Below are 496,060 nucleotides of genomic sequence, written 5' to 3'. Positions count from 1 at the left end.
ATTCATACTTTGAGAGTTGCTTGTAATGAATGGCATTGCTATTGTGTTTATATGTGGCTTATGTTATAGACACAGATGATAGGTATTATACATCAAGTCAAAAAGGTGCAAAATCTCCCAGTTGATCAGTGGGGGAAAGTCCTGATTTTATTAAAGCCACAGAGATGAGTATTATGCAGTCTTTTCTTACTGCTTTATTTCAGTAGTGAACAATTAATAACTACAGGACACACAATGCTGCCAATCTGGGCTGGAAGTAGAGACACAGAGAAAGGCTAGACATATATTATATACAGAGGCACTGACTTGTGACTGGGCAATTTATTTTGTTCCTAAACCTTACCAACAATATGTTGCTTAGATCCATACAACACCAGTCTATCGCCCTTGAAAAGTAAATCCTTTACCTCCACATAAATTAACATTCCCTTCTTGGGAGAAATTAATAGAATTTAAAAGATAAGTTTGAATCAGATGGAAGAATAATGTGGTGTTTTCGAAATGAATTAAGCAGGAAACAAAGAGAAGTTTACGAGTGCAGTTTAATTGCCTCATCCACCAACAGCCCAAGGTCGTAACTGACCAAGAATACACAGTACATTCTTATTCTAAGAACCAACAAGCATTCTTATTCTAAGAGGTGTTCTGAACAGGGAAGCTAGAACCTAGAGGGAAAAAGATGTAAGTTACTTAAAGCACAACATTACACATCTCCCTTCTTTACAACAACACAAAGTGCAAAGAATCAAAAGAAAATGATGAAAATAAAGAACCAACAAATCAAGGAGAAAATGAACAAACTCTACACGTAATCTTTCATATACATTGGAGCACTGCGTAACCTCTGACTCCTTAAACGATTATTGGGAGAAGAGTTGGAACAAGACGGAGAAGAGATAGAACCTAGAAGATTAGAGTCAGAGTCACAGTCAACATGAGGAATGTTCTTTGATTTGACAACCACAACACAACTCTTGTTCCAGATTCTACCGTCTTGTGTTTTGATTGTATTACCAAAAACTTTAATGACAGGTCTAACGTTGGTGTATTTTGACCAAGACCTTCTCCCTACGGGTGCCTTTATTTTAACAAGGTCACCTACCTTTACCTCATGAAACTTAACACATTTAACTTTGTCAAAGTATGTTTTCCTACAAGTTTGTTTTTCTATTTCTCTCTCCCTCCAAGCACCAACACGATTATCAACAAACCCCATTTTCAAATTCATCCATCCTGGACACCACATTGTATTAGGAACTCTACCCTTGAATAGTTCAAAAGGAGATTTCCCAGTAGTTGAGTGAGGGGAACAACGATATGCATCAATTCTTTCCCTTAGTGCTTCTTTCCAAAGCCGGACAATTTGGGGAGTTAGCTAAATGACCAGTATTACCACATCTGAAACAAGAAAATTTGTTAGACATATTAAAACTCGGATTAAATCTATTCATCCCACTGTCATTTTTTTCGCTGTCCACCTTATCTTCTTTTTTGACTTGACAAACAACTTCTTCAACTTTGGATTCAACTTTCTTCTCTGGTTCAACCATTTTTTCTTTTTCTCCTTTAAGTTCATCCACACATTTCGTCATGTGTTCTACTTGCTTTGCTATCACCAGCACTTCTTCCAACGGTGGTTCATCCTTTAGCCAAAGTTCCTTCCTAATACTGTCATGTGCACATTTCAATACGAACTGATCTCTTATTCTTTCTTCTAATGTTTGACCAAACTTACAAGAAGAAGCTAATTTCCTTAGAGCAGATACATAGTCTTCAACAGACTCATCCCTTTTTTGGCCTCTTAATCCAAAATGGTATCTTTCCATTATTGTGCTCAATCTAGGGAGGTAGTGACGATCTAGCTGTTCAATGGCAATTTCGTACTCGTTCAAGTTCCTCTGCTCTGCCGCTGTGAGTTCTGGTAAATGTTCCAGAACATCCTGGCCTTCACCTCCTAAGCAGTGTAACAATAATGAATGCTTCCTCTCTGCACTCAGGTTTGTGCCACATACTCTTGCGTAATTCGCAAATATCTTTTTCCATTTCTGCCATTTCACATTTGGTTCACCTGGACTTATCAAGAAAAAGGCAGGCTGAGTTACATTTTGCATTATTTTTTTTTTTTTTGTAGTAATGCTTTCCTTGTATTGTGATGTAAACTGTGCTCCTTTTGTATATATTTTAACTTGTTCTCCTTCTAAGATTCTCCTTATTTATTCAATTCTGTTAAAAAATAATGTCTTTATTGTGTAACAATGACCTCTTCACATTTAGTCTGCTTTATTTCCTTTTCTTTTTTTCTATTGTTGATGTCATAATATAAATACAGGCAAAAGAATGTAGAGAGATTGTTTTCCTTATTCCCTTGAACAATGCTTCATTCTTTTTAGAATTTCAAAAGAGAACGCTTTATTATGTGCGTCATTGAAACGCAGAGGACGAGGTTGAATACCAGCGTCTTACGTTACTGATGCGCATGCGTGTGTAACACGTCACTGACACGCAGAGAGTCTTCTCTTGGAACGCACTGCGAAGCGTCTTACGTTACTGATGCGCATGCGTGTGCAACATGTCACTGAGACGCAGAGAGACTTCTCTTGGAACGCACAGCGTTTTTTTGAATCTACGCGAGTTCTACTATGCGAGCAGCGCGAGCAATTTAACTGTTTTCTATCGCGCGCCACGTTATTTATTTTCACTTCTAAAGTCCCCTTCTAATTTAAATTTCCTCCCGCTGTGCTCCTCACCGCACAATTTAGTCTTCATACGTCTCTTTCTTTTCTTTTAACTGCCGCTGGGAAGACAACGCTTCCTTTCCAAACAGGTCAGCCGCTGGGGAGGAAGATCGATTCAGGGACGGCCGCGTGTTGAGGCTTCAAGGTAGGATCGTCGCCAATAATAATGTGGTGTTTCCGAAATGAATTAAGCAGGAAACAAAGAGAAGTTTACGAGTGCAGTTTAATTGCCTCATCCACCAACAGCCCAAGGTCGTAACTGACCAAGAATACACAGTACATTCTTATTCTAAGAACCAACAAGCATTCTTATTCTAAGAGGTGTTCTGAACAGGGAAGCTAGAACCTAGAGGGAAAAAGATGTAAGTTACTTAAAGCACAACATTACAGACACTGTCTTCGAAAATCCTAATCAGCCAGTAATAGTAAGCGTTTGCGGTTTTTATGTTATGTTATTTAAGTGTCTCTCTTGCTGCAGCCACACAGAGAGGAACATTCAATAGCGGAAATAATGTCTTACAAACATTGGTTTCTGATTTCACTTCAAAGGGGAGACAGGTGCATCTGTATGACTCAGTGTTCTTATACTAAGGTACTTCTTACTTAGATCACTGCTCATACTCAACACACTGAACAACTATTCCAAAGCAGCCATCTTCAATGAGGCATTTTACCATCTCGCACAAATCACTGCAACGCCCCTTTCCTCAGAAGGCATTAGACCACTACATCCACGAACATTCTCCTCTAACTCAAGGACTAACTGAAATACTACCATGAGGTGCATCCAACTGTCCATTTTAGACATTAACAACATGAGTCAGCACTAAGCATGGGTGGAATTTGCAAATTCACGATAAGTGAATTTGTGCGAATTCATAATGGCGATTCGCAAAAATCCGGCAAATTCCGCGAGCTTGCGAACTTATTTTTTTGCGAGTTCGCGAGATTTTTTTTACCAGTTCGGGAATGAGAACTTGCGCATGCGGTCGCAATGGTCTCGAACATCTTGTTTCCACTTAACAAGCCTGCTCGCGATGCCTTTTTCCTGTTTCGGGTCGCAATGACGTGTTTGCAATTTCCTGTTTTGGGTCACAATGACATGTTTGCGTTCGCAATTTCCTGTTTTGGGTCCCAATTGACGTGTTCGCGATCGCGGTGTCGATCGGCCAGCTACCAAAATCTCGCAGCACACGCGAACAGGGAGGAAAACTCATCAGCGAACGCAGAATCATGGTAAGTCAATGTCGCGCGCGCGACATTGTATTTTTGAAGCGCGAACAAGAAAAAATCTGCAAATTGCGGATTTTTGGGCAATTTTGCGCGATTTGCAGATCGCGAAATTGCTAAAAATTCGCAAATTCCGTGAGCGGAACAAATTTTCCGCCCATACTTAGTCAGCACCACATAACAGTCATTTCAGTGCTACGAAGTGGCTAAAGGCAAATAGTGGGCACTTTACAAAACACTCCCATCAATAAAGAAGCACACAGCATACATTGACCGATCATTTCCTAAACTCTGAAAATATGCATGGTATAATCAATTCTAGTTCAACAAAGCTAGTACTAGTACCAGACATAACAACAGAAACAGAGCAATGTATACACCCTAAATGAGCTGCAATGTTGTTAGTATTCACTTGATTTTTTTTATATTTAGACAGCTCTGAACTGTATTAATTGCACAAAATGTGACGTCTAGCGTAATGATGGAGACTGTGATGCAGTTGGTGTACTTTTGTAACCTCATGCTTGTGTCGCTGTACTCACTAAAGAAGCGCATAACATTATTATACTGCAGATCAGGGCCTCATGGGAGTCTCACCTCCACAGCAGCTTGTTTGCTATTTTTAGCCAATTTGAATCAAGAGGGCTATCCTACCTCCTACCATTACCAGCAGACCAGACGTTCACCTTTTTGGGAAATTTGCCCTTTCTGCAGGGTCACCCGAATTCTTTTTGCCAAACTCTATTTTTGCTGCTGGCTATAAAACTCTGTGCACTTTACCTCTGATAACCACTAGTAAAATGCTTGTGAGGAAATGGGTGTGTTATATGGTGTGGTTGTGCGACCTCACCACGTAATACACTTACGTGTGGCTCAATGGTTAGAGCACCAGACCCTGATGCAGAGGTCTGGCCCGGACCAGGGTTCAATTCCCGCCTCGGCAGGTCTTGGGCTCAATTTCCCCGGACCTGATAATTCTCGCCTCGGTGTCTATTCTAAGCATGGGTCCCACTCTGCAACTCTGGGCAATAGCTTGCTTAATTTCCACAACGGCCCCAACAGCGCTAGGATGCCTGGCTTCACCTTGGGGGTGCCCAGGAGTGGGCACTACACAGGGAAAGGCCAGGAAGGGTTCCACAGCGGTATGTGTACAGCGCCTTGAGACCCCTTTGGGGGTGATACGTGCACTGCACTACATTTACATTTACATTTACCAACCTCTTTAAGATATTTTGGTTTCATTTTTCAGACCTTCAGCTCAATCGTAGGTAGCTCTGAGCAGGAAGGTTTACACAAAGGAAGAAGTGTAAAGCATTTAAATAACAGCAAAACAATTGAAGAATAAATCTTCAATACACCAAAGAAATCCGAAACCAATTTATAGAAATAGATTGTATTTTTGTATATTTTTAGACACCACAATGAAAAAGATCCATCTGAAGGCTCAGGAGATATAGAATTTTGAAAGTATAATAAATCAAAAAATTTCACTCAGCCACAAACAAGCATTTGGCATGTTCAACAAATTTGACACTTGGAAGTTTGGGGCAGTTATGATGCAGTGACTTGGAGTACTTTAGGTGACCAGCACCAGTAGGGAACCAATTAGAGGAACTAGCAAGGTCCTCAGAAACAGTTTCCTCAGCAGATGAAGCAGTATTCAGTCAGTTCCAGGCACGTTTACCCTTTGCAGAGCTTTCCTATGGCAGAGGTCATGATGCAAGGGATAAGGATGCTGTGGCTGCAATGCAGTTGATGGGGGCATAGCTGCGTCTGCTCCCCAGTCCATGAAGGGGGTGAGGTGATCCTAGTTGCAGGGTGGACATCACTCAAAGTCCTCTCTGTGCTGACAGAAGTGCAGTCGACACTGGACTACAAGTCTTCCAATATAACGTTCACCAGCCAATCCTTTCTGGGTCAATAACTCATCCTCTGGGGGTCCCAGATGCACTCTAATGGCACTCCGGGCTCAGCAAACTCAGGTGCAACTCTGTGAGTTGAGTTCTGGTCCCGGGTACTGCACGGTGGCAGCTGGCGGCGGGTTTAATACTTTGGGCTACCAACTTGCCCCAGCAGGCTTCTTCAGCTGTTGTGTCCCTGTTGTGCAAACAGGAAGGCAGGCAGCTGGTACTTTGACTCCCTTGGCTTAGGCAGGGCTCTGCAGATGACTTCTCTTGAGCAGAACACAGCAGACACACTCCTTTGACAGCCAACAGGCGCAGGGTCAATTCTAATTTACCTATGGCTGGGTCCAAACTGGAATGGCATGGTGAGCAAACAAATGCTGGATTTAGGCCCAGATCTCTGTACTGGGGTGAAAGTATGACATTGTTCTGCATTCTGTCCATCAATTGTTCTTTTTGCATTTGTCACCCGAGTGGGACGGGTATGCCCAGATGTGGGTCCCGTGCTCTCCATGCCACTGGAGCTAAGCTATCCTGGCTGATGAGGGCTGAAAGCCCAAAACCTGTCCTAGGATGGCTTTTTCCAGTCCAGGAGGACCTGGCCTGGCAGTTCGGGCTGGGCTGTTCCAATTGGGTGCAGGGTCAAGACTGATTTGCATATGGTTGGGTCCAAACTGGAATGGCATGGGGAGAAACAAAACAATGGATTTAGGGACAGATCTCTGTACTGGGGTGAATGTATGACATTGTTCTGCATTCTGTCTATCAATTGTTCTTTTTGCATTTGTCACCCCGACATCCAGTGGGAGGTGCACCTAAGTAGGATCCGGGAAGCCAAAATTACAACAAATCCAAATGTATCCATTGATATTGCATCTGATGAAGACGAGGGGCTGATCGTGCAGGGGGGAGGTGAAGAAGCGACAGACATTTTTTCTGGTACACACAGTACCCCTGGCAGCAGCACTGCAGTGGTAGCACCCACACCCTCTACCCCAACAACATCTATGAGGCACACTAAGAGTCTGGTAGAGACACCATTGCGAAAAAGTACATCAATGAGCCTAACTGGGTTGAAGAAGTCTGGATCATCATCATCACGTATGAAAACGGTCCAGACCACCATTAAAAGCATGTTTTGGTCGGAGGCAACCACCCAACGGCACGTCTTTATAATGCAATGCTGGCTAAAATGTTAGCGCTGGACCTTCTCCTTTTTTCTTTCATGGAAGGGGTGGGTTTTCTAGAATTTGTGGCAACAGTCTGCCCTAAATGGAAAGTTTGTAGCCAGTCCTATTTTACCAGAGTTGCGGTTCCAGCACTACATCAAGATGTGCTGGAGGTGTTTGGGGCAGCTTTGCAGAAGAGTGCTGTTCACACTATCCACCTGACAACAGACATGTGGACCAGTTGCCAAGCCCTTGATTACATGTACATCACTGCACACTGGGTCTCTTTTGCAGGGGTTACAGACAAGATATCTGCAGGTGTTGACAGTGCCACAATTTTTCAAGCTAGTCAGAAACATGCAACAGTAGCCATGTTTGCCATGGAGAAATCTCATACTGCAGTAAACATTTTGGAGGAGTTTAACAGTAAGGTCTTTAAATGGCTGCATCCAAGAAAGCGCATGATTGGTTATGTTTTCACGGATAATGGCAGTATTATAGTTAGGGCCATGAATGATGGTGGCTATTTCACGGTGCCGTGTTTGGTGCACAGTATTAACATAGTTGTGCAAGATTTCTTGAAAAAAGAAAACAAAGTGAGCAAGTTACTGACCACCTGCCGAAGAATCTGCACACATTTCAGCCATTCTTTTAAGGCCCGGAAGCAGCTGAGGATCATTCAACGTGTCCGTAGAGTGCCAGTCAGAGGACTCATCAGGAGGTGGCAACACGTTGGAACTCAACCTTCTACATGCTTGAGCATCTGTTTGAGTAGTGCTTGGTAATCAATGAGTATGTCTTTGCACGGGGTTCTTCTATGAAAGACATGAGGCTAGAGGTGGAGGAATGGGACCTAGTTAAAAGCCTGACAGACATGCTTTGTCCTATTGAGGTCTTCACGTGTGAAGTCAGCAGGGAGGACTGTACTTTGGGCAAAGTTTTCCCATTGTGCGCATGCTAGAGCACCAACTGAAGGTGGTGTCTTCCACATTCAAAGATGATACTGACAAGCAAGACGCATATCAGTTGGCCGAGAGCTTATTAACCCGCCTAGTTGACAATGAAAGGCTTAAAAAAAATACATACAGAACAACATTACATTCGTGCCACTATTCTGGATCCACGGTATTAAAAGGCACTGGCCAGCAATACATTCATTCCTTTTACTGAAGCAGATGTTTCAAAGTACAAACATTGTCAGCCACTCCGTTCGAAAAAGAGCGGCAGGAAATCGAAGGAACCACCTCAAGTACTACTGAATCAGCAGGCCATCCGCCATCAAGGTCTACTTCTGTGGCCGAAGGCAGTCACTTTCCCTCAGAGCCGTTACCGACACCATCAACCGTATCATCATCCTCACCTGCACCAGGCCCAGCCATAATATTGTCGGAAGCGGATTGGATAACTTATCAAGGGTTTGCTTGTTCCAGTGTTGATGCAAAGGCCACATATGGTACGCAAAGTGGAGCACCCCTGGATGACCTTGAGTGAATGGTGCAGGCCTATCTGGATGACCCAACAGAGGTCTTCATTGATCACAACCCATTGCTGTATTGGTATGGGAAAAGGGGTCAATGGCTACTGATCACCAAGCTGGCTCTAAATTATTTGTTTTGCCCACTCGCAAGTGTGTCTTCTGAACGTGTTTTCAGTGCTGCTGGTGCCATTGTAACTTCAAAAAGGACCCGCATCTTGCCCAAAAATGTGGAGAGGTTAACAATGATCAAGATGAATCAGTACTTCATACCACCAGATTACAAAATACGTGAATCCACGCAGGAAGAAGAGGACACTGACTTAGGTGACGGAAGTTCTTCTCTGTTAGCTGGCCTGAAACTGACTTCCTTTTTTTTCGTCCTTATTCACTTTTTTTCCTGTGTGTCTTTCTTTGTTTTACAACTTTTAGCACAACAAAACTCAAATCACAACAAATCCATCAGTAGCACTGTCTTCGTCTTATTTCCTTATTGAAGGTGCCGCTGTCTGCATTCCTGAAGTTCACAAGTTCACAACTCAGTCATGCTCCTCTATCCTCCTCCTCCAGACTCCCCTGTCCATTTCCCTCAAGGCAGATGGCAGAATCAAGAAACTGTCGCTTCGCAGACGAGTCCCCTCAAAAGAAATGGGACTGGAAATACTGACTATATGCTGATTGCTGACAGTTACTTCTGAAATTGACACGAGAGGCTGCCCCCCTGTGGGCCTTCACATTAAGAACAAGATGCAGACAAAAAGTGGAACAGGTAATGAATAATGAGATGGCATGAAGTGGACAACACTGGCTGTCTGGCTCTGATGAAAGCAATTGATGTTTGTTTGTTGTGCATGAAATGAATCATATGTCTTCTGTTATTATTTAATCTTTTACACACTAAATGTAACTCAAGTCTACTCTGTTTTTACCTTGTTTAATTCAAATTGTACTTCTACTGCAGGGGCCACTATGTTGCATTTTTTAATATGCAAAATTTCCTTGGACTCACTGTGTGTGTAGACTGTGACTGCTGCATGAACAACATTGAGTTTGCCAATATACCATGAAAATGATGAGTCTTGATGATCAAAGTTACATAATATCTTTTTTCTTTACAGTCACTCACTCGGATGTATGGATCATCATCGTCGGTTTACCGAAAAACTTTGGCCATTTCATGAGTGGCAAACAGGTAAACAAGTCAACCAAAACTACAGCAGAACTACATGTCTGTCTAGTCGTGGTATGGAGTGGTCGAGCCAGTGTAGTGTTGTTATGCCAGAGTCCAGACAGCAGTTCATGTAAAATTGTGGCTATGTGGCTTGCTGTATACAATTATGCTTTGTCTGTCTGTGTCAATGAGGTATGCTACATCAGGTTGCTTCACTCAGTGGTGCCTGCCTTGACCATCTGCCTGGCCCTGGCCTGCTGTGTGCTAATTACTATCCTTGAAAAGGAGACTCAGAGTACGTACTTTAGAAATGATGCTTGTATGTAATACTGTCGCCTCTGAAACTGAAAGTGCTATTTTTGCACTACACACCGTACCTTATATTTTTTCTCCGTGGTGTTTTAATATCACTTCCTGTTTTTCCATCAACAATTACAGGCCGGCTTTTACCCTGTGCGATTGGAAAAATTATTAACTCAGGCTTACCATTAGCGATCCGCAATCCGCATCAGGCAGTGGACAGTGTGTCTGGTCACCAAGATTGATCGACGGAGCGTCAGATGGAATGGAGGAGTACCGCGAATAAGAGGAATGGCTGGATGCAAGCAACTTCCCAAATTGAACAGGACAACTACAACATACAGTTACAGTATCCACTTCACTTCTCCTTATCTTTCAAATAATGTTATTGTTGTGAACTTCTATGAGTGTGACTCTGTGCGTTTGTTTGCTCTCTGCTTCAAATGCATCCCTCCAGCTATTTGATAAGTTTCTTTGCTATTTTTAAAACCAATTTAATGTACTTATAAGTGTTTATTCTCTCTGAGGGCAAAGAGGCAAGTGACATTGCGTAATTACTGCAGCCCTGTACTGTCAAATTGTTTCTTCATAGTTGGTAAGCTGTAGTAAGTACTAATTTTCAGTAACCTAACCACCCATTTAGCAAATAATTTCATGCATGCAGTAGTGCACTTCCTTTATGTCCCTTAAAAGATTTATGGATATCTTCGTATCCAAAGATTTGTTTTCTTCATTTGTTGTTTGTCCATGCTGTGTTTTTATCCTCTCTCCACAAAACTTTCCCAAAACCCCCCATTCCCATCCAATTTTCAAACCCTAACCCTCTTCCCCCGGGCTGTGTGGTTTTCATTGAGGTGTGACTAAATGACAACAATAATTCCACACACTTGCTGGGGAGGATAAGGTCAAAGCAACAGAAAATCAATTTCAAGGCTGGTGAAGGAATCCGAGAATATTTTCTTATTCTTATTCTGCTTGACACACACCCATGAGTATTTCCAAATCAAATCAGAATTTCATGTGCGCCATCAAGTGGATTGATCATCAACAACATCCCACCTCCTACACGTGACAAATCGAATGCTTACGCTGCTGTGTCCTTCACCTTCAGTACTATTTCTTGTAGTAGCCATACTCAACGCAACTAGTAACTATATTTTGAATACTTTAGCATTGCTTAGGCTACAATTTATGGCACTGTTCTTGTGTACTGTACTATCTATCGTACTGTTCTAATGCTACGCTCAGGCCACTCAATGTTTCATTTCCTTTTTTCTCATATGCTGCTACTGCCAGTGTGTACCACTACTACTACCACCACAACGATGACATTTCATCTGTCCAGGATTCTATAGCCAACCTTAATCGCCATTTGCCATGCAGCCAGCCCTGTGCCTAGCCCTATTCTCAAACACGAATCACAGGTAAGATAAGTATTTTGGGGGAGGAAGAATAATGGAGTAGGAGGAGAGGAGAGACTGACGGTAGTACTAGTAAAGTAGTAGGGCAATTGAATTCACTAACTCTGTCAGTGGCACTTTTGTACAAATTTTGGCGATTAGACAATTTGAATCAACCAGCTAGTTAAGTTTCAGGAAAACAAACGTACAGCTAACCTACCCCTACCTCCCCCACAAAACAGTAAAAAAACGTGGATGATATGTTTAAGTTGAAATAAATAATTATTTGAACCCTAACAACAATAAACTATCCCACAAGAAGACCCGACCCACCCCCCTCCCTAACACCAACCAATGTCCATGAAATCAATGTCCCCAGTCCAAAAACCCAATGCCCGATTCCCACCCCCCAAAAGTCTTTAAAAAAGGGGCAAGGGACAGTCTCTCTACTTCCGCTGACGGTGTCCTTTGGCCAGGTGGTCACAGTGCTCTCTCCGGAGGTCCTTGAGCAGGGCTTTCAGCCTCGCCACCTCCTGATCAAGGTTGGACACTCTCAGGGTCAAGCGGTGCACATGACCCTTGCACTTGCAGGTACTGTGGGAGGCAGCTGTTGTTTTTGCTGCTTGGCGGTGGTGGGTGGCTGCCCGACCGCGGCTCCGTACTGCTGGAGGATTGTGCTGACCGTATGACCCAGGGGAAGCGGAGAAGGATGCAGCTGTTGTCGATGTCGACTGCGTTTCCTCCTCCTCCTGGGCCACCAGCTGCCGATATTCGGCGACAATTGCATCCAGCTACCGTTGCAGGGCCCGTCTAGCCAACTCTTCCTTGTTAGTTTGGAAGGAGTATCTATATGAAGAAAGCAAAACATACTGTAACTAATGCTCTTTAAGATTAACACAAACTAATTCAGCCTCGGCACTGGTGGTTGGCTGTGCCGATGGTGTTCCACCTAAAAAAAATATATATATATTTTTAGATGCCATATACACCACTCTCTATTTTGTCTAGGAATGAGAAAAAGTTACTAGTACTACATAAACAAATTTAATAATTTGTGACTCTCTAGTCTAAACTAAAAATGTCCCTTTCTTCAGGGAAGGGTATTTTTTATTTATGCTTAGCCAAAACATGTGATGCTACACTTTTTGGCACAACTGATGCATGCTTGCTTTTTAACACACACCATTTGTCTCATAACAGACAGAAGCTTCCCTTATACGAACAAGAGCAAGATCATCATCATATGTTAGTCGGAGTCGTCAACGATTCATCCCCACCAAGACTTTAAGTTCCAACCAGGTGAGGGCTCTCCCACAATTAATATGTGAAATCAGCCACTTTTCAGTCGTTCACCGTTTGTTATATGACATTGATTTTAATAAATGTTTTTATATAATGCACAATTTAAACTTTTACAGAGTACACACAGAGCTAGTTGTTTTACTTATAATAAAGCTTTAAAACTTACATAGACTCTGTGTTTTTGGGTCATGAGTGAATGAGCGAAAGGGTTTGCAATTTGCAAGCATGGGTCAGTGACTATGAGAGGTCGGGTCTCTGACTCCATAGTCTTATGTTCTGGGTTTTATAATCATTGGGGATCATCGCTGCACTTGGGAGCTAAATAATGACTCTGACAGACTAACTAGTCAGTAAGGAGATTGGGGGTTCAACTTCTGTTATGACTGAGGTATGTGGAAAGTCTAACAGTGCCTATTATAATTTATAACTAATGCCCTATTTCTTGTCCATAGTTCTGTATGTGCAGAATAGTCCCTGCAACAGTAGTAGTATGTCCTCCTATCCAATCAAAAAGTAAACTAGTATCTTATTCTTGGTGGCCATTGACATTTTATAGTTGGGAATTGTCAAAGCATAAACATTTAGAAGACTGCAATAGACATTATGGACAACCCAGAGGACTGCACTCAGAGCCTTGAGCAATTGCTGAATAGGAGTTTTGTTTAACAGTACACCTTTTGCCAATTGTGCAAGCTTAGCTAGCTACACAGACAGACTAATAATAATCTAGTAGTAGCGCAGAGAGTCATAGAAGAGGCAGGATACGAATTTAGAAACAGTCTACAAGAAGATCAAAGACGATTTAGGAAAAAATAAAATTATGAGGAACGTTTGGAATAAATAGGTGCTGTAAAAGATAGGGAAGTATAATTAATAATATAAACAGGAAAACTTACTGGGGCCAGCAGAGGAGCCCTCGGTGGACCCATCCTGGCCTTCCTGTTGTTCCTGCTCCGCCGGCGCTGCTACCTCCTCCTCTGTCCTCTTGCCCCTGGGGGGAGCTGATGTACAACATGAAAGAAAGACACAAACATGGATGATTGTTGTCAACCAAATCAAACATTTCAAAAAAACAATAACAAATTATTTCCGGGACATAGACAACAATTGCACTACATTTATTGACCTATCTGATGGGGTCTACTAGGATATTAGTATTGCTGGATTCGCGGACCGTTTACTTGGAAAGTTATGTAACTCACTAAACCAACTACAAAAAGGTTCTACTAGGACTGGCAGGCAGCACTCCGCAGCACGCGAAGTGACAGACACAGTCCATCATGATTGCAGACCACTAAAAAGTTTCCTACTAAACAACCAGTCATAATATACTCAAACTATCAATCCACCACCACTATCTCTTCTTAGTGGCAGTACAAAGGAAGGACTGGACTTGAGTCTCTAGTGTCTAGCATTATGCAGTTCTGTAAAGTACACTCATACTTAATCACTCAGGCCAAATAAGCACAAAATTGAAAACAAGTAAGCATAGTAGCACCGCCAGTGAGCAGGCGAGTACCTGCAATTACAGAAGCTTTTGAAACATAATTTACCTGCAATGTAATCGGCAGCATTCTTGCTCTTCGGAAAAAACAAATTGCAATATCATAACACAGAGCAAAAGAAAACAAAGTAGTGATTAAATACTAGCTACTACTCCTCACCAAGCCTAGGGATCTCATCGGCAAGCAGGTTGAGCAGGTCTTGTTCCCGGTCCAGGATGTTGGACCACCGGTGCGTCGCATGGTTGTAGGTGCGCCGGACCCCAGACTCCCGGTACATGGAACGGCACACCTCCCCCCATAGCTGGCGACGCTCCAGGAGCCCGGTACCGGGCCTGCCGCCTGCCGTAACGGTCTTGGGGAGGTGGCACTGGACAAAGAAAACCAGTGAGGCCACCTCCACCGCGCTGAAGATCTCCTGGGCAGTTATTGCCTCCCCCCTTAAGCGCCTGCAAGGGAGCCGGGTATGGGGTGCTGGACCCTTCCTCTGCAGGTTCTTCCCGGCTCCCATTGCCATGGTCCTGGACAGGAAAGGAAAATAAAATAGGAAAGAATAGGGAAAAAGCAAATAAAAGAAAAGAGTTAAAAATTTAGTTTTAAAGTAACCAAAAGTAGAGAAAAACACAAAATATAGATGTAGAAAAATAAAGAGACAGATAATGAGTACATTTTTTTTTAAAAAAAGTTCAAAGAAACAAAGGATTGCAAAGATTAAGGGAGGATTGATAAAGCATGCCCAGAACCATAGCAATGAATGAAAAACAAGATGGCCGCGCTCATTGTGACCGTGTGGGTAAGTTTGCGCGATATTTCCCCCGCCAGCACGCAAAAACGGATGCGAACACGCAATTGCGGCCCGCACGTAGGAAATGCACAACGCAAGCATGCAACTGGTGCCCGGAAATGGAAATACGCAACGCGAACACTGAAAACAAGATGGCCGCGCCCATGTACGACTGCATGGGTAAGTTCGCAGTCACCGCGCTGAAAAAAAAAACGCGAACACGCAAAGCACCCCACGAACATGCAAAAATTAACAAAATCTGCAAATTTGCAAATATTCGCGAATTCGCGGACCACGAATTCGCAAATTTCACCCATACTTAGATATCTGTAACCATTGTGATGGAGTAACTCGTCTGCTGAGTTCTAGATCAGGTCCATAGTAAGAAAGTGGGATAAAGGAGTGGTTCAAATGTGTGTCTGGAAATAGTGCTACCTACTCGAGGAACACACACTATTATAGGCTACACATTTAGCGATGCTTATGCAACATGTTCCTCTTCTTGTGTTCAATCAATAATTCAGCATCTAATGCTCTCCTAGGAACAGGATCACTCCCAATGTTCTCACACAAATACAATAGTCCTCAGATAGCAATGCTACGTTTGCAACTATTTTATATCAATTATGGATTTACATGGGTTTTTTCTCGCTCTGGCCTTCTTTACCACATATACTCTATATCTTTAATCTTCAGATATTAATTCTTTAGACTGTATGTAATCCATGTAGAAGTCAAAACATCTATATTAATGAAAAAGAAAACATTTAGCAGTATCGCTATTGAAGATGAAAAAAAGTAGGTTAGAAAGTCAAGTTCACATTTTAAGCTCTGTGTTTCAATGAATGAACTCTCCATCACCCTATTAATTGACAACACTAATCATGTGTTATCAGTTATCTTTCTATAAGTAAAAACACTTTACAGAAGTACTTGAAACTATACCAGCAACTTATTATTTATTACAAAAACATGGCCATGGAGAGGTCAGAAATCTTTTTGTAAATGTATTTACCATTTTCTATTCACACTGGCTTTCAAGTAGTTTTCGAACAGTGCTGCTTTAATACATTTTGAGGCTTAGTATGAATAAATGAAAACATCCTAAAACCGTAAGCATTCTAAATACATTGTTTTCGTCAAAGTTGCACGTTTATGAGCAATCAAAATATGGGTCTGGAGCTTTCAGTTGCAAAGGAGGCTTGTTTCTAAAGAGAGCATGAGATTTGATAATATGAAAACGGAAACCAGCCCTTATGCTGTCTATTTTAGTACTAATATGATAAATGTGATACATTTCCTGCTACTTAACCAATTGCCGCTATACCTCATTGCATGTTTGTTCCATCTTTTGATCTTGTTATGGGTTAACATTAGGCAAACATTTCGTAACAGAGTCTCTGTGAAAATGCAAAATGCACACCTCTCTGAGTAATTGAGATTAACGTGTATCAAGAGACTTCAAAAACAATTGAAAACCAGTTTAGGATTACAAAGTAATTGCTTTAGGTAAACCAACTAGACACATTTTCAAAATATAGTCATTAAAAAAACTCTGAGATTTAAATCCAAAAGAGTACACTAAATTGTATGCCTTATAATTATCTTGAAAGTCTGGAAGATCCAGTCCTTCTTTTTGCAAAGAATGACTTAGGGTCTCAATTAGAGTTTGGCAGATGGGATTCTCTCTCATAACATGGTGAGTATCCCATAAGCTATTATGCACTTATAGTACTGCTGATGGGACAATCAGTACATACGAGGCAGAGTACCTTGTCTGCCAAAACGAAGGGGCATATTTACTAAGAAGGGACGGAGAGCAGCATTAGCCTTCCTGGCTTAACGCCATGGTGACTCACTTCTGAAACGCAGGCTGCACCATATTTACAACAATGTGGTGCAGCCCTGCGTTTCACCCTGCGCTGGCGCTAAATTTAACAGTTTAGCGCCAATCCAGACACCCTTGCACCACAGTGCAAGGTTGTCTGTATTGAAGGGAAGATTGTTTATGTGCAGAAGGCCTCCCTTCCTGCACATAAACAGGCTTTAAATGACATTTTGTAACTTCTGTGTGTGCTGCTTGATGCAGCACACATAGAAATTGCAAAACACCATTAAAAAAAAATATATATTGTTTATGTGCAGGAAGGTACACCTTCCTGCACATAAACAATCAATGGAGTTTTGCTGTCTCTATGTGTGCTGCACAACCAAGCACAAATGGAAACAGCAAAACGAGGAGAAATAAAAACAAATCTCCTTGTTTATCCAGGTTTCCCTGGTCTTAATTTTGGCGCTGCCTCCTGTTTACGCCTCCCTTGTGAAAGGGGTCAGTGTCAAAATCAATGGGTGTTGCGGTGGAACGCCCACTGCAACACCTATTGTCTTCCCCTTTTACACTAAGTGTACCGTGAAAGGGGGCCTTATTTACAAGGCAGCGTTAAGCGACGTTAAGGGGCTTAATGCTGCCTTGTAAATAAGGCAAAGCCCCCATCGACACTACAACGTCCCGAAAAGTGACGCTGTGATGGTGATAGGCGCTTAAAATATACCCCTAAATGAGGCCCTTAATTTCTTTAAGCTGGCTCTGAGTGGTATTTTGCCCCCGAGAAAACTACTGATTAAGGCCTCTACTTTCCAGGAAAAATTCTCAGATAATGTAATGTGGACAAGAAAAATAAACACGCATTTGCAATGCAATAGGTCTCATAGTTGTGAGAGTTTGAGCTATTGGCATTGTAAATGGCAATGCCTTTTATCTATGTGTTGGTGTTTAAAACATTAATAAAAGGCATTGTCATTTACAATGCCAATAGCTTAAACTCTCGCAAATGCGAGACATTTGCATGGCAAATGCTGGTTTATATTCGGTTCATTTACCCAGGGCTTACTCAAGGCGCTGTCGAATCTTCGAGGCCATAATTCTTATTCGTTTCTAGAGGTGCTCATACACGATGGGTGCTAAAGTGTGGATATGATGGTACCATGTGGGCATCAATCCAAAAACAGTAGCGAGGAGAGTGGCTGAAAACATCACCATTTCCACCTGCAGCGTGCCAGTTTCCTGAAGAGCTACATTTCATTCAAGACAGAGATTTAGCTGATATATATATATATCTAGCCTATAGACAGCTTCATCTGTAGGCCAGACTTCTGTTTTTCAAATTTGTAATAGAAAATATATATGAGGGATATACATACAAACTGGGGCTTTTGGAGGGGGTGGTGGTGTTTGCTCCTGGGATGTCCTTATCCCTGAATGGAGGGTTACATTCTACGCAAGGCAAAATTGGAATGTGCAAAAGTACCACGAGCCATCAATATCTTACCTTCTTTCTAAGATCACTACCCTGGTGTGTAGCAGGCAACAATTGTATTGAGTACTGCCACACGGTATACACTGTCACAGCAAAGTGTGTTTTAACTCATGCATATGCCATTGCTTAGTCCAAGATCTTGCACATCAAGCTGACCCTAGAAATGACACATGCGCAATGTTGATGTATTTGTGCAAAGTACTGAAATGTACTGTGGTTCTGCCAGTTGTATCCCCAACTGTGTGAGGAAATTCAAGCGATACCCTCTGATCTACCATTTTTGTTCGTGGATCAATCTAATTTAGTGCTATCTCACTTTTAGTCCAGATTTCTTGAGGACAAAAGCTGGAAAACTACTGTGCCCGTCACAATGCAGAGACATTGTTCTGGCAGGGCGCTTTTCTTGCCCGACATGCATGCAGCAGCGTATCCTTGAATTCTTCTACTGCATATACTTGAATTGGGTAGACCACTACCAGAAACTTCATCCTGACACCGGTGCAAACCCTGTCCAGTCATCCAATCTGTGGCAGCATTTGCTCCATCTCATAAATCCTGACATTTACACTAGCTGTGGCTCTGGGTAGATCTCCGGGGCCTATAAAAAAGATTTACTCAATGATAATGTAAGGAAAGCAATATATTTCACAGTGGGCCATTTTCACACACATAACCATTTCTAAAGATGGATGAAGCTTGAACTTTACAAGTGCTTCTGTTGTTGAACATTTAGAACTTATCCAGACATCCCTCCTGCTGATCTCACCCAGGACATACATGAAGTTTCTTTTAGGACAAAGATGGCGGGTAGTTGCATGTGTGGCTGTGTCAGTTCTCGCTCTCCACAACACCCCACGCATGTTATCTCCAGCTCCTTCAAACCACATGCTTTATACTCAATGGTCCCAAACTACGGCCAACATCCTTTCAACAACTGGAGGGGTGGTAAGATACCTTAAGAAAATCGGTTGTGCCACCTCAAGGCAAGGCCAGGTGCTTCTTAGCCATGCCATGGCCAGGTAGCGCTATGGCGAGAGTGCTTTCCAAGAGATTTAGAACAATCGTTATATCTGAGAAGGAGACTTGTTGCAGTGGATGAAGGAGATGCGAACCGAGAGGAAGGATCGCCAAATAACTCTTTGAAGTAGATAATATGGCGACAGGGGCGTAGATTTCGTTGGGTGCAGCAGTTGCAGTGTCACAGAGGGCCTACTTAACCGAGCCCTGATTAGTGCTGTATTTAATAATACAAACAGCAGCCGGGGGGTATTTCCTTCCCTGCAGTAGGGCCCATGACACACTGGATACACCATATTGGTGACTGTTCTGGAAAGAGAATACAATTAGCGGGTACAAGAGAAATACATTGGATGAGAAGCGATGATGCCTTAAGCTTCTCTGGAGAGACCCGCTGAGGAGAAGCAATGCGCGGCGGCCATAGGATGAGGAGCCTTCTGGCGATGATTATGGGTGGGAGGAGTAAATAGGGTTTATACCGCGGGAGGGGGGAAAGGTGGGAGTTCCGCAACGAGCATTTAGGCACTTGTAGTGCCACCAAAAGCAATGATAAAATTCTGTTTCTGGACTTTAAAGCAGCAGGCGTTATATGGACATAGCAGCAATATTCGGATTAATGTATTGTGAAAGAACAGGGAGCGGGCGGCCGTGGCTTTAAAACACTGTCCCGAACTCAGATCAGGAAAAAACATCCCGGAGATCCCAGTACGGAAATCTGTACACAATGCACGTGTGCCTGGTGTTCGCTTTACTCGAGGGCATGCCTTTCCAGTCTTCTTTTGTTTTTTTTTAGCCCTGTCTACTCGGGTTAGGACACTTTAAGTGTCAGGCGAACCTGGCTGGGTGTCTGGAGATTAGGGCCCTCGAGGACATGCTAGGAGTCACTTCCTGACAACTGTGGGGTAGTGCTCTTACTTATCGCCTTGAAGAGAGCTGGTGTTGAGAGCGTAAGGGGTGAGCCAAGAGGCATTCAATGGAGCCCAGACAGCTATTTTTGTGCAGCTGACCACGGTCCACATTCCATTCCACCTCAGTCTCTAACATAATAACGTCATACATGCCAATAGACACGATTCAAGTGGGTATCTACCGATATTTGAAGCAAAAAAAAACAATTTCTTTTGGTTGTTCTCCAACCTGAAATTGCCTCTGTGTTAATGGAAGTCATGAGAGGGAAACATCCCTCTATGCTTTCAAATCTTCCACTTTGCTGTTGTAAAATGTTGACATGTATGATAGATGGCTGGTTAACCCCTGTGTGGCACTGCGTCTGGCTGTATTGTTGTTTCAGTGCCTGTACTCGCAGCCCGGCTCTTGGTTGCAGTGTTGCTGAGTGAGACCAGCCGCTAATGCGCGAACCCAACAACGTAACAACGTCCAAGAGGGGCAGACGCTGTTATTTTTACCCAGAGAGAAAGGCATCAACACACAAGGGCAACCAAAACAGCCCTGGCGAGACGGGGCGAGGAAGGCCGTAGAAGCAGACTATCTAGACAAACGTGTTGCAAAAGCTAAGAAAAACAAGTCTTCGCAGCTCGATGCTGTTTGGGAGGTCGGAGGGGAAGTAAGAGAGGGGGTAGTGATAGGGATGAAAGCTAGCGGCCACATGCTGGCAAATGGTGACCTGCAGAGCGCGTGAATGGGAAGAGCGGCCGTGGGAGGTGGGAGGGGAAGTAGGAGAGTGGTGGTGTGCGATGTGCAAGCGGGGGGCGGGGAAGCGGCAGCCTTTGAAGTGTGATTGGGGGGGAGCGGCAGCCTTTGAAGTCTGATGCGAGGCACAGACAAATGGTGGTGTGACGTTGCTGGCCTTGTGCACACGCCTGTCTCACATGAACTGCGTCTAATCCGCCGTTTTGGTAGACTGTTCTTTTGCCCTTACTATAATCTTGCCAGCAATGCGCAAGCGCATTGGCAGGCGAGGCCTAAAAAGGGGTAAAATATTCCTGTTTATCAGATACCCTTTCAATGAATGTAATCAGAAGAGAAATCCATCTCTGAAATAAACGCTGCTTGCTTCTTCTTTAAAAATGAAACATAATTCAGAACATAAAGATCTTCATAATTTTCAGAAACCCATATGCCCAAGTATTGTTTGGGGTTCTTTATTGTAGCTGTGGCATAAAAGGAAGGGAGGACTTATGATTTTTGCATTAAACAATAATACATGTGTTTGCATTGTTTACCTAGTACCCACACAACACTGAGAAACAACAATAATATCAAGAGTGCTCTGTATGCTTAATTTATCTGCGTACAACAATAATATCAGATTATCACCATAAAGTTTAAAGGTAGTGGCAACCGGCAATACTGGTTTTGTAAGAACATTCATTCTTAAAGGAATTGAAAATGGTTTAATGAACTGTGCAAAAAATATAGGGGGCCTATGGCATGCTCTGCCTTGCCTTGTGCCTCGGATAATCACTAGGGACAAAGTGAGTATAGCCTTAGCGAAGTGTGACTCAATGGTTAGAGCGGCAGACCCTGATGCAGAGGTCTAGCCCGGGACCAGGGTTCAATTCCCCGCCTCGGCGGGTCTTGGGCTCAAAATTCCACGGACCTGATAATTCTCGCCTCGGTGCCTATTCCAATAATGGAGTCCCACTCTGCAACTCTGGGCAATAGCTTGCCTAATCTCCACAACGGCCCCCACAACGCTAAGGATGCCTGGCCTCCACCTTGGGGGCGCCCAGGAGTGGACACCTCACAGGGAAAGCCAGGATGGGTTCCACAGCGGTATTCGTACAAGCGCCTTGAGACCCTTGCGGGTGAGTAGTGCGCTATACAAGTATCAATTTACATTTTACATTTACAAATCGGTTGCTAAGTGCTTTACGACTGCTGAAACTGTATGTCCGAAACTCATTCGCAAGCAGGGAATGGCGAGGTGAATGGATTTCAATTCCCTAAAAATTGTGACTCACTATTAGGAAAAACCAAATAGTGAGTCACAAATATGTTCAATACAGTCGCAATTTGCGAATTGGGAGTCAATCACAATTTAGCAAAAGCAAATTGGCATCAAGTCAGGACAGGTGTTAGCTGACTGCAACCTATAAATAAATGCCCAAAATGCATCAAGGTGTTTCCCAAATGGCAGCATTGTACCTTATAGCAAAGAGTATGAGGATTCTGGCTCTGCTGAGGAGGAAGAGGTGACAGGAGAGGATATACAGAGTCAGGGTGACCATCTTCAACCAGACAGAGGATGAAATCTATGTCAAATACAAGGCGAGTAGTGGTGTAATTTTAGATCTGGTTGCACTCCTGAGACCACACCTTGAAAGCAATATACTGTGCAGTAATGCCATCCCCGCACATATGAAAGTCCTGTGTTCACTGCACCTATTAGCATCTGGTAGTTACCAGGGTGTCATTGCTGATGCTGGTGGCGTTTGCCAGATTTCATTGTCATGGATTTTTCACACTTTACTTAATGCCATGTTAATACATAGGAATATATTTTCGAAAGGTACAAAAAATATTCATGTAACATACAAGTGGTGTGTAACGCACACAACATCATCAATGACATTGTAGCCAGGTACCCCAGAAGCACCCATGATTCCTCCATGTTCAGGCCCAGTAGCCTCTTCCGATGGATAGAACATGGGGTGTTTGATGAAGGATATGTATTAGGTAATGCCACGTACTGCAATGTGTGAACAGTAGTATTGGGCATTCACGTTGTGACCAGACACTCATGTGCATGTCTTCCAGAGGTGACAGTGCGTATGCCTTACACCCCTGGATACTGACACCACACCTATCATCAAATAACTCTATTGAGCAGTGACACAATGTTGCACATAAAAGCACCAGAGGCATAATTGAGCAGATGTTTGGGCTGTTGAAAAAACGGATTTCAGTATTTATACAAGAATGGAGGAGCACTACAGTATGCACTAGAAACATCATGCAAAATGATAGTGATTTCTGCAATGCTGCACAACATTGCCACCAAGAGAGGACTACACATCAAAGTGTCTGACTCTGACTGATGATGATATTGCACCTACAACCCAGCAGCGAGCTGAATAAAGGAGATCAGGGGAGGGAAGACAGCGATGGGACTACATAGCCAACAATTATTTCAGAAAGAAAGTCGACAGTTATAATGCATTTGATCATGTGGACAAAAAACAGGCATTTGATGATGCATGACATCAAATTTCTTTAATGGCTGGTACGTATGTTAATTACTTCATTAACAAACAGATTTTGCAAAGTCTGCAATGCTGGTTTATCCATCAGAAAAGTCCAGTTTCAGATATGAGTAACACACTCATTTACCAACATTAATGCTTTCTGCCCATGTGGCCAGATGGTGTACACCTGTCGTGAGTGTGCATGTGTTTGGCTGCTGCGTCTTTAAGTTGTGGAATCGGTAGTGGACATGCTACTGATGCTAGAGTGATCACCTGCAAGGCATTCCTTTTGCATTGACTTAACAGCTCTGTTATGAGTTGTAAACCCCTTGCTACATTGCCACTGAAGTAGTCCATTTCTACTTTAAAATGAACAGTCCTCCTGGAAAGGTTAGTCGTGGCATGTGCCAGTTTGCCAATTGACTGGCTTAGTGTGTCCGTTTTGTTAGCAAAGTGCCTCTCCCGTCGCTTTTGATTGTGTCACTATTAGCTAGTAAGACACAAACCTGTTCTATTTCAGCTGTCAGGCTGTCCATACTCATGCCCATATGTTTCTGATTTGCAGCCAACTGTCTGGACACATTGGTCAATCCAAAGGACATTGGTTGTTGCATGACCTCATGTTCAAGGATTTTATCTATTTTTGTTGCAGGCATTGAACCTGTAACATTGAGTTCTCAATGCCTCCAAACACCTGGGTGCTGTCAACAGCTTGTGAACTGGAAGGGATTGATTGTGAAACTGGTGTGATCTCACAACAGGATCTGTGTCTATGCTTGGCTGTGCTTGTGTAGCAGCCCCCATACATACAATACTGCTGGTGTGGTGCTCATGTGATGGTGGTGATCTACAGTAAGTGCCATGTTGATTGTCCTCTTCATCCATATGAGTAGCACAATCTTTCTCTGACTGAGCCCCTTCTGTGTGCTGTGCAAGGGTGTCTGTGGTGCAGAAGAAACTTACCATTACTTTTTGTGTTTGATTTGTATCTGCATTATTTGTTGTTACAGCACATTACATTTATATAAAAAATACACTATATCCAATGTACTACATGTCCCGTAATGCACATGTCTGGCTGTAGTGAATTCTAACTAAGCATGTGTCTGTATACATATACATTTTTTAGAGGACAGTGGACTTGCTGCACTTACTTGGGGTAGGTCCTGCTGTTGAGGTGTCTAAGTGCCCGTATCCGCAAACTGCCACTGGCTCAAGGGTGTCTTCCACTAGCGTTTCCATTGCTGTGGGTGGTTGTACTCTGGCAGGTGCTCCTCCTGTGTCATGACTCTCTGCCAGGTGACAGGTCACCTTTTTCTTCATCCTTATCATTGTTTGTGGATTTCATCCACTGACCACTGTGTCACTCCAACGGCATTTATTCAGGATTGCAGGGCCACCCATATATTCGTTTTGGGCCACAATGAGGCCTTGCCAACGAGCTGCTCATGATTATTGCATTCCTCATTGGGGGTTTGTAACTATTTTCAGTAAATTCAAGTTTTCTTTCTGTCCCCCCAGACTCCTAATCTGTGGAGCTACCTTTCTACATATGTCATGGGATTGCCCAAGGGTATGAGAGTATTGGCAACGAGCGGCATCTCAATTAGGGGACATCACAGCAATAGTGTGATATTTGTTAATGTATTTCTTCCAGCTTCATCTCTATATTATCTATGCAGAATGTTGTCTGCCATTCTCCTAGGAATGTTAACCAAGAATCTTGTAAATATTCCATGTGTGTCAGTTATCCTGTGGCAGTTCATGGATGAGGTGAAATAAATCCATTGTGCTTTTATCTACATATTGTCTTCCTGATACAAGTTATTTATGGAAAACACCACATTATTATAGTGCTGGATGAAATCCCCCGTAGATGTTTGCTGGGTCTTATTAAGAAACCCAAGAAAGGGAAGATGCAGTGGAAGTTCTTGCAGCTCGCCTTGGTCTCAGAAAAAAGGAGAATAGCTATCGGATGGATGAGCAATAGGGCTCCTGCTGTCACGTTATAGTGTAGGGATGTAGTGGAATGGGCAATTGCTGAGGAAGTGCATATGAAGATTAGTCGTGACTCGTGGGGACGATAAACCACAAGAGGATTTACATGCCTGGGATACACTGTTGGGAGGTATACCTGGTACGCGGGATGGGAGGACTACACAGTCCACACAGTCTTGGAGTGACATCACACAAACGGCACAAGATCCCAATGGGATAGGAGTGAATCTGTCAATGACTGCCTTGAACCTTCGGGATTAAGTTCCTGCTTGACAAAAAGATGAGAAAAGAGTGGTGGGCGATATGAGTTTTTAAGGGACTTAATGCTTTATGAACAATTCTGAGTGGAATGAAACATCTGAAGGAAAAATCTGGAAACTGTAATCATAGGAATGTACTATTGGTAATTGTACAATGGCATGTAGACTGCTAAGTTTTGTTGGTTATTGTTTAATTCATACCTGTTTAAAGGTAAAAATCAATAAGGTATGAAAACAAATGCAAAGAATGTATAACCTGTATTGCCCTCTGAACAGTGACAGCTGGTGCGGGTAAGCGCAGTGGGGTAGCGGGGCAGGGCAGGGGGAAATGATAGATGATGGAAAAGGCAAAATAAAGGAAATTAATAAATAAAACTACTTACATTGTGCTTGCCGCATTGGGGCATCAGCAATGCGGAGAGTGCAAGATAAGTGGCTATATTTATTTATTTTATTGTGCCTATTCCATCCTCTCTCAATTCCCCTGCCCTGCCCCACCCGCTTCACGCTTTCCTGCACCGGCCGCCACTGCCTCTGAGATGGGAAACTGGTTTAATAATGCCTAATAAAAAGAATAATAAAATTATGATTAGGATTTGGATCAGGATTTGGAATGGTCCATGTAATCCATCCTAAGTCAAACACTTTCCATGTTTTTACTTTTATGTTGGAGTAGAAATAGGAAATGCTGCCCCTCGAAATTCAAACCATTTCACAACTGTTCTGTAATAGAAATGCTAAATGTAACCCCTCCAAAGCAAAAAACTTTCCCAGCTACTGTTTTCGATTGAAGTGGGAATAGTATATCTAACCCCTCCAAAGTCCACCACTTTCCTCGCTTTGTTTTTGTTGGAATGAGAATAGTAAATCTAACTGCTCCAAACTCCCACACTTTCACTACTTTTGTTTAGATGAGAGTGGGAACAGTAAACCTAACCCCCCAAAGTCTAACATTCCCTGATTTTCCTTGCATTGGAGTAGGAGTATTAAATCTAACCTGTACATATTCCAACACTTTCCCCAAACCAATTCCATTTGCAAACTCCACCAATTTGCACTTAGGAATGCACTTAGGAATGGCTTAGGTGGGCAGGTATGTGTTGCAAAACATTTGCGAATTTCCATAAAGATAAGAGCTTGAGCATGTCCTCTGTAATCAAAAATACTAATTATCCTGTCACATCGTGCAACCATAATCCCACACAGTATCTCTCATAAATAGTGTGTGTGTAGATTTTAAGCAATTTACTGTGACGGACCATTTTCATTGCTATGAGACATTTGTACCTGACAGAGCAGTTTCAATAAAGTTCATATGCACACATCCATAACATGAGAATATTAAGGGGCTTACTAAGATGTTGATTGGAAAGACCATCGACTTACTCGGTCACTGATACATTCCGTTCGACTAGACCATGATGTCTCCGTCCGCCGTATTATGATGTATAGCAGGGAAAACTCAACCCTGTTGGTCGGTGATGATTCCTACTCGACCGTGCCCATCGAAAACAAGTCTGAACTGACTGCGCCGGTCAAGAAGGTTGTCCCATAGGGATTCCGGTTACAATCATGCATCAGTTGTCCCGCCGAGCAGATTAGGATACATCCCAGGCAGTTTGTGTGCCGCATGGCAAGTGCAAAACTGGAAAACTTAGGCCTAACACCAACAAGCATTAAAAAAAATGTTTAATAGTAGAACCACCCAACAATCCACCTAAAGACCAAAAATGACCATGGTCCTTTGCTCGCTCAATAATGCTGCATGAACTGCGTAGATATTTTGCCAGTCACTGCTGTCAGCCCTGCACACACTCATGCACTACATTCACACAACTACTTGAATTTATCACTTTTTTTCAGTTTCCTTTTCTTAGACACACCCTCTAATTCACACTTAACCTCACACTCACTCCCACACTCAACCACACCCTCATCATACCCAAGAAGATGCAGCCACATTTTAAAGATCAGGAGTTGATAGTGCTTTTTGATTACATCCTTAAATAGAAGCCACATTTATTTGGGACCCTAGTCCAATGACCATCATCAGCCAGAAAAAAAAGATGTGGGACTGGTCAACAAGGTGAATGCTATAGCACTTGTCCTGCGCACAATGGATGATATCAAGAAGAGGTGTTACGACTTGAGAAGAAGGGCTAAAATAGTGTCTGGCAAAGAAAACGAGGCTGCACAACAGACTGGTGGTGGCCCTCCTGCACCATCTGCCCACTTTACTTCTTGGTGGGAGAATGTGCGCGCCATCATTCTGCCTGAGAGATTATTTGGAATACTAGAAGGAATGTAGTCTGGTAAGAAGGTACTCCGTATTTCACACAAGTTAGCAATTACACTTCTGCAGACATCTCTGCAATGGACCCAGCTACTAAATGAACATTTTAGATTCAAACAAACCAATAGTCAATGATCATTTGATGTGTGTGTAATATAGATAACCCACATACCTGCAATGAAGATGAAAAGGCTCAGAACTATTGCCATGTACACACTTCTCTCAAACTCACACCAAGGCCATGTGCTCCGAACACCGATCAGCAATGTCTGCCATATTGCTAGTACATTTCCACTCACTGTCAGGAAAGCAGAGTAACAGGTAGGCTGGTTGGGATGGGTGAGAGGAGGAGTGTGCGATATCACTACATCTCCCTCAGGCCCTATCCTACACACACCTTCCCACCCACCTGGAACTATCCTTTCCTGACAGTGAGTGGCAATGTGCTGGCAAAATTGCTGACATTGGTGACTGGTGTTTGGAGCACTACGCCTTGATGGGAGTTGTGGTCAAGTCAAAGAACAGTCACTGATGTCAGCCATCTTGCTAGTACATTTCCACTCGCTCTCAAGTAAGCAGAGTTCCTGGTGGGCTGTTTGAAATGGGTGGGAAAAGTGTGTGTCTGACAGAGCATGATGGGAGTTTCAGTAATAGCAACCATTCCTCCCCCCACCCAGCACAACCTGCTCATCTGGTCCTATGGCTACCAGACAGTGAGTGGAAGAGTACTAGCAAGATAGCTGACACTGCTGTATGGTGTTTGGAGCACAAGGTCTTGATTTGAGACTTGGTCAAATTAGACACCAGTGTCAGCCATCTTGCTAGTTCATTTCCATTCACTGTCATGAAAGCATTGTTCCAGGTGGGCTGCTTGTGCTGGGTGGGAGGAGGAGTGTTTGCAATGATTACTTCTCCCATCAGGCCCTATCCTACACATACTTTCCCACACAGCCCACCAGGAACAGTGGTATCCAGACAATGAGGGGAAGTATACAAGCAAGACGGCTGACACTGGTAACTGGTGCCTCACTTGACCACAATTCTCATCAAGGCCTTGTGCTCCAAACACCATGCACCAGTGTCAGCCATCTTGCTATTACATTTCCACTAACTTCCAGGAAAGCAGAGTTCCGGGGGGGGGGCTGTTTGGGCTGGGTGGGAGGAGGAGTTTGTTAAGTTTCCCAAATAGCTCAGCAGCACTCAAGCTCCAGCTTACAAAATTAGTTTGCTATAAAGTAGCAAAACAAACATTGAGATTTCATCTAACTATGGAGTGAAAATTCAAAATCCAGCAGCTGTGTAAGCACAAAGCTAAACAGTCACACATTTGCCTCCTTAGGGGCATTCAATCCAGGAGCATGATGTGAAGGAAGTGATCCAACTAGGGTTACCCTGGTCACTCATGACCTCCTGTAGCCTTCCAAGAAATGAAGAGTCGATGACACAGTAGAGAAAACAAATTAACTAGTTTATTAGTAAATACACTGCAGTGGAGTCCAGTCTGACCAGCCCTATGGGATGGCTGTCGAGGGACTGACTTTAGAACACTTGGTGACATAGAATAAGCTTCTCCAACACCTCCCAGGTCCCGCCCCTGATGGAAAAATACAGCTTGGGCAAACACTGAACAAAGGGAGGCACATAAGGATGAGCTAAGAGTCTGAGACCAGGCACACACTATCTCTCTGGCGAGGTCATACAGTCTGTGCTTGCAGCTGGAATAGTGGGAGCACCCTCTATCTAAGGGAATAGTATGCATTAGTAAGGAACTTTCTCATGCTTTAGTGGGGCCTAACCATGGAGATGCAAATGCAGCTCAGCAGCTTTCTGCTGAGGCAAGCATTATGAGACAGAACCTTGATCTTGGTTACAGAACAAGATGGCACCAATACTGATGGCGCAATTGATGCTAATTTAACGCGGAATAGAGTTTAAGCATAGCAAAGGGAGCATTTTGATTCTGTGCATTACGGAAATAACATTTCAAATTTAACAGAGGTGAGAACAATATGCACATCACTCACACCATGATTACAACATGACTGGGAAAGAAACAGACTGTGAGTGTGTAGGCAGCCACACCTATGTGACTGCTGATACATGGACTAAGTCCAGTACACAGGCCAGACAAACTCAAACATTAAGATCTAAACAGTACATATGACATTGACATTCTACAGATGTGGACCACATTAATTCCACCATTGTCATCTACAGAGTGTCAGTTACAAGTCAAAGTCAGTGGGCCTGTCATAAGAACTAAACAGGCCATTTCTGCACATACGTGGAGCTGATAACCAATCTACATCTTGTCAAAGTTGCATTGTTCGTCCCAAAACATAGGCGACCATCATGGATAAAGGAGGCCAGTCAATCATCCTAAACTGATATTTTTGTTGTCATTTATGTAATGGGTACCATTTGAGGTGCATTGCACATTCACATAATTGACTTTGTACCCACAGAGCATCCTGGGAACACCGCTGTGCCCACTGATGACAGCCAGGCCCGGATTTCATCCGAGAAAAAGCTCACCGGCATTGAGGACTCTCGCTCATCCTCGGACGAAGAGGAGCAACCAGGCCTATCAGGTTTTGGTCAGCAGACAGCACCAGCAGCTACAGCAGGATCCACAGCGACAACTCCGACCTCAGCTACCGACAGCAAGCTAACCCATATCCTGACAGGCACACCAGCCACGGCAAACAACAATGGCACAGCAACACAGATCACTCTGGAGTTGACCGATGACAACATCACTGTCAATGAGGAAGGAGGCTCAGGGTTGACTGTGCCATCGCAAACTGTTCATGCTCGTGGGGGTAGGAGTGGTGGGAGGGATCATGTGGATTCATGCCATCGAGCAGCTGGTGCTGCCAATGACCACCCAAACCTCTCCTAGGGACTCAATTCTTATGAGGGGTACCCGGGGAAATGGGCCAGGCTATTCAAATCCTCAAAAATATCGAACAGCTGCAGGCCTCCCAAAACCAACGTATGGGCTGTATCAATGTACGTAACATAACATGTGTATTTGTAAAACTCACGTTCACCCAGAGGTCTCTTGGCGCTGAATAACAGATGTTCATTGTTACCCAACTCAATGGTACTCATTTTATCGACCTCAGATGGATGAAAAGCTGAGCAGGATTTGAACCTGTGACGATGAGGTTGAACACAAGCCTCTGCAATGAACGCGTTAGTCCACTGAGCCAGCAGACCGGGCTATGGACAAATGGACAACATCACTGGGGTGCTCTGGGATGTCAGTACCAGCCTCCACCAGATAGCTCGTCACCTAGGTAACCCTCCCTGTGTGCCTACTACATCTGCGGCAACAACATCTGCACAAGCCACAGGGAGGGACGTTGAGCCAGGCAGAGAGTTCCAAGTACCCCAGGAGCCTGCAGCTATGGGTCCCCCACCCAAACGTGGTAAGGGGTGTTGTAAATTGGCAGCAATGGGTTAGCATTAGCAGAAGCCATCTTGTAATTAGAAGTTATCTTATCCGCTCTGTGAAAGCCATTTTGTATTTCTGGCAGCCATTTTGTTTGCCATGTGCTCTGTCCTACCTTTCTGTTAACTGCTCTTGTAGACTGCCTAGAGACAAACTATGTTTAGCAGCTTCCACCTTCGCACATGCCCAGAAGGGCCTAGCTAGTAGAATGCACCTGCCTCTCCAGTGTAACTGTCAGGCTATGTTTGCTGCTGTATGGAGAAGTAACTCTCCTCCCACTTTGTTGAGCAAGCAGATCTTGTATGCCCATCTTACTCATTTTGCATGCTTACATGAGCCAGGGCTGCCCCTTAGTCTTATGCTGAGTATGTAACCCTTAGCATATATAAAGCCTCTGTTTTCTGTACTCCTCAGACTGCCTCATTCAGTTGCTAAGGCTTCTGTGTGTTGTAGTCTCACTCATTTGAGTTTAATAAAAATGCTCTTTTATATTTCAGCTTCTGTGCCAATTTCTTCTTTGTTGGTTTAAAAGAACTAAGTATCAGTGAGACCACTGAGAAGGATAGTTTGATTTCTTCAGGGGCATCCAAGGAAAAATCAGTGAGAGCCGGATGGCAATACACCACCCACAGGAAGTGAAAAAGGTGCCCTTGATATCATCCATTGTATGCCGAGCACTCACTTTGCTGACTTTCCCAAACAACTGTTCCACATCTGATGAAGTGTCAAAGTTGGACTTTGGACTTGACTAACTGTGTCTCGTATCTTTTGGATTTCACCAGCAAACTCTCTCAATTCCCATCTACAGTGTTTTTTTATGAGCACACAACCATTGTGTGGCTTCATCTATGCACTATGTTTTTCTAAATAAACTACTTTAAACAGCATTACTAATACATGTTATGACTTTGACTTCAAAATGAAGAAATTCTGAACACCTTCTTATCATAATGATGAAAGTGTCACCAACATAGGTAATCAAATACTTGTAAGTAGCAAACTTAGTGCCAACAAGGAAATTAACTTTTGCACAGCATGATTGATATACACAACCAGAGTATCAAATAGACAGTAGTACAAGGTACACAATTACTGGAAGTCAATTGTCTACACAGCTATCACTATTTGCCAGCCTAATTAACAATCATTGTTAGCCAACTAGTTCATCATGGTCAAACATTGATTAGAACTTGTTTGGATATGTGATATCAGACAAGGAACTCCTCAATGTGGAATCAATTTTTATTGGCCAGATACAACCTGGTGCCTGAACACAAACTATAATTGTGTCACAAAGTGCCCGAAGGCACTAATAACAAAAACACCAGACTATTATGTCTGAAGAAAATGCGTGTCAGGGAGTTCAGCAATATTTACATGTCGGTGTCTGTACAAGTATCATATGTCTGGTGAGGAATACAACTCTGCAAGTCTACTCTGTAGATGACAAGGCAGAGTACCCTGGTAAAAAGCATAAAGAACAGAGTTTAACAATCATAAATATTGTATCACAAGACAGAGAAGTATGATATCTCATAACACTAGCTAGGGTCCACTGAAACACTGTCAATGTAAATTTTAACATTTCAATAACCAGTCTCTACAAATACTTCAGGACACTTATGCTACACTCCTACACCTATACATTGTCCACCAGCTACACAACAACAAGCAATGGTGGTTAGTCACCTCCTCTCATTGCAATATTTCATGTGAAAAAGTTGTGGATAAGCTGTTGTCTGAAATCAACTCCATCATCATCATCACCACCGTCATCATTGCCCAGTCCTGGACCTTCTATTGCTGGCACCTGCTGGTCTCCTTCGTCCTCAATTAGAGGTATGTTCTTAAGTATTGCTACGTTGTGTGGCATTCAGCAAGCCACGATTATCTGGCACACCTTTCCTGAGGCATATTGGAGGGCTCGTCGGTCTTATCCAGACAGCGGAATCTTGACTTCAGGAGGCTAAAAGTCCGCTCCACTATCCGCCTGGGCCGCCATGGGCCTCATTAATTCGCACTTATGATGGGGTGACTGGGTTGCACAGTGGTGACAGTAACCATGCACAGTAACCATGGCTGATTGGGATATAAAGAGTCGCCTACATTGAACACAAAAACTAGTTCAGTTGTCAGACAGCATATCACTATCTGACATAAAACCAACACACACTGCAACATTCTTATTGAACATAACGCACCAACAAGCCAGGCCCGTTCAGGTTGCAGTTGACTCATCAAATGTGGGATGATGCTGTTACACAGGATATATGCGTCATGTGCAGACCCAGGAAATCTGGCACAGACGTGTGAAATGCACATGTCAGGCAAACACACCACCTGGACATTGATGGAGTGGAAATGTTTTCTGTTGCGGAACACCTGTTGATTAACCTGTGGTGGTATCTAGGCAACATGAGTGCCATCAATAGATCCAATTACATGGGGTATCTGCCCAAATGCATAGAAAGCACCCTTGATGTTGGCCAAATCTCCAGATTTAGGAAACTTAATGTACTGCTACATGTATCGAGTCAATGCCTGCAACACACCACAAAGAATATTACAGAAACATGGGCTGTGGCATTCCACCCGATGTTGCCACTGTGTATTGGAATGTTCCCGTGGGAAACAAATGCAGTGTTGCCATCACCTTGGGGGTTAGTGCTGTTGGATAGGTGCGATACGGCTGCAAATGAGGTGACAACTGCTAGCACAACTCATCAATTGTTGCCCTTGTGAGACAGTATTTCTTTATAAAGTCTTGCTCTTCCAATGATTTTAGGTCTGGAAAGGGCCTGTACCCAGGAGGCTGTCTTACGGCTCTTCCACGATACCTATGTGTAGAGTGTATACATACACAGTTGGTGTTAGTTCAAAATGTACCAAGCAACAAGCACTTAGACCAACAGCATAGAGCAATTAACCACACATAACATTCCCTGTCACTGAAAAGCACATTTCAATGATCAATGTTAATCTTAGTTACATATTACAGCATACAGGTCATTGCCAAACAGGTGTGAAAGGTTTGGTGACACATCAATTAGAGTGCAGTAGTGTAATCGTCACAAGTGTCAGTTATGGTTCATGTAAATCAAGCAGGACATACTCACAAGCCAAGAAGCCTAGACTTATGTTTGTGAGATCAATTATATGGGTCATTTGTACACACAAGAGGATCATGTAATGCATGACATCTGGAACACCACATACATCTAGGGTATCGCAATGCAATATATGTACACTAATGTCACAGGGTGGACACCGTCCTGTTGTCATGTCTACACACCCCAAACAATTACATTCACAAACCATTTACAATGTAGAAGAGTCAGAAAATGCAGTTGTACACTTAAGTGTAGCACACAAAGATGCCCTAGAAACTCACATATCAGAGCTAAGTGTATGCGACTGCTTAATGTCACAGTGTAGTCTTTCCTCTTGTTGGGGCCTTTGTGGAGATTAAGCAAGCTATTGCCCAGAGTTGCAGAGTGGGACCCATGGTTAGAATAGGCACCAAGGCGAGAATTATCAGGTCTGAGGAAATTGAGCCCAAGACCCGCCGAGGTGGGAATTGAACCCTGGTCCCGGGCTAGACCTCTGCAGCAGGGTCTCCCACTCTAACCATTGAGCCACACTTCTCCACACTTCTTCTTTCCAGTCTCACATCACACAGATTGTGCACTGGGTCACATTGTCCTGTAATGCAGTAACTAGGTGAAAACTGTGCTTCGAATGCACCAAATGCGCATATTGACTGTGATCAACCCTAAGAGGCAAAATGGAGACATTTTATTTTATGTTGGGATTAGCCCCCCAATGAGTGTGTCATGTGCCCCTCAAGGTTAGGTCATCATAGAAATGTGAGTGTTTCAGTTAGATGTCCCTCTCACGAGAAAAATGCTGCATCCATTCATGGAATATCACAAACAACATTTACAAAAGTGTTTGCACCACATACCGATTTTTCAAAAGTTGCGGTGGGTGCATCATAACTGAATCAGACACAGCCATAGGCTGTTAGTTGTTATGAGATTGTGTCTGCATCGCATGTAAACCGACACGGTAAACTTCCATTAGTCATGTATCAAAGTTACTCGCTGATTGCTGATATTTTTTGAACTGTGCAGGTTCAGAAAATGCAGCTGACGCAGACCAATTGCATTGGCCGGCTGGCGGTTTCCTAGAGAGTTCACTTGCCTGCAATAACTGTATAATTCCAGGATCTCCCCATCTCTCTGCTGCTGTCCACATCCTGTGGGAGCTAGAATGCCTCGCTGTACAGGGTGCAGGTCCCCAGCCTTCACGGCTGAGGAAATCAAGATGCTGGTGGACATGCTCCTGCCCCTGTACAGGCAGCTCTATGGCATACCAGAAGAGCAGGTGAGTGATGATCAGACAGAAATGTTAGTTTGCATGTGCAATTACCATGGAATTCTGTCATTAGGAATCCTAGGGGAAACCATTTAAACCCGATTTTTAAAATGGCAAAGTCAGCATGTAACTGCTCTGGGCACGTACACTGCTGTTATGTAATGTTATGTTATGTTAAAGATATTTGTCAAGCGCACATTCACCGGACGGTTTCTTGGCGCTGGAGTGGAAGTTAAGCAACAGCAGAGGGGAGAGCCTAGTTGTCAAATGCCTGGGAAAACAACCAGGTCTTCAGCTGTTTTCTAAATAGTCCAGAGGAGGTGACCGATCTCAGCTCCACAGGGAGCGAATTTCAGAACTGAGGGGCTAAGACTGCAAATCGGGAGCCACCATGTTTCTTGTGTTTAAAAGTGGGAGTGACTAACAGATTCAGATAGGAGGATCGTAGGTTACGAGTGGGGGCATAGCGTAGAATCTTGGAAGAGATGAAGGCTGTAGATGTGTATGTACTGGTGTTAACATCATCACTGTTCTCATGGGAGAGAGTCATCATTGAACACTGGTGAAGTGCACAGAATACCACTTTGCTAACTTTTAGACAGTGTGGGCAAGCTGTTCATGACCTATGTGTACCAGTATTTGTATATGTACATGTTGCAGGTGAACTAAGAGCTTGTCACCATGGCATCCTTACAGGTCAACTCTCGTCAGAAGGTATACCTGTGGAGGACCATCGCCCCAGAGGTGCGCTCCATGGGGGTCACCCATTGGCTCAGTGCCAACTGCAGGAAATGATGGCAGGACTTGAGAGGCTGGACAAGGAAGATCATGAGAGTACAGCTGGGCCTGTCACCTCCAGGCAAGAGGGGGGCCCCTCAATGCACCATAAGCCCCCTAATGCGATGCATTGTCGGTCAGCCTACCCTGACCTGGATGGGCGGTTGAGAGCCAGACGGCAGCAAGGAGGGGGTGAGTATGTGCCTTGTTGCACAACATTTTAAACCATGTCTATACAAGTATGAGCCTGCCGCCCCTTTTCTAGGTTGTGAGACTTACAAAACCACTGTTCAGTGTTAGAAGATGGATATGCACCACTATTAGTAGATGCAGGGTTATACCACTTTCATCTGGGACATATGAGGATAAAATGGTCAGGGTATTGACAGTAGTGCCATGCTATTGTGATCTAAACACAAAAAGAACAACATGTGCGTGGAGATAACCTTCAGAACTATTGTAAGTGCTCAACATGTGTCAGTACATTGACAAATGCCTGGACTCTTCTCTCTGTGGCCGCACCAACTCTGTAAACTATGTTACTGTTTGATCACTCAACTGTGAAATCCCATGCTATACATCCGGGTAGCAGGTAAGGTCTATGTTGAGGGCTTGTTGAGTAGTTAGTTATCAGTGTGCCAATGCTAGGTCCCAGCACTGGTGCCTAGTGTACTCCAATGTATCCGATGGGCAAATTACAGGTTTGGTAACTCATGTCACCTTTCACACTGGCCTTTCACTTGATTGAGTGTAAGATTCCATGCTCTCTTTCCCAAAACTGAGTCTATGTTTCTGACTCTGTAATAGTGGTAACACGTGCCATCAGTGGCTAACAAAGTAGGTCTGTGGTGGAAACAGGATTTTAATTGAAAGGGATGATGTCAAAAACACATTCACAATGGTTCTCATGTGTGTAAATGCTCTTAACTGGCCATACTTGATGCTTTGTAAACCATGGCTTAGTTGCCTTACTGTTAGATTCAGAGATGTCACATGAGCATCATTCTGAAGTGCTTTGAAAAAACTGAGATGAAAAGCATTTAAGCTGTATACTGTGTGCACAATACAAGAAATGTGAGGGACATTTAGACTTGACCTTTACAAATGTGGACTTCTGCAGTATTGACGAAATGGTCAGAAGTGTTGAATACACATTTTCAAGTAAGATGTTCAGAACTAATAGTTTGTACAGAAAATGCATCCAGATGGCCCAGTGGCATAGTGATTGACATGAAGCTTAGGGAACATTCAGTTATTGGACTTGGCAGTGTGATAACCTGTGTTTACATGGCAAACAGGTAAAATATTTCCAATGTGGATGAAAATCTGATTCATCTTTCTAATACTGTGCATAAATGACACAAGACTTCGTGCCAAAAACCTTTCACCCTAGCTATGCCTACAACCTTTGTGAGTCCACGATAAGAGAAAGCCATGTGACCTGACACACAAATACTTCTGGACATATGAGCAAATTAAATATGATCTGTGTGATATGGCCCATTCAATGACTACACAAGCTTGCTGTAAAACAATCAAGATATGTAACCTGTAACACTAGACCTGCTGGTTCCCAAGTTGATGAATAGGGAAAGCAGAATGGATACCAGGTCTAATATCAGTTGTGTGACTCATCATCTAATTTTGAGGTCCAAACTACCTTGCATTAGATGAAACAGGTATGTTATGACACAAGGCCATCGGTAGTGAGAGACAGTACATTAGCTGGTACATAGTTATGTTGAAGACATTGTGAATGAGAAAGTTGGATTTGCATCATACAGTGTTGCCGATATCATGTGTGAGGGCGCATAGGTTTACTTGCATTCAAACATGTGGTATTTATGGAATGGTATCATGTATTTTACCAACAAGTTCAAACTTCAGTGATGACTCCCATGTGGTGGTGGAAGACCCTGGAACTGTATCCACTCCATCAGAGTCCACCATCAGGGGGGGCGTGGCTAAGCGCCCGAAGCGAATGGCGGCTCCCGAGTAGCGGCTCCGTCCACGTCGGGGCACACAGGCGGTTCGCTCTCCTCTCCAGAGCCATGGAGCACACTACCTGACAACGGAGCCTCCCAGGAACCGCTCCAGCTGCTTTGTTGGTGTTCCTCTGCGACGAGCGGCATTTTATCACCATATCTTCTCCCGGTCGCGGCTCCTCCGGGTCGCGGCCGCCATTTTGTTTCTGTTTGCCGGCGCTCCTCGCAGCTGCGCACTATACCGCGCTGGCTTCACCCGGCTCACAAGGACTTCCTCGCTGATGCAGCCTTCTCCTCAATAATGCTGGCAACTCTTCTCTTTCTAACAAGGTGACTCATATATTTTTTGCATACACCTGCTACTGTTATATTGCATTTCGTCATCTCTTCAGATTGAGCGGCCATTTTGTGGTGTTGTACTCTGTGCAATTCTGAAAGTACCATTTGGACTGTCCCCATGGCGCAACGCTCTGCCAAACTTCCTAAGCGCAACTTCATTAAAAATTCTACGCTATTTACAACGTTGGCCACCCTTGAAACATCTCTCACTCCATCTACTGACGTTGTAGCAGCTGACATGGCAGCCTCTTCCTCTCAGGTTGCGCCCAAACCTGACTCACTCCCAAAACGACTGAAAAAGAACCCTCCCTCTCCGTCAAATTCCTCCTCAGGCTCCTCCTCGCCTATTTCAATTGAATTGCTCCTCGAAGAAATAAGAGCTTTGCGACCCTTTATGGAGGACACCAATGCAAAATTGCAAACGCTCACTGATAATTGGTCCGTCATGGACACCAGAGTTTCTCATGTGGAAAAGGAGGTTTCGTCATTCCAAGAAACGGCGACCAAAGTCGTTCATATGGATTCTCAGATCTCCTCTCTTCAGAAACAGGTCGAAAATCTTGAAAATAGGAATAGGCGCAATAATTTACGTCTTTACGGCCTGAAGGAGGGAAGCGAGGGGGAGGATCCCATTGCTTTCTTTCAATCCTTCATTCCCAAGCTCCTGCATCTGCCTGATGGGACTTCTCTCAACATTTAGCGTGCTCACAGGCTTGGACGACTTCCATCCTCCTCGACGCCTTCTACTAAACCGAGAGGTGTCATAATGTACTTCCTCGAATACACGGACTTGATGAAGGTCCTCTTGGCTGCCAAAGCATTTCCTCGCATCACCTGGTCAGGCTCTACCTTATATTTTGCTCAAGACTACGCCAAAGCTACTGCTGATCGCCGGAAAGCTTTCTTGGACATGAGACCTGCTCTTCGCTCCATAGGAGCTCGATATGGCCTATTTCACCCATGTCTCTTCAAAGTCACCTACAACAACAGGACTGTTTCCTATGAAGATCCTCTACGACTCCGGAGCTTTCTCAATTCCTGTGATTCTACCGGCATGGAGTTCTCCAATTCATCGTCTTCGTTCCCACCTTGACTTTGTTGTAGTTCACATTGATATCGCCTGACCACTGTAATCATTGGTCACCTTGGTTTGCTTAGTTTTCGTGTTCTGTGACTCTTATGGAGTCTATATGTCTTTCTCCCTTGTTATTTGTTCATTGAGTCCTGTTTTTCTATATATTGTTGGTAAGTGTTTTTAGCCTTCATATCATCTTACCTTGTTGTTCTCCTTTTTTCACAGATTGTTCATAGCGTTCCGTACTGTTCTCTCCGATTGGACTTTCCGCTGCCCTACCTGTTCGCCCTTCGTTGGTTGGTCTTACCTACCTCCCGTCTTCTCCTCCCGTTCTGTTCCTATTTCGTCCCGTCGTTGACCCTCCCTTCCTTCCAAAATGTTGTGTAAGTATCTCCCCCTTATTGTATTACATCATGTTTTCATTCTGTGGATCCGTTTTCTGTATCACACTCTCTTCTCTCACCTTCCTTTGTTCCTGACGGTACTGTCCCATTTGCTTACCATTCCTCTATTTTTTACGTTTTCCTTCTCTAGTATTGTTCCTCAATATTCCACAGTTACTCTGGTTTATCTTATGCACTCTTTCATGATTCCCCTATATTTACCTTCTTGTTCCACGATACTTTCTTCTTTTTGGTTTGTTCTCTTCCTGCTTCCTGACTATCTTTTTTCTTTGGCTCTTACTTTTGTGGTTTTCCACTCTTCTCAGTTTTCCTTTTATTCTCCTCCACTGGATATATGTTTCCCCTTCCTTGCACTTTATGAGGCTCCCTTCTATTTCCAATTTTCATTTTTCATTTTTTCTTATTTTTGATGTCTACCCGCATTGTATCTTGGAACGTTAAAGGCTTGCATTCCCCCATCAAAAGGCAAAAGATACTTTCTCACTTAGCTAAATTGAATGTAGATATTGCCTTTTTACAAGAAACCCATTTATCTGATGCTGAGACCCTCAAACTCCAAAGAGGTTGGGTGGGTACAGTTTTCTCAGCTCCTGGTGATGGTAAAAGAAATGGTGTTGCCCTATTAATTCGTAAGTCTTTTTCTCATTCTGTGTTACATTCCGAATTTGACCCTGAAGGTAGATGGCTATTTGTTAAACTTTCCTCAAAAGATGTCCCTATTTCTCTACTTAATGTTTATGCCCCTACAGGCGGAAATCCTACTTTTTGGAATGCATTTGCCTCTCGTATCAGTGCCTGTATTGATGATAATTTCATCTTAGCGGGCGATTGTAATATGCCGCTCGACCCCTTTTTGGACAGACATTCCAGCTCTTTTTTTGTCCCTAACAAATCCCACAAGCTCTTCACGCATGCCATCTCTCAGCACAAATTAGTTGATGCCTGGCGCATCTGTAATCCGACCAGTAAAGAATTTACATTTTATTCCCCGGTCCATCACTCCCAATCCCGCATTGATTATGTCTTTCTTTCTCATCATATTTCCCAATCCCTATCCCAAGCTGAAATTGGCCCTATTGTATTTTCTGACCACGCTCCAGTCCTCATTACCGTTGATATTTTGCCCGCGTCCACTGGACCTAAGAGATGGCGTTTCAATAATACCCTACTTCTTGACCCCAAATTTACTGCCTCCTTTATTGACTTCACCACTGAATTTTTTGCCATTAATGATACTCCCTCTTTGCCCATTCACACTGTTTGGGATGCTTACAAAGCTGCGGCCAGAGATTTTATTATCAGACATGTGTCAACAAAACGTAAACTTGCTCGTAAACACACGGCTACCCTTTTATCTCAGATCAAAGCCCTTGAACATTCCTTTTACACTTCTCATACTCAAGAAAGTTTAACAGCCCTTGTGAATGCAAAAATGAGTTATAACAAAAAAGCCACTGATGATGCATCATTGTACCTATTGAAATCTAGTTCGAAATTTTATGGTGGGAAGAACAAGGCGGGGAAAGTTCTTGCTAATTATTTGAAAGTTAAACACAAAAAATTGAATATTGAATCTGTTTTTGATGTTAACTCGGTCCTGCAACACAAAGATGCTGATATTTTGGAGGAATTCTCTCGTTTCTACTCTGTACTTTACTCCTCTGACACCCATCCCTCCCCTGAGGCTCTTTCAGCCTTCTTTGCTAGCATTCAACCCCCTCCTAACTTCCCTGTCGACCTAACCTCCCTTGAAACCCCCCTCACCATTCGTGAACTACACGCTGCACTCCACTCCCTCAAGAAAGACAAAGCCCCCGGTCCAGATAGCTTTACTGTCGAATTTTATCAACACTTTGCCTCTCTTCTGCTACCCAGATTACTTCACCTTCTTGATTCCTTCAAAGTCAGTGGTGCCTCTTCGGGCACTTTTTCAGATGCCTATATTTGTATTATACCAAAAGAAGGAAAGGATGCCCAACACTGTAAAAATTACAGACCAATATCACTTGTCAACATTGATTATAAGTTATACGCCAAATCCTTAGCCATCAGATTGGACACTTTTCTCCCTGATCTCCTTGGACCTGAACAATCAGGGTTTGTTAAGGGCCGCTTCATCTCGGACAATACCAGACTCCTCTTTAATGTTCTTTCTAAATCATCCCGATTCAGTGATTCCTTAGCCACAATCGCCCTAGATGCCGAGAAGGCATTTGATAGAGTGGAATGCTCTTTTCTTTTTTCTGCCTTAAAATGGTTTGGATTTGGCCCTAATTTTATTTCCCTCATATCTTTTCTTTATGCACACCCTAGAGCAGCGGTTTGTGCCAACGGCCTGATTTCCTCCTATTTTTGTCTTGGAAGGGGCGTTAGACAAGGTTGTCCTCTCTCCCCATTTCTTTTTAACCTTGCTCTAGAACCCTTTCTCTCTAAGTTACGTCAAAACCCGAACATTCATGGCTTTCCACTCTCCCATTCCCAAATCAAACTAGCCGCCTACGCTGACGACATTCTACTCTTTATTTCGAACCCATCCGTATCCATCCCCGCTTTTCTTGATGAAGTTATTGCTTACTCTCATCTTTCTGGTTACAAGCTTAATCATGATAAGTGTGAAATTTTGCCCCTCACCAAGTTCACCTTCAAGCCTGATTTTGCATCCTCCAATTTTAAATGGAGTCCGGACCATATCAAATATCTTGGTCTCCATATCGCTCCTTCTATCCCTGATACTATTTCATTGTGTCTGACTAAATGTACTCAAAAGATAACTGACCTCACTTCTAGATGGCATCCCTTATATCTTTCTTGGTGGGGGCGCCTTGACACCATTAAGATGATGCTTTCCCCAATTGTCCTATACACTATTTCTAATATTCCTACTCCTATTCCCGTAAAATTTTTCACTAAACTTAATACTACTTTATCATCCTTTTTATGGTCGGGGAAAAAACCACGTATGTCCCTCTCTAGACTACGTCTCCCCAAATCGGAGGGGGGGGGTAAACTTCCCTAACTTCCCCGCTTATCACAAAGCTTTCCTCCTGAAACAAGCCGCCATTTGGCTTAGAGATTCGTCTCACTCCCTTCCCCTTTGGGCGGACCTTGAACGACTCTCTCTTTCCCCCTTTTCCTTTGCTGAATATCTCTCCTTCTCTCGCAAACCCCAATTCTTGTCCACCCCCATTCATAAATATACTGCGAAATTGCTCTTAGCCTCTGCTCCTCCACCTCCCTCTTCTATTCCCGACCTTCTTGCCACCACTATTTGGTATAACACTAGTATTCTTATCAACCAGAAGCCTTTTTACTGGAAAACTTGGAGGCAGCGAGGTTTAATTTGGGTCTCCCAACTTTTCACTGGCTCTACTTTCTTGTCTTTCCCTGACCTTCGCCGAGCATTCTCTCTTCCCTCCTCCTTTCTTTGCAAATACCTCTTACTTAAGTCTGCCGTTCTGTCTGCATACGATTCCCTTTCTCGTTCGTCTACCCCTGCGACCTCTACCACTCCTACCTCCTCGCTGCACCTCCAACTGCGGTCTAATCCCTCCGCATCTACCATCTATCGTTCCTTTCACGACCCTCCCACACCTCGGCCTAAAACCACTATGGAAGAGCAATGGGAATCTGATCTTGGCGTTTCTTGGCCCACCTCCTTATGGGATAAAATATGGATTAAGATTCGCAAATCATCTAGAGCTGCATCTCTCACACAGACACTCTTCTTCATATACAATAGACTCCTTTACACGCCATCTCTTCTTCACAAAAGATTCCCCTTGACTCCGGACCTTTGCTGGTCTTGTGCTGCCCCCAATGCCACGCTTTTTCATATGCTTTTTCTTTGCCCCCTTACGCACGCATTTTGGATTCAAGTATGGAACCAAATCAATTCTATTTTTCAAACTTCTATCCCCTTCTCTCTTACTGACCTCTTCCTTGGTTCTCTTTCTTCCTCCTGGACCGAAATTGAAGCAAATGTTCATATTGTGGACTTGTTATTAGCTGTTGCGTTTCAACAGGTTACTGTTAATTGGAAAAATTCGAAGGATATCACTTTCAAAGCTTGGTGGTTTAATGTATGCTATAACCATAGATTGGACACTGCATTTGTTTATCCCCTCAATTTGGCCCCAAAACGACAGGAGTTATGGCTTCCTATCACCCTTTACCTGGACGTTTGCGCCAAACGTTCCGCTCACCTGCCCCCATCTCAGCAAGAGGTTTCGAAACCTCCCTGAGCTGCCTTTTGTTCCTTCACTTTTTCACTAGCATTTACGTCTCTGCTTTTAATTGCATTAATCTCCCATGTTACCATGCCTCTCGAGTGTATATTTTGTATTTTCTAGCCTCATCCGCTTTTTATTTTCTTTTTCCTTTTTCCCCTTGCATTCCTTATCTCATGTTATTTATTATGATGCCCTAGTTTATTGATTTTTTTTTTGATGATGTCATATCTCACTTTGCTCTTTGTAATATCAACTTTGTTTATTTCAATAAAATTTTCTTGAACTTAAAAAAAGAGTCCACCATCAGTCTTACCATCTCCACCCTCCTAGCTGCTCCCCAGCTCCATGTCCGTGGGCGTTCACCTAGGAGGGGAGGCTTCTCCTTTGCACCAGGTACCTCTCCCGCTGCCTCTGTCTCCCCTGCTGCACTGAGCGTGGAGGCCATTGACCTCCTGAGGCATATCTCTGTGGTGCAGACAGCAGTTCTGCATGTCCCCCAGGTGCATACTAATCACCTTACCCAGATGGTATCTTTCCTGGAGGACATCCACTCGGACATGTCTGCCCTACAGAGATCCAATCAGGCTCTAGCCTCCACACTGTTAGCAGCATTGTCCCAAATTCAGCTGTCTCAGCCCCCTCCTGCTTCTTCCCCACCCATGGTCCTGAGTACCCTCCCTGACCAAGGCACACGCAAACATAAAGATGCATCCACCTAGTGGCGGAGCTTGCCTGACACCAAGATGGCCGCAGCTTGAGCGAGCTCCGGCGGCCGCCCGTAATATCCTTTAAGAATTTAATGCATCCAGGCACGTAAATGAGAGATCAGCAGTGCTGGGGTTGTCACTTGGTGGGGAGAGCCATCCTTGTGATGGCTGAGGTCCTGTGACCCCCCCACGTCTGACGCTGTTGAAATACATTTGTAGCCTACCTGAGATCGGTTGTGGTAAGCTGCGCAGTGATTGCGTCACAGCCGCTCCATGGGGCCTGCCTCTCAGAAGACTGCCTCAGTGATCGTGTGAGACGTCTGGCGGGGCCGAATCCCCGAGTGCGACACTGTAATAAAGAACAGAGCTGCCAATTGCGCATATCAGGAGCTTCTGGTCTGCGTGCATAATTGCCCCCTGGCAAGCCTTCCACGGAGCACAGCAAAACGGCGGCCCAGGTGGAGATAGACATCTACCTGGAGTGTAGTCTTCGTGGATCATTGGACATGAGCCCCTGCCCAGATGGAGAGTACGGACCCCCCTGGTCTCAACCAGATAGACAAGGCGTGCGGCGCCAAGGGCGGGCCGACGGGGAGAGGCTCTAGCAGGGATGGAGACACTTGGAGGAGTACTGACCTTTGAAGACCAGGCAAGTGGGCCAGAGGGCAGCAGCAGTGCCTGCAAACATAGTTGAGCATTGGTAACAACGGCAGGATGTGCCATAGACGAGGCCCTGGGTTGGCTGTCTTACACAGCAAGAGGAGCCTATCGGTATATCAGCGGTGCACAGCGGTGGTGTGGAACAGGCAGGTCTGGGCAACCCGTGGCAGAATAACAACATTTGGCAATGCTGCCATTGGTCAGATTGTACAATCCGTTTGCCACAAAGTGCTACAACTGGCACAACTAAGGCGATGGGGAAGGTTGAAAAGTCACATCCCAAGCTCCACCTCAATCAACGTAAGTCGGCCAGAACCAGGGATGAGGACATAACATCCATGTCCGCGAATCAAGGGAGTTATACCACCGACTCCGGGGATGACATACATCATATTTTAACAGCTTTGCAGCAGAGCCTGGACTCCATTGATGGTAAGATAGATTCTCTGTTATACCGATTGGATCGTATGTCAGAGTGTGTGAACAAACACACAGAAAGGCTAGACATGGCAGAGCGTAGGATATCGGAGGCTAAGGACGCACAAGTTGAGATGGGGGCTACACAGAAACAAATGGGTAAACTGATGTCTGTGCTGCGCGACAAAGCTGAGGACTTAAAGGCGCGCTCTAGGTGCAATAATGTACACATTCTGGTGCTGCCGGAAACTACAGTGGTAGTCAGGAAACTTTTTCATCGGTGTTCATTGTTGAGCGCGCTCATCGCTCACTGGACCCAAAACCGACTCTTGGTGTGCCCCCTCGTCCCCTGGTCGCCAGAATACTAAACTACAGGGACGCTGCACTAAGACACGCCAGAGAGTTAAAAGTGCTCAAATATGGTGGGTCAGAATAAGCTTTCTTTCTGGACTTTACTCCAACATTGCAGGAAGCGTGCAGGCAATTTGGGCCCATGAAACGCAAACTAAGAGAGCTCCATTTCGAATGTGCAATGCTCTATCCAGTGAGACTCAGAGTGAACTTTGAAGGCAGGACCAAAATCTAAAGTGACCCTAAACAGTTGCAATAGGACCTTAAGAAGCACAGTAAAAATAAACTATAGACATCTGCATTGGAGCCCACGGCTGCGGGCGCCGCCGCGCAGGATGTGGCAGAGCAACAAGACTGACAAAACCAAACACTTTGCCCACTAGGCGATATACATGTTGTCAGAAGGCACGATACCTACAATGGACAGGCACTGACCGAGGTGCCTATATAATAAATGGCGGATGTGCTTTCAGAACTGTTGTATGAGTAACAAACGAATAAGTACTGCAAACTATATATTGTTCCAGAAACTACTACTCTGGGCAGAAATTTATCGTAAGAATGGGTAGACCACCCGATAACACCGGTCATCCGGTAACCACCGCCCCTGAGTGTATTACACATTGGGTAGGGATCTTTGGGTAATTTTTGGGGTGAGGGGGGCATTGTTCTTGAAGGGAGGGGGGTTAAGTTTGCTGTTACAATGCTAGCCACGTTGCATTGTTTGGGATATGGCGTGGGGGGGGGTAAAGTTGTTATAGTACAGCAGTTAACGGGCAGCACTTGTATTTTCTCACAGAACTGTGCACAACACATTATGCAATCCCACACTACAAACAACATGCACCGCTCAATAATTGCACATGGTACTCACGATGCAGGCTGCTAAGGCCTGCATCGTGAGTCACTTGAAATTCATGTCCTGGAACATGAGTGGCCTCAACGACTGCAGGAAAATTCGCAAAGTAGGGGCCTATTTGCATAGACATAACGTGGATGTGGCCATACTCCATGAAACTCATTTGGGCCCACGCTCCAGTCTGTTGACACCTAAAAGAATGAAGGGTGCATGTGTTACAGGCGGATTCTGTTCCCGTGCTAGAGGGATACTGATTTGGGTGCGCAGAAACTCTGGGCTGCAACTACAAGAGGTGGAGGTGGATGCAGGGGGCAGTTATAGGTTAGCCTGATGTCGCAAAGACTGCTTCAATGTGCTGCTGGTGGGTATGTACGGGCGAATAACGATGACCCGCAGTTTTAGCATGCACTCCATGACAGGATTCTGAGACACTCCCATATGCCAATAGTTTGGGGGTGGGACTTCAATTGCATACAAAACCCGGAACTAGATAGATCGAAAGGTGCCCCCAGTCGACCGTCCTGTGCTGCTAGTGCTATAGCGAGCATCACAGAGGCAGAGGGATTCCCAGACATTTGGTGACATTGTTCTCCCATGGGAAGAGAATATACACACTACTTCTCGGTGCACGGCAAGCACACTAGAATAGATTATTGGCTCGCATCATGTGAACTGCTGCCCTTTACTGCCGAGTGTGTGCACTTTGCGCAGACACAATCTGATCACTCACCGGTTATAAGTTTATCACTCAGAGAAATGCACTTCAGAGAGCGCGCATGCCAATTCCCACAGTACTCACTACTAGACCCTGTCTTCCGGGACAAACTGGGTAAAGCAATTGACAAATTCTTTGCCACCAATCTGGGTAGTGTGCCAACTATGTGCACTATATGGGACACATTTACAATATATATCAGAGGTATGGCGATCTCCAAGCACGCGGGAGTCCTAAAATCGATAAGAACGCAACTACAGAAGGCAGAGACTATGGGTAAATCATTAGAGGGGCAGCTGCAGGCAGGTGGGGATCCCCAGATAAATGCACAAATTAAAACACAACTTGATGAATTTAATGATCTGGCAGACACAGAAGTTAAACACCCAGGGAAGTATGCCACAGCTATGGTGTATGCGGAGGGAGATAGGCCCATTTCCATGTTGGGAGTGCTAGTAAGGTGATAGAGCGCGCAGGTCACCCGACTATATATTTACCATACTCACCTGGGCCCATATACAATAAACATATAATTTAATCAGGTAACCTTTGCTTTACTACCAGATAATTTCCCCTACTAGGTACTGTACCATTAACTTACCAACCCTTGTTGCTGGTACCTGTAAACCTATTGGATCAGAGAGTTAGTTTGAAAATAGGCAGCGAAAATTAACATTGCACTCTTTATAATAACCACAGACTCTGGAACGTTTTAACTCTTTATCTAAGTTTTAAATGGTCATGATCCAAAGATTAAACACCAAAAGACTTTCGAATATGAAGATCAGAATCAAAATGTAACTATGCAAAAGATGTATTAAACTAATTCAATCATTTAGCAATATGGAGGGTAAAGGAAAAGGAACATGAAATACGATAACAATGTTTAGGCATTTAACAAAAGGGAGGGTAAAGAGGGAACATGTCAAATTTTAACAGTAGGAAGGGTAAAGAGAAGGAACATGAAATGCAAACATGCAGCAATTAAACATATAACAATTAGGAAGGGTAAGAGAGGGAACAAATCAGTGACGAACCCACATAGATTTTATATTTACCTAGAATGGTGTGAAGAACTATCCCTGGCCACAGGTCAGTTTCAAGGACAGAACCCGGAAAGTTGCAGTCACCAGTAGGCTAGCAGATGCAGATTAGAATCAGGACAGGTAAAGCCAAATTGGATCAGGACAGGACCACCAAAGGTTGAGACTGGCACCCGCAGTTAAGTTGTAACGACTGCGCTACTCCCTCTCTACAGTTAACAGCTAGAACCCCGATTGGGTTAGCGATTTCCCCGACAAAGTACTTCGCCAGCCCTCTGCTCTTGGTCACCTATTGAGTGCGTTGGGTCAGTGACAGGTCAGCTATTTGTACAAGTCGGACAAATTAACTAGCTAAGCCTACCCTAGTTATACTATTTTCCAGGTCAGTGAACCACCCCCCAATGTTGCAAGTGTAAGGATCCCCAATTTTGATTGGACAAGGAATGAGGAGAGGTCATCACACCATACTAAAATGAAACCTTTCTTTTGAATATTCTATTAACGTTCTCGCCCATCAATTATTGTTTTCCCATGTATATTTTATTCCACCCGGCAATGAATGTTCTATTATTTGTTACATTTTAGTTCATATTAGAATTCTGTTTCCTTCATAAAGTTCTGGAGGTGAGGTTCCCAGGCGCATCTTGGTCAAGACTGTCCTTGGCACTCATTCAATGCCATGACTCGATGGATTTTAGACTCTGGTGCGCAGGCTCAAAGGTTTCAATATCGAGTTTAGCGCAAGGCATCAGGCCTAAAATTGATTTACATGTAAGAATAGTAAAAAACAATATCAGAACACAGAATAAAAGAATGCACTATTTACCACTTATCTCTACTCTATTCCCATTACTTTATATTTAACTATTGCGTTAAGGTTAAGCAGAACGAACTGTTTAGCAAAAGCAGCAGTGCAAGCTTCATGCATGCTGTAACACAGATCAGCCATTTTAATTCTAGTGTGCAGAAGCGAAAGTTTTCCCTTCAAGCAAAGAGTATGTCATGTCTCATTTGTATGACAGACGCATGCGCAGTAGAAAATCCCGCGTAGCAGCAGCCATTTTAATGCAAGCGGATTATAGTTAATAAAAGCACATATGCAAGCTTCCCTCGGATGTCGTATAATGCGATATTAGTAATACAAACAGGTTGGTTAGTTTATTAACGTTATGTCGAGAGGACTGAATACAAGCAAGTCGCGTTACATGCGAATCCTTGCTCCATCAATCCCCTCTTTGATGATATTTTATATCATCACCAATTAATAAAACAGATGCCAACTTTCACAATTCACCCAACTCAATTGCTTCAATCTTTCTTCTAGGATTTGTATCATTATTTAAATGAAAAGTTTTGCCATTTAATTCTTCAAGCTCTATTTCATTGTAGTTTCTTTTCTTCCCTCTTTCATTTACTGTATATCTCTTTCCGTGTTTACGACATTTGCAACATACTATTATCCCTAAAATCAGTAGGCCTATTCCCACCATTGGCATCAGTATTCTACCTACAAAACTTCCCCCTACGTTAGAAATCCAACTACCTATTGAGGAGAGACCATCAGTCAGTGGTTTTAGCTCGTTTTCCAAATGTGTAATATTTCTTACATACCCTTTAATTTCAACACTCTTGTTGTCAGGTATGTAAGTGCAACAATGTTGCGCTTTCAACATTCTACAGACTCCGCTCTCTTTTGCTAATAATGTACCAAGAGCAAGTCAATTTTGTAAAACCATTGATCTGATTGCAACCAATTCGGTATTGACCATCAAGAACACTCCAGCAGTGTCAGTTGATAACCGATCCACTACTGCTGACAATTTGCAAATTCTTTGTGTATTCAGAGCCACTCCCACTGTAGGTATCAATGCACTAAATATATCACCTACTATTTCTCCAAAACTAGCTCTTTTGCTATGTATTAATCCATTAGTTGATTCATTGTTTCCAGTGATTTTATTTACATGATATATCTTTGGGAAAACTATTCCAAAATAACAGCTCCCATACCAATGATCTGGCAGTTTGTAATAAGCCTTGTTTCCTCATATAAAATAAATTCCAGGAAACACAGGTCCAGTCCCATCTTTTAAACCTAAACCACCAATTGCCTTATAATTGTGTTCACATTCACTGGAACCAATTAATATATTGTTATAATAAGTAGTTCTTTCCCTATGGAGACAGAGCTTCCCCTTCTTTTCAAAATCCAGCAACATAGCAGCATGAGTCTTGTCATTTGGGGTGAACCCTATATTCTCAGCCCATTTAGGAATTTTATGATTCTTATCATTTGCTTTTCTTTGGAAACTCTCTCTCCTTTTCTCAACCATATTCAAAAATATTTTCTCTTTTTCTTGTAATAAGCATGTTAAATTATTCTTGTGTGCTTCAGCTATATCTATTGTAACTATAGTTAGGAAATATTCGCCCATATAACGTGTTACATCACTCTTAGTATGTACAGGATTCAGGTTACTACGTATAGGAAGTTCAGAGAATATCACATCTGAATTAGAATAGTAATACTGCTAAGGTCCTTTCTTATAGAATAGACTAGTTAAAATACTACATGAAATACCATATGTTAGTGGTAAATGGTAAAAGAAGAAAAATGACAACCACAGCGGACAATAGGATGAGCACCTCGAACTTTAACAGTCCCAAACAGTATCTTGAGTTCTGTGCTGACAGACTTCCAGGACCTGTTGCGTTTCGGTCCCACTGGATTTCCAGATAACAACTTGAAGGAACGTGGAGGCAGAACCAGTTATATAGTAGACAGTTGAAGCGTCTAGTTGTATTAAAATTTCTTTTCTTTTTTTCTTTTTTCTCCGTAATCAAAAGTGCACAAGACAGGATATGTCGCCTACGTTCAATTAGCCTAGGACATAATACAGATAATGAAATGCACTACTTCCTATGATTAAGGTATATTGTATAGGACAATTAACCTTTGGCATATCTGATCTCAGTTTACTTAATGTACTATTAGTATTTTACCTTTAAGTCACTGCAACTAATGTTCACTGTTCGCATTTGAAAACCTTGGATAACTGATGGCTAGTTTCATGTTATCTAATGATATCTATCTTTCCTCCTCTCTCTCTCTCTTTCAATCCCCCCCTCTCTTTATCTTCTTCCTATGTATTTCCCTTTCTCCTGATATAAATCCACTCACTGCATATTGCAATTTTTGTATCTCTCCAAATAATTCAGATTGCCACATACATTTTATTATTGTTGCTATTCAATACCCGTTTTGACATTTTCCATTACCCCCTTTTATTTGAGATTTCTTAGTAGAATTTTTGTTCCATTTGCCATACCGATCATCCGTTCAGACCCTTTTCAATATGGTGCCTATTCATTTTCTTTTAAGGACTGCTGTTTATTATAGTATGGCTTGGTAATATGTTCTTTTTTGTCGCAATCATTTTTCTTACATTCCGCTTCAACTATATGTTAATATCATCTAATTCATGTTACTATTTTTCTGATCGTCATTATTTTTACTCAGTACATCATGCAGTGGCAACTAATGGGTTTAATATACCTATACCAACATGGCGCAGATATAGCAGCCCACGATACTTGTACTCTATTCTGGTTATTTTACCTCACTACATGTGGTTTATTTATACCGTGTTTAATTTACTTAAACCCTTTGGCTATATTATTATTGGTGTTCAAAATTGCAATCTTATTATTTTTAAAGATTTTGGTATTTTCCATTTAGATAATACGTAATAGTCAGGATTTATTTCAATTGTACATATTGGGGTTTCAAATTGATTAATCTGTTGGTTTGTGCCCCAAATTGCTCGATTAATAGTAACGGTTTCGTTTTTGATATATCTTTCCAATATGGCGGCGTTGTTATCTTTCCACCTCGATAACGTCAATATGCTATCTACGGGCGCTATACGTGACGCATCACATGACTGGCTGTCGGTGCTTTAAATAACATACAGCAACTTGAACATGGCGTCTGGCGTCCTGCGGTACGGGGGAAACTACCGATCGTTCACTCTTTGTAGGTAAGCCCGTTACTGTTTTCTCTGGGGTTTCCACGTTCGGACCGGCTCCCTGTTCTGTGCGGGATTAGTGGGGACACCTCTACATTTGTTTATATTACTTTTTGTTTGTCTTGTCCGCAACTTTGTCTACATTGAAATCGGTTTCCTCCCTTGAGTGGGACCAGTAGGGGTGCCTCGGCATTTGATTTCATAATCTTTTGTTTGTTGTATCTACAACTTTGTCGACATGTGAGTTGTCTGTTCTGATATTTAGTGAATATGTTACTTTTCTGTTTCTCTAGTTTCCATATATTTCTAACAGGGGACCTAGGTTGGGGGTGAATATATGTGGATTGTGGACAACAAAGCCTCTTATGGAAACGAGGGACATTTACTTAATAGGGGATCCATGCTGGGGGTGTACACATGTGGTTTGTGTACAACAATGTCTCTTGTAGAAACGGGGGACATCGCATGATGATTATCATATGGTGGTTTATTTTATTTACACCGATTGTTTACTTACCCAGAACGAGACCTCTAGCAGCTTATCAAGGCTTGCTCGAAAACATTGGGGCATCACCATTGGACCATTCCATGGCTAGAACACCTTCTTTTATCGTGAGTCAGTCAAATTTCTTTCTTTTACTTGCTGATCGACTCATACAAGGACGGTCTTTATGATATGATTTACAAATTGTTTTATTTGGGACAACTAGACACATATGGAATCTCGTGGATACCTGGTGATTGTAATATGATGTCAAAGCGACACACTATCAAGTGATCACTTTCTCACCAGTTATATACCCTACCGGTGTGTATCCCTAGACTATAGATTGTTTATCCATCACCTTGACAATTAACGAGGGTGCTTACACTTTGCCGCTCTATTATATATTGTTTCTCTCCCTAGAGGTTGATGCTTCGAGCCTTACTACATCTGTACTAAAAAAAAGGGACCATCAGTATTTACCCCAAGTTACTCAGGACATTGGTTATCATATTGATTATTCTGGTGAGGAGCTTTTGACTTTTTTCCTCTCGTATATGAGGATGTTGATATTGACTTCTATTATTTTAGCAGTCCAAAACTTAAGCTTATGTGGCGCCATTCTTTCATTTCCTAGGGGGTATAGGTATTTGCTTTTATATTTAAAACCATTTCCTTATTTCAGGCACGTCCAATATTCATGTAATAATATCATAACCTAGGGTACTGTATATCTTGTATTGTATTTAAGGAATTAAATCTTTATATATATATATATATGTTTTTGTTGTCTTCTTGGTATTTTCATACAGCTGATATACCGTCAAACTGGTTCACACCTGACGTTGCTTACATGCAGTCCTTTGGACATTACCCAATATATATTATTATTTCTGGTGAGAATTGGTTTTATCTTTTCTATCATGAATGGATTGAGATCTTCTCTATTTTCCAGGTTTCTGAACCTCTAGTCATCTTCCACCTTTTTTAATTTTATATTTAATTTTATGTTTAATTATTTTTCTATAATGAGATTCCCGTGGAAAGAATAACATGCCCACTGGTTTAGACATACAATCTTGGGGCCTTCTTGGTCTCTCTCTTGAGTTTATTTATTTATAATGTTTTGCACTATATATTTGTTCTATGAATTCTGTTGTTCTTTACGTTATACCTATCCTTCTCCCTTTTTCCACTGATTCTATCCTGACCCCATAAACTCTATGCACTAAGTATAGGGGGTTCCTACAGTGTTTAGATTTGGTGTATCCATTTACACCAATTGGTATGTACATATAAGTGTTTATTATGTCTCATTTTCTTTTGTATTTATATTTGAATTGTATGTGATTGTTTTACGTTGTGTTTAGTGCCATTTCTTTTTCTTAATTCTGAAAATATTATATGTTATGTATGCAGTTTTTATGTTGTTTATACTGTACATATTTATGTGTATATTTATACAAGTTTCACGCTGTTTGCAGCCCTGACGAAGTTCCCTGGGTAGGAACGAAACACGATGGCTGTCTTGTGCACTTTTGATTACGGAGAAAAAAGAAAAAACATAAAAGAAATTTTAATACAACTAGACGCTTCAACTGTCTACTATATAACTGGTGCTTCTTAGTGGTAAATGGTGGTAAGTAACACCTTTGGCTACTGAAGTAGGTAATTTCATACAAACATAGCAATCTTCTATTTCCATAGCTTCTACATAGTGTACTAATAAGTTTGCAAATACATTTAAGTGAGTTCTGTTTTTAAATTCAGTATAATGTAGCCCTTCCTCATCTGATGCTTCTAAATCTAACTAATTTTGTTTAATGCTAAGTGCCTACTCTTGTGTATCTATCCTTCTAGGTGTTTCTATCGTTTGTAGCTTATTAGTATCATTCTTCATGTCTCTACTCACTATGTAAGGAATAGCTATTGTCAGTCCTAACCATACTATGAGTACTATCGCTATACTACATGTGCATATTCTACAGCATGTTTTTAAACAGTTTCTTTTCGGTCTTCCATTAACAGTACGATCAGCCATTTCTGACTAAGGAGATTTAACCCCTCTTTGTAACTTCCACACAGTCTTTTACCCTGTGACAATTTCAAGTGGGTCTCACTTCTCAGTCAGTCTGATCAGCAATCAATTTGTCATCACTTTCATCACTTATATCTAGATTTTCAAAATCTTCAAGAACAATGTAAGTCCATTCAGGGCCTCTGAATTTATTTTTCAGCCCTTTGAGTCGAGGACTTCTCCTTCTTGGTTGTATTTCAGACTGTTCAGTTTGACTTGTTATTTCGTTAACTTGTTCAGGTTCTTCATTTATGGTCTTTAGATGGAATTTCAGCCTTTTGACAAACCTAGGCCATTTGTCTCCTTTTCTGAGTCTTTTAGCTGGCACTGTGCTTTGGCCGTCTTCCAATGCTCTCTTATTTTCATTCAATTTTGGCACATCTATTTCAATGCTGTCCTCTGTATCCCTCTCTATCTGACTAGGACCAGGTCTTATTACTGTCACTTCCGCCTGGTTACTAATCTGGCCTTGTTCAGGTGTTTGCTGAATTGTTTTGATTCACCTTCTTCTTCCTGAACACCTTTTTCTACACCTATCTGGTCCTTCTCGGGCTCTTTGAACTCTTGATTTTCTTCCGCCTGAGCTTCCGCCCTAGTACCTGTCTGTCCCTCCTCAGACTCTGGAGTTCTTGGTGGGGTGTCCATTATCTGAGTATTCTGATCTGTCCCTATCTGGTCCTCCTCAGAATCACTTTTGACTTGTATTTCTATGATCTGAGTACCTTCTTCTATTCCTCTCTCGTCCTTACTTTCCCTCTGACTGTCTAGATAAGTTTGACTTCTGGTTTACAGATTTTCCCCGGATGAAAGCATAGCAATGCCGAAATGCATTGGGAATGAAAGGGAATGGCAAAAAAGTAAAGATAATGTTATTGATTGACTGAAATGCTTTAAGAAAAAGAAAATGAGCCACATAACCAATGTGAGATGAAACACTGGTGAAAAAGCAAGAAATAAAACATTTTGGAAATTCTAAATGAAAGAGAAATGAGTTATTTGGATTAAAATAATTTCGACAGGAAAATACAGCCAACTATCTAGTGCCCTAGGAGGCAGTTCGAACACATTTGAACTGCAACTTAGAATTACTTTCCAATTTTTCCCAAATCTGCAAGCTTTTGTCAATGCAAGTAATTCGGCTACTTGTGCAGACTTGACTCCAGGTAAATAGGATGCTTCAATTGGACCCCCCTATCGTATACACTGCATAGGCAGCACTTAAACCTCCTCCCTCATGTCTCATGCATGAGCCATCTACAAATAGCTCATATTCAGAATCAATTAGTGGCTCTTCTCTTATGTCAGGACGTGGTTTTGTACTGTATTGAGTCAAGTCGATACAATCATGTTCAACTTCTTCCTTCACCTCTGCAAAATGTGAATTAGGTAGCAATGTTGCTGGGTTCAAAATATTACACCTAGCAATGGTTACATTTCCTGCACCTACACAAATACGCTTGTACTTAGTCAGCCGACTAGGAGTCAATTATTGGGTTTTTGTTCTGGTCAGTAATATCACAACTGCATGTGGAACATACACTGTTACAGGATGTCCCTTAATAATGGACTCACTTTGTTCGAGACTCATGCAAGTTGCAGCTACTGCTTTCAGACATCCGAGCTATGCAGATGCCACTGGATCAAGTGTGGAAGAAAAATATGCCACGGGACGTCTCATCAGACCATGAGTTTGGGTCAGAACTGAAAGTACACAATTATCTCATGTGTCACAGAATAGTGCAAAGTCTTTTGAATAGTCAGGCATCCCTAATGCTGGAGCTACAGAGACATTCTCGTAATTACAGGAAAGCAGTCATGCTTTCATCATCCCATTCTACTGGGTCTTTTGCCCTCTTATTTGTCATCTGTATTAATGGTTTTGCTAGGACTGCAAATCCCACAATCCATTGCCTGCAGTAACCTACTACTCCAAGAAACATTCTGATCTGTTTCTGAGTTTGGGGAAAATTCATGTTTCTGATTATTCTGATTCTTTCTGAGGTAACTCTTCTGACACCTCTTTCTATCTGGTGCCCCAGATATTTCACCGATGTGGTGCAAAACTGTAATTTTTCAGGTGACACTTTATGCCCCCCTTCACCTAAATGGTTCAGTAAGGCAATGGTATCAACTACACAGTCATTTCCAGTTTTAGACGCCACCAATAGGTCATCTATATACTGGGCTAGGACTAGCTGTCCTGGCAGCACTAAAGACTCAAGGCACTTTTTCAGAATCTGATTAATAATCGATGGACTCTCTGCATACCCCTGAGGAACGCGGTTCCAGATGTACACATGACTGTTGAATTCAAAAGAAAAAATAAATTTGCTATCTGGATGCAATGGAATCGAGAAAAATGCGTGACACAAATCGATTACGGTGAACCTTCCAGCCTCCCACGGTATCTGATACAGAATCACTGGAGGATTTGACACAACTGGACAACATGGGACAACAATCTTATTAATCTTGCGGAGGTCTTGTACGACCTTGTACTTGCCACTCGGTTTCTTTATGCCAATTATGGGCGAATTACATGGACTGCTCATTATTTCTTGTAAAATGCCTGTTTCAACCAAACGTTTTATTTCTGCTGCAACACCTGTTTTTATTCTGGGATCATTTTGTACTGTTGAGAATTTGGGTAAACTGCAACTTCCTTCACTGTCACTTTTATTGGATCGACATTTGCCATTGATCCTACATCTTTTCCAGTAAAATCCCACACTTTAGGATCTACAGTCTGTCGTAATTCTTCTGGTAAGTCTTCTATAGTTAACTTTATATTTTCAGTTTCCTGTTTCGCTAACATTAATTTATAAACTCCGTCTTCATCTGGGGTTTGAATTTCTACACCACTTGGTGAGCAAAAGATTGTGCAATTCATTTTACACAACAAATCCCTGCCTAACAGATTTACTGGACTAGAGTCCCACACAACAAATCTGTGCATCTCTTTAAAGTTGCCTATTCTAATTTCCATTGGTTCTGTAACTGGGGTAATAATTTGTTTATTAGAAACGCCCACTACTTGGATGTCTTCTCCCGAGAGGGGTAGGTGTGGAAAGTCTGCCTTTCTCACAGTAGAACGGGTAGCACCAGTGTCCAATAGAAAGGTGACATCATTTCCTTCAACCTTTCATTCAATGTATGGACCTGACTGATCTACCGGCAAGGAGGCGCCAAGTACGCACTCCTCGTCCTCCCCTCTCAGGCACCGTCAGTAGGTGACCTCACTGAAAAACGTATCACTCAAAAGAAATTGTGATGTCGCCGTGTCTCTCCTTTCACTTCCCTCCCAACTTGTGATGTCCACACTCTGTTGTGCTTTGCTCCTATAATTTGGCACAGGTGCTAGGGGTAACTGGTTTTGTATTACCTGCTCCTGTTGCTTCCGAGGTACCTCATTCTGCATCTGTGGATTCAAATCATTAGTTTGCATATTACCATTTTGCATAGCCTTACACTCGTTCTTCCAGTGCCCCAACTTGCCACACCCGTGACAAGGAAACTTCTTCTTTGCTTCTTCTCTATTGAATTTTCCCCTTAGCTTACCCCCATTTCCATCACTTTGATTCTGATTATTATTTATTTTACTCAATTGAAGCTCTTGTTGCTCTGCTAATTTCACTTACGCCCACATTACCTTTTCCTTTAACTCTTTTCATTTATTGTCAAGTTCGTCCTCACAATACTTTGCGTATTTAAGGATTTCATTAATCGGTTTGGCCTGCCAACAAATTTTATGGTCCTCTATCCATTGTGAGATTTCTGGCCTTAATCCTGACACAAACCGATAGATGAAATGCGTCATATCCTTCATATCAATATTGTCCAAGCCGCTGTACTGTTTAAAGACCTATAACAGACGTTCATAATACGCATGCACAGATTCATCTTTATTCTGGGTGGTTCTATATATTCTAGTCCAATCAGTCTCCTTAGCAGACACCTTCCCTTTGAGGTAGAGTATTACCTGGTTGTACTTCTTCATTACTTCGTCAGAAGGTGCCCCTGTCTTTGGGTCTCTAGGGTACTCATCACTTGGCTAATCAATAGCTATTTTGCATTCTGTCCACAAATCTACAGGTACAACAATGTCAAATAATCCATCTAAATCTTTCAAGAGCCATTTTGAAACCTTTACAAATCTCTCAACTTGTCTGTACCGTTCTACAGGTTTTTCTCGAAGTTTTGGGAAATCATTTGTAAATGACAAAATATTCTGTCGGGACCATGGGACATGGACATAGCCTCCACCTGGTACGTCTCTCATAGGACAGAACCTTTCTACCTTTTCTGTTTCTCTTAAAACATATTCAGATGCAACTTTTGATTGAGCCTCTTCTTTTTTCTTTGCCCATCTAGTTCTCCATTTTTCTATATCTCCCCATTTTTGCAATAAAGTCAAAAGCTCCCTAATTTGTACTTTTCTTCCTGACATATTCATATTTTCCAAATCTTTGTCAGAAAATTCAGCTCGATATGCTTTCTGTAACACTTTAGACTTGCCAATGTCAATTCCCATATTAGCAGCCATATCTGTTTTTCATGCACCACTCTGGTGTTTCTAGTAATGCTTTTACATATGAATAATTATTCATCTTCACTGAGTGTATTTAATCTGTCCAATCCCACATTCCCAGCCATCAATTCTTCTAATTCAACTCTTAATTTATATATATCTAATACTTTTGGCTAAGACTTGGGTTTCTCAAGATCAAGATCAAGAAAAGCTTTATTCGATTGTTAAATAACAGTCTTAAAAGCACACAAATATAACATACAAAGACAATTTCATTTAAAAATCCATAATGAGAATATTACATATATCATATTAAAAAAGAATTACAGCACAATAATCATAAAATTGTAACCATCGTTACTGTGCAAAAAGCAAACATCAAGTAGTCATAAGTTTCTAAGATGGAGCACTTTTTTCAAAAAGGCTAGGATTCTCAGAGTGCCATTTTCGTTGTCTAATAGCTGTAATAACAGTAAGGCAGGGCGGCATTGGCGTAGTCCAGATTTCTTTAGAATAGGGACTAAGAGCAGCAGCCTTACAGTGGAAAAAATGTGCAGAATAAAATAACGTGGATCGTGGTTTGGGGGAAATGTTATCACAGGGGCAGGGGCGGAGATCACGTGTCCAATCGTTCATAACCGGAAAAACAGCTAGTCTATGGAAGGTCCCCAACCTAAAACGGGTTAGCAGGAACCTGTCGTAAGCACCGGGCACGAAAGATAAGTAGGGTTGAATGTTAAAAGTGGTTGAAATTAATTGATTTTGCAGTACAGAAGGCTTTAAAGTCTCAGATGTCATTCTCAGGGTATCCAGCAGCATTAAACACTCTTTCCTCAAATCCTTTCTTGTTACTGTGCTAATAGAGGAAGGATTTAAAAAAAATTGTGAATGGCCCAGATCCTTAAAAATGTTGTGAACATATCTCAACCAGGGAATCCTCATAACTCCTTCCAGTTTCAGTATGTCTGAGGGGGTATCTCTTTTTAATTTGGTTTCATCTTTTGTCCATAACCTGTGCCACAATAGCACAGGCTCTATACTGATTAAATCAGAGATGAACGGAATACCTAGTTCAGCATGGCAAACACACCCTGAGCTACTGCCAGGTACGGCTAAAATGTATTTTAAAAAGGAGTTTTCAACTATATGGATAGGGGAAAGATCGGCAAACCCCCATACCCCACTCCCATAAAGTGCTGCAGAAACACATTTAGCCTTATATATTTTAATTAATTCCTCAGGAAGTCTGTTGCCCAATTTCCTGGCAAAGATAGTAAGTGCAGAGGTAGAGCCTAAAATGGCCAATTTATTTGCTGCTACGGCTTGTACCCAGGAATCATTCTGGGAAAAGAGGATACCCAGATATGAGAATTTTTTAGTAGCCTCGATCTTTTGTCCTGCAATAAAAATATCTTTGTTAATCTTAAAACCTCTGCCGCAGCACATAATAAATGTTTTTGAAGAATTGACCCTTAGACCCAATTCTTCCATAAAAAGAGTAAAACTATCCACAACGCGTTGCAGACCCACCTGAGTATGTGACATCAAAACAGCATCATCAGCGTACAATAGGGCTGGTATTGGACAGCCGTTGACCTGGGGAAAGTCCCGGTTATCTTTACACAAGGCTTCCTCGAGCCCATTTATGTACAGATTAAAAAGGAATGGAGACAGGACACAGCCCTGCCTAACTCCACTCCTAAACGGGAATGCGGCCGAGCACTCGCCCTTCAGGTCGTAACGCACACGTGCCTTGGCCTCGCAATAAAAACATTTAAGGAAATAAATAATATTCACATCAACCCTCAAATCTCCCAGTAATTTCCATAGTTTCAAGTGGACCACGCAGTCGAAAGCGGCTGAGATGTCCACAAAAGCTAAGAACAGGCTCCCTTTCTTAGCCCTCGTGTATTTCCCCACCAACAGGGAAAGGTTCAGTCCCTGTTCCACTGTCCCTAAGCCGGCTCTGAAGCCGTATTGCAAATCGGATTGGATCGAGTTTTTGTCAGCCCAGTCCAATAAGCGTTTTAATATGACCCGGCCTACTACCTTGTGGAAAAGTAAATTTTGCCATGTTCTGTGTCCCTACGTGTCATCCATCATATGTTATGTGTGCATGATTAAATATGCATATGTATTCCCCATGTTCGATTCAAGACACAATTATAGTTGTGTCCACCTCTAATATGCCAGTTTCCAGTCCTCGTGAATACTACGAATATCAGGCCTATGTAAAGCTACGTTGCCACGTTTCTCAGTGTGCACGTTATTTCATTGTAAAGTCCCCGTTTCTAGGCCTCAAAAGGGCCCGGACATCAGATTCAGCTCCTGTCTCCTAAAGCCTCGCTGAGGAGCGATACAGCCCCCACCTGTATCCTCGACCCTTCACTTACTTCCTGCCTCACAGTGCCCGGTTCAGCCTGGCTCTGCCTCTGAGTCTGCCAAAAGTATGTTATAGTTCCAGTTATCAGTTCAGTCCTCCTTCTCTGCATTCCTAAGCTACTGAACCGCATCAATAGTTTCCGTCATTGTCTAGCCTTCACGTCTCCACGTTAGAGAAATACTGCATTTAATGGTCATTTAATATTCTTCATCACGCACTACATGTAGAATAATGCATGGTCCAGTCTTAGTGTCTGTTAACCTTTTCCCCTCCTGACTTCTAGTTTATATCAACATGTTCTCTAAACATCAGATACTAGATACTGTTTAGGTACATGTCGCCCTGACTCTCCAGACTTCAGTCTCTGCTCCTAGCACAGAGTTCATAGCCCCCAGCTTCTCCTAGTGATACGTCATTGCTAGTTTGCGCGCACCATCAGGTTAGAGGTCCCGGCTCCTTAGGTAGCCCCCTCCATGGTTTCCGCCCCATTCATGACATATTCTGTTACGTTTGCATCACATGTCTATGTATACGCCCTGTTACACCTCTTTTCACCCTTATCTTTCGCGACTGCTACGCGTCACACCTTCTGCTCCACCCACTGCTACGCCTACTGCAATGTAATGCTATGTGTTTGCGTTATGTATATATGCTAATGCACTGTTATTAAAAAAGGCATCCTCTTCCTTGTCCCGATCCTGACACCAGCAGCGCTGCTGGGCTCTGCCATCCTATTCCTATGCAGGTTGTCCTGTTCCTGTCCTTTATGCTGTAATAAACCTGCGAAACTCCTACTACCTCGAATTTTGACTCTTATTTATTGAGCTATCTGTTATTCATTTATACATTCAAAAATAGGGTATTATTTATTTATTTACCACATAATGGCGCCCGAATAGGGACTTGCCCTTTCCCCACGCGTCGGTGAAGCCACGCCGACCCCCTGACCCTCTGCAGTCGTGACGGAACTCTTCTGCGCACCGGCAGATATTTCTGCTCCAAGTATCCCTCAGGCCCACGGAGGAGACGGAGGAGGCGGTCCAGCATCCAAACGAGACGGTGGAGGAACGCGGCGAGTCCCGACCAGAGCCCAAGCCGAGAGTCCAAGGTCCGAGGTATCCGGAGGCCCACCCGTAACTGAAGTCCGAAGTTCGTCGTCCGTCGTCGTAGCAGTCCAGTCCAGTCCGAGGCCTTCCGTTCTTGCTGCCCGGTGAGTACCGTTACTGGGGTGGTATCTAGACAGGGTCAATTTAATTGACTCTGGTCCGTGGGTTGGTGGTACACAGACCCACAAACGAAGTATCCACTTCGGTGGATGCGGGTCCTGACGTGTCTCTTTATGAGACCGGTAAGTTTCGTACTGTTTCAGCAGTGCATCTAGTTCCTGTTCTAGTCAGTTCTGTTCTCGAGAAAATTCATGTATTCTGTGTTCCGTATTCCAGGTAGTATTCTGTTCGAACTGTTATTTTTAAATGTTCTTCATGTATTTTAATGTCGTGGTATGAATGGGGAATAAGTATCGTGTTTATTGTGTATTGTATTGTGTCTAGATTATAGTTCAGTCATGCCGCTCTTTTCGAAATTACGTCAGTTAAAAACCAGAAAGGGTCTGCTGGAAGCAGCAGTTCCAGTTCCGCCTAGGGACAGTCCAGGTCATTTTATGTATCAGAAGCATGGCATAAGCGCCATATTGTATCTAGATTTATGGGTAGAGTATACCAAACGGTTAGAAGAAAAGTATAGATGGCCCGTATCAGGTACATGGGATGCCGAATGCATCATGCGAGTAGAAGAAGCATTATGGAAAAAGAAAGCCAGACAGTCACAGAAAGATCATCAAAACATATGGATTCTATCAATGTGTGGAGGTGCAAGATATTTATAAGGATTTTGACCAAAATTTTTAATTGAAGTGAAGTGATAGGCTCTCTCTTAGAGATGGAAAGATGAGAGCACATGTGCTTGTTTAAAATACCCCTCACACACTAAAAAAATCCGTTAGTGTCATGCTTCATCATAGGGGTCTTCCCGTCCCTATAACGGGGCGGGGCGTGCTGCGACCAGACGGACTACGCGGGAGCACTATAAATGTGACAGAGCTATGTGTAGGTGTAGTGATGAAAAGTGGAGTGTAGGGATCTAACTAGTGAGTGCAAAAAATACAAAAAAATTAAAAATTCCCTGGCTAGTAGAACAAATACACTTTATTGGAGTCTCTGGCTGGGAATGTTAAAACAGGGGATGTAGGTAGAGCAATTACTGACTACCAAGTCGACATGTTTCATAGGCAGTCCCCTGCTGCCTATTCATCAGGACCAAATCGTGATCCCTACTGTAAATAGCTCAGTTCTAAAATAGTAGGCCTACTGTCCTACAAATATACCGGCAAAAATAAGCTGGATATTTGTGCCTCAGGGCATGAGCTGGCCCGGGTGAGGCAAGGCATCAAAAAATAAGTGCCAAAAAACGATGACCATTGGTCTCTGTAAAGGAAAAGAAGGAAAACGAGGGAGAAAGCACAGACATATTCATGTCATTACTGCTGGTCATGAAATGTGCATCGTTGATACGCTTTGATATTCACAACCATAGCCTGTTTGGTAAAATTCATAATGCTAGGTACAATCACCTTCACCGCAGGTTTGAATATATTAGTAAAAATGCACCTCTTGTTATTGGACAGAGTGTACGTCATAGAACCATCCAAATGGACGTGGTTCATTCATAACCCATCATACATACATTAGTGGCTCAACACATTCATACAAACGATCCCAAAAGCATCAAAAAGGACATAAATATTTCATATTTCTTCAAGATCGATATTCTAGACACAGTATATCGTATTTCAGCATAACTATTCTGGAAATCATGCCAGTGTAGGTGGTCATAAGTTACACTCGTTATATACATACTTTTCGGTAGTTTTCTCAGTGCCCCATGAGCTGGCAGGAGGAGGGAGGTTAGCGCGGTCTACTGAAAAATAAATATGACCGCCCCCACTGTTAGATGTGGTTCGTTCGTTTCCTGAGAGTGAAATGGCCCAGTAACCCGTTTATTAAAGACTCGGGGTCTGAGTCTATCACTTACGTTACCGGCTCGAGCGAATAGCCTGTCATTCCTCCCGTCCGAGCTCCGTGGATGGGTCGTCGCTCGGCTGCCGGTAGACTTATATTGTGCCTTCCATCAAGCACATTGTTACACGGAGAAACGCCCAAAGCGAACACTAGAATGGGCAAATCCAAGATGGCCGCCGCAGAACGGCTCAATGTGAGGATTTTAACCGATAGTCTTTTCTCGTTTTCTATCGCCAGCGTGAGGGTCCCGGATTCACTCAATGCAGCTAAATACAAGTTATATATTCGTACTCTGCCTCATTATTCAATTCTAGCCCTCATAGTTAAATGTTTTTGGTGTTCCCAGGTCAGGCAGAGAAAATAATAAAAAAATAAATAAAAAGCTTAATGTAATGTATTATCATATTCAAAGGACACCCCATTTTTAATACTTGATAATTGGTGTTCCTAAATCAAAAGATTTAATGAAATATAAATTTAAAATGTAGTGAATATTCTCAATTTCAGGAAACAAAATGTTGTCACTCTAATTATCATGGGTCACATTTATCGTTCAGCTGGTGGGTTATTTTGCGCCCGGTCCAGTATTATTGCATTCCTGCTGGATTGGTATAGCCCAAGGGTCATAGGAATTAGCTCGCAGATTACCCAAAAAGACAGATAGGTTCAGTATGTATCTATTGCATGGGGATAGACGGGTGAGGTTCACACCTATCCTCAAGGAATGGCATTGTTCCAGAGTTCATGTCTGTTGATTACATCAGGTAGGGATACTGGCTTCAGAAAGACCAGCGGATCACAGCTGTCCCCAGGGTATGTCATCGTTCAGTCCCTTTTTATGGGACTGAATGCGAAACACCCATCTCTGTTCCTTTTCCAGGAGGTACCTCTCGTTGTTCACAAGCTCAACTACAGTCCAAGATATTTCGCCAGGTTTATGGTTCATCTCTAGGTAGTGATTCGTGAGTTTCGTGCTGGTCTTTTTGCATTTGATGGTGCTCTTGTGTTCACCTATCCTGACTTTCACTGCCCTGCTCGTCATACCTATATACTCCAATCCACAGGGGCATACGATTAGATAGACCACATTGGTACTATTGCAGTTGCTGAAACCCCTCTGCTCCCAGGTTGTTCCATCACTGAAGGTCAGATTATTGCTTTTCTTTGTGAGACAACATACTTTACAGTTTCCGCATGGATGATGGCCATGTACAAAGTCAGGATTCTTCTGCACAGAATTGCTGTTTGCTTTCGGTCTGGTGTGGACTAAGGCATCCCTTATGCTCTGTGCTTTTCTGTGAGAGAACAACGGTTTCGGTATTTGCAACCCACCGCTATTCAGAATTTTCCAATTCCTGTTGATAATCTTGGTCACCTGATTCGAACAGGTATTATAGGTGGTGACACAGATCGGTCTCTTCTCCTCCTCTTTTTGTATTTTTTCCTCCAAAAGGCTCTCCCGGCAATTGTTTTTTGCCCGTTTGTATGCCTGGTCGATGATCTTATCAGGATACATTCTGGCTTCCAGCTTCTTCTTCAGATCCTTAGACTGCAGTTTGAAGTCTCCAATTTCTGTGCAGTTCCTGCGAAGGCGCAGGAACTGACCATACGGGAGATTATCCCGCAGATGTCTCGGGTGAAAGCTGTTGTACAAAAGCAAACAGTTCTTCGAGGTGTCCTTGAAATGAGTTGTCGTCCTCAGTCTGCCTTCTTTAGGGAAGACAATTCTTGAGCTGGTTGAACTTGCAGGACAACTACTTAAAGTTCACCAGTACCACCTCCAACACCAACTTGGTATTTTTAGATTTGAATATCTTCCCTAAAGAAGGCAGACTGAGGACGACAACTCATTTCAAGGACACCTCGAAGAACTGTTTGCTTTTGTACAACAGCTTTCACCCGAGACATCTGCGGGATAATCTCCCGTATGGTCAGTTCCTGCGCCTTCGCAGGAACTGCACAGAAATTGGAGACTTCAAACTGCAGTCTAAGGATCTGAAGAAGAAGCTGGAAGCCAGAATGTATCCTGATAAGATCATCGACCAGGCATACAAACGGGCAAAAAACAATTGCCGGGAGAGCCTTTTGGAGGAAAAAATACAAAAAGAGGAGGAGAAGAGACCGATCTGTGTCACCACCTATAATACCTGTTCGAATCAGGTGACCAAGATTATCAACAGGAATTGGAAAATTCTGAATAGCGGTGGGTTGCAAATACCGAAACCGTTGTTCTCTCACAGAAAAGCACAGAGCATAAGGGATGCCTTAGTCCACACCAGACCGAAAGCAAACAGCAATTCTGTGCAGAAGAATCCTGACTTTGTACATGGCCATCATCCATGCGGAAACTGTAAAGTATGTTGTCTCACAAAGAAAAGCAATAATCTGACCTTCAGTGATGGAACAACCTGGGAGCAGAGGGGTTTCAGCAACTGCAATAGTACCAATGTGGTCTATCTAATCGTATGCCCCTGCGGATTGGAGTATATAGGTATGACGAGCAGGGCAGTGAAAGTCAGGATAGGTGAACACAAGAGCACCATCAAATGCAAAAAGACCAGCACGAAACTCACGAATCACTACCTAGAGATGAACCATAAACCTGGCGAAATATCTTGGACTGTAGTTGAGCTTGTGAACAACGAGAGGTACCTCCTGGAAAAGGAACAGAGATGGGTGTTTCGCATTCAGTCCCATAAAAAGGGACTGAACGATGACATACCCTGGGGACAGCTGTGATCCGCTGGTCTTTCTGAAGCCAGTATCCCTACCTGATGTAATCAACAGACATGAACTCTGGAACAATGCCATTCCTTGAGGATAGGTGTGAACCTCACCCGTCTATCCCCATGCAATAGATACATAATGAACCTATCTGTCTTTTTGGGTAATCTGCGAGCTAATTCCTATGACCCTTGGGCTATACCAATCCAGCAGGAATGCAATAATACTGGACCGGGCGCAAAATAACCCACCAGCTGAACGATAAATGTGACCCATGATAATTAGAGTGACAACATTTTGTTTCCTGAAATTGAGAATATTCACTACATTTCAAATTTATATTTCATTAAATCTTTTGATTTAGGAACACCAATTATCAAGTATTAAAAATGGGGTGTCCTTTGAATATGATAATACATTACATTAAGCTTTTTATTTATTTTTTTATTATTTTCTCTGCCTGACCTGGGAACACCAAAAACATTTAACTATGAGGGCTAGAATTGAATAATGAGGCAGAGTACGAATATATAACTTGTATTTAGCTGCATTGAGTGAATCCGGGACCCTCACGCTGGCGATAGAAAACGAGAAAAGACTATCGGTTAAAATCCTCACATTGAGCCGTTCTGCGGCGGCCATCTTGGATTTGCCCATTCTAGTGTTCGCTTTGGGCGTTTCTCCGTGTAACAATGTGCTTGATGGAAGGCACAATATAAGTCTACCGGCAGCCGAGCGACGACCCATCCACGGAGCTCGGACGGGAGGAATGACAGGCTATTCGCTCGAGCCGGTAACGTAAGTGATAGACTCAGACCCCGAGTCTTTAATAAACGGGTTACTGGGCCATTTCACTCTCAGGAAACGAACGAACCACATCTAACAGTGGGGGCGGTCATATTTATTTTTCAGTAGACCGCGCTAACCTCCCTCCTCCTGCCAGCTCATGGGGCACTGAGAAAACTACCGAAAAGTATGTATATAACGAGTGTAACTTATGACCACCTACACTGGCATGATTTCCAGAATAGTTATGCTGAAATACGATATACTGTGTCTAGAATATCGATCTTGAAGAAATATGAAATATTTATGTCCTTTTTGATGCTTTTGGGATCGTTTGTATGAATGTGTTGAGCCACTAATGTATGTATGATGGGTTATGAATGAACCACGTCCATTTGGATGGTTCTATGACGTACACTCTGTCCAATAACAAGAGGTGCATTTTTACTAATATATTCAAACCTGCGGTGAAGGTGATTGTACCTAGCATTATGAATTTTACCAAACAGGCTATGGTTGTGAATATCAAAGCGTATCAACGATGCACATTTCATGACCAGCAGTAATGACATGAATATGTCTGTGCTTTCTCCCTCGTTTTCCTTCTTTTCCTTTACAGAGACCAATGGTCATCGTTTTTTGGCACTTATTTTTTGATGCCTTGCCTCACCCGGGCCAGCTCATGCCCTGAGGCACAAATATCCAGCTTATTTTTGCCGGTATATTTGTAGGACAGTAGGCCTACTATTTTAGAACTGAGCTATTTACAGTAGGGATCACGATTTGGTCCTGATGAATAGGCAGCAGGGGACTGCCTATGAAACATGTCGACTTGGTAGTCAGTAATTGCTCTACCTACATCCCCTGTTTTAACATTCCCAGCCAGAGACTCCAATAAAGTGTATTTGTTCTACTAGCCAGGGAATTTTTAATTTTTTTGTATTTTTTGCACTCACTAGTTAGATCCCTACACTCCACTTTTCATCACTACACCTACACATAGCTCTGTCACATTTATAGTGCTCCCGCGTAGTCCGTCTGGTCGCAGCACGCCCCGCCCCGTTATAGGGACGGGAAGACCCCTATGATGAAGCATGACACTAACTGATTTTTTTAGTGTGTGAGGGGTATTTTAAACAAGCACATGTGCTCTCATCTTTCCATCTCTAAGAGAGAGCCTATCACTTCACTTCAATTAAAAATTTTGGTAAAAATCCTTATAAATATCTTGCACCTCCACACATTGATAGAATCCATATGTTTTGATGAACTGTTCAGGAGGGTGATTCTATCTCAACCTCTACGCTTCCCTCTTTTGATTTTTTGTGAGTCACAGAAAGATGCCATCGAGTTATGGCGCAAAGAAGCTCATAAAAGAACTGAAAAGGAAATCAGAAAGTCAGAATTAAGTAGAGAATCCTTAGAACGAGCACAAGAAAAAGAACTAATCGAGATAGGTGAACAAGTCAAAGCCGAACAGTCAGACAGACAGAGGCATGCCCTTAATAGGGGTATGTATCCTCTCTTTGCCGAGGGCTTGCCAAAAGCGACCCCAGAGGCATCCAGTAATTTCCCGCCACCATTAGTTCCGACCAAGCTACGTCACAAACAGACCGCAGCTGATATTTTTATTTCGTCCTATTTGGACGACACAGTTCCAGAATATGCAAATCCTGTTCGCGCTCCGCCAGTCCCTGTAAATCAGGCACTTCCCGCTCCTCCAGACACCGGAGTACCTGTTACGGTACCCCCGGTCCAGCCCGCCATACAAGTCCAGCCTGCATTTCCATTTCCCACTCTGCCAGGACGAAGAGCCTCAGTAGACGACTCTAGTTTAGGGGCCGCAGGGGGAGGTACTCCTCAAACCCCGCCGCCACACAAGCGTTTAACGACAGCCGAATTACATGCACAAGCGTCACAGCGCACGCCCAGACATCAGACTGTAGCAGAAATAAGAAAATCCCTTGCCGAATGCGGCTATGATCCAGTCCCAGGCGAGGATAATATGGTTTTATATTCATTCCGCGTAAGAAAGGTGGCCGAGTATCTAGTCACCTTACCGAATATGAAAGAAGATCTAGACAGAATATATCGTTTCATCCGTACAGGGGATGATCCAGAAAGTATTAGCGAGGCCATGTCTCAAAGGAAAGCCGAGATCCAGCTCATGATATTAAAGTTTCTGATCAATTGTCTAATAAGAGAACAAGATTACCCGTCTAAAGATCCGGCCGAAATGAAAATCCTGACAAGGTGGAGTGATAATATAGCCGAGGGTAAGCACAAGACCGTCGGTGCTATGGAGAGTATGTACAAGAAAATCCGTAGAGAAATAATAAAGATACACGAACAACGTAAAGCAGCACAAGTAAGCGAGAAAGAAAGTAACTCTGATACTGAAGAGGTAGAGGACGAGAATCCCGCCAGAATAGCGTATGTAGGAAAATCTAGATTTCCAGATCGACATTTACGCCTAGAACACAAGTCTATTTTTCATTCTCCAGCACCAGAACAAGGTTCACTAGAACAAGTGTTTCAAGCTACCGATCACATTCTGAAATCACGAATCGGTTACAGTGAGTTAAGTACCATGCATGAACAAGAACTAGCCCGATCAGCAGTCCGATGGATTACTGATTCTACCACTTTTCCAGACGAAATAGTGGCACAGATGTTTCTGAAAATGCCCCCAGCCGAACAACGACTGGTGGGTATGTATATGATTCAGCACCTCATTACATTGTATGAGGGTCAGCACTCTGATCCAGGCCCGTTACATGATGTCCTGAACGAGTTACTCCAGTATAGATGGAAAGGTTTAGGTACCGACTTAATTAGTGTCATTCTAGAACAGCGTCACAAATATCATGTCTCACCCCCAGAAAGTAAACCATTTTACATGGAGAGACAGAATCCGTTACGAGAAGTCCACCCAGTCAGAGGAACGGGTGGCGAACTAGAACGAGTGTTTGTTTACACTCCGATTACAAAGATGGAACTCCTCGAGATGAAGAAATTAATTCCCTGTCATGACAAAGATCCAGCAGGGTTCCATAGAGAATTAAAAGACATGCTCCGTATGGGAGAATACACGTATCCAGATATAATTAAAATGTTAAAGGTTCTGCTGCCCGCAGGGGTGTATGAAAAGCTCAAGGAAAAAGAATGGGAGGTGGGGGAGAAAAAGATCGATTGGGCAGTTCTAGAAGCTGAAGACAAGGCACGAGTACCAGGTACCGGTCTTGGAGATAAATGTAAAGAATTACCGGAATTATTAATACAAGTTTTACCCAGATTATTGACAACTAGAAAAGAAGACTGGGATGCAATCTCAGCCTGTAAACAGAAACAAGACGAAGATATTAGTGATTTTTATTCTAGATTTGAAAAATGTTTTAGCATCAACAGTGGCCTCAAGACAAGTAGTGAGTCATACCCTCACCTTTTTGTTACTAAATTAGTCGAGAATTCAAGCCCACAAATTAAAAATCGAGTTTTGAAAGTCGAAAGTACCTGGCAAGCTAATACCCCGTCCCAGATGTTGCAGATGCTTCAATACCACCAGAATAGAATCAGAGAAGAACAAGAACACGAAAGAAAACGTATGAAAGACACGAAGATGAAAGTACTAGTTGCACAATCTGTTCCTCAAGACAGTCAGAAGAGGGGTCCGAATCAAGCCAGTCATCCTGCAGCTCCCGTTAAAGGGAACTGCAATTATTGTAAACAGCCAGGTCATTTTATAAATGAGTGTGCAGTTCTGAAACACAACATAGCTACTGGTAAGACTAAAGAAAGACCACGTCCGCCTAGACAAGAACAAGTTTCACAGATTCCTCAGCCACAGAATGCACAACAGACAGTTACAACACCGCAGCCTATTGCTGCAACACAGCACGTTACACAGCAGATGTACCAGTATGCACAGTCTGAGTATCCAGAGTACCAGCAGTATTCATGAAACAGCCTAGAGAGGGAGGTAGGCTTGCCTCTCATCGAGATACCTGTAGATCAAGAAGGTCCCTATGTTCACAGTCAAGTATTAGGGAAAGACAGAAAGTTTTTGATTGATACAGGGGCAAGTAGGACCACAATTAGTCACGCCGAAGTTCCAGGGGCTCCGCTCTCAGGCTCAAGAAATGTTTCCCTTGGATTTTCAGGAAAGCCTATCGTAAATGAGATTTCAAAGCCAGTTACTCTAGAAGTGGGTCCATTGTCCCGCACTACTGATCTGTTACTTACTAAGTCATGTCCAGAAAATCTATTAGGCATTAAAACACTGAAAGAGTTGGGTGCAGTTATATGCTGTTCCCCAGAGGGAATACGATTGTTCCTACGTGACTTTAAGGGTCACTATGTATTACGAGATTTTGATTCAAGACTGTCTAATGTTCCGCAGCACTTATGGGCGCAAGGTCCAACTGATGTAGGTTACATGCAAATCACACCCTATCGTGTGACTCTCAAGCCAGGTGTAGTGTTACCACGAATCAGACAGTACAGATTGCCACCTGAGGCTGTAGCAGCCTTATCCAAAATTATTGACGAGCTCATGGCTCAAGGAGTGGTTGTAGAAACTGACTCCAATGTATGTAATTCTCCGATCATTCCAGTCATGAAACGTACTGATCCAAATGCACCCCCAGTATATCGATTAGTGATTGACCTACGAGAGCTTAATAAATGTATTATTCCGCAGTACCCAGTTGTCCCAGACATCTCTTCCCTATTAACGGCCATTGATTCCGAAGCCACGTTCTTTACTGTAATCGACCTCAAGAACGCATTTTTCAGTGTTCCTATTCATCCAGACAGCCAGTTCCTTTTTGGATTTTGTTTAAATGGAAGGAGCTATATGTTCACACGCGCTCCTCAAGGTTTCACAGAAAGTCCTAGTATTTACAGTCAAGCACTCAAGAGACAACTAGACAACATTCACATGCCAACTGACACTGCCCTGCTCCAGTATGTCGATGATCTACTGATCACAGCCCGTTCTGAACGTGCTTGCGAGCGAGCATCACTGACAGTTCTGTATTTCCTAGCCGAGATGGGGCACAAGGTGTCCCCTTCTAAGCTTCAATTCTGTGTCCAGCAAGTGGTCTACTTAGGACACTTACTGTCCAAGAGGGGTAGACAGTTGACACCAGACCGTATCCAGTTAATAGCGGGTCTTCCTCAGCCCAAGACCCAGAAGGAGGTACGTGCTTTTATTGGCCTTACTTCTTATTGCAGACAATGGATTCCTCAGTATGCATTTCTAGCCAAGCCACTGATACAGTTAACGACACAGGAGGCAGCCGTATCGACTGTCCTCCCTTGGACATCTGAACATACACTTAGTTTCAATGAGTTAAAGAAAGCCCTATGCCAAGCTCCAGTTCTAGCAACACCGAACTACAGTAAGCCTTTTACACTTTTCGTTACTGAACGCGAAGGTACAGCATTATCTGTTCTCACACAAGATCAGGCAGGACAATACAAGCCCTGTGCTTATTTTTCGAGCACATTAGATCCTGTAGCCCAGGCTCTGCCTGCGTGCCTCAAGTCAGTTGCAGCCGCAGCCCTAGCTATCAGACAAAGTGATTCCATAGTCTTAGGACATACCTTGACAGTACAAGTTCCACATTCCGTGGAAGTTCTTTTAAACCGAACACAAACTCAGCACTTGACAATTGCACGTTTAACAGGTTATGAATTGACACTGTTCCAGCCACACATAGAAATCAGACGCTGCAACATTTTAAATCCTGCTACATTGTTACCATCAGTTACTTCGAATTCTGCCACACATGACTGTGTGGAAGTAGTTAACATTACGACAAAGCCAAGACAAGATCTGACAGATACTCCGTTACCAGATCCCGACCTGACACTTTATGTGGATGGTTCATGCCTGAGAACTAGTACAGGAGAACTAGTCGCCGCGTATGCAGTGACTACTGACACCGAAGTTATTGAAACACACCGTATTGACACCCTGTCCGCTCAAGCAGCAGAGCTAGTTGCTCTGACACAAGCCTGCATACACGCCAAGAACTTGAAAGTTAATGTTTACACAGATTCACGTTACGCATTTGGAGTTGTACACGACTTCGGAGTGCTCTGGCAGGAGAGAGGTTTCATGACTTCTCATGGAACCAAGATTCAGCATGGTCTCCTTATTCAAGCTCTGTTAGATGCCATACATTTACCGACATCTATCGCTATCATGAAGTGCAAAGCACATACGAAAGTTACTGACCCCATTTCTCAAGGTAACGATCTAGCAGATCGCACAGCCAAGCTCACAGCACAGACTCTAGACATTCCAGTTAACATGACACACACTCCAGATCCGATTACATGCATGACAGTTAAGGACCCTACACAAGATGTCATAGATATCCAGTTACATGCTACTCCCGAAGAAATCAAGAAATGGTCCGAACAAGGAGGGGTCCAGACAGATCAAGGATGGTTAACAAAGGGTAGAGCCACATGGTTTCTCCCCGACTCTATGGTTCAAGTCATTATTAATACCGCACATAGTCCAGCACATTTAGGAGAAAAAGCTATGTTAGACAGTATCCAGAACATTTGGTTCAACAAGCATTTACGAGCTGCAGCCAAGCAGAAAGTCCGTACCTGTATGATATGTTGTCAGTTTAATCCAGGTAAAAGTGTCCCGGTGGAACAAGGTGGATTCCAGCCCCCTGACCACCCTTTTGAAGTCCTCCAGATGGATTATATTCAAATGGAGCGATGTCGAGGTTTCAAGTATGTCCTTGTAGTTGTATGCGCTTTGTCCAGGTGGACGGAGGCATATCCAGTTCCAGATTACACAGCCGCGACCACTGCCAAGCAGTTGGTTCGTGAGTTCTTCCCCCGTTATGGACTCCCTAGAGTCGTATATTCTGACAACGGCCAGCCATTCTCATCTGAGTTAATGAAGCATGTTTCCCTGTTGTTAGGGTACCAGTGGAAGTTTCATTGTGTACGCCATCCTGAAGCAGCCGGTCTTGTAGAGAGACATAATCAGACTCTGAAAATCCGTATCGCCAAAGTATGTAAAGAGAAAGGTGTGGACTGGCTGGTAGCTCTACCAGTTGCTTTATTTTATATGCGCATGGTCGCACATTCCAGATCAGGTCTGTCCCCGTACGAGGTCGTATTCGGCCGCCCCCCTAACATGTGGGGTACTCCTAGACCCCGAAGTATTACCGATGTTTCAAGTAATATGCTGACAGATTACCTAGCTTCCTTGATGTCTGCCCTCAACTCATGTCGTTCACAGGTTGCCGCCGCATTTCCAGACAATACCGAGGTGGCACCGCATGAAATCGTTCCAGGATCCATGGTGATGGTGAGGAATTTTGACAGATCAAGTCCGCTGGAGCCTCGCTGGAAAGAGCCCCGACAGGTCCTCCTCACCACCCGTACAGCCGTGAAGTTGGAAGGTCGCAAAGGCTGGGTGCACCTTTCTCATGTAAAACAATTTAATGGACTGAAACCCGTCTTAAAGAACATTTCCCAGGATTTGAAGGATTGCCAAAGCATTGTTCTCAAGGACTGTCCCGCAAAAGACATTGCTACAAACCCTCCCCTGTTAGAGAAAACTCCGCAACAGGAGTATAAGTTAAAACTCCGGTCTAGTAAAATAAGTCAGTCAGTTTGATTGTCTAAGTCCTCCCCTAGGTGAAACGGTTAGACTGTTTCTGACATGTATAAAATAGACCCCCATAGTGAGAGAGTTAGTCAAAACTCAATTCGATGTATCGTTTTTCTATGTTTCATATTGTTTCTCAGCATTATGATTTCCTGCACCAGTTATGCATTTTTCTTGTATTTCCCAGTTCTTCATGTAAATAAGTCTGCTAATGCTACAGTAGAGCACACGTTTAGTGATCTGCCTCCTCATGAACTCTCTTACCGCCTCGCTATGCGAAATAACTCATTCATCCGCATGTTACATTACTCACATCAGACCAGCAATGCCACTAATTGTTGGGTGTGTGGTCGACTCCCCCCTTTCCAGACACCGAAGGGAGTTCTGCCACTTTTTCCTTATCCATTCTCACATAATGGTTCGTGTGGAGCATGGTCCACGTTAACGTCATCCTCAACAGATATGTCTTTTCTTAACAGTACATGTTTTCCAGACAAGCAAGGTCTTCCCCACAGAACAGGGTTAGATCTAGAAAATGAAGTGTATAATTTAGGTAATTATTCTTCGAATTTCATGGTCTTGAATGTTCAGTCTGATACTACTCCAGACTTACCTGCTATTTCAGTACTACCAGTCAAAGGCGAATTATGTGTCCGAAATTATGGTTCTGTACATGTAGGACATAGTGATTGTACTACTATTGTCAAGTATAGTGACAGTGGGAAATCTATCTTCAAAGCTTCACGTCATTCTTATTTTATTTGTGGTCAAACTGCATATGTTCGTCTGCCCCTCGATTGGGAGGGAACCTGTTACATTGCCTTCCTACTGCCACCTGTTTTTCTAGCCCCACCTGATTATCATAGAAACACACATCTAGTACACATTAGACATAAAAGGGAGTCCCCAATTGTCGATTATACTGAAACTACTCTAGAACAGTATACAGATTTCAACAGAGGTTTCTTTTTCTTTATAGGACCTATCCAGAATAGTAAGCTAATCCGTAGGTTAACCAGAACCCTCGAAGCTGTAGTAAATGAGACTGCCTCTGCTCTAGGTAACTTAACCGAAGAGCAATCTGCTATGAGATTTGTCGTTTTACAGAATCGTCTCGTCCTTGACGTCATACTGGCCGATAGGGGCGGGGCCTGTAGAGTCATCGGATCTAGTTGCTGCATTTTCATTCCAAATAACGCGCCGTCTGTTTATTCAGCTATAACCAGACTCCATAAAATTGCCCATCTGTTACACCAAGATCCAGGCACCTGGACATGGTCCGGTTGGTTCTGGAATATAATTTCCGCATGGGGATGGAAAATATTGTCCTTCCTAGGTATTGCAGTAGCGATCATATTCAGCTGCTGTCTCTGTATACAATGTGGCCCTGCGATTTGCGGCATTTGTGCTACCTCTTGTATTCCTAGTCCCAAGCCCCGTTCTAAATCCCGTTCCAAGAAAATTCGAGACGAGCAAATGATACTGTATGAAATGATAGACGGTATCATGAAAATTGATGTTTCCTGATGGAAACGTAGTGACAAGGAGGGAATGTGGAAAAGTAAATTTTGCCATGTTCTGTGTCCCTACGTGTCATCCATCATATGTTATGTGTGCATGATTAAATATGCATATGTATTCCCCATGTTCGATTCAAGACACAATTATAGTTGTGTCCACCTCTAATATGCCAGTTTCCAGTCCTCGTGAATACTACGAATATCAGGCCTATGTAAAGCTACGTTGCCACGTTTCTCAGTGTGCACGTTATTTCATTGTAAAGTCCCCGTTTCTAGGCCTCAAAAGGGCCCGGACATCAGATTCAGCTCCTGTCTCCTAAAGCCTCGCTGAGGAGCGATACAGCCCCCACCTGTATCCTCGACCCTTCACTTACTTCCTGCCTCACAGTGCCCGGTTCAGCCTGGCTCTGCCTCTGAGTCTGCCAAAAGTATGTTATAGTTCCAGTTATCAGTTCAGTCCTCCTTCTCTGCATTCCTAAGCTACTGAACCGCATCAATAGTTTCCGTCATTGTCTAGCCTTCACGTCTCCACGTTAGAGAAATACTGCATTTAATGGTCATTTAATATTCTTCATCACGCACTACATGTAGAATAATGCATGGTCCAGTCTTAGTGTCTGTTAACCTTTTCCCCTCCTGACTTCTAGTTTATATCAACATGTTCTCTAAACATCAGATACTAGATACTGTTTAGGTACATGTCGCCCTGACTCTCCAGACTTCAGTCTCTGCTCCTAGCACAGAGTTCATAGCCCCCAGCTTCTCCTAGTGATACGTCATTGCTAGTTTGCGCGCACCATCAGGTTAGAGGTCCCGGCTCCTTAGGTAGCCCCCTCCATGGTTTCCGCCCCATTCATGACATATTCTGTTACGTTTGCATCACATGTCTATGTATACGCCCTGTTACACCTCTTTTCACCCTTATCTTTCGCGACTGCTACGCGTCACACCTTCTGCTCCACCCACTGCTACGCCTACTGCAATGTAATGCTATGTGTTTGCGTTATGTATATATGCTAATGCACTGTTATTAAAAAAGGCATCCTTTTCCTTGTCCCGATCCTGACACCAGCAGCGCTGCTGGGCTCTGCCATCCTATTCCTATGCAGGTTGTCCTGTTCCTGTCCTTTATGCTGTAATAAACCTGCGAAACTCCTACTACCTCGAATTTTGACTCTTATTTATTGAGCTATCTGTTATTCATTTATACATTCAAAAATAGGGTATTATTTATTTATTTACCACAACCTTCATAATAGAGTCCAGCAGGGAGATCGGTCTGTAGCAACCCGGATCGTTCCTATCCCCTTTTTTAAAGATAGGAATTATTGTAGATTCTACCCAGGTGGGAAGGAAGCCAGAGTTGCAGCTCACATTAAGGACCTGCAAAAGAAGAGGCCCCCACAATGGAATAATTAACTTAAACAAGTCTATGGGGACCCCGTCTGGTCCAGGAGCCTTACCCCCCTGACTGGCACGTAGAACCCTCTCAACTTCCTCCAAGGTAAACACTAAGTCCAAGGAGTAGGGAGAATCGTTTGTATCTCGAATTTCTGGTGGGGATGTTTCTCCTCCATATACCTCAGTGAAATGCTCTATCCATTGATTCTCCGTGATGGCAATCTCAATGGTAGGGCCAGTGTCATTGGATAAAAAAGGACTTCTGATTGCTTTCCAGAAGCCGGCGCTGTCATTAATTACTGAAGCCAAGTGCAGGGCCTCCCAAGCCTCTTTCCTTAGCATGTTTTTCCTGTCTTTGAGCACTTGTTTATAGGCCAGTCTGGCTCTTCTGACATCTGAAACATTCCTAGGTTTTCTATGTAATTCTTTTTTTAATAATGAGTGTGCTTGGGTGCACTTTGAGTCGAACCACCAACTCTGGGCCCTCTTTCTCTTGAATTGCCTGGTGAGGGATTCTCTGATTACTTTAGTTACTGCTTGAAAGGACACTAATATACCAGCGGGGATAGTGTCTTTACTAAGGCACATCTCTATATCTGAATAACATTTGACAATTATTAATTTTAGCATCTCTGTTTGGTTCACCATAGCCCATCGCAGGGAGTAACCATTTGTACTTGCAATTGTTAAATTCTCTAACAAGCGATCACTATTGTTAATCCCTAGTGTTTTCTCAGATGGTAGTGTAACAGTCAAACAGAGCGGAAAATGATCGCTAAGTGAGTTATCAGATACATGAAAAGAGTGAAGTCTAGATGCATGATTAAAAGAAACTAACATGAAATCAATGGTAGAACAACAACCCCAACCGCTAAATGTTGGCGGCATGGGAGCTGGTGATAAACATATTTCGTTAACAAACCCAAGATCAAAACTATTAGTTAATTCATTCAGCTGATCCCCTAAAGCAGAATGACTAAAATGTGAGGAACATACACCTTCTTCACGTAGGGCCCCACATAAATTGTTTTCGGCATTTACACACAACATACAATTAAAGTTCCCCACCAAAAATAACATAATATAACTCCTTTTACTTTTACTTAAAAGAGTCAAAGGTTTATACATGTTCTTCATCACAGTACGCAGTAAGCCTGGGGGAATGTTGTTGTAAAAATTAGCCAGGGCTAAAGAGCACTTTGAGTCGAGATCTAAGGCAAGTAATTGATAATAATTATCGTTAGCAAACTCAGTTATCAGCTTTAAGCTCAAGGTGTTAGATAAGTACACACACAAACCAACCTTAGCTCTACCGCTCTGACCTTCAACCGCAGGGATGTGATAAGCCATGTAGCCATTTAAATGAATTGCTTCCTTGGTCCAGGACTCCCGGAAGCAGAGAATTTCATATTGTAACACAAAATCCCACCATAGTTGAATATTCAATTTCGATCGAATGCCCGCTATATTCCAAGATACAATATGACAAGCTTGGGCTCTACAACTGATATGGGGGAAATAACAACGTTTACACCCTCTGTAGGAGTCATTAACACAGGTACTGTTTGAGCAGAATCGTTAGGGACAGCCTGGTTACTACTTGGGGGCTCGTTGCTAAGATCGTGGGGCATTTTGTCCCTCTTATCATCATATCCTTGAGTATCACCAATTACGTGCCATTCCATATCATGAATGGGTTTTAACTTGGCGCAAGGTTAAGTCAATCGTTGTCTTCCAAACCGCTCAAAGCCTCGAAGCGATTATGTATGGGTAGACGATATCTTGGGTGCCTAGTATCCGGATTGTTTCCTGGTGCATATTGAGGGCCTAGGTTAACTACAGGCTCTAAAGGCGATAAAAATATCCGAAGTAATATGTTTATATCATGAGGTGTAACTGGATCACTGAAATTATATCAACTACCAAAATATCGAGTACCTAAAATATCGAGGAAAAAATATCGAGGGACATAATATCGAGTTCCTATCTTTACAAAGGTAAGTACAAAAATATCGAGTTTAAAATATCGAGTATTAAAAATATAGACTGTCAAAATATCGTTTTTTTATGTCTTTAAAATAATTTGAAAAGTATTATATTAATAAATATATTTAATATAAACATTATTAAAATTATTAAAGAAATGTAACATTATTAAATATTTAATGTAACTTTAAAAAAAATATAACAAATATAATACATATATATATATATATATAAATACATATGTATATGCCTTTAAATTAAATTACAACTAATATATTAATAAATATATTTAATATAAACATTATTAACATTATTAAATACATGTAACATTATTAAATAATTAATGTAACTTTAAAAAATATATATAAAAAAATTAATACATATATATATAAATACATATTAATTAATAAAACATATATAATAAATTTACCGTAGCATAGCAAAAGGTTTAAATTTAATGTAACCACTCCAGTGGGTGCTAAATTAGGGAGATCGTTAGATAGCGTAGGGGTAAAAATTACTATTCCCACTCCAGTGGGTGCAAGAGTAGGGAAAGCGTTGGATAGCGTAGGGGTAAAAATTACTATTCCCACTCCAGTGGGTGCAACAGTAGAGAAAGCGTTGGACAGCGTAGGGGTAAAAATTACTATTCCCCCTCCAGTGGGTGCAAGAGTAGGGAAAGCGTTGGATAGCGTGGGGGTAAAAATTACTATTCCCACTCCAGTGGGTGCAACAGTAGGGAAAGCGTTGGATAGCGTAGGGGTAAAAATTACTATTCCCACTCCAGTGGGTGCAACAGTAGGGAAAGCGCTGGATAGCGTAGGGGTAAAAATTACTATTCCCACTCCAGTGGGTGCAACAGTAGGGAAAGCGCTGGATAGCGTAGGGGTTAAAATTACTATTCCCACTCCAAAGAGTGCAACAGTAGGGAAAGCACTGGATAGCGTAGGGGTAAAAATTACTATTCCCACTCCAGTGGGTGCAACAGTAGGGAAAGTGCTGGATAGCGTAGGGGTAAAAATTACTATTCCCACTCCAGTGGGTGCAACAGTAGGGAAAGCGCTGGATAGCGTAGGGGTTAAAATTACTATTCCCACTCCAAAGAGTGCAACAGTAGGGAAAGCACTGGATAGCGTAGGGGTAAAAATTACTATTCCCACTCCAGTGGGTGCAACAGTAGGGAAAGCGCTGGATAGCGTAGGGGTAAAAATTACTATTCCCACTCCAGTGGATGCAACGGTATGAAAAACGTTGGATAGCGTAGGGGTAAAAATTACTATTCCCACTCCTGTGGGTGCAACAGTAGGGAAAGCGTTGGATAGTGTAGGGGTTAAAATTACTATTCCCACTCCAAAGAGTGCAACAGTAGAAAAAGCGTTGGATAGCGTAGGGGTAAAAATTACTATTTCCACTCCAGTGGATGCAACAGTAGGGAAAGTAAAAACTTCATATATATATATAATTAATATAAATATAAATAGCAATTAAAATTAATTACCAATACCAATTAATTTGTATTACCAATTATACTTTATTTAATTAACAATTAATAATTAATTAACAGTTATAATTAATTTACATATTTAATTAATTAATTACTTCCAACCCATTTCCCCTAAAAACCCACAACCCACTACAGAAAATTATATACTAAATTTTTTTTATTATCAATTATTCAATTATAATTAATTACCAATTATATTTTATTTAATTAGCAATTAATAATTATTTAACAATTATAATTAATTTACATAATTAAATAATTATAATTAAATTACCTCCCACCCTATTCCCCTATAAACCCACAACCCGCTATATAAAACAATGTACTAAAAAACTTTTTTTTATCAATTAATCAATTAAAATTAATGACCATTTATTTTACAATTATTTACAAATTAATACTTAATTAACAATAATTATTATTGTACATATTTAATTAATTATAATTAAATTACTTCCCACCCTATTCCCCTATAAACCCACAACCCGCTACTGAAAATAATGCACTAAAAATTATTTATTTATCAATTCTATTATAATTAATTACCAATTAGATTTTAATTAATTAACATTTATTATTTAATTAACAATTACAATTACATTACATGATTAATTAATTATAATTAAATTACTTCCCACCCTATTCCCCTATAAACCCACAACCCGCTACAGATTTATATTACACAATTACTAAAAAATATTAAAAACTTACCTTATTTTCTATCTAGTCGATATTATGTCTAGTCTATATTTTTGATTCGATATTTTGGCTATTATTATCGATATTACTCGATATTTTTGTGGTCTATATTATGTCTGGTCGATATTTTGGCTAGTCTATATTTTTTACTCGATATTTTGTCCAAACGATATTTTGGAATCGATATTATGACTGTTTACCGGTGTAACCAGCCCATTTAGACCCCTCTCTATGATAGTGCGCACTAGTTGTGGTGCCCTAAATGTAATAATGACAAGTCTCCTCTTAACGATTTTAAGGATTGGCCAACCCAACCGATCCTACGGACCATTTTAAACTCCGAAAATAGATGATCTTTCAGACCGGTCCTGGTGGTAAGGAAGTAAAGTGCCTTATTCCTTAGGGTTGACCAATGCTCAAATACATTAGATGCTAAACGAGGAACATTGGCCAAGACAACCGTGTACGGGGTGGCTTCCGGAGGTAAGTTTAAATTTTTAGAGCAATTATAAGAATTTTCATGGTGACTGTGCTGATTTGTGTCAATTGTACCCATGTCGGCGCTTCCCCCTTCCATCCCCCCTGCATTTATTCTGCTTTCAATACAAGCAGGATTATCTGGGTTTAAGTTAGTGTTCACAACATTACGTTTGATTTGCTCAGTAATTACAAGATTGGAGGCCAGACCCACAGTATGCTCTTTACCTTGGCTAGAGTGCATGCTATTGATTTAGTGGCGGCTTTCTGTACTGGTTGAAGAGTGCCTAGCATCAACTCTTCAACTTTTGCTAGCCGTGTTTCTATATTTGAGATTTTAGAGTAAATGGGCTCCATGACAGTTAACATCAGGGACTCTAATTTATCCCAAAGGTTATCGTCCTGTAATAGGTGCTCTGGGTTGACTATTTCTCTCTGTTGAGAGAAACTTCCTGTGTGCTCCGTAGATTCACATGCAACTTCAGTCAATTTCCTTTTCTTCCCCTTTAAGCATGTAACGATCTTACTCTGTTTAGGGATATTTTTGCCTTTATCTTTTGCAATTTTTAATAAAGATTCAGCATTTTGGACGTGCTTGCGTTTACGTTTTGCATTTTGTCCTCTTGTTATGACAGTTGGCACAATGGAGCTAGGTTCAGGGGATGTTAGGGAGACAATGTTCGTGGCTGAATTTGTTAAAGATTGTACTGGAGTGTGATTTAATGATGGGGAGGTCATGTTATTAGATACTATATTATTTACCATAAGTGTGGGGGTCAGTGAAAGTCTAGACTGTGGAAGTGGCGGTTCTAGGGACAGTCTACGCTCCATAAGTTGAATTTCCTGGACAAGGACAGATTCAGCCCTCGACAAGAAAGCGTCTAGTGTCCCAACCGCAGATCTTCCTTTGCCTTTACTCATGGTGCAAACCAGAATCCTATACTACAAAGTCCTGTACTAAAGCCGGCAGGTTAGGTAAGAGTACTAGCACTGCCTCCAGCTGCCTCTGACAGACAACCCTGCTCAGCACCGTGATCGACACCTCTTGATGACTACTCTCCCAATAGGTCGCATAAAATATTTTAGTATATAGTCCCCTATTGGCCCCAATAGAAACAGCAGGGGGGCACCAACTGGTTAAAGCTGTCAAACCAGTGCTTGTGGCTATATGAGCGAGATAACAGACAGCAAATGGGTTTTGGGCACAAAAAGACAACAAGGAAAAATGACAGTAATTACAAAATTAATTTAAAAGACAACCGCACTAACCAAGTCTTTAGAGACACGAATTGTCCGATAAAAGAGGTGTGGCCCAGATCAGCCTATTCCGTCCGCGGATGGGCCCGCCCTTGGCCCGGGCTTCGCCCGCATGCGTCCCGCGCTACGGGAGCCGCGTCTGAGTTAAATGCGCCTCCGGGCGCTGGTGGTGATGCTGGTAACCACGTGGCAGCTTGGGGCTTGTGATCCTCTCTCGCCCCGGTCCGCTGGCCCCGCAGACAAACAACCGGCAACAAGTGAAAATTCTTTTTCGGGTTTGGGATTCTCTATTTCCCGTGACCATCTCTCTATTTCCTCTGGAGTTACTACGGTGGCACTTCTTGTACCTGAGGATGTCTCAATCTGTACTTCTCTAGAATTTGTAGGAGTGGTTTTCCTAACCGAGTCACTCACTGGTTCTCTTAATGGTAAATCCATCAGGGAAATCACTGATTCACATTCACTTGCTTGATCATCGACTATTAAAGGTTCTTTTATTGGCTGAACTACAGGTGTAGTCATAACGGGAGTTTAAGGACTAGCTTGCTTATCTCCGTACAAAGGAACAACTGGGCCAATAGTTACCGGAATTGTTAGGGCTTCAGGACTCGTATTTAATTGGGAAATTTTCTGAATCAACTCACTTCTTTGTTTATTTAATGCTTCTCTTTCCCTGTCTTGCAGTACTTTTTCTAACGAAGTCTCATGTACCACTTTCGGAATCAGAGGTGGTTTCAGAACCGAGCACTAGGATTACTCGTGCTTGGCTCCTCATTATACGGTGGTGGATTTTTCATTAACAAATCCTCCAAATAATCATGTTCTGGATTATCACTAATCATTAGATTTCCTTTCTTGTCTGTGCTTTTACTTCCTGACGGATTTTCTTGTGTAAATACAGGATACAACCCTTCCACCGTCATGGACTGTCTCCATTGTTTCATTTGTTTTTCTCTAGTTTCTCGTGGAAACTTAGGGTAGAACTCATTCAACCCTTTGTCACTTCTGGGTCTGTCTCGTTCAAAAGCTTCAATCTCCCACTCTTCTAGTGCCTCATACTGCGTTAATCTAGGTCTGGGATTTACGTCATTCATACGTGTTCTTAAATTAAGTAAAACTCGGCCATTAAAAGTACCATATTCGGGAAAAGCCAAAACTCCGTCATCTTTAGTGTATTCCACCCAATTTTCTAACCATACACAAGTGTGGTAGCCCCTGTCAAACATCAAGTATGATGCGGGCGTATTTGGTGGTGGAATAATAATTCCTTGTCTGGTTTTAATCGGTTTATCTTTCTTAAAGAAATGTTTAACTCTCTTAATAAATTACATTTTTCTTTCACCTCCGTACATGATATAAGGTCTGCCCCTTATCATCTGTTATTTAGCAAAACCAAAATATCTTCTATCAGGTCTATTTCCTAGGAGTGGACCTATATGCCACATATGTTTTAAACGCAACTCTTTAGGATGTTCTTAAATGTGTTTTCAAAAATGACCTCCAATACCAGCGTGTCTTTTATTTTCCAGTGACCAATCAAAATTTTTAATTCAAATAAATCCAACCAATAATTGCGCTGCTTTTTTCTTGGGACTAGTTCTCGCGCTCCTGCACTCACCCCTCCTTTACAATTATTACCTCAGCTACACACCCGCTGTTTCAACCAATACCAGCGCTTTTAAATGCAAATTTATTATTTAACAACGTAAAAACATTCTCCACTGTACCTGAGTGACTAAATCAAAGGAAAGATATATTTCATTTACTACGAGTAAATCCCTTCCGCTTACTCTTCATATACTACGAGTAGATCCCTTCCGTCTACCCTTCACGCAAGCATTAGAGAACCTGCTACTCCTTTAGACTTATCCCTTCTGGGATGTACTAAGGCCAAAGTTTCACCAGCGAACCCCTTTGCTATCAATCAAGCTCGGACGAACCTGCTACTCCTTCCGTGTGACCCTTTCTAGGTGATATCACACCAAAAGTGTTGCTAGTGAACTCTTTGCTATCATTTATTCATACATTCATACAGAAAATCCCTAAATAGTGCTTCCGGTTTTACTTAACCATGCACTTATTTCCTACAGGTAAGTGACCTCACTGCAGTGTGGCTTCCATTTACCACCCGCTATTCTGCCCCCGGGGATTCCAGACAAAATATATAACAGGTACGAACAATTTTGGATAATACATAAAATCAATACAATCAATAATACATTTCAAATATACAAAAATATTTTTCCTTAACCAACTAACTAACTACCTATTTTAACTAAACCCTAACCACAGTGCTGCTACCAAAACAATATACTGATAGAGCGCGCAGGTCACCCGACTACATATTTACCATACTCACCTGGGCCCATATACAATAAACATATAATTTAACCAGGTAACCTTTGCTTTACTACCAGATAATTTTCCCTACTAGGTCCTTTACCATTAACTTACCAACCCTTGTTGCTGGTACCTGTAAACCTATTGGATCAGGGAGTTAGTTTGAAATTAGGCAGCGAAAATGAACATTGCACTCTTTATAATAACCAAAGACTCGGGAACGTTTTAACTCTTTATCTAGGTTGTAAATGGTCATGATCCAAATATTAAACACCAAAAGACTTTCAATTATGAAGATCAGAATCAAAGTGTAACTATGCAAAAGATGTATTAAACTAATTTCAATCATTTAGCAATAGGGAGGGTAAAGAAAAAGGAACATGACATACGATCAAAATGTTTAGGCATTTAACAAAAGGGAGGGTAAAAAAGGAACATGTCAGATTTTAACAGTAGGAAGAGTAAAGAGAAGGAACATTAAATGCAAACATGCAGCAATTAAACATATAACAATTAGGAAGGGTAAGAGAGGGATCAAATCAGTGACGAACCCACATAGATTTTATATTTACCTAGAATGGTGTGAAGAACTAACCCTGGCCACAGGTCAGTTTAAAGGACAGAACCCCCAAAGTTGCAGTCACCAATAGGCTAGCAAGTGCAGATTAGAATCAGGACAGGTAAAGCCAAATTGGATCAGGACAGGACCACCAAAGGTTGAGACTGGCACCCGCAATTAAGTTGCAAATCCTGCGCTACTCCCTCTCTGCAGCTAACAGCCAGAACCCCGATTGGGTTATCGATTTCCCCGACAAAGTGCTTCGCCAGCACTTCAGCTCCCAGAACCCCGATTGGGTTATCGAATCTTCTGACAGAGTGCTCCGCAGACTTCTTCTCTTGGTCACCTATTGAGTGCGTTGGGTCAGTGACAGGTCAGCTATTCGGACAAGTCGGACAAATTAACTAGCTAAGCCTCCCCTAGTTATACTATTTTCCAGGTCAGTGTACCACCCCCCAATGTTGAAAGTGTAAGGATCACCAATTTTAATTGGACAATGAATGAGGAGAGCTCATCACACCATACTAAAATGAAACTTTTCTTTTGAATATTCTATTAACGTTCCCGCCCATCAATTTTTATTTTCCCATGTATATTTTATTTTCCCATGTATATTTTATTCCACCCGACAATGAATGTTCTATTATTTGTTACATTTTAGTTCATATTAGAATTCTGTTTCCTTCGTAAAGTTCAGGAAGTGAGGTTCCCAGGCGCATCTTGGTCAAGACTGTCCCTGGCACTCATTCAATGCCATGACTCGATGGATTTTAGACTCTGGTGCGCAGGCTCAAAGGTTTCAATATGGAGCTCAGCGACAGGCATCAGGCCCAAAACTGATTTACACGTAAGAATAGAAAAAAACAGTTTGAGAACACAGAATAAAAGAATGCACTGTATACCACTTATCTCTACTCTATTCCCATTACTTTATATTTAACTATTGCGTTAAGGTTAAGCAGAACGAACAGCTTAGCAAAAGTAGCAGTGCAAGCTTCATGCATGCTGTAACAGAGATCGGCCAATTTAATTCTAGTGCGCAGAAGCGAAAGTTTTCCCTCCAAGCAAAGAGTATGTCATGTCACGTGAGTGTGACAGACACATGCGCAGTAGAAAATCCCACGTAGCAGCAGGCATTTTAATGCAAGCGGATTATAGTTAATAAAAGCACATATGCAAGCTTCCCTGGGATGTCGTGTAATTCGATATTAGTAATACAAACAGGTTGGTTAGTTTATTAACGTTATGTCGAGAGAACTGAATACAAGCAAGTCGCGTTACGTGCGAATCCTTGCTCCATCAAAGGCCCACGAGACATGACGGTGATATCTCACAAACACACACTGATCAGAGGGAATTGGTATGCAGTACACCCAAAATAGCAGAGGCATTCTGTAATTACTACACTTAGTTATACCCATCCCGTGCACCTGAAACAGGTCAGATGAAGAGTATCTTGTACATATCGCGATGAAATGGCTTGAGAGCGCGGATAGGGAGAGGCTTATGGCCCCTCTCCGTCCGACCAAAATTTCGGCAGCCTTGAAGCACATGCCCAATGTGAACTCACCAGGGGCGGAAAGCCTAACGGTGGCCTTTTACAAAACTTATCAAGATAGACTAATTCTACACTTAATGAATCTCTAAGAAGAAATCAAACAGGAAGGGACTATGCCACCATCAATGCGAGAAGCCACCCTGATCAGCCTATTAAAACCAGGAAAACACCCGGACCAGTGCTCCTCTTATAGGCCTTAATCTCTCCTAAACATAGATGCTAAATTGTTCACCAAGATCTTGGCGAACACTAGCGCCTTTACTACCGAAATTGGTAGGTCCAGATCAGACGGGGTTTGTGCCGGGGTGTTCCTGAACATGTAATTTAAGAACCCTATTTGGAACCATAGCGAGAAAACGGACCCGAATGTCAAAGCTGCTGCCTTATTCATACATATATAGAAGGCATTTGATTCGGTCGAAAGGAGGTTCCTGTATACAGTCCTGAGACGGGCGGGAGTGGGCGACGTTTTCTTGAAACTGGTGGAGGTTCTCTATGCTAAACCCCTGGCGCGTGTGCAGGTCAATGGAACACTATCACAACCAATAGCCATTACCAGAGGCACAAGGCAGGGCTGCTCCCTTTCCCCCCTTTTGTACACCCTCGTGGTGGAACCCCTGGCATGCGCGTTGCGCGAGTATCACCCACACAGAGGCATATATTCACCGCATTATAATTTGGTCATCGCTGCGTACGCAGATGACACTTTGCTTTATATACGTAATCCTGAGCAGAATCTTAACCCCATGTTACAGGAGGTTGAACAATTTGGACAACACTCAGGCCTACTAATTAATTGGCACAAGTTGACAATATTTCCCCCTACATCAGTAACTAACTCCGTTTCTACTGCGTATCCTATTGAATGGACCTCCAACGCAGTTAGATATTTGGGCATAAAAATACACACTGACCCCAAGGTAGCAATGTCTGAAAACTATGGGTGCGCAGTGCAAAAACTGACAGAACCAATTGACCAATGGATCAAACTTCCATTGTCCTTCATTGGCTGCATCGCATTAGTTAAAATGGTAGTACTTCCAAGATTTCTATTTCTATTCGCAAACATTCCCATTGTATTGTCTAAATCATTTTCCCATAATCTACGTTTTCTTTTGATGCGGCTCGCGTGGGCCTGGAAGCAGCCCTGAATCCGATGGGACACCTTAACGAAACCCTATTCATAAGGGGGGTTGAACGCACCAGATTTAGAGAGGTACTACAGGGCCGCACAAATTTATTTATTTATTTATAAAGTTTTATATTGCGCGAACAAGATCCCGAAGGATATCAAATACTACATGCACACTATTTGATAGCCGGCCCACACAACATGACGCAGCTATATATTGAAAGTAACATGGTCAGCCCTACACCGTTACCAAAATACTAGTTAGTGGGTCGCGGGGGAGGCCCCGCGCCATATAACCTGTCGAGTGCACAGGGTCTCAAATGAAGAAAGTAGCAGTGGCTCAACAGGTAGGATCTGTATATTCACCCAAACTTCCAATTGCGTGATGCGACTGGTTCCCGCTGTGCAACGATAAGGCTGTATTCGGAACACTTTGCATGTTACAAATAGAGCATATAGGGGATTTCTTTCTGGGTGGTACAGTGAAGACTTGGGATCAAGCGACTGCACAGGCATCCAGAGTGACTGCATTCGATGCTTACCAATATCAGAGGGTGCGGCAGGTGCTGCGGGCGACGCTAAGAGCAGACATGAGAGAACCACAAGAAATGAAGTCATTGATGTATCTGTTGCACTCCCAATCCCCACAGCATGGCATTACCATACTTTATGCTCTCATAACGGGGCATAACAGACAGACACAAAACAGATTTCAACAGGAATGGCATGAGGAGTTAGGCATAGAACTCACAAAGGCACAGTGGACGCATTGCTTCAATAACATGAAGTCAATCTCACAGAATGGTAGGCATAGATGAATCCACTACAAATGTTTCTACAGAGTATACTATACTTCAGCTCGTTTACCTAAGTATGGGCTGCGGGATGACGATAGGTGCAGAGGTGCAAAGGGGCAAGTGCGAATTTTATACATTTATCGTGGGAATACCCTGAAATTTGAAAATCCTGGAGCGAGTTGTTTGCTGCTTTAACAGAAATGCTGGAGTTGTAGCTGCCCGTGACACCATTAGTCGCGCTCCTGGGGCATGATAAAGAGATACACAAGTCAGGCCGCAAGTTGGCAGCGATAGGCCTATTAATTCCGAAACGTAGGATTGCAATGAAATGGTTGCACGGACCATTACCCAAACTGGAAGATTGGCACACGGATCTGGTATATTGTCTACACAATCAGAAAATTACAATGCATTATTGCCTGTCCGATGTCGACCCAAGAATGTATGGGGGCCATTTCAGGCATACCTTGTGAAGAAAGCTGCAGTGGACACAACACAAGAGGAGCCAGACAGAAAGGGCATTGGATGAAGTAGAATCTACAATAAGGATTTGCTCTGTGATGGCAGGGTCTAGAGGAACTGTATCCTGAGTGCTGACAGGGGAACGGACAATGACACAGTTGTTCATTATATTGGAAATATAAAATATTGGTAATACAGATTGTATTATAAATGGTATGCAAAGGTGCACCACTGGATATGGGGCACGGTGTTTGCATTGATGATACAGTAAAATATATACTGCGTGAAATGCTGTATGTAACATTTAAATTACGTTTTTTTTTAAAATGCATCCACCACAGCATCCACATGCAGCACAGAAACACACAGACATAAGGGCAAACACACAGACACGCACACTCACAAGACAGACGTCACACTCATTTCCACACACATGCCAACAGCAGCTACACCAGCATCCACAGACATGCCACAGACCTCACAACCCTCTGCCTCCACAGTCCCTACCCTTGTCTCTCCTCGTACCCACTCTGCCCAGAAACTCTGCATCAATGCCCTTGGCCTCTTCCCTACCCAAACTGACCAACCCCCTCCCAAAAAGAAAAAAATTACCCCGACACCTCTGTCATACCGTGACGCCTCTGTCATACCCTTCAGACCCTCTACCCCCCAGCCCACCATAAAAAAGTACCCCAAAGGTTCGAGCAAAAGAAAATCCCCACCCCCTCTCGAAACCCTAACTTCCACATCCCCCTCCAGGGCCTCGACACTTAAAAAATCCCGGCCCAAGAAAGCAATTGCCCTACCTTTTCCCTTGCAAACCCTTCACCACTACTGCATCCCCAAACTCATGAAGCCCAGCCCATCCCCCTCCATCTGGCCCTCTCACTGCAGTTGTCCCACCCTTCTCATCTGACCCTCCCACTGCAGTTGTTCCACCCTCCCTCCATCTGACCTTCGCACTGCAGTTGCCCCACCCCCTCCATCTAGGCCTCCCACTGAAGTTGTCCCAACCCCTCCTCCTTCTGATTTCAATCCTCCCAAAAACCAACTCAGTCCCCCCTAGTCTTGTCTCTTTTATGCCTGGCCTGGCCTGGCCTGCCCCCTTGATGCCCCTCCCGGCAAGAGATGATGGGCAGGAACTATATGGCTCATGAGAGGAACGCTGCTGGACTGGCTATTGGCCTTTTTTGCTTTGATATACATTTTGTTTGCTGAATAAAGCATGTTCTATTTTCGTTTCCAGATTTCTGTGTCTCCAAAATGGATTTGTAGTTAACTGCAAGTCATGTGTAAATTGTAAGTATACAATGATGGTAGTATGGCATGGATTGGATATGGTCCATGGAATATGACAACTCGGTTAGGATGTGGTATAAATTCTTGTGCCTACATTGGCTGGGTGTCAATGTCTACATTAGTTTTGGCTAGGAGTGGGACATGAAGTCACAAACCTTTGCTTTTGAAATTAGACTTCCTCATAGTGTCTGCTTACAGATGTCAACATAGTGCAAAGTTGAGCCATATGCATCAACACATTTTCCCATAGACACAGAATAGGCAAAACCCTTTGATGCATCTGGCCCAAAAACTTTAGAGAAGCATGCTGCATATGCATGTAATGGGCTGAACGACAACGGTCTCATCAATACACCTGGATACATATGGACGCTGTATACATGGTGGTGGCTTTGGACACTTGTACACAGAGTAATGGTACAATTGCTGTATGTGACTTTATAGTGGTAGAGCAGTGTCTGTGCCTTCAATCAATCTGGTTAACTAGTTTCAATTGCAACAGGTGGCTTCCACTGTAGGACAATTCCCTTTCAAGGTAGTTGACCCATATTGCACATGTCCTGTGCATATGGTGAGTGTGAGGTAGTGTTGGACTTGGCCCTTTTTTCCGATGTCATCCCTGAAGTTTTTGCCTTCCTCCTATATTTTATTCTGACCTGTTGATGGTTTTATGACTCTGGGCACTTTGCCTCCTGTTCTGAAGTCTCAGGGGCATAAAGACTTCACCACCAGCTCCCCTTGAATTTCCTTGCTGGGAATTCTACTTGCAGAGAGGTGCCTACTGTTGTTTGGGCCCTCTGAGAAGACAGCGTGTCGCTGTGAGCTGGAAGCACGGCGCAAAGAGGAGAAGTGTGTCGCCGCCGCAGCAGTTGCCTTCGCATCGCAGAAGAAACATGTCACTGCTGCAGCTGTACGCCGGCGCATCACCGACCATGCGTGTGGCATCACCGGAGAAGCGTGTTTCCGCCGCAGTGGTCGCCATCGCATCACCGGAAAAGCGTGTCGCAGGGCCTGTCGTGGCTCAGAAGTTATTGTTATAGTTATTGTTAACTTGGTCTTTTATAGCGCCAAATCACCAACAGGTCTCTAGGCGCTTAAACAAACAAACAAAAACAAAGACAGTGCATGAAGGAGAGGTAGACGGAGCATGTAATTAAATTTATTTAGCTGAATCAAGTGCCTCCCTAAATAAAGAAGTTTTTAACATCTTCCTAAAACGCAGGAGATTCGTTTCTTTCCTAAGTGATTCTGGTAGGTTGTTCCAACTCTGTGGAACCAGAACCGAAAAGGCCCTGCCGCCTTTCGTTTTTAGCTTATAGCGGGGACAGACCAGAAGCTGGGATTCTGCGGACCGTAGTACTCGCTTAGGGGTATATAGCTCCACACGCTCTTTAATATATGCAGGTGCTTGCCCATAGATGGCCTTATGGGCTGTACACAGGCTCTTAAACTCCACCCTCTGTTTAATGGGGAGCCAATGTAGCATGCGTAAAAGATCTGAGGCATGAGATCTTCTGGGTAGTTTGAAGATCAAACGCGCCGCGTCATTCAAAACTACCTGCAGTCTGTTAATCAGGAGTTTAGGTAGACCAAGATACAGGGCGTTACCATAATCTAGCCTCGAAACAATGGTAGCAGAAACTACCACACGAAGAGCAGAAAAGGAAAGGAGTGGGGCCAACTTTTGTAGCTGCCTAATCAGACCAGTACACATCCCTACTACTGAGGAGATCTGACTGGCCATAGACAACTCATTGTCGATTTTAATTCCAAGACTTTTTACATTTTCCCTCGGTATTGGTGAGGGCCCTAATTCCTGGGGCCAGTAAAGATCGCTCCAGGGCGAGGATTGGGTAGAGACCACCAGTACCTGCGTTTTTTCCGGATTTATTTCTAACAGATTGGCTGTCATCCAGCCAACTGTATGTCTGAGGATATTATGGGCGTTAGTTTGTGCCTGAGTTGTATTATCAATCCTCAGCAATAACTGGGTGTCGTCAGCGTAATTGAATACTCGACAACCCATGTTGGCTAGGGAGTCAATCAGCGGCTGGAGGTACAGGTTGAAGAGCAATGGGGATAGCGCGGAGCCCTGAGGGACTCCGCACTCCAGAGTACCCGCGTTAGAGATGGCATCCCCAATTGGATTCTCTGGGTCCTACCAGTCAAAAAAGATTGGAGCCATTGATGTACCTGACCCCTTATCCCAAAAGCCTCCAGTCTGTCCAATAACAGGGAATGACTGACAGTATCGAACGCCGCCGAAAGATCTAAAAGTATCAGGGCGCTCGTTTTTTTACTGTCAGCCATACCTCTCAGTTCATCCAGCACCGAGAGCATCACCAACTCGGTGCTGTGATGTGCCCTAAATCCCGCCTGACGCTCCTGGAGAAGATGGTGTGATTCCAGGAATGAGGACAGGGACCTCAGCACATGTTGCTCTAAAATCTTGGACAGAAAGGGCAGTTGGAAAATCGGTCTATAGTTGTTCAACATGGCCGGGTCGGCTCCAGGCTTCTTCAACAGAGGCCTCACCCGTGCCTCCTTAAGACTTGAAGGTAGTTGGCCGGTCTCCAATGAGTTATTAAGGATAGAGATGATGGGACTTTCCAGAATGGGGCGCGCTAAACGAAAGACCCTAGGGGGGCATGGATCTGCTGGGGAACCTGATCTAATGTTATTCATGATCTGTTCGAGGCTTAGGGCGTCTAGTTCAGGAACCTAAAGAGATATGCTTCGGGGGGAGACTGAGTTTCCTGTAACGGACATGGGCCCTTCAGGGCACTATTCTTAATTTCAGAAAGGTTAATTTCCACCTTCTCAAGGAAGAAATTTTGAAAGCTATCGGCCGTTATTAATATTTCCGACGTTTCTGATTTTTTACTTAGTTCCTTTAAAATTTTAAATGTTTCCTTCTGAATGTTGTCCACTTGACTTATACGGGATTCGTAGAAATCTGCTTTTTCTGCATGTATGAAGTTACCAAGTTTGCTGCATGGCCATCGGGCATGCACTCATCACATCCACGTTGTCGCATCACGTTAAGGACGCTATTTTGCCGCACCACATCGGATCGTCGCATCGCGGCACCATCTTGTCGCATTGTCTCCCGGCCGCAGTAAGAAATGATGCATCAACTCCCCACACAGTAAGGAAGCGAGCCTCAACTCCCTTCCGTAGCAGCAAGGAACCGACGCATCCTACGACCCTTTTGCTTGTTTTGCGTGACACATCTACGATACTTTGGGAGTAAAGTGTTGCAGTTACCATCCACATTGAACTAAGCTATTCCTACCATTTTAAAGTCTATTTTTTGATTACAGTATTGTGGAATTTTGTCGTTTGGTCTTGTGTTAAGTCTAGTAAAGATTACTTATTTTTCTAAACTGGTGTGGTGTCCATTTGTAGTGTTTTTACTGTATTACTGTATATATATTCACAAATGCTTAACACACTGCCTCTGAAATAAGCCTGTCTGCTCGTGCCAAGCTACCAAAGGGGTGAGCAGGGGTTATTTTAGAAGAGTAGCCCCTTACCCTGACTAGAAGTAAGGGTCCCTATTTGGGCAAAGGTACCCACACCTGCCAACAAGAGACCACCAGTTCTAACAGGTAGGTATTGTTCTGACAGTATCCTGAACCTGTTGCCTTCCATGACTCCCCTTTCTGTCAGATATTCATGTTAGGCAAGGTGTCCATGGTCTGTATCATCCAGTGTGTTAGACCTGTCAGCCCTAGGGTGGTCTTACACCGTTTTTTTGTCCTTTTTGCCTTATTTTTGCCACCGTCTTTTGCTGGACCTAGGCCTCTGGGCGCCTTACCACTGCCAAACAGTGCTGAGGTGCAGGTGCTCTCTCCCAACAACATGGCTGCCATAGGCCCGTGCTACTGCGGAGTGTCCATGGAATACACGCACTGGTAGTTAGGAGCAGGGTGGGACATTCTGTTACAGTATCATTGCCACCCCGCCTTTTTGTTCCATAGCTTAATATGTGGAAGCTCTGGGAGGGGTTACGCTTTGCTGCCTTTAGAGGAGGGTCACCTGACCTAGGGGTATAAGAGTAAAGGCTGTCAGTTGGGGCACCACTGGACCTGGGTGAACCTCTGCAGGAGTATACTCGGTTGGGCCTGGGGAAGGAACCTACACTACTGGGGCTGACTGAGCTGAGGCCCTGCTGTTCCTAAGTTAGATGAGGTATTCTGCCAGCCTGCAGATCTAGCCCAGCGAGGGGGAACCAGGGAACCATCTCCAGTGTGCTAAAGGGACCCATCCTGCCTCTGAAGCCCACCAACTCAACCCCCTTCCTTCCCCAAGAACCTGCACTGGGACCTGCTATCCGTCCCCCCCAAGAAAGGCGCTGTACCCATCAAGCGCTGTAAGAAAGGAGGGGACTGCCTGCTGAGAGCACTGCTGGGGGATTAACCAGGTAACCAGCGCTTACTGCTAGAACTGTGCCCCCTGCGCTGTGCCCCCATGTGGTGCTCCTAAGCGCAGTAATGTCCTAAGCGCTATCTTGCCCAGAACTGTGCAGAACTGTTGTCGCCAGAACTGGGCCTCCCCCCTCAGCGCTGACCTACTGAAGCACTGGGTGTGTGCCTGGGAAGAATTGCTGCCTGCTAAGTGCTGTGTTGTAGAGACTGGCCTTAACACCCAGTACTGTGTCCCTAAAGTGCTCACCTGCTGTTATTGCCCTTGTCTCAAGAGTGGAGGCCAACCCACGCTGTACTGGCCGTATCGGTCACCCACTGCATGTACACCGGCTGGGCCCCGCCATGGCGCTACGAACTCTGAGCGCTGGCCGCCCTCCGCCTGGAAGCGCTGTGGCAAGAAGAAGCGCTGCGCTCAAGTTCACCACCGCGGCCCAGGTGCCGACAGATCGACGCGCTGCCAGTCCCAAGCCCTCTATAGTCAGGGCGTCGAGGAGAAGGAGGCGCAGTTGAAGATCCCCGCTGCGGGCCCCGTAGCCTGGGAGGGCCGCCGTGGTAGCAGGGGTAGGCCGTGCTGGGCCGGTGAAGGTAGCGCGAGCAGCGTCACCTGACTGGGGCGCGGGCCCCGTCATCGGCCGCGTCCCCTGAAAGCCACGCTGTCATTGGCGGGTGCAGCCACGCCTGCCGGAAGCTGCCCCCTGATTGGCTCTGGGGCCCGGGCCCTTCACAGCTGCGCAGCCATTGGTGGAGGGTGTGGCACCCCCACCAAACCTCGTCCTCATTGGTTCCCAGGCCAAACTCACACCACCAGCGCGGGGGCTTCACGGAGCACGAGATCCCCCGCCTTGCCCCGAATCCAAGATTACACCGCAAGGGCCTCATCGAAGGGCCGAAAATAAAGGTAACACCCCTGGGGGAGGGCGGAGGTGCCAGGAGAAAGCGAGGGCTGCCGAGGAGCCTCGTGGGAACAGAGAGGCAGCCCCGCGACCGCCCCTACCCTCAGGAGACTGCAGTTGGGCCCTGTTGGCCCTGGTTAACCCGGTGATGGCCCTGTGGGCCCTAAAGATCTAGAGTGAGGAGGAAGTTGGCTAAGGGCCTCCTGAACCGGGCGCTAGACTGAATTGGTGATTGATGCACTGTGCCTCAGTTAACCCCTTTCCAGGGGACTGTTTTTTGTAGTGTGACCCTACTTAAGGAACTGTTAAGACGGATTCTGTTGTGCCATTTATGCTTCTGTTGAAATATTCCAATGATTCCCTTGCACAAGAGATGTTCTAGTATTGAGGTCAGACCTATGCAATGTTACAGTTAATGAACCTGCTTATAGGGAATGTGATTGCCTAGACTGCCCCTACATAATAGCGAGATATTTGCTGTGATATTTGCCTGATGTTCGAGAAATGTTCAATACCTGAATTGATGCCTAGTATATAAGAGAAGTCACTTACCTGCACTGAAGAAAGTCTAGATAAAGAGTCTTGTTTGAAACAACAATCTGGTGTGGTGTCATTTTATTGCGTGTGCCTCCCTGTCTCAGTGCGAGTGTGTGCTGCACTTCCGCTTTACACATTGCCTTCCGTTGCCTTCCAGCCTCGCGCCAAGCTACCGTGGTGGAATTGGTGACACCAGTTTTAACACAGTGCATTTATATCCTGATATTTTTGGGGTACTTCATGTGGATGGTGTGTGCGTCCAGGACATGTCTCTGTAAGTTACTGTGTTATTATGTCCTTACAGAGACACACTTGTTGTATATGTTTTTTGCATGTGGACCCAACGTATGGTACATGAATGGTTGTCACAAAATTGGAATACTAGTGATGACAAGCTGCGATTGTCGAGTTGAACAGTTCATAGGATTGTAATTTGTAATGTACATATCAATCTGGTCTTGTGCACAGTTGGGAGTATGGAAGTCCGGGCACATCCCTTATCTGTGGACTGTACATAGGCCACAACATGCTTATGTGATGTTCCTTTGGAGTCTGTATTGATGCACACATGTCCTTGTGTATGCGCATGCACCCATAGATATGATGCACCAGACCAGAGTATTGTAAGCAGCAGGATAGGGGATGTATGGCCTATCCAAGGGTAATGTTATTTGCAATTTTTTGTTGAAGCTTTTCAATAAGAATTTGTGAGAGAAGTGAAGTTGAGTGTGTCTACATGGCCAGAGAGGATTTGTTACAAGCTAACTGTGGCCAAGACACAATGTGTAGGACAATGTGTAGGACTTCTGGGTTGTGGTTTTGTGGTTTAGTCTACTTATTTTTTGCATTGTGACACATGCTTTATGTTGTTCCTTCAATGAAACCTATTGTTGTAGGAAGCTGTCTCTGTATATACTATACCAAAATGAGGTATAGTGTACACAGAGTCCAGTGGAACCCCTAAGGTAGGCAGAGGTAAAAGTAGATAGCACCTTACTCTCTATTTGTGGTAGTGTGAGCAAGCAGTAAGGCTTTATCAGAGGGTAGTGTTAAGCATTTGTTGTACACACTCAGGCAGCAAATAATGTCACACACTCAAAGACTGAACTCAGACCAATATTGTTTATATAAAAAAATATTATTAAGTAATTTTATTTCTAGAACCAAGCCAAGCCTGGTGCAGGTAAGTGAAATAAATGCTTTGGAAAATCTTATGCAACATTGTACAATTGAATTCAAGTTCAAATGCAGTTGACTGAATTACAGCTACGTTACTGTTTCACAATTACTTTTCTGTTACTTTGTTCGTCACTTATTGGATTACTTTCCAGATTACTTTTGCTAATCAGGGTGATATGCCTAGATATCACACTGAGACATCTCCTAGACAAAAGGTAAGTAAATCACTTTTAGTACATTTGCAGTTTTGTCAATGTTCCATACAAACCAACTCCACACTAAGAAAAATTATCAAGGAAAATAGTCAATGCAATCCTATGGAGGAAAATAGAGTTATCGGTTTACAGGTAAGTACAAGTTTGTGGGAGTTGGTATTCTGGGGTTAGAACCAGGGGATCCCCAGGGTCAAGGATGCACCCATGAAACACCCCCAGCGGCACTAGGGCAGCCGGGTACAGAGTTCTGAGGCTCAATGTTATTCAAAGGGGGAGAGGGGGCCTCCGGTTAGTGGCTGCTCACAAGTAAGCCACAAGGTTGTGGGAGCAAAACTCTAAGTGTTAAGCTCAGAGTAAAGGGAGATCCAAGTTAGCACCCAAAGTACACCGGCAGCGGCGTAGGGGCGGCTGGGTGCAGGGTGCTGTTTTGGCGGTGGGTGCCCTGTTGATTTCAATGGGGATTCTCCGGTTGCAACAGAGACTGCAGGCTTGAGAATGAAGATCTTCTGGAGGTGACCACCATTTGGAGAGGTAAGTTGGGATGCCTGGGGATGATGGGATACCATTGGTTGGGCCACCCAGGGTCATGAGACTTCGGGTTCAGGGGTGTCTTTAGGCGTTGGGCTTTCCTTACCCGCTCCGGTCATGGTCGGGGGCTCCTCCAGAAAGAGGCTGCAGGCTTCAGAGATTCAAGTCAGGTAAGAGATCACTAGATTTTGGGTCAGGATTGCCTGGGAGACCTCCTCGTGGTGTTGTGCCACTCAAACTCGGGCTGTAGGCATTGGGTCCAGAGTGGTGCAGACTCACAGATTTGGCCAGAGCCCAAGCCTGTGGGTGAGCAAATTTGGTGGTCACAGGAGACAAAGTCTTTCTTGTGGAAGACAGGGCAGGGTTCTTGAGGTTTCTGGCTGTAGGACACACTGGGATTTCGCTGGAGCAGGTTAAAGGGTGGGCACATGCCGGTAGAGCTGGGGCCAAGTCAGTGGGTGTCGTCCTCTACTTAGTTTCAGCATGGCTGTTCGGTCCTTCTTCTTCTCTTCTTCTTGGTCGGTTCTTGTCTGAGGAGGCAAGGTTCAGGGTTGCCCCTAAATACTAGATGTAGGGATGTTACAGATATGTGAAGGTTAGGACCAATGGGCCCCTTCCTTGGGGTGAGTACATCCCCTGTTATGCCACCCTCCAGTGGCAGGGGGGCATATGCCTGGTTTGCTGGGTCCCCCATGTGCAAGATGGTGGGGACTGAGAGGTGTGCTTCCCCTCGTCTCCCCCACCTGAAGGGTGGTGTTGGCAAAGGTAGGCACACCTCCCTTCCTCAATTAGTTTTCCCACCGATTCTCCCGCCCAAAGTGGCGATCAAAAACGGTGGGGACCAGTTGCTGGAAGCAGATCACAAGGGCGGCAATGATCTGAAGCTACTCCTTCATGGACCCTGACTATCCTGCGGGAGGAGGCTTGGCACCTCGTCCCAGGATGTGCATTGTTTCAGACACCCGAGAGCAGCAGGCTCTCAACCCAGGGGTCCTGAAAGTCTGGTGGTGGAGCTGGCAAGCAGTCACTCAGCCTGGCAACTAGTGTTAGGTTGTTTTTCAGGGGGGATTCTAAGATGCCCTCTCAGTGCATTTTTCATTAAATCTCACACTGGCATCAGTGTGGGTTTAATGTGCTGACGAGTTTGATACCAAACTTCCCAGATTTCAGTAAAGCCATTATGATGTTGTGGGGTTTGTAATGACAAACTCCCAGCACATATACTCTTAATGGAATTACTGCACTTACAAAGTCTAAGAATTGGCCTAGACACTGTAGGGGTACAGGGCTCATAAACCTGTATCCTCACCACTGGTATAGTGCACCCAGCTAGAAGGGTGGCTGATCCCTGCCAGGGCAGTGGGTGGTAGGCATGGCACACAGGGATGTGTGCCATGCCGACTCTTCACTTTGTTCTTCACCAATACATGCAGTTTGCAATGGCAGTGTGTGTGTGTAAAAGTACACAACCTCTAAGGGTGGCACAATAAGTGCTGCAGCCCTTAGAGACCTTCCCTGGCCACAGTGCCCTTGATACCTGGGGTACCATTTGCAAGGGACTGACCTGTGGCCAAAGAGGGCCATTTGGGTTTTGTTTTTAATTCAGGTTAGGGAAAGAACATAGGCCATGGGTACCTATTTGGCAGGAACTCAGGGCACACTCAGTAAAAGTAAATCAGCAGTTTAGCAAAAAGTGGGACCAACCATGTAAATAGAGGGCACTTTCTTATAATTATGTATTTTAATGTACCATGGGTTTGGTTGTGTGGAGTCATATGGATATGTATCAGGAGTATGTGGCTACCTTTTCCACACCAAACGAGCAACTTGCTTGTGTATTTTTCATATAGGCACAAAGTCTAAATGTTGTTGTTTCAGGCATATGATGATTCTGAGATTGAATATAACATGCCTAACATTGTACCTAAGATGGCAGACAGTTTATATTTGCAGAAGGCTGTGATAGTTATATCAGTTCTGTGACACAAATGGGACTTTTCTCCATAGGGATTTGGAGTTGTCACGATGCTGACAGGAGTGGACGGTGCTTGTTGTGTCCACAATATTTCATCTACTTCTTCTGGGACACTGGTGGGTGCTGCATGGTCTAAGTGTGTAATTTATGTTTCAGACATTTAGCCGAACTCTATTCATTTCAAAGGCTATTTTTATGTACATCAAATTGACCTGTTGGGAATGCTAGCCTATGTCAAGTCCTGTTAGTATAATATGAGTCATCTACATTTGTCTGTGCTTGGTCATTCAATACCCCTTCTAGCCGCTTCATGTGACACAGCTGAATGTATACCTTTTCAGCATGACAATGCAACCGAAAAATCTCCTTCCTGGCTCAGTTCCCGCAAGCAGACTGAACCACAGTTGTTGGTGACAGGAGTGGTGTATAGTATATTTAGTTGAGGGTGGATCCTGTGTGCCAGTCCATATTGACGCTGCCCATGGAGAGCTGCCCAGGGCCTTACAAATGCTAATGACTTCAGGACCCGGCAACAGAGCACTTCCTTTAGTGGGCGTCAGTGTTACGAGCTACAGGTGGTCAGCCCCTCCCTTGGGGTTTTCAGCCATGCGGTAGCATGGTGATGCACAATAAGCGCACAACACCCCACACCTGGGTCCCTTAGGAATGGGCTTAGATGTCAATATGTTTGGCACAAACAGACTTTCACTTTACAAACTTGAATGAGAATGTTGAATTTGAGTTTCTTTTCCTGCCAGACTTGCCTTGCTGTCACCCCTCAGTTGGCGTACACAATGCATCAGCACCATTACAGCATTTATCCACATCACTTGAGGGTGTGTAAGAATCAAAGTAGAGGCCAAGGTAAGCTTAAAGAGGTTTTTAATCAGCCTTAAGTTACAGAGACCACATCTAGCACCCAAGCCTCTCAACTGTCAAATGACGAGTTGCCAGCCTCCCTAGGCAATCCCCAGTTTCCACATTCCAGGGATGGTCACCTGAGAACCAAGAGCTTCACTCCAGTATCGAACCAAGACACTACATCACCTTCCCCTCAATAATAACAAAGAATCAGAAAACAAAGAGAAAAGGAATAGTAAACTAAAACCAAAATGCACAGCAACCATCAGCAGCACTGCAAGAAAGACATAGCATATTAGACATAATCTTGCAATTTAACAGGACGTCTAACCACCCTACGAGGCCTGGAGTCCTCCTCTTGTGAAGTAGAATAAGAGGCGGAATCTGTAAATTCAATCACATCAGTGGGGTGACATCTGGCCACTCTGTTCAAGTTCCACACTTTATGGTCACTGGTTTTGATTGCATTTTTGAAAACCTTTATCAACTTGAATGGTTTGCTGAACTTTGAGTTCCTTTTACCCAAGCGAGGAGATCTGATCTTTACCCAATCGCCCACAGACACCACAGTGTTCTTGACAGCTCATGGCTCATCAAACCATCTCTTCCTCTTTTCCATGACCACTTTCTCTCTTTCCTTCCAAACTTCCGCACAACCAACATTACAGTCAACCAAGGATCTTCTATCAAAGACCCATGAGGGGCAAATTTCCGTGTTCGCTGCCCTTTTCTTGAACAAGCGAAAAGGGGACAACCCTGTAGAAGAATGCGGGGTAAAACTGTACTCCCTCCCTTTCTTTCTCATAGACACCTCCCAGTCTGCTCCTGTGGCAACGGCATGTTGTAGGGTCTCCTTCAATACCGTTATAAGCCTCTCAACCACCCCATTGCTTTCAGGATGGTAAAGAGCTGCCCTCTTGTGTTTGATCCCCCTGCCACCCAAAAGCTCCTCAACACCCCTTGCGGGAAATTGAAAACCATTGTCCAAGAGCAAGGATAATGCAAAACCCTCCCTCTCAAAGAGATCATACAAATAATCAATGACCACCATGGACGCCACAGAGTTCACTAACGTAATCTCTGGCCACTGTGAGTACAAGTCCATGCAGACTAGGAAATACCGATCTCGGGTATTTAATTTCACCGGACAGAAAATATCAATGGCAATATCCAACCAAGCCTCTTTAGACTGCTCCCTCAGCACCATGGGTTGCGTCCTATATTTTAAGATTTTATCTCTGCACAATTCCTAACCACCCTCTCGACATATACTTCCATAGGAGGCCACCAATATGGTTCCCTAATCTTCCCTTTGGTTTTGACAATTCCCATATGGCTAGCATGAGCACTCTTCAACAACCATTCCCATAGGGCATAAGGGGGAACCAACTTGCTGCCCCTCAAGAGGAGACCATCAACAACTGCCAGCTCCTCTTTGACTTGCCAAAAGCCCTTCAAGTCCTGACAACAATCCTTCTTCCTACACCATCCTTCCAAAATCATTGCCTCCACCTTTTGCAAAACGTCATCCTTCTCTCCAGGCAGCTTCAGAAACAATGCCATTACTAATTAGGCACACATCAACATCCTCCTCAAAATCTTCTCCGCCAAACCGTTCCCCTTCTTCAGACACCTCATCATGCACATCACCCAACCCAGACAAACAAACAGCCAGGGGGTTACTGGCCCCAGGAACATAGGAGATCACAAAGTCAAATTTGTGCAACGCTACCACCCACTTCCGTATGCGGTGGGAGACAAAATCAATCTCTTTCTTAGAAAAACCTCATTCAGCGGTTTATGATCCGCCAACACTACAAACTTACTACCCCAAAGAATGTTTCCACAACCTACGAACGGCCCAATAGATGGGAAGAGCTTCCCTCTTCACAATGGAATAATTACACTGCGCACCCCTCAAGGGTCTAGACATAAACAAAGTTGTTTTCTCTTCACCTCCAGACTTCTGGAGAAGCACCACACCTAATTCTTTAAAGCTGGCATCTGTTAACAAATAAGATTCCTTCTTTGGGTCAAAACTGCTTAGATCGCGCACCTTGCTAAGACACCTTTTTAGATTTTGAAATTCATCATCACAGGCTGTAGACCACGCAAACTCACAACCCTTCTTCAGGAGGTCCCTTAAATGACCAGTCACACCAGCAAAGTTGGGTATGAACTTGTGATAAAAGTAATCCTCAAGAACTTCACCAACTGAGGACCCTAAGCTTGAAAATGGTACTAACTAAAGAAGGAGTGGGCCTAATGCCACTTGCTGACACCAAATGTCCACAGTACTCGATCTCTGCCACGTCAAACTGACATTTGTCAGCTCTTAATCCAGCGTCACACAGGTTTCTCAAGACCACTCTCAACCTCCTATTGTGTTCCTCAGAAATAACCCAAACACAAGAGTATCATCCTGGTATATTTTGACACCATCAACACTCTTCAAGATGCGTTCCATGACCCTCCGAAACACCGAAGCAGGCGAGATGAGACTGAGTGGCATCCTCAAGAACGTGAAGGTACGGAACGGTGTAGGAAAGGCAGTGAGGTCTTGAGAGGTGGAGTGTAGTTTAACCTGATGATATGCTGAGGTCAGGCCAAGAGATGAAAAATGCTTTGCCCCTCCAAAGGAACACAACATTTCACTGATGTTGGGTAGGGGGTAGTGGTCCATCACCACCGCCTTGTTGGCCTCTCGATTGGCCTTAAGGGCCATAACAATCGGAGAAAGCCACTCCGTAGCCTCAACTTCCTGTATTATGCCATTGGTAACCAATTTGTCCAACTCAACCTTCATACTTTCCTTTACCATAAGCGGTTCACCCCGAACGTTTGCTCCCTTTGGTACTGCACCAGGCTTCTTTTGCAATGCATATCATTCTTGAGATACCCTAACTTGCTATCACACACCTCTGGAAATTCCATGACCCAGGCTTTCTACCCTTCACCCACTTGAAGGACAAAAGGTAACTCCTTTAAACACATTTAGGGACTTTCGTTGGGATCCAGAATCACTCGCAAATCATGTTGGTGGAACCAGCTTATCAGAGAGTCCCCCTTCATGGACACATACACCTTCCCCGGGATGATCCTTCCCTTAAAATTGATCGTGCCCCAAAAGTAACCTAGAAGGTCAATGATTTCTCCTCTATACCCCCTTGATTTTAAATCTGGTCTCATTAACTTGATCTTCCTCACCAGGTACTGATCAAAGAAACACATGGGAATGAATGTTATCTTGGCCCCAGAGTCAAAAAGCATCTTTACTGGTGCATCATTAACCAGTACCACATCTATGGGACCATCGCCACCAGACCCCTTGACCTGACAGATGTTTATGTCCTCTAGCTCAAGTTCATCTTCGTAGAGGTCCACTTCTCTGACTTTTTTTTAAATCTCTACTGGACCTGCAACATTTCGCAAAGTAACCCTTGTGCCCACATGTGCTGTATCTAACCTTCCATCCAGGACAATCCTAAAAGATCGCTGAAACATTTAACTAGGAAGGTCTTTGAGAAAACAGATTTGTTCTCCACTTTTGCTGAAGTTTTATTTTTAACAACATTATCCTTTTTACCTTCATCACACTACCCTCACTTTTGCCTACGGGCACATTCTTACGGATCGTTTTTAAACAGGCCTTTAAATGTTCATGAGTCTTTGCTAGAGTGAGGACCTCATGCAAAGAGGGGTTATCCTTCTGCCATAAACTGTCCCTGGCCTTATCAATACTCCAACCCAACATCCGCAGGTCCCTGAGTCGCTCCTCTAATGATGCACCAAAGGTGCAAGCCGAAACTAACATGCGCAACTCAGTGATGTTTTGTTCTACTGACTCCTCTTGCCTTTGCATCCTCCTGAAGAAGTGAGACCTTTCAAGAACTGTGCTCACCTTCGGCAAATAGTGTAGGTCCAATTTTTTTCAGCAGACCTCAAATTCATTGAGACTTGGAGCATCACTATCTGAGAACACGGGAAGATGTTCAAATACTTCTGTCCCTCGGAACTCAAACAGTGCATTCATAGGGCTGTTTTCCTCTCAGCACTGACAGATGTCCCGCAAACCCTAGCATAATGGGTAAACACTTTTTTCCAACTCATCCAGGGTAGAACTGGTTCACCATCCAGCACTGAAGCCTCGCAACTGACGTGTTGCCAGCCTCCATAGGCAACCCCCAGGTTCCACATTCCAGGGATGGTCACCTAGGAACCAGGAGTTGCATTCCAGCATCGAACGAAGACTATACTGGGTGCTAAGGATGTCACTGGCACCGGTACCTGCCTGAATGAACAACAGGGAATGCTATGGGATGCCCACACAACTTAAGTCTGACAGCCATTATGACATAGTAGAACAATGGGTACTGCTCACAAGGGATGACGGTAGAGGGAGAAGAGTGGAGAATCAATGATATTTGGGTTTTGTTCACACTTTTCCACTGACACATATTTTGTTTGATCAAGCTATGGCTATACTATTTTACCCACACATCATTTGGAGTTGAACATATGATAGGTGTGTAAGTAGTCATTTGTGTATTGAAAACAATGGATGAGTTTTGAGAAATGTTTGATGCTGGCCCAGATCCCACAGAGATGAACATGGAGGGTTGTTAAGGCTAGTGGATTGCCCTGTGCTACATGTGGTCAACTGAGTGGACTGTGAGCCCCAGAAGTGTTGTGGGCCCTTCTAGTGTGCATGTGCCACAGGGGCCTGTGTTACTCCCATGCGCTAAATTGGCAGACTGGAGGTGGGTGTTAAATGTGAAGCATAACTGCACATGTTGGAGAGGTTAATGTTGGAGAGGCTGAGCTAGCTAAAGAAGGTTAGAGGTGAGAGTAAGTTGCGACGCCATTCTGAACATGGAGGGGAGAATCAGATGTAGTAGTGGTAGAATAAGTAACAATTTAGATAAGAGTGGAAGGAAGGAGTTAAGGCCAAAGGCAGTGCTTGTATAGGATAGAGTATCCTCATTATTACAATGGGAATTGTAAAACTGGTTAAAGCCTGGGTGAGGTATGCTAGAAAAAGGTAGATGTGATAGAGGTAGAACCAGCTAGACAAGGTTAGAGGCTGGCAGCAAATGAGAGCTAAAGTCAATGGCAAAAGATAGCTGTGATAGGGCAGATTCATTGAGAAAGGAAGCTGTTAATATGGAGGCATGGAGCATGGAAATGAGATGTGGACGTAAGAGAGACACAGTGAGACAAGGTTAAAGTTGTTTGGTGAAACAAAGTGGATAGATGGATGTCGAGGGGATGCACCAGTTGTGTAAGTTAGGATCATGATGGAGAGATGCAAGGGTGTTGGCCATTAGGTGGATGGTCTGTTAAAAAATGTGGATGTGCTAGTTTGTCAAATTACTATTAGTAGGCCTTAGGAAGAGCAGAGTGAGTGAATGGTGAGAGACTAACGAATAAGGCCAGATTCATTGAGCAATGTGTCAGGATGAGAGATGTGGTGAGGTGTTAAGTGTGAATGTATGAAGTGGATAAAATGGTGCACCTTGTCAAAAATGACTGTCCCAAAGCCATTGGAAACGGGAGAAATTGGGATGAAAGGTGTACATTGAACATGATACGGTTATCGGCTGCTGAGGAGGTGATGAGTACAGTACATTGTGCATATAGCATGAATAGTAGAGGTGCTGTGTACATAGAGGTGAAGAGTGGTACAGGGAATGTAGGTGTGGATGTAAGAGGTCCAACACCAGAATGAGAACGGGCGAAAGAGTAAGAGTTCAAGGGTAGAGCTTAGAGGCAAGCAATGGTTTTAAGGATGGCAGCACCTGAGACTGATTGTAGCTTGTGAGTAAAGGATAGGTTGAGAGTTGAGCTTGTACTTTGAGGTGAATGTGAGGGAGGTCAGACCAGCACAAATAGAGAATAGGAAGGCCAAGAGGTAATGTGGAAAGGTACACATGAAGAGGATAGGTAGATGTAAGTATGCAAAAACAGTTGTCAAATGAAAGTTGGGGAGGTAGTTTGTGTTAGCTGCTGCTTGAAGCCTGCCACTGATTGTACATTACAGATTGTTGGAATGTCCGCTAGAAGACCACTAGCATAGAAATAACCTATTGGCATCAAAGGACACGTTGCCTCCACGCTGCATTCCTTGGCTGAGTTGTGTGTGGGCATGACTGATAGTTTTCTCTTTGCAGGTTGATGTTGTCATTGATTGCTCAATCTTTTCCCTGGGTACTGCCCTGGGATGAAGGTATTGAGGGTTCATATTTTCTTTCCTGATGCAATTCCATTGAGCAGCAGGTCATCGATTAGGACCCATAGATCGCCAAGGGAATACTCCAGGATGTGTGTTGCTTGCCCACCTTGGGGCAGAATTCTCCTGAAATCTCTCCCCACACTTTCCAGTACACTACACACACGTGTATTCATGGCATTATGACTTTGAATGTCAAAGGTATGGGGACAACAAGGAAGAGAGAGACGCACTGTGATGATATATCTGGTGGCACAGGGAAAAACATTGCACTGTTACAAGAGACCCATGTGAAACGGGAGCAGGAGATCCAGTCCAGAAGTGCTTGCATATCCATTCTTTTTGCATCTTCTACTCTTGTTTGGCATGGGGAGCACTTGTGCGGGTTCGTATAGAGTCCCATTTAGCCCATTAGACAATGCCATGAAATCTGGGGGCAATATGTATTTGTAGAGGGGCTCCTTGATGTTAGCCAATTTTATGAGGCAGTGTTTATGAGCCGAATCTGGCCAAATGAAACTTCATTCTGCACCTATCCCTCATCCCCATGAGGAAGGCCCATATCCCCTGGCTTAAGGATGGCAATTTTAGTTGTGTCTAAGAGCCACAGATTAACCATTCTCCCCGTACCACCCTCTCCAGTGTTGGCAGTGTGCCTTACACAAGGGGCTGCACACTGGTCCCTCCAACACTGCACATTCAGAATGGAAATATTTGTTTAGCAGCACACACTACAGCCAGTGGTGCTAGATGCTGAATATCTGTGAAAAACATTCCAAGAACATAACCCTATACACATACACATTGGGTGACGTGCGTAACGACCCCAGTCTACCATGCTAATTGCAGCCTACATTGTTGTTGCCCCATGCATTTTATGAATTACTGAGGGTATCCATATCCAATTATTTCACTGACAACTGGGACACATCCACTTCTAGGTTGTTGGAGTGGGAAGCACTGAAAGTGGTACTGAGTGGCGAGTGCTTGGAGCTATGGTGGAGGCTAGGGCCAATATCCACAGAGCTTTGAGAGAAAAGAGGCACCACTAAGGCAGCAGGAGACTCTGGTCCAGTTGCAGCCTGGGATGTTACCCATGCTGACAGATGCTCAAACACACCACACCCATCTCATTGAACAACTGTGTTGCCTTTACTTTGAAACATGACAAGCTGAGATGCATGCGGGGGGAAGATGTGTCAGGGCACCTCCAGGCCTGCCTTCTCCGTCGCATAACAACAGTCCAGCACATGAAGATGATTAGACTAGTCAGACAGTGATCCATGAATCCTTCATGATGCATTGTTGTGTCCTATACATTCCCCTGTAGTCTGAGCGCAAGGTAGATATTTCCTAATTCCTGACTGGATGGAATCTGCCTGTACTTGATCCGGCAGCACGGGCAGTGATCAACAACCCATTTGCTGGTACCAGAGATACACAGAGTAATTATGAGCACTGCCACCTGTACAACTCAAGGGATGGACAGCATTCCGTCCAAGCTCAACAAGGTCTATGAGCATTTTCTTTCCCACCAGGTGACTGCAGCTCTCTTTGATCACCTTGAGGGATTGGAGACAACCGCAATCCTTGTGGAAGTCTATGTCGGGATCATTGGTAAAACCCAACAGTGACCCGACCAAACTGACGTCCTACCATCCATTGTCCATGCTAGCAATAGATTTTAAAAGCTTAGTACAGTAGTGGCACCTTGCGTGCTTGTACACATGCTGTATCTAGTGCATGGGGTCCAAAATGTTTATATCCCTGATAGTACCACGACGCTTAATATTCAGAGACATAATAGGATGCTTGGTCCAGGGGAGTTGGCCCTACGTAGCTTGCTTAGTGCTGGACTTAGTGAAGGAATTCCATGCCATTGATTGGGAATACCTGTTTACAACTAAGTCAAAACTGGACATTGCAGGACAGCTGCAACAACACCTCTGTCTTTTACCTACTGAGCCGACTGCCCAAGTCCTGTTTTTAAATGACATGCCACCCTCTTTTAGATTGGGCTGGGCCACTCAGCAGGGCTTTCCCCTTTCTCTACTACTCTTTGCCCTGGCAATGTAGCCTCAAGCCTAGCAATTTTGTCAGGGGTGATAAGCATGGAGAGTTCCACTAGGTGATGAGGTACATGTAGCATCCATTGATGCAGACGACATGCTGCTCTACATTCAGTATATCTGCAGGGAAATTCCAGATATTTCTCTGAGACTATCAGATTTACAGAGTAGGTCGGGTTTTTGTGTTAACTGTGCCAAGTGTTGTGCTTTCCCCCTCTGTGTGGAGTATCCTACACAAGATGTGATTGCGGGTGACCAGAGGGTGATGCAGGAGCTATGAGTGTTTTGGTTCTTTGTGATCTGTAACAGTCATGATGCAAATGATCTTGTTGTGGAAACTTGACCAGGGCCACAGCCTCCTTATGTCCACAGGTGGATTTCTGTAGCACTCGCCATGTTCAGTCCAAGGATGTATTTCACTCTCCAAGATGGCAATGCTCCCCAGCAGCTTGTATTTTTCCCATCACCTAGTGGTGACTGTGCCTCATGCCACCTCCAGGGAGTTGAACATCATCCTGCGAGGGTTGATCTACAATAGGGGCAGGAGAAGTGTGGCTTTGCGGAGGCTGCACCTGCCGATGTGAAAGGGTGTTCAGGGTGTGCAGTTTTAATGACATTTTACATGGCAGAACTGCTGCAATGGCCAGTGTAATGTTTGGCTGGGAGCAGCTGTACAAATTGGGCATGTTCCCGACATGCAGGGCATGGGCGGTGGCAGGATCAATGTTGCTCCCTGGAGCACGGATTCCCTGTGGAGTTGAAAACCTGGTGAAAGTAGCTTTATTGAGCCATAAGGGCTTGAGGCTCCTGACGGACATGATCTCGTACTCTCCGTCTGCTGGTCTGCCCTTACTAGCACCGTTCCAAACAAGCATTGTTAGGGAAGGACTGATGGCATAGAGAGACATGGGATTGACCTCAGTGGGGGACCTCTCCTGGGTCTGGAAGCAAATTACATTTGGCCTGTCGCAGGAAGATCCTGACATTCCGGGGGGTCGTTTATTGGCACATGGCACACTGACAGCTCTGATGGGACACCTTGTGGAAAAGTAAATTTTGCCATGTTCTGTGTCCCTACGCCTCATCCATCATATGTTATGTGTGCATGACCAATATGCATATGTTATTCCCCATGTCCGATTAATGACGCAATTACAGTTGTGTCCACCTCTGGTATGTCATTTTCCAGTCCTCGTGAATACTACGAATATCAGGCCTAGGTAAAGTTATGTTGCCACGTTTCTTAGTGTGCACGTTATTCCATTATAAAGTCCCCGTTTCCAGGCCTCAAAAGGGCCCGGACCCTGGATTCAGCTCCTGTCTCCTGAAAGCCTCGCTGAGGAGCGATACAGCCCCCACCTGTATCCTCGACCCTTCACTTACTTCCTGCCTCGCAGTGCCCGGTGCAGCTTGGCTCTGCCTCTGAGTCTGCCAAAAGTATGTTATAGTTCCAGCTATCAGTCCTCCTTCTCTGCATTCCTAAGCTACTGAACTGCATCAATAGTTTCCGTCATTGTCTAGCCTTCTCGTCTCCATGTTAGAGAAATACTGTATTTAATGGTCATTTAGTATTCTTCATCACGCATTTCATGTAGAATAATGTATGGTCCAGTCTTAGAATCAAGTTAGCTTTTCCCCTCATGACTCCTAGTTTATATCAACATGTTCCCTAAACATCAGATACCAGATAGGGTTTAGGTACATGTCGCTCCGACCCTCCAGACTCTAGTCTCTGCTCCTAGCACAGAGTTCGTAGCCCCCAGCTTCTCCTAGTAACACGTCATTGCCAGTTTTCGCGCACCATTAGGTTAGAGGTCCCGGCTCCTTAGGTAGCCCCCTCCTATGTTTCCGCCCATTCATGACATATTCTGTTACGTTTTCATCACATGCCTAAGTATACTCCCAGTTACACCTCTTTTTACTGTTATCTTTCGCGACTGCTACGCGTCACGCCTTCTGCTCCACCCACTGCTACGCCTACTGCAATGTAATGCTATGTGTTTGCGCTATGTATATAAGTTGATGTATTGTTATTAAAAGTTAGCGCGCTCATCCCAGATCAAGCCCCGGCAGCTGCTGGGCCCCAGTTGTCCTGCTGGGCCCTGTCACCTCTGTTCCTATGCAGGTTGTCCTGATCCTGTCCTTAGGTTGTAATAAACCTGCAAAAGCTCCTACTACCTCGAATCTTGACTCTTATTTTATTGAGCTATCTGTTATTCATTCATTCATTCAAAAATAGATCCGGTATTATTTATTTATATACCACATAATGGCGCCCGAATAGGGACTTGCCCTTTCCCCACGCGTCGGTGAAGCCACGCCGACCCCCTGACCCTCTGCAGTCGTGACGGAACCATACCGTGCACTGGCAGATATTTCTGCTCCAAGTATCCCTCAGGCCCACGGAGGAGACGGAGGAGGCGGTCCAGCATCCGAACGAGACGGTGGAGGAACGCGGCGAGTCCCGACCAGAGCCCAAGCCGAGAGTCCAAGGTCCGAGGTATCCGGAGGCCCATCCGTAACTGAAGTCCGAAGTTCGTCGTCCGTCGTCCAGTCCAGTCCGAGGCCTTCCGTTCCGTGCTGCCCGGTGAGTACCATTGCTGGGGTAGTATCTAGACAGGACCAATCTAAATTGACTCCTGGTCCGTGGGTTGGTGGTACCCAGACTCACAAACGAAGTGTTCACCTAGGTGGATACGGGTCTTGATGCGTTCCTTTATGGGACCGGTATGTTCCGTACTGTTACAGCAGTGCATCCAGTAACTCTAGTCTGTTCCGTTCTCGAGAAAATCTGTTCTATTTCTGTTCTCAGTATTCCAGGTAATATTCTGTTCGAACTGTTATTTATAATGTTCTTCATGTATTTTACTGTTGTGGTATGAGTGCGATGTGATTTCGTGTTTTTATTGTGTATTGTATTGTGTCCAGATTACAGTTCAGTCATGCCTATATTTTCCAAGTTACGTCAGTTAAAAACTAGAAAGGGTCTGTTAGAGGAAGCGGTTCCTGTCCCGCCTAGGGACAGTCCAGGTCATTTTATGTATCAGAAACATGGCATAAGCGCCATATTGTATCTAGATTTATGGGTAGAGTATACCAAACAGTTAGAAGAAAAGTATAGATGGCCCGTATCGGGTACATGGGATGCCGAATGTATCATGCGAGTAGAAGAAGCATTATGGAAAAAGAAAGCCAGACAGTCACAGAAAGATGCCATCGAGTTATGGCGTAAAGAAGCGCATAGAAGAACGGAAAAGGAAGTCAGAAAGTCAGAGTTAAGTAGAGAATCCCAGGAACGAGCCCAAGAAAGAGAATTAATCGAGATAGGTGAACAAGTCAAAGCCGAACAGTCAGACAGACAGAGGCATGCCCTTATTAAGGGTATGTATCCTCTCCTTGCCGAAGGTTTGCCAAAAGCGACCCCAGAGGCATCCAGTAATTTCCCGCCACCATTAATTCCGACCAAGCTACGTCACAAACCGACCGCAGCTGATATTTTTATTTCGTCCTATTTGGACGACATAGTCCCTGAATATGCAAATCCTGTTCGCGCTCCGCCAGTCCCTGTAAACCAGGTAATTCATGCTCCTCCAGACACCGGGGTGCCCTTAACAGCTCCCCCGGCCCAGTCCGCCATACAAGTCCAGCCCACGTTACAATTACCGACTCTGCCAGGACGAAGAATGTCAGTCGACGATTCTAGTCTAGGGGCCGCAGGAGGAGGTCTTCCTCAAACCCCGCCGCCACACAAGCGTTTAACATTACTCGAATTACATGCTCAAGCGTTACAGCGCACGCCCAAACATCAGTCTGTTACAGAAATCAGGCAAACCCTTAACGAATGTGTCTATGATCCAGTTCCAGGCGAATATAATATGGTTTTATATTCCTTACGTGTAAGGAGAGTGACCGAGTATCTAGTCACCTTGCCGAATATGAAAGAAGATCTAGACAGAATATATCGTTTCATCCGTACAGGGGATGATCCAGAAAGTATTGGCGAGATTATGTCTCAAAGGAAAGCCGAGATTCAGCTCATGATATTAAAGTTCCTGATCAATTGTCTAATAAGAGAACAAGATTACCCGTCTAAAGATCCCGCCGAAATGAGAATCCTGACAAGGTGGAGTGATAATATAGCCGAGGGTAAGCACAAGACCGTCGGTGCTATGGAGAGTATGTACAAGAAAATCCGTAAAGAGATAGTAAAGATACACGAACAGCGTAAAGCAGCACAAGTAAGCGAGAAAGAAAGTATCTCTGATCCTGAAGAGGAAGACGAGAATTCAGCCAGAATAGCGTATGTAGGAAAATCTAGATTTCCAGATCGCCATTTACGCCTAGAACCCAAGTCTATTTTCCATCATCAAGTACCAGAACAAGGTTCCCTAGAACAAGTATTTCAAGCTACCGATCACATTCTGAAATCACGAGTCGGTTACAGTGAATTAAGTACCATGCATGAACAAGAACTAGCCCGATCAGCAGTCCGATGGATTACTGATTCTACCACTTTTCCAGACGAAATAGTGGCACAAATGTTTCTGAAACTGCCCCCAGCCGAGCAACGACTGGTGGGTATGTATATGATCCAGCACCTCATCACTCTGTATGAGGGTCAACATTCTGATCCAGGTCCGTTGCATGATATTCTGAACGAGTTACTCCAGTATAGATGGAGAGGTCTAGGTACCGATTTAATTAGTGTCATTCTAGAACAGCGTCACAAATACAGAACGTTTCTGAACCCGCATTTTGTTCATGTCTCACCCCCAGAAAGTAAATCATTCTACATAGACAGACAGAATCCGTTACGAGAAGTCCACCCAGTCAGAGGGACGGGTGGCGAAATGCAACGAGTGTTTGTATACACTCCGATTTCAAAGATGGAACTTCTTGAAATGAAGAAATTAATTCCCTGTCATGACAAAGATCCAGCAGGGTTCCATAGAGAATTAAAAGACATGCTCCGTATGGGAGAATACACTTACCCAGACATCATTAAAATGTTAAAGGTCCTGTTACCCGCAGGGGTGTATGAAAAGCTAAAGGAAAAAGAATGGGAGGTGGGAGAGAAAAAGATCGATTGGGCAGCTCTAGAAGCTGAAGACAAGGCACGAGTACCAGGTACCGGTCTTGGAGATAAATGTAAAGAATTACCAGAATTACTGATTCAAGTTTTACCCAGATTATTGACAACTAGGAAGGAAGACTGGGATGCAATCTCAGCCTGTAAACAGAAACAAGATGAAGATATTAGTGATTTTTATTCTAGATTTGAAAAATGTTTTAGTATTAACAGTGGTCTCAAGACAAGTAGTGAGTCATACCCTCACCTTTTTGTTACTAAATTAGTCGAGAATTCAAGTCCACAAATTAAAAATCGAGTTTTGAAAGTCGAAAGCACCTGGCAAGCAAATACCCCGTCCCAGATGCTCCAGATGCTCCAGTATCACCAGAATAGAATCAGGGAAGAGCAAGAACACGAGAGAAAACGTATGAAAGACACGAAAATGAAAGTGCTAGTTGCACAAACTGTTCCTCAAGACAGTCAGAAGAGGGGTCCGAATCAAGCCAGTCATCCTGCAGCTCCCGTTAAAGGGAACTGCAATTATTGTAAACAACCAGGTCATTTTATAAACGAGTGTGCAGTTCTGAAACATAATATAGCTACTGGTAAGACTAAAGAAAGACCACGTCCGCCTAGACAAGAACAAGTTTCACAGACTCCGCAGTCACAGAATGCACAACAGACAGTTTCCGCACCGCAGCCTATTGCTGCAACACAGCACGTTACATCGCAGATGTACCAGTATGCACAGTCTGAGTATCCAGAGTACCAGCCATATTCATGAAACAGCCTGGAGAGGGAGGTAGGCTTGCCTCTCATCGAGATACCTGTAGATCAAGAAGGTCCCTATGTTCACAGTCAAGTATTAGGGAAAGACAGAAAGTTTTTGATCGATACAGGGGCAAGTAGGACCACAATTAGTCATGCCGAAGTTCCAGGGGCTCCGCTCTCAGGCTCAAGAAATGTTTCCCTTGGATTTTCAGGAAAGCCAATAGTTAATGAGATATCTAAGCCAGTTATTCTAGAAGTAGGTCCATTGTCCCGCACTACTGATCTGTTACTCACTAAGTCATGTCCAGAAAATCTATTAGGCATTAAGACACTGAAAGAATTAGGTGCAGTTATTTGCTGTTCCCCAGAGGGAATACGTCTGTTCCTACGTGACTTTAAGGGTCACTATGTATTACGAGATTTTGATTCAAGATTGTCTAATGTTCCACAGCACTTATGGGCGCAAGGTCCAACTGATGTAGGTTATATGCAAATCACACCCCATCGTGTGACTCTCAAACCAGGTGTAGTGTTACCACGAATCAGACAGTACAGATTGCCACCTGAGGCTGTAGCAGCCTTATCCAAAATTATTGACGAGCTCATGGCTCAAGGAGTAGTTGTAGAAACTGACTCCAATGTATGCAATTCTCCGATCATTCCAGTCATGAAACGTACTGATCCGAATGCACCCCCAGTATATCGATTAGTGATTGATTTACGAGAGCTTAATAAATGTATTATTCCTCAGTACCCAGTTGTCCCAGACATCTCTTCCCTGTTAACTGCCATTGATTCCGAAGCCATGTTCTTCACTGTCATAGACCTCAAGAATGCATTTTTTAGTGTTCCAATTCATCCAGACAGCCAGTTTCTTTTCGGATTTTGTTTAAATGGAAGGAGCTATATGTTTACACGCGCTCCTCAAGGTTTCACAGAAAGTCCTAGTATTTACAGTCAAGCACTCAAGAGACAACTAGACAACATTCACATGCCAACTGACACTGCCCTGCTCCAGTATGTCGATGATCTACTGATCACAGCCCGTTCTGAACGTGCTTGCGAGCGAGCATCACTTACAGTCCTGTATTTTCTAGCCGAGATGGGGCACAAGGTGTCACCTTCGAAGCTTCAATTCTGTGTCCAGCAAGTGGTATACTTAGGACACTTGCTGTCCAAGAGGGGTAGGCAGTTGACACCAGACCGTATCCAGTTAATAGCGAGTCTTCCCCAGCCCAGAACCCAGAAGGAGGTACGTGCCTTTATCGGCCTTACTTCTTATTGTAGACAATGGATTCCCCAGTATGCATTTCTAGCCAAGCCACTGATACAGTTAACGACACAGGAGGCAGCCGTATCGACTGTCCTCCCTTGGACATCTGACCATACACTTAGTTTCAATGAGTTAAAGAAAGCCCTATGTCAAGCTCCAGTTCTAGCTACACCGAACTACAGTAAGCCTTTTACACTTTTCGTTACTGAACGTGAAGGTACAGCATTATCTGTTCTCACACAAGATCAAGCAGGACAATACAAGCCCTGTGCTTATTTTTCGAGCACATTAGATCCAGTCGCCCAGGCGTTGCCTGCGTGCCTCAAATCAGTTGCAGCCACAGCACTAGCTATCAGACAAAGTGATTCCATAGTTTTAGGACACTCCCTGACAGTACAAGTTCCACACTCCGTAGAAGTTCTTTTAAACCGAACACAAACACAGCACTTGACAATTGCACGTTTAACAGGTTATGAATTGACACTGTTCCAGCCACACATAGAAATTAGACGCTGCAACGTTCTGAATCCTGCTACACTGTTACCATCAGTTAGTTCAAATCCTGACACACATGACTGTGTGGAAGTAGTTAACATTACGACTAAGCCAAGACAAGATCTGACAGACATTCCGTTATCAGATCCTGACCTGACACTTTATGTGGATGGTTCATGTATGAGAACTAGTACAGGAGAACTAGTCGCCGCGTATGCAGTGACTACTGACACTGAAGTTATTGAAACACACCGTATTGATACCCTGTCCGCTCAAGCAGCAGAGCTAGTCGCTCTGACACAAGCCTGTATACATGCCAAGAACCTGAAAGTTAATGTTTACACAGATTCACGTTACGCATTCGGAGTTGTACACGACTTCGGAGTGCTCTGGCAGGAGAGAGGTTTCATGACTTCTCATGGAACCAAGATTCAGCATGGTCTCCTTATTCAAGCCCTGTTAGATGCCATACATTTACCGACATCCATTGCTATCATGAAATGCAAAGCACATACGAAAGTTACAGACATTATTTCCCAAGGTAATGATCTAGCAGACCGCACAGCCAAGCTTACAGCACAGACTCCAGACATTCCAGTTAATCAGACACATACTCCAGATCCGATTACATGCATGACAGTTAAGGACCCTACACAAGACGTCATAGATATACAGTTACATGCTACCCCCGATGAAATCAAGAAATGGTCTGAACAAGGAGGGGTCCAGACAGATCAAGGATGGTTAACGAAGGGTAGAGCCACATGGTTTCTCCCCGACTCTATGGTTCAAGTCATTATCAATACCGCACATAGTCCAGCACATTTAGGAGAAAAAGCTATGTTAGACAGTATCCAGAACATTTGGTTCAACAAGCATTTACGAGCTGCAGCCAAGCAGAAAGTCCGTACCTGTATGATATGTTGTCAGTTTAATCCAGGTAAAAGTGTCCCGGTGGAACAAGGTGGTTTCCAGCCCCCTGACCACCCTTTTGAGGTCCTCCAGATGGATTATATTCAGATGGAGCGATGTCGAGGTTTCAAGTATGTCCTTGTAGTTGTATGCGCTTTGTCCAGGTGGACAGAAGCATATCCAGTCCCAGATTACACAGCCGCGACCACTGCCAAGCAGTTGGTTCGTGAATTTTTCCCTAGATATGGACTCCCTAGAGTCGTATATTCTGATAACGGTCAGCCATTCTCATCTGAACTCATGAAGCACGTTTCCCTTTTGTTAGGGTACCAGTGGAAGTTCCATTGTGTACGCCATCCTGAAGCAGCCGGTCTAGTCGAAAGACATAATCAGACCCTGAAAATCCGTATTGCCAAAGTCTGTAAAGAAAAAGGTGTGGACTGGCTAGTAGCTCTGCCAGTCGCTTTGTTTTATATGCGCATGGTCGCACATTCCAGATCAGGTCTGTCCCCGTATGAGGTCGTATTCGGCCGCCCCCCTAACATGTGGGGTACTCCTAGACCCCGAAGTATTACTGATGTTTCATGTAATATGCTGACAGATTACCTAGCTTCCTTGATGTCTGCCCTCAACTCATGTCGTTCACAGGTTGCTGCCGCCTTTCCAGACAATACCGAGGTGGCACCACATGAAATCGTTCCAGGCTCCCTAGTGATGGTCCGGAATTTCGACAGATCAAGTCCGCTGGAACCACGTTGGAAGGAGCCACGTCAGGTCCTCCTCACCACCCGTACAGCCGTGAAGTTGGAAGGCAGAAAAGGATGGATCCACCTTTCTCATGTTAAACTTTTTAAAGGATTGAAACCGGTTTCTAAAAACATTTCCAAGGATTCCCAAGATTCTAAAGACTGTCAAGACATTGTTTTAAAGGACTGTCCCGCAAAAGACATTATTACAACCCCTCCCTTGTTAGAGAAAACTCCGCAGCAGGAGTATAAGTTAAAGCTCAGGTCTAGTAAAATAAGTCAGTCAGTTTGATTGTATAAGTCCTCCCCTAGGTGAAACGGTTAGACTGTTTCTGATATGTATAAAATAGACCCCCATAGTGAGAGAGTCAGTCGAAGTTCAATTCAATGTATCGTTTTTCTGAGTTTCGTATTATTCATCAGCATAATGATTTCCTGCACCAGCTATGCGTTCTATCTGTATTTTCCAGTTCCTCATGTAAATATGTCTGCTAATGCTACAGTAGAGCACACGTTTAGTGATCTGCCTCCTCACGAATATTCTTACCGCCTCGCTATGCGCAACAACACATTTATCCGTATGTTACATTATTCACACCAGACCAGCAATGCCACTAATTGTTGGGTGTGTGGTCGACTCCCCCCTTTTCAGACACCGAAGGGAGTTCTGCCACTGTTTCCTTATCCATTCTCACATAATGGTTCGTGTGGAGCATGGTCCACGTTAACGTCATCCTCAACAGATATGTCTTTTCTTAACAGTACATGTTTTCCAGACAAGCAAGGTTTCCCCCACAGAACAGGTTTAGATCTAGAAAATGAAGTTTATAATTTAGGTAATTATTCGTCGAATTTCATGGTCCTGAATGTTCAGTCTGATACTACTCCAGACTTACCTGCTATTTCAGTACTACCTGTCAAAGGCGAATTATGTGTCCGTAGTTATGGTTCCGTACACGTAGGACATAGTGATTGTACTACTGTTATCCAGTATAGTGACAGTGGGAAATCTGTTTTCAAAGCTTCACGTCATTCTTATTTTATTTGTGGTCAAACTGCATATGTCCGTCTGCCCCTCAATTGGGAGGGAACCTGTTACATTGCTTTCCTACTGCCACCTGTTTTCCTAGCCCCATCTGATTATCACAGAAACACACATCTAGTACACATTAGACATAGAAGGGAGTCCCCAATTGTCGATTATACTGAAACTGCTCTAGAACAGTATACAGATTTCAATAAAGGTTTCTTCTTCTTTGTAGGACCTGTCCAGAATAGTAAACTGATCCGTAGGTTAACAAGAACCCTTGAAGCTGTAGTAAATGAGACTGCCTCTGCTCTAGGTAACTTAACCGAAGAACAATCTGCTATGAGATTTGTCGTTTTGCAAAATCGTCTCGTCCTTGACGTCATACTGGCCGATAGGGGCGGGGCCTGTAGAGTCATCGGATCTAGTTGCTGCATTTTTATTCCAAATAACGCACCGTCTGTTTATTCAGCTATAACCAGACTCCATAAAATTGCCCATCTGTTACACCAAGATCCAGGCACCTGGACATGGTCCGGTTGGTTCTGGAATATAATTTCCGTATGGGGATGGAAAGTCCTGTCCTTTCTAGGTATTGCAGTAGCGATCATATTTAGCTGCTGCCTCTGTATACAATGTGGCCCTGCGATTTGCAGCATGTGTGCTACCTCTTGTATTCCTAGTCCCAAGCCCCGTTCTAAATCCCGTTCCAAGACAATTCGAGACGAGCAAATGGTACTGTATGAAATGATAGATGGTATCATGAAAATTGATGTTTCCTGATGGAAACGTAGTGACAAGGAGGGAATGTGGAAAAGTAAATTTTGCCATGTTCTGTGTCCCTACGCCTCATCCATCATATGTTATGTGTGCATGACCAATATGCATATGTTATTCCCCATGTCCGATTAATGACGCAATTACAGTTGTGTCCACCTCTGGTATGTCATTTTCCAGTCCTCGTGAATACTACGAATATCAGGCCTAGGTAAAGTTATGTTGCCACGTTTCTTAGTGTGCACATTATTCCATTATAAAGTCCCCGTTTCCAGGCCTCAAAAGGGCCCGGACCCTGGATTCAGCTCCTGTCTCCTGAAAGCCTCGCTGAGGAGCGATACAGCCCCCACCTGTATCCTCGACCCTTCACTTACTTCCTGCCTCGCAGTGCCCGGTGCAGCTTGGCTCTGCCTCTGAGTCTGCCAAAAGTATGTTATAGTTCCAGCTATCAGTTCAGTCCTCCTTCTCTGCATTCCTAAGCTACTGAACTGCATCAATAGTTTCCGTCATTGTCTAGCCTTCTCGTCTCCATGTTAGAGAAATACTGTATTTAATGGTCATTTAGTATTCTTCATCACGCATTTCATGTAGAATAATGTATGGTCCAGTCTTAGAATCAAGTTAGCTTTTCCCCTCATGACTCCTAGTTTATATCAACATGTTCCCTAAACATCAGATACCAGATAGGGTTTAGGTACATGTCGCTCCGACCCTCCAGACTCTAGTCTCTGCTCCTAGCACAGAGTTCGTAGCCCCCAGCTTCTCCTAGTAACACGTCATTGCCAGTTTTCGCGCACCATTAGGTTAGAGGTCCCGGCTCCTTAGGTAGCCCCCTCCTATGTTTCCGCCCATTCATGACATATTCTGTTACGTTTTCATCACATGCCTAAGTATACTCCCAGTTACACCTCTTTTTACTGTTATCTTTCGCGACTGCTACGCGTCACGCCTTCTGCTCCACCCACTGCTACGCCTACTGCAATGTAATGCTATGTGTTTGCGCTATGTATATAAGTTGATGTATTGTTATTAAAAGTTAGCGCGCTCATCCCAGATCAAGCCCCGGCAGCTGCTGGGCCCCAGTTGTCCTGCTGGGCCCTGTCACCTCTGTTCCTATGCAGGTTGTCCTGATCCTGTCCTTAGGTTGTAATAAACCTGCAAAAGCTCCTACTACCTCGAATCTTGACTCTTATTTTATTGAGCTATCTGTTATTCATTCATTCATTCAAAAATAGATCCGGTATTATTTATTTATATACCACAACCTGTGGAGAGTCACAGACACTGAACCGGAGTATCACCCCCTAACCCACAACCTACACGTCATTGGTGGAAGTCGGAGACTGGTGACCTTGTTTGTTAATGGCTTTGCACACACAAAGACTTACCCACTATCATCCATTCGCTGGCTATAAGACACTGATATAGGACATGCCCACATAGCCGAGGATTCACAATGCACAAAGAACTACCCATGTACAGTATCTCATGATGCCAAACACCAGTACATTCAATATGAAATCCAGCACAGAGCATATCTCACCCCAGCTATCATACCCTGAAAGATTGTGTCCTGCCCTTTGTGCCCACCTTATTTCGATTTGATATATATGTTCTGGCCATGGCCATGTGGTGCGAATGTGTGGTCCAGAGTTATAGATGTACTTGACAGAGTAACAGGTTGGGTCAACCTCCTTCCACTGGAGGAGATGCAGCTAGGGATATTCATGCATATGAGGATTTAAAAGTTATTCAATGAAAGGATGGTTTAGTAAATGCTCATAGCACGCCAGGCCACTAGCGTGCTTTATTAGGCCACTGCTCTCCCAACACTGCAACACTTGGTGACAGCTGCTCTCTAATGGGGTAGGGCTAAGGCTACTGGGCTGCGCATGTAATAAGTTGTGTACCTCCACATGATTGCTAAAGCTAAGCTGTAGGAAACTTGTTACAGGACTTACAGGATGCACAGGAAGAGCCACTGGATGGGTGAAGGACTTTGAAGGGCCAGGCTCATGTACACGTGGTTATGGTCATATCAGAGGTGGGCCTGGCATGGCTAGATGAAGCTGCTCTGTTATGTGAGGCAGACTGGGTGCCTGACATCTCTTCCTCCGATCACATGAAGGGGGGTCTCTTAGAATCCACATATGCTACAATGTCGACTGTTAACAATGGCTATTGCACTAGAGGCCACAATCCCACCCCCATGTCGGTACTGCGAGGTATGTAGGATGATGACCTTCTAAATGCCCATGATCCCTCTGTGCTCATCTATCTTGTTACGGTTATCCTGTGGCAATTTTCAGACTTTGAAGTTGCATTGTGCCAATGCTCCTGTTGTGGTATACTTGACTCAATGATAAATGTTTGTTATGCACAGCAGACCGGATCTGCATTGTCTGCTTAACGAAAGATGATTTACATCCATCCCAATTTGTTCCCAAAACATGATCATGAGTTAAAAGTAAGAGATTTGTTTGAATGTTTAAATGTCTTGTGACTTGTGTGCAGCTACATGCCTTGACCCTTATGCCACCAAACACAATTCCCTGTCTCTTTATCTTGTATGTGTGAAATTGCCTGATTTTTGAGATGTGTGTCTTCCTTTCCGAAGAATTTGGATCATGAACTATCCTTAATGTACCTGCAGAATTTGAGGGTGCTCTGTCTGTGCAGACTCTTATTACTCTAGACATTTTTGAGACATGTAGCACTAATTGGGACATTTTGAGCCCATGTCCTGACTGGACAGGTAAGGATCCTAGCTCATGCCCTGCTAGCTGGCCTCAGTGAACAGTGGTGGAGGAATTCTAAAGGTCCTTGCAAACCTGGCCTGACAAAGCATACTGTGCTCCTTGATAGTTGTGGCCCAATGTATTGGAGTGAGGTGTGCATGCATGCAGACCTGGGTGCATGATATGGATTGTATGGCAGGAATTCATATGTCTGAGTCCTGCTCTGGATATGTGCTGGATCCTTCAAATTGTGTTATTACCGGCACATACAACATCCCATGCTGGTTGTGACTCCATAGCGTGACCTGGCTCCCTGCCCTGCGGTGAGGCTGGGATCATGGAGAGCGGAGACTCTGGTGGATGCCTGCAGACAGGATGTGGGACTACGCAATTGGGCTGATGGGGGAGTGACAGGCCAGGTTGGACTATATTAGTCAGTTAAGTGTTTAGAGTCATGTATTGATCTGTCAATAATTGGTGCATTAGGTGAAGTAAGATGTGAGATTGGAAACGAGCTAGGACTAGCTTTTCTATCCAATTGGGTGGACGTACTGTATTGCTACTTGATAGATCAGCCATACATTTTGACATCATTTTAATGTGGTGTTTATACATATTGTTGGCCAATTTCCAGATATCCACACTGGATAAAGTGCTTCTTGCAAAGCTGGTTGAACAATGGCAGGGTAATTACGGTAATGTGATGTTACTTCCTGCAATGTGACTTCCTATGACATGACATATTACAGTACTTATATGCATTTCATATATTCAGGTTCTGCCCAGGGAAATGATTAACCTAGGAGTGGCCCTGGTGCCAGTGCATATGTTTCTGTGGACAAACGTTTGTGAGTGCGTTGATGTTCTGTTGCCATGTAATATTGCTTTTTGTGCTGCCGTGTACTCATCCATATATTTAGGTAAACATACATATATGTAGCTGCCCAGGGAAATGATTAACCTAGGAGTGGCCCTGGTGCCAGTGCATATATTTCTGTGGACAAACGTTTGTGAGTGCGTTGATGTTCTGTTGCCATGTAATATTGCTTTTTGTGCTGTGGTGTACTCATCCATACATTTAGGTAAACATACATGTATGTAGCTATAGCCGTTCCTGTTCAAACCTTAAATTTGTATTTCTCCCAGCATTTACCATTCAGACTGTAGATACCTGATGATGCCATTCCTTCTTTTGCCATGCTCATCATGCGTTGGGACACTTTAAAATCTATTGACGTTCACTTGTTAGTTATGTTAATGTGTAGGGGATAAGTGTATTACTTAACAGCGGCGACATCCGTGTCGGTTCAGATTCTCATATTCATCAACGATGTATGGTAGAGGGATGACGTGCATGATGGACTTCATATTTGCTCTGCAAATTTCGCAGGAGGTGTGCTGTGGCAATTTTCAGACTTGAGACACTCCTATTCCACCTGCTCTGATGAGATGATTTGACTGACAGAGAAGCATGTCAGAAATACGTATCAGAATAGGGCGGGTGGTTCCAGGGTCGGAAGTCGCTCCAGTCGGCTCCACTCAGAGTTTCCGAGAGATTTGCGGTCAGAATTTCCAGGTGGAGTCGAGAAACCTAGTAGGTCGGTAAGCAATGGGTTTTGGGTATCATAATAAAGCAGTTGGAGCTACATCCTCCAAAGGGAGATAGGTTGGTCTGACAGGCCCATGGAGGCACTTCCGACCGACATCATAATCGGCCCCTGAGTGTGTATTGTGCACGGTTGTGTATTTTATGTACAAATGAATAAGAAGCACATGCATTGTAGGCGCCAATGAAAGATTTTTCAAAATCTTCCATAGGAATACATACATTTTTAGGCATGGAATTGCGTTTTCATGTTTTCTCAGAAATTTACATGTGCTGCTATTATTATTTTGGACAAGCTGCTTATGTTTGAATGCTATCGTATGTGTAGATGCATAGGTATCATTCAATGTGATTTCTATGCTCTCCCGGAAAGATTTTTTCGTTTGCACTGGGTGAATTACTTTGTACTAAATGGATTTACGAAGTCATAACTTGAGCAAACAGGCATAAGATTTATATTTCCATAAGATTATTTTTAAGACATTTTAGGGCCTGATTATGATGTTGATCAGAGTATCCTCTAACTGACATCGCTACGCTTTCGGAACCAACCGACCTGGGGTCGGCGTTCTGAAACAGCAATTATGCAATTTACCTATGGGACCTTGTGTGGCAGTCAAAAACGTGCTGCAGTACAAGCTCCCATAGAGAAATGGGAATTACAGTAAATCCCTGCACCATGGCGCAGGCACTGTGAGGTGCCCCCAAGGCCCACAACTGGAGGCCGTGGAAGGAGTGGGGCCCTGCTAGGGGCCTTTAAAATTGCTTTCCAACAGGCTTCCTGTTGTGTCCTTAGTTGAAAGACACCAGGAGCCAGGTAGTATGTTCAAGACTAGTTTATTCAGTCTTCAGATCAGGTTACATATTAGATGACTCCAGCCAGCCTAGTGTGGTTTCAGCCCCACCAGGAGCAGCCTCCCTAGCTGCTCAGCCCATCTCCAACTGCCACATTCACCCACTCAGTCACACAGGCATTCCACGCATCACAGGCACTCCAACATTCTAAAACCAAGACACACTCTGGCTGAGCAGCTAGAGGCAGCAGGGCTAGAATACATGTTATATAATTATGTAGGATATAACACTTTCCATGACAGAAAGCGCAACATTGACAACCTGCTGGAAACCAGCATAATAATCCGAAAAGAGAAAAACACTGTCCATAAGGGTTAATGTGTTGGTTCCGAATGGCCGACGGGCTCCTTGATCCCGTCAGAAGCCAGCGGATTGACCGTCCAGTCTGGACTCTGACCACCGTCATTGTAAGACGGCGGCGGACTTCAATCCAAGGATGTTGGTTAGTAAGCCTCCAACCGCTCATCCTAATCAAGACCTTAGTGAACTAAAAAAATAGAATTGGGGTAGGTTCAGAAATTTGTAAAGATGTATTAGGATCATAAGTCTGGATTTCCCATTCTTTAAAACGGCCCCACAGTTCTTGCCTACAACTTCTAAAGGAGAAGGCTTACAAAAACATAGCATTCCTTTTAAAAGGGAGCGCCCATCTTCTCTAAATTGAATATGCATTTCAATAGTCATTCAATTTGTCTGTGGCTGGAACAATAATGACCTGGAAAGGTTTTTGTTCAAGGTTGTGAAAGAGAAGCCACCATCATTTAGATTGAATCATAGAAGATCATTCAATTATGCAAGAGATTTGCTATTTTTGACAGAGATCAGATGTTGCTGTGCACCTTCCCGTTTAACATCTTTGACTTTCCAAGCATTTTGGATGCTATCTGATTCAGGTGTCACTACCTATTTATTACAAATATATATTTTTAACTAATGTGTTTATTGGTTGGATACTAATTTTGCTGTCAATTGCATGTCATCTTTCTTTCTTTTCCAGAGTTTTATATGCGAAATTGACCCGAAGGTATCAGGTAGCAGAGTGAATTGCATGAGCACCAGTTACGTTACACTAGTACACTTTCATTTTTGTTAGGAATGGGGAGATTAAGTGATTTTCCCAGAATCACAGGATGTTGAGCATCAGTGCAAAGACTCAAACTATGCTCCCCAGATTTGAGATCGACAGCAGTAGCCCCTTCCTTGAATGTGGTTTCATTCACACAGAATAAGGGTGTCTTACATAAGTCCAGGAGTAGGGGGTCATCACTGACTCTGTAAATAAGTTTAAGTTTTTACCTCAGACTGTAGATCAAATGCAAATATAATGTGATTGCGCCATAATAGATTGGGAATTTCTCATTGGTTAAATCGTTTTTTGCTAGTGCCTCTTCATAGCAATCATGTCAAAGGCTGTACGAAGATTTGTAAATGCACACTAGATAAATGTAGATTAGGCATGTGACAAGATGATGGCTATTGTGCAAACTACGCCATTTTGTGCAGCAGATTTAGTGGCATATTTACTAGAGAAGTGGCGAACGCTGAACGCCACGCTCTGCCACTTCTTAAATGCAGGGTTGCACCATATTTAAAACAATATGGCGTAGCCTTGCATTTCCCCCTGCGAAAAATGGGCACTTTCCTGCACATCAACAATCAAAGGCATTTTGCTGTTTCTATCTGTGTTGCACAGCACAGCACACATGGAAACAGCAAAAACGAGAAGAAATTGAACATTTCTCCTCATTGCACCTGTTTAAGACCAGGTTTTTCCTTGTCTTAATTATGACACTTCCCCATATTTATGCCATTCTTGTCAACGTAGGGCAACGTCAAATTCAATGGTGTTGTTATGGAAGGATCACCGTAACACCCATTGACCACCGCTTTCGTGCTAAGTATAGCGTGAAACGGGGCTTTATTTACAAGGCAGTGTTAAGTCACGTTAAGTGGCTTAATGCTGCCTTGTAAATAAGGCAAAGCACATATCTTAGCTTAAGGCGCTTCATTGGCTTCCCATCAGAGAGAGGGTGAATTTTAAAGCACTCTGCATGGCCCACAAAATCCTGCAGGGCAAAGGGCCACCGATCCTACGGGAGATGGTCCAACCCTATAAGGCCCCTCGTACCCTGCGCTCGGATCACCAACATCTGCTACAAGTTGCGAGAGTAAGGAAGGCCAGGACTGGCGGCAGAAGATTTTCCATAAACGTTGCAACTTTGTGGGACTCCCTTCCGTTATTCCTACGCTCTGAAACGAGTTCTATACGGTTCCGTAAACTTTTAAAGACCCACCTGTTCCCTGTTTAATGCCTCTCTCCTCTGTTATGGTGCCTCTGTTTTTTGGAAGAGCGCGGGGATGCCCAAGGGTAACCAGGCGCGATATAAAACTCAGTAATAATATCGCCCAGGAAGGTCACTAAAAGTGACGTTCCTGTGGCGATAGGGGCTTGTAAATATGCCCCTAAGATTTTTGAAAAACTTTAACCTTAGGTGATAGTTTACTTGATCAGTCAATTGCATCAGGTGTATTAAATCACATAGGAGTTAAGAGTTACAAGAATTGCAGATGTCACCCTTCTTGTACATCAGTATCAATAAAGAATCCATCAATGTGAGTAAAGTTAAATTAATCCTTACAGAATGGTTGAGAATAGAATTACATGACAGGGGTTCTACCTCAACTACCACCATTACCCATCTATCATTCTCCAAAGCTCTTGGGGGTCTAAATTATACTGATCAATTCTACTACTACTGAAATAACATAATTCACCCGTACTAGTTATCTATTATTTGGCTAGCAGTTTAATTTCACTCAATCCCTATTGCAATATAGCTTTGCTAATTATGGTATCAATTTCCCTTTCATTATCGGATTGGCTATAAACCAGTCATTAACCCTCACATAACACTAGTATGCAAAATGTTTGTGAATTTTTAATCTTTCAATTATTTGTTGTTACCCTTTTTAATTTCAGAAAATTAGCAAACTTCTTTTTTTGTATTTTGGTAGCTGTGATAGTACACTATTTTAAATAAGTAGTACATCACTGTTCCCATATTGATCAACAGCCCTGTGGCTGACAAGGCCCGATTTTGGAGTGACTGACAAGTATAGAAAAATAGGTTTTCATACATTGCAAAGGTAGTTTTTCTCTCCATGTATCACCACACTGCTCTTAAACTGTAGTCAAAGCCATAGTACAGTGATGCTCCTGGTAGCTATACATTTTTGTCATATAAGAGGCTATATATACTCTTCAGCCTACATGAAACCTTTATCTTCCACTCAAATGTCAGAATTACTGCACCATCTACCATTGGTTTACATGAAAGTTAATTGACCAATTGGGAGAAATCAGTTTTAACAGTTTTTGGCACACACACACGCACACACACCTACACACGCACGCATGCACGCACACGCACACACACACACTAACAGAAAAGAGCAAGAAAATCTAGGCTAACAACGTAAAAAAGGTGACTGCCGAATATTATGAATTAACTTGAGAATCCTTAATCACTGTAGAAGGTGAACTTGTTTGATTTGTTAACTGTAAAAATACAACAAAGGTCAATTTAAAATCAGTTTTTAATTTCATCTCATCTTTATGTATGAGATTAGGAGGAACCAGCAAGTTTAATGCTTGCTAGTGATGTGATTTTAATGAGTGATATATATGCTTGACATGATCAACTCAGCTATCATCTTTTATTCATTCATTTAGCACAAATACAATCCAAAAGGGTAAGAGAGTGCTTTGCATAAAAGAAGTTACATTACAAAAGCACTGACCATGGTACATTAGAGCCATAGCATTATTACAGTACATTTAATTCAGGAAAGGTTTCAGGAAGGGATGTTACAATCCAGATATGGATGACAGTTTGTTTGAGAGTTTCTTGATCAACAAGCAAATCATAAAACTGTAAGGTGAGAGTATCCAGGGATATAGACTACACCCTTGCCAGGCAGTGATTTCCTGTCACCATGGAACCACCCCAAGTCCAGACCAGGGTCATCTAATACCCATTGCATGGTTAATTAAGTAAGTCTACCAGAGTCACATCCAACATCGTAGCAGATCCAGGCTGAATTGCATTCAATTTTGTGACTTTAAAAATTTGCCATTATTGCTAAACTGTGATAATCATTGTAGTAGACATACCATGGTAGCAGCCATTTTTTCTCCTAAATGCCATCACCATAGATGTCCTGGTTCCATATGAAGGCTGTTAGACCTGGCATCCTTGGGGTGGTTTCCCTGACATTTTGCCTTCTGACCTCCTGTTTTGCTGACTTCATTTTTACTGGCTTTAGGATTCTGGGCACTTCACCTCTGCTAACCAGTGCTAAAGTGCATATGCTCCGTAGCCAAAACATGGTAACATTAGCTTATCCACATTTGGCATATACTTAATTAACCTATAAGTCGCTTGTTAAGTGCACTATATGTGCCCAGGACCTTTAAGTTAAATGATACTAGTGGCCCTCCTGAAGCACTGATTGTGCCACCCACTTCAGTAGCCATTTTAACATGGCTCAGGCTTGCCACTGCAGAGTCTGTGGGTGCAGTTTAACACTTCTAATTTGACCTGGCAATTTCACTTAATTGCCAGGCCCAAACCTTCCCTTTTATTACATATAAGTCACCCCTAAAGTAGGCCCTAGGCAGCCTGATGGGCAGGGTGCAGTGTATTTAAAAGGGGGGAAATGTTCTTTTGAGTTTTACATATCCTTGTAGTTAACAACTGCTAAATTCAGTTTTTCACTACTGTTAGGCCTATCTCTCCCACAGGTTAACATTGGGACTGCCTTAAAACATCTTTTAAGTGTAATTTCCAATTGGGAAAAGATATAAATTTGGAGTTTGGTATCTCTTGACTCCCAATGTAAAATCACAACTTATGGTGTAAGTCGGATTTTACATTGTAAGTCGGAAAATGGCACTTTTAGAAAGTTACGATAGGGTGAAGGGTGGTGCACAGCAATTTAAAACTATCTGATTGCGTTATGGTATAGATGAAGTTTTGGGTGCCCTCGTGGGTCGTGTTTCCGTCTAAAACACGAATGACAATGAGCTATGGTCGTGTATGCATAGGACTATGCAGATACATCCCCAAGTGAGGCACTCCTGGTTCAAGAATGATTCAAACAGTTAATCATCAAGTTCTAGGTATTTTTATTTCATGGAGATAAATCCCAAACGTTTAGTCGATATTCATTTCATATCAATTTAAAGCTGATCATATGTGATTTTCCATGAGGAATAGACAACATAGATGACTCCTATGCATTTCGGGCGGAGCCCTTTTTCAAGGGCTCCACATCAACAGACCACACCCACAACCTTGGTATCATCCTGGACAGCAAACTCACCATAAACCGACAAATCAATGCAGTCTCATCTGCCTGCTTCAACACTCTCCACATGGCCTGAAGAATCTTCAAGTGGCTCCCCACTGGCACAAAAAAACCCGTCACTCAAGCCGGAGTCACCAGCCAGCTGGACTATGGTAATGCACTGTACACAGGAACCATCAACGAACTCATGTAGACTTCAGACGATACAGAACTCAACAGCCAGACTCATCATCAGCCTGCCCAAATGGACCCACATCACCCTACCCTTTAGGAACCTCAGTTGGCTCCCCGTCCAGAAAATACGCCTATTCACAATATTGGTACACGCCTATAAAGCCCTCCATGACCTAGGACCATGGTACACCAACCCTCCAGAAACCTTTGCTCCGCCTCCCTCGCGCAGACACCTCGCATCTGCCAAAGCTGCAGTGGAGGCTGTTTCTTGTCCTACCTCACTGCCAAATCTTGGAATGGCCTTCCCCTTCACCTGCGGGCATCACACTTGCTGGTGGAATTCAGGAAAAGACTCAAGACTTGGCTTTTCGACTGAGCCCAGCAGCCTAGCACCTGGATACCCTCACAGGTGATTAGCAGCACTTTACATATTCTAAAAGATTCACTGATTGATATATGCCACATGCACTAATAAAGGGTTAAAACAGACAAGTAGAAACAAAAAACTTACTGAAAAGATCTTATGAAAGAGAAACACATGTTGTACTAACTGAAGCAGGTCCGAATTAGACTTGTCTGCTGTGCACACCAAAAAACCCCTTGATGATAGGTGAGTCTAACACAAGACTGAGACAGTAAAGCCTCATTTCATGTTCAGCTGAAAAAGCTGTTGGAGAGGGTACTGGCCCCTTCAGAATTGCAAGGTGTGCAGCAGTAATTCGGACCTCTTCTGTTTCACCCAGATGTTTGGGTTTCTGAAAGGGAAAAATGTAAAACTAACCGCCTAACTGGAACTGGAATTATTGAATCATTTCTGATTTCTCAGGAGATGCTTCAACTCATGAGCCCCTACTAACTACACATTTTCTCACACCGGGATTTACCAGTAAACCTGGTTCTAGTAACTCCATAGTTCACAAATCTAGGGTCCTTTTAATAAGTCCCTAAGTCTTCTGAGGCTGCTTTAGTGAGTGAATAAGGAGATTTTCAGAATTTTAAAAAGTGCAATCCGAATGAGTTCTAGGTATTTCCTAGGAGAACAGGATTTGGAAAGAATATTAGTTGAGGCTTTAGTTCAGTTAATTTTGTTTCTGAAGACTGAAGGCCTCAATTATGGGGATTTGGTCTGTTTATAGGGGCCTAAATTACGGGGATTTGTCATAGGCAGTGCAGCAAGTCACCTTGCTGCGCTGCCCTATGTTAAAGTGAAAATGCAGGAATGCAGCATATTTATACAATACACTGCATGCCTCTACTTCCCCCCTGCACTAGCACCATTTCGGCAGCCTAGCATCAACGCAAGCACCCTTGCACCATGGTGCAAGGGGGCCTGTGTTGCCAGCAGAATTCTTTTTGTGCATGAAGGGCTACCACCCAGCACAAAAACAATCCTGGGAGGATTTTTCCTCTTTCCATGTGAACTGCAGAAAGCAGAAGACATAGTAAAGATGAAAAACGATGAGAAATAAAGTTATTTCTCCTCATTGGGCCTCTACTGGGACGGTGTAAGATTTTGCCACATCACCAAGTGTACATGGTTTTGTTAAATCTGGGGAAGCATAAAAATCCATGGGTATTGCGTGGAAACACCCATCGCAACCCCCATAGAACGCCTCTCTAGCACGGAGTAAGGCAGTGCAGTGATGTGCACCGCCTTGCCTTACTCCATATATATGAGGCCATTTTAAGCCATGCAAAGTGGGTTTGCGTGACTTCATAAATATGATTTTTTAGTTTGCACTGCCGGAGGGTCACTAAAAGTGACACCACGGCAGCACAAGTGCCTCATAGATATGCACCAAAGTGAATTTCTTATAGGCTAATGGTGGAGAGGCCTGGGTCCATAATCTGCTTCAACTAACTGCCTTTGGTTTGTGGGGTTGAAAGGCTTTCTTGAAGGATGGTATTTTATTTTATTGATGGAGTATTTGGAGCCTTTTCCATACAGGCATATGTGGGTGAGGAGGGAGTTCTTGAAAGTCTCAGCTGTTTGTGAGATGATGATAAAAGAGTCTTCTTGTTGGGTGTTGATCAGAAAGCACTGTTTTACATTTTTTTACCCCAAGTGCTAACCTGGCTGCAGTATTCTAGGAGACTTGTCGGTCAGATTTACTAGCATTGCATCATAAAAGTGACCGAAACCACTGCAAAATATTTATTTGGAATTTACTTTCGAGCACACTGCTTTCCATTAATTTGCATCAAGGGGGCAGTACATGGTTGTTTCCATACAATCACAAAGGTTTTTTCACATAAAGCCCAATGTACTAGCAAAGGTAGACAGGGCTTTATGCCAAAAAGTAACACCTCTTAGAAGCAGGCTTTAAAACTGAGAAATGTTTTTTTTCTGCCAACCTTTTAGAATTTTAATGAATGCTGCACTGTATAGTATACATCAAAAGTGGGAAAAGTTTTAAAGTTTGTCTGATAATAGTATTATATACTGGAACACTTCCAGTACAATACCTATACAAGGCTCATTCACACAACTTTGCAATATGTTTTGGCCTGCTGCAAGGCAGCCTGATTGTCTACAAGCACTTGGTAAGAGAGCAGCTGCACCATATATAAGTAAATATTACACTGTTCTGCTCTCTATTTCCCAAGCAACACAGAGAAGCAACTCTGGTTGCACAGCATTGCAAGAGTTTTTTATAATACCCTTAATTTCTGAGATGTTTTACATGGGCAGAGCAAGATCTATGGAGAGTGCAAAGTGGAGCAAGAATTTCATAATGTTTTCCTATACTAATGATTGGGAGAAAGAGAGAATGAACTATTTTGATGCTCTAAAAGAAGTAGGTGGGAGAAACGTATTTGTAAGGTAAGTATTACTTGGCATAAATACACTAAAGAGTGATGGAATTTAGACATAAGGTAGATAATGTACCACAAGAATATTTTGCTTGTGTGTAAACGTGAAGAGAAAAGTGACGTAGGCAGAGGTACAATACTTTTTTGAAGTCGCTGTTGGACGTGGCCCTTTGGGCAGGTTCACCCCAAAACTTTTTGCATTTGCGTAGCCTGTTTCTGTAACCTAGTGTTGGTGATTTTAGGCCTCTGCGCACTTTTCCCTGTGGTCCAGTGTAAAGTGTGTGCGCTCTCTGTGTATGTGTGGTGAGAGTGGCCTGCCCTCCCATAGGAATGCATGGGGAATATGTGTGACCATGGTAGTTCCTGATGTGAGGGGAGTGCAGGGTCGAGTTTGATATGTGCGAACTCGTGTGATTAAATGCTGCGCGATGATGTGTGAGGATTTATTGTGTCTAGTGTGGAAGTGCCACTTCTAGAAGCTGGCATGTCTGTGCAGTAAATGTGAATTGACTGTCTGGCTTGTGATTGGCTGGAGCTGGCTGGAGTGCCTGGCTCCAGGAGTCAGGATGGGTCTGCCCCGGTGGTGAATGGAGAGATCCGCATGTTGATGGAAGGGAGGAGTGGTCCTGGGACCTGAATAGGGCTGGGCCTTCCCTCCACAATGCTGGCTCCACCCCCTGTGGTGTCCCTGACCCACCCTGTGAATAGGCAGAGGGGCTGAGCAAAACAAAGTGCTCCAGAACCAGTTGCATCTGGTTCGCCCCTTGTCTGCACCTTTGGAAACAAAGGATTTATGTGTATAAAAAGGGGCTGTGACCCCATGAAAAAGGTTCTTGTTCTCTTTTGGAACCCTGACAGGTGGGGGCTTGCTGCTGGTGGGGCCCAGGAGGCACCGCCATAGGGGCTGCCTCCTTGCTGGAGTGCCCTGCGTGCTGGCCCGCCGAGTGAAGCGCTGCGCTGCTGAGACCGGGAGAAGTGAGGCCAGTCCCGCAGCAGAGAGGAGCCGAGTTGTGACCCAGGAGAGAGCCGGTGAGTTTAGACGGCTGTGGGGGGGGCGGAGACCCGATGGAAGCAGTCAATCCAGAAGAGGGGCCCCCTGAAAGAATTGATATAGGGCAGACTAGCAGGGGAAATGGCAAACTTTCAAGACACAGAAAAAAGACTACCCCAAATATTTAATATAATGGCTCAATTTTGAAATACATATATTGGAAAAACCTTGAACCGAAAATGAAATAAAATGACTTTTGTATTTTCCTAAAAATGTGGTCCAGTCTCTGGTGTCAGTGAGCTCACCTCTGCATTGTATAAATGTGGGACTCATTGAGCCATTATATTAAATATTTGGGGTAGTCTTTTTTCTGTGTCTTGAAAGTTTGACCCGATGGAAGCACACGGAGGAGCCCGGTGATTGGGGCTCCCCCGACCCCAAATAGTGCCACTGACTTGTCAGGGGTAGGTTTTGTCTCTGGGCCTGTGGGCCCCAACGATGCCCATAATTATTTTCTAGGCAGGGCCAGTGAGGGTCCCGTGTAAGTCAGAGCGGCCTCGTCTAGCAGCGGGCCGCTCCAACAGATGAGCATGGTTGTTTCCTGGCCCAGTGAGGTGTCCGTGGTTGCCCCAGTCGAGGGCCCGAGGTTCTCCAAAGGTTGGGGGCATATCTATTTTCAGAGCCCCCGGAGGCTCCAGCATGGGACATGTTTATTGGTTCTGAGCCCCGTGGCTCCAACGTTTGGGGCCCCAGTTGAATATTTAAGGAGCCAGTGTGCTTGTGGGGCGCAGTTGATTTTTAAGCCAGAGGGCTCCAACGATTGGCGCTATTTATTCCCAGGGGCCAGCGAGAGCCCATGTTGCATTCTGACTATTTACAGCTGCCCAGCAAGTAGTGGGCAGCTGCACCGTTTAGGCACCAATATTGCGAGAGTCCCTGAAAGGGATCGAAGTGGCACTGAAGTGCCAGGCCTTCCACAGTTGTGCAGCACATAGTGCCAGCTGCAGCGTTTAGGCCCTGTTATTGTTCTCAGCTGCCCAGCAAGTAGTGGGCAGCTGCAACGTTTAGGTTTGCGCAGATGGTGCACCCCTGACTGGCGCTGCAATGGCAGCGCGCCCGGACATTCTGGACACAAGGCATTTGAGCACCTTCTTGGGATGGCCAGTTGGCCAGGGGGCTGGTATGTGGATAGGGTGCAAGGCCTTAATGTGGTTGACGTGTTCTAAATGTGGTGCTAGGAAATGTATTGTGTATAGTATGTTTTGCGCACCCTGTATTTGATACCTCTAGATATGGTTTAGGCCTAGGAGGTTGTTTTACCTATGGAGGTTTGTGTTAGTGAGATTGTACTTCACTGTGATTTACGCCCCTAATGTGAGTTGTACCTAGGAGGTAGGGTCTAACATGTTTAGACTAGGGAGAAGAGTACATATTGTAGTTTATGCTACAGGTTGAGGTGGAGTACAGTGATTACCAGTAGTTACTGGTTGTAGGTTTATGATCTATTTTTACTTGTACCAATTGTTGCTAAGTGTTGATCCTGACAGTGGCCCACGTGGCCCTGTCCTGTGTAAATAATCCCATGTGAATATTGCCCGTGCAAGTTGGCACAATGTATAGTGTGTGATTACTATCTGATGTGTTTTTGAGAATACAAAAGCTATTTTTATATAACCTTGTGTGGAGTTCCTTTTGTGGTGTGCCTGGGATGTTGTTGCTGTATGCGTGCGCAAATGCTTTACACACTGCCTCGGGGATAAGCCTGTCTGCTCGTGCCAAGCTACCAAGGGGGTGAGCAGGGGTTATCTTTGGCGTGTAACTCCCTTGCCCTGACTAGAGTGGTGGTTTTTGCCTGGCTTTGGCGCAAGCCTTAGCCAACCAGAAATCCGAGTTCTAACAGTCGCTAACAGCCTGATTCACAGAATCGTCCCATTTGCAACATCAAAAAAGCAGTTTTGTACGCACAAATGCCGAATTTGTGATTCGGTAACCTATTACCAATCACAAATTGAGTTTGCAATTTGGACCACTGCCTATTCTTAAAAAATGAAAAGAAAACTTTTCATTTTGAAAAACATCCCATTTTCCTTTAAGGAGAACGGGCTATAGTTTTATTTAAAAGAAACCACAGACATAGTGTTCTGCTGACCCCAGCAGGCACCATCCTATGATTTTTGCGATTCCCAATGGGTCGTAAACCGAGCCCTACCCCATGAATATTATAGGTAGGTCTATTTAAACACACATTTTTACATCGCTGTTTGTGAATAACAAATAGCGAATCGCTAAAATTCTATATTTTGTTATCACAAACCCTAAAATATGTACATCTGACCTCAAGGTGCCATTTGTCCAATATTGTGAAGTTTTGTATGCACTTCAAACGTGATGCTTCACTGGGTAACACCCAATAAAGATATTTCAACAAATATGTAAAGAGCAATTAATGTATTTGATTTTTCCAGTGTGCAGTTTTCAGAACCATGAAACAAATTAACCAACATTGTGCATGACTAATCTTGGTATTTACTGTAACATCTGTAGTTGAAAGACCAGTGGGCCCTATTCACAAAAGTAATCTGAGACAAAATCCTAACTTTAGTACTCTTAAATGCCTTTTGTTAAAACCCAAAGTCGTAAAGTTAGGATTTTGTCTAATCTTAAATGTTGGTCTTGAGTTAAACTTAAGACACACTTAAGTTTAACTGAGACAAAATTCTAGTCGTAAAGTTAGGATTTTGTCTCAGACTACTTTTGTGAATCGGGCCCAGTGTTGGCAAATTGAGACTCACATAGTGCACACAAAAATAACATGATGACACTATGGACATTGTTTGGTGCATGGGAACTCACTGTGAAGTTAACAGATCCAAATGTGCATACCCCTAAATTGTTCAGCACATTCTAATACTCGAGACAGAAGAGCAAGCACACACTAATAGGAAATACAGAGCTGTAAACTCTTAACTTACAGTTGCAATAGACACAAAATGGCAGCCTCGAAGGGGGTCCCGTCTCCATCTTGTATCAGTGTCTAAGCACCTAGACCACCAAAATGAATGTGGACAAGTGCAAGCAATACTGTATTACATTGTGTCTGAATAAACACACCAAGGTTCTAGAAAACAATGCTACCAGGCAGTTGGATATTGCACAGCTGAGGTGTAGCTTATAGCCACATGCAGTTATTGAGCTGAAAATCCGTTCTGGTGCCTGGACTACTTCTTGCAAGAATTCCCCAATAAAAACGTTACTCCTGTCAGGGAGGTGGATAGAGGAATTTCCAATATTAGCTTCTTCCAGTCCTGTATTTAAAAATAGGAAGAACCTAATCCTTGGTGGTCACATGGGAATAATTTACCCATCCCAATAAAGTTTGTTGGCGGTATCTTTGAAAATAAAAAAAGAAGGGTGAATGAAACCTAGGAGGAGGCAGGTCCATTTTTGAAGACGCAGGTTGTCCTAACGCCTACAATGTACTCATGTTTTGTAATTATACAGTATCACTTCTGAGTGTTCTTTCAGTGGTGCATTGCTTCACATCCAAAAAGTCCATATTGTTTCCTTCCTAAAAATGTGTCGCTCATTGTCAAAAAAACTAGGATTGTTCATCTGACCCTCCACAAGTAAACCAAAGTTTGGAAGTGTTTCCACTAATAAAGTTGTACATAGTGAAATTATCACCTCTCATACTGTTTTCTGTGTAAGGTGACTCTATTGGCTTGGAATCAATGTGTATGGTGGGAGCTAGAGATGAAGAAAGAATGCATCTGGCAAGCATATTTGAGGTACCAAAACTAAACGTCAACATTTTATTGTATTTAAAAGCATGCTATTTCGAGTAGCTCACATACAAGTTGCTCACTTCTCCTACACAGGGATGGCAAATGTTTCTCATTGTATGAATAACTCTATTCAATGTTAGCTCCAAGCAATTCATGATTATGATTTTTACTATGAGAATGAGGGAAAACAGTTTCCACAATTAACACGCAGTCATTCTTACTAGAAAAAAAGATCCATTTGTTACCTTTACAGACTAGTTACCCAGGTGAAATGTGAATATAGGCAACAAGAATGGCGACTCTGAAAGGCATTTGGCACTATACTTCTTAAACTACACGATAAGGTACTTTGGCAACATGTTCAAGTCATTTTGCAGACACATAGCTGTAACCCCAAAAGAGCATACTCAAAAAATGAAATATTTCCATTATACCCTTAAACCCATTGTTGGCCAATCAACAAACTTTTCCTAGCCTCTTGTAAACTCATCTGCTAAAAGCTGAGAAACAGGCCATGTTTCAGGGGCAGCTCCTCTGTAATGGCGGCGGAGCATCACCCCACTGACTCAGAGTCAGCAGGTGAAAAATAAAATGATGCTCTATCATCGTTTTATTTTTCATTTGCTGGCTCTGAGCCAGTGTGTGCAGGCCGAGAGGGACAGGGTCGGGCATGGGAGATGGGGAGGAGGAGTGCTATGTGCACTTCTAAGTGCACATGTGTGTTAGGCCGGCCATCTCAGGCCAGCCAAACACAATTGCGCACTTGAGTTTCTCCAACCTGGCTGTATTGTACAGCCGGGCTGGAGAAACTGTACAGACTCCCTGTCCTGAGCGGAGCATCTTTTCAGCCCGCTCAGGCCAATCCCCGTTCTTCTCTCATAGCATGAGAGCAGCACCTGGATTGCACAGGGAGTCTGTCCCAGTGTATGCAGGAGCCTGGGACCAGGAAGAGCACACGGTAGGCGAGAGGAGGACCCAGCTTAAGGTAAGTTCCATTTCTGTATTATTATTAACCCCCTACCCTCGCGCTCCTCCTCCTGCGCTCCCTCCACTGGCCCCACCACCCTTTGTTTGTGGCAAACGCCACTGCCATGTTTAATACAGAATCGGAGTTTTTTAAGGGTTTGCTTTTTTATAGTTTTCGTTTTAGGGGAAATCTCCTGGAAGAACAATTGACATTTGGTATCCTATGGAGGAATTGTCACCTTACTAATGAGGCTAATTTTAATATTTTCATAATAAGATTTTTAATATTGTATAAAATCATGTCCACTTGTTCAACAGCACCTGATTATAATTACCTTCGTATGTGATATGAAAGCAGTAAGGATGAACTGACTTTTCACACCACAAGGATTCTGAATGTTGGCAGATATTTTTATTTATTAAATGAGGACAAAGTGAGATTTCTCTGTGTTATTAGTTGTAAGGTTAGATTTATGTACGGTAGGACTTGGTAAGAACTATTTGAAGGTCATTTACGTATTAATGCGCAAGATGCTAGTATCTTAAGATTTGATATGTCTCAGGTAAAAATGGGATTGCAAGTGTTTTGAAGGTTATTTCCAGATTCATGCTCAATGACAGCGCCTTTTTAATAGTCTGAGTTTTTGCTTCTTTGCTAGTCCACCCTTAAATGGCGATGGCTCTGGTAGTGTTCAATTTAAACAATCATTTGTGTTGCACAAGCACAGAGTATTCATCAAAAGACTTGATTTCACTAGAACTATCAATCCAGTCCAGTTATCATGGCCATTATCAAACTGCATGAGGTGACACATGAAAAGAAGGGTCATGGCATAGCTTGATCCATCTGCATTAAAATGCTATGATCTTCAAGGCCGTCATTCTGACTACCCTCTGAATACCAGTCTAAGTAGAAACGAGAAAGTCCATCCAACTCAGTATAATATGCAATGCATTCATTTTGCATGTGGGATTATTGCAACCAGAGTTAACAAAGGTGTTTCACGGAAAGAATTTACCAGGTCAAGCCTGTAGAAAAAAAGCCCTTAAAAATAGTCCACAAATTGGGAACTCTATGCAGACCTGTGTGCGGAAACACAGATTTCTAATGTCAATACCCATTGCATAAGGCATAATCGGCATCCTAGAAATACCAGCACCAGTTTATCACAAAATTGGGGACGGAATTACCACAGGGGCCTATATGTGCTAATCTGGTGAGATGTTGGCTTCCCTGCTGACGGTTAAGTTCTCTGTGTTATAGTTTTTGATTTTCTTTAGTGTATGCTATATCACTCTGTTTTATGGTGTGGAGCCAGTCACCCCTGCCCTTCAGCCATCTTATCCGCTGCTCCCACATGGAGCTGTTTTACAAGTCTGCTTGCATTAGGAAGTAATCAGTACTCCACCCCCTCCTCACTTGTGCCCCTGTTCTAGTGGTAACCATGGGAACAGTGCTGGTGGACACTTATCAAAGGCCCTTGGGCCACAACACCCTTTCCGGTCTCGGTCTATGGAATTTCGCTGGTAAAGTGGCATTTTTTTGCCATTTAAAATGGCCGATGTTTTATGTGCTGGGGACTTCAGCTTGAACTTTAACCCGTTGCAGCTTTCACTTGTAGCTTCCCAATCACATCCTCAGTCATTGAAAACAAAAAAGGAGGCTAAGCCACCAACTGGTCACACCTATCATGCCCCTGTTCTCGTGAAATGGACCAGCTACCCTGAGTTGCATGTAAATAAGATGAAAAGCGCCATGTTCTCTTCCCGAGTATCAAGAATGCCTAAAAGTTTTAAGTGAAATGTATGTTGTTGTACGAAAGTCTCTATGATTCCTGAAGGAATTTGTGGTGCATTGAATGCGTTTTCCACGGCGAGGTGAATTATGTTGAAAGAATAGGGACATGTTTTTTTAAACGGCTACTGCTGCTAGTAGGCTGTGGTGTTCAGCCTGTTTTTTTTATCTCTGTTATTAGCTATAGGACAAATCTGAATTTGCATTTCATAAGCAGCTGTTTTCAACCTGTGAGATGTTGATATGTTTGCGCATAAATCAAGCTGCGTGGCACGCTTGAGATGTATTTTTTGCTTTGCCCCAGTTGTTGCTAGGGCTCACAGATATTCCTGGCATCACTATGCTATCTTTACAGAATCAAGGTCATCGCCAAGAAGTGTGACAATTGCCTTTGGGCTGCCTCGTTGTCAGATATAATATTTATTACTGCGGCTGGCATGAGCCCCTGGCAAGAACGTGCTTGGGCACCGCTACCCTCCGAGCTGGCATTTATTGCACCGGCTTGAAAGCAGAGGAGATGGGGCTTCGTTTCTGTTCTTTTTTTTGGTGTAGGGCTGTTTGATTAAAAAATCAGTCACCAGTTTACTCAAGTACTTCCGACAGAACCTTCTCGCCTCTCGAATGTTGTCCAGTTGTTGACAGCCTGTCCCGGGGCAGGCAGCTTTACCCAATTAGTATAATTCCTTCATATGTTAATGACAATCAGCTTTCATTTCCGCCTCGGACGAGGCAGCACAACGAGCGCAGAACACCAACACATCACAAACTGCACTGTAATGAAGCGCGATTCATTCCAAAACAAACAAGCATTTGCAATGCAATAGGTCTCGTTTTTGCGAGATTTTTAAGCTATTCCCATTTAACAATGGCAATAGCTTCAAAATCTCGCAAAATGGCAATGTTAATGGCAATGCCTATTATTTATCTGTTTTGCTAAGTAACACATAAATAAAAGGTATTGTCATTTACAATGCCATTTTCTCAAATTTGTAAATGCCAGACTTATTCAAAGAAGCGGCCACCATTGTTCCGGGCTTCTCTTGTCCCGGGCTGCTCGGAAAGTGAAAGTACACATGGTGCACTGAATGTTGCAGGAAACATGTCGTGCCTGGAGTAGGAGAAAACTCATTAAAGAAAATAGTGCTTACAAACTAAAAGAAAACATTGTACCGTGTAACAACTGAAGTAAAAGGGCCAGTTATCATGGGAAGTTACAAATGAAGACAAGACGGTACTAAGGAGAGACTAACAAGCCTATTTATGAATCAGAAGCCAGCATTTACGAAGGGCAATGACATAAGCCAATGACAAATATGGGCAGAAAATGGGCGGTGCTTCTATTCCATACTCCAATACAGCATGCCGCAGAGCAGGGCATGCGCTGCCCAGGCTCGACCTAACAACCCAGTAAATCGAGAGTTAGTTCAGGAAACTGCAACATTTTGGGATTGAACTATTTATGGAATGAGCTGAGCTCTCTCAGCAGAGGAAACCATAAGAAGACACGCCCTTATGCAGACACACGTATTCCACACCCATGTGAAGTGCTTGGTGGGAGCCAGGGCCGGACTGGGAACCAAAACCGGCCCTGGCAAAGTGCTCAGCCGCCCCCCCCCCTTCCCCCGGGGGGTTGTGGGTGCCGCTCAGCTCTTTGCAAGGGCCGGTTTTTGGCCGATTTTGTTACAGGGCTGATTAACGGCCCTGTAACATAATCGCCCCCCATGGGCCCAAAACCAGCCCCCACCCGTGCGGCGCACCGGGGGATTACCCGGTGCCCGCTACGGCCAGTCCGGCCCTGGTGGGAGCGTGGATTTCTGGGGACAGGCTCTCAATGCAATTAATTCAATGATTGAGAGAAAGCCTATATAGCACACCAGTGATATCTAAGGCTTTCCCACTCCTGGGGAAACGATTTTAATCAACCATGGGGGAAAAACCGATTAGCAACAGAAGAGGAAATATACAGCCGGGTCTTCGGGTGCTTCCAGAATGAAACAAGCATTGAAAATGCAATAGGTCTCGCAATAGAAGAGTTTAACTTTTTTCGTTTTGCAAATGGATGAGTGGCGTTGCGTGGATGAGTGGCGTTGCGTGGATGAGTGGCGTTGCGTGGATGAGTGGCGTGTGAGAGTGGCGTTGCGTGTGAGAGTGGCATTGCGTGTGAGAGTGGCGTTGCGTGTGAGAGTGGCGTTGCGTGTGTGAGTGACGTTGCGTGGGTGAGTGGGGTTGGAATGCAATAGGTTTCGCATTAGAAAAGTTGTAGTTATTGGTCTTGTAAATGACAATTTATTTATTTTTTCGTTGTTAAAATTGCTAAATTGATGGCTTTGTCATTTACAATGCCAATAGTTATAACTTTTGCGAATGTGACACCTATAGCATTTGGAATGCAACATGTTTTGTATTTATGTGACTTATATGGCAGCTCTGGTCGTTAAAAATTGCTAAATTGATGGCTTTGTCATTTACAATGCCAATAGTTATAACTTTTGCGAATGTGACACCTATAGCATTTGGAATGCAACATGTTTTGTATTTATGTGACTTATATGGCAGCTCTGGTCGTTATGCTACATCTCTAGATAGTTTTATCTTTCGCAAATGTGACACCTATTGTAACACAATATGTGTTGTGAGTGAGGGTGAGGGGTTGAGGGTGAGTGAGGGTGAGGGGTTGAGGGTGAGTGAGGGTGAGGGGTTGAGGGTGAGTGAGGGTGAGGGGTTGAGGGTGAGGGGTTGAGGGTGAGTGAGGGTGAGTGAGGGTGAGTGAGGGTGAGTGAGGGTGAGGGTGAGTGTGGGTGAGGGTTTGAGGGTGAGTGAGGGTGAGTGAGGGTGAGTGAGGGTGAGTGTTATTAATTGTACATATGGGAACTATTTGGGGGAAAGTGCAGACGCCAACCTGCAGCAACCCAGCTCGGGTCACAAAGAAATATGCCAGGCTAAGAGAACATATTACAGTAAGCAAGCGGATACTTGCGCCCAATATGGAATGGCAGCTGTCAGTGAACGTGTAGTGTTGTTAGTGCCCATTATTAGTGTGTTATCACTGCGGTAGACACAGCTGTGCGGTTACAGTAGCACGCCACTCCTAGTTAGTGCTGTGATGGTACTGTTCACTGTTTATGTATTAATGGCAGCTGTTAGAGTGTTGGCAGTGTCCACTGTTGACCCCTGAGATAGAACGTAGAGCAGATAGGTAGGAGGCAGCAGGGCCAAGTGAGGTAGGTAAAAGTAGCTGCTGGCAGCATTACTTCCCTGGCTGTCCTGCTCTATGAATCGATCTACACTGGATCCCAGACTTGAAGCGCAAACTGGAGAGCTGCGGGGGGGCAGGCACCTCCTGGATTAGCAGTTGGAGCAGGACATTATATTTGGAAACGGGTGTGGAGCGACAGAAAGTGGGGGGGATGGGAGAGAAAACAGCCAGAGGAAAAAATTTGAAAAAGGCCTATGGAAACGCAGTGAAATGAAAGGGGGAAGCCACCTAGGAAGAGCCTGGGTAAGCGGAGTAGGAAAGCCCGTATTTTGCTTTGCGGTTTATTTTCGTATTATGTTTCGCTCTGGATTGTATATCTGTTGACAGCTTAATGTCCTTTTGGGCGTGTAATCAGTGTAATCAGTTATTTCCTGCAGCGCAGCATTTTGTTCTTTATGTAAGGGAGTGAGTTTTTTTTTCACAAAATGGGTGTAGTAGCACAATTACGAACAATCTTACTCTTAAATAACAAGCCGTGAGGGGCGGTAGGTGTTTGGGGAAGATATACGGGAGAGTAACTTAACTGCAAGCAGCGCCGTGTGCCAGTGAGTCGCTGTAAAGCCTTGAATACATAAACACCAAGACTAACCTTCCAAACACTTTTAGTTTGCTAAAACGGAATTTATTTTCACATAAAAAAGGAATTTTTGTTCTAAATAGGAACATAAAGCAGGTAATAATTTGCTAAAGCTATATTTTGCATATTTACAATACCATCACACATTTACATGGACGCACGGGAACACACACTTAGGGTGCCTGTTGATTTTAGAAACTATAGCAACTTTTGTTTTGCAGGAATGTGGGATATGCACCTGGGGGAGGGGAAAGGAGCCGAGAAAAGCTAACACTGCTCACTGCATTTGTATTAATGCAGCGCATTATTTCCGGATCGTGGCGCTGAAGCAGATTAACGACGGAATTACTAGGATTTGCCCAAATGCATCCATGTGACACTGCCTTCTAGTCTCAGCAACGCACAAGCATTGTGGGACATGTAGTTTCAGGTTTTACATTAATCAGGACCTACAAGTCAGGCCGGTCTAGAATATAAATTACAGTTTGAAACAAAATATAGTTAAGGCGGGCTGAGGCGGTTATATACGACGCGGGTCATCTGTCTGTGACTGGATGAACTACGATGCTTAAATCCGCCCAGCTTTCTCTCGTTATTCAGTTACCCCCAATAGTGAAGTAGGCTCAATAACTACTAAGTGGAGCCCTGCAACGTGCTATTGTTATTTTGTACTTTTAACTGTGCAATGGCACCATCACCATGCTTTAAGAACAGGAGATTGCCTAGCGAGATGTATATGGCCTTATTTGTAATGGTAAAACCTGAAACTACTAGTCCCAGACTGCAAAGCGTCCTCTCCTAAAACATTAGAATCATTTTAAAGGTGGAAAACAAAACTGCATGGTCCAGTATGCACATTAGTTCCCCGGACTCATCACAGCTTTCCCCACCATGCATACAAGAAGCTAGGGCAAGATCTTTAATCCCAAAATCTTTTTTATTAAAACAAGCTCAAGTTGAATACATACTTTTCATTGTTAATCATGCATGCAATACAGTTGTCAATTTGTGTAACATTTGTTGGATGTCAAGTACATTCATCGACCCCCAAGAGCGACCCTAGGGTCGGCTACAAGAGTTTATGGCCAGAGCGGCAACTTTAGATGTATATGAAACAGGCAAGATCGATTATACATCCATACATTTAATACACACTTTTAGGCACCTCAACTCCCTCTGTATTTGCGCCACTGAGACCAGACCTTCTCCCACTTCTACTTGACGATTTCTGACTATTTAGGACAGTAAAGATTATGGGTGTGGTGCTGTTAAACAATCAAACAGAAAAAGGACTGGATCAGCTAAATCAATAATTGCTCAAGTTTACCATATTGAGGGCCAATATGTTCTGACTCATCCAAGTGAATGTTGATGAGGAATCATAATACGCCCACAATGCAAAAGTAAATGACAAGCTGCGAACAAAGCATCCGAAAGCAGCCTAAAGGGGAGAAAGGAGGGGTGAGTGTAAGCCGAGGTCACACGGCGGGCAGGGGAGGGGGCGGAGCGGGGAGAGCGAGAGCGGCATGTGGGTGTAAAGAAGCCGGGCCGGGCAGGGGAGGGGGCGGAGCGGGGAGAGCGAGAGCGGCATGTGGGTGTGAAGAAGCCGGCCGGGCAGGGGAGGGGGCGGAGCGGAGCGGGGAGAGCGAGAGCGGCATGTGGGTGTGAAGAAGCCGGGCCTTTGAAGTGAAGCTAAGCTTCACTTCAAAGGTGTCGGAGGAATGCGGGCGGCTGTGCACGCGCTTTTAAGCTCAATGCACATGCGCATTGAGCTTAAAAGTCACGGGCACTGCAAGGAATCGCCACGATTCCTTGCTTCGTAGTTAAACGTTGTTTGAGCCGCAATAGGCTCGCAAGCTCGATGCGCATGCGCATCGACAGGCGAGACCTAAAAATAGGTTTGTTGGCTGAGGAGAGAAATAGCCTAAGAATTCCGCAGTGCAGCTGTGATGAAAGAGAAAGACTGGACCATCAGCTCAGTTGGACTAATCACATGTTTTGTCAAAAGGTGACTGACGGAAGAGTGAAGTGTGCAAGTTGTCCTGTATGTGATAAAGTGTACCTGGAAAAAGATAGAGCCAGCAGCACCAAGAATAGCGCAGTAACAGAGAGAAACTCTTAAAAACAGTTCTCAGCAAGATAGCCTAAGCGTCAGCCTAACAGACGTGTTCTTGATAATTTGTGTCTGAATCACTGGAGATTTAGGCCAGCCTACACTGAAAGACTTCTTTTAGTCTAGTTTGGGTACCACCATGGCCTAGGTGACTGCTTTGTAGCTGAAGAAGAGAAGCAGGATAGAATCGTCCTCAGAAATGTTATGCATAGGAAGCAGTTGGCAGCCAGTTAACTATTCTGAGGTTTAAATAAGAGACTGGCATTAAAGACAATGGCAGGATTGCAGATGTCGGCAGAGGAAACCAGGGAGAACCCATGGAAGTAAGTGCCATGATTGTGACCAGAATAATGAGTTCTTTACAGGATGAGTATTTTGATCTTCTTGCAGTTGAGCTTAAGAGAGTGAGACATCGTCCAATTTACTTTCGCTATAAGTCACTTACGAAAGTGGCCTTGGGTGAAGGAAACATCGCCATCTAACAAGAGCTGCATGTTTTTGGCATTGTAAAGAAAGGTAAAGGCACAAGATGCTAAAGCACAATGATACATATTTAACAGAGTCCTCTGGGAACCTGCAATGTAGAGGTTTACAGATATATCAAAAGGATAGCACAGATGGCCCGAGGAGTTGCCCGAGGGATGATGTCCCACCTGTAAGGGTGGAAAACAATTATAGTATAAAGCAGGAAGCCAACGTACAAGCCAGTTAAGAGATGACAGCCATATCATTGTCTTGCTTTTGCCACCTAAATCTGCATGAAACCATTGGTGTCTCTCTGAGACAACTAGGCCTTGTGCTACTTTGGCTGAATTGTATCTGAATGCCAAGAATTCCCTTGGTTTTGGACTTCCTAAGTGCAAGCTCTGTGGTCTTTAGAAAGTCTAGAACAAAGATGAATGTATGTTTACAGGCACTCTGAATTTCAACTTTTAGCACCTTGATTTGATCACTTCAGTCGCTGCCTATTTCTGGAGTTATTTGATTTAATAAAGTGCATTACTGTATCGAGCGGGTTTGCTACTGACATTTACATGTCTCGAAGCTAAAAGTCGTAACTATAAAAAATGCATGCATCCATCATCCATTTCAAGAAACGATTTCAACATACTACGTTTGGGTACATGAAGTAGAGCACGAAAATATACCCTTGGGTAACATTCTGTGGTGTATACATTCCACATGAGCCAATTCTGTTGTATTTAGCTTTCAGTGACAGGACTAAATGAGAGAGCCTAACTGAAAATATCAAAAACTGAAGTGCACTGAGGGAACAGACATGGATAGGGAGACAACATTCAACACCTCCATCTGTTCACAAGTTAGAATATGGCTAAACACATTTTGGAAGAGGAAGAAATGCGACAGAATGGTATTTTGGAAGGATGCCAGACCTGTCTTCAGAGGCCTACAAAACAAGTGCCCGAAAGCTATCAACGGGGACTGTCCTACCAGTATGCTTTAATTACATCATTAGTACTCATTACACATTACTAATGATCACTTTCTGAACCTGAACAAGTAAAATACATATATCTGCTATATGAGTTCTTTATTGTTGACGATCAAATTAATATAGATTATGGTGTAGCACCTTAAGTAAAATTATTTGGTGTAAGGAAATGTTTTTTATTGCTAGTACCATATTGTTATTTGTTATGCATCAATAATTCTACACCTGTCATGTTCTCACCGTAAGGCATCTATTTTATTTTACAGAAAGCGCTAGCGGCTTATTGTTTAGTCTACTTACATACGTCGAGCAATGGTCATGTCATCTCACCGTTGTGCCCATCATGTTTTTGAGGGTTTCAGTTAGTACCGCAGGAGTGACTAAAACATTTCAACTGATATTTCACACAAAACAATGTCTCTCATTACCAGCCTCAAGAGATGCATCCCCTGAAGCAAACCACAATATATATATAAAATAAACATCAGGTAAAGCACCTTTTTACTGTCTGTTCATTCATAACATAACATGTCCTACACAGACTGCCTTCCGTGGACCGTGTAGTCTTTAAATGATCTTGGAGGATGTATCTTTTCTACTGCACTTTTAGAGAGGGGTTCTCCGGTTTTTACCTACTCGCCAAATAATTGAGTGTTTTCTGTTGAACAGCGGATTATAATAATCAAATCAAATGTGCACAATGGTAGTTTTTGAATCACTATCTTCTATATATGCTTTTTGTTTACTCCAGCACATATTTCTTTCTAGTGAGCTACTGTGTTCAGAACACCTGAATAATCTGCGCTTGATTGATCACCTCATTGTACATTTTAGGCTTTATTACATGTATTACGGCCGGCCATCTGGGTTTTACAAAAGGCAAAACGTATTTGACAAGAAATGAGAGGGTGGAACTTTGTGTCGGTAATTCACTAGCATTGGGTGGAAAGCTATGCAAATAAAAACCTTCCCCTTCACATGTGGCTTCATGAATTACATGAAAATCTTGAGCAGCCGGATCCATGGTTAGGGAGTGCAATTTGCCGATCAGAATATGATCACTGGCACCTCTAGAGGAGAGACCTCAGCTCTGTTTGTCCTGCCCTCCGCCCCCCCCGTACCCCACCACCACAGCTTTTGAATACAAAAGAGAACAGAGAAAACACGTTAGTCTTTACAACTTCCTTTCTTTGACTGGAAAGCAGTGTCTGTTTGAGGCAATTATTGTTTACTTAAAATGATTTTATATGAATGTGTGTATATATGACATTTGTCTGTATATGTGTGTGTATATATATATATATATATATATATATGTATATATATATATATATATAGATAGATAGATAGATAGATAGATAGATAGATAGATAGATAGATAGATAGATAGATAGATAGATAGATAGATAGATAGATAGATAGATAGATAGATAGATAGATAGATAGATAGATAGATAGATATACACGCACACACACACACAGACACTTTAGGACTGCCCTTTCTAGATGGCCCGCCAATTTTATCTGTGGCTCAATATGGGTCCCTCCTTCCCCAAAGAGCTTTTGGTGAGCAGAAGAAGGTTCCTTCAAGCACCTCTTCTACTTCTGCTTTCCTTCATGAGGCGGTGCTTTTAGATATTGTATGTATCCATTGCAAGAACATCTGATTCCCCTAAAACATATGTTACCAGAATGCAGTAGCCTAAACATCCTCTGACAAAAATATTGTGTCCTAAATACCAGTTACAAAAATGTCACCTGATTAGACTCAATAATAAAAAATTGACGTCCAATGGAGTGGTATTTTTTCAGAGAACATTTGGGACACAATATTTATGTCAGGTGGTATTTCTATTATCAATATTGTGACATACAACCCCACCAACGGAATCAGGGGAGGCATCTTCAAGTAGAGCAATTGGCATTGTATACGGTTCTTGCAACCAGCTCCTCTTAATGAAGTGTGCAGCAGCACAATTCCACCTAGAGTTATTTAGTTAATGAAGCACATCTGCACCAAGCACAGTTGTTATGGCCCAATTGTTTGGATATGGAAGCGGTCCCTGATGAAAGTCACATGGTACCTGCGGCATTCACACGCACTTCAATGTCTATAAACAGCCATGTGCTTTCCTCAAAAAAGAGGGTTGCCTAGTTCTCACAAAGTTGTTTAATTTCATCTGCAAGCTTCAGGCACCTCAGGATGCGCCATTTTTCTGTTGCCAATTCTTCTCTGGATACCTGGCCCATAAGTTTCTTAGCAAATAGATTTTGGTCCTGCATGAAGATCCCGACTGCCGCCCTGGGTGCATCAGGAAGCTTGTCCAGGGTTCCTGACTCAAAGCAGAAGTTGATCTGTTTTCCACGTCTCAATCCAGGAGCTCTTTCTTCAATCCATGTCAATGGCCTGTGAATAGAAGGTAGGAGGGAAGGGGTATGCCAAGAAGGTAAGGGAGGGAGAGATTGACAAAGTCAGATGGAGGGTATTTAATATGACAAGAAAATCAACAACAAATATCATGCATAAGAGAGTGAAGTGTAAAGTACAGTAGTTGTGGCCATAAGTACATATCAACGTTTTTCTTGGTTAAGACACGCTCTCATTCTCCACACCTGTGTCGATATTTCCATTTGTGTTAACCATACCAATTAAGGTGGTCTGCTAACACATTTTAAGTGCATTCTACTCTCACATTTCCAGATTTATCCTACTGTTTTCAGACAAAGATGCAGCATGAGTCTGCGAAGAGGTGATAACCAGCCCATGCAGAGTCATAGAATGGCTGGCCAGTTGCCCTGATGCATGGATGCACCCTGAACTTTAGTTACTTGCCAAACTGATTTGCACTTGTAGGTTAGGTGTTGAGCTACACTTTTAAATTTAGTATAGGTACATTTGTAATTTTCTGGCTCCCTCATTTATTAGCCGCCAGGAGCAGCTGACTAATACCCTTCAATCTTTCCTGAAGCTATCATGGCTTTCATACTAAATTCTCTAATTTTAATGTACTGGTGATTTTTACCTTCATCCTGGAGATGACAAGCATGCCCCCACTCAAATCGTCATCATAGATCTTGAAACTCTTCAGTTGGCTCAGCTGGTCAAGAGACCCAATCATTGTGCTAGCCATACCCCTGATGCAGGCTTCTTATATATCTCAGGGCTGGTGGCTACCCCAACCCTGCCCATGACATGAACAGATCATTGTGCTATCCCTTTATCTACACAGACCAAAACATCCCCCTCAATCCTAGTTTACTGCACCTATCTAGACGTTGGCACAAGCTCATGAAGGACGCCTTTTGTAATTCCCTATGTTCATCGAAATCCTTTCTGTGCCCTGATATTGAAGAGTGACTTAAGATAGTACACCACTAGTAGACCTCTGCATTAGATACATTAATTCCAATGACAAATATTCTCAAGCCTTAGCCCACAAATTCTGCTCCATGGTTTAGCTTAGTTATGGAAGCCCATAAATATGTAAAGCTCTTGAATGAGCTTGGTTCAATAATCATGACTTGACTGCCAAAATGACTTATTTCACTACCATTAATTAATCTAAAATTCAACCAAGGAAATCTTTTCGATAGTGAAGTCTCTGATGGATCCTTCCTTCAAGGCTCCGATGGTTATTCTATCAGGAGATTACTGCAATGACTTAGACTATTATTATTCCAGGAACATTTCTGAGATTTATGCTAACTTTCAGGCAGTTGCCAGGCATTCTGTGGCTTTATCCTTAAGGGTGCAAGGCCACACAGAGGGCCCAGCTATGGTAGCCTTCAATCTGATCATGTTGGATACTTTTCAAAGCTTAAATATTATAAACTCTGGTTCTCCCTGTTCCCTGATTATCATTAAAAATCTTTTATCCCACCTTCTCAATCCCTCCTTGGCTACGGCTAAGGTCCCACAGTCTTGAAACCCTGCAATTCTTGCTCCGCTACTAAAAGCACATTAGTTTGATCCCATCAAACTGAAGAACTAGCAAGCAATCTCACTTCTTCCGGTCTTGACGAAGGTAGTAAAAAAGTGTATCAATTGCCTTTTATCCCAATATCTGGATTCCCATAATCTACTCCATCCCTCCCAGTCTGGTTTCCGACATATAAACAGCACAAAGTCAGCTCGACTGGGGTTAACGGAAGAGCTTTGGCAAACTTTAGATCAAGGCGGCTCTGCTGTACTCATCCTCTTAGATTGAAGTAGTGCGTTTGTGTCTCATAAGCTTCCTTTCAATATACCGAGGGACTGTGGAATATGTCATGAGGCGTTGGATTGGTTTACATTTTTTCTAGAAGGTTGCTCTTTTAAAGTCATCATAAATGTTTTTGGAGCGTTGTCTGCCTTTTGAAGCTCGACAGTACTCATCCTTAAGCCTCACACTCTTTTTCAAATATGTCTGTCCATTAGCAGACATTGTGGAAGCAGCTGGCTACATATTCATTTCTTATGCAGATGACATGAAATCATCTTGTCATTTCCACCCCACATGAAGAGTGAGTCTTCTCAATTCAGCTGAATGAAAGCAGAATGGAGGTTTTGTTTGTGCAGAACCAGCCCAACATGCAGGACCCTCAATGGTGGCCAGAAACTCTGGAGGGCATTCCAGCTTCCAAACCTGAGGTGAAAGATCTTGGTATCTGGTTAGACAGTCATCTAACCTTTGATCATAAAATTAAAATTGTCATCACCTCTTGTTTTAGCTTCCTCAGACAATTAAGAAAAATCTTCTGGACTTTCTCGACCTCGGTCCACTTCTGGCTGTCATAATCTCACCTAAACTATTGAAAACATCTTTTTTATCTAGGCACAACCAAGGGCGGCAGCACGACTTTTGTGACACATCCCTAGTCATCATCAACTCCACCAGCTGCAATGGCTTTCAATGAAAACAGAATACAAATCAAAGCTCTTTGTAATGTGAGACCTGCCTACCCCAGACAATGAATTCAATTCTATTCCCCCAGGGCTCATAGATCATCGAATTTCAGAATAGCTGTGATACCGTGGATAAAACAGCCAGACAGGGAGGGCTGCCCTTCAGGTATTTAGCTTCCAAACTACGAAACTGTCTTCCCCTTCAATTGTGCTCCAGTCCCAATTAACTTACTTTCTGTAAACACTTGAAGACCTGGCTCCTTCGAATAGTCAAGTTATAAGATTTCTTGGCAGTAGCCTTATGTTCATGAGTGCTAGAAAGTCCTGGTCAGGGGCAGCTATGCACAGTATAAAAATAATGAACATAACATAAAATAACTCTCTGAAAGCCACGCAGTGTTTTGAAATGTAGCACTCTTTCATTGTAATGAAAGCGTACATTGGAGAACCCCACTCAGATGAGTGTAATTTGATAAAAATTAATTTTGACAAATGACGAGGATGACCTTTCTTTAAAATTCAATTGAACACATGGAGGAATTGAAAACAATTTCTCACAGAACAGAACAAGCATCCCAGTTCCATTTGTAAACAAACAAGTTAAAAAGGGCATTAATGGTTGTTTTTCTAATTCTGGTGACTTTCAAGCAGTCATACTATTAAATGGAAAGGAGCAACCACAAACATGGGTGAAATAGTCTCCAGAAGAAGAATCCCCATGCAAAGGGAGAGTAAAAGCAGCCTTGGAGCAAGGCAAGTTTGAAATTGAGAGATGCAGGATTGGGTATCAGAAGGTCAGTGTCAGGGACCCTGCTGAGCTCGGGACAAGGTTAGGTAAAAGGGATGCTTGTTCTCTGCAGGGTTAAGGGACTCCAACAGAAGGGGTTTTAAAATATACAAAACAGTACCTGGAAGCTTGAAAGAAGATCAGGATAGACTAAATCAGGATAGAAGAAATGAAGATGAGCGATTAGGGATGTTTGTTTTTGTAATAATATATATATATATATATATATATATATATATATATATATATATATATATATATATATATATATATATCAAATTCAAACGCAATTGGAGAGCTTCCAGCGCACTCTCTACTCCACTTGGTGAACACTTGGTTCCATTTGCAAGGACTGGTGCCTGAAATCTGCTCCTCCAGCCCTTCATGAACAATGCCTCTGAAGAAAGGACTGATTCCTGAAACGCGTCAGGCTTTACATGTTTGAAGATTGCTCTGAAAACATCCAAGGAGCGAGCAGTGAAATTGATCCAAATAAACGTGCTGAATTGAACTTCGTGTGGCTGTGCTTCAATGGGGCTTCCTGTGTTTGAATTTGATGTATATCGGCTGTTGCCCAGTCGAAAAGCGAGGCCCACCTTTGACAGGGTCCGTGCAGGCTCTGAGCTGGGGCTTGCAAACAACGGAACGAAGACAAGAACAGCTCCAATACAGGTGGTGCTGCCTTGCGCACGACTTCACTGCTGCAAAAACGCAATTGGAGATCTTCCAGCGCACTCTCTACTCCACTTCTGCTTCAATGGGGCTTCCTGTGTTTGAATTAGATATATTTATATATATATATATATATATATATATATATATATATATAAACACGATCTCAGCATTCTCTCACCAGGAGCCCTTATACCGGATACCAACGGCGCAGAAGAAGAGAGAGAGGAAGACCCAGGGTGCAGGTGAGCAGTGATTTTATTCAATAGCGTGGAAGGCCCACCTCAGCATAACGTTTCGGCCTACACAGAGGCCTTGGTCACATGACGCATAGGGGAGGGAAGGCAAAATTTACAGTGCAAGTGCAAGAATGGTTAGACCGTGATTTGTTGCATTGGTCAGATGCTCCTGCAGTAAGTTCATAGACATGAAAAACATACTGTAAGGCTACTCAAATTACGGGATAATCCCCGTTAAGCAACTATACATGTGCAAATTCGGCAAGGTGTAAACAGTTATATCCAAAATTGGGGTTTTAAGAACACATACTAGGCATATTTACATGGTAAAAAATCCATTTAAAAATACGCACTTTATAATGTTGTCTATAATTATATATCAGATAAATTTCATCAATAAAAAACCAGGATAATACCAGGATAAAACCATACAAAAGTTAAAATAAATTTTAACTTCTGATAAGAGAAACACCCTCTGACGTTCATATTCAAATATTGCACATTTTATGATGGTTGGCGCACATTACTGTGTCTATGCCATGGAGGAGATAATACCTGTCTCAATACATTATCGCAGCCTCCAATGTTATTACAGAAACGGTAATATCATAACTTTGCTAGCCTTCTCAGGAAGCATTCGATGTATTGCAACCAAAGTGACAGTGCATAGTGATTAAAATAAAATAAGTTTGTTTTCTATACTACTGTTTTTTCCCCTCACTTATTGCATAGCCTAATCCTAGGCTATGATGTTCAACTACTGTGTCCACATTGCTCATCAGACATAGGGCCTATGATGTTGTTACAGTTTAATAGCCCTGTGTACACTCTAATGGGATACGCTATATAGTAAATCCATACTGTCTAGTTCATGATCTGTGCTACAAGATATTTCGAGAGGGAAGTGAGGTTCAAAGGCAAGTGTAAAAATCCTCTGTTGAGTTGAGACCTCCAGGTGTCTTACTGTCCATCTCTAGGATGTACCTGGTCTCTAACATTCTCAAGGTTCCCTCTCTATCCCCTCCTCTCCTAAGTGGGCCTACAGAATCAATGGCATAGTATTTTAATAATGCACTGTTGTTGTTATGGCACTCTTTGAAGTGCCGAGCTACCGGATACGCGGAGTCATTAGTGTTGATAGCTCGTATGTGCTGGAGTATCCTCTTGTGAACCTGCAACTTGGTACTACCAACATATCGCAGGCCACAAGGACACTCCAGCACATACACCACGTATTCGCTCTTGCAAGTTAGTTGTTTATTAATCTTGCGCGGGGTAGCTGAAAAGGGAATAGTATATTCTGATTTGTTAACCCCATGGAGGCAGGCCTTGCAGCTGGAGCATTTTCTGAAGCCCCTGCTTTTGTCCATCCAGTTTTTAAGTGTAACCACCTCTGGACTAGATTTGACTAGTGCATCCTGCATAGAATATGCTTTCCTAAAGGTGATTGATGGCTTGCCCGGCATTTTTCCTCCTATAATAGGGTCACATCTAATTAGATCCCAATGTTTGGTAACAGCTTTTCTGAGTGCGCCATGTTGCTTATTGTAAGCCAGATCAGTCTGACAGATTGTTTATCATGTATCTCTATGGATTTAGGTTTTTGCTTGCACTCAAGGGCCAAGTCACGAGGCAGTGCATTTGCCTTACGCATAGCCTTATCGATCTCCCCTACCTTGTAGCCCCTAGCCAAAAATCTAGTTTTGCTAGCTTCCTGAGCCTGGCTACATTGTGCATCAGTACTGCACAGCCGACTAATTCGGAGCATCTCCCCGTAGGGGATGCTCCGGATCAGATGGGCAGGGTGATGGCTACTGGCATGGAGCACAGTGTTACCTGCCGTAGGCTTCCTATACAGTTTGGTCTGTAGTTTACCCTCATTGATCTCAATGGCAATGTCAAGAAAGTGTACCTGATATTGGCTGATGTCTGATGTAAACGTCAAGTTATAGTCATTGCAGTTGAGAGTATCAATAAACTGCTCAGCTTGTGTTAATGTACCGCGCCAAATTAAGAACACATCGTCTATATAACGATACCACTGAACAATGGAGCTTGCAACGATGTCAGCGTGCCTACCATAGAGGACCTGTCTCTCCCAATAGCCCATGTGCAAACAGGCATAGCTGGGAGAGAAACAGGCCCCCATGGCTACCCCCCTGATCTGCTGATAATACTGGTTGTTGAACATAAAGAAATTATGGTTGAAACAGAAGGTTATCATTGACAAGATCATCCTATTGTGTTCTGACATGATTATAGGTCTTAGTCCCAAATAGAATTCAATAGCTCTGATTCCATCCCGGTGCACAATACTGGTGTACAATGATGTTACATCTAAGGTTATTAACCACCAGTTCGGATCCCACTGAATATCCTTAACTTTGCGGAGGAAATCATTGGAGTCTTGGACAAATGATGGTAGATTTTGCACATGTTCTTGTAGAAATGAGTCCACATAGATTGTTGTATTCTCCAATAAGCCCCCACAAGCTGCAATAATAGGTCTACCAGGAGGTTTAGCTGGATCCTTATTAATTTTTGGGATCAGATACAGAACAGGCGTGATGGGGTGGTCATTTTTTAGGAACTTTAGTTCATCCATACTGATCAGACCATAGGACCGCCACCCCATTAGCAAGGAGTAGAAGTCTGCCTGGGCTTTTCTTACCACACCCACATCACAATGTCTATAGCAGTCAGAATTGTTCAATTGGGAGAAGGCTTCTTCCAGATAGAGTTGCCTGGGCCATAGCACAATGTTGCCCCCTTTATCTGACTGTCTGACAATGATATTATCATCTTGTTGGATCTTTTTAACCAGTTTTATGTATTGATCGTTCAGCTGGTATTTGTGTTGCTTAGTTTTGAGCATTTTAGTGTACAGCACCTTGATTTCTTTAATAGCTGCCTCATGGAATATGTCTATGTTGTCATACAGCATGACAGGCGTATAGGTGGAACGTGGCTTGAAGTTGGTAAGACTCCCTAAATTTGTGTGTGGCTGTTCAGGAGTACTCTGCGAAATTGATTGTTCACATCTGAGGGACTCCATGTCATGAAGCAACGGGGCATCGCGTGCCAAGAGCCCTTGGTTGTTTGTTTCCGCTCTCACCCCGATTGCACGTGTTTTACTCCCAGCAAAGTGTTTTTGTAGCTTCAATTTACGGACAAATTTGAATAAATCTATCCTAGTATTGGCATAATTGAAGTCACTAGGAGGGCAATAGGACAGTCCCATCGACAAAATGCGCAGTTCAAATGCCGAGAATTTACTATTGGTAAGATTTAAAACAGAAAGGGCAGTACCTGAATTATTCACTTCATGTTCCACCGCCTGTTGAGATTTTTCTTTTTTTGTTGTCTTGTTTCTTGAGTTGGCTTTTCGGCGCTCGTAGCGCTTGGCGTTTTGGCTTTTAATTTTTGTTGCGCTGGTACCCTGGGGCGAAGAGTCTCTCGTCTGTCCTTGCGTAGACACGCCACCTCTTGGGCCAGCGAAAACCGGGTAAACCCCAGCCGGGGTTCCTCCTGCGAAGTATTGGAATCCGTGTCGCTGTTCACACTGGAGCTGAGATTAGATTCAGAAGTGTCTTCCTGTTGAACTAAGCCAGGCATGACTTTGGAAGTAGACGGTTGCAAAGGGGGGACAGGCTTAAACGCTTTACTGGCTTTTATAGCGTCATATTTTTTCGCGAACGTAAAAATTCGCCCCTCAGCATAATCAGCCTTATCGCGTTGAAACTTGTAAGTTTTCCTTTTTCTAATTATGTCCTCCTCTTTCTGTAGCCTTGCCATCATTTCACTCCTTAGCTTAGTGCATTCTGCGATTTCCTCAGTGCACGTAGCTTCGATTTCTGCGTTCAATTCCTCAATCTTTGCTTGAGTCTTTACACGGTCACTATCCGCATATCGTACCAATATTTGCACAAGCCGACGGGAATTATCAAGATTACATTCTGCTCTCTCCCTGAGCATATCTGGGTCAGGATCTTTGTAACTGGGGGCTGACATGGCTCGCAACCCCCTAGGTATTCTATTGACCTCCAGATAGCGGCTCAGGGAGCGGTGCTCCCACCATTTCGACTGTTCACGCCTCATAAGTTTCTCAAGCTTTTTAAACTTCTCACGAGTGCTAGCGGTTTCGCTCTCTGCCGTTTCCTGCAATGTGGACACAGCTACATCCCCGGCCGGGGAGTCATCAAACGCATTGAGGGCTGCCAGTTCCCTCCCACGTATAGCGTCTGCTGACATGGCGCTTCCCAGATGTTCATGACGCACAATGCTCACTCACAGTTACAATAGCGGCTTTAACAAATGCTTTCCGCTAAATATATATATATATATATATATATATATATATATATATATATATATATATATATATATATATATATATACATACATACATATATATATACATTAATATATATATTACCTACTGGCGGTTGCCAGTAGGTAGTTATAGTTAGGACCTATTATCCATAGGAAAATAGCAACATTCTTTTCCCAATAACTTTGGCGCCGGTTGACGAATCTTCGCGTAATTTTCAAAACTCGTGGGGCGCTCCTGTCAGCTCCTATCTTAAAAATTTCGGGGTGGTTCAGCAAGTGGGGGCTGAGAAAAAAGGGGGGGTCCCAAAACGTGTTTTCTCCATAAGAAACTTTAGACACGGCTACAGCCCGAACTGCTGAACGGAATTACACCAAATTTGGCAAAAAGGTAGCCCTTGGTTCAGAAAGAACTCTTTTTGTTAAATGGTGTAAATCTGTTCAGTAGTTCCTGAGAAATTTGAAAAAGAAAAAATATTGATATCTGGGCGGAGCCTAACCACACATGTCATCGTGAGATCTGATCGGCTGTCAGCACTTCATCCTGGAATTGCTGGCAGCCATCTTGGGACCGATATACATGATAGTCCCCAATTGAAATGCATTGTAGTGAATCGAAGATTTTGAGGGTTAACAAAAGGAGCACTATAAGCACTAACAGCCTTACTTATGACAAAAGTATGGCACACCTGAAGCCATCTTGATTGGAATAAACTGGTAACACTTAAAACATTTAATTTAAAAAGGAACAAAATGAGGGGGTTCATTTTGTCATAGAAATTATGGTTAGTGCTGTAGAAAGAAAAATTAGGACATGTTTTAAGTGAGATCTCAAATATCTTCCTATTATATTTCAACAGGAGCAGCCTAGCCTGTCAGTTGATGCCTTTGTGTTCTCCTGCAGCTTCCCAGAGTGTTCCAAAGAACAACTAGAGAGCTAACAGTCTTACTTATGACAACATCATGGCACACCTGAAGCCATCTTGATTGGAATAAACTGGTAACACTTAAAATATTTTATTTAAAAAGGAACGACATGAGGGGGTTCATTTTGCCTAGAAATTATGGTTAGTGCTGCAGAAAGAACATTTAGGGTATGTTTTAAGTGAGATCTCAAATCCTCTTCTATTTCATCAGAAAATTCTGACATGCAGAATAAAACAATCACTTTCAATACCAGCAGTAGACTTCCAGTTAACTCCCTGGTGAGCAGTAGCTTTACTACAGGATCTAATGAACAACTAGAGTGCTAACATTCTGAATTTGTGACACATCTGAATGCCTTCTTGATGGAATCAAAGTAAAAAACTGAAAGCATTTCCTACTGAGGAGACAGCAGTAAATGAGGAAATTAGGAAACTTCATAACAAATAAGTCTCCCAAGATGGCCATCAGAGAACAAAGAGCCCAAATCTAGCACAAATATCACCCATATCTAGCCCACATTTAGCCCAATGACAGAAGTGTGCGAAACACTTTTTAATTTTAGTTTTTCTGCAGTTGTATATAGTGCAGACTGGTCAGGTATTGGAACGTTACATCTTCCTTGGACCCCTTATTGTGTATTTTGCATGAAGTACATGAGATTGATCTTGCGAAACATTGAACTTTACGATTCTGTTAACCTGAAGTTGCTCTGAACCGGGCTTTGTAACACCCTTTTTTACATACTGGTTTTGATTAATTCTCACTGTATTGTATTAGGAAAAAGGATTTACTGTTCTTATGTACACTTTTATGATCTATGTTTCTAAATCATATTGAATAAAGTTTAATGAATTCTATGGCAGGACGGAGGCGAGGATTATGCATATCTTTCCTCACTTTATTTGCATAGCAGTTCAAAGACAACGTAACACAACAATCATTAAACAAAAGACTACACAACCCATGAACCATTAGGGGGGTAGTCTCCAAGGCAACTATAGTCCAATCATATCACAGTCCATCGTATATAATGTTGTGACGTATAATATTGTGAAGTCCCTTGCACCTGCGAGGGGGCTGTCTTAAGGACCACCCCCTTTTGTACCGTTAAGGATTTTAAGGGCATTTGTTCTGTGCTCACACCCTCTGCTATCATGTTTTCTCCAGAAGACCATTTTTACTCCTCCTACCAGCAAGTGGAGGAGGTATGCCCCCCCCAATTTCTCCCTCCAGCAGTGGACCAAGCCCTCTCTCTGGCTATTTCTAGGGTGCTGGCTCCTCTTAGGGATCTGGTTGTTAAGCTCGCGAAAAGCATCCCTGGGGTGTTCAGTGACCCAGATCTGGTGGTGGCAAGTCTCAGTAACTCCCAGATGGGGAATAAAAGGGCAGTTAAGCATAACACAGGGATTTGATACATTTACGGAAACCTTCCTCAAGAGTGCGCAAACGCTAAAACATGCACCCTGCCAGGAGGAGGAGGACCCCCGGAGAAAATGTTGACGCTGTCACCACTATTTTAGACCCCGATGGCTGGTTTCCCCTAGAGGGAGAGGGTGTTTTGGAAGAGGATTCTCCTCCGATGAGGATAAGGACTCGGGGCGTCCCTGGCATCCAGAGTCCCACTCCTCTCAGTCCCCGGTCCGACATGTTCGAGCCTACCCAAATTTACCATCCTAGGTCGGCGGAGTGGACCCCTGACACCAAAGTGGCAAAGTATGTGGTGGGGAAAACCCATCAACCTCTTGAAAGAGAGGTCAAGAATAGGATGATGGGAGAATGCCATAGGCCCTCACTGAAGGGGAAGGTGGCACACATGCCTGAAATTGATGAGAAACTATGTACCTTTTTCTCCAAGTATATGAGGGATCCCAAGAAAGGAATTGATAGGTCTTGGACATGGTAGGGCCCTTGACCCAAATTATTCAATTGGCGGAGCTTTCAAAAGGGTCAGGATCCCCTTTGTCCACGGATATTGTCGCTGGTGGGACACACTACCCTAACCCCTAAAACACTACCCCCTCCACTACTAAACACCACTGCACTACCCTAAACCCTAAAACACTATCCCAGCATGACCCCTTACACTACCCAATCACCACTGCACTACCCTAAACCCTAAAACACTACCCCCAGCCCGACCCCCTATATTACCCGAACACCACTGCACTACCCTAAACCCCTGAAAAGAACCCCCCACCCCATGCCCAATCCCCCTACCTCTCACTCCTCGTGGTTCCTACTTCACGTCATCTCTGAGGGGCAGCGCACGTCGTTGTGAGGAAACGGAACAGCCTCTGTTTCCATACATCGACGTGGATCATCACCTGTTTTTTAGAATGCTTGGTCATTTACCATACATACCTTTACAACAAAATTTGTTGTAAAGGTACGCGTGGTAAATGACCATACGTTCCAAAAAAATGCATAGTAATGACTTTGCGATGTACAAGGCATGCGTGGTAATGCATGCGTTGTAATGATATGGCAAAGTAAAAAAGTCGTTGTAACGGCTGTTTACCAATCGAAGCTGGCCCCTGTTCTTCAGTGAGATGTTTAGTTGATTAATTAGGAGGAAGGAATGTGTTTTATTTACCGAAAAGTGCATTCCCGGCTGTTGTATTGTGAAAGTGTCTGCGTGGCCTGGTTTCACTTCCGGTGAGAGAGTTGAAAAGTCTGTTTGGATCTAAAGGAGTTCTCTTGTTGGACGGGGCCGGCGCGACACGTCATCAGAAAACATAGCTAATGGAAAGCGTCCTCCCTGAAGTGTGGAGCAGTGCCATGAGAGGTCAACGAGTGTGCATCCCACCGCAGTATGACCGTACCGCGTGACCCATGTGCCTCCTCCAGTGTACGGGAGGCAGAAGCGGCGTCGCAGGTCCTCTTGAAGACCATTGTAGCACTAATTCTACATTTTGGTACTAGGGCATTTTAACTTCACTGTTCCTGCCAGATACAAAGAGAAGATCCTGTGTTATTCAGTGCCCTCGATAGCTTTTTTGTGGGTTGTGGTGCTTGTCACTTCACTGCCCAGCCAGTGCACACGACTGGGCACCCCACTTCATGTGCCTTCTGCAGGGACTCTGCCCTCGGATCACTGGTTTTGGTTTCTGGAGTGGCAACATAAACAGTTGCTTCCAAAGGACTAGCCTGAACACTGAGGTGAATATCCCCTGCACCAGCATTCCACAGAAATTCTTTCCTATTACTCGCACGTTGACTAGGACATCATAATAGCACGGCTCCGCTCGCGACACCGTATGACGTCATCGGAGCCATAAGAGGACCTCATTGGCGTGCTGATGTCAGTTCCACCCATTTTTTCTGTGCCACCGAGGCAAACAGGCGGACCGAGACATTTTCAAATGTGAACAAAGTATAATAAATATATATATATTCACTGAAAAAACCATTGCTTTCAGGCACGTTATATTTAGAAATTAGCATTTAGGAAACCTTAGAAATTCACTGAAAAAACATAGGTTTCAGGCACATTATAGTTAGAAATTAGCATTTAAAAAACCTTAGAAATTCACTGAAATAGCCATAGGTTTCAGCAGCGTTTCCACTACACTTAGTGCTCCAGAAACGTAGTTACTCATAAAGACACTATTGAGACAGTCATCCACTCACTAACACACCCATACACACGCTCATCCACCCATACAGTCCTACTCACATGCTGTCTTAAACACATACAAACAGTGAGTCACTCATTCATGCATCTATGCACTACATAATACCCCGCACCGAACCATACAGACACTCAGACACTCATACTGATACTCAAAAAAGCAACTAATAACCTATATAGACACTCATGTAGCTACTCAGCAAGTTATTCAGCCACTTATACACAAAATGAGAGACTGATACAGATAATTACATATTTAAACATTACTCACTAACCCTTGTATTCACTAAGATACACTTAATCAGTCAGTTAAACAATTTTTCCCAAAAGAAATCATCCATTTAGACACTTATATACCCATTTATTCTTCCATCGACCTTGAGATATACATATATATATATATATATATATATCTATATATATCTATATATATATATTCATCCAAGTTGCCTCTGATTCCAAAGACGCCACTCCGCACAAGGTAGGTGTCAGCCCTTTATTTAAAGGAAGCTGTGTACTACGACTGCTGATCAATTTCCCAACGCGTTTTGGAGCCGCAAGCTCCTTCATCATGAGGCAGCAGTTTGTGAGTGTCAGGTTAACCACACCTATTTATTTACCCATAATTGCCTGCACTCACCAGTGAGTAGCATGCTGGGAGATGTGGTCCAATTCTATCCCATTAATGGGGTCCGTTTCACTCACCAACAGTTCACATTACTTTTAACTTTATTTGTTTAACAACCCTCCACTGGGCTCCAGGCATGATGCACAGCTTCCACTTTTGATGACTCTTATGCGCTGCTTTCCATCAGTTTATTTACGTCTGGTGAGTCCTGCTACCACATTTCCAGCAGGCGGGGCATCTTCCGCAGCTGAGGCCGCCGCGCATATATTCATTCAAGTTGCCTCTGATTCCAAAGACGCCACTCCGCACAAGGTAGGTGTCAGCCCTTTATTTCAAGAAAGCTGTGTATTACGACTGCTGATCAATTTCCCAACGCGTTTCGGAGCCGCAAGCTCCTTCATCAAGGGGCAACAGTTTGTGAGCGTCAGGTTAACCACACCTATTTATTTACCCACAATTATGGGTAAATAAATAGGTGTGGTTAACATGTGCTGGGTGAACAGGAATATGGAAGTATGCGTCCTTTAGGTCTAGTGTGGACATAAAGTTGCCTTGTTGTCGACGAGGAAGCACTTGTTGAAGGGTAACCATATGGAAGTGTTCTGACAGTATGTATAGGTTTAACGTTCTGAGATCTAAGATTGCTCTTAAAGACCCGTCCATTTGGGGATTAGGAAGTAAAGTGAGTAAACTCCTAATCCTTGATGTTGTAATGGAACTGGTTCTATAGCTCCTTTTGTTAGAAGAGCTTGTACCTCTTGTTTGAGGAGCTGTCGGTGGTGTGGCGAGAGTTTGTGAATGCAAGGTGGAATATTGGGAGGATTGCTGGTAAGTTCCAGGCAATATAACCATGCTGGATAATATCTAATACCCATTTGTCTGTTATTAACTTCCAAATGTGAGGAAATTGTTGTAATCTTCCCCCAACAGGTGATGAATGGTTAGGGGGGGAGTACTAGCAAGTCACTGCTTGTTAGTGGACTGAGAGGTGCGGGTTGTTTTACCTCTACCTCTTCCCTTAAAAGGCTTCCTCTATAACCACCCTTTTAGAATCCTCTAGAGGGGGATGATTGTGTTTGTGTCTTGTATGAAGATGTGGCCACATCAGTGGTATTTGTTTTGGAACCAGGGGCAGCTCCTCCATGTGGGTGGAGGAGCGTTGCCCCATTGCTTTCTCGCAGTGCAAGAAGCAGAAACCTAAAATGGTATTATAAATATCATTTTATGTTTCTTCTTCTCGCACTGATTAAAAAGCAGAAGGGTTTGGTTGGGGGCGGGTGGGCGGTCCTGCTTTAGGGCAGGGAAGGAGTGGCTTGCCCACTCTGAGGGTGCTGACTGTTTGGTCAGCCCCAGGGCCGACCAAACCAGTCAAATGCACTCTGCATTTTCTCCATGTAGGCTGCATGCAGCCTACACGGAGAAAATGGCATCCCCATAGATGCCTGTGTGGTCAGTGTTCCAGCCAATCACAACGCTGCCATTGCAGTGTTGTGATTGTCTTAGGGGAGGGGAGGGTGGCAACCTGCTTCCTGTTCTGCGGAACCCGGCCAGGAGCTGAGACGGTGAGGGACCCAGGACCCGGGAAGGTAAGTTTATTTTATATTTTTTAAATTAACCCCCACCCATGCTAGACCCGCCCAATCCCCCCCCCGACTCCCTACCCGCTAGTAATGCCGCCGGCTGAGACTGTTTGGAACCTACTCTGTAAAAGGAGCGACGAAAGGACCCTCTTCAGTATCCTTCTTCATCTTTTTAAGGGATAGAGCCATTTAAGAGTCAAAAAGGTGTTCCTTATCAAAGGGTGCATAAAGAATGGTTTGCTGCACTTCCTGGTTTAAAACCAGAAATTCTGAGCATTGCATGTCTTCTAATGTATGAATGAAGTAGTTTTATAGAGCACGCATTACTCGAGAGTGTCTTAGCGCTAGGCGGATCAAGAGCAGAGGATGGAAAAAACAGCAAGCTGAATTAAGTCTGTGTGACTCTGTTATTTGAAGGGGGAAATAGCCAGGTCTTTAACTGCTTTCTGAATAACTGCAGGCTGGGTTGTGACCGGAGAGCAAGAGGAAGGGAGTTCCATAGCTTTCCCCCCAGGTAGGCAGGCGTTCTACCGCCCCAGTTTATTCGTTTGGTTCTGGGGACCAGAACCATGTATGCTGTGCTAGATCTGAGGATTCTACTGGGCGCATACAAGACAAATCGTTCTTGAAAATAGGATGGACCGGTGCAATGAAGAGCATCATGCATTAGGCACAGAGCCTTGAATGAGATTTTCTTCTCCACCGGCAGCCATTGAAGGCAGAGCAATAGGTGAGATACTGGTTTGAACTTTGGGATTTTTAAAAGGGCTCTTGCTACCGCATTCTGTAGAGGCTGCAATTTTTTTCAGGTATTTCGAGGTGCCTAGATAAAGGACATTGCAGTAGTCCATTTTGGAGCCAATGAGGGCCAGCATTAGGATGTTCTGTAAGTCTGTTGGGATGAACAGGAGGATTTATTTGAGAACCCGTAGCATAAAAAAGCCCACAGAGGTCATTGCATCGATTTGAGCTGGGAAACATAGTTTGGTGCCGAAGATGACTCCCAAGTTTTTTGCCTTTTGCACCCGCTTGGGAAGATTACCCAGCTCCTGGGGCTACCAGGATGCATTCCAAAAGGAGGTCTCTTTCCCAAAGAGCAACATCTCAGTTTTTTCCAAATTTAACTTGAGACAGTTATTCTGCATCCAACTTGCGACTGCAGACAAACATCTGCAGACGGATACCACTATTTGTGTGTCATCCATGTAGGATAATACGGTCAGGCCGAAATTCAGAATGAGCTTTACCAAAGGGGTGATATACACGTTGAAAAGAGTGGGACTGAGTGCCAATCCCAGAGGCACCCGCAGGGGGGGGAGAAGGGGCTGGACTTTGCATCTCCCATCTCGACCCACTGTCTTCTATTCTTGAGAAATGAGCTCAGCAGAGTTAGTGCAGTGCTCCTAAAGCCTAAGGAGTGCAGACGTTTAATAAGAAGTGAATGGTGAACAGTATCAAAGGCAGCAGAGAGATTTCGTAGGATTAATGCTGCTCTGCCGCCCCTGTCCACCCTGACTCTAATTTCCTCAGAAGCGGCCAGACTCTGTGCAGTGGTTTGCTCTGAACCCGTATTGAGCAGAGTCCAGCAATTGATGGGTGTCCAGAAAAGTTAGAATTTCCTCATTCTTGGCCTTCTCTAACACCTTAGCAGGGAACAGAAGTCGGGAAATTGGTCTGTAGCTATCCACCAGCTTGGGGTCCATGGAGGGTTTCTTCACCGGGGGAAAAATAGAGATCCTTTTCCAGATGTTTGGGTAGTGCCCCATACTCAGAAACTGGTTTAGTAAATCTTTGAGTGGCCCAGCCACCTGACTGACAAACTTGTTGATGATCACTGGAGGGCAAGGGTCAGAGGGTGCTTCAGATTTGATAGAACTCATGAGACTGATTGTTTTATCCCACTTTAAAGGAGAGAAAGCCTCAAAGTTGGGAGGTGCCTCACGCCCAGTGGATATACCGATGTTGGTGGCCTCCTCCAGATTAATAGAAAGGTCAGTACTAAGTGTCTTCTGAGAGAATACCTTGGATTAGAAGAAATCTGCCAGCTTGTTGCAGAAAGATTCATCTGGGATAAAGGAGATACTGTTGTTCCATTTGGACACATGTTTGACCGTTTAAAAAAGTTCCCTGGAAGAGTTTGCTGCTAATCTAATTTTTCCTGAGAATTTTTTCTTTTTGTTCGGCTTTAATAAGCTATTTATACTCCACAACAGTTTTTTTTATAAAGCTTTTTTTCTGGGAGTATAGTCTAACCTCCAAATGCGCTAATTGTGCCTGCACTCAAGCTGTACTGCTGTCAGCATCAGTGAGAACCGTGGAGCAGATGGATTTTTCCTATGGCTCTTGAGCATTTTCTCAGGCACCACTTTGATGCATGCTGTGTCCAGCCAGCGAGTGTAGCTGATTGCTGCACTGTAAATGTCCTTGACAGGAGCGGGAACAGACTTGGAAAGAGCCTCCTGGAGAGCATCCACCTTGGTATCCTTCCACGGTCGGTACTTGATGATTCGAGCAGTGCTGTTCAATTCAGCTCTGTTGCACTGGGTTATGAATGAAAAGAAAATGGCCCTAAGGTCCAACAATGGGAGTGGAAGGATCGTATCTATGTCTAATTCTGCATTATTTGTGAAGTTCCCATCCAGTGTATGGTTAGCTGTGTGAGTGGGAACTTCAATTCGTTGGTGTAGGTTGAAGCTATTGAGAGTGTGCATTCGAGGACAACTCTAGGTGAAAGTTGAAGTCCCCTACCAGTGTAAAGTTTGCATACGTTATACCGGATTCAGGATTTTGTCAACGTAGCCCATTCGTGGGCCGGGAGGCCGATAGACTAGCATTCCTTAGAATGTAAAGGATTTGTTCAGATAAATACTGAACCTGAGTGCTTCACAATCTAGATGAGGAACTGGTGTGAAACTAGCTTCAAGCGAGTTGTGATAGACAATCGCTAGCCCCCTTCTTTTATCTGTTCTGTCTAGCCTTTCAAAGTTGAAACATCACAGGACCTCCTCCTGGCTCTCTCTGTGCACACTGGAAGAGACCGGGCAGTGGACCAGAGAGTCAGAAAAGAAGCGATTGAGGATCAAGAGCAGTGAGCAAACAATAAAATCTACAATAACATTTACCCTTAAGAACAAATTAAAACCTTAAAAACAATGTCCCCCCAGCCTTCGAGCTTTACGTACGGAATTAGATATGAAGTGCTAACTAGCGTCACGGTTGAAACAGGCTTTAAAAAGGCTTACCTCAGGACGGAGTTGATCCGCTGCGCGCCAAGACCCTCTCCTGCATTTATGGCTGGGGAAGTGAAAAAGACTAGAGCGCCAACCCCCAAGATGGCTGCCAGCCCGGAAGTGGGTCGGAGTGAAGGGGGCGTGGAGACCTCCCCCTGGCTCTCTCCATGCAAACCGGAAGAGACCGGGCGGTAGACTAGAGAGTCGGGGGAGAAGCCACTGAGGATCGAGAGCAGTGAGCAAACAATAAAAACTACAATAAAATGTACCCTTAAGAACAAATTAAAACCTTAAAAACATTGTCCCCCCCAGCCTTTGAGCTTTAGGTGCAGAAGTAGATATGCAGCGCTAGTTAACGTCACGGCTGAAACAGGCTTAAAAAAAGGCTTGCCTCAGACAGGAGTTGATCTGCATAAGCAAAATGGTAGTATTGATTCCTCTAGCTGCAGTATCTGCAGCATCTAATGTGCACCTGATGGATGAATTAGAAATAAGTTTACCTTCCTGTACTATTTCCCGCCCCCTCTTTTTGTGTTCTTTTGCGAGATATTGCAATTGTTCTTCCACTTGATCTTAGAGAGCTCTATTGTATCTGGAAAACAGACCTGCGCATTAGCTATGCGCCAATGGTTGGCTGATTGAGCAGCTACTCTCTTTCCTGATGCATGTATTAGTTTGGATTCTTTATCTGGAGGTGGTGCTTCTCCTGAAGTTTGTGAGTTTGCCCTTTTATGGGCATTGGAGACCACCAAATAATCCAAAGGCAATTGCCCCCTAATAAAAACTGAGACAGATGATGGGGGTTTATACTTTTTGTCCACCCTAGGTGTTAGTATGTGTGCTGTTACTGGGTCTTTAAAAATATTATTTGTATGCCTCATCATCCCTTTCAAAATAGGCAACATTTGTGTTTTTTTGTGTGTGTTTCCTAGGATTTCGAATAGGAAATCCTCTTCTTTAGCTTCTTTGTGTAAGGGTACTCCATGGTAATTGGCTGTCCTAGCAATCATCTCCTGATATGCATTATTATTGTCAGGAGGGGTAGATCAGGGTCTGTATCTTGAGGTGGAATTATAATCTAGTCATCCCATGGACCAGTTGGTGGCTGATTATAAATATTATCATCCTCTGCTAAATCAGGATTTGTGTGAGGAGAACCTGATGGTGTAATGTGTAGAAGATTTATCTCTGGTATAATAGGAATTGGCGAAGAAGGTGGAGGGGTTTGAGGAATGTTAATAGGGCTGGTAGCCATGTCCTTTTTCTTCTTCAGAAGGATTTTGTATTTAGTGTCTGCCTTCCTTTTTGAAGGTATGACTGGTTTACCTGTTATGTGACCAGAATTAGGATTTAAATGAATCTTCTTTTGTTTGGGATCCAGCTTCTCTTTCATTTTTTCCAAAATCGGCTACAGTGATTTTAAGGGAGCATCTTTTTATTTCAATGCCAACATTTTCAGTGCCGAGCTGGATTTGTCTTTTTTCTCTTTCAGTCTAGAATGTTTTGGAACTGAAGGGGTATTGTGATGTCTTTTGAGATGTCATCAGTGACGTCATCAGTGATGTCACTGATCATGTCATCAGTGATGTAATATGTGAAGTCAACAGCAGTGGATTGCGGGGGCGCGAGTTATAGTTAGCTGAACTAACTATAACGGGGAAATTCTATGGTTTTGTATGAGTGAAATGTCCAGCTAACTATAACTTTCCCTAAAACCCATGGTTTTTTCAGTGAATTTCTAAGGTTTTTTAAATGCTATTTTCTAACTATAACGTGCCTGAAAGCTATGTTTTTTTCAGTGAATACATCTGAATATATATATGCATTACCTACTGGCGGTCGCCAGTAGGTATATATAGTTAGGATTTTTTCCCTATGGGATTTTTGAAAATTCTATGTCTAATAACTTTGGCGTTTGTGGACGGAATTGGCTGAAATTTTCTGGAAAATGGAACATTTTGTTTCTGAGCAGCCACTGGAAATTTGGGGGGAGTTGGTCCAGGGGGGGCCGAGAAAAAAGGGGGGTCCCAAAACGTGTTTTTAACATTGAGTTTTCCATAGGGCGGTTAGCCTCACTTTTAGCCCGAACGGCTGAATGGATTTGCACGAAACTTGGCAAAATTGTAGGGACTGGTAGCCCGATGTGCCTTTTGTAGGTCTCAATATATGTGCTGCAGTGGATTTTGAGAAAATAACGTTCAAAAAAAGATATATATCTGTAAGCGCGGACCAGGCAGCGCCCCGGTACGCGTACTTGACGCGTAACGGAACTTCGCGTAGCGAAGTTGATTGGCTCTCCGGTGTCTGTCAACATTCTAAACAGTCCGGAGCGGCCGCCATCTTGTCTCTCGGTAGGATCGAGAGACAAGAGGAGGTCAAAAGCGAAGGGGCAAATGACCTTAAGGGGGCATAGTAGATACTCCCTGACCCCCTAGGTTTGATGTGGAGGTTTTAAAGGGGCCCCGCTAAGCAAAAAAAATAAATTTTTTTTTTGTTTTTTTTCGTGGTTAGCGCCCGGTACGCGAACCGGGAAGCGTACTGGGGAGCGTATCACAATAAAAAATGAATGATAGACTTTTCAAATGCTGTATGTTAATTGATTGTTGGTTTTGTTGATTATTTTTTTTTTTTTGTAAACTTTTTTTATTGTGTTTCATAATTTATTAAACTTTCTAACATTTCATTGTCAGAAATTTCATAATCATGGAATATAGATTGTAGTCTCTGAGGTTGTAAAATGTCCTCATTTGCAAGGAGGTTATCTACTGCTTGCACACATTGCAGTAGTTCTTGGTCCCATGTTTCATCCATAAATTCAATCTCATTTGGATCAATGATTTCTGTGTTGGACTCTGGAAGGACAATTTCAAATGAAATGTTTTGTTCACTTTCCATTTTTCCTGAAATTTGCATAAAAAAAATATATATTAGTAGAGGTAGGGCACTGTTGGGATTAATTTTAGATAGGCAGTTTTTATCAGAGAATTTATCTTTGGGCAGTGTATAGTATCAGAGTGGAAGTAGGAATATAAAAAAGTGTATCTAAATTTATAAGTACTACAGAGGGATAGTATATAACTAACAGAAAAAGTTTGCCATATTAACTTAAAGTGCACAATATACTTCAGTTTTAAAAATAACAACTTACCTTTAAAAAGAAGTTGAAGTTATTAATGAAAATCCAAATGAAATGTACACCAGGAAGTAGTAGTCAAAATGGCTGTGTTTCCTTCTCTTCCTTTATATATATTCGGGTACATAACCAATCAAATGTCAGGTAAAAAAAGTAGAAAATGAAAGTAACATTTTAATTGGTTGTCAATTCCAACACTTCAGATGTGTTTTGTGAAGTAATTTACCTCACGGTATTTAGAGAGGACTACAGGCTAAATGGCTAAATGGAATTCCAATCAAATTTGTGAAAATGGTAGGGATTGGTATGTAGTATGAGCTATTCTATATTTGGTGAAATTGTCTCCAGTGGCTTTTCTGTGAACTACTTTCCCACCTTTTTTGATGGTGCGCTTCCCAGGAAGCGACCCGGTACGCGAACCGGTGAGCGCCCTGGTACGCGAACCTTAAGCGTAACGGGAGTCCACCATTTTGTGTTTCGGTCGAATTATGATACAAGATGGAGGGCAAATAATGTTCAGAATGGGTAGAAGGGGGCACGGTAGACTTATCTTGACCCCCTAGGTTTTGTGAGGGTGGCTGAGGAGGCCCATATGTGCGAAAAAAAAACATTTTTTTAAAAAATTTCGCGAGGTTAGCTCCCGGTACGCGTACCGGGTAGCGCACCAGGGAGTGTACTTTGTTGAAAATTAGTGAAAAAAGTTAGAGTAAAATAATAATTGTGAGTAATTAGATGTAGGGTAGCTCTGAGAAGAGCTTTTGGGTTTATAGTACATTTTGGTACTTATAAGTAGGTACCAATGCACATTTTTAAATTCAGAGTGAAAACTCTGTTGCCCTCATCTGAGAAGTGAACTCCATCTCCTCTGTAGATATCTTGCATGTAATAACGCAAGTTATTGTTGTACAGGGAGCCCATTCCATGGTCTCTCATGTAAGCTGAAACAGATTTGTTTACATGCTTCCTCGACTTCTCAATTTGTGGACAAAATTGGTATGACCACCTCCATTTCTGTCTTTGGCATATATTTGAATATACCAAGGCAGTCTGAGGAAAAAGTGCCATCAATTGCTCAAAGGTGTCCTTTAAAAGCATTTCCAGACCTACACCAGTCAAAGTGCCCAAGTCATTACCTCCACAGTGCACAATTAACAGGTCAGGTTTTGGCAAATGCATAAAGGTTTTCACCAATGGTATCAATTGGTGACATTTTAATCCTCTGTGGCCAAACCACTTAATTTCCACATCTTGTAAATTGAGGTTAGGTAAATTCCTGCTTTCAACGTACCTTTGAGCCCAGTGAATATAACTATGACCAACAATCCAGACAGAAAACATGGTGAGAGAAGGTTCTCCTGCAGTCAGATGAAGTGTGGCAATGAAATGGCAGTTGAAAAAATGTGAGTTTGAAATGAAAAAAACTGTGGAGTTTCTGTGTTCATGAAGTAGTAACAGTGATTGGTGGATTTTAATTGATGAAAACAGAAAGTTAGGGTGTACAGATGTGTTGTTTGAAAGATGTATTTTGAGTGGTCAATAAAAAATCATTAAATGAAAGAAAGCACTGGATATGCAGGTGCACTGAGAGTTCAGAGTTCAATTGCAACATTGTTGTGTGAATTTGCAAACACCAGAGTTTCTCCAAGAGGTGGTTGCTATGGAAAATAGGCAGAAAGGGCAGAGGGGGAAGGGTTTTCATTTGAAAAAAAGTGAGGGAAGAGTTTTGATTGGGTGACATGAGAAATATGTGTGAAGAATTACACCATTTCTGTGCTTTTGATAGCTGCAGACTCTGGAGTGCATACCTTTTGCTCTGCTGAAGACAAATTGGTGTGTTTCTTAGACTGTTTTCAAACTCAAAGTATTTGCTAAGGTGAGAAAATATTTCTTTACTTTAGATAGAGAATAGTGTGTTTTAAGGAGAAAATTATGATTTATGTGGCGCAATTTGCTAGTAAATATGCTCTCACATGTGCATGGAAAATTTTGATTTTGAATGTTTTTGTTATATAGCCATGTTAAAAGTGACGCAACCATGCTGGAAAGCCAATCAAAAAATGATTTCATGTGTTTTAATGACATTTTAAGTCATTTTCTGATGTGCAGTGTTTAGAAATTATGATTTGAAAATCGTTTTTGTGGAAAAGGAATTGTTTTTAAATTCATGACAAGGATATAATGGTGTATGGTTATTTATAAGGCAATTGACTGTCCTTGATGTTATTTTTCTCATTTTAGTGTAAGACCTTTCTCTGTGGCGCAAATTGCTTGTAAATATGCTCTTACATGTGCATGAAAATTTTAATTATCAATGTTTGTGTTACATAGCCATGATAAAAGTGAACCAACCATGCAGGAAAGCCAATAAAAAAACGCTTTCATGTGTTTCAATGACATTTTAAGTCATTTTCTCATGTGCAGTTTTTTGAAATTATGATCTGAAAATCGTTTTTGGGAAAAAGGAATTGTTTTTAAATTCATGAGAAGGACATAATGGTGTATGGTTCTTTATAAGGCAATTGACTGTCCCTGATGTTATTTTTCCCATTTTAATGTCAGACCTTTCTTTGTGGCGCAAATTGCTTGTAAATATGCTCCCACCTGTACATTGAAAATTTTGATTTTGAATGTTTATGTTACATAGCCATGTTAAAAGTGACCCTACCATGCAGGAAAGCCAATCAAAATACGCTTTTATGTGTCTTAAGGACAATTTAAGTAATTTTCCCATGTGTAGTGTTTTGAAGTTATGATTTGAAAATCGTTTTTGAGGTAAAGGAATGTTGTTAAAATTTATGTTCGCCATATGCCCCCAAATTTCTTTTTCAGGGTTGCAGCAGGGTGTTCTTGAGACACCCCTGCACTTTTGGAATAAATTCCTAATTTGTGATGAGCAAATTGTTAATCGCAAATTGCACCTTCATTTATATGAGCCTCCTAGCCCATGGAAATGAATGGGTAATTTGCAATTAGCAATTTTCTCAAACAAATTTGGAATGGTAAAGAATCGCTATTTATTCCTTAAAATTCGCTTTTTTGGAAATGCAAAATAGTTATATGATACATATGGCGGTTGATGTCTAACAAGATAAGAAGCTTATGGATACATTTATGATGACTGGTGCAATGAAGTAGAAATCACTTACTTCATTGGTAGGCCTTTACAATAAATTATCTCCTCTGTATTCTTCATCAAGCATAACTTTAATCTGCAATCCTGAGTAGGCCTCACCTTAAACAAACCTCTGGATAGGCCACATCTTATTGTCATCCTGATTTAATCATTTATAATTCTAGGGACAGATTTATGATAGGTGTATACCTCTTTTGTGCCACTTAGAAAACATTGTCCATGGGGAAATGACTTAAAATGTCATTAAGACACATGAATGTTTTTTTTTAAAACGTTTGCAATTTTTTTGGGTCACTTTCAACATGGCTATGTGTCTGAAACAGTCAAAATCTAAATTTGCAATGCACTGGTGGGAGCATATTTACAAGGAATGTGCTTCATGGGGGAAAGGTCTTATAATGTAATATGGGAAAAATGACATTAGAGATACTGAAATGCCTTATAGAGAAGCATACACCATTATGTCCTTGTCATAAATTTGCAAACCATTACTTTTCCCCAAAAACGATTTTCAAATTATATTTAGAAAACAGTGCACATGTGGAAATTACTTAAAATGTCAATAATTCAAAATTTGTGATTCCTTAAATGCAATGTATCAAAAAAAAATATGTAAAAAATGATATTAAGGATTTGGAAACTACCACCAACTTGTAGTTTGTGGTAATTTGCGAATTCTTTTCAAAAAGCATTTTTAAAAAAAAAAAAAAAAAGGTCCCATATGACGCCCATACATGCCATTAGGGCATGTAGGTGTGCCATGTGCTCCCAAATTTCTTTTTCAGGGGTGCAGCAGGGTGTTCTTGAGATACCCCTGCACGCTTGAAAAAAATCCTATTTTGTGATGAGCTAATTGCTAATCACAACTTGCAACATTAATTCCTATGAGCCTCCTAGCCTATGGAAATGAATGGGTAATTTGCAATTAGCAATTTGCTCATTGCAAATTAGGAATAGTAAAGAATCGCTATTTATTCCTTAAAATTTGCTATTTATAATATGTAAAATATTTTGATGATACATATGGCAGTTCATCTGTAACAAGATAAGAAGCTTAGGGATAGATTTATGATGAGTGGCGCATCCCCAGGGATGTGACAGTCATCCTGCGCCACTGTTCCGCCACCCATGGTGTGCTGCATTTACAATGCGGCGCAGCATGGGGCAAAAAAGGCACAGATGCGTGACGCATCTGTGCTGTAAAGGTGGCGCATTGCTGGAGTTGTATCGTAAGTGCGATGCAGCTCCAGCAAGGATCAGGGGTGCCCCATCTATACAATGCTGCGTCAAGACCTATGCCAGCTTCAAGCAGGCGCAGGGTTTTGAAGCAGCTTTCTCCTATCTGATTGTAAATGCGGCACACCATGGGTGGTAAAGCAGTGGTGCACATTAACTGGTGCATGCCTGGGGATGTGCCATTTAATATAAATCTGCACTTTAACATTTGAGTATGTGCAGGGGACACAGAGTCGTTGAGGCTTATCCAATGTTAAGAACAGATGAGTCCTGTTCAGTGAAAAATTAGACATAGGCTTCACCTGCTCAGCATCGCTGGACATGGCTAAATAATAGCTGCAAAATGTTACTCTTGTTAAATAATTTTACTATTATAATCTGTGAGATTTGTCTCTTACTCTGCAACATCTCATTGTTGTTGTCTTTCTTTAAAGATAAAGACAACCTCAACATGAGCGACAATCTGCAATCAGTTGATTTTGACCTCATCATTGAACTTGTAATTGAAACATCAGTGGATGTTGATCCATTGGATGATTTAAATCCTGAGGATGAAGAAGAGCGTGATGAGGATACAGATTTGTCCGAATTATATGATATAGGATGGGAAGCTGACCTGCTTGAGCCTTTGGAATTATAAACATTTATTTTTAAAATTTATAATCAATAAAAAGTAAAAAGGTAAACCGTTTAATTTAAAAATAAAGACACCTTCAAAAACAGGTTATGTGTAGTGTCTTCAATAAAATATTAAAATATGCTCATAAAATTAGATCAGATTCACATATAAAATAGCATAGGTAACATAAATATAAATCTCATTTCTTTTCTGCTATTTCTGTATTGTAAATTTGCAAGGACTAAAAAATCTTCTATTTAAAATGTCAAGTAGTGTGTTATGTTTTTGATCACTATTACTGATTTACTGTTTGATAATAATGTTTAATAACATTTTTATTATATTTTTCCTCAGATTCAACTATGCCTACAAAAATAAGAGAGATGAAGGCTGCAAAACGTCAAAGACAGCAGGAGAAAAAAAAAATGCAGCAGTCCTCTAACAAAAAGATTTCTCAAGCGATGAAGAAAGCACCGGGTAAGAGCTCTAAATATTTCATAAGAAATATTTCTAATAAAAAAAATATTAGTACAGAAAATGTTTCAATCCATAACAACACAAGTAAATCAAATGGAAAGAAAAGGACAAATGAAAATGTTACTGCTAGAGCAAGAGATAAATCTGTGCATGATAGTAGAAGGAAACAACAGTTTACGGAGATTCGTAAACGAATGTTCCGTAACAGGATAATTGGCAATTTGTTAAAAAATATTAAGAAAGGTCAACAGAAATTAGTTTTTTATAGGAGAAAAAAAAAAGTTGAGAAAGTTATTGATCAGGCTTTTGAAATTAAACGTAAGTTATTTATTTTGATAATCAATAGAATTAGGAAGCTAAACAAGGCAATTTTTGATTTCAAAAGAAATAGTAGATGGAAGAGAATAGTTAATCGTAGTAATTTTTGTGAAGTTTTTTCTGGAGAATGGATACATAGTTCAAGCTGTGAGGCATTTTTTAATGAAGAGAGTTATTTCCAGGATAATGATTTGGTGCATGCAGTTGACATCAGTGGTCGTGCTTATGAAGTGAAAGATGGTTGTCCAGTTGAAAAAGAAAAACTTGTGACAACAGAGGCAGAAGAGTTGTTAGGTAATGAGGTTTTAGGAAGACGTGCTAAGGGTCCTGTGTACACCTGGAAGTGTAGTAGTATTTGCAGTGTGCGACAGGATTCCATCAATTTGCTTTGTGATTTTGTACGGTCATTTAACAAGAAAAGTTTGAAGCAGAAAATGAGGTTGTTGCAAGAATTAGATCCTTGCAGAGTGAGAGAAGTGACAGGTTTGCATGGTCATTCACTGGCTTGTCTTTCCAGGAGAGTATGCCAGAGTGTTTTTCATCATTTCAGGATGCTAGCAGTGCATCATAACAAAGTGAGGAAGTTAGTTAGACTGTTGTATTATGCTAAGAGTCCAGCAATTATGCTGAAACAATTATGCGCTGCTCTTTTGCATGGTTCTGAAATAGATGTGAGGAATATATGTGAAGAAATTGAGTTTTGTTACTTTGGAAGTAAAGAGGAGAATGTTGAAATTGAGCAAGAAATAGAGGGTCATTTGGAAGATACTGTACATGTTTCCAGTACAGATAATTTCCAGAGGGAAATTGCGACGTTTGACATGAAATCAAGTGAGAGGCCTAATTTCACTTGTGTGTGTTGTCGACGCACTTATTATAAGAATCAGACTAAGTTAGTGGATTTATATGCAAAAAGTGAAAGGGAAAATAATAGTGAATGGAAGGATTTTGCAACATACTTGATGGTAGAAAATTGTTTTGATTTGGGATTGGATCAACGTGTGTGTACTTATTGTTGTAACAAATTAAAACAAAACCAGATGCCTGCTAGAGCAGTTCATAATAATCTGGAATTGGTTGAGATTCCTTCTGAATTGAAGGATTTAAATACTTATGAATCTATTTTGATTCAAAGTATCCATCCCTTTCAGGCTATTGTAAGAATGGAGCCAAAGACAGGGAAATTGCCTCCATCAGATTTACAGAGAGGATTAAAGGGAAGAGTTGTTTATTTGCCTCTAGATTTGAAGAAAAACATTAACACAATTGGAGTAGAAAAAGTGGAAGAGGAACCTCTGGTTATCTTAGTTAATGGGGTTCCGACAAAGAATAAGAAAATATGGCAAGATTTAGTAGATGTTAGGAAAGTTAAAAAGGCAACATTGTATTTGAAAAAAAATAATAAATACTATAAGAATGTATATGTTGCAGAAGAGGAAGTAAGTGAGGAAGAGGATAGCGATTTGTGTGCTGGTCAAATTGAGAAAGTAGAACCCTCTACTAGTGAGGAAATATATGAACATTATAGTGTTCATCCTTTGCATTCAAAGGAAGTCATGGGGAATGCTATTGAGTTGTTTCAAATGAAACAAGCCAAAGGGAGTCCCATTAGTGTTTGGGAGGAAAGTTTGGAAGCTCGGTGTTTCCCACAGCTTTTTCCAACAGGTCAGGGAGGAAGATATGATGAGCGACCTCATCAAATTCCTGCTTCTGAATACCGGACTTTGCGATTGTATGCAGGAGATGCTAGGTTTCGACAATGCATTCCTTATTTGTTTCATCTCCTGTTTGAAAGCGATCTGTCTGGACTGTCATATGCAGTGAACCACATCTTGAAAAGTGGTATACACATGCAAAACATCTCGGCAAGTGATTTTATGGATAAAGTGAATGTCCAAGATAGTATTTTGGATTCTCACCTGATTAATCTCATGGCGTGTCAGCGTGGTACTAATGAGTACTGGTACCGTCGTCATGGTGATTTAAAATGTATGCTGAGGAACTTAGGTACTCCCACATGGTTCCTCACTCTGAGCTGTGCCGAGTATGGCTGGGAAGACTTACTTGAATTTCTACGAGAGGCAAATGCTAACGTAGAAAACATCGAATTCAAGACACCCGGAGAACTGTGCTCTTTGGATCCAGTCAATGTATGTAGGTACTTCAATCATAGATTTGAAGCTATGATGTCTTTCATCATGAATAAGAAGAATCCACCTCTTGGAGAGGTGTTGGATTTCTTCTGGAGAAAGGAGTACCAAGCAAGAGGTGCTCCTCATATACATATGTTGCTGTGGATCAAGGATGCACCTAAATTTGGAACGGATCCAGAAGACTCAGTGATGAGTTTCATCCAACAGTATTCTACGTGTGCTGTTCCAAACGCAAAGGAGAAGAAAAGCCTAAGAGAAAAAGTTCTGCGTTTCCAAAGCCATCGATGTGGAAAGTACTGCCGTCGTAAATTCCGAAAGAAAGACAAGTTCTACACCAAATGTCGTTTCGGCTTTCCACGACCGGTGATTTCTAAAGGAAGAGTAAACAGTTTGATGTCTTCGCTGCGACATAATGTGATGAAGAAATCACCTAAAAACACTTACAATTTGAAGAGGAACGAAGAGTCCAAGTACATCAACGACTACAACCCGGTGATTTTGTCCATGTGGAATGCTAACATGGATATACAGTTTGTGGCTGATAACTGTATGGCTGTGGCTCGGTATGTGACGTCTTACATCACCAAAAAAGAGAAGACAGAATTGAAGGATATGTGGGAGGACATTTCCCATGAAAAGAGCCTCAGCAAGAAGTTGTACAGTTTCAGTCTGAAGATGTTGTCGCATCGAGAAATCGGAGCGTACGAATGTTCTGACCGGTTGTCTTCAGCAAGTCTCTATGCCAAGTCCAGGAGTATCGTTTGGGCGAGTCTTGGTCTTGCTGCAACGCGTAATCGAGTTCTCAAACCTGTGCGGGAAATTGAGTATTTGGCGGAAAAGGAGCCAAACAGTACCGACATTTTGAAGACAAACATGTTGGATACATATTATCCAAATCGAAGCAGTCACCTAGAGAATGTTTGTCTGTATGAGGTTCTGCAAAATTACATGTTCAAGAGGAACATCAAAGAAGATACTGAGAAAGGAGTGTATGCTGTAATAGGAAGTGAGGGATGTCTGGTCAAGCAAAGAAAATGCCACTTGATAAACCATCGAAAATTGAGTGGCGAATCTCCTGAAAAAAAGGAGTTTTTCTATTTAGCACTTTTGCAACTTTTCAAGCCTTGGCGTGCAGAAGAGGAACTGCTTGGAGATTTCCTCTGTTATGAAGACTCTTTCAATGCCGCCAAGGAGACCATAGAATGTCCTGCTTTTCCCAAATATGTAGAAATGTTGAATGCGGAAATTGAGCAGGAAGCAACGATTGCAGCCGAGATTGCCAGAGACAGTTCTCAGGACAGTCAGAGTTCTGCTTCATTGAGTCAGGATCCACTAGGAGGACCTCTTATTGAAAATGAAGCTGCCACTGCTATGAATGAGGTGGAAAGAGCCATGGCACATGCTCAAGAGGATGCGGTTAACTTAGAAGAGTTGGAAAGGCAACTCAACGTTGAGCAGAGGAAAATATATGACGAAGTTACCATGCAAATTGATCATGGATTAAGTCATGATAAGAAAGAGTGCTCATGTACGTCGTTGAAGCCTGTCCGACTGTACGTGAGTGGAGAAGCGGGAACTGGAAAAAGTTTCCTCATTAAAGCAATTTCATGCTATTTGCAGGAAAGGACAGAGTCATCGCTGTCTTGTGTTGTCACTGCTCCAACTGGACTGGCAGCACATAATATTAAAGGGATTACTTTACATCGTTTACTGATGCTGCCAGTGGAGCATGACAACAAATTAGAATATCACAAGCTATCTGGAGATGCTTGTTTTGAAGTTTCAAGAATCTTGAGGAAAATGAAACTTCTTATCATTGACGAAGTAAGCATGGTTTCCAATGTCATGCTTGCCTTTGTGCATTTGAGGATGCAAGAAGTTCTCAAAACAGAGTATGATGTGTTATTTGGTGGCAAACACATCATTGTTTTCGGAGATCTTCTGCAGCTGACACCAGTGAAAGGGCAACCTGTGTTCAAAATGCTCACGCATGAAGATACCAGGAAGTGCCTAGGCAGCATTGGCAACGTCAATATATGGTTAAACTTCAATTATGCTGAACTGCATGAAAATATGCGTCAGGCAAAGGATGAAGTTTACAAGACTATTCTACAAGATGTTAGAATTGGAAAAGTGACCGAGCATGGGAAAGAAGCTTTACATGCACGATTACTGTCAAATTTATATCCAGAACAAGATGTTGTGCCTGAGAATATTTTTCAGAAAATTACTGATAAGAAATCTGGAATATGTTTGATGCCAACTCTTGCAGAATGTGCCAAATTTAACAACAAAATGTTGCATTTAGAAAAGCAAGAGATTGTGAAAGTGGAAGCTATTGATAGAGTAGAGCATATGGGATCAACAATTATTTTGTCTGAGAATCTGAAATCAAAATTGGATTCATTAGAGAAGACTATATCTAAAACTGCAGGTTTTGAAAAGACTCTGAATGTGTGCTTGAACTGCCGTATAATTTTAAGAAGGAATTTACATGTTGAAAGAGGTCTGGTAAATGGATCAATGGGTAATGTTGTTGATTTTGTGAAATACAGAAATAGAGATGGAATTGAATTTTTAAAAATTAAATTTGATGGCATTGAGGAAGTACAGCTAATTGCTCGTTGTTCTGCTAGATTTTTGCTTGTAAAAGACTTATATGTTCGCCGTAAGCAGTTCCCTGTTTGCTTGGCATATGCGGTGACAATTCATAAATCGCAAGGTTTAAGTGTAGACACTGCATTGGTGAATATTGGCAGTTCTGTGTTCAAGGAGGGTATGGCATATGTGGCATTGTCACGAGTTAGAACTTTATCGGGATTGTACTTGATTGAGTGTGATGTCAGAAACATTTGTGCAGATCTAGATTGTGTTAAGGAATACAATAGGTTAAGAAGAGAGTATGCGCCACATTTGCCTCAGTTTCCTTTGTTTGAGAAACGTCTGGTAGGCCGGAAACGAAGAAATGAGAACAATACTGGGGAGGTTGTAGCAAAAAGACAAAAAGTGAATGAACCTAAAATTACAAGCAGAAACAAAGAGGATTCTGTTGAAGATGTTGTTGGTTTTCAGTTTGAAAACAGTTCTGGTGTCAACTGCTATGCTAATGTAGTAATTAATGTTTTGTTTTCTCTAAAAAATGTAAAAGAAGAGATTGTGGTCAATTCTGATCAAAGATTTTGCAGTTTGTTGAATTCTGTGTTAGAGAAATGTAGCACAGATAGAACAAAAATAGAAAGTGTGTCTGAAATTCGAAATCTGTTAGACAGATGTTCAGGGCAAACACAATTCTCTCAAAATATTCAGCAAGATTGTCAGGAGTTTTTAATGTATATGCTTGATGTATTACATGCTGAAGGTGTAGATGTAGATCAGCTGTTTGGGCTTTCTTATCAATGGCAGCATGACTGCGAGAACTGTATGGTATCAAGTACTACTAGTGTAGACTCAGAAAGATTTATATATTTAACTTTGCCAGACAGTAAATCAGTCTCCTTTAATAAGCTAGTAAAAGCTGCTAATCACAGCATGGAGTGTAGCCAATGTAAATCTGAAATGATGTCCACATTATTTATACGAACATATGGCCAGTACGTCATTTTAATGTTCCAACGATGTAGGCCTGATGGAACAAAATTGACAACTTTAATAAAAAATTTTGTAGCTTCGCAGTTGTCAATATCAGGAATAAGCATGGGCGTAAAATCCGCTCCGCTCGCGGATTTTTCGGATTTTCGGCAAATCCGCAATCCGCGAACGCTCGCGAATTTGTCGAAAATCCGTGAATCCGCTCGCGGCGGATTTTTTGCTTGGTTGCGGCGCGCGGCGTGGTGCACGGCGTTCACTTTCCGTCATTTTAGCGTTTGCCGAGTTGTTTTTCTTTGCGAGTGACGCGCCATTTTAGATCTTGCTGCGTGTTCCCGCGGGAGTTTGTCGCCCGCGAATACGTACTCGCGGCTTGCCACCTTGCACAGCACACCTCGCGAGAGTTCGCAATTGCGAACATGTAGTTGCGGCGGAAAGGAACAATCTCGCACTTGCGAAATAGAGATTTTGCAATTTCGCACAAGAAAATCACCAGCAAACAGGATAAACCTTCAGAAAATTATGATTTTTATCAGAATCACTCCTCAGGTTGACATTTGCATGGCCTTTTTTTTTGCAAGGAGTCCATTTTGGGGGGGGGGGGAGGAAGGAAGTGCCCCACAGTCTCCAACTTCCTGTTCCTGTCCAGCAGGCTCCTCCCAGTGCTTTGTCCATCTCCTGGTCACTTTCATTTGGATCTGGAGCTGGAAGGATTACTTTTTGTGGGTGCTGCTGGATATTTGGATTTGAGGCCTTTTTGACTGTCTTTGGATCACTTTTGGATTAGAAATCAACTTTCACAAGTAAGTTTGTTTGGGGCATTACAGTTGCTGCAAGTACAATTTTGGAACTTTTTCAGAAAATTAAATAAATTATATTGTGGGTAGCCACAGTATCCAGTAGGACCAGGGTTGGTTATGGGTGCATGATACAACTGTTTTGTTGAATTTAAACACCATTGAGGCCATGGATGGGCTGGGATTGTGCAGATTTTATTGTTTTTTGTCGTTTTTTTGGGCCTGCTGGTGTGGCCCTTTGCCCAGGGGTGGTGAGTGTTGCATGGGCCTAGTCTTTCTGTGGGGTGTCTTCTTGAATTTAAACATAATTGAGGCCATGGATGGGCTGGGATTGTGCTTATTTTATTGTTTTTTGTCGTTTTTGGGGGGCTGCTGGTGTGGCCTTTTGCTTGCCCAGGGGTGGTGGTGGTGCATGGACTGAGTGTGCCTGTGGTGTTGTCTCACTCTCTTTGATGTAAACATCATGGATGGCATTGGATTGTGGTGATTTCTGGCTGTTTTTCTGTTTTTTGGGGGTGTACTGTTGATGTGGTCTGGCCATGTGGGTGGTGGTGGTGGCCATCTTGAGTGCTGGCTGGTACAGGCAACATGTGCTTGGGGTGTAAGGGGGCCATTTTGAGGAGAGGCAGTGTCTGAGGCCTGCACTTATTTTGCCTACTTTTCATCCCTTATGCCCAGGGGTAGTGAGTGTTGCATGGGCCTAGTGTTTCTGTGGGGTGTCTTCTTGAATTTAAACATAATTGAGGCCATGGATGGGCTGGGATTGTGCTTATTTTATTGTTTTTTGTCGTTTTTGGGGGGCTGCTGGTGTGGCCTTTTGCTTGCCCAGGGGTGGTGGTGGTGCATGGACTGAGTGTGCCTGTGGTGTTGTCTCACTCTCTTTGATGTAAACATCATGGATGGCATTGGATTGTGGTGATTTCTGGCTGTTTTTCTGTTTTTTGGGGGTGTACTGTTGATGTGGTCTGGCCATGTGGGTGGTGGTGGTGGCCATCTTGAGTGCTGGCTGGTACAGGCAACATGTGCTTGGGGTGTAAGGGGGCCATTTTGAGGAGAGGCAGTGTCTGAGGCCTGCACTTATTTTGCCTACTTTTCATCCCTTATGCCCAGGGGTAGTGAGTGTTGCATGGGCCTAGTGTTTCTGAGGGGTGTCTTCTTGAATTTAAACACCATTGAGGCCATGGATGGGCTGGGATTGTGCAGATTTTATTGTTTTTTGTCGTTTTTTTGGGCCTGCTGGTGTGGCCCTTTGCCCAGGGGTGGTGAGTGTTGCATGGGCCTAGTCTTTCTGTGGGGTGTCTTCTTGAATTTAAACACCATTGAGGCCATGGATGGGCTGGGATTGTGCAGATTTTATTGTTTTTTGTCGTTTTTTTGGGCCTGCTGGTGTGGCCCTTTGCCCAGGGGTGGTGAGTGTTGCATGGGCCTAGTCTTTCTGTGGGGTGTCTTCTTGAATTTAAACACCATTGAGGCCATGGATGGGCTGGGATTGTGCAGATTTTATTGTTTTTTGTCGTTTTTTTGGGCCTGCTGGTGTGGCCCTTTGCCCAGGGGTGGTGAGTGTTGCATGGACTGAGTGTGCCTGTGGTGTTGTCTCACTCTTTTTGATGTAAACATCATGGATGGCATTGGATTGTGGTGATTTCTGGCTGTTTTTCTGTTTTTTGGGGGTGTACTGTTGATGTGGACTGGCCATGTGGGTGGTGGTGGTGGCCATCTTGAGTGCTGGCTGGTACAGGCAACATGTGCTTGGGGTGTAAGGGGGCCATTTTGAGGAGAGGCAGTGTCTGAGGCCTGCACTTATTTTGCCTACTTTTCATCCCTTATGCCCAGGGGTAGTGAGTGTTGCATGGGCCTAGTGTTTCTGAGGGGTGTCTTCTTGAATTTAAACACCATTGAGGTCATGGATGGACTGGGAATGTGCAGATTTTATTGGTTTTTGTCGTTTTTTTGGGCCTGCTGGTGTGGCCCTTTGCCCAGGGGTGGTGAGTGTTGCATGGGCCTAGTCTTTCTGTGGGGTGTCTTCTTGAATTTAAACACCATTGAGGCCATGGATGGGCTGGGATTGTGCAGATTTTATTGTTTTTTGTCGTTTTTTTGGGCCTGCTGGTGTGGCCCTTTGCCCAGGGGTGGTGAGTGTTGCATGGGCCTAGTCTTTCTGTGGGGTGTCTTCTTGAATTTAAACATAATTGAGGCCATGGATGGGCTGGGATTGTGCTTATTTTATTATTTTTTGTCGTTTTTGGGGGGCTGCTGGTGTGGCCTTTTGCTTGCCCAGGGGTGGTGGTGGTGCATGGACTGAGTGTGCCTGTGGTGTTGTCTCACTCTCTTTGATGTAAACATCATGGATGGCATTGGATTGTGGTGATTTCTGGCTGTTTTTCTGTTTTTTGGGGGTGTACTGTTGATGTGGACGGGCCATGTGGGTGGTGGTGGTGGCCATCTTGAGTGCTGGCTGGTACAGGCAGCAACATGTGCTTGGGGTGTAAGGGGGCCATTTTGAGGAGAGGCAGTGTCTGAGGCCTGCACTTATTTTGCCTACTTTTCATCCCTTATGCCCAGGGGTAGTGAGTGTTGCATGGGCCTAGTGTTTCTGAGGGGTGTCTTCTTGAATTTAAACACCATTGAGGTCATGGATGGACTGGGAATGTGCAGATTTTATTGGTTTTTGTCGTTTTTTTGGGCCTGCTGGTGTGGCCCTTTGCCCAGGGGTGGTGAGTGTTGCATGGGCCTAGTCTTTCTGTGGGGTGTCTTCTTGAATTTAAACACCATTGAGGCCATGGATGGGCTGGGATTGTGCAGATTTTATTGTTTTTTGTCGTTTTTTTGGGCCTGCTGGTGTGGCCCTTTGCCCAGGGGTGGTGAGTGTTGCATGGGCCTAGTCTTTCTGTGGGGTGTCTTCTTGAATTTAAACATAATTGAGGCCATGGATGGGCTGGGATTGTGCTTATTTTATTTTTTTTTTGTCGTTTTTGGGGGGCTGCTGGTGTGGCCTTTTGCTTGCCCAGGGGTGGTGGTGGTGCATGGACTGAGTGTGCCTGTGGTGTTGTCTCACTCTCTTTGATGTAAACATCATGGATGGCATTGGATTGTGGTGATTTCTGGCTGTTTTTCTGTTTTTTGGGGGTGTACTGTTGATGTGGACTGGCCATGTGGGTGGTGGTGGTGGCCATCTTGAGTGCTGGCTGGTACAGGCAGCAACATGTGCTTGGGGTGTAAGGGGGCCATTTTGAGGAGAGGCAGTGTCTGAGGCCTGCACTTATTTTGCCTACTTTTCATCCCTTATGCCCAGGGGTAGTGAGTGTTGCATACTTGCATGTCCCTAGTCTTTCTGTGGGGTGTCTTCAATGTAAACATCATGGATGGCATGGGATTGTGCTCATTTTTCTGTGTTTTGTCGATTTTTTGGGGTGTATAACTGAACTGATGTTCCTCTGTCTTCCATTGCTTTTAGGTGCACAAGAAGACTCAATAGAACCACCAGTGCCAGGAAGAAGTCCTGCAGCGGTGTGTGCAGCATAACGTCACGCGACGTCACGTCTGGACACAGAACCCTCTGCAACTCGTGCAACTGCTGCCTGCTGACCTGCTCTGAAGAAGATGGCCCCAAAAAAAGTAACCCGTAGCTCCTCTAGCAAGAAAGGTGCCAGTAAGGAGCAGAAGAAGCAAGTTACCAAGGACACTGGTGTGCCGCCCGCCCCTTTTTTTGTGAGTAAAAAAAAAAGTATGCCTGCAGCAGCTGCAGCGGGATCTGCTGGGGACCAAGCTGGCAGCAGCACCCCCGCTCCATTGGGCTCAGTGCCACCACCACCACCACGCCAACTTAAGTCCAAGCCCTTGAGTGCTGCAGAGGCAGCCAGTATACTTCTTCAATCACCATCGACCACTGATGTTGGCTCATCGCAAGAAAGCAGCAGCAATGTCCCTCAATCAACACAGGTTGTTGTAGCTCATCTGACGAGTGTTGAACAACCACAGCGGCAACAACAATCACATGTGCAAGTACAAGCCCAAGTACATGTGGAAGGAGAGGCAGCGCAAGGAGATGCGCATGCAGAGGTGCATGGAGGGTCACAACAAGTGCCCACAATAGTTGTTCCTCCCGAAGTAGGGGCACATCAGGAAATCGACAATCAAGGCGAGGTATCATTTGAGGAAGCCACTCCTCCTGATGATCCTTCATTGTCTTCCACAACCCTAGCAAGGAAGAGATCAAGGGTGGTGTCTACATCCTCTTCAAGCACACCTCCTTCTGATGATACGGATCAAACTTGGGAACCAGCACCACAGCCGTCTGAGAGTGAGGCACACCATGATCCAACAAAGGTACTTAAGCGTAAAAGGAAGCTCGTCCAAAGTCTCAGACTTATGGAGTGTGATGAGGCTCAACAAGAAGTGGCGGATACTGCTGCTGATGAAGACTCTGCCAACGACGACCCAGTCATCATAAAGGTCACTGCAGCCCCAGCGGGCATGCAGCAAACAGACATTTTGACCCTAGCCCGAAGAGCTGCTGCGCGTGATGATGATGATGATGATGTTGTCGATGAGGAGGCAGTGGAAACACCACAATCATTGGAGTTAAGTAGTACACCAACTCGTCCCGCTTCCATATTTCTTTCTGGCAAGAAGAGACCTGCGTCAACCTCGACCTTAATTAGTGGCGGTGAAAGTGGAAAACGTACAAAAGTTGGCCAATCCAGATCCTCCACTTCATCTGGCATTAGCTTCATGACCACCACCACCACCAGTATCGCCGCCTCCTCCAGGTCCCACAGACACTTCAAGTCCCCAGTTTGGGACTTCTTTACTGTTTGTCCCAAAAATCCAAGGTTTGCCATTTGTACCCTTTGTAAGCTTGCAGTTAGTCGTGGTAAGCCAGGTAGCAACTATGGTACCGGCGGCCAGAGTGGTCATCTTGACAGAAAGCACGGTGTCCAATGGTTTGCGCACCTAGCTGCGATCAAGAAAGGCCAAAATCAAGGAAACGTTGATGTTTCATCTGATGTTGACGAGCAGGAAGAAGACGTGTCAAACACTTCCCTTACACCCAGTACCCCTCTCAGCAGCACACCCAATGTGAGGCACACTAAGAGTGTTGGAGCGAGTGAGACACCAACGCACAAAAGTTCACCAGCGAGCAAAATTGGGTCAACGAAGTCATTATCAGCCCGTAAATGCTTGGTCCAGGCCAACATTAGAACAATGCTTACTTCAGACGTGCCATATGAACGCAACCACCCACTGACGCGTCTGTATAACACTAAGCTGGCTAAAATGCTAGCTGTGGACCTTCTACCTTTTTCTTTTGTAGAAGCGGTAGGTTTTCTTGAATTAGTTGCAACGCTCTGCCCTAAATGGAAGGTTCCGAGCCGGTTCTATTTTGCCAGAGTTGCGGTTCCAGCACTACATGAAGATGTGCTGCAGGCGATTGGGGCAGCTTTGCAGAAGAGTGCTGTTCACACAATACATCTGACAACAGACATGTGGACCAGTGGCCCAGGCGATGATTACATGTGCATCACTGCACACTGGGTCTCTTTTTCAGGTGTTATAGCAAAGCTAAACGCAGGTGTTGACCCGGACCAAGTTTTCAAAGCTGCTCGGAAACATGCAACACTAGCCATGTTTGCCTTGGAGAAAAGTCACACAGCAGAAAACCTTTTGGAAGAGTTTGACAAAAAGGTGTTGTCAATGCTATCCCCCCTAAAACGCAAGATTGGTTATGTTTCCACGGATAATGGCGCCAATGTAGTTAAGGCCATGTCACAGGGTCACCATGTTAGAGTGCCGTGTTTGGCGCACTGTATCAACCTGGTAGTTCAAAAATTCTTGAGTGATAAAGAGAGTCCAGCGTTCGAGGTAATGGCCACCTGCCGCAAAATGTGCAACCATTTCAGCCATTCTTTTAAGGCCCGGAAGCATCTGCGGAGACTGCTACTTCAACGTGGAATGCCAGTGAAAGCACTCATCCAGGAGGTGGCAACACGTTGGAACTCAACCTTCTACATGCTTGAGCGTCTGCATGAGCAGTATACGGTACTCGATCACTATTTCTTGACAGAGGCTACATCTCAGAAGGAGGACCTGCGGATGAGTAAGGCGCAATGGGCCATAGTTAAAAGCCTGACAGACATGCTTCGTCCTTTTGAGTTCTTCACGCGTGCAGTCAGCCAGGAGGACTGTAATTTGGGAAAAGCTATCCCATTGTTGTGCATACTGGAGCACCAACTGATGGCGGTTTCTTCTGAGTTTGAAAAAGATGAAAAAAAAAAAAACCATTTCATTTTGTCTGAGAAATTATTACATCGCCTACGTGGTGATGAACGTCTTAAAAACATCAACTCAGATCAGCATTACATTTGTGCTACTATTCTGGATCCACGCTACAAAAAGGCGCTGGCAGACAACGCATTCTTTCCTTTCGCTGATGCAGATGTTCAAAAGTACAAACATTGGTTAGCCTGGTCAGCCAAGAGGTTTGAAAAAGAACGGCAGGTTATTGAAGGAGAAGCCAGTACATCAGCATCAGCATCAGCAGGCCATCCGCAGTCACAAGAATCCACTTCTGCACCTGTGGCTGGGGCACAAGTGACCTCTCAGCCGTTAAAGACACCGGCAACTGGATCATCTGCACCACACACAATGACAACACTAACAGTGGCTGGGGAGGAGGATTGGCTAAGTTTGATGGGGTATGGTTCTCTAAAAAATGTCACAGGCACAGCAAAAAGTAAGCAAAGTGGAGGAACAGTTGATGACCTTGAGTCGATGGTGCAGGACTATCTGAATGACTCAACAGTGGTCTTTCTTAATGAGGAGCCATTGCAGTATTGGCATGGCAAAAAACAATTGTGGCCACAGCTCTACAACCTGGCTATAAACTATTTGTCTTGCCCACTCGCAAGTGTGTCTTCTGAACGTGTTTTCAGTGCTGCTGGTGGCATTGTAACTGCCAAACGGAGCCGCCTATCGCCCAAAAATGTGGAGCGGCTGACAATGATCAAGATGAATCAGCACCTCATACCACCAGATTACAAAGTGCGAGAAAGCACGCCACATGAAGACGATGAGGACAGCAACGTAGATGAGGGGATTTTTTCTCTGTTCGGTGCCACTGACCTCATCCAGCCTGAATTCGCAGAGTATGATGACGAAATCTTGTTCTTATTCCCTGACACCGAGCCCTGAAAATGAGACAATCAATCAAGAACTTTCTTTTTCGTCCTTATTCACTTTTATTCCTGTGTGCTTTGTGTCTCTCTTTCTTTGTTTTGCACAGTTAATTTAATTCAAACTTTAATCACCTAATCCCAAAAAGAAGACCATCATCAGAACTGTCTTCACTTGTTTGCTTATTGATTTGAAGGTGCCGCAGTCTACATTCCTCAGGTTCACAAGTTCTGAAGAACATGCTCCTCTATCCTCCTCCTCCAGACTGCGATTTCCCTCCAAGCAGAGTGCTGGATTACGCACAATGAAGAAAGACTCAGCACTTGTGGGGGTGTTGTACTTCTTTGCGGGTGAGTTGACGGTTTTGGGCCCATTGCTGTGAAGCTCTAATAATGGACAAAAGTGTTTTGGACCAAATATGAGGTGAAAATTTCTTGCCGTTTTTGCTGACTTGCTTGCCTTTGAGGTGCTCTTTGGCGGGGTTCCGGGGGTTTGTGTGTAATTTTTGGTGTCTGTCGAAGCACTGCTGCGACAGTCTAATCTTGATTGCATTTGCTTTTCAGGAAATCCGTGGTGGAAAACAGGAGTTATGATGATTGATGATGACCTAGCTGCACAGCGCGTTACTTTGGACCGAAGGCCGAGAGATATTGTAAGTATGAGATTTAGCTTTTTCGCTGTTTGGAGGTGTTGTCGGGTGTTTTTTTGCGGGTGGGTTGGCGCCGGCGGGTCTTGCCTGGGGCATTCCTGGGAAGGTCTAATACCGGATACAAGTATTTTGGACAAAATCCATAAGGAACAGCCTTTTTTTTGCCATTTCTTCAGACATCTTGCTCAATGTAGCTTTTGGGGGGCTTCCTGCTGTTCGTGGGTGGGTTGCGGCCGGGGTCTCTGTCGAAGCACTGCTGCGACAGTCTAATCTTGATTGCATTTGCTTTTCAGGAAATCCGTGGTGGAAAACAGGAGTTATGATGATTGATGATGATGACGACCTAGCTGCACAGCGCCGCGTTTGGACCGAAGGCCGAGAGACATTGTAAGTATGAGATTTAGCTTTTTCGCTGTTTGGTGGTGTTGTGTCGCGTGTTTTTTTGCGGGTGGGTTGGCGCCGGCGGGTCTTGCCTGGGGCTTTCCTGGGAAGGTCTAATACCGGATACAAGTGTTTTGGACAAAATCCATAAGGAACAGCCTTTTTTTTGCCATTTCTTCAGACATCTTGCTCAATGTAGCGTTTTGGGGGGCTTCCTGCTGTTCGTGGGTGGGTTGCGGCCGGGGTCTCTGTCGAAGCACTGCTGCGACAGTCTAATCTTGATTGCATTTGCTTTTCAGGAAATCCGTGGTGGAAAACAGGAGTTATGATGATTGATGATGATGATGACGACCTAGCTGCACAGCGCCGCGTTTGGACCGAAGGCCGAGAGACATTGTAAGTATGAGATTTAGCTTTTTCGCTGTTTGGTGGTGTTGTGTCGGGTGTTTTTTTGCGGGTGGGTTGGCGGGTCTTGCCTGGGGCATTCCTGGGAAGGTCTAATACCGGCTAGAAGTTAGTTGGACAAAATCCATAAGGAAACACCAGTTTTGGCACTTTGTAAGTTAGGGTTCGTTAGGGTTAGCCCTAGCAGCAGGATTGCATGTGTTTAGGGGGGTTCTATTGCAACGCGGTTCTGTTGTTGTAGAGCACTGTTGGAGCGATGCTGGCTATGGATACTTTTGCTTGCAGGCAAGTGGTTTGAATACAATCCACGGTCTGTATTTGGGTCTACTGTTACTTTCAAAGTACGTTTTGTAACCATTTTTCTGCTAGGCATCATCAAAGTGTGACTTTTTGAACCACACAGCGTACATACCTTTTATTTATTTATCAGTGGTATTGTAATAGCACTTCCTGTTTTCCGTTCAATAATTACAGGCCGGGTTTCAGTCAACATCCGCCAGGCAGGCAGTGGACAGGGTGTCTCTTCTGTCAGTGGTCACTGGTCACCACCACATTGATGGACGAAGCGTCAGCTGGAATGGAGGAGTGCCGCCAATAAGAGGAATTGTTTGCTGCATGCAACTTACTTACCAATTTCAACAGGACAACTCCAACAACATACGCAATACAGATACAGTATCCATTGTTGTCTTTTATTCTATGAGTGTGACTGCATGTGCTTACCTTTACTTTGTAACCAAAGATTGTCTGTAAACTCTGTATCTTCAATTATTGTTTGTCCATGCTCTGCTTTTTTTTTCTTCTCTCAACAAAACCTACCCAAAAAGAAACCCCCATTCCCATCCATTTTACAAACCCTAACCCTCTTCCCCCGGGCTGTGTTGTTTTGCTTGATGTCTGACTAAAATGACATCAATAATTCCACACACTTGCTGGGGAGGATAAGGTGATAGCAGCAACAGGCTGGTGAAGGAATACGAGGATATCTTCTAGACTTACTCAGCTTCAGTACTATATCTTCTAGTAGTAGTAGCCAATGTCAAATAAATTCAACGCAAGTACTAGTTATACTTGCAATACTTTACCATTTGTTAGGCTACATTATGGCACTGTTCTAGTGTACTGTCACCTGCTATTTTCTCGATCGTACCGTAACCGTTGTAATGCTACAGTAAGGAGTACAAACAAGGTTTCGTTTTCTTTTTTTCCATAGGCATGCAACTGCCACTGTGTCACACCACTAGTAACACCGCAATGAGGAAATGTCACCCGCCCAGGAATGACAACGTTAATCCCCATTTCACCTGGAGCCAGCCCTGGGCCTAGCCCTAATTTCTAACACAAATTACAGGTAAGATAAGCGTTTGGTGGGAGGTAGTATAATGGAGTATTATTTCGGAGTAGACAAGAGTTTGACGGTTGTACTACTAAAGTCCTACGACTGTTCAGGAAAACAAAGTTACTGTTACACCCCCGCCCCCCACCCACCAGACTGAAAAGCAGTAAAAAACAGGTATGGTCAGATAAAGTAGTTGAAAAATATATTTATTTATCCCTAACAAAATAATCTCCCTCACCCACCCTAACCCCAACGATTGTCTCTGAAACGTCCCAAAACGATCCCAACTCCCAAATCCCACCCCCCAAAAGTCTATAAAAAAAGGGCAAGGGACACTCCACTACTGGAGGGTGCTGGTGCTGGTGCATGATGCGGCATGGGCATCATACTCCTTGCGGAGGGTGGCAAGCTCGGAGCGGAGGCCCTTAACCAAGGTCTTATACCTCAGGACCTCCTGCTCCAGGTTGGACATGCGGACTCGTAGGCGGTGTTGGCGTTCCTTGCAGCTCCTGTGGGGGGCAGCTGGTGTTTCCGGTGCTTGGCGGTGGCGGTCGGCTTTCTTAGCCCGGCTCGGTCCCGCTGGTTTAGTCACGGAGGAGGATGCAGTCGAAGATGTTGCCCCGCTCGACTGCGTGTCCTCCTCCTCCTCCAGGGCCACCAGCCGCCGATACTCGGCGACTGTGGCCTCCAGCCTCCGTTGCCGGGCCAATCTAGCCTGCTCCCTCCTTGTTGTTGATTTGGAAGAAGGAGCAACTATATGAAGAAAGAAAGACATAGTCTGTAACCAATGCTCCTTATTAATAACACAAAGTGATTGAGCCGAAAGTTGGGTCACAGAGTACAAGTAGCAAATTGAAAGCACAGTACATAACTATTGAGGACAGTATCTATGTAACCCTCCCACTTCTGCATCCTTGCTCTAACAGTAGTGGTAGTTTAATGAACTAATTCTACGACCACTATGGACTTCCATTACAGTCGACTATGACAGTACACCAGTCTTATTCTTCTTCTTCTCTCTTGTTTAGGGAAATGGGTACGTTATCTTATGCAAGCCGGCAGAATGACATAGACACAGCACAGTGAAGTTGCACCCGAGAAAAAAAGTTGCACACCATGATGATGGAGACAGACTTGCGTTACTGTACCGGTCCAGTACATGCAGGTGGTGAAGCTATTACTTTTCTATTACGGGTGGCACTGAGAATACTCTGTTACAAGGGCTACTGCTTAATTAATTTACCTTTCACCCTACAGTGCAAATGAGTACTAGAAAAGGAAACTGAAGAAGCTAACTAATTTGATTATCTATCACTTCACATGGGACGTATTTAATGACAGATGAGATGCCTTTAGGTGCTTTGCTTAATATTGAGTGAACACAGTGATACACCCACACATGAATGACGTACTACAAGTAAACTAAAGTTATTAAGAGAGGTACGGAGTGTCCACCGTAATAACCAGATATATGCTGTGAATGCAAACGCAATACAAAGTACTGCTACTATTCATGGAAGTATTGGACACATTTACAATTTCTTTTCCTTGCCTTCCCTGCACTGGGACGGACGTGCGGGTGCGGTGGTACATGCTCTTCAAGGTAACACTTACTTCACCTGGCGACCATCTACTCTCTCTAGATACACATTTGCTATGTAAGAGTCAGAGAATACCATGCTCCAGGCATCCATTCATTCAAAGTATACGCACACATACAGTTTCTGTTTCACCCACCCAGGCTGCTGTCCTTCCACCCATCCTTGCTTCATCATTGACCCAGCCATGCACCATACCATATTCTTTCCTTCCCAGCCACCTCTGGGTCCAAGCAAACACATATCGTTCTTCTTTGCCAGCCATCATACAAGTTCGCGTCCCACTTACTTACACCCTTCTTTCGCTTTTCGTTCATCCCATCCATCACGTTCGTCTAAGAACTTATTGGGATTCTTCTCACCAAAAACTTCACAGCTAAGTCGAAGTACATTTCGAGGAGGCTACTACCTGGTTGATTTGTAATTGTAATACACCCGTGCAGAAAGCACACTATGCAGTCTTCAATCTCAATAAGTAAGGAATATATAGCTTACCTGTTTCCGCCACCACCGTTTGATCCCCCACAGGAACGGCCACCAGCTCTTCTACCGCCGCATCCTCCCCAGAGGCCTCCGAGTCCAAGTCCAACACATCAGCCACCTCCGCGCTGGCCCCGTCACCAGATGTTACACCTACAAAGTACATTTAAGAAAGTTAGAATACACCACTCACTACTATATAATATTTGGTCTAGGAGAAATGTTAAAAAAACAGAATACAATGTAATAATTTGTGACTGTCTACTCCATAGTAAAAATGTCCCATTTTCCAGGGAAGGCTGTTGTCTTGCTGCACTTTTATGCACAACTGATGAATGCTTGCTTTTGATTTTTAACACGCACCACTTTTTCTCCTAACAGACAGAAGCTTGACTCCTGAGTCCTAAGAACACGACCAGGATCAAGTTCAAAGTAGGTGAGAGTTCGGCTCGACCACAAGAAATGTGTCCAATTAATCGTCAGCACTAACCACTTTTCCGTTTACAGTTAAATAGTTTTATGACAAAGTAGATTTCAATAAATGTGTTTACTTTTAATAAAGCTTTTACACTTAAATAGACTCTGTGGTTTTTGTTCCTCTAGACTAGAGTGGATGAGCTAAAGGTTTTGGAATTTTTGCAAGCATGAGTGCCTCTGACACTTCTTGACTGTGCTGTGACTCCGTACTACTCTCTTGTCCTGCGTACGATAATCTAGAGATCATTGGGGATCTATAATCGGTGACTTCGGGAGCTGAATGACTCTGCCACACTATCTAGTCAGTAAGGAGACAGTGCATAGAGGTATTGCTGAATATAATGGGAGTCCAATGGAATTGCCAAATGTCCAATCTTAGTTAGCTACACAGACAGACTAATAAGAATAGTCTAGTAATACCACAGGGAGTCATCATATTCGAGGCAGGATAAGAATTTATATCCAGTCTACAAGAAGATCAAAGACGATTTAGAAAAAATCGAATGAGGAACGCTAGGAAAAAATAGGTACTGTTTAGTAAAATGTAAACTTACTGGGGCCAGCAAAGGAGCCCTCGCCTGCCCGATCCTGGCCTGCATCCTCAGCACCCTCCTCCTGTGTCCTCTTGCCCTTGGGGGGAGCTGATGTACAACATGAAAGAAAGAAAAACCATAAAACATGGATGAGATTTTTCAACCAAATCAAACATTTCAAAAGAACAATAACAACATATTTTGGAAAAATAGCAAATAGATAGACAACTATTCCACGGGATCTATCTCATGTGGTATACTACGTTATTCGTATTGCCTGATTTGCGGAACGTTGACTTAGAAAGTTCCTATGTAACTCAATAAACAGACTACTAAAGAGGTTTGCCTAGGCCTGGCACTGCAGGCAGTAGTGCACAACACGTGACAGACAAAGTCCATCCTGCTTGCAGATCAGTGAATACTCAAACTATCAATCCACCCGCCACCACCGCCACTATTTCTTCTGATAGCCATGTGACTGTCTAAAGGAAGGACACTGGACTTCAGTCTGTTGGGGCTGATTTATAAGTCCCTTGCGGAAGTTGCGGCTGATTTTCCTCCATTGTTGCGTGCCTTTTCTGACGCAGCGGCAGAACAAAAGACTCGCCATGGTGTTGGTGCGGCGTATATATTAAAAAAAAAACCACATATGGGCATATGGGCGATGCATCACGTTGTAAAGCCCTGCGCCATCAGGGGGCGTTCCGGCGCAAGGGAGGGCGTACCTGCGCAGGAACGAATCCTAAAAGTGGCTGAGGGAAATCTACAAGATGTCAATCAGTCATTTTTATGACAATGATGCATGACTCAAACCCTGCGCGCTTGAAGCCGACGTACGGCTTGATGCAGCATTGGGGAGATAGGGTACCCCAGAGCATTGCTGGAGCTGCGCCATCGTTGGCACGCAACTCCAGCAATGCGCTGCCTTTACGGCACAGATGCGTAAGGCTTCTGTGACGTTTTGGGCCAATGGGTGGTGGTGGCATGGCACACAATTACTGCCGCATCCCTGCTACTTTGCAGGGATGCGCCGGTAATTGAAAATATGACCCTTACTGTCTAGCATTACGCAGTTCTTTTCTTTACAGTACACTGATACATAATTTCTCAGGCCAATGAAATGCTTCTGAACACAACATACAAAACAAAGAAGCATAGTAGCAAGCAAGGCTACTGAGAAGGAGAGCAGTGCACCTGAAAATGAAATGCATAGAAGATTTTGAAATATAATTTACCTCAATGTAATCGGCAGCATTATTGCTCTTGGTAAAGAACAAAGATTTGCAAATAACAGAGCAGGATAAAACAGAGTAGTAAATGTACTACTACTACTACTCACCAAGCCCGGGGACCTCTACGCCGAGCGCGTCCAGCAAGTCCCGCTCCCGGTCCATGACATCGGTCCAGCGGTGGGTGGCCTGGTTATATGTGCGCCGGACCCCAGAGATCTTGTACATGGCCCGGCACACCTTCTCCCACCGCTGGCGGCGCTCCCGGATGCCATAGCCGGTCGCGATCTTGCCGCCTCCCAGGATCGTCTTGGGGAGGCGGCGCTGGACATGGAAGATCAGTGCCGCCACTTCCTCCGCGCTAAAGATCTCCCTCGGGACCACTTGCTCCCCCCTTAAACGCCCGCACGGGAGCCGGGCACGGGGTGCGGGACCCTTCCCCTTCTCAGGGTGCTTCCCGGCTCCCTTTACCATGGTCTGGGCAGAAATAAACTTAAATGATAAAGAAGAAATAGAATAGTGAAGAAGAAAATAAAAGAGTTTAAAAAAGTAGTTTAAAAGTAACTAAAAGCTGCAGAAAACACAAAAATATAGAGCTAGAAAAATAGAGGGTTAGATAATAAGTAAAATTAGATCAAAAAAACTTCAAACAAGCAAAGGATGGCAGAGATTGAGAGAGGATAGAGAAAGCATGCCCAGAACCATAGCAATGAATGAGAAACAAGATGGCCGCGCCCGTTCACGACCGCGTGGGTAAGTTCGCGCGAGATTTTCCTTGCGAGTACGCGCGAACTTGTACTCGCGAGCAGCACACTTTGCGAGATTACACATAGCGGGCGGAAACGGAATTACGTCACGCCAACAAGATGGCCGCGCCCGTGTACGACCGATAGGGTAACTTGGCAAACGAATAGCTAGAAGCGCCTCGCGAACACGCGCAAGATCACGCGAACATACACGTCGCAACAAAAACAATTTTGTATTCGCACGTATTCGCGGCTTCCGAAATCGATCTCGCACGGATTCGCGCCCCAAATAACGCGCGAAATTGCAAAAAAAACGATTTTAGCTAAAATGAAAGCAATGAGCAGGTGCAAAAGTTCAAACTTAACATTAGTAACATTCAAGGTAGTGCTTCCTGATGGGCCCCTCCAGAGTTTGCAACAATTCTATGACCCTGCTATGACCCAAACAGCAGGCTCATAGAATAGCACCATAAAGGTCCTGTAAAAAAAAAATTTCACTGCAACAAAAAGCAAATTACAGATAAGGAAGGAAGCAGGTGCCAGCCAGACTGGAACTTTCAAAATTACTGACACATTAATGAAACACAAATTAATTGATGGCAGTTGAAGAAGGGCAGGTGTGCTAGCTTTTTTCAACCACCATAATCTACAGTAATAAATAAACCTAATAGGTGCCTGTGAGGATGTACTAGAGGGTGGCATGGGTGTCCCAGAGGGTGGCAGTGGTGAAACAGAGGGTGCTGTGAACCTGTGATGATAAACCAGACGTAGAAACAACATAGTCGCGGCCGTTGCAAGCCGAAAAGTAAGTTCGCAATTGCGAACTTGTCCCAAAATCGGCGCGAACACGCGCCAACACAAAAAACGGAAAAATCCGCAAGTCCGCTAGAGTTCGCGGATCTTCGCGGATTGCGAATCCGTAAATACGCAAGTTCGCGGATTGCCAATCCGCAAAATCCGCCCATGCTTAATCAGGAAGGACTTTTGTAACTACAGCAATTATATATCATGACGGCCCTTCAATATCATCAGGACATTACACAGCTTATTTAAAGTCTAGAAATGGCTGGTCATTCTGCAATGATTCTGTTTTAATTTTCAAAAAAAAATTGCCGTATGACCTTAAAAACTCTTACCTGGTGTTTTTAAAACCAAAATTTTAGGAAAATAATCTCGGGATATGATCTGTGGAATTTCAAGAAGTTCTAATGGCTCCTACACAATTTGGCCTTGAGGATAAGTGTAGTTCAGAGACATAACTTCTAATCAAAGGATTGGACATCATGGAGATGTATGTGCACTTTAAATGAGTTCAGAAAAACTGTTTCTTTTCATAAGCTAATTGAAGCAGCCAATCAAAACATGGAGTAGAGGGAATGTAAGTCTGCAATGCTGTCTACTGTTTTACATTGCTTTGTGATTAAAAGTGATGTAGAGAATTAAATAATTGTAGTACTCATAGAGGTAGTGTAAGTCTGCTTCATATTAAGCAGTATCAGTGTCATAGGAAATGTAGAACATGACTGACCAAGAAGGGGAAGATATTACTATTCCAGGATTGTGAAAATGATCTTCAACATTTTAATTCTGAAAGTTGCGGAAATGCCAAATGATGGGATTGGCTTACAAGAAATCCAAGAGTTATAAATATCTCTGACTAGATTTGGCCTTGTGGAAAATAGTGGTAGAGAGCAAGAAGTCATTTATTGCATGTAACGTGTTTTTAAAAACGATGGAGGTTTTCTTTCAGAAAGTGGCGGGCTGAAAGTAATAACAGCACAAAAGAGTGTAAGCTGTTCATAGGACATCCTTGGACGTCATGGAAAGTAAGTTAACTTTAAGGAGTTCTGAATTTTATTTTCTGATGTTGTATGGGTTTTTTAAACACAATCATTTTGATTGTGTTTTTTTTTCCCCGCTGTTACATGATGAATACCTTCAAGTCACTGTTTTTAGTGAATTTTGATACATTCTGAGAACAGCAAAAATAAACCATTTAACATGTATAATTAATTCTGTACTGTTTGCATTTATGATGTATATGTAGAACTGTGTAGGAGGCATGGAGAAGGTGAGTTTTCTGTAAGTGTTAAATTTATTGTATGCAGTGCTGCACTTCTACGTATTCTTTCATATGCTGGACTACATCTGCAGAATGAGATACCTAAGCAAAGGAAACAGAAGTGATGTGATTGTGAAATGAGCAAAATAAATTGCACATATTTCAATTACATCACCTGAGTTTCCTATCATTACGAATCACATTGTGCAGATCAAGTTTAGGTCTGTCCAGGGAAACATAGGAGGTTTCTACTTTGTTGAAGAGTGCAGTGGACATGACTCACTTCATTAGTAGACTTTCACAGATATTATCTCCTCTGTACACTTCAACAAGTGTAAATCTCATCTTGAACTCTGAGTAGGCCTCACCTCAAACAAATCTCTGGATAGGAGACATGTTATTGGCATACTGAGGCGACACTTTTCTGAAACAAGAGCAATGCAAAAGATGCACCATGTTTTAAGATAGGCCTCACTTCATCTGCATCAAGATACTGTTAGTTTAAAATGTATATCTTTAGCATTGTGTAGAGGACCTGGAGAAGCAGAAGCTTCTGTCAGTGTCAAAGTTGTTGAAAAACTATTAGTCCTTCAATATTTTCCCTTGTCTTTTGTAATTTTTAAATACATATTTTAATTTTTTTCAAATGTTGGTTCTCTCTTTCACAGATTGAAAGTATAGAAATAAAATGTGATTAATTTAACGGCAATTACAAGGTAAATAGTTGTACTCTTTTCGTTACATTTCTATCACATTCACCTACTATTAGATCCACTGCTTCACTTCTTTAATCCTCAGTTTCCTGCCTTTGCTACTTTCCTCATTCCTTTCTCTATTACCTATTTACTCAACTCCTTCCACTCTTTTTCTCAGTCCCTCTGTTCTCATAGTTCCTCAGTCTTGTTCACTCACTCCATCTCTATTACTCTTAGTGTCTGTGAATTACTTTCCCAACTTTTTTTTTTTTGGGACCGCTTCCTGGGAAGTTGCCCGGTTCGCAAACCAGCAGCGTTATGGCAGTCCACCATTTTGTGTTTCGTTCGAATCAAGATACAAGATGGAGGGCAAATAATGTTCAGAATAGGTAGAAGGGGGCACGGTAGATGTATCTTGACCCCCTTGGTTTTCTGAGGGTGGCTGAGGAGGACCATAGTTCTTCACTCTTGTTCACTCTCTCTGTTTCTATTAATGTCACTGTTTATGACTGATCAAAAAAATGTTTTTAAAAAAAGAACAGTAACTATAAGGGAAGGAAATAGACAGTTATGTTAAAAGAAAGACAGCTATAGGGAGTAAACTAACGATACTGTTACCTACAATCCACTGCTGTTGATGTTACTGACCATGTCATGAATGATGTAATATGTGACATCATCAACAGTGGATTGTAGGTAACAGTATCCTTAGTTTACTCCCTAGAGCTGTCTTTCTTTTAACATAACTGTGTATTTCCTTCCCTTATAGTTACTGTTCTTTTTTAAAAAATATTTTTTTGGTTAGCTTCCGGTACGCGTACCGGGTAGCGCTCCGGGAGCGAACTAAGAGAAATACAGGTTGGCAGAGTTCCAAATATTCTACCAATTTTTTTATAATGGGGAGTTAGTTCTGAAAAGAACTTTTTTTTTATGTTTTTGTTGTTTTATATTTTTTTTAGTATTTTTTGAACATTTTTTTACTTTTTTTGTATTTTCTGAACGTTTTTAAAAAATGTTTGGTTTTTTTGGGGGGGGGAAACAAAAACGATCCATTATAAAGGGCTCAACAGGAGCAAAAAAAAAAAAAGAATTTCTTTTTTGGTGCGTCTTGTGCAAACATTAATATGATTTTGAATTGCTCGCAAAATCAAAGTGATGCTACTTTCTCTGTAGCAGATGAAAGCGCCACATTCCACGCACACTTGTTTTACGTGCCCAAACAACATTTGGATGTTTGCAATCACCTCCCTCGCCTCTGGTCCCGACACCTCTGGAACCACCGATCTTCTTGCCATTTGGAGGGGATTTTGTTGTTGGTCACGTAGCTGGGCAGCACTATAATTATTTGGGTGCCACCTACTCATATGCCGATGCATAGTATGATTGCCATAACTATATTTTTTATCAGTGCCCCTTGACAATCTGTCACCGCATATGCGGCAAAACACGTAACGAGCATTCACTTTCTTTTGCCCCTCAGGAATTCTGTAGAATTGCCAGATATAATTCTCCTGTCGATTGTACCTCCTGGGCTCCTCTGGCAAAAACTCATGCTCTTCCTCCTCTTCCTCCTCTTCCTGTTCTTCCTCTTCTTGCAGAATTACTTCTGCAGGTGGTCCTCTCTTTCTTGGATTTGGTGGAGGTGGTGGGCTAGCACCAGCTGAAGCTACTAATGAAGCCATCACAAAGTCTCAATAAAGGGTCTTTCTCTCACCAAGATGAAAGTCAGAGTGATGAAAGAAGGAGGGGTTTTCATCATTTGGGAAAAACAAAAGTTCTAAACCAATGAAAAGTGTCCATTTTAGATCACATGACCTTGTATTACATCATTAGGAAACCAAAAGTGAAATGAACCAATGAAAAGTGTTATTACCGAGTCACATGACCTGCTATGTTTACATTACGCGGTCGGCGCCGCGCCGCGGATCGCTTCCGGTTCGCGTACCGCTGCGCTTCCGGGTACGCGAACGTAGCACGTAATATGACGTATTACGCGAGAACGCGAAACGTCATGCTGACGCGAAGCGTCGCGATGTTGTTTTGTAACGCGAGAGGTGCGCTAAAGGAACGTTTACCAGTTCGCGTACCGGGTCGCGCCTCCGGATTGAGCTAACGGGAAGCTAACCGGTACGCGTACTGGGAGCGAAACAAAAAAAATACAAAAAAAATTGTATAAAAAACATGTAAAAAATATTTTTCTTTTTAAAGAATAATACATTGTAAAGGTTTTGATATTAGCTATTAAAAAACCAATGAAATTCACTGAAAAAACCATAGGTTATAGACCATATATAGTTAGGAATTAGCATTTACAAAACCTTAAAAATTCACTGAAAAAACCATAGGTTATAGACCATATATAGTTAGGGATTAGCATTTAAAAAACCTTATTTTACTCACACAAAACCATTGAAATTCCATATATAGTTAGTTGTACTAACTATATATCACGCACCCGCAATCCACTGCTGATGATGTCACATATTACATCATTCATGACATGGTCAGTGACATCACTGATGACATCACTGATGACATCTCAAATGACATCACTGATGACATCACTGATGACATCTCAAATGACATCACTGATGACATCACTGATGACATCTCAAATGACATTACTGATGACATCACTGTTGTGATAATACGATGAACCTCTTCAGACTCTAATATAACCTTAGATACACTCAGTGTAAACACAGACTCACAGATTGTCACTCATCCATGAAGTTACACACACACCTAGACAGTCATGCAAACAATCAATCACACCTCCATTTCCTTAACTATACAGTTAAACACACCTTACTTACTTATTCAAACAAATACTAAAACATATTTACTCACTTATACGATCCTGGATACAAGTTCACAATGATCCATACAGCCACTCACACATTCACTGGCTCTTATGCACAGTTATTTATATATGTCAACTCTCACATGTACTGTATTTTACATATGTACTTAATTTGACATGTAGCACTGAGATATCTATTCACTCACCAATACAGTCATGCACACAGTCAACCGCCCATACAGCTGTTTCCAACATGCACTTTTGAACCCATACATCTATGCACAGAGTCATACACTTCCCAGCCACTCACACACACACTCAGTCTCCCATACAAATGCTTGGGCAACCAATCAATAACCTATATAGTTACTCATATAGCTACTGATCAACACATGCAGCAGTTTACAGAACAAAAGACATAATGATGCACAAATTAAGACAGTTTAGTCACTAACCCATGCACTCAGTGAGACACATTTAATCACTCACTCATACAGTCAGTCACGCACCTACTAAATCCTTCATCCAGACACTTCTACATCTACTCATTCTTCAATATGTAAAACATATTTAAACTTTACAGAAACACACAGTCACTGGATGATGTCATCAGTGATGTCATCAGTGATGTCATTTGAGATGTCATCAGTGATGTCATCAGTGATGTCACTGACCATGTCATGAATGATGTAATATGTGACATCATCAGCAGTGGATTGCGGGTGCGTGATATATAGTTAGTACAACTAACTATATATGGAATTTCAATGGTTTTGTGTGAGTAAAATAAGGTTTTTTAAATGCTAATCCCTAACTATATATGGTCTATAACCTATGGTTTTTTCAGTGAATATATATATATATATCTATATATATATATATAGATATATATATATATTCACAACAACAGGTTACCCTTTAGAGGAAGCCACAGCAGAAGATAGCCTTCTGTCCACGAGGGTTCAACTGAAACGGCCTGTCACCTTCATCTGCAGTACGCGGCTCAACGCGTTTCGGGTTTCCCCTTGCTCACGAGCCTGTCAGCCAAAAACACACAGCACCTTCAGATGGGGAACACCTGCTTTATTGAGTGGTTACAGCCCAAATTGGGCGTGTCAAAGCACCGTTGTCGGCGTATGCACAGCAATGCATTCTGGTTTCAGCAGTCCCATCAGATTCGTTTTACCCCAGTGGGTGGTGTGAGTGTCAATGTTCAAATAATCACTGTTAAAATCCAAGTGGGTGATGTGAGGTGAGCCAGAACCAAGACAGAAGAAATATCACCCCATCGTTTTGAAGACTTCTGCTCCTTTCGGTAAATGAAGTCATTCACCTGGATCCGCAGCAGGATGAGCGGCGGGCCTCCTCGCGACCGGGAAGGGCCGCTATTTTATTCACAACAACAGGTTACCCTTTAGAGGAAGCCACAGCAGAAGATAGCCTTCTGTCCACGAGGGTTCAACTGAAACGGCCTGTCACCTTCATCTGCAGTACGCGGCTCAACGCGTTTCGGGTTTCCCCTTGCTCACGAGCCTGTCAGCCAAAAACACACAGCACCTTCAGATGGGGAACACCTGCTTTATTGAGTGGTTACAGCCCAAATTGGGCGTGTCAAAGCGCCGTTGTCGGCGTATGCACAGCAATGCATTCTGGTTTCAGCAGTCCCATCAGATTCGTTTTACCCCAGTGGGTGGTGTGAGTGTCAATGTCAAATAATCACTGTTAAAATCCAAGTGGGTGATGTGAGGTGAGCCAGAACCAAGACAGAAGAAATATCACCCCATCGTTTTGAAGACTTCTGCTCCTTTCGGTAAATGAAGTCATTCGCCTGGATCCGCAGCAGGATGCGCGGCGGGCCTCCTCGCGACCGGGAAGGGCCGCTATTTTATTCACAACAACAGGTTACCCTTTAGAGGAAGCCACAGCAGAAGATAGCCTTCTGTCCACGAGGGTTCAACTGAAACGGCCTGTCACCTTCATCTGCAGTACGCGGCTCAACGCGTTTCGGGTTTCCCCTTGCTCACGAGCCTGTCAGCCAAAAACACACAGCACCTTCAGATGGGAAACACCTGCTTTATTGAGTGGTTACAGCCCAAATTGGGCGTGTCAAAGCGCCGTTGTCGGCATATGCACAGCAATGCATTCTGGTTTCAGCAGTCCCATCAGATTCGTTTTACCCCAGTGGGTGGTGTGAGTGTCAATGTTCAAATAATCACTGTTAAAATCCAAGTGGGTGATGTGAGGTGAGCCAGAACCAAGACAGAAGAAATATCACCCCATCGTTTTGAAGACTTCTGCTCCTTTCGGTAAATGAAGTCATTCGCCTGGATCCGCAGCAGGATGCAAATGGGCCTCCTCGCGACCAGGAAGGGCCGCTATTTTATTCACAACAACAGGTTACCCTTTAGAGGAAGCCACAGCAGAAGATAGCCTTCTGTCCACGAGGGTTCAACTGAAACGGCCTGTCACCTTCATCTGCAGTACGCGGCTCAACGCGTTTCGGGTTTCCCCTTGCTCACGAGCCTGTCAGCCAAAAACACACAGCACCTTCAGATGGGGAACACCTGCTTTATTGAGTGGTTACAGCCCAAATTGGGCGTGTCAAAGCGCCGTTGTCGGCGTATGCACAGCAATGCATTCTGGTTTCAGCAGTCCCATCAGATTCGTTTTACCCCAGTGGGTGGTGTGAGTGTCAATGTTCAAATAATCACTGTTAAAATCCAAGTGGGTGATGTGAGGTGAGCCAGAACCAAGACAGAAGAAATATCACCCCATCGTTTTGAAGACTTCTGCTCCTTTCGGTAAATGAAGTCATTCGCCTGGATCCGCATATATATATATATGAAATAAGGGACATATATAAAATACACACTAAAAAGGTAATGCAGCAATAATGAAGCGATAAACCAGGGCCTCAGAATATAAACACTACATATCATTCACAGTGACTTGATAGTTATGAACATAAAGACATACACGACACAGAAGCATCACAGTACAGGTGGGCTGGTTAAATGCTTCATACAATTTTTGCATACATATACAATTCATGATTGCTACTCAATGGTAAATACCATGTTATAAAATGGAGGTTTACAATCCTTCTTCCAAAATCCTGGTATTTAGTATTGAGTTGACAAATTGTTATTCATCCTGATCGTGGTGAACACAAAAAAAAAGGTTCAAATAAAGAAACACATTAGATAACACTGTTTTCAAAATGATCACAATGTTTCCTCGAGTTTAGGAGGGACTCAACGCTCCCAAGAAGATTTACGTTACTCCAGGTTTACAGTTAATTGTAGTTAGTCTTTGCAGAGCTCGCTGTCTTGCGAGCGGAGAGTCCTAAAGACTGCCAGTCAGTAGCTCCACATTCAGGAGAGACTGACCAAGATAATAAAGGGGGAGGGAAGACTGCAGTTACATCATTGAGGATAAATGGGAGCCAAAAGTACATAGACTGTGGTCATTGAAGCCTTTGACTAAAGTGCAGGCCTGCCAGATGTTGGACCTCTGCACATGAAGGAGGTTTTAAGGGAGCAAAAACAATAAAAGGTTGTGCAGGAATGAGTATCCTCACCAGGCAAAGTCATTGCGCAGCTCACCTCCACTTAGTGATGTTGGTGTCCTGAGGCATTCCTTTTTGGTTTCTAGTGAGGAAGGATAGAGTGTTTTGTCCACATGTCTGACTCACTTTGTTGGCTGGGACCTCTACACAGACAATCGAATTGCAGGATGGGGCAGGCCAGAAAAGCTTTAACAGAACCTTCAAGCTTTTTCCCAGCCAAAAGAATTATAGTATGCCTTGCGTAAGCCCATTCCCTTGCTTAGGGCTTAGACAAGGAGTTTGGAAAGACAGAGCCAATGTTTCTTTCCCACTAGGTGATGATTGCTGTCCATAGTAATAAGCGTCCCTCTACTGAAACGCTATTCACATCCACAGCCTAAACACAACCTGAAACAAAACCAAGTTCTTTCCTCCCTATAGTTTCCCCATACAAACTGCAGCACTCTATCATGTAGTTCTCTTTCAATACAAGCATGAACTATCACCCAAATCCTTTGCATCACTACCTACTTCCGCCACTAGATATTGCACAGAACTCAGCACTCCAAAGTATAAGACTGCACTCTACTTTATGTTGGAAAATGCAACAAGGTAAAAAACATCTGCTAGCATCAACGTTCATGTTTCTGTGTTTGCACAGAGTTCATCTTTGATGAAATCTTCACTTTTAATCTAGAAGCAGGGAGCTGGTTAATATTGTTTCTCATATCCAATCTCTTGACAAGTTCATCATATTAGACACACAAATGATGGACAGAATGTGGAACAATTCAAACATTCACGCCCAGTCAAGAGATTGGGGTTAAATCTATTGTTCTTTAACTCAACATGCTAGACCCAGCCATATGCAAACCAGTCTTGACCCTGCTCCACATTGGAACAGTCCAGCCCAAACTACCAAGCCAGGTCCTCCCTGGACCAGAGAAACAAGTATCCTGGGACCAGTTTTGCTTAATGGAGAGACGTGATTTCATTTTTGTTCCAAGATGCAGGAGAGTAGGAGCAGTTCTAATTTTGAAGGGATTTTGTTCCAGATCCGGGGTATGCAGACAAAAGAAGGCCTATCATCTGGTATATTGTTTTCAGTTCCATGTCTCCAATCTGGTGAAGCCTTAGCTTCTTTTATGGTGTTGTCTACTCCACATGCCTAGCTTCTCAGGCAGGTATGCAACGTTGATGGCCTTGTAGGTGATACTGTTGGTCTTGAAGATACAGTGGGCCTAGAGGGAGATCCAGTAAGTTTCATTCAGTTTCATGGTGATGTTAAGGAGATGTTTTTCAAGTTCTTCAGGCAAGGCACATAAATTAGCATGCCTGTCAGGAATGCCAAGTAGAATCAAGGAGGTCAATGAGAAACATATTGCCAGCTTCCGGTTGGGATAGGTCTGGGGCTTGCACTATAGAGTGATAGTTGAATTTGTGTAGGATGGGTTTTACATTTTCTCATGCTGTCTTGAATTTCTTGACAATTTGATGTTTAAAAGAGAACTGTAAGTTCAGGGGAAATTAAATAACTTTGTGCTTTTTTATCAGAAGGGAGGGAGTTGAAGCTGTCACGGTTCATGTCAGGTAGGTAGGCTACACTGAGAGGTCAGTTGGTAGTACTGGACCACAATAAAGACTCTATCTGTGTTGGGTTACTTTCTTCGTAAGTGCTTAACATCCAATTCTGAATTTGTTCAAGGCAGATTTTAATTTTCCCAGTGTCCTCAACTGACATTTTGATGTAGTGCATTAGTGCACAGCTTTCCAAACTATGTGGCGCGACACGTTACTGTGCCGCGGCCCATGCGTAGGTGTGTTGCGCAATGCAATGCAATGACGTCAGGCGTGGCCGATATAGGGGAATGCGACTCCAGCCTCGCTCAGTGTTTATGTCGTGCAAGGCGGAGTAGCAGCGGAGCAGCAGCGGAGCCTCGTGGTCAGGAGCTCCATTCAGTTATACCGAGGCTCAGTGGGGGCATTGTCAGAGTCTCAGCGGCGGTTTCAGTAAACGGTGTCCCAAAGGTAAAAAGCGTCTCTTTGGCGGGGAGGCTGGGTTAAAAGAACAAAACAAAAAAAACATGAGTGAAGGTTGGGGCTCTTAGGAATCCAGTCCGGGGTGTGTTCACAGAGCGTTTAACAAAGCGTGCAACACAGTGTCTCACCGGCAAAAAGAAGAAAATTGCAGTGAAAAAATGTGCTTATTTATGAAAGATCTGCTATTTCAGCGCCATGGGGTGTGTGATGCCTGAACCCCGGATTTCAAATGTAAAAAGATTACGGGGACCAAACTAATGCAGCCACTGAACGACCTTCAGAGGTCACAACAAACTTTTGTACCCGTCCACTGGCACTTATAAATTAACTGTTGCAAAACCGAAGGTGTCCACTTTCGGCAAAGTACAGAAACACGAGATGCAACAGCTCATTAGGCCACTGGGTGGCAAGAATAGGCTTGCGTGTTGTGTGGAAAAGCAAACCCAGCTGAAGCCAGGATACTAGATCAAAAGTGTGGCCATGAAGAGCAGAGTTTTACGAGGCAGAATTCCTCCAAGAACATGCAGCATTCTGGGATTCTAGACCCACAGAAATTTAGTTTAGTGCCAAAACTGGTGACCTGGTGATCTGGAACTTTTGATTTTAATTCCAGCTCTGGCACTTGACTTTAAAATGTGTGATTCTGGGCAAATGAGTTGACCTCACTGCTCATAAAATTGTAAATATGTGTGGAATGTAACGTGATTGTAAATATATGAAATGTAATATCACAAATGTGCAAATCACCTGTTCATGCTCTGTTACCAACCATGTGGGTTTTCTTCAGATCCATACAAAACATACATACATTATCTGGGGGGTGGGGGGGTGTGGGGTTGTGTGTGTGTGGGGTTGTGCGTGGGTGTGTGTGGGGATGTGTGTGTGTGTGTGTGTGGAGTTGTGTGCGGGGGGGTGTGGGGGTGGGGGTTTATGTGTGGGGGTTGTGTGTGTAGGGTTGTGGGTGGGTAGTTGTGTGTGGGGGGTTGTGTGTGTGTGGGATTGTGTGTGTGGGGTGTGGGGTTGTGCGTGGGTGTGTGTGTGTGGGTGTGTGTGGGGTTGTGTATGGGAGTGTGTGTGTGGGGGGGTGTGGGGTTGTGGGTGTGTGTGTGTGTGGTGTGTGTGTGTGGGGGTGTGTGTGGGGTTATGTGTGGGGGTGGGGGGGTGGGGTTGTGTGTGTGGGGGGGTGTGGGGTTGTGGGGGGGTGGGGGTGTGGGGGGTTGTGTGTGGGGGGGGTTGTGTGTGGGGTAGGGTGTGGGGTTGTGTGTGTGGGTGGGTGTGGGGTTGTGTGTGCGGGTGGGTGTGTGTGGGTGGGTGTGTGTGTGTGGGATTGTGTGTGGGTGTGGTGTTGTGTAGGTGGTTCAGCTTAGCTCGCTGCGGGCGCTCGCGTTACCATGTCCCTGAAAAAAAATTCACAAAAACGTGTCACCAACTTGAAAAGTTTGGAAAGCTGTGCATTAGTGGATCCTTATATTGTGTGATTATTTCTTTAGTGGTTCCTGATGTTGCTATCAGTAAGTAAAGAACAAAGTAGTTTCATGAATTGATTGAAGATGATGAGGAAAGGGTAAACTGCCTGCAGACTCTCCCAGCAACAGTTTCTGGTAACCGGAGATTCCCATATGGATGAGGTAGTGACAGTTGGTGCAGTATGAGGTGAACCCTCTCAGAACTGTCCCAGCAAACCCCATGAGTATGATTATGGCTTGGTAGCTAACTGTTTTGAATGCAGCACACAGATCAAGCAGGGTGAAGTGTGCATTTTGAAGGGCTAAAGTTAAACAATTTGTGTAAATAGATATAATGTATCTCTGGTTGGAGCGGTTTATCCCTCAGGTGAGAAGTTAGAATGTCTATGGGTGAAGAAAAAGTATTCTGTGAGAAAGGGTTCTAATGAGAGAAGCCTTTACTTACCAGCTTGTTAGCATTATCTGTTACTATTTAAGTTGCTGCGGACATCTTTTTTTTTTGTCTTCATTTTCCTTGTCTGGTAGATGTGTTTATGTATGTGGTGGTACTTGTGTTGCACAAACCAAGATTGGCAGCGGCGCTGAACTTTAGGCTTGAATATCCATATAAACGTTCTGAGGCACAAGCTTGTCCTACCATTGGGGAGTTTGGGGAAATCCTTGGGCAGAGGTTATTTGTACTTTGCCTGTAGGTTAGGGAAGATGATTAGGTGTAATACGCTTAGTGGTATACATCGCTGGACCGGCACAGAAGCTATATTATGTAATTCATCTTTCCCATGAAGTTGTGCACAACCTAATTACAATGGTAATAAAATAATGAATGGAATCTCAAAAACAAAGCAATCTTTATAATAGTACTTGCACAAGACTGCTTCGAAGCCACATGTGCAGTTAAAATAAAAGTTATTTTCTTTTATTTGTTGATGACTCAACCAAATGGATAGTGACCAGGTAGTAATGAGTACTCTACTCATATCTGATCATGTTTATATTGAGTGATAATAAATGAGTGATAAATACTTGTTTGTGTAATTCATGCCCCTTTTATGTGTTTTCATTTTCACATAGATGTCCATATTTTGTTGTGTAGTGTAGTCGGAGTCAAACGTCCCTTAAAACAGATCACCCCTCAATATGTCTTTCACTTCCAAAAATTGTTATCAGTATGTTACCTGTTATTCAAGGTCAGGAAATGTGCAGTCAGTTTAGAGTAGTTCTCCTCTTTGTTTTCCTCCATGGTGGCTGAGGTGACAGTGAGATCTCCAAACAGGTCAATCAACCACGTGAGACGGGCAATTCCACTGAAAGAGAGAAAGCCGGAACGCTGTTCATCCAGGGATCCACCTGAAGGATAAAACATAGTTGAAGCTCAGGAGCAATATTATATGTATGTGACAAAACACATTTGGGCATATATGAATAAGGTAAACACCCACAGTTGGTCAAGAAATAATATGGGAAGGACATGCAATTTGTGTTCATATTTGGGATGGCCCATTAACATCCATTCATTTCTGCAGTTACCAAGAAATGTTATCACTAAGTTACTGCAAATTATTAAATCTCATTTAATTTTCTGATTAGTTTTTTGGTGCAAGGATGGCTCAAAAGCAAATTCCTGTACAACATAACAAAAATATGCTAAGTAATCGCAAAACAAATATAATTCTAAACTGGTATAGCATTCACCAAATACAAATCAAAGATTGTGGAAATTATAGGTGCGATCTATACTGCTGTTAATGGGATAATTTACTAGAACAGTCCTGCCTTTGGCACTCACCTGTAATGGTGAGGCAGAGTTCGTGAATATTAATCAGACCCTTCATCTTTTGTTTACATGAAAACTTTAGGCGGTTTACCTGTCAGTGAAATCTACAAGGCATCCCTTCCTGGAATCGAGCTGCTAGCAGAAAACCACCACACTGGCTTTATCGAGTTCAGTCCTACCTCACACTTGGATCCGTTTTTGTGGGGGACCATCATTCATTTTCCAGAGCAAGGCAAGGAGTTCCACCGATTCGGGGGGTTGGGATTACAGGAGGCAACTCTGAGGTGCTGGGTGCTTTATACTATCCCCTCATCGTTGGGCATGCAACTCCCTGTGTGGCTAGGTAATGAAATCCCTGTCATTCGGAGAAGGGGCAGGCTTTATAAATCAAGAGAATAAGACCAGCCCTTTCTCCCCAGTTGTAGGTAGGGCCGGAGAGGATTATCTATTCTGTCACCTCACTAGTGGCATGACATATTACCTTACCATTACACCTGTCCATTACATGAATGTGGCTACAGTGTGATCTCTTAGCATGGGTGTTGTAGTTTATAGACGTAGTTTGAAATGCTCTTATTTATAGTTGTAAGTATTGTGATGTTATATACATTACATTTGAACCCCTCACTATTTCTCCCCAAACTAATGTGTACAAAACTTGACTTTCTGAAACCTAGCTACTTCTACTATTGAGCTGGAAAGTTATATGTTGATTTGTTAAATGGCATCACAGTTATAAGCGAAGCAAAATCACTTTTTCAATAGAAAATCTGACCTAACCATAACTATAGTTGTTATTGTCTATATACATTTTGTCTAAAAAAACTAAAGTTTAAACATGGTTAAAGTTGGTAACAATTTTAACACTGGTTTTACCATACATAAAAAAAGTCATTACATTTTTAAGTTAAGGTGCCACCTTGACCTTGTGTCCCATCCTTTTTATATTATGCCAGCCTTATATGCTGTCCTTTTTATTATTTACAGCTTGAAATGAGATGTGATTAAGTGACTGATTATGCTGTGTGATAAGGTAACTGAGTTCTTGGTGTAACGGTGAAAGCACTGTTAAATGGTGTCTGTGTGTGTACATGATGAATTGTAATACGATAGTTGATATGTGGGTGTATGATATTTGTTGTGAGTATGTATCATCATGGGTATTTGGATGTAGAGATGCAAATATGTGGCCTAAGATCATGTCTTTGTTGGTGTCTGATGATTGTTACGTGGGCATTTAATAGTGGTTCGGCATTCATTTGGGACCTTCTTTATGAGGCCTTACGACACTTGGGTGCCGCCGTTGTGTCACTTTTTGTGACGCACTGGCGGCGTAAATAATGAAGCATGTTGTGTCCTATCTACAAATGACGCATCTAGGCAGATGCGTCATTTTGAAAACCCCTGCGCCACATTATACCTCCACCAGGTTACCCCGCAAACAGCCTTGTAGAAGTGGCACATTAAAATATTTAGGATTTTAGTGCGCCACTTCTAGGACGCTACTGCTTCAATATCTTATGCCTGCTCATTGCAGGCGTACGACTGACACAGGCCCTTTCACAAGGGGCTTGCACCATGTGAAAGGACATATTGCTGGAGTTGTGTCTGTTTTCAGACACACTGCAGCAACATGCCACTTTTGTGCCTATAGATATTTCAGAAATACTGACGTATCTGTAACTCTTTGCAGCATGGAGCGCGGTGCATTAAATACGGTGTATCCATCCTATCACAAGGAGGGTGCAGTGAAAACTATTCCATCACTGTTTACACGCAGCGATGCAACATAAATGAGGCCCTGAATGTATTAACATGACTGTGTGCTTGCCGGATAGGGACATGTAGGCATATACTGGTGGTTATGCAGAAATATAAGAGTGGGTGTGCGGTGACATATAAGAGATGTGACATTGAGTGGATTGCCACATAGGGATGGGTGTGCCGTCCCATTATGGTGGGTAGATGAATGTATGAAGATTGAAGTATTTGAATGTGATGGTAATTTTGTTAATGTATGATGGTGATTGTGTGGGATTATATAGGGTTGTGTGTGTGTGCTGGGTATTTTTTGTTTGAAATGTGTGTGATATTGTAAACAACAGAGTGCTGGTGATTGGAGTTTCTGGAAATGCTGTGCTTTTCTTTTATTTTATATGAATTATGCGACCCTATGATGGTGGGTGAGTTTGACATATGATGATGGTTGAGTGTTAGAATGGGTGTTTGTGTGGATGTATGATGGTTGATGTGGGGATACATGATGTTGCGTGCGTTGACATATAATGGTAGATATGTAGCCATATGATAATGACAATGGCCGTGTCGATATATGACAGTGGGTTTGTTGTCATACGATGGTTGTTGTGTGGCGGTATGATGGGGTGATTCTGCATGAACCAAAGGTAGGAGGAACTTAACATGTTGCATTTAATTGTGTATGATGGTGGATATTATGATGCATGATGTTCAGTGTGTGGGTGTATTTTTTTGTATGATGGTGGGTGTGTTCCCGTCCCCAGCATTCCATCCCAGTGTCCCCTGCTTCATTATATACTTTTCTTGTACTTGCATCCCCTATGTGTGGCAATGTTCCCCTTGCAGGCCCTTTGTGCCATCATGCCCCAACCCTGCTGGCTCTGTTTACACTCACACCTTTGCAACATCTGTGTGTTTCCCTACCCTTGTCATTCCTGCATGGGGCCCGCAAACCCTGCATCCCCTCAATGTGACCCCTATCTTCCCTGCATCCCCTCTTTGAGCTCTCTTGCCCCCTCCACCCCTATATATTACTCCATATTATCTACAGCTCCTGTGTACAACCCTACGCCACCTTTGCTGGCCCTCTGTGTACCCTCAGCTCCCCTTGCAGTCATTCTATATCAAGCACACATCTCTTCCACTCTTCGTGCCCCCTATCCCCACCAGTTCCTCTTTGTGCTGCTGGGTTTCACACTATGAGGCCCCTCTGTACACCCGTCAGTCCTGCTCTGTGCCCCTGAATCTCCTGCAGTTTTTGGGCACTGGCATTACCTGTCCCCACCCTCTTCAGACCCTCCATTTGCCTCAATTTGTATCTCCTCATGCCCCCATTCCCTGCAGCCACTGGTTTCTACAGACGTCTAGTGCCACCCCCGATTTCGAGAGTGGGGTTATACTAACTTCTAATTCCTTTCACTAATTATCATTCACAAACATCAGGAAAAGATTTATAAAATTAGGTGTTTCTCAAACATCCCAAATCTGCACGTCCAATTTTGCAGGGAAAGGGGAGTTAATATCACTGCGCCCTCAGGAGGTGTTATATTGTACCCATCCTCCAGCTAACAATGATTCCTGAGAGGGAAATTATAGGGCTATTGCCCCTCCATCAAGCGAAAGTGCAAGCACGTTATATATTAGCCTATACCCTATCTTGCCCAAGGGTGGGGCTGGGTTGTTCTACCTCCATCATCTTGCTCAAAGGCAAGTGGTGGAAATATGTCCCAATCAGGCCACACCCAAGGGTATAAGGTGCTTACAAAGTAAACAACGGGTTACCTGCACCCACTCCAGTGCCCTATTCTCAATTAATCGATAACTTCCCCGTTCTGATGCACTTAGCACCCTGGGGGCCGCAGAGTAGTGGGTCTGGGTCAATGGTGCCCTGCCCCTGTATCTGGCTCCCAAATGAGCAACAGGGCACAAGGTAGGGTGGAGGGCGATATACTCTTCTTTGGCCCACAGAACTGGGCATGCCACCAATATTACATGCATCGATGCATTTATTGTACAAAATACAGTGATATAAAATATCCTACTTCATAGAATCTTGATAAACATGTTCGATGTTTTGCTAAAATTAAATCATAATGACAGCCTCTGCAAAGCTTCAACATTGCACATGGCATTTACTTAGTAACAGAAAGCTTCCCTGAGCTTAGCGATACTTCATCGTTAGCCGTCTACCTGTGAAAGCCACGGGGAACCATTACAAATCCAATCAACACACACACGTTGGCTCTGCCGTGCCGAACTAAACCTTTGTCTTTAGTCTAATCATCAGTCTGTTGATGAAAACTGAACATTCTAATGACAATCACAGTCCATTGTAAGTTCTCTTTTGGTGATAGCTCCTTTAAAATTGCCTAAGCGCAATCACTACTTCTTGTTTATGAAAATGTGTTCATGAAAGCCTCAACATTGTAATTAAAATCAAAAAATTTAAATCAGCACTCAATTTAAGCCCTACCGTGCTTGCAGAGTTCTGATTTCTCCAAAATATGATTTTCAAGAAGGTGACGCCTATTTTATCTTAAACCTGAATTCTTAAAAACATAATGAACTTATTTTCTCTTCTTTTTTTTTACTACAATCAAACATGGTAGTCCAGCATTTCAGGAACTAGTTTGCCAACTGAAAAAACACATTGTTTTCATGCTAATTGAACCTAAATAAGCACATAATATCAACAGAAAATATAATGGGTATCCTGTGTTAAATGTTCCTATATTGCAACCTCAGTGTTCCTGTGTCATTTACAAACAACTCGGCCATCCTCTTTGTAGTTTTATGATGTCACTACAACCCCTTGAATCCAAAATAGGACCATGTTACATAGTCTCCCAATATGTATCCTATCTATTTCATACAGATGGCAAGAGTGGCTGTGTAGCTTTAGTGAGGTTCGACTTTAGATTGAAAAGGCATTTGTTTTGCTTACATTTTTTGTGCTGTTTCAAAAATCTGCACAAAGCTTTCAAAGCAAATTTTTATCATGTCAAGTTTCACGGAAATACATCTCGGGAAGAAAACAAGGGAGTCAAAATGCTGAGCAATGACTATTTTTTAAGACCCATTTGAGACTATGCTCCCCAACTCTGCTCTGCCAAAAAATGCTGATTGAAAGAACACCACACTCGGCATATTATAACTTTATTCAGAAGGATCCTTTGCTTGGTTTGGTGTAAATATTATCAGCAGTTTTGAAAAATAAACATTACAAAAACGTGCTTGTCCGGCATTGAAGGGTTACATTTAAGAAATATCTCGGCCATTATTTCACAGACCGTGTGCAAACTTCGGTTTATGGACTGTCTTTGAATCTTTGGGCTTAATTTTGCAGGGAGCGTGAGTTAATATAACTGTTCCCAGTCAACCATTGGCGAAGACTGGTGAACTCAACCTGGATTCCATTTCTAGTTCCCAGAGGCCAGGTTTGCAAACTCAGACTCATGACCTGGGCCTTGTTTAGTCTACCTCCCAAGTTTGTAATCAGTTTTGGTCCATGGGATTGTAGACCCATACCAGAAAGCCTCGCCCATCATTGGTGGGGATGAGACTTCCTGGTTTGAGTTTGCAGATGGAGAACTTGGGTCCATGATACCAAAGATTTTAACAAAATGCGGCATTACATAGATGGTAAATTGAGTATCTTTTCTCAAAAAAATAATTCTTGTTTCCCAAGAAACAAGATCATGTCTATGTACATGCATCATTCTGTGCTCAGCCAGAAAATGTAATGGTGATTTCTGATCATTGGAACATCACAGTTGATAGTGAGGATCACTGAGTGAGTCTTCATGCAGAGGAGAGAGGTAAGCCTACCAAATCACAGACTATAGAGGTGCAAGAGAGCAGGGATTTCCCAGGACAAAGAGGAGGAAGAAGAGCTAATTTGCACCAGCGAGACATCTGCATCGAAAAACCTACTTTGTCCGGGAATATCTCACTCACCACCCACCAGTAAAACAATTGATTGGAAGGAGGGGGTCACTTGCAAACACTGTTACCTTAAATTCAACTGTGGGCACCGGGGTTTATAGTCCTTTGGTACGCTCACAATGAAAAGTTGCTTTAAAGTTAAGCATGCTACATTATATGTTATGGTATATCCATTTATAATGGCAATCTCACCATGGGTTTCTAGGCACATTCTGAAGAAATCACAAGATGCATAAGCAAGATGCAAGTGTGAACAACATATAAAGAGAACTCAGAACGATAGCACCACTATATTAAAGGACAACCACATAACTGAAACTGTTCCTGCAATATTGCTTCAGAAGTAGAATCAGAGGAATGACCCTCATTTCCATTTCTTTGCACCCTACTACAAGAAATGTGCAGCAGGAGGGGGGGTTGCACCACAAAAAAAGTTGGAAAATAAATTCCATTCTCTGGAGGCTGCAGTAGCCTTGGAGCTCTCTTCACTGGACCCCAACAATATGGCCATTTATGGTTGTCCCAGGTAACACCTGGGCACCGCAATTTTTTTTTTAAAAATCCAATAGTAAATAATAAATAGGCGTCCAGAGCAGCTAATTTGTTCTTCACTGCTCTAGACCAGTGGCACTCTATAATGCCCTTTGTGGGCTAGTTTGCATATGTTTTGCCGCTTTGTGGTGCCCCAGTTTTGGCCAGGGCACCACAAAAATATAGCACATGAAGCTTGCAGGGACTCCTTGTGGCTGGTTTATGATGCATCGTGTGGCCTGATGAATGTAAAATAAAGACTGTAATAGTGTTTACTGTTAACAAAGCCAGTATACTTGCCTTCGTATACTTCAGATACTAAAGTGGTGACTCTGTGACAAATCCAGTAGACTTGCCTTATGTGACGACCCCGTGACAAAGCCAATAGGCCTGCTTTTAACATATTGATGGGGTGACCCCTTGACAAAGGCAGTACACCTGCCTGATTTAAAATGACACCTCTTTATATAGTGATGAATGCTCTCATTGGCTGTCCGTGCACAGGTGGTTGGCCCCACCGGGCGGGATTGGAGCAGGCGTGTCCACCTGTGGGGAACCCTGGCCTGTTCAACATGTCGAACAATGTGTAAATATAATGATGTAATTGTGATATGCACCTGAATCATGCTACAGTTCTTTATACAATTATTCTGTATGCTCCATGCTGTGCTCGAAGTAATTGCCACAGAACCCTGTTCTATATGTGAAATTCAACTTGGGGTTTTAAATAGCAAACTTTGATTAAGAAAAAGATGGATCAAAATTTCAGAAAAATAATTGTCTGGAGACTGAAGTCATTGGATACCTTTTTTTTTATTTCAGCTCATTTTTATTAAAAAACTGTTTGGATGGAAAAGTCCTATGAATGGTAAAAGACATGTACCCCTGCCCAGAGTACCCAACTGTACTGTTGTCTGGATACCAAATACGTTTTTTTGTTATGGGCAAACACAGATAGTGCATGTGCACCAAGACATAGGCGTGTCTCATGGGATGTATGTCAACAGAACGCGATCTTTTATATCGCGGTACTTGACAACGCGGGCATTACAACGCAAGTCGTTACAACGACTTGCGTTGGAGGGCGCGGATTGTGGAATATTATAATTTTATATTCCAACACCAGTCCACGTAACAGTAGGGAAGGTGTTGGAATATACAATTACAACATTCCTTGTCCAATAGCGCCATCCAGCGCAAGTCGTAGTAACGACTTGCGTTGTAATGGCATCGCTGTAAAGGCACTGCGGTGTAAACACCGCGTTGTAAACGATGTTTACCGTCTTATGTATTGTAGTTTTGTTGGACTGGGAGGGGTACCCAAAGTGCTTCCCTCATACTGGTGGAAGGCTACCACCTTCGGCAAGAGTTAAACAGCAGGAGCGCAGTGGTGGCAGCATACAGTGTAGTGATCAGTAGGAGTGAACAGGTTCTTTTTACCATATGCCATTGGAGCAAGGCCTACAGGCCTCTGCTGCTGTGTGCTTAACTCACCCATGGCCTCAGTTAGAGTGCTGCACAGTGCAGCAGTGGTAACTCTGCGCTGGGGGTATGTATTTCTGGGAAGGGTACAGTACAGGGATGGACAACTGCTGTGCAGTACAAGCATGGTTAGTGTATGCACCAGGAGTATTTATGCCTGCGAGGAATACATTGTACTAGAGATGTGGTGCTGTGAAGTGTGTGCGCAATGAAAGCATGTGCTGGAAGTACGTGTGCTTGTGAGAAGTAAAATACATGAAGGGTGTGCAGTGCAGGCTTGTTCAGTGTGGGTGCTGGCAGTGTGTGTGTTCGCAAATAGCACACCATGGCACAATACAGAAAGGATACAAAACTGAGAAGTGTGCACTAAGTTATCATGTTTGCTGGATGTATGTTCTCCTGGGGAGCACAATACATGGAGGTGACAGTACTGTACACTATGCGTGCTGTGTATGCACACTGAGCGCAAGTGTGCCTGCAATGGTATATTACATGGAGGACCCTGGGTTCATTTTTGGGACGTCCAGGTCTGCCTGGTGAAGACTTCAAGAGCAGAGGAATCCCCCCAAACAGATTTGTGGATTGCATTCCTGTGAGTTGGGTGGGACAGACTAGTGGAATGAGGGAAAGGGGAGGCATCCTGTACACTTCAATACTGTGCTCTTCGATTCAGTGATAAATCACTAACTAGGGGCCTAGACACATCGCAGGAAGGAGATCGGGCTTATAAGAGTTTCATAAAGAATAGGGCTGGGAGCCAGGATTAATATTTAGATGCACATATGACTGTGGCTGACATCCAGGTGGGAACTCTAGTCACTCCAGTGGCCGGTGTTGTAGGACTATCAGCTTCAGAGTATTTCCGGCTGTGACAGACAGCCTTCCAAGAGGAAGAAAAGAGAGAAAAGTATACACTTAAAAAGAAGCAGGACTCAAAATAAAATATCAAAGACCCAGACCCTAAATCAGATTTGGTTTCTGGAAATGGAGTATAAGTGGAGGTTGAGACCCCAAAAATTGCAATCTGCCAAGCAGCCAGCAGGGCTGTGTGAGAAGGAGAAGCTCTGCAAGACCTCAGCCTGTGACAAGGACTGGGGGCCAAGGCCTACTAGTCTCCATACTGGGATATGGGTCATCACTAAGGAAAACCAAGAACACCTGCCCTGGAGAATAAGCCCCTGCCTGCCTGCTTTCCAAGGCCAGTATACCCTGTGAGGAAGAAGAAAGTGTTGAACGGTGCGAGGTCCTGTGGGGAGCTCTACCAAGAAGACTCCCTGTGTGGGGTATGAAGAGATGGTTGTGTACTGATTGGGTCATTACCCATGTGCAGAACATATTTGGTGGCCGTCGTATGCCAAGAGAGGACTGAGCCTTAATAGGAGAACCAAGCCTGTAGCTCCTCATTGAGGTGACCCCTATGCCAGAGGGGGCCAATGTTGAAGTGATTGTGCTGACAAACATGCCAAGACTTGTATATGCCTTAGCGGTGATTCTGTATCCCAGGATTGGCCACTGTGGTGTGGATGATTACACCGGAGGAGTGAGCACTTTGCCTGGAAGTACCGCTGCAACCCCGTATGCCAGGAGGGGTGCCAGTGTTGAGTTTTGCCAAACGTTCTGAATATTTAAAGAAAAAAAGAAGCTACAACCTGTGGATGCAGTCCGTGCATCAAGATCTGCCCCTGACTGACCCCAGGGATTTCGGAGGATGCCGAGGAGTGCCTTGCACCATTGCTGGTATCCGGTTGGGAGCCTCAAGATCAACTCAACTCTCCTCATGCAGGAGAAATAGACTTACTGTGACTACAGAACCTGGAAGCATCTCTCATCACTGAGGAACCCAACAGCTCTGTCTGCTCCTGGCAGGTGCTGCCTCTTGTATGAGCAGCCTGACTTCTCTAAGTAGGGCCAGAGCTTGCATGTGCCCACGGTTGGTGCTCTCACTGAAATGCTAAACACTTTTGTGCTGCAGGAGCAGGTAAGACTTGAATCAGGCCTGTTGGACCCTGGGATCTCACAGCTGAAGGTGCTTAGGTACCTTAGACAATTTCTGACTACTACCTAAGAGTCAAAGAAGAACTCTTGAGTGAGGCATACTAGTGAACCTTTCCTGGATATCACAGCAGTTATTTGATCTCCTACCATGACTTATCTTACCCCATGAACGTAAAATCTTTGTCAGAACCACTTTCAGAGGGCCATGGGGATTGTTTTGGCTACTGGGCACAACTGCGGTGGTTGAACCTTTAACTCCTGATGTCCCGGGTACTGGCCTACTATGGATCCTAAGCAACAGGGCCAAGTACCCCTTTTGCACTTGACTCTCAGTGGTAGCTGTGGATGAGAAGCCAAAGGCTTCCTCGGGGGTGAAGTGTAGATACATGTTAGTGAGCATGACTCATAACCCAAAGTATACTCAGGAATGTCACTAAATCAATGTCCAGTCAAATACTTGTTTTGGTATGAAAAAGAAGTATTTTATGTCTAACTCTACGGATTCAAAGACATACCGACATTCGTAAGCAATAACACAATGCCTTTGTGGTTGGGGCTATAATGTTTGTCTGGCAAATCCCAGTCCTAAACTCTCCCTTGCAATGTGGTTGGGGTTATTCTCCATTCACTATTGGTGGCATTATTCGATTGGTCGCAATGACGTCATTACCCGCAACAATCACGCCTTTTCCATAAAGTCTAAAACACATATATCTACACATATTACAGTATTTTACACACTAGGGGATTACAGTATTCTCTAAAGGGCCTTTCTAGGCCCCACTTTTTGGAATTCCCTCCCTGTGTCCTTTCGTCACTGCCCTTCTTATGATTTGTTCCGAAAAACCCTGAAAACTCACCTTTTTAAGTTGGCCTTTGAGTAGTGCTCCCTGCTTCAGTTGTTATGTCTGTTATGAGCGCCAAGAAACCGTCTCGGTGTACGTGCGCGGTACAAATTTTTTAACATAACATAACATAACATAAAGTCATGTTTTTTCCCCGTGTATTTCTAGAACAACCCTTTCTAAAACCTATGTCCCGTTTTAGCGATGAGGCCGGAGATCGCAAAGACGTTGGTCCTTGCACGTTGGTCGTTGCAATCCTCGCTGTTACGTCGCAGATGCGGAATGCAAAAGCAGGAATTCAATAGCCACCACCATATATATTTTTTTTTTGCAGAGTTTTTATATAGCGCAAACTTGACCCGCAACCGAATCAGGTATCAGAGGGCTTTACATAGCACCAGTTACGTTACATGAGGACACACATTCATTTTTTTTAGGCACGGGGAGATGAAGTGATTTGCCCAGAATCACAGGATGTTCAGCGACGTTACCGAGACTCGAACCCAGTTCCCCAGGTCCGAGGTCGAACGCCCTAGCCGTTAGGCCAACTCCTCCCCCAGGTTAAAAAATGATAACTATATAATTAATTCTAATCATCACAGTAGATAACTCACTATACAAATAACTCTATAAAAACATTTATCAGAATCTCAATATCTCAATTAACAATGCAAATTAATGATTCACCGATATATTTTTTTATATTCCCACCAATATTCACGGTGATGTCCCGATGTCCCCATTACGGTACATGATGGGCCACACTGGCAGTCGCTGCAGCTTCGCAAATATCGCTACGTGATAAAAAAAAATCAATTTTGGACCCATAGCTTGTGTCACTAACACCCTCAATTCTCAAACATTGTACTCTGACCCCTTACGTTAGCTTTTTCAGAAATTTTCAGCCCTGGGAACTGCCACCGATCAATAAAAATGGCGGCCGCAACTTTCTGTTCAGGGTTCCTCCAGCCAATTAGGGCATTCCCGTTGGTGCATGCTTTCACGATTACTCAGGAAACAGTCAAGAAATATCCGCAACCAGAGATAGCGCTATAATTTTGGTCTTTAAATTTTGTAACAACTACTGAACAGATTTACACCCAATAGGCAAAAGTCACTTACTTGAACCAACATCTACCACCCTGCCAAATTTGGTGAAAGTCCGTTCAGGATTCGGTGAGTCATCTGTTTGTTGAGTGCGTCCTCAATGTGGGGCAAAGTTATATATTTATTTATATATATATATATATATATATATATATATATATATATATATATATATATATATATATATATTTTCACTGAAAAAACCATAGGTTATAGACCATATATAGTTAGGAATTAGCATTTAAAAAACCTTATTTTACTCACACAAAACCATTGAAATTCCATATATAGTTAGTTGTACTAACTATATATCGCGCACCCGCAATCCACTGCTGATCATGTCACATATTACATCATTCATGACATGGTCAGTGACATCACTGATGACATCACTGATGACATCTCAAATGACATCACTGATGACATCACTGATGACATCTCAAATGACATCACTGATGACATCACTGATGACAACATCCAGTGACTGTATGTTTCTGTAAAGTTAAAATATGTCTTACATATTGAAGAATGAGTGGATGTATAAGTGTCTGGATGAAGGATTTAGTAGGGGCATGACTGACTGTATGAGTGACTGATTAAATGTGTCTCACTGAGTGCATGGGTTAGTGACTAAACTGTCTTAATTTGTGCATCATTATGTCTGTTGTTCTGTAAACTGCTGCATGTGTTGATCAGTAGCTATATGATTAACTATATGGGTTATTGATTGGTTGCCCAAGCATTTGTATGGGAGACTGAGTGTGTGTGTGGGTGGCTGGGAGGTGTATGACTCTGTGCATAGATGTGTGAGCAGTTGATTCACTAGATGTATGGGTTCAAAAGTGCATGTGGAAACAGCTGTATGGGCGGTTGACTGTGTGCATGAGTGTATTGGTGAGTGAATGGATATCTCAGTGCTACATGTCAAAGTAAGTACATATGTAAAATACAGTACATGTGAGAGTTGACATATATAAATAACTGTGCATAAGAGCCAGTGAATGTGTGAGTGGCTGTATGGATCATTGTGAACTTGTATCCAGGATTGTATAAGTGAGTAAATATGTTTTAGTATATGTTTGAATAAGTAAGGTGTGTATAACTGTATAGTTGAGGAAATGGAGGTGTGATTGATTCTTTGCATGACTGACTAGGTGTGTGAGTAACTCCATGGATGAGTGACAGTCTGTGAGTGTATGTTTATACTGAGTGTATCTAAGGTTATATAAGAGTCTGAAGAGGTTCATCATAATATCACATGAATGATGTCATCAGTGATGTGATCAGTAATGTCAAATGAGATGTCATCAGTGATGTCATTTGAGATGTCATTTGAGATGTCATCAGTGATGTCATCAGTGATGTCATTAGTGATGTCATTTGAGATGACATCAGTGATGTCATCAGTGATGTCATCAGTGATGTCATGTGAGATGTCATCAGTGATGTCATCAGTGATGTCATTTGAGATGTCATCAGTGATGTCATCAGTGATGTCATTTGAGATGTCATCAGTGATGTCATCAGTGATGTCACTGACCATGTCATGAATAATGTAATATGTGACATGATCAGCAGTGGATTGCGGGTGCGCGATATATAGTTAGTACAACTAACTATATATGGAATTTCAATGGTTTTGTGTGAGTAAAATAAGGTTTTTTAAATGCTAATTCCTAACTATATATGGTCTATAACCTATGGTTTTTTCAGTGAATTTTCAAGGTTTTGTAAATGCTAATTCCTAACTATATATGGTCTATAACCTATGGTTTTTTCAGTGAATTTCATTGGTTTTTTAAAAGCTAATATCTGTAGCTGTAAAATGTATTCTTCTTTAAATCCAAAAATATATTTTATATGTTTATTAACACATTTTTTTTAAAATATTTTTTTTTCTTCGTTCCCGGTTCGCGAACCGGGAAGCTTCCCGTTAGCTCAATTTGATGCCGCGACCCGGTCCGCGAACCGGTAAACGTTCCGTTTGCGCAACTGCCGCGTTAGAAATCAACATCGTGACGCGTCGCGGAAGCGCAACGTATCACGTTGTCGCGTAATGCGTCTTATGACGCGCCGCGTTAGCGCACCCGGAAGTGCTCCGGTACGCGAACTGAGACGCGAAGCGCAGCTCCCCGGAAGCAATACGGGGCGCGTCGCGAAAGCACGACGTATCGCGTTGCCGCGTAATGCGTCTTATGACGCGCCGCGTTAGCGCACCCGGAAGTGCTCCGGAGCGCGAACCGAGGCGCGAAGCGCAGCGACCCGGAAGCGATCCGGGGCGCGTTCCGCAGCGCGTAACATAAGCGTAACAGGTCATGTGACTTGTTAATAAAACTTTTCATTGGTTCATTTCACTTTTGGTTTCATAATGATGTAAGGCTAGGTCAGGTGACCTAAAAATAACACTTTTCATTGGTTTAGAACTATTGTTTTTCCCAAATGATGAAAACCCCTCCTTCTTTCCTCACTCTGACTTTCATCTTTGTGAGAGGAAGACCTTTTTTGATATTTGAGCAATGGCTTCATTGGTAGCTTCAGCTGGTGGACCCCCACCACCACCACTACCTCCTCATGGGAAGAGAGGACCACCTCCCCAGTTCATCAGCAACACAGAGGAGGAAGAGGATGATCAAGAGAAGAGGAGACAGAAGGACCACAGTTTTTACAAGAGCAGCCCCGGGTTTCTCATCGGAAAACCAGTTTTATTTGGCAGTTTTTTTCAATCCCTGAAGGGCAGAATAAAGTTAATGCTAGATATGTCACCTGCCTCATATGTAAAGAGAAGTTATCTAGAGTCACCTTAAAAAAGTATAGCTTCGGTAACTACACCATGCATCGTCATATGAGCAGGTGGCATCCATTAAACTACAGCCGGGCAGAGATGCGTGACCTGCAGGACAACCCACCAACTCCTGTGGCCAGGTCATCATCACAGATATCTTTGACAGGAGCAGAGGCACGGGAAACCGTGCCAAACATTCAGGACAACTTTGTCCATATGAAGTTTACCTGTTTGTATTGCGGTGCATTACTGTCATGTGGCAATATGAGCATTACCTTAATCAACCTAGCTTATGAAAATCACAATTGCCCTAAACGCCCCAGACAGTAATTTTTTTTTTTGCTCCTGTTGAGCCCTTTCCAATGCCGGTTTTTTGTTGTTTCCCCTCCATCAAAATAAAAAAAAAACATAAAACTGTTCAAAAAATACAAAAAAAACAAAAAATGTTCTGAAAAATAAAAAAAAAATATAAAACAACAAAAACATTAAAAAAAAAGTTCTTTTCAGAACTACCTCCCCTTTCAAAAAAAATTGCTAGAATGTTTAGCACTCTGGCAAGCTCTATTTCTTTTGGTTCGCTTCCCCGTTCGCTTCCCGGTTCGCGAACCGGGAGCGAACCAAAAAAATGTTTTTTTTAAAAAAGAAGAGTAAGTATAAGGGAAGTAAACAGAGAGTAATGTTAAAAGAAAGACAGCTATAGGGAGTAAACCAGAGATACTGTTTAATAGATCTATTTACCGAAGAAAAGATGGAAGAGGGTATAATTGTGAAAAACAAAATAGATAAGGAAGTGAAAGAAAAAAAAGAGAGTAGAACAATAACAAAGAAGAGTTTCTTGGAGAATGTGAGTGAATGTTCAAAATAAGATTAAAACATGTAGAATAACAGAGAGAAAAAACAGAAAACAGAAAAGAAAAAATAACAGAAAAAGATTAATTGAAACAGCAAAGAAATGTAAATAACATAGAGCCATATCATCAACATAGCCAATAAAAGTTTTGCAGCTTTTATCGGCAGAAATGTGTCGCTAAAGCCGCTTTTGCAGCAGAAACTGCCGCTAAAACCACTTTTGCAGCAGTTTTCTGCCAATAAAAACAGCAATAATTTTATTGGCTGTGTTCATAATATGCTCCTTAGTGTGCTTCAACTACACAGAGAAAGCATTATGAACAAGTAGTGAAAGAGTGATCAGTCAAAGACACTAAGAGTAATAGAGACGGAGTGAGTGAACAAGGGTGAGGAACTATGAGAAGAGAGGGACTGAGAAAAAGAGTGGAAGGAGTTGAGTAAGTAGGTAATAGAGAAAGGAATGAGGAAAGTAGCAAAGGCAGGAAACTGAGGGTTAAAGAAATGAAGCTGTGGAACTAATAGTAGGTGAATGTGATAAAAATGTAACGAAAAGAGTACAAAACATTTACCTTATAATTGTCGTTAACTTACTCACTTTTTATTTTTATACTTTCAATCAGTGAAAGAGAGAACAAACATTTGAAAAATATTAAAACATGTATTTAAAAATTAGAAAAGACAAGGGAAAAGATTGAAGGACAAACAGTTTTTCAACAACTTTGACACTTACAGAAGCTTCTGCTTCTCCAGGCCCCCTACACAGTCCTAAAGATATACATTTTAAACTAACAGTATCTTGATGCAGATGAAGTGAGGCCTATCTTAAAACATGGTGCATCTTTTGCACTGCTGTTGTCTCACAAAAGTGTCGCAAGACACTAACATTTTAAATGATTGTTTCAGGATGCCAATAAGATGTGTCCTATCCAGAGGTTAGTTTGAGGTGAGGCCTACTCAGGGTTCCAAATGAAATTTCGAGTTGTTGAAGAGAACAGAGGACATAATACATGTGAAGGCCTACCAATGAAGTAAGTCATGTCCACTTCACTCTTGAACAAAGGCCAGACCTCTTCTGTGTCCGTGGACAGACCTAAACTTCATCTGCACAATGTCATTCATAAACTTAGGAAACACAGGTGATGTAATTGAAAAATGTGGAGTTTCTTTTCCTCATTTCACAATCACATCACCTGTGTTGCCTTTGGTTAGGTATCTCATAGTGCAGATGGAGTCTAGCATATCAAAGAGTACATAGAAGTTGAGCAGTATATACAACAATTTTGACATTTACAGAAGACTTAGCTTCTTATCTTGTTGGAGATGAAGTCAGGCCTGTCTTGCAACATGGTGCATCTTTTGCATCACTGCTGCATCGGTTTCATGTGGCACGGGTTTTTTACAGCATGACACATCTGCCTAGATGCATCAATTTGTAATTTTGTCGCCTCATAACAAATCTTTTGCACCGCCGCTGCATCACAAAAGTGACGCACAGTGGCGCAAAAGAGGCATACACCTATCATAAATCTGTCCCTAACATTTGAAATGATTGATTCAGGATGACGATAAGGTGTGGCCTCTGCAGAGGTTTGTTTAAGGTGAGGCCTACTCAGGATTGCATATCAAATTTATGCTTGTTGAAGAATACAGAGGAGATAATACATGTGAAGGCCTACCAATGAAGTAAGTCATGTCCACTTCACTCTTGAACAAAGGCCAGACCTCTTCTATGTCCGTGGACAGACCTAAACTTCATCTGCACAATGTCATTCGTAAACTTAGGAAACACAGGTGATGTAATTGAAAAATGTGGAGTTTCTTTTCCTCATTTCACAATCACATCACCTGTGTTGCCTTTGCTTAGGTATCTCATAGTGCAGATGTAGTCCAGCATATGAAACAGTACCCAGAAGTGCAGCACTGCATGCAACAACTTTGACACTTACAAAAGCTTCAGCTTCTGCATGCCCCCTACACAGTGCTAATTATATACATTTTAAACTGATGGTATCTTGCTGGAGATGAACTGAAACCTATCTTGCAACATGGTGCATCTTTTACACAAAAGTGACCCACAGCGGAGCAAAAGAGGCACACGGCCATCATAAATCTGACCCTAACATTTTAAATGATTGTTTCAAGATGCCGATAAGGTGTAACCTATCCACAGATTTGTTTCAGGTAAGTCCTACTCAGAGTTGCAGATGAAATTTAGGTTTGTTGAAGAATACAGAGGAGATAATACATGTGCAGGCCTACCAACGAAGTGAGTCATGTCCACTGCACTCTTGAACAAATGTCAGACCTCCTCTGTCTCCAGGAACAGGCCTAAACCTCATCTACACAATGTGATGTGTAATGTTAGGAAACACAGGTAATATAATTGAAAAACGTGCAATTTTTTTTGCTCATTCCACAATCATATCACCTGTGTTTCCTTTGCTTAGGTATCTCATTTTGGAAATGTAGTCTATCATATGAAAGACTACGTAGAATATGAGCATTGTATGCAACAACTTTGACACTTACAGAAGCCTCACCTTCTCCATGCCTCCTACACAGTTCTACATGTACATCATAAATGCAAACAGTACAGAATTAATTATACATGTTAAATGGTTTATTTTTGCTGTTCTCAGAATGTATCAAATTTCACTAAAAACAGTGACTAGAAGGTATTCATCATATAACAGCGGGGAAAAAAAAACACAATCAAAATGATTGTGTTTAAAAAAAAACATACAACATAACAAATCAGAATTCAGAACTCCTTATAGTTAACTTACTTTCCATGACGTTGAAGGATGTCCTATGAACAGCTTATACTCTGTTGTGCTGTTATTACTTTCAGCCCGCCACTTTCTGAAAGAAAACCTCCATCGTTTTGAAAAATATGTTACATACAATAAATGACTTCTCGCTCTCTACCACACGTTTCCACAAGGCCAAATCATGTCAGAGCCATTTATAACTCTTGGAATTCTTGTAAGCCAATCCCGTCATGTTGTATTTCCGCAACTTTCAGAATTAAAATGTTGAAGATCATTTTCACAATCCTGGACTACTAATATCTTACCCTTCTTGCTCACTCATGTTCTACATTTCCTATGACACTGATACTGCTTACTATGAAGCAGACTTACACTACCTCTATGACTACTACAATTATTTAATTCTCTACATCACTTTTAATCACAAAGCAATATAAAACAGTAGACAGCATTGCAGACTTACATTCCCTCTACTCCATGTTTTGATTGGCTGCTTGAATTAGCTTATAAAAAGAAATAGTTTTTCTGAACTCATTCAAAGTGCAGTTATTTTTCCAGGACGTCCAGTGTTATGGTAAGAAGTTATGTCTCTGTACTACACTTATCCTCAAGGCCAAATCGTGTAGGAGCCATTAGAACTTCTTGAAATTCCTCAGAGCACATCCCGAGATTCTTTCCCTAAAATTTTGGTTTTAAAAACACCAGGTAAGAATTTTTAAGGTCATACGGCAATTTTTTTTTGAAAATTAAAACAGAATCATTGCAGAATGACCAGCCATTTCTAGACTTTAAATAAGCTGTGTAATGTCCTGATGTTATTGAAGGACCGTCATGATATATAATTGCTACAGTTACAAAAGTCCTTCCTGATATTGACAACTGTGAAGCCACAAAATTTTTAATTAAAGTTGTCAATTTTGTTCCATCAGGCCTACATCGTTGGAACATTAAAATTACATACTGGCCATATGTTCATATAAATAATGTTGACATCATTTCAGATTTACATTGGCTACATTCCATGTTGTGATCAGCTGCTTTTACTAGCTTATTAAAGGAGACTGATTTACTGTCTGGCAAAGTTAAATATATAAATCGTTCTGAGTCTACACTAGTAGTACTTGATACCCTACAGTTCTCGCAGTCATGCTGCCATTGATAAGAAAGCCCAAACAGGTGATCTACATCTACACCTTCAGCATTCAATACATCAAGCATATACATTAAAAACTCCTGACAATCTTGCTGAATATTTTGAGAGAATTGTGTTTGGCCTGAACATCTGTCTAACAGATTTCGAATTTCAGACACACTTTCTATTTTTGTTCTATCAGTGCTACATTTCTCTAACACAGAATTTAACAAACTGCAAAATCTTTGATCAGAATTGACCACAATCTCTTCTTTTACATTTTCTAGAGAAAACAAAACATTAACCACTACATTAGCATAGCAGTTGACACCAGAACTGTTTTCAAATTGAAAACCAACAACATCTTCAACAGAATCCTTTTTGTTTCTGCTTATAATTTCAGGTTCATCGACTTTTCGTCTTTTTGCTACAACCTCCCTAGTATTGGTCACATTTCTTCGTTTCCGGCCTACCACACGTTTCTCAAACAAAGGATATTGAGGCAAATGTGGCGCATACTCTCTTCTCAACCTATTGTATTCCTTAACACAATCTAGATCCGCACAAATGTTTGTGACATCACACTCAATCAAGTACAATCCCGATAAAGTTCTAACTCTTGACAATGCCACATATGCCATACCCTCCTTGAACACAGAACTGCCAATATTCACCAATGCACTGTCTATACTTAAACCTTGCGATTTATGGATTGTCACCGCATATGCCAAGCAAACAGGAAACTGCTTACGGCGAACATATAAGTCTTTTACAAGCAAAAATCTAGCAGAACAACGACCAATTAGCTGTACTTCCTCAATGCCATCAAATTTAATTTTTAAAAATTCAATTCCATCTCTATTTCTGTATTTCACAAAATCAACAACATTACCCATTGATCCATTTACCAGACCTCTTTCAACATGTAAATTCCTTCTTAAAATTATACGGCAGTTTAAGCACACATTCAGAGTCTTTTCAAAACCTGCAGTTTTAGATATAGTCTTCTCTAATGAATCCAATTTGGATTTCAAATTCTCAGACAAAATAATTGTTGATCCCATATGCTCTACTCTGTCAATAGCTTCCAGTTTCACAATCTCTTGCTTTTCTAAATGCAACATTTTGTTGGTGAAGATGGCACATTCTGCAAGAGTTGGCATCAAACATATTCCAGATTTCTTCTCAGTAATTTTCTGAAAAATATTCTCAGGCACAACATCTTGTTCTGGATATAAATTTGACAGTAATCGTGCATGTAAAGCTTCTTTCCCATGCTCGGTCACTTTTCCAATTCTAACATCTTGTAGAATATTCTTGTAAACTTCATCCTTCGCCTGACGCATATTTTCATGCAGTTCAGCATAATTGAAGTTTAACCATATATTGACGTTGCCAATGCTCCCTAGGCACTTCCTGGTATCTTCATGCGTGAGCATTTTGAACACAGGTTGCCCTTTCACTGGTGTCAGCTGCAGAAGATCTCCGAAAACAATGATGTGTTTGCCACCAAATAACACATCATACTCTGTTTTGAGAACTTCTTGCATTCTCAAATGCACGAAGGCAAGCATGACATTGGAAACCATGCTTACTTCGTCAATGATAAGAAGTTTCATTTTCCTCAAGATTCTTGAAACTTCACAACAAGCATCTCCAGATAGCTTGTGATATTGTAATTTGTTGTCATGCTCCACTGGCAGCATCAGTAAACGATGTAAAGTAATCCCTTTAATGTTATGTGCTGCCAGTCCAGTTGGAGCGGTGACAACACAAGACAGCGATGACTCAGTCCTTTCCTGCAAATAACATGAAATTGCTTTAATGAGGAAACTTTTTCCAGTTCCCGCTTCTCCACTCACGTACAGTCGGACAGGCTTCAACGACGTACATGAGCACTCTTTCTTCTCATGACTTAATCCATGATCAAATTGCATGGTAACTTCGTCATATATTTTCCTCTGCTCAATGTTGAGTTGTCTTTCCAAGTCTTCTAAGTTAACCGCATCCTCCTGAGCATGTGCCATGGCTCTTTCCACTTCATTCATGGCAGTGGCAGCTTCATTTTCGATAACAGGTCCTCCTAGTGGATCCTGACTCAATGAAGCAGAACTCTGACTGTCCTGAGAACTGTCTCTGGCAATCTCGGCTGCAATCGTTGCTTCCTGCTCGATTTCCGCATTCAACATTTCTACATATTTGGGAAAAGCAGGACATTCTATGGTCTGCTTGGCGGCAGTGAAAGAGTCTTCGTAACAGAGGAAATCTCCAAGCAGTTCCTCTTCTGCACGCCAAGGCTTGAAAAGTCGCAAAAGTGCTAAATAGAAAAACTCCTTTTTTTCAGGAGATTCGCCACTCAATTTTCGATGGTTTACCAAGTGGCATTTTCTTTGCTTGACCAGACATCCCTCACTTCCAATTACATCATACACTCCTTTCTCAGTATCTTCTTTGATGTTCCTCTTGAATATGTAATTTTGAAGAACCTCATACAGACAAACATTCTCGAGGTGACTGCTTCGATTTGGATAATATGTATCCAACATGTTGGTCTTCAAAATGTCGGTACTGTTTGGCTCCTTTTCCGCCAAATACTCAATTTCCCGCACAGGTTTCAGAACTCGATTACGCGTTGCAGCAAGACCAAGACTCGCCCAAACGATACTCCTAGATTTGGCATAGAGACTTGCTGAAGACAACCGGTCAGAACATTCGTAAGCTCCGATTTCTCGATGCGACAACATCTTCAGACTGAAACTGTACAACTTCTTACTGAGGCTCTTTTCATGGGAAATGTCCTCCCACATATCCTTCAATTCTGTCTTCTCTTTTTTGGTGATGTAAGATGTCACATACCGAGCCACAGCCATACAGTTATCAGCCACAAACTGTATATCCATGTTAGCATTCCACATGGACAAAATCACTGGGTTGTAGTCGTTGATGTACTTGGACTCTTCGTTCCTCTTCAAATTGTATGTGTTTTTCGGTGATTTCTTCATCACATTATGTCGCAGTGAAGACATCAAACTGTTTACTCTTCCTTTAGAAATCACCGGTCGTGGAAACCCGAAACGACATTTGGTGTACAACTTGTCCTTGTTTCGGAATTTACGACGACAGTACTTTCCACAACGATGGCTTGGGAAAAACGTAGAACTTTTTCTCTTAGGCTTTTCTTCTCCTTTGCGTTTGGAACAGCACACGTAGAATACTGTTGTATGAAACTCATCACTGAGTCTTCTGGATCCGTTCCAAATTTAGGTGCATCCTTGATCCACAACAGCATATGTATGTGAGGAGCACCTCTTGCTTGGTACTCCTTTCTCCAGAAGAAATCCAACACCTCTCCAAGAGGTGGATTCTTCTTATTCATGATGAAAGACATCATAGCTTCAAATCTATGATTGAAGTACCGGCATACATTGACTGGATCCAAAGAACACAGTTCTCCAGGTGTCTTGAATTCGATGTTTTCGATGTTTCCATTTGCCTCTCGTAGAAATTCAAGTAAGTCTTCCCAGCCATACTCGGCACAGCTCAGAGTGAGGAACCATGTGGGAGTTCCTAATTTCCTCAGCATACATTTTAAATCACCATGACGACGGTACCAGTACTCATTAGTACCACGCTGACACGCCATGAGATTAATCAGGTGAGAATCCAAAATACTGTCTTGGACAATGACTTTATCCATAAAGTCACTTGCCGAGATGTTTTGCATGTGTATACCACTTTTCAAGATGTGGTTCACTGCATATGACAGTCCAGACAGATCGCTTTCAAACAGGAGATGAAACAAATAGGGAATACATTGTCGAAACCTAGCATCTCCTGCATACAATCGCAAAGTCCGGTATTCAGAAGCAGGAATTTGATGAGGTCGCTCATCATATCTTCCTCCCTGACCTGTTGGAAAAAGCTGTGGGAAACACCGAGCTTCCAAACTTTCCTCCCAAACACTAATGGGACTCCCTTTGGCTTGTTTCATTTGAAACAACTCAATAGCATTCCCCATGACTTCCTTGGAATGCAAAGGATGAACACTATAATGTTCATATATTTCTTCACTAGTAGAGGGTTCTAATTTCTCAATTTGACCAGCACACAAATCGCTATCCTCTTCCTCACTTACTTCCTCTTCTGCAACATATATATTCTTATAGTACTTATTATTTTTTTTCAAATACAATGTTGCCTTTTTGACTTTCCTAACATCCACTAAATCTTGCCATATTTTCTTATTCTTTGTCGGAACCCCATTAACTAAGATAACCAGAGGGTCCTCTTCCACTTTTTCTACTCCAATTGTGTTAATGTTTTTCTTCAAATCTAGAGGCAAATAAACAACTCTTCCCTTTAATCCTCTCTGTAAATCTGATGGAGGCAATTTCCCTGTCTTTGGCTCCATTCTTACAATAGCCTGAAAGGGATGGATACTTTGAATCAAAATAGATTCATAAGTATTTAAATCCATCAATTCAGAAGGAATCTCAACCAATTCCAGATTATTATGAACTGCTCTAGCAGGCATCTGGTTTTGATTTAATTTGTTATAACAATAAGTACACACACGTTGATCCGATCCCAAATCAAAACAATTTTCTACCATCAAGTATGTTGTGAAATCATTCCATTCACTATTATTTTCCCTTTCACTTTTTGCATATAAATCCATTAACTTAGTCTGATTCTTATAATAAGTGCGTCGACAACACACACAAGTGAAATTAGGCCTCTCACTTGATTTCACCTGAAACGTGGCAATTTCCTTCTGAAAAGTATCTGTACTGGAAACCTGTACACTATCTTCCACATTACCTTCTTCTTCTGGGTCGATTTCAACATTCTTCTCTTTACTTGTAAAGTAACAAAACTCAATTTCTTCACAAATATTCTTCACATCTACTTCAGAACCATGCAAAAGAGCAGTGCAAATGATTTAGTATTGTACTGAGTTTTTAATATTTTAATATATATGTGTTTTTGTAATGCTTTTTAAGATATGTGTAATATATCGAAATAAAGCTTTCAATCAATCAATCAAACTAATTTCCTCACTTTATTATGATGCACTGCTAGCATCCTGAAATGATGAAAAACACTCTGGCATACTCTCCTGGAAAGACAAGCCAGTGAATGACCATGCAAACCTGTCACTTCTCTCACTCTGCAAGGATCTAATTCTTGCAACAACTTCATTTTCTGCTTCAAACTTTTCTTATTAAATGTCCGTACAAAATCACAAAGCAAATTGATGGAATCCTGTCGCACACTGCAAATACTACTACACTTCCAGGTGTACACAGGACCCTTAGGACGTCTTCCTAAAACCTCATTAACCTAACACCTCTTCTGTCTCTGTTGTCACAAGTTTTTCTTTTTCAACTGGACAACCATCTTTCACTTCATAAGCTCGACCACTGGTGTCAACTGCATGCACCAAATCATTATCCTGGAAATAACTCTCCTCATTAAAAAATGCCTCACAACTTGAACTATGCATCCATTCTCCGGAAAAAACTTCACAAAAATTACTACGATTAACTATTCTCTTCCATCTACTATTTCTTTTGAAATCATAAATTGCCTTGTTTAGCTTCCTAATTCTATTGATTATCAAAATAAATAACTTACGTTTAATTTCAAATGCCTGATCAATAACTTTCTCAACTTTTTTTTTTCTCTTATAAAAAACCACTTTCTGTTGACCTTTCTTAATATTTTTTAACAAATTGCCAATTATCCTGTTGCGGAACATTCGTTTACGAATGTCCCTAAACTGTTTTTTCCTTCTACTATCATGCACAGAGTTATCTCTTTCTCTAGCAGTAACATTTTTGATTGGCCTTTCCTTTCCGTTTAAAATGCTTCTCTTTTTCTGGACTGAAACATTTTCTGTAGTAATATTTTTTTTACTACAAATATTTCTTATGAATGTTTTTGTGCTCTTACCCGGTGCTTTCTTGGTGACTTGACAAGTTTTTTTGGTAGAGGACTGCTGCATTATTTCATGTACCTGCTGTCTTTGACGTTTTGCAACCTTTTTAAGTCTATCCTTGGTTGGCATGCTGAAATCTTGAAATGATATGCAGTTGAATCTGTGGTAAAATATAATAAAAAATTTTATTAACCACTATTACCAAACAGTAAATCAATAACAGTCATCAAAAACTTAACACACTACTTGACATTTTTATATAGAACATTTTTTAGTGCTTTGGCAAATATATAATACACAAATAGCAGAAAAGAAATAGAATTCTTCTTCATTTTACCTCAACTATTTTATATGTGATTCTGATCTAATTTTATGAGCATATTTTAATATTTTATTGAAGACACTAGACATAACCTGTTTTTAAAGGTGTTTTTAATTATAAATCAAACGGTTTACATTTTTACTTTTCATTTATTATAAATTTTAAAAATAAATGTTTATAGTTCCATAGGCTCAAGCACGTCAGCTTCCCAACCTATGTCATACAAATCTGACAAATCGGCATCCTCATCATGTTCTTCATCATCCTGAGAATTTAAATCATCCAATGGATCTACTTCCACTGACGTTTCAATTACAAGTTCAATGATAATGTCATAATCAACTGATTGCTGATTGTCACTCATGGTTGATGTTGTCGTTATCTTTAAAGAAAGAGAACAACAATGAGATGTTGCAGAGTAAGAGACAAATCTTAGAGATTATAATAGTAAAATTGTTTAACAAGAGTAACATTTTGCAGCTATTATTTAGCCTTGACCAGCGATGCTGAGGAGGTAAGGCCTATGTCCAAGTTTTCAGTGAACAGGACTCATCTCTTCTTAACCTTGGATAAGCCTCACCAACTCTGTGTCCCCTGCTCATACTTAAATGTAAAGGGGCAGATTTATGTTAACTGACGCATTCCCAGGGATGCACCAGTTAATGTGCACCGCTGCTCTGCCACCCATGGTGTGCCGCATTTACAATGTGGAGCACCATTGAGTGAAAACAGCACAGATGCGTCACGCATCTGTGCCGCAAAAGCAGCACATTGCAGGAATCACGTCGTAAGCGCAACATGTCTACTGCAATGCACAGGAGCAAGCCACACATTGCATGGTGCATCACTCCTTATGCCTGTTTCAAACAGGCGTAATGATTTGATTCAGCAATGCTATAAAGCTGAGTCAGTGAAATCTTCTAAATTTCACTGTGTTAGTTTTACAGGGCTTTCTTGCAAATTAATGCATACCTTGCAACAAAAGACCTATATGAAAACTGACGCAGGTTTCATGTGGCACAGGACTTTACAGCATGACACATCTGCCTAGATGCATCAATTTTTAAATATGTCGCCACATAGCCAATCTTTTGCACCGCCGCTGCGTCACAAAAGTGACGCACAGCGGCACAAAAGAGGCACACGGCTATCATAAATCTGTCCCTAACATGTTAAATGATTGATTCAGGATGACGATAAGGTGTGGCCTATCCAGAGGTTTGTTTAAGGTGAGGCCTACTCAGGGTTGCAGATTAAATGGAGATGGGGCACCCCTGAGCCTTGCTGGAGCTGCATCGCACTTGCGATGCAGCTCCAGCAATGCGCCACCTTTACGGCACAGATGCGTCACGCATCTGTGCCGTTTTTGCCCCATGGTGCACCGCATTGTAAATGCAGCGCACCATGGGTGGCGGAACAGCGGCGCAGGATGACTGGCACATCCCTGGGGATGCACCAGTCATCATAAATCTATCCCTAAGCTTCTTATCTTGTTGGAGATGAAGTGAGGCCTGTCTTGCAACATGGTGCATCTTTTGCATCACTGCTGCATCGGTTTCATGTGGCACGGTTTTTTTACAGCATGACACATCTTCCTAGATGCATCAATTTGTAATTTTGTCGGCACATAGCAAATCTTTTGCACCGCCACTGCGTCACAAAAGTGACGCACAGTGGCGCAAAAGAGGCATACACCTATCATAAATCTGTCCCTAGCATTTTAAATGATTAATTCAGGATGACGATAAGGTGTGGCCTATCCAGAGGTTTGTTTAAGGTGAGGCCTACCTACATTCATGGGGAAATGACTTAAAATGTCCTTAAGACACATGAAAGCGTTTTTTTAAAGCCGTTGCAGCATTTTTGGGTCACTTTTAACATGGCTATGTAACTCAAACAATCAAAATCTAAATTTGCCAAGCACAGGTGGGAGCATATTTACAAGGAATTTGCACCACGGGGAAAGGTCTTTTAATTTAAAATGGGAAAAATAATATCAGAGACACTGAAATGCCTTATAAAGAAGCAGACACCATTATGTCCTTGTCATAAATTTTAAAAGCATTCCTTTTCCTCAAAAACGATTTTCAAGTCTTAATTTGAAAACACTGCACATGGGGAAATGACTGAAAATTTCCTTAAGACACATGAAAGCGTTTTTTGATTGCCTTTGCAGCATTTTTGGGTCACTTTTAACATGGCTATGTAACTCAAACAATCAAAATCTAAATTTTCCAAGCACAGGTGCGAGCATATTTACAAGGAATTTGCACCACGGGGAAAGGTCTTACATTAAAATGGGAAAAATAACATCAGGGACACTCAAATGCCTTATAAAGAAGCATACACCATTATGTCCTTGTCATAAATTTTAAAAGCATCCCTTTTCCTCAAAAACGATTTTCAAGTCTTAATTTGAAAACACTGCACATGGGGAAATGACTTAAAATGTCCTTAAGACACATGAAAGCGTTTTTTGATTGCCTTTGCAGCATTTTTGGGTCACTTTTAACATGGCTATGTAACTCAAACAATCAAAATCTAAATTTTCCAAGCACAGGTGCGAGCATATTTACAAGGAATTTGCACCACGGGGAAAGGTCTTACATTAAAATGAGAAAAATAACACCAGAGACACTCAAATGCCTTATAAAGAAGCATACACCATTATGTCCTTGTCATAAATTTTAAAAGCATTCCTTTTCCTCAAAAACGATTTTCAAGTCTTAATTTGAAAACACTGCACATGGGGAAATGACTGAAAATGTCCTTAAGACACATGAAAGCGTTTTTGATTGCCTTTGCAGCATTTTTGGGTCACTTTTAACATGGCTATGTAACTCAAACAATCAAAATCTAAATTTTCCAAGCACAGGTGCGAGCATATTTACAAGGAATTTGCACCACGGGGAAAGGTCTTACATTAAAATGGGAAAAATAACACCAGAGACACTCAAATGCCTTATAAAGAAGCATACACCATTATGTCCTTGTCATAAATTTTAAAAGCATTCCTTTACCTCAAAAACGATTTTCAAGTCATAATTTGAAAACACTGCACATGGGGAAATGACTGAAAATGTCCTTAAGACACATGAAAGCGTTTTTTGATTGCCTTTGCAGCATTTTTGGGTCACTTTTAACATGGCTATGTAACTCAAACAATCAAAATCTAAATTTTCCAAGCACAGGTGCGAGCATATTTACAAGGAATTTGCACCACGGGGAAAGGTCTTAAATTAAAATGTGAAAAATAACATCAGAGACACTCAAATGCCTTATAAAGAAGCAGACACCATTATGTCCTTGTCATAAATTTTGAAAGCATTCCTTTTCGTCAAAAACGATTTTCAAGTCATAATTTGAAAACACTGCACAGCTCCTATGCACAAAAACACCCTGTCAGTACTAATACTTCACATTTTCTCCAATTACAATTTCTCAAAGAAACAAAATCTATTTGTAAAACACTTGAGACAAAGCAACATTTTAAAAACACAACTTTCTTCATAATTTTCTCCTTAAAGCACACTATTCTCTATCTAAATTAAATAAATCTTTTCTCACCTTAGCAAATACTTTATGAGTTTCAAAACAGTCTCAGAAATACACCAATTTGTCTTCAGCAGAACAAAGGGTATGCACTCCAGAGGCTGCAGCTATAGAAAGCACAGAAATGCTGTAATTCTTGACACATATCTCTCATGTCACCCAATCAAAACTCTTCCCTCACTTTTTTCAAATCAAAACCCTTCCCCCCTCTGCCCTCTCTGCCTTTTTTGCATAGCAACCACCTCCTGGAAGACCTCTGGTGTTTGCAAGTTCACACAACAATGTTTCAATTGAACTCTGAACTCTCAGTGCACCTGCGTATCCAGTGCAATCTTTCATTAAATGATTTTTGCTTGACCATTCAAATTACATCTTTCAAAGAACTCATCCATGCACCCTAACTTTCTGTTTTCAGCAATCAAAATCCAATAATCACTGTTACTGCTTCATTAACACAGAAACTCCACATTTTTTTTCATTTTAAACTCTTATTTTTTCAACTGCCATTTCATTGCCACACTTCATCTGAATGCAGCAGAACCTTCTCTCACCATGTTTTCTGTCTGGATTGTTGGACATAGTTACATCTATTGGGCTCAGAGGTATGCTGAGAACAGAAATTTACCTAACCTCAATTTACAAGATGTGGAAATTAAGTGGTTTGGCCACAGAGGATTAAAATGTCACCAATTGATACCATTGGTGAAAACCTTTATGCATTTGCCAAAACCTGACCTGTTAATTGTGCACTGTGGAGGTAATGATTTGGGCACTTTGACTGGGGTAGGTCTGGAAATGCTTTTAAAGGACACCTTTGAGCAATTGATGGCACTTTTTCCTCAAACTGCCTTGGTATATTCAAATATATGCCAAAGACAGAAATGGAGGTGGTCGAACCAATTTTGTCCACAAATTGAGAAGTCGAGGAAGCATGTAAACAAATCTGTTTCAGCTTACATGAGAGACCATGGAATGGGCTCCATGTACAACAATAACTTGCGTTACTACATGCAAGATATCTACAGAGGAGATGGAGTTCACTTCTCAGATGAGGGCAACAGAATTTTCATTCTGAATTTAAGACTGTGCATTGGTACCTACTTATAAGTACCTAAATGTACCATAAACCCAAAAGCTCTTCTCAGAGCTACCCTACATCTGATCACTCACAATTATTATTTTACTCTAACTTTTTTCACTAATTTTCAACAAAGTACGCTCCCCGGGGCGCTACCCGGTACGCAAACCGGAAGCTAACCTCGCGAAATTTTAAAAAAAAATGTTTTTTTTTCGCACATATGGGCCTCCTCAGCCACCCTCAGAAAACCTAGGGGGTCAAGATAAGTCTACCGTGCCCCCTTCTACCCATTCTGAACATTATTTGCCCTCCATCTTGTATCTTAATTCGACCGAAACACAAAATGGTGGACTCCCGTAACGCTTCAGGTTCGTGTACCGGGGCGCTCGCCAGTTCGCGTACCGGGGCGGTCCCCGGGAAGCGCTCCATCAAAAAAAGGTGGGAAAGTAATTTACAGAAAAACGACTGGAGACACTTTCACCAAATATAGATTAGCTCATACTACATACCAATCCCTACCATTTTCACAAATTTGATTGAAATTCCATTTAGCCGTTTAGCCTGTAGACCTTTCTAAATACCGTGAGGTAAATTACTTCACAGAACACATCTGAAGTGTTGGAATTGACAACCAATGAAAATGTTACTTTCATTTTCTACTTTTTTTACCTGACATTTGATTCGTTATATACCTGAATATATTTAAAGGCAGAGAAGGGAACACAGCCATTTGACTACTACTTCCTGGTGTACATTTCAATTGGATTTTCACTAATCACTTCAACTTCTTTGTAAAAGTAAGTTGTTATTTTAAAAACTGAAGTATATTGTGCACTATAAGTTAATATGGTAAACTTTTTCTGATAGTTATATACTATCCCTCTGTAGTAGTTATAGATTTAGATAGACTTCTCTGTTATAGTTATGGATGGAGTTAGGCTTCTCTTGTATAATTATGAATTTACTTACGTTAAATCACATACACTTTTTTATATTCCTACTTCCACTCTGATACTATACACTGCCCAAAGATAAATTCACTGATAAAAACTGCCTATCTAAAATTAATCCCAACAGTGCCCTATCTCTACTAATATATATTTTTTTATCCAAATTTCAGGCCAAATGGAAGGCGAACACAAAGTTTCATTTCAAATTGTCCTGCAAGAGAGCAGCCAAGAAATAATTGATCCAAATTATATAGAATTTATGGATGAAACTTGGGACCAAGAACTACTGCAATGTGTGCAAGCAGTAGATGACCTCCTTCAAAATGAGGACATTTTACACACTCAGAGATTACAAGCTATGTTCAATGAAAATAACGACATTTCAGACAGTGAAATTTTAGAAAGTTTATTAAATTTTGAAACACAATCACAATAGTAAATAATTGCTTAAAAAATAAAGAAATTAAAAAATAATCAACAAAACCAACAATCAATTAACATACAGTATTTGAAAAGTCTATCATTCTTTTTTCCTTATAGTACGCTCTCCAGAACGCTTCCCGGTTCGCGGACCGGGCGCTCCCCACGCAAAAAAAAAAAATGTTTTTTTTTTTGCCCTGCGGGGCCCTTTTAAAGCCTCCACATCAAACCTAGGGGGTCAGGGAGGATCTACTATGCCCCCTTATGGTCATTTCCCCCTTTGTTTTGGCCTCCTCTTGTCTCTCGATCCTACCGAGAGACAAGATGGCGGCCGCTCCGGACTGTTTAGAATGTTGACAGACACCGGAGAGCCAATCAGCTTCGCTACGCGAATTTCCGTTACGCGTCAAGTACGCGAACCGGAGCGCTGCCCGGAGCGCGCTTACAGATATATATCTTTTTTTGAACGTTAATTTCTCAAAATCCACTGGAGCACATATATTGAGACCTAGCAAAGGCACATCGGGCTAACAGTCCCTACAATTTTGCCAAGTTTCGTGCAAATCCATTCAGCCGTTCGGCCTAAAAGTGAGGCCAACCGCCCTATGGAAATTAACATGGGAAAAACGCGTTTTGGGACCCCCCTTTTTTCTCGGCCCCCCCTTGACAAACACCCCCCATATTTCCAGTGGCTGCTCAGAAACAAAATGTTCAATTTCCCTGAAAATTTCAGCCAATTCCGTCCATAAACGCCAAAGTTATTAGACATAGAATTTTCAAAAATCCCATAGAGAAAAAATCCTAACTATATATACCTACTGGCGACCGCCAGTAGGTAATATATATATATATATATATATATATATATATATATATATATAAATCGTTGCAAATTCTGTTGCTTTCGGCGATTTCCACACCACACAGAAAGAAGGACCTCCAAAAGCAGGCAAATTATCAGTGAGACGATTTAATAGCTCGCATAAAATGGTATTCCAGGCATGACGCGTTTCGGTTATCCAGTAACCTTGATCACATCATATATCCAAACATTATCGTATTCACAAGTCCAGGAAACAATATGACACGGCCACAAATGAATCCTTTAGAGTGATTTTATTATCCCTGCCAAGTCACTCTACACGTTTCAGAGTGTCCTTCTCCTTGCTCACGAGTAGAGCAAGGAGCAGGACGCTCCGAAACGCGTAGAGCTCATGAGATAGGTATGGCTTTGTCCAGACCCAAGGGATCAACAAATATCAGTCAATGTGAATCCCTTTCAAACTTAGAGTGCCACATACCATAACACATAACAAAAGGAAGAATGGAACCATACAAGTTGGGTAACGCTTTTATTGAGACAAGTGGTGAAACACTTGGTTGTAGGAATTTTGAGGATTGCTGCAGAATCCGAAAGGTTACGTCACAGAAATGAAATGAAATGAAATGAAAAATTGCATTTGTATAGCGCATAACTGCCCTAGGGCCTCGCAGCGCTTGAAGATAAAATGGTTTAGCGCAGGCTCGGGGCAGATCAGCAGGATTTAGCAAACAAATGCGTTTTCAAGGCCTTTCTGAATGAGAGGAGGTTGCTATTTCCTCGGATGGCAAAGGGGAGGGCATTCCAAAGTCTGGTCGCCGAATGGGAAAAAGAGCGGGGTTGGGTAAGAAGTTGTTGAAGATCCATTTATCCATGTGAGGCACACCATCCTGGACTCACCTGGGTCTTTACTTTTCAGAGGTGTACTACTTTGATATGTTTCTCTGGCTGCTGTTTGAGCTAAGGCTCAAAACCCATAGCTAACCAAGTTGCAAAAAACTGGGCCAGTTTTGAGTGGAAAAATTAGATCTGTTGGTGATGTGTTTTAGACCCTTTTCTGTACAGGCATAAGGACCACCCACACAAATGAGGTGCCATTTTATTGGGAGACATGTGGGGACACTGGGTGGGAGGAAATGTGTGGCTCCTCATATATTCCAAAACTTATGCAATAATGTGTGTTTATAGTCTAAGTTTGAGGTTATAAGGGCTTATCGGTAAGTGCAGTTTTCAGAAAAGTTTAGGCAATGCATGTTTTCCGATATAGCAGCCGAGCTAGGGCCCACAATCCGCAGCTACCAACATAGTAAAAAAAACATGGATCCTGCTGGATGAAATGTGATGTCGCCAGGTCGTGTTATAGGTTATATTAATTGTGAGTTTAGGCCCAGACTCACAATTTATGTGCCGATATTATCTGGAGATGTGTCAGAATACAGAATAGTAGAACATGTATGATTACCAATTGAATTTCTTCAAATTTCTGCCTTCCAAATGTAAGCCAGCGTGAAAGGAAAAAGGCAATTTGTCCAATGCCCTCTGAATCACATGCTAATATGGGTACTCACAATTTCAGAAGTGTACAAATAACCCCTGCTCCTACACCCATCATTTGGTGGACATTTCAGAAAAACGTTAGGATTCCTTTACACCCATTTTTTATTCTTTAAATGTTACCACATTAATTACTCTATACTTGGTACACAATTGAAAACCATTGTAAGGTGCAGCTCAATTGTTGGCTCTGGGTACTTCGGGTTTAGGAGACAAACCTTATACAACCCTGCAATCAGATGGGTCAAGCAGACATATCATTGTACTGCTTTTGTAAATCGGCCATTGTGACAAGAAATACAGTTGAAAACATTGTCACAAATGGCTGTTTTTTCTTCTATTTGTCAATATTTTTTTATTTCAACAGTTAGTTTCTTTTGCAAAACCTTGAGGGCGCTACACAAATGGCCCCTTGCTGAATTCAGAAATGGGTCTACTTTACAGAAATGTATAGCTCACCCATTTAGAAAAATGTCAAAACTCTAGTAAATAAATCGATGTTTGATTCAGCTCTGTTTATTACTGAACGGTGGTAAGATGGTGATTTTAGCACAATAAACCTTTTGTTGATGCCATTTTTAGGAAAAAGAGCAGACACTTTCTTTAGTTTTCCCATTTTTCCCAAAAAGTAGCTATATTTTTGCTATTTTCCCGGTCCCCTCAATGGGAATCCACATCCCTGGTACCTTTAGAATCACTATGATGTTGGGAAAAAAGGATGCATATTAGGCGTGTATACCTTATATAGAAAAAAGGTACGGTGGAATAAGCACAAAGTACCCAAATAGTCAAAAAAGGTCTAAACACTGGGGCGGAAAAGCCTTAGCCTCTGAAGGATTAAATATAGCAAGAGGGGGTGTCTCTCTGCTAATTGCAGAATATGTCCTGCATTTATTCTATTCACACCGATAATTGTAGGCTTTCCTTTAGCTACTGAATTCAATATGTGCATTGTCCTCTTACAATTTTGGTACTGCACAGTGGGATATATGCCATTTATTTTTAAAGGCTGTTTTTATCTGAAGTACTGTGAATGCAGTGATCACAGCAGGCTGCTTTAATTTTCGGAACAGTAAATGTACAGTTCTCTGTTAGTGCAAATGGTTTTGTAGAAATGTAAAAAAAGACGGAGTTGATTTTAAGTTTCACAATTACCATCCTTCTTCCCTATGCAAGAAATAGTTGAACTAGTGTGCATTAATATTATTAGTGGCTCTGACTAAGAACCATGAGTGTGAAAATCAGAATCTAAATCTGGTTATTCACTGCTATAAATTAGCACCAGTGAGTAACAAAACTTGTTATCCATAGTCACATCACAAAGTAATTCCATGCCTCTCTGAGAGCCAGTCAGGCAGCACAACGTACTCTGATGGGCTCCAGGGGGGCACAGCTGTGGTGGGGTGGATGTGGTATGGCACAGAGAGTGGTGGGTAGTTTGGAAGCTAAAGATAGACAAGCTGGTTTAAGGCAGCATAAATACTTTACGTATTGACTATTGTATATCACTCTCCACAAAATTAGTTTTTTCTTTGTACTGAAAATGATGGGTGCTGAAACCCACTTAATGGGGAGAAACTCCTGGTGCACTAGTGGCAGTGTGGTGGACAGGTCAACGATTACATGAACCAGCAAAGCTGGAGCAGTGTCCACCAGTGCAATCAGTGAGTTCCCTACATCAAAATGAGGCCAGGGAACTATACGCTTGCCACAGTGGAGCTCTGCTGATTTACAGCCAATACCCAGATTTTCAAACCCTAAAATAGGCTGTATGTAGTGTGTAATAAAGGGGACATGGACCCTAAAGCAAGAACGGAAAATGGGCCCCTTAACTTCTGGTTGACTAGTTAAATTTAGCGATAATCAGGGTTCGTTGGGCCCCAGCGGAACCTCTTCAGTCCCAATGCCCTGGGTACCAGGGGTACCATTTACTAGGGACTTACAGGGGTGGATTGAGTTGTGCCACTCGTGGTACAGTTTTAGGAAAATGATCTGGCACTGGCAACCTGGTTAACAGGTACACAGTGCACTTTCAATTCGAAATCACATCATACACCAGTCAAAAAGTGGGAGCTAACCATGTCAAAAGAGGCACATTCCTAGAGTGGTCCGTAAGCAAGGGATGAAAGATGCTGAAGATGTTTCAAGGATGTTGTGGATGCGACTGGGATCTTCCTGCTGGGATTCCTCAGTCTACAAAGGGGGTCCAGATTGCAGGGTCGACGTCCCACATGGTCCACTCTGGTACAGCAAAAATCCAGTTGCCACTCAACTACAAGTCACCCATTTTTGCCGTCACAGGTCAATTCTTCCTGGTTGATAACGAATAGTTTCTTACCTGTTGGTGTAGTTTTGCAGCTTGAAGATCTTTCTGGATTCACTATGCTGTGTATTATCCCGCGGTCTAGTGGTTGGGTCCGGAATCGTAGTCTTTTCTTTCTTTTTTTTTTTTTCCGTAGCCCAGGTGGGCGTCGACGTCCCACCTTTTGGGGTACTTCCTGTGATGTCGGCACGCTTCCTGTGGAAGCTCCCACATTTGGTCGCCATCTTCTGATTCTTTTTTCTTGTTTTGTGTTCTGTTTGCGAATCCTTTGGCAATGTTCTCTATTTCCTTTCCAAATAAGTGATTTTCCCGCTTTTTCCTTCAATGTGTCTGTTTCTGTATTGTCCTTGTATTACCACCTGCTTCTCCAGCCTCATCTTTCTGGCGTAGGTGGGTGGGTTCGCTAGTGAATCCAGAAAGATCTTCAAGCTGCAAAACTACACCGACAGGTAAGAAACTATTAGTTTTGCAGCGTGAATCTTTCTGGATTCACTATGCTGTGCATAGACTTTGTAGCGGTTTGTTATGTTTGTGGCGGCTGGGTGGAAGATAAGCTTTGGTTATTGAATATATGTTGAAGCACCTTCTGTCCTACTTGTGCTTCCTTGTTAATTTGTATATCCACACAGTAGTGCTTAGTGAACATGTACACTGAAGCCCATGTCGCCGCCAGGCATATGTCTTGAATGGGTGTGTTAGCCAGGAAGGCTATTGTTTCTCCTTTTTTCCTGGTACAGTGGGCCCTTGATCCTTCTGCTAGTTCTTGGTCTGCCTGTCTGTGGCAGAATTGTATAGTTTGTGCGATCCATCTTGCAATGGTTCCCTTTGTTACTGGTCTACCCAGGAAACTGCTTGCGAAGGACACAAAGAACTGCTTTGTTTTCCTGTGCTCCTTGGTTCTTTTTATGTAGTGCATTACTGCCCTTCTAGCGTCCAGAGTGTGCAGTGCCCTCTCTGCGCTTGTGGTCGGTTTCTGAAAGAATATTGGTATTTGTACTGTCTGGTTGATGTGGAACCTTGACACCACCTTTGGCATAAGGTGTGGGTCAGTTCTCATCACCACCCTATCATTGTGTATTTGGATGTAGGGTTCTTGTAGCATTAGCACCTGTAGTTCGCTCACCCTGCACAGCGAGGTGATCGCCACCAAGAAGGCTGTTTTCATTGTCAGCATTTGTAGGGGGGCCTTATGAATGGGTTCAAAGGGCGCTTTCATGAGCTCTGTTAGGACTAAATTAAGTTTCCATGCCGGTGGTGGCATTCTCTTTGGTGGTTCGATCCTCTTTGCCCCTTCCAGGAATCTATTTTCTATCTGTGATGTAAAGAAACTCTTCCCTGTTTCTCCTCTTGTGTAGGCTACTATCGCTGCTAGGTGTACTCTTAGCAAGGATGAACTTAGTTTTGTCTTCAGCAGGTGCTTGAGATATCTTAGCACTGTTGATTCCCTTGTCATCTTCTTGTGTAGCTTTTTCTTGCTGCACCATTGTGTAAACCTCTTCCATTTTGCCACATAGCACCTTCGTGTGCTTGGTCTCCTTGCCTCTCGTAGTACCCGTAGGGTGCTCTCAGGTAACTTTAGGTGTGCAAACTCTATGTCTTCTGGAGCCATGCTGCTAGACTGAGGCTCTCTGACTCTGGGTGTAGTACTTCTCCATTTTGCATGGAGAGTAAGTCCTTCCTTTTTACGAACTTGTGGGGTGCACCCTGTGCCATTTCCATTATCTGTGAGTACCAGGTCTGCCTGTCCCACTGGGGTGCCACCAGGATGAGAGTCATGTCGCTGGTTCTGCACTTGTTGAGTACTCTGTGTATCAGTGGTATTGGGGGAAAAGTGTAAGCAAATGTTTTAGACCAGCTTATCCATAGGGCATTCCCCAGGGATCCTTCCCCTGGTTGCCTGGATATGAAGTCTCGGCATTTTGCATTCTGGTGTGTTGCAAATAGGTCTATTGTCGGTGTTCCCCACCTTCTGAATAGCCTTTGCGTTTCCTGTGCATTGGGCTCCCACTCGTGGGATGCCGATGTCTGTCTGCTGAGCCAGTCCGCTTCCACATTGTCCTTCCCTGGTAGGTGTATGGCTAGCAGGTCTATTTTGAGTGGGATGGCCCATCTCCATATCTCCTGTGCTAGGTTTGATAGCGGGGCTGATTGTGTTCCTCCTTGCTTGTTGATGTAGAACATCGCTGTTGTGTTATCTGTCTGGATCAACACTCTCTGGTTGTACAGTTTTGTCTGGAAGGCTTTCAGGGCGAGGAACACGGTCTTTAGTTCCAGGTAGTTGATGTGTTTGACCGCATCCGCGGGAGTCCACAGACCCCTCACCCTGAGCTTGTTCATGTGTGCTCCCCATCCCTTCTGGGATGCATCTGTGGTGATGGTCACCATTGGGGTTGGTGGTGTTAAAGGCTTCCCTTCTGTTATGTTCTCCTTGTTCCACCACAACATCTCCTCCTGCACTGCATGTGTTACAACCACTAGATCTTCCCAATTTCCTGTAGCTTGTGACCATTGTTCTTGCAGCCATTCCTGGAATGGTCTCATGTGGAGCTGTACATTTGGTACCAGATGTATGCAGGAGGCTATCATGCCCATGACCTTGCTCGCTGTCCTCACTGTCAGAGCTCGCCCCTTCTGGTAGAGGCGCGTCTCATTCAGAAGGGCCAGTGTTCTCTTGTCTCTGGGGAACATCTTGCTCTGTATGGTGTTGATCTGTGCTCCTAGGAAGATTTTTACTTGCTCTGGCTCCCTTGAGGATTTCCCCCAGTGAATGGAGAATCCCAGGTCCACCAGTGTACTTGTCACACGCTGTGCATGTTCTTTGCATGTCCTGTGTGAACTTGCCTTTATTAGCCAGTCATCCAGGTAAGGGTATACATGGATCCCTTCCCTCCTTAGGTGCGCTGCCACTGCTGCGAGCCACTTTGTGAAGACCCTTGGTGCGGATTTTAGTCCGAATGCTAGGGTTGTGAACTGGTAGTGATCTTTGTTGATGGTAAATCTCAGTAGATGTTTGTGCTGCCTCTGCATTGGGATGTGCAGGTAGGCATCTTTGAGGACTATCGTGGCCATGAAGTCTCCGTCCCTTATCTGAGGAATGACCTCTTGTAGGGACGTCATCTTGAACTTTTGTGTTGTTATGTACTTGTTTAGGAACCTTAGGTCCAGGATGGGTCTCAGTGTTTCGTCCACCTTTGGTACCAGGAAGTAGGTTGAGTACACTCCCTTGTTCCTTTCTCCGTATGGTACTGGTTCGATGACCTCCTTTTGGAGGAGTTCCTTCGCTTCCTTTTGAAGTAGCTCTAGCTCCTTCCCTGACTGCGCCCTCTTTTTTGGTTTCCTGTTTGGCGGTGTCTTTTCCAGTTCTATCCAGTATAAGTACTGTATGATGTAGAGTATCCATTTGTCTGTGGTTATCTTCTTCCGCTCCCAGAAGAAATGACTTAGCCTGCCTCCTACTGGTGTTACATGTTCGTTGATGCTTGGTACGTGTAACCCTCTGTTGGTCTTGAAGTGCTCCACCCTGGGAGGAGTTACGTGGGTGGGCACGTATTGCGTGACGGAGTCACTTTGAGGTGGGTTGTTGCCCCCCTTTCTTATTTTGTCCATGTCCGTTCGCCCTCCCGCGAAAGGACTGGCCCCTTTGCTGGTAGTGCCAGGTTTGTTTTTGATGCCCCTGTTGCGTTTGGCTGTCACCCTGGTGGGACTATTGGAATGTCTGGTGTGACGTTCCTGGCTGGTTTCCCCCTGTTCCGTTCGGTTTCCATGACTGGGTACCCCTTTTCATGTAAGGCCCCCATGGACCTTGCAGTTTCATTTACTTTTTTAAGCTGGCTGAGCTTTTCATCCACCGGCACCCCAAACAGTGTCTCCCCATTGAACGGGGTGCTTAGAATGTTGTGCTGTACCTCTGGTTTGAAGCCTGAGATCCTGAGCCAGGTCTGTCTTCTCTCCGTGATTCCCAACATCATCCGTCTGCTGGACGTGTCAGCTGCATCCAAGGCTGTTTTGGGGCAAGAATTTGCCAAATTTTTTCCCTCCTCCATAAGGTGTGAAGCTCTTTGTTGGTACTCGTCTGGGAGGTGCTTGATCAATTGTCCGATCTCGTCCAGAATTTGGTACCGGTGCCTGTTCAGCAGGGTGTTTGAGTTTGCCATGCGCCAGTGCATTGCAGCATTTCTTTCTATCTTTCACCCAGTTAAGTCCATCCTCCTGCTCTCCTTGTCTGGTGGTGGTCCTGATGTTGTTGGCACGTTTGCCCTTTTCCTGGCGGTCGCCGCGAGTCTGCTGTAACTGATCCTTGCATGTAGGGAGGATCCTTAGAGGAGTGTTTATATTTCTTCTCCGTCCTAGGCGTGAAGTACCTCCATGTTGTCTTTTCCTTGAACGCCTCTTTCCCCTGGGCCATGACACTCTCAAGCATGGGGAGGTACTGGCTCCTAGTTTGTGTGGGGAGCAGGGTCTCCAAGAGGAAGTCTGCTTTTGGTTTCTCCTTATCTAGCTTCGCTCCAAAGGCCGTTGCCACGTTCTTGATGACCATATTGTAGACCCCAGTGTCATCTGGCGGCGAAGGCCTCGAAGGGTACGTGTCCACTGCCTCTTCTGGGCTTTCGGTGTTGAGGTCCTGCCACTCCAGGTCCTCTGTCCCTGAGGATGTCGAGCCGAGGGTCATCCGCTGATCATCATCGCCCTCCTCTTCATAGTAGAAGGCTTCTTCCTCTGGATGGTCTTGGGTCTCGGGACTTTTCGGCAGCCCTTCGGCGTCGAAGTCCTCCTCCTCTTCTATTTCAATGATCACCGTCTTTGGCTTCAACGGAATCGCGAATCTCTTCAACTTTTCGCCAAACTCCTTCTTTCTTTGCAGGATGTTATCCATTTCGGCCTCGAGCCGTCTTTTCTTTCTCTCCAGTTTGGCGGCCTGTTCGGCGTCGAACGGTTTGGCTGATCTCTTTGAGGTATATGTCGACGTCGAAATGGCCTTCGGGTCCTTTGTCGACGCCGAAGCGGCCTTCGGGTGCTTCTCTTTCGAAGTCGATCGATCCCTTTCGGGGACGTGCTTCGACGACCTTGGCTTTTCGCCAGTCTTCGCCGCGTGGGAGTCCTTTGCGAAGGATCCGCTGGGCTGTTTGTCCTTGGATGCAGCTGCGGCCGTCAAGACTTTCGGCGCCAGTGCTCCCTTCGAGGACTTAGACTCTGTTTTTCGAGAGTCTGACTCAGACTTTCGAGGTCTGTCGGGGCTTTAGGGGTCGTTGACTCTCCTACGCCTTTAGAAGTCTTCTTATTGGTCTCTACGACCGTGTAGTCGTCGTCTTCTCTGGCGACATTGTCCTCCTCGTCGCTCGAGAGCCGCAGGTCCCGAAAGGACGGCGGTCATCCCTTGCCTTGCATGTTGTAGTTGGCTCTTCTCTGTCGCTCTCTAACCCGGAGAGTCTTCGGTGTGAAGGCGGAGCAGGCGTTGCAGTCCTTGCTCTCGTGGTCGACTGGTAGGCAGAGGTTACAAACCGGGTGCTGGTCCTTCTGCGCGTATTTGTGGTGGCAGTTACGGCAGAATTTAAAAGGTGTCTTGTCCATTTTTTGCGCTCAGGGGGTCCCCTGTGTGCGCATTCTCCGTTGGACATCGAAGTTCTCGAAGTTCTCCTTCTTCTTCATCGTCCCGGCTCGATGGTGTTGTTCCTCGTCGTCTTCTCAATCTTTTCTGTGCAAAATTAGTCTTTTCTGCGTCTTCTTTCCTCCAAAACTCTGGAGCCCCTCGGGGAACGATCCTGACCCAACGGCAGAAAAAGAATCTGAAGATAGCGCCCAAAGGTGGGAACTTCCGCAGGAAGCGTGCCGACGTCACAGGAAGTACACCAAAAGGTGGGACGTCGACGCCCACCTGGGCTACAAAAACAAAAAAAGAAAGAAAAGACTACGATTCCGGACCCAACCAATAGACCGCCAAATAATGCACAGCATAGTGAATCCAGAAAGATTCACCCTGCAAAACTTGCCTTCTGCTGGTTCATCAACTCTCCGACAGCACTCCCAGGCTCAACGAATTCAGGTGCAACTCTAGTCCTTGATGCTGCACAATCAATCAATCAATCAGAGAATTTATAAAGCGCACTACATACCCGCGAGGGTCTCATGGCGCTGGGGGGGGGGTGGCTGCAGCTAGTGATCGAAGAGCCAGGTCTAGAGTAGTCTCCTGAAGGTCTGTGGGTCTTCTGTCTGTCGTAGGAGGAGGGGGAGGGAGTTCCATGTCTTGGCGGCGCGGTGGGAGAAGGACCTGCCGCCGGAGGTGATTCTGTGGATACGTGGGACGGCGGCCAGTGAGAGGTTTCCTGTTGGGTACATAGAATAATAGTCGGTTGTTGAGGTATTCTGGGCCGGTGTTGTGGAGCGCCTTGTGTGCGTGGGTCAGGAGTTTGAAGGTGATTCTTCTGTCGACGGGGAGCCAGTGCAGGTCTTTCAGGTGGGGGGGGAATGTGGTCTCGGCGGGGGACGTCGAGGATCAGGCGTGCAGAGGCGTTCTGGATTCTGTGAAGTCTGCTGACGAGCTTGGACGCGGCTCCAGCGTAGAGGCCGTAGTCGAGTCTGCTGCCGATGAAGGCGTGGGTGACGGTTTTTCGGTTGTCTGTAGGGACCCACCTGTAGATCTTGTGGAGCATGCGGAGGGTGAGGAAGCAGGTTGAGGAGACTGTGTTGATTTTGTTGGCCATGGTGAGTTTCGAGTCGAGGATGACTCCCAGGTTGCGTTCATGGTTGGTTGGTGTAGGGGCAGTGCCCAGAGATGTGGGCCACCAGGAGCCATCCCAGGCTGAGGTGTTGGGTTCGAGGATGAGGATCTCCGTCTTGTCCGTGTTCAGTTTGAGACGTTTTTTTTCCACCCAGTCGGCGACAGCCTTCATACCACAGTGGAGGTTGGCTTTGGCGGTGAGGGGGTCCTTGGTGAGGGAGGGGATCAGCTGGGTGTCATCGGCATAGGAGATTATGTTGAGGTCGTGAAATCTGGCGATGCGTGCGGGTGGTGCCATGTAGATGTTGAAAAGCGTCGGGCTGAGGGATGATCCTTGCGGGACGCCGCAGATGGTCTTGGTGGCTCCTGAGTGGAACGGGGGAGGCGGACTCTTTGCGTTCTGTCGGAGAGGAAGGAGGTGATCCAGTCCAGGGCCTTGTCGCGGATCCCTGCGTCATGGAGGTGTGTGCGTAGTGTGTGATGGCAGACGGTGTCGAAGGCGGCGGAGAGGTCCAGGAGGATGAGGGCTGCTGTCTCGCCGTTGTCGAGTAGGATTCTGATGTCGTCTGTGGCAGCGATGAGGGCGGTCTCGGTGCTGTGGTTCTTGCGGAAACTTGACTGTGAGGGGTCGAGGATTCTGTTGTCTTCCAGGTATCGGGTGAGTTGGGTGTTGGCGATCTTTTAAATGACCTTCGCCAGGAACGGAAGCAGGGAGATGGGCCGGAAGTTCTTGAGGTCGCTCAGGTCCGCCTTGGGTTTCTTCAGTAGGGCGTTAATCTCTGCGTGTTTCCAGCTCTCAGGGAAAGTCGCGGTCTTGAAGGAGAGGTTGATGATGTTGCACAGGTGGGGTGCGATGGATCTGTCGGCCTTGTTGACGATGTGGTGGGGAAGAGGGTCGGATGGGGCGCATGAGTGGATGGTGCTCATGGTTTTGACGGTGTCCTCAGTGGTCACGCTTGACCATGCGGTGAGGTGGTCGTGGTGGATCGGTGGGTCCGGCGTGGTGGGGATGGCGGGGTTCACCTTCATTGATTGATTGATTGATTGCTAAATCAGATCAATTTTGTGAAGGTGAAGGTGAAGGTGGAGGCAGCAGTTTGAAGACTTTGGGCTACCAGCATGCCCCAACAGGCTTCTTCAGCTGCTGTGCCCCTGTGCTGCCAACAGGAAACCAGTCAGCTGGGCCTCTGAGTTTTCTCGCTTTTCTGTACACTGGAGACGGCTTCTCATTGAGGATGATACAGCAGGCACAGTCCCTTCCTTCGATAGCCAGTAGCAGTAGGTGCAGTCCTCTTTGGTGCAGCCTCTCTTTTTCTGGTCCCTCGGTGCAACCGGGCAGTCCGTCTTCAGTCCTTCTTCCAGTTGGAAAAGACTTGAGTTCTGTGTTCCCTATTTATCTTCAGCAAATGGCTTCATAGGAGGAACAGTTGGTAGCAAATAGACTTCCAGGTTCCCTCCCTCCTGATAACCACCTCCTGGGAAGCATGTTATCTGGCGAGGTCCCTCTCTTGACACTGATAGTACATTAGCCCATCCCCCAAAGGTGAGGTTACCAATGGGCCACATGCCCCTGGGAAAACGATTTGACAACTGGCTTCTCGTTTCTTATCTCCAGTCCCAGCCTGTCTGCCTAACTCTCTCTCCGAATTGTTTCCCATTTGCCCTTCAAAAGCACATTTTCTTTTTAGGTTTGCCTTAGGTTCGAACACCCATGTGGCTTCCTGAAGGAGAGAGGTAACACCTCTCTCCCATGCAGGACACTATTGTGTCCTTTCCTGGGAGTTGTTAGCACGTCTCTCCAGAAGGGCAGAAATCTGTCTGCTGGACAAGTCCCGGTAATCAGTAAACAGGCAATGGATATCTTGGGTGTCTAAAGTGGCAACTTCTAACGTTGCCCTTTGCCCACCAATGACATTACATTCGATTTAACTATTAAATTAGATTCAATGCACTGATGCATTTGATACCAAACAGTACCAACCTTAGTATCCCCCTGTAGGAAGCTGGCTCTGTATATGGTATGCCACTAGGTGGGTATACCATGCACAGAGTTCAGGAGTTCCCGAAAGGTATACAGGGCTCGGTGTAATATCCAAAGTACTCTATCAGTGGTAGTCTGGGTGAGCAGCCTTAGGCCTAACACAGAGCAGTGTAAGACATTTATTGCACATCCTTGATCAAGAATGGACACAACTCAACAAAGAGATACCAATGTTAGAAAATAAGCTTGGTTTACATTTTATTTTAAGACCAAGATCTTCACAATAAGGTAAATATGTTTTTTAATAAAAATACATTTCACTTATAAAAGTCCACACAAAGAATATTTTCTGGACAGTTCAATGTTATCCTATGGGGAAAACAATATTGAGGTTAAACAGGTATCACAGGTCAATAGTGGGTAAGGTTCAGGTGAGTATTAAAACAGCACCAGAGAAGGCCCAGGGGCGGCAAGGTGCAGCAGTCAAAATCAGAGTGCGGCCCAATGGTCTCAATGGAGACTGAGGGCCCTCAGAGCCACACTGCTTGCAGGTTGGCATGGGCCAAGCTTTGGGGGTTAGCACACGAATATGGGGAGGACAAACCAGCACAAAGCATACACCACCAGTGGCACATGGGCAGCCAGGTGCAGGGTGAAAAATCAGCACCGGGCACCCAATGCTTTTCAATGGAGTTTCTTCTTTTGATAAACTGGCTGCAGGCATTGCACCGGAGATTGCAAGAGGGAGACCAACAATAGCAGAGGTAAGTAGAGATGTAAGGGGTCGCTGGGGCACTGTTATTTCAGCTCACCAAGGCCTAGAGGCTTCGGGTGCAGGGGTGCCTTTCGACATCGGAGTCTTCTCAACGGAGCCAGACGCAGTCAGGAGGAGCCTCTGGATTCATGCTGCAGGCATTGTTTTGGAGGTCGGGAACAGTCAGCAAATGCTGGACTTGGTCAGGATCGGTGGGGAGCCTTCGCTGGGCAGGTGGGCCACTCAGACGCGTGCCGTGGGCATCGGGTGCAGAGTGGGTAGGAGATGCGGATCTCCCTGGATCCGGGGTCGTTGCAGTAGATTTCTTCTGGACAGGTCCGCTGTACACAGGAGATTGGTGCTTTTATTGAAGACAGCAGTCCTTCCAGGGTTTTCAGAGGTTGCTGGCTGCAAGACAGGTCACAGGTTCGTGAAACTTGTAGACAGGCCGGTAGGGCTGGGTACAAGGCAGTCGTCATCTTCAGTATTCTCTTCAAGGATATCGCAGATCAAGTTTCTAGGTCTGAGGGAGCCACCTAAGCACTAAATGTAAGGGCATTTTAGGGGTGTAGCAGATCGTGCCAATGGGCACCTTACCTGAGTTGAGTACACCATCAATTATACCACCCTGTTGTGGGAGGGGGCATCAGGGCCGGACTGGGAACAAAAACCGGCCCTGGCAAAATACTCAGCTGCCCCCCCCTGATTGGAGGCGTTACCCCATCTTTAAGATGCCAGGGACATAAAGAAGTTCTTCACCTCACCTCTCCCACCTTAGCGGTGGAGTTGGCAAAGGTGGGCACACCTTCTATTCTTCTAGGTTTTCCCGCCTGTTTTCCTGCCCAAAGAGGGTGTGTTAACTGGGGGTGCAATCAGCTGCTAGCAGCAGAGGCTAGGGGTCGCACTACAAAGGTGGCAGGCCTTTGAAGCTTCCCCTTTGAGCACTGGGCCATCCTGGGGGGGGGGGGGGGGATGTGTGACACCTCTGCTCAGAAGGTGCATTGTTTCTGGCCTAGAAAGCAAAGGCTCTCCGCCCAGGGGTCCAGAAAAATATTTGTGTGTGGCAGGATGCCTAAAGCCAGTCAGTGCCCAGACCAGTGTTGGTAGGCTTTCAGGGGTACCTCTGAGGTGCCCTCCAAGTACAGGGTGTCATCATGGTACTGTGTCACTCGAGTTGTCGAGTTTCCAGCCCATGTACTCCTCAAGGCTTCATTGGCATTCACAATATTTAAGAATTGACTTAGTATTGTAGGAGCATATCTGCTCATGTGGATATGCACTCACCTGGGGTATATTTCACCCTGCCTTTGGGCTGTAAGGTCTGCTAGAGGGGTGACGTACCTATACCTACATGCAGTGCTGGCTGGCATGGCACCCACGCAGGCGCCATGACGACTTTGTTGATTTTCACCTCAGAAGAGCATGCAAGCTGCAAGGGAGGTGGCATGGTCCTACTGAGGGAGATTCTAGGGGACCCTGTTCAGCTCCCAGTCCCTAGGTACTCAGGGTTCCATTTACTAGGGGGGCAGAAGTACCAACTGTGGGTATGTTTTTAAGGAAGAAGCACTGGCACAGGGGACCTGGTTGGCAGGGACCCTGTGCACTACAATTGAAACCACATCAAAACCAGGCAGAAGGTGGGGGCTAACCATGTCAAAAGAGCCACTTTCTCACAGTCCCATTCAAGGGTTAGCAGGGCTGGAGTGCCAACCTCTAAGTCTATACTTGTCTTTCCACTGTAAAAAACGACAATTTAGGTTTTTACTGCTAAAACATGTAAAAGTCATTAAAAGGGAGGCTTGGGCTTTGCCATTATTTTAAATGGCCAAGTCGAGTTAGGAGTTTTAAACTGCCCTTCCAGTCTGCAGTCGCATTATTTACCTTATTATTCACTTGTGGGCACAACTAGTGCTGCAATCCACATGAGACACCTCAACAAGCAGGCCCTAGGTACCCTGGAACCATATACTAGAAACATATGAGTAAGTCAGGTTATGCCTATTGGGGACAAGTCAACTAAACATACACCATTTTAAAGGTCAGAGCACATGCAATGAGTTATGTATAGCAAAGCTCAGAACATTTCAGAGCCATTACACCAGTGCCTAGTAACCATAAAAGAGGCCAAAGTGTGTGTGGGTGGGTAAACCCGCAAAAAGCCTAGTTCCTGCCTCATCACCTTAATATGAAGGTGGTTTTGACTGTATACTTTGAGAAACCTTTTGGTGGAGAGCTCACATTTGTTGATAATGAAAATTAAGTGTATTTGTTGCTTCATGGAATCTTTGAAATTGCTAAATAAGTTAACCAATAAGCCACTTGAAACATCAGAAGATTTGTACTTTGCCACCTTTTCTCACAATGAGAATCTAATATATTTCTTGTTTTAATTGTCCAACTCCATGTAGATTATTCTCAATTGCAACGGCTTTGGCATCTTCTTTGAGATGGGAATTTTCCACTTCAAGCTAACTATATCAAGAGGCTGACTCGATTAAGCCCACCAATGGAATTAATGACATGGTGCAGCTTACGCGGAATAGTGGCCCCTTGGGGCAAACCCCAAACCTCATGATTACAGACCACCAAGCTATATTAACTCACATACCCTATGCAATGGCTCCTACAAAGGTATTTCTGGCACCAATATAGTTGCCCTGTATTGTTGTATGCCTAGGATATTGCAAATTAAGTCAATCAGTGAAGTTCTTATTAATTTGTTAAAATGCACTAAAGAAAAAAAAAAAGAGCTCACCAATGCAATGTCTTCCTGTTAGACCGGTCAGCCTTAGGGTGATCTTCCCCAAAACGTTTTGCCTTCACCCCTCTTATTTTTGAGGATATCTTTGCTGTTTATTTTAGGACTCTGTGCAGTTTACCACTCCTAACCAGTGTTAAAGTACTAGTGCTCTCTCCTCTAAACATGGCCCAATTGGCTTGTACCCAATTGGTACATTTAGTTTACTTGTAAGCTCCTACTAAAGCAGTGCCCCATGTACCCAGGACCTGGAAATAAAATGCTACTAGTGGGCCTGCAGAACAGATTGTGCCACTCACTTATGTCGCCCTGTAAAGCATGTCATGGGTCTGCCATTGCAGCCTGTGTGTTTAAACTGCCATTTCAACCTGGCAAAATACACCTTTCACGAGGACCAAACCTTCCTTTTTAGGTCTCGGCTAGGTAGCGCATGCACTGTCTCGTTGAGAGATGCTGTATACAGTATAGTGGGGGAAGCTCCGCCCACTTTCCAGGCTTATTTGTGATTGGGTTGCATCATATTTTCAGCATTGTGATTGGTGATTGGCTTGGTAATCCCGCCTCCTGACGGGCATGTTGTAATTTTTCCCTTCCTTGGCTATCAGCCCCTTTACTTCAGTTACTACAGTTTTGTTCTCCTGCCTCTCCCTGTTCCCTCCCGTACTCCATGACTTCTTCGACCACTAACACCTTCCCACCCCCTCCAGTTCGTGCCTTCTTTTACATCTGCACTTTTGTTAAAAATGCAATAGGACTCCCGTAAATATACTGTTCTATTGCATTTCCAGTGCTTGTTTGCTTTTTGATTGGTGCGTGCATTCACACTCTTTGTCTGGCATGTGTGCGTTGCCTTTCATCGTAGCATGCGCGACAAAACAGCACACACATTCACTGCCTGCCGTAGACCGGGGAGCATTATTAGCATTGGAAAAAGGAGGCACTTTTTGTTATTTTCGAAGCGGTCTCCTCGTGCCGCCAAGTTCACACATCTACAGTCTGTAAGCCCTTGTATCGCTCTCATCACACCTGTGCCCTCATGTCAGCCGCTTCGCAGGTGTGTTTCTTGCACTCAGGGCCGGATTGCTTGTTCTCTTTCCTCAGGTGTCCGTTCTTATCGCAGGTGTCTCGTCCTTTTTTATGTTTTTTGGTGCAGGGAGGTGGTTTTGTGAAAACAGGGAGGTAATTTGCTGGAGAAAGGAGATAGGATAAAGTGATGGGAAGTGGTGAGGGCAAAGAATTGAGATTTTAGGTAGAGTCGTGAGGGGAGCGGTGGCCTTGAGTGAGTGGGGGCGACGGAGGGCGGTGATTCGGTTATTTGATGAAAGTGGGCGTGGGCGGCAACGGAGAAGAGTCAGGTATAAGTTTCAAGCCTGGGGGGGTTAAAGGGGAGCAGTTATCAGGTTGTAATAAAACGGCCTTTTCTCACTTCTCGCCCCGTTGACCGGGTACTGCCATTTGGAAAGGCTTTCTACGACCCCCTCCAAAAGTTTCCATTGCTAGCTCCCTCAGACCCTGGGGTTAGCAGTGACCAAGCCTCCAGGGCCTACTGCGAGGCGATGGCTTGAGCGCTGGTTACGGATATACTTTACACTACATATTTAAACATACGTTGTCACAGTCATCGTAAAAGTACAGCCTTAGAAGTTCTCCTACAAAAGAATGTGTGGATTATATATCGCAAAAATATGGAATAGTTAAAGTGCAAAACAATGAAGACTAGACGAATGATGCTACATCAAACAAAATGTCGGACGTCCATCCTTGACGCAGAGGCGCAGCTACCGAAGTGCAGCAGCTACTATTAGTGCAACAGGTCCAGCGGCACCAGAGCCCAGGGGTATGATGGGTCCTCTGAACCACTACCATGCCGGTCTTTCACTCCACATGCGGAGGCTGTAAGACTAATTTCTCTTTCTTGAATTGGGGCCCATTGCACCCTAATATGTTACTAGTGCAGTCCAGTGGTACATTATTATTATTTATTGATAGATGAACAGTTATTAAAAATACATTACTAACATTAAATTATTGGTGTCACAGGGAACCGCTCAGGTGTTTGAGAATCACTCTGAGAATCACTTTGAGAGTCAGTCAAATAATAGAATGTGTCTCAGAGCACAAGACAGGCGCATCAGAACTAGAGATTGTGGCACCTCAATTGGTTCAGATGTTTCTGTGATGTTTTGGGCCACAAGGCTAGTAAAAGTAAAATAAACCTATTTTGAAAGTTGCCTGTTTTTTGAAAGGGCTTTCGATTTTTTTGGTTGTATATTTTGTAACTGTTCGCTGGTGCTGGAGGGGCCTACAGAGCTTGTAGTTCCCTATTGGGACTACCAAATGGATAAATAAACCAATAGGGCGTAAGTGGCCAGTACTGTAAAGGTTTGTTTTTAGGGCTCTGGGTTACTGGACTAATTGTGATAATTTTTTCATTATCCAGTATCATGGGCACCTAGAATTTAGTGGCAGGGGTAAAAATATGCTGACAGTTAATTAAATTATATGGCTAGAAAAGGCAGATTATCTAGCATAATGCAGCCCATCTTGTGACAGTATTCTTGCATTATTTTGATCTTTTTGCTACGTGCTAACACTATATGGGCAAAGGTTCCGAATTATTAGCAACAGTTTGACACTCACAGGAAGAAATAAGCAATTGAAATGTGATCAGTCGAACTTCGCAGCTAGGGCCTTCCTCTGCGAGGCAACTCGTGCCCCCACATTTTCGCTAACTTTTGATCTGTTTGAGCAAGAACAATTATTTATTTTGGTAAATCTGTAAAGTATGCAGCAGATGATGGATTATGTGGCATAATGAGGTAAATCTATAATTATATTGAAAGCGCTGCATCCACAGCTGTAGAATCACATAATTCCGTGGCTCTGCATGCATTGTAGATCTGACTAATCGTAGGAAGATTTTTTGGCTCTGTTGGGATTATGGGGAATTTTGTGTATTTGGCTAAGAATACCGAGATAACTTCAAATGGCCACAGGCCAAGGTATTTAGGTGACCTTTGGAAAAATGTGGCCTCCAGGGTTAAGGGAAACTTCAGTTTCTCTAGAGTGACAAATACGTTCAGAAACCTGATTTGGTACTTGACTACCTGGTGCTGCACCCTGACTCCAAGTTGGTTTGTTCCAATTTGGGTTGGGTTGAGTGTTTTTGAGTGCCATCAATACAGCCCCAGCACATAGATGAACTAGGTGTTTTCTTGCTACAGGGAAGTGAGTTCACCAGGTAGACTCATGGTTGCATGTGCTCACAGGTACACTATCATGGCACAAGTCAGATTTGGAAGCAGGTGTACGGAGTGCCCCTAACTGTTTTTAGAAAGAAGACTCAGTCGCCCTTAGCCCAATGCTGAGAGGTGTCACCTTGTACCCGAGCATTGCTGCTCTTTGCCTTTGCAAACACTTTAATGTATGTAACCCGGCCTCAAGGTCTTTGTAAACTCCATCCCGATTGTAGCTTCAAGTTCATTTGTGACAATGGCCAAGGAGAGATCATCTTCAAATGTATTTTCTGAAAATCTTGACAACATTTACAGTTCTATTTCTTTAAAAACTTTAAATCTGAAGCACGTTTGTGCTTTGCAGTTGGCTAAAGGATGCCAGCAATAAACAAACCCGCATCAACAGCAATTGTAATGTTTGAAAGATACCCCCCTAGCACATTTAGTTTACTCACTTGAAGTAGTTTGAACATGTCCTCTCCAAAGTCCACTGGTCTGTTTAAACATATTGTCGCTTTCAGCCATTTCTAAGCTTAGTTACAAAGGGATATGTGTAAAAGCATACGTTGTTAGTGTATACACAATAAAAACGAAACATTTTGTTTTCACTTTTGTTTGTGATACATTGTTGTTTTTGTGAATAGGCCCTTGATCTTTTAAGAGACAATTATTATACCTACTTGTATCACTTCATGTAATGTCACTTTCTGAGACATTATTGCGATTTACATATGATTATCAGCTATTCACTACAGTCCTGCACACTGTCCTTGTCGCCCTGGTCCGCTGGATCTGCTCCTCAGCCTCTTTGAGGTTTAACGGGACCAGGGCAGGCATCTGTTCTCTTAATCCCTCCTCCTGCTGAGATGCTTCAGGTCTGCAGACATACTCCTCAGTTGCATGTCGGGTTGGGGTTAAGGGCTCTGCTACTACCATTGGTTCAGCTGCTGCAGTGTCAACGGGATTAAGACCCCTGAAGAGGCCAGTTGACTCCGATAAATGTTGGATTTTACTACCCCAACAGCAGTGAAAGGAACAATATTACTTGCTTGCAATAGGGCCTATGATGCCCTTGCTACACTACTGGTTGGGGCCCAGGCACAGACCTTCCACTCAGCTCGAGGGTGTGTTGAGGGAGGGCAGAAGCTCCAGCACCAGGGAAGTGCCAGACAATTCTGTTCATGTCTAACTCTTCATCATATATACATAGTGCTATTTTTATATTGCATGAACTTGGCCCGATGGCATTAAAGCACTTTACATGAGCGCCAGACATTACACCAAAGTCAGATTACTTTTTTTAGGCATGGGGAGATTAAGTGATTGGCTTAGAATCACAGGCTTTTGAGGTGACACAAGGAGTCGAACCTGCTGTCTCAGTTCCAAAACTAAAAAACAAAACAAAGGCCAGTACTGGATACCCTTAAATAGGTATTATTATGGTCACCTTATGAACAAAACATAACGGTCCAGATTACGTCATGAGTCCAAATTTTTATTATTTTCTTTAGTTGAACTTTCTATTAGTAAATTATTTCACAAATTAATTGTGCATGTATAAGCATTTCAAACGTTAGACATAACAACACAAAATCTTATTACATATTTACAATTTTACAATTTACACACATCCTCTCAAGCATTCATTCTACATTCATCCAACTGTACAAGTATACAATAAAACACCTTTTGTCAAAAAGAGCAATTGAAATAAACAATGAATGATAATCCCTATTTGTATTTAGCAAATGTTTTCAATTAAATGTGTAGAACATTAATTCTTTTTAAGGAAAACCAAAACCTTATTACAAACAATTTAGTCATATGACAAAAGAGTTCAGTCACTCCTAATGAAGGTCAAAAGGTCGACGCGTTTCAAACCCCCAAGTCTGGGGTTCTCATCAGGACCAATCTTTTTCTTGTAAAGTCAATCAATGGCCATGCTTGTTTGTGCAGGACACTCGACAGGTACACAATGACGCTTTTACAGTGTAAAAGCGTCATTGTGTACCTGTCGAGTAAGGTTTTGGTTTTCCTTAAAAAGAATTAATGTTCTACACATTTAATTGAAAACATTTGCTAAATACAAATAGGGATTATCATTCATTGTTTATTTCAATTGCTCTTTTTGACAAAAGGTGTTTTATTGTATACTTGTACAGTTGGATGAATGTAGAATGAATGCTTGAGAGGATGTGTGTAAATTGTAAAATTGTAAATATGTAATAAGATTTTGTGTTGTTATGTCTAACGTTTGAAATGCTTATACATGCACAATTAATTTGTGAAATAATTTACTAATAGAAAGTTCAACTAAAGAAAATAATAAAAATTTGGACTCATGACGTAATCTGGACCGTTATGTTTTGTTCATAAGGTGACCATAATAATACCTATTTAAGGGTATCCAGTACTGGCCTTTGTTTTGTTTTTTAGTATCTTTGGCTTAGCCTTGCTGGAAACAGCCAGAACCCTGTGTTGTTTTTTTCAGTTCCAAAACTGGCAGCTCTGGCCATTAGGCCACATCTCCTCTCCTCCTACTGCTCCAAGAAGACCAGCATTTTTATATCTGCGAACAGAATCAATTTTGGCGGGAAACTCACAATGTTTACAGCCATGAATGCTCATGCTGTAACTGCTTTACTAGTAAAACTGCTGCATTCTCACTCCACTCACCTATACTCTCTAACGGGGCAGTGGATAGGTGGGTCAGCCAACCATATATACGTGTGGGCTGCCACCCTGTAACGACGAAGCGTGAGGACTATATGTACAAAAAATGTTTCATAAAAATATGTTGAAATAGAGTAAAGTCATTGCTAATCTGCTAACTTATTCATCTGATACTAAACACAGTATATTAATATATTTATAATAGCAACTACTTCACTAAACTCATTAATATGCCGAGACCAATTGGCATTGCCAATGCTTGTTTAATATGTAGAAGTCACCCCTAGGGTAACCCTGAACATCCCAGAGGGTAGGGTGCAGTGTTTTTGAAACCTTTAACAAGCACTTTTAAGTTTCACACATGGACGTCAATCAGGGGTCACCAGGGGTCGCTTCTGCAACCCATGGTTTGTCTTTTGAAACCCTGGGACTCCTGTAGTGACCCCCAGCTCAGAGGTGACATGGGCAGCACAGGGATCAGAAACAGAACTGTGATCAGTGATGTTTATTTTCCAAAGATTTTGGAAAGTGCTGAACGAAAATATAAGTAAAATCCTCAGCACAGAACTGTGTAGGGCTTAGCAAGATTCATGTTACTTTAACTGCTATACCAACATTTTATCACATCAGATCAAGATCAAGGCCTAGCTTTCAGTTTCATGTTCAGCTTCATTGCAACAGAATTGGAAATAAAAGAGGTCAAGAGTTTAAGGAAGAGGCATTTAACCAATAGCCTGGTGTCTCAGATATGGCTCTCTTTTCTGTGTGTAACCCTGGAATACATTTCCGCACAGAGCCTAGCATTTGAGACTGGCATTCTCAATCTGGGGTCATAAAGGCGTGTGTGCAACAGAGAGAGGTGCATACCTGTGATAGATGACTGCAACGACATGCCCTATGAATGACTGTGTGCCAAAGATAGCAGCTGCAGTGAAATGATATGTGGCAGGCGAATGCCAGCTATGCTAGAAGCTGAAACACAAGTGCCTTTCTTAGTGATACAATACATAAATATAGAATGTATTGTAATTCAAAGTTAAGTTGTATTATCTAATTTTGTGTAGTGCTTAATAACTCGTTGTGGTTTATGAGTTAAGTAGTTTTAGTCTATGTAATTTCTTTGTTTGTGTATATGAGATTGAGAGTTAGAGCTGAAAGATACTGATACCAATGTGTGATCCCTCCTGGTGTGGAAAACAGAAGTTCATATGATTAACAAATGATCGTGAAGAAACTGCATAGAACATAAAGTCACAAGTTATGTTCCTAGACTCAGCCTTTTCAACTCCTCTCATAGCTATATCATCACAATTTCCAAAACACACTCAGTTGTTAAGGGTGAAACCAGTGGCGGCTCCTCCGCTTCGATGGAGGAGCTTCGCCCCCCCTGAAAGCCTCAAAACTTGTCAAACAAAAAGTTAATAAACTGGGTTTATTATCGTTTTTTTCAGGTTCTATTAAGAGTCAGTGAGGCTTGTGGTTGGGGCCATCACGGGGAAGTGCAGTCAAAAGAGGGAGTGTTGGGCACTGTGCGCTGTGCGCATGTCGGCTTGGCTGGCATTCTCAGGACGGCCAAACCTCATGCGCACTGAGCTGACTCCAATCCAGCTGCGTTGCCAGGATGAAGACAGCAAGCCCAGGCTCCCAGTGTCACTGGGAGCGCAAATTCATGGCACTCAGGCCAATCCTGATGCTGCTTTCAAGCATGAGAGCAGCATCAGGATTGGCAACAGAGGACACTGAGAGCCTGTGTGCTGCAGCGATGACCCGTGCAGAAGAGCGTCGGCAGCAGGTACGTTCTTTTTTCCGCTATTTTGTTCAAATGTTTTATTCGTTGCATGCTTCCCCCTCCACCTCCCTGTCGTCAACCCTCCCATCGCCCCTCCGCATGCAGACTAGCCACTACTGGGTGGAAAAGAGTCTAATTTTGAAGCATGTGTGCATACTGGTAACGAGAAATAAACTCAGACACAGGCACCATCAAGACCAGTCTCTAAACAATAACTGTGCTCTTGTGTTGCTATAATGTTTCTAACTTTTGGTAGATCTTTAAAAATATCACTTCCTGTAATGTTACCAGGACCAAGGGTCATGTGACATAACTTCCTGTGATGTCATAAACGTCAAAGCCTATATGGGGTCACTTACTGTAATGTAATAAGGGGGAGGGTCAGTGTGTCTGAACTCACTTCCGCTACTCTTGACATTTTGGTGAATCGATGTCTGTGTCTACATGCTCAACACAGCAGAACCAAATCCAATTGAAACGACATTCTACACAAATTGCGCATGAATACTTTGATAAGAAAGCAGGAGATGAGAATATATATCTGCAACCCAAAATAATGGCAATAACTCTGTATTGTGCTTTTTTGTTTTGAGCATCGGTTTTTTTTGGGACTGACCTGTGAAATGCAATGTACCATTAACCAGTTCTTTACCGTCGACTTCCTTCTTCAGTTCCTTGTACTCTTCAGTCAAAATTTCAATATGTTCTACGTGAAGGACTCTGCCTGCAGCACCATCAATGGAGACAGAAGGTTATTCACAATGTGTTTTTGAAGGCACCTTACAAGCCGTGGCTATATTACTCCTACTCGTTTTTATACAGTGAATTCTGTCCTCCAAACAGGACAGTGAAACAGTTTTTAAACTTGAATCCCCGCAAATTATACCAAAAGGTATAAACACAACAACTGACATATTTGATCACATCACAGCATTCTAGTCTAAATAAAAAAGAGCAGATGGTGGAACATGCAGAATACAATTAGAATGTACAAACAGCAGGTTCTGTTCAGAGCAGAACAGTTACATAAATGACATTATACAGCAACACCATGATCGATTTCACAGCACCCTAATGTTTCCCAAAGTAAATAAAGGAGTCGTCATGAAGCCTTCTCCTTTTAACACACGTCTGTTATATTATGAGGTGATTGATGGGAAACTTCTTAATCCGACGACAGATTTCTGGCCCTATGAAAATGAGTGAGGTATGGATGGATGAACCCTACGTTGAAGATATTGCTGCTTTAAGTCGGCGACGCTCTAAGGCCTGACGTTTGCAGCTCCTTTCTGAAGTTACATTTACTTCACTTATTTTAAAGCTGGAAAGACCATCCGTGGTGTACCCTTACACACTACATGCTCTGCAGTATAATGCACAAATCTGTGTTCAGATGTAGTAGCGTTCAATAGCTAAATAAGTAACAAGTAAAATATTTACTGAGCGAGATTAAAACATAAATCTGCTATGCCATACAGTCAGCATGCTACCAACACTTCTACTCTTTCACACTCCTCATGAGAGGACGAAATGACCACATTCCCCTCTCTAGCGAGCAATCCATATATTTAGGAAAAAAATCAACAAAATAGAATTCAGCCAGCAGAAACAGGATCAGTAAAGCTGTTGCTTAGGAGACTTCCTAAAAGACATGTAACAGAACGAACCACAGTGCGCGGTATGTGATCGACCTCTGAGCAGCAAGGAAATCCGATTTTGATTATGTGAACTGGCGGTACGGACCAGACATTGGGGCATATTATCAAGAACGGTGTTAGAATTATCACCGGTTTAGGCTGAAACGCCTGGAGAATTCCAATAGAAGCCCAGGTTGACACCAGAACCTGGGCTTCTATGGGGATTCACAAGGGCATATTATCAAGCCCATTATCGCCGTTTTAGCGGCAGTTTTCTGCCGCTAAACCGCCGATAATTTTTAACGCTGTTCTTGATAATATACCCCTTTGTTTGTTATTTTATCCGTGATGTATATATAAGCAGCATGGAAAACCACCTAAATGGAAAGGACTGGGAGCACGAGGAACAGCATCTACCATCATGCATTGTGGGGAGGACTGGTCTAAAATATGAACCTGCAACCTGCAGCCTATGAAGTGTTCATATATTTATTTTGGGTGGGGCATTTAAAAAAAAAAAAAAGACAAGACCAGTCCAGGCATACTGGTATAGGAGTGCGTTAAGTAGTCACAGTAAAAGTGCTTGATCTCGCTGCTTGTCCATGAGGCACCTGCCACATACTGGAGACGGAACCACAAAATTATGAAAGGTATGACCAGCCCCATGAGAACATTTTACTGTCTGCATTGCATTTTAAAATGTTTTCATTGTCTGCATTGGCAATGGTTTATTCTAGGAAAATAAAGTGAGGCTCAGTTGAGCAGCGGTTACCTAGGCATAATTTTTAGTATTTAACATTCATAGATCACTAATAAGCATCTAACTTAACGGAGCTTAATTAGATAAAACAATCACGTCTTTTCAGTGCATTTTTGTTCGTGAAACAGAGGAAAAGGTCAAGGGAAATATCCAAATAAGTGTTTTTATGTATGTTCTAACCTATAGGACACACATTGTTCAACACTCAAAATACATCACCTAGACATTTTTTTATAGTTCATTCTTACATGTTGTGCCCATGCAGGCAACCCAGTGCTCATTGTTTTGTTGGTTCACATATTACTTCTGGGGATAGCTACAGCAGCACATGGCTAGTAGGTTTAGGACAACGTTTAATACCCCAGTAGAAGCATGGAAGTGGACCCCGGGGCACACAATATGACATTAACGGCTACACTGCATATTTCTTTACTACTTACTAATGACTTTCGCATAGCGCTAAACATCACAATGTAGCCACTTCAAAGTGCTGTACCATTCAAGTATATAAGTAGGAATCGAGATAAATATTTAATTAAAATAGCTACAATTGGCTCACCGGTCTGTGAAGCACTGACCTTCTCCATCATGCTTTCAAACACCCAATCGTTCAGAGGAACCCTGGTCGCCCGCCCACTAGGCTCTCAAGCTGATTTTCTCACAGCTCTACATAGCTTGATAGAACCAGTGGCAGAAGTTCCCAACTACACCAGACTGGGAGACTTTAATTTTCACTTAGAATCCCCAGATGACAAGGACTCTTCTTCCATTATAATAGACCTACTATTAGCAGGTCTACAACAGCTAGTTACAAAACCCACTCACATGGCGGGCCACACACTTGATGGTCTCTTCACTAACAATAGCAACATCTCCCTATCTTCTGTTATACCCCTGATCTGGACTGACCAATCTGCAATAATTTTTACTATTCAGATTAGAAAAACTAACCGCATGTACACTGGCTCCCGCGCTCCTAAACAGCTTTGGGCATGGAGGAACATCGACGCCCATCTTCTACAAACAGCCCTTTCCTTCACCCAACACAACTTTACATCAGACCCCGATCTAGCGTCTAATAATTACTCACACTGGCTACATAATGCCTTTAGCACTTTAGTACCACCTAAGAATATCTCCACCAATCGAAGTGCCCCCTCCGCCCTTTAGTTCTCAGAGGTGCTTAGACTCGAGAAACAACGCTGCAGAAACCTAGAAAGATGTTGGCGCAAACACTAAGACAACAATGATAAAGCACTATATAAGGACGCGATGACTAAATATAAACATCTCATCGTCGCAGAGAAAAGCAAATATTATCTTACAAAAATAGAGTCGGCCCAAAACTCGACCAAACAGCCATTCGAGGTGGTAACCAAACTATCAAGTCCACCGATGAGCTCACCCATAGATGCCTCTCCAGTCCTTTGTAATTCTCTCCCTAACTTCTTTGAAGACAAGGTCAGTCAAATGTACTCAAACTTCTCAATCCAGGACAATTCAGGCCATCTCAATACAAACACTTTAACCAATGCCCCAGCCACTGTGTTCCCAGAATTCAGTCAGGTTCTACCTGAGCAGATAAGAGAGCTTATCTTCTCCATTAAATCAGGATCCCCCTCGACCCTTGCCCCCCTTCCATTTTAAAACTCATTCCGGACTCCATAGGCCCTATCCTCAGCAATATTTGTAACTCAATGTTCCACACAGGTTCCTACCCTTCAGTTTGGAAAAAGGCCATCATCAAACCCCTACTCAAAAAATCTAATCTCAATCCCTAGGAACCGAAAAACTACAGACCCATCGCATGCCTCCCTTTTCCATCCAAAATTTTCGAAAGAATTATGAACACCCAATTAGCTCAATTCATTGACCACAACAATCTTTTGGATGACACTCAATTTGGGTTTAGGAAGGGTCATGGGACCGAGTCGGCCCTCATTAAGGCATCTGACGAGATCAGGATGATCCTAGACCAAGGTGGTGCGGCAGTCCTGATCCTATTGAATCTGTCGGCGGCATTTGACACGGTGGATCATTCCATCTTGATCAACCGTGTCTCCTCCATTGGCATTCAGCATAAGGCCAGAGCCCTTTTAACCTCATTTCTCACCAACCGTACCCAGTCAGTTAAACTCGGTGACTTCTACTCGGGGAACATCCTTTACAATGCAACTTTTACAACGCACTACCATTACGACGCAACTTTTACAACGCAAGTTATTACAACGCATTGCGCTGGGGGGCGCTCTAGGATAGGGAATAGTTTAATTTACTATCCAACACCTTCCCTACTTTCCACGGGGACTGGAGTTAGAATAGTAAATTAAACTATTCACTATCCAGCGCCCCCAACGCAAGTCGTTGTAACGACTTGCGTTGTAAAACCTGCGTTGTAAAGGCATGCGTGGTAAAAGCATGCGTTGAAACGTCATACATCCCTTCTACTCCCCTGTATTTACCCTTCCCTGTGGTGTGCCCCAAGGATCCTCCCTAAGTTCAACCTTATTTAACATCTATGTGTCGGACTTGGCCAGTGTCATCAAAGCTCACGGGATGAGGCTAACCTTGTACACTGACGACACCCAACTGGTGCTGGCAGTACACAATGACGGAGTTTAAGTTGCTGCCAGTTTCCAGGAGGGAATGCTAGCCATCAGCTCCTGGATGGCACTCAACTGTCTAAAGTTGAACTCCGAAAAACGGAGGTAATGATTATTAGCAGCCTATCCCCTGGTTGGTCCCCCACTTGGTGGCCAACCGATCTGGGATCTCCTCAACGACCTGTCACTAAGGTCAGGAACCTGGGCGTAATGTTCGATGACAAGCTCTTGTTCATCCACCACGCAAACTCAGTTGTTTCCTCATCCTTCTACACCCTTAAAATGATAAGGAAACTCCTTCCATTCCTCCCCTCCAGCGCTGGCAAAACCCTCATGTGCACATTGGTTATGTCGAAGATCGACTATTGTAACGGACTCTTCTTAAATGCCCAGGAGAAAGTCCTGAACAAATTGCAACTAGTTCAGAACTCAGCTGCAAGAGTACTGTCCTGCACTCCCAAGCTTAAATCCATCTCTCCAGTCATACGTCAACTTCACTGGCTGCCAACCAGAAGCCGAACTAAATTTAAAGCACTTTTCATCGCATATAAAGCGATTAACAACTCTGGATCTTAGTTCTTAAAAAAAGTACTTTGCCGATACATCCCCAACAGACCCTTGCACTCTTCCTCAGCTCGCCTTCACACCATTTCTCGCACATAGGGAGATAGACATTTTACCGTTGCTACAGCAAGACTATGGAACACCCGACCTCTCCGCATCAAGGCCAGTCCCACCCTCCTGACATTTAGGAAGCTAGTAAAAAAATGGCTCTTCAACCAGTAATCACTCATCTCAACTGCTCTTCTATCATTTCACGGCACCGAGACACCCCAGGGTATTTGTGCGCTATATTAATTGCATAAATAAATAAAATAAAAAAATTAGAATAGGCAGAGTCCGACCAAATGGGGGCATTGTCCCCTTGCTCATGAGGGGACTATACAACAGGTGGCAAAAGATATTTAATCAAACATTGACCTGAAGAATTCAGTTTTCAGGCTTTTTCTGACAAGCACATGATTCCCAAAGGTGGTTCATTTGAATAGTTTACCCGGCATCAGGTTACTGGGCTTTAATCTGATGACTTTAACACTGTTGTGACACACAAGATACGCTGAATACCATAATCTTCACAGCATTACTGAAGATTGTGTTTATTCCTTTACAATGCTTGACTCTACATTAACCACATGCGCGTGGCGGGTTTTCCCGCTGCGCGCTGAAGTTTTTAAAACCCCGCGGTTCATGACGAGCTCAGCTCGTCATGAGCGCCCGACAGGTAAACCTCATGACGAGCTGAGCTCGTCATCGGCGCAGAAGGGGTTAAATCATAGAAGGTGACTGCTCTTGTTACATTATGCTGCATTGGCTCACGGAAGTTGGTTATCACAATGACAGATTGCATCGATTTATAAATAGTGTAGAAGTGGGTTACTTTCAATGTTTTACCCTGCTTGAAGATTGAAGGAGAGTACTATGATTACCTTACCATGCATTGCACCATACGATTACTACAATTTCGTTGTTCAGATTCCAGTAAGTGATTGCTCTATTTAACTCACCTTCCATTAGATAACAGAGTTTCAGTTACACACTGTACAGGTACAGCAGTGGCAAAATGAGGTAAACCTTCTTTCACATGTACACCCGGTTCAATATGGACAGCACCAGTGTGATCTCTCTCTCTGTTTCCTCCCACTCTCTCACTCTTTCTGTATTTGTCTCACATATACACTCCAACAACAGGTTAGGCACTAACACCTGAATGCAACAGCTGTGTTGTCGGGGTTGTCTATAGCCACACAACGAACTGCAGCACATGTGTAGGCCCTGACTGAAGCTGACACTGACCACCACATAAAAACTCTCCAGACACTCAATTACTTGCTCGGACCCAGGTGAAGCCTAGACAGCTTTACGCTGTAAGGATGATCTGTTGTATGTACTTGAGGCTTGAACTACTCCCATCCCTTCGCTTTCATTTGTCTAATCAGTTGTCTTTTCAAAATCCTTGTTTGCAAGTGGGCACTTCTTCCTGGTCCCTCTTTTTTGCAAGTCATTCACTCCCATGGGGTATCGCCCCAGGACTTGTCAGCTTCCGCTTTTTTCAACTTTGCTTTACGCTCAGGAACTTTTTTTCAATTCTGAACAGCTCTTCATACATGCGAACGCTCGCTCCCACACCCACTCCCTCTCCTCGAGCTGCAGCTGCCTCCTCCTCCCGCCTGATTGCAGGGCTCCTTTCTCCCTTGCAGCCCGCATGGAACTGCTCATACCACCTCCACTTGTTTCTACTTGGTGTTGCTGTTTTTTCTTGTACAGCAGTAGCAATGTAGCCAAAACATCTCTTTTGTTTACTTGACAGGTCAACATAAAATAGGTTGTGTTTCTGGTTGAATAGTTCATTTAGATAGATGATTATTTTACCCAATCAAAAAGCTGAATTTTATTAGAGGTAGGGAGTAGGTTACATCTATGGTCAAATAGCATTTAACCATTCTACAGCTACCCTGTGGGACTCTTAGAATTCTCTAGTTAGATATAGAAGAAGGATTCAGAAAAGGGGGTGGTGATGAACAGAGTGTCTGAATTAAGCAGACCACTCTTACCCAGTCCAAAGATCAGGGCTTGATCCATCACCGTTATTTATCTCACTGCCCCATCTCAGCTCAGAACCTGGCTATATGCAAATTAGTCTGTCCCTGGCCCAGTGCATCATGGGAACAGGGCAGACCAAACTACCAAGCCAATTCTTCACCAGAAAGGAGACAAGCTACCGGGGACCGGTTTCTGGCATTTCAGCCTCTTCGGCCCGGCTTGCTTGAATCCTGATGGAGCAGTGAGAAAGGGACTCATGTCTGAGTATACCCTGCCACACCTATAGTGGCCAAAAACGATTCAGAAAAGGGGGTGGTGATGAACAGAGTGTCTGAATTAAGCAGACCACTCTTACCCAGTCCAAAGATCAGGGCTTGATCCATCACCGTTATTTATCTCACTGCCCCATCCCAGCTCAGAACCTGGCTATATGCAAATTAGTCTGTCCCTGGCCCAGTGCATCATGGGAACAGGGCAGACCAAACTAGAAGCTTGTTTCCTTCCCAGTACAAGAATTGGCTTGGTAGTTTGGTTTGCCCTGTTCCCATCATGCACTGGGACAGGAACAGACTAATTTGCATATAGCCAAGTTCTGAGCTGGGATGGTGCAGTGAGCTAAAAAACGGTGATGGATCAAGCCCTGATCTTTGGACTGGGTAAGAGTGGTCTGCTTAATTCAGGCACTCTGTTCATCACCACCCCCTTTTCTGAATCATTTTGTCCACCATAAGCGTGGAAGGGTATACTCAGATGTGAGTCCCTTGCTCATTGCACCATCAGGATTCAAGCAAGCCGGGCCGACGACGCCTGAAATGGCAGAAACCGGTCCCCGGAAGCTTGTTTCCTTCCCAGTACAAGAATTGGCTTGGTAGTTTGGTTTGCCCTGTTCCCATCATGCACTGGGACAGGAACAGACTAATTTGCATATAGCCAAGTTCTGAGCTGGGATGGTGCAGTGAGCTAAAAACGGTGATGGATCAAGCCCTGATCTTTGGACTGGGTAAGAGTGGTCTGCTTAATTCAGGCACTCTGTTCATCACCACCCCCTTTTCTGAATCAGATATAGAAGAAGGACTTAAGCAAGTGGATCTTTTGCGACGTTTCCTTTTGTAAGTAGAAAATGCGGCCATTTCAGAACTTAAGCCTTCTGTAACAAATACAACATATTTTGTTGGATAAGAACCATTGTGTTTTGTACTGGAAATATTGTTTAAATAATTCATTTTCTCTATGAGTGTAATGAAATACGCAATATAGTTTAATATTGTATTATTTGATCATTATTCTCCAGCGCTTAAAATCTTTTAATAAAGACAGATAGTTTATAAACATTGAAAGCATGGCAATTTATTTGTACAGGCTTTTTAATGCCTGCATTGCGTTTTTTTAGAAAAACAGAAGAATCACAACTTAAAGATGGCGATGTGTACTAACCACTGGTTCTATGAGTGCTGGTTATTGGAGAAATATTTTTTCTTATACGTGAGTGCATGTTTTCTAGCACTGTATGCTTCTCTCAAACCCCTGGCTCTTGTACCATGCACTTCTGTGCACCTCCCTCACCCCGAGCTGCTAACAGCCATCTCGCCTGTGTGACTAACCCTCACCCGCATTGCTGTCCTCTTGCCTGTGTGGTGCTTTAACACTCCCCGCCAGGTATCCATGTTGCTGTCTGCCTGTGCGCTTCTTTCATGGTTTGTTAAAAAACAAATGCTCTTGCATTTAAAAAAAAAAAATCTTTGTCTACTGTTCCATTTCTGATCGGTAAATGAAAAAAAATATATAGGAGTGATGACGCGGCCAATTGTTAGCATTAGCAAAGACAATAGATCTTTAAGCCAAGACCTGTTAATTTTGCCAGTACTTGTTTCACAGCAGCATGTGGGCTTCCTACGCAAGGATGAGTAGTAGGTCATTCAGGGCTTGAGGTGGACCCAGCAGCACCTGGCTCCCGAAGCCATGTCTTTGGCATATGTGGCTGCGGGAGAAGCAAGAAGGCTATCTTTTTACTTTCCAAGTCTAATGGGATTGAGACTTGATTGCTAGGAGGCAGATATAAATAGTTAGTAGTTCTTGGGCACTTCCTACTTGACTCTTTCCAACATGGGGGAAGAAGAGTTGGTGACTGTGTCTGGCAAGTCTAGTTCCAAAAGAACACATGCCCAGGAGCTGCAAGAAGACGACCTGTTGCAGATCTCCAGGGAAGACTTACGGGACTTAATTAATTCAGTGGTTCAGACTGCATTGAATGAGCTTGCTGTAAACAAACTGAAAGGAGATAGGGTCAAAGAATAAGACAATTCTCCTAAAGGCAAATATGACAAGGGTAAAACAAAATCGGAGGTCCATATTTAGGAGGTGCTGGGATTTGAACCTGAATATTTGATGAATGATGGCTTCTATTCCCAGTATAGGGCCTCGGTGGTGTATGATTTGCTCTTGCATGATATCATTAAGGAAATTCTGGAGAAGCAGGAGATTCCTCGCTTTCTGGGCAAGGAGATATAACCTGGGGCAGTTTGATGAACAATTTACACAAGTTCCTAAAGACAATTTCATTTTGTCCTCAATGGCTTCTACCTTTTCCTTGTCTTCTAAAGAAGCTTCCCTTTCTGATCCTGTTGAAAGAAAGGTGGAGGTTGCCTTGTAGAGGGCATACACTGCTTCTCATTTTGCAATCAAGGCAAGCACTCATTCTGCTTATGCCTCACAAGTCAGTATTAAAGATTTTGAGAAGTTATTTGACTGTCTTCAGGATCAAGCAGCTCTCACTCCTATCTTGGCGCAGATGCAGGAGTTGGCTCAATTGCTGTCCAGCATCACATTTAATAGTCTGTGGACTGTTAAAAGTTAGGCTGAAAACCGTCAACATTATCGGCGCCCTCTTGCTCTCCTTAAACCTTTTGTGCGCGTAAAACAGCCGCCATTTTGGACACCATGGCTTCCCTGCTCTCGCCGAGAGCCAGCGCGTCTCTCTCTCTCTCTCTCTCTCCTAACTTCGCTGGCAACCCCCCCCCCCTTGCTTGCACCTGCCTTGAGTCATAAACCCCTCTTCGGCGCTGCTCTGCCCCAGGCCCTCCTCCTGTTCCCAGCGCGACACCTCCCTGCTTCCCCGTCATGACCTCCGGCCCTTTTGATGCAAACCCCTTTTTCCGTGTGCCCGTTTTGTCTTCCCCGTTCCCAGGCCGACACCTAGCTCTGCCGATACCAATCTCTTGCCCCTCCCCATACAATAGGAAGCTTCCCTCCCCAAAGGACCCCCGAGATGATCAAAGCCCCCCCCCATCCCACGAGATTCGATCGAAACCCGCACACTCCGTGAATCGGCGGAATACCCAGCTGCGCAATGATCATCACCTGTTGTGAACGGGGCGGGGACTTCCACTGTAGCCTTGCATGGGAACGGGCTGGGAAGGGGGGATTCTGAGGATGTCTTTCCGTACATCAAAGTATCAACGAGAATGTGTTACATGTAATAAAGAGATAAACTCGTGTATAAGAGGCCAGGCCTCCGGGATGCAGTTAGAGCACCTCAGAACGATACCTTCTGTCCGTTTTCGTTGTGTTCTCCTCCGGAGCGAATAAAAAACCTTGTTTCCTGCCTTCCAGTCTCCAGCGCCTGCCTCTTCAATAGTTTAACTTCTTTGTGGGTTCAAGAGGCGACATCGCCGGGCAATAATTAAGGATCTTATATTCTGGTTGGTAGTGCCCCCCAGTTTGTATTTTTCCACAATTGGCGTCCCAAGCGTGGGGCCCATCAGCGACCCATGGATCCAGTGGGAGAGGTCCTGACGACAAAGTGAACGACTGCAACGATCGGGAACGCGTCTGTCCGATAGACCCTCGTCTGACAGCCGATCATCCGAACTTCACTGGTTCCGAACAGACCTCTCTCGAGTGATCTACGGTCCTGACTGGGAACCATCAGGAGTGCCGCGAGGATAACGAAGAAGAGAGGACGATCGGGCGCTGGATTCGGAAGTCAGGAAACTGTCCATGCGGTCCGGGTAAGGTCGTGTTACCACGACAAATTGCGAAAAAAAAAATCGCTTGATTGTTAAATACTAGTATTGCTCTTTTTTTGTTTAATTGGAGATTCACTGTCTGCAAACGGAGAAACAACAGGCTCTCTCTTTGCAAGCAGTGGAGGATAGGTAGGGCAGACAACCGTGCTTATTTTTCTCCCCCACTCAATAGTCACCTGAAACTGAGCTGTTGTTCACAAACTATTGTTTCCTGGAGATTCCCTGTCTGCAAACAGGGAAGAGACCACCCTTTTTGCAGATAGTGAAAAAGGTAGGTAACGCAAATCTTTGCGGACCTACTCACTCTCCCCATTGCTATTTGTCGGTCTTTTGTTATCTTGATCCATGAGGGATTCACTGTCTGCAAACGGAGAAACAAAGGTCTCTCTCTTTGCAAGCAGTGGAGGATAGGTAGGGTAGCAGCCGTGCTTATTTTTTTCTCCCTCACCCTATAATTGCTTGAAACTGAACTGTTGTTCGCAAAATTATTGTTTCCTGGAGATTCCCTGTCTGCAAACAGGGAAGAGACCACCCTTTTTGCAGATAGTGAAAAAGGTAGGTAACGCAGACCTTTGCGGACCTACTCATTCTCCCCATTGTTATTTGTTGGTCTTTGGTTATTGTGATCCATGAGGTATTCACTGCCTGCAAACAACGTAGAATAGAAATATTCTGTCTAGTCTTTGCACCTAGTGATAAGATAGGCAGCGCTGACTTTTTAGTCCCTCGTTACGAGCCGTCATGTCTGTCTTCTCCCCACTGATTGGTAGCCTGTTTAGCCCGGACCGCTTATTAGAGATGGACCATCCAGCCCCACTGGAAGGCACCCCTAATAAGGACATGTTCATGAAGCATGGATTGACCGCTATTGCCTATAGTAAACTATGGCATAAATATACAAAACAGGGTCAAGAAAGTCAATGGCCCCTGACAGGATCCTTCGATGATGATAAAATAAAAATGCTAGAAACTGCCCTAGGTAAAAACAAGACAACACCCACTATGCTTGATAGCTTCGGCATGTGGCGAAAAGAAACTGAACAGCGTAAAAAGAAAACTGAGAGTAGGTTGGAAAAAGAGCTGCAAAAAGCAGCCCACCTAGCTGCTCAGAAACTAAAAAGGGAGATAGAGGAAAGAGAGAAAGCTAAACAGAAACTAGAAAGGGAAACGCCAAGCCAGTGTCCGGTTAGAACCCCCTCCATGCTCTACCCTGACTTGCCCTCGAAACGACAAGCCAATGAGGACCTGCTGTTAGGTCCTCCTATCATCTACATGCCCCCTCCATACGCCCCTTCTCGGCCCTTGGCGCAGCACGCGCCACCCCCAGGTACAAACGAAGGTACCGCCGCAGCGTCGGCCCCAATGGCCTCTGTGCCAGCCGAACCCCTTGTATTAAAACCCGCATCAACGACAACGTTAGACGAGCATGAGACTCGAGGGGCTGGCCTTGCAAGAACAAACAGGCTAGACAAAGATGAGCGAGCGGGGATCGACAAAATAGCAAGGACACTGGTAGAAAGGAAGGATGATGAAGAGTACATCACAGATATGTTCAGCTCGTATACAGGGAGTCACAGACGACATTTTACCGTACGACTGTGTTATCATGTCTTGAATGCATACGAGGACCGATATCGAGACAAAGGTCCCGAGAGCCTAAGGACTCTGTACCGGAAGGTCGATATCGGGGATGAGGGCGAGTGTGATGTGTCGGACCTCCTTACGCGTACGCTTGAGGTTTTCCGCCACCTCACTGAACGAAAGCCGGGAGCTAAATCCGCGGCCCCCGTAGTGACCGAACCACCAACCGAGCAATCCAACACCATGATGCCGATACGTGAGGCTGCCCCTTACTGGGTTCCTCCTCGGGGTACAGGGACTCACGATGATGCAAACAACCAAGATGCGAAGGGAAGGGTAGTATACAACTGGGTCTACCAGCCATGGGACCGGCAAGAGATACTGACATTCCGAAAATCTCTACCCGACCTACGTAAAAACCCCACTGCCTTCTATACTGAATTGGGTACAGCCCTGGGTTCAACTATCATGACCCTGGCTGACATCGACTTGTTCTTCGGGTTATGTCTACCAGCTGATGTGTGGAAGCAAATCCGGAAAGTCGACCACCTTGAGCTGTTCGGACATACCTGGCCACAACTCGATGACTTGGACAAACAACGGGGACCAGGACAAAAGCCATTGAAATCCATTCTAGACCTCCCAGATAAAATTGTAGAGAAATTAAAAACCCTGATCCCAGAAAAGAAAGTGGACTGGTCGATAGTAACAGCCTGTCGCCAAAAACCCCAGGAGGATGTATCGGAATACTTCTCCCGGTTTGAAACGGTGTTCTCCGATTACAGCGGCCAGGACATGACCACTGCAACCGGACACCATCTGTTTGTCCAGAATTATGTTAAGGGCCTATCATTGGACATCTCCCAGAAACTACAGGCCAGCGAGAGTAGTTGGGCAGCCTCCAAACCTACAGCGATTCTTCAAATGGCCCAATATTATGAGCATCAGAAAAATGAAAACGATAGGGCGACAGAGAAAAAGAAGAAAGACTTAAAAGAGAGGGTGATGATTGCCAAACTGCAAGGGGTGACTATAGGACGAGACCAATACCGGGGAAACTACCAGACAAACGTCCCTAAGACTGCATTTCCCCAGGACCGCACTCTGACTCCCTACAGTGGACGCACAGACCTTAGAGATGACCAGTGCGCTTTCTGCAAAGGGACTGGCCATTGGAAATCCCAGTGCCCAGTTCTCCTGGAAATGATCAGGAACAGAGACCCCAGGGATGTAGTAAACGGACCGAGACCTAAGGGAACACAACGAGGGCCCCCAAATGACGCGACTAATGACAGATCAAGCAGACCGAATACGTTCGATCGACCCAGACAGAACCAATATCAACAATCTGACTATGACGACACTCACACCTTTGCATAGGACAGCCAAGGGCGAGGGAGGGATCCAGTCGAGCTCTATGTTGACCAGCAGGGCCCTTATGTCACTGCTAAGGTCCTGGGTACCAAGTCTCCATTTCTGGTAGACACTGGCGCAACACGTAGTGCGTTATCTAAACGACTGATTCCAAGGGCACCCTTGTCTGGCTCACTCATAACATCGACAGGTTTCGATGGAACGCCCTCCACCAACCCTTTGTCTGCCCCGATTCTCTTTGACGTAGAAAACAACACCACCGACACCACGTTCTTGCTTTCCTCCAATAGCCCTGACGCCATTATGGGACTTGACTTACTGAAACACTTCCGAGCGACGATTAGGTGTTCTCAAGATGGAGTTCGAGTGTTTCTTTACGACAACCCCGTTCTGCTTAAACATTGTTCCCCCCGACACATGTTTTCCATCACCGACGTCGACGCGTCCCTGCTTGACACCCTGCCTCCGTATCTGTGGGCCAAAGCGGATTCGGACGTAGGGCGTATGTTAATTGACCCAGTGCACATTACTGTCCGACCAGACGCAACACTCCCAAAACTCCCACAATATCGGATATCGCCAGAGGGCGAGAAGGCATTGGTAATGATTATCCAGTCACTGATAGACGCAGGAGTGGTAGAGGAAGTGGTTAGCAACGTTTGCAACAGCCCTATCTTGCCCATTATCAAGAAGCAGGGAGAGGGAGATGAGAAAGCATACCGTTTCATCATCGACCTCCGAGAGATCAACAAAGTGGTGGTACCCCAGTACCCTGTGGTCTCAGACATCACCACCATCCTGACCTTGATTCCATCCACTGCCACCACCTTTTCCGTCATCGACCTCAAGAACGCTTTCTTCTCCATCCCCATCCACCCAGACAGCCGATATCTCTTCGGCTTTACCCTAAAATCCCGCTCATATAGGTTTTGCCGAGCCCCTCAAGGCTACACGGAGAGCCCTAGCATCTACAGCCAGGCCCTCAAAAGGCAACTAGACCAAGTCCGGTTACCCGACGGGGTGGTGTTGGTACAATATGTCGATGACATCCTTTTGGCAGCCGACACCACCCCTCTAGCGGTTACCGCCACCATTCAACTCTTGCACTTCCTTGCGGAAAATGGCCACAAGGTCTCCAAGAAGAAGTTGCAATTCTGCCTACCCCAGGTCACTTACCTAGGCCACCTTCTGTCCAAAGATGGAAGGAAACTCACCCCTGATCGAATCCAGACCATTCTAGACACCCCTGTCCCTAAGACCCAGAAGCAGGTTCGCTCCCTATTAGGCCTCACCTCCTTCTGCCGACAATGGTTGCCAAACTTCAGCCTCGTTGTAAAACCACTGCTCTCTCTCCTAAACAAAGACGTCCCTTTCCCACTCCCTTGGACTCCTGAGTGTCAAACCTCCTTCACAGAACTACGAGATGCCCTTTGCTCAGCCCCTGTCCTGGGTACCCCTGATTACAGAAAGCCCTTCTCCCTTTACACTCACGAAAGGGAGGGGTGCGCTTTATCTGTCCTGACCCAGGCCATCGGTCCTAAGCAACGACCGTGCGCTTACTTCTCTGCCACTCTTGACCCTGTCGCCAGAGCCTTGCCTGCCTGCCTTCGAGCTGTAGCTGCTGCTGCAGTCTCTATCCGACAGAGTGAGGGGATTGTACTCTCGAATTCCCTCACGGTACTGGTACCCCATGCAGTCGACACCCTCCTGAACCAAACCAAGACGCAACATCTGACGAGTGCACGACTGACTGGATACGAACTAACCTTGCTTGCCCCCCATATCACCCTGAAAAGATGCACCACACTGAACCCAGCAACTCTGTTACCCTTGCCAGAGAACGACCCCAATGTGCACCCCGTACATGACTGCGTGACTCTTACGGACGAACAGACCAGGAGTAGGGTCGATCTCAGAGACACAGCTTTCCCTGACCCCGACGGGGAGTTGTGGGTGGACGGTTCTTGCATCAAACTCTCCGATGGTACCACTTCCGCTGCCTATGCAGTCACCACGGCTCGAACTGTAGTAGAAACAGCCCGCATCACCCAGCGATCTGCCCAGGCAGCGGAACTGATTGCTTTGACGAGAGCCTGCATCCTGGCAACAGGAACCACGGCAAACATTTACACCGACAGCCAGTATGCCTTCGGGGTGGTTCACCATTTTGGGCTCCTCTGGAGGGAGAGAGGATACTTGACCTCACACGGCACACCCATCCTGCACGGGGATTTAGTCTCCGCCTTAATCGAAGCTGTCCTCCTCCCCAACAAACTTGCCGTTATCAAATGCCAGGCACACAAGAAGGTGACAGACATTATTGGACAGGGAAATGCACTAGCCGACATCACCGCCCGAACGACAGCTGAAAATAGAACGACAACACGTATGTACGTGACCAGGTCACAAGCAGAAAACTGGACTGACGCCAAGGACACAATTAGAGACATACAAATGGCTAGCACACAACACGAATTGACTGAATGGGCACGGGTGGGATTGAAAGACGATGAAGGCTGCTGGCGGACAAAAGACACGAACAGATGGTTGCTACCTGATTCATACTTGATTCCCATATTATCCATGGCACACTCCCCAGCCCACATAGGATCAGCCCCCATGATCGAACTTGTCTCCAGGGTTTGGCACAATGACAAGATCCCAGATTCCGCCAAACGCCTGGTCCAACAATGCTTAATATGCCTGCAACACAACCCCGGGAAGGGAACTGTAGTACCCCGGGGGGGATTTGGGGTCCCAAACCACCCATCTGAAGTCCTGCAGATGGACTACATCCAGCTAGACAGATGCCAAGGCCTGAAATATGTACTTGTCGTGGTGTGCGCATTTAGCAAATGGGTGGAAGCATATCCGACCCGTGACAACACCGCTATGGCCACTGCAAAGGTCCTGTTAACCCCTTTAAAGCTAGTAAACAAACCTCCCCAGTGCTGCGCTGTCCATTATCCGGTGCTGAACTGGACGTCCAACGGTCGTGCGCAGCACTGGGGAGGTAGTGCCCGTGACGACCGTTGGCCGACGGCAGCACTTAAGGGGTTAAAAGAGTTTTTCCCCCGTTATGGCCTCTGTCGTGTTTTATGGAGTGATAATGGCCCCCACTTTGTAGCCAACGTTATCCAGCTCATCCTAAATGGGCTGGGTATCAAACAGAAATTCCACGCAGTCTTCCACCCTCAATCTGCTGGGCTGGTCGAACGACACAACGCCACACTAAAGCTTAAACTGGCCAAAATAGTGGCTACGACGGGCCTGAAATGGCCAGACGCCCTCCCATTGGCATTGCTATCGATGCGCTCTACCCCCACCCGACATCACTTAACCCCTTATGAAGTTGTCTTCGGTCGACCCATGAGCGTCTGGTCTGCCCCGAAACCAACGTCCATTCATGACGTTCCGGATGTCCTAATGTCTGATTATCTGTACAAATTGACTGAAACTTTGTCTGTCCTTCATCAGCAGGTGCGGCAGGCCATCCCCGATGCTTCCAGGGGTCCGGGTCACACCATCCAGCCGGGGGACTTCGTGCTGATCCGAAACTTTCAGCGATCAAAGAGTTTGGAACCCCGGTGGACGGGCCCCTGGCAAGTGCTGATCACCACTCGGACCGCACTTCGAGTGGAGGGGAAGAAACACTGGCTGCACGCTCATCACTGCAAAAAGGTCTCTCCAGCCCTGGCCACGACAGACACCGTCAACACCCAAGAAGAGCTCCTGAACCGGGACCGACCATCGTTGAACTGCTACCCTGATACAGAGACACTTGAACTTTCAAAACATCCTGACCCCACTGTGCCATCTCGAGAAGGGTATTTCCTGCGTCGAAAGGAGGGAGCTTCGGCTAAGTAGGCCACGGACTAGGTTAAAGAATCTCAGAACGGTGACCCAAACTACCAAGGGTTACCTGGAGAGAAGCTAAAACTGAGTCTGTGGTCCTGCCCACTACCGAGCACCTTGAAGACGAAGATGATGGAAGCGCCAGATAAGAAGATGATGGAAGCGCCAAACAAGAAGCCGACTGAGACAACAGGAAATACCCACTACAGAAATCCGAGAACAGACAGACTCCATAGCTCAAAGACAATTGCACTCTTCATCGTAATCCTCCTCTGTTTTCTCCTCATGACTACGCTCTGGATTATGGAAGAACACGCACCTGCTCACGAAACATTCCTAACCACTGCTCAGCCTACCACCATGAAGGAACATTATCTAATTTCGCTCTCTCCTCAACTAAGAGAGAGGCGAAAGGAGTTTTGGAACAACTCTTTCGTGCAGCTACTTCACCAGCACAATCTTGCCACCAACGCCACCAACTGCTGGATCTGTGGGTTGCTACCCCATGCCACTGGACATTCAATACCATTCATCCCTTCACCCTTCTCCGTCCACGGCTCCTGCCTTGCCTGGCTGATCCTCCTGCAAGAGAGCTATACGGAAAATGCCACCTCCAGCAGAGCTGCAGCACATTCTTCTCATGGGGCCGGGCGAAACAAGACAAAGACACACTTCTGCCCGCTGACCCCCAGCGACTCAATCCAAATGGACATTCCGGCCAAAGAACGAATCGAAATGCAGGTGTTCAACAATCCAACCAGACCCACCTTCTCCTATCTGCGGAAACGAACGGCTGCCACTCTGACTGTAGCCCTGACGGTCATCAACGTCACAGGCCACATGTGTGTAGAAGGACTTGGGACACAGCTGGTGGGTCACAGCGCTTGCCGCTTTACCAGAACTTTGGACTCCACGGATCCACCTTCCTTTGTGTCATCCCCAAACATGTATTTCATCTGTGGCACGAAGGCCTACACCTGGCTCCCCAAAGGCTGGGGGGGCACTTGCTACATCTCCTTCGTCCTTCCTCCAACTTATGTGGCCCCAGCGAATCACCACAGGCAAAAACGAGCAAAAGACGTTGAGCAAGCCGACTCAACAGGAGCACAGTTCCTCGATGCTATGAAAGGACTCGTCCCCCTCTGGGGCCCGATGGCAAACAGCCGTGCCATCCGACATTTGACTCAGGCAGTCGAGACAACCATGAACATCACAGCGGGCATCTTTGCCAACAACACTGCCGAGCTCCAAGCGGTCCGTTTGGTGGCTCTTCAGAACCGCCTCGTTCTAGATGTAGTTCTAGCGGACCGTGGAGGAGCATGTCGCATTATTGGGGCCAGCTGTTGTACATACATACCGGACAACTCACCCTCAGTGTACAAAGCCATCGAACATCTTCACAGACTCTCTTCGGAAGTCCACCAAGAGCAAGAAGAATGGTCGCTTGGTGGTTGGTTCTGGGACACCGTCAAAAGCTGGGGCTGGAGACTGCTCACCATTATCCTGATCCCCGTAGTTGTAATATGTGGCCTATGCTTAGGAATTCAATGTTTGCCACCTATGTGTTCTTTATGTGCGAGTTGTATTTTTCCCAAAACTGTGGACATTGGAAGCGAACATATGAGGGCATTATATGATACCGAAGTTGGGAATTTGATGAAAATTGACATTGAGTAAGCAAGTTGGCTAGATATGTTGAAAAGGGAGGACTGTTAAAAGTTAGGCTGAAAACCGTCAACATTATCGGCGCCCTCTTGCTCTCCTTAAACCTTTTGTGCGCGTAAAACAGCCGCCATTTTGGACACCATGGCTTCCCTGCTCTCGCTGAGAGCCAGCGCGTCTCTCTCTCTCTCTCTCTCTCTCCTAACTTCGCTGGCAACCCCCCCCCCCTTGCTTGCACCTGCCTTGAGTCATAAACCCCTCTTCGGCGCTGCTCTGCCCCAGGCCCTCCTCCTGTTCCCAGCGCGACACCTCCCTGCTTCCCCGTCATGACCTCCGGCCCTTTTGATGCAAACCCCTTTTTCCGTGTGCCCGTTTTGTCTTCCCCGTTCCCAGGCCGACACCTAGCTCTGCCGATACCAATCTCTTGCCCCTCCCCATACAATAGGAAGCTTCCCTCCCCAAAGGACCCCCGAGATGATCAAAGCCCCCCCCATCCCACGAGATTCGATCGAAACCCGCACACTCCGTGAATCGGCGGAATACCCAGCTGCGCAATGATCATCACCTGTTGTGAACGGGGCGGGGACTTCCACTGTAGCCTTGCATGGGAACGGGCTGGGAAGGGGGGATTCTGAGGATGTCTTTCCGTACATCAAAGTATCAACGAGAATGTGTTACATGTAATAAAGAGATAAACTCGTGTATAAGAGGCCAGGCCTCCGGGATGCAGTTAGAGCACCTCAGAACGATACCTTCTGTCCGTTTTCGTTGTGTTCTCCTCCGGAGCGAATAAAAAACCTTGTTTCCTGCCTTCCAGTCTCCAGCGCCTGCCTCTTCAATAGTTTAACTTCTTTGTGGGTTCAAGAGGCGACATCGCCGGGCAATAATTAAGGATCTTATATTCTGGTTGGTAGTGCCCCCCAGTTTGTATTTTTCCACACTGTGGGCTTTCCCCTCTGCAGCCGTGGCAACTGTGGCTGTAGACGGCCACTGTGGACAAAGCTATGGTGTCTAGAAGCTGCCCTATGGAGGTCCCAAACATTTTCTGGATGAATTAAACACAATGGTACAGCGTTCTGCAGAGGAGAAAAATTAATGAAGCCTTTCCAGTCTGTGCAAAAAAATAAATATTTCTTCCATAAGCAGAGCTTTTGTAGAAGGGCCTGTGGTTGGGGCTGCATTCACCAACAAACCCCAACCCCAGACTAAGCAGCAGCACCAAGAGACTGGCTATGCCGAGGTGGGAGGATCAATGGTCCAGTTTGATTTCCGACCAGTGGGTTCTGTGAGTCATCATTCTGGTGTATCAGATTCTGTTCTGGGGTCTTTCTCCTCAGGACTCATTTTTGGGTTACCCCATCGTCGGAGACCCCACGAAGAGGACTGCTATGCTGTCTGCGGTGGCCCGAGAAGGGTGCTTTTATCATGGTGCCAAAGGCAGAGAGGGGCCTGGCGTTCCAATCTACTCTCTTCAATTTCCCAAAATCTGTTGGTTCTCACCAAACAATTCTTAATCTCAAAGCTCTGAACAGAAAAGTGAAGCTGGATTATTTTCGGATGGCCATGTTGCAGTCCGTCATTCCACCCATTCAAGAGGGTGACTTTCTGACTTCCCTGGACTTAGAGGACACCAATTTTCATGTGCCTGTCCATCAAGAAAGCCAACAGTTCCTGTGGTTTGCTGTGGATGGGGCTGATTATCAGTTTCAGGTGTTGCCATTTGTACTCTCCACCACTCCCCGGTCATTTAACAAGGTATTGGCTCTGGCTGTGTGGGGGTTTCTCTCTGTTTATCTATATTAATGATTATTTGATGTCTGTGTCCACTCTTGCTAAGACTCTACAGGCAGTGGAAGCAACCATGAATATGTTCCTACGCCTAGGCTTCAAGTTGAATCTAGCAAAGTCTCAGCTAGTCCCTGCTTAGAGACTGCATTTTATTTGCGACTTTTATTAAACTCAGATATGGGTGGTGTTCCTCCCACCTGCTCGCATTACTACCCTGCAGAGTCTTCTGTTGGATCTCCTGGCTCAGCAGTCGGCTCCGGCTCAGACTTGGTTGAGGGTCCAAGGGTTGATGGCTGCCATCATGTCTGTAGTTTCCAGGACTTGCTTACATCTCAAGCCTCTTGTTGGACTGGGCTCCTTCTGGCGGGTCCACCCCTGAAGTTTTTTGCTTGTATATGTGACCTGGGGATGATGATTCCCACTCTGAATGCGTGTAGATGAGAGAGGCCTGCCTCCCATAGGAATGCATGGGGAATGTATGTAGCCCTGTTAGTTCCGGATGCGTGGGGGGTACAGGCTCGAGTCTGGTATGTGTGGACTCGTGTGTTTAAATGCTGCAAGATGATGTATGCCGCGTGTGTGTGTCTAGAAGGGAAGTGCCACTTCTAGACATGGGTGTGTGTGTGCAGTAGGTGTGCTGGCGCGTGATTGGCTGAAGCCGGCTGGGGAGCCTGGCTCCAAGAGTCTGTGTGGGCCTGCCCCGGTGGTGAATGGAGAGATTAGCATGGTGATGTGAGGGAGGAGCTGTGCCTGTATCCTGTATGGGGCTGGGCTTTCCCCCACAATGCTGGCTCCACCCCCCAGGGGTGCGTCTGATGACCGGGCCTGCCTGATGAATGAAAGGGGTGGTTGGGGAAAGCAAGATACTCCCAAAACCAGCTGCGACTGGTTTCTCCCCCACCCAGCACCTTGTAGACAAAGGAATTTCTTGTATAAAAAGAGGCTGTGACCTCTTCTCAAAGGTTCTTGTTCCCAACTTGAATCTGCCAGGGGCTGTTGCTGCTTGGGCTCAGGGTTGGCTTGCCTCCCTGGGCCCTGCCCTTCTCCTGGACTTCTGATGGCCTTTCCCTACTAGGAGCTGCTGTGCTCCTCCTAAGGTCCTTGACTTTCTATGGACTTTGCTGTTCCTTGACCTCCAGCGCTTGGGAGCGCTCTACCTTCATTTATAGCGCTGGGAGCGCTGTATCCCTGATCTAGCGCCTGGAAGCGCTGGCTCTTGCCCTCTAGTGCTGGGGAGCGCTTCATCCCTGTAGCGAGCGCTGGGAGCGCTTTATTCAACGAGCCGGTGCCCACCCGGCATTTGCCCCATGCTTAGAAGGGGTCCTAAGCCTCAGCGAGTGCCTACCTAGCGCTATTCCCTGTCCGTGTTGCCTTACGAGGGAGCCTACTCCTCATCAATTTCCCCCCGAGCTCACCGCCGCCGCCCGGGACCCTCGTGACGTCATCCCCGGGCCGCGCTGGTATTGGCTGCCAGCCCGAGGAAAGGAGAGAGGCCGGCCGAGAGAGTTCGTGGAAGCAGGAGCGGCGGGAGCCTACTCCGCGCTCCTGCCTTGCCCCCGGGAAACTGCCAAACCCCCCCGGGGCTCCCGAGAGTGAGGGAGAGCCCCGGGGAGCAAGAGGAAGCCTGCGCAGCAGAAGAGACCGGCGCGACCGACCGGTGAGTGCTGCAGTGCGCGAGGGAGAGGAGGGGCGTCGGGACACGTGCCGGTGCCCGCCCCTCCCCTCGAGTGAAGCCCTTGTTGTATCCCTGAGCCCCGAGAGGCTCCATCATGGCCCGTGGGGCCCCTGAGATATCGAGTCCCCCGAGAGGGACTCCGCCTGCCCCCGACTTCAGCCTTCAGCCCCGAGAGGCTCCGTCATGGGCCACGAGGCCCCAAAAGATGCCGAGTCCCCCGAGAGGGACTCCGCCTGCCCCAGTGATGCCGGGCCCCCTGAGGGGGGCCCCGCCTGCCCGCAGTTTCCTTCTCGAGCCCCGAGAGGCTCCGTCATGGCCCGTGGGGCCCCCAGCGATATCGAGTTCCCGAGGGGGACTCCCCCCTTCTGTTCATGAGCCCGAGAGGCTCCACCTTGTGTCCGTTGCCCCCTTCGAGTCTGTAAGGCTCAGCCAGCATCTCGTTCTCGAGCCCTGAGAGGCTCCCATGGTAGTTATCTGTCCCGAGCCTGCGAGGCTCCATCGTGTTGGCCCATCCTTGGCCCTCAGCTGCCCAGCACTTCGTGGGTAGCTGCCACGTGTAGGTTTCTTCATGGCTCCCTGCAGCCTGTCCTGACTCTGAGACATTGGGGGGCCCTAGCCCCAGAAAAGGCCGCTGGCCTGTTGGAAGTTATTGCCTGATGGTCTAATGTGATTCATGTGAGTTACTCTGTGTTGCATCTCTGATGGTGCTTCTGTTACGTTAAGTGCTGTGTCCTGCCTTCCCTCCTAAATATCCTAGTTCTCGTGTATATGGCTTCTGGTTAGAGTGAGTTCTACTGCTAGTCTTATTAAGCTCCAGGTTGTCATGTGTTCTAATGCTATCTCCTGGTTGTTATGTGTTCTAGTACTAGTTCTAGGAAGCTCCCAGTTGTTATGTGTCTTAAATGCCATTTCCATCATGTGCATATTCCTGGCAGTGGTCCTATGGCCCTGTCCTGTATATATTCCCTTGTAAACCCTGCCCGTGCCCCTGGCACATTGTATCTTGTGTATTTATCGCTAAGTATGTTTTTCAATTCAAAGTATATTTTTCATATTTATCTTGTGTGGAGTTCCTTTTGTGGGGGGCCTGGGAGGTTGTTGCTGGGGGTGCGTGCGCAAATGCTTTACACATGACCTCCGAGATAAGCCTGACTGCTCGTGCCAAGCTACCAAGGGGGTGAGCAGGGGTTGTCTTGAAGGGTGACTTCCCTACCCTAACTAGAAATGGTGATTTCTGCCTGGCCTTGGCGCAAGCCTCGGCCAACCAGGGATCCCATTTCTAACATTGGTGGCAGCGGTGGGATTTGGACTTGTGTTTGCGCAGTACCACAGCGATGGCCCCTCCACAAAACTCTGCAGTTTAGATGGTCGCAAAGAAAAGGAACTATTGTGTGAATTGCTAAAAATGTCTGTTCGTGTGGAAAATGTAGTTCTAGTGCACTGTGAGTTAGGTGTCCCTAGCTCTGGAGGGTAGATCATCCCCCTTGTACAATGTGTTTTGTGGATTCACCAGAAGGGTGGGATCCAGTGGTGGCTGCGAAATTGTGTCCAATGTGTGTGGTCCCTGTCCCTTCCCTAGAGTAAATGGTACCTGTGCCGCATGGGTCAGGTTGAGGAATCAGGGGCGGTAGAAACTGTCTTACCAGTCCAGGGGAGGGTGTGTGGATGAATGTTGAGTCGTGCTGAATACTGGAGTGTAAGTTCTCTTGAGATGGGTGAGCTTGCTGAATGAATGTTGAGTTGTATCCCGGACAAGGAAGCCCTGCTGACTGGGTCGCGGCTTGCCTTGGGGAGAGCTGAACTTGGAGCCCTGCTGACGTTGTCGCGGCTCATCGTGCTGAATTGAATGTTAGGTTGTATCCCGGACAAGGGAGCCCTGCTGACTGAGTCGCGGCTTGCCTTGGGGAGAGCTGAACTTGGAGCCCTGCTGACGTTGTCGCGGCTCATCGTGCTGAAGTGAAGGTTAAGTTGTATCCCGGACAAGGATGCCCTGCTGACGCTGTCGCGGCTTGCCTTGGGGAGAGCTGAACTCGGAGCCCTGCTGACGCTGTCGCGGCTCATTCTAGTGCAAGAGAGAACTCCTGCCTGAAGAGGAGGAACCAGGTAAGCTGTATGGGGTATTGACCTGCAGTGGTTGCCTGCCTGCTGAAGGAGGAGAGAAAGCCTTAGATTTCATTTTTTTCTTGTAGAAGTCCTGGTGCGCCAGGCATCTGGCCGGTAGGGTACTGCCCGCGGTTGGGGAGCCAGTAGTCGGTGTTTCCGGATCTGGACGGCAGGGCGACTGTAGCCAGTGTCCTGGCCGATGTGTCTCCTAAGCGTACTCCTGTGGACACAGGTGGGGCTCATCTTAAGTGAAGAGACCCTGTGTTTCCCAGAAGGGGTGGTACAGGCCTAGCAGGGATCTTTAGGGTTCTTGGCTGAGTGTCGTGGTACTGCCCTGAGAGCAGGTGGGGCCCCCTTAAGTGGAGGGACCCTGTTCTACATGGGAGGGTGCGGAACTGGAAGGGGGTCAGAGGGAGTCTGACCCCTGGGCATCCGGTGAAATTAGGTCCCAGGTGGTAGACCAGTGGAGGGAGAGAGTCTCGAGACTGGTGAGAGGAGGTGTTCTGGAGGGTGTTTCTCCTGGGAGAGCACGGAACCTCAGAAGTAGAGGTAGGGTGGGGCGAGCTTGCCCGTGACCTCTGGCCAGCCTGAGGGTGCGGACCCTAGGTGGAAGAGAAAGTGGTAAAGTGGAACTACACGGAGAAGTGGAGTGGAGAATGGCTTTCGTGGGCCAGGGGTTACCACCCCCCACTCTGGCGTGGCAGGGACCAGCGGTATCTGGGTGGCCTAGGGCCTGGTCCTAGCCTTGGACAACTAAGGAGTGCCCGTGGGGTAGCCTAGTGGGCCTGTTTTTTTTTAAGTCTGTGTGTATCTGTAGATCAACGTGACGTAGAACTGGAGGGTGTCCCTGCAGTGTGGGCCCGCGTCCATGTTTTTGTCGCCCAAAGCAGGGAAGTCCATCACGGTGGTGATTGGCCTACCCGGCGTTTTGGCTGGAAGGGGTCGTGTTGGACTGGGCCCTTCTGGCGGGTCCACCCCTGAAGTTTTTGCTTGTATATGTGACCTGGGGATGGTGATTCCCACTCTGAATGCGTGTAGATGAGAGAGGCCTGCCTCCCATAGGAATGCATGGGGAATGTATGTAGCCCTGTTAGTTCCGGATGCGTGGGGGGTACAGGCTCGAGTCTGGTATGTGTGGACTTGTGTGTTTAAATGCTGCAAGATTATGTATGCCACGTGTGTGTGTCTAGAAGGGAAGTGCCACTTCTAGACATGGGTGTGTGTGTGCAGTAGGTGTGCTGGCGCGTGATTGGCTGAAGCCGGCTGGGGAGCCTGGCTCCAAGAGTCTGTGTGGGCCTGCCCCGGTGGTGAATGGAGAGATTAGCATGCTGATGTGAGGGAGGAGCTGTGCCTGTATCCTGTATGGGGCTGCGCTTTCCCCCACAATGCTGGCTCCACCCCCCTGGGGTGCGTCTGATGACCGGGCCTGCCTGATGAATGAAAGGGGTGGTTGGGGAAAGCAAGATACTCCCAAAACCAGCTGCGAATGGTTTCTCCCCCACCCAGCACCTTGTAGACAAAGGAATTTCTTGTATAAAAAGAGGCTGTGACCTCTTCTCAAAGGTTCTTGTTCCCAACTTGAATCTGCCAGGGGCTGTTGCTGCTTGGGCTCAGGGTTGGCTTGCCTCCCTGGGCCCTGCCCTTCTCCTGGACATCTGATGGCCTTTTCCTACTAGGAGCTGCTGTGCTCCTCCTAAGGTCCTTGACTTTCTATGGACTTTGCTGTTCCTTGACCTCCAGCGCTTGGGAGCGCTCTACCTTCATTTATAGCGCTGGGAGCGCTGTACCTGATCTAGCGCCTGGAAGCGCTGGCTCTTGCCCTCTAGCGCTGGGGAGCGCTTCATCCCTGTAGCGAGCGCTGAGAGCGCTTTATTCAACGAGCCGGTGCCCACCCGGCGTTTGCCCCATGCTTAGGAGGGGTCCTAAGCCTCAGCGAGTGCCTACCTAGCGCTATTCCCTGTCCGTGTTGCCTTACGAGGGAGCCTACTCCTCGTCAATTTCCCCCCGAGCTCACCGCCGCCGCCCGGGACCCTCATGACGTCATCCCCGGGTATTGGCTGCCGGCCCGAGGAAAGGAGAGAGGCCGGCCGAGAGAGTTCGTGGAAGCAGGAGCGGCGGGAGCCTACTCCGCGCTCCTGCCTTGCCCCCGGGAAACTGCCAAACACCCCCGGGGCTCCCGAGAGTGAGGGAGAGCCCCGGGGAGCAAGAGGAAGCCTGCGCAGCAGAAGAGACCGGCGCGACCGACCGGTGAGTGCTGCAGTGCGCGAGGGAGAGGAGGGGCGTCGGGACACGTGCCGGTGCCCGCCCCTCCCCTCGAGTGAAGCCCTTGTTGTATCCCTGAGCCCCGAGAGGCTCCATCATGGCCCGTGGGGCCCCTGAGATATTGAGTCCCCCGAGAGGGACTCCGCCTGCCCCCGACTTCAGCCTTGAGCCCCAAGAGGCTCCGTCATGGGCCACGAGGCCCCAAGAGATGCCGAGTCCCCCGAGAGGGACTCCGCCTGCCCCAGTGATGCCGGGCTCCCCGAGGGGGGCCCCGCCTGCCCGCAGTTTCCTTCTCGAGCCCCGAGAGGCTCCGTCATGGCCCGTGGGGCCCCCAGCGATATCGAGTTCCCGAGGGGGACTCCCCCCTTCTGTTCATGAGCCCGAGAGGCTCCACCTTGTGTCCGTTGCCCCCTTCGAGTCTGTAAGGCTCAGCCAGCATCTCGTTCTCGAGTCCTGAGAGGCTCCCCTGGTAGTTATCTGTCCCGAGCCTGCGAGGCTCCATCGTGTTGGCCCATCCTTGGCCCTCAGCTGCCCAGCACTTCGTGGGCAGCTGCCACGTGTAGGTTTCTTCATGGCTCCCTGCAGCCTGTCCTGACTCTGAGACATTGGGGGGCCCTAGCCCCAGAAAAGGCCGCTGGCCTGTTGGAAGTTATTGCCTGATGTTCTAATGTGATTCATGTGAGTTACTCTGTGTTGCATCTCTGATGGTGCTTCTGTTACGTTAAGTGCTGTGTCCTGCCTTCCCTCCTAAATATCCTAGGGCCCGATTCACAGAACTAACTTAAGACAAAATCCTAAACTTACTACTTTTGGTATTCACAGACGTTAGGATTTTGTCTTAAGACAGATTTAAGACAGACTTAAAACAGACTTAAGACAGACTTAAGTTAGGATTCTGTCTTAAGTCTGTCTTAAGACAAAATCCTAACTTCTGTGAATACCAAAAGTAGTAAGTTTAGGATTTTGTCTTAAGTTAGTTCTGTGAATCAGCCCCCTAGTTCTCGTGTATATGGCTTCTGGTTAGAGTGAGTTCTACTGCTAGTCCTATTAAGCTCCAGGTTGTCATGTGTTCTAATGCTAGCTCCTGGTTGTTATGTGTTCTAGTACTAGTTCTAGGAAGCTCCCAGTTGTTATGTGTCTTAAATGCCATTTCCATCATGTGCATATTCCTGGCAGTGGTCCTATGGCCCTGTCCTGTATATATTCCCTTGTAAACCCTGCCCGTGCCCCTGGCACATTGTATCTTGTGTATTTATCCCTAAGTATGTTTTTCAATACAAAGTATATTTTTCATATATATCTTGTGTGGAGTTCCTTTTGTGGGGGGCCTGGGAGGTTGTTGCTGGGGGTGCGTGCGCAAATGCTTTACACATGACCTCCGAGATAAACCTGACTGCTCGTGCCAAGCTACCAAGGGGGTGAGCAGGGGTTGTCTTGAAGGGTGACTTCCCTACCCTAACTAGAAATGGTGATTTCTGCCTGGCCTTGGCGCAAGCCTCGGCCAATCAGGGATCCCATTTCTAACACCTCTGGTGAATCATCTGTTGTCTCACTGGGACCCCTTCCAAGTGAATTAGGATTCCCTGGTTCCTCTCATTCCTGTTTTGGTCCAGGAATTGGGTTGGTGGCTTCATACTCCCAAATTGGAGAAGGGGATCAGTATCCATCTTCCTTGGACACAGGCGGACAGTGCTCACTCCTCGAATTGGCTGGAGTGGCAGCCATTTGGCAGGTGATGCTGTTCTTTCAGGTTTAGATGCAGAGGGGGAATCTGTTGGTTTGCACCAACAACTAGGTGGCTTGCTGTTACTTGAACTGCCAAGGGGGGGACAAAGTGCGTGTCTCTGAAAGATCTAGCTTCCCTGATTTGTTCCTGGGAAGAATCACACCTCAGAGCCTTGAGCACTGTTTACATTCAAGTCCTGGTATCATGCTTTCTTTGTGTTTTGGCTTGTGAGATCCTCTTTACTGTAAGGACTGGGATGAGGAGGTCTTATGGAGGTGGTAATCTGTTGTTACTTACTGGTAATCTTCAATACTACTATTAATGTCCTACTCGTCCGTGTCATGTTCCTTTCCCCCCTCCTGCTGTGGTTGTGTCTGGTCTTGTTACTAACAGGAATGGCGGAGGGTTAGAGGGGTTTATATAATAAAATGTAAAAATGGATTCGTGTTTCAAAGGCCTGTCGGGAGGTGGGATCGCCTCACTACTGTAAGGACTGGGATGAGCAGGATCTTAATCGAGGTAATGAAGATTACCGGTAAATAATGACACAATACCTCTGTGGAAATAGTGCTAAAGAAACACCTGGGAGGAACGTAGCTGTTCAGTGATGGGCCTTCAAAGAACTTTCTTACACACCATGCATGCCAAAGAATGTGACCTTCTTCACTTGAACACGATTAATTGGAACCATTTCATCCAATAGTGGTAGATTCCGAATAAAAAGTCTGGGTTCTTCTCAGGTTTGATTATTAAACCTTCATCTTGTACAGCAGAAGTTTATCTGCAATTTTAGGAGAAATATAGAGTATTTGGTGGACAAACTGTCAGGTGCTATAAAGTTCTTTTGTATTTTATGACAATCGTATTTTTGAGGGACAACCTACCTATTTATCTTTAGCCATTAGGTAACATGATAGCTATAAATAGAAACAAGTTTGATGTACAGCATTTCTGTCTCAAAATTAACATTTTTGAGAGACATTTCAGTTATTTTATAAAGTGCTATTAGATTTTGAGTTACCTTTCTTTTCAGCCAGTTCACAAAGCTCTTGCGCTTTGGCAGCGGACAGGGCCATGGGGTATTCTACCAGCACATGCTTGCCAGCCTCGAGAAACTGCCTATAAATACAGAGATGAAAAAGGGGGAAGTTATTAGTCAATATAGATTATATTGAGCACATTAGTAAGTGGACAATTGATTATTTTAACATCAATAGGTATAGTGCATCTAGAATAGTTGTCTGGGATGCCTTTAAGGCGGGTCTGAGGGGAGAAACTATTAGCTACACTGCAAGAGTCAGAGTGCTGCGTATGGAGAAAAATCAAGAGCTAATGTGTAAACTTAAAGTGGAAGAAGAAGAACATTTTCTATTAATCAAACAGGGAAAAGAAACAATGCAAAGTCAGGGGCAAATTGCGGCCTTTAAGGAGGAAATTAATGGATGACTTGCTCAAAAATCACCGAATGAGTTTCAGTCTCAGCGTAACAACTTATACGAAAGTGAAGAACTAGTAGGGAAGAGATTAGCTCTTCGTACCAGATGAAAGATAGCGCAGAATCAAATACTAGCTATCAATGCGGGTGGAGGGATACATACTGACCCAGACGATATAGTTTAAGTTTTTTAAGAATACTATCAGGTACTGTATTCTGAAGAAAGGGATAGGGAGGAAATCTTGACTAGTCGGATGGTGACAGTGGGTGAGCTGGGAGAGGTTCTAGATGAATCTCTTCAGGAAGAACTAGAATTAGAGATTTCACAGGAGGAAAATCAAATGACTTTGCATAGCTTGGCCTCAGGTAAGGCCACGGGCCCTGATGCAATACCCCTTGAGGTATATAAAATCCTGGGTATGACAATAATGCCTCTCTTGCTAGATCTCTTTAGAGGTATTCAATACAATGGGAACACTCCAGATTCGTGCAAAGAAACTAACATCGTAATCTTTCCAAAAAAGGGGAAAACTCCCGATAATCCATGGTCTTAAAGGCCAATTTCTCTAATCAACATGGACACAAAAATCTACGCCAAAGACTTAGTTGGGAAGGATCATTGGCCAGCTGGTCTCCCCGTGGCAGCATGGTTTTATCGCAGGGAAAGGAACAACAGACCATATCTGTAGAACGATCTCACTATTTCATATTGTGTCTGAAACGGGGGGCCAGATGGCCATGATCCTTCTAGACGCTGAGAAGGCATTTGATCGAGTGACATGGAAATTGTTGTGAGGGATTCTGGAGGTAAAGGGGTTTGGACAGTGATTGATTAGAGCAATTAAAGCAATGCATCGTGATCCAAAAGCTCGGATACAAGTGATGGGGAGAGAGTCGGTGAGGTTTTTATATCTGGGGAACCCGGCAGGCATCTCCATGTTCACCCATACTATTTGCTCTATATATCAACCCATTAGTGGAGAAGCTACTACACTCATGCAAAATCAAACCTATATGTACCAAGGGGTATCAGACCAAAATATTGGCTTATGCTGATGACGTGGCAATTTTAACAACAGACCCAAAAGAGGCCCTTGATGAAATTAATTGTATAGCTGAGAGGTTTGGCCTCCTTCCAGGATATGCTCTAAATAGAAAGAAAACTATTGTTGTTTGTACAGACAATGTGGATTTTAACGACTCAAGGCGAGCGGAGTCGGCAGTTTATCTAGGCGTGCAAATTACAGCAAAAGTGGATAATATAATCAAATGTAATTTTGATCCACTGGTTAAAACTATAGCTGCAGAACTGAAGAGGGTGAATGGGCTTCATTTGTCGATAATTGGGAGGGGAAATGTTCTGAAAATGACTATTTTTCCCAAAATGTTATACCTGTTCAGGTCAATTCCATTCGCTCTGGAGGATCATATACTCAAAAATATCAACTCTATGCTTTCCAATTTTATGTGGCAATATGGGAAGGTGAGGAGGGCTGTGAAGTCTTTTATTAGCAGCATTGCCGGATGACTTGTAAAACAATGAGACGTCTTGGGCAGTGAAATTGAATAACCCTGAGATAGGTTTTTATAGGAGCTTAGATTTATCTGCTGAAATATTTTTATCTTCAAATTTAAAAGCACAATTGTATAAATCATATTTAATCTTCACTTTACACCGGCTAAGCTATTTACATGGGGGGAAAAGGTGGATGATAAATGTCCTAGGTGTGGGGTGGGTCCGGCTACACTGATACATATGTTCTATGATTGCGGGAAATTGACCCTCCTAAAATCAGGGATCCTCGGCTTTGGAAAACCACATTTGGTATTAATCTCGAGCTGACCTCTACGCTAATGATCCTGGGATATGACAGCACTTTGGACTGCAATAAAGAACAAGAATATTACCTCTTTTTAGGCACAGCTATCTTTAGAATAATGTTAGCAGCCCACTGGAAAGACAGAGAACCACCGACATTTCAGATGTGGCTAGCCAGACTTCTTGGAGTCTGGAAACAGGAGGAAGCCTTTTGTGCATGCAGAGGGACGAAAGCTAGAACTCGGGTGCTACAAATATGGGCATGCATAGCGGAATGAAGCAGAGGGGCTGGGGGTTTGGAATAGCTGGAATGTACATATTGATATTAAAATTTCTATAAAAGAACTTGGTGTTATATTTAAATCAGTAGGTATCCCCATGAGTTATATATTGATCAATTGCTATTTATTTGTAAATACTGTATGTATTATACCCACTACCTTTTAAGGGGTATGTGTATTGAACTTTTGATATACTAATTTTATGTATTGTGATCAATTACTATCTATTTTTTATACACCGTATTTATCAGATTCATCTATTTAGGAGGTATTTGTATGGAACCTTTGATATATTGGTTTTCTGTATTGGCATTAGATATCCTGTTGAACTGACTTTGTATTGTAAAATTGCACACATTTTGGGTTGCCAACTATTTCTATGAATTTCTATGAATTTATGTATCATTTTGTATTTTTGGAAAATTGTCCACTCTGGGTATGAATAAAAATATATAAAAAACATTTTTAAAAAATAAATGCAGAGATGAATGCAGCAGAAATAAATATGCAGAGAATGTCCATACCAGCTGTCATCCTCGCACCCCCCCCCCCCCCCCCACTGCTAATACCAGACTCTGGCAGAGAGCCTGGGCCCAGACTCATTCATTTAGCGCTGCATAAACATCACTGCATGAATCTCAGCAGACACAAGAAGAGGGCTGCTGAAGGTTCTGCTTGCCCTTGCTGGGAAACATTTAGAGTGCATACCTGCTGCTTTCACTCCCAGACAGAGCACACTATTGGAAAACGCATTGGAGATCAAAATAGGGCAAAGCAATTAGGCAAATTATTAAAATACGTCCTCATAAGTAACTTAGCAGAACAGATAAGACGAACCTGATGCTCTCCTCGTGGTTGCTGTTGTCTGTGCAGATCATGGCGGCGTGGACAGCCTCGCTCTCCAAGGCCTCCTCCAGGCTCATCTGCTTCACCTGGGAAACGTGGCCCAGAGCTCTCCTAAACCAGCAGCAGGACAGAAAGACCACGCAGTTAAAAAACACTCTTCACGCTCCATGTGTGCATGCAAAAAATGATGAAAGAGGTGATTACAAGGGGGATATTTTGAAACCATTGTTATGATATTTTTTTCGTAGTCAGTCTTTTGTTTTAAATGAATCGGGGTGGGGAGGGGGGTGGAAACAATTATTGAGGGAACCCCCTCAAAAAGGAGGCTACTTACCGTTGCGGACCCTGTTGTACCTCAAAGAGACCAATACTCCAGACGCTTACCACTCACAGCACAACATAAAGCGAAATACAGCAGCCATAGGACTAGCAGGTAACAATCAAAAGAAACTACACGTAACAAACACATGGTGGACTCACTATTACCCAACCAAGAGCCCAACTATCGAAATATCGCTAGCCAAGGGCCACCCCCTTAACAGCAAGTCACGCGTGCACAACCAATGCTCTGAGGAAGGGTCTCGATTAACATCAAGGCCCTCATCCTAATTCGGATTAGAGTGCAAATTCGCATTTACACCAGAACTAGGGTTGCGAGTAGTGCACAAATTGTGTACCACAAGGATTTTTACACACAATCTTTTCGCCTGATGAAACCTGCAGCTAATCATACAGGTAAATAGTTCATATTTTGAGTTTGCCCCGCAAAACAAAGAAAAAGATACACAGCTAGCTGGATATTCTCCGCTCTGAGCTCTAAAACACCCCAAGGTATTAGAAACAGCACCTGTGCAATTATGGCATCAAATTTGCATGTGACTTGGAAGAACTCCTAAAGTCTGCAGTAGCCCAAGTAAGAAACTGATAGCAGAAACTAAACAGCCTAACAAAGCCAGAGAGCCTAGTGGCATGATGCCAGGGCTCCTGAATAATGTGCTTCTCTCAAACATGCACGTAGTTTACAACATGAGCTAAGCAAACGTCCAGGGACTCACATTTAGGGCACCTGTTATGTCCTGCGAGATATGTTCTAGTGTCTCGACAGGCATAGAGTTTAAAGCCACTCCCCTATGGGAGTGGACACACTGGCACCCTCACAGGCGTCACGAGTGACGTGAACCTGCTAATAAAAGAGCCTGAGTGCATGTGCTCTTGGCCAGTTCCAGTACCCCACTGCCCTGTTCGTTTGGTTGCTTGTCCATCATGTGGGCCTAGTGGCACAAGACACAACAGCACCACACTGTAGTGCAATGTCTGTAAAAGTGCTCACCCACACAGCCCTGCAGCCTAATAATGCGATGTATACATTTGCAATCTGTGCATCCAAGTACCTGGCTGCCATCGTACCTTCAAAGTAATGCATGCACTTCGTCTCTGACTGTGCTCCACGGTGCAGCGCTTGAGTGCACAGCCTTCAATAAGTGACCCTCGGAATCCCATTACCACGTTTGCATATTGTGTTGATGTTGCTTGAGTTGCTTTGTTATTTAATTAAAGATGGGTGTTTTGCTGTGCTTTTTTCAACCTATTGATCCGGAGAAGGAACTTTTTGTCTATCACATCATTGTAGTGATCGGTTTTCTAAAAAACAATCGTCAAAAAACGCCATATTATACCTGGCACAGTAAATAACCTTAGTGGGATTCGAGCTAATACCGGTGGTAACTTTCTGTTTGCTCCAGAAATTAATAATTTGCCTTTGGCGTTTGGTTTGGCAGGTGCTTGTTTTAGATTTCCACAGCTGCCACGGTTTCAGATTGCTATGTGTGACATTTCCATAATTTCAGAGTAATTGTGAGTGACATTTCACCGACTATGAGTGACACTTTCTCACGAGGAAAATCAAGCAGATAAAATGAGGGAAACAATTATCTGAAATGACACCCTTTTGAGCAACATGACTGCGTCATCAAAAATAAATGTTCATAGAATAGCAAGTCAGTGCAACAGTAGATCTTGATTTATACACTTTTTTTTTTAAGAATCTTTATTCGGTGATTAAAAAACACCATAAAAGCACATATATATATACATTGATAAAAAGTTATTAAACATTAATCAAGATCCTTATACAGAGTTAATACAAGTAAAAATACCGATGTACAGATCCATAAACTTAGAATAGAAAATCCAAAATCTTTCATTCCTAACCCCTAGTCATCCTTAATCGGACCGCAACCTTAATAAAATTCATAATACAACACAAGGTTAGGGGATCGGAGACTTTTTGCAAGAAGACTAATGCATCCCTAGCATGTTCCTGTTGGGCATTTTTTTAAAATATTTACAAGAAAACTGCGCCTGGGCATAGAAAAATAGGGACAAAGCAAAACAAAATGGAGGGAGTCCTGCGGAGACCTATTGTCGCAGCCGCAGGGTCCCTTCTGCTCAATTGACGTGGAGAAACCTGCTGGTGAAGCCAACATAAAAGGAAGTAAATTCAGTCTGAAACGGCACATAAGAAATCTATCCTGTGCATTATGCATGAGGTACAGATAAGGCTCCATACCCTCCACACTCTTCACCAGATTATGAGCCCTCACAGTCTTTTTAACTCTTTCAGCCTCAGCTCTGCATTGGATTTTCCGCTCTAGGAAAATTTCCCCTACTTGTTTCTTGTGCTGGGCTGAAATTGTTGTAGGGTTCGTGAAAAGGTTTCCAAAACCTAAATCCTCAAGAGTGTTTTTCACATATTTAAGCCAGGGGATGCGCATACAATTAGTCCTATCTAAGCAGTCCAATAAAATTTCTCTGCTTAGATGCGCATCTGGATTAACCCATATTTTTAGCCAGGCCACAATTGGCCTAAGTTTTAACAGGTCATCCAAGTATGGCCTCCCTAGCTCCCTATGAGCTATGATTCCAGCGGTGCTGGATGGCACCCTCAGGATAGATTTCAGATATTTATTTTCTTCCTGTTGGATTCTAGTAGTGTTCACAAAGCCCCATACTTCTGCCCCATAGATTACTTTGGAGCATGATACGGAGCAATACAAGTTCACCACCTGTTCCAGGCTCCATCTACCTAACCTCCTGCCGTATCCTGCTATTGCCCCATTAGAGGCAATCATTTTGCTACAACGTTCCGCCACCAAGGAGTTAAACTGCAAAGCGCCATCGAAGGTTACTCCAAGATAAGTGAACGTTTTAACCTCCTCTAAAATATGGGTGCCTATTGTATAAGTAAATTTAGAGGAAGGTTTTTTGCCGGCCAGGAGCACATAAGATTTACCCAGATTAACAGATAGATCCAGGGTGCTCATGAACTTAACGAACCCATCTATCAGGATTTGTAGGCTTCGCGGTGTGCGCGCGAGCAAGACCGCGTCGTCCGCGTAAAGCAGGACAGGGATATGCCTCGGCCCGACCCTAGGGGAATCTGCCTTTAAACCCAAAAGAAACTGCTCCAAGTTGTTAATATAAAGGGAAAACAGAAAAGGGGCAAGGATGCAACCTTGTCTGACTCCGCTCTTACAAGGAAAAGAGTCAGACAATCCTCCCTCCCTGTTAAATCGAACCTTGGCCGTGGTGTCGCTGTGCAATTCCCTTAATATTGTGATTAAACCACTCTCAATCCCCATGCTTGACATCAAGTCCCACAGCTTTCCTCTATTGACGTGGTCAAATGCTGCTGCCAAATCCATGAATCCCATATAAATAGGTTCATCACTGGCCAGAGTATATTTGGCAGTCAGCATATAAAGGTTCAGGCATTGGTCACTAGTGGACCTCCCTGTCCTAAACCCGTATTGAGTGTCCGAGAAGATGTTATTCTCCTCGGTCCACTCGGACAGTCTGTTAAGGATTGCCCTACCCAAAAGTTTGGCCGATACGTCAATCAGGGAAATCGGCCGATAACACTTGGGGTCGTCCCTGTTGCCCTTTTTAAAAATTGGCACAATAATCGCTTTTGACCAAGATGGTGGCAGGTCACAAGAGATAGCAGTATTTATGACCCTGGTCATCAGAGGGGCCCATAAATCTGTATTGCTAAGAAACAGGTCAGGGGGAATCCCGTCCGGACCCGGAGCTTTATTTTTGGTCAGACCCTCCATCCCTGCAGTAATCTCCTTAAGAGTGAATACTACCGGGGAAACCTGACTTGGGGTTACCGGTGGCTCTACAGGGGTACCGGGCTCATGGTTATATAAACCCCTAAAGTGTGTGACCCACTGCTCCGGCAGGATGTTAGGCCCTATATCCGGGGAATCATTTTCTTGAAAAGTCGGTCTATTAATGATTCTCCAAAAGCCCGCAAGATCCTTCTTTTCCCCTGCCTCTCTTAAATCTGCCCATGCTTCTGCCTGCAGGGCGAGTTTCCTCCTTTTGGTCTCTTTTTTATATTTTTCTCTGCACACCCTAATATTTTGAGGGTCCCTTGGTTTTAGCTTAAGGCAGCATTTCAACTCCCTTAGTGCCTTAGAGCAGGCTTTGTCAAACCACCGGGGATTAGCCAGGTTACGTGTGGGAGCACTGGACTTAAGTAGGCCATCGATCAGGTTAGCGATCTGGTCAAATGCTTCCAGTAACCTTGATCCCTGGACTTCTAAGTCTAGACAATCGTTAATGGCCAATATGCCCTTGTCACCCAAGGTTTTAAAAAACTTTACCCCGTCTATTTTGGACCATTTCAGTCTCCTACCTTGGTCTATGACCCTCTCCTCAATTGTGCGATGGGCTCTGGTTCCAGCACCCACCCTATACGAGAGCACCAAAACGAGAGGGTTATGGTCGCTGAAGCTGCTCCATTCTATCCCTGCACTGATTAGTTTATTTATCAGGGATCTCAAAGCCAAAATGTAATCTATAATGGATGAGCAACCCCGACCCTTAAAAGTTGGTGGAAGTGTGCCATCCGACTGTGGGTCTATCATATTAATGGTATGTTCTAAGTCATACTTAAGCCGAAGTAGACCAAGAGCCAATCCCGTGGGTGTATGAGAGAAATGCGGCCCCTTCTCCATTGGGCATTGTGACCAATCTGAATTTGCCTTGACCAATGCCGGACAAAGATGGCAGTTAAAGTCTCCCATTAAAAGCAGCCCATAAGACTGCCCCTTATTTTGGAATGTTGTTTCTTGTCCCAGCCTCTGATCTAATTCAGCTAGTAGCGGGATATGGTTGTTTGTTGTCTCAGTGTTATAGATGTTAAAAACAGAAAATCTTAGCCCCTTTCCAAGGAACCGAACTACCTGGATCCCATGTGAATTCCAATCTGGGGAAGACCAGGTGCCTGGGAGGTCTAAATCTACGTAAATGGACAACCCGCCCATTGCTCTCCCTGATCTAGATTTTCGGGCGGGAACAAAAAAACACTTGTACCCCTGTAGATGGTAATTGTTCACCAAAGCCCATGTCTCCTGAACACATATAACATGAAATTTCCTAATGAAATCAACCCATTCCTTGTTGTTAAATTTACCCGCTATCCCCGCTACATTCCAAGAAATCAGTCTCACTCCCCCCCCCCTCCCTTCTGAACCCTCCTGTGGATTTGATGGTATCTCCTGTGTTGACCCTTGCATGGCCAGCCCATGTCCCCCTCCTATACATTCTATGGCTGTAGCCTTAGGTTCAACACACCCGGGTTTCCCAACGCCAGTCAGTAGAGTTTGCTGAACATGAGAGCTTCGCTCTACCAACACCTCTGCCAGGACGCCCTTTTCCATATAACCCTGGGGGGCATTATCCATTTGTCAATCTACCCCCTCTAGATCGTTCAGGCCATTAAACCGATTATAGGTGTGAAAGGGTGGATCTGGTCGGCCAAATAAAGGTCTAGGGTTAAAATCCTGGTGTCTCCCCCTCCTGCCAACCCTCTCCCAGTTGTTTTGCATTTGTGGCGGCTGCAGTGGGACTGGAGTGATGGGAAAGAAGAAAGACACCCGAAGGGTTTGAATGGTGGATTCCCTAGATCTATTTTTCCCTTGGCATATATAGGTCACTGTTTCTGTGTCCCTAAAACTCACCAGTATACAGTCCCCTATAATGGATTTATGTGTTCTCCCCACCCATGGCACCCTTCTTACCATTATGATTTCATTGTTAAGGTGTATCGGGAGGGGTCTATTTATGTTTAGCCACTTAATGACCCTGCTTTTCAGGGCACAAAAATCCTCGGTTTCACCTACTTCAAGTGGGGGAACACCTGCCATGACTACAGTAAAATCATTAGTCTCAGGAGGTAGGTTGGGCCTACGTGGTCTCGAGGGAAGCTTCATTAGGGGGATCAGTGTGGTACTGTCTACTGGCTGTGCCGGATAAACCGGGCCTGAAGGGGGAATGGGAATGTTAAAGTTAAGGGGCTTAGTTGGTGCAGGCTTGTTCCTTGAGGGATGTTGCGAGACCGCCGCATTTGCGGCTTGTGGAGGGACTATGTTTGCAGCACTATTTACAGGCTGTTGGAGGGCTAAAGTAATGGGAGTGGGTTCTGGATGCCTTCCTTGATGATCAGCCGGGATTTTCAGACTACCTAGTGTGGTCTCCAGAATGGTTAGTCTGATCTCAATCTTTTTTATACTCTCGCTAATCGGTAATAATAGAGACCTTAGCAAGAATTCCAAGTTCCCAAGCGGGACAACAGAAAGGGGGACATTAGCGATATTGGTTCCCATATTTGTTATCGAGGCGGGAGCTAGATCATCCTGGGCAATAGGTTTGGGGTGTGAATCAGCCGGTAATTTCGGTGCTAGTACGGGAGGTTTAGTGGAAGACTTCCCAAAATCCAAATGAGAGATTTTTGGTTTGCTCCTTCCCTGGGCTCCCTTCGATTTCCTCCTACGTTTGTTAGGAGGAGGCCCAAGTACTCCTTGCGCGGTGGCTGGTCTGGGTTGAGCTTTCCTAGCCTTAGAGGCTAGGGGGGGTTGGGAGATTAAATCAATGGTCACCCTAGTGGGTCTTGGACTAGTAACTGGAGCTATACTCATGGCTTCAACTGGTGAGGTGTTCATACAATCCCTCAGCAGGAGTGGGACATCGTCTATTAGGGACAACTCCTCCCTAGGCGTGATGGATTGATCTCCAAGGGGGGTATTTTTCAAATTATCTATTGAGCGTCTCCTTTCTGCCCTTAACCGAGACAGATTACACTCTTTGTCCCTCTCCCCCCCCGCCTGCGAGAAATAATTCTCTAGAGTCCTGCTTTTGACACCTCCCGGCTTCAATGGAGTGCTCTCCTTTGCCGGGGACGGCATTATAATAGTACAAAGTTATATTCAGCCGGGAATTGTAGCAAGAAGTGCGACCAGGAATCGAATACGCAAACAAAGGGGGTAGTAAAAAAAACTTATACAGGCCTGATTCACCATAGCACAGTAAGCAACTGTATGTGTTATTATCTGACACACTGTACAACCAGCACCCACTGGCTGCAGGCAGCTGCCTGATCGCGCTCTGCCAAAAAGGAATTTGCTAGGTACATGGAAGTCTTCCGCAAGCCTCGAAGATAATTAACACTTCCTTGTTTCTGAAGTTCGTCATCACAGAGCGTTTCAGTTGAAGAATTAGGAACACGCACTGCAAGCACGTCTTTTCAGGGGTAACACGCCTTCTGGTAGCTGGTGCCCACAACTCGGACTCTCCCAGGCCCCCCCACCCACGACAACACGGCTTCTGTGCATGATTGAAAGCTACGGGCTGATGAGGCTAAGGCTTCAGCTGAGGAACCACTCCAGCGGCCAGGTAATTTCTCCTTCATTTGTCAACAGTTGAGGTGCTCACTCAGCAGTACTGAATCAGGCGTGGTCCATCTTGGAGTTATTTCTGAGTTGCACATAGGCCTCATGGAGTGCTCAGTCAGCAGTACTGAATCAGGCGTGGTCCATCTTGGAGTTATTGCTCAGTTGCACATAGACATTACAGAGTACTCAGTCAGCAATACTGAGTAATGTGTAATGTAACAAAGGCACTTGATGTGTCCACACTCAGGATGTATTTAGTTTGCTTTGAGCACCACAGTAATACATTCCATTCGAAAATGAGATTTTTGAGGTCTTTCAAATCACTGTCATTTGTAGGATTTCTCCTTTCAGCTCTGGTAAAGTCAGGACAGCAGTGGCGACATGTTAGTTCTTGACTCCGTGGCTACAAAATGGCTGCGGTGACATTGTCATTCACGTGCATTTCTCCTCGTTAGTTCATTATGTGAAAGTTAAGGGACATCTCCCTTCTGTAAAACCATCCACCTGCTGTGACATTAAAAGCTGCCAGCAATGGAGCACAGAATCTTCACACAATAATTTGCACTTAACCATTTGTAATGTCAGGAGCCTATTTTATAAAACATTGTTTTTGTAATGCGCCTATAAAATAGTATATCTTAATAGTATTCCAACAATATATGTTATTTTCAATGAATCCTGTTTGGAATAACACTCTTCAAGGTAGCTGATGTACAAAAGGATATATTTAGGAGAGCCGGGGACTGATTTACAAAGTGACTTAATGGTCACAAACCCTGAATTACAAGTTTGGAGCTGCTAAATCGCATTTTCTGATCTACTAATCCCATTTTGCAATGACGATTTTTTTTCTGAATCACAGAAACCCATAACAAATCACAATTGGAAGGGGCCTGCTGTTACAGCTGTTCCTTTCAAACTGCGAGCCGGTAAGTAATGTAGCAATGGTTAGCAACAGTAAATCTGTTTCCAAACCGTTGACTAATTTGCAGATGGGATGGGTACCCCCTGGACACCTTTCCCTTAGGAAATAGGTGTGGTAGCTTTATGAGGAGCAGGCAGTTGTTCAGAGGACCACTGCCTGCTCTAACTGGAGCTTTCCAAAATATAGCACATTTCTTCTTTTTAACCCCTTGGCTGCTAAAACTTTCCCCTTTAAAACGCTAAATGTACAATTTCAGTTTCGTAAATGCAAGACCTTTTGCATTGCAAATGATTGTTTATTTTTGTGAATATTTTTCCCCGGGTGTTTAGTGGCCTTTCTGTCCCCCGGTGGAAGATTTTGGGTAAACACCCTCAATCTACTCCAAGACGGGGGAGGGGCAGGAAGACTGATGCACCTATTCTGGCTTGGGAGCAAGGACTGATGGGTGAGCCGCCCTTCACACCCCTTTTGTGCTCTGCATCATGCCTTGCTCCTACCCCAGAACAGGTGCATCAGTCTTTCTGCCCCCCGGGGTGGATTGAGGGTGTTTACCCAAAATCTTCCTCTGGGGACAGAGAGGACACTAGACACCAGGAGACAAATATTCCCAAAAATATAGGTGGTGTGGGCAGCTCACCCAGGCAGCACGCCTTGCTCTCACACCTGAATAGGTGCATCAGTTTTTCTGTCCCTCCTTTCCCTCCCACAGGGAGGAGTGAGGGTGTTTCCCTAAAATCTTCCTGAAAAGGACAGAAATGCCACTAAACACCGGGGTAAAATATTCACAAAAATAAACAATCATTTGCAATGCAAAAGGTCTTGCATTTACGAGAGTATGAGCTATTGGTATTGTAAATGAAAGCGCAGTATAGGGAACTTAAAAAAAAAAGCATCTGTTTGTCATGTTGACAGAAAATGCTTTTTTTTGTAAAAGTGCCCCATGCTGCGGTTTTACTTTAATAGAACTGCGCACCTTTCTTTAGATGCAGCTCGTCTGAAGAAAGGGGCGTGGCTGACATTAATGTGAAAATGCCGTATGGGGCGCTTGTAAACAAAAAAAGTGAGAAAAAAAGAAAAAAAACATGTGTCCACGTTCGGGCTACAAAGAACAAACTAAAGACACAGCCACCACTGCATCAGTGTAACGTGACGTGCCACGAAAAAAAGAAAAAGCATTTGGGGAAGAGCGTAGCCTGCCTGCAACAGCAGGCAGGAGAAAAACATTTAACCAAATAGTGCTTGGAGGCTGTAATTAAAGACTATCGCATAACAATACATGTAACATGGGATGTCCTGATGGAAGGTTACAAAATGGGACTAGGTGTTACGAAGGAGGGACTACTAAGCCTATAGACCAATGAAAAGCCACAGTTTCTAAAGGACAATGTCACAAGCCAATGAAAAATATGAGTAAAGAGTGGGCGGAGCTTTAAGTCCATACTTGAATATAGCATTCTTTGCAGAGCTGCACATGCCTGCCCAGGCTCGACCTAAAAATTGGTGAGGCAGCTCGCCTATGCATCACACCATGCGCCCAGTCCAGAAGGCACAGTTATTCTGAACACCCTGGGGCAGATTGTTGGTGAGCACCCTCCAACACGTTTTCTATACGGTACATAAAAAACTCTTGTTCTTCTATGCTCTTTGCCAGAAGAGCATAGAAGAACAAGGGATTTTTTCCTATATTTATGAATTATATGTTGAATGACTATATGCTCTGACAGTTACATAAATATTTGCTTTAAAAATCTATGTTATTGATTGATTCATTGTATAAGTTGCACTTTAAGTCACAATTGGTTTTTTAATGGTATTTGTATATAGTTGCATGTACTGTGATGGAGTATGTATAATAGGTTGAATGTAAATGAATGTAAATGTATTTGTAATATATGTAAATTATGCACTATTTTTTCCTTTTCACTTCCTAAAAACACTATGAGAAAATAGAAATAAATTTTAAGAAAAAAAGGTATAAATAAAATACAGGTACAAACATAAAGAAATGTGTTTGGCTTAAGAGCAAAAAGAGTAATAGCTCAAAAATAGTAGGGAGCAGTGTTCCCTCTAACGTGCGCGGCTGCGCTCCCGTGCACCTTTAAGGCACTGAGCGCGCATAGTACAATGTTTAGCGCGCACACGTTCTCGCCGCCGCCACCCGCTTTTAAAATGCAAGCGGCGAGAAACGGCAATTTTCCTGGTTGTCTGAGTCCTTTGGGAAAGTATTCTGTTAATGATAGCGCCCGTCATGCGCTGCAATTAACAGGAATATTTTCACAAGGGCCCACAATCAGCACCCAGCGGCGCAGTATTTAGAAAAGAAATGAAGCAAGTCTGTAAGCATGACGTGTAAAGCACATGTCGTGCTTTCAGACCTGCTTAATTTCTTTTCTAAATACAGCGCGACTGGGTGCTGATTGTGGGCCTTTGTGAAAGGATTCCTGTTAATCACAGCGCCCGTCATGCACTGCAATTAACAGGAATATTTTCACAATGGCCGGGAAGGGTGCTGGGCGATTCGGGTGACTCGTAACACGTCGCTGGTGGAACTCCCAGGGTTGCCCACTTGGGACGTCTGCGGCTTCGTCATCTACAAAGGGTAAGAAGTGCCTGAGCCCTCCTGGTACCACAACTGGCCGGAGCGCTTCAGCAGCACACGCTCGCCAAAGGTTGCCAAGTCGACTTTTTATTATTGTTTTCCATCCACTTGGATGTCGATAATATCATACTGAGCCACCTCAGGAGAATCCTATGCTTTATAAGAGGCAGCCGGGAGCGGTGATGGTGTAGCCTGCTCAATTGACAAACAAATCTGCCATGTCAAGACACGTAGATAAAAAACAGAGTGAAGCTGCTCTTGTGACTCTCACACACTCAGCCTGCATGCCATCCCGTTTGTTTACTTTCAGGATAAAGTTGCAGAGACAATTTTAGGGAAAGAAAACACGCAGATATTGTGTATAAACAGGTGACATTAATCTGGATAGGGTGAGGTAAAGTAGCATATCAGGTCGCGACAAATAAAATGAAAATATTTTGCCTCAAGTTGTGACTGTCAAAGAAACAAGCATTGGCAAACTGAGAATTTTTGGCTTGCTCTTGGAGTCCTAAACCAGTGCTTTAAATATGCAGTTTGTCCGGTGCCAAGTACCTGTGCTTTTTTAATTTAAATACCGGCATTTTTCAGAAGTGCTGCAATACATTTAATTGGGGAGTACTGGCACCCCTCAGGAGCAAGCAGATACTCTAAATAGTAAGTCCCTGTACTTCTGTAGTTGTCTGCAAACTTTTATGATAAAAGGAAGGGGCTGCTGTCTCCTCTGGTGCTTCATCTTTCACAGAAGAGGCATCGAATTCAGGAAAGGAAGGCACACCTGGAGGTCTTGTCAAAAGCAGGTAAATCATCGGAGGGGGCGAGGGGGTTGGGTGCTATCTATTTCATGTCACATTTCTGCTTACTTATAAGACTATTTGTAGGTTCCTGCTCCAGTATTTGAAATATTTAAAACTGTTTGTGGTAGTGGCACGCATGCAACAATCACTTTTACACTATTTGGCTAGGCAGGCAGACCCCCGATCAGACGGACATACAAACAGCCAACCAGAGCAGCGGAAACTGTCCTAAGTACGAAGGTAGATTAGACAGACATTCCTAGGAGACAGGAGGCCACGATGCAAGCAGGCAGAAACAGAAAATGAGAGAGAAAGAGACGGACACATAGCATTAATACACAGGCACAGAGAAGCCAGCAGGGACAAAAGCCCGGAAGACAAATATAGACAACACACTTAACGATGTACTGACTTACAAACAGTTGAACACCGAGGTAACTAAATAGACAGAGATAACAAAAACATACATTGGGAAATACAGAAAAAGTTGAAAGCAAAATATAAATGCATACAGCTTGTGTATAGTTTATGTACAGGTTGAATGACAATATCTAGTTAAAAAGATAGACATGCTGTCAAAAAGACAAAGGGGAGGGAAGGATAGAGAAAATATACAGAAGGTACCCACATTGGCAGACGTTGATGGTCTGAACACACATATTTGACTGCATTCTCTCTGCAGCTAGACTGACAGACAGACAGACAGACAGACAGATAGATAGATAGATAGATTTATTTAAATTCGAGATGTGCTGATGGATGGACGCTTGAATGGACGGGTTATGGGTTTGGGAGCTGACTGGGTTTGAGTGGGTGAATGAGCTGTATGTAAGGATGGATGAGCTTAAGGGGTAGCTGGATGGGTTTGAGTGTGTAGATACGGTGAATGTAAGTTTATGTGGATGGATGAATGAGTGGATGGATGGATGGATTTATTTTACTTGGATACTAGATGAGTGGCACTATGGTTGGATGGATGGGCTTAAGGGGTAGCTGGATGGGTTTGAGTGTGTGGACAGGGTGTATGTAAGTATATGTGGATGATGAATGGATGGATGGATTTAGTTTACTTGGATGCTAGATGAGTGACACTATGGGTTGGATGGGTGGACAGCTAGGGGATGGATGGGCGGATGGGACGGGGGTTTGTATACAGACATAGTCAATGGAAGAATGTATCGACGAAAAGGGAAATGTTAAAATGCTCAGTAAATGTGTTTAGAACAATATTTAAGCAGGGCCTGTCTGCCCTGCAGAGTGCATTCAGCACAGCAGGCAGGCTTCCCTAAGCTGAATTCTATGTACGTACAGCCATTATTCATACATGAGAAGTGCAGGGAAAGTGCGTGGGTGATGCTTTTATATATTCTTTGACGAGGGTCTTGCAGTTTTCCTCCAGTGAACATGTGTTTGCGTCTCGCAGCGGTAGCCGGAGCGGTCGGAGGCTGTCCTCATCTGCCTGCCCACCATGAGCCATCCGAGGAGCCCCTTGTAGATGGCGCTGCTGCTCTGCATGCTGATGGCCGGAGGCTGCAAAGAGGGAACCGAGCCGGTCGAGCTCTGAAACAGCGCCGTCCTCAACCTCATTATGGACATCATACAGGACTTGAGAAACTACCACTTGGCCAAGGAAAACGGGGTGCAGTTTTACTCCAAACTCTCAGACTACAAACTGAACGACAAGGAAGCCCCCGAGTACGGGCACTATCAGGACGAGCAGAGAGTCGGCGAGTCTCCCATTTTCGCTCCTCCCGTTAGTTAGCATCCGCACTATTCTGTTAGTAAGAAGGTGAAACCGGGCAGAGCCCAAGCACACTATTATGGCTGGGCATGTTGTGTTGAGAGGTAGGCAGGGTTTGGGTCAGGTGGGTGGTCTCTATGGACTGGGATGAAGTAAGATTGGGGCAAATCTGTAGCACTATATGCTAAAATAGAATTAGATCGAATTTACATATCCTCTAAGGAGATCTGTTGTTACCACCTAAAAATGAATATAATGTGCGGCACAGTTAGTGCAGTAAATTATATCAGAAACAAAGTGTTTGGCTACAGATATTGCACAATAACTTCTAAACTATCTATTCGTGTCCATTAGTGCCACTGAGTCAAAGTATTATAAGTCACAAGGCAAAACAAGCATTGGCCGCGCGGCCATAAAAGTAACAGCCGCAAGTATTTTCATCCCACTCAAAGCCCTGGTCAACACGCGCGGTCAGGTTCTTGGCGCACGTAGTCTTGGCTGCAGCGCACAGAGACCTTACTCTGCTGCACACAGAGTAAAATATTTAGAGGGAACATTGGTAGGGAGTCAGGCACATTTTGTCTTTTTTGCATTTACGTGGCCCTGCCTGTCTCTTGTTCCATTGTGCCAAACTCCTTTTGTTAAGTAAACATGTTCTATGACATCATTAATAAAAGCACTGCAACATCAGATGTGGCAACTTTGATGGAAAGACTGTCCATGGCGTGGGTGCAGGTTATAGTTACCCTAGGGCCAGAGTTATACTCACTAGAGATAAGTATAACTGGTGAATTTCAGTGTTTTTGTTATCTTAAAACATTACATTGGCACTGACATTTTCACTCAACTATTATGTCACTTTGGGCCATATGTATCAAGGAACCAATTTGCGAATCTATAATAGCGATTGTTAAGAAATCGCTATTTCAGAATCGCAAAATGGTATGTAGCAAGAAAAACGCAATTTTTTAGCGATTTCTTGATATTCCTTAATTGCGAATTCGCAATTAAGGAATACTTTCCCATTCATTTCTATGGGCCAGGAGGCCCATAGGAAGGAATGGGAATTTTTTCTCAACTTGCGATTCGCAATTTGCTAATCGCAAATTGAGAATAATTTCAAGGGTGCAGGGGTGTCCAAAGGACACCCTGTTGCACCCCTGAAATAAGCATGGGTGCACATGTGGTGCACATACATGCCCTAAGGGCATGTATGTACGTCACATGGCACTTTGAAAAATGCTGAAATGTGCATTTTTCAAGGAAATCGCAACTTACCACCAACTAGAAGTTGGTGTTAATTTGCGATTCCTTAAGTGCATTTTGGAATTTTTTTTGCTTAATACATTGCATTTAAGGAATCGCATAATTTGCGATTCCTTTAATGCAATCGCAAAATAAGGAATGGCAAATTTTGCGATTCCTTATTTTGCACCCAAATTCTTTCATACGTACCATTTTGCGAAAATGAGTTCGCAAACGCCGAAATTCTGCGAATTTCGGCGTTTGCAAACCCATTTGGCCTTGATACATATGGCCCTTTATCCTTTGTTTTTTTCACTGAATATCCTATCACAATTCGAGCTACTTCTGCCACCTCGTTCCTCCATATGGCATCGGAATGTCCGGACATTACTTTATATTGGTCTCAAATTTTCGAGTCCATCAACCAGATCCTGGGCCTTGTGCTGCCCCCTCCCCTCTTCTGGGCCTATAAGGATATGTCATAAACACGCACATCAAAAAACACAAGTTAGACACACTGCTATTGTTATTTGCCAGGCGACAGATAGTCTGGGGTAAAAGAAGTAAACCCACAGACTGAGCTTGGCATTTCTGTTGATGTACAAGTCTAAACCGGGCATGTAATTCAGCAGCAATTCAAGGGGAAAGGCAGTGGTGGACACTTTTAGCCCAATCCCTATGGCTTTTGGAGGGTGAGCCAGGCATCTGAGGTAGCGCCGTCACAGACTAAAGGAAGGAGCTGAAAGCTGACAGTTTCAATTTAGGAGGCATTGTGTCATCCATTATTGGATGGAGTGGTGCCACTTGGGGGCATGGCACCTGCCTGCTGCTGGTGTCCAGATCTTCCAGGAGAACTCCCAGCAGCCCCATGAATGTACATGTTAAAGAGTCGAGGGCAAAGATGGAGCTCTCTGTGACACCCAAGGGTATACGCTCTCCAGAGGGAAATAGAATCATTAACCAACATTAATGTGACAGCTCGTATGCCTTGTCCCTGTATAACCCCTTCTTCATGGCCTCCAGCACTTCCCTGTCAGAGCCGAGATTCTTTAGCTCGGAGAAGAGAGAGTTTTCCAGAACATTGTCACTTCCTCTTGTCTTAACTGATCGAATCTTTTGCTGAAGATGCTGCAGAATTAACCCTACTATTAAACTAGTTATTGAGCTCAAAGATGTGATTTAATTCTGCAGTGACAGTTCGTGTAACAGTTTAACAGTGCACATAATGATTATTTCGTTTTAAGATAGAGTAGTAAAACTGTTGGCTAATAGTAGATTTGAGACACTTTGTAAATTGGCTTCAATACTCCATGAGGGGCGGGTCAGCAGCATTTCAAACTTACCTCTCAAACAGAAGAGGTATAGAACTGACATCAAAAAGTGTGGGCACATCCTTACCCCAGCAATGTATGTGGGCAGCTGCTGGGGACATGGGCTGCTTCAGAGCCCTTGTATCCATGTGGGGGCATCAAAGTATGGGTGCAGCATCCTTCGGTGAGGTTCTAGTCATCTAGCAGAGATTGGTTCCCAGGAGCTTGGGGCAGCGGTGTGCTGGGAGTGCCCATCTTAGACCCCAGAGCTCGTTTGTCATCTCTCAGGGCCTGTCGTAAGGGCATCCAACACCTCACACTTCTTCTTTGGCCCATGTGAGTTCTTAGCCTGCACCAGTCCTGCTGATAATAGAGCACTCTGATTGACAGTATAGGTCATAGGTCATCTGCTGGCCCTCAGGGACCCTAAGCTTGCATTCATGATACTTTAGTCAGCTCTCTTAGACTAAACCTTATCCAAAAGAGAATATTAGCCACTCAGTAGAGACCTTCCTTCACATCTAAGCTATCCAAAGCTAGACTACAACCAACTAATATAGTCCTGGGGGCGTGGCCGGCAAGATGGATGACCGGCTGTGCCAGAGGGGAGCTTCCCGGTCCTGCAATTACATAATTTAAAATCCTGTTGCACTTCAGCATCGAAACCTCTGTAGGAGGGTGCCTCTGACTGCTTCAGCCAACGAGCCGACCTGTGCCCATTAGGGCAGCTGCCTTGGTAGTGGGGACCCCTGAAGACCGTGTGGGACTCTCACGCTGTGGCCTACCGAGGCAGTGGCTTGAGACTGGCATTGAGTGGGGAGATTGCAGAGTGAGGTGCCGCTTCTTGATGACTGGAGGAGGCGGCCCACGCTGACTGTGGATCGCAGCAGGGAAGCGAGCCTTGCCTCTGGACTTTGACTTGGAGACTTCCTGCCTGGCCCAGAGAATAATTGTCCATAACTGCAGAGACACTACTGATGGAGGCGACTGCAGGCCGCTTCTGCAGGGACCCTTAGTGGTGGTTGTATCTCCCCCCTGTCCCCTGTGGCCTACCAGACCTTTCTGACCTTGGAGGGAGAGAGTCTGATTATGGGGGCCCGCACCAAAGTAGTTGGAGTGAGAATGCAGCCATGACTAGGGGCCGATGATTGCAATGGCTTGAGAACTGATGCATTCAGCATGCCTTCAGCTGGGCCCGTTGAGGTGTAGCGGTGAGAGGGGGATAGCAGAGACTAGGGAGTGCAACTGAAGGCAACACATTGGGCGTGTGGAAGGGACTGGGTGCCTTGTCCTTCATCCCCTCACATTAGTGGCCTGATTTACCCACTCCTGGTCAGTGGGAGGGACATATACGCAGCATTGATGGGCTGAATTACAGCAGCTGGTGGGTAGAAGCAAGACGGTGAGATCCTGGGACTGCGCTTGGGTGTCAGGGGCCGCCCGGGTCCATGGCTGCTGAGGACAGGGATGGAGCTACAGGGAACTACACCTGGTGGTCAATGGGGCTGACAATCCGAGGATTGGCCTGTGTCCTGGAGGCTGGTATGGTGAACTGCTTACTGAAAAGCCCCCAGTTGTTAATGCTGTGTCCGGTGGCCTGGCTGTGACGCGCCAGTCCCTGATGATTGCAACAGTGCTGCAACTCTGCAAGGGCCCCACGAGCTGGGTGAGCTGGGGGTGAGCTGGGGGTGAGCTGGGGGTATCCTGGTGTGTTGGACATCTCGCTGGGTCAGTGGACCCGGAACACCCCTGCTGACTGGGGTCACAGTAAGCACCTTCTGGGGGGCAAGGTGGGGGCTGGACACGGTTGGCTCCCGTCCCATCTCCTGGCAGCCGGCGGACGACGTGGTCAAGTGATGGGTAAAGATGGAGTGCTGGGAGAAACCCTGCAGATGAATATTGATCACGATGCGGATTCAAGTACATGGAGTGGCCCGCTGGCAGTGAGTGGCAGGGACTACGTGACCCGCAGGGCCCCACGGATGCTCAGATCCTGGCAGCAATCAAGGCCCCCTGCGCTAATGTGCAGGCCAAGATAGACTCAGTATCTATGGAAGTGAATGTTTACGAGTCGACTTTCATAAAGTTGCTGAGTGATCCTTGGCAACAGAGCAGCATGTTACAACACTTCAGGAAGAAGTTAACGCCCTGAAGTCCACAGTTGCTACTCTGATGACCCAAATGCAGTGTCTCGATATGCGAGCAGAGGATGCGGAAGGTCGCTCCTGATGCTGCAATCTACAGTGTGCAAGATTTCCTCAATATTTCCTCATGGTGCAGAGGGAACTGCCCCAGAGCTGTTGCTTGAACATTGGCTCTGGAATGCCTTGGCAGAGGATGACTTGTTGACTGTTTTGGTGGTGGAGCGTGACCACAGAGCCTTGACACCACCCCAATTACTGGAGGGGGCACCGAGAACAATGATCGCTAAGATCCTCAACTATAGGAACAGTGATTTTATACTACAGACAGTCCAATGGCTGGGGGAAACCCTCTTTCGATGAATGAATCATTTGGATTTTTCCAGATTACATACAGCATGAACAGAGATGCGAAAAAAGTTTGAGGGAGTAAAATAAAAACTGAGTGTTATGGGGTGAAAATACATGATGTTAAATATCACAAAACTGAAGGTCCTCCATGTGGGATGATCTCACTTCTTTGTGATGCCAAAGGCACACTCGAACACCTGAGTGGTGGTCAGACAGGATGGCACACTGGATGTGGAATGGCAACCGATGCAGAAAGAGGAAGCAAGAGCGCTGGTGGAGGCAGTAACTTCAGCAACATCTGCAGACAGTGGCTCAAAGGTCATTGAGGATACACCGGACCTGTCTGGCTGGTAGTCCCTTGGTGGAATGGTGGCATTGGCCCCTGCTTCAAGTCTGGAAGCCTGACGGGGCTTTGGACACTACAGTGAGGAGTATAGAGATGCAGCTGCAGCTGCTGAGTTGTAGCAAATTGACGCTCCACCCCTGATGGAGACACAGTGACACTCCAGTAGATGCATACCAGGGACCTTGTTGTGTTGTTACATGTGCCATCAGACTGCTGAGCAGTAGTGTCATATAGCTCCTATATATCTTTATAATGCGTTAAGTTAGCATGGGTACATTACATGTTTAAACACCATTTTTCCTTTTGCAGCTTCTGCACACGACACTTAATTGTTGATTTAGCTTTCAACCTAGTAGTTCGTTGTGGTTTACATGAGAATAATGTGTTATTACTCTGATATCAGCTTTGCTCAATAAACTATGTCTGTACAGAGAGTGCTGAAGCTTCAGGAACAACAAGATACTGAATTGTTATGAGGTCTGATCTTCGCGCCTTCATAGACATAACATAAGTGCAGCTTCTGCCAATTTTGGCTTTTAGGCGGGTTTTATATTGCTTTGCTTGACACACACAAACACACTTGATGCTGTTCGCATGCAGAGAGAGCTGTTGTATGCTGATGTGATCTCTTCATTCTAGGATCCTGAGGTATGGGCCCGCCCTAATTCAACCCAAAGAGACCTTCTTAGCTATTAATATAATATGTGTGGTAGGGAGGGTGAGAAATAAGTGTTGTTAACTCTTATTCATTTACAGCATGTCAACATGCTGTCACCATTCGCTTTTTATGGACTAGTAACTATGCTGATAGCTTTGCTTTTGATAATATGTTTCCTTGTATTATCTAAGATACTGCGCCTGAGAAGACGGCATTAGTAAATAAATATTTCAAATGTTCACGTGTTCTTCTTTACTCCACGTTCTGGTTTGAAATGATTGTATAACGAAAGAGTGCTCATGTGTTCCACGTAACCTGAGGTATTGTAAGCTCATGTTCTGGTTTGTCTAAACATTGGGAGTTTGTTATAACCAATGAGACACTGTAGCTAGCTCGGTAAGGGGTTTGTTAGGTACTAAGGTGAGTTTTGGGTCACCCTAATTCGCTGAGGTTCCAATCCTCTGTGCACAGTTCTGTGGGAGAACAGAAACCCTGCTACATGGCGCCCGTACGTTGGTGGTCTTATATCATGACACTCGAGTAGTATATCGTTCAAACCTTAACCCCTTCACTATCGTGTCCGGAAAACGGTGGTGTCGGTGAAACCTACCTATTTTTTGAAATAGGTCTTTTCAAGCTTGAATCTATCTAAAACGGTTTCCTTGACTTACTACCCAGTTGTGCTACAAAGTTTTCTTTGTTATTCAGTAGTTCCGGTGATATCATGGCTGTGGCCATTGCGCAGCATAGTCGCATTGCGGTGCGCAACCATTTACAAACTTACCAAGTCCCTTTGAAAGGCATGGCTGTGATTTTGGTGGTGTGTGCAGATCCGGCGTACCCTTTCGAGCTGTTTTACTCGTGGGTCACATTTCCGGAGGTGGACGCGAATTCTCAAGTGTTCCTCCACTACACACCCTCCCCTGTACCGGCTGAGTATACACCGTACAGGGCACTGGAAATACCTATTGATCATTGGCAGCATCGCGTTTGGTTTGATGGCGCCCTCCCCCACTCTTTGTCAGCTGCGAGGTTAGGTCCACTTTCCATTCCAGGTACAAATTGGCCTGCTTTGGGTGGATTCACCCCGCACCCGAATCACGGCGCTTGTCCCCTTGTGGATATTCATAGACTACACGTTGTCTCGATTGCTGTGATTTGTGCATTAGTGCAATACATAGGCCGTCATCTCCCGGGTGGTCCCCCCGGGGGTGCGGCCGTTCAAACGGAACGTGGCGGTTTACGCCTAAATCCGGTTATGGTCAATTCGGTTTTTGGTCAGCGTCCCGTTGATAACGATGACTTCCCTTTCTGGCTTGCTGATAAGTTTGACCAACTGGAGGCTGTGTTTCCGAATTCTACTCCTGCTGATAAACATAGAATGTTGACGATCACTTTACCAAAGGATTTAACTCCTGAACTTGTTGACTGTGAAAGCTGGGGAAAAACTTTTGCGGCCGTTTATACGAGGTGTTTCGGCACCCCGTCTATGACCGCACTGCCTGAGATCGTTAAACGTGTTCAGGATGATCACGGACCGGAGGCAGCGGTTGAATTGGGTATGCGCCTGTGTGGTTCGTTTGAGATAGTAAGCGATCTCATACTCTCCAATATTAAAGGAGATGCGGTGAACTTTCAGGTGTCGAATGCTTTGGCTGCTCTGCCCGATGCCGATAAACCCCGACAGTTAGCGAAGTTAGTTGTGGCTGCATATAAAACGATCGGCCGCACAAGTAGAGGTCTGAAATATTTTCCTGTGAAGGAGAAAAAACAACCACAAGGACAGTCTGCTGCGGCAGATGTCCAACCCAAGTCCAAAAAACAGAATTGGCCTAAAAAACAGACACAGGGGAAGCAACAAAAGCAGACTCAGGATTCTTATCCTGCAACACAAGTTCCTGCGCCGACTGAAAAAGTTTATGATTTGCGCGATCGCGCGATGATTAAATCGCCTGATCGATTTCAGGTTTCTGATCAACGCTCTCCTCGTTCCTTTCAGGACTCATCGGCCCCGAAAACCGGTGGAGGAGGAGGCGGTAGGGGACGTGGTGGCCAACAGGGACGTGGCCAGCCCCGCCAGATTGAAGGCGCAGCGAAGCAGGAGGATTCTACGCCGAAAAGACCGCAGTTTGCGAAAAAGAAAGTCGCAGCCTTAACAGCGCATCGATATGCCACAGATAGTGAGAACGCGGCTTCGGAATCTGACGTGGGCTCTGACCTTGCTGGACAGCGCGGCGGAGATTACCATAGTCAGAGAGGCGCTGCGTCCACTACTGAGGGTGACAGCGACTGATGTCTACGTTGTAATAGAAACAGCGGGTACGAGACTTGCTCCCCCTGAGAGACTTTATGAAATTGTCCTGTTAATTGAAGGTGACATACAGCGTACCGTAAAAGGGGTGTTTTGGGAAAATCTGTCTTCTATGTATGATATTTTGCTTTCGGAGGCTGACTGGCCCCCACCTTTTGTGCTCGCGGCGCCGCGAGGGGAGGAGGTAATCCTCCCCAGTTTCGCGAACACTGTCTCGAAAGAGCATGCGCAGCATTTTGCAGAAGAGTGGGCTCGGGCTCTCGCACCGGCTCTGTACCGTAACCAATGTGGTTGGGACAAATTATCCCCTTGCCACGAAATTCCGTTGCGGTCTCAGCCGCAGCCTCAACCTCAATATCCCATTCGGCGTGAAGCAAAAGCTTCCGTCGCGGAAATCCTTGAACAATTAGAATATCAGGGAGTTATTGAAACGTGTGTGTCACCGATGAATAAATGAATAATCCTCTTTTTACTGTGACCAAGCCTGACGGATCATATCGTTTGGTATTGGATTACCGGCATTTGAACTCGCATTGCCGTAACTGTGCAGTACAGAATACTCACGGCTCTGCCCTAGTGGATAGTCTCGTGCGTAAGCGTTTTAAGACAACGCTTGACATATCCAACGGTTTCTATGCCCACAGATTGGACAGCTTTAGCTCCCACTGGACCAGTTTTACATGCGCTGGGGTCCAAAAACAATTCCAGCGTCTCCCAATGGGCTATAAGAATAGTCCTGGTATATTTACCGCACGCATTGTCTCTATTCTGGAGGCACTCGACCCAGATGCTTGTTCGTATGTGGATGACATATATCTCACAGACGACGATATTTGGGAGCATCTGTGTCGTGTAAATTCTGTTATTTGTAACTTTGCAGACTTGGGTTACAAATTTTACTTTGCTAAATCGCACATTGCTGAACACACGGTGTTGTTTCTGGGCTATGAGCTCAACAATGAAGGTAGAGGTTTGGCGCCTCACTTCTTGGAGAAATGCCACAGCTGCGCACTCCGACTACACTGAAAAAATTACAGTCTTTGCTGGGCTTTTTAAATTTCGGGAGGACATACATTCCGGAATATGCCCAGCGGATCAAGCCTTTGTATGCTTTGATACAACCAAATTTTTCGAAATCATGCTGGCTGCCTGAGCATTCAGCCATTTTGCAATCCTTGCAGGCTGATCTGCTCGCTTCTAAGTTCTTACTGACTCGTGACAACCATACCAACCTGGTGATAAGAATAATACCAGGGACGGTGGGTTTCACGTACCTCACTTTTAATGAAGGAGACACAGTTCCTATTGCTTACAAGTCACACTTGTACACTTCGGCTGAGATGCGGTTTCCCACTGTGGAAAAGGTTTTAACAGCTGTGCAGATGGCTATTCTTAAGGAACGAGCTTTGTCACAGGGGAAACGCATGTTGGTTGTAACATCCTGTCCTCACTTGGAGGCAGTCACGAAAGCCAGTGTACCAAATTCAAAAGATTTGCACCCTCGGTGGATTCAGTGGGCTGCGTCCTTGACGTCCACGGATGTCACGTTTATTTTTGACGCCTCGTTGCGGTCGCAGGAGTACTTGCAGTATGAGTTTATTCATCCTGCTCCTCTAGCTATGCGACCTTTGGAGGACTTCCATTGCATCATTTACACTGAGGGTTCGGCGCAGGTTGCGCATGGCTCTAAACATGCCTACGTTTCCGCATGCGCCATTGTGGTAGGTGCTATGTTGAACGATGAGTTCATATCCAGGGAAGTGCACACGTTGCCACTGGGAGATTGCACCGCACAATTGGCAGAGCTTCGTGCTCTCTTACTAGCGTTGGAGTACGCAGATCCTAGTATTACTACTCTTATTGTAAGTGATTCTTTCTACTGTGTCCAGTCTTACAATGAAAACTTGTTCTTTTGGATTCAGAATGACTTTCGTGATTCCAAGGGTAGCACAATAAAACATAAAAGGATCTGGGTTCGAGTGGCAGAGCTTAAGGCTTCGTTGCCGCTCGTTTTTGTAATTCATACTCTTGGCCACCAGCGTGTGGGAGTCCACGCTGTCGGTAACTCGCTTGCTGATGAAGCAGCGAAATCAGCAGTGTCTACATACTTAGTTGCAGCAGTTACACGGTCCAAAAGTAAGATTGATAGTGACATCTTGGCAGCTGTTGCTGCCACTGAGAAGGGAGGTAAACATCCTTCGGGGTTCCCTTCGAAGTACACATACCACTTAAGTCCCGAAAAGGTTCCTTTTGTGAAAATTCCTGATGTTGGTGAACGTTTGATTCCCAACTCGGATCGCAGGGCAGACTTGATTACAGCCGCTCATGAAGGTGTGGCGTCTGCGCATGCGGGCGTCTCAGGCACTGTAACTCAATTACAACAACGTTTCTGGTGGCGGGGACTGTACAAACAGACACGTGATTATGTCCTTCTTTGTGACATATGTCAGCAGATTAAACCTTTGCCTGCTGCGCGTCCGCCACAGACTCAGTTGTACATTTCTAATAAACCACTAGGTTGTGTTTATTTAGATCACTGCGGTCCTTTTTCATCTGATACTGCGTATAAGTATATCTTAGTTGCAGTTGATTCATGCACACGCTTTGTGTGGGTCTGGCCCCATCGCAGCATTGATTCACGGACTGTCATTAGAGATTTGCGCATCTTTGTAGGGATTTTTGCCTGTGGTACCTTCCATTCGGATCAGGGTCCGGCTTTCGCCTCTAAGGCGTATAAGGATGCCATGAATTCGATGGGGGTCCAAGTCAAGTTTTCGTCTCCCTACAGACCTGAGGGTAACAGTGTAGTGGAGCGAATGAACCGTGATTTAAAGCAATCTTTGACAGCTCGAGTTATAGGCACTGGCAGAAACTGGCTAGCCCACCTCTATGGCGTGCAGCGTGCTCTTAATAATCTCCCTAGAAGGTCTCTGGGTGGGCGGACCCCATACGAAATGCTCTTTGGCATCAAGATGTACGTCCCTGACCTTGACGGTCTAGACTGCGTGGCTTGCGCCACGACCTTTTACGTAGATGAACATTGTACTGTTTTACAGAATCTACAAAAGACCAGAGACAGTCTTGCAAAGGAACATTTGCCCTCCACGTCGGATGTTGCGTTGCAGATCCCGGTAGTCGGCTGGCTACCCCAAGTTGGAGAACTGGTTCGAGAGAAGATCGACAACAAGAAAGAATTTGGTCCTTCCTATCGAGCTCCGGTTCCAGTCCTTGGAGTGAAGGGCACAAGAACAGTCATTTTCCACCACTTCCTGGTCGTAAAGAAAACAGGTTTATCTCAATTGACAATGTCAAGATACACAGAGTGGCCGATTCTTCTTAGCATGACACCGGCTGTTTCCTGTCCTTCCATTGTGAGAAATTCAGTTTTGCCCACTGCTTCTAATCATGAAACTGAAGTGGCAATCGAGTTGCCTGCTATTTCCAGTCCTTTATTAAGTACTTTGCCCGGTACAGACCTTGCTGAAATAGACTATACTTACCCCACTGACTTGTCCATGCCTGACCTGCAAGCCCGTTTGGCCACAGAATCCAGATTTTCATTTGACTCTGTTTCCAATGCCTCGAAGAACCCCTCACGTTTTGCAGTTTATGCCAGCTTGTTTAAAAAACATTTTTTAATTCCGCCTTGGACATATATTTGGCTGGTGCTTTTTTCAATTTATCTTTTTATGTCAATTGGGTTTGTGTTTTATTTTTTCCGTCTTATGAATGGACACTATGTCGAAGAAAGAACTTGCATTCGACATCTAAATGGAACTTTAGCCCCACTTTCCTCATCGCATTCTGCACACAGATTGAAAAGAGACTTGACATTTGTTAACATCACTGCTTGGCCTGTGCTTGATGGGATAGTGTGGGATGCCGTTAGGTTTCAAATTCATGGCCCTACCGAGGTTGTTAATGTCCCCAATGTGCTTAGGGTTAACATGGGGGATGTTGTGAAACAAAACATTCGTTCTGATGATTGGGATGTTCAGGCCGTAGAGTCTTTGTTTTCTGATTTGAAATACTATGCTGCCTTTGATGCGGAAGATTTGTACTTAGAATCTGCTAATTATGGTGATTTGTTTTGCTTTCAACATTTTGGCAATCACTTCTTACATAAGACAGCGTCCAGAAGGAATACTGTAAATTATACACAATGGGAGCATTGCCCAGCTCCTAAACAAGGCAGTTTGAGTACTTTTTTGAAAAAGTACACTTATTTTACTGACTTCAATCAGTCTAATCCCGAGTCCTTTTATTTTAAAATGACACAGAAGCCTATGTCCAAGGTTAGACTTATCGATACCAAATTGTTGTATTCGAGATCCTTTCTTGATCGGCTGGCTGTAGGCGGCTATGAATTATGGAAGGAGACTATTGACTTAAAATCAGTTTGGGGTTCTAGGAACTGGCAGGTACAAGGCACTGAGGCTTTGCACCGTGCTTGTCTCATCCCGAATCAGATGTTGTTTTTGAATTCTTCTATTTCCCAGACAACTTGCTTTGGATTGGCTATATCTAAAAAATTAAATTCTCCGACCATCCCAGAGTTAGAAGAATATTCTGGCTGGAGTAATTATACTCAGTTTTCGATTAGGGACTTACAAACCCTATTGTTGAATTCATCATTTAACATATCCAGTATGGATCCTAAAGGTTGGCTAGTGTGGCACAGAAGTGCAGATTCATGCCAGCACCGTTTTCTGGGTTTATCTGATGGCTTTACACAGGTCAGACCTGATCCACGTTTTGAAACTGAGCATTCTGTCACAACTTACTCTGTGGGCAAATTGTGTCAGAATTGGCTGAAACGTTCAACATTGTCTGCAGTTAAATTACATCTTGCAAAGCTGAATGATGATATAGATTTAAATGATTTCATAAAGGGCCCGGCTAGTGGTAGATCAAAAAGATGGATATATGCTGTTTACAATGAAATCTGGAAGACATCACAGATTGAGGCTGCGACACGCCTTAGAGCTATAGATCAGGCAAATTTAGAAAAGGTGCTTGCTGTGGTAGATAATAGTATTAACATGCTTTCTTCCCGCATTTACACTTTGGATAATATTGTGTCTTCTGTAGTGGATATTGTGCATGATGAAGTGTCTGTGTTGTACCATGGTCAAAATCAATTACGTTCTGTCATGCAATTTGCATGGACCCTTCAAACGTTGAAGGCTGGCAAGGTGCCATGGACCTACATGAATGTTTCTTCTCTCTTTGCTCCCTTTAATTTGACTGACAAGCAGCGCTTGCTTTCCATGCGAGATGCTTCATTTTCTATGTTACATATTGAGAAATTGGAGTCCTTGCCTTACTCTGTGGCAGAGGCCAACGATGCAACGTGGCTTATCCACGGTTTAATAACTTTGCCTTTTGCTCTGTATAAATTTACAAATTGTATGCGATATGTTGCCATAGGTCGCTATGAGCCCTTAGGTAGTGCATTTCTCCATGAAGTCTGGTCCCTTCCTTTCACTTATAGATGTTTGAAAGACGGCCAGGAAGTTTATCTGAATGGGGTGGAGTGTACAGAAACACCAGATCATTCGCTAATGTGTAGACATATACAATTGCACGGTCCCTGTAACCAAGACCGGCCGAACTTGGCCTGTGTTTTAAAAGGGACTCCAGTTCCTGCAATCTCCCCGACTTTTACCTTACTAGGGAACGGAAGTTATTTACTTTTAAATAATGAAGATTGTTGCGGGTTAATTAAAGGTGTAGCTTATGTGGTAACTGTAACTGAACGTGTCGTTTGCTGCAGAAATGTCCTGTACCCACCCACACATGAAAATAGGGAGGTTTCCATTTGGCCACGCATCCCAACCTTGAAAGCAGAATTCAGCGGCATGAGCAGAATAAGGGCGCTATTGTCCCAGAAAGAAGTGGCCTTGAGTTCGGCTAGGGAAACTTTCGTTCTTCACATAGCTAATACACGGACAGAAGTTCAGGCCCTTTTAAATACGGATTTACCGTTACATTTCAGCGAGATGGTACATTCTATCTTCAACGCGTCCTCCACAAATGGGCTGGCGCATTTTTTAAAATCTGTTAGCAGTGGTCTTGTAACTTCATTTGAAAAAATCTTTGGAGTCATCCCTGCTTTCTTCCATTCCATTTTTTCGAGTTTATTTGGTGGATTCCCGGTTATCCTGGCACTAGCGGCTGCCGTTCTAGTGGTTGTTTGCTTCCTTAAATATGGATGCCCCACGTGTGGAAGGAGCAGCCCAGCCCCTCCTAGCGCTGTTTCGAGACCGAATGCTTGAATATTATGGCACGCTGCCGCTTGCGATTTTAAGCACGGCATATGGATTATCGTTTCGGTTTTCCTACTTCACCTGTGTCCAGCCTGTATTTCACTGCCTAAGCTGTGACTTCGATTGGGCCATTGATTTGTGTCTCTGCGGACCGGTTTCTCCTGAAGTCGACTTTAATCAGCTGATGAGTCCCATCGTTACTCACGAGTTGGTTTGTACTGGTGACAGGATTATGGCCTTGGCAGCGATGCATGGACTAATGGGTCCTTGGAACGTTCTTACAGCAGCGCAGGATTTCTTGGCAATGAGCTTTCTTGAAAACCCTCCGAGTTGTCCTCTGATGGTAATAGAGGCTCCAGTGTTGGGAGAACACGTTTGCTCTTTTTCTCTATTGAATTGGATGGCTGAACTGTTTTCGGATGAAGACGGTGATTTCCTGTTGGAGGCTGTAGCTGCATATTTTGCATATTCGGTCTTGCCTTGAAAAGACTTCCTGGTTTATGATGATGCCACATTTTTCTTTTGCATTTTTTCACCTCCCAGTCCTATTGGCTTGAGTGCTTGTGACATTTTTATATTTTGATTTGATTACTGATACTTATAAGGTTGTTCATGTTTGTTGAACTCTGCTTTCATGAAGTTGCCCTTATCTTATCTTATCTTATCCGTCCTCGGATCATGGGGGGGTGTCATATAGCTCCTATATATCTTTATAATGCGTTAAGTTAGCATGGGCACATTACATGTTTAAACGCCATTTTTCCTTTTGAAGCTTCTGCACACGACACTTAATTGTTGATTTAGCTTTCAACCTAGTAGTTCGTTGTGGTTTACATGAGAATAATGTGTTATTACTCTGATATCAGCTTTGCTCAATAAACTATGTCTGTACAGAGAGTGCTGAAGCTTCAGGAACAACAAGATACTGAATTGTTATGAGGTCTGATCTTCACGCCTTCATAGACATAACATAAGTGCAGCTTCTGCCGATTTTGGCTTTTAGGCGGGTTTTATATTGCTTTGCTTGACACACACAAACACACTTGATGCTGTTCGCATGCAGAGAGAGCTGTTGTATGCTGATGTGATCTCTTCATTCTAGGATCCTGAGGTATGGGCCCGCCCTAATTCAACCCAAAGAGACCTTCTTAGCTATTAATATAATATGTGTGGTAGGGAGGGTGAGAAATAAGTGTTGTTAACTCTTATTCATTTACAGCATGTCAACATGCTGTCACCATTCGCTTTTTATGGACTAGTAACTATGCTGATAGCTTTGCTTTTGATAATAGGTTTCCTTGTATTATCTAAGATACTGCGCCTGAGAAGACGGCATTAGTAAATAAATATTTCAAATGTTCACGTGTTTTTCTTTACTCCACGTTCTGGTTTGAAATTATTGTATAACGAAAGAGTGCTCATGTGTTCCACGTAACCTGAGGTATTGTAAGCTCATGTTCTGGTTTGTCTAAACATTGGGAGTTTGTTATGACCAATGAGACACTGTAGCTAGCTCGGGTTTGTTGGGTACTAAGGTGAGTTTTGGGTCACCCTAATTCGCTGAGGTTCCAATCCTCTGTGCACAGTTCTGTGGGAGAACAGAAACCCTGCTACAGTAGGTGACGTGCTGCACTTTGAAAATGCGACGGATGACACTTATGTCACCTCCCCTCCTTTTTTTCCTCATTGCTCTTATATCTCATCTCTCCTTTCTCTTACCATTCCCTTGGCTTCCCTTTTGCTTTTCTCATTCCTAACTGGTGTGTTGATCAATTCAGGTGTGACGAAGTGGGAGGGTTGGGAATCTAGAGAGCGGGTGGTGCAAGGCTTTTGTTGACGGTGTGAGTGGGGTAGCAAAGTGGAAGTCAGTTAGGGGTCAGAGATATCTCGGGCTGTTCTCCTGTGTATTATTTCTGAGGTGCGACCCACCTCCATGATATTACTTAAGTGTGTAGGAGGAGAAGGTCTTTCCACTTCACACTATGGCAGTCAGGCATACCTAATTTAGTGAGTTCAAGGTGGGGGAGAGACTCAACTATGGTTGGGGAGACATAGTTTGAGTTTGCAAGTGTTTACCCGGGGTGGGGGTAAAGGGCAGGGCAGTTGTTCAATTTTTGTTTATGCATCATATCGATGTACAGTGCTCTTCTGTGTGGTGCACTGGAGGGGTGAGTTGTCCATGGAAGCCTGAGCTGGGGGTGTGGGGGAGTTTGGCTCAAAATAGTGTTTGGTGGGTAGATCCTCGCATGGAGTGATATCAGAACACATGCATATGATCACCTGGAACATGCAGGGCCTGAACACTTTTGTCAAGGGATACAAAGTAAATGCTTATTTAACCACTTGGGCGCAGATGACGAGCTCAGCTCGTCATCAGTTGCGCCGCTCGCACGCTGATGACGAGCTGAACTCGTCATGTAACGCGGCTTTTTTTAAAAAGCCGCGCAGTGCCAAAAAAGCCGCCGCACGCATGTGGTTAAGAAGGTTGGACAAGCATACAGTGCACAGAAATTGCAGAGGAAATGGAGAAGCCAGTTGTTCTCCTCTACCTCTTCAAGCTACTCCAGGGGGGTTTTGATATTGATGGACCCACAGATTTTATTTCGCTTGCGCAGGTTCTTAACAGACGTTGAGGGTAGATATGTCCTGGTTCATCGGTTGCTGGATGGAGAGGAGGTGTGTTTCCTAAATGTGTACACCCCAAATGTGGGTGATGGGGATTTCTTTGGCACACATGAAGGGGAATTACTCTTCTTTGTAATGTCCATTATGTGGACTGGTAATTTCAATTGTGTGTTTGATGGTTGGTTAGACAGACACCCTGCCATAATGGACACAAACCACGAATGACTGTTAGGCTGGAGTTTACTCCACCCGAAGATGGAGGAGTTCTTCTGTTTTACTCCTACCCACAGAGCATACAGCCATCAAGATAGATTTTTTTGTGTCTGATGACAGAGCAACCAATGTGCAGAAACATCAGAATTTGGTACAATTCCTGTCAGAGCATGCACCATTATTGTTGGAATATGGATTTGGGAGACACTACTCCAGGATGCCATTGTCGTGGCTTCACATTGAGGCGCTGGGGGATCCAATTTATAGAGAGGAGATCCGAACAGTGCTGCAGGAGTATTTCAATATCAATTAGACTCTACCCTGCTGAGGAGTACAGAATTGGATGGAGTGAAAGTACTAGTGAGGGGAGAAAGTCTATCTAGTGTCTGCAGCACTAGAAGGAGGTTGGAAACGGAGAACCTACAAGGGGAGGCATAATCAACAGGCCTGAAACAATGGGAGAGAAGCCAGGAAACAGAGGATCTGTCGCTAATAACATCACAACGCAATGTGGCAAATATATGGGACAGGTTAAACCAACACACCAGGTGGGAGTACCGACAACAATTGCACTGGTAGGGGGCTAAATCCAGGTGATTGCTAGCATGGCTGCTTATGGGAGAAAGACCCCCCCCCTCACAACTGGTTCTATTGTTGACATGGTCAGATAGAACTACGATGGCTGGACAGACAGGCTTTAATGCTCAGTTGAGAGACAACCTAGTGGGTGTGTGTGAGGCAACGACAGTACGCAGCAAAAGGGACTTGAGGGGCAGATCCACGAGGAAGAGCTGCGTGCAGCCCTATGAGATATGACCCATGGTAAATGCCTGGGACCAGATGGCCACCCGGTGGACTACTATCAGACCTATTCCAATTTACTGGTCACCAGGCTACTAGAGATGATCCTAGAGGACAAGCACTGAGGCACACTGCCAGCACCTATGTGTAAATCTCTCATCGTGATGATCCCTAAGCCGGATAAAGACCTGGGAGATAGGGGCGTGGCTTGCGTGCCTGCAGGTGTGGACGGCTTCTCCGTGAGCTCCGCGACGGACATTCTCTGCGGATGCCGTGAGAGCGCTCCTTCAAGTTTCCTGGGCGGCTGAGTCGACTCCAGAGACGGCGGAAGGCTCCGTGACCCTGATGCTGCCACCGGACGAGGCATTCGTTGTTTGTGAAGTCTTACTTCTCAAGCGGTAAATTCTATCCCTTCACTGCGACGCGGGCGGCCGCCATTTTGGCCGCTGAGCCCGCGTCGATATTTTCCTCACCGCTCTGACTCCTGGACTGCGTGTTTGGTAAATACCTTGCCTCACGGTCAGTTTACACTATTATAATGGCGATTTACTGCTGGTGTTCTGCCATTTTTTTGCCCTTCCACCGTTTTTCATGACTAAATCGATATGCTATGACAGGAAGAGGTGCCGCCATTTTACGAATGCCAAATTTCGATTGACTATTTGTTTCTTATTTGCTACATATGCCACAGTATATTACCAGTTGCAGTCTTGGCCCTAATACTCCATACCCCACATGTTGCTCTGTGTGAGGATGTTTTTTCTATTTTTCAAGCTCTAACGCGTCATTTCGTTTTCGTGTTTCCTCTCAATTCAGTACCATCATCACATGTATGCTGCGTTTTTTATCTTTATTCATTCAGCTTGTTTAGAGTGACTGCTATTATTCCTCATTGCTACCTCCAGGGCAGTGTCCTACTTTACCTTTTGCTTCCTGCTTACATCAGTACCATGGTGAACGACTCCAAATTATCTCAAACTGGTACCAAACCTAAATGGCCCAAGAATGATCCGCCCTCCCCCATTAAGTCTTCTTCAAATCCTGTTCTAGACTCCATCCTTGAAGAGGTTCGCGGCCTCCAACCGTTCATGATTGCTACTAATGAGCAGCTCAAACAGATTGAAGATCGCTGGGTCCTTATGGAGGGCAACGTTTTAAATTTGGAGCAAAGGTTAGTGACATTCAAGATGCCTCGACTAAAATCCTTCTCTTAGAAAAAGAAATCCACAAACTCAAGTTGCACACGGAGGATTTGGAAAATCGTAATCGCAGAAACAACCTACATGTTTATGGTATTCCAGAAAATGTGGAAGGATCTGATATGGTGTCTTTTCTACAAAAATTTCTACAGGAACTTTTGGACCTCCAACCTACGTCACACCCCCTTAACATTCAAAGGGCCCACCGCCTTGGCCGTATTAACTCTAACTCTAGCAAACCTTGTGGTATTATCATGCTCTTTCTAGAATTCACGGAGTTAATGACTGTTTAAAAAGCTGCCAGGATTAAACGACGTCTCCAATGGTCCGGACATAACATCTTCATCTCACAGGATCTCTCGACTGTGACTAATGCCCGACGGAAAGAATTCTTGAATCTCCGACCTCTTTTGCGACAACTTAACATTCAATATGGCATCCTTCATCCGTGCTTTTGCAAGATCACTCATAATGGTCGCACCCGATCATTTGATGACCCTCAACAACTTCAGAACTATCTACAGAGTATCTCTCCTTCAACGATGGACACTGTTGCCTAATCTTACTTATTGTTACTTCTCAGATTATTCTTCCATGTAGCTTTTTTCCTTCTCACTGTGGTTATCTTCTTCTGTCCTCTGCCTCTCTTTGATTCTTCTCTTTCGTCTTTTATTTATCTTCTCTTATTTTTAGCTCTTACAATTTTCTCTATATTGTTGTTCTTGTTTTTTATGTCCTTTCTCGCTAGCTCGTGGGGATTTGTTCCCTGCCTGGTGTATCCTTGCCCCTGATGTTTTTGTTGTTCGTTGCTCTACTGATCAGGCTTATCTGCCTTGATCTGTTTACTTTTTACTTCCTTTTCTTTGTTCTCTTCTCTCCTTCTCATCTTCTTTCTTATCTTTCCGTCTGCTTCTCTTTTCTTTATATAATTGATTTATATTCATGCCTTTTTATCAATTGTTTTTAATATGAACATTTATATACGTATTAAATGAAATATAGTTTTTTATAATCACTTGGTTGTGTTTCCTTTATGCAATTTCTCCCTCCTTATGTGTTAATATTATGCCATATTGTTTACACTGAAACAGTTGGAGGCCTACCAGGCTGGAGAGGTGCAGATGTTCAAGGAGGTCATGGGAACCAGGTTGGAGAGAACATCGAGTCATTGGCTGCTCGGGCTTGTGCCCCTCTCTAAAGCAGGGAGGAAAATGAGATATGGATTTGCGCTGCTGGGGCTGGTATTGGCCCGGAGACACATAGCGATACAATGGATTAATCCTAGGCCTCCTCTGCAGCATAAATGTCTGACAGATCTGCATGAGTGGTATGTGGCAGAGGAGTGTAGACTAGGAAGAGGGCAGACAGTAGAAAATGCGGAATGAGATCTGGAAATATGGGGGGGATGGTGGTGCAACTGGAGGAAGTAGATAAAATGAATAAAGGGCTCAAACCCTTGGCCCCTGAGGTGGAAATGGAGCCCCCTTAGATGAGAGTGTGTGCAGGAATCAAATGCAGACACTGAGTGGTGAAATGCCCCCCCCTTCTCTCTCCAGGGGTAGGGAATGGTGGAGTAGGCGTAAATTGGGCCTTGAAGTCCAGTCTGGATCTACTTTAAAGTGTAGAAGATGTAGGTGATATATGGGTGAATGACTCTGCCAGGTGACGGCTGGTCAGGACATCTCATAGACGATGTGGTTCTAAATATGTGTGCATCTCGGATAATACTGCAATGTTCAGTTGTATTTTATGTTTCTTGTATTCTACATAGAAAACCCTAACAAAGACAGGTTAAAAAAACAGAACTTTAAGATAGTCCTCAGACACCCTCAGAAAGACCCTCACCGATTCCCAAGTGATCCTCAGTAGTCATAAGGAGCCAACAATCAACCACCAGAAACAGTAAGTTGGTGCGCAGATCCTTCACTGACATCATATGCATGCAAATAAACTTCAGAACCACTCTGCATGTACTCTACCCACTCTGTCAGTGCACTCGTAGATTGGATAGGGACGTTCACAGTCAGCAATTAAAGAGAGGTCAGGGAGCTCCTTTTGTTACACAAATTTCTTCTCTGCTTAAAACCCTGAAACACAACATGGGCTGTTCAGATGGTCCTTTCCAGAGGTGTTGCACTCACCCAGAAATTTCCAAGCTCAGTGGCCATACACCCCACATTTAAAGACCACTGTGGGAGAATGACCACAAACTTTCATTAACTGCAGGAAGATTGACGGCTGCACCATGAAAAAAATACCAGCTGTGAGAAGTAAGACAATCTTACTTTGCGACTGTCTTCGTACATGTGCACCAGCAAATATACTTGTCAAAGGCTGGTGCTGCATGAGCTTGATTTCTAGTTTTCATGTTGCAAAGACAGGATCTGCTTTTTTTCCACCAACCAGCCTGACCCCTTTGTCAGTTTGCAAGAAGGGTCAGTATCCAGACAGTGATCTAGTACCTTTAAGAAAAAACCTACTTGCAGGAAAAGTCTCAAACAAAGTGTGAGTGGCAGAGCTAGAGTAGCAGTGAAGTTGTGACACTCTGTATTGCTGGTTTGGATTCCCTTTATCGTCTGGATAGGAAATTACCAGAAGGAAATTGGGTACATTTACTGAAAATAAATATTCTTCCATGTTGAGTCTTGAAGAAAATTCACTAATTCACTAATTTTTTTCTGAGGCGAGTAAGAAGCATAGAAATGGGTTTCAAGTATTTGCCCGCAGAGGGCACTGCTTAGCTTTCTAAAAGTAGCAGTAAGAAGCCAGCCCAACAGAGAGCCCACCCCTACACTAGACCAAAGACGTGCTAAGCCCGGCATGTAAGCCCACCTCTATGTAGTGGATCAGCTGGGAAGTCATGGGCTGCAAAGGGAGGTGATAGTAAAGTCTTGGGGCTGAAGCACTATTACAATGCGCTCTCAGACACCCCGAGTCCTCCTCAAGAAGTAGGGTACGTGACTGCAGATGCCTATCAAGAACCTGTCATGGATCTTGGGATAACAACGGTGCTGGGCTGACCAAGGACTGAGGGTGTGTGTCCGCACACACCTGCTGTAAGAATCGTTGCACTACAGTTGAAGGTCATGCAGAGGCTGATGCTGATGCTGAAGGCCAAAGTTAAACAGGGACAACGCCTTGGGGACTCCTGCAGCATAAAGGTATACGTTGAGCCTGACGCCAAATCAGAACAGTGGCATGCTGACACCATGCAGCTAAAGAGTTGCTGGTTCCAGAGAAACATTACAGTACCGGTGGTGCATCTCTCCCCCACATTCCCCCTAACAGTTAATTACAAGGCAGCATTCAATCACAACTCCCTTAGAGCAATGTTGATCCATTTTCCAGAGACACTCCCATTATACATCAGGTGGTGGAAAACACCACATGCAAATGATATTATTGTGTTACGATTGCCGAATTTACTGGTGCCTAATATCTTATGGACCTAAGATAGATGGCATTCTATGTGAACCCTGCCTCAAAGATATCCCACTGCCTCAACTCAGTCGGATCCTGTGCACAAGTAGATGTTTGTCAAAGTCTTTCAATCAGAACTATTTGTAACTAGTTCATATAAAAGAAAAGAAAATCGTATGTCAAAAAGAGTTTTCAAGAAAAATTGTAAGCATCTTTAAACAAGCTGCAATAGTGTCTTCTTCAGTTCACCTACGGGTATATCAATTCAGAATAAGAAGTAGCAGCTTTTTGCGACTATCGTAGATGTTGCAGAGTCTTGCACAAAGGGATGATAATCTCGTAATACCAGATCTAATATATGGTCTCTGCCTCAACACACGTATGAATAGTTAAACAGATTAAAAACACAATAACACGAATCATAAGAACTAACACATTTCGTTACATAAATATGAGAAATGTCAAAAACTGACCTAGAAACGAAACCCAGAAGCATCAGACTCTCGGATGCACTGGATGGCAAAGGATTGAGCAGGTCTCTCATCCGCACGGACCCAGCAATTCCAATCCCAACAACCACAACGCCAAACATTTTGCTAATCCTGCAGCAGAAAATAATAATTTACTTTCTAAACTTGATAACAAAAACGTATGATGTCATGCATTTCTGTTTATTTCAATTAAAAAACATAAAAATTGCAACAATACATGTATGCGATCTAGTTCATTATATTAGTCATTTCAATAATTGGATAGCTTTATCACTCTTAGCAATATGCAACAAAAGCAAAACATAAGAGAATGCATAATATTTTCTCCCTGCTCTGTCCACAAAGGTACATAGTAGTCAAAGCTAAAAGGCCATTATTTCATCTTTGTACTGGATTTATTCGAAGAGTGAGTAAATCTAAGTGCAATTTTGTAATCGGGATTTTATCTTCTGGAAGATACAATATTTAAATACTTCCCACTGTAGTAGACGATGAAATATTTTGCTGGATTTAATACAATTTACTGATGTACAATCAGAAGGTTTGACTACAAGCACGGCTTTATTAAATTAGATTCAGTTATCACAAGCTCCATACCTTGGGCGAACCTTCACATCTATGCCCTTTGCACATAATCTTTCTTAGGACTTCAACACAGGACCTACACAATTTTGTACCACGCTACAAATTGCCCCAATATTTTGTATTACTGCCAGGGTTATTTTTATAGCGGTACAAAAGGGGGTGGTGATGGACGGAGCATCTGAATCAATCAAACACTCACACCCAGTCAAAAGATCTGGGTTTAAACCATCACCATTCTTTAGCCCACTCTGCCACCCCAGTTCAGACATGGCTATATGCAAATCAGTCTGACCCTGTGCCTCATGGGAACAGTCCAGCCCGAACTGCCAAGCCATGCCTTCCCTTGTCCGGAAACAAGCTTCCGAGGACCGGTTTCTGGCATTCCAGCCGTCTTCAGCCCGGCTTGCTTGAATCCAGTGGTATCGCTTTGTTTGCCCTAAGTGTGGCAGGGTATGCTTAGACGTGAGTCCCTTGCTCACTTGGCCACTGGATTCAAGATAGCCTGGCTGATGAGGATTATGAATCCGAAACCGGTCCCAGGATGCTTGTTTCCGGTCCATGGAAGACATGGCTTGGCAGTTCGGGCTGGACTGTTCCCATAAGGCACTGGGTCAGACTGATTTGCATATGGCCATGTCTGAAATGGGGTGGCTGAGTGGGCTAAAGAATGGTGATGGATTAAACCCAGATCAGTTGACTGGGGGTATGTGTTTGATTTGCTCAAACCCTCCGTCCATCATCCCCTTTTGTATCACTTTGTTCGCCCTAAGTGTGGCAGGGTATGCTCAGACGTGAGTCTCTTACTCACTTGGCCACTGGATTCAAGATAGCCTGCTGATGAGGATTATGAATCCGAAACCGGTTCCAGGATGCTTGTGTCCGGTCCATGGAAGACATGGCTTGGCAGTTCGGGCTGGACTGTTCCCATGAGGCAGAGGGTCAGACAGATTTGCATATGGCCATGTCTGAAATGGGGTGGCTGAGTGGGCTAAAGAATGGTGATGGATTAAACCCAGATCAGTTGACTGGGGTGAGTGTTTGATTTGCTCAAACCCTCCGTCCATCATCCCCTTTTGTATCGCTTTGTTCGCCCTAAGTGTGGCAGGGTATGCTCAGACGTGAGTCCCTTGCTCACTTGGCCACTGGATTCAATATAGCCTGGCTGATGAGGATTATGAATCCGAAACTGGTCCATGGATGCTTGTTTTCGGTCCATGGAAGACATGGCTTGGCAGTTCGGGCTGGACTGTTCCCATGAGGCACAGGGTCAGACTGATTTGCATATGGCCATGTCTGAAATGGGGTGGCTGAGTGGGCTAAAGAATGGTGATGGATTAAACCCAGATCAGTTGACTGGGGGTGAGTGTTTGATTTGCTCAAACGCTCCGTCCATCATCCCCTTTTGTATGGCAGGGTTACTTTTATAGTTTGCTTGACCCAAGATAATTGTTCAGTGAACTCATCCCTAAACAATCATAAGAATCAATTGGTCCCAGTCTCAAAAAGGACTTTTTATTTGATTGCCCCATCCACCCACCTTCCAACGCTTTCTATTTGGATACATTAATCCTCAGACATATTTTCATTAATTCTTCAAACAGGATTGATAGTCCCTGAAATGCCTTTCCTGTTTTCGCTATTAAAACCACAAAACCTGCAACTAACAATATAGGAACATAATTTTTGCCCATCTTTGGGATGTCTTGTTCAGAAAAATGGGGCATATGACATTAACATAGAAAATAAATAGAAGTGTCACTGGTACCCAACCTAGACACACACATCTGTGATACCGAGTCCTTTCCCATCCATTTCCTACTTTGACAGTCTAATGCTGTTGAATGAAGGGAATGTTACAACAATGTCACAATCCCGTCATAATACCCGGACTACCTAAAGTATGCTAAAGATTATTTTTATTAACATCATCAAAAGCTATTTTAAGTTCAACAAATGGAAAGCAAGTTTGGACATTACTGCCAGGAAGAACTTGTGCTAGCAGTTAATAAAACCCGATGAGTGGTATTTTTTGGTTTTGAAACTATACTGAAGTGGAGCTATAATCCCTTTATTTTTCACCCATTCCTAAATTCTACCCTGGGGCAGTATATTCTCAGTTGTTTACTATACTAGGTACAGTTTGAGTCAGATCAATAACTTAATTGGGAGATTACTTTTTGTATGCAAGGTGCTCATATATCTGGTAGGTTCTTCGTTAACTATGAGAATATATGACCAAGGTCCGATGTCTTTCCATTGCTTCGCTTACTAATTTCATCTGCAAATATGGGAGTGAAAGTTACTGTTACTTGGCATTGTGCATCCTTTTCTTCTCCCACCACCAGACTCTCATCCACCAGTCAATTCTTTTTATAAAGAGGGCAAATTATGAACATTGTTCACATGCGCAAAATATGTATTCCTACCATGCTTCTTGCTCGATGGAACCACTCGCAAAAATCGACACAATCTTCTCAAGTCCTTACTATATGCTGCATCAATGTCTATTTCGAATTTCTCCTTCTCTATTCCCTTTTTTTGCTTTTTATTAGTTCTTTATATTCATTCCTCAATTAATAGCATCCAGAAAACCATACATGTTTTCTAAAAGCTCTTTTTACTTTCTTCTTTCTGGTGTTATAGAAATTAATTCCATATATCACAATGTTCCCGGACTAACCCCTCACACATATTGCATTCTTCTAATTAACCTTGGCTTCCTCCTATTCTTTCCCCAGACCATTTGATGTCCACATGTTAAACCACATATGGCCTTTCTTTCCTCCCTTCTCAACAATCTTACGCCACGTTGAAAACAACCTGACCATAACCTAGTAACTGTGTGCCATGTCTCTTATAAAAGACATTTCAGTCTACATCAAATAGTTTTGAACACCGGCCCACAATATTCCAAAAGACTATTTGCATCTGCATCTCATTGTCCTCCTTATTATCACTTTCCCCAGTAACTCCAGGACCAGTGGTGGTCCCCATCTATATCACAGTTCCATCTGCATTTCTCATCTGAATGTTTCCTGCCAGTCAATCATCTGCTTCTTCCAAGCCCAAATCCAGTACTTCTCCATCACCCTTTCCACCCACTCCATATCAATACAGCCAAGGTTTTTCGATTTTTATGGCAAGTGCATCCAAAGTCTTCGGAGGTATAATTGCCTATCCTGCCACCTGACTTTACAATACAAAATGTACATCAGAATCTCAATTCGGATCAGTGTGAGGCACAGGCCCTTTGGCTATACCTTTAACCTTTACATAATTCTTTCTATCCTGAATTGCTACAGTTCTATTCTAATCTCTCATATCCCCTCATTCTTTTTCTGACCTAAATTGGTAGCCCCTTTGTTAGGCAATAAATCACCTACTCTCGCGGTCTGAAGTGTGGAGTGAGCTGGTCTTGACTTTATAGGATGTTTCCTGGCACCAATGTTAAGAGAGATATTTCTCCAGGGGACTGGTTGGAGCACATTCAATCATTTGACCTGCGGATCCAGTCAGACATTGTTAGTGCACATAAGTTGAAGTCTAAACATGCCTATTCCTCTGTTGCCTTGCTTATTTATTCTGGTGTTTTGAAAATATGAAGATACCATCTGGGCAGGAGAGGGCAGGTTGAGAATGGTTGGGTAGATAGATGTGGCAGGAGACCTTGATCATGAGGACCCTAGTGCAGACCCTACGAGTGTGAGAAACAGGATCATCGATCCAGCATTAACCAGAGATCAACCAGAAGCAAGGGGGTCAGTGTGTGGTAGCAATAGATACTTACCTTTCTCTCTCCAAGAGAACAGTTTGAATTTCCCCGTGCCGGCAAGGGATACCTGGGGCATGCCTATGGCAGTGCCTGAAAATGGAGCAGTAGTCTATGCAGCCAGCGAGAGGGGCACAAGGAGACAACATGCAAGTGAGCTTAGTGAGATAATTGGCTGACAGCGAACCTGTAGAGGGTGAAACTTGGTACTCAAAACATGGGGCTGATTCTACCATCCCACACTTCCGTTCTAGACCTTGGGTCGCTCAATCCTCGCAAGGCACCAAAAAGACTGAAGTCGCCGTTAAACCATTAACCGAGCTCATTGAGAAGCAATGTAGGGCTTATGACTAGAGACCAAGACATGAACAATCAGGATGACCAAACTACCCCATCCCTCTAGCAAAGCAGATGACAAGGACCCTCACTAGGATTCCTCAGATGCCATTGCCCTTCTCCCTTTGAGAAATTGCCCCAGAGGCAGAGTAATGATCTTTGTCTGGAAAACAGAAGCTGACCACAACAAATGGCTACCTGTGAAGGTGCTCTCCTAACGGCACAGGAGGGGTTGTTGAGTGCCATAATGGAAGTGTGCCCAGTAAAGACAGACTGGACAAATATTTCAAACTTTAAGCAGAACAAATGAGTCGCTTGCAGGTTATCTAGACATGGTTAAGTATTTGTTTATAATATACACGGGTAAAGCCAATCTAGCAATGGAAGCTGTGGGTGCTGCCTTTGTGCAGAGATTGCTACCTTGTGTGCAGGACCAGTTACAAACACCTTCTATTGGTAGGCTAAGGATTTAGCACAGTATATTACATTGGCCAATCATTGTGTAACTGTGCAGGGGATGAGAAAGGAATCCAAGAATTAAAAACAATAATCTGATAACTCTCACACATGCCAATTGGTTGAACCATCTACACCTCCATACTTGTTGGGAAGATATTTCTTAAGTAAATAGAGCTGCACTGTCTTTGGTACTGGTAACAGAGTGTTCCCAAACGTTCAAAAATCTACTGAAAATGAAGTTTTGTCTAGGTTATTTGAATCTGACCTTCAAAATAATGAATGCAAAATGCAAATGTCTGAGTCTCTGAATAAGTACTTTAACAAGTTGCTTCGACTTTGTGTTCTAAACATGCAAATGTTGTTGGGTGTATCTTCATGATTGAACCTGTTGAAATCAAGGTCAAGCCTATTGAGACGTTACCCTATATTTCACAGTACCCTTTATGTGCTGAGGCTAAAGGTGGGCTCTAATCTTTCACTATCGATTTGTTTCAGCAAGGTGTCTTAGTGACACCGTAAACACCTGCAATGCTCCGACTCTCCCATCAAGAAATTGGGCAAGATATGTGATGCTTCCTGTTTTCCAGCGGCCTCCACCGCACCATTATTCCATATATTAGAGCCAATGCCCAAGGGTTTACTGTAGGAGATTTATGTTCTTCTCTCCTTTTCATCTCCATATATAAATAAAAAAACAGTACCTGGTTGCTTTCCAATTCGACGTAGGGCAGATAACATAGCAGAGACTCCCACGGGCATTTAACAAATCACCATCCATCTTTTGCAAAGCTATAAAGCAGGAGGTCTTGTTGTAGGTTGAGCAAACACGGACTTTCTCACCTGCACTAGGGCTTTTTGAATACAATAAACCATCTACAGTGTATTGTCATGAAGAAAAGAGGTTCGTTCTTAGAGAATTTGTACAAGATCAAGTGGATCGGAAGAAGCCCATTGACTATTAGTCTTCCTATCTTGACCTAGTGGTGGCAGGCCTTCCCCCTGCCTGTACTGTGTTGTCACAGCAGCCCATCTTGTGTAAGAGGCAGAATTCATTGTTTTTGGCTTCATCCTTATTGTAGCATTCCCTCATTCCTAAGCTGCCCTTCTGCTTAATATGACAACGCAGCATTTTTCTACTGTCTGGTTGACCCAGTATGAGATGTTGTTGTTTTGTGCCTCCCATGACACACTCTCTGCTGCTCTGCTCTGAACCTACTCTGTTCGGTGCTCACTTCTCTGGAAGTTGAGCATTCCAACTCATCCTTTTTCACCTACTGTGCCACTATAGACAGAGGCCCACTTAAGGCAAATCAGTACTGACTCTGCTCCTCATGGAAGCAGCCACTCTCGAACCTTGGTCGTCTCACCCCTCCTCTCTGCAGCGAGATTTACAACCCCCCTCCCCCCGAATCTCACTGACTTAGCAATGCCTCTGTAAATTGTACGTTTGCCTAGCAGTTCAGTGAATTTGGACAGTTTTATATCTCCACATGCATACGTGTATGGTTACAGAGCTATCAGTCAGAATGTGCTGCAAACCAAACCATGCACAGGCATGATCAAAATGTACAGTACACGTTTGTCACCTTTGGCGCAGAACCCCTGAAAATGACACTGTAAACCAGTTTTTGATTTACTCACCATCCAGCTCACTTCCTATATCTTCCAGGCTTACCCTGTTGCATGATTTACTCTTAGGCCCAGATTTACAAAGGTTTTTCATCAGGCTTGCGTTACTTTTTTAATGCAAAGCCATTTTGAGATTTAAAAACCAATGCAAATTGTTTTTTTAGTGTCGGTTTGTAGGAAAAAGTAACGGAGACCAGCACAAAGCACTGCTTCACACTACTCTGTGTCAAGGGGGTGTTCCATGGGTGGTACATGAGGAATCCTGTGCAACCACTCATTGTTTTTGACACTATCTATCTACTAACAATAGTACACCTGATTTTGCATCACAAATTAACGCCACTTGAAAGTTCCCATTAAAAAGGAGAAATGCTTTTATTTCTCCTAACTTTTCCCACTTTGCATGAATTCTGCACTGTACAGCACACGCCAAAGTGGGAAAAAATTTTAAATCAGTCTAAGCAGAGTATTTTGCACTGGAAGGGTACTATTCCAGCACGAAATCTATGCTAGACTCACACAGATACTTTTACACAATGGTGCAAATGTGTGTGCGTGGCGCTCGCAGCCTGATTGTGCGCAGGCGCTAGGGAGGGAGCAGTAAAGTGTTGTTTCTCTGTAGATATGGCACTTTCCTGCTCTCTCCCTTTCGCGCAACGCTGCGCAGCAACTTTGTGTGCTGCTTTGATGGACATGTTTGTAAATCTAGGACTTAGTGTTTCGTTTTATTAAATATCTATTAAATCGATACTTGAACAAAATTCTAAAAATGCTGCATTTCTATTATTGCACATTTAACCCAATGGTTCATAGAGCATGTTTGACTATTTCAGTCCATCCGTTAATGAAGAGTTAAATATGCCCCTACGAAGAACTAAAGCAAACCTGGCAGATGTCTGCTGACACCAGTGGACACTGATCGGAAGCCCAACAGGATAAACACACTTATCCCACAGCTCTGACTGTGCTATGCCCTGATGAAAGTTGAGCATTGCTTCTCTGCATGTCACAGATAACTGAGTGTACTTTTGTCTGAGACCTTAGGTGGTAGAATTTACTTAACTAAAGGGATAAATTAGGTGCCTGAGGACTAAACCTGTAGCATTTCAGTGTTATATGGCTGACCCTGTAAGACCTGTGTGAAGCTGTTGGATAATTTTGCTTTCCGATGCTTCAATTGTGTGTATTTGACTACGTAACCTGAAAGCAGCCTGCTGTTAGAGGGCTGAGTGTGTAAAATCTGTGTAATTTGAGGAAAGTTAATGCTGTCAGATGTCTAAACTTAAAACATAGTTGTAGACTAAGGGCTGGGTTTGGTAACCAAACTTGAGTCTGGAAGATCTGCATAACATGTGCAATAGGTTAGCTATTTGCACAATTGTTGTAACCAGAGGGATGGCTCAGAGGCTCGAGTTTATAAGATTTTTGTGAGGCATAAGTAAACTTGTGGATTAAATTACTGAATGACGCCTGAGCCTGTAAGGTCTGTGTAACTGGAGACATTTCTCTGATGAAGGCTAGAATGTGTATGATCTGTGATATAAAAACAAAAGTCAGTTTCCTAAATGCAGAATCTGTGACATTTGCGCTGACCCCAACTAGCTATATCCGTAAAATGATGTAGAATATTTGGGTGTTTAAAAAACATTTAAAGTTAGCATGAAATACTCCTGAAAATATTGCAATACTCACCATATGAATAAATAACAAATAAAATTTATTTAAAAAAACATATTTTCTTGTTTTTAAGTTTACTAATTTTTAAGTCTTCCTCCTATGTGTTATGAACCATAATAGCAGTTCTGGTAAGTCACTGACCTTTGCAAATTGCAGTCCTTCTTGTTTAAGCAGGGATCAATATGGAGAATTGCATCTTGGAAATGTGTAACTTATACCTCTTATTAAATGTAAATAGTTCAAACAGGGGCCCCATAAATATGCTTTGCCTAGGGTTCCAAAATTCCTAAGATGTTTCTAGGTGGACAGAGATAAACCAGTGGTGATAACAACATGCCCAACAGCATTCTACTAGTCCAATGTTCGTGTCCAGCACTCCAACTACCCCCTAATTCCTCTTCAGACAACCAGAATGCCTGAGTGGCTTCTCCAGGTAACAATTAGCATGAGTTGTATACTGGGCATAACCTCCCACTTCTCAGTGACCAAAACTCCATTGTTGCTAATTTTATGTATGTGCCCTCCAAATATTGATATTAGTCAAGGGTGTTACTATCAGAAGTGCAGCAGGTGCAGTGGCACTGGGTCCCAGGTGTATGAGTTGTCTACTCCCCCCACAAAGACAGTGGTTCTTGTTATTAGTCAGGGGATTGTATTTATTTCCATAAGACCCCATGGCACCCTGGTGCTAGCTTACAAAAAAAACGCGCACTGTTGAGCAGAACTGCACTTACCAAAGTGATCTCACTGGCCAGCTCCATAGCCCACATCTGCTACATTGCGCAATACCCTGCCTGTCCAGCACCATCCTGATATTTATCTTGCTCACACATCATGTACACCTCAGTATTACTCATACCTTATTCTCGTCACTTCATTTGCCTTGCTGACATCTCCATGCTTTATTCAGGCTCCCCACTGCCACTCTCCAGAAGAACTCACTATGGCTCATACCACGTTTTTTCAATCCCACACATCGTGGGTGCCACTTTTTTAACTATCGAATTCACTAACGGGAAGCGCTTTGATTCTGGTGCCTGGGCATATTTTCTGTCGCAGTCCCACCCTGATTATCTCATAGTAAGAATAAACTTGTATAATTATAATACCCCCATATGACAGACTGATAATATGAAATAAGCACCACATAAAATGAATATATTAATACTCCTTAAACTGACTAAATATTAACATAGAGGCCTGAGGTCTAGCTAGTGATGGTTTTCCCGCCTCAGGGACAGCCAGGCTACTGAAACTTCGACCCCACTCATCTCTTGATTATGTTATTTAACATTCAAGAGAACCTGCCTGTTGCATCAATTCCTGACAATCAAGTGAAGATAAGCGGGAGCACATGGAGAAGACTACTGCCTGCCTCACCACACCAAGTGGCATGTGGTATGCCTTTGGGCACACTAGCCACCAGGGCACGATGGAGGGGCATTTAGGTGTCCAGCTCACAGAGAGACAACGGTAACGTGTTACTGATTATTAGGTGTCAGTGTGATGGTGCTACCCCTAGCCAGGTCTCTACCTGCCGCAGTGTTACAAGAATTTAATAGGCAGTCCGGCCAAACACCCAAATCATCCACCCAAAGGTAAGCAGGCACCGCAGACTCAATACAAGAATATCTGCCCTCGTGCACTGACTAAGAATGGTAGCAACACCAGGAAAGAAGGGGAGAGCACAGCAAATACAACTAATAGTGCATGCATAAAAACACATGTACAAGCAGCACAGGTCTGGCCTGAATCATGTTTGCATATAAATGAACGAGAAATCCTTTAATGTATGTGTCTGCAAAAGGCCCATTACCTGCCACCAATGTGCTATGACTGTACTACATGCAGTTATAAAACTTCCTGATGCACCGCTAACCCGGACCAAGCTGGCGCATGGCAGAGGCACCACTGACCACATCAACTGTGCTGGTGTAAGCCGGCGCTGGGTCTTGCACCTCCCTGTCGCTGTGCCAATTAAATCTTACTTCTTGGTACCAAGCAGATACACACGTTTCTGTTCTGGCCTTTAATGTACAATTTTAAGCTATATGTAACTTTTTATTAGTTTGTTGACAAATGCAATAGCAGAGAAATATATTTTAGAACTACACAATTAGTATTTAGTAGCTTTAATCATGTGATTCACTTCACTGCATCTGCAAAGCACCCTAAGGCCGGGATTGGAACCCAAAGCAGCTCTGGCAAATATTGTCAGACCAGCCCCCTTACATTGCAAAATGAGGCCTGCGAACCAGACCACTACAAAGGGAGGTCAGGGAGGTCTTTTCCCCAAAACAATTTGGGGGGAAAATGGCAAAAATTGTGCATTCTGCAACACATTTTTTAATGTAATATTCAATTGTATTAGCTGTTAAAGCATGTTAAATGATGACCTTATAGTGCACCAGAATACAACATTCTTTGTTGGGGCCCGTCAATGATTCCCTCATTATCACCGTCAAACAGTGCCCCTCATCTTTCTGAAGCCCCTCTCTCACATGTATTTTATTTGTAAGTCAGTGTATAGAAAATGTTAGAAAAGACAAGAGGGAATACAAGCTGTAGAAGTCATGTCATCCATACTAGTAGGCATTTTTTGAGAGTACTTGGTCTGGAAAAGCACAAACTCAGGATTCAAAACTTAACACAGTGGCTGGGGCTCAATTTACTAATACAATTGTTTTTCTACCTAAACACATCCGCTGTAGCAACATTAGGATAATGAAAGGCTGGGGGGAAAACATAACTTTCAAACTTGTAGCATGTAGTTTGCATGCAGCTCTCTGATGGCAGTTCAGTTTACTGTGTTAGATTACGATTTTAAATTATGTACTGCATTTAACAAAAGGGTTTCTGTAACAAAAGAAGTAACCCACTGAGATATGCTTATAAAATACAGTTCTGTGATGTGCATTGTAAAAGTTCTTAGCAGCAAGCATTTTAACCCTCTGAGCTACGTTAAGTGAGTCAATACTGCCAATAGACAAAACTTCAATCTGTTTCCAGTAGGAAGATTAATCACCAGAGATGTTAATGTTGACATTTTTATTGCTGCCTGAAAACTGCTGGATAAGCAAGGACCTCTGCAGCAGTGAGAGGAGCGAGTGATTATGCCGGCCAGGCCTGCATATTTCGGCCCACGCCCCTCCAGCCTCCCGGGGACACGCCCAATGCCCGGTACAGATAGTCCAGCTTTGGTGCTCCCCGGGCACATTTGCAGTGTTTTCATACCCTCAAATGTATGTAATAACCAAAAGCGAAACTATGATCAAGACGGTCTTGAATAAACGGAGGCATACAGAATATTCTCTTCAATAAAAAGTCAGTACACTAAAATAAATATATTGCATACAAGTTAACATCACAAACCGGTACTAATGCAAGCCTCGGGGTTAGATTTGGAAGGTATGATTAAAACATCACAACGGTACACCACAAGCCAACACCTAACACTAGTAGTCACTCACTAGTCCATCTGCTTCTAACTTTTCCACCAAGTACACCGGTACTGTAGTGCCTGTGGTAACTACTCGGCCTTTATTAGCGGTAATATGGCACATAGCACATGGCAGATGCCAATCTCTATGCATACAGTAATTTTAATGAAGGAAGGATTAATTAATTGAAGTGCAATTAAAACGAATACACACGAGATACCATAAACTAGCAGTGGACAATGATGAACCTCACTTGTATAGAAACTAAAACCCAATACATCACTATACAGTATTGAAAAAATCATTAGTAAACTGTAATAAAGTCCTGAGCAAAGGTCAAGCAAAGCTAAAAAGGCATGTTAGTACAGAGTTGTTAATAATCCGAAAGGGTTAGTATATAGGAAACTTTACAGCAATAGAAGTACATTAAATGGACTAAACTATGTTACATTGTTCGACGAAATGGCTAATAGGAAACGCAATAGGACGAGAAAAACAAATACATGCATTAATTAATAAAATAAACATTATTCTGAATTTATGTTTTTAAATGAGCTGATAGTAAAATGAGACACTAACAAAATAAATATTTTCGAACAATTAAATGAGGACTAGCTCATTCCACTGCCACATAGGTATCCTGCCTGAAATATAAATATTTTTACTAAGGTATTATTCCTGAATTCTCGCACCAACTTTCATAACATTTTCCTGGGTATGCTCTCAGTTCTTTCTCCGCCTCTCGCCTTTCTGCTACAACTTCTAGCATTCGCCTTTCGTCAAGGTGTAGACAACCGCTAATGTGTCTGGAAGTACAAGCGAGAGCAGAGCGTGCTTACTCGGAGAGGGTTCTGACATTATCATCTCAAGGCACACTCGAGCGCCGAAAGATTAGGACATTAGGACGTGCTGTATCTCTGAGGAGGCAGGCGTGGGCTCTTACACAGAATATAGCCACGACGAGTCTAATCTCTTTTAAACACAAAAATGTGAAACCAGCTGTCGACTCCTTTTTAGTGTCCTTCAGAAACAGTTTTTCCTGAAGTAAATTAAATGTGTGTGGGCTACTGCGCTGTGCTGAGCTCACCCCCTGGACCATGCAGTTTGCAAGCAGCTCTTTGATGACAGTTTATAGGTCCCTCTGCTAGATTACGATTGTCACTTATGAAGGGCACAGTAACAAAAGAATCTCTGTGACAAAAGCAGTAACCACAGACCTATGCACATAAAATACTCCTTTTTAAAATGCATGTTATACTTTCTTTGCAGTAGGCACATTAACCCTCTGTGCTACATTAGTTAAGTCAAAGCTGCGACTGAAAAAAACTATCATCTCTCTCCAGCAGGTACATTAATCACTGGCATTATCGAGACACTTTTATTGTTGCTCAAAAGCTGCTAATTATACAAGAAACTTTTCTATGTTTTTAAAACTGCTGCCTGCGGACCCTCTGGAAATGTGTCGGGGTCCGTGGACCCTTTTTGGGAAACACTGCACTAGACTATTTAGAGTCATTACTATAGGTCAACAGTACCCAGAAGAAAAACCAGCATTTCCAATGCAATAGGTCTCGCATTTTAATCTATTGGCATTGTAAATGACAATGCCTTTTATTTATGTTTTGCTAATTAACACATAAATAAAAGGCATTGTCATTTACAAAGCCAATAGCTCAAACTCTTGCAAATACGAGACCTATTAAAAGAAGCGGCCGCCATTGTCCCAGGCTGCTCGGAAAGTGAAAGCGCGCATTATGCTTTGAATGTTGCAGGAAAGCTGTTGTGCCTGTAGTAGGAGAAACTCATTTAAGAAAATAGTGCTTACAGAGTTAAAAATATTTACTGTGTAACACTCGAAGTAAAAGGGCCAGTCCTCGTCGGAGGATACAAATGAAGACAAGGGGAGACTAACAAGTATATCAACAAATCAGAAGCCAGCATTTACGAAGTACAAGACACGATCCAATGACAAATATGAGCAGAGAGTGGGTCGGGCGTCTATTCCATACTCCAATACAGCATGCAGCAGAGCAGTGCATGCGCTGCCCAGGCTCGACCTAAAAAGCTTAATGCGGGTCAGTGGCAGGTCCTTGCCATCAATGGTACTATATCTAGTATGTGCAGATTGCCACCCAGGCAGTCCTATGTGATATTAAAGCATATTTTAAAGCAACATGTTTTTGCCACTGCCCTGTCAGTGATCTTTTGGTGCTGCAGTAACACTGTTAGGCCTTTTCTTGGCTTCATAAAGGAGTCAGAGATTACGGGATAGTCAAGGATTACTGGGTCACACTCTTACATGGATGTGGTAGTTTATCGTCGGTGTTTTAGAGCCCCAATACTACTGCACTTCAGTTGGATAACCAGTTTACTACCTTTGGACATTTTCTAGGGGTACCACAGTTGAGCAGCCAAGCCTTACTCTGGGATGGGTAGAAGCTATAAACTCTAACACAGCATAGCAAAATAAATCACTTTGATAAACTAAAAGTCCTTTCAGTGCAATCGGTTCTAATGAACAGAGGATTCCGTGGCAAAACAGGAAGGGTAAGGCTACGGAGCTTGTGGAGCGGAGATATTTCTTTAAGGACCAAATTTAAGAAGTTTTCACCCAATATAGCACAGCAACCCGAGCTACTGTTCTGGATTGCATGAAAGTGAGGGAGCAGAACAGTGCCAAATAAACTAAGACATGATGCTTTTTCTTACCCCTTGAGCTGGTGCACATTAGGCTGCCTTGGGCCAATGCACACACCCTTCCACTATAGTGTATAAAGCTGCATTTAGAAACTATCACCATCAAGTAAAAGAGACCATGAAAAAGGCCCCGACCCTGAGAATCGAATCTAGCTCCAACAACTGCAAGAAAGTGTTTTGTCATTGTCAAGGAATTAACCAACACAACAGCCGCAACCCAAACCATCACCCCTACACAAGAACTCTGCAACAACTTCTCCAACTTCTTTCATGACACAATTACCATGATATACTACAACTTTGAACCCCAGCCACCCTCCATCAACCTTCCCAACCTGCTAACCTCATCAACCAAATCATACCAACTGACAGCATGGAACTCTTTATCCATCAAGGACAATACAGCACTATTGAATACAGTGCACCCAGCGGCTCCCACAGACCCCGCCCCCACCATTCCACGACCAGGGAAGAGCCACAATCAGCGCTGCACTCACATTCATCAACAACACCTCCTTCAAAATAGCCATCTCCTCAGATAGCTGGAAATGAGCCAAAATCACAGCCTTTCTCAAAAACCCTCAGGCAAACCCAAAATACTCAACAAATACGGACCCATCTCACTGCTCCACTTCTTAGCTAAAGTAATCGAGAAGACCATCAACAGTCAAATCTCGGACCACCTTGAGCACCCAAAACTCCTGGACAACTAGCAATCAGGATTCCGAGACAGCCACAGCACTGAATCTGCCGTATTCGCTGCCATAGGGGACATATGCAGGGAGGGACCCTAAACATAGGACAGGTATAATGTCACGTCTATGGTGGCGGCCTCCACACCTAGGATGCAATTAAAAATGTGTGCACACCTGAATTAGAATCCACTACCACCACTTGCCTCATGGCATGGTATGTGATGGAGATACTCATCTACTTCCATGGCTGATAGCCATGTACAAATTAGGTGTATTTACTTTCTGCTGATCTAGACTCCACCTTATAATTGTCTGTTGATAAAATGTAGTGTGTTAGAATTGAAATGTATTACTGCCATGTTACTCATATTTTACTTGGTATTATGTTAGCATTTATGTAGCTATTTCATGATATATTCTTGCTGCATGCATACGTAACTAATAAGTACAGATGTTATTTAAGTTAGGTTGACATCTGTGTCACCATTTTAGCTCTCGAAGATGCCATTTTGTATTATAGTCAAAATTGTTACTTGGTCATTTACGAGAAATTGTCCTTGGTAAGTTTTGTTTTTCAAATGCTGAATCTTGCTCATTAACCATGCCTTTTCAGTTACATTGAAGCCTTCTCCCACCTGTCTAGTGGGGAGGATAAGCCAACGACCTTGGGTAGTTGATATCTTGTGCCAGGCTGCGGAATCGAAACTTATGTTCTGTACCCCCATTGTATTAAGAAAGCTACCAGTGTTTTTGCATACTAGGCGGGTCTTTGTGGGCTCGGCAACGTACATAATGTAACTTCATGCTTGTTAGAGTCAATCCCTCGTCAGCCATCATTGGAGGCTGGTCAGATTGGACTCCACTGCAGTGTACTTTGTGAATAAACTAGTTTGCTTGTATTCTCTACTGCATCTCTGACTCTTCATTCTTGGAAGGCTAGAGGAGGTCGAGTGTGACCCGGGTGGCCCTAGTTGGGTCACTTCCTTCAAGCACACCTTCAGAAGACTTGCAGATTGTTGTCTCCAGCGATGACAAAAATATAGCAGCTCATAAAGCCAACTGTTGGTAGCCATGCAGAGGACTTGTGTCCCAAAGACCACCACATCTCACAAAGTATTTATTGCTCAAAGGTTATCCATGTTTTGCAAATGAATCATGGAATATTCAAAGTTCAACTGAGACAAGTCTGATTCTCTAATGCAAGCTTGTAAAATAGCGTGACATACTCCCTAGAATTATAACAGAAAGGTGCTTTGTGCATTTTAGCTGACATGTTCCATGAGCTCTCCAATTCCCTTGTAAAGAGAACAACATGGGAAACCCCTTTAACACGTTGAGAGTGCAGATTAAACACCGATCTCCAATGTCTCTTGTAGTAAAGAGGGTTTCTGTTGCAGTAACCCCTCCTCGTGTTGCCAGGTTTCTGATGCATTTTGATTTGATGTGCCCAGGGTCCCTGCTAATCAGGTTTCCAGGGTCTGTGTTCTTTCCCAATGCTATACCTTTGTACCCAATATTGGCACCTCTCTGGTGACAGGTAAGCCCCTTGTAAAAAGTACCATGTGTACCAAGGGCACAGTGACCAGGAAAGGCTTATAAGGGCTGCAGAACCTATTGCACCACCCTTAGGGGCCCTGCACCCTGATACGCACACACTGCCATTGTAGGCTGCATGTTTTGGTGCAGAGAAAAGTGAAGAGTCGATATTGCACACATCCCTGTGTGCCATGCCTAAAACCCACTGCCGGGTGCCTAGTTAAGTTACCTCTCTAACAGGGTGCACTAGCCACCAGGTGAGGGTACAGTTGCTTACAGTATCTAAGAAAATTCATAGACATTTTAAGTGCAGTAAACCCATAAAGAGTATATGTTCTGGGAGTTGGCCATTATGAACTCCACAGCTCCATAATGGCTTTACTGAAATCTGGGAAGTTCTGCAGCAAACTTCTCAGCACATTAAACCCACACTGATGCCAATGTACGCAGAGGGCATCTTAAAGATGCCCCCGGAAAAACAACCAGCCTTGGGCTGTTTTTTGAATGGCTGCCCGCCATTTGCCACCAGATAGGTTTCTGAACCCCTGGGTAGAGAGCCTCTGCTCTCTGGGATCAGAAACAAAGCCCATCTTGGGCAGAAGTGTCATGCCTCCTCCTCCAGGATGGGCTGGTTCCATGAAGGTGAAGCTTCAAAGGCCTGCCACCTTTGTAAGCTGTCCCTGCCTTTTGCTGCTCCCAGCAACTGGCTCCCACTGGTTCTGACTCCCACTTTGGGTAGGAAAATCGGTGGGAAACCCAAGTTAGGAGGAGAGATATGTCCACGTTTGCCAACCCCACCCCTCAGGTGGGGGTAGTGAGGTGAAGCACATACTCAGCCACCTCCATTTTGAAGGTTGAGGGATCCCAGCCAATTAGAGAGAGGCTCATACCCGCTACCACTGGAGGGTGGTATATTAGGGGGTGTACCCACCCAAAGGAAGGAACCTATTGTTCCTGACCTGCACACCCCTATAACACCCTTAAATGTAGTATTTAGGGGGACCCTGAACCTTGCTTCCCTAGATTTCTGCAACCTATGAAGAAGGATGGAAGTAGTCGCACAGCAGATTAGACTACAGAGAAGAACTGACTTGGCCCAGCCCTACTGGCCCGTCTGCAGTTTCCGGAGATCCTACACCAAAAGTGGACTTGTCTTGCATCCAGCGACCTCCAGCACCCTTGGAGGACGGACTGCCTTCAACAAAGACTGGATCTCCTGCGAACAGCAACTCTCTTCAAACGAAACTAAAAAGAAAAGCTCTGAGCCTGCTGAGGACAACCAGACACCTGGAACCACCACTCCACCTGTCGCTGCTGCCCAAGTCCAAGTGGACCACTGGTCCCAGAGAGGTACCCCAGCACTTTAGAGTCCGAGTCCACTGTGGGTGGACATCGACATCGACTCCAACCTCTGCACAGGACCTCCCCCAACAGTGAGTGGCTCAGTAAGGTGAAATCTGACCTCAAAAGGAACTCCTGCAACCGGCCGCCCTGCCCTGAGAAGAGGACCTGAGATGCACCTACGCCCCTGAGCCCTCCAACTTACCTGCCCAGTGGTTGGTTCCTCCAGGAAAACTTCCTAAACAGAGCCTGCAGCCAAAATCCAAAACCGGCAACCTCCATACTGTATACTTACCCAATTGGTCTGGATTCAATCTCTGAGTGTGTAACTTTAGTCTTAATTGAGTGAATACAATCCATGCTTAACACACACTGCACGGGCCAGGCTTGTGCCACTGGTGGTGTGGACTTGGTGTGGACCTGGTACCCCCTTTGCCATGACCTTAACCCTAAGAGCTTGGCTACCGAGTGGCCTGCCCAAGAGCAGCCCCCAAACGAAGTGCCTCCTAGCTCCATTGGCTAACATAGGCATCATGCCCTCTGCACCTGGCCACACTAGAGCGGCAGGTGGTGCAATTTAAGTGCTCACCTGCACCTTGAGGAACCTTGGTTCTAACCCTCAAAGCGTTTCTTGCAGGTCGGCTACTTACCTGCAAACTGATAATCTTCTTTTTCCAATAGGAACCAATGTTAGGAGTTTTGTTTCTAGAAATTTTGTTGACTTACTATTTTGTATGAAAAAAAAGTAACTATGCTTTAACTTAAGAATTGTCATACTTACCTGTAAGTGACCAACTCTAGTGTATGATATCTCGGCATATCATCTCAAAGTAACTGAAAAGTAATCCAAGAGTATTCAACAGTAATCTTACTGTATTTTGAATGGTTTTAAAAGTAATAGAAACCTGTAAACAATTCCAATTAAATCCACAATTGCATTTCTGTGTACAGCCTTGCTTTTGAAATTATATTTTATCTACCCATACCAATACCTGCTTGGTTCTAGTAAATAAAACTTGAGTACTTTTTTTTATATACTTACCCAATTGGTCTGGATTTAGTCTGAGCGTGTGTCTTCAGTCTTGATTGAGTGAATACAATAAATGCTTAACACACCCTCTGGATAAGCCTAAATGCTCGCCCACACTACCATAAAGAGAGCTGTTGGTACTTACCTAATTTGGACTCTGCTATACCTCTGGGGACTCCCTGGACTCTGTGCACACCATACCTTACTTTGGAATAGCATATACATAGCCAGCTTCCTACAGCTCTCAGCTCAGATACTGAAACATCAGAAAACAAACAGCCTCGCAAACAAACTTTTATTTTCTTCATAATGCACTTTCTTCCACAGGCAGCGTCTGAGACTGTGACGTATATTCATTTTAATTTTAGCAATGGTCATTCCAGTCTGGTTATGGAAATACTTTATTACTAACCATTCCAGGTACCCGCCCCAGAGGGGTCCTTCCCCCCCGGGTGCCGTAGGACCTGTATCTTCAGGGACACCTATCTGCGCTCCAACTGTTACTGATACAGTACTACCTTCCCTGCTGGCCCCATCAACGCCTGACCTGGCCAATGTGGGTCCCTCCCTGGAGTCGATCGAGAAGCTGGTCAAGTCTCTTTTGTTGCCACTTATAGACCAGGTCAAGAGGTTGGGGGATAGGCTTGACTGCTTTGAACAGGTTACCAGGGATAATTTTTTTGCCCTGAAAACCCTGTTCAAGCTTCAGCCAAAGCTCAGTGAGGATAGGACAGATAGGATAGATAAGACCAATAGGATAGAGGTTCCAGTGAGACCCCCCTCGGGAGATCAGCTGACGCAGCCGCCCAAGCGACCAGCCCCTGGGAATACTATCTTGGCTGCTCCTAAGGATGGTCCTAGGCAGATAAAGCCAAATGCTTCCACTCATGTTGCTCAAGTGCATGCTACCCCTCCCCCAGTAGTAACAACCCCGGTGCCTATTCAGGGCCCAAGGCAACATCAGAAGGGAGGGACGGGCCCTACTTCGCAACCTGGGGCCGTTTCATCTGCTACAACTGGCGGTGTAGCATCAACTCCTAAGGTTACATCTATCCCCGTCCCACCTATAAACCCTTCTCCTTTAGGTCCTCCTCAGAATAGTAGACGAAAGTGCCCCCCAGTTAACCTCCCCCCTGAGTGTCACCCGTATGTTGTTATTCTTACCAAAGTCCCCCCTATTAGGAGTACCCAGCGGGAAAACCATCAGGCACTTAAGAATAAGGTCATCCACTGGCTGAAAGCCAACAGGCCCTTGCCTTCGGGAGTGGATGGTATTATTCTTGGTGTACGCAGGGTGGGATGGATTGGAAACGGGAAAAAATCGCTTGAAGGGGATTGCGTGGTGGTAAATTTCCAAGATGCTAGGGTTGCCCATCTGATATGCTCTCAAGGTCAACCCACGGTTGGAACGGGTATCGACATAGTCGACTTGACATTCTTTTACCCACGGTCAATTATGACCACTCCCACCTTCCACCTTGGACAACCCACCTATATCAGCAGTCCTGGGGGCCAATTCTCTGTGGAGAACACTGCCCACGGCCTTTCTACCCCGGGAGTTTTCCCCCAGCGGCTATGCCTAGCTCCAGTGATACCAAACTGGGGACCCTGGAGTTGTTGACTCAGTAATGTTCCCGGGGAGGTCGCTGTGGCTTCAAGCCCTGTTGCTGAGCCAACACCTTACCTCAAAACCAATGGCTCCTCCTCCTCATCGCAAATTCAGGCTACGGCCGAGCTTGTAGAGGAGAAGGGGGAGACTGGGGCATCCTATAATCTTCTGGCTAGTCCCCCTGGTGTGGGTGCTGTGGTCTTATCACTCCCTGTCGAGGATTGTAGCATTGCGGCTGTAACGGACCCCCGGATTAGGGTTTTCAGCTGGAATGTGGCGGGCCTCGAGAGGAAACTAGCGCTGCCGGACTGGAACGAGCTTGTGGAGCAATACTCCATATGCCTGTTCCAGGAAACCTGGAGTCGGGTGCCCCTACACAAGGCGGGCTATTCCACCCATTTTTTGCCGGCAGTACAAAGTGCAACTGGCAGGGGCCGCCCTTCGGGTGGCCTACTAATCTGGGTAGCCACAGAACTCAACTGCAGGGTGGAGGAGCGGGACACTAATTGCCCTGATCTCCTAAATATTTTGCTGAGAAATTCCCAGGGCAGAGTCATTCTAAACATTTTTAACATCTACGCCCGTGGCACTAAGGGGGGAAGAGAATCCCCAGTAATAGCTTGTCTGGAAGCCCAGCTCCGCTCATCTCCTCATAGGTCTTGTACCTTGTTGGCAGGTGACCTGAACTGCACTTTCGAGCCCCTGGACCTGGATATCCTAACAGACCAAGAGGAACATGATAATGGGTGGGGGATTCCGCCCCTCGAGCTTAGTCCTATTAAAAAGTGGACAGAAGTTGCCCTCCAGATCAACTCACTAGTTATGGAGTTTGGTCTTAGAGCTGCCAACGGCAGGACTAGGTCCGACAAAGCAGGGGCCCACACCTACAACAGGCCAGGGCACATGTCACGGATTGATTATTTTCTCCTTGACATACACCTGTGGAGCCTGGTGGAGGACATGGTAATTGTACCTTCTGTAGAGAGTGACCACAATCTCCTGTCCCTCACCCTGTCCCACAGGTGTTTCAATAGCACTGTGAGTAGATCTCCTTGTAACCCCGCCCCGGACCCGTCAGTGGTTACAAACTGTGGTCGAAGGCTAAAGTGGGCGAAGCTAGCTCTTTCGGAGGAGAAAACTTCTGCGATTAGGCAGCTTCTGGTCTCAGCCCTAGTCAATCTTGATTGCCAAGAGGAAGGGCTGATGGAGGTGGCACCCAGGTTCTGTGTCATAATTCAGGCCATTAGCGACCTCTTTGTAGTTCCAGCTCACCCGAGTGGAAGGAAACCAAGCTTACGATCGGGCCAGGGCTGGTACAATCAGAAGTGTAGGGAGGCGAAGTCACTTCTCATCGAGGCAGTCAAGTCCAAATTACCGTCTAGGACTAGGGAGGCCAGGAGATACTATGCACTCTGCCAGAAAAATGCAAGGATGGAGTGGGAGGTTAATTTCTGGCAGGACCTCCTGGCTGCCAGTCGTGGGAAAGATGCCAAAGGTTTTTGGGACATGGTGGGCAAAAGGAATCGTCCTGACGACTCCCGGAGGACGTGTACCATCAACGCCCAGACTTGGTTCTCCCACTTCCAAAATCTTTATTCTGCTGTCGAAGGCCCACTTAATGATTCCTTTAAACTCCCACCCTTTACTCTAGTTCGTGACCTGGAACTTTTTTCTGCTTTGGATGTAACAAAGCAGATCAAAACCTTGGTTCCTTTGAAAGCAGCTGGTCCGGATGGCCTACCGGGGGATATCCTCCGTGCTTACCCGGAAGAATGGGGGGTACTAATCTCTGCACTCCTCAACGCAATTATGGGGGGAGGCCCTGTGCCTGACTCCTGGAGAGGTGCGGAGGTGGTCCCCATTTCCAAAAAGGGCAGTCGGGACTTACCCGGGAACTATAGGCCCATAAGCCTAATAGACTCAAGCCAGAAATTGGCTGGGAAAACCATCTTGGGGAGGATCACCCAATGGGTGGACGACAATCACATCCTGTCCGATATGCAGGCTGGGTTCCGTTCGGGTACAGGAACTATTGAACAGGTCTTTAGGCTCTTGTTATTACACTGGAAGGTGGTGGTACTGGGCAAAGGCAGTCTTTACTTGACCTTTATTGACCTTAAGACTGCCTTTGACCTGGTACCAAGGGAGGAACTTTGGAGGGTGCTTCACGGTTTAGGGATGCCCCCGTACTTACTAAACCTCCTTATTAACCTGCACACCAACACCTATGCCCAGGTTAGATGGGGGCTGAATGGAGAAAAGACCGATAAGATCAGGGTCGAGAGGGGAGTAAGACAGGGCTGTGTTTTGGCCCCTACCTTATTCTCCCTCTATATTAACGGGGTGGTAGATCATCTACTGGGCGAACCATCAGACGCTCCCATCTTGGGAGGAGTAAAAATCCCAACTCTGTTGTTCGCCGACGACACCCTCCTCATCTCTAAAACCCCCCAAGGTCTCCAGACACTGCTGAACCGCTTCCAGGACTTCTGTACCACCAAGGGCCTTGTCATCAACATAGACAAGACTAAGTACCTAGTCATGCATCCACCTCGCAAACTTGGCCGCCCTCCAATTCTGAACTCTATACCCCTAGAAAGAGTGGCAGAATTTGATTACCTGGGAATCCGACTGAATGATGTGATGAGCTGGACTGCCCACATTGATAAAATGACATTGGCCCACAAAAGGGTGGGGGGCGCCCTTCTTAAGGAGTTCAATAACTCTACAAAACATTGTGTTGCTCCTATACTTGAGATCTACAAAGCACGTGCGGTCCCTGCGTCACTTTATGGATCGGAACTGTGGGGCTTGGGCAAAGTTGACTCATTGAGCAAGGCCGAAAATAAATTTATCAAGGATCTCCTTGCCATTCCATCGAGCAGCCCGACCATCCCAGTGCTCATGGACACTGGCTGTAAAGCCATAAGGGACCAGGCTCGGCTTCGACCCCTTCTGCTCTGGGCACGCTTGTGGAGGGTCCCGGAGCTACAATCCTATGCCAATGGCTTGGCAGAAGTGATGCACTCTGATGGTTGGCGTAGCATCAAATGGCTGAAGGATATAAAACATCTCTTAGGGGAACTAGGTTTGGACTCTTGCTGGCATAGTCACTCCGCTCCTCCAAAGAAGATCTTAAAAAAACTTTTCTGGGAGTGGGTTTGTGTGAAGCGCTTTAGAAGTCAGCAGCACTGCAAAACCACCGCAGCTTTCCTGCTGTTCAAAGACGCTGCCTTGTACGAGCCATACATGGACATTATATCAGTTGCTATGGATAGGTCCTTGTATATTAAATTTCGGTTAGGAACCTTGCCCTTGGCCGACCTCTGCTCGAGGTGGAATAAAGCCCAGCCCACATCACGCTTCTGTGCTCTTTGCCAGGACAAGCCAGAGACGGTGCCACATTTCCTTTTCGAATGCCCGGACTATGGTCGCCCCAGATCACGTTGGCTTGGTCCCATCTGCAGAGAACTGGGGACTCGTCAGCACTCCGTTGCCCTTCGGATTCTTTTAACTAATACAGCCCCTCCCATTGTTTGTGCTGTTGCTAAGTTTTTAAAATGGGCTTGGTTGATTAGACTTAGAAGACTGTCCACATCAATTTAATTCTTTTTTATCTAATTTATGCTCACCTAACGTGTTTTTAATTCTCACATTATTTGTACAGTCTTACTTATTTCGACATGCTGTTTTTATCTTTTGTACTGCTTTTATGATATGTGCATATCGAAATAAAGCAATCAATCAATCAATCAAATACTTTATAGAATAAAAAATAACTCTACCATAAACCTACAAATAATTTCTTTGTGGATAAAAATTGGCCCCTGTGTTACATCGAGCTCTTCTGAGTGCTCTCTGTCTACTCGGGTCAGCTTGGAATGTATGACATAAGATTGAATGCTGTGGGACTGCACATGCAGAGCTACATAGACCATTAAGAGAAGAAGGATGAGCAGAGAGGTTGTGTGGCATCTGGCATGGCTCCTTGCACAGCATCGAGTATAGACCAACTATAAGCAGAGACCCCTATAAAAATTGTACAGTTGTAAAATGACCTTTAAGGAAGTGGGGCACAAGAGAGAAAACAAGCATTGACAAAACTTGAAGGCTTTGCTTTTATTTTCACTTACAAGCCAGATCTCTTGGCTTTGCCAAAGCTTGACTCGATCTGGCAGGAAGGAAAGGACTCAAAAGAAGTAGTAAATGTTTCCCTCCTGTACGATACCTGCAGAGGGAAAGATTAACAGGAAAGAGACTAACACTCTGCTGTAGAAAATTCTTCCTGCTTGGGGTCGTCAGTACCGATCTCAAATTCTGTTAAAGCGGGTATCCAAGCAGGATATATCACAATTTTTCAGTATAAGGCTACATCAGAAGTAAAACCATAATAAGAGAACACAGTTTTAAACAATTAAAAATATCATGTAACATGCATAAAAAGACTATTTTTGCCAGCAGCTCCTTCACCCACGAAATGCATCACCTCAGACTATAAAGCACTGGAAAATTACTGAATGTCTGTCTTCTTTTCCACTCTGCAACACTGTAAACTCAGATAAAGTTGTACAACTTACCTGGCAATTCACCTTCACAAAGTAACTCATTTTCACCAGGAGTTCAGTGAATAGGCTCCATTTGCTCCTGGGTCAGGAAAGAGCCTGGTCAGCTAACCGAGGGACAGCATGTCAGGGAAGTGACATGTCACGCAAGCAGCGCCTTGGGGCCGGAGAGGGAACAGCAGCAGAGAGGCCCTAGGGGCAAATGGCTCGGACACTGGGCACAGGTCCAGTCATACGCAGCCTCCAGTCCCCAGGAGCGCTTTCTGAAGACCTCTATGCCCAGGGGCGCCATTTGAGGCCAGGAGGAGATCACTGTAGCTGTGGACTCTGGGGTAGATCATGCACCATACTCAGCCAGAGAAACGGTGGTGGTTGCCCTCATAACATCTAGGCTGGACTACTGTAACAGCCTTTACGCGGGAACCAACAAAGCAGTCATGCATAAGCTGCAGATGATCCAGAATGCAGCTGCACGGCTGGTTTTGAGGTGGCCTAGGAAATCCTCTGCCACAGCTGCATTGGATGTCCTTCACTGGCTACCAATTCATAAACGTGTTTTGTTTAAGGTCCTAATCATTACTTTTAGGGTCTTTCACTCATGAGGTCCTAAATATCTCCAAACTGGTTTCAAACGCTATTTCCCGTCCCGTAATCTAAGATCATCCAATGTAAATTTGCTGACCATTCTAACCTCTAGACTGATCTCAAAGGGAGGGAAATCTTTGGCAGTCATAGGATGGCTTGGAATCAACTTCCACCCCATCTCCGCCAAATTGCATCCAAATCGGTTTTTAGGAAGGCACTTAAGACCTGGATGTACAGTGCACCTGACACACTGTGTAAAGCTCTGATCTGAATGCTTTATCTCCTCTCATAGGAGCAGTAAACCAGTGTCCTTCACCATCCCTGGTGTTCTGTTTCAGCACCAAGATGCTCCTTGGAGTGATAGCTGCGCTATATAAGACGCCATTTACATTACATGAAGAAGATGTCAATGCCATTGTGGAGCATGTGGACCTGGCCCCTACACGCTCCCCAGTCCCCACTCTGGATTGGCTACAGCAGAGAGTAAGCAGGCGGACACAGAATGCAGGCTCTTCTGCTGCAAAACTGGCATGCTTCTGTCTTTTATCTACTTAATAAGGGAAAAGATGTCGAGGCCTAGTTATGGACATCCTCTTCGAAATAGATCCTCTAACAAGATTTACAAACAGAAAACCAATGGTTTATTGTCCTACAGTCCTACGCACGTCACTTTGGGAAAGGCAATATTTAAGTAATATAGAGTTTGGAACAGTATTACCAGCTTTTGTGCTAATACAATTCGACATCCAGGGCAATTGGAGGTGTCATGCCATATTGTTATTGGTAAGACACTATATACATATCTTAGCAATCACATATGCATGTGCATGTTAGCACTGTGCTTCATGCACCGTTTCACAGAGTGCTCCTGATGTTGGTGCCCTCTTCTCCCACTAAAGTGAACAGCATTATCAAAGTAGCTGTGTGCCTGTAGATGCGAGGAACAGATTCCATCACAAACACTAAGTACTTTTGGACTCCTCACCAATACTGTACTGAAAAATCTATATATCCTTGAAATGCTATCGACTGGACAAGCCAAGGCATTAAGGGGCCTCACCCAAGCATGCACATGGCTGAAGTGGACTATCCAAAAGCCCCTGTCTTTGAATGATATGTTGTATGTTATGCCTTGTGATGACATGAGGTCGATCAAACAACTAAAGATATATTTAGCCAGATCCAAGAAAATCAGGCTTTACTGTGTTTGCTTATGCCAGAATAAGACCCATTTGAGCTGTGTATGCTTTAAAACCTTGCAGAGAAGAAATTAAACACCTCACATATCTAATTAGTAATGCACCTCCCTATACTCCTCTCCCACCAGCTAAAACTGATATGACAGCTACATTTGCATCAACCACTGAGCATGTTCCTGCTCCCGTCCTTCTATAACCCAGAAAATGTTTGTAGGGCACTACCTAATGCTCTTTTCCACTTGTAACACCAGCAGCGGTTTATAATACTGTGTAGTTGATTAAAACCTTCCATAAATTGTAAGGCCTAATTTGCAACAAACTGCACTCTCCAACAGCATCGGGGAACAGATTTATACTGGTGGTGGTGGATAATGCCACCAGGTACCCTGAAGCAATTCTCCTTAGGATTACTACTGCTCCTGCACTGCCTAGGGCCTTCATTGGTTTTCTTTACCAAATTGGGCTTCCCTAAAGAGGTTGAGTCAGACAGAGGTAGAAACTTCATGTCTGGATACCTAAAACACTTGTGGGTTGAAATATACGTTTACCACCACATATCATCCACAAACAAATATTTTAGTTGAGAGGTTCAACAAAACTATGAAAGGTATGATTGGTGGACTCCCTGAAAAAACTTAGAGAGAGATGAGATGTCTTACTGCCATGACTGCTTTTCCCCTACAGGGAAGTACCACTAAAGGGATCAGGTTTTTTCCCCCTTTGAACTTCTGTGTGGTCAACTTGTAAGGGGACCATTGTGTCTGGTGAAGGAAAGTTGGGAGAGATCTCTCAAACAGCCTAACCAAGACATAGTGGACCATATACTTGGTCTGTTTTTCAGAATGCCCAAGTACATTGAAAAAGCATCCTCTGTAAGTCTCTTGTAAGCGGTACCTCTGGTACCTAGAGCATAGGTACTAAAGAGGGACCCTAAAAGCTGCAGCATATCTTGTGCCACTCTAAGGGATCCAGCACCAAAAGTATGCAGACTGCCACTGTAGGCTGCGTGACAAAGACTCTAAATAGTGAAAACACAACATGGCACACACCCTGTGTGCCCTGTCCCCTAACACTGCATGTAATATTTGTAAGTTACCCCTACAACAGGCCTTACAGCCCTAAGGCAGAGTGCATTATTTTACATGTGAGGACATACCTGCATGAGCATATATGCCTCTGTGCTGGCCAAGTTCACTTACTGACGGTAGAAGTGAACAGGGAAGCCATCTTAAAGTAGGTACTGGAACTGATTTCTTTATTTATTTATCTTCTTAAGTGCCCGAATCACCCCCGAAGGGGTAGCACCGCACTACAGAGCTAGCTACAGAGTCAGCGGAGGGAATCAGAAGAGCTCGGTTTTCAAAAACCTGCGGAATTGCAGATAGTTGGTGCATTCGCAGAGGTGTAATGGGAGTTGATTACAGAAGGAGGGAGCCAGATGAAAAAAGACCTTATCCCCTATGTGGGATTTCTTGACATAGAGAACTGAGAGGAGTGATTTAGAACCAGATCGAAGGGTTCTGGTAGGCTGGTATCGTATGAGTCGGTCATCGAGATAGCTTGGGGCGTTTCCGTGTAGTGCCTTGTGTACTATGCAGCGGATTTAAAAACAAATCAGTTTGCGGATAGGCAACCAAAGTAGTCCCAGGAGTAGAGGCAAGGAGGTGGTCCTGGCAGGTGAGTTAGAGACTAGTCGAGCAGCAGTGTGTTGGACCACTTGGAGTCTGTTAAGAGAGGATTTGTTGGCTGAGATCAAGAAGGTATTGCAATAGTCAAGGTGACTCATCAGAAGTGCCTGAAGTAGAGTCATAGGGAGGAAAGGAAAAACCTTCCTCAGTAGGCTTAACGTGTGGAAACAGGAGCTCACGGTGGTAGTAATTTTTTCTTTCATAGTGAGTGTCTGGTCTAGATGTACTCCTACGTTTTTCACCACAGCTTTCGGGATCGGCACATGACCTTGGTTAGTTGGCCACCATACTGGGAACCAGCATAGGGGCGCTTCTCCAAAGAGCATAATTTCGGTTTTACTAGCATTTAGCTGGAGGAAGTTGTTCCTCATCCAGCCCGAGATGGCTGTCAGAGAAGGCAGACTGAGCATTGATAGAATTTTTGTCAAATGCAATTAGGAGCTGGGTGTCATCAGCGTATGAAATGGGGATAAAGCCCAGATTCCTAAGGAGATAAATGTTAAACAGCGTGGGACTAAGGCAGGATCCTTGGGGCACACCTTTTGTCAACTCTGATGTTGGGGAGTGGAAGGTGCCTACATTGACAGTTTGGGTATGATGTGTTAGGAAGTTTAACAGCCATTCAAAGGCAAGCTTTTGGATAACAGCATTTCTTAATCTGGTTAGTAGGATGGAATGGGATATTGTGTCAAACACTACTGACAAATCCAGCAGCACCAATAATGGTGCCTTTCCATTGTCCAGGAAGCGCCTAAGGTTGTCTGTGACTGCAATAAGTACTGACTCCGTACTGAACTTGGGACGAAAACCGAACTGCGAGGGGTCAAAGCCTCCTGTTACTTCCATGAATTCTGAGAGGTATTGATTAACATGCTTCTCCAGAAGTTTACTCAGATAGGGTAACAGGGAGATAGGAAGGTAGTTAGACAGATCTTCTGGAGGAGCATTGGATTTCTTTCTAGTAGGAATGATTTGGGCAGCCTTCCATCCGGGAGATAGTTTGCCCTCAGTCAGGGAGGAGTTCAGAATAGGGCAAATCAAGGGTGCCAGCTGTTTGTAGAATAACGAGGATACCTTAGCAGGTAGGGTATCCTGAGGGGAGCCCGATTTTACTGTTTTCATTAAGGACTCCACTGTGTCAGTTATAAGAGGGGGGGAAGCAGTCTAAGGAATTAGCAAAGTGGGTGTGTCGGGGGTTGGGGTGGTGGTGTCTTCCTAAGGGTCCTTATCCATGATGAAACTATCGTAAATGTTCTCAATCTTCTGAATAAAGTGGTTAGCCAGCTTATCACAGAGGTCTTGTGTTGGGGTTGCTTCATTATGACAAGCCTTAGGGTTTGTGAAAGAGTTAAGAATGTGGTAGAGTTCTTTGGGGGATTTTCCTGCCTGATTCAGTTTCGACTTGATGTGGGTTTTGTGAGCTTTCTTCAGATTTGTGGTAGAGGGCTAGAAGGCTCTTATGGGCTTCTTTGTCATTTAGGTCTTGTGATAGACAACAGCGTCTTTCAAATTTTTTGCAATGGCTTTTTTCTTCGCTTAGATTGGGAACGAACCATGTCGATTAGGATCTGTTAAATGTGGTGGGGAAGGGTTTGAGTGGGGCCAGTTGATGTAATGTGGTGTTAATTAGAATGTTATAGTTGGCTAAATCCTCTTCAATGTATTTTGGAGGTTGAATTCGATATTAGTGGGTAGGACAGTTGCAAAAAGGTTGGGCGTGATTTTATGCCACTGTCTTCTAAGACTGCGGCAGGGTGTAATAGGAGTGGAGGTGGCCCGTACGTCTTTAGGTGAAAGCGATGAAGAGAGGGGTCAGTCCAAGTGAGAGGGCATGGGGCCTCACAGCAGATGTTTGGGGAGGTAGTCAGAATAAGGTCTAAGGTGTGTCCTGCCAGATGGGTAGGGCCAGTATTGATCTGCTCTAGTCCTAAAGTGGCTTAATCCGTCAGGAGCGTGATGGCATCTGCATTGATGGAGACTTCACTATGGACATTAAAATCTCCGAGTAGTAAAAAAATCTTGGAGGAGATAATGTGAGGGGCAATAGGCTCCATGAGTTGAAGCGAGAAATTCAGGAGGCAGTCAGGCGGCAGATAAACAGGTGAACCTTTCCAACAGTGATGGGATTGGGAGTCAATTCTAAAAATCAGGTTTCTAGTTTACTGTCACAGCTATGCTCTATAGTAGTGACCTTTGTTCGGTGGGGGCCAGGGTGGGCTCCTAGCACCCCACGGGGGAACCTTCATGGGGTGCGCAATGGCACACCCCAACTTTACTTCTCTTGGGGCAGCCCCCAGGACCTGACCCACCGGGGGCATCTCTGAGACTGGCAGCGGAGCCCCACGTGCTTTGTCGTTGGTCTTCTTAGGGGGTCAAAGGTCGCTTACCTTTCGGGTCCATATCTCAGCTCCTGGGGGTCCGATCTGCTCCATTTTCACGTCTTCCTGCTCCTGGTGGCGCCACCGCCACTGGGAGCACTGTTCTTTGTCCTCTGGGCCTCTCAGAGGGGGTATGCAGCAGGGAGCTGTCTTCACTGGCTTCCTGCGCCAGCCTTTCCCCTGTCTCTCCCTTGCGCCTCTCTTTCGCTTGCGCAGAGGCCCCTGCTTCTGCGCACTGGTCCTGGACTCATCCCCTGGTGCGGTTCAGGGCCCTGCGGGGCAGTCAGGGGGTTCCTCCTTCCAACTGCCCATTGCCAGGCTCCAGCACCTCCTGCTTCAGCAGACCACACCCCAGAGAGAGCTTCTCTTCCTGTGCAAGCCCTTTTAAAAGTTGAGTAAGAGGCTGGCAGGAAGTCTCTGTTGGTCCTATCAAACAGTGACACACCACTTCCCTGCCCCTGCTCCCTTCTTGTTGTCCAGCCTCTGGGTTTGTTCAAAATGGCGTCGTCCAGGGTCTCTTGTCACATGGTCTCTGAAAAAGCCCTTTCCCCCCTCGCTGCCTTCCCTCCTTGGTGCAGCCTGGTGCCTGGCACCCAGTGATAGCTGCTGATGGATGAGCCTGTAGCCCCACCCATCTTCTCTTCGTGGAGAGGAGGCCTTAGCTTGTGGAAGAAAGGTTATCAGTCCATCCAGCTGAGGTCAGCCCTCAGCCAAGCCCTGGTTATGACTGAGTCAGAGAAATGTGACATTTCTGGATGACCCAAAAGTAGTACAAATATGACTTTGGACTCTGCAGAATACTTCTTTTCAAATCCGTCACAGTGGACTTTAGTGCGTGTCTAGAATCTGTAGGCCTTATGGAAGTTACTCTAGCTCGGGCTCCACATCCCCATAGGAGGAATAATTAAGTGAAAAACAGTAAACACACTGACTTTCCCTGGCATGTTTCTTCCCTGTTTATAAAGCCTATTCCATGTCACCACCCCATCCTGCATAAGTCCTGCCACACCAGTCTATCTGCACCTGCTCTTTGGCTACGCACGTTAGGAATCTCTCCTGCACAGCCCCTACACGTGTGCACACGCATGTACACTTGTGTCTGCATATAACCAGGCTGGTGTCCCTTACTCCATCTGCTGTGCAGTGGCCTGGTCAAACCAGGGGGACACCAGTAAAATCCCTATGTAGTCTCTTACATCCTGAGTTCACTGTGGGTGAGTCCCAATTTATGAGGCTCCCCCACAGTAAAAGCTCAACAATTAGGTGCTCAAAAGGTGAAAAATCCGGGCAGCCCTTAGTGTCAGAACCACCTACTAACACTTTCATAGAATCCTTGTGCAGTATAGCTATGCCTCCACCCATCTTAAGTTCCCTATCGCATTTGTGAATATGGTAGCCTTTGGGGATTGCCACCGTGATGGCAGGGGTGGAGCTGGGCTAAAGCCAAGATTTTGTTAGGAAACAGATATCTGTGAGTCTTGATGAAAGCAGATCCCAGATTTCAATGGCATGTTTGGGAAGCAATCTGACATTCACCAAAAAGCAATGCAAATTTCGGATTGTAGTGCAGAAGGGGTGGTTGGTGGGGAGAAGGTGAGCATTGGTAATCACCTGGGAGTATTCCTTATTCGTAGTGTAGCACATGGAATTGGCCCGTAATAGTCCTGATCAAAATGATTCTCCCAGGGACATAATGGCTTCACTGAAACCTATAGTGTTAGATATCACACACCTCATGTTGATAAACCCACACTGATTCCAGTGATGGATTTATTAATACGTGCACCCAGAGTGTACCTCAGAGGTACCCCCCGAAAACCTAGTGACCTCTAGTGTGTTGGCTGACTGGTCCTGTCCAGCCTGCCACCACAGACGAATTTCTGACCACCTGGAGTTGAGAGCCCACGCTTGGAAACAATGCCTGCTCTGGCAGGAGATGTTGTCATCTCTTCCAAGCAGGATGACTTGTAATCAGCAATTCAGGGCAGGAGGCTTTAAAGGTCTCCACTGCCTTTGGTATGAGAACCTGGCTTCCCCAAGACAGAGGAAATGCCACCCCCTGCCCAGGGCCCATTTGACACCAGGACTGGCAGGAAAATTAGCTAGTCAGGAGGTGTGTTCACCCTCAGGCTAGTACCAACGCTGCACGTTATCCTACTTTAAGCTCTCGTGTGCTAGCCCAAATGTTGGCGGAAGCAGTTTACCGGCATCTGTTCGGAGGACACGTTTGCCCCAATAGCATACGAGCGCTTAAAGTAGGATAACGTGCAGCGTGGCTGCAGATGCTTGATGCAGCAGTATTGATTTAGAACATGCTGCCGCTTGCCCAGACATGATTCATTTAAGCTGGGGATACTGACACATCAAAGCTTCGCAGGAGGGTCATTTACCCTGAAGATTAAAGAGTCTTTTTTGGTCCTGAGAAGAACCCCTTATTTATCGTGTCGAAACGCGTCGACCTGGTCCCAGGTCACATAGAATATGCATCTAAATATGATGGGTAGTACCAATGGGTTGATATTTTGATTATTTTGTTAAACATACACAATCAAGGAAATTGTTGTTTTTTGTAATTTGAGTTTTATTCTCTTTTGGTGCTGACAGTGGGACCATTGTCTGACCCACACTGTTTTTGTTTGGATGGATGTGGTATGGTGTATGAATGAGGAGTGTCTGTCTTGGCCAAAGTAGTGAAGAGGTGGGATGTGTTAGTGTGTATATATAGGTGGATTGTATTGTATTTGGTGTATATATTGTTGTTTCTAGTGTTTTCAAATAATCTTTATGCACAAAAAGTGATGTTTTTTGCAAAACTAATAAATGCAAAAAAAGTGGAATAAACCATTGAATGGTGCAATTCAAAAAGCAGACTGTTATGTTTTATTCATAAAGTCGTTTTGAATAGGATTTCTGGGAGCTAAGCTCAGTACTGGCATTTGTTTTGTTTATTTAATTTAAATGCTAAAGCATCATGCTTCTCTCACTCTCTTCCATACTAGAACTCTTTCTGGGTCCTGAATAACTATAATTTCCCTGATTCTTAGAATAGGGATTCATGGAAAACATTTTTAATTCATTTATTGATTGATTTGATAAACCAATATTGATTTTTTTTTATTTTTGTCATATATTGGCCATTGAGATTAATCTTAACTTTACTTGTATTTAACTTATGATTTGCAAATAAGGATGATCCACTAAAAGATTTGATTGATAAAACTCTTTAAACTTGTTATTGACTAAGAATATTAGAATATGTAGTGAGTTCATTATTTGATGTATGGCCTGAATCCCCTTCTTCTCTAAAACAACAGCAAAGATCCATCGCATTTAGAGTGAGCAGCAGGGGTTAGCCCTGATGCTGGTAAACCGTGTATTTGAATCCCTGTTTTCTGCTTTAACATCATCTTCCTATGCCCCTAATGCATTCCTAAATGCAGATTGAGTTTTGACACCTAGAGCTCCCCCACTATGGGACTGCCGTACTGGTGCTGCAGGGGATTAAATATCATAGGGTATTTATCAGGCAGATTATAGGTCAGATTGATTCCCCACATGGACAATTGAGTTGTATTGTCTATCATGTTTTGGGCAAAGGTCTCCTCCTTGAAACCAATCTCGGCATGTTTGTTAAATTCTCTACACCACGAAGCCTTAAAGGCCACATACTTGATGGTATTTAAGGACAATTTTTCCACTCCAGGGAGTTGGGAAGCTAATCATACTATGTTCTGTCTGTTCAGTATATCCCATCTTCCTTGCGAAGCATAGTCCAGGTGTAACGTTATACTTTTTAGGCCCTTACTTGGCCCCTTTATTGCTCCTGGGTTATTAATCTCCAGTGGGGCTTTGTTGTTCTTACTTGACTGCTCCTCTTTCTTTGATGGAAGTGCAGCACACTCAGGCAGATCAGACACTCTTGTTAAACTTGTCCATTCCACTTTACCCTTAGGCTTGAAGGGACATCTAGTGGAATAGAACGTTGTTGATTGCTCCTCTCCCCTCGCCGACTTCTGATCTCAATCTCTATGGGAGGCACTCTCAAAATAGCTGTTAGCTTTAACTGTTCAAATGGCACTGCCCTAAAATTTTCCACTGCTGAGAGAGTTAGTATGTTGTGGTCTGAACCTGTACATCAGGTGCTACTAATGGTTTTTGGCATTAGTGTTTCCCAAAGGGTCATTTTTCTGCTCTACCAGTGGAGACTTTACTGTTGGCAAGGCACTTATCCTTACTTAAATTTTTGTTTCAACTTCTTGATTGACCACTGATATACTGATCTTATATTGGCACAGGGCACATGCTGGTAAACTGCACGATTGTGTGAAAATTGGAAAAGGTTCAAGTTCCTTCTTGATGGGGCCGAGCCATAGACTACTTTCTTTTTCGCCATTCTTAATTTCTTTAGGCGCTTTTTTATTTTTCCTAGAGATAGCACAGCATTCATTCACTGGCAGTATTTTCATTCTTATTTACATTTAGGGAGCTACCTGATTGTCCATTTCCTTCTCCTCCACTCTTTGATTTGTTACCTCTACTACAGTTGCACAGTGAGTGTCCGAATCACATGATATATCATACTGGACTTATTTGAAAGACAATTATTTACTGCTCTTTCCTCCAGCTGGCCCCTAGGAGTTTGTGGAACTAGGCAGTTTTCGTTCTCAGTCATCAGTCCTTCTACTTTATTATTCTTACTCCACCTGCACCCCAGTGGCGGCTCACAGAGGTAACGCTTTGGGGGCTGTGAGGTGGGGTGGGCGGGGCTGGGTGGGGGGGTAGTGGAGTCCAACATACGACAGCAGATATTTATTTATTTACATTTACCTTAGTCATATGTCGGACTCCACTACCCCCCACCCAGCCCGCCCCTGCCCCGCCTCACCTCCCCTCAGCGTTACCTCTGCGAGTCACCACTGCTGCACCCTACAGTGTTGGTTGCAGTACCCGCCTTTGTGTCCTGTATGAGGACTGATATGACTCCAGTAAGGTGGCTAACTTGCCCACTATTGAGTCACACTGGCAATATACTGATTTATCTTTGGTGACATCTTGGGCCAGTCTTATTAGTTGGTTTAATCTCTCCAATTTGGTATCAATTTCCATTGTGAACGTAGCTGAGGTTTGAAGCACATTAATGTGCGTGTCAATTTTATCCCCATGTAACCTGCTTGCCTTAGTGTTGGCTGATAAGTGTTTTGTAATTAGGGATTCACCCCCTATGGCTTGAGTCATTAGTGGTGGTTATCAAGCGAGTCCTGGGTTCCAGGATTATGTATGGTCTGCCAGCTCGCCGTCCTTCTGACGAATTCAGTGCTCATCATATTCTGCTGCTACACTTGCAAAAATGCAATCTTCCTCCACAACAACACCTGTCTTCTGAACGATCCCTGAGGGGAGCAGTTCTCTGATGTAGGGAGGGGAGTCCTAATTATGATCTTGGAAAAATGACAAGGACCCAGGACTGCAGAGCTATAACATTTTTTTTCTCAAGGGGAGCCCCACTCCTCAATGTTTCCTCATATCTTTCCGTTTTGATCATTTTATTTACTTACGCCTACTCTTTTTCTTCCCCTGCCCCCTTAAATGATCCTCCCCCAACGATAACGCTGTTCGACTTATTGAGCGAAGCAAGGGGACTGCTTGTTTAATTTGGAAGTGGCTGTTAAAAGCAAACTGATAATCGTGAACATTACCTGCGCCATCTTGTCTGGTGGAAATTTCTATGTGCACTTAAGCTGCAGTCATTTTAATCTATCTCAGCCATTTTGTACTCTGTTGGTCACCTTTGTTTCACCCTGCCCTTACTAGCATCCCTCTGACTGACCAGGTATGTGTGCTAGGGGCTATAAACTCTATTGCCACGACAAACCTCAGCGCCACTTGCTGCCACAAACTAGTTTTTCCTCTCATCTCTTTTTACAGGCAAACCCTTGGACACTCTACCTCTCACTGCACCTAGTTACACAAACAGGTTCCAAATACCAAAAAGACTCTTGCAAACATGATTTATTGCACTGCAAACAGCAAGACTTGTTTTTACCAACAATGGGACCTGTTTTTATCAACAGAACGGACTCTTAAATCTGGCTGGTCTCACATGTTTTGGACCCTGAAGCAATGTCCAGCTGCAAGATAAGATTGACTGTTTGACCTGCGTGGGAAGAGAATTACTTTTGGGCTTGTGTGGCAACCTGCCCGGGGCGGGGACTCCAAGCTTGTGTAACCATGTTGATGAAACAAATGCATTGTGTGAAACCTGTATAAAAGGAAGAGCCAAAGGAGTTATCAGCAGAACACCTCCCTCAGACATCCTGATGTCTGCAGTTGACGTGGTCTCATCATGAGAAATAAACTTTTTTCTTGTCTTCCAGTTTCCAGCGCTTACCTCTTTATTTTGATAGAGAACCCAAAGTGAATTAGAGGTGGAACCCTGCACCGGGCAGCATTCAGGGTCTTAGAAAACTCGCTGCCTTACACAAATTGGCGCCCAAACGTAGGGGCCCATCAGCGACGCGTGGGTCCGGTAGAGAGGTCCTGACGATGGAGTGAACAAATAAAACGATTGGGGTATACCTGCCTGAAGAAGACCCTTGTCTGGCTGCCGATCGACTGAACTTCACCAGTTCCGAACAGACCTCTCTTGAGTGACCTGCGGTCCTGACTGGGACCTTAGGAGAACGTCGCATTGATTGTTGGAGTGAGAGGACAACCAGGCATTGGAAAGGGAAGACGAAGAACTGTCCACACTGTCCAGGTAAGGTCGTGAAAAAACGACTTAAATTGATTGATTGATTGAATAGTTTGATTGAAATACTAGTATTCCTTTTTTATATTGAGTTATTTGAGACATTCCCTGCTTGCAAACAGCGAAGAATAGGAATATTTTCACTCTTTGCAGACAGCGAAAGACAGGTAGTGCAGACTTTTTGACTAAATTGATTGATTGAGATATTCATTTTGACCGATAAATACATCATGCCTGTTTTCTCTAGATTGTTTGATTGTTTTGGACCAGATCGTTTGTTAGAGGTCAGTCAGCCGGCGCCGCCGGAAGACACCCCTAACAAGGACATGTACGAAAAGTATGGATTAGCCACCGTAGCTTATCGCAAACTATGGCATAAATATACTAGGAAGGACCGGGTAAATCAGTGGCCCACTGACGGGATCTTTTGATCCCTCTAAAATTGAAGCGTTAGAACTAGCTCTACACAAAAAAAACTACACCAGCCATGCTTGACAGTTATGGTTTATGGAGAAAAGATGCAGCTCAAAGAAAGAAAAGAGATGAAGCTAGACAAGATAAAGAAACGCGAACATCAGCTTACCAAGCCTGTAAAAGGTTAGAAGAAAAACTAAAAGAAAAGGAAATCGGTAAAAAGGAACAGGAATCAAAAATATCAGGTCAATGCCCTGTTAGAACGCCCTCGACTCTTTATCCAGAGTTACCAGCAAAACAAATGGTAGATGATGATTTTTTGTTAAGTCAGTCCCCCAATCATATACATGCCACCCCCTTACGCCCCGACTCATCCCGTGGTACGACACCAGGACCACCAAAGTATAGCCGGAGATGGCACGATCGCCTCAGTCTCCACCGCCTCTGCTCCCACCAAGTCACTCACACCAAATGCCTCATCAAAGGATACAGTAGTAGAGGTAGGATCAAAAGAAAAAGGAGCGCCCAGGGACACGCGATTAAGTAAAAATGAACGAGCAGGCATTGATAAAATAGTTAAATCCCTCATAGATAGGAAGGAGACCGAGGAGTATGTAACTGACATATGCAACTCCTATGTTGAAAACCACAAACGATACTTGTGAGAAGTTGGACTGGTATATGATGTCCACAGTTCTGTGGGCACCCTGTATCAGTCCAAACAATCCCTTATGGTGGTGGTTGTAAGTCAACCTTATAGACAAGCTATCCAAGGGGTAGCATGGACTAAGCAGCCTTAAAGGCTTAACTCCAAAGGACATGTGAAGCCAGCTGTTTTACCATATACAATCCTGTAATATCAAATGAAAGGACACCACACAAGTTATATATTATCAAAATATATATATTTATTCTTAGAATAATCCCCACTACTCTTTATGAGCAATGAAGCACAAGCATTTAAATAAAAGCACAGTATAACATAGACAAGTTGCACGTTTTGGATGAGGCCGGTGGCCACTCAAACCATATATCAAAAAGTGGTATAACAATCACTAATCGATGGGGGGTAAGGCCTAGGGCCTTGGGAATCACTGGGACTACACTGGACTAACAGCAGTTAGGACGGGAGTAGCCCGCGGGATTCGGGTGCAGTGCAGGAAGCAAGCTTGCACCAATGCAAAGTCAATGGCGCGTAAAAGTTACAAAGTTATTGCAAAAGGAGTCTTCCGACTGGACTAGGACTACCAAACTTTAGACTTAGGCACTAGAGGTGTGTACCAGTGTGGGAACACCGGCGTTAGTAAGTTACCTCAACCACAGGAAGCAAGTGCATAGGTGCCAAAGTGTGTCGGGTTTCGTCACGCAGTTCGATGGTGCCTGAAGATGAAGATGCTGCAGGCGTCCAGAAGAGAAGTGTCCGGTGCGATCCAATGGTGGATCGAAGTTGAAGGGTACCTGAAAGCAGAGGGGACAGAGTCTGTGTCACTAGCCAGTGACCAGGAAGGAACCAGGAAGGAACCAGGCGATGTCGGGCGCAATCAAGTTGATGTCGGGTGCCTTGTCTCCGCTGCCACGTGGACTCTGGGGCACCGAGGATGTCCTGGAGTGGATCACGAGCTGTACCACAAAGGCTCTCGCTGTCGGCGGTGTCGGCTTCCGTATTGGAGTCAACAAGCCTTGGCAAAGGTAACCCAAGCAGGATTCGAAGAAGGCTTAACACTCGGACCAGCAAGGTCAGAGCGGGTGCTCCTTTTCAGGGGAGCGAGGGCCAGTCTGGAGCAACCAGACTAGCTGTGTAAATTTGTAGGTTCGTCGGTTCTGGGGCCACTAGCCAAGGGGCAAGCGACCGGATCAACGCGTCGAGCAGAAAAATGCAAAAGGGCCCCACGCAGCACTCGTCGAGTGTGGAGGGGTGAGCTTCGGTGCACAAGCTTCACAGGGCTGGAGCTTCTCAAACTCCAATGCACAGCTTCGAGGGAGCCTTGGTTGCTGCACGGTCGCGCTTCGTGGTTTATCCAAGATGGCCGCTCCCACGCTTCAGGTCGCCTCCACGGGTCTCAGCTCTGCATAGACTGTGGTTCGGGCTGTTGGAAGGCAGGAAAGCTGGCTCTTGTTGATCTCTGTCGCTCGAGTTCCAGCGGGAACTGCAACAAAGCAAACGTCGAGGTGCTGGATGGTGCCTGTTTGCACAGGGTGGTCACTCCTTGACCACAAGGGAGATTCTTCAGTCTTCCACGTCGAGTGGGATGTCGAAGGGTCCAGAGTTTCGTTTCATAAGTTTCAGTCAGGATAATCTGATGTGCATTGGCACTGCTCCCACCTATATTCCAAATCTGGGGGCTGGATTACCTGCTAGGTCCCTCCTATGGGTGGGACCCAGGAAGGGGGTGGTTACACCCCTTTCCTTTGTCCAGTTTGCCGCCAAGACTGGGGCTGGAGTGCCCCAGAACCGGTTTGACTGGAATCTGCCCAGTGACACCTTGTGTGCCCCAGGCAGTGTCTAGTTTCTTTCAACCCTCCCTGCTACAATCCACAATCTCCTGTCTGGGGTGGTGTGACACCTCCCTGTGACAGGAGATCCTTTGATCAAGCCTCCTCTGTCGATTTTCGGTCAGCAGCAGGAGGCCAGACTAGTGTCTGTGGCAGCAGCATCCATTTTGTGATGCTGGGGCTCTGGTTAGGATTAACCGCATTTGCAGTAAGTAACATGTCTTCTCCCTCTAGAAGGGTGGAATGCTACCCCCGTCGCCAGAACTGGTGAGGGGGTAGTATTCCAAAGTGTATGACACCAAACACGACATGTTTTGATAAAGCCAAACCAAAGTTAGCATTAACCGCGAGGATTATAATGCACTTAAGAGTATATGGTATGGCAGTATCACTAGAACAGCTATAAGGAAATGGTTCTGAAAGCTGCAGACAGGCTCAGCTCATGCTAGAGCATCATCTCACATAAAACCAAGCACTCTGCCTCCAGGATTGTTAAAGCCTGCCATAGGAGTGACTTATAGGTATATATGCATCCAGATATAGGTTTAGACATAGGTATACTATATCTAAGCAAGGGATGATTACACCACCTTGCCCCAGCTGTGTGAACAGCCAGTTGTGTCGATTTAAGTACCAGCCAGGGGTGGCAAAAGATATGCTGCAGCCCCTGGTAGGCCTTGGATGCACCTATGCCCTTGGCATCTATAGTGCACTGTATAGGGGCTGACAAGGTGTCCAGTACCAAATTGGTTATGTACCTATAGTACATGTCTGTGAATTTAGAGAGAGAACAGCAGGCTGTGGGTCTGATTAGCAGGCCCACAACCACATTAAGTCGAAAACCAGTGAAGCAAAAAGCAAAAATTGGGGTGACCATAGGATAGCAGACCCTACTCTCCTACACAACCCCCCCCCCCCAAACGCAGGGACATTAAACGTAACCTTGACCAGATAAGTCTTCATGTTCTAAGTGGAAGTACCTGGAGAGACCATCTGCATTACCATGGTCAGTCCCTGGGCGGTGCTCCACTGTAAAGTCCATCCCCTGTAGGGAAATGGACCACCTGAGTAGTTTGGGGTTTTCACCCTTCATCTGATTAAGCCACAAGAGGGGCTTATGGTCTGTCTGAATTAGGAAGTGAGTACCAAACAAGTATGGCCTCAGCTTCTTCAGGGCCCAAACCACAGCAAAGGCCTCCCTCTCAATGGCTGACCAACGTTTCTCTCTGGGGGTCAGCCTTCTGCTACTGAAAGCAATGGGCTGGTCTTGACCATCTATATTAAGTTGTGAAAGCACAGCTCCCACCCCCAACTCAGAAGCATCTGTTTGAACAATGATCTGTTTGGAGTAGTCAGGACTCTTAAGGATTGGTGCAGAGCACATGGCCTTTTCAGGTCATCAAATGCCCTTTGACAGCTAACTGTCCACTGAACCTTTTTGGGCATCTTCTTGGATGTCAAGTCATTTAATGGTGTCACAATGGACCCATAGTTCTTTACACATTTTCTGTAATACCCAGTCAGGCCCAAGAAGGCTCTGACTTTTGTCTGGGTAGTTGGAGGAGCCCAGTCCTGTATGGCCTGGATCTTGCTCTCCAATGGTTGAACTTGACCCCCACCTACTAGGTGGCCCAAGTACACAACCTTGCTCTGCCCTATCTGGCACTTGGTAGCCTTGATAGTCAGGCCTGCCTTTTGCAGGGCCTCCAGAACCTTCTTCAGGTGGATCAGGTGATCCTCCCAGGTAGAGGTAAAGACAGCAATATCATCTAGATATGCTGCACAAAAGTCATCCAACCCAGAAAGGACTTGATTCACCAACCTTTGGAAGGTGGCAGGTCCATTCTTCAAACCAAAGGGCATCACCACAAACTGATAATGCCCACTGGGGGTAGAGAATGCTGTCTTGGCCTTTGACTCTTCAGCTAACCTGATTTGCCAATAGCCAGCTGTCAGATCAAATGTGCTCAGAAACTTGGCAGAAGCCAATTTGTCAATGAGCTCATCTGCCCTTGGAATGGGATGAGCATCTGTCCTAGTGACAGCATTGAGACCTCTATAGTCCACACAAAATCTCATTTCTCTCTTTCCATCTTGGGTATGAGGTTTTGCCACAAGGACTACTGGGCTGGCCCAGGGGCTCTCTGATGGCTCAATCACTCCAAGTTCTAACATTTTCTGCACCTCAGCCTTGATACAATCTCTGACATGGTCAGGTTGCCTGTAAATTGTGTTCTTCACAGGTAGACTATCACCAGTGTCCACCACATGGGTGCACCAGGTAGTCTGACTGGGTGTGAGTGAAAACATGTGTCTATGGGCTTGCAAAACTTGTCTGCAGTCCATCTGTTGCTGGTCAGTGAGGCTGCCTGCCAAGGCTACTCCATCAACTGAGCCATCATCATGGTTTTGGGAAAGCGGGTCTGGGAGAGGGTCACTCTTTTCCTCCTGATCCCCATCTGTAGCCATGAGCAAGCCCATGCTTTCCCTGTCAACAAATGCTTTCAGTCTGTTCACATGGATCACCCTGTGGGGGTTCCTAGGGGTTTCAAGGTCCACCATGTAGGTGACTCCCCCCTTCTTTTCCATTATGGTGTAGGGTCCAGACCATTTGTCCTGGAGTGCTGCTGGGGCCACTGGCTCCAACACCCACACCTTCTGTCCTGGCTGGTACTCAGTCAGAACAGCCTTTTGGTCATGCCAAGCTTTCTGTAATTCTTGGCTGGCCTCCAGGTTTTTGGATGCTTTCTCCATGTATTCAGCCATCCTGGAGCGGAGACCAAGTACATAGTCCCCAATATCAAGTTTGGGCTTTTTGAGAGGTAACTCCCATCCTTCCCTCACAAGACACAATAGACCTCTCACAGGGTGGCCAAACAAAAGTTCAAAAGGGCTGTAGCCAACCCCCTTCTGTGGGACCTCTCTGTAAGCAAAGAGTAAGCAGGGTAAAAGGATATCCCATCTACGCCTGAGCTTTTCAGGTAATCCTTTTATCATTCCCTTGAGGGTCTTGTTGAATCTTTCAACAAGCCCATTGCACTGTGGGTGATAGGGTGTGGTGAACTTGTAGTTCACTCCACACTCCTTCCACATTGCCTTTAAGTATCCAGACATAAAGTGTGTATCTCTGTCTGAAAGTACCTCCTTTGGAAAGCCCACTCTGGAGAAAACTCCAAGTAGGGCCCTTGCCACAACAGGAGTTGTTGTGGACCTCAGGGGAATTGCCTCTGGGTACCTGGTGGCATGATCCACTACCACCAGGATAAATCTGTGCCCAGATGCTGTTTGGGGATCCATTGGTCCAACAATGTCAATTCCAACTCTCTCAAAGGGCACCCCAACCACAGGTAGTGGTATAAGGGGGGCCTTTGTGGTGCCATCTGATTTGCCACTGGCTTGGCAGGTGACACAGGAGCGACACAACTCCTTGGCATCTTCTGACATAGGAAGCCAGTGAAAGTGAGGGACAAGCCTGTCCCAAGTCTTGTTCTGGCCTAAGTGTCCTGCAAGGGGAATATCATGGGCCCAGGTTAGAAGGAAGCCCCTAAATTGCAAAGGTATGACCAACCTCCTGGTTGTACCAGGCTTGGGGTCTCTAGCCTCTGAATAAAGGAGCCCATCATCCTAATACACTTTATGGGTATCTTTAGCATTCCCTGCAGCCTCAGCAGCAGCTTGCTGTCTGAGGGGTTCAAGTGAAGGGCAAGTCAACTGAGCCTGCCCCAGGTCTGCCCTTGAGGGTCCCCCTGTCCCCAGAAACTCAACCTGATCAGGTTCAAGCTCTTCAGAGACAGTCTCCTCTTGGATCACAGAATCACCCTCCTGTGAGGTCTGATCCTCAACCTGGGGCAAGTGGGAAGGCACTGCCTTGACCCTCTTGCTCCTTCTCTTGGGTTGTGGTTGGTCTATAGTTTCAAGATCCACCACAGGTTCAGGTAGGCACTTCTTGGCCTGGGACCTGGTTACAGCAAGGACATGTGCTGAAATCCCTAGCATTTCTGCATGAGTCCTGTAATCCACTTCTGACCATAATGATTCCTCCAGATCATTGCCCAACAAACAGTCAACTGGGAGGTCTGCACTAACAACAACTCTTTTGAGGCCAGTTACCCCTCCCCAGGAGAAATTAACAACAGCCACACTATGTGTAGTAGTGGTGTTGCAAGCATTGGTCACTAGGTAATTCTCACCTAGTATCATTTGTTCAGGGTCCACAAAGTTAGGTGTCACCATAGTGACACTGGCACAAGTGTCCCTGTAGGCCTGAGCCATTTTGTCATTGATTAAAGGCGTCTGCCTGTACTTGCCCAGGTTACTAGGACTCACAGTAGAGGACATAGCTATGTCCCCCTCACAGATCAGAACTGCCTGAGTAGGGATCCTGACTAAGCCAGTCTCCCCCTCAGATCCCAGGGTTAACCCTACTATCCCCTTGGGTTGTGTACTACCACTGCTAACTGTACTAGGGGGTGCAGGTGTCTTAGGGACTGCAGTAGTAGCCACTGGGTTCCTTTTAGTGCATTCACTTCCCCAATGAGAAGTGGACTTACAAGTATTGCACCAAGGTTTCTTTGGGCCATCATTCTTCTTCTTTTTTCCATTTAGGGAACCACCCTCCTTATTATCAGTTTGGGGGCCTGTAGAAGACTTCTGGTCTTTATCTTTCTGATTACTACCCTTCTGATCTGCTTTCTTCTGATCACCTCCTTGGTTCTGGGGTTTCTGCTTATCCCTCGTTCTGACCCATTTGTCTGCCTTCTTTCCCAATTCTTGGGGAGAGGTCAGATCAGGGTCTACAAGGTGTTGATGCAATAGCTGGGTTTGACAGTTATTAAGGATCTGCTCTCTCATTATAAGATTGTACAATCCTGTATAGTCTGAGACTTTACTTCCCTGCAACCAACCCTCCAGAGCCTTAGTGGCACAATCAACAAAATCAGTCCAGTCTTGAGTCTGTGCTTTTTGGGTGTCTCTGAACAACAACCAGTATTGCTCAGTGGTTAGGCCAAACCCATCAATAAGAGCACTCTTCAAGACAGAGTAGTTTTTAGCATCCTCAGGTCTAACTGTGAGGAGCTTATCTCTCCCTTTCTCAGAAAAGGAGAGCCACAAGATTGCTGCCCACTGATCCTCAGGGACCTGCTGTACCATGCAGGCCCTCTCAAGAGCAGTTATCCATTTGTGGATATCATCCCCATCTTTGTAGGGGGGCACAATCTTACTCAGGTTTCTATTGTCATAGGACCTGTCCTTATCTCTTGGGATAATGCTGCCACCAGTGGGATTCTCCCCACTCAATCTCTGCTCTCTTGCAAGAGCAAGTCTAGCTTGGGCCAGGGCTAATTCCTTCCTCTCTCTCTATTTGGAGATTAACTGCTCTCATCCTGGCCTTATGCTCTCTTCTTTGAGGGGAAGTCATTCCTCTCTGTGATTCCCTTGAGGCACTAGAAATGTGAGACTCCCTGGAAGGGCTTCTCTCTCTCCTATTGCCTGGGAGAATCCTGTTATGTACTCTGGGAGGTGCTGGCCCTCTCCATTTCCATGTAGATCCAAGTTGGCCTGGCTAAGCCTTGCCACTGGGACCTGGTTATCCCCTTGATCCAAATCTGAATCTTCACCATTTGATTCTGGGTCTGCCTCCACATTTTCTACTTCTGGGGAGGTGTTCTCAGTCTCTGGGGGATCTACTCCTTCTTCTGATCCTGAGGGAACTACCTTAGCTCTCTCTAAGTCATCTTTTTCCAGGATGGCTATCGTGATAGGAATAGTAGGGTTGTGACCCTTTCTCAGCTTCCTTGCAGTGCACAAGGCACTCAAGTCTTTGTAGCTGAATTTGTCATAGCTGGAGGTTGCCTGTGGAGGGTCAACCCTCACAGGTAGAGAGCCTGAAGGTTCACCTGTACCAGACATGACTCTAGTATGGTGTAAGTGATGCACCTACCTACACTAAGTGTTTTCCTACTGTCCCTTACTAGTGAGTTGTAGTCAGGGTGTGCTAAGCCCTTCTACCTACAACCACTAAGTTCAGTAGAACTCAAATATGCTAAGCTTTTATTTATATGTACCTATGGTACTTAATGTGATCTTTCAATTTGATAAAAAGATTGCAAAGGTAAAACAACAGCAAGCTCAAATCCGTACCGCTGCTCACCAATGTGAGAAGTTAGCCTGGTATATGATGTCCACAGTTCTGTGGGCACCCTGTATCAGTCCAAACAATCCCTTATGGTGGTGGTTGTAAGTCAACCTTATAGACAAGCTATCCTAGGTGTAGCATGGACTAAGCAGCCTTAAAGGCTTAACTCAAAAGGACATGTGAAGCCAGCTGTTTTACCATATACAATCCTGTAATATCAAATGAAAGGACACCACACAAGTTATATATTATCAAAATATATATATTTATTCTTAGAATAATCCCCACTACTCTTTATGAGCAATGAAGCACAAGCGTTTAAATAAAAGCACAGTATAACATAGACAAGTTGCACGTTTTGGATGAGGCCGGTGGCCACTCAAACCATATATCAAAAAAGTGGTATAACAATCACTAATCGATGGGGGTAAGGCCTAGGGCCTTGGGAATCGCTGGGACTACACTGGACTAACAGCAGTTAGGACGCGAGTAGCCAGCGGGATTCGGGTGCAGTGCGGGAAGCACGGCTTGCACCAATGCAAAGTCAATGGTGCGTAAAAGTTACAAAGTTATTGCAAAAGGAGTCTTCCGACTGGACTAGGACTACCAAACTTTAGACTTAGGCACTAGATGTGTGTACCAGTGTGGGAACACCGGCGCTAGTAAATTACCTCACCCACAGGAAGCGGGTGCATAGGTGCCAAAGTGTGTCTGGTTTCGTCACGCAGTTCGATGGTGCCTGAAGATGAAGATGCTGCAGGCGTCCTGAGGAGAAGTGTCCGGTGCGATCCAAGGGTGGATCAAAGTTGAAGGGTACCTGAAAGCAGAGGGGACAGAGTCTGGGTCACTAGCCAGTGACCAGGAAGGGACCAGGAAGGAACCAGGCGAGGTCGGGCGCAATCAGGTTGATGTCGGGTGCCTTGTCTCTGCTGCCACGTGGACTCTGGGGCACCGAGGATGTCCTGGAGTGGATCACAAGCTGTCCAACAAAGGGTCTCGCTGTCGGCGGTGTCGGCTTCCGGATTGGAGTCAACAAGCCTTGGCAAAGGCAACCCACGCAGGATTCAAAGAAGGCTTAACACTCGGACCAGCAAGGTCAGAGCGGGTGCTCCTTTTCAGGGGAGCGAGGGCCAGTCTGGAGCAACCACACTAGCTGTGTAAATTTGTAGGTTTGTCGGTTCTGGGGCCACTAGCCAAGGGGCAAGCGACCGGATCAACGCGTCAAGCAGAAAAATGCAAAAGGGCCCCACGCAGCACTCGTCAAGTATGGAGAAGTGAGCTTCGGTGCACAAGCTGCTCGGGATTGGAGCTTCTTAAACTCCAATGCACAGCTTCGAGAGAGCCTTGGTTGCTGCAGGTCAGTGCTTTGTGGTTTATCCAAGATGGCCGCTCCCACGCTTCAGGTCGCCTCCACGGGTCTCAGCTCTGCATAGACTGTGGATCGGGCTGTTGGAAGGCAGGAAAGCTGGCTCTTGTTGATCTCTGTTGCTCGAGTTCCGGTGGGAACTGCAACAAAGCAAATGTCGAGGTGCTGGATGGTGCCTGTTTGTACAGGGTGGTCACTCCTTGACCACAAGGGAGATTCTTCAGTCTTCCACGTCGAGTGGGATGTCGAAGGGTCCAGAGTTTCATTTCATAAGTTTCAGTCAGGATAATCTGATGTGCATTGGCACTGCTCCCACCTATATTCCAAATCTGGGGGCTGGATTACCTGCTAGGTCCCTCCTATGGGTGGGACCCAGGAAGGGGGTGGTTACACCCCTTTCCTTTGTCCAGTTTGCCGCCAAGACTGGGGCTGGAGTGCCCCAGAACCAGTTTGACTGGAATCTGCCCAGTGACACCTTGTGTGCCCCAGGCAGTGTCTAGTTTCTTTCAACCCACCTTGCTACAATCCACTATCTCCTGTCTGGGGTGGTGTGACACCTCCCTCTGACAGGAGATCCTTTGATCAAGCCTCCTCTGTCGAGTTTCGGTCAGCAGCAGGAGGCCAGACTAGTGTCTGTGGCAGCAGCATCCATTTTGTGATGCTGGGGCTCTGGTTAGGATTAACCGCATTTGCAGTAAGTAACATGTCTTCTCCCTCTAGAAGGGTGGAATGCTACCCCCGTCACCAGATCTGGTGAGGGGGTAGTATTCCAAAGTGTATGACACCAAACACGACATGTTTTGATAAAGCCAAACCAAAGTTAGCATTAACCGCGAGGATTATAATGCACTTAAGAGTATATGGTATGGCAGTATCACTAGAACAGCTATAAGGAAATGGTTCCGAAAGCTGCAGACAGGCTCAGCTCATGCTAGAGCATCATCTCACATAAAACCAAGCACTCTGCCTCCAGGATTGTTAAAGCCTGCCATAGGAGTGACTTATAGGTATATATGCATCCAGATATAGGTTTAGACATAGGTATACTATATCTAAGCAAGGGATGATTACACCACCTTGCCCCAGCTGTGTGAACAGCCAGTTGTGTCGATTTAAGTACCAGCCAGGGGTGGCAAAAGATATGCTGCAGCCCCTGGTAGGCCTTGGATGCACCCATGCCCTTGGCGTCTATAGTGCACTGTATAGGGGCTGACAAGGTGTCCAGTACCAAATTGGTTATGTACCTATAGTACATGTCTGTGAATTTAGAGAGAGAACAGCAGGCTGTGGGTCTGATTAGCAGGCCCACAACCACATTAAGTCGAAAACCAGTGAAGCAAAAAGCAAAGATTTGGGTGACCATAGGATAGCAGATCCTACTCTCCTACAATAATTTATTGTACGTCTCTGTTACCACACTCTTACTGCATATGAAGAGAAGTACCAAGATGTAGGGCCCGAGCGACTAGTGGCTCTCTATAGGAAGGTAGACACCGGAGATGAAGGCGACAACGATATTACAGAACTCTTTTTATCCACACTGGAAGTATTCCGTCACCTCGTGGAACAAGGACGGATAGATAAGGACAGGACATCTAAGATAGCAGGACCCCCGGTGGAAAAACCAGATAGCATGATGCCGATAAAAGAAGCTGCCCCTTATTGGGTACCTCCTAGAGGACAAGGGACTCATGACGATATGAACCATCAAGATGCTAGAGGAAGGGTGATCTACAATTGGGTGTATCAGCCATGGGACAGACAGGACATTTTGACGTTCCGTAAATCTTTACCGGATTTACGAAAGAACCCCACCGCCTTTTACTCCGAGCTAGGTGCCGCTCTGGGATCAACAATAATGACACTTGCCGACATAGACTTGTTCTTCGGGTTATGTTTGCCAGCAGATGTGTGGAAACAGATTAGGAAAGTAGACCATACCAAACTGCTTGGTCATACCTGGGAACAACTCAAAGCACTAGATAAACAGCGGAACCCTGGCCAAAAAACGGTTAAAGCAATATTGGACCTCCCTGACAAAATAGTGCAGAAAGTGAAAATGCTCATCCCAGAGAAAAAGATAGACTGGTCCATAGTAACCTCGTGCCACCAGAAACCACAAGAGGATGTCTCAGAGTATTTCTCCAGATTTGAAACGGTGTTCTCCGATTACAGTGGACAAGACATGTCCACCGCAACCGGACACCACTTATTTGTTCAGAACTATGTCAAAGGACTACTGCCAGATGTATCCCAGAAATTACAAGCCAGCGAAAGTAGTTGGGCAGCATCTAAACCGGTAGCCATTCTCGAAAATGGCCCAGTACTATGAGCATCAGAGAAACGAAAATGACAGGGCTACAGAAAGGAAAAAGAAGGACTTGAAGGAAAGGGTAATGGTAGCACAACTCCAGGGGACGAATAGAGGAAGGGAGCAATATAGGGGAGGATACCAGCAGAATACCCCTAGAGTACAGCCACCTAGAAACAATTCATCGACATCATATGTAGGACGCCAAGACCTAGGACAGGATCAATGTGTATTTTGCAAAGTATATGGACACTGGAAGACCAAATGCCCGGCTTTGTTAGGAGCTGGTAGGGGCTAGGGAAATTGCAAGTGGACAGAGAGGAAGAGGACGTAGGAGAGAATTTGCGAGTGAAGCAAGCGAGGAAAGGCCAGGAAGAGTGAAAGCATTTGACCATCCCAAACAGAATCAGTACCAACAGACACATTATGACAACACGTACGACTTTGCATAGGACAGCCAGGGGCAAGGGAGGGATCCAGTCGAGCTCTATGTTGATCAGCAAGGCCCTTATGTTACCGCTGAGGTCCTGGTCACAAAGTCTCCATTTCTGGTAGACACAGGAGCAACACGTAGTGCACCATCCAAATGACTGATTCCAAGGGCACCCTTGTCAGGCTCACATTTGACTTCAATAGGATTTGACTATACGCCCTCCACCAACCCTTTGTCCCAACCGATCCCTTTTAACCTTAACAACAATAGCGTCAAAATGACATTCCTCCTCTCTTCTAACACCCCAGACGCCCTTATGGGTCTCGACCTTTTGAAACACTTCCATGCGACTATCAGATGCTCACCAGACGGAGTGCGTGTCATCCTGTATGACAACCCCCAGCACCATAGAGAGAACCCTTCTCAGCACATGTTTCCCATCTCCGAGACTGACGCATCCCTACTGGACACTTTGCCATCACACTTATGGGCTAGGGCTGATTCAGACATAGGACATAACAATATGACAGGACGCAACCCTACCAAAAGTACCGCAGTACAAAATATCTCCAGAAGGAGAGAAGGCACTGACGGAGATCATACACTCTTTGGTAGAGGCAGGGGTGGTAGAGGAAGTAGTGAGCAACGTTTGTAACAGTCCCATACTACCAATTGTAAAGAGACAGGGGGAGGGAGACGGAAAGGCCTACCGCTTCATCATTGACCTGCGGGAGATAAACAAAATCCTAGTGTCACAATACCCAGTGGTTTCCGACATCACGACAATTTTGACTTTAATCCCCTCCACCGCCACCTCCTTCACCGTAATTGACCTCAAAAAGGCATTATTTTCCATACCTATACACAAGGACAGCAGCTATTTATTTGGATTCACCCTGAACTCCGGTTTGTACAGATTTTGCAGAGCAACTCAGGGGTACACTGAGAGCCCAAGCATCTATAGCCAGGCGCTTAAAAGACAGTTGGACGCCATACAATTGCCAGATGGAGTGGCACTAACACAATATGTAGACAACATCCTTCTAGCAGCAGACACCATACCAATAGCCGTCACAGCCACCATCAAACTACTCTATTTTCTTGCTGAGAATGGTCACAAGGTCTCCCGAAAGAAATTGCAGTTCTGTAAATCACAAGTGACCTATTTGGGTCACCTTTTATCAAAAGAACGGAGAAAACTCACGCCTGACAGGATCCAGATAATTCTAGACACACCTGTCTGCAAAGATCAGAAGCAAGTCCGCTCTATGATAGGTCTCACCTCATTTTGCTGACAGTGGTTACCGAACTTTACCCTCATTGTCAAACCCCTTCTCTCCCTCCTAGCTAAAGACATCCCCTTACCTCTACCCTGGACCCCCGAGTACCAGTCAGCCTTTAAAGAACTACACAATGCCCTTTGTTCAGCACCTGTCCTAGGAACCCCAGATTACTCCAAACCATTCTTCCTCTACACGCACAAGGGAAGGATGTGCATTGTCTGTCCTAACACAATCAATTGGTCACAAACAACGCCCTTGTGCATATTTCTCTGCTACCCTCGTTCCAGTAGGCAGAGCGCTGCCAGTGTGCCTGCGCGCTGTGGCAGCTGCAGCAGTATCGATACGCCAGAGCGAAGGAATAGGGCTCTCCAATCCAGTCACTGTTTTAGTACCCCATGCAGTCAACACACTACTAAACCAGACCAAAACCCAACACTTGACTAGCACCCAACTGACAGGATATGAGTTGACCCTGCTAGCACCACACATTACCCTAAAGTGATGCATCACCCTCAATCCAGCCACACTGTTACCCCTACCCGAAAATGATCCTAGCGTGACTCCACTACACGACTGTGTGACACTAACCGACTAACAAACTAAGAGTAGAATAGATCTCAGAGACACGGCCTTTCTAGAACCAGATGGGGAACTATGGGTGGATGGTTTGTGCATCAAACTCCCCGAGGGCACCACCTCAGCTGCATACGATGTCACCACAGCCCGAACCATTCTGGAAACAGCCCGTATTCCCCAACATTCAGCCCAGGCTGCAGAATGCATTGCCCTCACACGAGCATGTATCTTAGCAACTGACATGACAGTTAACATATACACCGACAGCCAATATGCCTTCGGGTGGTTCACCATTTTGGGATCTTATGGAAGGAAAGAGGGTTCCTGACTTCACACGGTACACCCATCCTACATGAAGATTTATTCTCCGCCTTGACGCAAGCAGTCCTCCTCCCCAAGAAGTTAACAGTGATAAAATGCCACACATAGGAAAGTGACTGATCTCATTGGACACGGAAATGGAGTAGCAGACGTTACTGCCCGAGCCACGGCAGGAGACAGAACTGCAACACGAATGTATGTGACCAAGTCACAAGCTGAACAATGGACTGACACTAGGACCACTGTACGGGACATACAGACTACAGGCACACAAGACGAATTTACCGAGTGGGAAAAGGTGGGACTAAAAGACGAGGAAGATTGCTGGAGAACTAAAGACGGGAATAAAGGGCTGTTACTGAATGCCTACCTCATCCCCATATTAACCATGGTACATTTACCAGCACACATAGGCTCCACCCCCATGATTGAACTAATCACCAGAGTATGGCATAATGTCAAGATAGCAAAATCTGCAAAGCGCCTAGTACAACAATGTATAGTCTGCATACAACACAACCCAGGGAAGGGGACAGTAGTACCACGGGGAGGGTTTGGAGTCCCTGACCACCCCTTTGAAGCTCTTCAAATGGATTACATCCAACTAGAGAGATGCCATGGCCTAAAATATGTCCTCGTGGTTGTATGCGCTTATAACAAATGGGTGGAGGCATATCCCACCCGCGACAATACCGCCTTAGCCACTGCAAAGGTATTGCTGAAAGAATTCTTCCCCCGATACGACCTTTGCAGAATTTTATGGAGCAACAACGGCCCTCACTTTGTAGCCGAAGGTGATACAGAACATACTGAGAGGGTTGGGGGTAAAACAAAAGTTCCATGCCGTCTTCCACCCCCAATCAGCGGGCCTGGTAGAGAGACACAATGCAACATTGAAACTAAAACTAGCCAAAATAGTTGTCACGACCGGGTTGAAATGGCCCGACGCCCTCCCATTGGCATTGCTATCAATGTGCTCCACCCTAACCAAACACAGATTGACCTCGTATGAGGTGGTCTTCGGCAGGCCTATGAACATTTGCCAGGCACCAAAACCCACCTCCATTAACGATGTCCCTAACATATTAATGTCGGAATATTTGCATAAATTGACAAACGAGCTAACAATTATCCACCAACATGTGCAGCAAGCCTTGCCTGACATATCCAGGAGCCCGGGATATGAAATAAAACCAGGCGACAATGTATTGATTAGCAACTTCCAAAGAATGAAGAATCTGGAGCCTAGGTGGACGGGCCCCTGGCAAGTCCTGATCACCTACCGAACTGCCCTCCGAGTGGAAGGAAAATTAAACTGGCTGCACGCTCATCATTGCAAGCGAGTCCCTCCAACCCTGGCAACCTGTGATCGGGTAGAGGCGCAAGAGGAAGTACTCACGAATGACCGACCAGCTCTGAGTTGCTACCCACAAGAAGACACCCTTAAACTATCAGAATTTCCCGACCCCACGGTGCCATCCAAGAAAGGGTACAACCTAAGATCGACAAAAGGATGGACCTCCAACAACAAAGCCACTAACTGAGTCAAGGTCTCAGATCAGTAGCACACACAACGCTACCAGGAAAGAGCCAGACAAAAGTCTGTGGTCCTAACAGTTTTTGAGCTCCTCGAAGATGATGGAAGAAACTGAACACCTGCAAAGCCACAGAAAAAGACACCAATACTGCTAACCTGCTAACCTGCACAGCACAAAGACAATTGCACTTGTAGCTGCATTTCTCACATGTCTCCTGCTAATGGTGGCACTCTGGATCATTGAAGAGAATGCACCCACATACAGAACATTGTCACCCACCATGCAACCAACCACCAAGAAAGAACACTACCTGGTATCACTACCGCCACATCCCCGAGAACGACGCAAAGAATTCTGAAATAATTATTTCATGCAGATGTTGCACCAGCACTATCTTGCCACCAATGCTACCAACTGTTGGGTCTTTGGGCTGTTACCACATGTCACTGAACATTCAATCCCTTTCATTCCTTTGCCCTTTTCTATTCACGGATCTTGCATTGCCTGGATGATGCTCCTACAAGAAAGTTACAAAGACAATGCCACTTCCGACGGAACAATCACCCAGTTCTACAACGAGTTCTGGCAAAACAAAACGGGAAGAACAGCCGCCCCCTTCTGCCCTCACACATCCAATGCGACATTCCCAATGAATGTCCCCTCCAAAGAATGAGTGGAAATGCAAGTGTTCAATAATCCAAACAGAGACACATTTTCCTACCTGAAGAAAAGAACTGCTGCAAAATTGACTGTGGCCCTATCTGTGGTGAATGTTTCTGGCGTTGTATGCATTGAAGGCTGTGGGACTAAGAATGTGGGTCACAGCACCTGTAGCATTGTAAGGGCTTTGAACACTGCCAACCCTCCACCGCTTGTTGCATCACCCAATATGTACTTTGTTTGTGGAACCATTGCCTACACCTGGCTCCCAAGAAACTGGGGGGGGCACGTGCTACATCGCCCTTGTTTTGCCACCAACCTACACAGCCCCTGCAGAGCATCATCGAGAAAAGCGTTCTAAAGACACTGATCAAGCAGACTCTGCCGCATCACAGTTCCTCAATGCAGCAAAAGGGCTCGTCCCGCTATGGGGTCCGATGGCAAACAGCCGAGCCATCAGACACCTGTCTCAAGCGGTAGAGACCGCCCTGAACATCACAGCTGGCATCCTCACCAACAACACTGCTGAGCTCCAAGCGGTCCGTCTGGTTGCCCTGCAAAATTGCATGATCCTAGACGTGGTACTAGCAGACCGTGGAGGAGCATGCCGCATGATCGGTGCCAGCTGCTGTGTATACATTCCCGATGATTCACCTTCTGTCTATGAAGCAATCGAATATCTCCATTGACTATCTTCAGAAATTCATCAAGGATCAGGGACTTGGATAATTGGAAGTTGGCTTTGAGGCATCTTGAAGGAGTGGGGTTGGAAAATATCAATGATTCTCTTGGTCCCAGTATTGGCAATATGTGGTTGTTGTTTAGATATACCATGTATACCACCTTTGTGTTTTCTTTGCATAACTACCTTGCACCATAAGACTATGGACACTCAGCTAACAGAAATGAGAGTAATGTATGATCAAGAGATACAGGACATAATGGAGATCTAAATAGACTGACAAGCTGGCTAGTTATGTTCACAGGGGCGACTGTTAAAAGCAAAATGACAATCGTGAACATTACCTGCGCCATCTTGTCTAGTAGAAATTTCTATGTGCACATAAGCTGCAGTCATTTTAATCTATCACAGCCATTTTGTACTCTGTTGGTCACCTTTGTTTCACCCTGCCCTTACTAGCATCCCTATGACCCTCTGACCGACCAGGTATGTGTGCTAGGGGCTATAAACTCTATTGCCACGACAAACCTCATCGCCACTTGCTGCCACAAACTCGTTTTTCCTCTCATCTCTGTTTACAGGCAAACCCTTGGACACTCTACCTCTCACTGCACCTAGTTACACAAACAGGTTCCAAATACCAAAAAGGCTCTTGCAAAAATGATTTATTGCACTGCAAACAGCAAGACTTATTTTTACCAAAAATGGGACCTGTTTTCATCAACAGACTCTTAGATCTGGCCGGTCTCACATGTTTTAGACCCTGAAGCAAGGTCCAGCTGCAAGATAAGATTGTCTGTTTGACCTGCGTGGGAAGAGAATTACTGTTGGGCTTGTGTGGCAACCTGCCCGGGGCGGGGACTCCAAGCTTGTGTAACCATGTTGATTAAACAAATGCATTGTGTGAAACCTGTATAAAAGGAAGATCCAAAGGAGTTATCAGCAGAACACCTCCCTCAGACATCCTGATGTCTGCAGTTAACGTGGTCTCCTCAGGAGAAATAAACCTTTTTCTTGTCTTCCAGTTTCCAGCGCTTGCCTCTTTATTTTGATAGAGAACCCAAAGTGAATTAGAGGTGGAACCCTGCACTGGGCAGCATTTAGGGTCTGAGAAGACTCGCTGCCTTTCACATGGTGAAGAGTGTTCAAGCATCCTTCACTCATAGATCTCTTCCTCCCACAGTCAGTACACATTACGTGTTGATCAGTATCCGTTGATTTAGCCGCTTTCCTCCATTGATCACACATGATACAGAAATCCCTTATAGAAAGTGCCCCTTTTCTGTTTAGCTTTTGTCTCACCATTAACCGATTTTGGTCCAGTGATGTCCCCCCAAACTTCCTGCTTATTATTTAGATGGGGCTAAGGAGGGGCAGTGAAGGCCTTTTCCTCTTCAGAGGCTATGACGCCTGAAGGAGGTTTTATTTTTTAATAAAATCAAGTCATTTGTATTATATATTTTTTAAAGAAAAGGCAGTACCAGAAAAATAAATAGCCAAAAATGATCACAGTTACAAAAGAACCAAAATAGCAGGGCAGACTACTGTTAAAAGTTAGGCTGCAAACATCAACATTATCGGCGCCATCTTGCTCTTCTTGAACCCATTCGTGCACGTAAGCGGCAGCCATTTTGAGCACCATGGCCTCCCTGCCCCTCGCTGATAGCCAGCGCGTCTCTCTCTCTCTCTCTCTCTCTCTCTCTCAACCTCGCAGGCATCCCCCCCCGCTCGCCGACAACCCCCCCCGCTCTCACATGCCTTGGGTCGTAAACCCCTCTTCAGCGCAGCTCTGCCCCGGAATCCCATCCTGTTCCCAGCGCGACACCTCCCTTCATTCCCTTTGATAAAAACCCCCTTTTTTTCCTGTGTGCCCGTTTGTCTTCCTCGTTCCCAGGCCGCCACCTGGCTCTGCGGATACTGTTTATTTCCCCCCCCCCCCGTACAGTAGGAAGCTTCCCCCATTAAAAGGACCCTCGAGTTGATCAAAGCCCCCACCCTATGAGATCCGATCAACCCCACACATTCCGTGAATCGGCGGAATGTCCAGCTGCGCGATAATCATCACCTGTTGTGACCGGGGTGGGGACTTCAACTGTACATGTGTGTGGGAACGGGTCTGAAGGGGAGATTCCGAGGATGTCCTTCCATACTTCATAGCATTGCAAGAATGTGTTACCTACAATAAAGATCATAATCCTATGTATAAGAGGCCAGGCCTCAGAGATGCGGGTAGAGCACCTCGTGACGATACTTGCTGTCCGAACTGATGTGTTGTCCTCCGGAGAGAATAAACCCTTGTTTCCTGCCTTCCTGTCCCCAGCGCCTGCCTCTTCATTGATTAATATCTTGTGGGTTACAGAGGCGACACCGCCGGGCAATACTTAAGGATCTTTTTCTGATTGGTAGCTTGACCCTTTTTTACAATTGGCGTCCCAAACGTGGGGCCCATCAGTGACTCGTGGATCCAGTGGGAGAGGTCCTGACGACAGAGTGAATGACTGCAACGATCGGGAGTGCACCTGTCCGATAGACCCTCGTCTGACAGCCGATCATCCGAACTTCACTGGTTCCGAACAGACCTCTCTCGAGTGATCTACGGTCCTGACTGGGAACCATCAGGAGTGCTGCGAGGATTACGAAGAAAAGAGGACGATCGGGCGCTGGATTCGGAAGACAAGAAACTGTCCATGCGGTCCGGGTAAGGTCGTGTAAACACGACGAATTGCAAAATGATTGTTTGATTGTTTAGAAAATACTAGTATTACTCTTTGTTGATTTATTTGGAGATTCGCTGTCTGCAAACGGAGAAACAACAGGCTCTCTCTTTGCAAGCAGTGAAGGATAGGTAACGCAGCCGTCGTGCCTATCTTTCTCCCCCACTGATTAATTATTTGAACCTGAACTATTGTTCACAGACTGTTTTCTGGAGATTCTCTGTCTGCATACAGGAAAAGAGCCCCCCCCCCTTTTTACAGATAGTGAAAGGGTAGGTAACGCAGACCTTTGCGGGCCTACTTATTCTCCCCACTGAATTGTTTGATTGACCGAACGTTGACTATTCGATATTGGTTCATGAGGTATTCACTGCCTGCAAACAACGTAGAATAGAAATATTCTGTCTAGTCTTTACACGCAGTGATAAGATAGGCAGTGCTGACTTTTGTCCCCGTTGTGATCCGTCATGTCTGTCTTCTCCCCACTGATTGGTAGCCTGTTTAGCCCGGACCGCTTATTAGAGATGAACCATCCGGCTCCACTGGAAGGCACCCCTAATAAGGACATGTTCATGAAGCATGGATTGATCGCTATAGCCTATAACAAGCTGTGGCATAAATATACGAAAAAGGATCGAGAAAGTCAGTGGCCACTGATAGGATCCTTCGATGATGACAAAATAAACGCGCTGGAAACAGCCCTTGGTAAAAACAAGACAACGCCCACTATGCTTGATAGTTTCGGCATGTGGCGCAAAGAAACTGAACAACGTAAAAAGAAAACTGAGAGTAGGTTGGGAAAAGAGCTGCGAAAAGCAGCCCACCTAGCTGCTCAGAAACTAGAAGGAGAGATAAAGGAAAGAGAGAAAGCCAAACAGAAACTAGAAATGGAAACATCAAGCCAGTGTCCGGTTAGAACGTCCTCCATGCTCTACCCTGATTTACCCTCGAAACAACGAGCCAACGATGATCTGCTGTTAGGTCCTCCGATCATCTACATGCCCCCTCCATATGCCCCTTCCCAACCCTTAGCACAGCACCCACCACCCCCAGGTACAAACGAGGGTAGCGCCACAGCTTCGGCCCCCATGGCCTCTGTGCCGGCCGAACCCCTTGTATTAAATACTACGCAAACGACAACGTTAGGCGACCCTGAGACCCGAAGGGCTGGTTCTGCAAGAACAAGCAGACTAAGCAAAGATGAGCGAGCAGGGATCGACAAGATAGCAAGGACACTGGTAGAAAGGAAGGAAGATGAAGAGTACATCACGGATATGTTTAACTCGTATACAGGGAGTCACAGACGACATTTTACCGTACGACTGTGTTACCATGTCTTGAACGCATACGAGGACCGATATCGAGACAAAGGTCCCGAGAGCCTAACGACTCTGTACCGGAAGGTCGATATCGGGGATGAGGGCGAGTGTGATGTGACGGACCTCCTTACGCGTACGCTTGAGGTTTTCCGCCACCTCGCTGAACGAGGATCGGGAACTAAACCCACGACATCCGTAGCGACCGAACCACAAACTGAGCAATCTAACACCATGATGCCGATACGAGAGGCTGCCCCTTACTGGGTTCCTCCACGAGGTGCAGGGACTAACGATGATGCAAACCACCAAGATGCAAAAGGAAGGGTAGTGTACAACTGGGTCTACCAGCCATGGGACCGGCAAGAGATTCTGACTTTCCGAAAATCTCTGCCTGACCTACGTAAAAACCCCACTGCCTTCTATACTGAATTGGGTACAGCCCTAGGTTCAACGATTATGACCCTGGCTGACATCGACTTGTTTTTCGGGTTATGCCTACCAGCTGATGTGTGGAAGCAAATCCGGAAAGTCGACCACCTTGAGCTGTTTGGACATACCTGGTCACAACTCGATGACATTGATAAACAACGAGGACCTGGACAAAAGCCTTTGAAATCCATTCTAGACCTTCCAGATAAAATCGTACAGAAATTAAAAACCCTGATTCCAGAAAAGAAAGTGGACTGGTCGATAGTAACGGCCTGTCGCCAGAAACCCCAGGAGGATGTATCAGAATACTTCTCCCGGTTTGAAACGGTGTTCTCCGATTACAGCGGCCAGGACATGACCACTGCAACCGGACACCATCTGTTTGTCCAGAATTATGTTAAGGGTCTGTCACCGGAGGTCTCCCAGAAACTGCAGGCTAGCGAGAGTAGTTGGGCAGCCTCCAAACCTACGGCTATCCTCCAGATGGCCCAATATTATGAACATCAGAAAAATGAAAACGATAGAGCAACAGAGAAAAAGAAGAAGGACTTGAAAGAGAGGGTGATGATTGCCCAACTGCAAGGGGTGACTATAGGACGAGACCAATACCGGGGAAACTATCAGACGAACGTCCCTAAGACTGCATTTCCCCAGGACCGCACTTTGACTCCCCACAGTGGACGTACAGACCTTAGAGAGGACCAGTGTGCTTTCTGCAAAGGAACTGGCCATTGGAAATCCCAGTGCCCAGTTCTTCTGGAAATAATCAGAAACAAAGACTCCAAGGACATAGCAAGTGGACCGAGAAATAAGGGACAACAGCGAGGGCCCCCAAATGACACGACTAACAACAGATCAGGCAGACCAAATACATTTGATCGACCCAGACAGAACCAATACCAGCAATCTGACTACGATGACGCCCACAACTTTGCATAGGACTGCCAAGGGCAAGGGAGGGATCCAGTCGAGCTCTATGTTGACCAGCAAGGCCCTTACGTCACTGCTAAGGTCCTGGGTACAAAGTCTCCATTTCTGGTAGACACTGGCGCAACACGTAGTGCGTTATCTAAACGACTGATTCCAAGGGCACCCTTGTCTGGCTCACTTATAACATCGACAGGTTTCGATGGAACGCCCTCCACTAACCCTTTGTCCGCCCCGATCCTCTTCGACTTAGAAAACAACACCACTGACACCACGTTTTTGCTTTCCTCCAATAGCCCTGACGCCATTATGGGACTTGACTTATTGAAACACTTCCGAGCGACAATCAGATGTTCTCAAGACGGAGTTCGAGTTCTCCTTTACGACAACCCCGTTCTGCTTAGACATTGCCCTCCCCGACGCATGTTTTCCATCACCGACGCTGACACATCCCTGCTTGACACTCTGCCTCCGTATCTGTGGGCCAAGGCGGATTCGGACGTAGGGCGCATGTTGATTGACCCAGTGCACATTACTGTCCGACCAGACGCAACACTCCCAAAACTTCCACAATATCGGATATCGCCCGAGGGCGAGAAGGCATTGGTAAAGATTATTCAGTCGCTGATAGACGCAGGAGTGGTAGAGGAAGTGGTTAGCAACGTTTGCAACAGCCCTATCTTGCCCATCATCAAGAAACAGGGAGAGGGAGATGAGAAAGCATACCGTTTTATCATTGACCTTCGAGAGATCAACAAAGTGGTGGTACCCCAATACCCCGTGGTCTCAGACATCACCACCATCCTGACTTTGATTCCTTCTACTGCCACCACCTTCACTGTCATTGACCTCAAAAACGCATTCTTTTCCATCCCCATCCACCCGGACAGCCGATATCTCTTCGGCTTCACCCTAAAAGCCCGCTCATATAGGTTCTGCCGAGCACCCCAGGGCTACACAGAAAGCCCTAGCATCTACAGCCAGGCCCTCAAGAGACAACTGGATCAAGTCCAGTTACCCGATGGAGTGGTGTTAGTGCAATATGTCGATGACATCCTTTTGGCAGCCGACACCACTCCATTAGCAGTTACAGCCACCATTCAACTCCTGCACTTCCTTGCGGAAAATGGCCACAAGGTCTCCAAGAAGAAGTTGCAATTCTGCCAACCCCAGGTCACTTACCTAGGCCACCTTTTGTCCAAAGAAGGAAGGAAACTCACTCCCGACCGGATCCAAACCATTCTCGAAACTCCTGTCCCTAAGACCCAGAAACAGGTTCGCTCCCTACTAGGCCTCACCTCCTTCTGCCGACAGTGGTTACCAAACTTTAGCCTCATTGTGAAACCGCTGCTTTCTCTGCTAGGTAAAGACGTCCCCTTCCCACTCCCTTGGACCCCTGAGTGTCAAACCTCCTTCACGGAACTACGAGATGCCCTTTGTTCGGCCCCTGTCCTAGGTACCCCTGATTACACAAAGCCCTTCTCCCTTTACACTCACGAAAGGGAGGGGTGCGCTTTATCTGTCCTGACCCAGGCCATTGGCCCAAAGCAACGACCGTGCGCTTACTTCTCTGCCACTCTTGACCCTGTAGCCAGAGCCTTGCCTGCCTGCCTTCGAGCTGTAGCTGCTGCTGCAATCTCTATCCGACAGAGTGAGGGGATCGTGCTCTCGAATTCCCTCACGGTACTGGTACCCCATGCAGTTGACACCCTCCTGAACCAAACCAAGACGCAACACCTGACGAGTGCACGACTGACTGGATACGAACTGACTTTGCTTGCACCCCATATCGCCCTGAAAAGATGCACCACACTGAACCCGGCAACTTTGTTACCCTTACCAGAGAACGATCCCAATGTGCACCCTGTACGTGACTGCGTGACTCTTACGGACGAACAGACTAGAAGTAGGGTTGACCTCAGAGACACGGCTTTCCCTGACCCTGACGGGGAGCTGTGGGTGGACGGTTCTAGCATCAAACTCCCCGATGGCACCACTTCCGCTGCCTATGCAGTCACCACGGCTCGAACTGTAGTCGAGACAGCCCGCATCACGCAATGATCCGCCCAGGCAGCGGAACTGATTGCCCTGACACGAGCCTGCATTCTGGCAGCAGGAACCACAGCGAACATTTACACCGACAGCCAGTATGCCTTCGGGGTGGTTCACCATTTTGGGCTCCTTTGGAGGGAAAGGGGATTCTTGACCTCGCACGGCACCCCCATTTTGCACGGGGATCTAGTCTCCGCCTTGATCGAAGCTGTCCTTCTCCCCAAAAAGCTTGCAGTCGTCAAATGCCAGGCACACAAAAGGGTGACAGACATCATTGGGCAGGGAAATGCGCTAGCCGACATCACTGCCCGAACAACAGCTGAAAATAGGACGACAACACATATGTACGTGACCAGGTCACAAGCAGAAAAATGGACTGACGCTAGGGACACTATTAAAGACATTCAAATGGCTAGCACACAGCACGAACTGACTGAATGGACACGGGTGGGATTAAAAGATGATGAAGGCTGCTGGCGGACAAGAGACACAAACAAATGGTTGCTACCTGACTCGTACCTGATTCCCATACTGACTATGGCACACTCCCCTGCCCACATAGGATCAGCCCCCATGATTGAACTTGTCTCCAGAGTTTGGCACAATGATAAAATCACAGACTCCGCCAAACGTCTGGTCCAACAATGCTTGATATGCCTGCAACACAACCCCGGGAAAGGAACTGTAGTACCCCGGGGAGGATTTGGGGTCCCAAATCACCCGTTTGAAGTCCTGCAGATGGACTACATCCAGCTAGACAGGTGCCAAGGCCTGAAATATGCACTTGTTGTGGTGTGCGCATTTAGCAAATGGGTGGAAGCATACCCAACCCGTGACAACACTGCTATGGCCACTGCAAAAGTACTGTTAAAGGAGTTTTTCCCCCGTTACGGCCTCTGTCGTATTTTATGGAGCGATAATGGCCCCCACTTCATAGCCGAAGTCATCCAGCTCATCTTAAAGGGGTTGGGCATCAAGCAGAAATTCCACGCAGTCTTCCACCCCCAGTCTGCTGGACTTGTTGAGCGACACAATGCCACACTAAAGCTTAAACTGGCCAAGATAGTGGCTACCACGGGTCTGAAATGGCCAGACGCCCTCCCACTGGCATTGCTATCGATGCGTTCCACCCCCACCAGACATCACTCAACACCTTATGAAGTTGTTTTCGGTCGACCCATGAGTGTCTGGTCTGCACCGAAACCAACTTCCATTCATGACGTCCCGGACGTCCTAATGTCTGATTATCTGTATAAATTGACTGAAACTCTGTCTGTCATTCATCAGCAGGTGCAGCAGGCCATCCCCGATGCTTCCAGGGGTCCGGGTCACGCCATCCAACCTGGAGATTTCGTGCTGATCCGAAACTTTCAGCGGTCGAAGAGTTTGGAACCCCGGTGGACGGGCCCCTGGCAAGTGTTAATCACCACCCGGACGGCTCTTCGTGTGGAGGGGAAACGGCACTGGCTGCACGCACACCACTGTAAGAAGGTCTCCTCGACCCTGGCCACGACAGAAAACATCGACAACCAAGAAGAGCTCCTGAACAAGGACCGACCGTCGCTAACCTGCTATCCTGATACCGAAGCACTTGAACTTTCAAAATTCTCTGATCCCACTGTGCCATCCAGAGTAGGGTATTTCCTGCGTCGAAAGGAGGGAGCTTCGGCTAAGTAGACCACGAACTAAGTTAAATCTCAGAACGGTGACCCAACGCAACCAAGGGTCACCTGGAGAGAAGCTAAACTAAGTCTGTGGTTCTGCCCACTACCGAGCACCTTGAAGATGAAGATGATGGAAGCGCCAGATAAGAAGATGATGGAAGCGCCAAATAAGAAGATGATGGAGGCAACAGGAAATACCCACTACAGAAACCCAAGAGCAGACAGACTCCACAGCTCAAAGACAATTGCACTCTTCATCACAATCCTTTTCTGCTTTCTCCTCATGACCACACTCTGGATTATGGAAGAAAATGCACCTGCTCACGAAACATTCCTGACCACTGCTCAGCCTACCACCATGAAGGAACATTATCTGATTTCGCTCTCTCCTCAACTCAGAGAGAGGCGAAAGGAGTTTTGGAATAACTCGTACAGCTACTTCACCAGCACAATCTCGCCACCAATGCCACCAACTGTTGGATCTGTGGGTTGCTACCCCACGCCACTGGACACTCGATACCATTCATCCCTTCACCCTTCTCAGTTCATGGCTCCTGCCTTGCTTGGCTGATCCTCCTGCAAGAAAGCTATAAGGACAATGCCACCTCCAGCAAAACCGTAACACATTCCTTCCACGGGGTCTGGCGAAACAAAACAAAGACACACTTCTGCCCGCAGACCTCCAACGACTCAATCCACATGGACATCCCTGCTAAAGAACGAATTGAAATGCAGGTGTTCAACAATCCAACCAGACCCACCTTCTCCTACCTGCGGAAACGAACGGCTGCCACTCTGACTGTGGCCCTGTCAGTCATCAACGTCACAGGCCACATGTGCATAGAAGGACGTGGGACACAGCTGGTGGGCCGCAGTGCTTGCCGTTTTACCAGAACTTTGGACTCCACGGATCCACCTTCCTTTGTGTCGTCCCCAAACATGTATTTCGTCTGCGGCACAAAGGCCTACACCTGGCTCCCCAAAGGCTGGGGGGGGCACTTGTTTCATCTCCTTCATCCTTCCTCCGACTTATGTGGCCCCAGCGAATCATCATAGACAAAAACGAGCCAAGGACATTGAACAAGCCGACTCAACAGGAGCGCAGTTCCTCGATGCTATGAAGGGACTTGTTCCCCTCTGGGGCCCGATGGCAAACAGCCGTGCCATCCGACATCTGACTCAGGCAGTTGAGACAACAATGAACATCACAGCTGGTATCTTTGCTAACAACACCGCCGAGCTTCAAGCGGTCCGCTTGGTGGCCCTCCAGAACCGCCTTGTCCTAGATGTGGTTCTTGCGGACCGTGGTGGAGCATGCCGCATTATTGGGTCCAGCTGCTGTACATACATACCGGACAACTCACCCTCAGTGTACAAAGCCATCGAACATCTTCACAGACTCTCTTCAGAAGTCCACCAGGATCAGGAAGAATGGTCACTTGGTGGTTGGTTCTGGAACACCGTTAAGAACTGGGGCTGGAGACTGTTCACCATTATCCTGATTCCTGTAGTTGTAATATGCGGTCTATGCTTAGGAATTCACTGTCTGCCACCTCTGTGTTCATTATGTGTAAATTGTATTTGCCCTAAGACTGTGGACCTTGGAAACGAACGCATGGGAGCATTATATGATGCCGAGGTTAGGAATTTGATGAAGATTGACATTGAGTAGGCAAGTTGGCTAGATATGTTGAAAAGGGAGGACTGTTAAAAGTTAGGCTGCAAACGTCAACATTATCGGCGCCATCTTGCTCTTCTTGAACCCATTCGTGCACGTAAGCGGCAGCCATTTTGAGCACCATGGCCTCCCTGCCCCTCGCTGATAGCCAGCGCGTCTCTCTCTCTCTCTCTCTCTCTCTCTCTCTCTCTCTCTCAACCTCGCAGGCATCTCCCCCGCTCGCCGACAACCCCCCCCGCTCTCACATGCCTTGGGTCGTAAACCCCTCTTCAGCGCAGCTCTGCCCCGGAATCCCATCCTGTTCCCAGCGCGACACCTCCCTTCATTCCCTTTGATACAAACCCCCTTTTTTTCCTGTGTGCCCGTTTGTCTTCCTCGTTCCCAGGCCGCCACCTGGCTCTGCGGATACTGTTTATTTCCCCCCCCCCCCGTACAGTAGGAAGCTTCCCCCTTTAAAAGGACCCTCGAGTTGATCAAAGCCCCCACCCTATGAGATCCGATCAACCCCACACATTCCGTGAATCGGCGGAATGTCCAGCTGCGCGATAATCATCACCTGTTGTGACCGGGGTGGGGACTTCAACTGTAAATGTGTGTGGGAACGGGTCTGAAGGGGAGATTCCGAGGATGTCCTTCCATACTTCATAGCATTGCAAGAATGTGTTACCTGCAATAAAGATCATAATCCTATGTATAAGAGGCCAGGCCTCAGAGATGCGGGTAGAGCACCTCGTGACGATACTTGCTGTCCGAACTGATGTGTTCTCCTCCGGAGAGAATAAACCCTTGTTTCCTGCCTTCCTGTCTCCAGCGCCTGCCTCTTCATTGGTTAATATCTTGTGGGTTACAGAGGCGACACCGCCGGGCAATACTTAAGGATCTTTTTCTGATTGGTAGCTTGACCCTTTTTTACACTACTAGCCCAAAAGGATGATCAATAACAACCGCCAACATTAACCAAAAAGAAAAAGAAAACAAACACAAAAAGTAACACCAACACCGCATCCACTGTTAGCATCATCTCCACCTACTGATCGGACCAAAAGAAAAAGGAACATGTAGCACGCACCTCCGCCCCCACGCCCTCCCCTACCCAACAGGAAAGGTCCAACACCTCGTCTAGGAAATCAAAGACCCCGTCCCAGATGGGGGCAAGAACAGCACAGCCCCAAACAGCGTGTGTAAAGTCTCCTGTTACAGTCTGACAGCACAAACAGGAGACAGAGGTGATAAGGCCCCCATCCTCACAACCCTTCCCTAGTGTAATAAATCCTGTGTAAATAAAGCATCTGAATAAGTCGGCATTGGAAAGCTATGGTCGCCTCATTCAAGTCATCATCGTCCAAGGAGCCCAGGGCACAAGCTCAAACAAAGGTATCAGAGCATTGAACACCAGAGAATGGTAAATTACAGAAATTCTGCGTTGTGGAATGTTGGTCAACATTATTCTGGCTTCTAAGGGACTAGATTCCAGGATGTCTTTGATATGTGCAATATAGGGCATGAGTGCATGATGAAGCTGCAAATATTTATAAAATTGGAAATGATGGAGTTGATACTCCTCTTGACGGCAAAGGATATAATCACTTACCCATCTAGAACATTACCCAGTCTGGAGATTCCAATTAAATCCCTGAGTCTCGCTAGAGAGACATTCCCCCATCCCATGGCCCATTCCACCTCCCTCCATGTCGCAAGGATTACTCTGCTTGCTGGGGGGAGGTCCGGAGGGACCGGTCCCCCACACAATAGATGCAACATGTCGATGAGCCCAGTGCCCATCCTTTAAGCGCATGGGCCGGATCGCTGAAGCTTCTGAACCACCACTCACTATGGACGGCCCTGTAATAGTACTGCACGTCCAGAGTGGCAATGCCCCATCATATTAAAACATTTGGATAGGGCTATTTAGGAGTGACATGAATCCCATAAAAAGCCCTACAAGACAGAGTCAACACTGGAAAAGAAAGACACCGGCATGGGAAATTTGAAAGTTCTGGAGCTGATCCAAAAGCTGGGAAAGGACTACCATCTTAAAGATGGCCAACCTGCCAAGCAGGGAGAGGGGCAACGTCCCTCAGTGACTGAAACCAACCATTAATCTATCTAATTGCAGTTGTATATTCAGGGCCCAAGGCTGTGTTTCACCCGGGATGACATACATTCCCAAGTACCGGAACACCTGCAGGAGGACCTGGAGGCCCAACGGCCACAACAATGCCTCCGTGCCCCCACTGACCTGATACATGGAGGGCTTACTGGGATAAATTCGGAGTACGGAAAATCTCCCAAATATATCAAGGTTCTAGAGTACCCGCGACCCTCAGTAACAAAAGTAAGTTAATAAATGAACATGTCATCAGCATATAACGCAATCTGCTCCCCCATCCTAGACCCCCACTCAAACCCCCGCTGCTCTGCATCGACACAGAACCACCTCACCACAGCTTCTATTGATAAGGAGAAAAGAAGAGGAGAGAGGGGGCAACCCTGGTGTGTCCTTCGCTCGATCAGAAAGGGGGCAGAGGTGAACCCACCCATCCTGACCTAAGCAAACAGATCCGTGTGAAGAAGCTTGACATAACTGACGAACCAAGGTCCAAAGTTCAGCCATGGGAGGAGGTAAAACAGAACCTGTCAAGCGACTGAATCAAAGGCTTTACTGAACACCACCCCCACGAGCACACTATCAGTATGATGACCCTGCAAAAGAGCAATAGCATTATATTATTATGTCTTATAGTGCAGCCTGGCATGAATCCAGATTGATCCAGGTGAACCAAAGTGGACATGACCTTGATCAACCCATAAGCCAATGCCTTGGCCCATACCTTGATGCTGAGAAGCTAGATCAAGCGATAAGACCCGCAGCTCTCTGATGGTTGAAGTGGCATGTCGGGTGTCCTAAAGGTCAGAGCAGAAGTTTGCCCTTCATGGTTTCTTGGAAAACTCCAATCAGGTGGGGGTTCTGTGAGAGCACAGGTGACCTTATTCAGCTAGGAGACCTTACAGACCAAGTGACTTCCCCAGAAGCAGATGCATTAGAGCGGCCCCCAAATCTTCCATTGTGATATCAGACTCTAAAGCATCCCTGTCTAGGGGAGAAAGGGCAGGAAGTTACTGAACAAATGACTCCACTTCCATGGGGCTCTGAGCGGCGTGCCGGGAACATAGCGCTCTATCGTACTCAACAAAGGCACTGGCAATCAACCGGTCACCAGACATGTTCCACCTGGGCATTGAGGATGCTAGGGATCGGGTATTGCATGAGTGCAACGGCACAAAGCCAGTGGACGGGTTCACTGGATTTAACCCCCATTGATAGATGCGACTCTGAGTCGCCATCCACGCCGAGCATTCTTCCTCCATCAGGGTCTGACGTAGGATGTTTCGAGTCCCGAAGGACTGCTGGGTCAGGGGAGGCCACATATTGAGCCTCCAGCTCTTCTACCTCAACATTCTTGCGGTCTCAGTGAGCTGCCCGATAACTATTAATGAAACCCTGTGTGGTGGCCTTCCAAGCCTCCCACAGGAGCCTGGGTGAGGAAACCAAGCCCACGTGATTGTGAAAGTATGTGCACATGGCGTCATGAAGGGCCGACCTAAACCGTGAATCTACCAGGGTCCAGTTGCTCAGCTGCCACCGAGGTGGCCCCTTCCTCTCTCCCATCAACATTCGTAACACAACAGGCGAGTGGTCCAACAGTCCCCGTGGCTGTATGTGAACCTCAATCATCACCTAGCCCTGGGATTTAGGCAAAAGAAAATAATTGAGCCAGGAAAAGGGTTGATGCCCCCCTGTGAAAAAAGTGTATTACCTCTCCGTGAGGCGACAGAACCGTTATGGATCCAGCAAACCCATAGCGTTGGTGAATCAAGCAAGGCGCGTCTGTGGTGAGGAGGCACCCGGGCCCCCAGCGCATGAAGGAGTTTTGAGTTGTGTGTTCTCACAGTGGTGATACTTAGAAGTAGTTTAAGAACTTTGCTCTGTAGCACTGTTATGTTGTGCTATGCTTTTGTCATAGCAAGGGAGAGCAGAGGTAAGCAAGGGAATGACGAAGTGCACCTGAGTAAAATAAATTTGATGTGGCTTACTCTACTGGCCAGTCAAGTTACTGGCTCGCCTTGATTTGACAATGAGGGATGATCATGTGAGGAAATTAAGGTAGCACTCCCGAAAGATGCAAGCTGCACGGACACCTAGTTCAGCCGCCTCCGCACTTTCCAGGCTCAACCACAAGGGCAGCACTCTAACACTTCTTCTATCTTCTGCTCTCTGCACTGGGCCATGCTCTGTGCTGGTGCTCTTCAGCATGTGGGCAAGCCAGCCCCACATCAATCCAACAATCCAGCAGTCAGAAATCCAGCAAACCATCTCTCCCCCTGCCCCTGCGCTCCTCATCTGTGCAGGAGAAACAAAAAACAAGAGCAGCATATGTGGCACAGGCAGCTATAAGCACGGGGCGGTGAAGCGAGAAACTCTGGGGAGAGACGCAACTGGTCCTATTGCTGCCGGACCTCACGCTGGCACCAAAGACACAGTTGCAGCCAGTGCCACAGCTAACAGCCACTGTCCTCCTCAAAGAAGCGCTCTCAAGCAGGTGGGCAAAGCAACAAAAGGCATTTGTGTAGTGTGCCGAGGGTGGCAAGGGGAGTCCCAGCTTTTCTCTGCACAAGTTCTGGCAGATGGAAGTTTAGTGAAAGTATTTGAGTACATTGTTGCACCCAGGGGAACTGTCTAATGGCCTCTGAGTGTACATTAAGTCCAAAATCTTGAGTCTCTTTAGTTTTTATTGTTTTTGGAATGTTTACAAAACATATGATGCATTCTCGCTCATGAGAACCATTCTGCACATTAAATGTGTTGCAAGTGCTTGGCAAATACTCCTGGCTCACCTGTTGTTGGGGTAAGTCATAGCTGATTGTGAACATTTCTTTTTGTACAAAGGTTAGTTGCAAGATGGAGGATGCAGGGGCCCGCAGATGAAATCGGAAATCTCATCCTTTCTTCCTTTGCTGTTATTTCTTTTGAGGATTGTTAGTAGATAATATGCAAAGTTTCCATCTACAGCTGACACCAGGAAGGTGTGTCTGGGCTTCTAAATATGGGCCGAGGCCATTGCATTTAATTCCAAGAAGAGGACGATCATAGCCTCTGGCTCTGCCTAAGCTTAACTGGTTGGAATTCCAACAGGTCTGATACTCTGGCTGACAGCCAGACGTGCCTGTCTGCACTCGGACATATAAGCTGATGTTTCCCCCGCTCAGTGGACAAGTTTTGGACTTGGACCTGCATGGGCCCTGCTACTTTTGTTTGTGAACGGAGTTCTGCCCATTTTATCTTGGCTGAGAAGAGTCAGAAGGTCCTGCTGGAGCTGTGCTATCTGCCCCGCCGCTCTTGTCTATGTGGATGACCCCAGCCACCCCAAGGAGTCCTTGGACAAGGGTAGACAAAGGACCTGATTTAGAGTTGAACAGATGGTTTAGTCTGTCACAAACATGACGTGCATTAAATCCTACGGCACTTGTAATAAGGCAGATAGAATCTCCATCACGTTATGCGCGGAGTACACATCCACCAAACTCTTACTCAAGACCAGAGTGAAATGAATCCTTTTCTAGCCCTCAACAGAGGAGGGCTGTTTTAAAACTGTCAAATGCAAGTGAGCTGGTTGTTACCTCTGTGTGGTGAGCACACGGACTTTTGTATTCTGCTTTTCCATTTTACCGCGCTGTAGGGTGGTGTGATACTTGACTGGCTTGCCAGCTAACAGGAAGAGGAAAGCCTTTGTGACCCGAGAGGATCGCATTGTGCCTCTGGGCTCTGTTATGATGTACTCTAGCTCCCAGGCTTCAATTAGAGGTTTGACGTCTGAGGTTCTCTAGATGGAAGGTTGAGCAGTTGGAGGTTGGAGTTGACTAGGCCAGCCAGGGGTCGTTCACTGTACTGAATAAAGGCATTCTCACACTTTCTTTCGAGGATATTCCTTTGGAAAAAATCCCCTTTTATTTTAAGGTCAGACTCTGTCCTGACACCCTCATACTTGAAGTTGGTCCCAAAAGTGAAGTGACTGACCTGGAGCTCCTAGGTACGAAGATATCCACATTTGTTCACATCAACACCACTAACTCTAAGTTGTGGAGATAGGCTTACTTTCCTAAAGTTAGTAATGCACTTGTCCAAATGCAAAGCACCATCAGCATAGCAGACGCAATATTAGCCAGTTGCCATTTGTTTTGCTATTTTCTTGTATTATTTAAGTCTTTGCAAACGTTAGTGTTTTGGGCACTTAAGGGCCAGATTTATCAAAGAATTGCACTGTCCCTGCATCATGCAAGGTGATACAAGGAAACGCAACCCTTTAAGTCAGATTTACTAAGCTACGCAAAGCCACCGTCCCTTTTTTAGGTCTCGCCTACGCAGTGCACATGCGCTGCGTAGGAAAGAGACCTAAAGCTGTCGACTCCCTTTTTGAGGCAAACTCGTGCAAGCGTTCCATTACCTTCAATGGCAACGCGTGCACATGGGGCGATTGCCTTGCGGGAATGAGCGGCGATAATTAATACCATATGGCGCTGCGAGTGGCAGCACCATATGGTATTAATTATCGCCGCTGGCTCCCGCAATGGAATCGGCAGGCCCCCTCCCCCTGCTGCCGTGCAAGGCGCACCCGCGCGCGCACTTGTCTTCTTTATCACATATGAGAGTATCTCCCAATATGTTAATTCAGGGTATGCACTGCACTAAAATAACCAGATATATTAAGGTGAAACCCTTATGTGTGTTAAAGGAATACATTTTTTATTTTCAAGAGTCTAACATATTTTACCGTGATGTCTGTTGCATAACTTAGATACCAGCTATTTTCAGAGCTCGGCTCATGCTCGGTTCCTTGGAGCCCGGCCAGACCCTTGGTTCGGCTCTCCCTGCTAATTTGTTTGGTCTCCCCCTAAACCCTGTGCTTTAAAACGTCTCAATTTGACATTTGACATAAATGTAATTTATAATGTTGTTATGACCACTAGGTGGCGATCTCTGACAATCAAAACACATTCACTAAAGATGGCGGGAGCTACTCTGGCTAGTACCAAAATAATGTCGTAAATCCATCTATAAAATGAAGGGGCGAGGCTTTTGGGTGCGTGGATTACTATAGGAAATGTATATTTTCTGCCACTGTCACGTTATTTTTAAAGGGACTTTCTCCCGACTGTGGGGCATATTATCAAGACTCGGCGATAAAATTATCGCCACTTTATCGGCAGGAAACTGACGATAAAGTGGCAAAAATGGGCTTGATAATATGCTCTATGGAATTCCAATCGAAGCTCATGTTAAATGTCATTCACATCTAACATGAGCTTCGATTGGAATTCCATAGAGCATATTTTCAAGCCCATTATCGCCACTTTATCAGCAGTTTCCTGCCGATAAAGTGGCGATAATTTTATCGCCGAGTCTTGATAATATGCCTCTGTATTCTTCTTTCATTCCTGCACCGGATTTGCCAACTGGCCCCGAAGATGTCAGCGTTACCCCATCCCCAGCCGCACAGACACTCTGCAATAAAAAGTTCTGCCTTTCTCACAAGGCCAGAGCATGAAGGGAGCTTGAGTTGTGATAATTCAAAACAAACAGTGGTGGCCGATGCCTGGGCCTCGGTGATGGAGCTCGAGGACTGCTACCCATCCCGTAATTCAAGAGACATCCCTGCTCTTCCGGTTACTATAGGTAACTGGTAATGAATGATGGTTTGAAAAGAACTCTATTGTGCTCTCGTTTCTGACCTGCTGCGCTAAATATGTCATTATTTAAAATAAAACTTGCATTCAATTTTAATTACTGTGCATCTATTTAAGGCATTTTGAAATGAGGGTTTTCTTCTCAGGGTGACCGTATTTTTTGCCGCTGATTATTTTCGTTACGAGATCTGCGAACCAAACCCTTGTTACGCAAAGGAGTGCCGCATGGTTGTTCACGAGCACCCAGGTGGCGTTTAAAATGGGAAATAAAGATGGGACTGTTCAAGTGCTGGAAGGAAATGGTGCAAAAATGACTCAGGGACCTAAGACCGGCTCTAGGATTCTTGACCTGGGAAACCCAAGGTAACTCTTCTTCGGTGCGCCATGGAGGTGCACAGGGGAGGGGTGCATGAATCAGCAAAGGGTTTTGGGACACCAACGACATCTGACCAAGGTGGGCATGTCTAAGACGTTAAAGTTACATTTACTGCACCTACTGCATATGACTGTTGACCATACTCGGTACTAGAGTGGCAAGATCTTGAGAACCAATAACCAGGACATTTTGGAAAAATTACTACAATTTTTCATCCACGGAATGGTGCAGAATGACAGCTCTCATCAACATAGGATCACAGAAGATGCATTAAGAAAGTAAAAATGTAATTTCTACTACCAACATCCTACCAATTAATTAAATTGCTTAATTGTAACAGCTGCTAACTAGCACAGCTGTAGAACATCCAAAAAAGTGCCTCTCACTGTTTTCAGTTGACCCCCTCTAACAAGCATTGACATAGCCAATAGGTCTCGCCTTTGGAACCTTATAAGTGTTTAGCCATGCAATGGTTGGTGTTGTTGCAACAAGGATATTGTGCTGCATAACTAAATACTTATAAGGTCCCAAAAGCGAGACCTATTGGTCATGCCAATGCTTGTTTACTCTGTGCCTGAAAGGCGTTACATGGGTGGAGCGTGGGTGTTCCCACGCATCCACCCATGCTTTTTGGCGCATTACCAGATATACCACAACTCCTGAACCTCAGAATGCATCAAAATCACATGCCTTCCCGAAAGAGGCACAACGACGAGAAATATCTTTATTTCTGCTTGTTGTTTTCTCTAAATGTGCTGCATTTCTCAGCACACTTAAAAAAACGCCTCTAAGGTTTGCTTTTGTGGTGTAAGGTGTCCCTTCCTGCACAAAAACAATCCTGCTGGCAAAATAGGCACCTCTGCACCATGGCGCAAGGGTGCATGCACTGGTATTAGGCAGCACAAAGGGAGAGAGCAGGAATGCATCATATGTTGATAGATATGGTGAATTCCAACTCTCTCCTGAACTCAACTTAGTCCTCACCATTAAGGAGTAAGTTGAGTACCTTTGACAGGAGGCCATTTAACTCTACCACAAGAAGGATAGTGCAATACCCACCATCCAAACAGGGAGTGACTTTCTGATAAAGTTCGCTCAGTCTAATATTGTGCCATCTCATGTAAGTATAGGTGCGTGTCAGGCATCCCTTACCTCAGAGTGTAGTCAAACGTAGGTGATCTTGTTTCGTTATATGCATCACCAATGTCATTTTTGGAACACTGGCATGTGGTGGATAGTGTGCCAGCGACGTGTAGCATCGACGAGGGCCCTGAAACGCCGTACAAGAACTTCCAGGTCACCAGTAGCAGATACCGGAAGAACAAGTTGCCTGGCAATTTTTGTTGTAGTTGGGCTTTGGTGGTCGTTGGTCTATATTGCCGCTCTGTGCCCCTCACATTTTTTAACATTTTCTTTTGGGAGTTTAGTGGTGCGATTCTGTTCTCCTTTTGTGCTTGTCCCTCATTCTGGCTAGTTAGTCCCTTGTGTGCTCTTTTATTAACAACGTATGCTCTCTGCTCCTCTGGAACAGGACAGTTCCTGGTCACCGTGTACCCATTATTACTCCCCGCCTGGACCAGTGGGTGATTAGTAGCTGAATATCATTGAGTAATATTTTTGTTTCTCATTGCTCAGGGACAAAGTGCTCATAAGGGCCTTATTTAAATATCTTGCCATCGTGGTTATTCCATCAAGAATTGGAAAGAGCAAACCACTGTCCACCTGAAAACCTAGTGAAATCAACACCTCCGATCATCAGCACTGAGACCAGCTCATCCCACTTTTGTAAACGCTGAGATCTGAAGACAGAGATTAGACACATGGTTTTGGTTTCAGGTGTGGAAGGGAGGGTTCACATCCACTGCTCAAGACATTTCTTTGGTACTGGCAGTGTGTTAGTACTGGGCTTACACTGTGGTACTTCCACCCTGTGGGGATCCCTTTCATTTTCCTTTATCAATGCTATTTGCAACAGAATGATATAGTGTTGCCTACTCCCTGGTAGACAAACTGCATTCTAATTTGTCAGTAAAAGGCTGTGTTGAACACCACAATGTGTGCTGTATCATAAGAAAAGATCTCTAAAAAAATGTGCAACTGAATAAACAGGGGGCACGATGCTTTACTGGCAGTTTGCCAGAAGAAATACAAGGACAAAGCCCCACAGTGGCACTTGCAAAAACTACACACTAAAGTGAGACTGGGAAGCCTTTAATATATACTGTGAACAGGGTCAGACTGGCCTAGCGAGCAAGCAGGCACATCTGATTGACTCGTCTGACAGGTCAATTTGTGGGCCTATTTTTTAGCTGTTTGTGTGCCTCTTTTAAGGTCTGCTGGGCCGGTTTTACTGCTGATTCCCCCGATACTAAAACAAACATTGTTTGCAGAAAGCTGAAATCCATGCAGCCTTCCATGCCTTGCAAAATGCGTATATAGCTTGTCTTTACAAGTTTATAACTGCCCTAACTCACGAACACGGGCCACTTTTTCAGCTTTTTAATTCACTAATGGGGCCACTTGTAAATTGGTGCCCGGGCCTATGTTCTGTCCCAGTCCGATCCCGACACTGGATCCACACTCACGGTTTCTACACCAGAATCAGAGCAACTTTTGTTAAGGAGCTGAGTAGGAAAGAACAAACCTGTATTTCCTCAGGGCACGTGTGCTGTGATATGGAAACGAGCAACAACATGTTTGACACAAACCGGACAGGAATTCCAGCTCCTCGATGAGAACCGGTTTAGAAATGCACTGCCAAACACTAGTTAACCTTTTCGACTCACTCATCACTTATTACATTCATTAGAGTCAGCCATGCTTCGAAATGAATGAGACCAAGCACAAGTAAAATGTAAACTACATGGAAATAGGGGTCCAGAGGTAGACAGGATCTTTAAATAACCATTGGCCGCCAGAGGCTCATAGAGCAGAGAAGTCGAGGAGGCATCGCACAAAGCCGGGTTCTATTATTATCTGGTGCAGCTGCCGTGCACTGCGCTGCACTGTGCTAGGCTGACAAGGCACACTTTGCTGGTACAAAGTGTAAGCTAGAGTCATCTGTGGGTGGGTGGTGAAGGGAAGGAATAGAGCAAGAAACAGGGAAAGATACTGAAAGCATGTGTGTGTGTCCGTCTAAAGTATTCGTTGTTTCTTCTCTTTGTGCTTTGAATGAACTACCTGTGACACCGGACGCTGGTACCCATGACAAGGAAGGGCTGGTGATGCCAGGGAGCCACAGCACATGAGGCAAACAGCTGTGCCACACCAGCAGTATCAAGTGTCCCATAATACCTCAACCCCAACCCATGGAGGTACTTATGTAAGTAATATTCACATTCCCCTAAAAAGTACCTGTAACCCCAAATCTCCCAATTTACAAAAAGTCTTCTCTTCTCTCCTTCACATTTTTGTTTTATTCTCCAATAAACCCTTCCTCCCCAAGATTCTACAAGGAGAAAGAATCTTCCCGATTCCTCTTTTCCCTGGTTTTTGACGAAGGTTGTGGGTCTGCATGAATGATGCACTAACCTGAGGGGCTGCATGGTGCCTGTGCTCAGTACTACCACCTGCCTGAGTCCAGAGTGAATTACCAGTCTCTTTTCAGGGTCTTGCATGGCTGATAGCCAGGGACTCTAGCAATGTATCGGCATTACATTCAACACAGTGCTTAGTTGGGGCAGAAGGCCACGGTCGGTGAGCAATATTCCTGGGCCCTCTAGGCGCTGAAGGGGTTGTGTTACGGGGTCCGTGTGGCACAAGGTCCACACACAGTCCTAAACAACTGGGATGCCTGTATGGTTTGCTCCCAGTGACGTAGCAAGGGAGGGTGGGGGTGGCGGTGCGCCCCGGGTGGCACAAGTTTGGGGGCAGCGGCCTCCCCCTTATGCTCTTACTTGCGGCTGTGCAGGGAAGCCATTGCAGGACTCACCAGCAACCCCCCCCAACCCTCCACTCTTTATGAGACAAACGCAGTGACCGCCACGGGTGGCACAACAGCTAGCTATGCCACTATATTGCTCCCAACCTGAAACTGATGCCATCACAGGGCGCTGGTGTGCCGCACAAATGCCTGATACAACCAATCAGTTCCACCTTGAGAGAATCCCTTTCTTTTCCCTTTATCAATGCTATCTGCCAGCATGAATGTGCCAGGGTGGAGAATAGCACACTAGTTAAGGAGTGCAATATTGCTGCTTCTAATAATATTTTCCCAGGGTTGAGCCGGCTTACATAAATCACTATACAAAAAGGGGGACTAGGTCAAGGTCCACCTTAGGAGCTCCCAATCAAGCTAAACGAATACGAGTAAGCAGTTCCTGAAGAAAAGAAAGTAGTAGGAAGGTGGTCCGCTCTCGAATGAGAAGTCAGATCTGGGATCAGAGCGCTCAGTAGCAATGGTCCTCACACACCTAGATGGATGTCATGCTTAATGATAGGGCACCTCCTCGTTCCATTCCTCGTGGGCCATTATATCCACCTCCAGCCTCTATTTGCCTTTATTATAACAAGGGGACCCACATAGTAACCACTCCAGGGTACCTCTTAGTTATTTTTACTTTTACGTCACACCAATCTACACCTTATGAAACACAGAGCACTGCCACTCATACTTCTCAAACAGCAAAATCAAATGGCCTCTGGCAAATAGTCCCCTCGAGGGGCCCGGGGCTGTTGGGATTGGCAGCGCCGGCCCACGAGGAGCTGCCTTATTATTATGAAGCATGACACCCATCTGAGTGTGAGGGCCATTGCTCCTGAGCAATCAGATCCCTGGTCTGACTTCTCAATTGAGAACCATCCACCTCCCTACCACTTTCTTTTCTTTAAGACTATATCACCACCCATTTACTTCCAGCTCATCGGGTCAGAACTTCTTATCCCAAGGTCAGCAACTAATCAGCTCCCACAGTTAGCTCCGTCTTACTCCAAGATGTGCCAGCGACAGTGGGGGAATAGTTTAGAAGGTTGCACTCCATAAGTGCCCAACACTCAAAGTATTCCCATTCCTGGTTGGGAAACTCAATAAAAAGAACAAAGTGTTTCCTAACAGTAAGCCCTGATGGTATTAACATAACTATTTAAAAGTAACTTCTGATAGGGATCTACTATGCTTTCAATGCCATTTTAACAAGTGTTTCCCAAGAGGTTCCTAGTGGTACACGCACACATCTTTGCACAAGTACAAAGATGTCTGTGTCATATCTAGCATCTGCTTACTTCCACTACAATTACTAGGCATTGACAAACTATTAAACATTTCCCACTTTAAATGTGCGGTGTTCACTGCATCACACATGTATAGTTGAAAAATTCTGTGAAAGAAAAACATTTTACAGCCCGCCTTAAAAGGGCATTTTTTGGCACAAAACCCTGTCTACTATTGTTAGTAGAAAGGGCTTTACGTTAAAAATCGTTGGTGGTTGCAGGGGAACTCCTATGCACTACCAAGAAATGCCCGCCTCATGCAAAGTACTGCTTTTTGCTATTTTCAAGCAACTTTTTGGTTCAAAATTTAAATTCTAAAGAAAAATTTAGTGCCAGTTTGCGGTGCAAAATGTTAGTTTTATCTATCTGGTTTCCTGCATTTGCTGCAAGCAATATTTGGAGTCTACTACAAGGCAGTGGAAAGAAATATGGAGTAAACACATAAGAGCTATTAGATAAAGTAACATTAAATACCATTTACTGATGCACTTCCACGATATACATTCAAAAAGTTATTTAAAACATATTAGATGTATAGGTTTTAAGCACATTGTTCATCACCGAAGTGTGAATTCAAATTCAAAAACGGTGAATCTTTTATGATACATCAACTACAAATATTAATATTAAAATTTTTATTTGTATAGCGCACATATCACCCCCAGGGGGGTCTCAAAGCGCTGGTACGCATACCGCTGTGTAACCCATCCTGGCTTTCCCTGTGAAGTGCCCACTCCTGGCCACCCCCAAAGTGAGGCCAAGCATCCCAGCGTGGTTGGGGCCGTTGTGAAGATTAAGCAAGCTATTGCCCAGAGTTGCAGAGTGGGACCCATGATTAGAGTAGGCACCTAGGCGAGAATTATCGAGTCCGCAGACACTGAGCCCAAGATCCTGCTGCGTCAGGTCTTGAACCCCGGTCCCGGGCCAGACCTCTGCTTCAGAGTCTGCCGCCTCTAACCAGTGAGCCACACAAATGCAACTTGAGACTTCAGTGTTGACCAATAAATCTATACATTTATGTGACAAATTATGGTTAGTGCTTCAGAACAGCATTATTGGAGAAAATCAAATATCATTTTCTATGGGATGTGGCTTGAGTAACAATAATAGGCTGCATCCATATTAGGGATAATCAATGGGCAAGAGTTTGAAGCCCAAATGAAACAGTTTTTCTAGGAAATACCCCTAAAGAACAATAAAATTATCATTGTTAACTAAATAAATTTCCCCTGCTTCATAGTTCACACTTGATGATTTATAATTCTCTACCTTCAGGGTAACTTTAGAGGCTGCTCACTCAAAGAAGGCCCAGATGCAATATAATATGTGCAGAGTCTTGGACTCCCTTCGGTCACCTTGGGGAACACCCTGGGGAGGATAGCTGACTCCAAGATGTTGCTCCTACCGCATTGTCATCATATGATACAGCACTCCTTTCGCCCTCTAACCTCTTGGGTTTTTAGGCAACCAGATTCCCTGTTTACTTAGCTTTTACATGAGGACAGGCGCAGTGGGACGGTCAGGATTTTGTTGATGAAAAGCTATGAGGAAGATTGGTTGGAGGTACCACACCTGGAGTTCCAATTTTTTGCAGCATTGATGCAGCACGCAGCCAGATGGGTGGCGAAAGGAAGTCATTGGGAAAAACGACTGTTGGAGGAGACTGTAGGAGGAGAGGACCTACCAGCATTATTGATGGAAGGGTTGGGGGTCTCGACTGACCGGCCATGTGTGGTAGCGGTTGATACATATGGTGCTTCGAAGGGCACCCTTTCACTGAAAAATGGCAGTATGGATTCTTACTCTGATGCAGCGCATGGAAACAAACATGATCTATTAGGCGAGGCGGGATCGGTATTGAGATAACTGGGGCAATTTATATCCGTTTGAGAACTTTATCCCATACAAGGATGCACAGATGACTCTTAGAATGGGGCCTAGGCACTTTTTTACATTATGCAGGCCTGGCTGAGTTTGCCTGACAGACCTAACTGGCAGGAGTACCCTGTGGATGACTGAAGGTTATGGGGGCTGCTTGACTTGGGATAACTTATAGCCTGTGCATGAGCGTGCTAGGTAGGCTAGGGTAGATTGAGTTTTTATAATCAAGCCTGGAAGAGACGTGCCAATATGACAATGTTTATGGCTCCTGTAAAGCAAAGTAGTGAGCAATCTTTTTGATCTTTTTTAATGTTAAGAAATATTTAGAGATAATACCTCCAATTAGCGGTTTAACCACTTGGCTGCTATGCGTTTTCCCCCCCGGTGCTGGGATCCTCCATTTTCCATTATTCATGACGAGCTGGGCTCGTCATGAGCGTGCGAGGAGGCTACACCATGACGAGCCCAGCTCGTCATGAGCGTGGAAGGGGTTAAAGGAGAGTTCTCCATTATAATCACAAGACTTTCAACTTGGGTTATGGGGACGGGAGCCAAACCCATTTCCAAGTGCGGTTGGTTCAACAGGTTTGCTTTATTGTTAAAGATCACAATTTCTGTTTTCTCTAAATTTAGTTTTAAGAACTTGTTATCCATCCACTCCCATATATAATGCATGATGTTCTGAAACGTTTGATGGGAAGTGGTGGTACCTTCTAATCAAGTGAGGAGTTGGGAACCATTGGCATAGTTGTAGAGTCTGCAGTCTTTCTTTCCCAAATCCTTGATGAGTCTCTTTATATGTTGAACAAATGAGGGGAAAATGGCGAGCCTGGTGAGACTCCACAATTGAGTTCAACTGCTGTAGCCCTATGGGGGCAAAATACACCACTTGGGGCACTTTCCCAGAAGAGTTTAAAGAGCTATGGGCTTGGCTCCACAAGCCAGGGGCCTCTACCCGGTTGACCAAGATGTTATTGTGTCAAAGGTTGCTGAGAGATTTAGTAGGGCTAGTGCTCCCATCTCCACGCTTATCATTGAGTACTGAAATTATGACCAATTTGGTACTGTGCGCTGGCCGGAGTTCTTGGGCTGCATGGGCTTTGAAGATTTTACACAGAAATGGTAAAAAGAGATATTGGACGATAGCTCTTCAAGACTGTGATTTCTTCCCCTTATGGTTTATTTAAAAAAAAAAATGTTTTAGAATTGATATAATGATTGTCTCCTGGAAGGAATTTGGAACAATCCTTTGGAAAAGAGATTTATTCAGGAGAGTTAATAAGGGAATTTTAATTTATGAAAACAATTTTATGATGCGAGGTGGGCAGGGGTGTTGTGCAGAGCTTGATTTTAGTTTGGGGTGGTCATAAAGAAAGGTCCAGGGGAGTACTGCTTGAACAAGAACTTGTCAGTGCCTATAGGTCAGTCAGTTAATGAGGCTATTTCTTTATTCTTTATTTATTTATTTGAAAGGTTTTTGCATTGCGCAAACATGACCCTTGCGGGTATCGGAGTGCTTTACAAGTAAGGAGTTAAACAAAAGAAAAAATTATACAAAAGAAACATAGTATTACGAGATAAAGACTTATGTTACAGCTAGATTGTTCCAGGAGTCCGAAATAATGTTCACGCGAATTTCGTCATGAGAAGAGATTTAACTTCTTTTTTGAAGGATGCAGATGATGGGTTGAGTCTGGTGTCTGGGTGTAGTGCATTCCAAATCCTTGGAGCAATTCCAGAGAAGGCACGAATATTTGTTTTCTTCTTGGCAAATCTTTGAGACTTCAAAAGAAGGTTGTTGGCGCTTCTAGAGGATCTGTTTCCACATGAGAGCTCCAGTTTCTGGGCCAGGTACCTCGGGGTGTTGTGATTTAGAGCTTTGTATGTCATGCAAGCAATTTTTAGCTGAATTCATGCTTCGAAGGGTAGCCAGTTGAGCGTTTTGAGGTCGGGGGAAATGTGGCAATGTCTTTTGGAACCTGTGATGAGCCTGGCAGCTGAGTTAAATGATGCTCTTAGCAGAACAGTTGTTGATCTAGGAAGTCCACATAGCGTTGCTCTACCATATTCTAGTCTGGGAAGTACTAGTGCTTGGACTGCCAGTTTGAAGTCATTTGCTGGGAGGAAGGGTTTTAATTTTCTCAGGGTGTGCATCTGAAAGTTTGCTCCTTTTGCTGCAGCACTGATATGTTTTTGCATGTTTAGGTTACTGTCCAGAGTTACTCTCAGTGATTTTGCTGAATCGATTAAAAGAGGTTGGCAGTTGAGTGCTGAAAGTTGTTTAAGCCATTCTTGAATGATGTCTGTTTGGTTAGGGGGGCGATTAGTAAAAATTCAGTTTAGAGGGAGTTTAGTTTGAGGTGGTTATCAGTCAACCAAGACTGAGTTTTTTGTAGAGTTGAGTTGAGAGCCTTGATATCGCCTGGAGAGTTTATCTTTAAATAAAGCTGTGTGTCGTCAGCGTTCATGTGAAAGTGGATATTAGAAGAGTTGAGGATCTCAGTGAGTGGCTCCATGCATAGGGTGAACAGTGTAGGTGAAAGGGAGGAGCCCTGCGGGACTCCTAATGTGACCTGGACGGTCCTGGACTGGGATTGGTTGACCTTTGAGATCTATTACGGAGGGAAGAGGAAAACCAATTTAGAACTGACCCTGATAAGCCCATTCTGTGTTGCAGGAGGCCTAGAAGTTTTTCATGTTTGACGGTGTCAAATGCCGACGATAAATCAAGTAGGATAAGTAGACAGGCTTCGTTCTGATCTAGTATTTTTAGTGCGTCATCTACTATGTGGGTCATGGCCGACTCCGTACTATGACCTGCCCTGAAGCCAGATTGAAATTTATTGAGCACGTGGAAGTTGGTGATGTGATTGTCTAACTGGCTAAGAACACATTTTTCAAGGAGTTTTGCCAGAGTTGGGATGTTGGAAATTGGTCTGTAGTTATTCAGGTCCCTGGGGTCCGCCGTCATTTTGTTCAGGATGGGGGAAACTTGTCCCAATTTGAGAATATCCAGAATAACACCTTGGACTAAGGCAGCATTGATGATCTTTGTCCAAAGTGGCAATAGCATCGGTATGAGATCTTTGAGGTAGTTAGCAGGAAGGGGGTCAGAGAAGTGGTTGGAGGGGTTCAAGGATGTGAGCGCTTTTAGGATTGTTCCTTCGCTGTAGGTTGTAAAAGGAAGCCCAGGAGGCATTCTTTTTGAGGGCGAGCTTGGTTAAGCAGGTGCTTGGGGTTACTAGCGTGTGAGTTGGGGTGACCTTCTGAAGGTCGATCTGAGCTAATGAGGCCTTAAGTAGATCTTTTTTCAGTAGTTCCGTCTTTCTCGTGAAGAAGGAAGAAAATTCTTCGCAGCTGGGTGGGGAACATTGACCATCTTGGGGAGGGTGAGCTACACCACGAGATTGAGTTTTAACTCATTCAAATAGCTTCTTGGATCGGTTCTTGGCTTGATCTAGCTGATTTTTGAAAAAGTTTGCTTTTGGGTGTCTGATCTTTCAATCGTACGAGTTTCTGGAGGATCTGAGTAGTTTAAGGTGGTCCATGGATGGTGATGACCTCCATCTCCGTGCAACTAATCTTAGGCCTCGTCTCTCCTTGTTGAGTCTACCGTCATACCAAGGTTTAGAGTCTTTTGTAGAGAGCCTCTTTAGTTGTAGAGGCGCGGTAGTATCTAAGATCGTGGTCATGGAGTTAAAGTAGTGCTGTGTCAAAGCTTGAACCTCAGTTAGGTCTTCCGGGGGAAGTAGAAGGCTGACATTGGTGGATGTAGATAAATCTGAGAGGGAGCTTTTTCGTTTTCTCTTCCATACTTTAGGTCTTTTTGGTTGTGGTGAGCATAGTTTAACTGGTACCTTGATGGAGAAGGTGATGGAATGATGATAGACCAATCATAGGGGAGGATTGTGTTAAGCTGAATGGCCTCTGGGTTGGCAATCACCAAGTTGTCATGTATGCCTTGCTAGATCAGGCGATTGCAGTGCTCCAGGAGCTGGGACCTGGGACACTGTTAGCAAAGGCAGATATAACATTTTACTTTAGACTTCTACCAGTGCACCCGGATGACTTTCATTTACTGGGTTTCCAATTTGAAGGCATCTTATATTTTGACAAATGTATTCTACTGAGCTTACTTTGAGAGGTTTAGCTCTTTCATGGAGTGGGTATTCCAGCAGAGATCGGGACACTAGTAGGCACTGAATTGTTTGGGACATTTCCTGTTTCTGGGTTCCCAGGCATGGTGGAATGTGGGAAGGCTTTAGAATCTTTCCATGAATTGATAGGAATCTTTAAAGTACCCCTAGCACAGGCACAGACCTGTGAGCCAGCTCCACCAAATTAATTCCAATTCCAAGGCAGGCGTGTCTAGGCTTCCCTGGGGAAAATCAAGGCGTTCACAGGAATGTATGGGTGCCAATAAAGTGACAAACCCATCAGTTGCCGGTGGTGGTGGGGCAGTTGAATTTTGCTCTGAGTAGCATACCCATGGGCTGCCCATTTTCCAGGTCAATTGCTCAGGTCATGTCTTACCTGAAGTTGAGGCAAACATGTGCCTGGAATATTGAACAACGCAGCAGATGCTCCATCTTGTTTTGAGATGCAGGCCTTCAGGTACAACCACCCAAAAGCAGCGGAGTTGCCTTCACTGTTCCAGGATCAACTAGGGTGGCTTGATGCCTCTGTCTACCAGACTTTATAGCTGCCATCTTAGTGCCCACGACGAGGCATGTCTATGAGGGGGAATATTACACATATCACAGGTTTAAGGAAAGCATGGGTGTTACAAAGTGGTTTTAGCCCATGTCTGTAATTGCATTTCTTGAGGCTTTGATAGGTGAAGGGCGACCAGTGTCATATGCTAAGTGGCATACTGCAGCAATTTCCTTCTTTGCAAAGAGACTAGGGCGCACAAAAGGGACAAACGTTTTGCTGATACAAAGGGCACTAAGGGCTGACAGAGATAGAGGGATGCAGGCAGGATTCCATGCACCCCATGGACATGTTAAAACTGGCAAGGGTCATGGCCAGCCTTGAGAGGGTGTGAGTGGCAACAGCAGAGGTTCGTCTTTATAGTGAAGTTTTCTTCCTGGCATTCGATGGGGCACTAAGGGTGGGGGGCTAGTAGCAAAGACAAGAAATACAGAAGTGGTGGTTTGCAGCTAGCAGATATTCAGTGGCCAAATGGTTCCTTAGCAGTCACCATTACCCGGTCTAAGACTGACCACATGGTTAGGGGGGACCATATACTGTTGCACAGGGCCCCGGGAATGAGTGCTGTCCACTAGGGAATCTGAAAGTCTTTATAGGTCGCTGTTAGCCCCATGTTGGTTCATGAGGACAGGACGACACTCATAAGGTTCCAATTTGCCAGGGTGTCAGTTGGGCCCTGATATCAGAGGGTTAGTTCCTGCACAGTATAGTTTGCATTCATTTTGGATTGGTGCACTCTACGTGGCTGCGGGCATTGGGCTGGTGGAACAAGCAGTTCAAATGGCATGGGGGTAGTAGTCCGATTGTTACAAGCGCTATGTGAGATTGAACATTTTGTAAAGGTTCTGGTATTCATTTTTCCCATCTTTTACGGTATTCTTCTGTCAACGCAGATGGAGGACATGACAAGGTGATGTGGCTGCTGGATACTTCGCTGCTTCCTGTCAACGCGGGAGCAAGAGGTGCTACTGATGTGCTGGAGTTGGGCCACTCTAACATGAGGCATGCAAATGTTTCTAGGTCGATTCTAGGCTGCGTGCATGTGCTGTTTTTAAGACTTGCTGAATTCAGTAAAGGACTTAGCCCCCGCCAGCTGCTTACCATTGGTACCACTGGTTTAGGCAGCGATACGTCACTTCAATATATAGCAAAGGAGCACTGGCCCACTACTGTTTCCTAACTTCTGCATTCTTCATCTGTTGTTTGGGGAAACTATTCTTTTTTTGTAATTGTTGCTTTCACTGTGTTCAGGCACCATCTCGCTTAGGTGTGAGGCCGAGGGATCCCTCTGCTGTACCGAGCCAGTCCAGCAAATTTTTCTGGTGCACCACGGCTTTGCCTGCAGCTGCTTTGCTGTCCGCCCATTGCCGATTAAAATCATATAGGCTCAGGTAAGATTACACTGCACATAAAAACATTTAAAAAAACACTCTATTTAACCATTCCCAATGTGTAGTAAGTAGGCTGCTGTTAATGAACGGCCGTAGAGTTAGTTTCAATACTAACAGTTAAATGGACCATGAAGCAGGGTGCGCCAAAATTTATGCCTGTATTGCCAGGTGCACAGGATTGCAAGCTTGCTGGGCAGGACACAAGGCTGAATGAAGCACATATGTGGCGTTACACATTTGACAGCTTGCACGATGTAGCAGTCTAGTGTTTCTGTCCCCCTCGGGACAGAGCCCCGGAAGCACCACTAGACTTTGTAGCACTGTCTGGCCAGGCATGGCCTGAGGGCTTAAATAAAGGGACCGGAGTCGCTCTGGACTTCCGGTCCATACCAGCAAGCCAGCGTGTTGTTGTCTAACACTGAGATCTGCGTAGAGTAACCTAGCTGCCCTACGTTGACCTAGCTGCCCCCCCTTACACTGGCGATGAGGGTGAGATTCGAGTGGTTTGCGTCGCTGAGGACGACATATTCTGAAGAACCAGAAGGCCGTGCCTGCACTGACTGACGGCAGCGGCGGCATACCCAAAGAACGCCCAAACATAGCGGCAGAAATCTGGTAAGCAGCGCGGGGAAGGCCAGGCAAACGCAAATTACCTGCAGCAACTCTAGTGCCCGTACGCACCACTGGAAGGCCCGTGACGTGTCCCCAAGCGATCCGCGGTGCTGTAGCAAGTGCGCACATGCACAGTAGCACCAAAGGCCCAGCACGCTCCAGGAACAGCGCGAAGGAAGCGCTCGAACACATAAATCAGCTGGCAAACGGCCCCATGAGAAGCTAAAGCAAACGAACAGTGAACTGCACCCCGTGACACTCCACGCCTCAATAGAAGTACATACAGAGAGCAGAGAGGCCCTGGGACAACAAACACAGGCTAATGCAAACCACTGGTGCCAGAAACAGTAACAAGCACTGGCAAAAACAACAATAACATATACCCAAGAAGGGCAAGAACAAAAACCCCGCACCAGCAAGCATTGGCAAAGACAAGTGATTCAACTCCAGGGTGATCAACAAACACTAGCAAAGGCAAAGGAGAAAATCCAGGGATATCAGGACAAGGGCTGTCACCACAAGACAACATGCCATGTCAAATCAACCAACTCCAGCGGCACAACAGCAGGCCGCACCCCCTGCGAAGCTGTCACCACATCCAGTACACTCCAAAATTCGTGAACTGATTGACCCATCTACTGCGTCACCGAGATGGACAGTATGGGTTGGGCACCTCAACAATTACTTTGTGGCAACAAGAGAGACGAACGGGGCCGGTAAAAGATCATTACTCCTACACTTTGCGGGAGATGAAATATACGAACTGTTTGCGCACCTCCCGAACACTGGCGCGCCCACTGACTATGATGCAGCAGTCAAAGCCTTAAATGCTCATTTTGATCCCCAGCTCAACCCACACTACAAGTGTTTCAAGTTCAGACAAGCCAGACAAAGAGAAGGAGAGTCAATGGACGCCTTCCACGCGCGCCTCAGAGAACTAGTAAGCACATGCACCGAGGATGATCAGACCAAAGAGGTGACGGCACAACTCATCTTACGGCTGCCGCAACAAGACATTGCGGACACTCATACTTCGACAGCCACGCATCACCCTAGAAGAAATTCTAATCTTCGCTTGATCGCATGAACTGTCTGACATCCGAGCAACCGCAATGGAGGCCGCGCTTACACAACAGACGGATCCAGCAGTCAGCGTAAAGACAGAGCGAGTTGACGCCATCCGCACACCGACCCAAGGTGGGCGAGGAAGGAGGCCCACCAGAACGACACGACGAACACCGTGCAGATACTGCGGGAAGGAAGAACACAACCCGGATGGATGCCCGGTGAGAGGGAAGACGTGCACCAAGTGTGGCATCCCTAACCATTTTGCGAGCGTGTGTCGAGGAGGCTACCGAGGCAGAGGTAATCCAGGAAAGAGGACACCGACAGGAGCTGTAAGACACCTCTCGCTTGAGGAGCCCTCAACTTCACAGTCAATGAAGACATTCTCTCGCCAACACCCGCTCCTAGACGATTCTTCAACAGAAGACGTCGAGGAGTGTTATTTTGTGTCGTTTGCAGGTGACTTTAAGAAAAGACGACGACCGCAGCCTAAGTGCAACATTGAGATTGCTGGATCCTCAGTAACCGGCCTGATCGACACGGGAGCAACTGTTAACGTAATGGGTGTGCAACATTACAAAAGCCTGAACCCGAGACCGCCACTCACTCCATCCAAAATCAGACTCCTAACATACGGAAGTCACAAACCGCTTCCCCTGAAAGGCAAAATGGTGGTTCAGGTAAAATCGGAGGACCAAGAAATCACAACAACGTTTCACGTTGTCGATAGAGAGGCGGATATACTGGTCGGAAGCCATACCGCTGAGGATCTCAATCTGATCGCATTTAGTAATTCAGTGAAGATATTGCAGACTGATGACATACTAGAACTGTTTCCACAACTATTTATAGGACTAGGAAGCATCAAGAGACAACCAGTGAAGCTGCACATTGATAAGGCAGTACAACCGGTAGCATTGAGACACCGACGAATCCCTTTTCATCTCCGGCCACTAGTTGAGCAAGAACTCCTGAAGCTAGAACAACAAGGGGTGATTGAGAAGGTAACAGGGCCCACTCCATGGGTGTCACCCATGGTAATAGCCGAAAAGCCGAAGCAACCAGGAAAAATTCGGATATGCATCGACAAGAGAATGCCCAATAAGGCCATAAAACGAGAGAGACACTTAACGCCAACAGTTGACGACATTCTAGCCGATCTCAATGGCTTGCAATGGTTCTCGAAGTTAGACTTAAATGCTGGATATCACCAGCTGAAGTTAGCTGAAGAGAGCAGATATATTACGACGTTCTCAACCCATCTCGGACTCCGCCGGTATAAGAGACTTAATTTTGGAATATCGTCTGCAGCAGAAATATTTCAAAATGCAGTGAGAGAGATCTTATCAGGCCTCCAAGGCGTCCTCAATGTAAGCAACAATATCTTGATCCACTCCAAAACAATCGAAGAACACCACCGACGACTCCGAACTACCCTGCAGCGGCTAGCAGAGCATGGCGTGACCCTTCACAAAGAAAAATGCTGATTCTTTCGTAAAACAATTGACTTCTTTGGGTACGTGTTCAGCACAGAGGGTGTCAAAGTAGACCCCAGAAAGTCTCAGGCAATCCAACTTGCTCCTGCTCCGACCAGCACGTCGGAAGTAAGAAGTTTCCTAGGGATGGCAACATACTGTGCAAGATTCATCCCAAACCTAGCTACGATCGCAGAACCTTTGCGAAACCTCACAAAAAAGGAAACGCCATGGCAGTGGACATCCGTTGAGGAAAAAGCGTTCAATCAAATAAAATCAGCCCTACTAGACAGCACCACAATGGCATACTTTGACACTACTCGGCCCACTGAAGTACTGGTTGATGCCAGCCCGGTAGGCTTAGGGGCGTTACTCACCCAAGAGACTGAACCAGGAACCTGGGTCCCGCTAGCCTTTGCGAGCAAAGCACTGACAGGGACGGAAGCTCAGTATTCACAGATAGAACGAGAAGCACTAGCCATCAAATGGGCATGCAATCATTTTCACTTATATGTGAGCGGCCACCCCTTCCAAATGGTGACGGATCACCAACCACTTCTACCATTGTTCAAAGGGACAACTCCGCACCCATCTCCTATGATCGAAAGATGGGCAATACATTTGCAACACTACCAGATGGAGCTGATATATCGACCCGGCGCAAAGAATCCTGCGGATTTTCTATCTCGCCACCCGGCAGTCACAGCTGAAACAGACGTTGACCAAGAATCAAAAACTGAAGAGTTTGTCAACATGATCTCCCAGTGGTCGTGCCCGCGTGCTCTGTCGCTTGATGTAGTAAAAACACACATAGACACGGATGTAATTCTCAAGCACGTAGCCGAGGCTCTGAAGAGCGGATCTTGGGAAGGTTTTCTCAAAAATGTCCAAGGATGGAATGAGGCCGACAGAACTCGCCTAGGGAAATTCTGGAGAGTTCGCGATGAGCTTAGTGCTGCAGAAAATGGCATCATCCTGAGAGGCTCACGGGTCATAATACCAAAAAGCTTACAAAATCAGGCCACAATCCTCGCACATGAAGGCCACCAAGGCACTGGGAGAATGAAATCAAGGATGAGGGAAAAAGTGTGGTTCCCTGGTCTAGAAGAGAGTGTGGACATGGTGGTATGCAACTGCAGGGTTTGCCAGCTCACCAGCAACTCGGTAGCCCCAGTTCCAATAATCACGGAAGATCCGGCTCCGTTGCCTTGGTCGTGGGTTAGCCTTGATTTCGGAAGCTTCCCTGACGGGAGAGTTACAGTGGTCCTCGTTGATAGTTACACAAATTATCCGATAGTAGAAATATCACCATCTGAAATATCACCGTCTACAAGTTTTGCAAACATACAACCGATCCTGGATAAGTCATTTGCCCTATTCCGACTGCCTCACGTCCTCAAAACAGACAACGGGTCTCCGTTCCAAGGTAGCGAGTTCAAGGATTTTCTGAAACGGCTAGGAATAAAGCACCACCGAATTACTCCACAGTGGCCACAAGCTAACTGAGAAGTTGAGCGGTTCATGTGCACCATCAACAAAATACTGCACATTGCAACAGCAGAGGACAAGGATCCGGAAGTTGCTCTTCAACACTTCTTAAGAGAATACAGGAGCACACCACACTGCACGACGCAACAATCTCCCTGGTCGCTCATGCTGACAGGCAATCGGAGTGACATGCTACCCATGGCTGACAACTGGGCTCCTGATCCATACGACCCAGCAGGCACACAAGAAAGAAGACGCAGCAACAATGACAAGGCCAGTTGTCGACAAAGGGCGCGCACCCGCTTGATGACCCCAGGGAGCGCTGTGCTGATACGGAACCGGCAGACTGGGGGAAAATTCCGCACTCCATATGAGTCTAGACCATGGACTGTGAAGTCAATGAAAGGAACAGCCATCACCGTGGAACGCGATGGGGAAGTGATAACAAGAAACATATCCTGGTTCAAGCAAGTTCCATCAATGACCGGAGCACCTCCAGTTACAGAGCCATCACCGAGTGTGGAACCTCAGTTGGACACTTCTGTAGACAATCCTGGTGAATTCTCAGCAGCAAGTCCTGCGAGGCCATCGCCATCCAAGACTAACAGCCCCGAATGTGTGGCAAGTGGCAGTCGCTTGGTGAGTCCTAGACAAGAGCGGGAAGTCCGCCAGCGTCCGTATAACCTCAGACCGAATCCACGACCCAGCCAGAGACTTGCAGATTTTGCATGTTAAAGTTTGACATTAATTTTGTTAAAAGACTAATTTGGGATGGGATGTAGTGGTGTAGTGTTTCTGTCCCCCTCGGGACAGAGCCCCGGAAGCACCACTACACTTTGTAGCACTCTCTGGCCAGGCGTGGCCAGAGGGCTTAAATAAAGGGACCGGAGTCGCTGGGGACTTCCGGTCCATACCAGCAAGCCAGCGTGTTGTTGTCCATTACTGAGATCTGCGTAGAGTAACCTAGCTGCCCTTTCAAGTTTTTCGTCCCGGAAACCCACGCTCTCCTCCTTGTCTTAGCATGTCTTCTGTGTACACAGAAGCCTCCTCTTTATTAAATCTATGGCCTGCTCTCCAATTCTTTCTCTCTTTCTCACACACTCTTTCTGCTCCTCTGTCTGGAGTTCATCCACTACTGTTCCCAAACTACCTATCCCTCTCTATCTACCTTTCTATCTATTCTGTGCTGCTCTCACCCGTATCTATTCACGGTGCCACATAATTCCACTACATAAATACGCTAAAAATGTACACAACTAACAATTCCAATTCCCATAATTCTATTACATACCACATACATCCACTCCACTCCAAACAAAAACATATTGGTACAAGACATTGTCATTTACAACGCTAATTGCGCAAACTCTTACTAATGTGATGCCTATTGCATTGCAAATGCTTGATTATTTTGCAGGTGACCATGTGACGCGGGAAGGAAGGTAGGGATATCAGCTAACCTTCTGCAATCATGGAGGGTTGTGCTTGGCTAACTTGAGAACTGCACAGGGGCAGCTCCTACGTTATGACTGAAGAGTGTCGCTCCACTGTTGAATGGCAGCAGATTTAATACATGAAAAATAAAATGAAAATAAAACAATTTTATTATCATTTTTTTTCCATCTGACCTGCACTCTGCCAGTGAGCCTACTCATAGGGCGAGGCGGGGGCATGCAATTTGATGACAACAGTACGGAGGAAGAGTGATGAGCTCAAGTGCAATTTGTCCCTGTAAATAGAGGTGGCAGTTGGATAACCCCACTTGGGTCTTTTTAACTACTCCGCATATATCGGGATTATTTATAGTAATGGTCTCCACAGTGGAATAAATTTGGAGGAAATATTGTTTATTTTTGACGATGGTTCCAAAACTGAAGCACTGTATTAGGAAACAGAATGTGACACTACCTGTGAGAGAGGGTAAATCATCCCTATTGTATTAAAACATGGTGCACGGTACTTGCCGTGAAGAGTTTAGAGCTAAAAGGAAGAAATTCCGTACTGTACGATACCGAGGTATATGAGTATTCCCTATATAGGAGAAACTGAAGTACGAGAGATAACCGATGAACGTTGAATAGTATATAATTTTAAAAAAACGGATACTGACATACTGCTTTGACCCCAAATAGAGAAATTAAAACCCGAAATCTTCTTGACACAGGAAACCCCTAACAAGAAGTCCTGAGGAAGGTGCCACAATATCTGATGTACTGCACCGAAACGCGTCGACGCATTTTTTAAACTAAAGAATCCAAGAGAAGCCTAGTACACACTGGATGCACATATATAAACTGTTTTGTCACAGTGGTACACAATAGTGTAAGCAATCTTGGGCTATTGGATCTAGAAATCTATAGTGGCGAGAATATCCACAAGCCATAGTTACAATAGGGGTTTTTACTTTATTTTATAATGTATTCTTGTGATATTTTTTATTGTTGATGAATTATGATTGTGTGACAAATGTATTATTTTGTTCTGTATTTTTGTAGTGTCCATATGAGATATTGATTGCATATCTTTTTACCTTTCAAAGAATATTGCTTTGAAATTTTAAACATTACTTTTTGTGTATTGTCGTATGGATAAATAAATATCTCCGTTTTTCAAATAGAGTGTAAACAAATTTTATTTCACTGTGGAAATTACTATTATTATTTTGACACTATAGCACAGTAGAGTACAGCAACTCGCTGGTCAAATACTCTAGTGTTATTGCTATGGTGGACATATATTAAGCAAACGAGCGTACCCCAGGGATCTCCCTTTGACTTGGTGCAATTTGTCAGTTTGGTCAGCAATCTTAGGACGGCCAAGCCGACAGACACTTATCATTTCTCCAACCAGAGCTGTGTTGAACAGTCGCGTGGAGTAAAGGGCCAGGCTCCCAGGCCCTGTCTGAGCACCAAACCCAGCGACTCAGAACAGTTCCAGAGCTTTTTTTTTTTTTTTTACTTTATTTTTGGAAGTTTTGAGAGAACATACATTTAGACAACGTAGCCGGCGCTAGGTGGCATGCCAACAATTGGATCAATAATCAGTGGTGTACATAATATCACAGAGAATACCGCATACCTCTTCAATATCCTAATCAGCACAGGTATTACATAACAAATCATTTCACATTAGTGTCACCCCGTGTCCAAGTCGTGACCGTAGTCATTGAGCAATATAATTCCATCAGTCCATGGTCTCTCTAGCAATCATTCCTGCATTCAGTGACCATTTCCGGTCCTTGCACCTCGGGGGTGTGAACCTCAGCTGATGTTGTCTCTTGTTGTAACAGGTAGGTCTGTAGGTCTGTAATGGCCCCCAGATATCTTTGGGCTTAGAGGCCATAGGTAAAGTCTCTGCAGGGATTGTGTTCTGGTCTTGACAATATATCATATCCTGAACCCGTTGCTTAAATTTAGGAGCGCGGCCTCTCCCCCTTCTACAGGCAAGTCGCCGTTTGGCTACCAATAATGATACATCCAGAAGTTTCCTGCTGCTTTTGGGGATCTGTGCCGTGTAACCTAATAAAGGTATCAATGGGTCTTTGGGAATATCAATTCCAAGCATCTTTTTCAGTGTGTCATGTATCTGTTCCCAATACCACCCCACCTGAGGGCAGTCCCATGCAAGATGCAAGAAACCGGCCCCAGGTCGCCTACAGCGCTCGCAACAGTCTGTGTCAGCGAGGTGAAACCTGTATTTACGCGCAGGGGTGTAATATATTCTATGTCAAAATTTAGAATGAATGATTTTAAAACGACTGCTGGATGTCATGCGCCCTGTGACTTCACAGCAATATTCCCATTGCTTGTCAGAAATCTCATTGACAAGATCTTCATTCCAGTTACCTCCTGAGTGTGGGTGCAAAGACTATCGTATATGCGTTAGACCATGTGTGCGCCATCAGGGCTACATAATACAGTGTTTAAGGGGGCCATACTGGTCGGTTTCTTCGGGTAGTCTGGAAGTAGAGGCTTCATACTTTCCCTCAGACGTACATAATAAAACACCTCCAGGGGGTTAGGAACGTGTTCACCAAAGAGACAATCACAAGAGCGAAATTCCCCTCTGACAAACATATCACCACACGAGGTTATGTGAAGTATACGGCACATTTTCTGAAATCCTACTTCTTGCAGCAATTCTACCCGGGGATGATATGTAAGAGGTAGTCGAGGAGCATAAAGTAAGGGTGCCCGTACTCTATCCGAGATCCTACGCCAGGCATCAATCGTGCAAGAGACCTTGGTCAGAGGAGTGTCCAATACTCTAATGGGCCCGTGAACAACGCCATTGAGGGGTATGGGATGAGCAATCCAATCCTCAACAGCAACCTGGGGCATGTATCGAACGGGTTTAATCCAATGATAAAGATAATGGGCCTGCGCACTAAGGTAATATGCCTCAAAATCTGGGATATCAAAGCCCCCTTTGCTGTACGGTTGCGCCATAACAGCCCACTTGAGCCTCGGTTGTCTCCCCCCCAAACTAATTTAATCAATTCGGATTTCAAAGTCCTAAGAAAAAAGTGCCCGGGTAGTAAGGGATATTAAGAAAATAATATAAGAAGCGGGGTACCACAACCATCTTAATAAGGGAAACCCTGCCAGCCATCGATAAAGGAAGAGCAATCCAGCGCATAATGGTGTCAATCAATATCGTAATAGCCGTGCCATAATTTAACCGCAACGTCTCCTCTCTATCCCTGGAGATCTGAATCCCTAAATAGCGCAAATCAGAGTGGCACCACTCCAGAGGGTAGTCTAATGGAAATTCAAGCGCCGCAGGAGTCAATGGGAAAAACTGTGACTTCCCCCAGGTAATGGCAACTCCGGATAATCCGCCAAAATTAACAAATTCACGCAGCAATGCATTCAGGTTATTTTGAGGGTCCTTGACATAGAGGGTAACATCATCAGCGTACAGCGAGATAGATATCTGACGCTGGAAGCACCGGAACGCGCTGGCCTGATGTAGCTGTCGTATACGACATGCTAACGGTTCGATCGCAATAGCGAATAGTAGTGGGGATAGTGGGCACCCCTGGCGAGTGCCTCTGGTGATCCGTAGGGGCGCCGATATGTGTCCATTTACAAGGACTTTCACCGTGGGCTTAGTGTATAGTAACTGTACCCATGCTAGAAAAACCAGGGGAAAGCCCATTTTGCGTAATACAGTAAAAAGATAGCGCCACCCCACTGAGTCAAACGCCTTAGAGGCGTCCAAAAACACCGCGGCAAGCGGAACCTCAGGGGCAACCGTTTGTATGAGTGAAAAGAGAGTACAGAGATTATGAGACGTCGCTCTCGTTGGGACAAAACCTGATTGATCAGGAAGTATTATTCTAGTCATGAGGAGTGACAACTGTGTGGCCAACATTTTAGCCAGAATTTTTGCGTCACAGTTTATCAAGGACAATGGCCGGTAGGAGTCACATTGCGTAGGGTCTTTGCCCGGCTTCAGTAGGGAAGTGATTACTACTTCGCGCAGAGACCGGGGTAAGATTTCCATCTCCAGAGAATCTTCGAATACCTCTTTCAACACCGGCGCCATTATGTCGATGTAACATTTGTAGAATTCAGCGGGAATTCCATCTAACCCTGGTGCTTTACCATTTCCCAGAGACATTATGGCCTCTCTTATTTCATTCAGTTCCAGAGGGGCACTTAAAAATGTTCTGTGTACGTCACTCAGCCAGCACAATGCCACCTCCCCTAAAAAACCATTTAGATCTATCTCCCCCGTGGATTGTGAAGTGTATAAGTGCGCATAATGCGTGTGTAGAGCGTTCAAGATACGATCATTGTCTCTACAGGCCTCGCCTTCTCGATCAACTATTTCCAAGATGGTGTTAGTGCCCCTGGTTGTCCGTATCACCTCAGACAATGCCCTCCCTGGCCGCTCTCCCTCACTGTATTTGCAGGCAACCCAATTTTTACTTCTAAATTTTGTTTCGCGCTGCGCCTCCTCCTCATATTCTGACAATTTATGACGAAACTGTTGGTCTGCAGTCCCTGCATCCCGTCCCGCCATCTGCCTCTCCAGTGCCTGCAACTCACCCTCCAGTTTATGCAGTGTGCGTTGAATATCTCTGAGTACCCCAAAGCTTTTGGCAATACACCACCCCCGAACCGTGACCTTGAAGGCCTCCCACACCATCTCGACACTATCTACCGTGCCTTTATTACGAGGAAAGAAGTCCTTTATGTCTTCCCCTAGTTTATCGCGAAAAACAGTATCCAGAAGGGCAGTTGGTAGGAGCCGCCAGGTGCGTCTAGGACGGTCATATCCAGGTATAGCCATTGTAACCAGCACAGGGCAATGGTCAGAATGAGTTCTGTTCAGATGTTTAGCCTCAGTGACACCGAGGGCCAGGTCTCTGGATAAAAAGCAATAATCTAGTCTCACCCATGTACCTGTGTAAGAGGTGAAGTGTGTACCTTCCTGAAGCTTGGGATGCAAATATCTCCAACTGTCCACCAGTCCGCCCTCCTCCACAATGCCCCACAGTGTCTCCCTCATCCTAGGATGATATTGTGCTTGGCCATCCGCCCTATCCTACGTGGGTGTCACCGCTACATTGAAGTCTCCTCCCCAGATGATGTGCCAAGAGCCTACTTCCAACACCTTCCCCCATAATAGTGTAAAAATCTCCGGAGTGTCTGTGTTCGGAGCATAACAATTGACAATGGTAACCGTATCTCCTCCCAGTCGTCCCCACAATATCACATAGCGTCCCGACTTGTCCACCTGTTGTCCCAGTGATGTGAAGGGAACCACACGGTGTATCAATATAGCAGTGCCCCTGGCGTAAGAAGAGTAGTTAGAGAAGGCTCTGACCCCCGCCCATCTGCCAGCAAATGAGGAGATAGTCTGGGGGGTATATGAGTCTCCTGTAACAACACCATATTTACCGTGTGCATATCTAAGTAGGCCAAAACCTGTCTACACTTTCGAGCATTCTTAAGACCTCGAATATTCCAGGATAGTACCGTATACTTGTCTGTAGGGGGGTTACCCATCAGTATAACGCAGTATGTGTGCAATATACAACCATCTTGTTTGAACCTGTACCACCAGCAACCTGCATCCACCATCGCCCAACAATGTCCCTCGTTCATCCAACAACAACAGAGCAACTGGAAATAATATGCACTGTGCCCCTCCAGTTCTGGGGCTCCCCCAACTTACCAACAATTCCCCCCCCTTGTCCATTGCCCCCACCAATACAGATAAACAATAGGAACAATCATATTCCAACCTACCCCCCCACTGCCACCCCACCCCTCCCCACTTAAAAAAACAACCACATTCCAATGTCCCCTCTGTCTCTCCTCCCCCCTCCCACTGAAGCAACCCCAACTTGCCAGAAGCGTCTACCCTCCCCCCTCCCCTCCCGCCCAACAAAAACAACATCGCCAGTGCGATGACATAGTTCAATACAGGGGAACACCCATAGGGGAACAGCATTAGACAGTCACAAAGCCACCGTCCTTCTCCAGGCCCTGTAACCTGTACGACTACCGGGACCTATCGGAGATGGGGTGGTGGGGCCTGGAATACGTTAACACAGGAGTCACTGCAATCGTCTCTAGCCTGTTAAATATGAAGCGTCCCCAGCCTCTCTGTTATCTCGAAGCGTACCTATACCACGCACGCTGGCTATGGGTTAGGGTACCAATTATAGTTATGATAAGTCAAGCGTCTTCCTCTTCTTCGTGCATGTCGTCGCGCTGCTCCAGGTCTCGACCATCCACTCCCCGTTGTGTCCGCTTCAGGTGTCGTAGATAGTCCTCCACTTGCTGCGGGTTAGTAAAAAAACGTTGTTTGCCTTGGTGTGTCACGCGGAGTCATGCTGGGTAAAGTAAGGCATAGTCGATCTGCGCAACTCGTAACTTCTTTTTTTACATCTAGAAACTTGCGCCATTCTTCTTGCACTAATGGGGTGAAATCCGGATAAATCGAGAAAGTCACACCTTCATATACCAGGTTTTGCTTTGTGCACGGAGCGCGTAGAGCAGCATCGCGGTCGCGATAATTTTGCAATCGCGCTATTATGGGTCGTGGTGGTTGTCCCAGTTTCGGTTGTGGACCCAGGGACCTGTGTGCTCGCTCCACTATGAATTGTGTGGAGAAAGCCTCAACACCAATGGCCGTCAGGAGAAGTTTCTCGATATAGTCCTCCATGCGCCCAGTGTTGGTGGACTCTGGAATAATAGTCACGTGGATATTATTGCGCCTACTACGGGCTTCTAAATCCTCATTTTTTCTCGCAATTACCCGCAGTAGGTTGTCCATCCTTGCCAGTTGCGTCGCATGGCTGGCGGTGGTATCATCAGCATCCGAAATACGCCTTTCCGCCTCCTTCAGACGTTCCTCGTGCTGATCCACTTTGTGCACTATGGCGTCCATTCTGGAGGACATCCGGTCCACCTTATCTACCACCATGGTAAATCCTTGTCTCATTTCTTGCAATATTTGGTGCATATCTAGCTCCGGAGACGGTGCTCCGCCGCTCGCCATTTCAGCGCCATGTGAGTCAGCCCCCGCCGATGCAGGTTTGGGCCCCTTCTTTGGTGTAACAAAAGTTAGTTTTGGTTGACGGTTGTCCTGTCTCACCATAGTGCCGAATATTACCTGGTAGCACAAGTCCACCTCAGCCACACAAACGCCGGTCTCTACAGATAGCACTATATTCCTGTGTTGCTAAAGTCCTCTGTACTTACAGGCGGTAAACCAGCGTTTCGTCGTCCCCTGAATCTCCACTCGCCCGCGCTAGGGCCTCAAGCATCCGTAGCCAATATCCGTTGATAGGCCAGGTACATGCAGGATCGAGCTGCAGAGAATATCACCTACTTTAGCACACCATGGGAGGATGGAGTAGCGTAGAAAATATGTCCACAGCAAGGGTCGTCACCTTCTGCCACGTGAACTCCGTCTTGAGGCTAAATCTGACGGAATCCGCACTTCGTCGCCTTTCAGTCTCTCGTGGCGCCTTGCAACATAAACCCCCAGCCAACGCAACAGCACGCAATCGGGGATCTGCAAATAGTCCAGCATGACCACCGTGGATCGGCTGTGATGGGTCCCCCGCTCTAACAAATGGTACCAAAGTAATAAGGTCCAGCGCCGCCGCTGGGTAACCAGTGCTATTTTCAGGGGTCTCAGCTCACCACAATAGCGATCTGGCGCTAGGCCTCTCTGTCTCATGGGCGCCGCAGGGTCCTCATCGGTGCGTCCTCAAACACTCCGTACCGACATGCGCCAATGAGCACTCTGGGTGTTGTCCGCCGTCCTGGGGGCCACCAGAGCACACCCCGCTCCAATGCGCTACCCCTCGGAAAGTTCACTGTAGGCAACTCTCCTCTCCGGCGGGCTGCCAGGTGACGACCGTTCTCCGTCCGCCCCTAGCCGTGTTGGCCTACGTCCCTCGTGGCGAGCCACGGTCTCTCCTGTCGCAGGGCGCCGCTCACCACGCCTCCCGCTGCTCCAGCACTGCACCCGGGGAAACCTTTCACATAGCAGTACTCAGTCTAGAGGATCCGCTCCCAATCTTTACCGAGGCCAGGGATCATGTTCATACACATATGTGCACAGTTTCTTCCAGATGGCTAACTATTTAACCAGGATACATGAAGGATATATGGTCCAGGCAGCGGGAGCCTTACCTAATGGTGGCCATTCCGCTTGTGCGACCTCTAGCGCCCCCAGAACAGTTCCAGAGCTTCTGTCAAGCAGGGTATGGTATTCCCAGCATGAGAGCAGCGTCGGGATTGTCAAATGGGGGTCTGCGCTGTGTGCACCAGCTGAATTTGAGGATCGGGAGAGGAGCAAGTTGGTGGCCACAGCTGCAGGTATGTAAAGTTTTCTACTTTTTTATTTCTTGGTCTGCGTTTTTTTATTTTTCTATTCCCCCCCCCCAAAGCACCACAACTTTGGATTCTGAGCACCCACCACTGGAACTGCATGGAACAGATTGCTGCCCCGGAGGCTTCTGCTTCCAGGAGTTGTAATCGTGCATTTGGGAGGCCATTACTTGGCTGAGCTAGGGAGAAAAGATTTGTTTGAACTGATTGTCCATGAAATGTATAGGTTTTCAAAGAATCTCCCGTAGGCCATAATAGCATGGTTCAACATTGTCAGAGATTAAATTGAAAAGGTGGTAAGTGGGTCAGGGCCCTCAATGAGTCTGCAAAATGCTTGAACTGGAAGGTTGGTAAGTTTTAAACACAGCCAGCTCATGCACAATACCAAACACTTCCCACGTAGGATCACACAAAAACAAAACTTAGCCTACCCCGTCACCCCTGGGTTGTAGCGTGCTACCTACATGTCCGATGACATGTGTCCCAAATTGGGCAATGAAGCACTATATAAATGTTAAAATTAAATACAGTGACAACTGGAGGAGTGTGAGCCACTGAAATCTCAAGCCACATGCCCGGCTCTGGCTTGAGGTCCTCTTGGGCTCTTGAGCCCAAAACAAGCTGAGCTTTCATGTGGCTTCTGCCTGCCACCCACACTCTAACCTAGTGTACCAAGAATTAAAGAAAATGCATTATCTTTTGATTTAAATGTGAGAGGAAAATAGAAAATCACCTAATGGCTGAATGGGACAACATGAAATTCGAAAACCTGAGCTTTTTCTCGACTTTCCTTGAACGAATTGTGTGATTCTACCCAAATACTTTGTTTCACTAAGCTTCCTTTAGCCTTATTGCTTTTGAGAGGACTTTGAAATACGTGATTACAGAGTGTGTGCCTCACAAGCACTTCTCTTATGCCTGATTTAAATGGGACATAATGTTGCTCCATGTAAAAGTATAGAGCACTCAGGGTGCCTAGGACAACTCACTTCCTTCTTAATCCCAATATCGCAAGACTTGGATCTCCCCCCACCCAATAAATAATGCGCTATACAAATACCGATTGATGGAGTTGTCATGACAGGGGGTGGTATTGATTTATTGTGAATGTATAACGTGCACGTGTAATGTAAAGCGCTCTGACACCCAGCAATGGGATGAGTAATGATATATCATTATAAAAGAAATCAAACAAAATCGTGGTATTCAAATTGTTACTGGAGTCAAAGGCATGCCTTGCTTAAGTACCCGTGGAGTGATACACTGTGCGCCTTTGTTACCCCTCCTTTGTATTTAGGTGTGAGGCTCCCTGTAGCTCCCAGCCGGGATACTGCAGCAAAAGGAAGGCTGATGGCCTTTCACTTCGGCCTTTGTTATGCTCCCCCCTCCCCCATCCTTCTGCAAGTTGCTGAACGGATCTACTGCAGACAAATCAAAGCCGCCGCAGAACGTGTCCCGGTGTCTGAAAACTACCCCGGGACAAGTTTACCATGTTTCTGTAGGTCCAACCTCTTGGAAGTGGTGGCGGGGTCCACCCTGTGAAAAGAGTGGGTAGACACCTTCCACTCGCGTGTACCATCGACGTCCACTCGCGTGTACCATCGACTTGTGCCCTGCACCTCTGTGTTGGGCAAGAGGAGGAGCTAGAGTTGAGTCGGCGCTAGATGACTACAGGTGCTTCCAGGCCAGGGGCTAAAGCACTTGTCGCGTTTTAGAAAGGAAGGGTGGTAAACTCCCCATGTCTGCTCTGTTTCTAATGCGGACAGCCCGGATGAAGGAACGTATGGCGGACCCGGTGGGTACCTGAACTCCCCGTTTAAGTACCACATCTCGGAAAGAGACGGGTTATGAAAGGAGGGTGTGGGCGCTGCCGGTGTGAAAGAGGCAGCTGCTGGACATTCACATAGAAAGTTCACTGGACACCTGTAGTGACACCCCCAGCTGTGCACCCCGGCTCTGCCTCCACCCAGCGTACACCAAGAGCAGCGGGCTGGCTCCCAGTCAACGCCGCGTCCCGTACAAACTGCTGTTACACAACTCATCTCGGCACAGCAGAATACATCGGGCGCCTACGGTGACAGACAAACACGGAGGGTAGAGACTTACTGTACTGTGTGTATTCTGCTGCTATCTGTCCAGGGTGTCCGCGAACCTCGTTCACTTAGAGGCGAGTGCTTCGACCTCCCGTCTAGCCCTGGTTACTTAACAGTGCCTGGCAGAGAGAGGCGCGCTCCCGACTCTCGAGCACATGCATTGCTAAGTCACTTGATGCGCGCTCCCGCCAGCAGCAGCTGTGTCACTGAAGGGCGCGCCAACGCCCTGTGGAGGTACCGGCAGTCTCCAGTGATGGATGAGCAGCCAGCCGAGGCAGCACATAACCTGCCCTTCTGCATGTACCTACTTAAAGCCCCTTTGCAACATTCCAGTGGGAGGTGTTATGAGGTGAGGGGTGAAAGAGGAAATTATCATTGATCTGGATAGCACCTTGACCTCTGCGGAGCACCTCTTTCATTTATTTTATTTTAAAAGTTTTATATAGCGCTAGCTTGACCCGTAGGTATCAGAGCGCTTTACATACTCACAGTAAACAGCAGAAAGGACATTACATTACATAGTGGGCTGGGAGTAAGGAAGCAAACCAAAGAAAAAAATACAGCATGGGAGATAAATATGCAGTGCAGCGGAGGGGAGCAATAAAAAGAAAAAGGTGCGAATGACATAGTCTAGGCGACGAACAACATTTAGTTAGGGGTTTAATTGTTTGGCTTGCATCCCTAAACACTGCCTTCACATCCCGGCTTTAACACTTCATAAACAAACATTGAAAATGCAATCGGACTCGCATTTGCTGAGTTAGAGCTAATGGCATTGTAAATGCCAATATCTTTTACCCATGGCTTTAAGTGGGTCATGTCATGTCAGCACCAGCAGTTCTAAAGAGCATTATTACAAAAAGGGGGGTGGTGATGGACAGAGTATCTGAGTTAATCAGAACACTCCTACCCAGTCAACAGATCAGGGCTTGATCCATCACCGTTTTTTAGTTCACTGCACCATCCCAGTTCAGAACCTGGCTATATGCAAATTAGTCTGTCCCTGGCCCAGTGCATCATGGGAACAGGGCAGACCAAACTACGAAGCCAATTCTTCACTGGAAAGGAAACAAGCTTCCGGGGACCGGTTTCTGGCATTACAGCCGTCTTCGGCCCGGCTTGCTTGAATCCTGATGGTGCAATGAGCAAGGGACTCATGTCTGAGCATACCCTTCCACACTCATGGTGGCCAAAATAATTACAAAAAGGGGGGTGGTGATGGACAGAGTATCTGAGTTAATCAGAACACTCCTACCCAGTCAACAGATCAGGGCTTGATCCATCACCGTTTTTTAGCTCACTGCACCATCCCAGTTCAGAACCTGGCTATATGCAAATTAGTCTGTCCCTGGCCCAGTGCATCATGGGAACAGGGCAGACCAAACTACCAAGCCAATTCTTCACTGAAAAGGAAACAAGCTTCCGGGGACCGGTTTCTGGCATTACAGCCGTCTTCGGCCCGGCTTGCTTGAATCCTGATGGTGCAATGAGCAAGGGACTCATGTCTGAGCATACCCTTCCACACTCATGGTGGTCAAAATAATTACAAAAAGGGGGGTGGTGATGGACAGAGTATCTGAGTTAATCAGAACACTCCTACCCAGTCAACAGATCAGGGCTTGATCCATCACCGATTTTTAGCTCACTGCACCATCCCAGTTCAGAACCTGGCTATATGCAAATTAGTCTGTCCCTGGCCTAGTGCATCATGGGAACAGGGCAGACCAAACTACCAAGCCAATTCTTCACTGGAAAGGAAACAAGCTTCCGGGGACCGGTTTCTGGCATTACAGCCGTCTTCGGCCCGGCTTGCTTGAATCCTGATGGTGCAATGAGCAAGGGACTCATGTCTGAGCATACCCTTCCACACTCATGGTGGCCAAAATAATTACAAAAAGGGGGGTGGTGATGGACAGAGTATCTGAGTTAATCAGAACACTCCTACCCAGTCAACAGATCAGGGCTTGATCCATCACCGTTTTTTAGCTCACTGCACCATCCCAGTTCAGAACCTGGCTATATGCAAATTAGTCTGTCCCTGGCCCAGTGCATCATGGGAACAGGGCAGACCAAACTACCAAGCCAATTCTTCACTGGAAAGGAAACAAGCTTCCGGGGACCGGTTTCTGGCATTACAGCCGTCTTCGGCCCGGCTTGCTTGAATCCTGATGGTGCAATGAGCAAGGGACTCATGTCTGAGCATACCCTTCCACACTCATGGTGGCCAAAATAATTACAAAAAGGGGGGTGGTGATGGACAGAGTATCTGAGTTAATAAGAACACTCCTACCCAGTCAACAGATCAGGGCTTGATCCATCACCGTTTTTTAGCTCACTGCACCATCCCAGTTCAGAACCTGGCTATATGAAAATTAGTCTGCCCCTGGCCCAGTGCATCATGGGAACAGGGCAGACCAAACTACCAAGCCAATTCTTCACTGGAAAGGAAACAAGCTTCCGTGGACCGGTTTCTGGCATTACAGCCGTCTTCGGCCCGGCTTGCTTGAATCCTGATGGTGCAATGAGCAAGGGACTCATGTCTGAGCATACCCTTCCACACTCATGGTGGCCAAAATAATTACAAAAAGGGGGGTGGTGATGGACAGAGTATCTGAGTTAATCAGAACACTCCTACCCAGTCAACAGATCAGGGCTTGACCCATCACCGTTTTTTAGCTCACTGCACCATCCCAGTTCAGAACCTGGCTATATGCAAATTAGTCTGTCCCTGGCCCGGTGCATCATGGGAACAGGGCAGACCAAACTACCAAGCCAATTCTTCACTGGAAAGGAACCAAGCTTCCGGGGGCCGGTTTCTGGCATTACAGCCGTCTTCGGCCCGGCTTGCTTGAATCCTGATGGTGCACTGAGCAAGGGACTCATGTCTGAGCATACCCTTCCACACTCATGGTGGCCAAAATAATTACAAAAATGGGGGTGGTGATGGACAGAGTATCTGAATTAATCAGAACACTCCTACCCAGTCAACAGATCAGGGCTTGATCCATCACCGTTTTTTAGCTCACTGCACCATCCCAGTTCAGAACCTGGCTATATGCAAATTAGTCTGTCCCTGGCCCAGTGCATCATGGGAACAGGGCAGACCAAACTACCAAGCCAATTCTTCACTGGAAAGGAAACAAGCTTCCGGGGACCGGTTTCTGGCATTACAGCCGTCTTCGGCCCGGCTTGCTTGAATCCTGATGGTGCAATGAGCAAGGGACTCATGTCTGAGCATACCCTTCCACACTCATGGTGGCCAAAATAATTACAAAAAGGGGGGTGGTGATGGACAGAGTATCTGAGTTAATCAGAACACTCCTACCCAGTCAACAGATCAGGGCTTGATCCATCACCGTTTTTTAGCTCACTGCACCATCCCAGTTCAGAACCTGGCTATATGCAAATTAGTCTGTCCCTGGCCCAGTGCATCATGGCAACAGGGCAGACCAAACTACCAAGCCAATTCTTCACTGGAAAGGAAACAAGCTTCCGGGGACCGGTTTCTGGCATTACAGCCGTCTTCGGCCCGGCTTGCTTGAATCCTGATGGTGCAATGAGCAAGGGACTCATGTCTGAGCATACCCTTCCACACTCATGGTGGCCAAAATAATTACAAAAAGGGGGGTGGTGATGGACAGAGTATCTGAGTTAATCAGAACACTCCTACCCAGTCAACAGATCAGGGCTTGACCCATCACCGTTTTTTAGCTCACTGCACGATCCCAGTTCAGAACCTGGCTATATGCAAATTAGTCTGTCCCTGGCCCGGTGCATCATGGGAACAGGGCAGACCAAACTACCAAGCCAATTCTTCACTGGAAAGGAACCAAGCTTCCGGGGGCCGGTTTCTGGCATTACAGCCGTCTTCGGCCCGGCTTGCTTGAATCCTGATGGTGCACTGAGCAAGGGACTCATGTCTGAGCATACCCTTCCACACTCATGGTGGCCAAAATAATTACAAAAAGGGGGGTGGTGATGGACAGAGTATCTGAGTTAATCAGAACACTCCTACCCAGTCAACAGATCAGGGCTTGATCCATCACCGTTTTTTAGCTCACTGCACCATCCCAGTTCAGAACCTGGCTATATGCAAATTAGTCTGTCCCTGGCCCAGTGCATCATGGGAACAGGGCAGACCAAACTACCAAGCCAATTCTTCACTGGAAAGGAAACAAGCTTCCGGGGACCGGTTTCTGGCATTACAGCCGTCTTCGGCCCGGCTTGCTTGAATCCTGATGGTGCAATGAGCAAGGGACTCATGTCTGAGCATACCCTTCCACACTCATGGTGGCCAAAATAATTACAAAAAGGGGGGTGGTGATGGACAGAGTATCTGAGTTAATCAGAACACTCCTACCCAGTCAACAGATCAGGGCTTGATCCATCACCGTTTTTTTAGCTCACTGCACCATCCCAGTTCAGAACCTGGCTATATGCAAATTAGTCTGTCCCTGGCCCAGTGCATCATGGGAACAGGGCAGACCAAACTACCAAGCCAATTCTTCACTGGAAAGGAAACAAGCTTCCGGGGACCGGTTTCTGGCATTACAGCCGTCTTCGGCCCGGCTTGCTTGAATCCTGATGGTGCAATGAGCAAGGGACTCATGTCTGAGCATACCCTTCCACACTCATGGTGGCCAAAATAATTACAAAAAGGGGGGTGGTGATGGACAGAGTATCTGAGTTAATCAGAACACTCCTACCCAGTCAACAGATCAGGGCTTGATCCATCACCGTGTTTTTTAGCTCACTGCACCATCCCAGTTCAGAACCTGGCTATATGCAAATTAGTCTGTCCCTGGCCCAGTGCATCATGGGAACAGGGCAGACCAAACTACCAAGCCAATTCTTCACTGGAACGGAAACAAGCTTCCGGGGACCGGTTTCTGGCATTACAGCCGTCTTCGGCCCGGCTTGCTTGAATCCTGATGGTGCAATGAGCAAGGGACTCATGTCTGAGCATACCCTTCCACACTCATGGTGGCCAAAATAATTACAAAAAGGGGGGTGCAATGAGCAAGGGACTCATGTCTGAGCATACCCTTGTCCACCCTAAGCGTGGAAGGGTATACTCAGATGTGAGTCCCTTGCTCATTGCACCATCAGGATTCAAGCAAGCCGGGCCGAAGACGGCTGAAATGCCAGAAACCGGTCCCCGGAAGCTTGTTTCCTTCCCAGTGTAAGAATTGGCTTTTGTAGTCTGGTCTGCCCTGTTCCCATGATGCACTGGGCCAGGGACAGATTAATTTGCATACAGCCGGGTTCTGAAACTGGGATGGTGCAATGAGCTAAAAAACGGTGTTGGATCTAGCCCTGATCTCTTGACTGGGTGAGAGTATTCTGCTTAATTCAGAGACTCTGTCCATCACCACCCCTTGTTGTAAATATTTTTGTCCACCCTAAGCGTGGAAGGGTATACTCAGATGTGAGTCCCTTGCTCATTGCACCATCAGGATTCAAGCAAGCCGGGCCGAAGATTGCTGAAATGCCAGATACCGGTCCCCGGAAGCTTGTTTCCTTCTCAGTGTAAGAATTGGCTTTTGTAGTCTGGTCTGCCCTGTTCCCATGATGCACTGGGCCAGGGACAGACTAATTTGCATACAGCCGGGTTCTGAAACTGGGATGGTGCAATGAGCTAAAAAACGGTGTTGGATCTAGCCCTGATCTCTTGACTGGGTGAGAGTATTCTGCTTAATTCAGAGACTCTGTCCATCACCACCCCTTGTTGTGAATATTTTTGTCCACCCTAAGCGTGGAAGGGTATACTCAGATGTGAGTCCCTTGCTCATTGCACCATCAGGATTCAAGCAAACCGGGCCGAAGACGGCTGAAATGCCAGAAACAGGTCCCCGGAAGCTTGTTTCCTTCCCAGTGTAAGAATTGGCTTTTGTAGTCTGGTCTGCCCTGTTCCCATGATGCACTGGGCCAGGGACAGACTAATTTGCATACAGCCGGGTTCTGAAACTGGGATGGTGCAATGAGCTAAAAAACGGTGTTGTATCTAGCCCTGATCTCTTGACTGGGTGAGAGTATTCTGCTTAATTCAGAGACTCTGTCCATCACCACCCCTTGTTGTAAATATTTTTGTCCACCCTAAGCGTGGAAGGGTATACTCAGATGTGAGTCCCTTGCTCATTGCACCATCAGGATTCAAGCAAGCCGGGCCGAAGACGGCTGAAATGCCAGAAACCGGTCCCCGGAAGCTTGTTTCCTTCCCAGTGTAAGAATTGGCTTTTGTAGTCTGGTCTGCCCTGTTCCCATGATGCACTGGGCCAGGGACAGACTAATTTGCATACAGCCGGGTTCTGAAACTGGGATGGTGCAATGAGCTAAAAAACGGTGTTGGATCTAGCCCTGATCTCTTGACTGGGTGAGAGTATTCTGCTTAATTCAGAGACTCTGTCCATCACCACCCCTTGTTGTAAATATTTTTGTCCACCCTAAGCGTGGAAGGGTATACTCAGATGTGAGTCCCTTGCTCATTGCACCATCAGGATTCAAGCAAGCCGGGCCGAAGACGGCTGAAATGCCAGAAACCGGGCCCCGGAAGCTTGTTTCCTTCCCAGTGTAAGAATTGGCTTTTGTAGTCTGGTCTGCCCTGTTCCCATGATGCACTGGGCCAGGGACAGACTAATTTGCATACAGCCGATTTCTGAAACTGGGATGGTGCAATGAGCTAAAAAACGGTGTTGGATCTAGCCCTGATCTCTTGACTGGGTGAGAGTATTCTGCTTAATTCAGAGACTCTGTCCATCACCACCCCTTGTTGTAAATATTTTTGTCCACCCTAAGCGTGGAAGGGTATACTCAGATGTGAGTCCCTTGCTCATTGCACCATCAGGATTCAAGCAAGCCGGGCCGAAGACGGCTGAAATGCCAGAAACCGGTCCCCGGAAGCTTGTTTCCTTCCCAGTGTAAGAATTGGCTTTTGTAGTCTGGTCTGCCCTGTTCCCATGATGCACTGGGCCAGGGACAGACTAATTTGCATACAGCCGGGTTCTGAAACTGGGATGGTGCAATGAGCTAAAAAACGGTGTTGGATCTAGCCCTGATCTATTGACTGGGTGAGAGTATTCTGCTTAATTCAGAGACTCTGTCCATCACCACCCCTTGTTGTAAATATTTTTGTCCACCCTAAGCGTGGAAGGGTATACTCAGATGTGAGTCCCTTGCTCATTGCACCATCAGGATTCAAGCAAGCTGGGCCGAAGACGGCTGAAATGCCAGAAACCGGTCCCCGGAAGCTTGTTTCCTTCCCAGTGTAAGAATTGGCTTTTGTAGTCTGGTCTGCCCTGTTCCCATGATGCACTGGGCCAGGGACAGACTAATTTGCATACAGCCGGGTTCTAAAACTGGGATGGTGCAATGAGCTAAAAAACGGTGTTGGATCTAGCCCTGATCTCTTGACTGGGTGAGAGTATTCTGCTTAATTCAGAGACTCTGTCCATCACCACCCCTTGTTGTAAATATTTTTGTCCACCCTAAGCGTGGAAGGGTATACTCAGATGTGAGTCCCTTGCTCATTGCACCATCAGGATTCAAGCAAGCCGGGCCGAAGACGGCTGAAATGCCAGAAACCGGTCCCCGGAAGCTTGTTTCCTTCCCAGTGTAAGAATTGGCTTTTGTAGTCTGGTCTGCCCTGTTCCCATGATGCACTGGGCCAGGGACAGACTAATTTGCATACAGCCGGGTTCTGAAACTGGGATGGTGCAATGAGCTAAAAAACGGTGTTGGATCTAGCCCTGATCTCTTGACTGGGTGAGAGTATTCTGCCTAATTCAGAGACTCTGTCCATCACCACCCCTTTTTGTAAATATTTTTGTCCACCCTAAGCGTGGAAGGGTGTACTCAGATGTGAGTCCCTTGCTCATTGCACCATCAGGATTCAAGCAAGCCGGGCCGAAGACGGCTGAAATGCCAGAAACCGGTCCCCGGAAGCTTGTTTCCTTCCCAGTGTAAGAATTGGCTTTTGTAGTCTGGTCTGCCCTGTTCCCATGATGCACTGGGCCAGGGACAGACTAATTTGCATACAGCCGGGTTCTGAAACTGGGATGGTGCAATGAGCTAAAAAACGGTGTTGGATCTAGCCCTGATCTCTTGACTGGGTGAGAGTATTCTGCTTAATTCAGAGACTCTGTCCATCACCACCCCTTGTTGTAAATATTTTTGTCCACCCTAAGCGTGGAAGGGTATACTCAGATGTGAGTCCCTTGCTCATTGCACCATCAGGATTCAAGCAAGCCGGGCCGAAGACGGCTGAAATGCCAGAAACCGGTCCCCGGAAGCTTGTTTCCTTCCCAGTGTAAGAATTGGCTTTTGTAGTCTGGTCTGCCCTGTTCCCATGATGCACTGGGCCAGGGACAGACTAATTTGCATACAGCCGGGTTCTGAAACTGGGATGGTGCAATGAGCTAAAAAACGGTGTTGGATCTAGCCCTGATCTCTTGACTGGGTGAGAGTATTCTGCTTAATTCAGAGACTCTGTCCATCACCACCCCTTGTTGTAAATATTTTTGTCCACCCTAAGCGTGGAAGGGTATACTCAGATGTGAGTCCCTTGCTCATTGCACCATCAGGATTCAAGCAAGCCGGGCCGAAGACGGCTGAAATGCCAGAAACCGGGCCCCGGAAGCTTGTTTCCTTCCCAGTGTAAGAATTGGCTTTTGTAGTCTGGTCTGCCCTGTTCCCATGATGCACTGGGCCAGGGACAGACTAATTTGCATACAGCCGATTTCTGAAACTGGGATGGTGCAATGAGCTAAAAAACGGTGTTGGATCTAGCCCTGATCTCTTGACTGGGTGAGAGTATTCTGCTTAATTCAGAGACTCTGTCCATCACCACCCCTTGTTGTAAATATTTTTGTCCACCCTAAGCGTGGAAGGGTATACTCAGATGTGAGTCCCTTGCTCATTGCACCATCAGGATTCAAGCAAGCCGGGCCGAAGACGGCTGAAATGCCAGAAACCGGTCCCCGGAAGCTTGTTTCCTTCCCAGTGTAAGAATTGGCTTTTGTAGTCTGGTCTTCCCTGTTCCCATGATGCACTGGGCCAGGGACAGACTAATTTGCATACAGCCGGGTTCTGAAACTGGGATGGTGCAATGAGCTAAAAAACGGTGTTGGATCTAGCCCTGATCTATTGACTGGGTGAGAGTATTCTGCTTAATTCAGAGACTCTGTCCATCACCACCCCTTGTTGTAAATATTTTTGTCCACCCTAAGCGTGGAAGGGTATACTCAGATGTGAGTCCCTTGCTCATTGCACCATCAGGATTCAAGCAAGCCGGGCCGAAGACGGCTGAAATGCCAGAAACCGGTCCCCGGAAGCTTGTTTCCTTCCCAGTGTAAGAATTGGCTTTTGTAGTCTGGTCTGCCCTGTTCCCATGATGCACTGGGCCAGGGACAGACTAATTTGCATACAGCCGGGTTCTGAAACTGGGATGGTGCAATGAGCTAAAAACGGTGTTGGATCTAGCCCTGATCTCTTGACTGGGTGAGAGTATTCTGCTTAATTCAGAGACTCTGTCCATCACCACCCCTTGTTGTAAATATTTTTGTCCACCCTAAGCGTGGAAGGGTATACTCAGATGTGAGTCCCTTGCTCATTGCACCATCAGGATTCAAGCAAGCCGGGCCGAAGACGGCTGAAATGCCAGAAACCGGTCCCCGGAAGCTTGTTTCCTTCCCAGTGTAAGAATTGGCTTTTGTAGTCTGGTCTGCCCTGTTCCCATGATGCACTGGGCCAGGGACAGACTAATTTGCATACAGCCGGGTTCTGAAACTGGGATGGTGCAATGAGCTAAAAAACGGTGTTGGATCTAGCCCTGATCTCTTGACTGGGTGAGAGTATTCTGCTTAATTCAGAGACTCTGTCCATCACCACCCCTTGTTGTAAATATTTTTGTCCACCCTAAGCGTGGAAGGGTGTACTCAGATGTGAGTCCCTTGCTCATTGCACCATCAGGATTCAAGCAAGCCGGGCCGAAGACGGCTGAAATGCCAGAAACCGGTCCCCGGAAGCTTGTTTCCTTCCCAGTGTAAGAATTGGCTTTTGTAGTCTGGTCTGCCCTGTTCCCATGATGCACTGGGCCAGGGACAGACTAATTTGCATACAGCCGGGTTCTGAAACTGGGATGGTGCAATGAGCTAAAAAACGGTGTTGGATCTAGCCCTGATCTCTTGACTGGGTGAGAGTATTCTGCTTAATTCAGAGACTCTGTCCATCACCACCCCTTGTTGTAAATATTTTTGTCCACCCTGAGCGTGGAAGGGTATACTCAGATGTGAGTCCCTTGCTCGTTGCACCATCAGGATTCAAGCAAGCCGGGCCGAAGACGGCTGAAATGCCAGAAACCGGGCCCCGGAAGCTTGTTTCCTTCCCAGTGTAAGAATTGGCTTTTGTAGTCTGGTCTGCCCTGTTCCCATGATGCACTGGGCCAGGGACAGACTAATTTGCATACAGCCGGGTTCTGAAACTGGGATGGTGCAATGAGCTAAAAAACGGTGTTGGATCTAGCCCTGATCTCTTGACTGGGTGAGAGTATTCTGCCTAATTCAGAGACTCTGTCCATCACCACCCCTTGTTGTAAATATTTTTGTCCACCCTAAGCGTGGAAGGGTATACTCAGATGTGAGTCCCTTGCTCATTGCACCATCAGGATTCAAGCAAGCCGGGCCGAAGACGGCTGAAATGCCAGAAACCGGTCCCCGGAAGCTTGTTTCCTTCCCAGTGTAAGAATTGGCTTTTGTAGTCTGGTCTGCCCTGTTCCCATGATGCACTGGGCCAGGGACAGACTAATTTGCATACAGCCGGGTTCTGAAACTGGGATGGTGCAATGAGCTAAAAAACGGTGTTGGATCTAGCCCTGATCTCTTGACTGGGTGAGAGTATTCTGCTTAATTCAGAGACTCTGTCCATCACCACCCCTTGTTGTAAATATTTTTGTCCACCCTAAGCGTGGAAGGGTATACTCAGATGTGAGTCCCTTGCTCATTGCACCATCAGGATTCAAGCAAGCCGGGCCGAAGACGGCTGAAATGCCAGAAACCGGTCCCCGGAAGCTTGTTTCCTTCCCAGTGTAAGAATTGGCTTTTGTAGTCTGGTCTGCCCTGTTCCCATGATGCACTGGGCCAGGGACAGACTAATTTGCATACAGCCGGGTTCTGAAACTGGGATGGTGCAATGAGCTAAAAAACGGTGTTGGATCTAGCCCTGATCTCTTGACTGGGTGAGAGTATTCTGCTTAATTCAGAGACTCTGTCCATCACCACCCCTTGTTGTAAATATTTTTGTCCACCCTAAGCGTGGAAGGGTATACTCAGATGTGAGTCCCTTGCTCATTGCACCATCAGGATTCAAGCAAGCCTGGCCGAAGACGGCTGAAATGCCAGAAACCGGTCCCCGGAAGCTTGTTTCCTTCCCAGTGTAAGAATTGGCTTTTGTAGTCTGGTCTGCCCTGTTCCCATGATGCACTGGGCCAGGGACAGACTAATTTGCATACAGCCTGGTTCTGAAACTGGGATGGTGCAATGAGCTAAAAAACGGTGTTGGATCTAGCCCTGATCTCTTGACTGGGTGAGAGTATTCTGCTTAATTCAGAGACTCTGTCCATCACCACCCCTTGTTGTGAATATTTTTGTCCACCCTAAGCGTGGAAGGGTATACTCAGATGTGAGTCCCTTGCTCATTGCACCATCAGGATTCAAGCAAGCCGGGCCGAAGACGGCTGAAATGCCAGAAACCGGTCCCCGGAAGCTTGTTTCCTTCCCAGTGTAAGAATTGGCTTTTGTAGTCTGGTCTGCCCTGTTCCCATGATGCACTGGGCCAGGGACAGACTAATTTGCATACAGCCGGGTTCTGAAACTGGGATGGTGCAATGAGCTAAAAAACGGTGTTGGATCTAGCCCTGATCTCTTGACTGGGTGAGAGTATTCTGCTTAATTCAGAGACTCTGTCCATCACCACCCCTTGTTGTAAATATTTTTGTCCACCCTAAGCGTGGAAGGGTATACTCAGATGTGAGTCCCTTGCTCATTGCACCATCAGGATTCAAGCAAGCCGGGCCGAAGACGGCTGAAATGCCAGAAACCGGTCCCCGGAAGCTTGTTTCCTTCCCAGTGTAAGAATTGGCTTTTGTAGTCTGGTCTGCCCTGTTCCCATGATGCACTGGGCCAGGGACAGACTAATTTGCATACAGCCGGGTTCTGAAACTGGGATGGTGCAATGAGCTAAAAAACGGTGTTGGATCTAGCCCTGATCTCTTGACTGGGTGAGAGTATTCTGCTTAATTCAGAGACTCTGTCCATCACCACCCCTTGTTGTGAATATTTTTGTCCACCCTAAGCGTGGAAGGGTATACTCAGATGTGAGTCCCTTGCTCATTGCACCATCAGGATTCAAGCAAGCCGGGCCGAAGACGGCTGAAATGCCAGAAACCGGTCCCCGGAAGCTTGTTTCCTTCCCAGTGTAAGAATTGGCTTTTGTAGTCTGGTCTGCCCTGTTCCCATGATGCACTGGGCCAGGGACAGACTAATTTGCATACAGCCGGGTTCTGAAACTGGGATGGTGCAATGAGCTAAAAAAAGGTGTTGGATCTAGCCCTGATCTCTTGACTGGGTGAGAGTATTCTGCTTAATTCAGAGACTCTGTCCATCACCACCCCTTGTTGTAAATATTTTTGTCCACCCTAAGCGTGGAAGGGTATACTCAGATGTGAGTCCCTTGCTCATTGCACCATCAGGATTCAAGCAAGCCGGGCCGAAGACGGCTGAAATGCCAGAAACCGGTCCCCGGAAGCTTGTTTCCTTCCCAGTGTAAGAATTGGCTTTTGTAGTCTGGTCTGCCCTGTTCCCATGATGCACTGGGCCAGGGACAGACTAATTTGCATACAGCCGGGTTCTGAAACTGGGATGGTGCAATGAGCTAAAAAACGGTGTTGGATCTAGCCCTGATCTCTTGACTGGGTGAGAGTATTCTGCTTAATTCAGAGACTCTGTCCATCACCACCCCTTGTTGTAAATATTTTTGTCCACCCTAAGCGTGGAAGGGTATACTCAGATGTGAGTCCCTTGCTCATTGCACCATCAGGATTCAAGCAAGCCGGGCCGAAGACGGCTGAAATGCCAGAAACCGGGCCCCGGAAGCTTGTTTCCTTCCCAGTGTAAGAATTGGCTTTTGTAGTCTGGTCTGCCCTGTTCCCATGATGCACTGGGCCAGGGACAGACTAATTTGCATACAGCCGATTTCTGAAACTGGGATGGTGCAATGAGCTAAAAAACGGTGTTGGATCTAGCCCTGATCTCTTGACTGGGTGAGAGTATTCTGCTTAATTCAGAGACTCTGTCCATCACCACCCCTTGTTGTAAATATTTTTGTCCACCCTAAGCGTGGAAGGGTATACTCAGATGTGAGTCCCTTGCTCATTGCACCATCAGGATTCAAGCAAGCCGGGCCGAAGACGGCTGAAATGCCAGAAACCGGTCCCCGGAAGCTTGTTTCCTTCCCAGTGTAAGAATTGGCTTTTGTAGTCTGGTCTGCCCTGTTCCCATGATGCACTGGGCCAGGGACAGACTAATTTGCATACAGCCGGGTTCTGAAACTGGGATGGTGCAATGAGCTAAAAAACGGTGTTGGATCTAGCCCTGATCTCTTGACTGGGTGAGAGTATTCTGCTTAATTCAGAGACTCTGTCCATCACCACCCCTTGTTGTAAATATTTTTGTCCACCCTAAGCGTGGAAGGGTATACTCAGATGTGAGTCCCTTGCTCATTGCACCATCAGGATTCAAGCAAGCCGGGCCGAAGACGGCTGAAATGCCAGAAACCGGTCCCCGGAAGCTTGTTTCCTTCCCAGTGTAAGAATTGGCTTTTGTAGTCTGGTCTGCCCTGTTCCCATGATGCACTGGGCCAGGGACAGACTAATTTGCATACAGCCGGGTTCTGAAACTGGGATGGTGCAATGAGCTAAAAAACGGTGTTGGATCTAGCCCTGATCTCTTGACTGGGTGAGAGTATTCTGCTTAATTCAGAGACTCTGTCCATCACCACCCCTTGTTGTGAATATTTTTGTCCACCCTAAGCGTGGAAGGGTATACTCAGATGTGAGTCCCTTGCTCATTGCACCATCAGGATTCAAGCAAGCCGGGCCGAAGACGGCTGAAATGCCAGAAACCGGTCCCCGGAAGCTTGTTTCCTTCCCAGTGTAAGAATTGGCTTTTGTAGTCTGGTCTGCCCTGTTCCCATGATGCACTGGGCCAGGGACAGACTAATTTGCATACAGCCGGGTTCTGAAACTGGGATGGTGCAATGAGCTAAAAAAAGGTGTTGGATCTAGCCCTGATCTCTTGACTGGGTGAGAGTATTCTGCTTAATTCAGAGACTCTGTCCATCACCACCCCTTGTTGTAAATATTTTTGTCCACCCTAAGCGTGGAAGGGTATACTCAGATGTGAGTCCCTTGCTCATTGCACCATCAGGATTCAAGCAAGCCGGGCCGAAGACGGCTGAAATGCCAGAAACCGGTCCCCGGAAGCTTGTTTCCTTCCCAGTGTAAGAATTGGCTTTTGTAGTCTGGTCTGCCCTGTTCCCATGATGCACTGGGCCAGGGACAGACTAATTTGCATACAGCCGGGTTCTGAAACTGGGATGGTGCAATGAGCTAAAAAACGGTGTTGGATCTAGCCCTGATCTCTTGACTGGGTGAGAGTATTCTGCTTAATTCAGAGACTCTGTCCATCACCACCCCTTGTTGTAAATATTTTTGTCCACCCTAAGCGTGGAAGGGTATACTCAGATGTGAGTCCCTTGCTCATTGCACCATCAGGATTCAAGCAAGCCGGGCCGAAGACGGCTGAAATGCCAGAAACCGGGCCCCGGAAGCTTGTTTCCTTCCCAGTGTAAGAATTGGCTTTTGTAGTCTGGTCTGCCCTGTTCCCATGATGCACTGGGCCAGGGACAGACTAATTTGCATACAGCCGATTTCTGAAACTGGGATGGTGCAATGAGCTAAAAAACGGTGTTGGATCTAGCCCTGATCTCTTGACTGGGTGAGAGTATTCTGCTTAATTCAGAGACTCTGTCCATCACCACCCCTTGTTGTAAATATTTTTGTCCACCCTAAGCGTGGAAGGGTATACTCAGATGTGAGTCCCTTGCTCATTGCACCATCAGGATTCAAGCAAGCCGGGCCGAAGACGGCTGAAATGCCAGAAACCGGTCCCCGGAAGCTTGTTTCCTTCCCAGTGTAAGAATTGGCTTTTGTAGTCTGGTCTGCCCTGTTCCCATGATGCACTGGGCCATGGACAGACTAATTTGCATACAGCCGGGTTCTGAAACTGGGATGGTGCAATGAGCTAAAAAACGGTGTTGGATCTAGCCCTGATCTCTTGACTGGGTGAGAGTATTCTGCTTAATTCAGAGACTCTGTCCATCACCACCCCTTGTTGTAAATATTTTTGTCCACCCTAAGCGTGGAAGGGTATACTCAGATGTGAGTCCCTTGCTCATTGCACCATCAGGATTCAAGCAAGCCGGGCCGAAGACGGCTGAAATGCCAGAAACCGGTCCCCGGAAGCTTGTTTCCTTCCCAGTGTAAGAATTGGCTTTTGTAGTCTGGTCTGCCCTGTTCCCATGATGCACTGGGCCAGGGACAGACTAATTTGCATACAGCCGGGTTCTGAAACTGGGATGGTGCAATGAGCTAAAAAACGGTGTTGGATCTAGCCCTGATCTCTTGACTGGGTGAGAGTATTCTGCTTAATTCAGAGACTCTGTCCATCACCAACCCTTGTTGTAAATATTTTTGTCCACCCTAAGCGTGGAAGGGTATACTCAGATGTGAGTCCCTTGCTCATTGCACCATCAGGATTCAAGCAAGCCGGGCCGAAGACGGCTGAAATGCCAGAAACCGGTCCCCGGAAGCTTGTTTCCTTCCCAGTGTAAGAATTGGCTTTTGTAGTCTGGTCTGCCCTGTTCCCATGATGCACTGGGCCAGGGAGGGACAGACTAATTTGCATACAGCTGGGTTCTGAAACTGGGATGGTGCAATGAGCTAAAAAACGGTGTTGGATCTAGCCCTGATCTCTTGACTGGGTGAGAGTATTCTGCCTAATTCAGAGACTCTGTCCATCACCACCCCTTGTTGTAAATATTTTTGTCCACCCTAAGCGTGGAAGGGTATACTCAGATGTGAGTCCCTTGCTCATTGCACCATCAGGATTCAAGCAAGCCGGGCCGAAGACGGCTGAAATGCCAGAAACCGGTCCCCGAAAGCTTGTTTCCTTCCCAGTGTAAGAATTGGCTTTTGTAGTCTGGTCTGCCCTGTTCCCATGATGCACTGGGCCAGGGACAGACTAATTTGCATACAGCCGGGTTCTGAAACTGGGATGGTGCAATGAGCTAAAAAACGGTGTTGGATCTAGCCCTGATCTCTTGACTGGGTGAGAGTATTCTGCTTAATTCAGAGACTCTGTCCATCACCACCCCTTGTTGTAAATATTTTTGTCCACCCTAAGCGTGGAAGGGTATACTCAGATGTGAGTCCCTTGCTCATTGCACCATCAGGATTCAAGCAAGCCGGGCCGAAGACGGCTGAAATGCCAGAAACCGACCGGTCCCCGGAAGCTTGTTTCCTTCCCAGTGTAAGAATTGGCTTTTGTAGTCTGGTCTGCCCTGTTCCCATGATGCACTGGGCCAGGGACGGACTAATTTGCATACAGCCGGGTTCTGAAACTGGGATGGTGCAATGAGCTAAAAAACGGTGTTGGATCTAGCCCTGATCTCTTGACTGGGTGAGAGTATTCTGCTTAATTCAGAGACTCTGTCCATCACCACCCCTTGTTGTAAATATTTTTGTCCACCCTAAGCGTGGAAGGGTATACTCAGATGTGAGTCCCTTGCTCATTGCACCATCAGGATTCAAGCAAGCCGGGCCGAAGACGGCTGAAATGCCAGAAACCGGTCCCCGGAAGCTTGTTTCCTTCCCAGTGTAAGAATTGGCTTTTGTAGTCTGGTCTGCCCTGTTCCCATGATGCACTGGGCCAGGGACAGACTAATTTGCATACAGGTGGGTTCTGAAACTGGGATGGTGCAATGAGCTAAAAAACGGTGTTGGATCTAGCCCTGATCTCTTGACTGGGTGAGAGTATTCTGCCTAATTCAGAGACTCTGTCCATCACCACCCCTTGTTGTAAATATTTTTGTCCACCCTAAGCGTGGAAGGGTACACTCAGATGTGAGTCCCTTGCTCATTGCACCATCAGGATTCAAGCAAGCCGGGCCGAAGATGGCTGAAATGCCATAAACCGGTCCCCGGAAGCTTGTTTCCTTCCCAGTGTAAGAATTGGCTTTTGTAGTCTGGTCTGCCCTGTTCCCATGATGCACTGGGCCAGGGACAGACTAATTTGCATACAGCCGGGTTCTGAAACTGGGATGGTGCAATGAGCTAAAAAACGGTGTTGGATCTAGCCCTGATCTCTTGACTGGGTGAGAGTATTCTGCTTAATTCAGAGACTCTGTCCATCACCACCCCTTGTTGTAAATATTTTTGTCCACCCTAAGCGTGGAAGGGTATACTCAGATGTGAGTCCCTTGCTCATTGCACCATCAGGATTCAAGCAAGCCGGGCCGAAGACGGCTGAAATGCCAGAAACCGACCGGTCCCCGGAAGCTTGTTTCCTTCCCAGTGTAAGAATTGGCTTTTGTAGTCTGGTCTGCCCTGTTCCCATGATGCACTGGGCAAGGGACAGACTAATTTGCATACAGCCGGGTTCTGAAACTGGGATGGTGCAATGAGCTAAAAAACGGTGTGGGATCTAGCCCTGATCTCTTGACTGGGTGAGAGTATTCTGCTTAATTCAGAGACTCTGTCCATCACCACCCCTTGTTGTAAATATTTTTGTCCACCCTAAGCGTGGAAGGGTATACTCAGATGTGAGTCCCTTGCTCATTGCACCATCAGGATTCAAGCAAGCCGGGCCGAAGACGGCTGAAATGCCAGAAACCGGTCCCCGGAAGCTTGTTTCCTTCCCAGTGTAAGAATTGGCTTTTGTAGTCTGGTCTGCCCTGTTCCCATGATGCACTGGGCCAGGGACAGACTAATTTGCATACAGCCGGGTTCTGAAACTGGGATGGTGCAATGAGCTAAAAAACGGTGTTGGATCTAGCCCTGATCTCTTGACTGGGTGAGAGTATTCTGCTTAATTCAGAGACTCTGTCCATCACCACCCCTTGTTGTAAATATTTTTGTCCACCCTAAGCGTGGAAGGGTATACTCAGATGTGAGTCCCTTGCTCATTGCACCATCAGGATTCAAGCAAGCCGGGCCGAAGACGGCTGAAATGCCAGAAACCGGGCCCCGGAAGCTTGTTTCCTTCCCAGTGTAAGAATTGGCTTTTGTAGTCTGGTCTGCCCTGTTCCCATGATGCACTGGGCCAGGGACAGACTAATTTGCATACAGCCGATTTCTGAAACTGGGATGGTGCAATGAGCTAAAAAACGGTGTTGGATCTAGCCCTGATCTCTTGACTGGGTGAGAGTATTCTGCTTAATTCAGAGACTCTGTCCATCACCACCCCTTGTTGTAAATATTTTTGTCCACCCTAAGCGTGGAAGGGTATACTCAGATGTGAGTCCCTTGCTCATTGCACCATCAGGATTCAAGCAAGCCGGGCCGAAGACGGCTGAAATGCCAGAAACCGGTCCCCGGAAGCTTGTTTCCTTCCCAGTGTAAGAATTGGCTTTTGTAGTCTGGTCTGCCCTGTTCCCATGATGCACTGGGCCAGGGACAGACTAATTTGCATACAGCCGGGTTCTGAAACTGGGATGGTGCAATGAGCTAAAAAACGGTGTTGGATCTAGCCCTGATCTCTTGACTGGGTGAGAGTATTCTGCTTAATTCAGAGACTCTGTCCATCACCACCCCTTGTTGTAAATATTTTTGTCCACCCTAAGCGTGGAAGGGTATACTCAGATGTGAGTCCCTTGCTCATTGCACCATCAGGATTCAAGCAAGCCGGGCCGAAGACGGCTGAAATGCCAGAAACCGGTCCCCGGAAGCTTGTTTCCTTCCCAGTGTAAGAATTGGCTTTTGTAGTCTGGTCTGCCCTGTTCCCATGATGCACTGGGCCAGGGACAGACTAATTTGCATACAGCCGGGTTCTGAAACTGGGATGGTGCAATGAGCTAAAAAACGGTGTTGGATCTAGCCCTGATCTCTTGACTGGGTGAGAGTATTCTGCTTAATTCAGAGACTCTGTCCATCACCACCCCTTGTTGTGAATATTTTTGTCCACCCTAAGCGTGGAAGGGTATACTCAGATGTGAGTCCCTTGCTCATTGCACCATCAGGATTCAAGCAAGCCGGGCCGAAGACGGCTGAAATGCCAGAAACCGGTCCCCGGAAGCTTGTTTCCTTCCCAGTGTAAGAATTGGCTTTTGTAGTCTGGTCTGCCCTGTTCCCATGATGCACTGGGCCAGGGACAGACTAATTTGCATACAGCCGGGTTCTGAAACTGGGATGGTGCAATGAGCTAAAAAAAGGTGTTGGATCTAGCCCTGATCTCTTGACTGGGTGAGAGTATTCTGCTTAATTCAGAGACTCTGTCCATCACCACCCCTTGTTGTAAATATTTTTGTCCACCCTAAGCGTGGAAGGGTATACTCAGATGTGAGTCCCTTGCTCATTGCACCATCAGGATTCAAGCAAGCCGGGCCGAAGACGGCTGAAATGCCAGAAACCGGTCCCCGGAAGCTTGTTTCCTTCCCAGTGTAAGAATTGGCTTTTGTAGTCTGGTCTGCCCTGTTCCCATGATGCACTGGGCCAGGGACAGACTAATTTGCATACAGCCGGGTTCTGAAACTGGGATGGTGCAATGAGCTAAAAAACGGTGTTGGATCTAGCCCTGATCTCTTGACTGGGTGAGAGTATTCTGCTTAATTCAGAGACTCTGTCCATCACCACCCCTTGTTGTAAATATTTTTGTCCACCCTAAGCGTGGAAGGGTATACTCAGATGTGAGTCCCTTGCTCATTGCACCATCAGGATTCAAGCAAGCCGGGCCGAAGACGGTTGAAATGCCAGAAACCGGGCCCCGGAAGCTTGTTTCCTTCCCAGTGTAAGAATTGGCTTTTGTAGTCTGGTCTGCCCTGTTCCCATGATGCACTGGGCCAGGGACAGACTAATTTGCATACAGCCGATTTCTGAAACTGGGATGGTGCAATGAGCTAAAAAACGGTGTTGGATCTAGCCCTGATCTCTTGACTGGGTGAGAGTATTCTGCTTAATTCAGAGACTCTGTCCATCACCACCCCTTGTTGTAAATATTTTTGTCCACCCTAAGCGTGGAAGGGTATACTCAGATGTGAGTCCCTTGCTCATTGCACCATCAGGATTCAAGCAAGCCGGGCCGAAGACGGCTGAAATGCCAGAAACCGGTCCCCGGAAGCTTGTTTCCTTCCCAGTGTAAGAATTGGCTTTTGTAGTCTGGTCTGCCCTGTTCCCATGATGCACTGGGCCATGGACAGACTAATTTGCATACAGCCGGGTTCTGAAACTGGGATGGTGCAATGAGCTAAAAAACGGTGTTGGATCTAGCCCTGATCTCTTGACTGGGTGAGAGTATTCTGCTTAATTCAGAGACTCTGTCCATCACCACCCCTTGTTGTAAATATTTTTGTTCAGCCTAAGCGTGGAAGGGTATACTCAGATGTGAGTCCCTTGCTCATTGCACCATCAGGATTCAAGCAAGCCGGGCCGAAGACGGCTGAAATGCCAGAAACCGGTCCCCGGAAGCTTGTTTCCTTCCCAGTGTAAGAATTGGCTTTTGTAGTCTGGTCTGCCCTGTTCCCATGATGCACTGGGCCAGGGACAGACTAATTTGAATACAGCCGGGTTCTGAAACTGGGATGGTGCAATGAGCTAAAAAAAGGTGTTGGATCTAGCCCTGATCTCTTGACTGGGTGAGAGTATTCTGCTTAATTCAGAGACTCTGTCCATCACCAACCCTTGTTGTAAATATTTTTGTCCACCCTAAGCGTGGAAGGGTATACTCAGATGTGAGTCCCTTGCTCATTGCACCATCAGGATTCAAGCAAGCCGGGCCGAAGACGGCTGAAATGCCAGAAACCCGTCCCCGGAAGCTTGTTTCCTTCCCAGTGTAAGAATTGGCTTTTGTAGTCTGGTCTGCCCTGTTCCCATGATGCACTGGGCCAGGGACAGACTAATTTGCATACAGCTGGGTTCTGAAACTGGGATGGTGCAATGAGCTAAAAAACGGTGTTGGATCTAGCCCTGATCTCTTGACTGGGTGAGAGTATTCTGCCTAATTCAGAGACTCTGTCCATCACCACCCCTTGTTGTAAATATTTTTGTCCACCCTAAGCGTGGAAGGGTATACTCAGATGTGAGTCCCTTGCTCATTGCACCATCAGGATTCAAGCAAGCCGGGCCGAAGACGGCTGAAATGCCAGAAACCGGTCCCCGAAAGCTTGTTTCCTTCCCAGTGTAAGAATTGGCTTTTGTAGTCTGGTCTGCCCTGTTCCCATGATGCACTGGGCCAGGGACAGACTAATTTGCATACAGCCGGGTTCTGAAACTGGGATGGTGCAATGAGCTAAAAAACGGTGTTGGATCTAGCCCTGATCTCTTGACTGGGTGAGAGTATTCTGCTTAATTCAGAGACTCTGTCCATCACCACCCCTTGTTGTAAATATTTTTGTCCACCCTAAGCGTGGAAGGGTATACTCAGATGTGAGTCCCTTGCTCATTGCACCATCAGGATTCAAGCAAGCCGGGCCGAAGACGGCTGAAATGCCAGAAACCGACCGGTCCCCGGAAGCTTGTTTCCTTCCCAGTGTAAGAATTGGCTTTTGTAGTCTGGTCTGCCCTGTTCCCATGATGCACTGGGCCAGGGACGGACTAATTTGCATACAGCCGGGTTCTGAAACTGGGATGGTGCAATGAGCTAAAAAACGGTGTTGGATCTAGCCCTGATCTCTTGACTGGGTGAGAGTATTCTGCTTAATTCAGAGACTCTGTCCATCACCACCCCTTGTTGTAAATATTTTTGTCCACCCTAAGCGTGGAAGGGTATACTCAGATGTGAGTCCCTTGCTCATTGCACCATCAGGATTCAAGCAAGCCGGGCCGAAGACGGCTGAAATGCCAGAAACCGGTCCCCGGAAGCTTGTTTCCTTCCCAGTGTAAGAATTGGCTTTTGTAGTCTGGTCTGCCCTGTTCCCATGATGCACTGGGCCAGGGACAGACTAATTTGCATACAGCCGGGTTCTGAAACTGGGATGGTGCAATGAGCTAAAAAACGGTGTTGGATCTAGCCCTGATCTCTTGACTGGGTGAGAGTATTCTGCTTAATTCAGAGACTCTGTCCATCACCACCCCTTGTTGTAAATATTTTTGTCCACCCTAAGCGTGGAAGGGTATACTCAGATGTGAGTCCCTTGCTCATTGCACCATCAGGATTCAAGCAAGCCGGGCCGAAGACGGCTGAAATGCCAGAAACCGGTCCCCGGAAGCTTGTTTCCTTCCCAGTGTAAGAATTGGCTTTTGTAGTCTGGTCTGCCCTGTTCCCATGATGCACTGGGCCAGGGACAGACTAATTTGCATACAGGTGGGTTCTGAAACTGGGATGGTGCAATGAGCTAAAAAACGGTGTTGGATCTAGCCCTGATCTCTTGACTGGGTGAGAGTATTCTGCCTAATTCAGAGACTCTGTCCATCACCACCCCTTGTTGTAAATATTTTTGTCCACCCTAAGCGTGGAAGGGTACACTCAGATGTGAGTCCCTTGCTCATTGCACCATCAGGATTCAAGCAAGCCGGGCCGAAGACGGCTGAAATGCCATAAACCGGTCCCCGGAAGCTTGTTTCCTTCCCAGTGTAAGAATTGGCTTTTGTAGTCTGGTCTGCCCTGTTCCCATGATGCACTGGGCCAGGGACAGACTAATTTGCATACAGCCGGGTTCTGAAACTGGGATGGTGCAATGAGCTAAAAAACGGTGTTGGATCTAGCCCTGATCTCTTGACTGGGTGAGAGTATTCTGCTTAATTCAGAGACTCTGTCCATCACCACCCCTTGTTGTAAATATTTTTGTCCACCCTAAGCGTGGAAGGGTATACTCAGATGTGAGTCCCTTGCTCATTGCACCATCAGGATTCAAGCAAGCCGGGCCGAAGACGGCTGAAATGCCAGAAACCGACCGGTCCCCGGAAGCTTGTTTCCTTCCCAGTGTAAGAATTGGCTTTTGTAGTCTGGTCTGCCCTGTTCCCATGATGCACTGGGCAAGGGACAGACTAATTTGCATACAGCCGGGTTCTGAAACTGGGATGGTGCAATGAGCTAAAAAACGGTGTGGGATCTAGCCCTGATCTCTTGACTGGGTGAGAGTATTCTGCTTAATTCAGAGACTCTGTCCATCACCACCCCTTGTTGTAAATATTTTTGTCCACCCTAAGCGTGGAAGGGTATACTCAGATGTGAGTCCCTTGCTCATTGCACCATCAGGATTCAAGCAAGCCGGGCCGAAGACGGCTGAAATGCCAGAAACCGGTCCCCGGAAGCTTGTTTCCTTCCCAGTGTAAGAATTGGCTTTTGTAGTCTGGTCTGCCCTGTTCCCATGATGCACTGGGCCAGGGACAGACTAATTTGCATACAGCCGGGTTCTGAAACTGGGATGGTGCAATGAGCTAAAAACGGTGTTGGATCTAGCCCTGATCTCTTGACTGGGTGAGAGTATTCTGCTTAATTCAGAGACTCTGTCCATCACCACCCCTTGTTGTAAATATTTTTGTCCACCCTAAGCGTGGAAGGGTATACTCAGATGTGAGTCCCTTGCTCATTGCACCATCAGGATTCAAGCAAGCCGGGCCGAAGACGGCTGAAATGCCAGAAACCGGTCCCCGGAAGCTTGTTTCCTTCCCAGTGTAAGAATTGGCTTTTGTAGTCTGGTCTGCCCTGTTCCCATGATGCACTGGGCCAGGGACAGACTAATTTGCATACAGCCGGTTTCTGAAACTGGGATGGTGCAATGAGCTAAAAAACGGTGTTGGATCTAGCCCTGATCTCTTGACTGGGTGAGAGTATTCTGCTTAATTCAGAGACTCTGTCCATCACCACCCCTTGTTGTAAATATTTTTGTCCACCCTAAGCGTGGAAGGGTATACTCAGATGTGAGTCCCTTGCTCATTGCACCATCAGGATTCAAGCAAACCGGGCCGAAGACGGCTGAAATGCCAGAAACAGGTCCCCGGAAGCTTGTTTCCTTCCCAGTGTAAGAATTGGCTTTTGTAGTCTGGTCTGCCCTGTTCCCATGATGCACTGGGCCAGGGACAGACTAATTTTCATACAGCCGGGTTCTGAAACTGGGATGGTGCAATGAGCTAAAAAACGGTGTTGTATCTAGCCCTGATCTCTTGACTGGGTGAGAGTATTCTGCTTAATTCAGAGACTCTGTCCATCACCACCCCTTGTTGTAAATATTTTTGTCCACCCTAAGCGTGGAAGGGTATACTCAGATGTGAGTCCCTTGCTCATTGCACCATCAGGATTCAAGCAAGCCGGGCCGAAGACGGCTGAAATGCCAGAAACCGGTCCCCGGAAGCTTGTTTCCTTCCCAGTGTAAGAATTGGCTTTTGTAGTCTGGTCTGCCCTGTTCCCATGATGCACTGGGCCAGGGACAGACTAATTTGCATACAGCCGGGTTCTGAAACTGGGATGGTGCAATGAGCTAAAAAACGGTGTTGGATCTAGCCCTGATCTCTTGACTGGGTGAGAGTATTCTGCTTAATTCAGAGACTCTGTCCATCACCACCCCTTGTTGTAAATATTTTTGTCCACCCTAAGCGTGGAAGGGTATACTCAGATGTGAGTCCCTTGCTCATTGCACCATCAGGATTCAAGCAAGCCGGGCCGAAGACGGCTGAAATGCCAGAAACCGGGCCCCGGAAGCTTGTTTCCTTCCCAGTGTAAGAATTGGCTTTTGTAGTCTGGTCTGCCCTGTTCCCATGATGCACTGGGCCAGGGACAGACTAATTTGCATACAGCCGATTTCTGAAACTGGGATGGTGCAATGAGCTAAAAAACGGTGTTGGATCTAGCCCTGATCTCTTGACTGGGTGAGAGTATTCTGCTTAATTCAGAGACTCTGTCCATCACCACCCCTTGTTGTAAATATTTTTGTCCACCCTAAGCGTGGAAGGGTATACTCAGATGTGAGTCCCTTGCTCATTGCACCATCAGGATTCAAGCAAGCCGGGCCGAAGACGGCTGAAATGCCAGAAACCGGTCCCCGGAAGCTTGTTTCCTTCCCAGTGTAAGAATTGGCTTTTGTAGTCTGGTCTGCCCTGTTCCCATGATGCACTGGGCCAGGGACAGACTAATTTGCATACAGCCGGGTTCTGAAACTGGGATGGTGCAATGAGCTAAAAAACGGTGTTGGATCTAGCCCTGATCTATTGACTGGGTGAGAGTATTCTGCTTAATTCAGAGACTCTGTCCATCACCACCCCTTGTTGTAAATATTTTTGTCCACCCTAAGCGTGGAAGGGTATACTCAGATGTGAGTCCCTTGCTCATTGCACCATCAGGATTCAAGCAAGCCGGGCCGAAGACGGCTGAAATGCCAGAAACCGGTCCCCGGAAGCTTGTTTCCTTTCCAGTGTAAGAATTGACTTTTGTAGTCTGGTCTGCCCTGTTCCCATGATGCACTGGGCCAGGGACAGACTAATTTGCATACAGCCGGGTTCTGAAACTGGGATGGTGCAATGAGCTAAAAAACGGTGTTGGATCTAGCCCTGATCTCTTGACTGGGTGAGAGTATTCTGCTTAATTCAGAGACTCTGTCCATCACCACCCCTTGTTGTAAATATTTTTGTCCACCCTAAGCGTGGAAGGGTATACTCAGATGTGAGTCCCTTGCTCATTGCACCATCAGGATTCAAGCAAGCCGGGCCGAAGACGGCTGAAATGCCAGAAACCGGTCCCCGGAAGCTTGTTTCCTTCCCAGTGTAAGAATTGGCTTTTGTAGTCTGGTCTGCCCTGTTCCCATGATGCACTGGGCCAGGGACAGACTAATTTGCATACAGCCGGGTTCTGAAACTGGGATGGTGCAATGAGCTAAAAAACGGTGTTGGATCTAGCCCTGATCTCTTGACTGGGTGAGAGTATTCTGCCTAATTCAGAGACTCTGTCCATCACCACCCCTTGTTGTAAATATTTTTGTCCACCCTAAGCGTGGAAGGGTGTACTCAGATGTGAGTCCCTTGCTCATTGCACCATCAGGATTCAAGCAAGCCGGGCCGAAGACGGCTGAAATGCCAGAAACCGGTCCCCGGAAGCTTGTTTCCTTCCCAGTGTAAGAATTGGCTTTTGTAGTCTGGTCTGCCCTGTTCCCATGATGCACTGGGCCAGGGACAGACTAATTTGCATACAGCCGGGTTCTGAAACTGGGATGGTGCAATGAGCTAAAAAACGGTGTTGGATCTAGCCCTGATCTCTTGACTGGGTGAGAGTATTCTGCTTAATTCAGAGACTCTGTCCATCACCACCCCTTGTTGTAAATATTTTTGTCCACCCTGAGCGTGGAAGGGTATACTCAGATGTGAGTCCCTTGCTCATTGCACCATCAGGATTCAAGCAAGCCGGGCCGAAGACGGCTGAAATGCCAGAAACCGGTCCCCGGAAGCTTGTTTCCTTCCCAGTGTAAGAATTGGCTTTTGTAGTCTGGTCTGCCCTGTTCCCATGATGCACTGGGCCAGGGACAGACTAATTTGCATACAGCCGGGTTCTGAAACTGGGATGGTGCAATGAGCTAAAAAACGGTGTTGGATCTAGCCCTGATCTCTTGACTGGGTGAGAGTATTCTGCTTAATTCAGAGACTCTGTCCATCACCACCCCTTGTTGTAAATATTTTTGTCCACCCTAAGCGTGGAAGGGTATACTCAGATGTGAGTCCCTTGTTCATTGCACCATCAGGATTCAAGCAAGCCGGGCCGAAGACGGCTGAAATGCCAGAAACCGGTCCCCGGAAGCTTGTTTCCTTCCCAGTGTAAGAATTGGCTTTTGTAGTCTGGTCTGCCCTGTTCCCATGATGCACTGGGCCAGGGACAGACTAATTTGCATACAGCCGGGTTCTGAAACTGGGATGGTGCAATGAGCTAAAAAACGGTGTTGGATCTAGCCCTGATCTCTTGACTGGGTGAGAGTATTCTGCTTAATTCAGAGACTCTGTCCATCACCACCCCTTGTTGTAAATATTTTTGTCCACCCTAAGCGTGGAAGGGTATACTCAGATGTGAGTCCCTTGCTCATTGCACCATCAGGATTCAAGCAAGCCGGGCCGAAGACAGCTGAAATGCCAGAAACCGGTCCCCGGAAGCTTGTTTCCTTCCCAGTGTAAGAATTGGCTTTTGTAGTCTGGTCTGCCCTGTTCTCATGATGCACTGGGCCAGGGACAGACTAATTTGCATACAGCCGGGTTCTGAAACTGGGATGGTGCAATGAGCTAAAAAACGGTGTTGGATCTAGACCTGATCTCTTGACTGGGTGAGAGTATTCTGCCTAATTCAGAGACTCTGTCCATCACCACCCCTTGTTGTAAATATTTTTGTCCACCCTAAGCGTGGAAGGGTATACTCAGATGTGAGTCCCTTGCTCATTGCACCATCAGGATTCAAGCAAGCCGGGCCGAAGACGGCTGAAATGCCAGAAACCGGTCCCCGGAAGCTTGTTTCCTTCCCAGTGTAAGAATTGGCTTTTGTAGTCTGGTCTGCCCTGTTCCCATGATGCACTGGGCCAGGGACAGACTAATTTGCATACAGCCGGGTTCTGAAACTGGGATGGTGCAATGAGCTAAAAAACGGTGTTGGATCTAGCCCTGATCTCTTGACTGGGTGAGAGTATTCTGCTTAATTCAGAGACTCTGTCCATCACCACCCCTTGTTGTAAATATTTTTGTCCACCCTAAGCGTGGAAGGGTATACTCAGATGTGAGTCCCTTGCTCATTGCACCATCAGGATTCAAGCAAGCCGGGCCGAAGACGGCTGAAATGCCAGAAACCGGTCCCCGGAAGCTTGTTTCCTTCCCAGTGTAAGAATTGGCTTTTGTAGTCTGGTCTGCCCTGTTCCCATGATGCACTGGGCCAGGGACAGACTAATTTGCATACAGCCGGGTTCTGAAACTGGGATGGTGCAATGAGCTAAAAAACGGTGTTGGATCTAGCCCTGATCTCTTGACTGGGTGAGAGTATTCTGCTTAATTCAGAGACTCTGTCCATCACCACCCCTTGTTGTAAATATTTTTGTCCACCCTAAGCGTGGAAGGGTATACTCAGATGTGAGTCCCTTGCTCATTGCACCATCAGGATTCAAGCAAGCCGGGCCGAAGACGGCTGAAATGCCAGAAACCGGTCCCCGGAAGCTTGTTTCCTTCCCAGTGTAAGAATTGGCTTTTGTAGTCTGGTCTGCCCTGTTCCCATGATGCACTGGGCCAGGGACAGACTAATTTGCATACAGGTGGGTTCTGAAACTGGGATGGTGCAATGAGCTAAAAAACGGTGTTGGATCTAGCCCTGATCTCTTGACTGGGTGAGAGTATTCTGCCTAATTCAGAGACTCTGTCCATCACCACCCCTTGTTGTAAATATTTTTGTCCACCCTAAGCGTGGAAGGGTATACTCAGATGTGAGTCCCTTGCTCATTGCACCATCAGGATTCAAGCAAGCCGGGCCGAAGACGGCTGAAATGCCATAAACCGGTCCCCGGAAGCTTGTTTCCTTCCCAGTGTAAGAATTGGCTTTTGTAGTCTGGTCTGCCCTGTTCCCATGATGCACTGGGCCAGGGACAGACTAATTTGCATACAGCCGGGTTCTGAAACTGGGATGGTGCAATGAGCTAAAAAACGGTGTTGGATCTAGCCCTGATCTCTTGACTGGGTGAGAGTATTCTGCTTAATTCAGAGACTCTGTCCATCACCACCCCTTGTTGTAAATATTTTTGTCCCCCCTAAGCGTGGAAGGGTATACTCAGATGTGAGTCCCTTGCTCATTGCACCATCAGGATTCAAGCAAGCCGGGCCGAAGACGGCTGAAATGCCAGAAACCGGGCCCCGGAAGCTTTTTTCCTTCCCAGTGTAAGAATTGGCTTTTGTAGTCTGGTCTGCCCTGTTCCCATGATGCACTGGGCCAGGGACAGACTAATTTGCATACAGCCGGGTTCTGAAACTGGGATGGTGCAATGAGCTAAAAAACGGTGTTGGATCTAGCCCTGATCTCTTGACTGGGTGAGAGTATTCTGCCTAATTCAGAGACTCTGTCCATCACCACCCCTTGTTGTAAATATTTTTGTCCACCCTAAGCGTGGAAGGGTATACTCAGATGTGAGTCCCTTGCTCATTGCACCATCAGGATTCAAGCAAGCCGGGCCGAAGACGGCTGAAATGCCAGAAACCGGTCCCCGGAAGCTTGTTTCCTTCCCAGTGTAAGAATTGGCTTTTGTAGTCTGGTCTGCCCTGTTCCCATGATGCACTGGGCCAGGGACAGACTAATTTGCATACAGCCGGGTTCTGAAACTGGGATGGTGCAATGAGCTAAAAAACGGTGTTGGATCTAGCCCTGATCGCTTGACTGGGTGAGAGTATTCTGCTTAATTCAGAGACTCTGTCCATCACCACCCCTTGTTGTAAATATTTTTGTCCACCCTAAGCGTGGAAGGGTATACTCAGATGTGAGTCCCTTGCTCATTGCACCATCAGGATTCAAGCAAGCCTGGCCGAAGACGGCTGAAATGCCAGAAACCGGTCCCCGGAAGCTTGTTTCCTTCCCAGTGTAAGAATTGGCTTTTGTAGTCTGGTCTGTCCTGTTCCCATGATGCACTGGGCCAGGGACAGACTAATTTGCATACAGCCGGGTTCTGAAACTGGGATGGTGCAATGAGCTAAAAAACGGTGTTGGATCTAGCCCTGATCTCTTGACTGGGTGAGAGTATTCTGCTTAATTCAGAGACTCTGTCCATCACCACCCCTTGTTGTGAATATTTTTGTCCACCCTAAGCGTGGAAGGGTATACTCAGATGTGAGTCCCTTGCTCATTGCACCATCAGGATTCAAGCAAGCCGGGCCGAAGACGGCTGAAATGCCAGAAACCGGTCCCCGGAAGCTTGTTTCCTTCCCAGTGTAAGAATTGGCTTTTGTAGTCTGGTCTGCCCTGTTCCCATGATGCACTGGGCCAGGGACAGACTAATTTGCATACAGCCGGGTTCTGAAACTGGGATGGTGCAATGAGCTAAAAAACGGTGTTGGATCTAGCCCTGATCTCTTGACTGGGTGAGAGTATTCTGCCTAATTCAGAGACTCTGTCCATCACCACCCCTTGTTGTAAATATTTTTGTCCACCCTAAGCGTGGAAGGGTATACTCAGATGTGAGTCCCTTGCTCATTGCACCATCAGGATTCAAGCAAGCCGGGCCGAAGACGGCTGAAATGCCAGAAACCGGTCCCCGGAAGCTTGTTTCCTTCCCAGTGTAAGAATTGGCTTTTGTAGTCTGGTCTGCCCTGTTCCCATGATGCACTGGGCCAGGGACAGACTAATTTGCATACAGCCGGGTTCTGAAACTGGGATGGTGCAATGAGCTAAAAAACGGTGTTGGATCTAGCCCTGATCTCTTGACTGGGTGAGAGTATTCTGCTTAATTCAGAGACTCTGTCCATCACCACCCCTTGTTGTAAATATTTTTGTCCACCCTAAGCGTGGAAGGGTATACTCAGATGTGAGTCCCTTGCTCATTGCACCATCAGGATTCAAGCAAGCCTGGCCGAAGACGGCTGAAATGCCAGAAACCGGTCCCCGGAAGCTTGTTTCCTTCCCAGTGTAAGAATTGGCTTTTGTAGTCTGGTCTGCCCTGTTCCCATGATGCACTGGGCCAGGGACAGACTAATTTGCATACAGCCGGGTTCTGAAACTGGGATGGTGCAATGAGCTAAAAAACGGTGTTGGATCTAGCCCTGATCTCTTGACTGGGTGAGAGTATTCTGCTTAATTCAGAGACTCTGTCCATCACCACCCCTTGTTGTGAATATTTTTGTCCACCCTAAGCGTGGAAGGGTATACTCAGATGTGAGTCCCTTGCTCATTGCACCATCAGGATTCAAGCAAGCCGGGCCGAAGACGGCTGAAATGCCAGAAACCGGTCCCCGGAAGCTTGTTTCCTTCCCAGTGTAAGAATTGGCTTTTGTAGTCTGGTCTGCCCTGTTCCCATGATGCACTGGGCCAGGGACAGACTAATTTGCATACAGCCGGGTTCTGAAACTGGGATGGTGCAATGAGCTAAAAAACGGTGTTGGATCTAGCCCTGATCTCTTGACTGGGTGAGAGTATTCTGCTTAATTCAGAGACTCTGTCCATCACCACCCCTTGTTGTAAATATTTTTGTCCACCCTAAGCGTGGAAGGGTATACTCAGATGTGAGTCCCTTGCTCATTGCACCATCAGGATTCAAGCAAGCCGGGCCGAAGACGGCTGAAATGCCAGAAACCGGTCCCCGGAAGCTTGTTTCCTTCCCAGTGTAAGAATTGGCTTTTGTAGTCTGGTCTGCCCTGTTCCCATGATGCACTGGGCCAGGGAAAGACTAATTTGCATACAGCCGGGTTCTGAAACTGGGATGGTGCAATGAGCTAAAAAACGGTGTTGGATCTAGCCCTGATCTCTTGACTGGGTGAGAGTATTCTGCTTAATTCAGAGACTCTGTCCATCACCACCCCTTGTTGTAAATATTTTTGTCCACCCTAAGCGTGGAAGGGTATACTCAGATGTGAGTCCCTTGCTCATTGCACCATCAGGATTCAAGCAAGCCGGGCCGAAGACGGCTGAAATGCCAGAAACCGGGCCCCGGAAGCTTGTTTCCTTCCCAGTGTAAGAATTGGCTTTTGTAGTCTGGTCTGCCCTGTTCCCATGATGCACTGGGCCAGGGACAGACTAATTTGCATACAGCCGATTTCTGAAACTGGGATGGTGCAATGAGCTAAAAAACGGTGTTGGATCTAGCCCTGATCTCTTGACTGGGTGAGAGTATTCTGCTTAATTCAGAGACTCTGTCCATCACCACCCCTTGTTGTAAATATTTTTGTCCACCCTAAGCGTGGAAGGGTATACTCAGATGTGAGTCCCTTGCTCATTGCACCATCAGGATTCAAGCAAGCCGGGCCGAAGACGGCTGAAATGCCAGAAACCGGTCCCCGGAAGCTTGTTTCCTTCCCAGTGTAAGAATTGGCTTTTGTAGTCTGGTCTGCCCTGTTCCCATGATGCACTGGGCCAGGGACAGACTAATTTGCATACAGCCGGGTTCTGAAACTGGGATGGTGCAATGAGCTAAAAAACGGTGTTGGATCTAGCCCTGATCTCTTGACTGGGTGAGAGTATTCTGCTTAATTCAGAGACTCTGTCCATCACCACCCCTTGTTGTAAATATTTTTGTCCACCCTAAGCGTGGAAGGGTATACTCAGATGTGAGTCCCTTGCTCATTGCACCATCAGGATTCAAGCAAGCCGGGCCGAAGACGGCTGAAATGCCAGAAACCGGTCCCCGGAAGCTTGTTTCCTTCCCAGTGTAAGAATTGGCTTTTGTAGTCTGGTCTGCCCTGTTCCCATGATGCACTGGGCCAGGGACAGACTAATTTGCATACAGCCGGGTTCTGAAACTGGGATGGTGCAATGAGCTAAAAAACGGTGTTGGATCTAGCCCTGATCTCTTGACTGGGTGAGAGTATTCTGCTTAATTCAGAGACTCTGTCCATCACCACCCCTTGTTGTAAATATTTTTGTCCACCCTAAGCGTGGAAGGGTATACTCAGATGTGAGTCCCTTGCTCATTGCACCATCAGGATTCAAGCAAGCCGGGCCGAAGACGGCTGAAATGCCAGAAACCGGTCCCCGGAAGCTTGTTTCCTTCCCAGTGTAAGAATTGGCTTTTGTAGTCTGGTCTGCCCTGTTCCCATGATGCACTGGGCCAGGGACAGACTAATTTGCATACAGCTGGGTTCTGAAACTGGGATGGTGCAATGAGCTAAAAAACGGTGTTGGATCTAGCCCTGATCTCTTGACTGGGTGAGAGTATTCTGCCTAATTCAGAGACTCTGTCCATCACCACCCCTTGTTGTAAATATTTTTGTCCACCCTAAGCGTGGAAGGGTATACTCAGATGTGAGTCCCTTGCTCATTGCACCATCAGGATTCAAGCAAGCCGGGCCGAAGACGGCTGAAATGCCAGAAACCGGTCCCCGAAAGCTTGTTTCCTTCCCAGTGTAAGAATTGGCTTTTGTAGTCTGGTCTGCCCTGTTCCCATGATGCACTGGGCCAGGGACAGACTAATTTGCATACAGCCGGGTTCTGAAACTGGGATGGTGCAATGAGCTAAAAAACGGTGTTGGATCTAGCCCTGATCTCTTGACTGGGTGAGAGTATTCTGCTTAATTCAGAGACTCTGTCCATCACCACCCCTTGTTGTAAATATTTTTGTCCACCCTAAGCGTGGAAGGGTATACTCAGATGTGAGTCCCTTGCTCATTGCACCATCAGGATTCAAGCAAGCCGGGCCGAAGACGGCTGAAATGCCAGAAACCGACCGGTCCCCGGAAGCTTGTTTCCTTCCCAGTGTAAGAATTGGCTTTTGTAGTCTGGTCTGCCCTGTTCCCATGATGCACTGGGCCAGGGACAGACTAATTTGCATACAGCCGGGTTCTGAAACTGGGATGGTGCAATGAGCTAAAAAACGGTGTTGGATCTAGCCCTGATCTCTTGACTGGGTGAGAGTATTCTGCTTAATTCAGAGACTCTGTCCATCACCACCCCTTGTTGTAAATATTTTTGTCCACCCTAAGCGTGGAAGGGTATACTCAGATGTGAGTCCCTTGCTCATTGCACCATCAGGATTCAAGCAAGCCGGGCCGAAGACGGCTGAAATGCCAGAAACCGGTCCCCGGAAGCTTGTTTCCTTCCCAGTGTAAGAATTGGCTTTTGTAGTCTGGTCTGCCCTGTTCCCATGATGCACTGGGCCAGGGACAGACTAATTTGCATACAGCCGGGTTCTGAAACTGGGATGGTGCAATGAGCTAAAAAACGGTGTTGGATCTAGCCCTGATCGCTTGACTGGGTGAGAGTATTCTGCTTAATTCAGAGACTCTGTCCATCACCACCCCTTGTTGTAAATATTTTTGTCCACCCTAAGCGTGGAAGGGTATACTCAGATGTGAGTCCCTTGCTCATTGCACCATCAGGATTCAAGCAAGCCGGGCCGAAGACGGCTGAAATGCCAGAAACCGGTCCCCGGAAGCTTGTTTCCTTCCCAGTGTAAGAATTGGCTTTTGTAGTCTGGTCTGCCCTGTTCCCATGATGCACTGGGCCAGGGACAGACTAATTTGCATACAGCCGGGTTCTGAAACTGGGATGGTGCAATGAGCTAAAAAACGGTGTTGGATCTAGCCCTGATCTCTTGACTGGGTGAGAGTATTCTGCTTAATTCAGAGACTCTGTCCATCACCACCCCTTGTTGTAAATATTTTTGTCCCCCCTAAGCGTGGAAGGGTATACTCAGATGTGAGTCCCTTGCTCATTGCACCATCAGGATTCAAGCAAGCCGGGCCGAAGACGGCTGAAATGCCAGAAACCGGGCCCCGGAAGCTTTTTTCCTTCCCAGTGTAAGAATTGGCTTTTGTAGTCTGGTCTGCCCTGTTCCCATGATGCACTGGGCCAGGGACAGACTAATTTGCATACAGCCGGGTTCTGAAACTGGGATGGTGCAATGAGCTAAAAAACGGTGTTGGATCTAGCCCTGATCTCTTGACTGGGTGAGAGTATTCTGCCTAATTCAGAGACTCTGTCCATCACCACCCCTTGTTGTAAATATTTTTGTCCACCCTAAGCGTGGAAGGGTATACTCAGATGTGAGTCCCTTGCTCATTGCACCATCAGGATTCAAGCAAGCCGGGCCGAAGACGGCTGAAATGCCAGAAACCGGTCCCCGGAAGCTTGTTTCCTTCCCAGTGTAAGAATTGGCTTTTGTAGTCTGGTCTGCCCTGTTCCCATGATGCACTGGGCCAGGGACAGACTAATTTGCATACAGCCGGGTTCTGAAACTGGGATGGTGCAATGAGCTAAAAAACGGTGTTGGATCTAGCCCTGATCGCTTGACTGGGTGAGAGTATTCTGCTTAATTCAGAGACTCTGTCCATCACCACCCCTTGTTGTAAATATTTTTGTCCACCCTAAGCGTGGAAGGGTATACTCAGATGTGAGTCCCTTGCTCATTGCACCATCAGGATTCAAGCAAGCCTGGCCGAAGACGGCTGAAATGCCAGAAACCGGTCCCCGGAAGCTTGTTTCCTTCCCAGTGTAAGAATTGGCTTTTGTAGTCTGGTCTGTCCTGTTCCCATGATGCACTGGGCCAGGGACAGACTAATTTGCATACAGCCGGGTTCTGAAACTGGGATGGTGCAATGAGCTAAAAAACGGTGTTGGATCTAGCCCTGATCTCTTGACTGGGTGAGAGTATTCTGCTTAATTCAGAGACTCTGTCCATCACCACCCCTTGTTGTGAATATTTTTGTCCACCCTAAGCGTGGAAGGGTATACTCAGATGTGAGTCCCTTGCTCATTGCACCATCAGGATTCAAGCAAGCCGGGCCGAAGACGGCTGAAATGCCAGAAACCGGTCCCCGGAAGCTTGTTTCCTTCCCAGTGTAAGAATTGGCTTTTGTAGTCTGGTCTGCCCTGTTCCCATGATGCACTGGGCCAGGGACAGACTAATTTGCATACAGCCGGGTTCTGAAACTGGGATGGTGCAATGAGCTAAAAAACGGTGTTGGATCTAGCCCTGATCTCTTGACTGGGTGAGAGTATTCTGCCTAATTCAGAGACTCTGTCCATCACCACCCCTTGTTGTAAATATTTTTGTCCACCCTAAGCGTGGAAGGGTATACTCAGATGTGAGTCCCTTGCTCATTGCACCATCAGGATTCAAGCAAGCCGGGCCGAAGACGGCTGAAATGCCAGAAACCGGTCCCCGGAAGCTTGTTTCCTTCCCAGTGTAAGAATTGGCTTTTGTAGTCTGGTCTGCCCTGTTCCCATGATGCACTGGGCCAGGGACAGACTAATTTGCATACAGCCGGGTTCTGAAACTGGGATGGTGCAATGAGCTAAAAAACGGTGTTGGATCTAGCCCTGATCTCTTGACTGGGTGAGAGTATTCTGCTTAATTCAGAGACTCTGTCCATCACCACCCCTTGTTGTAAATATTTTTGTCCACCCTAAGCGTGGAAGGGTATACTCAGATGTGAGTCCCTTGCTCATTGCACCATCAGGATTCAAGCAAGCCTGGCCGAAGACGGCTGAAATGCCAGAAACCGGTCCCCGGAAGCTTGTTTCCTTCCCAGTGTAAGAATTGGCTTTTGTAGTCTGGTCTGCCCTGTTCCCATGATGCACTGGGCCAGGGACAGACTAATTTGCATACAGCCGGGTTCTGAAACTGGGATGGTGCAATGAGCTAAAAAACGGTGTTGGATCTAGCCCTGATCTCTTGACTGGGTGAGAGTATTCTGCTTAATTCAGAGACTCTGTCCATCACCACCCCTTGTTGTGAATATTTTTGTCCACCCTAAGCGTGGAAGGGTATACTCAGATGTGAGTCCCTTGCTCATTGCACCATCAGGATTCAAGCAAGCCGGGCCGAAGACGGCTGAAATGCCAGAAACCGGTCCCCGGAAGCTTGTTTCCTTCCCAGTGTAAGAATTGGCTTTTGTAGTCTGGTCTGCCCTGTTCCCATGATGCACTGGGCCAGGGACAGACTAATTTGCATACAGCCGGGTTCTGAAACTGGGATGGTGCAATGAGCTAAAAAACGGTGTTGGATCTAGCCCTGATCTCTTGACTGGGTGAGAGTATTCTGCTTAATTCAGAGACTCTGTCCATCACCACCCCTTGTTGTAAATATTTTTGTCCACCCTAAGCGTGGAAGGGTATACTCAGATGTGAGTCCCTTGCTCATTGCACCATCAGGATTCAAGCAAGCCGGGCCGAAGACGGCTGAAATGCCAGAAACCGGTCCCCGGAAGCTTGTTTCCTTCCCAGTGTAAGAATTGGCTTTTGTAGTCTGGTCTGCCCTGTTCCCATGATGCACTGGGCCAGGGAAAGACTAATTTGCATACAGCCGGGTTCTGAAACTGGGATGGTGCAATGAGCTAAAAAACGGTGTTGGATCTAGCCCTGATCTCTTGACTGGGTGAGAGTATTCTGCTTAATTCAGAGACTCTGTCCATCACCACCCCTTGTTGTAAATATTTTTGTCCACCCTAAGCGTGGAAGGGTATACTCAGATGTGAGTCCCTTGCTCATTGCACCATCAGGATTCAAGCAAGCCGGGCCGAAGACGGCTGAAATGCCAGAAACCGGGCCCCGGAAGCTTGTTTCCTTCCCAGTGTAAGAATTGGCTTTTGTAGTCTGGTCTGCCCTGTTCCCATGATGCACTGGGCCAGGGACAGACTAATTTGCATACAGCCGATTTCTGAAACTGGGATGGTGCAATGAGCTAAAAAACGGTGTTGGATCTAGCCCTGATCTCTTGACTGGGTGAGAGTATTCTGCTTAATTCAGAGACTCTGTCCATCACCACCCCTTGTTGTAAATATTTTTGTCCACCCTAAGCGTGGAAGGGTATACTCAGATGTGAGTCCCTTGCTCATTGCACCATCAGGATTCAAGCAAGCCGGGCCGAAGACGGCTGAAATGCCAGAAACCGGTCCCCGGAAGCTTGTTTCCTTCCCAGTGTAAGAATTGGCTTTTGTAGTCTGGTCTGCCCTGTTCCCATGATGCACTGGGCCAGGGACAGACTAATTTGCATACAGCCGGGTTCTGAAACTGGGATGGTGCAATGAGCTAAAAAACGGTGTTGGATCTAGCCCTGATCTCTTGACTGGGTGAGAGTATTCTGCTTAATTCAGAGACTCTGTCCATCACCACCCCTTGTTGTAAATATTTTTGTCCACCCTAAGCGTGGAAGGGTATACTCAGATGTGAGTCCCTTGCTCATTGCACCATCAGGATTCAAGCAAGCCGGGCCGAAGACGGCTGAAATGCCAGAAACCGGTCCCCGGAAGCTTGTTTCCTTCCCAGTGTAAGAATTGGCTTTTGTAGTCTGGTCTGCCCTGTTCCCATGATGCACTGGGCCAGGGACAGACTAATTTGCATACAGCCGGGTTCTGAAACTGGGATGGTGCAATGAGCTAAAAAACGGTGTTGGATCTAGCCCTGATCTCTTGACTGGGTGAGAGTATTCTGCTTAATTCAGAGACTCTGTCCATCACCACCCCTTGTTGTAAATATTTTTGTCCACCCTAAGCGTGGAAGGGTATACTCAGATGTGAGTCCCTTGCTCATTGCACCATCAGGATTCAAGCAAGCCGGGCCGAAGACGGCTGAAATGCCAGAAACCGGTCCCCGGAAGCTTGTTTCCTTCCCAGTGTAAGAATTGGCTTTTGTAGTCTGGTCTGCCCTGTTCCCATGATGCACTGGGCCAGGGACAGACTAATTTGCATACAGCTGGGTTCTGAAACTGGGATGGTGCAATGAGCTAAAAAACGGTGTTGGATCTAGCCCTGATCTCTTGACTGGGTGAGAGTATTCTGCCTAATTCAGAGACTCTGTCCATCACCACCCCTTGTTGTAAATATTTTTGTCCACCCTAAGCGTGGAAGGGTATACTCAGATGTGAGTCCCTTGCTCATTGCACCATCAGGATTCAAGCAAGCCGGGCCGAAGACGGCTGAAATGCCAGAAACCGGTCCCCGAAAGCTTGTTTCCTTCCCAGTGTAAGAATTGGCTTTTGTAGTCTGGTCTGCCCTGTTCCCATGATGCACTGGGCCAGGGACAGACTAATTTGCATACAGCCGGGTTCTGAAACTGGGATGGTGCAATGAGCTAAAAAACGGTGTTGGATCTAGCCCTGATCTCTTGACTGGGTGAGAGTATTCTGCTTAATTCAGAGACTCTGTCCATCACCACCCCTTGTTGTAAATATTTTTGTCCACCCTAAGCGTGGAAGGGTATACTCAGATGTGAGTCCCTTGCTCATTGCACCATCAGGATTCAAGCAAGCCGGGCCGAAGACGGCTGAAATGCCAGAAACCGACCGGTCCCCGGAAGCTTGTTTCCTTCCCAGTGTAAGAATTGGCTTTTGTAGTCTGGTCTGCCCTGTTCCCATGATGCACTGGGCCAGGGACAGACTAATTTGCATACAGCCGGGTTCTGAAACTGGGATGGTGCAATGAGCTAAAAAACGGTGTTGGATCTAGCCCTGATCTCTTGACTGGGTGAGAGTATTCTGCTTAATTCAGAGACTCTGTCCATCACCACCCCTTGTTGTAAATATTTTTGTCCACCCTAAGCGTGGAAGGGTATACTCAGATGTGAGTCCCTTGCTCATTGCACCATCAGGATTCAAGCAAGCCGGGCCGAAGACGGCTGAAATGCCAGAAACCGGTCCCCGGAAGCTTGTTTCCTTCCCAGTGTAAGAATTGGCTTTTGTAGTCTGGTCTGCCCTGTTCCCATGATGCACTGGGCCAGGGACAGACTAATTTGCATACAGCCGGGTTCTGAAACTGGGATGGTGCAATGAGCTAAAAAACGGTGTTGGATCTAGCCCTGATCTCTTGACTGAGTGAGAGTATTCTGCTTAATTCAGAGACTCTGTCCATCACCACCCCTTGTTGTAAATATTTTTGTCCACCCTAAGCGTGGAAGGGTATACTCAGATGTGAGTCCCTTGCTCATTGCACCATCAGGATTCAAGCAAGCCGGGCCGAAGACGGCTGAAATGCCAGAAACCGGTCCCCGGAAGCTTGTTTCCTTCCCAGTGTAAGAATTGGCTTTTGTAGTCTGGTCTGCCCTGTTCCCATGATGCACTGGGCCAGGGACAGACTAATTTGCATACAGGTGGGTTCTGAAACTGGGATGGTGCAATGAGCTAAAAAACGGTGTTGGATCTAGCCCTGATCTCTTGACTGGGTGAGAGTATTCTGCCTAATTCAGAGACTCTGTCCATCACCACCCCTTGTTGTAAATATTTTTGTCCACCCTAAGCGTGGAAGGGTATACTCAGATGTGAGTCCCTTGCTCATTGCACCATCAGGATTCAAGCAAGCCGGGCCGAAGACGGCTGAAATGCCATAAACCGGTCCCCGGAAGCTTGTTTCCTTCCCAGTGTAAGAATTGGCTTTTGTAGTCTGGTCTGCCCTGTTCCCATGATGCACTGGGCCAGGGACAGACTAATTTGCATACAGCCGGGTTCTGAAACTGGGATGGTGCAATGAGCTAAAAAACGGTGTTGGATCTAGCCCTGATCTCTTGACTGGGTGAGAGTATTCTGCTTAATTCAGAGACTCTGTCCATCACCACCCCTTGTTGTAAATATTTTTGTCCACCCTAAGCGTGGAAGGGTATACTCAGATGTGAGTCCCTTGCTCATTGCACCATCAGGATTCAAGCAAGCCGGGCCGAAGACGGCTGAAATGCCAGAAACCGACCGGTCCCCGGAAGCTTGTTTCCTTCCCAGTGTAAGAATTGGCTTTTGTAGTCTGGTCTGCCCTGATCCCATGATGCACTGGGCAAGGGACAGACTAATTTGCATACAGCCGGGTTCTGAAACTGGGATGGTGCAATGAGCTAAAAAACGGTGTGGGATCTAGCCCTGATCTCTTGACTGGGTGAGAGTATTCTGCTTAATTCAGAGACTCTGTCCATCACCACCCCTTGTTGTAAATATTTTTGTCCACCCTAAGCGTGGAAGGGTATACTCAGATGTGAGTCCCTTGCTCATTGCACCATCAGGATTCAAGCAAGCCGGGCCGAAGACGGCTGAAATGCCAGAAACCGGTCCCCGGAAGCTTGTTTCCTTCCCAGTGTAAGAATTGGCTTTTGTAGTCTGGTCTGCCCTGTTCCCATGATGCACTGGGCCAGGGACAGACTAATTTGCATACAGCCGGGTTCTGAAACTGGGATGGTGCAATGAGCAAAAAACGGTGTTGGATCTAGCCCTGATCTCTTGACTGGGTGAGAGTATTCTGCTTAATTCAGAGACTCTGTCCATCACCACCCCTTGTTGTAAATATTTTTGTCCACCCTAAGCGTGGAAGGGTATACTCAGATGTGAGTCCCTTGCTCATTGCACCATCAGGATTCAAGCAAGCCGGGCCGAAGACGGCTGAAATGCCAGAAACCGGTCCCCGGAAGCTTGTTTCCTTCCCAGTGTAAGAATTGGCTTTTGTAGTCTGGTCTGCCCTGTTCCCATGATGCACTGGGCCAGGGACAGACTAATTTGCATACAGCCGGTTTCTGAAACTGGGATGGTGCAATGAGCTAAAAAACGGTGTTGGATCTAGCCCTGATCTCTTGACTGGGTGAGAGTATTCTGCTTAATTCAGAGACTCTGTCCATCACCACCCCTTGTTGTAAATATTTTTGTCCACCCTAAGCGTGGAAGGGTATACTCAGATGTGAGTCCCTTGCTCATTGCACCATCAGGATTCAAGCAAGCCGGGCCGAAGACGGCTGAAATGCCAGAAACCAGTCCCCGGAAGCTTGTTTCCTTCCCAGTGTAAGAATTGGCTTTTGTAGTCTGGTCTGCCCTGTTCCCATGATGCACTGGGCCAGGGACAGACTAATTTGCATACAGCCGGGTTCTGAAACTGGGATGGTGCAATGAGCTAAAAAACGGTGTTGGATCTAGCCCTGATCTCTTGACTGGGTGAGAGTATTCTGCTTAATTCAGAGACTCTGTCCATCACCACCCCTTGTAAATATTTTTGTCCACCCTAAGCGTGGAAGGGTATACTCAGATGTGAGTCCCTTGCTCATTGCACCATCAGGATTCAAGCAAGCCGGGCCGAAGACGGCTGAAATGCCAGAAACCGGTCCCCGGAAGCTTGTTTCCTTCCCAGTGTAAGAATTGGCTTTTGTAGTCTGGTCTGCCCTGTTCCCATGATGCACTGGGCCAGGGACAGACTAATTTGCATACAGCCGGGTTCTGAAACTGGGATGGTGCAATGAGCTAAAAAACGGTGTTGGATCTAGCCCTGATCTCTTGACTGGGTGAGAGTATTCTGCTTAATTCAGAGACTCTGTCCATCACCACCCCTTGTTGTAAATATTTTTGTCCACCCTAAGCGTGGAAGGGTATACTCAGATGTGAGTCCCTTGCTCATTGCACCATCAGGATTCAAGCAAGCCGGGCCGAAGACGGCTGAAATGCCAGAAACCGGTCCCCGGAAGCTTGTTTCCTTCCCAGTGTAAGAATTGGCTTTTGTAGTCTGGTCTGCCCTGTTCCCATGATGCACTGGGCCAGGGACAGACTAATTTGCATACAGCCGGGTTCTGAAACTGGGATGGTGCAATGAGCTAAAAAACGGTGTTGGATCTAGCCCTGATCTCTTGACTGGGTGAGAGTATTCTGCTTAATTCAGAGACTCTGTCCATCATCACCCCTTGTTGTAAATATTTTTGTCCACCCTAAGCGTGGAAGGGTATACTCAGATGTGAGTCCCTTGCTCATTGCACCATCAGGATTCAAGCAAGCCGGGCCGAAGACGGCTGAAATGCCAGAAACCGGTCCCCGGAAGCTTGTTTCCTTCCCAGTGTAAGAATTGGCGTTTGTAGTCTGGTCTGCCCTGTTCCCATGATGCACTGGGCCAGGGACAGACTAATTTGCATACAGCCGGGTTCTGAAACTGGGATGGTGCAATGAGCTAAAAAACGGTGTTGGATCTAGCCCTGATCTCTTGACTGGGTGAGAGTATTCTGCTTAATTCAGAGACTCTGTCCATCACCACCCCTTGTTGTAAATATTTTTGTCCACCCTAAGCGTGGAAGGGTATACTCAGATGTGAGTCCCTTGCTCATTGCACCATCAGGATTCAAGCAAGCCGGGCCGAAGACGGCTGAAATGCCAGAAACCGGTCCCCGGAAGCTTGTTTCCTTCCCAGTGTAAGAATTGGCTTTTGTAGTCTGGTCTGCCCTGTTCCCATGATGCACTGGGCCAGGGACAGACTAATTTGCATACAGCCGGGTTCTGAAACTGGGATGGTGCAATGAGCTAAAAAACGGTGTTGGATCTAGCCCTGATCTCTTGACTGGGTGAGAGTATTCTGCTTAATTCAGAGACTCTGTCCATCACCACCCCTTGTTGTAAATATTTTTGTCCACCCTAAGCGTAGAAGGGTATACTCAGATGTGAGTCCCTTGCTCATTGCACCATCAGGATTCAAGCAAGCCGGGCCGAAGACGGCTGAAATGCCAGAAACCGGTCCCCGGAAGCTTGTTTCCTTCCCAGTGTAAGAATTAGCTTTTGTAGTCTGGTCTGCCCTGTTCCCATGATGCACTGGGCCAGGGACAGACTAATTTGCATACAGCCGGGTTCTGAAACTGGGATGGTGCAATGAGCTAAAAAACGGTGTTGGATCTAGCCCTGATCTCTTGACTGGGTGAGAGTATTCTGCTTAATTCAGAGACTCTGTCCATCACCACCCCTTGTTGTAAATATTTTTGTCCACCCTAAGCGTGGAAGGGTATACTCAGATGTGAGTCCCTTGCTCATTGCACCATCAGGATTCAAGCAAGCCGGGCCGAAGACGGCTGAAATGCCAGAAACCGGTCCCCGGAAGCTTGTTTCCTTCCCAGTGTAAGAATTGGCTTTTGTAGTCTGGTCTGCCCTGTTCCCATGATGCACTGGGCCAGGGACAGACTAATTTGCATACAGCCGGGTTCTGAAACTGGGATGGTGCAATGAGCTAAAAAACGGTGTTGGATCTAGCCCTGATCTCTTGACTGGGTGAGAGTATTCTGCTTAATTCAGAGACTCTGTCCATCACCACCCCTTGTTGTAAATATTTTTGTCCACCCTAAGCGTGGAAGGGTATACTCAGATGTGAGTCCCTTGCTCATTGCACCATCAGGATTCAAGCAAGCCGGGCCGAAGACGGCTGAAATGCCAGAAACCGGTCCCCGGAAGCTTGTTTCCTTCCCAGTGTAAGAATTGGCTTTTGTAGTCTGGTCTGCCCTGTTCCCATGATGCACTGGGCCAGGGACAGACTAATTTGCATACAGCCGGGTTCTGAAACTGGGATGCTGCAATGAGCTAAAAAACGGTTTTGGATCTAGCCCTGATCTCTTGACTGGGTGAGAGTATTCTGCTTAATTCAGAGACTCTGTCCATCACCACCCCTTGTTGTAAATATTTTTGTCCACCCTAAGCGTGGAAGGGTATACTCAGATGTGAGTCCCTTGCTCATTGCACCATCAGGATTCAAGCAAGCCGGGCCGAAGACGGCTGAAATGCCAGAAACCGGTCCCCGGAAGCTTGTTTCCTTCCCAGTGTAAGAATTGGCTTTTGTAGTCTGGTCTGCCCTGTTCCCATGATGCACTGGGCCAGGGACAGACTAATTTGCATACAGCCGGGTTCTGAAACTGGGATGGTGCAATGAGCTAAAAAACGGTGTTGGATCTAGCCCTGATCTCTTGACTGGGTGAGAGTATTCTGCTTAATTCAGATACTCTGTCCATCACCACCCCTTGTTGTAAATATTTTTGTCCACCCTAAGCGTGGAAGGGTATACTCAGATGTGAGTCCCTTGCTCATTGCACCATCAGGATTCAAGCAAGCCGGGCCGAAGACGGCTGAAATGCCAGAAACCAGTCCCCGAAAGCTTGTTTCCTTCCCAGTGTAAGAATTGGCTTTTGTAGTCTGGTCTGCCCTGTTCCCATGATGCACTGGGCCAGGGACAGACTAATTTGCATACAGCCGGGTTCTGAAACTGGGATGGTGCAATGAGCTAAAAAACGGTGTTGGATCTAGCCCTGATCTCTTGACTGGGTGAGAGTATTCTGCTTAATTCAGAGACTCTGTCCATCACCACCCCTTGTTGTAAATATTTTTGTCCACCCTAAGCGTGGAAGGGTATACTCAGATGTGAGTCCCTTGCTCATTGCACCATCAGGATTCAAACAAGCCGGGCCGAAGACGGCTGAAATGCCAGAAACCGGTCCCCGGAAGCTTGTTTCCTTCCCAGTGTAAGAATTGGCTTTTGTAGTCTGGTCTGCCCTGTTCCCATGATGCACTGGGCCAGGGACAGACTAATTTGCATACAGCCGGGTTCTGAAACTGGGATGGTGCAATGAGCTAAAAAACGGTGTTGGATCTAGCCCTGATCTCTTGACTGGGTGAGAGTATTCTGCTTAATTCAGAGACTCTGTCCATCACCACCCCTTGTTGTAAATATTTTTGTCCACCCTAAGCGTGGAAGGGTATACTCAGATGTGAGTCCCTTGCTCATTGCACCATCAGGATTCAAGCAAGCCGGGCCGAAGACGGCTGAAATGCCAGAAACCGGTCCCCGGAAGCTTGTTTCCTTCCCAGTGTAAGAATTGGCTTTTGTAGTCTGGTCTGCCCTGTTCTCATGATGCACTGGGCCAGGGACAGACTAATTTGCATACAGCCAGGTTCTGAAACTGGGA

At 45.0% G+C, this 496,060-nt stretch overlaps 1 protein-coding gene across 5 annotated transcripts; it reads right to left on the bottom strand.

Moving 5' to 3' along the window:
- Positions 1-154,013: 154,013 nt before the first annotated feature.
- LOC144829310 (biliverdin reductase A-like) lies at positions 154,014-450,642 on the bottom strand. Of its 5 annotated transcripts, none has more exons than XM_078688341.1 (7): positions 450,517-450,642; positions 345,619-345,747; positions 308,450-308,569; positions 305,099-305,196; positions 275,042-275,149; positions 217,764-217,935; positions 154,014-155,013 (listed from the first exon to the last, which is right to left on the bottom strand). In XM_078688341.1, exons 2-7 carry the CDS (start codon positions 345,735-345,737, stop codon positions 154,758-154,760), a joined length of 873 nt encoding a protein of 290 aa, XP_078544467.1. In that variant the 5' UTR covers positions 345,738-345,747; positions 450,517-450,642; the 3' UTR covers positions 154,014-154,757. The 5 variants fall into 5 exon arrangements, with proteins under 5 accessions (XP_078544467.1, XP_078544465.1, XP_078544470.1 ...); XM_078688339.1 differs by lacking the exon at positions 450,517-450,642 and adding an exon at positions 421,867-422,150; XM_078688344.1 differs by lacking the exon at positions 450,517-450,642 and adding an exon at positions 370,573-370,591.
- Between the last annotated feature and the right edge of the window lie 45,418 nt (positions 450,643-496,060).

This window comes from Lissotriton helveticus, chromosome 4_1, assembly GCF_964261635.1.
Source record: "Lissotriton helveticus chromosome 4_1, aLisHel1.1, whole genome shotgun sequence".
NCBI classification, from domain to species: Eukaryota; Metazoa; Chordata; class Amphibia; order Caudata; family Salamandridae; genus Lissotriton; species Lissotriton helveticus.
The sequence above is the reverse complement of the archived record's forward strand: the minus strand, read 5'-3'. Positions and strand labels throughout refer to the sequence as shown.

Coding starts and splice junctions, on each gene's coding strand:
- LOC144829310 (XM_078688339.1), bottom strand. CDS start 422,123: ATGTTAAAAAATGTGAGGGGCACAGAGCGGCAATATAGACCAACGACC. Junction 308,570..345,618: donor CTTCTGGGTTTCGTTTCTAG/GTCAGTTTTTGA, acceptor CTGCTGGTTTAG/GAGAGCTCTGGGCCACGTTT. Junction 275,150..305,098: donor TGAACTGGCTGAAAAGAAAG/GTAACTCAAAAT, acceptor ATGGTGCTGCAG/GCAGAGTCCTTCACGTAGAA.